Below are 576,716 nucleotides of genomic sequence, written 5' to 3' on the forward strand. Positions count from 1 at the left end.
AGCGGAAGCCTTCATTTGACAATTCACATCAGATAGTGGCACAAATTGTGTGACAAGCAAAAAAGCAATATGGCAGATCCTCCACATAAATATTGGCTGAGGGACACATGTAAACGTGCCTGACTCAAGAACATACTGCCACCATTTTGTCTGGACAAATATTTGTCTCAGTGGAGAATCATCTTAAATGGATGGAAATTATGTGAGCTAAATTCAGTCCAAGATAACGCTACCAGACCCTCATTAAAACCCTTCAGACATGGTTAAAGTTGAAGAGCAGAAAACATTTGCTTTGCTTTAATGTAAAATATGCAGAGCAAACCCATCCTTAATTAGACACACATGTCTTTCAAGCTATCAGTAAATGTTTCCCTTTTTGATAAGTCTGGTTTAATAAAATGTAATAACAGAAGAGTGAACATGCTTGAGACATAATTTAATAGAGATTAAATTAATAGACACAAATATGCAAACCTGAACACAAGCTATCAGTCCATTTATTTCAATAGCATGACTAAATTTTAGGTTACTGGCATTTGGACACACAGGGGTAGGAGGAAGCTTTGGGATTGTATCATAACTCAGTTAGAAATACTATATGGTACTTTTTATCTGTTTTATCATCCACTCTCTCGTTCTATACCTGCATAGCAGGCTCAAAATGACAGATGAAGAACAAGCACTCAAAGTGACATATCAAGCCTGGATGATTTGACTGTAAGTTGGCAGCAATAGAAACGGAACCAAGAAACATGTCCCCATAAAAATTGTAGCTATAGTTTCTCAGCCCTTTTGGTCCCATATTTAAGTTCACCCAACATATGTTTATTTGTGATTAATTTGGGACACTATCACACTATTGTTACTTGCTATATTGATATTGCTGTGGGAGGTGACTCTCTAACTTTTGCTGTTGGCCTTTTATAACTTTCCAGAGGCATACTGATCTCTAGAACAATAGCCTGGCCTTTATGGAACAATTAAAATTGAAGGTTAGTACCTTAGTAAATGACCCTTTTATGGACAGCTCAGCTAGCCTAGAAGGTGAGGAAACCTTAGCTCTCTTCACCCTGTCTTCAGAAAAGGTGAAATCGTTGTATTCATAATCTATACAAAATTACTTTGGGTGCATCCACACTGTAGAATTAATGGAGTTTGATACCACCTGAACTGCCACAGCGTATTGCAATGCAGTAAAGAAAGGTGTAGTTTTACAAGGCCTTAGCCCTCTCTGTCAACGAGGGCTGGTGTCTCACCAAACTACAATTCATTTGTTTCCATAGCATTGAACCATGGCAATGAAAGTGAAGACAAGCTCTATTAATTGTACAGTGTGGATGCACCCTAAATTTAAGTAAAATGAAATAAGTGAATTTTCCTGTGTTTTCACTAACTCAGTATACGTTTTGGGTTCATAATCTAAAACTTTTCTATTCATTTCACCCTACATCTAAAGTTTCAAAATACAGGGGGAAAATTCTGACCTCAAATACATCCATCAGAAAAAGCTAAAAAAAAATCCTACATAACCTGACGTTGCCATGAGAGAAACTTCCAGTTTTACAGAAGTCTTGAAGAAAAAAGCAAGATAAAGATGAAAAGTGATTTTAAGAAAAGGTTATGCAGAAAAATAAGGTCTCATAATATTTCTGGAACAACTGTACTTTTGGTACTCTCCAAAGGCAAAGAATCTTACATTTGCAGAGTTGCTATAGGAAAGATGAACCCGCCATCAGGGACATTATAAAACCTCAGGAGGCAAGAGCCAAACCTGTTGAAGCATTTTTGCTTTCTCTCTACAATACTCTGAACTTCACTGGCAGCCAGTGTAACTCAAAACAAGAGCAGGGATGTTCTTTTTGTACATCTATCTTACCCTGCAAGTCTGAAACCATACATTTCACATGCTGTTCTTATGCTATTAAATTGGCTAGCATGTCATAGGGCATTGCTGCAGGGTTATCTTTTGAAGAACTTTCCAAAATGTATTATAAAGTAGTGTAAATTCACAAAATGCTAAAATACAATGGAGACATGTACCCAATTGGCTTCTTTTAAGCAATTCAATAGACCTAAGCACCAGGTGTTATGCCAATGAATGTGTGGATGGTCACAGACTCTCAGGGTTGGAAGGGATCACCAGGGACAACTAGTCCAACTCCCTACCATTCAGAAATACACAACTAAAGAAATTCCAAAAGATGACTATCCAACCTCTGTTTAAAGACCTTCTGGCCCCATCAACACTGCCACATGATGCAGTTTGAACTACATTATATGGTCAGTGTAGACTCATATAATTCAAACTGAACTGCATTCAACTGCATTATATGAGCCTACTCAGCCAAATCTAGTTCAAGACAGTAAATCTGTATTCTTAAAATGCATTATATGGCTATTTAGATGGGGCCAACGATCCATGAGGTCACAAAGAGTCGGAAACGACTATGCGACTGAGAGAGAGAACGATCCATTGAGGCAATTTCATTGTTGAACACCTCTGACAGTAAATAAGCACCTCTGACAGTAAATAAATGTTTAGATGGAATGAATGGTTGCTTTCCTTGAATTGTCTTTCTTCAAGTGGTCATCTGTGAAATTTGCACCTGTGGTAGTTTCCTGCATCTGCACAGCTGAGTCGGAATTCTTCTGGAAAGGTCTTGAAGTTATAGGGCTAGAGTCCTGCCCACACTCCCCAGAAGATATAGCTAGAGAGTTGGGGCTGTGGTCTCAGTTCCTTTCGTCCACAAAAGCAGCAGCTTTGGAATCATTACTCTGGCCTATTATTCAGTCTATTGAACTATGGACCGCCTAACAACTACTCTTTTGCTTACTCCTAATATAATTGTCTGTGTGGTATTTGACTCGGACTGATTCACAACACCTTGGCTACAACTGGGTGTACCTACTACAGTCAAGTCAGTATGTTGATAACTTTGTGTAAGAAGTCCTCATCTTGCTGGGGAAAGTTGCCCGACGGAGATGGGCACTCCATGTGTTTGTTGTGCCTGGGGGAGGGCCATGTAGCAACCTCCTGCTCCATGGAGAAAAATATTTTTTCTTGTGTTATGATTTTTAGTTTCTAGAGTAGCAAAAAACAAACTTCCTTCATCTTCAGTTGTGACCCAACATATATTTAAAGACAACTGTGATGTTACCTCTCAGTTTTCTCTTCCCCAATTAAACATACCGAAATCATTCCTCACAAGGCTTAGTTTCCAGGCCTTTATTCTACTTGATTGCCCTTCTCTGGACATGCTGCAGCTTATCAACATCCATCTTGATGCCCAAAACTGGACACAGTATTCCAGATGAGGTTTGACGAAAGGTACTTCTCTTGACCTGGACACTTTACTTCTGTTGATACAGCCCCAAATCACTATTTGATGTTGTTGTTTTGGGAGTATTTATCTAATGCCAAATTCATATTTAGCTTGCTGTCTAGATCTTTTTCACCTGCTTTTAAGCCAGATGTTATGCAAATTATATTGGTGCATTTCATTTTTCTTGCTTAAGAGTTTACATTAATTTCTATTTAAAATCACATTTTTAGTTTTGCCACAGATCTCCAATCTATAAAGAACTTTTAAAATCGTAATACTGTCTTGTGGCTCTTCCACACAGGCCCAAAACCTGTGATAGGTTTCAGATTAACCTGAGGTGTCCAAACGATGCCTCAGGTTAATCTGAATTAATCAAGAGTAAACTGGGATTTCCTGATGTAGTCTGGATTTAAAAAACACCTGAAAAGAACTGGACCTTACTGCATGGTCCAGATCTTGTCAGTGTTGGGCCTGTAGGGACTGACTCTCAGGACCACCTTCTACGATCCCGGGAGCCAATCCCCATTCCCATCTCAGTTCTTCAAGCTCTAAGAGCCTGAAGGAGCATGATGGAACCCCTACCCTCCCTTCCCAGCCCCATTTCTCATGGAAAATCTCCTGTCTCCTTTCCAAAGCTCCCAACACATCATTTTGATACATCAGATGCTTTCATTGAGGGGCCTGAGGATGCAGCCAGGCCCCTCCAGTAAGTTTACATGAGAAAAGAGAGATAGGGGCTGGCTAGATATCCTCTCAGGTCAACCATTGGTTGACCCAAGAGAGCATCCCCCCCAAGGGAAACCTGGAATTTGGGCAAAATATGTGATCTAAATCACAAAAGGAATCGGGATTTTTAATTCTGATTCCTTTCATGATCTGGGCCTATCTGGAAGACCCTTGGCTTCCAAGCTTTGGTCCTCTAAGAGTTTTGGACTTTAGTCCCCAAAATCCTGACAGTTGGTCAACTTGGTTGGGGCTTTTGGGAGCAGAAATCCCAAACACTTAGAAGACTACAGTAAGTAACCACTGCTCTAGAGTAAGTAACTCCTCTACAAATGAAGTCTGAAATGAGTAAGACAAGATTTATCCTTCACCATAGAATCATAGAGTTGGAAGAGACCTCTTCGGCCATCCAGTCCAACCCCGTGTCAAGAAGCAGGAAAATCACATTCAAAGCACCCCCGACAGATGGCCATCCAGCCTTTGCTTAAAAGCCTACAAAGAAGGAGCCTCCACCACAGTCCGGGACAGAGAGTTCCACTGCCAAACAACTCACACAGTTAGGAAGTTCTTCCTAAATTTCAGGTGGAATCTCCTTTCCTGTAGTTTAAAGCCATTGTCCTAGTCCAGGGCAGCAGAAAACAAGCTTGCTCCCTCCTCCCTATGACCCCCCCTGACATATTTATACATGGCCATCATGTCTTCTCTCAGCCTTCTCTTATGCCCAGGTCTTTCAGCTGCTCCTCATATGGCCTTGGTCGCCTTAGTCGATGATCTCTGCCGGGAACTGGAAAGGGGGAGTGTGTCCCTGCTGGTTCTGCTGGACCTCTCAGCAGCCTTCGATACTGTTGATCATGGTATCCTTCTAGGGCACCTTGCCGGGATGGGTCTCGGAAGCATTGTTTTGCAGTGGCTCCAGTCCTTCCTGGAGGGTCGTTCCCAGATGGTGTCACTGGGGGACACCTGCTCGGCCCCACAACCATTGACTTGTGGGGTCAATGGTCTCCAGATCCTAAATTATTTTAGTCACCCTCCTCTGGACACTTTCCAGCTTATCCCTTCAGTTTGTGAAGAATGCAAGACAAAGGTCTTAGCCTTGGTTTTTCCACAGAGTGTTTGCAGCTGAATATCCTCTCGACTGATCGAATACCCTTTATATCAGGTGTGTCAAACTCATTTTTGTCGAGCGCCACATGAACTTTATGGTTGCCTTCAAAGGGCCTTTGAATCCATGGACAGCCCTATTTATTCATTTATTCATTTATTTATTTTATTTCCATCATTTCTATGCCGCCCTTCTCACCCAAAGGGACTCAGGGCAGCTCACAATCTGGCAAAATTAAATGCTGTATACAGTACAAAAAATACTGTAATTATTTACAGTAATTAAAACAATCAATTTAGCATAATACAATAAATACATTTAAAACAGTACAATAAAAATACTTAAACCATTCGTCCACAAAAACCTTGCACGTAAACCTTAATCCGGACCAAGTCAAAGCCAACATAATTCATTCATTAAATGCTTGTTCACAAAGCCAGGTCTTCACCTTTTTCCTAAAACTCAGAAGGGATGGAGCCTGCCGGATGTCACTGGGGAGGGAGTTCCATAGTCGAGGGGCTACCACTGAGAAGGCCCTATCTCTCATTCCCACCAGTTGTACTTGTGAGGCAGGTGGGACCGAGAGCAGGGCCTCCCCAGATGATCTTAAAGTTCTCATAGGCTCATAGGAGGAGATACGTTCAGATAGGTAAGTTGGACCGGAACCGTTTAGGCCAAGACCAGAAATTTGAATTGGGCTCGGTAGCATATTGGCAGCCAGTGGAGCTGGCACAACAGAGGAGTGGTGTGCTCCCTGTACGCTGCTCCAATTATAAGCCTGGCTGCTGCTCGTTGTACTAATTGAAGCTTCCGGGCCATCTTCAAAGACAGCCCCACGTAGAGCGCGTTGCAGTAAACCAAATGGGATGTAACCAGAGCATGGACCACCGTGGCCAAGTCAGACTTCCCAAGGTACGGGGGCAGTTGGCGCACAAGTCTTAGTTGTTCAAATGCTCCCCTGGCCACCGCCAAGACCTGTGGCTCCAGGCTCAGCGATGAGTCCAGGAGAACACCCAGACTGTGAACCTGTGTCTTCAGGGGGAGTGCGACCCCATCCAACACAGGCTGTAACCCTATACCCTGTTCGGCCCTACGACTGACCGGGAGGAGCTCTGTCTTGTCTGGATTCAATTTCAATTTGTTCGCCCTCATCCAGTCCGACACAGCGGCCAGGCACCGGTTCAGGACCTGAACAGCCTCCTTAGTGACAGGTGGGAAGGAGTGACAGAGCTGGACATCATCTGCGTACAGATGACACCTCATCCCGAAACTCCGGATGATCTCTCCCAGCAGCTTCATGTATATATTAAACAGCATGGGGGACAATACTGACCCCTGCGGGACCCCACAAGTCAATGGTTGTGGGGCCGAGCAGGTGTCCCCCAGTGACACCATCTGGGAACGACCCTCCAGGAAGGACTGGAGCCACTGCAAAACAATGCTTCCGAGACCCATCCCGGCAAGGTGCCCTAGAAGGATACCATGATCAACAGTATCGAAGGCTGCTGAGAGGTCCCGCAGAACCAGCAGGGACACACTCCCCCTTTCCAGTTCCCGGCGAAGATCATTGACTAAGGCGACCACGGCTGTCTCGGTACCATGCCCCGGCCTGAAGCCAGACTGTGCCGGATCCAGAAAACCAGTGTCAACCAAGAATGCCTGGAGTTGTGCAGCTACCACATGTTCCATGACCTTGCCCAAAAAAGGGAGATTGGAAATGGGCCGAAAGTTATCCAATTGAGTGGGGTCCAGTGATGGCTTCTTCAACAGCGGTTTGATCACAGCCAATTTGAGGCTCACTGGAAAAATGCCTTCCCGAAGGGAGACATTCACCACCACCTTCACCCACTCGGCCAAACCCCCTCTGGCTTCCTTTATCAGACAGGATGGGCAGGGGTCTAGGATGCATGTGGTAGCCCTCACCTCTCCAAGCACCTTGTCCACATCCTCAGGCTGAACCAATTGAAAAGAATCCATCAAAATAGGACAAGCAGGTGCTTGTGTTACATCCTTGGAGACTGCCGTTAATATGGTGTCAAAGCCGGAGCGGATCAGAGTGACTTTGTCCACAAAGAACCGAGCAAATGCTTCGCAGCGGGCTGCTGACTTGTCAGGGATCCCGTCTTGAGCGACGGAATTTAACAAACCTCTGACAACTTGGAACAGCTCCACCAGATGGTTCTTTGTGGACACAATATTAGCTGCCAAGAAAGCATTCTTTGCAGCGTCTATTGCCGCGGCATATGACCTTAAGTAAGCACATAGCCGTGTTCGGTCTGATTTGTTCCACTCTGAATGCCACACGCGCTCTAGTTCCCTCTTCTTTCGCTTCATCGCTGCCAACCAAGGAGTGTGAACCAAGGAGTCGGTTTAGCTCGGGTACTCGAGAGGGGACGTTCTGGAGCGATTGTGTCTACTGCTCTAGTCATCTCCCCATTCCAGAGAGATACCAGGGCATCAACAGGATCGCCAACCGAGGCAGCGGGAAACTTCCCAAGAGCTGTCAGGAATCTTCTGGATCCATAAGCCTCCTGGGGCAGACCATTTTAATGGGCCTCCACCCCTGCAGAGGTTAGGTGGCGCAGTCAGCTTAAACCTGATCAGGTGATGGTCGGTCCATGGCAAAGGAGTGATGGTAAGCTCCTCCACACTGCCACTTTCCTCCCATCCCTGGCAGAAAACCAAGTCAAGTGTGTGCCCCACTCTGTGAGTGGGACCAGATACCAATTGGGACAGCCCCATGGTTGCCATGGAGGCCATGAAGTCCTGAGCTGCACCAGGGAGGATGGTCTCCGCATGGACATTGAAGTCCCCCAGCACTAAGAGCCGCTGGGACTCCAACACCAGGCTCGAGACCACCTCCACTAGTTCAGGTAGGGAGAATGTAGTGCAGCGGGGTGGTCGGTACACTAACAGAATCCCTAATCTGTCCCGGTCACCCACCCTCAGATGGACACATTCAAACAAGGTTGACTGTGGGATGGGGCACCTGGTCAGGGGGATTGACTCCTTATAGTCCAATGCGATACTGCCTCCCCGTCCTCTGGATCTTGGCTGGTGCTGAACAGAGTACCCGGAAGGGCAGAGTTGGGTGAGATTAACCCCACCCACCTCATCCAACCAAGTCTCCGTTTTGCACACCAGGTCTGCCCGTTCGTCCAAGATGAGGTCTTGGATGATTGCTGTTTTTCCATTTACAGACCTGGAAAAACCTGGAAAAGTGATGGGAACCACATGTTCCCATCACTTTTGATTATCTCCTATGTAACTCCCATAACTTTTGATTATCTCCTATGCAGACTGTGGATAATGGGAGTTACAACTCAACAGCATTTGTGGCTGTGAGGATGGGGAAAGGTTAAAGGATATTTTAAAATCAGACATCATGTCCACAAGCTTTGTATATACATTCAGTACTACCCTGACCACAGAACAAACTGCAGGTATCCAGATGTCACTATATCACAACTCCCATCAGCTCTAGTCATGATGTTTAAGGATGAAAAAATACAAAAGTTGTAATCCAGCATCTAGAAGGCCACATAAAATGACGTGAAGGGCTGGGTTCAGCCATGGACATGTGTCAAACTCAAGGCCCACGGGCCGAAATTTTTACTGGTACCATTCGTAATGCCAACCAAATTCAGAAACATGATTCTCTTGATTAAACATGATTCTCCTGATATGTGAGCTAAAGACATTCATCTCCATATCTAGCTGATCCACTCAGTCAGGAAGAACTACTGGATTTTAATAGAAAAGTTCAGCTGTCATCATTTTCTGTAGGCATTGTGCAATAACTGTGAAACTGCAGTGCTAGTAGCTGTTGCAAGTTTTCATTTCAGTACAGGCATGCTAATGCACCAAATGGAGCTTGGTTCCTTTTCTAAGTCATGCAAAGGCAATATACATCCTAAGGCAGGAAATGTGAACCTCATGTTCTGCCACTTAATATAGAATACTGCTACAACTCATAGTAATTTTTATTTGAGCCCATGGTTTGAATAACTTTTTAAGCAATTCCTTTTCATTAGGAAGAACAAGAAGCCTAGGCTGCCTATGAGTGGTACCTATGAGTTATTCATAGATGTATTAGTGTGGTAGCAGTATTCTTAAAATATCTGTGGTACTTTCAGGACAGACAGATGCCGGAATGAATGACCAAGGGGGGAGGCAGTCTGAGAGTCTTTCATTGATAAAGATGGATTTCATGAAGTATTGTGAAATACTATTCAAAAAAGACATAGAAAATCCTGAGCATAAGGCTTGTGTATGGTCATATGAAGAGGAAGAGAATGGGGAGCTGAACGAGAATTAAGTCCAGAGCTAAACATGTTGTAATTATACAACTGTTCATGTTTGAAATGTAGACCCTGAATTTCTTGGATTATGACACCTACCAGGCCCGGTTTGTCATGGATGCCCCTGAAGCCCCCACCTTGGGCTCAGTGCCTTCCTGGGCACACCTGAGGCAGCGGCGGTGGCGGCGGCGGCGGCGGCAGCAGGTGATGGCGGCACCATGGACCAGAATGTATTTTGTATTCTCGTGATATTTCACGAGATCTCACGATATTTCTGCGAGATCTCACGATATTTCTGCGAGATCTCGTGAGATTTCTGTGAGATCTCGCAGAAATCTTGCAAGATCTCGTGAGAATACAAGCTACTTCCTGGTTCTGCGGCTGCCACTGCCACCTGCCCGCCACCGCCTCCAGTAAGTTTGGGATGGGGGGCGCAATTTTGGGGGGGGGGTGCCCTAGGTTGGCTTACTACCTGGAAAAACCTAGGGCCGCTCCTGACACCTACTTGTCAGTCATTCACAGGTGAAAACTAGGGCATATGTGGCCAAGAAACATCAGAGTATGATGGCAAAGGTTATTAATGACGCAGAAGCTAGGAAAAGCTGCAGCGGTTTGATTGTCTCTCAGTCAACAGGGAAGGAGAAGATTGATCCTCTTCTCCCTCCATGTGGTGTGTTAACTGAGTTACCTTTGCACTTTGAACTGAGTTTGCAGTGACTGAAGTAAGCCGAAGCCTTAGAGAAATGTGGAAGAACAAGATTGAAACTGGGATGTTTCAAAAGCAGCTGAAACAAAGGGAAAACAAAAGATTAATTGGAACTATCCCTGATACATTCTGTCATTCTACTTCCACAGTTGCATCCTATGGAATCCCGAGGTTTAGTGAGGCGCTGAAGCTAAAATTTGACTGAGAATTGTAGATATTCTTGAAAGATGATGCTGTCAAGGTGATGCACGCTATGGACGATAGGGGGTTCTAAACAATATACATAGGGAGGATTTTTCAAGTTTGCCAGAATTGCAGAGGTTTCTATTTCTGCTTCCACCAAATAAGTAGAGGATTCGAACTCACTACTTCTATCAAATGCCGCCACCAATGCTTTATTCAGGAACCTCTTCTATATTAGGATATTGAGAGAGAGGGGCTAAGATGAAGTACTTTGGCCACATCATGAGAAAACAGAAAAGTTTAGAGAAGATAATTATGTTGGGGAAAATGGAAGGAAAAAGGAAACGGGGTCGACCAAGGACAAGATGGATGGATGGCATCCTTGAAGTGACTGGCTTGACCTTGAAGGAGCTGGGGTGGTGACAGCCGACAGGAAGCTCTGCCGTGGGCTGGTCCATGAGGTCATGAAGAGTTAGATGTGACTGAACAAATAAACAACAACAACCTCCCTTCAAATTCCAGGATTCTAATGGTAAACACTGGAGCTCTGTAGTGTGGAAAGGTGCCTTTTTCTTGTTTAGACAGGGGTGAGCAGCAACCTTCTGCCCTGGAGAAGCCCTTGGTTTGGCTGCACATAGCCCTGAACATAAAATACGGTGTGCAAGTGATTGACCAAGGCCTTTACAAGTGCAATCCTTCTCTTTCTTCCAGTCTAGTATATGTGGAGGAAGACAGAGAGAAATCTGAGATTGTAGAAAGACTAAGGAGGTCTGAGGACCTCCTTATCAATGTGGAAGTGATTTCAGTACATGTCTTAGTTTGGTCTTCAAATAAACTCTCAATGGGGATGAATCTATTTTAGGGACAAGGCTTAGTACTGTGGGTAGTGTTTTTCAAGTTCAGACTAAAAACCAAAGTAGGTTCATTCCAGCAATTATTACTGGTGTGAAAATGTCTCTGGCAGAAAAAAGAGAGGGGTTTAAAAGAGAGAGAGAGGGGTTTTTACAACAGAAAAAATGTTGTAAAATAATAGCGTTAAAAACAATTTAACTCATCAGGTAATCTGAGATAACATTACATCTTTACTAATTTAGCAAGAGTTGGCACAATCAAATTCATTAACATTGCAAAGGGTAAGGAATTTAAATAGCATCCACCCAAAGAACAGTCTGAAGGTACAGTTCTCTCTGAATGGGTGCATATAAATCACAAGCAAAGCACACATTTCATTTTCATTGTGCTTGCTTCCTCTAGGACATCTGCAACAAGCTGACTTGTAACTGATTATTGTAGCCTTGACTGTTACTCAGCATGATGCTGATGCCATTTACAATTTCCAGGATGTTGGGGTTTTTTTCATAACATTTTGCAAATGTCCCTCTGAATATTCTTTTACCAGCCATGCATTCATTGAGGCTACAACAGATGGAGTTTTATGCTCAACTGCCTTTTTTTTTCTCTAGTTGATCAAACTGAAAAGCCAGACAAGATGGGATTTTGCTGAAATTTAGATTTTTTCCTGCAGTTTCACAGATTCAGAAGTTATCATTCATTGATTATGCGAGGTCCCCAGTCTCTGACATCTGTTGCTGCATATGGAGGAAAGGCGAAATCTTGTGTTGTTGTTTTTAACATCAGTGCTAAAGATGGGATGGAAATACATATCTCAGATCTTTAAAAGTGGTACCAGCATTTGGAATACATGAGCCTTTTCACATTATCCCACACATACCCTGAGGTTTGATATTTAAGAAAATAAGAAATTGGGGTATATTCAGCTTGTGATTCCCAAATGATGTCTAGTTGCATACTAGAATAACCCCCAGAAAGTTAACTTCAGCCCAGTTTATAATGCTTTTAATATTTAGCATATCAGTCTTCAGAGCTTGGAAATACTATTTATTTAGACTACAGACAGGACCGGCCGAAGAAAATTTACAATAGTAAGCGGGGATGGGGAAAAGCGCCCCCCCCTCCTGCCGGCGCCGCGGGAGGCGTGGCCATGTGCCTCTTGCGGCGCCGGCGGGCCCCGCCTCCCGCGCCCTGGCCCCGCCTCACGCCCAGCGTCCCCTGGCCCCGCCTCCCACGTAGCGTGGGAGGCAGGGTCAGGGCTAGTAGCGTGGGAGGCGGGGCCAGGGTTAGCCCCGCCTCCTGTCCAGCGTGCCCTGGCCCCGCCTCCCACGCTGCATGGGAGGCGGGGCCAGGGCACGCTGGGCGGGAGGCAGGGCACCGCCCTGACGGTGCCCCGCCTCCCGCCCAGTGCGCCCTGGTCTAGCTGGCACCCCATTTTTAGACACACCCCATTTTTAGTTTGTATGGGAGGAAAGCATGTCTTAAAAGCAAAGAAACATAATAATAACAATAATGATAATAACCGTTGTTTTATGTTTGACGTTTTGTTCCTATGTATACAAGCTACTGTAAGAAAATTGTGAGTTCGTTTACTATTTCTCTAAGGAAAGTAAAGCATTTAATGGGAGGGAAGATACAGTATTTATGTATTACGATACACAAACAGGAAAGATATTTCCTAAAATTCAAATGTCACATGTAAACATAAAAAGTGTTATTAATTATAATTAAAATTCCACTTTCATCTATATATATAAAAGAGTAATTAAATTTCGGCCTAGGACAAAACAACAAAACTACACATCCTAGAAACACTAAACTTGGCAGCACAACCCCTCATCCATGCCTCTACGTTCATACAACAAAAAGCTCCAGCTACTCCAGAAAATGGCCAGGCTTTGAGACTGCAAGGCTATTCACTGCTATTCCACCTGGCCAACAAAGGATTCCCATAAGGCACAGCAACGCGTGGCCGGGCAAAGCTAGTAATATATATTAATAGAATTTTAGATATATACAGTATTACATATTCCAGAAACTTGGTTACTTATTGGGATCTGATGAAAGAAACACAATCTACCTGTTTTGAAAAAGTTGTACCAGCACTCAATTCAGCCCCAGTATTTTGAAACCGTCTGTCTATGCATATACACTTGAGAGCAGACATACTGTAATTCTATAGGACTTATTGCGAAGTAAACACACATAAGACTGCACCACAGATGTCTATCTATGGATAGTTACAGAAATCCATAGTGTTTTTTTTTTATTGTGCCAGAAGCTAACATACTACAAGTTGCTTCTGGTGTGAGAGAATCGGCTGCCTGGAAGGGCATTGCCCAGGGGACGCCTGGATGTGATACCATTCTGCTGGGAGGCTTCTCTTATGTCCCTGCATGCTAGGGCTGACAGATAGAAACTAACCCTTTAGGTCAGCAGTTCAGCCAGCACAAGGATTTAACCCATTGCGCCGCTGCGGCTCCATAGGAGTGGTGATGCAAGCCAATTTTCCTTAAATAACTTCAAAACCAGACCACCCACCACATACATTTGTTTACTGTTAGGACCTACATCAAAGGTCTTTTTGTAGATCCCTTTGCTGCATTTGGATAGGTATGCCATGACTGATGACAGGGTTTTAGCCACTGTGGCCCCTTGTCTCTGGAACATTAGCCAGTTGATTCCCCCCCCCCCCCCTGCTATTTACCTAGGCTTCAGATGAGGAGCTCTGGTGTCCCTCCACATGTTTTGGCCCATTTCCTAAACCAGTCCTGGACAATACAGTCAACACTGAGCAATTAAGGGAGCCACAACAGCCAGTGTACTTTAGTGATTTGCGCACTGGACAACAACTTAGAGTTGTTCCTGCTGAACAGCAGATTCAGTTCCTGCTGATCCATGGAAGCCCACTGGGTGACATTAGGTGAGTCACACTTTCTCAGCCTCAGTGATACATTGGCCTTAGGGTTTGCCATAAGTTGGAAATGGCTTGGAGACAACGCAACAAACAGGGCCACAGTTGCTCACTATAAAGAATGCTTTTAGTACATATGATTATTGTACTTACAATATGAATTTGCATTTTATTGTTGCTAGCCTTTCCATTACTGATTGAATTTAAATGCTATCCTTAAAATTTCTGTAAATGGCTTTGGGATTCTGTTTATACCTGAAAAAGGGTATACAGAAGTGTTAAGCAAGCATGTCTGAATTAAATCACAGATATATTGTACAAGACTCTGTTTTTCAATTTGCCAGGGAAGACTCAGAAGATGGTATTCACTCTTCTGGCAACATAAGATATGTTTGCACCTGAAACTTTTTCGTATGCAAAGTGGGTGCTGTGCCAGGGAGCTACAATACATTGGAAAATGTGGGTGACAATACTGTAGTCATCTTTGTAGACTTATGGAAGATCTACACCACAGAATGAATGGTCTGGTACTACAGTACTTTAACTGCCATAGCTCAATGTTATGGGAAGTGTAGTTTGGGCAACAAAAGGAACCAGCATTCTTTGCAGAGAAAGCTACTTTGTAAAATCACAACTCCCATGATTCTATACCATTGAGCCATGGTAGTTAAAACGGTGTCAAACTGTATTACTTCTACAGTGTAGAAGATGCACTCTAAGTCACAAATAATCCTTAATTGTTTCTGATGCTTCCTCACTGTAAACGAAATAAAGGTATATTGTCAAAGGCTTTCATGGCCAGAATAACTGGGTTGCTGTGTGTTTTCCTGGCTGTATGGCCATGTTCCAGAAGCATTCTCTCCTGACGTTTCACCCACATAAATGTCAGGCATTCTCAGAGGCTGTGAGGTCTGTTGGAAACTAGGCAAGTGGGGTTTATATAGCTGTGGAATGTCCAGGGTGGGAGAAAAAACTCTTGTCTGTCTGAGGCAGGTGTGAATGTTGCTATTGATCACCTTGATTAGCATTGAGTAGCCTTGCAGCTTCAAAGCCTGGCTTTGTTGAGAGGTCTTAGCTGGCCCTGATTGATTCATGTCTGGAATTTCTCTGTTTTCAGAGTGTTGTTCCTTATGTACTGGCCTGATTTTATTTTAAAAAATACTGGTAGTCAGATTTTGTTCAATTTCATGGTTTCCTCCTTTCTGTCGAAACTGTCTACATGCTGTTGTTGAAGGCTTTAATGGCTGGAATCACTGGGTTGCTGTGAGTTTTCCGGGCTGTATGGCCATCTTCCAGAAGCATTCTCTCCTGACGTTTCGCCCACATCTATGGCAAGCATCCTCAGAGGTTGTGAGGTCTGTTAGAAACTAGGCAAGTGGGTTTATATAATAATATCCAGGGTGGGAGAAAACTCTTGTCTGCCTGCGGCAAGTGTGAATGTTGCAATTGGCCACCTTGATTAGTTTGTGATTCCTTTATTTTATCACTTTTAAACTTATTTATCATGCAATTCTTTTGACACAAAATAAATAAATAAACCTTGATTAGCACTGAATAGCCTGGCAGCTTCATGCCTGGCTGTTTCCTGCATATGGGAATCCTTTGTTGGGAGGTATTAGTTAGCCCTGAATGTTTCTGAGTCTGGAATTCCCCACAGAAATGCTGGACCACTCTTAACAACCACCGTGTCAGTCTACACAGAGAAGCGATTGATATCCACAAGCATGTGGACAATTTCAGCAGAAAGGAGGAAAACATGAAACATGAAAACATTTCCTCCTGACCTCACAACTTCTGAGGATAGAATCACTATGCACAAACCTCTTTATTCCCCCACCCAGAACATTCTACATATATATAAACCTACTTGCCTAGTTTCCAGCAGACCTCACAAACTCTGAGGATGTCTGCCAGAAATGCAGGCGAAACGTCAGGAGAGAATGCTTCAGGAACATAGTCATACAGACAGGAAAAAACACAGCAACTCAGTATCCACATGCTTGTGTGATAATAAAATAAAGATAGAAATGTGTGCGCAAGCATGGAAACAATTTCCTCACCTCATGTACTTCCAACTCTTCTTGAAGGCTACTTCCAACGAGTTGGGACTCTCGGCAAGCAGGACCCTCTCCGAATAATTTCAGAACGCCAGACCACGTTTTTCCACCGCCCAGGCTGCCTGGCTTCCTACCCCCCCCCCCCCCCCCGCCCCTCTCCCTGGCTGGTCCCGGCTCCGCTCGTGATTGGCAAACCGGGAGCAGCTCCAAAGGCGTGCAGCGCTCTCGTTGGCCGAGCCTGCCGCCCGTCTAACGGAGGGTGAAGGGGGAGGATCTGCGTGAGCATAGGCTGCAGGGCGGCCGCTGCCTGTGCCTGTCGGTGTCGGGGGCTGGTGCGTGAGGGGAGGAGGAGGGGGGCCGCGCACGCGCTCGGGTTTGGAGGAGGAGGAGGGGGGGCTGCGTGCGCGCGCTGACTGGCTGGCTGGCAGGCAGGCTCTCGTGCCCTGTCTCGGGGGCGGCAGCAGCGGCGGCGGCGGCAGTGGCCCGGCTGGAAGGCCGCGAGTTCGAATACCTCATGAAGAAGCGCTCGGTGACCATCGGCCGTAACTCCTCGCAGGGCTCGGTGGACGTGAGCATGGGCCACTCCAGCTTCATCTCCCGGCGGCACCTCGAGATCTTCACTGCCCGCCCAGGCCCCGGCCGTTTCCAATAACAGCAAACGGGCGAGGGTGTGTAGCGCGGGAAGCGGGGCCAACCCTGGCCCCGTCTCCCACGGCGTCGACAGCGCCCCCTAGCGGCTGCGCCCGAGGCTACGGCTTAACGGGCCTCATAGGTCAAACCGGCCCTGACTACAGATCCCAGAAACTCCAGTTCCCAGGAATTCTGGAATCTAAATTCAAAGCTTTTCCAAGCTGTTTACATTTCTATAGCACCTTCAAGTGTCCAAAGTACTTAATACTTGTAAAACCTTGCAACCACATTATAAGAAACTTCTCTATTGTAGGCCTTTCCCTATCAACTGGGAGGGGGGAAAGGACAAAGAAAGACCACCTTGTTTAAGTCCTTCATGTGAATTCATAGCAGGCACAAGGTACAAAACAGGAAACATCCTTGTTTGCAGTTCAATTATTTATTAACTGCCCAACTTTGGAACTTCTATGGCTGAAAGTCAGCCTTCTGCTAGTAATCCAGTATCATATTTTAATTCCTTCCTCTCCCACTGGCAATTCTTTTTCCACCCCAGCTCCCCAGCTATTTCTAGGGATGCACAGAGTGCTATAACATAGAGGGTGAGCTTCCTAATTGTGGTTTAGTCTTATTACTATGTTTTGTTTTGTTTTTTGCTAATTTAGTTTGATGTGAGCTGTCTTGGATCCCACTCCAGGAGAAAGGCAGCATATAAATGCAAAAAATAAATACATAAATGTGTGAATAAATAAATAAATATTTCTGGAACTTTTTGATTTACAAAAGGAAGGTCCAGAATATTAGGGGAAGGGATTTGCTAAATGTATCAGTTTGTTAGATTTATTTCATTAACATATCTAACACCACAGGATTTCAAAAATAATTTCATACTTTGACCAATTTGCTATTTTAGTTCATTGAATTTGTTAGCAGGTTAGGTAATTCTGTCTTTCTGCCAGATTCATTAAAAAGGGATGGCCCCAGGAGAAGAATGACAATTGGAGAAAATGCATCACCTGATGTCTGGGGAAATGGCTATAGAACAGGATTGCTGTGATACTTTCTAATGAAAACTTTTTACTAGATGGTCCAACAATGAAATGCCCTTTTCTCTGCACAGTTCAACCACTTTGGTTTTTAGAACCAAGAACTAAAGACATCTTAGGGCAGTGGTTCTCGACCTGTGGGTCCCCAGGTGTTTTGGACTACAACTCCCAGAAATTCCAGCCAGTTTACCAGCTGTTAGGATTTCTGGGAGTTGAAGGCCAAACCATCTGGGGACCCACAGGTTGAAAACCACTGTCTTAGGGCAAATGTGCCATGGAATGAATCTGGGACTTCTGGGATCTGTATATAAAATATGCTGATTTTTATAGTCAGGTGCTTGTTGCTGTATTCACAATGTATCAGTGTCCTGAAGCTGTAATTAACACATCACTACTCACTAAGCTTTAATATCATTCCTTATTAACCTTTAACACGATGTAGTTAGAGTGCAAAAATAAAAGAAATGTAGAAAACTTAATTGAAGAGATTATGAGATGAGATCCCATACTTTAGGAATGTGGCAGTTTACAGACATGTTGGACTCTCACCATTCCCATGTAACAACATTACTATGAGCTTTAAAGCCCATCTGGAAAGATGAGCCTAACTGGGTGAAGTCATTAAGAAAGAGCACTTTTGAAGGAGCCAATAACAAAATCTGTTCCTCAATCATCTGTTCCAAAAACCAACAGTTCAAGTAACAAAACAGTATAATATGACTCCTCTGTTTCTCTGGAGCCAATATCTCTGATTTCATATACCTGCATCTAACAAAATATGCTCTCTTCTGGCACTTTCTAGGTCTTCCAGATGATTTAATGGTATACTTCCACCTGATGTTGACTACACTGGAGGACCTAGTGCTGCTTAAAGAGATGTCTTTTTTAGGCATTTCCTAGAAAGGACATCTCAAGGATGGCTCTATTTCATGATTCTGCCAGTTCAATAGGGTTTGTTATTACCTGTGGTTTTGCATATCCACACAAAGTCTTGCAATATATCTTCCACAGACATGTGGACTGTCCTATATTTTTAATTAAACAGTATTCAGTAACAAATCAGTACTGTTAATAAAATAAGTCAAATTAGTTAAAATGAATTACTCTCCCATTTTCTAGAAATTTATTCTAGAGGTTTAATTTCAAGCCTAACATTCCAATTTCTGGGAAGTTCCCAGTGAGGTCCATGTTTATGACCTTTGGTTCCCTTTCCCTCACATATTTCCTGTATCTTTGTTCAGCTTAGTTCAGCTTTAGAGCTGAACTAGTCTTCCATCCATCTATCATCTTATCAGTTTTTGAATGTACTGTTGAAATACCTCCAGTTCTAATTGCAAGCTGAAAAATACCTCATCTTTTGGCAATCAACAGTCTAATACTGTTCTAAATGTTTCTGCCTATGTAGATGTGATGGGACTTCAGTAGCCAGGAGTAACAGAACCTGTAATTGGCATTTACTTCTGCCAATCTGCAATAAGTCTTGGATACCACATAGAGATGGATTTTCCCCCTCTGTCCTTCCCTGCTTCTGGCAATTGTTTAATATGTTATGCCGAGCTTCTATCTCTTTGTAGTGAGGGTGGGAGGACTAATGCTGCAGACCATGTATATTTCAGATACTGGGATTCACAGATCTATTCTTAATCGTGACAAGACATGCTTATGCATTGCAGTGCTTCATTATCATGGCTCCAGTTCACAGATTTTTTTCAGCTGCTTGTTTCAGCTAATCAACTCGACAGATTTTTTGGAGACGAACTAATCCCCCTTTTCTTACTTTTTAAAAGCATTGCTCTTTTCCACTGGCTAGTATTTACTAAAATGCCAGTCCCAGCCATTGCAAATGAAACATTTAAGAAAGAAAATTAATGTCAACTAATACTAATATGGCAGGGCTGCATACTTTCATCCTCCCCATTCAACTTGTACGGAGAACACATCATGTGACATGTGGGGCTTGACGAATCCGAGGTCGGAGTTAAAATTGCTGGAAGAAACATTAACAACCTTAGGTATGCAGATGATACCACTCTGATGGCCGAAAGTGAGGAAGAGCTGAGGAGTCTTATCACCAAGGTGAAAGAAGAAAGTGCAAAAGCTGGGTGGCAGTTAAACATCAAGAAAACCAAGATCATGGCAACTACACCTACTGATAACTGGCAAATAGAAGGAGAAAACGTGGAGGCAGTGACAAACTTTATATTTCTAGGAGCGAAGATCACTGCAGATGTAGACTGCAGCCAGGAAATCAGAAGACGTTTACTTCTTGGGAGGAGAGCAATGGCCAACCTTGACAAAATAGTGAAAAGCAGAGACATCACACTGGCAACGAAGGTCCGCATAGTCAAAGCAATGATATTTGCCATAGTAACTTATGGTTGCAAGAGCTGGACCATAAGGAAGGCTGAACGAAGGAAGATAGACGCTTTTGAACTTTGGTGCTGGAGGAAAATCCTGAGAGTGCCTTGAACCACAAGAAGATCCAACCAGTCTATCATCCAGGAAATAATGCCCGGCTGCTCACTGGAGGGAAGGATATTAGAGGCAAAGTTGAAGTATTTTGGCCACATCATGAGGAGACAGGAAAGCTTGGAAAAGATCACAATGCTGGGGAAAATGGAAGGAAAAAGGAAGAAAGGCCAACCAAGGGCGAGATGGATGGATGATATCCTTGAAGTGACTGGCTTGACCTTGAAGGAACTGGGGGCGGCGACGACCGACAGGGAGCTCTGGCATGGACTGGTCCATGAGGTCACGAAGAGTCGGAAACGACTATGCGACTGAGAGAGAGAGAGAATAATAACTCCATAAAGACTACCAATAGGGTTCAGGTTGATGCAAAAGAAATGCATACGATTATACAAGGAACCTTTACAGGAGTCAGGGTCTGATCAGCATTCATTCACTTTTTTGGCTTAAGAAATTTAGGGTTTTCATATACTGGGTTGAGCAAAGCATGGTCTGAAGACTACATGCAGCCATCATAGGGAACTCAGGGTCCAAAAGCTCAACAGTCGCCCCAAATAAACTCTGAGGGTTATAGAAGATATTTACATCATATTTGGTGAACCCAAGAATTGTTTTTCAAAGTATTTCAAAAAAAGGTTTTTGCCCCAAAATGTCTTTTAATACCCATGGCATGCCTTCCCAGCACATGTACAATGCCACCAATAGTAAGGGAGTATGAGATTTGTGGTTAAAACATCTGGAAGAACAAGGACTCCAGTTGAAAGCTACATTACTGTAACACTTTCCTAGGACAATATCTACTGATTGGATTGGAGATTAATATTGAGTAAGTGGGTGTATACGTAATTGTCAGTTGAGTACTGATCCCACTGAAAAGAACACCACTAGGTAGTTATGACTTTACAGTCAGCCCAATGTACTCAGAGATTTGGTGGGCCATTTTATATAAAGGATATCATTTTACTATGCTAGTGTATATAATGGAACTTGAACATCCATAGATTTTGGTATCCATGGGGGAGGGGTTATGGATCCAAACCCTAGCAGATACAAAGGGCCAAGTATACTTTATTATTTAATGTTTATTAGAGCCTCCTTTCCCAATTCTCAATAAGATGCTAGCAATACACATGTCTCCAGCATTATCCTCATTTCCTTTTCTCTCTGGTTTTCTGTGTTTTTTTTCATATTGTACTATATTTAAAAGCATGAGGCTTAAGACTTTGTTTGATGTGAATAGCACCATTGAGTAGAAACTGTATTTTCTATAGGGCATCAAGTGCAGCACATTTAGCCTAGAACTCACCCAACCTGAACTTAAACTAAAATAACAATAACTGGGGTCATTTTCCTACATTGGTTTTAAAAATAATTCATTCTCCGGGGAAAAAAACCTCATCACTTCTGTTTCTATTTGACCTTTCCAACTTCTTTGTTAAACACTGCACTCTTTGGCATTTTGATATTTTATATGGCAGCTTTGCTCAACTTGGATTGTGAGAGCATAAGTCCATTGCTCCTAGTCCTGCCCCACCAAAAACTTCTAGAGGAGACAAGAGGGAGCACTCATGGGATGGGAGAGAAACAGAAGTACAGGAAATCCCCAAGTTACAAACACCCAACTTACAAACTACTCCTTACGAACAGGGGTGAGGCAACAGGAAGTGAGAGAAATCTATCCCTAGGAAGAGAAATTCAGTCCTGGAAAAGTTATCATGGGGAAAAGGTGTCTCCACTGAAGCTTTCTCACCAATCCTTATTTCCACAGCAAGCCAATTTTTTTTTTCAAAATCGAATTATCATAGGGACAGAAAGTCAGCAAAACAAACACCACAGGAGGTGTTAATCCTTCCCTTTGCAATCCAAAGCATATATGTCTATGTATGTATGTGATATATATATATATATATATATATATATACACACACACACACACACACACACACACACACACACACACACACACTAGCTGTGCCCGGCCACGCGTTGCTGTGGCTTAGTCTGGTGGTGTTGGTCAGTCTACATTAGGTTGTATTTATGCTGTGACCTCCACCTTCTTTATACTCACATTAGTAGTAGTATTTGAAGTCTGTTACCTTCTTCAATTTTTGTGTTGATTGATAATTGCTTGAGATCCCTGTTGTCTTTGGTTTGTTGTTAATTGTAATGTCTGATTCTGCTGAGTGCGGTTTATATTTTTATTGTGGTACAATAGTCCTTTTTTTGTTTTGCCTGTGTAGGTGTTTATTATTATTGTTGTTGTAGTGGTCATGAAGGTTGGATAAGTTAGATGCTACTGAATTGTTTTTTGGAGGCCCAGTGTAGCACTGACTGGCCTCTCAGCCTCAGTGCCTGGCTGTTTCTTGCCTGTGATGGTGTTGATTCTTGTTGTTGTTGTCATTGTTATTGTTGTAATTGTTTTTTTGGAGGCCAAGTGTGAATGTAGGGATTGGGGAGGTGGATGAGTTGTGTTGTCAAATGTTGTATTTGTTATAGTCACAATGCGTTGTTGTGAGTTTTGTGGGTCTGGATTGTGGTTTTGTGGTGTGGTTGTGTTGTTACAACTGAGAGGCAAGGCTTTTGTGTTGTGTTGCGAAGTTTTGTATTTCTGGGTCGTTTAGTTGTGTTGTTATAGTCACGATGCATTGTTGTGAGTTTTGTGGGTCTGGATTGTGGTTTTGTGGTGTGGTTGTGTTGTTACAACTGAGAGGCAAGGCTTTTGTGTTGTGTTGTGAAGTTTTGTATTTCTGGGGCGTTTAGTTGTGTGCCAGGTTTTGTATTTCTGGGGCGTTTAGTTGTGTTGTTATAGTCACGATGCATTGTTGTGAGTTTTGTGGGTCCGGATTGTGGTTTTGTGGTATGGTTGTGTTGTTACAACCGGGAGGCAAGGTTTTTGCGTTGTGTTGCCAAGTTTTGTATTTCTGGGGCGTTTAGTTGTGTGCCAAGTTTTGTATTTCTGGGGCGTTTAGTTGTGTTGTTATAGTCATGATGCATTGTTGTGAGTTTTGTGGGTCTGGATTGTGGTTTTGTGGTGTGGTTGTGTTGTTACAACTGAGAGGCAAGGCTTTTGTGTTGTGTTGCGAAGTTTTATATTTCTGAGGCGTTTAGTTGTGTGCCAAGTTTCGTATTTCTGGGGCGTTTAGTTGTGTTGTTATAGTCACGATGCGTTGTTGTGAGTTTTATGGGTCTGGATTGTGGTTTTGTGGTGTGGTTGTGTTGTTACAACCTGGAGGGAAGGCTTTTGCGTTGTGTTGCCAAGTTTTGTATTTACGGGGCGTTTAGTTGTGTTGTTATAGTCACGATGCGTTGTTGTGAGTTTTGTGGGTCCTGTGTGGTTTTGTGGTGTGGTTGTGTTGTTACAACTGGGAGGCAAGGCTTTTGCATTGTGTTGCCAAGTTTTGTATTTCTGGGGCGTTTAGTTGTGTTGTTATTGCATGATGCGTTGTTGTGAGTTTTGTGGGTCTGGATTGTGGTTTTGTGGTGTGGTTGTGTTGTTGTAACCTGGAGGCAAGCCTTTTGCATTGTGTTGCCAAATTTCGTATTTCTGGGATGTTTAGTTTTGTTGTTATAGTCACTGCGCAAACAACTTTATCATTTTATATATATAGATATGTGTGTGTGTGTGTGTGTGTATACACACACACACACACATATATATATATAGAGAGAGAATGTTACACTGAAAAAATGTACCTGTTCTGTCTTACATACAAATTCAATTTAAGAAGATACCTACAGAACCCATCTTGTTCGTAACTTGGGGACTGCCTGTACAAGGAAACAAGCATATAGAGTTACAAGTATACTTCCATTAATGAAGCAGATGCGTTCCCTGACTTTACATAAAAAATAGGGCCTGAATTCTGTTGCGAGTCCACATTAGACCAGACTCATTGAACCAATAGGATTTCTCTCTGTGAGCCTTTCTACATGACACAGATATGAGTGGACCAGGGGCTCTAGGTCAATACAACCACCACTGGTTCTCCAGATATCATTGAAATGAAACCCATGTCAGCTTAACCAGATGTTCATTGTATATGGTCCAAAGATTACTGATTTTTTTATCTATATTTTATATTGCATTGCTGAAGTCTCTTAAACTAATGTGATGCTGATAAGACTGAAAGTGAAATATATATTATCAGGGCAACCAAACAAAACCATCAGTCAGCTAAGGCCAAAGTGTGAAAATAATTAAACAGCACCAGGAGTATATTTCACCTACACCAACAATTTCACCAAAGGAGGAACATTCAAAGCTTTAATGGAGTATGAAAAATCTGGTCAGCTTCCAAAAGGAAGCCAATGATAAAGCCAAGCACACCTTTTTTGGAAGACAATTTTCTCTTAGTGGGGCAACTACAGGAAAAGTCCTAATTTTCTATATGTCTGGTCTGAAAATGCTGGGCAAGAAGAGGGGAGGGGTGGGATTCATGCAACTCTCAAGATGCAGTTCTAGCCAGCATGTGACTACAATCATATGAAGAATCATGGGAAACTGCAGCCCATCGATACCTCAAGAGACATGGGTTTCCCAACTCTGATTTAGGGCATTGTAAGTAAAGATCTTGGTATCTTGGTCGATACAGGGAATGCTGTGGATGTAGCGTACCTGGATTTCAGTAAGGCCTTCGACAAAGTCCCCCACGACCTTCTGGCAAACAAACTAGTAAAATGTGGGCTAGACAAAACTACGGTGAGGTGGATCTGCAATTGGCTAAGCGAACGAACCCAAAGGGTGCTCACCAATGCGTCGTCTTCATCATGGAAAGAAGTGACAAGTGGAGTGCCGCAGGGCTCCGTCCTGGGCCCGGTTCTGTTCAACATCTTTATTAACGACTTAGACGAAGGGTTAGAAGGCACGATCATCAAGTTTGCAGACGACACCAAACTGGGAGGGATAGCGAACACTCCAGAAGACAGGAGCAGAATTCAAAACGATCTTGACAGACTAGAGAGATGGGCCAAAACTAACAAAATGAAGTTCAACCGGGACAAATGCAAGATACTTCACTTCGGCAGAAAAAATGGAAATCAAAGATACAGAATGGGGGACGCCTGGCTTGACAGCAGTGTGTGCGAAAAAGACCTTGGAGTCCTCGTGGACAACAAGTTAAACATGAGCCAACAATGTGATGCGGCTGCTAAAAAAGCCAATGGGATTCTGGCCTGCATCAATAGGGGAATAGCGTCTAGATCCAGGGAAGTTATGCTCCCCCTCTATTCTGCCTTGGTCAGACCACACCTGGAATACTGTGTCCAATTTTGGGCACCACAGTTGAAGGGAGATGTTGACAAGCTGGAAAGCGTCCAGAGGAGGGCGACTAAAATGATTAAGGGTCTGGAGAACAAGCCCTATGAGGAGCGGCTTAAAGAACTGGGTATGTTTAGCCTGCAGAAGAGAAGGTGAGAGGAGACATGATAGCCATGTACAAATATGTGAGGGGAAGTCATAGGGAGGAGGGAGCAAGCTTGTTTTCTGCTGCCCTGCAGACTAGGACGCAGAACAATGGCTTCAAACTACAGGAAAGGAGATTCCACCTGAACATCAGGAAGAACTTCCTCACTGTGAGAGCTGTTCGACAGTGGAACTCTCTCCCCGGGGCCGTGGTGGAGGCTCCTTCCTTGGAGGCTTTTAAGCAGAGGCTGGATGGCCATCTGTCGGGGGTGCTTTGAATGCGATTTCCTGCTTCTTAGCAGGGGGTTGGACTAGATGGCCCATGTGGTCTCTTCCAACTCTACTATTCTATGATTCTATGATTCTATGATTCTATGGTATGTACCAGCAAATGCACTGATAAACATATTTTGAAACTATTATATGTTCTGACTGCCTAGCAATGTTCTGAATTAATTTAAGTTTGCAGACAGTTCTCCAGGGCAGTTCAACATAGTCGTCTGTCACTAAGGCTAAGGGGCGAAAGCCAAGCTCCCACAAATATTTGCTCATAAGCAATTAATCCAGTTTAGATAAGGGCCTGCTCCCAGGTAAGTAGGCACAAGATTTCAGCCTCAGTGATCCATATAGCATTGTAAGGTATATCAATACTGCAATAGTAGCCTAAGGCTGAGACAGAGGTTTGCTGAAAACCACCCAGTGTGTTCATGGCTGAAATGATATTTAAAGTAGAGGACTCTCTGTTCTCATTTTCAGGTTAGAAGACTCTTCCCGCATTGGTGGTAACAACCCAACTGAAGCTTATGCAATTTTCTTATTTTTGACTTGCAATTGAAATTCTTAATTCACACTTAGCTGTGACTGAAGTCAATGGGACTTCCATTGAGATGTAAGACTGTGAAGTCAATTATTATTCTGCACCAGATTTGTGAAACGTTCCAGCATTTCCCTAGATGTGTCTATTTCTGCAAAGTCAGGTCCCCCCTTTAAAAAAAAACTTGCAACCACGGCTTTAATAACAGTAAACTCTTACCATAGTGGAGTGGAATCACCATACCTTCGGTGTTCTAGTTTTTAAACTAGCTTATCAATTAAGGAGGAACAAGACGCGAGAGAGATGAGAACAGCAAATTGCCTCCCAGTGAGTGCTTATATTGACTCATAAGAACATCTTGCTCTTTTGCAAACCCACAAAGGAATATGGGGGGAGGGGGAGGGGGGAGGGGAAGATGAGCTTTTGTATCTAGAATCGGCTGGGTGCTAATTTGACATGGCAGTCAGATGAAAGTTGGGCTCCTGCTAGTTTCAACATCAGAGGATTGGAATGCAGCCTACTTAGCATAGAAGTCAAACAATTCACTGGCAATAGATTGCTTTCCACTTCTAGATCTGCTAAATAAATAGAAAACTAATTAACAGTGTGGTACGGCAGATGTAGCAGGTTTGAATTTCATTAGAGCACTGGCTATGAACTGAACAAATCGAGAAGCCACTCTACATCTGATGGATGTTTCCTTGCTGAGAGACAGGCAAAATGCTGTCTGTGGAGGAATTCACGGGTTCACTTCCATTTGCCCCCACCCTTTCTTTCAAAGAAGCCGTTAAAAATAGATGCACTTTGGAAAGGAATCCAAACATTCTTTTCATTTCCCCACCCCTTACATTCTTTGGGGTCTAAAATCGCTCCTGGTCCTCCTCCTCTTTCTTTATCAAATATCTTGGTGGGATTTTTTTTGTTTCTTTTTCTCTTTGTGGCCTGCATTTCTTTTCCCTTGATGAAAAGCAGCCATGGGGCACATCTTTGCCTCAGTTAGGAGCAGGGATTTGCACAAGGGACATGTAAACTCACATAAAAGAATGTGCATATGACACTTATTATTTTGTAGTCAGTTCGTCCCCTTTACACACACTTTACCGGACTTTCCATACCCAGATTTGCATAACCAGATTTTGCAGCATTAATTAACAATAAAAGTAGTGTTTCCCTCCAATAAAAGCCATAAGATAATTATGTTACTTAGGAAATAGAAGTCATATGATTTTGCTTTGGGTATATAATGAACAACACAAAGTTCTATGTATGTAACAAAAACAAGGCTTAATAAAACAACCTGCCCTGTTACAAGACCTGTCTGAAATGGGTAATATTTAGTGAGTTAGACTCTCTGTCACATTTTCTATGGTTTTGGTTGAGATGAGGAAATATCAAACACATTTTTTAATATTGGGCGTAGAAATATTTTCTTTGCCACACATCACATTGCTTCTTTTCAAGGGCTATTATTGAAGCAAAGCACTGTACATAAATATGCATGAGAGGTCATTATTGCCATGAGATGATACTTGAAAAGGGTCAAGTGTCTCTTACCAAGATTTTTTAGTTGCCATCAGACAAGAAAATGAGTACTTCATGTCTTTAGCCACAAGCTATTCAGATTTGTTTTATTAAACATAATCCATTTTCCTACAAAAGAGCCAGTGTATTTACATGCATCACCTTCCCAGCCCCCTAACCCCACCCTTGTCAGTCTCAGCTGCCTCCACCTACAGTTTGGTTTATAGAAAGAGAGGCAGCAAGGCTTGGATTAACCTGAAAGCTAAATGTTGGAAATGAACAATTTTCTTTTTATTACTGCATGTATGTATGGGTATTAATATACAGTGAGAAAGTAAAAGCATTCTGCATATACTTATAGTCATTGCATCTGTTTTTACCTTGCATATGAAATAGCAGTGGGAAAACATTATAGGGAGAGTAGGGAGTAACCTGAATCATGTACAGTTTAAACCTATCCTTTTATGTCTAAAACTATGTATGTTTGTGTGTATGTATATTTGTGTGTACATTCCCTCATTTTATCTTTTGTGTTTTTATAGGCAATAGCCTCCTTTTATATGTGAGATCTCACAGTTCAACTTTCAGCCTCAGTCTAGAGCAGTGGTTCACAACCGGTGGGTCCCCAGATGTTTTGGTCTTCAACTCCCAGAAATCCTAACAGCTGGTAAACTGATTGGAATTTCTGGGAGTTGTAGGCCAAAACACCTGGGGACCCCTGGTCTAAAACATGCAAATGTGAGTAGATAAATACGTACCGCTACAGCAGGAAGTTAACGACGTTCCATGCAGTCATGCCGGCCACATGACCTTTGAGGTGTCTACGGACAATGCCAGCTCTTCGGCTTAGAAATGGAGGTGAGCACCAACCCCCAGAGTTGGACATGACTGGACTTAACGTCAGGGAAAACGTTTACCTTTTTATGTTATGTTAATTATTCTATCAAGGCACCAAAGGGCTTCTTACACTACACAACTGTAGCACTATGATTCCACTTAAGATTTCCTCCTTTCCTCAACTTTTGTAAGTTTGAGTCAGACACTAGATTATTGAGCCAACATCACCTACTCAGTAGAGATTTAAGTCCAAGACAAGTCACCACAAGAGATAGAAAAGGATTTGTGTATAGGTCAATTTAAATGTTTATAGCAGAGAAGAAAAATGTGCCTGTTATATATCTTTGTACTACTGATGAAGAAGCTCACCAGCATGTCTAGGTATCATGTGGGTTGGAAGGCAATGCCCTTATTCTTCTATGTTGTGGCTTCTGTGAACCCAATGTAACTATAGCCATTAATAACATTTCCTTAGAAGGTACTGCATGTGATATATTTTCCCCTGAGGCATATTACTCAACAGGGAGAAAAAGACACTCTTCTTGATTTACATATTCTTTACATGTTCAAGGATGAAGCTCAGATGCTGAAGACAAGTTCTTTATTGTGGTTTTTCATAGAACAAGGCTAAATCTTGGAATGCAGAAAGAAGTTTGCAACAGAACCAGTGATTTAAGTCATTTTTCCATGGAACTTATTAAGCCAATCAAACTTTTAAAAGTAATACAAGTTTATGGTAACTTGTCCTCACTTCCTTTCTCTTTGCTAGTTGTGGCATCTAGTGAAGAAAGTACAAGTTACCTTAATTCCTTCTGCATTGTTCCTTTAATAAGAGGATAACATCATATCTGGAGTTGTTTTTCCTTAAGTCTTCCTGATCTACAGTCAGATGTCTTGGTGACTGTGGTTAACTTCTTGTGGTCCCTTGACCACAGTGGTTAACCTATAAAGCTAAAGTGGAAGATATTTGGTCCTCAAACTGTGTAGCGTCACAACACCTAGCTTGAAGCTATTTCTCCCCTAATATTTATTTATTTATTTATTTATTTGCAATATTTATATCCCACTTTTCTCTACCCTGAGGGGGGCTCAAGGCGGCTTACAAACGGCAGCTGTGCAGTGCCTTTGGCATAAAACACAGACATGAATAAAATTGTTCAAATTAATACAGACATAAAAACATAATTAAAAAACATTCCAATAGGAGACACATCATCCAAATTAAATTAATTAATATTCAATTTCCTTCTCAAACAATACTTTTATAATGAGCCTGCCATCCATAATTGTGATGTTCACGGAACTAGTTTTGAGACATTTTCACCACCACTTCCCCTCCACCTGATTTTCTCCATTTCTTTTCCTACCATTGCTCTTTTGTTTTCCTTCCTTGAAGGATTTTCATTTCCCCAACCCCCAAAATTGAAAGGGGGACAAATAAGAAATAAGAAGTGGACACCTCTGGCTTCCATTTTAAAGCATTTTACGCATAATATATCCAGAAATGTATCTCTGCATGTTTAGAAGTTGTCCATCATTGTTCTAGACCAGGGGTCCCCAGGTGTTTTGGCCTACAACTCCCAGAAATCCTAACAGCTGGTAAACTGATTGGGGAGAGAAATTAGGGGAGAAATAGCTTCAAGCTAGGTGTTGTGACGCTACACAGTTTGAGGACCAAATATCTTCCACTTTAGCTTTATAGGTTAACCACTGTGGTCAAGGGACCACAAGAAGTTAACCACAGTCACCATGACATCTGACTGTAGATCAGGAAGACTTAAGGAAAAACAACTCCAGATATGATGTTATCCTCTTATTAAAGGAACAATGCAGAAGGAATTAAGGTAACTTGTACTTTCTTCACTAGATGCCACAACTAGCAAAGAGAAAGGAAGTGAGGACAAGTTACCATAAACTTGTATTACTTTTAAAAGTTTGATTGGCTTAATAAGTTCCATGGAAAAATGACTTAAATCACTGGTTCTGTTGCAAACTTCTTTCTGCATTCCAAGATTTAGCCTTGTTCTATGAAAAACCACAATAAAGAACTTGTCTTCAGCATCTGAGCTTCATCCTTGAACATGTAAAGAATATGTAAATCAAGAAGAGTGTCTTTTTCTCCCTGTTGAGTAATATGCCTCAGGGGAAAATATATCACATGCAGTACCTTCTAAGGAAATGTTATTAATGGCTATAGTTACATTGGGTTCACAGAAGCCACAACATAGAAGAATAAGGGCATTGCCTTCCAACCCACATGATACCTAGACATGCTGGTGAGCTTCTTCATCAGTAGTACAAAGATATATAACAGGCACATTTTTCTTCTCTGCTATAAACATTTAAATTGACCTATACACAAATCCTTTTCTATCTCTTGTGGTGACTTGTCTTGGACTTAAATCTCTACTGAGTAGGTGATGTTGGCTCAATAATCTAGTGTCTGACTCAAACTTACAAAAGTTGAGGAAAGGAGGAAATCTTAAGTGGAATCATAGTGCTACAGTTGTGTAGTGTAAGAAGCCCTTTGGTGCCTTGATAGAATAATTAACATAACATAAAAAGGTAAACGTTTTCCCTGACGTTAAGTCCAGTCATGTCCAACTCTGGGGGTTGGTGCTCACCTCCATTTCTAAGCCGAAGAGCTGGCATTGTCCGTAGACACCTCAAAGGTCATGTGGCCGGCATGACTGCATGGAACGTCGTTAACTTCCTGCTGTAGCGGTACATATTTATCTACTCACATTTGCATGTTTTTGAACTGCTAGGTTGGCAGAAGCTGGAGCTAACAGTGGGGGCTCACTCCGCTCCCCGGATTTGAACCTGGGACCTTTCGGTCTGCAAGTTCAGCAGCTCAGCGCTTTAACACACTGAGCCACCAGAGGCTCCATAACATAACATAATCAAACTATAAAAAAAACCCTCATATAGCTTTGGCTGTCTTTCAGTTTAGTCATAAGAGTAATATTCAATTTATGGTCATGATCCTGTTGGTGATTTGTATAAGTGTCAAGGTCTATTGGTGGTTGCCCATCTACCACCATCATCACCATCATCGGCCATCCCTAGATTGGGGAATGACCTGCCCAGAAGAGCTCTGACAGAACTGTTAGAATTTGAAACACAACTAAAGACCATCTTTTCCAGAAGGCTTACCCAGTCAACTTTGAACAATGATTTTTGGATTTGGATTTCATTGCTTTTGTATTTTGATCTTCATAGCATGTGTTTGGGAGTATATATTTTATAGTGGTGTATTTTATGTTGATGTGTTCTGAGTGTTGTGGTAATCTCTGAGTGGTTAGACTCAACTTAACCCTCTCTGGGGGAGATTCCACCAAAAATCAGCAGAGTAGCAAAAACAAAGCTTTTAAATGCAGTAGTTACTTACACGGGGTGAGCAAGAGAAGCCTTTGACCATTTAGGATTGCAATGGACTGCAGAATCTCAGTAAAAGTTCAAAAAAGTATTTATTCAGGTAAAAAGAACTCCATTGTAGATAGAAAGGCTTAGGAGCTGTCTAGTCTACTCTAGACTGGTTTCTAAGGAAAAATAAGAAAGGAACAATAACAAACATCTAAATAGTTACATCTTGCCAGGAGAGACAGCAAGATGGTTCTTGTTAGCTAGAAGAACAAAGGGAGAAGAGGGCTTAGAGAGGGGCAACTGACCGCATGGTCGTGCCTTTTATTGGGGCAATAAACATTCCAATGGATAGGAAGTTAGTATCCCTAAAGAGTCACATTTCTACTAACTTCAAAGTAAGGGATGTGACGTAAACAGGATAGAGTGAAACACAGTAAAGCCTGTCTAGGCATGCTTTGGAAACAGTGAAAGGATTGCCTCAATCTAACTCTATCATCTATCTAACTACATTTAGACTTGAGTAGTCCAGGATGATTCCCAACACTGAGTACATTGTACGCTGCCCCAAGCCATGGAGAAATGCAGGTAACAAATAATTAGTCTGGGTTGTTGTGGTTCCGGCCATAAAAGCCTTCGACAACACAATTCCTCCCCCTCCTCCTCCTCCCCCTCCTCCTCCTCCCCCTCCTCCTCCTCCTCCTCCTCTTCTCCTACTTCTTCTTCTTCTTCTTCTTCCTCCTCTTCTTCTTCTTCTTCTTCTTCTTCTTCTTCTTCTTCTTCTTCTTCTTCTTCTTTTTCATCACCCAGCATCAGAGTTGTCATTGGGAAGGGAAAGCAGTGAGCTCTGAGCAGCTAATTTCTTCTAGGAGGGCTGGCTTGGAAAATTGCCATTGCCACAGCTTTATTTTATTTCTTCTGTGGCTGAGCTGGCCACAACCTTTTTGACTCCTGTAGGCTTATATAAAGAATTTTGCATTATTCTCATTGTAAGAGTTGCATCTGAAGAGAAAGTAATTTTTAACGTGTAAATTGATTTCAGAAAATTATATCTGCTCTTTTATGTCACAAGAACACTTTGTAGGATTAGTACTAATTTTAGAGGAACTTAACACTGGGAAAAAATTGGTCACAATGCTTAGACTGAGACTTTGTTCCCACAAATGGTTGAAAAGTTCATTTCATTAAATACATACAAGAAGATTGCTTATAATGATTATAATAATAATAATAACAATAATAATAATACTGTATTTGTATCCTGCTCTATATCCCTGAGCGGTTTTCAACATAATAGCAGGTAAACAAAGAACTAAAAAATTAGATTAAAGCACTAATGCAGTTATTTATCAACGAACCAGTGATCGATCACCAATGCACTGTATATCCTTTCTACCATATGATTTATTATAATTTTAAGAGTTCTCTCTCTTTGCTTATATCTATTCAATTGGTATCAGTGACACATTTCTTTTTCTTTATGACTTACATCTTTACGAACGACCACCCACAACCACCACTCACAAAGAGCTTTGTATATGCTGATGACCTTGGCCTAACAACACAAGCAAAAGATTTTGAAACAGTTGAAAACCAACTCACTAATGCCTTGAAAGATCTCTCCAGCTACTACAAAGAGAACCACCTGAAGCCTAACCCTGCACAAGTGTGTGCTTTCCACCTATGTAACCGTGAAGCCAACAGGAAACTAAAAGTTACTTTGGAAGGCCAAAAGCTCGAACACTGTTTCCATCCTAAATATTTTGGTGTCACCTTAGCTCAAACACTAACATATAGGAAACACTGCATGAACACAAAACACAAAGTAGCTGCACACAGTAACATCTTGCAAAAACTTAGTGGCAGTGCCTAGGGTGCAGACCCACAATTAATAAGAACATCAGCCCTGGCCTTGTTTTATTCAACTGCTGAGTACGCCTGTCCTGTCTGGCACAAGTCTGTCCACGCGAAGCAGGCGAACATAACACTGAATGAAACATGCAGAATAATCACAGGATGCCTTAAACCTACACCTGTTGATAAACTCTACATGTTAGCTGCCATTGCCCCGCTGATGCGCGATGGGAAGTTGCTGCTAACTGTGAGAGAAATAAGGTCGAACATTGTGAAAGCCATCCACTGCATGACTATCAGACTATCCCACCAGACTCAAATCAAGGAAAAGCTTCATGAGAACCACCACTCCTCTTGATGTTCCCCCAGCAACAGCAAGAGTATCCCTCTGGGCAGCTAAACCAGGCAATTCCAACCGGATGGGTCCCCACAAGGGTCTGCCTCCAGGGGCAAACCAAGAATGGGCAACTTGGAAGTCCCTAAATAGACTGAGAAGTGGAGTGGGCAGATCAAAAGACAACCTGGCAAGATGGCACTACCTGGAAGAATCCTCCACCTTGTGTGACTGTGGAGCAGAACAAACAACTCCGCATATGTATGCTTGCCCTCATGTACGGAGGAGGAGTTGTTTAAAGCTACGGAAAACGCAGTCGCTGTTGTCCGCTTTTGGTCTAAAACTATTTAGCTGCTTGTGATTCCTTTATTTTATCACTTTTAAACTTATTTATTATGCAATGCTATTGACATGAAATAAAAAATAAACCTCCATATATTTACAGTGCTGGTTGAGTATTCTGTATCAGAAATGCTTGGGAACAGAGTGTTTTGTAAATTTGTTTGAATTTTGGGATACCTGTGTTGGCATATATGTATACAATGTTTATAATAATGTCGTAGATGAAACAAAGTTTGTGGACACTGAACCATCAGAGACCAGAAGAAGAATCACTATCTCAGCCACCTATGTGGATAATTTTGCCTTTTGAACTGTTTTGGATTTCAGAAATTCCAGATAAAGGATTCTCAGCCTACATAATGTCAATAGTATGGATTCATTGACTTTTCTCTTAGTCAATGTAATGATGTATTGATACACAGCAGCCTCATTTTATGCCATTTTATTATTTTCCCTAAAAACCCAAATATCATCCCACCACCCCTCAGAATTGGAAACAATTAACTCATTGGTTTTTGGACTCGCTAGACTGTGCTCATGTTTTGCTTAAACGTCCTAGATTTTCCACTTAATGCTGAAGCTAATTCATGCATTAATGAGTTAATTAATTAATAGCACTGGAATTCATTTTAATGGGCGACTCTTCCTCTGGCAGATTCAGTACAACAGAAAGGCCTACGAAGAAGGAAGATTAGAATGGGAAGGAATAAATAAATAGCTTTGTTACTAGGCAGATCAACCTTTATGCTGTATCACTGTTACCTCTGGAAAGAGTGAGACGGATAAAATTCTGGAAAACCAGCAAAGAATAGCTGGGATGCAAACTGAATAGCTAGGACTGGGAAGATGAATGGAAAGGAATTAAATATTATTCCTCGTGTGAAATGAAATTGGATTGGGGAGTGACGTCTTTGCTTAGTCCTCAAATAGCTATGGCCCTCACAGGGTGTAAAAAAAAATTATGCCTCAAAGGCTGGTGTCCCCTTTACCCAGTTTTTAATTCCCTTGGCTTCTCTCTCTTTCTTTCATTCTGTCCTCTTCCACTCCTCCCATTCTGTTTTACACAGATCATTCTTCAGTGGATAACACATTTTGAGGGGTTTATGAGCTTGAAGCAAAAATTAAACCTATCTAAATTCACACTCTCTCATCCCCAATTAATTTCTGATTAAGAATTCTGCATCTTCAATTCACTAACTGATTCTTCCAGTTAGCCACTTATTGTGGCACTTACTATTGGTAAGTGTCCTGAAGCTGAAATTATTTATTTATTTATTTATTTATTACATCACTTCTACCCCGCCCTTCTCACCTATCAGGGGACTCAGAGCGGCTTACAATATAAACATACACATCAAAAAACAGTTTTCATCAAATTTAAAATAATCAAGATTAAAAATTACAATAAAATTAAGAATATACATTAAAAATAGATATAATTATACATTTAAATATACATTTAGGCGCTTTCCATGTCCAGCTGGGGTCTGTCAGTAGGTCATATATTCATATCTCATTTTTGCTGCTACTCATGCTCAATTATCACACCATTTCGAATGAACTGTTAGCATACGGATGAGACTCATGCAAACTCCCAAATAGGTTTAGACTACAATTCCCAGCATCTATTGCTAGCACAGGCCAAGGTGAGTAATTCTGGCAGTTGCAGCTGACAGGACTGCATTATTCCTGCCCCTACATTAACATCACTCTTTATCAGCCTTTAGTAGACAAGGCACACAAGGAGTAAGTGAGCCAGAAGATAAGGGCCGACTGGAGTAAAAAAAAAGAGAGAGAGAGAGAGGGGGGGAGGGAGATAGTTTAATTAGAAAATGTGATTACAGTGTTCCCTCACTACTTCGCAGTTCACTTTTCGCAGATTCTCTGTTTTGTGGTTTTTCAATAAAGTCTAAAAGACTATTTTTAATCATAAAAAATGACAATTTACAGCCCAAGGAAGGGAGGAAGGAGAAGCCAGAAAAAAGGAGCCCAAGCGGCAACAGGAGGAGAAGGAAGCGATTTATCAACACACGATTGGTTGATAAAGACTTAAAATGGTGTATAAGAGAGTGCCTTAAGGTTGACGTAAGTCAAAAATGATCTGAAGGCAGACACAAGAATATGAGAGTCCTTAAAGACAGCCTTTCCCAACCTGACAGTTTCCAAACACAGCATATTAAGTAAGAAAGCTTATTATTATAGGCTTTAAAATCCATCTCTGGGTTAGGAGGATGGGAGGGGAATCCATGGTGGTAGAGGTGCTTTTTAAAAAGGAAAAAGAGCAAATGTTCACAATAACAATTGTAAAATATACCCCTAGGGTCAAAGGTGACAATCTCTATGTCACTCTATGTAAATCCTCTGGTTTACCCTGGAAACTGATAGTTCCATATAGTGTTCATTAATAACTAATTAAATTATTTTGATTAGTAGTCTTAATGGTAATGAGTTAATTTCCCAATTTCTAATGTTTAACATTATCAAATTAAATTTGAGTCTTAACATTCTAAGCTCTGGTGTTGCTGAATTCGCAGTTCAGATGGGTAGACTGCGCTCTTGTAGATATACTACCACTGCACATTTGTCATAACTGCATGTGTTCATATTTTTATTGTTGTTCTTTTGAATTGCTTCACATTATCCTCTTGTATTGTGGAAGTCAAGGGTGACCTTCCAGACGCTCAGAGGTAGAAGCGCTTTGCAAAGCAGTTGCTCATTCTTTGCAGGATATTATGGGGAATCAGCTTCTTAAATATGTTGAAGATGAGTAAGCTCTTTCTCCTGCTGATGCTATCCTTTTCCTTCAAACCTATTTAGTCATATCCTCCATTAGCAAATGGTTGACAAGGAGAGAGCTAAACCTTTGGAAGTAGCAAGTCCTTAGCTCCTATTCAGGATGCCAATTCAGTAGCATGTTTTATTGGGGGGAAATAATCTGTTCTCAGGTTGCCATCCTATCTCCTCCATTTTAGAGCAACATGTTAATGATTTGGGGGTTGATTCTCTGTCTTTGATTCAGGATACAATTAGGCAAGATGAGTGCTGCCAAGTGCCAAAATGGATGGGCAGGGAAGTAATGAGAAATGAAAGCAAGATCAAAAAACTGGTTTTAGAAAATGAAACATCGGGGAAATTATTAACAAAGCTGACACTCACATTTTGGTTGCATTTTAAAGCTATTTTCATCCTAAGCAATGACCAAGTGGAGTGGGCACAGAGATGGTCAAGCATTTCATTTTAGATCACTTTTAAATCAAAATGTCCTAATCCATAAAATCCAAATATGGGAAAAATTTGCCCATTTCTGCTTTTAGCAGGGTTATAGTTCACCTGGTAAGACAGGTGATTTATATCCAAAAGGTCCCATCCCGAGCATCCTCAGGCAAGGATTCGAGAGAGCCTCCTGCATAAACGATTGCCAATCAGGATGGACAATAATGCACTAGATGAACCAGCAGTTGGACTTGGTGTAACAAGTGTGTGCAGCAATCAACTCTTTTCTTGTATGACTTCATGTCCTTTCAGCTATTGCTGGAATTTAACTCCAGTAGCCTTGCCAATATCAATATAGTAAGTTGCAAGGAATGATGGAAATGGTTGGTTAGCATCTGGAAGCTTTCCATCCTCACGCAATAAGGCAGCTCTTCATGCTACTATTATTGAATTCCAGAGCCTTCTTTAAGTGAAAAAGGCTAAAGCAAGAGTGATAGGAAGTAAGCATGAATAGAGAAGGCCTCACTATCCCATAACAGTCTCAATTTTCAATAGTTTTGATTGGCAGTAGTTCTGATGCTGCACACGAGTTTAATGGCATCACATAATGTTTGAACCTAAGAGTAGCATGAGCTATCCTATGCAGCCCAATGAGCAGAGACAGCTCAAGTTGTTTTGTTGCCTGTTGCAAAGATTGAGTTGGTTCTACCACCCCTTCCCTGTATCGAAACAAACTGGCAGGACATTTGACTTCAACACTACTGCCTGGACAGTGTCATTCACCATTCTTAGAACAATCGCTGCTTCATAGTATCTGACATCTGAGGTTGTTAATTCATTTCATCTAATGGGGATGGGTATAAGGCAATCTTATGAGGTATGAAGAAGGGTGGAAAGGGAAATATAAATAAAATAATGAAATAAGACTTTTCAATGAAAGGGCTAGCCCTAGCACTACCTAAAAATCTTAAACTTGTCAAACAAGTCTAAAACCCCTTAACTAATCTACTTCCTGAATGCCTAACCTTGAAATGATCTGTATATATGATTTAGTAAATGGATATTTACCTTGGGCTACAATCAATAACCCATCTGCTCAATAGCATTACTGTTAGCAACTTTGTTCTGAAGTGATTTCTTGTCTTTTTTTCTCTTTCTGATTCTCCCTGGCAGTATGTGGCATAACAGAGTGGGTTGTTTTTTTTTACATTGCTCAATGGTCATATCCAGCTGACACCACAAAAGCAGAATTGTGGATGTGGTAACACTTTACACAGTGTGTAAATCTGCATTGCCTGTACACATTGCCTATGCACATTGCAAGTATACAATGGGTTACCAGCTTGACCTCTTATCCACCTATGTTGTGCGATGTTGACTTTGAGATGCAATTATGACTCTTAAAACTGGAGGGAAGAGGATGACCCTCTGTTTAAGTGGTCAACTGACTGCATCCTGTAATTAATGTATAAAAGAAAGACATTCTCACAATCCTTTTGTCTAAAAGGGGTTTTTAATGAGTTTTTTTAAAATGAAAAGTGTATCTTAAATTTTGTCTGCTAATCTCGCATGTTTCAGAACTGACTTTGGCATCCCATCCAGAGCAGGAAAATCTCTGGAGCGCATCCCTATTTTCTTTTGTGAAGCTGCTATTTCTGGAAGCTGGAATGGGGACATTCCTGGGCTAAATCAGGCAGGAATCAAGATGTGTGGGCTGTAGGTTTCCCTTATCTTTCTCTCCATAATCAGAGCACTAAAAAGCTCTCTACATATGACTCTAGGGGTTTTCTTCTTTATCTGAGCTGCCCGTAAACTAACTCATGGCCATGTGCTTATTGTAATGGATGGATTCAATGGGTGTTACTAGCTTGGCCCTCCTTTCATACAAAGAATATAGTCATGCCAATAAATCTGATTGTGGCACTCAGTAATGAGACTGTCAACTGATCTGAGCATGAAGAGAAGCGATGATTTTATAGGTTCACTCCCCAAACAGCTCAAATAACTGCTGACAACTCCTGAGCTTCCTAGAACCAGTTGTTGGAAGATCAGACCAATTAGGCTTTTAGTCTGGAGGCAGAGGAAATGACATAAGCTAGCGGCTGAAGGACCCTCTTGTCTTTTGCACAAAGACAGTGTGGTTAGTGACAGGACAGCACTAGAAACTTGCACGGCCAGCAAAACATTCACAACCTTTTCAGTCTGCAATCTAAGCTGCCTCCTCCCCCAAAATTGTACGCTTTCACTGCCTAAAGCAACAAGGGAAGAAATCCCCCATGAACCTTACATTCTGGCTCATTGTGGGGGTGGGGGCTGCAACCTGTTGTTTGCAACTCTTTAGTTTAAGTTGGCATGGAAACAGTAGGTGCATTTAAGGGAAATGAAATGATGACACCTCCTCTCCCCACAAATAAAAAAAGAGAAATGAATCTTGCTAGTGTTCACTCTGCAGGCCTTTTGCCTGTCTGAGGGAAGTTTAAAGCATGCACTCGAGCACAGATATCAATGTTTTTTTCACACACTTTTAGCAGGAGTTTTAAAATCTCAGTCTTACTATTTGAAGAGTGGAGGGCTTGGAAATTAATCTTCTTCTGTCCTGCTATCTATTCCCCTATCTAGGGGTGGGTGGCTGCTTTTACACATTGTATCGTGCTGATGTCATCAAATAAGAGAGAGAAACAGTTTGACCATTCTATAGGGTTCTGCAGAGGAATTGCTGCATTTCTTCTTAAAGTTCCCTTAATAAGTGTTTCATATTTCATAGGTAATTGATGAGTGGAAAGCAGAACTCTCAGAGAGATCTACTGCTTTGATTTCTGGTGACTATCTGAAGAAGGCAGCCCAATTTCGAGGGGCAAGGGAGGGGAATCTTTGGTGTCTTGGTTTTCAGGCCCGTTTCTGAGGTTATTTGGGGTACTGGTTCAGAAAATTGCATTGGATAGACCCCATCAGCTCTAGCTTCTTAGATATGATTATCATGGTTTTCTATGGGTGAGCAAATGGTGACTGGTAGATGACGTATGTTCTTTATCTCAAAAACCTAGAACTGATAAGAAGAAACTGGTGCCAATTTTGGAATCAGCAGATCAAATATATCCAGAAACGGGGCTAATATCTGAGGCAACAAAATGTGTTTAGAACAGTGATATAAAAGCACTTATACACTTTACTAGCCAATAAAAGCCATATTATTAGCATCCTGACATGTATAGCATCCTCCTCCGTCATTTCCCCAGGCAATAAAGTAAAGGAACTGGATGCATCTCTAACCATAGACTGATATAGATTATGAGCTATATTGATTTCTGTAATTATTGAATAATGTGCAAGAAAAAAATAATCTCTAGCAAATTTTATACACAATTTGGGCCCAGTGGCCTACCTCTGTGTAATATATGGGCAAAAGTTACTCTCCTTCTATGTTCTGAACAAGGTTTGATCAAAATCCTGTCATTACTAGAGTAAGTTATTCAATCAATGGCATTCATTAGTGGATTCAACATTCAACAATCTATGGAAATTAACAGTTATTCAATCAGTTGTAAGTACAATAGTATAAAATGCCTGAGCAAACAAAAAGGTTTTACTATAGTGTTGATATTAATGTAGTGTCACCAGTGTGAAAGACTCTCAATTTCACTAAATGATCCAATTCTCATCAGCATTCCCCTCACATCTTTGTTTTATATCAGATGGTGAAAACTTGATTGTTCTTCCAACATGGATATTCATATATATTTTCCTTTAAACATCTTCCATAATACCGTGTTTCTCCAAAAATAAGACAGGGTCTTATATTAATTTTAGCTCCCAAAGATGCTCTAGGTCTTATTTTCAGGGGATGTCTTATTTTTCCATGAAGAAGAATTCACATTTATTGTTGAACAAAAAAATGAACATTTATTATATACTGTACAGTAGTTGTCATCACAAACCAGCATAACCAGACAAACTGTGAATCCTATCAAAAATTTCTTGTTACTACCATTATTTCCATGTACAACAATCTATGGTACGTACATTTACCAAACCTGCATGCTCTGGTGTTCTGTTCGGCAGGCATGCTTCCAAACACAAACGGTGCTAGGTCTTACTGCTAGTCATAGAATTATAGAGCTAGAAGGAACCTCATGAGCCCCACCCTTTGTTCACCACAGGATCTTCAGCTAAAACATTTCAGCAGGTAGCTTATCCAGCCTCTTTTAAAAACATGTCCAGATAAGGAGGCCCCACTATTTCTCTAGGCCAGGCCTGCACAACCTGTGCCTCTCCAAGTGTTTGAGACTTCAGCTCCCAGAAACCCTGTCCATTGGACAAGCTAGCTAGGGTTTCTGAAATATACTATATTTGAACACTAAAGCCAAAATAAAAGATACATAGGGTTTGAAGCCCTCACAATGGAGATTTTTCTTTTGTATTTTCAAGTAGGGAGATATTGATTTTGAACAAAATACAAAGGAACATGCAGAGGGGTTATAAGTAATATCTAAGACCCTTTAAAATGTTTCTTTGCCTTTGACTGCTCATTAATATTTACATTTAACACTAATAATATTTGGTGGCAGGGAAATGATGGGAGGCCTAACATTTCTTTCTTTCTTAGTTCCCTCCCTTTAAACATATTTTGTCCCTCCCTTCCTCATATATCTATATAATATAACCAGCTGTGCCCAGCCACGCGTTGCTGTGGTGTTGTCTGGTAGTGTTGGTGAGAAATTGTTGAGGTAGTGGTGGTATTGAATGTCTGTTGTATGGTTGTTTTTATGTTTAGTATGCATTTGGTTGTTTGTGTACTGTGTAAGTGGTGAGGGTAGAGGGGGTCTATGTCTCTGTGTAGTATTGTATAGTATTTATACGTTGTCCGTGTGTTGTGAATGCTTAAATTGTGTCCTGCTGCATAGTAGAAAGGGTTGGGCTGGATGGCCCTTAGGGGTCTCTGCAAACTCTTGGATTCTATGCTTCTATTATTATTATTATTATTATTATTATTATTATTATTATTATTATTATCATGTTCATCATCATCATTATTATGTAGAGGCTGGATGGCCATCTGTCAGGAGTGTTTGGATTGTGTCCTCCTGCATGGTAGAAGGAAGTTGATCTGGATGATCCTTAGGGGTCGCTCCAAACCTTAGGATTGTATGCTGTTGTTGTTGTTGTTGTTGTTGTTGTTATTATTATTATTATTATTATTATTATTATTATTATTATTATTAGTGTTGAGAGGCTGGGTGGCCATCTGTTGGGAGTGCTTGGATTGTGTCCTGCATGGCAGAATTGGGTTGGACTGGATGGCCTTTAGGGGTGTCTCCTAACTGTCTGATGCTATGATTTGATGTGTATTATTATTGCCTAACTCTGCCTGTCCCCTGGGTGAGTTGGTTGCTAGGAGACCAAGTGGGCGGAGCTTAGCTTACTAGCTGGCAGCAATTGGATAAAAATAATTATTCCTCTCCCTCTAATTAGGACTTTATTTTTCTTTTTTGTTGTTGTTGTATCAACCTAGAAGCGTGGATGAGGGTTTGTGCTGTCAATTTTCGAGGTTGGGGGGCCTTTAGTTTTTTTGTTTTGTTGGTCGCCGGGATGCCATCACTCTTTTATATGTATAGATATAATACCTTCAGGGAGGTCAAGTAAACTCAATGTAACCTTGCACTAAAATACAATCCACCTAGCAACACTAATTCTGCCTTGAAATCCTGGGTTATATTATTATCTGTGAATCTGTGGGCATTTTCAAACCTTAAGACAACAGAGGTTAGCTGGAATTCGGCCCCACTGAAGTCTATGCTGTTTATTTCTGTGTAGGCATGTCAAGAATGTTGCTGTAAACATATATTACACCCTCTGACGTGCTATTTGTGTGCCCAACCCAGTTTTGAAAGCGGGGACTATTCAACAAGATAGATTTATGCCCCTCACAGTCAGTAGCCCATCACGCAGGGAGTTCAAGGTGCCTGCCTTTTGCTTTCCCTATAAGGCAACAAAGGAATGCTTGGCCCTTGCCATTTCTGCATGCCTCCAGTGCTACTGTAAATGTTAATTACAACTAATAAAAGATGATACATGGTGACTTAATGCATTCGTTTGGAAACATACGCTGCTTTCAATACAGCTGTCCAAAGAAAGTGACATTTGGAAGAGAGAGGCATTATGTGAGAACTGTTTATCAATAGAGTATTTCATTGCTTAGATAAACAACAAATACACTCTGGGCTTGAAAGGAGATCTACAGGTTGCCTTCCAGGGTGCCTCAGAGTGCTACACTTGCAAAGGAGCATTAGAATTAGCATTGAAATAAGACTCTAGCTGTGTTGGGTCCATGCAGCTGTGCACAATAAACAGTACTTGGCAGGTCATACAATAAGCAGCCAGACACACATTCACACACAGTCCAAATCAGCTGCCTCTTGTCTTACTATCAAAAATGGTTAAGATATCAGGAAAGTGAATATTATCTCCTTGAGTGTTGGTTTCAATATGCCTACTTTAAAGAGTGGGAGATCAGCCCCAGTAATATCACCAATACAATACTTGGATAAGGTCCTTGTTGATACATGCATCTAATTTTGATTTTTCCCCATTTTTCACGCCTACAGTAAAGAGTCAAAAAACCTCTTCACCACTAATCTAATCTGTTTGTCACATCAGTCACAGTCCAGTGCAGTTACATGTGCTCCAAGGCACAATTACACATGAAAATGCCAGCAAACAAATGCTTGCTATGAAACAATAGTGAACAGGGGAGGGGTGATTGGAAAAGGGGAATGAAGGAACGGAGAAGTGTGCTTGATTCTTCTCTCCCCATTCTTTCTATTTCTTCTGTGTGATGACCTCATCAGATGGGCCGATTTGCCTGTTGTACACCGCTTCACCTCTCTTTACAGTATAAAGACCTTCACATGACGTAAAGGGACTTCTGGCTGGGCTCCATACCGAAAAGGGAGATGAAGCAGCACCCACTGCTACCGCAGCAACACAGAAGCTGCCTTCCCGTGTTACCTTCCCTTCAATGGGGGGAAGCCAGGCGATAACGCTTCCCCCCATGAGATGAGGGAGAACGTAAGGCAGCTGACGTGGGGCATGGAGCAGTGGCTTCACCCTCATTCGGGGCAAAATCATGGGTCTTTGAGATAAGGTCCTTAGTCGCCTCCTTACCATCATTTTTCTAATTTTGGCTCTGCCTGATTAATCATCCTGACTGTCCTTTGGAGAAGACCTGTGAGCTTTCACTTTATAAAGGGTAGCATTTCCCACAGACCACTGGAATCAGCTGCCTTTAGTATATGTGCTTGTAGAAATAGCTGGTCAAACTATCTGAAGGACTTAATTCCCCTGTATGTGTTTGCTCAGGCTCTAAATTCTCACAGAGCGGCCCTTCCTGCCACCTTCAGAAGTACATTTGTTGGTAACATGAAAAAGACTTCTTAGTAGTGGCTCCCAAGCAGAAAGATTCCCTACAGAAGGATGAAAGGCGGCTCCTTTAACTTTATCTGCTGAGAGAAGGACAATAGATTAAGGGAGCTGCCTGTCATCCTTTTAACAAGTGTGTCCTTAGCAATGTGTTTTTGAATTGTGGATAATTCAATAGTATATTATTAAGATTTATTTAGTTAATTCTGGTTTTACATTATACATTTTGAAATTTTTATCTATACCTTTTCTTATACTTTGTTGTGGCTCACTTTGAAGTCCAGTTGCTAGAGATAAATACACAGGCCACAATTCTACATCATCAAAATAACCATAATGACAGTACTCACAATCATAGTTTCATTTGACAATACCCACTACCACAAAAACAAAACAACAACAAAACTCACAAAGCTTTACAGCTTGTCAGCCCTCTGACTGAAATGTGTCCAAGGCGTTACATGTCAGGATGCTGGGGACTGACATCTGCAACATTCTTCTGGTCAGGTCTATGTTGAAAGCAGGCAACTGTAGAGACCCTTGGGTCCTGTCACAATTGCTTGTCTCAATGTGTCTTGCAACTAGGAATCATAAAGGTGGAAGGAAGGAACCACAAGGGCCATCCAATCCAACCCTCTCCAATATGCAATCAAAGCACTCCTGGCAGATGCCCATTCAACCTCTGCTTAAAAACCTCTGTCCTTTCATCTCCACCTATACCCAGCTATTGCACTTTATTCTGGCCCAGATCAGAGGTTGCAAGATATTCCACATAAGTAATTCTTACTGCCTTACCTCCAATCCTGATTATGCTCACTGCGCCTAGAAAGCTATTGGTTATTGTATATTTTTATTGTATTGTATATGCCTTTGATTGTATATGTTTATATGTTTTAAATGTACCTTGTTGTTGTATTTTGTGGTGTATTTTGGGCTTGGTCCCCGAGTCCCTTTGGGGAGCTGGGGAGGGATGCAAGAATAAAGTTATTATTATTATAAAGAAACTCCACTGCACTCCAAAGAAGCATATTTTACTGTCAAATAGCTCTTATCAGGAGAATGTTTTCCCTAATGTTAACATGGAATCACTTTTCCTGTAGTTTGAATCCCTTGTGTTTTGTGTCCTGGGACCTTGTTCTGTGTGTGTGTGTGTGTGTGTGTGTGTGCGTCGGGGGGGGGGATAGCGTCATCCAAGTGTGACACTTACTCCTGTAATGTTGCAGATCACTATGTTCTGTTATTCATAACTTATCACATGCTGTCTGAATTTGCTGGTTTACTCCTTACTCTATGTTTTTATCTTTATCCCCCCGCTCCCCCCTTTTAAAGAAAAGTTGTGTCTAACTTCAACATTGAAATGATTGAACTCTTAACATTAAAGGCAAAAAATTTTTTAGCAATCTCCTAAAGTAGCGCTATTTATACTTTCTTTATTACCATGCAAGGATCAGGTGGCTGCATTAGTATCAGGGGCTCACTATTGGGTAGGAGACCACTCATAGGACAGCCCATTTGTACACATTATCCCGGTGGTGCAGTGGGTTAAACCCTTGTGCTGGTAGGACTGATGACCTGAAGGTTGGGTTGCTGACCTCAGGGCCATAGGAAGAAAAAAAAATTGAGGGTGGGTTGAAACTTTTTTAAAGCAAATAATGAAGAATAGTTCCATAACACAAAATAATTTAGAAATATGGCTCTACCGATAAACTTTAGTGGACACTCAAGACAGATAAACTTCAGTGGACACTCATGGGGATTTGGTTAATCAGTTAAAATTCATGAGTAAACCAGATTTTTTTAACCTGAAAATTGGGGGGGGGGGGGTTTGAACCCCTAACCCCTCCCCTTGGCTAAAGCCCTGGATGACCTGAAGGCTGCCAGTTTGAATCCAACCAGGGAACAGTGCGGATGAGCTCCCTGTATCAGCTCCAGCTCCATGAGGGACATGAGAGAAGCCTTTGACAAGGATGGTAAAACATCAAACATCCGGGCGCCCCCTGGGCAATATCCTTGCAGATGGCCAATTCTATCACACCAGAAGTGACTCACAGTTTCTCAAGTTGCTCCTGATATGAAAAAAATCAGTATGTTTCAATGTGGGCAGTTCTTACACCTCCCATCCTATGTGTTTTTGGGTCTTTTGTAACAGAATATCCCAGTTCCTGAGCTCCTGAGCTGATCTCAGTCCTTCTTCTCCCCCCTTCCTTTTTTTTGGGACTGTTTCTGATGTTTCCCTAACAAATCGTGAAAGAAGTCCCCCTGCGTTGAGGAGTGGGTTTCATCACTTTTCATTAGCTCAGTGGATTAGAACTGTTTTTAACCAGAAGGAAGGGAGGCACATGGGATAAAGTCCTCATTCTCTGTAGCAGCAGAAAGCAAGCTTGCGTCTTCCTCAATGTGACATTCTTTCAAATATTTTAATATGGTTATCATGCTACTTCTTAACCTTCTCTTCTCCAGGCTAAACATTACCCAGCTCCCTAAGCCACTCCTCACAGAGCATGCTTTCCAGATCCTTTACCATTTTGGTTGCCCTCCTCTGGCCACCTCTTCTAAAAATAAAGAAATAATGATTTCTACATGTACGTACCATGCTTTGCTGAACTCTTTCCCATATACTTTTGTGAAGTTAGCATTTCTCAAATGTCTCCACTTGCATTTCTCAATACTGGCAAAGAGTCATTTTACTTAAGGTTCCCTATTTCCTTTCCTCTGGACTTTTTTTTTTTTTAAGTACAATCAGCTGAGCTGGCTGTGTGAGTAGGGAGAGGAAACATAGGAAGCTACTTAACCCTTCCTGCTCCAGTTTTCCAGCTCAACATAAGTCTCTATAAATGGGCTTTTTCATCACCAGGGAAAAGACATGGGGTCTCCCATTCCAATACCTCACAAGGGCATTGATTACAAGGGCAAAAGTTATGCAGTTTCTCTCCTACTATCATTTCTCATCCCAACTTGCAGCATTTTGCTTTTCAAAACAGAAGAAATGGTGCTACCTTAGACTTTGAAACTTATACCTTGACATTAAATTGGAAGGTATGTCTGGTTTTGAGGAAGGGGAGGAGGAGTATTTTAGCCATATTCTAAATTCAGGTTTGTAAGGACCCTTCTACACAGCTTCTACACATTTTCTGCTTTGAACTGGCAGTGTGGACTCAGATAACCCAGTTCAAAGCAGATATTGTGTGATTTTCTGCCTTGATATTCTGGGTTATATGGCTGTGTGGAAGGGCCCTAATGCAGTGTGTTTCATTTTTGCAGATCAGAAGGAAGAAGAAAAAAAGACACTTTCCCATGTAGAAATAACTTTCCTGGGGCTCCTTTTTTATATAAAGGATGAGAATGTTGTCGACCGCGTTTTAGGGGATCGGGCCCTTAAGGAGAGACCCGATCCGGTCCTGAGAGAACGGACCTTGGCGAAGCCAAAGGAGAATTACGAGCCGCAATACAACCTGAAGCCGAAATGAAGAAGGTCCGCCAAAGTTGAAGGAAAATCCGCCAAGGAGTCTTTATTGAGCAATTCAGCTGAAGAGGACTCTAGTAGCGATCATTCGGTCTACTAGGGTACCATACAATCAAAATAAAGCCATACTTATACAAAATTTCAGTCTGACAACCCTTTGAATTTCCCGCCCTGCTTCCCCGCCCATCTGATCGTTGATAGGCTAGAAGGTTGAACGAGGCGGGCTTTCGTTTCCCGCCTTGCTCCGTTGGCCCAATAGGAAGCTGCCTTTTGTCTCTACTCGGGCCAATCAGGAAAGAGAAGGCGGGAGTTATCGAAACAATGAGGTGACGGGACAGGAACTAGCGGATTAAGTCCTGCTAGACCAATTTCTAAAGGGTGCTTAATTTATTAATGGCAGCAATCAAGGGTGTCCGGGTTTCTGTCACGTATACAGATTTTAGATATGCCTTGGGGTGTCAGAGATGGAAGCAAAGATGGGTGGTGATGAGCCATATTGACAGGCTCTGCAGGGCGCCTTCCTGAGGTGTCCTGGTTTTTCCTTTGGGTGAGATATGACAATGTTTGCCTTGGGGCGAATCACCTTTAGGTCAGCAAACTCCGAATTCAGCGACTCAAGCCCTATATTGTCCATGCAATTTGAATTTGATTGGATTTAGCGGTGGCAGATTATCCTTTTGTTTTTGGGAAAGGAAGCCTGGGTCATAGGAAATGGGATAAGTTCTGGGGTTCAGGTTGAGTTCAAAATATTTCCTATTTGATTTCATGATTTGACAATTATATGAAATAAAATGAAAAATAAAATAAAGTTGGAATATAAACCATGCTGGGAAAAATACATATTTTCTGGGGATCCCAAAGAGTACAAATACATATAGGCAGATAGATAGATTTCATGGAAATAAGGGAGAATCCATAAAAGTGAGTTACATTGCATAAAGGGGAATCATGAATGATATAAACAATTGAAAATATTTGATAAGAACGAAGTTCATAACATCTGGAGAACCCAGCATGGAAATTCATAAAAGTGGAGTTTTAGCAGCATGATTTTACAATTCATGAAGTTGTTATCTCTTGCCTCAGGCTAAAAGGTCAAACACCTTTTGTGCAGAGAGTCACAGTAAACTCCAGTAAAAAGTCTCAATCACCTTCTACTATAAATATATGGAATATAGAACATAAAGTCTTGATTTTTGAACTATCTTTTACAAAGTCCTGGGGGGTGGGGGGGTGGTCACCTCGATCACAAGAAGGAGAAGAAAATCAAGATAAAGCAGAGAAAGAGGAAGTGGGAAGAAAAAACATAAAGCCATACTACGCATATCAAATGAAAAATGGGTTCTATATTTTATGTTGACACTCCACATGGATCCCAGGCCTGAATATCTGAAGACAGTCTTGAATTTGTTTTGGTTCTCTGCCAAGAAGGAGTTCTTAATTTTAGGCCTCATTACTTTGCACCCTATACCCATTAGGCAGTGTCAAAAAAAAATGCTATGGGCCCTCCCACACAGCCATATAACCCCGAACATTAAGACAGATAATCCACAATATCTGCTTTGAACTGGGTTATCTGAGCCCACACTGCCATATAATCCAGTTCAAAGCAAATAATGTGGGATTTTATTCAGCTGTGTGGAAGGGGCCTATGCTCACAGAAAGAGCTGTTTACAACTCAAATGTGTCCATGCCATGGGGTTTGCACTCAAAGAGGGGCCTTTTAACACTGCCCAATTATAATACTATAATTCCATGATAGCTGTCATAGAACCAGCCTATGAAATCCTGGGATTTGCAGTTTAGGGAGAGACATTTAGAATTTTTATCCAGAGAGCCCTGGTGGTGCAGCAGGTTAAACCGCTGAGCTGCTAAACTTGCTGACCAAAAGGTCAGTGGTTTGAATCCGGGGAGCAGAGTGAGCTCCTGCTGTTAGCCCCAGCTTCTGCCAATTTAGCAGTTCGAAAACATGAAAACATGAGCAGATCAATAGGTACCGCTCTGATGGGAAGGTAATGGTGCTCCATGCAGTCATGCCAGCCACATAACTTGAAGGCAACTACGGACCAGTCGGCTCTTCGGCTTAGAAATTGAGATGAGCCCCAACCCCCAGAGTCGGACACGACTAGACTTAATGTCAGGGGAAAACCTTTACCTTTCCCTACCCAGAGAGCTCTATTGTCTCACCGGACTTTCAGAACTTCATCGGATGCTGTCATGATAGTTAAAGTGGAATCAAGGCTCTATAAGTGGGCAGTTGGAAAAGATACCGAATTTCCTGTTCTGCTTTTGCTGAGAGAAGCATTCAAATGAGGCTATGTTGTTGTGGTTGTTTTAAAAAGTCAAGAGGAAATCCTGGATGTTTCATTCAAGATTAACTGTTACAAGAATGCAGACTGCTCCATATGTTTGTAGACTGCCTCTGTTCATCAGAAAGAGAAAGCCGGCTTCCTTTCTTAAAAAAAGAATTATCAAGAAGTTAAGAATTCTTGATTCTTAAGAAGTTAAGAATTTAAGAGACTAACGCCTTCAAGAGGCCCACAAACTCTTCTAGGGGGATATATCTGGGAGAATGGGGAAGTGAAACTGTGGATATCAAGTCCACAGATAAGGGGGCCATACTGTAAATTAATGCAGAAGTGGGATTTGATCTAAATTTTGCTTTGCAACTTTAGCCAAATAGTCTTTGTTGATATTCTTGAGATTAATCACAGATACTAATCTAGGATGCATCTACACTGTAAAACTAATGCAGTTTGACATCATTTTAGCTACAGTGGATTAATATTATGGAATTGTAGGAGTTGTATTTTTACAAGGTCCTTCTCTGCCAAGGAGTGCTTGTGATGTATTAAACTACAACCCCCACAACTCCAAAGTTAAAGTGGTATCAAACTGTACTAATTCTACAGTATAGATACATCCCTAGTGAATTATAACCAACAGCACAAAACTTAAATTGCACAAAAGGAGGAGGCGATGACATGATGACAACTACCATACTGGCAGGAATTAGTCACTTGTGTGCATGGAAATGAATGGCAAATGGCAATTAAGGTCTAGAGCCGCATTTCCAAACCATGCATAACACCATACATTGATAGTACTATAAGTCCCCGAAACCTATCAAGTGCGGGTGTTTAGTACACAGTATTTATATTTTATGAATGTTAACAAGCTAGAAGCCCCACACAACCAAGCATTTATGAGCTCCAAAGGCTTTGTGAGATATTTTCTCTGAGGGCTCATTAATGTGGTCTTTTAATGGAGTACTTGCATATCTGAATCTTTAACTGGAGCTATAAATAGGGTTTATAAGTACTTGACAGTGTGTGGTAAAGTAGCATTAGCAATGCTTGCCCTCCTTCTCTTCATATTATATTTGCAAAAGAGTTTTTTGTTTTTGTTTTTTGCAACAGGGCAGGAGAAAAAGGTGGCATGAAAATGTTTTCTGAAACTTATTTGAATATGCACACATACTAATGCTAATATCTAGCTTTGTTCATATAAAGGCTACCATGCCTCTCTAGATGCCAGCGCTCTAACTAAGCAGGAACACCTCATTGGGCTTAAAAGTTAAACAGATTTAATCATTGCACTTTTTTTAAAAAAAAATAGGCCAAAACATATATAAATCCTACTGTAAGTCTATATAGATGAGCACAGCTTTTTTTCTAAGGGTACCATTTACCAAGCCTGTTATTGCTGTTAACTGCAGTCCCTATGACGTATTCCCAACCACTAGCACATCACATATTATTGGGGCTTACTCTTTCCTGTGTTTTTGCAGTGGGTTGCCAGGACAGGGAGTCCACAAGTTACAAACAAGATAGGTTCTAAAGGTTTGTTCTTAAGTTGGATTTGTTCGTAAGTTGTCAGACACACTTATTAAGTGTGTGTGTGTGTGTGTGTGTGTGTGTGTGTGTGTGTGTGTGTGTATATATATATATATATATATATATATATATATATATATATATATAAAAGAAGAAGATATAAAACTGCAGCAATAATTCATGAAGAGCAACAGAGGTATTCACATTATATAAAGCCACTGCAACTTCTGCAGGCATTCAATTGTTTTGTTAACTATACAGACAGTAGTTATTTAGCAGCAATGATTCCGCAATAAATAATGCATTGTGTTTCTTAGTCTTGCTCAAAATCGCAGCTACTGCTAACATTAACCGTTGTAACCTACTACAAACAAATTCAACTTAAGTACAAACCTATAGAACCTATCATGTTTATAAGGCCCCCAGAGGCACAGTGAGCTAAACCACTTAGCTGCTGAGCTTGCTGACCAAAAGTTTGGTGGTTCAAATCCAGGGAGCGGGGTGAGCTCTTTCTGTTAGCCCAGCTTCTGCCAACTTAGTTCGAAAACATGCAAATGTGAGTAGATCAGTAGGAACCACTGTGGCGGGAAGGTAACAGTGCTCCATGCAATCATGCCAGCCACATGACCTTGGAGGTGTCTACGGACAACGCTGCTCTTTGGCTTAGAAATGGAGATGAACACCAACCCTCAGAGTTGGACACGACTAGACTTAATGTCAGGGGAAGACCTTACTCACACACACACACACATGCACGCTTTGGATAGTATAGGGAAGGGTGAATACCCCTGTATTTTTGTTTTGCTATCTGTTCAGAAGATTTCACCTCACTTTCTGTCCCTGTGATTAGAGTTTTAAAAAATTGACTTGTTGTGGAAACAAGGATTGGTGAGAAAGCTTCATGGGAAATATCTTTCCCCCATGATAACTCTTCCAGGAGCGAATTTCCTTTCTGAGAAGTATATTTCTCTCACTTCCTGTGGTCTCACCCCTGTTCTTAAGTATGAGTTGTTTGTAAGTCAGTTGGGGACTGCCTGTATATCTTTATCTCTAATCTATCAGCCCATTTCTCACATTTCCCTTGATTTTACACTCCAAAAGGAGAGACAACATCAGCAGTCTTTTCTGCCTAAAGTTGATGACTTTTTAAAATTGATTCTCCTCTCTCACAGTGCAAAGCAGCAGCACGAAAACCAGGGAGGGCACAGACAGTTTCATGTACTCTGCAGGGCAGTGATTTTATGACATAATAAAAACTACTGGAGGATCATTTCCTTTCATAAATCAATATATACTATTATTGATTAAAAAGAGCATTTGCTGTGGACTAGAAAAAAACTGTGCCAGATCTGGGCTTACTTTGATCAGTGAAATATCTGAGGACTCAAAAGACCCATAGCTTCTCTTCACTATCTTCTCTTTTTCACCTAGATTAGGTCACAGCATCAATGTGTGCCTGAATTTTCTAAGAAGATTGGGTGTTTTCCAATGAGATGATTTTTTTTAAAAAAGTAGCAGTTCTGACATAGTTTCCAAATGCCTCTGACAGATTAAAAGAGCAGATGAAGAACAACTAAACAAAGGTTTTATTCAGAGAAAACAGGAGAATTACAAGCACAGGAAAAGAGGAAAGAAATTTCATTCCAATAAATGTCAGATTTTTTTTTAGATGATACAGACTTCTGTTTAAATGGATTATGTTATCACAAGCATATTAATTCATGTCTAGGAAAAGATAGCATTTGGGATCAGGGAATGGAAGGAGAGGCTGTTTTTGGATCACAGCTCCCAAAATAACACAAGTAGCATCAGAGACGGTCCAACAATGAGACGAATTAAGCGGTCGCTTCAGGCGCAAAACATACGGGGGCGCAGTCGAGACTGCTTTTTCTGTTGATTTGTTGTAAAACATGATGTTTTGGTGCTTAATTTGTAAAATCTTAATGTAATTTGATTTTTAATAGGCTTTTCCTTAATCCCTCCTTATTATCCAATATTTTCGCTTATCCAACGCTTTTATTTTTCAGTGATTGGTTTTTGGGGTGGGCGCCAAAATTCTGTTCGCCTACACTTGAAAAATACCTAGAGCTGGCTCTGAGTAGCATGACCATTGGGGTGTTGAGGGCAGTAGTTCAAAAATGTGTTTTTTTCTTAAGAAGCCTTTTTTTTTTTTTGCTAAATCAAGACCAGGCTTTCCTGACAGTGTTGCATAGATTGCTGTGATAGGTACAGTATCTTTTTTCCAAAATTTTGAAATCTGAAATTGTTTACTAGGTATGGTCAAAAATCGTAAAAAAAATCTTAAATCGGATTAAAATCTGATATATCCCTCTTTTTGATCTGGTATCCGACGCGGGCTTTCACGGCCCATCAAGCTTGGTAATTTGAAGCATTGTAGCCCTACTCTCGTTATGTCTCTTAAATTTGATCATAATATTTTCCCCAAAATATGTTTTAAAAATATTTTTTAAATTATTTTTTAAAAATTATTTGTTAATGCAACCAAACTTGTTTGGGAGCGCAGCACAGCCAAACATGGCCTCGGCTCCCTGACCAATCACAGGAGTGCACGATGGACGCAAGGGTGGGGCCTAATGTCCTCTGCATGCCCACACATTAGTCTTCTATAAAAACCCCGGTTTGGGCCGCCTCATAGCATTTGCGGTTCGGTGGGAGCACACGAGGGAGGGTGGATGCTGGCTGTTGTCTGTGGGCTGTTGTATTTGCTCTATCTGGCTAGCAGTGGGAAGCTGAAAGAAGGGAAACTGAGAAGCAAGGGAGAAGCGGCTTTTAGGGGTCTGGGTTTTATTCCTTAAGAAGAAGCAAGGACTCTGTGTTGGGCTGGCTGGCTGGCCGTGGGTTTTTGCATTTTGGCCCTGCTAAAAGGCAACAGGGAGAAGGAAGAAGCAGGACTGGGTTGGGTTAGGTTAGGTGATTTTTTGCAAGAAAGGGCACTGTGGCTGGCTGTCATGCTGCTGGCAGCTGGCTTTGCTGTGTGGACGTTGAGAAAAGGGATTCTTGGAGGGGGTTTTCCTTAATAAAAAGAAATAAATATATATATTTCTCAGAACTACATGCAGCTGTGAGGTTCCCTTTTGTGCCTCTCTGCTTGGCTTCTGGCTGGCCACTTTTAAGTGCATATTGAGAGAAGTGTCTGTTCCAAGGTTTTTCTTTTATTTAAAACAATTTTCTAAATTTAATTTAATTTATATATATTTTTCTGATCTCCATTCCCCTTTGTGCTCAGCCACAATTATTCCTTTCTTCCTGATTTTCCATTTGGCAAGGCAGTAGGCTAGGCAATCCTGAGCACCCATTGTGAGAAGTGTAAATTTCTAGTTCTTATTCTTTCAAAATTTAAAAAGAAATATATATATTTCTCCTAGTTAAAAAGACCTTAGCTCGCACAATACACAAGGGCACACACTACAGAGTACTACTTCACACACACAATCACTGAGGTGGTATAGCCTCCTTCCTTAATGGTTGCTGGCTTGAGCTAACGTGGTAGTTTTTTCACTGTGGTTTGCTCCTGCAAGCTCCCACCTCCACGTCAATTCCTAGCCTGCCTGTTCCCTCCTTTTAGAACCACATCATGGAGCTCTGCCTCCTATTGCTGGTTGTTGGTGTGAACCAACATCGTGGTTTGGTCTCTGTTAGTGGTGGTCCTCTTAGTCACGCGTTGGCACTGTTTCAGCTGCCCGTGGGGTCATCACATCCTTTGGTTCCAAACACCACGTCAAATCTCCACCTGGCTGTTCTCTGCTGCTGGCGCCTCATCAAAAATTAATGGTGCTGCTATATCTTTCTTCCTTAATGGTTGCTGGTGAGAGCTAACGTCATAGCTCTGACAGTGTTTGTGGTCCATCTTTCCTGTTTGAGCCCACCACCACGTCAAATCTCCACCTGGCCGCTCCCTGTGGCTGTCACCACGTCAACAATTATTGTGGTCCTATAGCTATCTTCCTTAATGGTTGCAGTTGGTAGCTAGCGTGATAGCTTTCTCACTGTTTGTGGCCCATCGCTCCTGTAGGCTCCCACCTCTACATCAATTCCTCGTCTGCCCGTTCCCTGCTTTTAGAACCACATCACAGAGCTCTGCAGTGACAGGTCACTGTGGCCCCGTGGGGCACACACTCTGACCACACAGCAGTGCAGTTGAGCAGCCTTCCTTCAGCTAATCAGTGATGCCTTGAGTGGGCTAGTCATTCCTTTGGCATTCCTGAGGGTTTGGTTTGGTTTGCTTTCCTTTTGATGTGGGTTGCTTTGGCTTGGCAACAGCCGCAGATACCTTCCTCTTGGGGAAGATTCCCTGCAGGGGTGGGGCGGGATGCCTGCCTTTGGGGCTGGCGGTCACATGTAGGAAAGTGGGCATTGCACCCAGGGGTTTTCACTGAGAACTCTACATGTGCACAGAGGCTGCACAGTGTGCATTGAATGGTCTGTAACCAGGATGTCCGCGGAAGCACTTTGCTCATTGCGGCATCACGGCGTGTCCACCAGTGTCCAAAATATCCACAGAGTTATGTACCCCCCAAAAAAGGTTTCAAAAGTACAACAAGGACTTTCAAAGTGATGAGAAATCAAGGGAAAAAGGAATAACTTTTTTGAATCAGAGACAGTTTTCTTACATTCATAAAAAATTGTGTCTTTTAAAAGCTGAAAAAATTCACCAAAAAGCACAGGAGAAGGGAAACCTTGTGAAATTTGGTGAATTACCACGGATGAATGTCTTCTACTACTGTGCAAAATTTGATCAGGATCGCTTCAAAAATGAGGGCAGTAGAGCCCCTTAAAGCCTGCCCCCACACACTAGTTTTTTCATGATTGCGCATGCGCATCCGCTATTAACAAACCAATTTCAAGCATTATGAATTTTCGGAAATATCTGAATATTTTGAGGGGAAAAAATCAGAAATAGTTTCAAAAATGAAGCCCCCTACTTTTGAGACGAGTATTGAACCATTTTTTTCATGGATCTCTCATGCCTATTGTTTACATAGGTGGCTGAGATAGTAACACTTTTACTTTCTGTTGGTTCAATGAACACAAACTTTGTTTCATGCACAAAATTATTTTTTAAAATATTATGTATATAATTACAGTGAGACCATTGTATAAGGTGCCTATGAACATAAATGAATTTTGTCTTTAGACTTAGATCTCATCTAAGTCTACTGCAATGTGCTGTAGGTGGGGCTGCCTTTGAAGACGGTTCAGAAACTACAGCTGGTACAAAGACCAGCGGCCAGATTAATAACTGGAGCTAGCTACAGAGAGCAGTCAACCTTCCTGTTTAAGCAGCTCTACTGGCTACCGATAAGTTTCGGGCCCAATCCAAGGTGCAGGTTGTGACCTACAAAGCCCTACCAATAAGTTTCCAGGCCCAATTCGAGGTGCAGGTTATCACCTATGAAGACCTAAATGGTGTCACGACCCAGGCGGCAGAGGCACCAATAACCATACACAGAGGCCAGAATCTAACTAATATCTTTATTGAAGGAATATATAAAGTTAATAAAAACAAGTATAGAAAATAGTCCAGAATTAGACCCTTCAGGAAAGGTCAGAATTAGTCCAAAAAAGCAATGTCCAATAAGAAATATTAAGGTCCAAAGTTGTAATCCAATAACCGAAACACTCACTTTGCCAAGCAAAGTGAGGGGAGATGACAAGGTCCTTAGTCCATAAAACTTGAGCGTGGCTAGGAAATAACTTGATACTTGAAACAAGGCTTGAACGTGGAACAAGGTAACTAAGAACAAGAACAAGGTCCGTGGAATAACTTGGTAAAATCCGTGAAACAAGGCAAGGATTAGTCCTGGGAAACAAGGCAAAGTCCGTCGGTAAACAAAGGCTGGGAAGCAAGGCGAAGGCTGGATAGCAAGGCAAGGCTTGAGCTGAAGCGAGGCTTGAATCGGAGCGCGCTGTCCAGACACAACTCGCTCCGTAGGCTGACGAATTGACTCCGCGAAGTTGCTACGCGGGCAAAACACCTATATAGAGTCCAACTTTCTCACCAAAGCGGTTCTCTGGGAATCAGAAACGAAAGCTAAACTCTGAGACCAGATGTTAAACTCCTTAAAGATTCTCACGAGAACCAATGTTAATTGGCAACATTCTTAGCTGCTATCCTCGCACTCCTGCGCGAAGCTGAATCCAAACTTCTCTGTTGTTTACAAAACTCCCGGCGCAAGAACACGGGAGAAGTAGGCTCTGGGGTTGTTTGACATACTTCTGGGGCACAACTTTCTTGCAGGTGCAAGGTTTCCAGATCTGCCTGGGAAGGATCTGGCTGAGAGGAATCCAGTTCAGACTGGGAAGGTAAAAAACCCAAGTTTTCATCTTCATCAGGGATTACAATGTCCTGAGCAGGACTACAAGGCCCATGGTTCATCACACTATCCCCCTCCTCAGGGCCCCTCCCAAACTGGGGTCCTCTCCCCGAGGCGCGAGGTCGCGGTTTGGTGGGATAGGTCAGATGGAAGCGACGGGTTAGATCAGGAGCATGGACTGTGGAGGCGTCTTCCCAAGAGCGTTCCTCAGGCCCAAAACCCACCCAGTCAATGAGATATTGTAGGCGGCGGCGATGAAAGCGAGAATCCAAAATGTCCTCAACCTCGAACTCCTCCTCCCCATTCATCAAAACAGGAGGGGGGGCCGGTTGGTCTGTATCAGGACGCACACCATCCGCCGGAAGGAGCAGGGAACGGTGAAACACTGGGTGAATGCGCATTGAACGCGGAAGTTGGAGTTTGAAAGTCACGGGGTTTAATTGCGCCACCACTGGATAGGGGCCAATGAAGCGGGCATCTAACTTCCGGCATGGGCGGTGGGAGGGCAGAAAGCGAGTGGACAGAAAAACCCGATCTCCTACCTTGATTTCGGGGCCCGGCTGGCGGTGTTTGTCAGCGTGGCGTTTATAGTCCTCCTTGGCTTGGTCCAGTTGCTGGAGCAAAAGTTGTTGCACCGCTGTGAGTTCCTGCAGCCAATCCTCTGCTGCGGGAACTTCTGAAGTTTCAATGACAGGGGGAAAGAAACGTGGATGGAAACCGTAGTTTGCAAAGAACGGCGTTTCTTTTGTAGAAGCTTGAACTCCATTATTGTAGGCAAACTCAGACAGTGGTAACAGAGAAGCCCAATTGTCCTGTTGGTAGTTTACATAACAGCGAAGATACTGCTCCAAAGTGGCATTGGTGCGCTCCGTTTGCCCATCTGTTTGGGGATGATGAGCTGAAGATAAGCGAGAGTCTATGCCCAGTAGTTTTTGTAGTGCCTTCCAAAAACGAGAGGTGAATTGAGATCCACGGTCTGTGACTAAACTCTTGGGCAATCCATGTAGTCTGAAAACATGCTGAAGAAATAGATCCGCAGTTTCTTTGGCCGTGGGGAGGCCTTCGCAGGGAATGAAATGGGCTAACTTGGTGAATAGGTCCACCACCACTAAGATCGTGGTGAATCCACAGGAAGGTGGTAGGTCAGTGATGAAATCCGCGGAAATTATTTCCCATGGGCGAGATGGGGTAGGAAGGGGGTGCAAAAGCCCTGAGGGCTTCTCCCTTCGTATCTTGGAGCGCTGGCATACTGGGCAGGTGTTGACATATTTTTCCACATCCTTGCGGATCTTGGGCCACCAAAAATCTCTTAGGATCAAATGCATGGTTTTAAATAGTCCGAAGTGTCCTGCTGGTTTGCAGTCATGACACAGACGAAGCGCTTTTTCCCTGCCCGGTCCGGGTGGGATATAAACATGATTTCTATAGCAGAGCAGCCCATCTTTAAGCGAAAAGGGAAAATGCAGACCTTGGCGAAGTTGGTCCTGCGCCCAGGCATCTGCTTGCTGACTAGCCCTGATTTCTTGAGCACAGATGGGTCCTGGAGTAGGGGAAGTTGAACCAATGGGACTGGATTTGGTGTTCCCCACTGTGAGCGTGGCAAAGTTCTCAGGTTGTAGCAGTTGGGATTCAAAGGTCTCCTTGCGTCCTGCAGCGTATTCCGGTTTACGTGACAGGGCGTCTGCTTGCTTGGTTTGAGCTGGGGTCACATAATGGATCTGGAAGTTGAAACGTTCAAAGAATAAAGCCCAACGTTGCTGCCTCTGATTTAGTTTGCGGGCAGTTCTTAGATGTTCTAGATTACGATGATCAGTGTGGACTTCAATGGGGAATTTGGCCCCTTCTAGCCAATGTCTCCAAGTTTCAAAGGCTGCCTTTATGGCCAGTAGTTCTTTTTCCCAAATGGTGTAATTCCTCTCTGGTGTGGTTAGTTGACGAGAATAAAAGGCACAGGGGTGGAGGTGATCTCCCACCGGTTGTAAGAGTACAGCCCCAATTGCCACATCAGAGGCGTCCGCTTGCACCACAAAAGGGGTTCCAGGATTTGGGTGCTGTAGAATTGGCTGGGAGGTGAATAGTTTCTTCAGTTGCTGGAACCCTTTCTCTGCTTGATCAGTCCAGCGGAAAGGCTGCTTTCCACGGATGCAGCTAGTGATGGGGTCGGACCAGCGGGCAAAATCTGGAATGAACTTGCGGTAGTAGTTCGCGAACCCCAAGAAACGCTGCACCTCTTTCTTGTTAGTTGGCGCCCGCCATTCCAATACTGCTGAAACTTTGGCTGGATCCATGGAAAGCCCTAGAGGCGAGATGCGGTAGCCAAGGAAATCTACCTCTTGTAGATCAAAAGCGCATTTTTCTAGCTTGGCATAAAGTCCATGATCCCGCAGTCGTTGCAACACCATTTTGACGTGGTTCTCATGTTCTGATTGTGATCTGGAAAACACCAAAAAATCGTCCAGGTAGATTATCAAGAATCTGTCTAGATAGTCCTGAAAAATATCGTTGACAAAATGCTGGAACGTTGCGGGAGCTCCGCATAAACCGAAATTCATAACTCGGGACTCGAATAATCCGAATTTAGTCTGGAAGGCGGTCTTCCACTCGTCCCCTTCTCTGATGCGAACTAGATTATAAGCCCCCCGAAGATCCAGCTTGGTGTAGACCTTGGCTCCTCGAAGTCGGTCCAGTAGATCCGAGATTAAGGGCAGGGGATAGCTGTTCCGCTTGGTGATATTGTTCAATGCTCTGTAGTCCACCACCAAGCGTAATTCCCCTGACTTCTTCTTCACAAACATCACTGGGGAGGCGGCTGGGGATTGAGAGGGTCTGATGAACCCCTTGCGAAGGTTTGTCTCTAAGAATTCCCTGAGAGCTTCTTGCTCTGGTTCAGTCAGGGAGTAGAGATGCCCTCGCGGGATCGGGGCCCCCTCCACCAAGTCAATGGCACAGTCATAAGGTCTATGTGGGGGTAATTTTTCGGCTTCTTTCTCATTGAATACATCCCAATACTCGGAGTACTTCTTTGGCAAGGTGATGATGGGCTCGGAGTCTGTGGCATGGCATACCTTGGCTACGAGGCAATGGTTTTGGCAGTACGGTGAAGCAAACTGCAGTTCTCTGTTGGACCAGGAGATGTTAGGGTCGTGGAGTGTCAGCCATGGAATTCCCAAAATCACAGGGAAATGGGGAACCTCGGTAACAAAGAAGGAAATCTCTTCCATATGTTCCCTTATCCACATCCTGGTGGGTTCCGACCACTGGCTTACGGGGCCCGTCTTGAGGGGACGGCCGTCTATGGCTTGCACCACACGGGCATTCTTGAAATCATGATATTGTAATCCCAGAGAGTCGGCATACTCTCTATCGATGAAATTGTTGGTAGCTCCAGAGTCTATCATGGCGTGGATCATGACGGGTCCCCTTTTTGCTGACCATAATGTGACCACGAGAAGGAACAGGACCCCGGTTGGCGGCTCTTGGATGGATTTTTTGACCGGGTTGGCGAGCCTCTCTACACCCGGTCGTTGGCTTCCCCCGCCGGCTGTGTGCCAGTCGGCTCAGACGCCTTCGACTCCGTGGAGGACGCCGCCGCAAGACGGGCGGCAGGCTTCCCTTTGGCTGGGCACTCTCTGGCGAAGTGGCCCCCGTTCCCGCAGTACCAGCAGAGGTTCAAGCGTTGACGACGGGCCTTCTCGGCGGCATCTAGTCTGGGACGCACATTGCCCAACTGCATCGGCACCTCCTCGCCTCCTCTGGGGTATGGGGTTGGCGGCGGGGTTCTCCACACCGGACGTGGCTGAACACTGGCGGGAGCGGGGGGTTTTGCCCCGGCTCTACCGCCCTGGCCTCGAACCCATTGTTTCCTGTTGGCAATCATGACTTCAGCCCGTAAACATTGATCAATGAGTGCCTCGAGGGTCTGGGGAGGATCCACCTTGGAGATTTCTTCCAGCATTTCAATGTTGAGACCCTCCCGAAATTGTCCTCTGAGGGCTACATCGTTCCAGCCGGTGTTGTGGGCCAGCACGCGGAACTCGGCTATGTACTGAGACATGGGTCTGTCTCCTTGAAGGAGGCGCCGGAGTTTGTGACCGGCTGCCTCCAAATTGTCCTCGATTCCCCAGGTCTCCTTAAGGTGATCCAAGAAGCGTTGTGCTGAACTTAGGTGGGGGGAGGCTTGATCAAACAGGGCCGTCGCCCAGCTAGCCGCTGGTCCGTCTAGAAGACTGTAGACCCACGCCACCTTGATGTCTTCTTGGGGAAACTCGGCATCACGGGCCTCTAGATAAGCTTGACATTGGCGGCGGAAAACATGAACCTTAGCAGCTTCTCCAGAAAACTTGGTAGGCAACGCCATGGCCGGGAGGCGAACTCCGCGCTCCCTCAACCCTTTTATTTCTCCATCCTGCGCGTTGAGTCTGTCACGGATGCGGTCCACTTCGTCCTTGCTGATGGTGTAGCTGAGCGGCTGTCCAGCCGGCGCGGCTCCGGTAGACATCCTGGCCTCGGTTAGTTGGTGCTTATGGGTGGCGGAGTCAAACTGTCACGACCCAGGCGGCAGAGGCACCAATAACCATACACAGAGGCCAGAATCTAACTAATATCTTTATTGAAGGAATATATAAAGTTAATAAAAACAAGTATAGAAAATAGTCCAGAATTAGACCCTTCAGGAAAGGTCAGAATTAGTCCAAAAAAGCAATGTCCAATAAGAAATATTAAGGTCCAAAGTTGTAATCCAATAACCGAAACACTCACTTTGCCAAGCAAAGTGAGGGGAGATGACAAGGTCCTTAGTCCATAAAACTTGAGCGTGGCTAGGAAATAACTTGATACTTGAAACAAGGCTTGAACGTGGAACAAGGTAACTAAGAACAAGAACAAGGTCCGTGGAATAACTTGGTAAAATCCGTGAAACAAGGCAAGGATTAGTCCTGGGAAACAAGGCAAAGTCCGTCGGTAAACAAAGGCTGGGAAGCAAGGCGAAGGCTGGATAGCAAGGCAAGGCTTGAGCTGAAGCGAGGCTTGAATCGGAGCGCGCTGTCCAGACACAACTCGCTCCGTAGGCTGACGAATTGACTCCGCGAAGTTGCTACGCGGGCAAAACACCTATATAGAGTCCAACTTTCTCACCAAAGCGGTTCTCTGGGAATCAGAAACGAAAGCTAAACTCTGAGACCAGATGTTAAACTCCTTAAAGATTCTCACGAGAACCAATGTTAATTGGCAACATTCTTAGCTGCTATCCTCGCACTCCTGCGCGAAGCTGAATCCAAACTTCTCTGTTGTTTACAAAACTCCCGGCGCAAGAACACGGGAGAAGTAGGCTCTGGGGTTGTTTGACATACTTCTGGGGCACAACTTTCTTGCAGGTGCAAGGTTTCCAGATCTGCCTGGGAAGGATCTGGCTGAGAGGAATCCAGTTCAGACTGGGAAGGTAAAAAACCCAAGTTTTCATCTTCATCAGGGATTACAATGTCCTGAGCAGGACTACAAGGCCCATGGTTCATCACAAATGGTTTGGGACCTGCATATCTCCGCGATTGCCTCCTACCCTACGAACCCGTGTGGGCCCTAAGATCTTCCAGGGAGGCCCTTCTCTCGTTCCCACCTCCGTCTCAAGCACGGTTGGTGGGGGCGGGAGTGGTGGCCCCTTAACTCTGGAATTCGCTCCCCAGGGAGATTAGACTGGCTCCTTCATTGTCCACCTTTTTCTGGGACCTAAAAACATGGATGTTCCGGTGCTCTTTTGAGTGAATAGGCCCACCAGACATGCATTTTGTTTACAAACTTGTACTGCAGTTTATCACCATCCCACATTTTATAGGTTTTGGGGTTTTAATGCGATCATTTCCTTTGTCCTTCCCCTGCACATCCCTATCCTATTCATGGACCTTACTCAGAGTTTTGCGCTAGTCACCCTCTGTATATGTAGCAACTGATGTCTAGGTTTTAAGTAACTGTTATGTTATGTTGTTTGATAATTATGTTATTATATTGTTTTCAATTCATGCATTATATGTTAACTTATGTTGTGGTTGGGTTGTTCCCAAGTAAGCTGCCCTGAGTCCCTTCGCGGAGACGGAGGTGGGGTACAAGAATAAAGTTATTATTATTATATTATCTCCAAGATGTCTCATTATATATGTATGTCTTAATACTTGCATTCCAAAATCCAAACAAAATCTGAAAACCAAAATACTTCCGTTTCTAAGTATTTTGGATAAGGGATACTCTACCTGTTCCTTGGTACATGAAGGAAAAGAAAAAAAGAAGACAAAATAGAAGTAATGAAGAAATAAATAAATAAATAATAATAATAATAAAACTTTATTTATACCCCGCCACCATCTCCCCAACGGGGACTCGGGGCGGCTAACATGGGGCCACGCCCAGAGCAATACAATATAATAACATATAAAAACAACATATCATAACACAATTAAAAGCAATACAATAGATGATAATTGACATTACATCAAGAAATTAAAAAAAACAACCAAAAAACAAACAAAAAACCCCCAGTGAAACAGTAAAACAAGGGCAGGCCGCATGGACACAAGGATAAAACTCGGAGTGAGAGGGACAGAGGGGGTACTCCATTGTGGACAGGGACACAAGAAAGTAGGGCAGTCTAGAAAATAAATGCTGAGGGGGGAGTAACACAGAAATATATAGCAAAATTACTCACCGAAAGCACAGCGGAAGAGCCATGTTTTCAAATCTTTCCTAAAAGCTAACAGAGTGGGAGCTTGCCTGATCTCAGTGGGCAGTGAATTCCATAGTCGGGGGGCCACAGCGGAAAAGGCCCTCTCCCTTGTACTCACAAGGCGGGCCTGGGATATAGACAGTGGTGATAAAAGGGCCTCCCCGGATGATCGCAAAGATTGGGCAGGTTTATGGTAGGAGATACGGTCACGGAGGTAGGTGGGTCCCAAACTTTATAGATGATGGTCTGCACCTTGAATTGGGACCGGAAACTGAACGGCAGCCAGTGGAGCTCCTTAAACAAGGGAGTGGATCTCTCCCTGTAACTTGCCCCCGTTATTAATCTGGCAGCCGAGCGTTGGACCAATTGTAGTTTCCGGGCCGTCTTCAAGGGAAGCCCCACGTAGAGCGCATTACAGTAGTCCAGTCTAGAGGTAACTAAGGCATGCACCACCATGGTCAAGTCAGACTTCACGAGGTATGGTCGCAGTTGGCGCACAAGTTTGAGTTGTGCAAAGGCCCTCCCGGCCACCGCCGACACCTGTGCTTCAAGCGTCAACGCTGAATCCAGGAGGACCCCCAAACTGCGGACCTGTGATTTCAAGGGGAGTGCAACCCCGTCCAGCACAGGTTGCCACCCAATACCCCGATCCGACGGGCGACTGACCAGGAGGGCCTCTGTCTTGTCAGGATTGATCCTCAGCTTGTTCCTCCTCATCCAGTCCGCCACAGCGGCCAGGCACTGGTTCAGCATCCGAGGGGCTTCCTTGGAATCAGATGGAAACGAGTAGTGGATTTGCGTGTCATCTGCGTAGAGATGGCAACACCCTCCAAAACTCCGGATGACCTCTCCCAGCGGTTTCATGTAGATGTTAAATAGCATGGGGGATAAGATAGACCCTTGCGGGACCCCACAGGTCAAAGGCCAGGGGTCCGAGCAGGTATCCCCCAGCGTCACCATCTGGGAACGGCCCTCCAGGAAGGATTGGAGCCACTGCAGAACCGTGCCACCGAGCCCCATCCCAGAGAGCCTCCCCAGAAGGATACCATGGTCGATGGTATCGAAAGCCGCTGAGATGTCCAAGAGAACCAGCAGGGTCACACTCCCCCTGTCCAGTTCCCTGCGGAGGTCATCCACCAAGGCGACCAAAGCCATCTCGGTGCTGTGCCCAGGCCTGAAGCCAGACTGCGAGCGGTCCAGAAAATCAGTGTCATCGAGGAACTCCTGAAGCTGCGTGGCAACCACCCGCTCCAGAACCTTGCCCAGAAATGGGAGGTTGGAGATTGGTCTGTAATTGTCACAAACCGATGGGTCTAACGAGGTCTTTTTTAGTAGCGGTTTAACCACTGCTTGCTTAAAACAGGATGGAAATGACCCCTGACCCAAGGAGGCATTTATTATAGCCACAAACCATTCCAACAACCCATCTTTGGCCAGCTTAACCAGCCAAGAGGGACAAGGATCCAGAGAGCAAGTGGTCGCCCTCACAGACCCAAGAATCCCCTCCACGTCATCAGGAAGAACAAGCCGGAAAGAATCCCACAAGATCGAACAGACAGGTGCCTCGGTTACCTCCGCTGAGACCACAGTTAAGCTGGAGTCCAACTCACGACGTATCTGAGCAACTTTGTCTGCGAAATTGTGCGCAAACTCGCTGCACCGAGTTGCCAAGCCATCGGGAAGCTCCTGGGTCTCGGGGGGCCGCAGGAGCTCCCCAACAACTCGGAACAACTCCGATGGCCTATTGGCCGCAGACGCTATGCGGGCAGTCGTGAAAGCTTTCCTGGCTGCTCGCAGAGCCACGGAGTAAGCCTTAATAGCGGCTTTAGCCCGTGCTTGATCGGACACATCCTGAGATTTCCTCCAGATGCACTCTAGACCCCACCTCGCACGCTTCATCATGGCCAGCTCCTCAGTGAACCAAAGAGTAGACGTGACTCTACGCAGCGAGAGGGGATGTTCGGGAGCGATCGTGTCCAGTGCCCTTGTCAGCTCACTATTACAGCGATCAGCCAGGGCATCGACAGGATCGCCAATCTCCAGAACAGAAAGATCCCCAAGAGACCTCAAGAGTCCATCCGGATCCATCAGCCTCCTGGGGCGGACCATCTTAGTGGGTCCACCACCCCTGCGGAGGTTAGAAGACACAGCGAAACTTAAACAGATGAGATGATGGTCAGACCATGACAATGGAAGAATATTTTGCTCTTCCACTCTGACTGTCCCACCGTCCAAAATGAAGACAAGGTCCAACGTGTGTCCCGCCTGATGTGTGGGCCTAGATATAACTTGAGTCAGCCCCATGGTCGTCATGGCAACCATGAAGTCCTGAGCTGCACCTGTTAATGTGGTTTCGGCATGGATGTTAAAGTCTCCCAAAACTATAAGTTGTTGGGAGACCAAGGCCGCATTAGAGACCACTTCTGCTAGCTCTGACAGAGAGACTGCTGGTTCGCGGGGTGGACGGTACACCAACAGAATCCCCAAGCTGTCTCGGGCTCCCACCTTCAGCAGGACACACTCAAACCTCGTAGATTGCGGAACGGCGCATCTGATCAGGGCGATGGACTGCCGGAAAATCACCGCGACTCTTCCTCCCCGCCCCCCAACCCTGGCCTGCTGATGAACCCCGAAACACGGTGGACACAACTGGGTGAGATTCACCCCACCCAGTTCATCCAACCATGTCTCAGTGATACATGCCAGATCCGCCCCCTCATCCAGGATTAAATCCTGGATTATAGCTGTCTTACCATTGACGGATCTGGCATTCAGAAGCAGGACCTTAAGGCTGGGGGGTCTGTCCTTAAGGCTGGGGGGACTACCACACCTATTCCTCTCCAGGGTCGCAAGAACTCTGTTGCGCTTCTCCCTGGGTCGTTGGTGACCGATCTTCCTTCTCCCCCACACCACCTCAATGGGGCCCCACCCGTGAGAACCCTCTTCCTCCTGAGGGCTTGGCTGATTGAAATTGCCATTTGAGGGGTATAGTCAGCTGTCCTGGGATGGGAAGCCTCCAAGTGTACTTGATTGTTTAAAGGAGAAACATCTCCGCTGGTATGAGAGAAGAGGAGTCATCTATCATGATAACATCATCTAACGTGGGAGGGGGACTAGGCACAATTGATGACTGATGGCAGGGCTGGGGAATAGAACAGACATGGCTTAAAATTGGGGAATCTTGTATATTATGATTCAGCCTGAAGACTAAAGGGCAAATCAATGGGTCTACTAATACCCTCTTAAGAATGATACCCCACTGTTGGAGTTTAGGCCCGTACAAAAACAGTTCTTCCAGTAACATTCTATTTTCCAACCCAATGATAAGACATGAGGAGTGGTTCCAGGATTGATAGTCTCTGTGAAGCCAGTCGATGGTCTTGATCTTCACTTCCGACCGGCTTAAAGAAAGAATTTGTGAGAGAGATATCTGGACCGCTCGCTTAGATGTCCATCTGCCTCTGTTCAGTAAAGAGTCTGAAACTTCCACTGCCACCTTGGTGGTTCGTAACAGATTGCAGGAAGTATCCCAAGATTGTCCAAACAATTCTGGAGACAACGTGTTGTTTGTCCTCTGACAGACTGTATTAATTTCCTTCCAGGCAGCCCTCCCCTGACTCTCTTCCTCAGATAATAACCCATCCCCATCCCTGGCCACTTCCAAATCTAACCTATTAACTACCTTCTGCTCCTCTAGCTTTATTCTTCCATGGCCTTCCAAAGCGTTTAATTCCTCATTAATATTAGTGGAACTGGTTGGTACAGTTGTTATAGTGTCTATAGGAGAAGGATTTTTCACAATCAGGGAAATTCCCTTGAAAAGATGATCAATTTTCTTGTTCAGTGTCTCCAGCTGATACAAAACAGTACTGAACGATTTCCCCAACAAATCACATAAGTGAAGAAGTTCATTTTTCCTCGGAGATTCCTGCCAACTCATTCCTAATACTTTCTCAAAAACCTTCCTATAGTAACCACTCTAAACTTTCAAAGTTAACACACCGTTTCTCCTGTCTCTTTCTACTCAGACGTATATCAACCAACATGCGCACACCATCCTTCACATTCTAATACCATCAACATACCAGTCAATTAACCTCAAGGAACTCACAAATCCTATGTGATCACTTCCTATGTCTAAGTACCAAATATATAGGCCCACTTCCTATCAACAATTAAATCTGTCTCCCTGTGTCAAGTTAAAATTTTCTCACTCCTATCTGTAATACACACACATACACATTCAATGGAAGAGAAAAATAAAAATAAATATAATAATAATAATAATAATAATAATAATAATAATAATAATAAATAGAATAAAATAGATGGCGGCTGCAGCACTGAGGATCTGATAATGCCGCTTTGCACAGTCCACCCGGTTCACTAAGGCCGATGAAGAGGCCCAGCTGTCTTCTCTTTGTGAGAGCTGATGGAGAGGCTTGAGAGGACCGCCCGGTCCAGTGTGGCTTCCAAGGCCTAATTCTCACTATGAGGAAGGCTGGAAGGGAAGCTGGAAGGTGGCCGCCCGGTTCGGCGAGGCCACCAAGGCAGGGCAGAAGCGGGTGAAACTCAGGCCGGCGAGAACACTCAGAGGGCCACTCAGAATGACACAGACCACCACAGGCCCAGTTCTTCTCTCTTTAAGCAAGTCGATGGTAAGGCTCAGGGAGGCTGCCCGAATCGGCGCAGCCTCCAGGGGCTTAGATCGACCCCAAAGGCCCAAGGAGGAGGATGGAGAAAGGGGAGAAAAGGCCACCCGGTCCGGAGTGGCCTAGTTCTCTTTGTGAGGGCCCACCAGAAGCCGAGCGAGGGCCGGCAAGGAGTCGAGAGAGGCCGCCCGGTTCGGCGCGGCCTCCACCGTCAAAGAAACCGAAGAAAGAGCTAAGAGTGGTCGCCCGGTTCGGCGCGGCCACCCAGAAACAGAGGCGGGAGTGGTAGGAGGGCTCAGGGATCGCCAGAGACGTCCGCTGGAGGCCGCCCGGTCCGGCACGGCCTCCAAGATTGGAAGGGATTGGAAGGGGATTGAGAGAGGCCACCCTGTCCGGTGTGGCCTCAAATTCCCCAGACAAGAGGCTGGAAGCAGTCACTGGCTCACCCCACCGCCGGTATTCTGGGCTCCCAGAGGCTCTCGGGCCGAGCAGGCTAAATGGCGGCCGGGCTTCTTCTCCTCTTCTCCCTCGCGATCCTCTGAAGCTCCCGTCGGCAGCACCCGCAGCACCCGCAGCCCTTACGCACACTCCAGGACCCTAAGAGTAAGTCAGTAATCTCACCCCTCTGGTGATGGAGCAACGGGGGGTCCGCATATGTGATGGGTTTAGATTCCTCGCCAACAGAGCTGATCATAGGGGCTGTTACCATGCCGCCATCTGAGCGCCGCACACGCAGACGCGCATCTCCTGGGCGCCGCTCTCCTCACAGGTTTTCATTCAGGCAGATTTCTGCTGTGTGATATTTTGGTTAGGAAAGGAACAAGCCATCATAACACTGGGCAGTCCAAAATCCTTAGAACCATAACACTGGGCTAGAGCAGGACTGCTGACCAAATGGCAGTTAGTGGTTCCAATCCATGGAGCAGGGTGAGTTCCCATCTGTCAGCTCTAGCTCCCCATTCAGGATTGTGAGAGAAGCCTCCCACAGGATGGTAAAACATCAAACATCTGGGCGTTCCCTGGGCAACATCCTTGCAAACGGCCAATCCTCTCACACCAGAAGCAACTTGCAGTTTCTCAAGTCACTCCTGACACAAAACAAACAAACCAACAAACATCAGGCTGAGTAGAATATTATGTCCAATTTTTGAAAAAGTTTTACCTAAGGCATAAACACTGAGATTATTCCAGTAAGTTATTCTCCATGAATCCTGTTAATATCAGAGAACATTGTTGCCATAGGTAGCAACCCAGATTTTCTGACTGGAAGGAAAGAAATAAGGACCAAGCAAGACATGACATTAATTGCATAGATTTAATTAATGCCCACATGCTTTCGTTATGTAAATAGCAAAACAAGGAGATGAGCTACATTATGCAACAGAAGTAAGGGAAAAAGATTTGACAAGACCACAATACAGTGTTGTGGGAGGAGGTGCTTTGGAAAAGAGCTAAATCAAGGCGCCATAAAATGTTGGACTATCACCTATCCATCTTAACTAGAGTTGCCACTAGCAGGGTCTTGATGGGAGCCGCAGTCCAATAATGACTATAAGATTCAGTGAGGCCACAGGCCACCATTTTCTAACCACATTATCTAACAGCTTACTCAGTAAAATGTAAATTAGATATTAGTCAACAATTATCCAGATAATGGAGTCAAGTGAGGGTTTTCAAAACCATTATCTCATCACGGCTTCCTTTAATAACAGGGGAACAGAACCCGTTTCCAAATTACAGCCTTCTCTACACATATAGTTGATCCTTTTGTGGTCACTTTAAACAGCCAAACTCAGACCTTGAAAACCTTTTTTTAAAGCAATTAATTACACTTATTGTACCAAATTTCTTCCCAATACTTAGATGTCCTTATATCTGTAGATTTTAAATCATGTTTACTTTTCAGTTACTTCTGAATGTTGTGGACTGTTGGCTTGCAGCACAAAACACACTCTTTGCCTTGCTACCATCATGTCACCTCAACATTCACAACAGAACACAAAGTTGCAACATGAGCCAGTGCTTAAACCACTTAACTCCTCTTCTACTACAATTTAGGTGAGGCTACACTCCTGTAGCTTTAATTGTAGTTGCGCACTAGTTGTTACTTTTCATTACTGAGAATACAGAGCAGACTATTTTATTTCTAGGAAGGGACTTTGCTATATCACTGCAGCAGGAAGTGCTTCATCTTAACTTGAGTCTTGTTCTGCCCTGATCTGAGATGCCACTTGGTCTTTTCCCATATTCCATCGCATAATAGCCATACTCCCCCCCCCCCCTCACCTGCAAATGCTGATGAAAAAACTATGCACTTCCATAGCACTCAGGTATTGCATGAGAGCTGTACCTCTCCATTCATGGAGAACTGCAGTGCATTGTTGTCAGAGATTATTGTCTTAGCCATCCGTAATGAACCATGATGAAAAATGTTAAGTTTAAAATAGTTCTCATGTATACAGCTTTCTGTTTGAGGAAAATGAGCTATACCCATTTTTAAGAGATGTACACACCTCTATTATGAGTCATACCTCTGCGTGCCTGGCTCATCCTCTTCCACAGAACAATTTGAATGGGCTTTGAAAGCTCCAGAAATTAGTTGGGCCATAGTGTGACTGAGACACAGAAAGGTCACACCAGCAATTCTGTTTCCAACCACCTGAAAATATATCATCACTACACCGCCAGGAAAAGTTGATGAAAGCCTTTTGGACTCACTTCCCTGTCATATTCTGATAGGTGACCTTGAGAACTCCCAGGAAGCCTCAAAGTGACACTTACAAGAGTTCCAGTGGCTGAAGCAGGAGGCTGCAATTCAAAGCTGGCTCTGAAAAAGCCGTGCTGTGTGCTTTGGAGAGAGTCTGTTATCTTCCCTGTACTTTGACCCCCAAACAAGAAGCATGAACAATAATAGCTCTGCTGTGAGCAGACAGCTGATGGGATGACCACATAGGAAGCTGCTTTTGTACCAAGGCAAGTCATCTGATCCATCTAGTTACGTGTTGTTATCTACACTGGCAGGCAGTGCTCCTCTATACGTCTGTATTTTGTCAAAACAAGATGTGAATTTCCAATCACTTCGGGTTTTGAAAAATTAAGAAAAAAAGCTATGCTCCAGCCCATATTTTAAAATATTACAGCTGATGGTAGGTCTCTGTGGACCAAAGCTAGACACATAGTGGGTCTCAACTGATAGCAATAGTCAAACACATGGCTTCCATAATAATGTTTGAATATTCACACTTCCTTAGTATTCATGGGTCAACTACTCCCAAACATGCAGGGAAGCTACTGCTACAGTATATTGGCTAGGCGCGGGGGGGGGGGGGGGCGGGCGGGGGGGGGGATTAACCTCTGCTTTAGTTACAAATTGGGAAGATTTGGTGCCCCCAATATTGTTGGACTACAGCTCCTATAATAATTTATCACTGACTAGGGTTAATAGGATCTGCAACTGAAGGAGAACTATTTGGAGAGCTAATCATAACCTATATCAGCCTTAGACATGAACACAGTGCAGGAAAAGTTGTGTATTTGTAAACCAAAATACAGCTCTTTAATCATAGAATCATAGAATAGTAGAGTTGGAAGAGACCTCATGGGCCATCCAGTCCAACCCCCTGCCAAGAAGCAGGAACGCATTCAAAGCACTCCTAACAGATGGCCATCCAGCCTCTGCTTAAAAGAAGGAGCCTCCACCACAGTCCGGGAGAGAGAGTTCCACTGCCGAACAGCTCTCACAGTCAAGAAGTTCTTCCTGATGTTCGGATGGAATATCCTTTCCTGTAGTTTGAAGCCATTGTTCCGCGTCCTAGTCTCCAGGGCAGCAGAAAACAATCTTGCTCCCTCCTCCCTATGACTTCCTCTCACATATTTATACATGGCCATCATGTTGCCTCTCAGCCTTCTCTTCTGCAGGCTAAACATACCCAGCTCTTTAAGATGCTCCTCATAGGGCTTGTTCTCCAGACCCTTGATCATTTTATACACTTTCCTCCGAACACATTCAATCTTGTCAACATCTCCCTTAAATTGTGTTGCACAGAATTGAATGGTATTCTAGGTGTGGTCTCCCTATGACTTCCCTTCAAGTATTTGTACATGGCTATCATGTCTCCTCTCAGCCTTCTCTTCTGCATGCCTAGTTCTTTAAGCCGCTCTTCATAGGGCTTGTTCTCCAGACCCTTGATCATTTTAGTTGCCCTCCTCTGGACGCTTTCCAGCTTGTCAACATCTCCCTTCAATTGCGGTGCCCAGAATATTCCAGGTGTGGCATGACCAAGGCAGAATAGAGAGGTAGCATGACTTCTCTGGATCTAGACACTATACCCCTATTTATGCAGGCCAGAATCCTGTTGGCTTTTTTAGCTGCCGCATCACATTGTAGGCTCATATTTCACTTGTTGTCCACAAGGACTCAAAAATCTTTTTCACACGTACTGCTGTCGAGCCAGGCCTCCCCCATTCTGTATCTTTGCATTCCATTTTTTCTGCTGAAGTGAAGTATCTTGCATTTGTCCCTGTTGAACTTCATTTTGTTAGTTTCGGCCCATCTCTCTAGTCTGTCAAGATCGTTTTGAATTCTGCTCCTGTCTTCTGGAGTGTTAGCTATCCCTCCCAGTTTGGTGTCATCTGCAAACTTGATGATCGTGCCTTCTAACCCTTCGTCTAAGTCATTAATAAAGATGTTGAACAGAACTGGGCCCAGGACGGAGCCCTGCGGCACTCCACTCGTCACTTCTTTCCAAGATGAAGACGACGCATCTTTGTGGATCTACACACATCTGTGGATGTGTGTAGGTTAAACAACTATGCCTGTTGCTTTAACTACAATAATCAATAGCCTAGCACTTCACTATAGTGATTAGGTGACCTAGATTATAATTTAGAAACCACTGAACAAGGATGCATTTTTAAATCACTTAATAATGCATGCAGTTTACTTAGAAGTAAACACATGCAGCATTGAGCACTGAAGAGTGTTTCTATAACTTGCATGCGCACATCAGTTTAACTGCAATACCTCCTAGCCCAAAATTTTCCATATTGTATTTTGTAAGGATGCGGAGAATTCTATAAGCATGTTACTTGCCATAAACAGATCTATGGTCCTCCAGGAATAGAGACCAATGTAAGTTTGCAGAGTTGATGAATGATCTGTGGAAGACACTTGGAGACACAGTTCCTAAGTCTTTCTTTTCACTTTAAAATGATTTGATAGAGATAATTTGCTGTCTTTCTTTTGAAATAAGTTTCTCAGAGAGCCAAGTGGAATTAAATTGGGGTAGGGGGTGAATGAAGCCAACTTCCCACTACCATTGACAATATATACTGAAACTTGTCATCTCATGGGCATTCTAAATATCTTGAATACTCCCCCTGCCTTTTATTCTGCTGGACCCATTGACACTGTCTGTCCTGATAACTTGGAGTAGACTTTGATAGTTACTATACCCCTAAGTGATGCCTGTTCGACATTAGGTTGAATGTAGCCCACAAAGGAGAACCTGCTAGTTGGTTTGTTCCATGAAATGCTTTTCCCTTAAAGAAACTCAGAGCACTCAGTGCCCTAAATCCTATTCCCAGTTCCAGTTCATAAAGACTCACTGAATCAACAGGATTTACAAAAGTGTTGACTTAACCATTCAACAGTCTATTCAAATTGGGACTAATAAGGCAATTTAAGGCAATGTATCTACCCAATTCTCAGACCTGCTTTTTCTGGAACTATTGCTGACACCATCTATTTCCAGTATAGACATTTGTTTTAGATGTATATTGGGTATCTTTGATCTTGATGTGGATTGCATATGATGCATTGCAGACTGTTAGTTACCTAACCTTGCAGCTGCATCTACCAAGTCCCTACAAGGGATGAAGCATCACAGGAGCTTTGTAGAAAACCAAAAAACAGGAGCTACAGTCTGGACAAGGAGAAGGGGAGGGCTTTTTTAAAAAACCTTTTGTGTTTGATAAAACTAACTCCACAGTAATAAAGGGGGGGGGGGGGGGGGAGAAAACATACAAAGGAAACCAATACCCAACCCTTCTAAACATAATCACTGCTCTACTGATATCCCACCCACACTTAAACTTATTAAAAATCGACTTCCCACTCCTCCAGCCAAATATTTCAATAAAAAGTAGAGTGCAATGAACTTCTCATTACTACTTAACTGAATTTAAACTTCTGCTACAAATAAAACAATAAAACTTGGTGTTTGTATCCCATGGGTTTTGCTATTCCTTCTTTCATCTTTATATAGAAAATGAATTGTTCCCAAATGTTTAAGAAATTATCCCCAGAATCCTCTGATCAAAATAGACAACTTAGAGTTGGGGATGTTTGTCCTTTTACCCAGCAATGGCAATTCAGGGCCACAAAAAAGCAGTAACTTTTTTTTTAGTATCATGAGCTACTTGAGAAACTGCAAGTCACTTCTGGTGTGAGAGAATTGGCCATTTGCAAGGACGTTGCCCAGGGGACGGCCGGATGTTTGATGTTTTATCATCCTTGTGGGAGGCTTCTTTCATGTCCCTGCATGGGGAGCTGGAGCTGACAGAGGGAGTTCACCTGCTCTCCCCGGATTTGAACCACTGACTTGTGGGTCAGCAGTCCTGCGCCATCAGGGGCTCCAGCAACTCCTAATAGGACCAAGGAACATCTCCACAAAATCACGGAACAATCCCTTCAAGATTGTGGTGCCCCCCATTCCATGCTTTCTCTCCTTTCTAAATCTCACAGGATGCGCAAGGTGAGACATTTATTATTGTGGTGACTGAGGGCTCTTCCACCCAGCCTTATATCCCAGAATATCAATGCAGAAAATCCCACATTATTTGAGTGTGGAGTCAGATAACTCAGTTCAAAGCAAATATTGTGGGATTTTCTGCTTTGATATTCTGGGATATAGAGCTGTGTGGAAGGGCCCTTACTTGCATCTTAAATTTAAGTATTGTCTCCTTTATTTCTCCTTTTGAATGGGTGGGAACAGTTCTCTCAGTCCCTCTTTACTTATAGGTCTTCTGAGAAGGATTTTTTGCTTTCTTCTTTTTAAAGAATCTTTGTCTTTGGATGTTCCTATTTACTCTTCACAGGTGGAGAACAAGTACAACCCAAATGTGAATCACTGGGACTCAATCCTGAGAAAAATGAGGTGTTATAATAATAATTGTTCTGACACCTAAGTAAGGATGAAGTGTTGAAGAAATGAGGACTCCAGTGCACCGCCATTAAGATACAGGAGCCCTCTCCAGGTTTTGCACTGGTAATCCTAGGATGGACTGCCCATGGCCACTCTTCCTGCCCCCTTTCCTCTGCCACAAACTAGCATATCTATGGAGCATGGTGAGCAAATAACTTGTCTTTCTGCTCACAAATATGCAGCAAAGTTATTTCCTAAATCTCTGGCAGAGCCAATGAAAAAGTCTGCATAATTTAAGAGCAGTATTTAAATTTTCATGAGAATCTGAACATAATAAGTAAAATTAAACATCAAAATGTGACTGAGCACCGCTATCCCTCATCTCAGTCTTTTTATGTGGCTCTCCTGGAAATTAAAAGTGCTGTTTGTATAACAGCCTTCTATTGATCAGGATATAAAATGATGAGTGACTGAAAGTAATAAGAAAAAACGTAATATGTGTAAAAATGTGGAGAGACAAGAAGGCAGCTAGACACTACATGGAAGCAATAACAAATGAAAATATTTCTGGTCAGGAAGGGAAAGTGACAAAGGGATGAACTGTAAATATCTTTGGAAGGAATGTGAAAAATATATTAAAGGGCTGCAGTTGTGCAGTGATTGGTTCTATGTTCGACATCTTCATTGCAAATAGGATTGTAATTGTTACTGACATGCTATTGTATTATACGACCTTGTTACACATGCTGCCAGAATCAGCCGGTATCGCCACATCTCAGTGGTGCCTGCCTAGGAGGTGTGGGGACTTGTCGCCCCACGCACCATTCCAGCTCCCCCTCCACTTCATCACATGGGGGGAAGCCTGTTTAAGCTAGCTTGACTAATCTTTCCTTACGGAAAGATGGGGAGCCTCCCATTGTCCATCGCTGGCAATTTTTCAGTGGCAGCAGGGTTTTTTTTTTTCAGTTCGCCATGGAACTGCCCTGGAAGTACTTTTCCGGAGTGTGAAGGAAGCCATCGGGCTTCATGGCTGGACTAAAAAATACCTGTTGTTGTCACTGAAATCAAGCCTGTATGAAGAGGTCCAAAGAGTGTAAGGCCTCCAAGTCAAAGAGATCCAGTATGATGTAGTGGTTTGAGCATTGGGCTGTGACCCTGGAGACCTGGATTCAAATCCCTGACCAGCTGTGGAAAGCCATGGGGTGACTTTGGGAAAGGCAGTCCCAGAGGGACCCAAAGGCAACCCTGCACTACACAAATCTTGCCAAAAAGAATCCTGGGAGAGTTTACCTTAGAGTCGCCATAAGTTGGAAATTAGCTGAAAGCAAAAGCCCAGAGAAACATAGCAATTACTTGGATACCAGTGTGCATGTGCCTTCAAGTCTCCTGCCAATTTATGGTGACCCTATGGATATCATATAATTATTTCAGGCAAAGAATACTCAGAGGTGGTGTTGCCCGTTCCTTCTTCTGAAATATAGCCTTGTATTTGTTGGTGGTCTCCCATCCCAATACTAACTAATGTTGACCTCGCTTAGTTTCTGAGATCAGGTGAGATCTGATGCTTTATGATATTTTAGTGGGGGCTTCCATTAATTCAGTATTGCAGCCTAACTTTGTCCCTCTGTTATTGGAAGTGTACCCTAGTCTCAAAGGAGCATGTATGAGATTGCAGATGTTGCTTCCTTTATGCAATGAGGACTTATTTTCTCTCTTTCTAGTGATAAAGGTAGTCTTATTAATGAGGTATCAGAGGTAGTTATACATGCTACTTTCACATTCTAAAAGATGTCCTTTGTGAAATGTGATGGTATTTTGTGAGCTCTGTGGCCTTTGCTACACACGATACCACTTCTAAGCCCAAAAATTCAAAGGCTTCCATTTGCCTATAATTTTCAATCAGTTAAGTCAAACTCCAAGAGACAGCTCTTTAAAGGCAGCAGGGAAGAAGAATAAAATTAAAACAAACTAACTTTCAGTATGCAATCCTATACGTTTTCCTTCAAAAATAAGACTGATTTAATGAATCAATACTTGCTCCTAGATACATGGATATATACCTTGGCTTCAATTGACTTTCCTTATACAAAGCAAGCCAGAACTCTAGCAAGAGGGGTTTATTTCAGGAATGTCTTTGCAATATTATTCACTTCATTGGTACATTCCTTTGAATGTGGGATATGCCTACAAGCTGGCTGGCAAGTCTATAAATGCAGCTTAATACCCTAAAGCTGAATACAACCTACATCTTACTTGTACACACACACAAAAGGGTGCATTTTTGTTAATAACATTTTTCACAGTTTTCCCTCCCCCTCCTCCATTCTTTGCATTGCAGTTTGACATGCTTGTACACCCTGGGGAATGTGGGGGAGGGAACAAAGAGCCTTTTAAAAGGCAGCCCTTTTGAATGATCCCATTGTATTTTCCCTTGAATCAAAGTACACATGGGCTGGATCGTATGTGTGTGGGGTTTGTCTCTGAGCTGTCCTGTGGGTTTTAACTAAGCCACACATACCTCCAACCAAAGCAATGCACAGGGCAGCGAAAAGCTTTAGCTTCATCACATGATTCCTGGAATAATGCACAACAAGCAAGAAGGAGATGCAAAAAGTTGAGAAGAGCAGATGTTTGCCTTTTGATTCTTGAGGCATTCCACGAACAGGTTCTTCTTTTGTAAGCGACATACATGATTTTGTGCTTTTCTTTAGTTAAATAAAACCAGTTTGAACATAAACTTCTTAGACAAAATAGCTGAGAAATAGAAAAGAGCATGGTAAAATTGTGTATTTGAACACAAAAGACTTCTGAATTTTCTTCCTGAGAATGCAGCAGGACATATTATACCCATACAGACATAAATTTATTTAAGCTTGCCCCCCACCCCCCCACCCCGCCACACACACCGTTTGCTTTTCACCCCACAGCAGAATTTATTTAGTTTCCTCCCAGAAATGTTCACTTTGTAAGGCTCAATGGCACTGTATAATCGGTTCACAGAGCTGGGCCAGAGGAGGCATGTTTCTATCCTCCATAGGATCATGCGCTTTTTGGTAGCTGACAAGATATATGTCAAAGAGAATAGTGTAGTAAAAGGATGGCTATGTGCCCTCAAAGTTTGTTCTGGCAGTCTTCATACACCAGTGTTGATCCAGCCTTAAAGTTACACGTTCATAACTGCTTCACATTCATGATCAGTTGTATTAAGGGATACATAGGGACCAAAAATTTTCCCAATCCAGAATCACTGAGCATCAGCTACCATGAAGATGTGGAGTTATTCTTCTGTTGATGAGGATGCTGTCAACTGACATTTTCACAACTACTCCAGAAGCATCCTGCTTCTGATAGTCATTCTGGAGATCTATTGTGAGAAAGTGGCAGTGGAAATGTCAGTTTGCTGCATCCTGATCAACAGAACAGCCCCACATTGCTTGCTGTGGCTTGATATCTGATAAGTCAGGATCAGGTCACAGGATGATACTTAGAAAAGTATACAGTTGACCCTTTTGTAATCATGGATTCAACTATCTACAGATTGAAAATATTCTAATTAAAAAAAAATCCAAAACACACATTTGCTCAGTTCTTTGCAGATAAAGTCACTCTGATCCGTTCTGACCTGGACACCACATTAACGCAGTCTCTGAAGATGTAGCGCGAGCATCTTCTTGTTCGATTTTAATGAATTCATTTCAATTGGTACAACCCAAGGACGTAGACAAAACATCTGGGTACCCACAGGTTAAGAACCACTGATCTACACAGAGAACTTGACAGGGGGAGTGTGTCCCTGTTGGTTCTCTTGGACTTCTCAGTAGCATTCGATACTGTATACCTCGGTATCCTTCTGGGACACCTCATGGGAATGGGGCTTGGAGGCCCTGTTTTGCTATGTCTCTGGTCCTTTCTGGGCAGTTGCTCTCAGAAGGTGTTGTTGAGGGACACCTGCTTGGCCTCACAGCCTTTGTCCTGTGGGGTCCCGCAAGGTTCAGTACTTTCCCCATGTTGTTTAACATCTACATGAAGCCACTGGGAGGTTTGGAGTTCAATGCCATCTGTACGCAAATGACGTCCAACTCTATCACTCCTTTCCACCTGCTGCTAAGGAGGCTGTTCAAGTCCTGAAGCTGTGCTTAGCAGCTGTGATGATCTAGATGAGGGTGAACAAATTGAAACTGAATCCAGACAAGGCAGAGGTACTCCTGGTCAGTTAAAAGGCTAAACAGAGTATAGGGTTACAGCCGGTCCTGGACAGTGTTACACTCCCCCTGAAGACACAGGTTGGCAACTTGGGAGACCTCCTGGATTCATAGCTGAGCCTGGAATCCCAAGTTTCAGCAGTGGCTAGGGGAGCTTTCACACAATTAAAACTTGTGCGTCAGTTGCACCCGTACCTCAGGAAGTCAGACTTGGCAACAGTGGTCCACGCTCTCATCACATCTTGCAATGTGCTCTACGTGAAGCTGCCTTTGAAGACTGTTCTGAAGTTCCAAGTAGTCCAACAGGTGGCAGCCAGGTTGTTCACTGGAGCAATGTACAGGGAGCATACTACCCCCCTGTTGTGTCAGCTTAATTGGCTGCCAGTCTGCTACCGAGGACACTTTAAAGTGCTGGCCTTAGTGTATAAAGCAATATAAAGCTCTAAACGGCTCCAGTCCAACTTACCTGTCCGAACACGTATCTCCCTATGAACTGGCTAGAGAGTTAAGATCAGCCAGGGAGGCCCTGTTCTCGGTCCCACTCCCATTGCAAGCACGACTGGTGGGGATGAGAGACAGGGCCTTCTCAGTGGTGACCCCTCAGTTATGGAACTCCTTCCCCAGAGATATTAGACTGGCCCCCTCTCTCCTGGCTTTTAGGAAACAAGTGAAGACTTGGCTCTGGAATCAGGCATTTGGGTAGTTTAATGCGGAATCAGCACAACGTAACACACAAATGTCAACTTAGGACTGAGCATCATGTTTTAACAGTTTTATGATATTTATATGTTTTATGGTTTTATCATTATATGATGTAAGATATTGTACTGTATTATTTGTTGAATTTGCAACACTGAATATTGTCATGTTGAAAGCTGCTCTGAGTCTCCTGCAGGATGAGAGAGAGAGCACAATATAAATATAGTAAATAGATAAATAAATACTAAATGTAGGCTACAGGCAAATATATTATATGACTTATGGAAATAAGACCTCATGTGTTTTGTGTAAGTAACTTGGTGGCAGCTAACATTACTTTTTCAACAGGAGCAAGAACTAGCTGCTAAGGAGAAAATGATGAATTGGTTTATTCTTTACCAACTCATATGCATTTTACAGCATACAATGCGCACACTATTAAAGCCATTGAAAGTACAGGCAACTGTTCATAGACTATATATTTATACTGGAATGCTTTTACATCATTGCATATGAATTGACAACATTGTACAGTTAATGAAAAAAAAACCCACTCTACATTAAATGGCAAGTTGAAAAAAGATTTTTGTAACTTCTTTGCCAGAGGCAGAGAATTGGTTATTTAGCTGAGAAAAGGAAAGATAGAATAAATTCTAACAATGGAAAAACATCTGGCATGTTTCAGAGACTGGGAAGCGAGAGCTTGTCGGCAACACCCAAACCTCCCTATGCAATCCGGTGGCCTAGGGGATAAAAGCCTTGTGACTTGAAGGTTGGGTTGCTGACCTGAAGGCTGCCAGGTTCGAATCCCACCCGGGGAGAGCGCGGATGAGCTCCCACTATCAGCTCCAGCTCCATGCGGGGACATGAGAGAAGCCTCCCACAAGGATGGCAAAACATCAAAACATCCGGGCGTCCCCTGGGCAACGTCCTTGCAGACGGCCAATTCTCTCACTCCAGAAGCGACTCAGGTTGCTCCTGACACGAAAAAACAAATTCATTCAATGTACCCGCCAGTAGACTTCATGATTAAAGCAGCTTTTGCAAAATGCATACTCTAAACCCCATAATGAGGAATAATATCACAAAATTAATGGCATTTAATGCCGCTATTAACTCCCCACATTTTCCTCAAATTAATGGTGGGCATGGCAGATGTTGCCAAGCAATTTTGTTAGAATCTTCAGAAATCACTGTATACTCTCAAGTGCAAACAGATAGGCAAAGGCATCCTAGAGCTTAGAGCCTGACTAGATCATATAGTAGCCACCCTGCATCTAACATTGTGTGAAGGCTTCCTCCTTGGAGAAGTTCATGGCATACAAGCCAAAGAAAGAATAGACAGTTAATTGATGTGCACGTATTGTGATGGGGGTTGGCTGACACAATCTCATTTCCTACTGATCCGTTCACCTTCATGTTAGCCTCCATATAGGAGGAAAACTTTCAAATAAGTGACTTATAAGTTTCTTCTGGTCCATTTGACCAACATACTGTATGATCTTTTGTGCCTCTTACCATGTCTTACTTAATTTCCTTTTCCTTTAAAAATGCCCTCGTTCTAACTTAACTTAATAGGGAAATTCATCTGGATGAGCTATTTTTTGCTCTACAAAATTCTTTTTGCGATGCATCAAAATACTGTTTGGTATATTACAAGTGTGTCAGCACCAGGGACTTGTATGAAGCCACAAAGGGCCAAGTCTAAGGTACATTCCTCCCTGGCAATTCTTCAGAAGTAACTGTTTGCCATTATAATTTACAAGCCACCTCTCAGTCTGCCTGGGTCATCACCTAGGATATAGTGCAGTTCCCTCGGAGCCCAGCTCTTTACTGTAACGCCATCTGGACACATCACTCATATCAGCCGGCGCTTTAGTTTTGGCACTGCTGTTGTTGATCACCACAGTGTGGAGGAGAGGGGACAGGCCTCTCTCTAGCCAGTTCCCTCTGGCTCATCAGTTCTATTTTTGTAAGGGTGATGTGTGTTGGTTTCCTTCTGTGTTATGGAACAAAAAGGGGTGGGGAGGACAAACTGTGGGACATACCAGCCTGGGATTGTAATCTTTCCTGCCCATCTCTAGCATGCTATTCCAGCTGCCAGAAATCTGGGGGAAGCTTTCTCTATCACAAAGAAAACCATAGTTAGACTTTGGGGCTGAGTTTGCCCTACTTTATCTTTCAGTTGAAAGTTTTTCCCCCAGGACATACATTAAAAACAAAAAGCAAACAAAAAACAAAGTGATTACTTCAGAGGGCCATGATGAACGAACTCTTCTGTACAGCAGACATAACCAAATCGACTCATGCTTAAGAGAATTACTCTGTTTTTTCATAGGCAAAATTAAAAATGTCTACATTTGAAACTGAACTCTTGAGAATTCATGTGGTTTTATGCACATACATAGAGAAGATTTAAATCAAAGGTAAGTTTTGCTGATTTAACTAGGAAACTGAAGATGTTTCCCTGAGGGATAATCTTTGTAGAACTATATATTTAATTTGCTGGGTGCTGTCTGTTCACAGTCACTTTTCCCGGTACCATACAAATTATGTTTATTTCAAAAACATGCACACACAGCTATCAACACACACACACATTCTGGGTAAACATATAGGGCCCACCATAGCCCTTGTTGTTTGCCTTCAAGTCATTTCCAATTTATGGCAATCCTAAAATGAACCTATTGTGGAATTTTCTTGCCATAATTGTTCAGAAGTTTATCATTGCCTTCTTCTGAGGATGAGAATATGGCTTTCCATGACCAAGCAGGACACTGAGCCTTGATCTCCCAGAGTTGCAATTTAGTATCCTAAATCACTATGCCACAGTGGCATCTTGCTTCATCTCTTTATGTTTTGCTTCATATTTAGGAATCAGTGTGTGATTTCAACCATTTAGCACCATTTGTTTTGTTTTTTTACATCCCAGTGCTCTTTCATTGTAAATGCCTGAGATCAGCAGGAGGTGGGCATAATGTACGTGGGGGGTTACTATTCCGTTGCAAAATCCTTTTAAAGGTCTTGTGCACCCTACCACCATCATTGAAAATAGTGCCAGAAAGGGTGTGCCCTGAGGAATGCTTATTGCTTTGGCTGCCCAGGCAGTGCCAGCCTCCATTATGTTTCTCTGTTCTGAATGCGTGAATTCTTCTACAACTGGAATAAATAAAAGCTTTGTTTGTAGCAACAGGCAGGTGCAGTACTTCTACTGATTTTATATGATGGTAGCAATGACAATGATGACGATGGATCTAAATTTAAACACAAGAGAAGAATTGAGAACTGATCAGGGTCAGTAAACCTGGGGGGGAGAGAACTCAACTTATATGGTATATTATTTTATCAACTCTATTGTTTTCATAGAAATAAAGTAGCTAAGTAATGCATATTAAGAAAATATTACAAAAGCGGTTTACATCATATTGATCCTTGTCTTGCTTTTTGTCAAACACACTGAGTTCTGTGATTGCTTACAGAACAATCCTGCCTGCCATATTTACTTGGACACTGTGAATCTTAGCAGTATTGTTATCAGCCTTCCTTTACATTCCTCAGTTAGAGGAGAAGTTTGGAGAGAAGGGGAAGATGGTAGCATCTATGCAATTCTACACAACTTGATTCACTCTTTGTTGCTGTTGTCAGCAATCAGAGAACTAGGACATTGCAAAATGAGACATTGAAGACATATGGCTTTTAGGTGCATGAGACTGCAAACATTAGCTGGAATCCTCTATCAGTTTATGCCTAAGTACTTAACTTCTCCTGGCCCAATCATACAGAACCTTATGACATCATTCGACTGTGCTCTGATTATCTGCAGAATGGTCCTCCTCCTCCTCATGAAGCTAAGGCTTTGTAAAGGTGGGATGGGGGCAAGTTATAATTGTGGCAAGAGTGTAAAAATCATGACTAAATAATGATTGTGAATATAAAACAGCTATAGTTAGGTAAGTTTGCATCCACGATTTTGACATTATTGCTGCAGTCATTACTTGCTCTCCAGTCTACTTCACTGGACCTTAACTGAATGTGGAAAAGGAGGGTCATTCTGTCATCAGTTAGAGCACAGTTGAATGATGTTGCCATCAGGTTATGAGGGGTGGTGATGGAGGTATTTGGCCAGGAGAAGTTGCTTAATAAGTACTTAGTTCAGAATAAGCTGATACAGGATTGTAGCAATTAAAAAAAGATCATACATTAACTAAGTTTTGTATAACTATGAGGGGTTATATGGATTTGCTACAGGAGTTGAATCCAGTCCAAAGACTGGCGGTCAATCACACAATGTCTATAAAAGAAAATGATTGTAAATAAGGATTTTCTCTGTTGTGGCACCCATTACAGAATGCATATCTTGTTGTGTTCCAACCGGTAGTGGTAATGACATCAGCTTCATTTCAGTGCCAAGTCAAAACAAGTATAATGATATTATCCAGTTTGTACATGTTCATGGTTTCAACCGTTTTCACTTGATTTGTTTTGCCAGATAGTTTAATATGTTTTAGTTCATAATTTTTACACTTCACATTTTAAATTGTTTTACAGTGTTTGTATTGATTTTATTTCATACTGCCCCAAGAGCATTGGGTAGTAGGAAGAAAGTATAAATATTTTAATTAACACATAAACATCTTTTTACTTACCATGACGATAAAACAACCTAAACGGGGGCAGCGGGTGTCCCTGGGGAGCACCATGAACAGGAAGTCAGGGAGATTTAACACTCTTGAAAGCACCTCCTGCCCTTTAGACAAACAATTGTGCAACACATTTAGCATAATGCCTTGCTTCGAGGTTGATATATTAACTCTTGAACCTTACCTTGCCAAGCTGGTTAGAAGCAAGAAAATAGGAGCCAATGTTTTGTTTTGAAAAAAGACAAACACCTGGAAGCTCAGATGACACACAGACACGAATCATTAATTAAGTTCATGAAGACGCTTTCTAATGGGTTGCATAAAAATCCCTCCTGTAATTGGTATATATGCTCAACAGTTTTATTGGAAGACAGGGCCCATTATTTTGCCCAGCTGCTAGAGAGCCACTGCTGAACTGTTGTTTCTCCTATTAAGCAGTCAGCATAAACCCTTCTCGTTACAGCCTCTGACATCGCCTCCAGGGCAAGCAGACACAGAAGAGCAATTGCAGAGTTGCGTATGAAAATTATAGGTTTATTGTCCATACAACCGAAGATTCGACTCTGTTGCCTGCTCTGCTCAGCTTTTGTGATAAAGAAGCAATTCTTCCACAGAACAAATAAGCACAGTACACCATTGTAATCAAAGAAACAGGCACTATTTATGTATTGGAAAGACTGGCTAACATTCGTGCTAAAGAGTCTACAGGCCCAGAAGCTGCTCTTTTAGTCGATGTAGGGAAAGAAGGATAGCAAAACACAGACAAGAGCTGGGGCACGCAAATGGCATCACTCTCCCATTTGTTAGTTTAACAAGCACGACTGATAGGTCGGGACTACGTATTTAATGTTTATGTAAGCATCTTCACCACCATAGCGCTCAAAGGCTTCCAGGGTCTCCTGAATCAAGTCGCCGATATTTTCACGCTTCTGCTGACTGTAGTCAATGCCATCTCCAGAATTAACTAATTGATTAAAAAACAAAACAGAAAAACAAAACAGATTAAGTTGGAGGGTCTTGTGGAGATAAGTCACTGTAATCTTTTTTTCTAATAAACAGCCTTGCAGGGAATCAACACTAAAGGCAAATAAATAAGGCAAGCTTCCACACTATTGACATCACATTGCAATACTCAACTGCTAATACACAAGGTGTCCCAGTAAAAAAAAAGGTTTCTCTTCCCACAAGCTTCTGACAGAAAGACTCGCCTTCAAACTGCATTGCTTTCACTGTTTCCATCAGCCATACATACCAGCAGGAGACTGTGTTCTGCCAAAGTACTCTGTTGGTGTATGGCTGAGTGCGGATGCACTGAAAAAGCACATATGGCACCGGAAATTAGAAGCATTTCAAGTACGCCTGAAGGCTGCAGATTTTTGCTGCAGCAAAACAGAGACAAAATCATAACATCCTAGAAAACTTTAATATAAAAAACCCCATCCTGCCTCCCATACTAGTTCAGGCTCAGATCTTTAGAGCCCAACATTTGCTCAAGTATTCATCCTTCTTTAGGATACTGCAACCAGATTTTGAGTGGGTCCATTCCTAGAGTTTGCTTTACTACTTCTTTACTGGTGCAACAGGCTGGTTCAGAGGCAGACCAGTCTCACTGGAAACATGTTCTGAACTTCTGAAGCAACGAGGTGTGAAAGCCAAGAGAGGAACAGTCAGGATAACCTATTAATCTGGTAAGTGCAGAAGGCCACATGCCTGGTTTTTATGGTGGGACTGTTTTTAGGCATTTTGTAACCATGCCACTTGAACAATTAAAAACATTTTCTCCAAATTTCACCCTCTTGTTCTTTGGGACAAAAAAAGCCCTAACATTTCTATTTCTACTTGACATTTGGGTATTTTTTCATTCTCGCTAGCATAACAAATATGGACAATTATATCTCACAACTTCTGAGGATGCCTGCCATAGATGTGGGCGAAACATCAGGAGAGAATACTTCTGGAACATGGCTATACAGCCAAGAAAACACAACAACCAAACATGGACAATGTTCAATGACACTTCAAAGAACCAAAGCAGTAAGATATTTCTTACTCCAAGTCCAAGCCCAACACTGACTGTTAATGTAGTGAAATTCTCATCTGAGTCAGAAAATGCCCCATGACCTACAATTTTATAATGTGTATTTTTTTTAAAAAAAAAAAATCTAGCACATTGGGATTAAGGAGAAAAACATCATCTTTCATCATAGTGGGGAAGACTGTGACCTTATATCTTGCCAAGGTGCAAATTAACTCCTACTGGGTGATTTCAAGGTCCTTACTCCTCTTCTGGCTCTTTACATTCAAAAAGGACTTGAAATGGACAACCATTCAGAGGTCTCCAAACAACAGAGGTAGGACACACTGACCTCCCACATGGTATAGCACCTCACCTCACCATTCAGGAAATGTCCAGTGTGTTTTAATAGAGGAACTTAGGTCAGGCATCCCTAATTCCTTCCAGTCAGCTGAAGCAGGTTATGACGTTTTACGCATTACAGTTCTGGATAGCTGAACATAAACTTGTCTGGACATTATCACGAGAGACTCAAAAATGGGTCTAGCCTTGCAAACCCATTTTGGGACTCAGTTGGAGTATACCAGGATAGCAATTCTTCTTATCACATCAATCAGTTCCCGAATTGCTTGTAGAAAATATTGAAGGTGTTTAGCATTTGCTGAGATATGTCTCCTCTTAATCTATCCACTGCTAATTTATCTATGCCCCCTTTTGTTTTTTTCTTGGAGTTATCACAGAAACCTGAAAGTTTAAAATCTCATGAGACTGGGGCTTTGCAAGTAAACATTTTCGTAAGTGCACAAGAACTGTCCCTTTACACACTGAAAATAATAGTAATGGTAATATTTACTATCCTTTCCCTGTTTTGCGTATTCTGCAAAGGAGAGGGCTACTTCTCATTGATAAGCCCTCAGAAGCTGCTACCTGGCTGTGCTGCAAAACAGATTGTTTTAATTAATAAAAAGATGCATTTTGCAATTAAAAAGCTTTCCTTATTTTCTGTATTCTGCAAGGGAGAGGAATATATCTCACTGAAATATCAGCTCAGGCTGAAGTTTCCAACACATTGGTTTTTCCAAATGAACAAAGACAGTTTGCAAACAGTACAGGAATGCTAGTCAAGTGGGGGAAATTCTATATGTGTGTAGTTTGTGACTTTTTTAAAGGAAGTAAATGTGACAAAAGAGGACAGTTTCGGCTTTGCAGCCAGGACTCTTCTTCTGATGACTAGAAGTACAGTGACGAGCACTATGGTCAAGGGAAAGTGAAGCAATTAAAATGAGACCCCCCCCCTCCCACATACCCATAATGACACCTAACAGTGTCCAAACTCACAGTTGAAGTGCTTTGAGATTTATAGGATGATTGAAAGCACTTTGAAGCCCGATTCAAAGCACTTCCTGCTGCTTGGAAACGAGTTCCTTGGTTGTTGTTTTTTTAAGCAGTGGTTACAGATAAGTTTCAGACTGTTTTGGAATGAATATACGACGATGCTGTGTTGTGCTAAGCGGTGCCTTTCATAGTTGGGGAGGCTGCAGATTATGTTATGAGCCTCATGTGATGATGTTCTCAGTTTCACTTCAAGGAGCTGGCTTCTAGTTTTCCCTTTTCTGAGATGAAGGCAGAAGGCTGAATAACTAACATTATCACTGATCATGATGACCACAGGGGTGTGGCCCATGTCCAAACACCAGAATGATTTAGTTTGGTTAGGATGACTTCAGGATGATAGAATCAATAAAAGAGAGCTATGGTTTGTTCTGAAGTTACCATCAAAAATCAAAACAAGTACTTATTTTCTGGAAAAAAATGTGCTAAATTACTGTCAATAGGGAAAATTACTCAAGTCCTTTATGGAATAAAAATGTTTTACACTGCCATGTGGCATCTTAGTAACTAACTGGTGGCATATATTCACAAGGTTGTATATCTGTTCTTTTAGGAAATGCAGCCCAGATGCCTATATAAATATGTGAAATGTGAACACACAGTCCTTTTCACATTGCTTTGAATGTTAATCTCTGATTTTAAGCATTTCAAAGTGGGTCTCATTGATTTCAAATTAATTTCCAAGTTTGACTCCAGGGTAATCTAAATAGGGGTCAATGGAACTATTCTTGAACAACCTGTTAATAGATCATAACCATATAAAGGAACATCCTATATCACTCTCCAAATAAATACGTTCAGAATGATACCAAAAATAATTTGGCAATAAGCACTGGATGACTTAGAGGTTTGGCAATCAGACCCAGAGGTTTTCAGTCCCCTATATCTCTGGCTCTAAACCAAGTTGAAGATAAGGTAACAAAGCAGTGATTGCCTGAAGGTTATTTTTGTGGCTCATGTGACACTACTTGGGCTCACTTTTGTTAACAGGAGACAGATGCCCATACCATAAAACTCAACAACCCTCATAACACTATTTATCAATCCCAGTAGCAGTACTGAAAAAGCAAAAAGAATTTATGAAAGAAGGCAAATCATCTCCTCTGCTTGACATTCTTCTCAGAGCCAAGGAGCCACGAGGAAGTGAGAGGGATTTTCTTTCAGCTGAGTCTCTTCAAACCTTAGCATATTCAAACTGATCCAGGAGGGCCTGGGGCCAGTTCACATGTTACACCAGGGATTCGCTCTAGAGTGGAGACAATCAGGTAGACATAATCCATCACTTCACTCAGAAATGAGTCAAGAGATCCCATATTAATCTGGATTCTCACACCAGTTTCATTTTCTTTTCTTTCTTTTTTTGCTGTCTGATTGTCTGGCTGTAGCAGTGCCAGTACTTCACTGAATATCTCAACTAAGCGGATCTTCCCTTCCAGACTCGTGTCCGAAATAAGAAGTCAGCAATTTCACAGTTACCCTGGATATAAGTGCATTGCAACACTCCGATCACATGGAAGACATTCCGACATTACAGTTATCCCATGCATGCATATATCCATTCTGGCATCCATGAAGTATGCTCATGTTAACATCCATGAGTGAGCATATGGACTCAAGCATTTTCACATTAAGAGAACAACAGGCAATGTTAGATCAAAACTGGGTCAGTGAACATAGGGAAGGAGACTGAATTAGAGCACAAGAAAGGATAAGTCAGGAACCACTGGGATGTATGAACATAGCACAGAGAAGATATACCCCTTGAAAACAGTAGTCTAATGTGATGACTTCAAGATAGTGCGAGCATGCCCAAAGTCATCTGAAAGACAGCATGATTATGTATTTCTTTTCAAAAACAGTTTATTCTGATAGTTTATAACGAGTGCTTTTTGTGTGATTTACCTGCATTTTCTGTGGCAAGTCATCATGAATTGCATCTTGATATATAAATGAAGTCTTGATACTCCATAGCCCTGTCCTACCTGTAAGGATTCCTACAGAAAATGAATGCCTACACAGTGGTGCTGAAGTTCATTGAGAATCTGATGTTATGAGCGCTTCCCAGCCACAACCAAGCCACTGGATTTGCTTTTTTTCTAGGTGCCACATGAAAAGGATTGAAAGGAAATGCTTGCTTCCTTATTAGTATTTTTAGATCAATCTCCAGTGCAAGCATACAGATATAAGTTCTGCCAGTAGATTGCCACAACATGCACACAATTCTATGTCTAAAAGTGCTTATATGTATTTCATCATATCGGTGAAATATACAACAACTCCAAGAGCATATCTTTCTGGCAGAAGTGAGCATGGCAAAGACAGATAAATATTTTACTGCTAGATTTATTTTAAACATTACAAACATAAAAAGGCTTTACATTAATTATGAAATACTCATAAATAGCCTGAAGTAAGAAAAATATATACAGCATAACCTAAAATTAACTTCCAGTGTACTGAAGTGCAGCATCAGTACAGCTTCCTCCATGTTCCACAAATAAAATGACTCTCTATAGAGGGATTTCTCTCACCCTTCCGGGACACAAATTTCTGGCATCAATGATTTTTTATATCAACAACAGGAAATAAAATTGCACCCAGACACTGAAAGATGAGCAGAAGAATGCTGATTTCTAATCAGTTTACTTCACGTTATTAGATTTTTTAAACCTGCACACCAAACCATGTCAGGAATCACAGGGCACAAACTTGTAGATCAGATAGTGGTCCCCTGTCTCACTGGGCCTCATGATCAGAGGAGGGAAATACAAAATGGCCCAAACTGGTCCCATTTCAGAATAGTCCATGGACGTCCTGGCAGGAAAGCCAAGTGACATCACAGGGCCAATCTGGTGCCACAGGCTAATAACTTTTGATTTGTCTCTTGCCATGTTACTCACCTACCCTGGGTCTGAGCATCATTCAGGGTGCATCTAAGATTGTGGAATTAATGTAGTTTGACACCACATAAGCTGCCAAGGCTCATTGCAATTGAATCCCAGGAGCTGTAGTTTAGTGAGACACCAGCATTCTTTGGCAGAAAAGGCTAAATACATTGTAAAACTTCATTTCCTAGCATAAAATCTGCATTAATTCTAAAGTGTAGATGCATCCTCAGTCTCTTAAATATAAGAGTCATGCTGAATCATACCAAAGGCTCATCCAGTTCATCATTCTGTAACCACAGAAGCCAATTAGGTGCTTATGGGAAGCCCTCAAGCAGGATGTGAGTGCAACAGTATCTTCCTTTTCATGTCCTTCAACAGATCTTTGCATTTTCCTGCAGAAAATATAAACTGTATAACCCCTCTCCTCCTCTTCATCTTTATTAATACCCATCTTTTTCCCAGTGAAAAACAATATAGCTAAAATTGAAAACAATCCAGCATCCTCTTAAAACCTCTTTAAAAAAAACCCTTCATCTCCAAAAAACTTGTTGGAATAGAAGGGTCTTTGTCTGCTGAGAAAAAGACAGCAAGGGGGGAGTGGATCTAGGCTTCCTGGGAAGGTAGTTCCAGAGTTTGAGAGCAACCACCAAGAAGACCCCATCTTGTGCCCCAAAAAGTGTAACTGTGAAGGCAATGGGGTTGAAAGAAGGTTCTCTCCTGAAAATCCCAGGACCTATTCACCTTCATTTCCCTGTCCTCTTCAAATTTGTCAAATTCTTTTTAAAAGCCATTTTGTGATAGCAATATACTCTTCCCTGTGATAGTGAATTCCACACTTTAACTATGTGCTATGCAACCATATTGTTTTTCTAAAAGCAACTTTGCAATTCCAGTGAAGATATGAAAAAAAAAGGTGGTCTTTATTCAATGCCAGTTTGCCACCTTTGTGCGATAAAGTCCAGAGAAACAAAGCTAGAAATCTGTGTTAGGTCTGGGGATGATAAACAATACTGACAATTGTGATGCTGGTGAAACGCAGAGCTAGCTTGACCCCATACAGAACTGTTGAGAAACAGTGGACTAGCAAAATAATTCGACAAGATATGACAGCTCAGAGGATTGAGTAAAAAGTGCTCTGAAAGAGCCAGATGATGAGTGAAGGAGCTATAAAGGATCAGATAAAGTGATGCTCAGGCTATCATTAGTGACATTGTGTGTGGCTCATGTCCTCAAGACAGCCATTGTTCCCTCTAGTTTAATGACAGATTGTATAAGCAACATTACCAAAGGGCTATTTCTGGAGAGAGGGTACCCACTAAGCACCACAAGAGCTTTTTTCCACAGCTACAGGAATTAGCAAACCTTTAAGGAAGAGATGGGAATGATTAAACTATCAGGACAACATCCACCTCTGCATTTGCCAGCACTAGACAGATGAGTCATACCGATTTCCTCTGCACACCTAAGGCTAAGAATCTAGTCATAATAATAATTAGAATGACTACATGGAGGGATGGAGGGGGGAGAACGTTTTCCACTGATGCGCAGCAGTCTCAGTCTGCCTCTCTCTAGTGTAATGTTATTTCAGTGTTACTTATTGTATAGAGAACATGTGGGTAACAACGAAAAAAGCTGCCCATATGATGCCAGAACTGGATTGGATTCAAGCTGTTTATTGAAGCTTCCCTCAGTGGCAAAGAATTAATCAACATGAAGGAAATTTCGAAGCATACATCTGTCATGCCACACTCCCCAAGTGAAAAGTCTAGCAGTCACAGCATGAAAAAAAGTTCTTGTCCTAGGAATCAACAGGATTATTATTACTGTGCATAGGAAAATATTTTGCTCATTGCTAAACCTAACTGCACATCTACAGAACTGGGATTAGATACAGTAGGAGCTCAAATTATGAGTAATTCTTAGATTAAGGCATTAACCTTCTATCTGTTATTACCTGCATAAAGGTGTTTATTATATGTAAAGATGAGTTTGCATTTTCTCAGCTTTTAAACAGCTGTTTCAAATGATGGTATTGGAGGTGAGGTAATCTTTCAGCTGTCACTATGCAAAGCCAGCATGATGCTGTGGCTACAGTGTGGGATTTGATCCACATAGCTATTAGGTTTGCTTTATATTAATTTGGGTGCTTGTGTCTCAGTTTTTGGGCCCACATCGATGCTAGACTTGAGCCTTTTACTATATGGGACTTTTCATTCTGTACAACAATTATGCAATTATAAATAAAACAAAAGGTTACTTGTCTCGATATTTCTCTACCGCAGGCGTAGAAGTGGTGGAAAATTGGGTAGGGCAGTAAAGCTCCAGTAAATATATAGCCTCACTCCTAGACAAACAAAATTGCATGAGATCATCAGGTTATTGACCCTGTTCCTTCTTGCAGTCACAAAGACCACCCCCACATTTTCTCTCTTGTATAGACTAACTGGATAATTAGAATAAGCTTGCAATATCTCATCTATTGCACATAAGTTGGAAAGAAGAGTGTTCCTATTTGAAAATTTCCTCCATTTCAGAGGTGTGCCTCTCAAGTGAGAAGATAAAATATAACCCCTTCCCCGCCCTTCTTTTACATTTTGAAACAGATGTTTTCTCTGAGAAAAAAGCAACATTTATCAGTAGAATGTTTATAAGCACACACACCTCTTTCTGATCAGTCTTCATACGGTGACAAAGGAGGTCAGAGAATGTAAAAATAACTTTACGGACTCAAATCCCAGAGTCCACCAGTCAGGATGGCCAGTGACTATGTTGGCTAGAGGATTTTGAGAGCTGTAGCCAAAAATGTTATTTTCTCAAGCCCTGGAAGAGATTTGAGTGTGGTATGTGGCTGGGCTGCAGAAATCAATTTGAAAGATTGAATGAAATCTATTAATACAAAGACAAGCTCTTTACAATGGCACAAAGTATACTACAGGCATTCTTAAGACTCATTACCTTTGACTTTTAAGCAGATATAGTTGTCTGCGTTCAAGATTTTTTTAATCTTATGGATGTGTTCAAACACCTCTGTTCAAATAAAGAAAATACCTGCCCCTGAAAATGGCCTGTTCTGAAGGTCTCATACTTCATGGAAGATATAAATTGAAACTGGAATGGTTGAAAGGCAAAAAAGTAGTTTCACAAGATTTTAATAGTTCAAGTCTGCCCAAGGTCTTTTTGTAAAGAATAAGATTCAAAGAGTCTTCTGAAGCTCCTTTGAAGCAAGCACTAGAGTTCCATCTTAAATTCTTTTGTAACAAAGTCGTGAGCCCAGAGACAAAGGCCATTTCATAGAGAAAGATATCAAAATGCTTTTTCTATTTGATCTTGCTTCTTAAGGGATCTAGTATCCTGCATAATCACCATCATAATCAAGCTCAATTCCAAACATGTTGTGAAACATATAATTACATACAAAAAACACAGAAGCCCAGTTCACAGCATTGTGTATTAAATCTACATAGGACTTTATCACACCATCCTACTGTCTTGTTGCAATCATGTTCTCCAAGGAAATGAAAACTTACAGTTATTGGAATTATCACTTTCACACCTAATCGCAATTGTGCAATACTGATGTGTTGTTAATGTGAATTTCCATAATCCTTCTGGTGTACCACCTTGCCTCCTATCCAGACTTATCCTACTCTGTGGATATGCACACTATGTTTTTTTTCTATTTCCCTTTCTACCTCCATTTTACTCCAAATGCACAATTGCACGATTTTGTCATTCTTTCAAGACTGTCCTTCATTTGGCAATATCAAGACTATGGAAGAAATATATTATTGCACAAAAACGATAGCAAAATAGTGATATTGGAGTCATTGACATTTCCCTGTCAATGAAAAGTGACAATCAGATCACATTTCAAGCACACCGTGACCATGGGAGAGACATGACATTGTACAGTGAACTCCACCCAAAAGTAATTTTATCCTGCTGTAATTTCACTTTATCAGCCTTTTGTAATAAAGACTGCAGCGTCCATCAGAACATATCCCATCTGTAGCCAATTTGTTGTGCAAAGACAAGACTATCAGTGAATTCTATTACAGCATATAATATAGTAAAACCCTTCTTAGTTATCTAAATAATGGCCATTGAAATGGACCAACCACTTAACAATATTGTCACTATCTATGGACTAGGTCCTGATATAAGGGTGTTTCTACATAGGCTATATGATATTTCAAGGCAACTCAAGGGCGGGATGCCCACAAAACATACACCCTATGCATGCTGCAACACACACTAAGCCAGAAAAAACACATAAAAACTCACAAGAAAGTCCAGAATAAATCCAAAAAATGAAGACCTTTTTTTGAAGGAAAGTTTACTAGTCTCAACTTACTGTAGCCATACCAGTCCTGCAGTGCCTTTTGGGAGGGGCAGGACATCTCCTTAATAATATCGAATGGGCCTTAGGGGAGGGAAGAATAAGTAACACTTGTAACACAATTTTTGTTCTTGGGTTATAAATGTCATTTCCTAATTAGTTCTATCATAAAAACATGGTAAGATTTATTTAACTGCAAAAACTAATTTTTGCGGGACATCCTGTAGCACTTTTTGCTATAGTTTTTCAATGAATATCTCATAGAGTCTCAACCAATTCAATACAGTTTATGACAGCCATACAAATGAAGTTTCTGGAGTATAACAACTACAAACAAACTAAGTACCCCACAATAAAACAGGAAATAACACTTTCAAATCAGGAACAGAACATCTTTTCAAGTTTTGTTGCATAGTGTAATCTGCATTCTATCAACCTTTGTAAATCAGTTTATCTGGAACCTCGGTTCTAATTTGGAGAGATTTCTCTCTTTATGAGCTACGCTTTTTCAGGAAAACTTTGATGCCATCTCTAATAGCTATGGCTATCTTAGAGATCACAGATTTTCTTTCTGTCTCTCCCAGTACAATAAATATAGTGATAGGTTGTGTATTTTGTAACTCTGAAATGAATTTTGGTTTGTCTCTCAAAGCTGGATTAATCTCTTTAAGCATATTTGTACTAGCACAGAAAACTGACTGCATGTTTGAGCTGGATGTTCTCTTCAAGATAGAAATACAGTACTGCAAGTTTTTAAAAATAATGTTTTGTCAATTCAGTAAGGAGGATCCCTTTATACTGAATCACATGAAGGAAAGGAAGTTTGATTAGAATGGATTTTTGAGTTCTGCTAAATGTTGCATCTGTCCATATGTTAGCATGCAAAACTGCGTTTCCAAAAGGCATCAACATAAAATAAAGGGTGTATAGGATATTATTTCTTCATGAAACTGAAGAATCACTACTGTCCCGGACAGACTTTCCAATGAAGGTAGGTAGCAATCTAGTTCACCATACATTTTTCCTAGTATCCCATGGCTAGCCAGTTGATTTTTAAAATTTTATTCACTAGTGCAACTTGAATGTACATTGGCAAAATGGATCTTGAAGCAATAAAGCTACTAAAAATTCTTGTAAACAAGTCTTCTCTAAACTATCTTTCTCCAGCTCATGTTTCCCACTTTGTGGGCCCAACTCTTTCACTCATTTTCTCCTTGCTCATCCTTCCTGTCAGATATTTCTGCCTTTTCATTCCCTTCCACTTACTGTCCTATATTCAAGTGTAAGAAAGCCTTTAACAGTGAGAAAAAACACATTCTTAAGACTTATTATCATTTGCTTCTTAGCAGATGCGGCGTACATCTATACTGTAGAATTAATGCAGCTTGACACCCTTTTCAATTCCCATTGCTCTATCCTATGGAGTCATGGGAGTTATAGTTTTATAAGATCTTAGCCTTCTCTGCCAGAAATTTGTATTTGCCTCAGTCTCCAGAGAAGAGCAGGTTTCTGCCCCCTCCCCTCTGAGGCCCCTTCTCTATTGCCCTATATCTCAAGATCTGATCTCAGATTATCTGCTTATCCCTGATTATATGGCAGTGGAGACTCATATAATATAACCTAGTTCAAAGCAAATAATTTTGAGATCAGATTCTAGGATATAAGGAGAGTGTAGAAGGGCCTAAGTTGATTACAAATTGAGAGGGTTTTCTTTGCACTTTAAACTTAGTTTGGAGCATTTGAAGCAAATTGAGGACAAAGAGAAAAAGTGAGAAGAGGAAAGAGAAAGAAGATTATTTTTAAAAATGGTGAAAAAGTGGGATGCTTCATTGGGACTGTCCCCACCAAACTGGAATCACTGGAAAGTATGCCTAAAACCACTAGACTGTAGCTGAGTTGGGTAGGCATCACATGAGGATACATATAGACTTTATACGTTTTGAGAAAAAGAGGAAATACAAAAAATATATTCTTCTTTTTAAAAAAATGCATGAAAGACTGTCTTATGCCAGATCAGACCCCTTGTCTATACTAAGTACTCTAACTGGCAGAAGCTCTCTGAAGTCTCAGGCAGATCTCTTCAATTTAGAAGTTTCAAAGGTGGAACCTGAGACATGCTGCATGCAAAGCATTTGGACTATGACTCCCATAATCCTCCAGCCTGCACAACTATTACTTGTGTGCTCAGTGTGGTCATGGAAATTATAGTCTATAAATAAGTCATTTTCCAGGCTCCGATTCTAACCTTGAGATATAGCTGCAACTTCTTTTTGTACTGTTGAGGCACTGTTTATTTAACTAGTTTCATAGGTTTCTGTAACATGATAGAAGATAACTTATGATATACAAAGGGAAGAATCTATAATATTAGTATAACAATGGGCATTCACTATAAGTAATGCTAAGAACTTGCAAACTGCTGTGTTAAAAAAACTACACAACAACTTGAAAATGAGCCAAGATAGCAGCTGTTTATTACAGTTCTCAATTTTCAGGAAGCATTTAGAACATCAGATGCAATTCTTTCTAGACCAGAAGTTCCTGTTTTGCTTTTTAAAAGACCTTAAAGTTAAGATACTAAAATGAAATGACACATGACACTAGCAAACATGTACATCCCTGGAAAAGGATAGTGGGAGAGAAGAGACAAGGTCTTTCCTCAGTAGAGTGAAGTATTTGCTTTACTCCTAACAATCTTAGCCAAACAGTATGGAAAGTATGAGACAGAGCCATGAAGCAAAAATCTCAGTGGTCTTAGTAAATGGTTTGTACTATTGTTGTAAAACAATGAAGCTGAGCACAAATTCTTCTGAAGGTGTCAAAGAGATGATGTTTTGTCTCTGCACTCTCTCTCTTGAAATCAATACAAAAATGCTCATACACAGAACATGCAAAATGTGTTTATGTAGAAAAGTGGGCTTAACTGCCAGTGGCTATTTGACATGCATTTGTTGTGTGCTATACATGAGACTATGCTCACCAATTAAGATGAATTAATAATTAAGTGAAACAATACAACACATAAGATTGAAAATGGAACAAGAATTCTTCATTTGATAATGTAAGATTTTTTTTTAAAAAAAGAAAAATGTCCATCAAAAACAACTGATTTTTAAAATTCAAGTAAAGAGAATAATATCATGTTAATAATTCTATGAAAATGCAAACAACCTCTTGTGTGAATCCATCATCTATTCATTAATTTTTTAAAAAATAAATCCTGATTTTTAGGCACAAAAGTCCGGAAATAGTTTACAAATACTAACAGTGTTATATTCATTTCAAAGCAAAAAAATCATGGAATTGAAGCAAAAAGTGATAAGAAAGAACCAACTTTGGATACTACTTCACAATGTTGCAGCTAAGTTAGTTATTATGTTTCCCAGATGGTGTGCTGTCCCTTCTGCTAAATACTGAAGCAATCACACAAAATACTGAGGGTACATTTTAGAAATGCATTTATTTAATTTATATTCCACCTTTCTCCTAGGACATAATTCTGAAGTTTCCTTAAAAATTGACTTGTGTATAAAGTTTCTTGTCTATTTATTACATGTTCATGGGAAAAGCAATTTAGTTTACTGCTCTGTGTGTGTCCTACCAATATGACACTGCCAGCTTATCTGATAAACAGGAGGCAGGGCCGTAGCCAGAAAAAAATTTCGGGAGGGGTTTTGAAAATTTGGGGGGGGGGGATTGAACCCCTAGCACACACCTCTCCCCGCTACAAACCTGTCAATATCTGCTTGAGATAGTGCCTGGAGGGACTCTTAATGTTTTGCATCTCATAGACTTAGCATGGGGATTTGGTTAACCAGTTAAAATTCATGAGTAAACCAGATTTTTTTTATAACTTGAAAAATTTCGGGGGGGGGGGGTTGAACTCCTAAAACTACCCCCTCGCTACAGGCCTGACAGGAGGAGGTGCAAGGTTTGTATACACTGGAAATCTTCATAAACAAGTGATGCTAGATAAAGTGAGGAAGAACTATGGGATGAGTGTATATGGCACAATGTTATACCTTGAGAGGACAATCAAGCCTCTCAACCTTCAAAGCCTGTTTGTGGATTACAAGGGATCACTGCACAGAAACCAGGAGACATTTAATGAAGGTCCTAAAACTCTGAGTTACTCAAAGTGGACTGGTGCTAGTCCATAAGTTAGTGTCTGCTTGTCTGTGGCATGTTTCCAGGAAAGAAAGAAGCAGCTGTAGCCAATGGACACAAATATGGTATCAGTCCCTAGACATTAGAAAAGAAAACTGTGCTACCCAGCCAACCTGAGAAATAACGATCTGCTTAACTTAAAACAATCTAACAATCTAGATTCTCATGAGAATACTTTTACCTATGGAAGATCACTTGGCAGGCACATGGCTGTATTGCTTCAACTGAATAATGTATTTCCCTCAAAGATGCAATGAGTTCCCACTGACACTTACAGAAAGGCTGTGAAACCTGGCCTTTTAAATAGTGATATTTATTGTTTATTGTGACTCTTTCACTATTTTGCTGATTTAGTCAATTTATTGTTTCATTTCATTTCAATCAGTTTTAATTTGTTTTTCATATTATTTCCCCATGAACCTGAGCATTTTATTTTGTGAAAAAGTGGCATGAGAACAATTTTTTAAAAAAATAGGAAGGAAAATTGGAACCTTAATTACTTTTCCACAGTCCACGTAAGTAAGGACTGATGCCTTTATGTTTTAAAAAATACAAAGAGAAAGGAATGAAGAAGAAGAAAACATTAGCAGGGCCTCAATTGCTCCTACAACCCACATTTTATTCTGATTGCATCATTTATTAAAAACTGTTTAGAATCTGTTTTCTGTTTCGGATAATGGGGAATGGAACTAAACCTAAGAAATTTATTTAGTGTCTTAGGCTTCTTCAACTTGAATGGAAAAAAAATGGCTGTTCAAACCATGAGACCTTTGGACACTTTTTTTTTGGGGGGGGGGGGTACAAAAGTACAAGACTAGGATTGAACACTTGTACTTACGAAGGTTAAAGAACTGGCACCAGCGGGAATTTACAGTGCTGATTTATCTCCAAGCCAGGTACAGTCCAGACAGCTGCAATATGAATTTCCTTATAAATTCATGGCAATAACCTTAACTCTGACCTCAACAGGTGGACAAAGGGGACCACAATTTCATTGTTTATACTGTTTTTTTCTTTCATATTTTTTAAATGCGCAGAGCATGTCTGGTGAATGTAGTTTGTGTTCTATTTCTTTTCTTCAACAGTGTACATCTTTTTTTATCAGAAGAAAGCAGACGTCATTTGTCTGAGTAATTTTAAAAGTTAAAATAACCAAGAAGAGAGAAGATATGTCTTAACTCAGTCTCCTCTCCTTTCCTTACAAGATGTTCATTTCATTCTAAAAAGTGTTATTTCAGAATACAATATTTAAACTTTGGGCATATGTGTTCTTACAATGTTTATTTCTCCTACAGAATGTCAACCAGTTAAGGAATATGATGTCTGCTTAAGATTTCTCACAGAATTCATGTTTGGTGTCTGTTCCAATTCACAAACCCAGTTCCTTTAAAAGCATTTTGAGTACCAGTTTAAGCCCTTGTACTTCTGGAATCAGGTACATGCCTCAGGCTGTAAACATATAAAAATTAATATGATTGATACTCTATGTTACCACTTGTAATGATGAGCAGATGTAATAGTGAAAATTTGTGTGTGTGTAGTACATTTGTGTGTGTACACAAATGAAGGGGAGACATAAGCTGCCCCGAGCCCTAGGTGAGTGACGGCATATAAGTTTGAATAATAAATAAATAAATAAATAAATAAAATAACTATATCTACATTTTTCACATATTGTATAAAGAAAACTAAATCAACGGTTAAACACATATTTTGAACAATGCCTTCTTAACTCCATCTGGATAATGTTTTACTCCAGATTAACTCATGCCCTTAAACGCACTACAATTCTGTTGCCATATCACTCTGTACTTAAAAGCATATGTTTATAATTGGTTGATGTAAACTGGATAAATGTATGAATCTGTCAGTGCCCACAAAAGCATGGGTCATACTGATATTGGTTAGTCCTTAAGATGCTACATGAACATTTGTTACTTAAGCAACAACAGACTAAACTAGGTAATTCTCTGCCTAACTCATGTTGGCTAATCATTAGCATGCCTTAGCCTTGCAGATAAAAAATCCATAAAGGTTACTCACTTACACTAAACTCTGTACACATTAATATCTGTTAGCCACTTGCACCAACAGAATAAAAACGTAAAGCATTTTCCCATCTGTCATTATGCTTCATCACAAGAGCAAGAACATATTTGCATATTTAAGAATGATTCCCTTCTCTCAGATGGTAACTGCAACATACTGTCATTATGCAGCATTTGTTGGGAATATACCTAGAAATTGACCTAGCAATGTTGAAGAGAAACATGGTAATGGCAAGTTAACTTCAGGAGTCATATGCCCAAAATTTACTTTAACAGCTGAGGCTGACCTTCTAGCCCACTCAGTTAACAGCTGATGCCTGCCCTAAGGATGGAATCTGGAACAGGTAAGTTGTCAGACTCATCTGAATGGAGAACAGTACAGTGTTATCACTTGGAGAAGGACTGGTGACTGACTGATTGTGAAAGCCAATCCCTACTTAATTTAAGTAAAAACGGAGTGGTCAAGTGCTCACCTTCATACAGCATCTGGTGGATAAAAACTAAGGGAAAGCTGAAGTCACCCCCTGGCTTCTGAGAAGCATTAAAAAAAACCCGTTTTAATGCAGAGATATCTGCCTTTAAATCCAGAGTGGTAAATTTACTTCCTTGTTCCCTAGTAAACACTGTTCTCTCACAGATGGAATCATATCCCTATTTCAAATTTCCTTCAGCTGCAGAAACACACCTCAGCACCATTTCAAAAATATTTCTGAAACAACAGGAACATGTGATTCTACTTCTTTTCAGCACATTCATCCCCCCAAATGGGGTCCCCTTAGGGTCATCAAAATTGGCAGCAATAACAATTTTCTGAACATCACCCAATCTGTCAGCAACAACATGCAATGTTTACAGTGGATTCTGCAGAAGATGTTTCAGGTATACTCCACAAAAAAGAAAACCAGCCTTTTCAGCAAGCCTTGCAAATGCTGATTTATTATAATTACTGTTTGATTTTTATACCTATTTTATATACCAATATACCTGGGATTACATAAACATTTCTCAGGTGGAAAGGGGTGACTACTAGAAAGGTTTAAGAAGCCCTGCTCTATGCTACTAAGTTGTCTCAATTTATATTTATGGATGAGCCTGTAAATTAGAACCTAGATTTGACATACAGAAATTTGTTTGCCATTCATGATCCTTGGAGCCCAAATGCTTTCTCAGAGTGAAAATAACATTTGTACACACAGAGAGACAGACAGATGTGAGAGATGTTGAATGATATGGATGGCTGCTTCAGGTCAATACTGGCTAGTTGCAAGAATTTGTTTCTAGCAGTCAAGAAAACCACTAAATAATACCGTAGAGTGCAATCTGTTTGAATATTTGTCAGCTTAAGTTTACTCATGTTATAACATAAAAAAGCATGAACTGTCAAGGAAATCTACTGACTGGAAACATGCTTCATTAAACTTGGAAGATCATCCTTGGGCATGAATAAGCTTGCATTAGAAGCAAAGGAACAGCCATTTGTGTAGACGTTTAGGTTTTAGTGCATGCTGCTGCTCAGTCGTTTAGTCGTCTCCGACTCTTCATGACCTCATGGACCAGTCCACGCCAAAGCTCCCTGTCGGCCATCACCGCCCCCAGTTCCTTCAAGGTCAAGCCAGTCACTTCAAGGATATCGTCCATCCATCTTGCCCTTGGTTGGCCTCTCTTCCTTTTCCCCAGCATACATGCCAGTAAACCTAAAGCAAGTCTAGTTCAAAAAAGATCTTAGAAAGTAAACTATTTAAATGTCTTAATGAAAGTCTTTATAAATAATTCTATGACATTATATTTTCCTGACTTTATTTGGGAAAAACCTGCAAAATGTTTCTTTTGCCCATGTAAGAACCTCTACTTTTGCCCCTTCAGGAAAACACATCCCACCCCAACCCACCTGCGCATTCAAAAACCTTGCCCTTTCATGGGTATATACCTGCAATTTTGTTAAAATGGGCAATTGCACATGAACTACTAGCAGCTCCCACAATGCTTACCATTATACAATTTTCCTATAGTTTAATTACTTTTTAATGTAAATGAGCAGAAAAAATAATCACACATCTAGCAAAAGAAACAGCTACGCTTCTTTAAATTCTAGCTCTTCCAGTGCTAATGTCAATTTTAAATTTCACAGAAGCCATAATATAAACTGCAAGTTACTTTATGTTTAGTCTGTTAGAATATTGATAGAACTGCACAAAAGTCAAGACAAATGAAGACTGAAAGCAAAGGAGAGAAAATGCTATTTAATCCAGGTATTAGAAAAACCTTGGGTCAATCTAAAGACCTGTCTATTTATCCCTGCATCATGTTTCTCAGAGGGAGATTATTTCTAACCAATTCCTATGTGAAGAACAAAACTGCTTCATCTCCTTAGGGCGCTTCTAGAAAATCCCTCCTGCCCCTCCCAATTTCCTGGCATGTCATTTCCTCATCATCTGAAAAATATGCACCACAATAAAGGTTCAAAGCATAGAACACAATATGTATATTAGAGCAGGGGTCCCCAAACTAAGGCCCGGGGGTCGGATGCGGCCCTCCGAGGTCATTTACCTGGCCCCACCCTCAGTTTTATAATATAATATATTGTATATACATATAATATTGATAATATTATAATGTAATACAATATAACACTAATACCATATAATAATATTAATTATGTATTATATATTACATATAATATTACTAATAATATTACAGTATAGTGGTATAGTTCAGTATAATAATATATAATGCTAATATTGTGCTATGCTAATAATATAATATATTGTATGTACATATAATTTGTAAGCCACTCTGAGTCCCCTTTGGGGTGAGAAGGGTGTGATACAAATGTAATAAATAAATGCAGTAAATAATAAATAAATAAATAAATAAATTTTAGACTTAGGCTCACCCAAAGTCTGAAATGACTTGAAGGCACACAACAACAACAACAACAACAACAACAACAACAACCCTAATTAACTTGACTATCTTATTGGCCAGAAGCAGGACCACACTTCCCATTGAAATCCTGATAAATGTATGTTGGTTAAAATTGTTTTTATTTTTAAATAATGTATTGTTCTTTCATTGTTCTTCTTGTTGTTTTTGCACTACAAATAAGACATGTGCAGTGTGCATTGGAATTTGTTTGTATTTTATTTTCAAATGATAGTCCGGCCCCTCAACAGTCTGAAGGATTGTGGACCGGCCCTCGACTTAAAAAGTTTGAGGACCCCTGTATTAGAGCATCATATACATAATAATGTTGACAATAATAATAATACAAATAATAATACAACTGATGACCAAATTCAGTCAGCTGTAGTGACACACAGTCGTAACTTACAGAGTAGTAACTTAGAGTATAAAGATTTATAGACTGCAATCATCCAGATTTAAATGCTACACAGAGCAGTTTTCAGTATAGAACATATATCAAACATATATCAACAAGACTCCAACTAAATTTTGTTGGCGACACAGTATGTGTACATTCAGTCTCTCCAAAATGGTATGAGATAATATGCTGTGAAACTAAATATATCAGTATACAAATCAATTTACTCAAACCTGGCTTGGAGTCAAAACAAATCAAAGTCTCTGATTTGTGACTATCATGCCTGGGAGGAAACACTATGATAAATATAGCATTTGTTGATATGTCTATTTTCACCAGGACTATTTAAATCATATGTGATATCTTATAAAGAGCACTATATTAGACCATTTTCCTTTTATCTTTTTAAGAAAACTTGAAGCTGAGCCAACAATACAGATATTCAAAACATTGCCGCTTACCAGATGAAGGGTTAACTGAAACTGGAGTAAACCTGGGAACCAGTAGTAAACGGCTTACTTTGGCTCACAGCCAGCCACTCTAAAATAACATCTATTTGATCGGGCTTCCTGGCTGGGAACTGTAAACGACTCTTATTGACACACAGCCAGCTACTTAGAATCGACATCTAAGCAAAATCTGTTCCCCTATTTGGAAGCTTATCTCTGACAAACTGAATTTATTGTCAACAAACTGAAGCTACGCTAATTGACTGCATTTACAACCTGAGGAGTCCTAAAGAACTGCTCCAGGACTACAGAGACTTTGATTTGTTTTTACTCCAAGCCAGGTTTGAGTAAATTGATTTGTATACTTATATATTTAGTTTCACAGTATATTATCTCATACCATTTTGGAGAGACTGAATGTACACATACTGTGTTGCCAACAAAATTTAGTTGGAATCTTGTTGATCTATGTTTAATATATGTTCTATACTGAAAACTGCTCTGTGTAGCATTTAAATCTGGATGATTGCAGTCTATAAATCTTTATACTCTGTAAGTTACGACTGTGTGTCACTACGGCTGACTGAATTTGGTCATCAGTTGTATTATTATTTGTATTATTATTGTCAACATTATTATGTATATGATGCTCTAATATACATCTTGTGTTCTATGCTTTGAACCTTTATTGTGGTGCATATTTTTCAGATATTGTTTAGAATAGACTGCTGTGTTCAGTTATTATTACGTCATTTCCTCATGCCTGGAGAGCACGAGGAGAAATGTTATGGTGTCCAGGTATGTTTTTTACTTTTTAGGGGGAAATGGGGGGCTGGGGGGAGGGCTAGGTGCCATCCTCGACTTTTGGTCTCCAGGAGCCTAAAAGGTTCAGGATGACGAATGGGGACTCACCCCCGGGTAGTCCTGGGACTACTTGGGGGTGAGTCCCCACAGGCCCAATATTCCATTAGACTTGGGCTCTTTTAGGAAGGTCTGGATCTAATGGGGTATCTAATTAATTTCGAATAAACCAGGGAAACGGTAGTTCCGAATTAATTTGGTATTACCAGAAGCATACTTTTTGGGCCTGTCTGGATGGGCCCTTAGTTTCCCCAAAAACACATATTCAGAGACACATTGGTTTTGATCCGGGTGAGAAATATTGAGATAAATCCAGATTCAGAAACAAATTAGAATGAACACACTATGATGTCAAAACATTAATTTCAGTAGGATTTTGTTAACCTCCTTAACTATGTTTACTCTATCACTTTACTTATCTTGCTAGCATTTGTGAACATTAACAATGAAGCCCAAGTCAATAAAAATGAGTATATTTATTTTTGCAGAAGGCTGAATGAGACAAATATATTTGATATGAGAGAAAGAGAGAAAGAAGTATGGAATAATTTGGAGATTGTACTTCTATCTCTCTTGAGCTATTTGTTCCTGTCTTTGATGCTCCACAATTGTTTTCTTCCATTTCCATGTACAATCTCAGAAGGGTTAGAATTAGCAACTTTTGCATGTCATACACATTAATTGCTGGTTTGCATATTGCTTCACAGGATTTTAGTCAGACTATATATTATCTCTCACATTTCCCTATGAAACGAATGATGGGAAGGTGTTCAAAGTTCCTAGGACATGATTGGAAAAAAAACATAAAGCATAAACCTGTTGAAGCTAAGAAAGAATAAGCCTGGTTAGTGCCTGGATGGGCAAATACATTAGGATGCTTGAGTTCAATAATGGAAGAAAAGCGGAATGTACCCAAACTAAACAATCATTGTGCAAAGTGGCCGTTTCATGAGGTTCAGTCCCATCAAAGAATGTCAAATGTGTGCAACCATTTCCAACCTTTGAAAACCTTTATACACCCTGGCTGTTTTGTTTTTCTAAATGTCTCTAGATTCCTGAGTAGACTCCTCTACACCATTTTCCAGTCCCTTTCCTAGTAATACATGGGGATAATTTTATCATCTTATCAAATGCTATGGTTATTTAGACCACTGCTTCTGAAACAGTGGGTCCCTGACCCCAAATGGGCCCCCCTTAGTTCAATGTTGGTGTCACAAAAATTTGGCAACAGGAAAGGATTAGTGAACATTACCTGTTGACACAAACCTGTTAGCGACATTTACAGTGGACTCTGCAAAAGTGCTTCGGCTATACTCCACAAAAAGCAAAATCAGCCTGTTTGGCAAGGTTTACTGTAGCAACTTTATTATAGTGAATGTTTGATTTTTATACCTATATGCCTGGGTCATGCCAAAATGTATTATGCAGAAGGAGTTACAGGTGGGAAAAGTTTAAGTAGTGCTGACAAATCTTTTTACATGTATTAGTCATTTGTTCAGTTTAGCAACTGTGTAAGGATATTATATGAAGAGACAATTTAAGATAGCATTGCTGAAAACATCAATAATACTTAGGTAAGAAAAATGATAGTTTTCTATAATCTCCTTTAGTTACCTTTTGGTATACTTGCAAATCATTGTAGTCAGTGAGACATTACTTTGAAATGGAGACACAGTGGATACTGTTTAGATTACAGTCCTACAAAGCTTGTTGAGAGACGTTTTCCAATGCATTCAATTAAACTGATTCCAAGGTACATGCAAGACTTGATGCTTACTTTGGACTCTTAAGAATGTATGATTTGAAATTCAGTTCCTAAATTAAGACATCTCGGATCCAAAGTTCCATTTCCATTTACTTAAGGAAGAGTGGAGAACTGCATAGGGCAATGGGTCTTAACAGACTAGAGATGGGCTGAAACTAACAAAATGAAGTTCAACAGGGACAAATGCAAGATACTTCACTTCGACAGAAAAAATGGAATGCAAAGATACAGAATGGGGGATGCCTGGCTCGACAGCAGTACTGGTGAAAAAGATCTTTGAGTCCTTGTGGACAACAAGTTAAACATGAGCCAACAATGTGATGCGGCAGCTAAAAAAGCCAACAGGATTTTGACCTGCATCAATAGGAGTATAGTGCCTAGATCCAGGGAAGCCATGCTCCCCCTCTATTCCACCTTGGTCAGACCACACCTGGAATACTGTTTCCAATTCTGGGCACCGCAGTTGAAGGGAGATATTGACAAGCTGGAATGTGTCCAGAGGAGGGCAACTAAAATGGGGCCGGGCTGTGGCGCAGCTGGCTAGTAACCAGCTGCTATAAATCACTACTGACCGAGAGGTCATGAGTTCGAAGCCCGGGTCGGGTTAAGCCTCCGACCATAAAAAAAAAGAAAATAGCCCCGGCTTGCTGTTGACCTAGCAGCCCCGAAAGACAGTTGCATCTGTCAAGTAGGGAAAATTTAGGGACGCTTTATGCGGGAGGCTAATTTAACTAGTCTACAACACCATAAAACTGCTCACGAGGAAAAGAAGAGGAAGAACAGCCACCAATGGACAGTGAAGCAACAGCTCCCCCTGTGGCCGGAAATCGTGAAGCTGGAAAGATGTTAAAAAATGCCTCTGTGTCTGTCTAAAAACTGAATGTTGTTTGTCTATTGGCATTGAATGTTTGCCATATATGTGTTCATTGTAATCCGCCCTGAGTCCCCTTCGGGGTGAGAAGGGCGGAATATAAATACTGTAAATAAATAAATAAATAAATAAAATGATCAAGGGTCTGGAGAACTGTGAGAGCTGTTCGACAGTGGAACTCTTTCCCCCAGACTGTGGTGGAGACTCCTTCTTTGGAGGCTTTTAAGCAGAGGCTGGATGGCCATCTGTCGGGGGTGCTTTGAATGTGATTTCCTGCTTTTTGGTATGGAGTTGGACTGGATGGCCCACGAGGTCTCATCCAACTCTATTATTCTATGATTCTATGATTCTTCAGATGGACTGATAAATGGTGTGGAAGCCACAAATATTCAAACAAAATAATACACTTTTGAAAGTGGGAAAGAACTGCAAAAAGCTAATTGTAATGTTATGTCATTTCCCACTCCCATTTCTAGAGGGTTTGTTTCTGAGGGGGGTTAGATAAATTGGGCTAGGAATTTAGATGTTCATATGTACGGAGGGGGTTTTGATTATAATTTTCCCCTGAAAACCATTTCAATTATTTTTTAAGGAAGTGGATTTGAGGGAACTGGGGCCTGGGAGGGGAGTGTCTTAATCAGACACAAAATAGGATACAGGGGTCACATGTGGGTTATAGGTTACATTTTCTCTTCTCCTGACATAACTGGGTTGATTCCACAACCATTATCTCAGTTCGCAGCCCTCTTTCCATCACACAATGTCCCACATAATTCCCATGGATTCCCCAACCTGAAGAGAAGGTTTTTTTGGGGCAGAGTAACAGGTAGAAAAAATCTCATTCTGTCAATATCAATTCTTTTTTGTTTATAGAAGAAATGCCTTAAATATAAATGTATCTATATGTGAGAAAACACAACAGCTTACACTGTAGGCGCAGAAGACACATATTCCTTTTTTCTTAAGTGTTTCCTCTTCCTTTGGAGAAGCAATGGTATTTAACAAGGCGGTTAATTTTATTTTTTAAATGACCCATCAATCTGTACGGTGCGAACAAAAGCGACAGTCAGACATGAACTTCTCATTCTTTTCCCAGAGACTCTATTTTTTGTCAGCTACCTAGCATAATCCAAAAAGCCATACTTTGTTTAATTAACACCCTCCTTCTCTTCTGCTAAACTCTCAATGTATTAGGTAATAATCCCCCATGCTTTATGAAAGTCACACCCTATTAGTGTTATCCCTTTCTGGCTTTGTTCTTCTATTTATATTTCTGAAAGTCTATTAGAAAGAATATGTCTTCTTTGACTACCATTCTCAGTAGATTTCTCATGCTACTTCTGCAATATAGACACCTACAAATGATATGCTAGGCAAATCAGAACTTGATAGAAGTAATTTTTTTAGTTTACTGACCCCTAAATTTCCCAGTTTGCATGGTCATGGTGGTTTTCGGAAGTGGTAGTTTAAAGAGTTTTTGAAGTTCTTTGGTTTTATAGAATTTTTAAAAAATCCAAACTCCACTTCTGGTCCTAAATATTTCGGATAAGGGATACCCAACCCATATTTCATTCCTATAAAACAATTCTGAGATACAGAGCTCAAAACTCACTCCTTTCCCTTGTCATGTGCTTGTGTTCATAAAAAGAATGCTACATACTTGTCACTCTTATTTGACTTCTTACGAACAGGGGTGTTTGATGTCTAAGATATTGAACAACCTCTACTTCCATTTCAAACCAATTGAAGGTCCTCTTATATTATGACATAGAGAATTTCAGAAGGACTGGATTATTGAGACTCTATTCTTCTAGAAATAATCACAAGCAATTCAACACTTTTTTATTAATAAGTAGCCAGAAGTCCTCTGCTTCCTGGTTGACTTAAATTCTATAATTGTATTACTCTTAAGTTTCTAAGCTCTCCATGGAGTTAGTATTAACCTTAGAAAACATTCCATTTTCTCTGGTGAACACACACACATTTGCTCTATGCTTCAATAACAACTATTTCTGTTCTTTTGAGGGAAAAGATTACAAAATACATGGAATAAATTAATGGATAAAATCACCCTTAATCTTCTTGTGAAATAATATTTCAAATGTAGTCAGAAAAATAGGTGAAATAGTAACCACAAGGATATTATGTGAAAAACATTATAGCCCCAAATATTTCATGAAATATGAGATCATAGTGGATTGTTAACTATATTTAAATATCTATTGTGGTCCTTTTCTGAATAGGTTGTCTCGTTTAGTTTGTATTTTAGGGATCTGCATCATAGTTGAATATATCTGAAAAACTGGATGTGTGTTATATATAGTTTGCAAAACCAATGTGATTTTCTGAAAGAAAGAAATGTATTAAATGAATTCAGGAACCCTAGTACAAGAAAAAGTTTTCATATGTATCAGGAAAGAATGGCTTCCCCTTATAGTGAGGTAGTAAGCTGTGGCCCTCTATAATATTTGAAGTAAGCCCCACAATCCCTTGCCATTGGTTCTCCCTCTAGCTCTCTGCTATTTTTTATCTGCAGGAAGGAAATCCAAAACGTGCACTTCTGATTTATAGAAACTATCATTTACCAGGATAGTTAAACACAAAAGGCCATGGTTTAGTTGACTATACTAGTCGAGAACAAATTCAAACCATGCTTCTGAAACAATTTCTTCCCTGAAACTTTGGTTTAAAAAACAGAACAGAAGCAGATTTTATTTAGCCAAACAGCAGAGGGAATAGGAGGACTTATAAAAACCAAAGTAACAATATTTTCTTGTGGCTGATCTTGCTGGAAGCAAATCTATGCAACTGAAAATAATTTCAGTTGGATTTGCATTTAAATAACTGGCATTAAGCAATTAATACTTTGGAGGGTTTAACATGATCACAATTGATTGCTTGGTTGCAAATTGAAATGGTATCACACGCACAAAAAATAAAATGTTGAGAGATACAAAAATGTGTTATTTAAAATGTGTGTATACACTAGTTGGTGTTTGTGATAAGATATGAATTAAAGCTGTGCAACTGAGTGACATTCAGTTTGAATGCTCACAATTAAGTGAAGCTGGTTGTTTGCTGAAGTGTTGTATTTCAGAATGTTTTCCTGGCAAACCACCACTTGTTGAAATACAAGACTGTGGAAATGTAGAAGTATAAACATAGGAGAAGAGCCAAGGGATTGGGTATAAATGGTGATATGGAGTGAGTGGGCCCAATAGAAAAACCTGAATGAGAGCAGGAAATAATTTATGGAAGAATATCTACACATTACAAGGTTAGGTCCACTGCTAATATAAATGTTCCTAGATTTCCATTAGTCAATCTGCCCTTATGTAGGTGAGTTGATGGTATGGCTTGTAGCCTGCATAAATTACATTTCTCATTTTATTATAACAATCCACCTTCTCAGCTGCATTTACAGAACATTAGTGAATTGAGGATGTAATTTTCCTGAGCACTTAGATAACATCATCTGGACAATTTGCTGCTCAACTTTGAGCACTGTATTTTAACAATTCAGATACCTACGGAAGCCAAACAAGATCTGCAAAGTGCTACATGGAGGGCTGGATGAAGGAATATATTTTGTGTTTGGGTAGTAGTAAGTAGTAAACTTTTATTATGGTCAATGACCAGCTCGTAACGGGGGTACCCAGTTCTGTACATTCATGTTAGACTTCATTAATAATAATAAAATTATGATAATTTTTTTTAAAAAACTATTATAAAATTGAATTATTTACCAATCTAAAATCTAGGCTAAAGACCACATACAAGTAACTATTGAAGCTCAACTAATCCCATAGGATCCTCTGGGGCAGTCTCAAGGGAGGGAGTGGGGATGACACCGGGGGGAGGGGGGAAGTAACCATAACTGTAAATAACAGTCTAGAACTATAATTATCAGTCTATTTCTGATTCCCCATCTATACTCTGTAGGAGATGCTTAAGTCTTTTGGCTCTCAATCATCTTCTGCCGAATTTTAATTGCAGCCGTGCAGAACTTGGCAACGTTGTATGTCACAGCCGAGATGGTATCTGACCATTTTCTGACTTTGCCCCACTGGAGACTGTCCAGTCCAAATTCTTAAGATCCGCCCTACAGGTGCCAAGGTGTGTCTCCAACGCCATCCTTCACCTGGAGACTGGCTTCCTGAGAGTTGAGGCCAGGGTGTGGATGGTAATATTGAATTACTGGCTCAGACTATCCCTCTCGCCCCTGGGCCTTGCACCACTCTCTATGAAGGACAACTTTCAATCTAGTTGGCAAAAGGAGATACTACACAAACTTGCATCTCTACGTCTATCCCCACAAATACTAACCAGCATGGGATATGACCAGGCCAAAGCCCAGATCAAACAACGCATAACAGACATTGAACGCCAAATAGATCTGTCTAATGCCCCATCCTTTATCACCAGTGGAGACAGTAGGGGCTCTACCTCCCCTATGGAATATTTCACTATGTTGGAGGTAGCCAACCATCGAAGAGCCTTCACCTTGGCTCGATGCCATGTGCTTCCATCTGCAGTACAGGAAGGTCGTTACCAGAAGACCCCATACTCTGAGAGGCTATGTCCCTGTGATTCAGGTCACATAGAAACAACAGAACATGTGCTTCTGCAGTGCCTGTTTTATAGAGACATTCGTTTGCGTCTCATTACGCCATGGACAACTAAATACCCAGGACGCTCTGGACAATTTTATGTGTTTGGGTAAGTTTCTCAAACATTAACTATAAACTCATTCAGTCCAATTTCCACATCAGTCTGTGACCCCCCCTCCCCCGCCCAATAGATATGCTCACACCATGTAATTGACATAAAAATATATATAATTTGTTCTTTTTCCATGAGCTTCTTTGCTGGAAAGGAGCCCTCAAAACAATATGTCTGAAGGATCAGGATGCAAACAGCTCTCCCCAAACTGAATGTTGTACTCACCTGGTAGTACTCATGTGAACTCCTAAGGCCATATCCACACCAGGGCTATAGCGTAGCCACACTAGGGCAATGTTTCAGCTCCACTGAGCATTATCCTGCCCTGGTTTGACCTCTGTAACATCACACTCATTTGTTTAAATGTGAATTAAAGCTGGTCTTGAAAACCACATAGTCTCCCTCCCTGAAAGCTGGTTCATATGCCCCAATATCCTATTATTTTAGATCACACGACCATAGTGGCTGCTGGTTTTTTCCTCCCTCACACAATCCCTTTCCCCTCTTATCTGAATAAGTGAATGAGCAAGCACAGGGACATTCAATATGATGACCTAAACTGATTGGGGATTATTTAATTGCCCCCCCCCCCACACACACGTGATCGGAGGTGACCCCCCACCCCGGACTTTGTAAAAAGATATTTCAATATCAGGTAATTCATAGTTTTGGCAAGGAATCAGGCTGGATGTCTTGGTCAATTTGCAAAGACCACAATACCAACAACAAGGCCCCTTCCCATGTTAGATAGTGTGTACCCCCCCCCTTTTTTTTTTTGCTAGCCTTTGGCCTGGAGGCTTAGAGATGTGGATTTTTCTCTTTTGTTTTAGAGCTGTTGACTGGGGAAAGAAACAATTAACTGAGTCATTAGTTCTCAGGCAGAAGGCCCTTTGTCAAAAGCTGGGCTTTTGGAATGGGGGCTGGCAAGAGGAAAAAAGCCCAGTGAAAAATATATTTTAGGATCTTGTCCTCATATCTAAAAATTGAAATGTATCTTTCTGTCTCTCTGTATTGCTGTGACGCACATTTTTCTGTTCCTTTAGACTAGACTCCACTGCCCATCTTGCTCCTTTTCCCTTGCCATTCATTTCCCCCTCCTCTCTCTGTTTCTAACTACCTAACCCATAATCCTCTTTTGTGCCGGATTTCCTATCCCTATCTCCCAGTTCTAGAGGAACCCCATTAGCCCTTTTTTTGCCTGCTGGGCTGCTGAGGAACTTCTGGGATCCCTTTTCTTTGTCCTCTATGGGAAACACAGGGGAGATTGGTGCCCCCTGAAAAGCCCCATGGATAATAACCTGTGTTTGTCTCCCAACACAATGGGGATGGTGAATCCCGTGTTTCTCCTCCATTGTAACCCCCCATGTGTTGTCTATCAATTTTATATTTTATTATATCTTGCCCCTTATAAAATGAAGCAAAGTGACCTCGCTGTGAACTCTGGCCAAACATGCCTCATGCCAAACATGGGTGTAACTGTCTTGTCCCAGGCTCATGTTCTTTAGAATCATAGAATCATAGAATAGTAGAGTTGGAAGAGACCTCAAGGGCCATCTAGTCCAACCCCCCGCTAAGAAGCAGGAAATCGCATTCAATAGGTTTACCATGATTACCATATGAAATACTCCATGGGCTCTTTCTTAAACTTTGGAGGGCAAAAAGGCCAGACCATTTAAGAAATTGAGCAACCTTTGGACATTTTAATCATTTTTCATGAATGGAAGTGTCTCAAAACAATGCCATCTTCCTCTCCCTGGATTCTGAATATCACTATCTACAGTGCACAATAAAAGGAGCCCTGGTGGCAAAGTGCGTTAAAGCACTGAGCTGCAGACCGAAAGGTCCCAGGTTCAAGCCCCGGGAGCGGCGTGAGCGGCCGCTGTTAGCTCCAGTTCCTGCCAACCTAGCAGTTCGAAAACATGCCAATGTGAGTAGATCAATAGGTACCGCTCCGGTGGGAAGGTAACAGCGCTCCATGCAGTCATGCCGGCCACATGACCTTGGAGGTGTCTATGGACAATGTTGGCTCTTTGGCTTAGAAATGGAGATGAGCACCACACCCCAGAGTCAGACATGACTGGACTTAACATATGGGGAAACCTTTACCTTTACCTTACTGTGCACAATGGATTTCCCCAGACCTTGGAAGACATCAATGTCAGGCCATCTGGGAGAAACCCCTATGGACATTTTGAAAACTGTTCATCATAAAAAGACTCATCTTCCTGGAAGGGAAAGGCAAGGCTTGACAAAGCCATCCTTTTCCTCGGACCTTGAGTCACAGATAAAATCTCATCACGGATCCTATTTCCACAAGAGATACAAGCCAGCAGGGGTCAGACTCCCATTCATGGAACTGGTCAAATCAATCAATGGATCCACAAGCATTGTTGAGTCACCTATAATCTTGTGTACTGTTTGTCTATCCTGTTGCTGCACCTCCATCTCCCCCATTGGCCAGCGAGGGAGTGAGGTCATAGATGGGGCTCGTGCCCTTATTGGAGGAGGCCCCTAGTGGCTTCCCCTCCGCTCTGACATCAGAGGCAATCAGCACAGAGCTGGCCAGTGGGCAGGAGGCAGGAAATTCAAAACTAGAACTGCATAAAAGTGCATGCTTTGCTATGCTATTTATCCCAGTCTATTTTTTGGCGAATTATTGCAGGCTGGCATCACTTTCAGCTGAAATTAAATAAAAGATCTCGGTGGCTTTCTGCTTCAACCTGGTGATGTCATATTCTGGAAATTATTGGCTTCTATTCTCACCAGGCCTAACTCACAGCTTGGATCTCACTGTCCAATGCTGCTCTAAATTGCTCTATAACACACACACACAAAACAGAAAGCTGCAAATCTGGAGGAATGTTCGTATCTAATACATTTTTAAAAAATGCAACAGAGAAGCAAGGTGTCACATGATATAGGAAAAGGATATGCCCTTTGGAAAGGAGAAAGAACCCTTCAGCTTAAAAAGTGAGGAAACTAGAAGCTGGGGTGCCAGGAAATGGGAGAGGGGTGTCAGAGTCTTCTTTGTCAAAGAGGAAAGCTGAGTAGGAAGCTTCCAGAAAACATTTTGTAAGTACTGCCAGAGCAGCATTTTTGTAAGAAATCTGTCACCATGCAAAATGCAAATAATAATCTTACTAGCATTTGAAACTCCTGTACTGTCAAATGGATTGGAGAAGAAAATTACTACTTTGAATTTTCCTGAGAGAGGATAAGAAACAATTAAGTTACAAGACAGTCGAGGATTCATCTTAAATCTTAGGATCAAGCTACTGATTATAAAAGCTGTTCAGTCAGAGAACAAGCACACTAGCAATCTCTTTTCCTGGTGGTTTTTAGGTTAGAAAACCTTGAACATCATACCTTCAGGGATCTTGTAGATCTCAACTTGCATAAGATGTTATACACCACAGCTGTAATTCTATGAACATTTATTTGACAGTCTCATTAAACCAAGCAGGGCTTAACTACAAACAATCTGCATAGGATCAAACTATAGATATGCTATGGAATCATAGCCTGTGAACCCTTGCCAAAAAAATGTTATCACATACAGAAGTCTTGTCTTTTAAACATTTCGCAACCACTTTGACCTTACTAAAACCACTGTTTGCCTTCTGTAGGGCATAGTAAGACACAGTGATAACACATGTCATATCTGTTGCTGAATATTCCAGTCTGACTGACAATACTGGGCAGGAGGAGGGGGGGGGGGTTAATCCGTTTCTGGCACTCTAAATTCTAAGTTTTCTGTTGCTGCTCCCCGGATCTGGAATTCCCTTCCGGAGGAGATCCAGCAAGCACCCACCCTGGCTTCCTTCAAAAAGCTGCTTAAAACCTGGCTCTTCTGCTGCGCCTTTGGATAACCGAGCCCATAGCTATAGTAGTTGCACAGGCCATCTCTTTGACTTGAAACAATATTGAAACTTGAAACTTGGGTGCAATAATCATGAGCATGCCACCATCAACATTCTTAACCCCCTCCTCCCTCAAAAATCATTTGTAATGCAAGTGTAACTGCATTGAAGTGTATTATATGAGTATACACTGACCATATAATGTAGTTTCAAACTGAATTATATGGCAGTGTAGATGGGTCCTGAAAAGCCATTCCTCTTTTTCAGCAAAGGCTACAGTCAAAATGAATTTCTGAAACATTAAATGAATGTATTAGTGGCAGAATATAATGCTAAATTATTTCTTTGCTGTGAGTGAAATATGTTGTGATCAATTGCCCCAATTTAGTTCTAGTACCAGTCACAAACCTAAAAAAATTAAGTCGAAATAATATCTTTTGAATATGAAGAAATTGAACATTTTTAACAAGGCAAAGAAAGGAGACATAAGGAAGGTGCAGTCTTGCTTGCTGCAAAGTCCATACAAAAAGAGATGATCATTTGGGTAAGAACTTTAAATAAGTCAGAAGGCACAAGGGAAGAAAACCCACAAGTACTTATAGTTGTGATGCTCATGATTTCTGAAGTATTGGGGAGTATCCAGTGACTAAAAAAACATGCCTTTATTTAATGCCTATTCGCCTTTCAAGTGTCCCATAGCAGTTGATGTAATTTATTGTCGGTATGCAACCCTTCATTGCTTTATGCAGAGCAATTAAAGTGGTTAAATACATCGGTTCTGTGCACATAAGGAAATGAAAAGTACAGTATCAGCATGTTTGTTGGATTTAATTGAATTTAGAATGCACAGTAGGAATAAACTCTCATTCCTTTTTCTAAATTAGAAGTTAATAAGGTTAGGTTAAAACAAGACCTAGCTTTCTTACACTCAATGATGATGTCTCATTATGTCTCTCTATCTTTCTTGTGTGGAATTAATAATTTCAGAGGAGTTGGCAGCATCTTAAGAACAATGATTTTAACTTTTAACTTCAGTTAAATAAAATTGCAAAAAATGTGATTGCTGAAATAAATAAAAACAAGACACATAAAAACAGTTCAATTAATTTGAGAACTCTGGAAGAATAACATGACCTTTGCCTAATGCTGAAAAGGGAACAGCATGGGTACCAGGAAAGGCTTCCTAGAGAGAGGGACTCAAAGACTAAAAGATACCATAAACAATATGCCCATTACTCCATAGCCATCAGCTTTATTTCAAATGCAGAGAAGATGGTTAGAATTGGATTTCAGTGCCGAGGGCAACAAGTTTCACTTTAGATTATCTCATTCTATGTCAATCTTTACTTATATGGCAGTTCATGTATACAGTAAAATTCACAAACTACCTTACCTGAAATACATGTAGTCATTTTGTATTAGTATGGCCAACAAATCAGTTAAATGGAAGCTGTCTCCAGTTGAGTCAACAGTAAATGCTTTTGAGAGGACAAAATAAATACGCATAAATCCCAAGTCTACAGTCCAGTTTACACATGGGACTGAAATTATAGTTGTTTGATCAAATACATTATTTAGCAAACATCTCTTTTAGTATAAATAACATTCAGTCTAACTGTATCTGGCAGAAACTCATGTAATAACTGATTGTTCAGTGTATCTTATGACATCAGTGCTTTGGCAGCAAATTCTGGCAAATTTGAATGATGAACTACTAAAGCTCTTCCTTTTGTAATTTGCAAAATTCTAACCCTCTAGTACTTTATGGTTCTATTTAGAGTGGCAAAATGACAAGTTAGCCTATGGATAGGGACATTCAGAAATGGCATTCCATCTATTGTTGCTGAATCCAAAATACTTTTCTTTTCACAGACACTCTGAACGTAAATGAAACATGTATCCTTGACCAAAAAGCAATACTACTTAACTTGTTTTGAACATTTCCAAAAGACACAAAGGCTGGAATTCTGTTAATGTCTGGAAGGGGTTGGACTTTTTTTTCTAATGCACAATATCCACATTCCATACAGGTCACAGAAACTCACCTATATATATGTCACCATTTGTGAATACACATTCAATCCTACACTCAGTTGTGTATTCCATTGCATTTCTTTGGTACAATACACCTTTTTAACACAATCAACATGTAATTTTGCATACAAAGATTCATACTACATGTAGAGGAGGGAAGGACGGGGGATGACTTTTTAAAGACACCAAAATATAGAGAGGATCAATGGGGTTTTCTATTATTATCATTGTTGCCACTGTTCATGTGTTCAGGAGCATTACTTTTATTGTTGTTGGGACTTAGAGAGAGAGTGAGCGACTTTGAATAAGGTGAAACAACAACTGTTTGTTTATTTATCATGAGGCACATAAGTGTAATGGTTTCAGTAATATATATACAGTACAGATGATTGGTGGTTACAACAATGGCTTTTGATTATTCTCTTCTGAAGATGTTACTTTAAACTAGTTTCAGTGTGTCTTTGTTCCTTATAGTTCCTCAGCCTTTTCCTTCCTAAAAGGCTTTTACTATATTTCTCCTAAAAACTGACTTCCAAAATCTACACTTCTTAACTGGACTCTAAAGCCTTACTAACTGCACTTTAAAACCTCCCTGAGCAAACTCATTCAAACCAGCTCAACTAATTGCTCCCAACTAACTCAACTGACAGCCCTCAGCTAACTGAAAAAGAATGTTCAGTCAACTATCTAACTGCCACTTTGGCCCCGCCCATCTCCTGCATCTCAGCAACTGCTCATTTGCATACAGGCAATCTGGCAGCACCTATGCAAATGGCTGCTTGAAGTCACCTCCCCCAGGCTCTGCTGCAAATGAGACCCACAAAATGGCTGCCTATCTCCCTGCCCCACAAAATAGAGACACACCAATCCTTCGAGGTGGACCACATAACCACTTACTATGGTAGGCGAGATCCATTACACTAAACAATCCTGATGCTGGATCTCATGTAGTAAGGTCTTTAAAGTTTATTCTCTAGATCAGGGCTTCTTAAACCTTTTCCACTTGTGATTTCTTTCTACCTGAGAAATTTTTATGTAACCCCTATTCTATTTTATATAGGTGTATAAAATAGGTTAAAAAACATTAATTATAATAAACCAGAAATTGCAAAACTTGTAAAACTGGCTGATTTTCCTTTTTATGAAGCATAGCTGAAGCATTTCCTGCAGAGTCCACTGTGAACATTGCATGTTGTTTCTAACAGGTTCATGTAAATATAAAGGTGACTGTTCCAAAAAATGTTGCAACCCCAACTTTGAGCTAAGGAGCTATATATATCTGTGGAAAGTCCAGGGTAAGAGAAGAACTCTTTCTCAGTTGGAGGCCAGTGTGAATGTTGTAGTTAATCACCTTAATTAGCATTGAATAGCTTCATCTCCTGGCTTCTTCCTGCCTGGGGGCATCCTTTGTTCAGAGTCGTTAGCTGCCCCTATATAAACCTTCCTTGCTTAGTTTCTCCATACCTCACAATATCTGAGGATGCCTGCCATAGATGTGGGTGAAACGTCAGGAGAGAATACTTCTAGTACATGGTCATACAGCCCGGAAAACATACAACAGCCCAATGAAAAAAAATGTTCCAATTCTCATACTAAATTAGGGAGCGGGACGGTGAATTGTTTCTAGAGGGCTTCTAAAATATCGTAAGAGGTCTGAATCATAACTATAACGATATAATGAAAAATGTGTTACTTTTTCGTTATATAATTGTGCAAGTAGAGAAGCTTCCAGGCTTCCTTTCTCCCTAATTTTTAGAGTTATTGGGGTGAAACTTGCTACAATGGTAGAACACATTTACCATACTTAACCCCCACCCCAAAAGTTTCAGAACATTTAACACATCCACTGATTTTTGGGATCTTTTTAAAAAAATGAATAAACAGGATCATTTATTAACAAAGTATAGGAAACACAAAAAATGGAACCAAAGATGTACAATCAAGCCGTGTTGAGTCTCTATATTGGGAGAAAGATGGGATAGAAATAAAATATTTATTAAAAAGATACAATCACATGTGGACAAATGTGCCAACATGTCCTGACAGAACACTCACAATGTCAAGAAGCAGTTTCTCCTTGATCATCTGAAGGTAATATACAGTCCTCAATACAGTCCTCAAATCACCACCACTGCTGCCTGACATTCAATCTCATCCACAATTTCTGGGTGCAGGAGTAATTCCAAATACATTGTTCCTGTCATCCTCGGGATCAAGCCAGGCAAACATACCATTCACATCATCCATGTGTTACAGAGGCTCCAATTATCGCCAAATATTGTCGACCTGGAGTCATTTACAAGACTTACATAACTCTCCCAAAAAGTCATAGATCAATGCTTTGAATCTTGAGTTTTTTGGATGGGCGCCCCTCGTGTTTCTTAATATCATGCCATAGGTACAAATCTTAGGAAATAGATACGACAAACGAGGCACAAACAAAATTTTGCACAGCCCTAGCAGTCATATATCAGATAACAACACATCTGACAAGAAGCTGCTTTTAAATTATTTTAATGCCTCCATTCTTCATACCTCCTCATCTCTGCCTAGCTAGAAAGTTTTCTTTAAGCAGAATTGGGAGGATTGTTAAGGGGGGCTGGGAAAACACTTTCGATATTGGACTACAGCAACATGTCTGCAATAAACTATGCTATAAAGCTCATGCTGAGGAAGAATAGGATTCTACTCTAGAAAATACTACAGTAGAGTCTCACTTATACAAGCCTCGCTTATCCAAGCCTCTGGATTAGCCATGCCATTTTTGTAGTCAATGTTTTCAATATATTGTGATATTTTGGTGCTAAATTCGTAAATACAGTAATTACAACATAACATTACTGCGTATTGAACTACTTTTTCTGTGAAATTTGTTGTATAACATGATGTTTTGGTGCTTAATTTGTAAAACCATAACCTAATTTGATGTTTAATAGGCTTTCCCTTAATCCCTCCTTATTATCCAAGTTATTCGTTTATCCAAGCTTCTGCCAGCCCGTTTAGCTTGGATAAATGAGACTCTACTATATTAGATCTTGGTGTGCTTGCTTACAACAGTTAAGGTACACAGAAATTTCCTACCAAATCCCTTACTCTGCCTGTGGAACACCAAAATAGAGAAGGAGGGAGCAGAGAAGCCTGCCTCACTAATCAAACACATTTGAAACACAACTTGCTTTAGTATCATTTTTGTGCCTTATTAAACAGATTCCATTGCATCAAAAACAGCTGTCAACTTCTACTGGGTGAATGCTCATGGGACTGAAAGTCATCAATATCAGTCTTACATGGCATGTGATTTGACCACTGAAATCTTAAGTATGAATGTTGTACATCAACACATTTGGAGGCTAGCCAAAGGAAAATTCTTGGGTGGAAGAAAGAGGTTTCAATGCATGGTACCTTTGAAACTGTTTCACTGTGTCCCATATGATTGCTTAGCATCCTTATGTGTTCACATTCAACCACGGAAGATGGCCTTGCTGTTTGTGTATATACTAGCTCTCTTCCCTCTCTCCTCCTATAACTCCTTTCTTCCTTCCATGGAACTCACGCTATCTCCCTCACCATCTGTGATGACGAGATGGCAATTATTTTATCTTGTCTTTTTCAAACGACAATGCACGGCCTTTCATTTCATTTCTCCAAATGCACAGAATACCCATTCTCAGAACAGTAAACCCACAAAACTGGAAGAGATAAAAGGCACAGCAAACACAAACTGCTTTTTAGAGTTTGAAGAAAGCACCAAAGGAAAAATATGGAATTTGATTTTAGGAAGAAGCAATACAAAAAGCAAAACAAAAACTTCCATAAGCTACAAAGTATGGCCATAAAGATGGAAGCAGTGTAGCTTTTGTTCAAAACCAATCAATGTGGCAAAGGTATTTAAATATTGATTTCTTCTATTTGGGCTAGCGAAACAAAGTATTTTTGGTGGCAGCTGAAGACATCAAGCAACATCTATGTCAACCCTACACATTTTACATACATGCATACACTGAGAGCTATATCTTGGCTTCTTCTTTAGTTTCCAGAAACATTTCCACATTATTGTAGAAAGTACAATCATCCTTAATCTCCAGATGACTCAAGTTCTCTTATCCTAATCAGCAAAGAAATAACATTTTTTCAAATCTGTTAAAGTGAAAAATTTGTCTCAAACTGCTGCTAGCCATCTGGAACATTAGTTTTCAATTGTGATGTGTAGTCATATGGTTCTTTTCTTAATGGTCACACCATTATCACGACATGTAAATTAAAATAAAATATTATTTTCTTCTGGAAGTTATCCACAGCATAATTTTATTGTAAGTGCTCATGTATGATTAAACATCAGATAGAATCAAACTGATATGAATGGAGGGGGCTAAAAGCCAAAAATGATATAAATGTTCCATACAATATATTGCATATTTTAAAATGGTTTTATTTGTTTTGAATTGGTAATTTTTAAAGTAGTTTTTCAGATTATTTAAATTATCTTTACTGTTTTAAAAAATAAATTATTTTGCATTATTCTGAATAGATTTTATTTCTATTTTTTTTGCTATGGGGAAGGATATATATATATCTATATATATAAATTAATAAAGTTGTTTGCGCAGTGACTATAACAACAAAACTAAACATCCCAGAAATACGAAATTTGGCAACACAATGCAAAAGGCTTGCCTCCAGGTTACAACAACACAACCACACCACAAAACCACAATCCAGACCCACAAAACTCACAACAACGCATCATGCGATAACAACACAACTAAACGCCCCAGAAATACAAAACTTGGCAACACAATGCAAAAGCCTTGCCTCCCAGTTGTAACAACGCAACCACACCACCAAACCACAATCTGGACCCACAAAACTCACAACAATGCATCGTGACTATAACAACACAACTAAACGCCCCAGAAATACGAAACGTGGCACACAACTAAACGCCCCAGAAATATCAAACTTGACAACACAACGCAAAAGCCTTGCCTCCCGGTTGTAACAACACAACCACACCACAAAACCACAATCCGGACCCACAAAACTCACAACAATGCATCGTGACTATAACAACACAACTAAACGCCTCAGAAATACTAAATTTAACAACACAACGCAAAAGCCTTGCCTCCCAGTTGTAAGAACACAACCACAACACAAAACCACAATCCGGACCCACAAAACTCACAACAACGCATCATGACTATAACAACACAACTAAACGCCCCAGAAATACAAAACTTGGGAAAACAACGCAAAAGCCTTGCCTCTCAGTTGTAACAACACAACCACACCACAAAACCACACGACCCACAAAACTCACAACAACGCATCATGACTATAACAACACAACTAAACGCCCCAGAAATACGAAACTTGGCAACACAACACAAAAGCATTCCCTCCCGATTGTAACAACACAACCACACCACAAAACCACAATCCGGACCCACAAAACTCACAACAGTGCATCGTGACTATAACAACACAACTAAATGCCCCAGAAATACAAAACTTGGCACACAACTAAATACCCCAGAAATACGAAACTTGGCAACACAACGCAAAAGCCTTCCCTCCAGGTTGTAAAAACACAACCACACCACAAAACCACAATCCGGACCCATAAAACTCACAACAACACATCGTGACTATAACAACACAACTAAACGCCCCAGAAATACGAAACTTGGCATACAACTAAACGCCCCAGAAATATAAAACTTGACAATACAATGCAAAAGCCTTGCCTCCCAGTTGTAACAACACAACCACACCACCAAACCACAATCCGGACCCACAAAACTCACAACAATGCATCGTGACTATAACAACACAACTAAACGCCCCAGAAATACGAAACGTGGCACACAACTAAACGCCCCAGAAATATCAAACTTGACAACACAACGCAAAAGCCTTGCCTCCCGGTTGTAACAACACAACCACACCACAAAACCACAATCCGGACCCACAAAACTCACAACAATGCACCGTGACTATAACAACACAACTAAACGCCTCAGAAATACAAAATTTGACAACACAACGCAAAAGCCTTGCCGCCCAGTTGTAAGAACACAACCACAACACAAAACCACAATCCGGACCCACAAAACTCACAACAACGCATCATGACTATAACAACACAACTAAACGCCCCAGAAATACAAAACTTGGGAAAACAATGCAAAAGCCTTGCCTCTCAGTTGTAACAACACAACCACACCACAAAACCACACGACCCACAAAACTCACAACAACGCATCATGACTATAACAACACAACTAAACGCCCCAGAAATACGAAACTTGGCAACACAACACAAAAGCATTCCCTCCCGATTGTAACAACACAACCACACCACAAAACCACAATCCGGACCCACAAAACTCACAACAACGCATCATGACTATAACAACACAACTAAATGCCCCAGAAATACAAAACTTGGCAACACAATGCAAAAGCCTTGCCTCCCAGTTGTAACAACGCAACCACACCACCAAACCACAATCTGGACCCACAAAACTCACAACAATGCATCGTGACTATAACAACACAACTAAACGCCCCAGAAATACGAAACGTGGCACACAACTAAACGCCCCAGAAATATCAAACTTGACAACACAACGCAAAAGCCTTGCCTCCCGGTTGTAACAACACAACCACACCACAAAACCACAATCCGGACCCACAAAACTCACAACAATGCATCGTGACTATAACAACACAACTAAACGCCTCAGAAATACTAAATTTAACAACACAACGCAAAAGCCTTGCCTCCCAGTTGTAAGAACACAACCACAACACAAAACCACAATCCGGACCCACAAAACTCACAACAACGCATCATGACTATAACAACACAACTAAACGCCCCAGAAATACAAAACTTGGGAAAACAACGCAAAAGCCTTGCCTCTCAGTTGTAACAACACAACCACACCACAAAACCACACGACCCACAAAACTCACAACAACGCATCATGACTATAACAACACAACTAAACGCCCCAGAAATACGAAACTTGGCAACACAACACAAAAGCATTCCCTCCCGATTGTAACAACACAACCACACCACAAAACCACAATCCGGACCCACAAAACTCACAACAGTGCATCGTGACTATAACAACACAACTAAATGCCCCAGAAATACAAAACTTGGCACACAACTAAATACCCCAGAAATACGAAACTTGGCAACACAACGCAAAAGCCTTCCCTCCAGGTTGTAAAAACACAACCACACCACAAAACCACAATCCGGACCCATAAAACTCACAACAACACATCGTGACTATAACAACACAACTAAACGCCCCAGAAATACGAAACTTGGCATACAACTAAACGCCCCAGAAATATAAAACTTGACAATACAATGCAAAAGCCTTGCCTCCCAGTTGTAACAACACAACCACACCACCAAACCACAATCCGGACCCACAAAACTCACAACAATGCATCGTGACTATAACAACACAACTAAACGCCCCAGAAATACGAAACGTGGCACACAACTAAACGCCCCAGAAATATCAAACTTGACAACACAACGCAAAAGCCTTGCCTCCCGGTTGTAACAACACAACCACACCACAAAACCACAATCCGGACCCACAAAACTCACAACAATGCACCGTGACTATAACAACACAACTAAACGCCTCAGAAATACAAAATTTGACAACACAACGCAAAAGCCTTGCCGCCCAGTTGTAAGAACACAACCACAACACAAAACCACAATCCGGACCCACAAAACTCACAACAACGCATCATGACTATAACAACACAACTAAACGCCCCAGAAATACAAAACTTGGGAAAACAATGCAAAAGCCTTGCCTCTCAGTTGTAACAACACAACCACACCACAAAACCACACGACCCACAAAACTCACAACAACGCATCATGACTATAACAACACAACTAAACGCCCCAGAAATACGAAACTTGGCAACACAACACAAAAGCATTCCCTCCCGATTGTAACAACACAACCACACCACAAAACCACAATCCGGACCCACAAAACTCACAACAACGCATCATGACTATAACAACACAACTAAATGCCCCAGAAATACGAAACTTGGCAACACAACACAAAAGCATTCCCTCCCGATTGTAACAACACAACCACACCACAAAACCACAATCCGGACCCACAAAACTCACAACAGTGCATCGTGACTATAACAACACAACTAAATGCCCCAGAAATACAAAACTTGGCACACAACTAAATGCCCCAGAAATACAAAACTTGGCAACACAACACAAAAGCCTTGCCTCTCAGTTGTAACCACAATCCGGACCCACAAAACTCACAACAACGCATTGTGACTATAACAAATACAAAATTTGACAACACAACTCATCCACCTCCCCAATCCCTACATTCACACTTGGCCTCCAAAAAAACAATTACAATAATAACAATGACAACAACAACAACAATAAGAATCAACACCATCACAGGCAAGAAACAGCCAGGCACTGAGGCTGAGAGGCCAGTCAGTGCTACACTGGGCCTCCAAAAAACAATACAGTGGCATCTAACTTATCCAACCTTCATGACCACTACAACAATAATAATAAACACCTACACAGGCAAAACAAAAAAAAGACTATTGTACCACAAAAAAAATAAACCGCACTCAGCAGAATCAGACATTACAACTAACAACAAACCAAAGACAACAGGGATCTCAAGCAATTATCAATCAACACAAAAATTGAAGAAGGTAACAGACTTCAAATACTACTACAGTCGAGTCTCACTTATCCAACATAAACGGGCCGGCAGAATGTTGGATAAGCGAATATGTTGGATAATAAGGAGGGATTAAGGAAAAGCCTATTACACATCAAATTAGGTTATGCTTTTACAAATTAAGCACCAAAACATCATGTTATACCACAAATTTGACAGAAAAAGTAGTTCAATACACAGGAATGCTATGTAGAAATTACTGTATTTACGAACATGGCACCAAAATATCACGATGTATTGAAAACATTGTCTACAAAAAAGCGTTGGATAATCCAGAATGTTGGATAAGCGAGTGTTGGATAAGTGAGACTCTACTGTACTAATGTGAGTATAAAGAAGGTGGAGGTCACAGCATAAATACAACCTAATGTAGACTGACCAACACCACCAGACTAAGCCACAGCAACGCGTGGCCGGGCACAGCTAGTGTGTATATATATATATATATATATATATATATATATATATATATATCAATAATAAAATATTGATAGACCAGTAAATGCTAAGCATATGAATTGCATTACTGATGTGCCACAATATGTATTGTTCCCACCTGCCCCTACCCAATGCCTACTTTTTATACCAATTTAGTTTCTGGTCGTGACTTTTATAGTTTGATATATACAAAAAGAAAGGAATGCCCTCTCATGCCCTGTAATTACCCCTCTTCCTTAATATCGCTGGTGTAGGCCAGGGGTTCGCAAAACTTTTTCAGCTCTGGAGCCCTTTTTGAAGCAAACATTTCTTGTGAAGCCCCAATAAATGTTTTTATATTATATTATATATCATATATAATGTATATATATCAGGCATGGGAAAACTTTTTGACCAACATAAATTTAACAGTATTTCAGTGGCAGACCCCAGGGGCCATCCAGTCCAATCCCTTCTGCCATGCAGGAAAAGCACAATCAAAACACCCCCTGAATGGTGGGAGGGAAATAGGGTGTTGGAAGCAAGGAAAGTGAGAGGGAGAGGGTATGCAGGGTAATGAAGGTGAGGAAGAAAGGCTTTTGGCAGCAAGGGAGGCAAGCAAGAAATTATTTTGGGGTGAGGGAAGCAAGGAAAAAGGCTTTTAGGGGCAAGGAGCCAGAGGGAAAAGGGTTTTCGGGGCAAGGCAGCTAAGGGAAAAAGGGCTTTGGCAGCGAGGGAGGCAGGGGCAGAGGGAGGAACAGGAAAGAAGAGAGAAAGCTTGGAGGGGGAGGAGGACCTCAGCAATAACTCCCTACAACCTTGCTGTGTGGCTGGGCAGTTCAGGGGACAGAAATTGAGTTTCCTGGCTCTTGGGCTGTTTAGTATTGAGGGGCTTTTTTGTAGCTTTAGAGAGGTTGAAAAAAGGTCCGCCCCCCAGGTTGTGTCAGGACAACACAGAGAATCACCATCATGATCTGAATAAAAGCCCTGTCCTGTCTTCTAAATGTGGAAGATATCTGGAGAAAAGACAACACACAGAGCCTTCATAACACATAGAGATGTATACACAGTACACATACAGACTACACATGTACACAGTAAGTTGATGCATTCTTTGCCAAGTCACTTTCATATACTGTCTAGGAAATAAACCTTACATTCAAGCAGAGAACTCATAAACTGAATAGTTCATGTTTATGTTACCCAATGCATACACTCTACTTCTTTGCATCTTGCATATTAATTTGGAACCACTGCAAGCTGATCAAAAAAAGTGAGAAGCTCTGTTCATGCTTTCTGTACCTTCTTTGCGCCTTCAAATAAAATGTGTACAGTCATCAGTGTTTATGTACATTCACCATCAGACTCACATTAGTCACAACATATGCACTGGATAATTATGTAAACTGAATGTCTGATTCAGATATTCTGGGTCAATGATTCAGTTCCTAGTAATCCCGGGCTACCAAGGTTTGCAACCATGCTAATCAAGCAAATGAAGCTAAGTAGCAAGTTTACTTGACTGGAAACATAATCAAAAACAACAATTACATCTATTACATGCAAATGGTTCTAATAAGATTCAGCAAGCAAATGTTTTCCCATGTGAAGATAATTAGAAAAAAATATTACCAGAGTGCTTTTTATGTTAAATAATTAGCAGGCACAGCAATGACTATTTAGATATATGAACAAAAATTACTATCTATATGGGGAGTGATCAAAATAAAACACAATACAGATGTCATTTAGACATTCTCTAAGTCATGAGGGAACTGCAGTTGTGTGAGAAACTCCAGTATACCTCACACAAAGAGATAGAAGGCAATTGCATATGTTTCCTGCAGAATAAAAACTTTCCCCTCCCCACAATCACAACACAAAGATCAAGGAAAAATCCATAAAATTGGCCTTTTATGCCCCTCACATAGATCTTGAACAGAGTATGACATAAACATATTTTAATCTTTATGATATAATCTGAATTATTCTGATTCAGTAACAACAGTATGATAACTAGTTCACATGCCCAAAGAAGACCCACACTATCCTTTATATTGAAACATATAATCAGAAATGAGAAATGTATTTATTCTGATAACATGTTTTCTATTGATGCTCAGTGTAGCAAAGTTTAAACTTTTTTATTAGCCAGTGCTTATTCTTAGGTGGAATCATACTTGCAAATATAAATACAATATGATTTTATGGGGCATCTTCTCTGATGCTTTTACGATATGGTATGCACTTAATTATAACAACTAAGTCATTTAATAATAATAATAATAATAATAATAATAATAATAATAATAATAATAATGACTTTATTTGTATTCCACCCTATCTCCCGTAAAGGACTCAGGGCAGATTCCAACAAATGTGTGCCTCAAAATGTTATTTTGGTAATAACATACAGCATACCTGCAATTTAATGATACTGGCATAAGCAAACTCATATACCAACATCTTAAGAGTTGGCCTGGAACAACATCATCCTAATTACTTAACCCAGAAATCTCTCTTCTATATGAGGTACATTGATAATATCTTAATAATTTCAAGTTATAGAGAGTATTCACTCAAGACATTCCACCGGAATTTCAACAACGTCCCCCTTACTGTCAATCTCAGCCTGAAACTCTTTTAACAGAATAGGCCCACTTCCAGGGCACCACTGCAAAGCTACACAATGGAATCTACGCATCACACTAGATCACAAACCATGCAGAAGAAGACCCAAACAAGTTGCTGGATGACCTCAACAGCATCCACCCAAACATCCAATTCACCATGGAAAAAGGAAATTAAGGAAAACTGCCATTTCTAGATGTCCTAGTCATAGCAAAACTTTTTGATAAATGACCATCTGTGAAATGATAAATTCATATTTACTTTCATTCAATATTTATGGAACTATCTGAAGCAATTCGAACTTTTGTTGTTTATTCAATCAGTCGCTTCCAACTCTTTGTGACCTCATGGACCAGCCCACGCCAGAGCTCCCTGTCAGCCGTCACCACCCCCAGCTCCTTCAAGGTCATGCCAGTCACTTCAAGGATACCATCCATCCATCTTGTCCTTAGTGTGGCCCTCTTCCTTTTTCCTTTCATTTTTCCCGGCATCAGTATCTTCTCCAAGCTTTCCTGTCTTCTCATTATGTGGCCAAAGTACTTTATCTTCGCCTCTAGTATCCCTCCCTCCAGTGAGCAGTTGGGCATTATTTCCTGAAGTATGGACTGGTTGGAATTTCTTGCAGTCTTCTCAGCATTTTCCTCTAACAGCACAATTCAAAAGCATATATCGTCCTTTGCTCAGCCTTCTTTATGATCCAGCTCTCGCATCCATAGGTTACTATGAGGAATACCATTGCTTTAACTATGTGGACCTTTGTTGGCAGTATAATGTCTCTACTTTTAACTATTTTATAGAGATTGGCCATTGCTCTCCTCCCAAGAAGTAAATGTTTTCCGATTTCTTGGCTGCAGTCTGCATCTGCAGTAATCTTTGCACCTAAAAATACAAAATCTGTCACCGCCTTCACGTTTTCTCCCTCTGTTTGCCAGTTATCAATCTGTCTGGTTGCCATAATCTTGGTTTCTTGATGTTTAACTGCAACCTAGCTTTTGCGCTTTCTTCTTTCACCTTGGTTAGAAGGCTTCTCAGCTCCTCCTCCCTTTCAGCCATCGAAGTGGTATCATCTGCATATCTAAGGTTGTTAATGTTTCTTCCAGAAATTTTAACTCCGGCCTTGGATTCGTCAAGCCTCGCACGTCACATGATATGTTCTACATACAAGTTGAGTAGGTAGGGTGAGAGTATACAGTCCTGCCGTATCCCTTTCCCAATCTTGAACCAGTCTGTTGTTCCGTGGTTTGTTCTTACTGTTGCTACTTGGTTGTTATACAGATTTCTCAGGAGACAGACAAGGTGACTTGATATCCCCATACCACCAAGAACTTGCCACAATTTATTATGATCCACACAGTCAAAGGCTTTAGAATAGTCAATAAAGCAGAAATAGATGTTTTCTGAAACTCCCTACCTTCCTCCATTATCCAGCGGATATTGGCAATTTGGTCTCTTGTTCCTCTGCCTTTTCTAAAACCAGCTGCCTTTTCTAAAACCAGCTTGTATATCTGACAACTCTTGCTCCATGTATTGTTGGAGTCTACCTTGCAGGATCTTGAGCATTACCTTACTGGCATGTGAAATAAGTGCCACTGTGTGAAAGTTTGAGCATTCTTTAGCGTTTCCCTTTTTTGGTATGGGGATATTAATTTTTTTTCCAATCTGATGGCCATTTTTGTTTTCCATATTTGCTGCCATATGGCATGCATCACCTTGACAGCATCATCTTTCAAGATTTTAAACAGTTCAGCTGTGATTCCCATCATCTCCTACTGCCTTGTTATTAGCAATGCTTCTTAAGACCCATTCAACCTCACTTCTCAGGATGTCTGGTTCTAATTCACTCACCACACCGTTAAAAGTATCCTCGATGTTATTATCTTTCCTATACAGATCTTCTGCATATTCTCATCACCTTCTCTTGATCTCTTCAGCTTCTGTTAGGTCTTTGCCATCTTTGTTTTTGATCATGCCCATTTTTGCCTGAAATGTACCTCCAATGTTTCTAATTTTTCTAGGTCTCTTGTCCTTCTTATCCTATTTTCTTCTTCCACTTCCATGCATTGCTTGTTTAAAAATAGTTTCTTGTCTCTTCTGGCTAACCTCTGGAATTGTACATTTAATTGGGCATATCTCCCCCTATCACTGTTTCCTTTTGCTTTCCTTCTTTCTTGGGCTACTTCCAGTGTCTCAGTAGACAACCATCTTACCTTCTTGGTTTTCTTTTTCTTTGGGACATACTTTGTTGCTGTCTCCTGAACAATGTTGTGAACTTATGTCCACAGTTCTTCTGGGACTCTATTTATTAAATCTAGTCCCTGAAATCTATTCTTCACCTCCACTGCATAGTCACTAGGAATATTTGTGAGATCATATCTAACTGGTTTGTGTGTTTTCCCTAATCTCTTTCATTTGATTCTAAATTGTGCAATAAGAAGTTCGTGATCTGAACTACAGTCAGCTCCAGGTCTTGTTTTCACCAACTGGATGGATGTCCGCCATCTTTGGCTGCAAAGGATGTAGTCAATCTGATTTTGTTGTTGACCATCTGGTGAAGTCCATGTATTAAGTTGTCTTTTAGGTTGTTGGAAGAAAGTGTTTGTTATGTACAGTAAGTTTTCCTGGCAAAATTCTATCAGCCTACATCCCACTTCATTTTGTTGTCTCCTCTCAAGAACTTATGCTGGACTTAAGTACTAAACCAAACTACACAAACATGAGAGATTTTGGTTCCAGCACAGTGGCTCTTGACTATTATTAACAGGTTATCAAGAGGAAGAGAGACAACTAGTGGAGCTAGGACAGTGGAACAAAAATATGGGTTTCTGAGGAGTTGGTAGATTTTTTTCTTTCTTGTGTAAAAGGGGATCCAATTTTTTGCAATTTATTAGATTAGACAGTCCTGTAATCTATGCAGTAGTAGAAATGTAAAAGGGAATAAAAATGAGGGCAAGTGAATGGTAAGTTAGGGTTAGGGTTAGGTGGTGGATACAAGAAAAGTCAATACTGGAAGGTTACACTGCCAGTGGCATTTTCCTGTCCCAGTAGTGGTGAACCAATTAGGAGTGTCCACCTTCAGAAAATGATAGATTTAAATTGTTTCTTGATAGTGTCTGCTATTTTTTTTGACTGACATGGCTGGAGGTATTCTAGAAAACATGGCCCTTCTCTGGATTTTGACATAATTATACTTACATGTAACTGCTTGTAATTGTTTGACAGTGAAATATGCTGCCTTGGAGTATGGTGGAGTCTTCTTATTTGGAGTTTTTTAAACCAAGGTTGGGTGCCCATTTGTCAGAAGTATTTTGATTGTGTATTCTTGCATGGCAGAGGGTTGGACTGAATGGCCCTTGTGCACTAGCAGAGTCAGATGCACTAACAGAGTCACACTCATCTGATGAATCACAGGTAATTCTATCCCAAAATTGGGACAGAAACCATATTGGTATGTATGAAAATTATCAGAGTCCTCCAAGACTACTACTTTGCTCTTTGCCTTTTACCATTCTACTCCTACATCTGTCCTGATTCTCAACTAGATGATTTCATTAATACATCTCATTATACATTTCAGGAACTCAGTGCTCCAAGGTCTTTTTGTTGAATTGTTGTGTGACTTCAGTAGCAGAAGAATTACAAGGATCACTGTGTGACAGGAAGATATTCTGGTGAGGCTACAGTTCAAATAAAGCAGTGTGTTCTATCTTAGGGCAGCTAACCTAATGTCAACTTGTTATGTTTTCTCAAGACAGTCACAAGAAAGCAAAAATGAGCTGTCTCTAGGTGAAAACAAGTGGTGCCTGGATTTACCAGTGTGTTAGCATGGATCATGTAAGTCTATTTTAAATAATTTTGTTAACACTCTGTTTCAGCTGAGAGTTCACAGTAGGATATCCATGTCCATGAGAGACAGGAAATTGAAAGGATAATAATTATTATTATTATTATTTTTGTATGCCGCCTCCATCTCCCCAATGAGGACTCGGAACGGCTCACACAGGGACAAGCCCAATACAAATCACATAACAATATAAAATCAAACAGTTAAAACAACAAGCATCACATTTAAAAACAAATTAAACAGATCATAGTTTTAAAAACATAATTAATAGCAGGAAATATAAACAATCATCCACAGCATTAAAAGGTCCAATATGGACATAAACGGGCAAACAAAGCAAACTGATAAAAAGAGTGTCTATATCAAATAGAACATACATCAAGAACAAACATTCAAGGGACTTCTCACTTTTTTATGGTTCCACCTACACTGCAATATACAGTGTTCCCTCATTTATCGCGTGGGTTACGTTCCAGGACCACCCGCAATAAGTGAAAATAAATATAGTAAAAACACTATATTTATTTTAATATTTATACATTATTTTAGTGGTTATACACGATTTTAAGTCTTTATCAACCAATCGTGTATTGATAAATCACCTCCTCCCGTTGCCACTTGGGCTCCTTTTCTCTCCCTTTGGCGCCATCAGGCAATATTATTTCCTAAAGGTTGTGAATATGCGATATTTCTGATTGGGTTTTTTTTGTCTGTTGGAGGCAAGTATGTATGCTGCAATTAGGCAAAATGATTAGCATGTAATGGCCTTGCAGCTTTAAAGCCTGGCTGTTTCCTGCCTGAGTGAATTTTTTGTTGGGAGGTTTTAGCTGGCCCTGATTGTTTCCTGTCTGGAATTCCCTTGTTTTCAGAGTGGTGTTGTTTGCAATATTTTATGTGCTTGTACTGTCTGTGGCCCTCAGAAAACAGAGGATTTGCCAGAGTTTGGTGATGGGAATACTTTGTTGGGAGGTGTTAGCTGGCCCTGATTGTTTCCTGTGTGGAATCCCCCTGTTTTCAGAGTGTTGTTCTTTATTTAGTGTTCTGATTTTAGAGATTGTATTGTTCTGTTTTATTATACCACAGTAATTTTTTATATTCTGATTTTAGTGTTTCTGAATACTTGGAGCCAGATTGTATTCATTTTCACGGTTCACAGCAACACAATAATAATAATAATAATAATAATAATAATAATAATAATAATAGTAATAATAATGACTTTGATAATACACACTGCTTCACTCCCTTCTCAGCTTCCTTTCTGGAAGAATCCTTTTTTGGGAGGTGTTAGCTGGCCCTGATTGTTTCCTTTGTGGAATTCCCAATTTCCCTGCTTTCAGAGTGTTGCTCTTTATTTACAGTCCTGGTTTTAGAGATGATATTGTTCTGTATTATTCTACCACAGTAATTATTTCATATTGCAATAGAATCTTACTTATCGAACATTCGCTTATCCAATGTTCTGGATTATCCAACGCAGTCTGCCTTTTAGTAGTCAATGTTTTTGTAGTCAGTGTTTTAAATTCATTGTGATATTTTGGTGGTAAATTTGTAAATATAGTAATTACTACATAGCAGTACTGCACATGGAACTACTTTTTCTGTCAAATGTGTTGTATAACATGATGTTTTGGTGCTTAATTTGTATAATGATTACCTAATTTGATGTTTAATTGGCTTTTCCTGAATCCCTTCTTATCATCCAACATATTCACTTATCCAATGTTCTGCCGGCCTGTTTATGTTGGATAAGTGAGACTCTACTGTATATTTATAATCTTATATTATCTGCTTAGAACTTGATTATATGAGGCCCCTTCTACACAGCTGTATAAAATGCACACTGAAGTGGATTATATGGCAGTGTGGACTCAAGATAATGCAGTTCAAAGCAGATAATATAAGACTATAAATGGGTTATATAGCTGTGTAGAAGGGCCTTGAGTCTACATTGTCATATAATCCAGTTCAACTCTGATAATCTGTATTTTATAGGCAGTGTGGAAGAGGCCTAAGTGAGACCTAACTCTGCCTGTCCCCTGGGCTGAGTGGGTTGCTAGGAGACCAAGTGGGTGGAACTTAGCCTTCTAACTGGCAGCAATTGGATAAAAACAATTATTCCTCTCCCTCTAATTAGGACTTTCTTTTTCTTTTCTTTTTGTTGTATCAACCTAGAGGTGTGGATGAGGGGTTGTGCTGTCAATTTTCGAGGTTGTGGGGTGTTTAGTTTTGTTGTTTTGTCTGCTGCCATGGTTCCATCACTCATATAGATAGATAGATAGATAGATAGATAGATAGATAGATATAGCTAACACACATAGATGATCATGCCAACAAGGAGATTGTTGATGCTTTGCTGTACAACAGTACCAGTCTCTACTCCCCATGAAGCAAGTAAGTAGTGTCTCCTTGCCCAATCTCAAGGAGCTGACATTTCAAAATTTTCTTGCCCTTCCAAATAGGAATGATCCGCTAACAAAAGTTAAATTGGTGTGTATGTGTTATGATCAGTTCATAATTAACAATTTTTTTCCATTTTTATAATGATGACAAAGCAATAAGTTCATTTAATGTTTAATACTGGAGCATCTAATAGTTTAAGAATAAAATCATGGGATATGATAAAGCCTACAAGTAGGTGTTCTGCTTTCTAATCCGCCAGCACCCCATTTTACTTAATTAGTCTCATTTTTGCTCTATAAGTTAGTAAAATTCATCATAACTAAATATTAAATAATATGACTACTGCTTCCTTCAGAACATAAGGAATAAAATGTGCTCGGAACTTTATGGCCCCTGGGAAGTGAGCTGCTGTTTCAAAAACAATCAAAAATATACTTAAGGTGATATTTTTTACATCCTCTGTGGCTTATGAAATGCATATGCAGAAGGAAAGGCAGTGACATAATATTACCATTTATAAATATACCTTGCCTCCTATCAAACAACTGACATAAATTTTCTTCTGAGAAGAACACAAGAATAGAAAACATTTCTGTACTTCAGCAACAATATTTTAGAAATTTAAGAATCGATAGGCCTTCGAGATAATTTATCATGTTCTCCAATTTAATAATGGGTTATAATGTTAAAGATATACATACTTTCACATATTATCAAATTGAATTTATTTATTTACAGTATTTCTACACTTCCCCACATCAGAAATCTCTGAGGGGTTTACGGGATTACAAGGCTGAATGACCTTGATGCACAGATCACAATTCTATCTTTCCTCCTCAAGAACACAGTCCAGAAAGGGAAAGAAGGATAATAGAAGTGAATAATGGCAGCTGGGAACAATTTAGCTTCTTTGATCATGGTCTCAGGTATAATGAACTTGGGCTTCTGGTTTGGGATGGGTGGCACCTCATAGAGATTGGCAGAAAGGTTTTTGCTGAGAATCAAACAAACCTGATCAGCAGGGTTATAAACCGAATTTTGTGGGAGAAAGAGACAGCATTCTTGAAGGAAATAATTCATTAGGAAATAACAGCATAACTACCCTGTTTCCCCTAAAATAAGACATCCCCAGAAAATAAGACCTAGTAGAGGTTTTGCTGAATTGCTAAATATAAGGCCTCCCCCGAAAGTAAGACCTAGCAAAGGTTTTGTTTGGAAGCATGCTCGCTGAACAGAACACCAGAGCATGCAGGATTGGTAAATGTACATACCATAGAGTGTTGTACATGGAAATATTGGTAGTAAAAAGACATTCTTGATAGGATTCACAGTTTGGTTGTGCTGGTTTGTGATGACAACTACTGTACAGTATATAATAAATGTTCATGTTTTTGTTCAACAATAAATGTGAATTCTTCTTCATGGAAAAATAAGACATCCCCTGAAAATAAGACCTAGTGCATATTTGGGAGCAAAAATTAATATAAGACACTATCTTATTTTCGGGGAAACACGGTATTAGGAAGCTGGGTAGGAAGCACAAGAACTCAGCAGTGAGAGGGGGGAACATACAATAAGCAGTTATGGGAGATGGCCCATAGCCTTCAACGTCTCTGCACTAATGCACAGACCATGGGAAATAAACAACATTAACCTGAACCCTTAATACAGCAAAGCAAATATGATATATTAGGCATCATTGAAGCTCAGTGAGATGAGTCTCATGATTGGAATGCAAAAATTAAAGTGTAAAAAACTATATAAGAGAAAAAGACCAAACAAGGAAGGAGAAGGAATAACATTATATGTCAAGGAGAAAATTTCAATTCTCCTGATATTTGGAGTAGCAAGGAGAAGGGGGAGAGGAGGAAAATCCCACCCCCTGGTGTCACTTTATTGCTTGCATGCTGGCACAGAAATGAAAAGGGACCCATCATATCAAGGTAGATAATGGGAATATTGTGGGATTGTGTGCTATTGATGGGTTTTACCCATCAATAATTAGGGATGGGAGAATTCTAAGAGGAGAGGCAAACAGACAGTGGGATACACATGGTGTTGTACAAGATGAACCGACACCAGTTACGATGACAGTTTTCCTGCCTTGAGCAAAAAAAGGCCTAACAGTGCTCTGATGAAGCTATCAACATGCCATGTCCTCATAATACATAATTTTACTGCAACAAAAAAGTGTTGTCACACTAGCATGGGCAAGTACTTCATCCTACTAGTTTTTGCATCTATAGTTTGCAATCCTTTTTTGTTTTCTGAAGCTGATTTTATTTATTTAATTTTTGGAGCACGCCCCCCCCCCCCAAAAAAAAGGTGAAATGAATGAATGTTAAAGAAGAGGATGCAACATCTTACCATAAAGTGTGATTGTTTTGGATAAAAAGGTTCCATTCCATGCAACATGAACCAGACGAGGCCCCTGGCTCCTGCCATGCAGATTCACAGACTTTCTCTTCTGATAAGCAATTTCCTATCCAGAAATCCCCCAGTACCTTACAGGAAGGATTTATATGCAACTCAACCCCCAAACCCTTTTCAAAAACATTAGAAAGCTAATTAATGGGATATACTCCATTGATTTTTTTTTTGGAATGGATTGGTAACTTTGCTGGAAATTAGGCATTTTGTAGGGTTATACAGCAGATAAAACTGTGATTACAGTAGCTTTTCTCAATTTTATAACCCATTATATGTCATATAATAAATTACACATTTTGTTTGATTGATTTGAAATGGCTTTTTGTGTAGAAGATGGTTACTGAAGATCTGTGTCAGCTATTTTAAAAGTTAAAAGAGTGATAGAATCCATCAGTGATCATCAAGCCTTGGTATGGTGCAGTATGCACAAGTCATATAAGCAAGAAAAATAAAATGAAACCCTCCCAATTTTCAGAAGATATGAACAGATTAAAAGGAGTGTGAGGAGGGTTGTGAAACCTTTCAAAAGAATGACCTGAAGGTGATAGGATTGGGAATTCTCTTCACAATTATCAGAATGTAAGTACAGTAGAGTCTCACTTATCCAAGATAAACGGGCCGGCAGAACGTTGGATAAGCAAAAATATTGGATAATAAGGAGGGATTAAGAAAAAAATGTATTAAACATAAAATTACATTATGATATTACAAATTAAGCACCAAAATATCATGTTTTACAACAAATCGACAGAAAAACCAGTTTTGTAGTAATTTACTGTATTTACAAATTTAGCACCAAAACATCGCAATGTATTGAAAACTGACTACAAAAATATTGGCTACTAACAAATTGACTACAAATAAAGATAGAATTGCATAAAATGAACATACAGTAACAACATTGTGGGAAATTAAATCCATAAAAAGTTCAGTCCTTGTTGCCTAGAGAAACAGCTGTGGATCCAAGTGGGAGGCAGACTGCATTGGATAATCCAGAACATTGGATAAATGAATGTTGGATAAGTGAGACTGTACCACTGAACTCAGTTAGACCTATTTCTGAACGAACATATGATTTTTCTGGCAGATGTTCCAAGGCAAGTTGAAGCATGTTTATTCAGAAGCCCACTTACTCCTCCATATGTTCCTATAGGATTGCATCTTTACTGATTTTAGAGACTGTTTATGTGACTTTTTAAACAGACCATAAATTAAACCATGTGGTAGAACAACCTTGGAAATCTATTAATGCACAGCCATTTGACCTGTTGTCCCATGAAGAAAGAATTTGTCTATGAGAGATAGAAAGGAAATAGCAACTCATGGGAAGATAAAGCCTGTTCTAATCTGGATATAGATGGAGATTAGTATCATTGACGCCAAAATTCTAAAAGGAGAAGCACAGAACCGGGAAGTTAATTTTACCACAGTTAAAAGTTCAGCTGTTCTTGAAGGCTTTGATTATGTTTGAGGCTGTCATAACACATGAGCCAAAACCAAAGTGATAGGTACCAGAAGAATTAACTCCATTTTAGTTTTTCCTCTGGTCAACTGTATGAAACACTGTTTGAGTTCCACAGCAACTAAAATCAGGTCTTTGTCCTCCTCTCCAAGTTTGATCCCTTCATACTTGAGCCAGACTTCTAATGAATCTAGGATCACAAACAAAACAACAGCATAATAATAAAGATGTCAGAAATCTGACAATCGTTGTAAACTTCCAATTGTTTGGAAAAGTGGGTCTTGTAAAAACTGGGGTGTTTAGACAAACTCAGAAAAGGAAAATAGGCTAAAATTACAATGACAGGAAACAGGCAAAATGAGGTGGTTCATCATTTTTTCAAAGCACTTTTTTACACATCCCACATAAAGAATATATAATTTAACCCAATTATTAGCTTAAAGAATCTCACATTAACTATAATGACAAGCATTTGCAGAAAGATAAGGAGGGAGTGCAAAAGAGTATTAGTTTGCATTTTAAGTGAAGTAGCTTATCCTATGTTGAAAATAAACAACAGAGAGCTTTTAGACAATATCAAATGTTGACATTTTAGATACAGATAGTTTGCATTTTGAACATGACAAATGATTTCTTGGCAGAGAGAGATAATGTTCTTACTCAGCTCATCAGCCATAAACTCAAGTTTAGATGTAGTGTTTTTATTATCTTTCAAATCACTCCTGTCTCCCAGTTTTAAAGCAAGCACCTGTCAGTTGTAACCTTGCGTCTTCTGCTCTGGTGTGTTCCATTCTGTCACCATGTTTTTTTCCCCTCCAGATAAAAAATGCATCACTTGAAAGCTGGTATAGGCTGTGTGTTAGGTCTATGGCACTTACTGATCCAAACTATGCTGTGTTCAGTGAGACTGGATACTTTAATTGCAGCTGATGTCTTATCAAATGTTGTCTACAGGCACACTGGAACTTCCATATTTGCAAGAAAACTCTGAATAATGGCTCATGGTTCCATTTGGGCAAGGCAATGTTTAAAATACTGAAATTCAGCTTTCAGTTCTCAAAGTACTCTTCCTTGAATGATTTTAAAGATGAAAAATAAAAGTTACTGGGTTTACCCAGCAATGTCATATTGGTACATTTGCAATCTAATCTAAACCGATAGCAAAACTTTTTGAAAAGTGAACGTCTAAATAATAATAATAATAATAATAATAATAATAATAATAATAATAATAATGCTTTATTTAAAATCAGCCCTATCTCCCCAAAGGGATTCAGGGTGGTTTCCAGCGAAAGTAACAAAATGACAAACATTCAATGCCGGAAACAAACAAATACCAAATCAAAACAGTGGATAAAACAATCTTAATATAAAATTATAAAACAACTGAAAAATAACCAAAAATTAAACATAAATAATAATACAATAATAAAACTTTATTTATAGTCCTCCCTCTCTCCCCGAGGGGACTCAGGGAGGTTTACATACAAAAAGGCAAAGCTTCAATGCTATAAACAAATTCAAACACATCAAAATAATACAAAAAATAGAAAATAATATTAATAAACTCATGACAAATAAAAAGAATTAGAATTAAAATAAAAGAGGTATACAAATACTCAAATAAACCATAATTATCCTAATAACATAAATTAAATGTGTATCCTGTTTTTACATGTTTTTTGTTTTGCTTCTGCTGCTGCTGCAGAATTTATATCCCCATACCCAAAAAGGGAAACGCCAAAGAATGCTCAAACTTCCGTACAATGGCACTTATTTCCCATGCCAGTAAGGTAATGCTCAAGATCATGCAAGGCAGACTCCAGAAATACATGGAGTGAGAGTTGCCAGATGTCCAAGCTGGGTTCAGAAAAGGCAGAGGAATGAGAGACCAAATTGCCAATATCCGCTGGATAATGGAGGAAGCTAGACAGTTTCAGAAAAAATCTACCTCTGCTCTGTTGACTATTCTAAAAGCTTCGACTGTGTGGATCATAATAAACTGTGGCATGTTCTTGGTGGTATAGGATACCAAGTCACCTTGTCTGTTTCCTGAGAAATCTGTATAAAGACCAAGTAGTCACAGTAAGAACAGATCACGGAACAACAGACTGGTTCAAGATTGGGAAAGGAGTACGGCAGGGCTGCATACTTTCACCCTACCTATTCAACTTGTATGCAGAACACATCATGCGACGTGCGGGGCTTGACGATTCCAAGGCCGGGGTTAAAATTGCTGGAAGAAACATTAATAACCTTAGATATGCAGATGATACCACTCTGATGGCCAAAAGTGAGGAAGAGCTGAGGAGCCTTATCACCATGGTGAAAGAATAAAGCGCAAAAGCTAGGTTGCAGTTAAACATCAAGAAAACCAAGATCACGGCAACTACACCTATTGATAACTGGCAAATAGAAGGAGAAAACGTGGAGGCAGTGACAGACTTTATATTTCTAGGCGCGAAGATTACTGCAGATGCAGACTGCAGCCAGGAAATCAGAAGACGTTTACTTCTTGGGAGGAGAGCAATGGCCAACCTTGATAAAATAGTGAAGAGCAGAGACATCACACTGGCAACGAAGGTCCGCATAGTTAAAGCAATGGTGTTCCCCACAGTAACCTATGGTTGCGAGAGCTGGACCATAAGGAAGGCTGAGTGAAGGAAGATAGATGCTTTAGAACTCTGGCGCTGGAGGAAAATCCTGAGAGTGCCTTGGACCGCAAGAAGATCCAACCAGTCCATCCTCCAGGAAATGATGCCCGGCTGCTCACTGGATGGAAGGATATTAGAGGCAAAGTTGAAGTATTTTGGCCATATCATGAGAAGACAGGAAAGCTTAGAAAAGATCATGATGCTGGGGAACATGGAAGGAAAAAGAAAGAGAGGCCGACCAAGGGCGAGATGGATGGACGGTATCCTTGAAGTGACCTTGAAGGAACTGGGGGCAGCGATGGCTGACAGGGAGCTCTGGCGTGGACTGGTCCATGAGGTCACGAAGAGTCGGAAACGACTATGCGACTGAGCAGCAGCAGAGTTTTTACATGACATAGAATATCATAGGCATTTACAACATGATAAACTCTTAAAAGTTAAGACTAAAAAGCATTAAAAACTAAGATGGTTTCCAACATGATCTCTGATTGAGGAGCAGCTTTATATATCCTATGACGTAGCAACTAAAAAGGTGTCAATAGGACTGTCAGGTGTCAGAGTGCCATCATATATCTTAGGGAACGGTTGTGCTTTTCTGGGTCTCCAGGTGGAAAAAATAAATGTACGGAGAACCAGCATTAGAGGATGAGAAAGCCTGATTTTCACATATAATATGACTTAAAGCCTGGACGCGCATCTCTATTCATTTCTAGCTGGTGCTACTGCTCTATGGCTGAGCTTAAAGATATTTGCCTATGTACTACACTTGTACAACATCAGTGTACCAAAAAGCTGGGAACTAGGAAAAGAGATCATCCCTGAGGGCTGGAGTAAAATCACAATAAGATGTAGACCAGGGATTCTCAAACTTTTCCAGCTGCTAAGCCCTTTTTGAGGCAAAAGTTTATTGTGGAGCCTCAATAAATCTTTATATATTATATTATAAACAATAAACAATTAATTATATATAATGTATATATATCAGGCATGGGCCAGGCCAGTGATAGATGGATGGAGTATGTTTGTGTAAACTAATTCGCACAGTGCAAAATGAAAAGGAATAAAAAGGAATGAAAAAGGAAAGAAGGAACAATACAATATTTAAAATGAAGAACAATTTTAACCAACATAAACTTAACAGTATTTCTGTGGAAGACCCCCAGGACTATCCAATCCAACTCCCTTCTGTCATGCAGGAAAAGCACAATCAAAGCACCCCCAACAGATAGCCATCCAGCCTTTGTCATAATAATAATAATAATAATAATAATAATAATAATAATAATAATAATAATAATAATAGCAGAAACCCCAGAGGCCATCCAGTTCAACCCCCTTCTGCCATGCAGGAAAGACACAATCAAAGCACCCCCAACAGATAGCCATCCAGCCTTTGTCATAATAATAATAATAATAATAATAATAATAATAATAATAATAATAGTAGTAGTAGTAGATGGGAGGTGGGGGGAAAGGATCTGGATGGCAAGGAAAGGAGTTTGGGGAGCGAGGGAGGTGGGGAAAAAGGACACTGCTGCCGCCGTTGTTTCTGGGATATCAAAATTGTTATTTCCCTGCATTCTTAGGAGTAGGAAAGAGGAGGAGGCGGGAAGCAGCATCAAATCATAGAATCATAGAGTTGGAAGAGACCTCATGGGCTATCCAGTCCAACCCCCTGCCATGAAGCAAGAAAATCACATTCAAAGCACCCCTGACAGATGGCCATCCAGCCTCTGCTTAAAGCCTCCAAAGAAGGAGTCTCCACCACCCTCTGGGGCAGAGAGTTCCAGTGCCGAACAGCTCTCACAGTAAGGAAGTTCTTCCTAGTGTTCAGGTGGAATCTCCTTTCCTGTAGTTTGAAGCCATTGTTCCGCATCCTAGTCTCCAGGGCAGCAGAAAACAAGCTTGCTCCCTCCTCCCTATGATTTCCCCTCACATATTTATACATGGCACCACAGAGCCCCTCACTATCACCCGTGGAGACCCAAGGGCTCCATGGAGCACAGTTTGAGAACCCCTGCTCTATACCAACACAGGATTTGAAATATATTTTACTACTTATCTATTATGTGAAGGCCATGTCAAATGCAAGAGCAAGTGAGAATTGTGGCAACTGCTGGAGTTACTGGGCACATATACCTTTTATCTGGCAGCCTAACTATGAGCTAAGTGACCCAGATTGCCTTCATGTTCCTTTTCATAATAATCACTCAACCTTTGCCTGCCCCATCTTTGAAACATCACAAGAACATTACATGAAATCCCAGGTGGTTCATAGCTGGCGACCGTGGATGCCAGTGTAGAAGTCAAGAATCATACATTAAATCTCATTCCAGTTAATTTCTGAAACAGTAATACAAAGGGGTCAATCTTTATCTCATTCAAAAGGAGGAATTTGTAACACAGTGAAGCATTTTGCTTTCATTTGCTATGACACTCATGAATAGTACTAGGCAGATACAGACACTGTTTATAGTGAGAACTGAGTGCAGCCATAGATAAAGAGGGACATTTAAACACTAAACAAGAAAAGCTCTCAATAAAAGAGCTCTTTGTAAAGTATGAATATTTTACCCCAAGATAATAAATCCCATTCTGTTTACTAGCTTGAGGTGTTCAATGTGAAGTCTGTTGAAATGCAAATACAGATATTTCTCAAGCAGAGCAACTTAAAATTCATCATTAAATTAAAGCAAGTAACACGATGCTTGAATTTCAACTTCCTTCAGGTGTCTACTAGTTTGCTTTTCCAATTCCCAAATTATAATTACTGTGGGACTGATACTATAGGCAGCTGTTCAGATCTAGATGAAAGTTAATTGATTTTTCTGGGCATTGCCAGCTGCATTTCCTGAGAAATTTTAAGACAAAATATTATGCACATCTCAGACAATAAGGATACATTCATCTAATAACATAAAGAAAATAAAAGAGAGCGAAGAAAAGTATATCCATACTAGAACCAAAAAGAAAGAACAAAAGGCACACAAATCTAATGAATGAAACTACAGGCTTTTCAATAAATTTTTAAAAAACAATATTCATTTCAGCTCCAACTTGGAATTAGTGACTGAATTGCAGGTTTCAAGTCCATGCAACACAAAAAAATATAATACACTGTAATATTTAAAATGAAGACAGTAAAGAGGGAAATATTGGAAGAAAAGATCACTATACAAATAATTTTCTTTCTTATAACCTGAAAATATTCAGCATTAAATGAAATGATTGAGCAATCTGTTTAGGGTTCTGAAGATGCATTCTTCATGAATATTCAGATTTTCTGGTTAACATATTACAATGAGTCAGCTGAGATAACATTCCATCAGGAACACTAACTTCTGTATTTGTAAGTGCTTTATGATTATCCTTGGGCAAATCTGATACTGCCGTATTTGGCTAAGCATGATCACAAAATTGTATTCTTCATTTGTTTCAATTCCTTTGGACAGATAATAAATTCACAGAAACAGATTCTGTGAAAAGAAATGCCACAGAGATTATATTTAATAACACTATCCTCAAAGTGCCTCAAATACTTTTGCTTGGCTACACCAGCATGCCTAGCACTGTTCAAATATATAAGCATTGTGCGTGCAGTGATTTGCATTAGTTGCACATAATTAGTATCAGCATTAATTAACAGAGTGCACAGGGCTTCTGCATCTGTAAGTCATTAGTCTTTAATTTAATAGATATTTATAATTTACCTCAACAACTCATAAGGACAGGTAATGAATGAGTTTTGGCTCTTGATGGTAAAATGGTTGATGGCACAGTCAACAGAATTTAAAAAATTATTTATGGTTGTCAGTGAAGGTATTGACCTATACTGGGAATGTTATCTCATAATTTATCTTATATTATGAAATATTGGTTACCACTATTAAACTAAATTTAGTATGCTGCAGATATCACACTATGACTGTAGTGCTAAAAGTATTCAGGGGCAGCCATGTTGGCCAAACAGCAAAATGCAATAAAACCTCAAATCCATTAGCAATGTCATTTTGGGCTAAAGCTTTGGAATTGTCCCCCACAAAAATGCATAATTGCTTGTGGATTATGGAATGTTAGAAATGCTTAGTGATTTTCTAAACAAAATTAACACAGCAGTTGTTTCTTTAAAAGCTAGTGGCTGTAATCAAAAGAACACAGGAGTGAAATAAATCCATATTTTAATAAATTTAATTCATTCATACAAAATAAGGGAGCAACTACTTCAATTTAACTGACACAACTCTGAACCAACAAAGTTGTGTTAGTTAAAACAAGAGGAAAAACCCCTTCAGCACCAGTGATATTGAACAAAAACAATCTTTTGATGATTGATTGATTGCATTTTTATAATGAAGGAGGGGTAACCCATATTTAAACATCTTTTGCTCTCTACCAACATTCTGCTTTCTGTTCTTGAGTCGAGAATAAAGTAGCTGCTTTGGGAGATCATGATCGGGTATTTGGACAACCTGGCCAGTCACATGAAGTTGATGGCAGGGAATCATCACTTCAGTGCTGGTGGTATTTACTTCTTCCAGAACACTGACATTTGTCCAAATGTCTTCCCAAGAGATTTGCAGGATTTTTCAAAGGCAACACTAATGAACTCTTTCCAGAAGTTGAGAGTGACATTTTTAGGTGGTCCATGTTTCAGAGATGCACGACAGAGTTGGAAGGAAAATAGCTTTATAAACAAGCATCTTGGTATCCTCATGAATGTCCCGATCCTCAAACACTATCTACTTCATTGGAAAAAATGCTGCACTCACAAAGATCAGACGGTGTTCTGTTTCAGCATTGTTGCCAACTTTTGTGGAGAGGTAGCCTAGGTAGCAGAAATGGTCACCATTTCTAGTGTTACACCATTAAGCTGTATTGTTAGCATTGCAGAGGGATTGACTGATGCCTGCTGGTAGGGTACTTCGGTTTTCTCAATATTAAGGGATGTGATGTCTATAACAATATGTGATGTCCATAACAAAATGAATGGCAAAATATAGCAATGCTAATTGCTGAAATGTTCGTAATGATCAATGATATCATCTCTCTTGCAAATACAAATGTTAGAAAAACTAAGCTATGGCAGTATTGGGATGTAACCCTCATTTCTGCTTGTTCGGGAAAACTTCATTCGTTAGCATTACAGTAAATACAGGTTTTAAAATATAAAAATTCCCAAGAGAATAAACTCCAAACCTATAGTTGCAACATAAGCATAATAGAATACAATTAAATTCCTATATTTGGAGGGAAAACTGCAACCGCCAGCCTATAATAATATTGAAAATTATCTTGATACCATAAAGCAGTTTTTTTTCTGAAATTTACATAAAAGTTATGGAAACACTAGCTGTCACAGCTGTTCACAAAAGCATCTGTGCAGTTTTTCTCATCTTCCTAATCACTTGTAAGATTAGATGAACTCTATATAAAATGTGTTTGTCTTCAAACTAGAAGTTGAAACAATCATTCCTCTAATAGAGATTTGGTTGAGGCCAACTGCATAAAGGCAAAATGGGTACAGTGTTCCCTCACTACTTTGCAGTTCACTTTTCACAGATTCGCTGTTTCGCGGTTTTTCAATAAACTCTAAAAGACTATTATAAATCATAAAAAATTACAATTTACAGCCTAAGGAAGAGAGAAAGGAGAAGCCAAAGGGAGAGAAAAAGAGCCCAAGCAGCAACAGGAGGAGGAGGAGATGATTTATCAACACACAATTGGTTGATAAAAACTTAAAATAGCATATAACCACTAAAACAATGTATAAGTATTCAAATAAATATAATGTCCCTACTTTGCGGATTTTCACTTATTGCGGGTGGTCCTGGAACCTAATCCCAGCGATAAGTGAAGGAACACTGTACTCACTAAAAAAATAGTAGTTTGAATATACTGGATACCAAGTATACAAAAATATTTAATTGTATTGCTTTTCAGATCAAGGGTGCAAAAACAAATAAAGCATAAATTAAAAGAAAAGCATGAATGTTTTTAACAAGTGAAATTGAACTTTTGACCCACACACCACATAACGTGTGCTGAGATCAAAATAAAAATTTAAGAACTTTTAAGAAACTTTGCACAGTAATGGTTTAATGTGAAATTTTGATAATATATACAGCATGTTAATGTCAGAGTTAGGTTGCTGAAAGGGGTTAAGATTAGACAGGCTAACCCTACTCAGACTATGTCAGAAGAGAGGAACTTCAATACTGAGGAATCAGGCAATTTGAATGAAGAATTTAAAAGTAAATTCAGAATCCTGCAACTGCACATGAGAAAAACAGCCTTAGACACAGAAAGAAGTCCTGTTTTGGGTTCATGGAAATGTACAATGACAGGGAACTAAGTCCCATTTTTTACACTCTGGAGTATCCCTAAACCAGTACATTATAGGATTGGACTGAAAGTGCATTGAAATCTGTTGTTCCACCAAGTGAAAAGCTTTGACCTAACTCTTATTATATATAACAAGTTGCATGTAACCTCTAGTGATTCTAGCTGGGGATGAATATCCAAATAAATATAAAACAATGCATTTTGAATGTTCAAAAATATGCCAGGACAACCAACATGGTACACTGGATATCTGCATTAATTTATTTCATGTCAAAAGCACTGCATAAATAAGTATAAAACTGATAAAACAGAGGGAGCACAAGTGGCTAAATACCTTTTGACCAAAAATGGGCAACAGCAATAGCACTGTCTGTGGCTTTACACACTTCTTCCTCTGTGCATGAGGCAGGGCATTGTGGGCAAGTATGCAGATGCGGAGTTGTTTGTTCTGCCCCACAGTTGCACAAGGTGGAAGATTCTTCTAGGTAGTACAATTTTTGACAGGTTGTCTTTTGATCTGCCCACTTCACTTCAGAGTCTGTTCAGGGACTTCCAAGTTGCCCATTCTTGGTTTGCCCCTGGAGGAAGACCCTTGTGGGAGGCCGTCCAGTTGAAATTACCTGATTTTGCAGCCCACAGGGATACTCTTCCTGTTGCTGGAGGAACATTAAGAGGAGTCATGGTTCTCACAAAACTTTTCCTTGATTTGGGTACTGGGAGGAGGCTGGTAGTCATACAGTGGGCGGCCTTCACAGTGTTCAACCTTATTTCTCTTGCAATTGGCAGCAACTTCCTATCACACGTCTGGAGAAACAATGGCAGCTAGCTTATAGAGTCTATCAACAGGTGTGCGTTTGAGGTATCCTGTGATTATTCTACATGTCTCATTCAGTGCTATATTAATCTGCTTTGCGTGGGAAGATTTATCCCCGATGGGGCAGGCATACTCAGCAATTGAATAAGACAAGGTCAGGGCTGATGTTTTTATTAATTTTGGGTCTGCACCCCATGCATTATTATTATTATTATTATTATTATTATTATTATTATTATTATTATTATTATTATTAATCATTTTTATTTGATCAGTCATATGACCATTTCAAAATACAACACAAATAAAAACAAGGCAAAAAGGAGGAGAGGACGGCAGCTGACTTCTATTTACAGTCAGAATCTTGTTTTCCTGATTCTTCTTTCAGGAAATATGCTCTTTTCTTGATATCTTTCAGAATAAAAAGGCTTACTCTGATTATGGTGCATCTTTCTTGTCCTTGCAAGAGGAATGTCAGAAGATCATTTCCTTTGGAAGAACTAAAATTAGATAGCAATGGATGTAAATATCTGTATCGAAGTTCAGTATATGCTGGACAGTCAATCAGAAAATGTTTGATATCATCCACAATTTGTTCTCCCCAAACGCAGAATCTCTCACTTCTTGGGATGTTACAGTAGCAGCCAGTTTGCATCATAATACCGAGTTGTTCAAACCTAGCCCTAGTATTAGGGATGTCCAAAAAATCATTTCGAGTCTTAAATCGGATTTATATTGGATTGTTCTCGCTTTTTGAATCGTGTTCTGAGACGTTGTCTCACGGCGCAACCGGCAATGTAATTTGAACCGTCGTTGGCCCATTCTCTAATTGTCTCTTAATATTTCGTTAATTTTTCCCCCAATTTTTTAAAATATATATATATATATATTTCTGCAACCTAGCTTGAATGGGAGCCTAGCACAGCCTAACAGGGCTGCCGCTCCCCGGCCAATCAGAAGCTTCCACGATGGACGCAAAGGTGGGGGCTAGTGTCCTCTGCATCCACGTGGAAGATTGGCATAAAAGCCCGTGGCGTAGCCTGGGCGAGCCATTCTGGGATGGGCTCCATGCGGAGAGGGTGGTGCAGTTCAAGCGGAGAGTCTTGAGGGAGAGAGGGTGAAGGGGTCCATTCTGGCTGTTGTGACAGAGGGGTTTGGTTTTGGGTTTGGGTCAGGCTTTTGTGGCTGGTTCCGTCTCTTGGGAGTGAGTGTGTAAATTTTGGGTAATTTAAGGCATTGGCTTGGGGCTTGTGGGATCTTGCACCATTGAATTCCACTCCAGAGTCCTTGCTTGCAAAGATAGCAAGGCAATTTCTAGTTTTTAAAGTAAATTGGCACACCTGGCCAAGGCATTGCTTGGCATTTGCTCCATTTTAAATCTGAAGGCATTGGGCTGAGTGTTATTGTGGGATCACAAGGTTAGCCAGGGGCACCACTGATTTAAAGAGTGCAAGGCAATTATTTCTAGTTTTCAAAGTACATTGGATAAGTGCAAATGTTGGATAATAAGGAGGGATTAAGAAAAAACGCCTATTAAACATCAAATCACATTATGATTTTACAAATTAAGCACCAAAACATCAAATCAACAGGAAAAGCAGTACATGGTAATGTTATGTAGGAATTGCTATATTTGCGAATTTAGCACCAAACATTGAACTGGGATATAGGGCAGAGTAGACTCAGATTAAAGTTCAAAGCAGATATTGTGGGTTATTCTGCTTTGATATTCTGGGTTATATGGCTGTGCGGAAGAGCCATGAGGGTCCTTCCACACAGCCATATAACCCAGAATATCAAGGCGAATATTAAAAAATAGTGTATTATAAAAAGTTATGAAAATTCACCAAAAATTGTAGGATACAGGAAACATTCTGTAATTTGTTGAGCTAAGAGTGTTGAATGTGTTCTCCCACTGTACCAAATTTGATGAGGATAGTTCCAGAAATGAGGGCGGGAGAGCCCTGTAAAAGTCCCCCCCAGATGCCTTTTTTTGGCGATTGCACATGCGTGCCCACCTTTTAAGAAACATTTAGAATCATTACAAATTTTCAGAAATACCCGAAATTTTTGGGTGAAAAAATCAGAAATAGTTTCTATTTTGAAGCGCCGGCGCCCCCTACTTTAGAAATGAGAATTGAAACATTTTTTTCATTGATCAGACATGCCTACCTAGTATATATTCTTCTTAAGGATAGAGGAACTGGAATAGTCAGATAGTGTTTAAATGAATATTCATTTTGTGGGAAGCTAAAAACTTTGTGGCAAAAGATCTACCTATACTTGCTAGGTCCAACTGCGCATAGATATCACAAGTGCGTTGTATGAGCACTTGCTTTGCCCTAGGTCCTAGATCATTCAGAAATTGTAAAGGAAGGCCAATTTTAGCCATCTAATTGTTTAGAACTACTACCCATGATGACTTGTGGACACGCTGGACTTGGTCCTCTAGACATAGGCAAGGAAGCTTACTGGAATTCATCCAATTTTTTTAAACCAGTAATTGAATTGTCTCATTAAAATTTGAACTTTTACTGGTAGTATTCCTAGCTCTGCCCTTATTGCAGCCATCAGTATTGTTGTGGAAAGGCCCAGGAGGATGTGAAGCTGCTTGACTTGGAAAGCTTTGATCTTGGCCAAATTGATGTACCCCCAAATTTCAGCCCCAAATATAAGTGTTGGAATTATTTTTGTCTTGAAGACTTCCAGGGCGGGTCTAATTGTGTCTGGGTATCTATGATGGTACAGCTTATAAATGGAACCTGCAGCTTTTGTTGCTCTTTGTATACTGTGAATAATGTTGTTAGCCCAAGCACCGGATGATAAAAACTAATGCCTAGATATTTGTAGCTATTAGTTTGTTCCAAGTATACGCCATTCAGGGTCCAAGTATACCGTTTCTTGTTTTTTCCAAAGACCATAATTTTGGATGTTTCCTTGTTCATAGTGAGTGAATTTAACTCACAATACAAATTGAATTTTGCCAGAGATCTTCTCAATCCCACTATCAGATGTTGATAGTTCTGGACAGAATGTTAGGACCATGTAGAATGTCAGAGGATAATGTTTTCATGATGTCATTTATATAGAAGTTACAGAGAAAAGGGGCTAATATGCACCCTTGTCTCACACCAGTTGACATTTTGATTTCAGCCATGCATTAATTAATATGAGAATGCTGTTTCTTCATGCAGATGTATCTTGCTGGCTGCTGTCAAACAGACATGGTTTTTCTTAGGCACTTTGTGTAGATAAAGTATCTAGGCGTTCCACACGGTTAAAATGATACAATGACAATATATTAAATTGCTGTTCCAGGGGGAGAGGGAATGGGGGGAGGGCAGGGGGGTGGGAGATACATTCCAAAGAATCATTTAAAATGTCATTTAAGCATTAGTTACTTTTAGTATTATGTATATTGAAATAAGGCATGCATCGCAAAAATATTGTTAACTGTTGGAATGTAAAAAATTTTTTAAAAATTTTTTAAAAAGAGAGAACCTTAAAATAAAAAAAACTAGTGGGGAGGAAGACATTCTTGGAGGACTATATAAATAAACAGTCTTGCACGTGAAAAAAAAGTATCTATTTCTTAGATTTTTCTACCCAAAAACCTAAAAGCGGCTTACAAGGTTCTCTTGATGTTCAAGCACTGTCCAGGTTACCAGGTTACCTATAAAATAGTATAACCCTCAGTAAAAATATGACACTATACCAACACAACAGTCTGATGCCAGGACTGGTTGGTTGGTTGTTAAGTTGACCGAAAGAGAGATCTTTCTGCTAGTTAAGATTCAACACTTGCATTTCTGCAAGTAATAGTAGATTTCTTTAGAAGTAAAGGCAATGGGAAACAATGCAAACTTTTAGTAACTCTAATTATAGTTTAACAATGTTTTAATACTGTGAAACTTTTAGCTGCATGTTTTGTAAATTGCCTTGGGTCCCTGGATTGAGGAAAAGGTAGGTAAATACATAAGTAAGTAGACAGTTTTTAATACCTACAATATTTGTATTGATTGATTTGTTTGTTTGTTTGTTTCTTTAATGAGGGTACAAATTATTTGCAGCACTCCAGCTAATTAATTCATGCAGAAATTTGGACAAATAAAATACAAATGCTGCAGATTTGCCCTGTGAAAAATTCAGGACACTGCGTAAGTTGATAAGCAACTTGGAGATATATACACTAACCCACAAATTTGACTCCTCCCCTCATTGAACTGTTTTTGTTTTTTTGAAAAATCAGAATGAGGTAATTTGCTAAATGGCTTAAAGAAATGTCAGCTAAATACAATCTAAACAGAACACTGTTATGACTAAAACATGGTTAACTTGTTCTCCCAAATCCACCTGGAAATTCAGAATACAATGGCACAGATTACAATACTATTTGTCAGCCAGTGGTTCTTCTTAAAATCTGACATGGTAGTGATGATTCATGACATACTTTCCCCAGCAAACTCATCAGTCTCTTTGAGAACAACAAAGGTTATCAGAGGAATGAACACAAGTCGTAGTACACAGCCTTATTTAGTAAATGAATGCAAGAAGTGTTTGTATATGGATTATGTGCTACTGTCACTTCTATTTGTAGCTACACAAAGATAGAGCCTGCATTTCCAACCATTATTTTTCCTAAACTGAGTCAAAGATCAGATGGTGAGGGGGGAAATAGTCTGCTTTACTAATTAATGGGGGTACAGACTGCAGATAGGTTAGCTCAACCACACTCTGAAAAAGAAGTAGATAACCTTAAAACAACACTATGTTATTTCCCATAATTTACACCTCATTATCAGAGATCTGCAACTAACTTTTAAAAGAAACTTAACTAATAAAATCTCAAGGCTAGGATGATGCTCCCCATGTACATTCGATGTGTTTTAAGTAATAGTTGGACATAACAGGAGTTTAGGTTTATTCAAATATTTATTATTAATGTTAGTTATCTATATTGGGACCATTATGAACTCTAAAGAGTTGTACAGCATGGATATATATATGAATTTCACTAATGATTTCATTAGCGGAATTCATATATATATCCATGTGATATATATGGATATATATATATATATATATCCATGTGATATATATCTATATATGATATATATATATATATATATATATATATGTGTGTGTGTGTGTGTGTGTGTGTGTGTATATATATATATATATATCATATATATATCCATGTGATATATATCTTCACATGGCACTTCTTCACAAAGTGCCATGTGAAGAAGCTATACAGGAATTTTCCTCTCAAATGCTAAGGCACATCATTTGACTCTTAATCTGTTCTGTACTCAAAATGAGAAATATACCTTCAACTATCTATGAAAAGATTTGACACCATAATAGCTGGCATCTAAATTGAAGAGGTAACAGCATTACCATAAACTTACTCAATGTTATTTTTAGTAATTTAGAAAAACAAGCTATATTGGTAAGGTGGTCCTTATATTTCAACACACACACAGAAATGGCCTGATGTGTGCTGAAAGAAAAGATAGATAGTAGTATAGAATAATCCTTCACTGATGTCATGCTTTGAGTTGTCAGATATACATTTCCATTCTTGTTTTGCTGTTATCCATATACTGTATACTCTACAGATGGCCAGGAAATACATGCAAGCTGATAATAATATCACATTAAAGCTCTAAAACGCAGGTCCCCATTGTTGAATTCCGGGAGTTAGTCGAAGGTATCTTCTGACTAGATATTGATAGATATTAACATGGCAGCAGTCACCATGGCCCTACTTTTCAGTGGTGGTGGGAGTGTGTGCTCTCATGAAGCAAGAGGCTATGCTGCTTGTAGTACAACTGCTGATAGAATCTTCCATATCAGGCAGACTTTGATAAGTAGCCAGACTAAAGTGCCAAAGGGCTACTGGGAAGCAGCGATGGTGATCAGCAATAATCTCTAGAGACAACTTGTCGCATTGAGCAGAGTGAAGTTCTAGCAAATCACTTCTGAATATCTTTACATGAAAATACTACCGTGTTTCCCCAAAAATAAGACAGTGTCTTAAATTAATTTTTGCTCCCAAAGATGCGCTAGGTATTATTTTCAGGGGATGTCTTAGTTTTCCATGAAGAAGAATTCACATTTATTGTTGAACAAAAAAAATGAACCTTTATTATATACTGTACAGTAGTTGTCATCACAAATCAGCATAACCAGACAAACTGTGAATCCTATCAAGAATTTCTTGTTACTACCATTATTTCCATGTACAACACTCTATGGTACGTACATTTACCAATCTTGCATGCTCTGCTGTTCTGTTCAGCAGGCATGCTTCCAAACAAAAACTTTGCTAGGCCTTACTTTCGGGGGAGGCCTTATATTTAGCAATTCAGCAAAACCTCTACTAGGTCTTATTTTCTGGGGATGTCTTATTTTAGGGGAAACAGGGTATGATGAGACAATCTAAAATGAAGCAAGAATAGTGCTTAAAGATGAGAATCCCAGGTCAGTAGGGTTTCAACTAGCTATTGGAGAAGAGTGGAGGATAATTATAAGTAGTGCTTTGTTCAATGATGCAACTGGATTCAAGTTTAAAAAATGTTCAGCTGATGATATCCTCAGATGTGCAAGGGAAATCCAAAGGACCACAATATATGTATATAACGATATAAAAGAAAACAGATTAATTCAAGTATTTTCCCTTTTGTTGATGTATTCATAATTTTAGAAACTGAATTGGAAGCTGTTCTCAAAGTCCTTGGGAGAAACAAATCACCAGAAACAGACAGTATATTAGCAGAGACGTTTCAAGTTATAATGACAGAATCTATTCATAGTCTAGCTACATCTGGAAAATAATATAGACAGCAAAACAATGGCTCACAGACTTGTAATTTTCAAAATACATTCTAATCAATAAGAAAGGGGACCAGGTATTTGCAATAATCATTGAACCAGTTCATTAATTTCTCATATAAGCAAAGTAATGCTAAAATTGTTACAAAAGACTTTTACTGAGGGAAAAATACAAGCTATCCAAATTGGATACAGAAAAGAAAGAATCACTAGGGATCATATTGCAATCATGCATTGGATAATGAAGCATACCAAAGAAATTCAGATTTTAATCAGCTTGTGTTTTTATAGATTATAGCAAAGGCTTTGCTTATGTAGAACAGAGAAATTACAGTTCACTCTAAAAGAAATTGGTGTGCCTTAATGTTTCATTGTTCCAATGTGCAACCAATACTCAGGACAAAAAGCTGCTTTCAGGACACAGTATGTAGAAACAAAACAGTTTTGCCCAAATTGTCAAACTGATGCGGATTTTAAATGATAAAGCAACCAAAGACTTTTTAAACAACTGGAATTCATTTATGGATTTCTTGATCAATACAATCTATATACAGTAGAGTCTCACTTATCCAAGCTAAACGGGCTGGTAGAAGCTTGGATAAGCGAATATCTTGGATAATCAAGGAAAAGCCTATTAAACATCAAAATACGTTATGATTTTATAAATTAAGCACCAAAACATCATGTTATACAACAAATTTGACAGAAAAAGTAATTCAATACACAGTAATGTTATGTTGTAATTACTGTATTTATGAATTTAGCACCAAAATATCATGATATATTGAAAACATTGACTACAAAAATGGCTTGGATAATCCAGAAGCTTGGATAAGCGAGGCTTGGATAAGTGAGACTCTACTGTATATATAAAAGAGTGATGGCATCAGGGCAGCGGACAAAACAACAAAACTACAGGCCACCCAACCTCGAAATTTGACAACACAACCCATCATCCACGCCTCTAGGTTGATACAACAAAAAGAAAACAAAAATAAAGTCCTAATTAGAGGGAGAGGAATAATTGCTTTTTAATCCAATTGCTGCCAGTTACAAGGCTAAGTTCCGCCCACTTGGTCTCCTAGCAACCTACTCAGTGCAGGGGACAGGCGCAGTTAGGCCTCACTTGGGCCTCTTCCACAGATTATCTAATTTGCACTGGATTATATGGCAGTGTAGACTCAAGGCCCGTCCACACAGCTATATAACCCATTTATAATCTTATATTATCTGCTTGGCACTGGATTATCTTGACTCCACACTGCCATATAATCCACTTCAGTGTGCATTTTATACAGCTGTGTAGAAGGGGCCTCATATAATCCAGTTCTAAACAGATAATATAAGATTATAAATACACAGTAAAGTCTCACTTATCCAACATAAACAGGCCGGCAGAATGTTGGATAAGTGAATATGTTGGATAATAAGAAGGGATTCAGAAAAAGCCTATTAAACATCAAATTAGGTAATGATTTTACAAATTAAGCACCAAACATCATGTTATACAACAAATTTGACAGAAAAAGTAGTTCAATGCTCAGTAATGCTATGTAGTAATTACTGTATTTACAAATTTAGCACCAAAATATCACAATGAATTTAAAACATTGACTACAAAAACATTGACTACTAAAAGGCAGACTGCGTTGGATAATCCAGAACACTGGATAAGCGAATGTTGGATAAGTGAGATTATACTGTAATATGAAATAATTACTGTGGTAATCCAGTCCAACCCAATTCTGCCATGCAGGACACAAGCCAAGCACTCCCAACAGATGGCCAGCCAGCCTCTCAATACTAATACTACTACTACTACTACTACTAATAATAATAATAATAACAACAACATCATACAATCCTAAGGTTTGGAGTGACCCCTAAGGATCATCCAGATCAACTTCCTTCTACCATGCAGGGGGACACAATCCAAGCACTCCTGACAGATGGCCATCCAGCCTCTACATAATAATGATGATGAAGAATCTGACAATAATAATAATAATAATAATAATAATAATAATAATAATAATAATAGCATAGAATCCAAGAGTTTGGAGAGACCCCTAAGGGCCATCCAGCCCAACCCTTTCTACTATGCAGCAGGACACAATCCAAGCATTCACAACACATGGACAACGTATAAATACTATACAATACTACACAGGGACATAGACCCCCTCTACCCTCACCACTTTCACAGTACACAAACAACCAAATGCATACTAAACATAAAGACAACCATACAACAGACATTCAATACCACCACTACCTCAACAATTTCTCACCAACACCACCAGACAACGCCACAGCAACACGTGGCCGGGCACAGCTAATATTTAATAAAGTAACAATTTACAGGGCTATTAGTAACTCTGGCAAGTTGACTTATAAGATCTACAATAACAGAATAATACATTTTACTAATTACTTTTTTCTCAGTGTAGCTTTTATCTGGGCGGGGATCAGAGTTCTTTCTTGTTTTAGTTAGTTTATGATTAGTTAGACTGACCCGATGATGTTTGCTAGTTTGTTTTGTGTAATTAGTTTACCTTTAATTTTTAGCCTTATATAGATATTATTATGTATAGGGAGTTTTTATATTCTCTCTTTTTTCTTTCTTTGTGTTGTTTTCGTTTGTTGATTATTTCTTGTGATTAGATAATATGAACTAATGGGTATGTTCTAAAATGTAAAACATAATGTTAAAAAAAGCAGAATGTTTTCCAATTGACATACGGGTCTGTGCTTTACCACTCTAGTTATTAAACGTATACATTATCGGAAAGCTTGAATAAAATAGGAGTAAAAATGAAAACTAGAAGACGCAAATTCAACCTTTTCAGTTTTGTGAATAAGACCACATTATAGTAGAACATCACAAAGGTGTGGAACAATTATTGAGGAAAGTGAAGGAATACAGTTCCAAAGCAAGGTTACAGTTTAACATTAAGAAGCCAAAAATAATGACCACAGATTATTTGCTAACTTTAAAGTGCATGATGAAAATACCAAAATAAAGAATCAGTCTCTCTCTCCCAGCCCCTCCCTCACTCTTTGCCATGCTCTCTCTTCAGACACACTCTCCTTCTATTCTCCATAGGAATCAGTCTCACTCTCAGCCCCGCCCGCTCCTCACTCTCTGCCATGCCTCTCTTGCCCACCCTCTCTTGCTCGCTCACTGATGGAATGGAGCGACATTACTTCTTCCCTGGCTGCAGGAGCAGAAGCAGCCAGAGGAACATGCCAAGCACGAAGCAAGGGGGCAGCCCTGAGGAGAAGCAGCAATGGGGTAAATAAATAAATATTAAATATAAAATAATAATAACATCACTGCTTCACGGATTTTCACTTATGGTGTTAGAACGTAACCTCCGTGATAAGTGAGGGAACACTGCAATCCTGTTTCTGAATCCAGATTATCTGATTTGAACTGGATTATATGACAATGTAGATTTATATAATCCAGTTCAAAACAGTTAATCTGAATTCAGAAACTGGATTATATGGCAATGTAGATCCAGCCAAAACGCATAGGGACAATATCAAATCATTTGAAATATGATATCATGGACTGCCAAATAAACAAATTCATGGATCTAAGAGCAAATCAAGTCTTAACTCTTCTTAGAAGCCAACATGACCACAATAAGTCTATCATACTTTGCTCATATCATGAAATGACATGACCCATTAGAAAAAATTATAAACTCGGTAAGATGGAAGCCAGTAGTAAAAGAGGAATACTGTACCACAATGCAGGTGGATAGACCTCCCAAGATTTGAATTTGCAAGAATTTAGCAGAGTGGTTAATAACAATGTATCTTGGAGATCTTTCATACATCAAGATGCCACAAATTTAAGCCAACTTGATGGAAATTAACAACTACTTGGCAGCTATCAACATGAGCACTCATTTCCCTAGGCAGTTTTCCAATACTTGCAAGAGCTTGGAACAGGAGACAGGTCAATCTAGCTACTCTGGCTTCCTGGCTGGAGCAAAGAATTACTGGGATTTGTGCTCTCAACGGGAAACAAGTGTAAGGTCATAGTCAAGTCCTCTAAATTACATACAATGTCATTCAGGCCACAAACCCAACATGCATCTGTGGCTGCTCCTTAATATACCTTTCATCTGAAAATAGAAGGATTTGTTTCCTTCCCATATAAACTGCAACACTGATTTGATACTGTCAGAAAATATAATTGGAAATTTTAATTGGGGATACACAAAGGGTGACAGGGCTTTGCTTGTAAACCTCACATCAAAACCTTGCCTATGTAGTTCTCCTCTAATTCCTCATTCCTGTACTTGCTACAATAGTGCAGTAATGAAGTTATTGTTCATGGTATAAAAACAATGGCAATATATTCAGTCAGCAAATGTAAGTATTCATGCTAAAGAAAGCATAAATATTTTTTATAAAATCATTTTAATTTCCACACCATTTTAATGCAGAATACAAGTAAATTCAGTGGTCAGTGCTTCTCATATTGCTATCATTATCATTCAGATAATGGGCTCAGATTGACAGCAATTCTAAACAAGGTGTTTATTATAGCTGTTGCTTCATTTCACTCATTGAATTTGATGGGAGCTTCAGATGTTACTTTCCTCTTCCCTTATTTTCCTACCTCTTGCTCTGTCATTTTTCTTGCAGTGGAAAACCATTAAGCAGAATACAATGAAGTATACTCACAACCTCTGAGGATGCCTGCCATAGATGTGGGCGAAACGTCAGGAGAGAATACTTCTGGAACATGGCCACACAGCCCAAAAGACATACAACAACCCTGTGATCCCGGCCATGAAAGCCTTCGACAACACATACAATGAAGTACTTCTCTGTGCTGACATAAGGAGTTTTGAGTCTTGAATGATCATGAGAGAACAATGTTTTCGTTAGACCACAAGCTACTGGCACAAGTAAGATCCAAACCAGGGCTAAGCAATAAAGTTACAGCAGCTGTCATAGTACTTGCACAACAAGGAAGACTCTTAGGTCTCATCTATACTGACATTTAATGCAATTCAAAGCTAGTTTCAAACTGTAGCCGAAAAACAAACTCCCACAAAAGCATGAGAAGGAAAGCCCTTAATGTGGATCAATGCTTTGTGGTTTGTGTAATTACCATCAAAGCCTCAAACCAATTCCAGGATTTCCTGTACAATTATTTGCACAGTGAAACCATTTTCTTCAACACCAGTTTGAAACTGCATTAAATGGCTAATGTAGATGGGACTTTCGTTGTATTTCCTGCTAACACCACTGTTCCTCTAAAAAGGTTTTTTTAAAAGATTTTAAAAGCTGGCCAGTTTGATCTGGAAGGAAAAGCAGTTGCATGGTCCAAATCCAGAATTTGCCCTTGGTACAAATGAGGAGCCTCCTTCAATTTCCATCCAAAATGGCTTTTGTTGTCACTGCAATTCTAACCCTTCCACTGCTTACTGCAAACAGCACCAGTTGAAAACATCTATTAGTTAGGAGAACCATTTCAGCAGGGAACTGGAAAATGACAATTTTAGGTATGCTTTCTAAAAAGTGTAATGACTATGACCTGCAATTTGGCTCTATGGAAAGTTTTAACCTGTGTATAAACAAAAGTGCCAGGGATGAACAAGGCACAGGTACAACACCTGTTGGTGTTTTAAAATACACTGGCATATTTAGAAGGCAAAATGCTGGGTAAAATGGTGAGCCACAGTAAAGTACTGAGTCACAGTGACTAGGCATGTAGATGATGCATTCATTAAAGCAGGGTTGCATCATGTGTAAGGATGATGAATGCAGGATTGCATCATATCTGTGTATATAAACAGACTGCCATCACATGGAGATGGATGGATGATGTGTGGCTGGTCAGAGGATTGCTGGAGAGAAGTGTATATAATGTTGTAAATATCTGCAACTGAAGAAGATAAAGTCTTCCTTGAGGAACAAAACTTCTCTGTCTGCTGTTTCCTGCAAGTATCTCCAACACAAGAGTGCTTAAAATCTGCTTAGAGGCTGAGTAGAGTAGCTTTCGGTACTCTGCATCAGGGTCAGAAACCCTGACATTGATTATGGGCCCTGACAACACCTGCACAATCACTTGACACTGAAAGGTACTTGAAAGCAAAATAAAAAATTCTGGCAGCAAATGAAGGAGGAACTAAACCTAACCACATTCTTCTGAATGCTGAGAGAGGTTAATGAGCCAGATAAGAAGTTAGAAAAAATAATTTTTGGAGAGCCAGAAGGACGGTAGAAGGCCATCTATATATATATATATATATATATATATATATATATATATATATATATATATATATATGTGTGTGTGTGTGTGTGTGTGTGTGTGTGTGTGTGTGTGTGTGTGGCACTTTATTATGAAGTAAACAGCAAAACCGCTGAACCCAATCACACCCAATTTGGCCACCAAAGGCATAGTCATCCAAAGTATGTCTTTCAATCAAAAAACCCTAGAACATGGGTTAAAGACTGGGCAGCATTAAAGAAAAACAACATTTTGGCACTAGAAAGTTTCGATTTAAGAAGAGGGTGGCATGGCTACCTGTGGTATGAGAAAAGAAAAGTGGAAAAAAATTCGGAAACCACTTCATCAGGTTGTCATTGATAAGAATTTGGGAAATTTATAAAGAAAGGATATATACAAAAATACCTCTCTGGGTATCACCATTAGAGGGCAACCATAAAAAACATCTAGAATGGACTAATTGGCCAATATATAAAGAAATTCTGATAAAAAAGAATGGGGAATACCAACTTAAATCTCAAGAAGAAGAAAAATGACAAAATATCATGGTTCCAGTATGCCCAAATAAAAGAACAATTTGGGAAAGATAAAGCAGTGGGTTTAATGAAAAAGATTTTTTTGGGATAAATTAATACAAAATGACAGGAAAGAAATCACCAAGATATACAAAATATTGCTGGAGTGGTCTACACAGCCGGAAATAGTCAAGAACTGTGCGATAAAATGGGCTAAGAATATTGGACTCCCAATTAAAATTGAAGAATGGGAAAAGATATGGAAAATAAAAATAAAATATACGTATGCTTCTGATCTTCAGGAAAATTGGTTTAAAATGTTTCATAGGTGTTATATCACACCAAAAAAATTAGGATTAATGTACAAAAATATTCAAAATAAATGTTGGAAATGTAAAACACATGAGGGAACTTACTTCCATACTTGGTGGACCTGCTCAGAAACAGTTAAATATTGGAAAGAAGTGTATGAAATGTCACAAAAAATTCTAGAAAAAGTATTTCCAATGAAGCCGGAATTCTATCTTCTTGGACTAACAGATAGCATAACAACTTTTACTGAAAATGACGATATTATTTTTACCTAAATATCATCGGCCGCAAGAATAACCTTTGCTCGACAATGGAAATTGGAAGAAATGCCAGCGAAAGACCTCTGGTTAGAAAAGCTTGACGAAATTTATGATATGGACAGACTAACATATTTAATGAAAGAAAACAGAGGCAAACCAATAAAAAATACAGACTGGAATAAATACGAAAAATATAGAAAACAAGCAATGGATTAGAAGAAATGAAAAGGAGAATCCCAGGAATCCAAACAAAATGGAGACCAACAAACAAGAAAAGACAATATAAATATTTGAACATATCCATGGAGAGTAGAAAACGGAAGACAAAATTTTTACCCCTACGCCCCCCCCCCTTTTTTTTTCTTCTTTTCTTTTTTTCCCTTATTCTCTCTCCTTTCCCCATAAATTTCCCTATATCTCTATTTACAAGTTGGGTCGATACAGGGAATGCCATGGATGTAGTGTACCTGGATTTCAGTAAGGCCTTCGACAAAGTCCCCCACGACCTTCTGGCAAACAAACTAGTAAAATGTGGGCTAGACAAAACTACGATTAGGTGGATCTGTAATTGGCTAAGCAAACGAACCCAAAGGGTGCTCACCAATGCGTCGTCTTCATCTTGGAAAGAAGTCACGAGTGGAGTGCCACAAGGTTCTGTCCTGGGCCCGGTTCTGTTTAACATCTTTATTCATGACTTAGATGAAGGGTTAGAAGGCACGATCATCAAGTTTGCAGATGGGAGGGATAGCCAACACTCCAGAAGACAGGAGCAGAATTCAAAACGATATTAACAGACTAGAGAGATGGGCCGAAACTAACAAAATGAAGTTCAACATGGACAAATGCAAGATACTTCACTTCGGCAGAAAAAATGGAATGCAAAGATACAGAATGGGGGACGCCTGGCTAGACAGCAGTACATGTGAAAAAGATCTTGGAGTCCTCGTGGACAACAAGTTAAACATGAGCCAGCAATGCGATGCGGCTGCTAAGAAAGCCTGCATCAATAGGGGTATAGCATCTAGATCCAGGGAAGTCATGCTCCCCCTCTATTCTGCCTTGGTCAGACCACACCTGGAATACTGTGTCCAATTTTGGGCACTGCAATTGAAGGGAGATGTTGACAAACTGGAAAGCGTCCAGAGGAGGGCAACTAAAATGATCAAAGGTCTGGAGAACAAGCCCTATGAGGAGCGGCTTAAAGAACTGGGCATGTTTAGCCTGCAGAAGAGAAGGCTAAGAGGAGACATGATAGCCATGTACAAATATGTGAGGGGAAGTCATAGGGAGGAGGGAGCAAGCTTGTTTTCTGCTGCCCTGCAGACTAGGACCCGGAGCAATGGCTTCAAACTACAGGAAAGGAGATTCCACCTGAACATCAGGAAGAACTTCCTCACTGTGAGGGCTGTTCGGCAGTGGAACTCTCTCCCCCAGACTGCGGTGGAGGCTCCTTCTTTGGAGGCTTTTAAACAGAGGCTGGATGGCCATCTGTCAGGGGTGCTTTGAATGCGATTTCCTGCTTCTTGGCAGGGGGTTGGACTGGATGGCCCATGAGGTCTCTTCCAACTCTACTATTCTATGATTTTCTGATTCTATTATTTTATTTACTATTATCCCCTTCTCTCCTCTTTCTCCCTTCCTTTTTTCCCAGTTTTTCCCATTTTCCTATATATATCTTTTATGTAAAGTATTTAAAATCTGAATAAAAATTATTTTTAAAAAACCTAGAAAAATAGTCCAAATTACAGAGGATGAGGAAGAGCCTTTCTCCCACTAACTGCCAGCTAGAAAGGTAGGCTCCACTGCCTTTAGCCCCCCCCCCCCCCCGCTGCCTTTAGGCCCCGCCCCCTCATATCCTAGCAACTCCCTCAGCCAAAATAGTACCCAGGGCAGAGGCAGAGTGCACACTGCCTATAAAATACAGATTATCTGATTTGAACTGGATTATATGGCAGTGTAGACTCAAGGCCCCAATCACACAGCTATATTACCCAGAATGCCAAGACAGATAATCCACAGTATCTGCTTTAAACTGGATTATTTTGTCCACACTGCCATATAATCCAGTTGAGTGTGGATTTTATACAGTTGTATAGAAGGGGCCTCATATAATCCAGATTATAAATACAATATGTAATAATTACTGTGGTATAATAATACAGAACAATATAAGCTCTAAAACCAGGACAGTAAATAAAAGGTCTCTGCTGTCTTGTTCTCTGGGGGAGCAGGGAGCGTATAAAAAGAAGCGTTGAAACTCTATGGAGAGGGAGCTGGGTGGTGGGAAGGGAAGGCATCTATGTAATTGCTGCAATAACATGTTTCATGCGTATATCTATGTTTGATGTTTTTATAGTTTTAATTGTTTAATCTACAGTTATATGTTTTTGATTTAGATATGTGATGTATTTTTATACATATGTGAGGCATTGAATTTTGCTATTTATTATGTTGTAAACCGCTTTGAGTCCCCCCAGGGGTGAGAAAAGCGGTATAGAAATGCAGTCATTATTATTATTATTATTATTATTATTATTATTATTAATAATAATAATAATAATAAGCAACACTTTGAATGCAGGGAAATTGGAAATTCCAGAAAGGAAACAATCAGGGTCAACTAACATCTCCCAACAAAGGATTCCACCAGGCAGGAAGCAGCCAAGCTTTGAAGCTGCAAGACCATTAAATACTAATCAAGGTGGCTAATTGCAGCATTCATACCTGCCACACCGAGAATATTAATTGCTATTCAACCTGGCCAACCAGGATTTCCCCAAGATGGAAAACTCCCAGGCTTTGAAGCCACGAGGCTACTCCGTCCCATTGAACTGGCCTAGTAAGGATGCCTTATGTAGAAAGTGGCCAGGCTTTTAAGCTGCAAGACTATTCAGTGCAGTTCAAGCTGGCCAAACAACGATTCCCCTACAAAGGAAGTAGCCAGGCTTCACAGCGGCTCTTTGATTGAGGATGCTACTCCAGCTACTCCAGAAAATGGCCAGGCTTTGAGGCTGCAAGACTATTCACTGCTATTTCACCTGGCTAACAAATTATTCCCATAAGCCACAGCAACACGTGGCCAGGCAAAGCTAGTATGTTTATATATTTTATTCATTAAAATACCCAGAGATATCTCTCCTTGTTCATCCCTTATGCATGTTCTCAGATAACAGATGTATGATCAGGACTAAACAATTCTGAGAGCATTATTCTAGGACACTATTGGTGTAGACAATTGGAAAGCTAGATAGTCAATCCAGGGCCGGCCCTAGGTAATTTTCAAGTGTAGGCAAACTGAATTTTGGCACCCCCCCCCCAAACCAATCACTGAAAAATAAAAGTGTTGGATAAGCAAAAATGTTGGATAATAAGGAGGGATTAAGGAAAAGTCTATTAAACATCAAATTGCATTATGTTTTTACAAATTAAGCACCAAACATCATGTTTGACAACAAATCAACAGAAAAAGCAGTTCAATACATGGTAATGTTATGTAGGAATTACTATATTTGCGAATTTAGCACCAAACATTGCAATGTATTGAAAACATTGACTACAAAAACATTGGCTATTAATGCAAATAAAGATAGAATTGCATAAAAAAAACTTGCAGTAAGTTTTGCATTAAAAAAACTTGCAGTAACATTGTCTGAAGTTAAATCCGTAAAAATTTCAGTCCTTGCTGCCTAAAGAAATAACTGTGGATCCGGGTGGGAGGCCGACTGCGTTGGATAATCCAGAATGTTGGATAAGTGAAGGTATATATAATGCAGCCCAACACAGATTTAACTGCTATGGCTCAATGCTTTGTGTTCCTGGAAGATGTAGTTTTATAAGGTCTTTTAGCCTTCTCTAGACTGGTGCCTCACCGAACTATGAATTCCATGATTCCATAGCCTGGTAATTGAAGTGTCAGACTGCATTTTATGGTTTCAATCCACCTGAAAAGACATTCCGATTAAACCTAAGAGAGATCTTCTTGATGGTAAAACTACAACTCCCGGGATTCCACAACCTTGAGCTGCAGCAGTTCAAGTGGTGTTAAGCTGCATTAATCCCAGCATTATGTAAAGAGAAAGTTATAACAAGACCAAAGAACATGAATAATATCATCATCATCATCATCATCTTCTTCTTCTTTATTTATAGACTGCCCTATCTCCCCAAAGGGACTCTGGGCAGTTTCCAACTATATGGCAACCATTCTGTGCTAAAAGAAACCCATACAAACAGTTTACATCAAGACAAGGCACATTAGACAATATAAACAAGGTAATTGTAACTTAATAAAATTAAATTAAATTAAGACTGAAAAATAAAATAAAATAAAATAAAACATCATAAAAGATAGCAACTCTGACACCGGCTATGAGGTTTGTTGAAAACTAGGCAAGTGAGGTTTATATATGTATGGAAAGTCCAGGGTGGGAGAAAGAATTCTTGTCTGTCTGAGGCAAGTATTAATGTAGCAATTGGCCACTCTTGATTAGCACTGAATAGCCTTGCAGCTTCAAAGCTTGGCTGCTTCTTGTAAATAAAGAACAGCACTCAAAAACAGGGGAATTCCAGACAAGAAACAACCAGGGCCAGCTAATCACCTCCTAACAAAAGATTCCCCCATGTAGGAAGCAGCCAAGCTTTGAAGCTGCTAGGCTAGTCAATGCTAATCAAGGTGATCAATTGCAACATTCACATTTGCCTCAAACAGAAAAGAGTTCTTTCTCCCATATGGGACATTCTACAAATATGTAAACCCCACTTCCCTAGTTTCCAACAGACCTTCCACTGATATATAAACCTTCCTTGCTTAGTTTTTCCAACAGCCCTCACAACCTCTGAGGATGCCTGCCATAGATGTGGGCGAAACGTCAGGAGAGAATGCTTCTGGAACATGGCCATACTATTATAATTGTATATTTATGATTCGAGGAACATCTAAGGAAGCTGGGTAAATTTAGCTTGGGGCAAAGAAGGCTGAAAGGGGACCTGGGAGCCATGTTTCCGTATTTGAAAGTGTTGGGAGAGGAATGTTCTGCTAGAACAGGGCACAATGGATTCAAATTGCAGAAAAAGAGATTCCACGGATTCAGCAGTGGCATGGGTTGCCTGGGAGTGTACATGGGGGAGGTTCGGAAGTAGAGGTTGGATGGGGTGCTGTGAGTTTTCCAGGCTGTCTGGCCATGTTCCAGAAGCATTATCTCCTGACGTTTGCATGGCTCCAACTGGTGGAGCCTCCGCTTGGAGAGGCCCTTCGCAGCTGGAGGGGCCGAGGAGCAGGAGAAGATGCTGTTGAGGAGGCTCTGTGCAGACATCGCGGAGGAAGCTTCCCCTCCGGAGGGTCAGGGCTTCGTCTGTTGGAGGGACGGAGGGAGGCTGTGCCTCAGCGGAAGAAGAGCCCGGCCCCCTCCCCAGTGGCCAAATTAGGTGCTTATCCCAGGCCCACGGGAGCGCAGGCCGCGCGGGGCTGTGAAGGGAGCGAGCCCAGGCTGGAGGGAAGGAGGGAGGGGAGGGGGCTGGGCTCTTCTTCCGCTGCAGCACAGCCTCCCTCCGTCCCTCCAATGGGCGAGGCCCTGACCATCCAGAGGGGAAGCTTTCTTGGCGATGTCTGCACGGATCCTCCTCAACAACGTCTTCTCTTGCTCCTCGGCCCCTCCAGCTACGAAGAGCTCTCCAAGCAGAGGCTCTGCCAGACCCGCAGCCTGGACCTGGCAGTGTTCTCCCACAGCCAAGGAGGTGGCCATTACCTGGTGGTGCGGGCGACCGTGGAGGCAGGCCAGGCTGCGGGCCTGAGAGGAGGCGGGAGTGCGTGCACGTGCATGCACGCATGCGCGCATGCGGGAGGGGGAAGGTGAGGCGCGCAGGGAGGGGAAAAAATAGACAAAAAAGACAAAAAAAAGAAGCTGCTCATTAGCCTTAGGGCGCTTTGAGGTGCCTAAAGAGGTGCCTCAACAGCGCCCCCCAGAGGATGGCGCCTTAAACAACCGCCTAGTTCGCCTAATGGTTGAACCACCCCCGAGTCAATCACAATGTTTCACCAATTTAGAGAAGTAATTATGTTTTTGGGAGGTCTGTTAAATTTAAATGTGGGAGGTACTGGTGGGGATGGAACAAGCCATGCCATTCGTTTAGCTGAGCTGCTCCTTAGCCTTGGGTCACTCTTAAGTCTAGCATCTTATGCAGTCAATAATGTGAGGCTAAGTGACTACTGTCTATTTTTTTTGAAGATGGTCAGAATGAAACATCAATAATGATACAAAAATTGATGTTTCTGAGACAAGTGAGAGTATTTATCACACCAAATCTCAAGTAACATTTCAATGGAAACCAATAACAAACATGCCCATAACATAAAGGGAATTTTTGAAACAGGAACACACAAAAGATGTGTGTACTGAAAGCAGAGGAGAAACCAACAATCACACATGAGGATATTAATCATTGTATAGGATGCCCAATATACCAATATTCATTTATTAATGATGTGAACTACTAATGGACTTAAATATTACTAGACAGCAATCTATTATGTCATCTATAATTTCTAGGGGTGTGCGAAACGGCAGAAATCCATTCTGTTTTGTTCTGATTTCAGATGCCCCCCATTCTGTTTTGGGAAAGATTCCAGGAGATTATGAGGGAAGGGTGGCATTCGGATTCGTAATTCAGAACCCTTAGTTCAGTTTTCTTTTTGGGAAGAATCTTCCCAAAAACATAAGGAGAGGGGCACCCAAAATTGGAAACTTAAATAGAACAAAAACAGAATGGATTTCTGGCATTTCTCTCACCTCTAATTTCCTCATGTTTTGCTTCAGATTGCTAAATTTCTTTATGAAGTTTGGTTGTAGTTATACCACATGAGAGAAAGAGACCTGTTGACTGTGCATCTAAATAGTTTTACATGGATGGATTATTTTAGCAAATGTCAGTAGTAATTTCCTTCAATAGTTTGATTCAATGTTTTTGTTTCCCTCCCTTATTTTCACCTTGCAGCTGCTGAAAGCATCACAAATGTCAAGGGTAGGGAGTGAAGTTCTTTTTACTAGGACCACTCTCATTGCTTGAGGCACCATCTTAGGATTTTAGTGACATGTGGAGTTCTAACATCAAGATTATTTCACATAGCAGTCTTCCAATTTGTTTGTGAAACAACTTTTTTTAAGTATCTTGATTATATTAGAATGCTTACTGTACTGTAAGACGTTTGGTGAGAAATGTTTAGAGAAGTTGACAGAAATATTGAAATCATACACAGCCTTCACATTCAGCTTAATCAGAAATGACATATTGGGAAATTACATGAACTTCAGCCAGTAGCACACATAGTCTCATTCAGTAATGACCTAAAAAAAACTTCTACTCAGGCAGGCTGGGAGGAAATTTAGTCCAATACTTAAACAACAAAGTAAGTTTCTATTTTAAATTTAGAATGAAATTCCATTTAAGTGTCATGTAAGTGTGATTTATTGTTATAATTGTATTATTTTACCTTGTTTAATAATGTGTGTTATGTCGTTATGTAATGTTGTGTTGCTTTTATGACTGTAAACCGCCCTGAGTCCCATCTGGGAGATAGGGCGGTATATAAATAAAGTTTTATTATTATTATTATTATTATTATTATTATTATTATTATTATTATTTACAAACACAAACAACAACTAGCAAAAACAAACTTCTGGAAGATCGGATGCCAGAATAAATATTACTTAAGACTACTTCACACTACCAGTATCAATGTGAACATATGGGGAAGCAGGCAAATACTATCTGTCCATCAAGTAAAATAATAATAATAATAATAATAATAATAATAATAATAATAATAATGATTACAGTTGGACAACATCAAGCATGAACATGTGAAAATTGTGGTCAGCAAAAAATACACAAAGGATCAGAAAAATTCTCAAAAGCAAGCTCAATGGAGGCAACACCATCAAGGCCATAAACACCTGGGCCATACTTGTCATAAGATATACTGCTGGCATTATAAACTGGACACAGGTGGAACTGGACAATTTGGACAGAAAAGCAAGAAAACTCATGACCATTCATCATTCACTGCACCCTCGCAGTGATGTTGATCGGCTATATCTGCCTAGAAGATCTGGTGGCAGAGGACTCTTACAAGTAAAACAAGCAGTCAAAGAAGAAGAACATGCCCTGGCAGAATATGTAAAGCAAAGTGAAGAACCTGCTTTGATTGAAGTCAAAAATCAGAAACTCCTCAAAGCACAGCAGACAAAAAACCAGTACAAGAAAACCGAACTACAAACTAGAGCTGACAGCTGGCACAACAAAACATTGCATGGAAAGTTCCTTGACAAAATTGAAGGAAAAGCTAACAAGGAGAAGACCTGGCTATGGCTCACGAATGGGACACTGAAGAAGGAGAAAGAAGGCCTGATCCTTGCAGCCCAGGAGCAAGCCATCAGAACAAATGCAATTAAGGCCAAGATCAAAAAATCAGCTGATGACCCAAAATGCAGACTATGCAAGGAAGCTAACGAAACCATTGATCATATCCTCAGCTGCTGTAAGAAAATCACACAGACAGACTACAAACATAGGTGGCCCAAATGATTCATTGGAACTTATGCCTCAAGTACCACCTCTCAGCAGTAAAGAACTGGTGGGATCACAAACCTGCAAAGGTAATGGAAAATGAACATGCAAAGATACTGTGGGACTTCCCAATCCAGACTGACAAAGTTCTGGAACACAACACACCAGACCTCACAGTTGTGGAAAAGAAAAAGGTTTGCATCATTGATGTCGCCATCCCAGGGGATAGTCGCATTGATGAAAAACAACAGGAAAAACAGCCGCTATCAGGATCTCAAGATTGAACTTCAAAGACTCTGGCAGAAACTAGTACAGGTGGTCCCGGTGGTGATGGGCACACTGGGTGTCGTGCCAAAAGAGCTCAGCTGACATTTGGAAACAATAGACATTGACAAAATTACGATCTGCCAACGGCAAAAGGCCACCCTACTGGGATCTGCACGCATCATCCGAAAATACATCACACAGTCCTAAACGCTTGGGAAGTGTTCGACTTGTGATTTTATGATACGAAATCCAGCATATCTATCATGTTTGCGGTGTCATACTATGTCGTTGTGTCAATAATAATAATAATAATAATAATAATAATAATAATAATAATAATAATGTTTTATTTATAGGCTGCCCTATCTCCCTGAGGGGACTCAGCACAGCTACTTATCATTTAGAAGAAATCTGGGATAAATTAGTCCTCCATGATCTTTGCAATCCTAAGAGATGTTTAGAAGCCCAAAAATATATTGTAACCATTGTGGAAATATATCATATTCTCACATATAACAACTTTACAAGGGGATCTACCCTGCCTTGGATGTATAGGGGTTCTAAGGATGGTAAGGTAAAGGTCCAACTCTGCCGGGGGGGGGGGGGGGAGAGTGTGTGCTCATCTCCATTTCTAAGCTGAAGAGCCGGCATTGTTCGTAGACGTCTCCTAGGCCATGTGGCCAGTATGACTGCATGGAGTGCCATTACCTTCTCATCAAAGCGGTACCTATTGATCTACTCACATTTGCATGTTTTTGAACTGTTAGGTTGGCAGATCACATCAGTCTTTACCATTCTGACAGTAGATGGATCAGCTTGCACACCCCAGCTGATGAAAATATTTATAAGGCACAAGTGGGAGAGGCCAAAATGAGCTACCAGTATATGGGGTCTGCCGAGCATCCTACTCCCTCTGTGAGAGTTATTTCAGCCATACTTATAGAACAAATGAAATGCTCATGGGAGCAAAGAGTGGAAGTTTCAGTGGTAATTTAGCTGAAAGGAGGAGTCTTTTCAATCTTGTGATCCTTTGGGGGCCCTGCTTATCAGGACACAGCAAGATAACAGGCAAAAATCTAATATGCAGGTGTTCCTTCATATAAAACATTCTGCCAAATGTCTCCTTTAAAATAAGCCTAGATAGACAGTAGAGGAGGGAAGTCTCTATCACTAACAAGCACCAGAGACTATCAGTTTTGCCAAGTGTCTAAGACAACTCAAAGCAAATCTGATCAAGCACAGGCTAGAGTGTATTTGAAAGCCTGCTCCTTAGTAATGGAGGCAGCAGAAAAAATGTTCCTTGCTGCCACCATTGCATCTGCAAAGAACCATCCAGCTAAGCTGTTTTGATATTAAATACTGGTCCTCAAGGAGAAATCCCGAACCATTCAGCAGCCCACTGTGAATTATTTGCAAGGCACTTTGCAGATAAAGTTTGATGCTGTTATTCATACAGTTCCAATGGATAGAACTTTGGCTCCTGCTTGCCCAGTGTTAATGGATAACTTTCAATTTGTGCAGCCTGAGGATGAGGACAGGATTCTTTGAGAGGTGAGAGCTACCACGTGTATTCTAGAATCTTGCCCTTCCTGACTGATCAAACAGGCCAGAGGGGAACTGGCAGAGTGGATGAAGGTAGTGGTCAATGCCTCCTTAGAACAAGGCAAAGTTATAGCCTGCCTAAAGGAGTCAGTTGTTAGACCTATATTTAGGTCTATATTTAAAAAGCCATCCTTGAACTCCTCTATAACAGACAACTATCAGGCAGTGTCCAACCTTCCCTTTCTGAGTAAGGTCTTGGAGTGTGTGGTGGCGTCCAAACTCCAAGGTTTTCTGGATGAAACCATCTAGAACCATTTTAACCTGACTATGGAACAGAGACAGGTTTGGTCACCTTGGTGGATAATAATAATAATAATAATAATAATAATAATAATAATAATAATAATAAAAATATACCACTCCATTTCATTGAGAGGACCAAGGGCGGTTTCCAACATAAAGCAAAACATTCAATTGTCAAAAAGAAACTGTTGTAGTTGGGCCAAGGGGCAACAATACTACCATGAGTAGAACTGCTAGCAGGAGGAAAAGGGCTAATGGTGAGCAGGTGTTTGATGAGGAACAGCAAGCAAAGCGGGTCTGGGAAATATTTATGGCTCCTTCTGAGGATGAAACGTTTGAAGGGTTCTCTAGCGATGAGGAGTCAATGTTGGAAGAAGATGGGTTAACAGAGAGTAGAGGAACTAAAAGGTTAATTCAGGAGCAAGAGTCAGATGAGGAAAGGGAAAGGAAGAAGATCCGGGATCTACTCACTGCTCCCACGGAAGATGAAACATTTGAGGTTTTTTCTGGGAATGATGGGTCTGGGAGTGAGATGGAAAGTGCTGCAGATTGGACTCAAGTAAATGTGTGTGCAGAGCCAGTTTCTGGGAATGCATCAGGGGATTGGCAAACTACTGATACACCAGGGACATGGGGAGATCTAAGTATTGAACAAAGATGGAGGGACTGGAGGGATGATGGGTGAGGTTCATGTATGAGATCAAGATCAGCTGTGGATAATGATGACAGGGTGGAGGCCTCATCATCCTCGGATAACGATGCATAAGTTAAAAGTGGAGTTGGAAGTACAGACTCCTTGCAGAATAATACATACAAATGTTTCATGAGCTCAAAAATGGAAAATTGTTTGGAAAACAAAATGCAAACCAACCTGAAATCCTAGCAAAAAGGATGGAAATAGCATATAAATATGAATAAAAGTAATAGATAAGACATGTAATGTTTTGGCTGGATATAAACCTTATTCATGGTTATTAGTAAGTTCTTAATGTGTTAAGGAAATTGTCTGTACAATATGCATTAAAAAACCAGTTTTCTAATAGAATGGTGCATTTAAATAATGTAAAAATACTTACTGTATATATTCACAAACATGGAGAATATACCAAGGAGGCTGTCACTGCATTGACATGTTTTCCAAGGAAGTTTGCAGGAACAAAGCAAAATGCATTCTTATGTGAACTAATGATCTCAAAGAAAAACCCAGTGGCTTTTTTCCTGCAATGTCAAACTATGCCCAAATGCCACAAAATAAATAAATACATTCATTAGTTTATATTTATAAAACTCTTTTATTTATAATATTTCAAATATTTGATTTGCAGGAATGTACAAAGATAAGGTGTATTCACAACCTGCACTGTTTATTTCTAATTTTGATTTTGGAAAGAAGCGAGTTAAAAACCTGAGGCTTACATATGATTAAGATTTTGCTCATGGGCAAAAGATCTCTGTGTGGTTTTTTTTGAGGTCATCTTATGCTGACAAACTCATTATGAATTCTTACATGACTTAATTTATAATTTTTTAAAAAAATGGATTAATGCCTAAGGGAAGAGTTGGGGTTTATGAAGTCTTCGAAGGAAAAGGATTGCTTTGTAAATTCAATATTAATGATCTATATTATATGATAAAATTAAGAATGATTAAAAGCAATTCAAAATGTAATTGTCTTGAATGTGTTATGGGGAAAACATATTAATAAAGCCAATAAAGTTTTTAAAGGCAAAGTGAATTCCTCTTAGACATTTGTAGCCAAATCTGAGTATTTACTGGTGTGGCACAAAAGCTGCATCTTTAGGGTGGGATGTGACATCACAGGAGTGTTGTAGTCAGATATTTAAATGTTTATGTCTGACCCAGATGAACCAATACACCAAGCAAAACAGCGATTCACTGGTCGTACCTTTTCCCAGAATTATACGTGAATATGGAATGTGAATCAGAAGCTGCATGAGAATGGGGGAAAAGAAAGAATGACACATCGCCGTTTATTCTTTTCTATTTAATTGGTTTACATCTTGATTCAGGCTGCATAAAAGCAAACAGCAGAAGGCATCTATGCATGTCATTTTGCATACTTTCAAAAACAGGTGGACATGAAGTTAGCAGACAGCTGAAGGCTCAGCAGTACTTAAGGGCTAAAGTAAATATTACAGGTCATACCATGCCACTCATGCGTGGATTTAAAAACAACAAAACAGACCATGGCTTCCAGTGCAAGGGGCGGAACATACTTGACCTATTCTTCACTCACATGTCTTCTTAACTTTGGTGTTATCTCTATATGAATTTTTTTTTTAAAAAAACAACTTTTTTCCCTGGCAGGTAGGAAAACACTTTGCATGGTATGATTGTAAATAAGCAAATGTCAGAAATTGATAAATACCTGTTCTACTATGGTATTGGATTGTCAGTAATAAAGACAAGTGTGTTGGAGCGGTTTAGAAGATAAGTGTGTAAGAGAGTATTAAAGAGTGTCATGTAATATAATAAACAACTGGTTCCCCTCTATTCTGCTTTGATCAGGCCTCACCTGGAACACTATGTCCAATTCTGGGCACCACGATTCAAGAGGGATATTGACAGGCTGGAATGTCTCCAGAGGAGGGTGACTAAAATGCTCAACAGTCAGGAAACCATGTCCTGTGAGGAGAGGCTTAGAGGGCTAGGTCTGTTTAGATTGCAGAAGAGAAGGTTGAGGGGAGACATGATAGTCATGTTTAAATATTTGGAAACAGGCTTGTTTTCTGCTGTCCTAGAGACTTGGAGCAATGGATTTAAATGACAGGGAAGGAAATTCCACCAGAATGCTAAGGAGAATTTCATGAACATAAGAGCTGTTTAACAGTGGAACTCACTGCCTTAGTATGGCAGAGGCTCCTTTATCTGCCAGCAATGCTTTGATTGTGCTTTTCCTGCATTGCAGGGGGTTGAAATGGATGGCATGTGTGGTCTCTTTCAGGTCCATGATTTTATGATTATATGATTTCTCCCTCAAGGGAGGAACCAAACCTTCCCTCTGGCTGTCACCTTTCCAGCCTCCTGCTCAGCTCAGGTCTTTTCTTCCTCCGCCCCCTCACTATTCCTGGCTCCCATTTTAACTTTACCAGCCTCTGGTCTTTTAACATTTTAACAACATAATTCTGTGAGCTAGTGTGAACAAGTAAACAATACCACTAGGACTAAATAGGCAAAAGGTTTTAATCTCCCATGTTAATAAATGGAGGAGCATGGTGGTCACAATCAAGATCACATGTTTGTTTTGGACTAATAAAAAGGAGAGAGAGGGACAGCTGTATACCTTGTATTAATGTCTACTTTTCACTGAAAAGAAACCTATTGTGGAGAATAGGTCATGACTTTTCTAGCCAAAGCTAGTTTCAGCTACTTAGGGAGTAGGAATAATATATTTATGTCCCAAATAGAAGAAACATTGTCAGAAAAAGCCAGTCATATATGTAGCTCATACTAAATGCAGTAAGAGAACAAGGCCAATGCCATACCTTCTATTAAATATGTTATTCAGAGTAATAGCTTCGCACTTAGTGAGACATATTTTTCACACTGTTCTTTAGAGTTCTTCTTGTCAAAAGTAAAAATATAAACATGAGCATAACATTTGTCCACTTCCAGAAAATTAGGTTCACACTGTATACAAAAATCTATCCCTTCACTGAAAGTGTGACTGCACTAATATTCTAAATGCATCTGAGTAAAATGAAGCACAACAATAATACTTCATATCAAACAGTTTTACATAATCCACATCATATCGTCTTCTTAAATCTATTCTCATTTTAAATCCTCAAGTCTGGGAATGTATTCAGAGTCAATTTTTCTTTGTCTAGCTAGTTCACTAGGTTTTTTCCCTCTCTATTCATGCCAATCTTGTTTCTCTCAGCGACTTCAAAACATTCCTTTCCAAGATTAAGATCAATACCATTTTGAAAAAATAAAACACATGCAATCTATAATTCGTCATAGGCAGTGTCTTTTTGCCCCAAGAATTAATAGAATGAAAGGGAATTTGATGAGTTATCAAGCTTGATAGCTGTGGAAGAAGTAAGGATCCAATTATTTCCTTGACTTTATGTTCCGCCCATAGTTATTACATCCAATACCATGAACAATGACATTATTACCATGGGTGCACCAGGACACAGAACCAATCTTGTCTTTCTCAGCAAGTTTTATTCCTACTCTTCCACTGATCTTAGTCTGAGAAGGGACAAAAGGAATTCTTTCTTTCACTTCAGCTGGAAACTGTGCTCAGAAGCATGAAGAGGAGAAATGCAAATTGACGACTGGTATGGTGGGCCAAACAACATCAGGAGCATTGGTCCAGTGTTTATCTCATTACAATAATGTCTCAAATGCAACATCCCGTTTTTCTCAACACAGAAGAAAGGCAAACATTCATTTTTATCCATCCTGCATTATTTTTCTTAGTTATATTCAAGTGTCATTCAATGCTTGAATCAGGATGAGATAGATATAAAGGTAGTAGATAGGTAAATAAGAAAAAAAAAAGGCCTATATACAAATAAGAGGCACTTGGGACCCTGCCTTTTAGAAAGGTGACTAACATTTTATTTCTGGTCAGGTCTATACTTTTGCCCCCTGGTGAAAAAAGAAAAAGTATACATGAAGGTTGCTGTTAGGGATGCAAAACAAGTGATTAAACAAATTGGACCATATATTCGGAAAAAGAAAAAGGAATAGTGGAACATGACATATAATTAGAACAGTGTCTGCAAAAGCAATGAAACAATGTTTTGCTTAGTGTTTATATGGTAAGGGTTTTTTTTTTTTTTAATGGAATGTGGCCTTGAATGCTAACCTTAATGTAGCTCATTTTATCCTTCGCATGTGTGTCTTTGCTCTCTCCTTTGGCTTTCTGTTTCCATAATGCTTTTTAAAAATGTTTCTCCCCATTTTGCCTTTTTAATGTTCCTTTTCATCGCTTAAAATTCATCTGATATCTTCCAATAGAATAATAGGGTTCATCTGTACTTTCCACATGCATCAAGTAGTATGATTCCAAGTAGTAAAGTAAGTAAGTCCTAATAAGGTCAACAGGACCGAAACTTGGGTGTTAAGGACAATACAAACAACAATCTGAATAGCTGCAATTAAAGAGGCAAAACAAGCCTTTCTAAAAACTAGAAGAGATAAATAAAGTAAAGGATTCAAAAAAGACTCCTCAAAGTTATGTGAAGAAATGTAGCTTAGAGCAATAGTCTACAAATGCTATGTTAAGAAGTGCCTCAGTAAGATTTGAAGATTTGGTCACTGGAGGACTGCCTTGATTTGTATATTATTAGCAAACAACAGGTATACAGGCCATCATAAGTTTCTTATGAGTGGTCAAATTCATTTTTGCCATTAAAAAAAGACACAAAACACAGCCATATGCCAGATTTCTTTTAGGAGAAAGCTAGTTTCAAAGGGGCAATAGAATGAGGAAATTATTTTACTCTCTTAAATATCCAAGCGTGCCCCATATTTTTCCTTCATATTTTTGCAGCCTTTCCCCCTACTAGTTGCATGGGTGTTTAATTCTTGGCCAATATTCACATTTTTGTTCCAGATCATTCTGGAGTTGGCACCTATCCCCACCCCACTTGAAATATACCGATTTTATGAACCACATTCATTCATTTTCCTGTTAAGGTGCCCGTGGTTTCATAAGTGTTGAGCAGATATTAAAAGAGGAGATTGTCCTATATGCATGACACAAAGGAATTGGGAATAGAAAGGAAACACTGGAGAAAATGCACTGGACATGTTGATCTCCCTCTAGGCGGGCTTTCACAGCTGGTGGCAGAGGTCAGAGTGGGCCTCTTGACTTTGAACCTTTCCTGCACTTAGTAGTAGTTTGGGGAGCAAATGACTTGGAATACAGGTGCAATTGGTGAGGAAAAATAAAGCCCATCCTCACACCACATTGCACCTCTGTTGGATTTATGTGTATCCTGCACTTTTGCTCTTTGCTATAAAATGCTTGGCTGTTCAAGTACAGGCAGTCCCCAAGTTATGATCAAGATTGTTCTGTAGGTTTGTTCTTATATTTATTTATTTTATTTACAGCATTTATATTCTGCCCTTCTCACCCCGAAGGGGACTCAGGGCGGATCACATTACACATATAGGCAAACATTCAATGCCTTTTAACATAGAACAAAGACAAACAAACATAGGCTCCGAGCGGGGCGCGAACTCATTACCTCCTGGTCAGAGTGATTCATTGCAGTTAATTGCACTGGATTACTCTCCCGCCTGCGCCACAGCCCTTAAGTTGTATTTGTTTGTAAGTCAGAACAAGTACATTTTAAGTGTAACTCCAGCCATTTTTTTAAAGCTTTGGCTAGCATAGGGAAAAGTTAACACTGCTTTGGGGTTTGTTTTGCTGTCTGTGTCCCTGCTCAGAAGATTTCACTACATTTTCTGTCCCTGTGATAATTGACTTTGAAAAATTTGGCTTGTTGTGGAAACAAGGATTAGTGAGAAAGCTTCAGTGGAGACACATTTTCCCCATGATAACTCTTCAGGGGTATATTTCCCTTCCTAGGCATGGATTTCTCTCACTTTCTGTTGTCTCACCCCTATTCTTAGCTATGAGTCATTTGTAACTCGTGGACTGCCTGTAGAGTGAAAGTTGCTTTATACTGATACAGAGGACTGGTCCATCTCAGTAGTATCAATACAATTGGATGTAATTTTCACGGATTTCAGACAGAAGTCTTTCTTTAGGGGACATCCCTGATATTCCCCAGTGGTTTCAAATCCATATACTAACCAGGCACTCTCACTTTAGGTTTTGAAGTCAGAGAAAGCTCAGACATGGTCACTGGAATATGCTCTATGTCATGTTGGGAACTTTTGTGATGCTTTAAACATGTTTTAGTTTCCAGTTGAGATTGACTCAAAAGGGTATAACATTTGACATTTTTGTATAAAGTAAATTTAAATGTTTAGTATGTGGAATACCTAATTTCCAAATCTTTTTTTTACATTGGGCATACAAAACTATTATACATCAACTAGTTTCAAAATGCTAGAAATGTTTTACAGAGCATTCACCAAAAAGCCTAAATTTGACTAAACAAGTCAGGATTTTCCTGACAAAGACGTTATGTTATAAAATACAGTACACTGTGTTTAGTGTTTGACAAACCAGAGAGGAGGAAGCACAGCTAGTTCCATAGACCCACATTCTCAGCAATGTGTGGTTGTGATTACAAATCCAAACAATAGTCACTGTGTCCGCATATAGCAAAACAAACAATGGGCCTTTGCAACAATGTATCAGTAGGAAGAACACACAAATTAGTCAACAAGGGCACAGGATTAATTCTTCACATTGTTCAAGTGATGATATTCTGGAGCTCAGTAGAAAGGCTGTTTTGTTATGCCTGGCTCCCTCTCCCACAGAGTATGGGCTGCTGCCTCTCCCTTTTCATCAATGAGGAATTTCTGTCCGCCTGCACCTGGCCTGACCAGCAGTCAGCTGGGTTCTGGAGATCACTGCGTACTATTTTACTCTCACTTACCATTCAGTCTCTTTCCCAACAGCTGCAGGAGCTGTGCTGTCCCTTTGATCTGGAGGGCAAGCTCATAATCTCTATTGCCAACATCAATAGGATATCAGCCTGCCTTAGCAACTCAAAATTGCCAGTTGTTCTATCAGCCAAGGAAGAGCAGAGGAGAAAAAATCAAGGCCAAGGGCTTCCAAGTCAGAATTCAGCTCCGAGTCTTTGGGATTACTGCACAATATGAGCAGTAAACCACATTGCCCCCTAGCTGTTTACACTGAAAGCTGGGGAAAGTAAAATGTAAATCACTGTAGCTGTCATTAAGAACCTAGAAATGAAGAGAATTTTTTTTATTAAAAGATCATAAAATGTTCTAGAGGCACATCAATGCTTAATGATTTATACCTACAAACAGAGAAAATATACTATCCATTCTTAGTAAGAAATCAATCAATCCTACAGAAAATATATCACCACAGTATCTCCCAAAGTGAGTACTGGAGACAGTGCTAACTGTAAAAACTTTGTGATTAAGAGAAGAAATAAAAGGACCCTAAACTAAACATCTGAAACAATGACCAGTTTTCTGTAAAGCCCAAAAAGGCTAAAATGTCAAATTTTCCAGATTTTTCAAGTCATGAAAAATGTGTAAATCATGAAAAAATACAAAGGTTTTAGGAATGTGTTTTTTAAAAAGCAGAAATTTTAAAAGAGATTATAGAGACTATCTAGGTCCTCCCTCCTCCTTGATAAAAGCCAATCCATATATGTTAAAGTGACATTGATAACAATGAGTCAATATACAAATGTATAGGAACAGAAAGATGATAACAACATGCAGACTGTATGAACTACATCTAACTCATTTTTAGTTCTGAAACAGTGATATTAGTAACTTGCTAAACATAGAAGCATACCTTAAAATGTTTAGACAATGATAAAAAAGGCCAAGATATGTTTCAATTTCTAGTCTTCTTCAGTTGCTCAATAGTTAAAATATACTTAAATCAATAGGGCTTTAAGAACACAACTGTAGACAGGCAACGAACCTGTCTTTTTGACTGGCTCAATTGCCAAGGAGAGTTTTTTCGGACTTAGCTCAGTTTCTCCTTAGAGCAACAGAAGGAATCTCAGAACAAGAGTGTTATCCTTCAAATGTATACTGCTAGTATCTCTGCTGGAGATTGTTTCAGAACAGCTGCTGTTGATTCCCCAGGGGGTGCCTTCCCAGCTTCTTTCTTCCTTCAAAGTTTCTCAGACCATGGTCAGTACCAGAACTCAGCAGAAAGAAACAATCACTGCAGGGTGTCTATAAGCTCCCAAAGTATTTGCAGCCCCAAAAGTCATTGAATACAGAATTGATGCTTTGTGGATTTTTCTTTCCCAGTTCTTTCCTGACCTTCCTCTTCACCCTATCCAAAACTGTGAAAATTGCAATATAATTTCCTTTCTTGGTCTGAAATACAATTGTTACCAGAAAGTATGATAAAGAAGTCTTTCTTCTTCAGCTCTACTTAATCTTTTGACTGTTTTGCCTTAAATTCCTCCTCTTTTTTGTTCTCTTTCTTTTCCTTACCCCTAAACATCACCTTGTCCTACTTTTACTCACATCCTTACTATCCCATCCCTGCCATTGTTCGTAATCCCTCTGCCTCCCTCTCTGTTCCTCACAACTTCCTCACAACTACTGTCTAAATTTCTTCTTTTTGCCTTCTCCTCCTATATCTCCTATCTGCACTTCTTTTTTCTCCTTCTTTACTTCCATTTACCCTTCGTTCATTTTCATTCTCGTCCTCCTTCTTTATCCATAATTCTATTGGCTACATTTTTCTGCCTCTTCCTCCATCCCTTTGATTCTCTTCCACATGTTACCAGTACTTCTCCTAGCTAGACTCTTCCTTTTCATTCCCCATATACTGTTTTGTCAACTCTACAGCTTTCTTCTGTGTTATCAAGAAATATTTTAAACCATAATGGAGTTATGTCAGAATCTTAATATTTTAAAGTGTTGTGTGGTTAAACTCAGCAATATTTTTCGTTTACAGGATTGCCCTGTTAACTTCTATCATCATCATAATCACTACTATCTCTATGGCTAGAAATATTTTGAAATAATTAGTGGCATCATTAGAGTTATGATTATTTGTGAGATCCCACTACTCAATTGACCAAAGAAAAAAGAGGGGGAACAAAAAAAAAAGGAAGTGTGGCCAGTGAGGGGCAGTGGCTATTGGGAGCTCACAATTAAAAACAAAGTTTGGAAAAAAACTTTTTTTTTGCTTTGAAATGTATTTTTGCTTGCAAAGATGTTAAAAACAAAGTTGGGAAGCCTTTGGCAGGATTGTCCAAGAAAGAGCTTGGAACATTTAATTCCCAATAAGAAAAACAGACCTTGTGTTTTTTTCAATTGAATGACAGACGTGCTATGAGTAATCATGGCTGATGCCTAGGGCCTAATATGCTCTCCATATGTCAGCCCCATCCAGAGTTTATAGGGTAAGCAATTTAAAACTGATTAATAAATCCACACTAAGAATGTTCAGTAGCTGCAGTTGATATTCCAGTTCCCAGATTCTGTACTCATGGATTCAACCATCCATTTGAAAATATTAAAAACAATTCCATCCCCCAAACAACTTTGATTTTGCCATTTTATATAAGGGATACAATTTTTCTTTGCCAGTGTATATAATGGGACTCGACCATCCATGGATTTTGGTATTCATGGGGTACCCCAGCAGGTACCAAGGGCTACTGTATTGTTAATTAAACACTAAACAAGTAAACATAAGAGCATGTCACAGAACTAGATACTGTTCTAGCCCAAGAAAGAACCTTATTTGCAAATTTTCTGCTTTACAATGCAAAACACTCCTTTAAACGTTAAAAATTGCACCTGTCAGCTGATTTTTAAAGAGCGAAATATCAAAATACTACTCGCATAACAGGGCTTTTCTATCTCCTCCTTCATGTCAAAGATTTCAATGTCCCTTCAAAAATCTGTCCTGAAGGTCATGACTGGAGTGGAATATTGTATAAGGGGCTGCAGAGGTAGGATGAATTAATTAGATGAAATCATCGACACCTCTGAGGATGCCTGACATAAATGTGGGTGAAACATCAGGAGAGAATACTTCTGGAACATGGCCACACAGCCTGAAAAACACACAACAACCCAGTGTCACCTTCCTTGAATAACTGTATCTTTCCACTTATACTGGCTACCTTTAGATACATGCCATTTTCATAAAAGAAAGAAACCATTAAGCTAAGTCCTTTCAAGTTTTTCACCTTCAGTGAAAGTTTCATGGCAAACTAATTCCTTTCAAAATGAAAAACAATGGCAGGTATTAGTATGTTTGTTGTGAAATCTCATCTTCAGTAGATGTTACAGTAATTCAAAGCCATAGTCATGTCACAAGATAGGGCTTGCCAGATCTTTTTGTTACTCTATGTGTATATACACTCAAATCCTCTCAACTTTCTTATATCTGCACACTGAAGAGGAAGACAGGAAGAGTTCTTGCAAACAATTTGTCTAAAACTAAACATCTTCTCATTCAAATGCCCGATAACAGCTTAATTCTTACAAACAGTAGGTATGAAAATACATTTCTATCAGAACCAGACCAATTCTCTGCTGCTGAATGGAGAGAAAGAGAGAAAATAGTGTTAAAAAGAGAGAATGTGGCGAGAGGTGGAAAAAGGGAAGGAAAGGGGTGACATGGGACTAAGTGGCTCTGCTCAGCACAGCTATGTGGAGTTATGCACAGCTATCATGAAGGAGTGCAGCCCACAAAAGAAAAGAGATCTTTTTCAAGCACAGAAAATACAAACACCTATTGATCAGCAAAATTTAAAATAATTACAGTATTCACTTAATAATGAAATCTGTCTAAAAGGTTGTAAAGTAGCAGGGATGCTTTTCACACTCATAATGTGCTACTAATACCACATTTCCTTGTCAAATGTACATGTTTCCGTATCTCGTGAAAAGCAGAAATATTCGCCCCCTTTGTGGAGGTAGAGCCAATACATGTGTGGTCTATGTTCATTTAAATCAGGTATCTGGTATCTTTCCTTCCTGCCCCACCCACACCTCAGGCATAAGAGGGAACAAAACGTGCAAAAGAGATCAGTAAAACTTGAAGATTGTTAAGACCACCACCACTGCCTTCCCAGCCACTCCCAAGAGACCGCCCACCATCAAGATCTCTAGCTCTTAAAAGTCATTGGATAACAATTCTCATATATAAAATAATTAAAAACATAGATTCATAAACATCTTGTCAATTATGCGTGTGTTGTTTTGCTGATCAGGTTTTACTTTCAGTTCAAAGCAAACTACTTTGAAACACACATCAAAATGTGTGTGTGTGTTTTTTTTAAGAATTTGAGTTTGCTTGCAAGGAATAATTGCTTAAGAAATGCTAACTTCCATCAACGTTTATTTCTTTTCAGCTCAACTTTTTGATTTTATATCCATGAGAAAAATAACTCAATTTTGTTTTGATTATAGGGTAGCAGAACTATAATTCTCTAATTTAACACATCCTCTTCCAAATAAATTACAATCACAGTCAGGCATCTCATATAACTCAATGGATATATCCATAGGTTAGTTCAAACTAGACCAGAACCATTAAAGTAATAAATCAGGATTTCTTCTCAGACTCACTCATTTTTAAATACTTTCTGAAATTGACTGTAACCAAAGTAACAAAAGAATAAATAATAATAATCAATTCAGGTAGCTAAAAAAACAACCCTAAAGGTATTATGAACTCTACCATGATCTTAATTCTATTTTAGTAGCATGGTACTAACTGTATCTCCCACTGTATGCTCAAATCCTTCCTCAGGCTTAAAGGACGCTGTCTATGTCTGGGTAAGATGCATGGGTTGTGGCTGTCTTCAACCACAGATGGTGGTAAGCTTTTGATTCTGGCAATACAGTAGAGTCTCACTTATCCAAGCCTCGCTTATCCAAGCCTCTGGATAATCCAAGTCATTTTTGTAGTCAATGTTTTCAATATATCGTGATATTTTGGTGCTAAATTTGTAAATACAGTAATTACAACATAACATTACTGTGTATTGAACTACTTTTTCTGTCAAATTTGCTGTATAACATGAAGTTTTAATGCTTAATTTGTAAAATCATAACCTAATTTGATGTTTAATAGGCTTTTCCTTAATCCCTCCTTATTTTCCAAGATATTCGCTTATCCAAGCTTCTGCCGGCCCGTTTAGCTTGGATAAGTGAGAGACTACTGTATTTGGAGGAATTCGGATACTTCTAGCCATGCTGGTTTGGAATGATGGGAGCCACAATCAAAAATATTTGGAGGATTACAGGCAAAGAAAGCCCTACATGTTTCATCCCTTATATACCAACTTGCATCAGAGGGAACAGCTGACCTACCACCTCATCACACTTACAGCCCTCCCCCCCACTTTACGGGCAGCCACCATAAATTTACTGGGAGTCACGGCTGCTGTCAGATGACTTCTGGTTGTCACTCCTATCCTCCCCTCATCACAGAACTAGAGAGCAATCATGGAATTGGTCAGATCTGTAATCACAGGGAGAAATTGTGAATTTCTCCAAAACAGTGCTACGGATCCATTATTTAGCTAAAAACAACATGTGATGGGGTCCGTGACAGTATCTGCTCTGTTTTAGAGGTTGTCATGGTGAAAAAGGGCGTTCCGATGGGCGGTCCTTAGCAGCAAGCTGTTCTTAGCAGCAAGCTCTTTACAGAAGTGCACAACTCATTCCCTTCGCAATTTTTAAAAAAATTATTAATGACAGATATAGCATAACAGAGGCATTGTAGAACACAGAACAGCCAGTTTTCCTTTGCTGGTTTGTTCCGGTTGTAATATTGTACAGAGTGGTAGCAAAACAGTTACAGACGAAAACAGAAATGTCATTAGTTATCATGATATCACATTTCCAGGTGAAATAGCTTCAAAAGGTGAAACCTCAGGAAATCAAATGGAGTTGCAAGCCCATATATAGAAATTAATCAAAACATAATTTTGATTTTTCATGACAAAATATATTCAGTTGAGAAGATAAATGATCAATTAGATTTAAATACATCTGCATGTTATCAAGACTATTATAGATAACTTTTGAGATATTCTAAAAAGAATGAAAAATGTATATTTTTTGCTGAGGTGATAATATACATTTTATGAAGATAACTATATTTAAAATTCTCTTTGATGTCATTATTGTAAGGGCCATATTATCCTTTTAAAACTGGCACCTTTAGCTCTAAAGTGCAATAATTAAATACAGTTTGCCACCTGTGTCCAGATTCAAACATCCACAGTTTAGAGGGTTTTTTAATTTCCAAAAAGCAAGTCTTGATTTTGCAATTTTATATATGAGTTCATCTTACTACAGTATTGTTTAAAATGGGACATGATTTAGTGTTGTAGTTGATCAATCTATATATAAAGTTTGACATTCCCTGCTATTCATTTTTTCAAAGGGAAAGATTATTTTAGAACTTACATCTTTCAGCCTATTTTTTCTACATGAAAATGTAATGTAAGAATATTTAAGACCAGAAAATAAGATAACTAAAATTATTTTCTGCTATACCTTTTGATTACAAGTGCACATCCTGAGGCATTATGACCCAAACATCATCCATGTCTCAGTTTGCTTCATCAAAAATAAAAGGTATTTGTTCACTTTCAAGACAGTATTTTCAAATGTGCTTTCATTTGTTAAATTCAGATCATTTCCCCTCCTGGCTTTTAAAGATCTTCATATTGGGAGGTGTCATAAAGCAAGCCTTTGAATCTGCTCATGCAGAAAATTACAAAATAACGTTGTCAGGTGAAGAGATGGGATATTTAAACTAATTGAGCTACTTATCTACTTTTTTTGCTGAAAGGTTACTATGGGCTAGTTCCAAAATTAGCATATGTGGATATAACCCCCAGGGAGAATGGTAATATGAGCACAGTTTGAAACCATCCCGTCTCAAGGGATCTGGATTTTTACATCAGCTTTGCTGAAGCAGACACCTGCATTGCCTCTTACTTTCAAACTAACAGACAACACTGCCAACTGGTTTCATACAAACCATTGTAGGCATGCCTCTCATGGTATTTTCACATATTATTTGTCAAATCTACTATTTATCTAAACCAAAAAAATGAAGAAAGAAAAGAGAGAAATCCACTGTACTACTGCACTGCAAAGACACAGAGATCTGATAGTGACCCTGGTTCCCTGTTAACAAAGAGCCAAACATGGTCTTTCTGTTACATCAATGGTAAATTGGCCCTTAATAAGTTCACTGGAAAAAACTAATGACTTCAGTTAGTTCTCCCACATCCATACAGGCATCATACTCTAAGCAACACAACATGCAACTCTCTGATCATACTAGAGGAACTATTAGTCCAGTGGTGACTGATGGATTCCATGTTGACGGGGTAGTATAATTACTATGTATTTTAATGTGAGCTTTAAATGAGCTGTCCAACCTACTGAACCATTCTAGGTTAAAGTTTAGACTGAATTCTGAAACAGATTCACCCCGACACACATGGAAAATATCACCAAACATTTTACAAGGCAATGTAACTGTTCCCCATTAATCACATATTACACAGCCACCCTTCACATTTGTGGGTTTGCTTCTGTGAATTTGATTATTCATAATTTGATTAAAATGTTCTTTCTGACTCTCTAGATCTTCCAGTACGACTGGAAGTTGACCATAGTGTTATACTGAAGAACCTAAACATTCCTAGAAAGGTGTTCTTCCAAGTAAAAAAAAAACATTTTTAATGGTGGTTGTCCCACTTTTTCAGGGGGCCTGTGCCCCTAACCTCAGCAAATGTGGAGGGCTGGCTATATACTTCCTAAGAAAATCCCTATTTGACATACTCTCTACATTATGGCAGCACTGGCTGAATTTAACAATGGAGTAAATGGAGGGGGGGGAATCAAAAATGGGTTTTCCTGCTGCCTCCACTCCATTGCAGTCTGAAAAACATTTCATTGAGGTCGAAGACCTTCTTAGATTGGTAAGAGGATTGTCAAATTGCACAAGAAGTTTCTCCAGGAAGGGAAAAATAAAAAATATGGAAAGAAGAAACTTGGTATACACAAACTGAGTGAGAGCAAAGGCACTCAGTGAGAACGAGGAGGTAAGAAAATCCGGTTGCCCAAGTGACCGTAGCATAGCAGTTGGATACAACACAATGAAATAAAAGAAAACATATGAGAATGTCACAGTGCTTGTGTAGACCTTGAGAAGAACACACCTGCACCCTTTTTGGCATGGCAAATTTGCATGGCTGGAACTGGCACATTAAAATGGCAATAGTGAAGGGGAAACCAAAGATTCTATCCCACCACACAAAAACACACGCATACATTTTCACTCTGTTGGCTTTGCTCATGTTTTAAACTGAATGGCATTCATTTTTAACATTGCCATCACCATTAAATAAATAACAGGGTCCACTCCTGCAAAGTTTTGGAAATCAATTGGCAATATAGAATCACAGAATCATAGTGTTGGAAGATACCCAAATGGGACATCTAGTCCAAGCCCCTGCCATGAGAAAGCACAATCAAAGTACCCCTGAAAGATGGCCATCAAGCCTCTGTTTAAAAGCCTCAAAAGAGCTTCTGCCACACTTCAAGACAGTGAGTTCCTCTACTGAACAGCTCTTACAGTCAGAAAGTTCTTCCTAATGTTTGGGTGGAATCTCCTTCCCTGTAATTTGATATGAAAAACATTTTATCCAGACGTCAAAAGACAAAAAATAAAAAAATAAATTTAAATGAACAACTGCTGTAAAAATGCATCCAGTCAGTAAGGGAAAACTGATAACTGAACACTAAAGATAATAAAGGTCAAAAACAAGAAAAAGAGAATCAAGCACACTTAACAAGGCTAAAATGTATATATTTTAATTTAAATCTACTTTCGGTTACTGCCAACTAAGCAAAGTCATGAAGGCATAAAATGTATTTCTGTGTGTATTGTGCCTTCAGTTAGCCTGATAATGTATAACCACTCATGACTTTCATAGGGTTTTCTTAGGCAAGGAATACTCAGGGATAGTTTTTACCAATTCCTTTTTCTGAAATGCAGTTTAGAGTGTTTGGTAGTCATTGGTAGTCTCCCATATAAATACTAAGACCAACACACACACACAGAGTTCTAATGACCCGAAAACTAATGCTTATATAGGAACTACAGATGGAAAAACAGTATTGACTAGAATTGCTTTCAAAAGAGCAATGTTGAAACAACCAACCATATATAATCTGCATTCCATAAATTCAGTCCAAGAGGACTGAAGTTGTTTGCTTTGAATTTTCTATTTTGTTTTAGAAGTGTCTGATATTGATCCAGTGCACTGGTAGGCAAAACAAATTTTGTGGCTTTCTTTTCCACGTGTAGAATCTATTCTACGCTTCTTCATCTTTTACGAAATTAAGCCTTTTAAAATACTTTAAATTCTCCTGGGCAAAGGTCATCTCACTAGCTCATTCTTTGGAGGATGAATAGCATGCTTCAAAGGGGGTTATGTTCAGCAAATGACAGGTGCTTAAACCAAAACGCTTTTTACCAAGTTAAGTGAAAACAAATTTGGAACTTATTTTGTATAATTCTCTGTTGTGGCTATATAAGCATAGGATGATAAGAATGGAGGACTGCTTGGAAAATAGCAAAACAGAATCATATGTCCTCCTGTCACAGCATGGACAACAGAAGGTACTTTGGAAAATGAACTCCTGAATGAAAATCCAAATTGGGTTTTTTTCTTGAGAAAAAATATGAACAGTTATTTACAGGAAATATGTCCCAAGTAAATGCTACAACTTTATATGAATACAGAACTTGTACTATCCATTAACTCTGGGGAGGGGGGACAGGGGGACCCTAACTGAGTTAGATGGACCAAGGGGCAGAATTTAACACAGTTTCCTTTGTACTTACATAAACCCTTTCTAATTTTTATTCTTCTAATGAATTTTTATTCCAATAATGAATTCTGAATTCCAAAGAACGACATGCCAATGATACCCACTTGGCACCGGTACACCACTGGGAATAATAATTCTTTCTGGATGTTTCTGAGGATTCAACTCCAGAATAGGTAAACTTTGGATTCAACATATATGCTGTTACCTAGCTATGATCATATGACAGAACTTCAAGGAGATATGCTACAGTAGCCAAGGAAGCATATTCACTCCCTTTTAATGCCAGTTAACTTCAGATATTCTTGGAAGAAAAAGATTTTACAAGCCCATTCTTGTTTGGCCAAATTTGAATGTAAAAATACTCTTGGTTGTCCTGGCACATGACTTGCTCTCATGAAAATATGAGAGATGAAAAACCCTGCTGATACTTTTAAATCTCTCAATGGCTTTTGAAACCAATGACATGTGGGGGCAGGTATGCGAGATGGGAGTAAGAAACATCCCGTTTCATAGATCTTCAATTGCACAGGTCTTGTAATTCAAAGCATTCTAGCCACATATATTCTTTCCTTATTCTCAGACTGCTTTCTATGTATGATATTCAATTTGTCTTGCTTGTTGTGTTTTTGGGAAATAAGTGGATTGCACAGATGGTAGAACATCTACAGTACTCCAGGTCTGGAAGAATGTTTGGCAGTTTTGTTCAGAGCACTGGTGAAGTCATTAAACGAACAGTACAGGCATGCTTTCTTACAAAAGATTAGACCAGTTGCTCATGGAAATGGGCAGCTGTGTTCCTAATTTTTTTAGCATTAGAACATGAGAAGCAACTGCATATGGTCTCACATAGGTTTAACATATGGTCTAGTATGATTGGCATTTAGATTACAATAGCAAGAGAAGAGCGTAATACATGCAACAATTGTTTAAAAATGCTACACTCTATTATAAAGTTCAAGAAATTTACCCAAATCTTGACAACAGCTTCACCTCATTGTCATGGAGCTTAGACTACAAAACCTCCTATGTTTAAAATTAAGACATAGTCCAGAGTTAGGAACAATTTTGCTGAGATTCCATGTGCATGAAAGAAATGAATCTTTCAATTGGTGAACTATTTAAATTAAGAAAATTTAAAAAGTTCACAAGTCACGAGAAAGCATTGAATTCTGAATTTGGTAAATATCAGTTATTATTAAGCCCCCCAACTATTTAAAAAAGAAATCTACAGCTTATTATCTGGATAAAACAACATTTAGCAATATCCTGACAGCAAATGATACAATGTTGGGCAATTTCTATCTCAAAAAGCAAATATAGTTGAGAAATGGATTAAATAGAGTTAAGTGCTAATGGCTGTCTGCCTTTGTAGATTATTCAGATGCTCAAAGGAATAAGAAGTCTATGTGTAATTCATAAAGGAATATTTTACAATGACATGGCTTATAAATGTATATCTTACATGCACAGATGGCATAAAGTACTTAGTGATGTTTCTCAGACTGCATGCCATGCTGTGGGAGAATATGGCTGGTATAAATATATTTTATTTTGCCTTGTGCCACTTTCCCATATGATTTAATTATATTGAAGAGCATGCTTTACTATTAAGGAGGATCTCTGATTTGCTCACAAGTGAACTCGCATGTTTTTTCAATTGCTTCCCCTCCCCCTTTAAAGAAAATAAATTGTGTATGCTAGGTAAATAATAAAACATTTGGTTGCTGTCATTTTGCTTTGTGTAATTTGTCCAAAGGAATAGGTGATTCCAAGTTAATTTGCCTCTCATCTACATATTCTTAATAACTTGGCACAGTAAACAATTCTTTGGATATCAATATGGCAATTAACAAAATGATTCTACCACTGTGCAGACAAAAGGTTGATTCTCATCTTCAAAAACAAACCACTGAAGGGGGGGGGGGGGGAGAGAGAGAGAGATGAAGAGTTCCATGTCAGCTCTGTGCAGATGCAGAGAGATCAAATACAATAACCTTTTACATGCAGTGTGTAAGAAATAGCAGCACACATATCCTTTCCCCTTCTTGCAGCAAAAAAGAGCCTGAATTCACGCATCCCTGAATGCAAGGCATCAACTTCGCATCAGAGACTGGCTCTTAGGGGGCCCAGAGGCTAAACAACACAGTCTTTAATTAGAATATTTCCCCAATTCTGAGACCAAACAGCCTTTTTGTTGTTCATGTTTACATGGGCACCAGAATGTTCAGCCTCATTGTAGAGAACTGCATAAGCTCAATAGCAATGTTGTTGTAAATAAAATATAGCCAGGGTAATTTCATTTTGCTGTTCTAAATGTAAAAATTGTTTGAACATGAGAAACCTCCTAAATTACACAAGTGAGCATCCCCATGCAGCATATGAATCATATTACAAAACACCTTCCCTTGTTAAGCATTTCCAGCGTGATGTGAAAGCGGGGCGGAGGAAGGAAACATTACCCCGCAGCACAGTTTTGTAAGCCTTTGAACTTTAAATCAGCTAACATGCCATGGCAGTACAATATTTTGGAAAGGAAAAGTCTTACCAAGTCTTTTCCCTTCTTAGGTGATCAGCTATAGAAACCTGATAGGATTTCCTTCAATCTTGTTGTGTGTGTGTGTGTGTGTGTGTGTGTGTGTGTGTGTGTATGTGATAGATTCCATGCAATTCGTATTGTAATCTGTGTATTATATATCCAAAATGCTTGGGACCAGAAGGGTGTTGGATAAGCATGAACTTCATTGTAATCTCATGTACACATTAACATTTAGCCTAAATGTGTTTTTGCACACACATTTTTAAAATAATGTTGTGCATGAAACAAAGTTGGTATGCATTGAACCATCAAAAATGTCACTTTCTCAGTCATGGATTTTGGAATTCTGGATGCTAAACTTACTTACTTACTTAGGCGATCCCTCGTAGTTAGAGGATGATGGTCTTCCAGCTGTGGGGTCTTGAGGGTGGGTTCTTAGGTGGCTGAAGAGACCTATTCTTGATCTGCATGTTCTCCTGCAGTGAAGACATCGGTTTCCAGTTGGAAGGCGGTCCCGGTCAGGGTTGGTTTCATGGGCCTTCCTCTTGGCACGTTTCTCCCTTAAGCCCTCCATTCGTGCCTCTTCGAACTCCACAGCACTGCTGGTCACAGCTGACCTCCAATTAGAGCGCTCAAGGGCCAGGGCTTCCCAATTTTCAGTGTCTATGCCACAGTTTTTAAGATTGGCTTTAAGCCCATCTTTAAATCTCTTTTCCTGCCCACCAACATTACGTTTCCCGTTCTTGAGTTCGGATTAGAGCAACTGCTTTGGGAGACGGTGATCGGGCATTCGGACAACGTGGCCAGTCCAGCGGAGTTGATGGCATAAGAGCATTGCTTCAATGTTGGTGGTCTTTGCTTCCTCAAGCATGCTGACATTTGTCCGCCTGTCTTCCCAAGAGATTTGCAGGATTTTTCTGAGGCAATGCTGATGGAAACGCTCTAGGAGTTGAGTGTGACATTTGTAGACCGTCCACGTTTCGTAGGCGTAGAGCAGGGTTGGAGGACAATGGCTTTATAAACAAGCACCTTGGTATCTCTATGGATGTCCCGATTATCAAACACTCTCTGCTTCATTCGGAAAAATGCTGCACTCGCAGAGCTCAGGCGGTGTTGTATTTCAGTGTCAATGTTGACATTTGTGAAGAGGTGGCTGCCAAGGTAGCGGAAATGGTCACGGTTTTCTAATGTTTCACCATTAAGCTGTACTCCTGGCATTGCAGAGGGATTAGCTGGTGCCTGTTGGAAGAACACTTTGGTTTTCTCGATGTTCAATGAGAGGCCGAGCTTCTCGTATGCTTCTGCGAAGGTGTTTAGAGTGGCTTGTAGGTTGTCTTCTGAATGTGCACACACTACGTTGTCATCGGCATTTTGGAGTTCTATAATAGATGTTGTGGTGACCTTGGCTTTGGCTTTCAGTCTGCTGAGGTTAAATAGCTTGCCATCTGTCCAATAGATGATTTCCACTCCGGTGGGAAGCTTCCCATCAACAAGGTGAAGTATCATAGCGATGAAGATGGAAGATAAGGTAGGGGCAATAACACATCCCTGCTTGACACCTGATTCCACCTTAAATGGGTCACTTTGGGAGCCGTTGCTGTCCAAGACTGTTGCCATCATGTCATCATGGTCCATCCAGCAGTCATCAGCACCTGTCATGGCTCTTGTGAGAAGCACATTGTGGCAGTCTCTGGCACGTGTAGTCCAAGAGGTGCCTGCCAATGCTTTGACTGGGAGTGCTTCCATGATGTCTTGAGCTTGTTTTTCTGGCGGAAGAGCGTGTTGGTGATGACAAGGTTGTGCTCTCCGCATTTGGTGAGAAGCAAGATGCCATTTGAGTTGCTGTTTCCGACCCCGTCTTTTCCTATGATCCCTGGCCACAGGTCGGAGTCCCGTCCAACTCTTGCATTAAAGTCCCCCAGGAGGATGATTTTGTCCTCCTTAGATATCTCCGATAGGGTGGTGTCCAGCTGACAATAAAAATTTTCCTTGATGTCTTCATCAGCATCTAGTGTTGGTGCATAGGCCCATATGATGGTTGCCTGTTGGTTTTTGGCAAGGTTAATTTGGAGGGTTGAGAGTCGTTCATTGATGCCAATGGGTGCTTCAGTCAGGTGCTTCACCAGGTCATTTCTGATAGCAAAGCCAACTCCGTGTATTCTTCGCTCTTCTTCAGGCAGCCCCTTCCAGAAGAAGGTGTAACTTCCTTTTTCTTCCTTCAGCTGTGCCTCTCCTGCTCTCCGGGTCTCCTGAAGGGCTGCTGTGTCAATGTTAAAGCATGCCAGCTGCCTTGCAATGATAGCAGTCCTGCGTTCAGGGCATTCACTGTCGGTGTTATCCAACAGTGTCCGTATGTTCCATGTTCCAAAGTTCATTTTTCTTTTTTGGCCGCAGAGTGGTGACCCCTCTGGATGCGACAGTCCAGTCAGGGTAATTCCACAGGTGTGGACAGGGTTGGGTGTGGGCAGGGCAATTCTGGCTCTGATGAGGAACTTGGGACGCCTGATCCTAGGGCGTTGGCTGTTTGGAGCTCAGATTCTGATGAGGAGTTTGGGGCACCTGATCCTAAGGCATTGGTTGTTTGGACGCCCAAGGAAACCTAAATAAATTAGGGGCTTTTGGCCATTGTTCTTTGCATGTGGCAAGGTGTTGTTGGGCGCCATTGGGTTTCTTGTATGTGACTCCAAAGACTGGTTTGGGACTTTGCAACTGATGTAAATTAATCCGGGTTATTCTACGACAGAGGGCTGGAACTGTGTGGGTTTTCTCTTGGACTGCATTGTTATTACTATTTTGCATTAACTGCTGCTCGCCTCCGTCATTTTGGTTCTTTGTGTTATCCTGTGACGTGGACCTTGCTGTGACGACTTCACCCTTTGGACCTTGGACTGGAACTCGACTTGGCATATCTCTTCGCTCTTTAACTCGGCTTGGCATCATTCCCATCTCCGTGGCTGACTTCCATTGCTGACTGCTGGCTTCACCTTCGACTCTGATGCTGTTCTCCAATCCTGACTCCAGACCGGTTTGACTTCACTACGACGTTTCGTTCCCTTGCCATCTGGCTTGGCTTTCGACTGCGCAGTGGCTTGTCGCTATTGCCTCAGCGTTTTCCTGCTTTGTTTGCCTGCCTTTTGGCGAAGAACTTTAGCCTGGTTTGGGCTTTCTCTTTAGTTTTGGGCTTTTTGCTGTACTTTTGGGTTTTGGGGAGGTTTTGAGCCTTTGGGATTTCTTGCCCTTGTTTGTTTTGCCGCTTTGACTCTGCCTTGCAATTTTGAGCTGTTTTCAAGCACTTTGGTTTTAATCCGGATTATATCTCCGGATAATCCGGATTATATTCCGGTTTGCGTTTTTGAGGTTTCTTTACTCTGAACTGTTTAATCACACTGAAGTTAAAGTGTTGTGAGCTCTCAGGACTTTGTGCTGAGCTTTTTTGAGTTATTTTTGAATAAACTATATTTATCTAACTGGCTGGCGTCTGACCTTTGACAAGTTTACTTTAATGGGTTACAGTTACATCAGGCAGAGAAGGTCTCTGTTCAGCTGGCAATTAGAGTGCAAGAAGAATAATTCCAGCCTTCTCCCACCAGTAAAGAGGAGTTGCGAGAAGGGTCCTGCTTCTGCCTATCACAGATTTACTCACTTGTGAGCAGTGGCTGGAACCATTATCCTCCTTATTTATTTATTTATTTATTTAATTTATATACCGCTCTTCTCCCCCAGGGGGACCCAGAGCGGTCTTACATAATGGCAAGATTAATGCCACATATAATACAAAATATAGTAAAACAAACGATTGTAAAAACACACTTAAAAACCAATATCATACCCCATTTAAAACAGTAAAACACTGTGTGGCCATTACAACAGGGCCAGTAGCATTGGGCCAAAAGTCAGAGCCAGTCTGTATTCAATTACACATTAATCCAGCGAATACATCAGATTATATCAACCATATTTTAGGATGGGCCAAAAGATTGGTCCCACATCCAGGTCTTCAGCTGCTTCCTAAAAGACATGAGTGAGGGGGCTTCCCTAATCTCCCTTGGCAAGGAGTTCCACAGCCGCGGAGCCACCACCGAAAAAGCCCTGTCTCTCGTTCTAGCCAAATGCACCTGTGACGGCGGCGGGACCGAGAGCAGGGCCTCACTGGAAGATCTTAATCTGCGGGGCGGCTCATAGGGGGAGATATGTTCGGAGAGGTAAGTTGGACCAGAGCCGTTTAAGGTTTTGTAGGCCAAAGCCAGCACTTTAAATTGTGCCCGGAAGCTAACAGGCAGCCAGTGGAGCTGCTTCAACAGAGGAGTTGTATGCTCCTTGTACGGCGCTCCAGTTAATAACTTGGCTGCGGAACGTTGGACTAGTTCCAGCTTCCAAACAGTCTTTGAAGGCAACCCCACGTAGAGCGCATTGCAATAGTCCAAACAAGATGTAACCAGAGCGTGGACCACCGTGGCCATGTCAGGCTTCCCAAGGTATGGGCGCAGTTGGCGCACAAGTTTGAGTTGTGCGAAGGCCCCCCTGGCCACCGCCGAAACCTGGGGTTCCAGGCTCAGCGATGAGTCCAGGAGGACACCCAAACTGCGAACCTGGGCCTTCAGGGGGAGTGCGACCCCATCCAGCACAGGCTGTAACCCTATACCCTGTTCGGCCTTATGACTGACCAGGAGGACCTCTGTCTTGTCTGGATTCAACTTCAATTTGTTCACCCTCATCCAGTCCGACACAGCAGCCAGGCACCGGTTCAGGATCTGGACGGCCTCCTTGGAAGTTGGAGAAAAGGAGTGATAGAGTTGGACATCATCTGTGTACAGATGACACCGAACTCCAAAACTCCGGATGATCTCACCCAGCGGCTTCATGTAGATGTTAAACAACAAAGGGGACAGTACTGAACCCTGTGGGACTCCACAAGACAATGGTTGTGGAGCCGAACAGCTGTCCCCTATCAACACCTTCTGGGTACGGTCCTCAAGGAAGGACTGGAGCCACTGCAATGCAGTACCCCCAAGGCCCATTCCCACGAGGCGACCCAGAAGGATACCGTGGTCTATGGTATCGAAGGCCGCTGAGAGATCCAGGAGAACCAGCAGGGACACACTCCCCCTGTCGAGCTCTCTGCGGAGATCATCCACCAAGGAGACCAAAGCCGTCTCAGTTCCATGCCCCGGTCTGAAGCCAGACTGTGCCGGATCCAGATAATCAGTTGCTTCCAAGAATCCCTGGAGTTGCGAGGCAACCACGCGTTCCACAACCTTGCCCAAAAAGGGGAGACTGGAAACAGGCCGAAAGTTATTCCAATTAGTGGGGTCAAGTGATGGCTTCTTCAACAGTGGTTTTATTACGGCTTGTTTGAGGCCGGCTGGAAGTCTGCCTTCCCGGAAGGAGGCGTTCACCACCACTCTTACCCACTCGACCAACCCGCCTCTGGCTTCTTTAACCAGCCAGGATGGGCAGGGGTCTAGGATGCATGTGGTCGCTCTCGCTTCTCCAAGGACCTTGTCCACGTCCTCGGGTTGCACAGATTGAAATGAATCCATCAAAATAGGACAAGCAGGTGCTCTTGCTACATCTTCGGAGATTGCATCAACTGCGGCGTCAAGCTCAGAACGAATCAAAGCGATTTTCTTTGAAAAGAACTGGGAAAAAGCTTCACATTTCTCTGCCACATCATCTGTGGGCGCAGTTTGAGGGGTGTTGTTAAGCAGCCCTCTGACAGTTCTAAAAAGCTCGGCAGAACGGTTTTTGGCTGCCTCAATTCTAGAACTATAATAGGTTTTTTTACAGCAGCCATTGCTTTGCAATATGTTTTCCTTTGGGCTTTAACCCGTTCTAAATTTGATTCGCTCCGTCGCTTTCGCCACACACGCTCTAGACGCCTCGTCTCGCGCTTCATCGCTGCCAACTCCCCGGAGAACCAGGGCGCTAGTTTAACTCTGCGCATTGCGAGGGTCAGCTCCGGAGCGATCATGTCTATTGCCCTGGCCATCTCCCCATTGTAGAGAGTGACCAGAGCATCAACAGAATCACCTACCGAGGAGGCGGGAACATCCCCAAGAGCCATCAGGAATCCATTTGGATCCATAAGCCTCCTGGGGCAGACCATCTTAATGGGTCCACCACCCCCGCGGAGGTTAGGGGTTGCAGTAATTCTAAACTTGACCAAGTGGTGGTCGGTCCATGACAGTGGGACTAACGAGAGCTCTTCCACACCACCACCATTCTCCCATCCCTGGCAAAATACCAAGTCCAATGTATGTCCAGCACAGTGGGTAGGGCCAGAAATCACTTGGGACAGTCCCATGGTTGCCGTGGTATCCATGAAAACCTGAGCCGCTCCCGACAGGGTGGTCTCGCGTGTATCCTTGCACTCCAACTGCAAGGCAACACACCTCCTTAATGGGTGGACAAGGGACATTTACTGCATAGTCTTACTGAACGTATGACAGAATAGTTTTACTGAAAATGAAACAGTTATGAATTTATAATTACAGGCTACTAATCTATACTTGCAACATAGAAGTCAGCCAATAACAATATGACAATAACATTGGTAGTGATGATAGCCTTCCGAAAACTGCTGAAGAACATTCCCAGCATTTCTCACTATTGCCTATGCTGCCTAGAACTAATAGGAATTGTTATATAACAACTCTTTCAGGGTTTCACTTTGTTCATTCCCATCATAGACATATAAAATAGTCTACATTTGGATGGGGAAAGTGTGACCCATGGCCTTCAATCTCTTTTTGGACTTTTAAACTTAACAACACACAAAAGCCCCTAACCATTTATAATAAAGATATATATTTCTGCATGTGTAAACATACATTTTGGCAGCACTACAAAGTAGTCCCTTTTCATTATAATTCCCTATTTTATGGGATATTCTAGAACCATATCATAGTGGGTTTGGAAGAGATCCCAAGGGTCACCCCCTTCCAAATTCTCATTAATGTAGGAATCTACAACTAAAGCATCCAGATAGACAGGCATCAAACCTCTTTCTAAAAGTAGCGTCTGAGGGAGATTCTATTACCTTCTGGATAGTCTGTTTCACTCTTAGGCAGTTTTTATAACTAGAAGTTTGTTCTAATGTTTAATTGTAAGTGTCTTCCCTGTAATTTCAATATATTTGTTCATGTCCTTTCTGGATGAACAGAAATCAGCTTGTTTCTGTGATACTGAGATGATAAGATGGAAATAATTTCCGACGGATGATCAGTCACCTTTAAACAGCAGTTATTTTCCACCCATGATGACTTGGAATGGAATGTTTTCCGGGCTGTATGGCCATGTTCCGTAAGCATTTTCTCATGACGTTTCACTTACATCTATGGCAGGCATCGTCATAGGTTGTGAGATATGTTGGAAACTATGCAAGTGGGGTTTATATATCTGTGGAATCTTCAGGGTAGGAGAAAGAACTCTTGTCTGTTTGAGGTAGGTGTGAATGTTTCAATTTGCCACCTTGATTAGCATTCAATAGGCTTTCAGTTTCAAGATCTGGCTGTTTACTGCCTGGAGGAATCCTCCACTCAAAAAACAGAGGAATTCCAGACATGAATCAATCAGGGCCAGTTAACACCTCTCAACAAAAGCAAGAAGATACCAGAAAACTATTACACCTGTGTGCTCCATAAAATCTTGTTACGGTCCTTTAAAGTTCCTGCTCTTGTTCCAACATCCTGCTTTTCGAAGGTGATGATGGCAGCCCCATATCCCTCGTGTAAGTACCAATATCTTCAATAGTAAATTAATTATCCAGACTCTGCTGTACGTTTGACAACTTATCCCAAGATAAATACAGGCCATAGGATTAGAAACGCTGTTAGTCAGAATGTAATGAGTCAGCTTTCAGGTAGATGGATTTTCAATATTTATTGATACAGTACAGCCTTACCTCAGGTTCTCAGTAATGAAGTTGGTACTGTCTCAGACAGAGCTTCATGAGTAATTTAAGTTTGATAGAGTTAAAAGAACTTTTAAATGCATTGATTCTACTCCATTCATTTAAATGGCAAGGGAATTTATCTTAGGACAAACACAGTGAGAGACTATGCTTTGGTGGCAATAGCATATGGCCAAAAATGTATGGCGCACTTCTGTTCAGTTTTGCGCTATTCACATTCACTGTTGAATGAACAGTCAAGTGCTACTATCCTTTATTGCTTTGTTCCCTGATGAAAGAAGAAAAGTAGAAAAGTGGCCCTCGTGTTTCCAGTGATCATCAACTCACCTGTCTGGGAAAGAACTCTGTAGGACAAGTGATTTATCCTCCTAGCTGTGATTTGACCTGGTTGCTTATCCTGCTCTTGAAATTTATTTTGAGATTTTTGTGCTTCTTTGCTGAGCCTAAGGCAACTAAAACCACCACTGAGGGATGTAAGGAATTCCATCCAGAAATAGTTTAGTCAGATTCCAACTACACACATATATACTCTGAGAACTTTTCACTGAAATGTAGGCTCCCTCTATGAGGCAGAATTTTTCGCCTAATAGACCCCAGAGCACACGCCAATGGTCCTAGTGTCCCTCACCCCTCAAGGGCGAGAGTCCATGGATCCAGTAAGGAAGGGCTCATAGGGAAAGCAGGTTGCAAATGGTGTGAACCAGGGATCCGGATGACTGCTGACCCATCCACTCTCAACTTAAACCTGAAGATCAAACCCACTGCAAAGTGAGTAGCCTTAAGAAAGATTCTTCTTTTGATAGTCAGAAACCCTCCTGCGGAACTATAATAAAGGGATGCATGCTTGGATTGATTTAAAGGGGAAAGCTATTATATCCAGAAGAGGAGACTTAAAAAACTTGGGATTCCCCGAGGTTCTGTGAAAAGGGCCAGAAATTTAAAAGAACAAGTCAATTTAACAAATAAGTATATATTGGATTAATATAGAGAAGGAAAGAGGAAGGAGAAGCCGGCTGAGTGGCGACATTTTGAATTTAACTGATCTTGAGCAAGATTTGTTTTGTCTACGGCCCTCCTTCTTTAAACAAAGTGGTAGAGACAAGATCTGCAGCTAGACTGACTAATATTGCCTGATGAAGGGAAACGGAAGTGGAAAAAAGGAAGCCAGGACTATAGAGATGGGAAGAAGGGAGAAAGAGGGCAAAAATCAAGAAGGCATTCCCAGACTGTACAGAAATGAAATGGCTCATAGAGAAATAAATCTAGAAAACTAACTATACAGGAAACTTGTGGGTTCACTGTAACCCTAGAGTGACTCTAGAGCCAAATCATAAACAAGAGCAATTTCAAATGGAAAGGCAGACAGTGAAAAAAAAAGACACCAGTCAGCCAGAGGAAGAAGAGCTGAGCAGATGAGTGACGGACGAGACACGGACGAGTGGCAAGGGAGTGGAGACGACGAGGGACAGAAGCGGAGAGTGACGGGCGAGTAGGGGACGAGTGGCGAAAGAGCGACGGGAGAGTGGGAATGGAGAGGGACAGAAGAGGAGAGCGACATGGGACCAGCGGACAAAGGGCAGAAGAGTGGTGGGTGAGTGGAGATGGTGAGAGATAGAAGAGGCGTGAGAGGGGCGAGAGATTACTGAGTGGCGGATGAATAGAGGGAGCCTGGGGACGACGAAAGAAAGGAGAAGATGACCTGGCAAGTCAGAGGAGAAAGATTAGTGGGAAGTAGCAGACTATAGCTAAGCAGACCATGAGAATGAGAATAAGGAAGGACAAGTACTCTTCTAGCTCTCAAATTCAGAGTTCTTTATTATTCTAAAGAATTAATACGTTATAGGTAGCTAGGAGTGCAAATTTATACTGTTAAAGGAAGAATTAAAAATTATCAATTTGATAAATATTGTGACAAAAACGGACTGCAAAAGATAATTAAAGTCTTAGGGGTGATTAATTTGATTATTTTGAAATTTATAGACAGCAATTAATTGATAGGTGGAGGGAAGAGCTATTCCTGGACTAATTTATCAATTTGTCCAAAGATTAAATTTAGATTCAACTAATTAATTAATTAATCATTCATAAATTTATAGGTAGACTACATAACATCTTATAGACAGACAATGGCAGCTTCAAAAATTAGAGTAGAAAAGGATGAAGCAAAGACACTACCGAAGAGACAATCGCTCCCTGATCATTTAAGTTTGAAAGATATAAAGAAAGAAATAATGAGACTAGGTGAAAGCCAGAATACATTTCAAGAGCAGATGCTAAATATGAAAAAAGAATTTTCGGAAGAATTTAGTAATATGAAAAAGAATTTTGACCAAATCCAACATGAGATAAAAGAGATAAAACAAGATAAGCAAAAACTTGAGCAGTCTCAAGATAAGATACAAGTGAGAATGAGTGACTTAGAGTCTATGAATATTAAACTAGAACCTAGACAGTAAGGATTAGAACAAATAGAATCAGAATTTCAACGTAGATTTAGAAATATCCAAGAAGAGTCTAATGAAAATATCAGGGAGAGCATTTGTAAAATAACATCGGAAATAATGCAACAACCAATGGAGGAGATGTCCGAGAATATAAAGAAAACGTACAAAATCACAACTAATTATTCTAGTAAAAACAAAGTTACCAGAGATGTCATTGTTCATTTTGCCAGAAGAAACTTGAGAGAAGAAATATTAAGGAACAATAATAAAAGCCCACATTGCTATAAAGGAGGTAAAATAGTTGTCTTGAAAGAACACCCCACCAGTATCCTGATGAAGAGAAATAAATATATGTTTCTTGCAAACGAATTAAGGAAAAATGACATATGTTTCGGATGGGAGAAGAAAGAAGGAATGATGATCACATATAAAGAAGAAAGAGTATGGATCACTTCAGAAGAAAAGGCAAAGGACTTCTTAAAAAGGGTGAAGAGAGATCAGGAAAGAGATAAAACACCAGACGAAGAAAATTAAAGAGAGACCAAACATGCCAGATTCCTCTCACCAACTTTGATTACTTCGAACATCCCACAACCGGACTTGGATTTAGCTCTTAAATAAAGATTTACAATGCAACTGAAATGCTGAATTAACAATGTGAACGGGCTTAACTCTCCTAATAAAAGAAAGAAATTATTCAATCAAATAAAAAAGGGAGATATGATATAGTGGCCTTCTAGGAGACCCATATTAGTCAGAAACACGCCTCAAATTTAATTCAGAAAAAGGAAGAAAGGAACACTATTCTTCGGCTAATGAGAAAAAAGGAGTGGTCATTTATGTTAATGTGAAATTAGAATCTAATCTTGCTTTTAAAGATCAAGAGGGAAGATTGATTGAAATTAATATAAAATGTAACAATCAGACTATATTATTTTGCAACATATATGCCCCAAATGGCCTGAAAACAACCTTTATAAATGACTTAAAAGAAAAGATACTGTCCCAATACTTTGACAATTTGATAATACCAGTAGACTTCAATGGAGTAATGGATTTAAATTTGGATAAGTCACCAAATTAAAAAAATAAATTGAGTAACAAAACAAGTCAACTCCCCCAAAATTTTCTAAACCTTATAGAGGAGCTGGACTTAAATGATATTTGGAGAAAAAACCATAGAAATGATAGAGATTAAACTTTTTTTCTGAAAGGCACCAGTCATGGTCAAGGATAGACATGGTCTGGGCCACAAATATCATCTCTACAAAAATATCAAAAGTTAAAATCTTACCCAGAACTATTTCCGACCACTGCCCAATAGAATTTAAAATAAACAAGACAAAGAGGATGTTTAAGTGGAGATTTAATGAGAATTTATTAAAATCTGAATATGACATAAAGAAAAATAGACAAATTTTAAGAGAATACTTCCAATTAAACATGACACAAGATACACCAATTCAAATAGTGTGGGACACTAGTAAAGCGGTTATGCGAGGACATTTGATTCAACAGAACGCATGGAAGAACAAGAAAAGGAGAGAAAAAATAAATAACAAATTACACAAATAGAGGCCAAATTAAAATTGAGTCCTAAGGATGTGAAACTTAAACAGGACTTAAATTTTTGGTTAACTCAAAAATACTATTCAGAAACAGAACAAACAGCTAAACAATTGAAATATATAAAACAACAAAACTTTCAGAATGCAAACAAACCGGGACGATGGTTATCAAGGAAAATTCGAAAAACCAGACAACCACGAATTATAACTGAAATAGAAGTTGATGGTAAACACTATACAGATGACCTAGACATATTGAGGCAGTTTCAAGGGTATTATAGTAAATTATATACTAAAGATCAAATAAATGTTGAGGATGCTATGTCCTTTATAAACAAACAGAACCTCCAGAAAATTACTGATCAACAGCGGGAAGGGCTGAATATGGAGATAATGGAAGACGAAATAAAATGGGCTATAAAAAAGATGAATGTGAATAAAGCTCCAGGACCAGATGGCTTCTCAGTGTTGTATTATAAGATTATGAGTGAAGAAATAATACATCTCCAAAAAATTATGAATGAGATACTAAACCACCAAAAAAACCCAGATTCCTGGAGAATGGCCACGATGACAATGACAAACAAGGATAAACAAGACCCTAAAGACGTGAAAAACTACAGACCTATTTCTTTGCTTAACATAGATTATAAGATCTTTACGAACATTTTAGCAGAAAGTTTAAAGTGTTTCCTAAGTGAATGGATTAAGGAAGAGCGAACAGTTTTTCTACCAAAACGCCAGATAAAAGATAATGTGAGAACCATACTGAATGTAATACAATACTATGAAAAAATAATCAAGGAGAATTAGCTTTATTGAGTTTGGATGCAGAAAAGGCATTTGATAATTTAAATTGGGACTTTTTAAAATTATTATTGAAAGAATTAGATTTTGCATACCAATTTTCAAATGCCATAGAGGCGATATATGAAAGACAAGAGGCAAGGATAAGAATTTATGGGCAAGAATCAGAAACAATCAATATAGGCAAAGGTACAAGACAGGGATATCCTCTGTCTCCGTTGTTATTTATTATGATGTTAGAAATCCTGCTAAATGAAATTAGGGAAGATTCGAACTTCCTACTTTCTATACAATCAATTGTTCTCACACTTTCGATGTTAATAAAACCAAATAAAAATCATTTAAAAAAAAAGAAAAGTAGTATCCATATTCCAAATATTGAATAGTCCCAGACAGATGATACTATTTTACTAGATGATAGAAGTGGAGTACATATTTCTAGAAATTGTAGGAATACAGATCCGAGCAGCATGCTGCCTCAAATTCTTTGCCATGTTATGGCCTACACTTTACAGACATTAAGAAAACATATGGCTTTGACTTTCATTTTAGCTTGATTCATTTAAGTTAACATCTACATTTTTCTGTTATTTTGTCAATTCAGTGCTTGCAAGTGACATTATTTTATGACTTGCATTTCAAAACATCTTATTATTTCTCAAAACTAGATAAAACAATGGAATTAACAAGAAAGATTTGAGTGAAATAACAAGTTAATCAAGTCTTGCTCTTGCTTTGATTCTGAAGGAAGGAAGATGAAAGGGAATATTTTGAAAAATAAAATAGCTCTGCATAGTTAATGATAAAGCTATTTAAAAATGAATTCAAAGGCAGCAAACCTAAGTATGATTGATGGTTCAGAAACATTTTCATGGACATTTAATGTTTGGAATGATGACATTGGAATAATGTAAATAATATTTATGATCTTGCTGTAATGCTATAATGTATTGCTTAAACAGTCCATTGCTTAGACATTGTTCAAAGATCCAAATAAATTTATCTATCACTTGCCAGATCATGAATGTTCAGGTTATAAATATGGAAGTCAGAGGTCCAGAGATTTTAGGAAACATAGCACCTGCTCCTCTTTGAGATGTGCTCCTCTTAACACTGTTCTTAATGTTTAGACATTTATATCCCACCCTTCTCACCCCGAAGGGGACTCAGGGCGGCTTACAAGTTATATGTACATACAATATATTATATTATTAGCATAGCACAATATAAACATTATATAGAATCATAGAATAGTAGAGTTGGAAGAGACATCATGGGCCATCTAGTCCAACCCCCCGCTAAGAAGCAGGAAATCTCATTCAAAGCACCCCCGACATATGGCCATCCAGCCTCTGCTTAAAAGCCTCCAAAGAAGGAGCCTCCACCACAGTCCAGGGCAGAGAGTTCCACTGCCAAAAAGCTCTCACAGTGAGGAAGTTCTTCCTGATGTTCAGGTGGAATCTCCTTTCCTGTAGTTTGAAGCCATTGTTCCGTGTTCTAGTCTGCAGGGCAGCAGAAAACAAGCTTGCTCCCTTCTCCCTATGACTTCCCCTCACATATTTATACATGGCTATCATGTCTCCTCTCAGCCTTCTCTTTTGCAGGCTAAACATGCCCAGCTCTTTAAGTCGCTCCTCATAGGGCTTGTTCTCCAGACCGTTAATCATTTTAGTCACCCTCCTCTGGAAACTTTCCAGCTTGTCAACATCTCTCTTCAGCTGCGGTGCCCAGAATTGGACACAGTATTCCAGGTGTGGTCTGACCAAGGCAGAGTAGAGGGGGAGCATGACTTCCCTGGATCTAGATGCTATACTTCTATTGATGCAGGCCAGAATCCCATTGGCTTTTTTAGCTGCCGCATCACATTGTTGGCTCATGTTTAACTTGTCCACGAGGACTCCAAGGTCTTTTTCGCACATACTGCTGTCAAGCCAGGCGTCCCCCATTCTGTATCTTTGCATTCCATTTTTTCTGCCGAAGTGAAGTATCTTGCATTTGTCCCCGTTGAACTTCATTTTGTTAGTTTCCGCCCATTTCTCTAGTCTGTCAAGATCGTTTTGAATTCTGCTCCCGTCTTCTGGAGTGTTAGCTATCCCTCCCAGTTTGTTGTTGTCTACAAACTTGATGATCGTGCCTTCTAACCCTTCGTCTAAGTCGTTAATAAAGATGTTGAACAGAACCGGGCCCAGGATGGAACCCTGCGGCACTCCACTTGTGACTTTTTTCCAAGATGAAGACGACGCATTGGTGAGCACCCTTTGGGTTCATTCGCTTAGCCAATTACAGATCCACCTAACCGTAGTTTTGTCTAGCCCACATTTTACTAGTTTGTTTGCCAGAAGTTCGTGGGGGTCTTTGTTGAAGGCCTTACTGAAATCCAGGTACGCTACATCCACAGCATTCCCTGTATCGACCCAACCCGTAACTCTATCGAAAAAAGAGATCAGATTAGTCTGGCATTACTCGTTTTTGGTAAATCCATGTTGACTATTAGCAATGACCGCACTTGTTTCTAAGTGTTCGCAGACCACTTCCTTAATGATCTTTTCCAGAATCTTGCCTGGTATTGATGTGAGGCTGACCGGACGGTAATTGTTTGGGTCGTTCTTTTTTCCCTTCTTGAAGATAGGGACCACATTCGCCCTCCTCCAATCTGCTGGGACTTCTCCCGTTCTCCAAGAAGTCTCAAAGGTAATTGCCAGTGGTTCTGAAATAACTTCTGCTAGTTCCTTCAATACTCTTGGATGTAGCTGATCTGGCCCTGGGGACTTGAATTCGTTTAGACCGGCCAGGTGTTCCTGGACATCTTGTTTCCCTATTTGGGGTTGGATTTCCCCCAATCCTTCATCCATTCCATTTTGCTGAGGTTGAAGATGGCTTTCTTTTTGTGAGAAGACCAAGGCAAAGAAGCATTAAGTAGTTCTGCCTTTTCCCTTTCCCGTCACCATCACCCCATCTTCTCCTCGCAGTGACCCTATCACCACCTTGTTCTTCCTTTTTCTACCAACGTAAGCAAAAAAGCCTTTTTTGTTGTTTTTTATGTCCCTTGCAAGCCTGAGCTCATTTTGAGCTTTAGCCTTGTGAACCTTTTCCCTACAGGAGTTGGCTATACGTTTGAATTCTTCTTTAGTGATTTCTCCCCTTTTCCACTTCGTGTGCATGTCACTTTTGAGTCTTAGCTTGGTTAGAGGTTCTTTGGACATCCATTCTGGCTTCTTCGCACTTGTCTTATTTTTTTTCTTTGTTGGCACTGTTTGCATTTGCGCCTTGAGTATTTCACTTTTTAAAAACTCCCATCCATCCTTAACTCCCTTGTCTTTTAATATTGGTGTCCATGGAATGCTGCACAGTAATTCCTTCATTTTTTGGAAGTCAGCTCTCTTAAAGTCCAGAATGCGTGTTTGACTTGTCTTAGTTTCAGCCTTCCTTTGTATGGCAAACTGTAGGAGCACATGGTCACTCGCCCCTAAGGATCCGACCACTTTGCCTGTATTGATCAGGTCTCCCACATTTGTTAATATTAGATCAAGAGTAGCCGATCCCCTTGTTGCCTCTTCTACCTTCTGGACCATAAAATTGTCTGCAAGGCAAATGAGGAATTTGTTGGACTTTGTACTCTTGGCCAAGTTTGTTTTCCAGCAGATATCGGGATAGTTGAAATCGCCCATGACTACTATATCTCTTCTTTATGCTTGTTTGGTCAGCTGTTGACAGAAGGCTTCATCAAGTCCTTCATCCTGACTCGGAGGTCTGTAGTAGACACCCATGACAAGATCTTTTTGAGTCCCAGTTCCCTTGATTCTTATCCAGATGCTTTCAAGCTGGTTTCCCGGATTACAGTCTTGCATTTCTTCTGCAACGTAACTGTTTTTGACATATAAAGCTACTCCCCCTCCTCTCCCCTTTGTTCTATTTCTGTGAAAGAAGTTATAGCCCTCAATGGCTAAATTCCAGTGATGGGAGTCATCCCATCAGGTTTCAGTGATGCCTATGACATCGTATGTGTGGTGCTGTGCTAAGAGTTGGAGTTCGTCTTGCTTATTTCCCATGCTCTGTGCATTAGTGTAAAGACATGTAAGCCCCTGTGACCTCCCCTCGAGCTGTTTATTTGAGATTATTATGCTCTCTGTACTTGGTCCTTGCTGTGTTTGTGCAGTCCTCCGTTTAGCCTTTTGGCAGTTCACTGTGGTCGTGGGTAATATAGTGTTCACCAGGCTGTTGTTCCCCTCCCCCAGTGGATCTAGTTTAAAGTGCGCCTGATGAGGTTTGTGAGTCTGTGTGCAAAAAGATGTTTTCCTACTTGTGTGAAATGCACCCCATCACTTGCCAGTAGGCCATCCTCCTGGAAGAGTAGGCCATGGTCGAGGAAGCCAAAACGCTCATCCTGACACCATTTTCTGAGCCAGTTATTGACCTGTACTATTTTTCTGGTCCTTGTAGAGCCATGTCCTACAACGGGGAGGAGGGATGAAAAGATCACATGTACGTTACACAGTTTTAGCTTTGTTCCTAGATCTCGAAAATCATTTGTGATCTTTTGAAAAGTATGCCTAGCGGTGTCATTAGTTCCTACATGAATCAACATAAGGTGGGGAGGGTGATGGGGCTTTAGGAGCCTGGTGAGCCTCTGAGTGATATGGTGTATTTTTGCACCCGGGAGGCAACATATTTCTCGAGCCATCCCATCCGGTCTGGAAATGATGGCTTCCGTTCCTCTAAGGAGGGAGTCACCTACTACCAAGACCTGTTTCCTTTGAGGATTGACAGGGTCCCTTTTGTGCAAGACAGTGTGTAAGTCCCCTGAAGAGTGTTCCAGTTGAAGTGAATCATGCAGGTATAAAGTGTTGTTCTCCTCCCCGACATCCCCAGTGCATTCATCAATGACAATCCATTGAGATGCGTCCAAGAGCCCATCACTCTCCCAAGGGTGTTCCTGTTGTGCCTGGTCTACAATTGGGGATGGAGCATCTGCATGATTGTGTAAGTGTGAATGTGGTGATGCATAGCCCCTGTCTTGGCTATCCGCCGTGTATTGATCAAGGGTGGCCCACTGAGTGGTATCTAATTTATTACTATATTGTACTATAACACTATATTGCAATATTATTGGTGATATTACATATAAATATACAATTATAATGTTTTATTATTATATTGTATTACATTATCAATATTATATGTATATACAATATATTATATTATTAGTAAAATAACCCTTTGACCCTTTTTTTGATAATTAATAACCCTTTGATCCTTTTTTCTCATGTTTAAACTAATCCAACTTGTTTAACCTATCCTCAGAAGCCTTGATCCTCAAATAACAGCAAGGCTTTAAGCAACAGTCCAAGGTCAAGCCAATAGTCAAACCGAGAGGCAAACAATAGCAGGACAACATAACAGAGAAGCTGAATGTCTATTCCAGGGTCATAAGCCAAATACCAGAGAGCCCAGAGTACAGGGTTATATCAGAATCTGGAAGCCAAGGTCTAAGGGTAAATCAAGATTTGAGAAATACAAGATAGCATGAGACTGTAGCTTCTAGAACTGACCTTGTAGCCAGCAACAAGGAGCTCCTCAAATCCTAAAAACTCAGGCGTTCCCTACTGCTAATCTAGAGGACCTGGGAAGGTGAGACCTCTCTCATCACAGATCCACAAAACATGAAACAGTTTACGCTTCCTCACTTTCCAAGCTATCCATGACAGAGGATAGTGAGAAGGGAGTCAAGTCTGAATGCTAGGCGATGTGCTAGAAATATATATACCCGTCAGCCAGATTGGAATGAAACTAATGTCCAGAATAACAATGTTCCACTCACACCAGCCACTGACTGGCTGCCATGGACAAGCACATGGGAACTTTGTGGGCTTCCAAAACAGCCCCAGAAGGCTATAAAGGGGAGGAGAGGAAAGAAAAAAAAAAAGAAGTCAGTTTCCATGCCCAGCTGCACAACAAAGTAAAATGGCCCCATGACATTAGCCTGGGAACCTTGACTTTCCTTGCACAAATATGTAATTTTATGTACTTTTTGATCTTTCACTTTCACAGTGAAGTCACTTCAATTTTTACATAACCTTGTAGTTTTATTCTTCATCCTATGTAGGGCAACGGGATTTTATAGCACAGTTTGCACAACTAAGACTATCCACTTTGTTTTATTTTTCTTCTATTGAATAGATGATGACAGCTCCAGCCATAATTAGCAAGACCTATTTTATAACATGATCTCTTTAAAACTATGACTACATAGATAATAAACTGGAGGATTATTGCTAGGAGATAAGTAATGCACAGTGTAATCTTAGCCATGATTACTCAGAAGAAAGTCTCACTGAATTATATGAAACTTACTCATTGGTTTGTGTGTGAAGGGCTGTAGTTTAATTTACAATTAATTCATATGATGATACAAGAATAAAATATCTGCAATAAAGATGACTAAGGAGCACCATATTTTTGCATTTATTTTGATTATAGGGCAAAGTCAACAGTTTCAAGAGGGAAATATCTGATTTCCTCACTGCAATGAATGGTTGTCCTTTTTTTTTACAGACCGTACTATAATGATTAAGAAAAGCTGTTTTATCATTAAATCATTGCATAATTAAGTTCTTAAAGCTAAACGTCAAAGAGTTGATTTAAAGTAATAAGATGTGATAGGGCATATCATTTTGACCCTTTATCAAAAGCTGCCACAACAACCCAAGAATGGCATTACTGCAAAGCCTATGTTCCTCCAGAGTGCAACACAAGCATATATTGTATAGAAAACCAAAAGAAAAAGTAGAAAACCCTACAAACGCAATTAAATCTAAATCACATTACTTGGATGATTGACAAATAATATTGCTTTTCCATAATGGAAGGAGAAAAATTATTTACCCTGAACTCGTCAAAAAAAATTAAGCTCATAAAACATTCTCCAATATATTTTTTTACTTTAATGTGATACATAAATAGTATTCACTCTGTCACAGTACAAAATAACAATCATATCTTCTGTATTTATTATAAAGAATAGAGCAAAAGCATCATAACAGTAGTTAAAAAGCAATTAATGTCACCACATGAAGTGCTGAAAACTATTTGCTGCAGTGCCTATAAATTCATCAAGTTCTTTCACTCGATGTTAATAAAATAATTATTGTTGAAGAATGTGCATTTGTCAGACTAAATATGCTAAAGCAGCAGTTATCAACGTGGCGCCCTTTGGGCTCCATGAGACATACTGGTTTCCTCCCCCTCCAAGCTTTTTCTCCTTTTTATTGCTCCTCCCCCTCCCTTGTCCCCAAAAGTCTTTTCCCTTTGCCTCTCTTGCCACCCAGATCCTTTCTCCCTCATTTTCCTTGCATCCAAGACCCTACTTCCCTTCCACTGCTCAGGGGGTGCTTTGATTGTGTATTTCCTGCATGGCAGAAGGGAGTTGAACCGGATGACCTCTGGGGTTTCTATTATTATTATTATTATTATTATTATTATTATTATTATTATTGTTATTACTACTACTACTACAACAAAGGCTGGTTGACCATCTGTTGGAGGTGCCTTGATTGTAACTTTTATGCATGGCAGAAGGGGATTGGACTGGATAGCTCTGAAGTTGTTCCTATTATTATTATTATTATTATTATTATTATTATTATTATTATTATTATTATTATTATTATTACAAATGCTGGGTGACCATCTGTTTGGGGTGCTTTGTGTCAAAAGGTTGCCCATTCCTGTTATATATACAGTAGAGTTCCAGTTATCCGATTTAAATGGGTGGAACGAATCTCGGATACCCGGATCTGTCAGACAACCGGATCTGTGGGCAAGCGCCCCGGCTTAGGGAAGCGTGGGGGGTGCCACTGCTTAGCGACACGCTCCGTGCTTCTCTAAAGGCCTACTGGAGTTTCCTCTTCCATGGCTGCCTCTGCTGCTGCCTCTGCCACCGCCTCCGCCTTCGCATCCCCCTCCCCCTCAAAGGTAAGCAAGTGAGGTGCGGGAAGAGTTCCGCCAAGCCCCTGGTGGTGCCTCGGATAATCCAGAGTGCCGGATTAGCAGAGCTCAGTTTAGCGGGGCTCTACTGTACATTATATATAATATAATATGCCAACATTTCTTGGGAAATTTTTCTTCAAAATTTTTCTGAAAAAGTTTGAGAGCCCTTGTATTAGAGGTTCCAGTTCTGTTCTGATCTTGGAAACTAAGGAGTCAGCCCTGGTTTAGCACCTGAATGTGAAACTGTTATCAAATACTAGTGCTGTATGCTGTATTTCAGAGGAAGGAAATTGCCTCTGAGTATTCTTTGCCTAAGAAACCCAATGAAATTCTCCTGACTTAAAAAAAACCTTGTCTATCACACAATCAAAAGCAGACCCACATGAAATATTGGTAAGTTTATGTTGGTTAAAATTGTTCTTCATTTTAAATATTGTATTATTCTTACATGTTTTTGCACTAGAAATAAGATATGTGTTGTTTGCATAGGAATTCATTCTTTTTTTCCTTCAAACTATAGTCTGACTCCCCAACAGTCTGGGGGATTGTGAACCAACCCTTTGCTTTAAAAGTTTGAGCACCCCTGTGATATAAAATCTTCAAGCTAACATTTTTATTATTGGTAGACTGTCAGCTTTTAAAATAAGCCTTCTTGTCAAAACAATATCTATGAATTATTTCACCAGTCACGTTGGCTATTTTCTATTAGTTTGTGGTCACTAAAGGTGGATTTACTATTTATTAAATAATACATATTTATTTGTTACACACTAATATCCTATTTTAATTTTAGTCCCCACCCACAAGTCTAGCTCATTCTTCTTTATACAGTCATTGGAAGGTATTCTCAATGTACTTATTGATGACCCTTTCACTGAATTATGACTGAACCTCAAACTTAAATTTCCATACTGTTTTCTTTGTTTTATTTCCCATCCAAAATTCTCAGGTATCTATTTTTGTTACAAATATTTCAGATTGGCAGCTTGTAGCATTTGGTCTGTTTCTAAATTTATTAACAAATGGTTTTGATGTGTGATCATGATGTAGCCCAAAGCTCTGGCCAGCTGTTGTTGCTGCTGGTACCTGAGCTGTAACTAAAGGACAAAACACATATGCTAGATTGTTTCCATGAAAGTACCTCTGTATTAAATTCTCCTGGTCCAAAAAATCTAGTCAACGAGAAAATATCTACATACTAGTACCTGTCTGACTAATACAGAATAATTTATTTCAGTAACAAGACAGAGGACTACACAAGTAAAGCATATATCAAGGGTGGGTTATATTAAGCATGGTTTGAGTGCCCCTGAGATTATGCAGAACATATTCTTGCTCGAATAAATTCTTTTTGCTTCTCAATCAAGAAGCAAAGCCTGCAAAGATCAGTAGTAGTGCACATGTTTTGCATACAGGAGCCAGAGATTACAAATTCAATTTGTAGTATCTGCAGTTTAAAGATCATGTATCTGGCAACCCCATTATTCTCCACAGCCATTTTACGCAAATACACATTTGTTAGGCTTGCTCAAATAATTCGATTTCCCCGTTACCCGTTATTAATTCGTTATTTTCGTTTGTTTTGAAGCAATATATGGCCTTGATTGTCCACACGTCTGGATATCGCGGTTTCGAATCGCGAGAGGCCGTTTTTTCTTATTTCGTCGTTTTTTTCGTTAGGAAAAAAAAGCTTTTGCAAATCACCCAAACTCCCACCATTCAGGCCCTTTCCTTTTGCCCCTCAGCAAAAGGGGCGTCACGGGCTCAGCCAATGGGAGGGGGCGAGGGGGAAGGAGGCCGAGGAGGAGGAGGAAGACGGAGGGGGGAAATGGCCACCGCCGCCGCCGCCTCGCCTCAGCTCAGGCCTGGTGTCTCTCTGTGAGGCGGGAAGGCGGCGGATGGAGCCGGGAATGGAGAGACCGAGAGAGACAGAGAGGGGCCTGGCGGTGAGGTTTTGACGTCTGTGCGAAGCTAGGCAAGTGGGGTTTATATATCTGTGGAAGGTCCAGGGTGGGAGAAAGAACTCTTGTCTGTGGGAGGCAAGTGTGAATGTTGCAATTGGTCACCTTGATTAGCATTGAATAGCCTTGCAGCTTCAAAGCCTGGCTGCTTCCTACATGGGGGAATCCTTTGTTGGGAGGTATTAGCTGGCCCTGATTGTTTCCTGTCTGGAATTCCCATTTTCTGGGTGTTGTTCTTTTACTGTCCTGATTTTAGCTTTTCTGTAGCTAAAAATGCATATAAAATTGATTCTATAGGGAGGATAAATGATTGGATTTCAACTCCTACAGCTTGGCTTTCTCTGCCAATAATGGTACCCATCTTGGATATTGTAAGGGATTTTTTATTATTATTATTATTATTATTATTATTATTATTATTATTATTATTAGACCTTGCTCCCAAGAAGGTGCCTTCGCTGTGGCTCCCAACTTATCTATCTGTATCTACCTTTCCACATATTCTCCACATTGTGTGTATGTGTATGTATATTATATATACATGAGCCCCGATGGCGAAGTGTGTTAAAGCACTGAGCTGCTGAACTTGCAGACCGAAAGGTCCCAGGTTCAAATCCCGGGAGCAGAGTGAGTGCCCGCTGTTAGCTCCAGCTTCTGCCAACCTAGCAGCTTGAAAACATGCCAATGTGAGTAGATCAATAGGTACCGCTCTGGCGGGAAGGTAATGGCACTCCATGTAGTCATGCCGGCCACATGACCTTGGAGGTGTCTATGGACAACACTGGCTCTTGGGCTTAGAAATGGAGATGAGCACCAACCCCCAGAGTCAGACATGACTGAACTTAACGTCAAGGGATACCTTTACCTTTACCTATACACACACACACACAAACACACACACACATATGCAGGGACTATATATATATACACAGTATATATCACACACACATCAATTTAACAAAGTTTCAGCCACAAAAACAAAGTTTCTGAAGTAGAACAATGACTTTCACAGTAAAGACAACCCAATTTAACAGGAAATAAGACTTTCAAACCAGGAACAGATTTCTGCAATTATTAAAAAATGGTTTATTATAAAAGCTATGAAAATTCGCCAAAAATCAGAGGATAAGGGAAACGTTCCAAATTTTGGTGAGCTATCAGTGTTAAATGTGTTCTACCACTGTACCAAGTTTGAAGAAGATCACTCAAAAAATGAGGGTGGGAGAGTCCTGTAAAGTCCTCTCCCTCTGTGCTGTTTTTGGGAATTGCGCATGCGTGTCCGCCATTAACGAATTAATTTAGAAAATAACGAATTTTCATTAATTTCGAAATTTTTTGGGGGCAAAATTCGGAAATACCTTCAAAAACGAAACGCTGCCCCCCCTCTACTTTTGCAACGAGTTTAGAATCAAATTTTTCGTGGATCGATCAAGCCTAACATTTGTTTAAATATCTTCCCTTTGTATTATGAAGCAAATACAAGAAAAGGGTATTGGCTCCTGAACATAGACTAAAAAAATAAAAGGATATAGGAAAGGGTATTGTTTTGGATAAAAGGATATTGTTTTGTATTTGATATTTCTGTGAGCCGCCCCGAGTCCCCTCTGGGGAAGATGGTGGCGGGATACAAATAAACTTCTTCTTATTATTATTATTATTATTATCATTATTATTATTATTATTATTATTATTATTATTATCTAGCTCATTTTTTAAAAAAAAAGTCAAGACAGAATTAGGATATTAAGTGAATCACTATTAAAAGATATAATAAATGTATTAAATAGCAAACTTCAATTTTTTAAAATATGCAACCCAATGTTATATTCAGCACCAGGTTAAAGTTCCATATGGCATATATCATTAATTGAAACAAAGGAGATGCCCAAAGTTCCTAGCTGGTCTTCATTCAAATAGGAGCAGACATGTTTACCTCTGATCTTCTTCCTCAGTGGCCAAGGAAGTTTGTATATTTCCATTTCTTTCTTCCAAACAAGGCTACATGTAAATATAAATGCTTACAGAATAAAAATGCCTCTTCTCTTTCACTATCCTTCCTCTTGGAAAATATACCTCAGAAACCTAAGAACCTGTCTGTTGGACCATCTCGGAAAAATGGGCTCATTCGAAAGGATGGAACAAAATCTCCCACTTACCCTGGAGTGTCACTTAACTAATGTTAATTTATTCAGAAGATTACTTCTAACTGGAATTTTTAATGATAGATTTAAAAGGGGGTAGTATCTTTTTTTGCTGCAGTTTCCAATCTGTCCAATTGTGTAACCAAATCCATTGAAAAAATCATAGAATCAAAGTGTTGAAAAAGGCCTAGTGGGCAATTAAGTCCAAAGGAATTGAATAAAATTTAGGATGGCAAGGGGGGTAGTGAGAGAATCAGTGGAAGAGCCAAGATAGAAGGAGATCAAGATTGGGTTTGAGGGAAAACTTAATTATCCAAGAATCTGCCATTGTGTGAGAAATCCACAAAACAACTACAAAGAGGTTCACTGTTTGACAGGAGCTTGAAACCATCAAAAAGGTGCTGCCTACATTTCCAGGTGAGTGGTCTCTAGATTAGTGCTATCAAAAGGCATTTAGTAAAGACTCAGAATTAGTGTGAATTAGCTGAATCTAAAACTTTTTTTAAAGAGCCCTTTGATTTTTAGAGCAGCTCATACCATTCTTTAAAACTTTGATTGCTCTGATAGAGTTGGATAAATAATAGGAGCACCAAATAAGATAAAACAGGAATGAAATGAAATATAAGAAAAGTTTCAGAAAAACTCATATAACTATAGCTCAAGGCTGCTCAACACTCTTCATGAAGTTCTCAAGCACAGAAATGTAATTTAGCTGAAACTTATATATATATATATATATATATATATAGAGAGAGAGAGAGAGAGAGAGAGAGAGAGAGAGAATTCCAATAAAGATGTGGTTTTGAAAAATTGCTTCAATTTACCAGCAAAAACCCACCAAAAACAAAAAACAAATCCCAAAATTTAGTGTATTGTCCAGATCATGTCACCTTCAATAATTTATTCAACACACATTATCAGATTAAATTATTTTGTCCCCAGAAAAATTAAGTGTTTGTTTATATTTACACTCATGTATACAAAGTTTGCATATAGGTAAAAAGAATCCAGTCAGTGTCCGTTCACTTTCAATTTATGTTTGTCTGACACTGTTGGATTTAGGTGAAGTGAAAAAATTAAGAACATGGTAAGAAAAAAGTCATTAGTAAAATACAGTATGCCTTTATTACAGTCAAAAAACCATAAGACAATACGATAATTATATACATCTTAAAGACATGAAAAAGAGGTGTGTGCACACTATATTGGAAAACATAAGCCATGATGGGATGGAACAAAGAATATAATTTTAAAATATGGAGAGATATTGTAGTAGTGACTTAACAGAATATGTTTAGAATTGAGTACAAAACAGATACAATTACAATCATCTTTGTATGGATTAATTATAAATTAAAATCACCCAGCCATAATACTGGTGAGCATGATTTTGATATCTCTCCTGCTCCTGGGACTAGGATCCCTGTAAAAATCTGGCAAGTTTAACCATCAAAGATACTCATGTGCATACGCATTAATAGACTGGTTAGAACACAGGAAGACGCGCTAGACAAAATAGATACAATATTATTGCAAAGCCTTAATTCAGCCAGAATTTAATATAGTTAAATATCTTATCCCAGTAATATTTTTTGAAAAAAACCCCCAGATATTTTAATCAGCATTTTGCAGAGAAAAGAAAACAATATATTAACTGTAGGATTTGCTAATTAGCAGATTTAGTAAAGCATTAGAAGTATATGAGTAGTAATCAGAGAAGTGATTTTATATAGCTATGTATAATCATCACTGAGAAAATTGGAAGTAAATTGTTTTGTTTTGTTGTTTTTTTTAAAAAAAAACCCCACTTCCTTATCATTATTCTTGTTCTTTTGTAATTATTTTTTCTGACTTTTTTACTTTTGTTTTTTTTATTTTGATGTATTATAATGCTTAATAAAACATAAACAAATTGTTAATGGAGAAAAACTATTAAAATTATGTTTGGCTTGACAATAATCTTCTTTATAGACATTAATGTGATCAACTCATCTGTAATATCTTAGCTTTTCCAAATTGCTGAGGAGACATATTACAGGATAATGTGAGACAAAAGTCAGAATACCACTATAAGCATGCTCCTGGGCAATCTTTGTAAGAAGAGTACCAGTTTTTAAATATAATAATCTCCGCTCTAATCATATGTAGTATTCCTGTGTTATGAATGATATATCAATGGTAACAAACACTGACTGGATTCTTTTTACCTATATGCAAACTTTGACAAGATATGCTCACGGTGAGTTTGTATTTGTTTTCCCTTGAGGCAAAAAGAGAGCAACTTCCCCAAGGCCTTCCACTGGGCTTCCATGGCTGAGTAGGGATTGTGACTCTGTTCTTCTAGCCCCAGGGCTTCTCTGCACTGACAGAGTTCTGTTCAGAACAGTATTTTCTCAGTCTGCATTGACCTTGTAGTCATACCCTGTCAAACTCACCTTGAGGTGTGTATGGGGGGAATCTAGGAAAGAACCACTTCCTGACAGAAATGTTCACCTCCCACCCACCCAGGGCCGACCCTAGATAATTTTCATATGTAAGCAAACAGTATTTTGGCATCCCCCACCCCCAAAATTCAGTGTGAGTGGAAGAAGAGAGCCATGGAAATAAATAGCAAAGATAATAGGCTTCTTGTTGAAGAAGAATAATTCAATTTGTTAAATCCAGAACAGAATAATAGAGTTGGAAGATATAGATATGTGTATTAATGAAATAAAAATAAACCTGTTGTTTGCACTTGTGTGTCCTGTATTGTTAATCTGTGTTGTGTAATGTTTCATGTCTTTTAAATTTGTTTTAATGATTCCTTTGTAGGTTTAATTCTATTTTAATCATAGTCTGCTTTGGAATATTTTAAGAGGGAAAAAGTGGTATACAGTATAAATTAATAGTAATATCAAAAATAAAATATAGTATCCTAACAATAATGCTAATACTATAATCAATATAGCACAACTTCTAGTTTTTAACAGCATTTTCTAAATTGTTGCTATTTTAATGCTTATGGTCTGCTTTGGAGCATATTTAGAGGGGAAAAGGGGACATACAGTATAAATAAATATCAGTAAAAGGTAAAGATTTCCCCCTAATATTAAGTCTAGTTGTGTCTGACTCTGTGGGTTGGTGCTCATCTCCATTTCTAAGCAGAAGAGAGCCAGCGTTGTCCATAGACACCTCCAAGGTCATGTGGCCAGCATGATTGCATGGATCACTGTTACCTTCCTGATGGAGCAGTATCTATTGATTTACTCACATTTGCATGTATTTGAACTGCTAGGAAACCCGAAAGGTTTTCCTAAGGAGTCATAGGATCCTAGACTAGGAGAAAGCCCCACTCTAGGATCCACACAGTCAATAGGTGGCCATCTGGCTTTTGCTTTAAAGCAGGCATGGGCAAACTTTGGCCCTCCGTGTTTTGGACTGCAACTCCCACAATTCCTAACAGCCGGTAGGTGTTTTGGACTTCAACTTCCACAATTCCTATCAGCCGGTAGGCTGTTAGGAATTGTGGGAGTTGAAGGTCAAAACACCTGGAGGGCTGAAGTTTGCCCATGTCTGCTTTAAAGCCTCCAGAAAAGGAGGCCCCCACCATCAACTCGGCCCAATGTAGTTTGCCCTTTCTCTCTCTGGAGTCTGAAAGAAGTACCTTCACAGACCCTAAGGCTCACCTTGAATGCTCAGCCTCCCTGTGAGCGAAGAACATGGAGCCTCCAGAGGCGAAGTGCGGCCGGCCGCGTGGTGAGTGCTGTGCAGGAGACAAGAGGCAGGATGCAAAGGCAGCACCAAAAAGGCCCGGAGGGAGGGAGAGAGAAGAGCGGGGGGGGGGGGGGGGGGGGCTTGCAGAAGGGTTTTTCTGGCCCCTTTGCCCGCTTCTTTTATGCATATGCCAAATATCCACTTAAAAACCCCATGACATGGAATAGAAATGAAGGGCTGGAGCTTCCCAAACTCTGGAGTTTTTGTTCTTTTTTGAAGAAATGAAATGATTATGCAAGACTGCATCGTAGAATTAACACCAAAGGCTTTCATAGCTGGAATCAAGGGGTTGCTGTGAGTTATCCGGGCTGTATGGCCATGTTACAGAAGCATTCTCTCCTGATGTTTCCCCCACATCTACAGCAGGCATCCTCAGAGGTTGTGAGGTCTGTTGGAAACTAGGCAAGTGGGATTTATATATCTGTGGAATGGTGTCCAGAGTGGGAGAAATAACTCTTTTCTGCTTGAGGAACATGTGAATGTTGCAATTGGCCAGCTTGATTAGCATTAAATAGTCTTGCAGCTTCAAAGCCTGGCTGCTTCCTGCCTGGGGGAATCATTTGTTGGGAGGAGTTAGCTGGCCCTGATTGTTTCATGTCTGGAATTCCTCTGTTTTCTGAATGTTGTTCTTTGTTTACAGTCCTGGTTGTCAGATTTTGTTCATTTTCATGGTTATTTCCACTAACTCCCACAATTCCTAATGTTGCAATTGGCCACCTTGATTAGCATTGAATAGCCTTGCAGAGGGCTCAGCCGGGAGGGGAAGGGAAGGGGGCGGAACTAGATGCCCAGGGCAGGAAAAGTGGTGCCAAACTGCCTCGGATCCTGAATGTAGGTGCACCTGAGGAGCACCAGGCAGTGGGAGGGGGCCTGGATGGTGGGGTGAGGTGGGAAAGTGAGGTAGAAGTGGAGCAGGAGTCTGAGGCGTTGCCATTGCCTGATGCTTTCAGTTTTCCTGGAGGTTCTTGGTTTCAATTTGTTTCAATTTGTTTAGTAAATTGATCCGATGCGTCCGGGCTCCGGCTATCATGGCCCAGCAGCCATTGAACCCAGGGGCCGCCCTCCTCCTCCCTCGGGGCAGAAGGCAAGGGGAAAGGGCCAGCAGTGGGCCCAGGATGGAGGAAAGAGGGAGGGAAGGGAGCTGGTCCAAGAGCGGTGGCAGGTAATTTTCCCTTCTGTGCCCTGGCTCCATGCTACAGGATCCTGGGAGCGGGAGTTTGGCGGGGCATCAATACTGTTGCGGGGAGAAGGCCAGCGCCCTTGTGAAACTTCAACTCCCATAGGATTCCAGGAGCTACCAGTCATTCAGGCAGCTCCTCTCCCTTCCCTTCCAGGTGTCTCAACAGCACCCCTAGTGGTTTGGCACCACACACACTTGCTTACTTCGCCTATAGGCTCAGCCACACCTACACCCACTCTTATCTCCTCTCGCAATGTCATGGTGAAGCAATGCTATTTAGAAGACTGTGTCCACATGCCAAAAAGTTGTTGTTGTTTTTTTTTGGGGGGGGGGGGGTAAAATCTCAGTTAGAGGCAAGCGAATTGTCAAGAATGTTGTATTTATTATTTATTTACAGTATTTATTTACAGTATTTATGTCAGAATCACAGTGCCTATTGAGGTGAGCATAATTTTTTGGGTTCATGTAGAGAAGCCCATAATCCAATATTTAAACCACTACAACACACTGGCTTTGTTGTATACGATATGTAGAGAAAAAGCATCACTCCCTAAGTGATGCGGGGACATAAGAGAAGCCTCCCACAGGAGGGTAAAAATCAAACATCTAGGCGTCCTCTGGCAACGTCCATGCAGATAGATCAATTCTCTCACACCAGAAGCTACTTGCAGTTTCTCAAGTTGCTCCTGACACAAAGAAAAACTTCCTAATGTATTAGTTAACTCATTTTTTTCCATCTTCAGGCAAGACGGAGACATAATTCAAACCTCTAATTTTTTAAAAATGAAATTATTAATTCTTTACTTTTAAAGCATTTAAAATTAATTATACAGCATATTATCTTAATAACATTTTGGAACTCTTGCAAAGAGAAAAAAACAGGGAAGTTTCAACTCTTATGTGTAGGTATAAATCTTAACTTGAAGTATTAATTAATTAAGTATAAAGCATAGTTAATTTGTCCACACATATTGCAAACTGCTCTCATTTTCCTTTATTGTCCTCTAACGATCTCATCAAGACAGTATAATTAGTGCAGTAGACTGCATAACACTGGCTCTGCCCCAAGCACAGTTCTTGCCTAGTTCACTCTCCCATTGGAACACAGTACTATTAATGGGCCAGTTGTGAGTTCATCAGGAGATGTGCTCATTTTTGAAATAGCTTGTGATCTCTGCCTTGTAGCAACAGTTCTGAGGCTATGAACATCTGTAGTCAAAAGCAAATGACTTCTGTTGTTGTTTAGGTTAATGCTACCAAGGTCATTGAGGAACAGCTTTCAATGGATAAAAACATTATAGGATTCTGAGCAGAAGGATTACATGTTGCAAAGTTTTTGGATCTTTCACTATTCATCATAAAATATATATTTACATTTTATTACATGGGTACACTTCATAGCACAAGATATCTTACACTTGATCTACTTTCAGATCCAATTTTGTGAATAAATAAATTATTACATCTTCCCCATTGAAATTAGTAGAGTTTGAAAGCTCCTAAGTTTTCTTTCCCTGTATTTCATTACACTGCATCTGTCTGTGCATTAGAGCTGAAACTAAGGTCATTCAATTTTATCACTATTCTTCCACCTTAGAAACTTCCAATTTGCTGCTATGAGTACATACCTCCATGGTTCCTTTTCCAGTCCATCCATATGTTCTAAAAGGCACATTTTATTTTATTTTAACTGCATGTTAGTCTTTAACATCATCTGAATCAAAGTATTTATTTGAACTCAACATTATTTTGCCCTCTCACAAGTCCACCACATATATTAAAGTGTTCCTATTTGTTGTACATATTTCCAACACGCATTTGAAGGTCGCTTTTGATATTAATCCCATATTGTTCCGTTAATTGGGTGAAGACCATCGGGGGCGCTAGAGAGAGACAGATAGTTGATTTTTAGGGGTGGAGGGTGGGCTGAAGGAGGAAAACAATTTCCTTGTTTTCCTGTTATTCCCCCCACACATGTTCAACACGCTTTCATAAATGCTTTGCTCACATCCCAACCATTCTAACATTAGTATCTTTATTTAAGTTATCCTCAATTATTTTAGTTTGTTTTTACATTTTTTACAAGAGTATTGATCAGTTCCTGCTCCAATGCAGCCTGTTTTTTCTAGCCACTTGCACTCTTATTTGCTCATATGATTCAGAGCCCTCACCTCCTCTGCCCATGTCTGTACTTCAAATAAGGTGTAAGAATTTGAAATAAAATAAAAAAGTGAAAAAGAAAAATATTTTACAGTGATTTCCAAACTGGGGAAAATAGAAGGAACGTTCCTTTCTAGAAAGTATTGAAAAGGTAACAGTATTCTTTCCTGAATTATGTACAAACCAAAGGTAAAAAAAATGAGCATTTATTTTTAGTGCTTCTAATCTCTTTCACCTTTCCAAAGGCAGCATTGTATTGTATCATATACCTATTGCAACTGAGGTTTTAAAAAGCTCACAGAAAATGAATAGGCTAAAATGGGGTTACTACTTTTGAAAAAGACTGTATCTTTCATGATAGCATTTCATTTCCTGTGACTGTATCTTGAATGCCACTGTATTTATTACAGTGGGCCTATTTAAAAGTTGTCTCTTCATACACAATTCACATTTATGTGATTCTCTAGTTTTCTCTACTAAAATTAATTTTACAGCAAATAAGATCAGAGGATCAAATTATTAACACAGGAGAGTTGATATTAACCAATAAAGAATTATGAGTCAGAAAGAATACTTTGCCTTCAATGGGTTTCTTTAGTTACATAGGCAATCATACAAAGCAATAGGATTGACATCTACAATAAGAATGGGTTTGGTGGCAGGGATTGTACCACAAACACTTCAAACAATAAATTGCAACTAATTAATACAAATAATAATTGCAATAAAATGAGGTATTTTGGAGTAATAAGTATTCCATGCTATGCATCCAAATGTCTGGCGAAAATGAAGCAGAGAAAGAATTCACTGTGGGGTTTGTTTGATTTATTGAAAATATGGCAGAATAAAGGTATTCTTTTTTGGTACCTATTTTGGAGTAGAGTGGTATCAAAAACGCATCTGATTACCTGAAAAGAATGCTTCAGGCGCCTTTGTGAGGCAAAGGGAATAAACCAGCACAGTGGGTATCAAGCCTATTTGCAAACTGACATGGACAAGAAAATCCAGACTCACTCCAAATTGGCTTCTGGCTATTCCCAGTATCAGGTAAAATATTGCAGATTTTACAGGACTCATCTGCCTTTGCCCCATTTCAAGCAAAGTCAGGGAATATTCCAGGATTTAGTGGAAACTCCAGATTTTTTGGGGGGAATTCAGAGGAACCTGTGGCCTCAGTTGACAATGGGATCCAATTTGGAATGGTCTGCCAGATGGGACACCAGCAGCATCACCCCTTCCCTGAACTCATCAGCACAGGGAAGGGGGATAGGTTGTGTCTATGTTACCACCGCCATCACTCCCAGCCAGTCTCAGAGCTCCATGTGAGCTTCTGGTCTTAATGACTGCCTTTCTTCTGACATCAGCACAGGCACATATAATCAAGCAGTAGAGGATATTGGTTCTACTTTTTTTAGTCATGCCACTACCTCTGGTGATGTCAGAATGGAGTGCCTGCAGTGGCCATCAGCTTGCATAGAAGTCTTTGTCTGGTTGGGAGTGGTAGCAGCAACATGGAGAGTGAGGTGATTGTCCAGCAAAACTGATTTAGTCTTGGCCCAGGAGGACCAGGTTCAGCCAGGGACATCTGGCTGCTACTGGGGTCAGTCTGAAGTATCCATGGTCCAGATTGGCCATAGATTTAATCAACACTGTAGACTTGTCCTAGCTCAGTTAAGAGAATGGCCAATCTGCCTGGCCACTAAACTGTAGTCATTGAAATGATGGTTCCATTTGATTAACATGAGGAGAGTAAAAAAAGTATAGTGGTTATATAACGTACTAGCCACTATCTTAGATTTTTTATAATTTTCATTTTCTCCAACTTATTGCTTTCTAGATGTTCCAGACTACAATTCCCATAATTCTCAGTAAGAAGAAATGATCTCGGTGAATTGTAGCACAACACATCAAAATACCAGATCGAAGAAGACTGTAACAACTTTAAGTTTAATTAAAACAGCAGAATGGTATATGAACAGAAATTGAATTTCGTTTTTGTAACACACACACACAGTTAAAATGAACTGATCCCACAAAACATGTTATTTACAATGGGCCTACTAGAAAAATTGAAACAATGTGTTCTTATTTGAATATACACATACGAAACTATGCAAAAGTAACAACAAAACAATCTGTTTGGTTTCAACTGCATGTTGAACAAATACCATAGAAATGAAACAGCATGCTCACAAGAACAATAATAACTGGAAACCGGGAGGAAAATACAGGATTTTATTTTAAAGGAAGGTGGCAAATAATTTTCTTTCGTTATTTACTTATTCGTAAACAAAAAAGCGAATAAGGTCATAAATAAAAAAGAAATTGTTGGTTTCAACTAGAACAGAGGATTGAAACAACAGAAGTTTTATGTATTGATTTACCAAGTTTCCACTGGTTCTATAGTTCTACTCTAAGTAGGATTGAAAATTATATTCAAGCCACTGTAAAAAATACCACCAAACTACAAAATAGGGAGAGATAAAAACCATATAAGAAACCAAAACCATATAAGAAGAAAATGAATTGTTCAAAAGGATGGAGATTAAATAAATAAATACTCTCACCAGAATACCACATAAACAAGTGAGTCCAGGTAAGAAATTACTGGGAGCAGCTGGAACAGCAAGGTCCAAATACTGACTAATTTTAGTCATAATGGTTAAAATGACAATACAATTTTATATTTTATGCTATTATATGTATACTCAAAGAGAGGAAAGGATACAGTTGTGCTCAGTAGAGAATTAAAGTAATGTAAAATAGCCCAAAGTTTCTTACACAAAGTCAGGAGCAACAGTCTGAAGATTTCCAAAAGCGATGTAGAAATGATTTAATCATTAAGTCAACATCCTGCAGCACTGGATGTAAAGTGCAAGTAAAAGACTGCTTGTAGAAACAGTCAGTCAGTAAGTGCCAGCAACCAAAGCAGAAAGTCACCAAATCAGAGGTCTTGGAAAAAGGTGGCTGTTTCAAAATATGCACAAAAAACCACCTTCCAAACCACCAATGATGGTTTAGCCAATGAGTTTTCTATGCCCCGTTCTAACATTACAATGATTTTTAAAAGTCTAATGATTACCATGGCTTCATCATAGAATGCTTAATTCTACATGTGGATTTTGATGAGTCATCCCCTCCCTCCGCACTTGACATGAAATATGTAATTCCTATGATAATACACCAATTCATGTAAATAAAATAGAAAATAGATTATTTTTGAGTATATTTCATGATTACTCAAACAAATAATACATGTAGGTACACCTATTTGTACACAGATGTAGTGCAGAACCAAGGAAAACCTGAATATGAAAGTTAAATGCAAAAGAAGTTATGTAGTACTAGGAAAACGAGTACAGTACTCTGGCAAGTCTTAATGGTTGTCTATTTAATATTTAAGAATGGATTTTCAATCAAATCTAAATGGTTAATTCACTTTAGGCATAAGATGTTCTTTAAGGACTTCATCACATTGAGCTAGAGAAAATGAGGGAAAGTGGGGAAAAGGGTGGAGTTGCATAGGTTTCTGTCCTTAAAGATGAAGAATTTACTCATTCCCATCACACTAAGATCTCCTCCTCCAGCTTCTAACTCAACCATGTGTTTAATTTCCATCACATGGGCAGGTTATGACTTCTGCCACTTCAAGGACACCAGAACACTTTTTAAAACAAGTATCCTTTAAGGCAGCTCTGCCTTCAAACGTCTTAGGCTGAAACAGAAGCACCTTTCTTAAGGTGGTACTGGGGTCATTTGCACTCAAGACCCTTGACTGAAACAGAAGCACCTTTCTTAAAGAGGCACTTTCTCTGGGGTTGTTTACACTGAGATTTCCTCCTATTGTCCCTCCAAGATTTCAATTATTTATCTCTAAAAAAAACACATCACCCCAGATCATAGGAAGTGGTTTTAAGTTAACCCTCATATTCCCTAGAGCCTTTGCATTGGCAATTGGAGGAAGTGGTATTAAATTAACCCTTTTCCCAAGCCTCTTGATTGGTGATCTGGGGAAATGAGCATTTCAGCTCCTCCCACACACAGCATCATTGTTTTATTTACAAACAGGCAACAAAAGAGGGCAACAGTGATTAGCATTGTTAATGTGGGATTTGTGTATAGATAGAGTTTAAATGAAATGTGTGTCTTTCCAGTATTGCATACTGATTGCATCATCCAGAGTGTACTATAGTCTGGAAAGAGTTAATTGCTAAGAAGCTGTGATGACCTTGATGTGTGGCTGGAGCTGGGGAGTGTCCAGACACAAGTGTGTATGCTTTACTGATTACATCAGTTCAGTTCTGTTCTGCTGTCTGCTTTGAAGTCAAGTCCTGTGTCTATTGTCTGCAAGTTTGTTTGTCTTGTACAGTAAAACTTTGTATATAGTTTTACCATTGTCTTGGATGTCTCTTCGTTCTCCATTCCACTGACTCCATTCAACTACTGCTGCACTACAAATTACTCTGACAAACATCATACTAGGAAATTGGCCATTTGGCCCGTCTCTATGTGGGGAATAAAAAAATAAGTCACTTGCCAATCGACTTAGGAATTGTTGAAAAAACCAACACTTTAGTAACTTCAAAATGCCTCACCCCCACAGTTGAAGCTTGCATTGTGTGAAGGGCATAGTAGGTTGCCGTTTCTTAAAGGTATAGAAACACTGATTTTATTGTGTGATGATGAAATCATAAGTCTCAACAGAAGACACATTTTTTGCATGATCTGCCACAGAACCTTTTGAAAGAAAGAACCATAATTTCCCAGCAGAGAATAGTTTATGCAGCATTTACTAACAAAGCATTAAATTGAAGACCAACATTATGGGGAAACAGGCTACCTTGGGAGATAATAACTAAAAGCCAAGAGCAGATAAAAGTTTTAATACATACTGAATGGCCATTTTATGATCAGAGCACAGAACTACAACAGATGGGAATAAAGAGATGTATTTGATCCCTAACAGAACTAGACATGACGTGCTGTGCAGGCAATGGCTATTCCACATTAACCTTTCTGAAAACCAAGGAGATAGCCAGGTGCATATTTATGTATCCCTTCATTTCATTTAACAAGACAATACAGAAGAACTAATCTGATGGCAGTGAATTATGATATTAATTCATTCAATTAACATAATATTTCCTTCACTGTGTAAAAATTGTAGATAGACAAGTTCTCAATCTATTCATCTGTCTAGGGCAGTGCTCCTCCTTCCCTTCCTTCCAAGAGTGAACCAACAAGTGAAAGCAACTAATCCAACTCATAGTAAAGGAAGATTGGTCCCCACAGACTTATATATGGCCTGAACTGAGTCTTTAAAAGCTCAGTGCATTTTGGGTTATACCTCTCTTGACTGGTCTTCTGCAGGGGCTACATTAAAAATAAACACAAATACATATATTATTTGAGGCTGCAAGGCTATTCACTGCTATTCCACCTGACCAACAAATGATTCCCATAAGCCACAACAGAGAGAAGCCAAGACAAGACAGGCCAAAAAATCAAGCTGAGCGGCGGCAAGGCAAGGTAATCAGACTGAGGCACAAGGACGCAACTGAGAGCAATGAAGGCGGTCGCCCCATTAAATAGACATAGCTTATGTAAAACACATCATGGCATTCTTCTACTCCAATTGGTCCAATAAGCAGGGCCCACAGGGAAACCCCAATGCGAGGAGGAGAACGCTGTGATAGCCTGTTTGCATGCTGTGTGCCATGTGGTTCCGTTACGGATGGGGAATTGTGATGGCTGGGTCCTTGTCGTTATGGCTATCTGACCAAGCCGAAGAAGCCAGATTGGCCAAAGGAAATCTGCTAAAGTGGCCAAAGGAAATCTGCTAAAATGGATCCACGCACAAGCCTATCACACATGCATGAAGGAAATTATGACGAGAGTGAACTTTCATCAGCCTAGAAAAAATGCAACTTGAGAAAAAGAAATATATGGTTTTTATATATTTCAACCTAATTCCATGTGGTATCTTTTTTAAAACAATCAGTTACATTTCCCTATCAGATTCCTTTTTTAATGAGCATGAAAAATGTGATATTCATGTTTTTATCAAACTATATTTACATTTGTTTACACACTGTTCTCCCATACATTCTCCTATTATAATTATGCTTGTATGCCCTTTTCAACTTTGTGCTGCATCACAACATGTTAAGACGGCAGTACAGTAGAGTCTCACTTATCCAAGCTAAACGGGCCGGCAGAAGCTTGGATAAGCGAATATTTTGGATAATGAGGGATTAAGGAAAAGCCTATTAAACATCAAATTAGGTTATGATTTTACAAACTAAGCACCAAAAACATCATGTTATACAACAAATTTGGATAAGCAAGGCTTGGATAAGTGAGACTCTACTGTATTAGCTTACTACTGTTTTAAAGTTTGTGCATGGGTTCAGAAATTACAAATTTAATACAATCTCATTAACATGTGAAACCAGCAAATTTGTCATCCTCTTCACATTAACAGTGATCTGTTCTGTCAACAATTTCTGTCAATGTTAATGTTAATTTCTGTCAATGTTAATCAGTCAACAATTTCTGCCAATGTTAATGTTTTACATGTATGCAGTACATACTCAGATATATTGGCAATTCATACTTGACACCCCACTACATTACATTTTAATATCTGATTTCAGGCAGTTGGTCATTCATAGAATTTTAGAGTTCACATGCAATGGTATTTAGCATTTGAAAATATTGATAACTCATATTCCATTATATTTAATAATGACTATCAGACAATCTTCAATAAAGGAAGTGATTTTCTTGTCAAGGAAATGCTGCACATTCATAAGGGCAAAATACTGTTCTCATATAAGGAACTGGGAAATCAGTGCATTTCTCAAATTACCATTCACACATTTTTAGCAAGTGCAAAAACAGACTGAATAATAGTTTTACCACTCACTTTACAAACCATGGAAGAACATTGTTAACCCCCATCCCGCACCACCCATGCTCCTGTAATAGCACCTTTGCTCAATTTTATTATTGTTTCAAAGGAATTACAATAAGTTATATTATAACTTTATTTCAGTTTGATGAATTAAAATATATGGCTTCCTGATTTTTTATCCATATATTTGTTGAACCTTTGTTTTCTACTGCATTTCTATTCTGCCTAGTTGTGACAAGGAAGAAATGGCTTACTGGGTTTTTAAAATGTCACTAGAAAACACTTTTGAAGAGTGGAAATACATAGAACTTGTACCTTATTTTTCTTCTCTCTCTCTCTCTCTCTCTCTCTCTCTCTCTCTCTCTCTCTCTCTCTCTCTGCCTCTCTATTTCTTTCTGCATATAACCCAAATAATTCAGCATTTTCAACAAAACAGGTGTCATAACATGAGCTAGAATACATATCAATTCCTCCTTGATTTGCAGAACTCTAGAGATAGAAAGGCTTTAAATGTAATTATGACTGCTTGTTGGAGCTGAAAGACTAATCATTCTGGATGACAAGTACAAAATGGAAAATTTCAGTCCAAAGAAAAATAAAAAGTGAGCATAAAATGTCTTTTGATAGCACTGTATTCTGACACATCTTTACATGAAAACTGTGCAAAGTAACACATTATGCACAACAGAGCCACGAAGATGGGCACAATCCTATAGGACCCATCTTCACAGGACTGAAATAGAAATATACTAATGAGGGAAGGCTGGAGACTCTGATCTAGGGGGGACAAACCACTACAGATGTTCCTCCACTACAGTGTTTCCCTCATTAAAATTTGTTTATCACCAAAAATAATTAAATAGGTAATCATTAATAAAATGGCTCTTGGTTCATTCAGTTTCTGTTGTTTGGTATGTGTATTCCTCGGGTTGGGCAGCAAAGAGCTTTACGATCCCTAACAAGTTTCAATCATGAACGAAGACAGGAAATACCATATAATGCTTAGCAAAAAGGCAGGATTTGAACCATGGATCTCTTGTTTTTAGCACTTTAGGGATTCTAGCCAATAAAACAAATGTCAATCACCAAATTAAAAAAATGCTTTCAGTAAATGGGGGAAGGCAGTTTCATGGACTACACTCATTATGTTGTTTCCTATGTTGTTTGCAAATCCCAAAAGGTTGAGAATGCTTTGTAGTTACAATACTCTGAGACTGAAAGGCTGGTGACAAATATTTTATTTTTTGAAACTATTATTATACTATACTGGACTAATACAGCATCAAAACTGCTGAAACACTACCAAATATGCATATATTCTTGTATGATACGTGCCAACACTCTCAACAGATGGAAACTGACTTTTATCTCAGTACTGTGTAAATTGGTGCTTTTATCATGGAATGTAAATAAATAATAAATAAATAAACTTTACTTTTATATGCCGCCCCATCTCCCCGAAGGGACTCGGGGCAGCTCACAACAGGGATAAGCCCAAACAACAACAACATATTTAACATAAACTTAAAACATTCCAACAATACACAAAATAAAATAATGGACAAATACATTAAAATCCAAGCAGATAAAATCAGAGTAATTAAAAGCAACCCAGTGGGGACAGGTTTCATAAAGTGCTGTATCATGGAAATAAGTAGCAGTGGTAAAGTGCCATATGCTTTCAAAACAGAAAGAAGTATTCTAATAACAGCTCTATTGGGCCTGTTCATTTAAACGCGCTCTGGAACAACCATGTTTTCAATTCCCGACTGAAAATGGGCAGAGAAGGAGCTAACCTGATCTCCTTAGGGAGAGAGTTCCAGAACCGGGGGGCCACTGCCGAGAAGGTCCTCTCCCTCGTCCCCACAAGCCGCATTTGAGACAAAGGTGGGAGCGAGAGGAGCGCCTCCCCGGATGATCTTAGGGTTCGCGTTGGTTCGTAGGAGAGGAGGCGATCACGGAGATAGGCAGGTCCTGAACCGTTTAAGGCTTTATAGGTAATAACCTGCACCTTGAATTGGGCCCAGAAACTTATTGGTAGCCAGTGGAGCTGTTTAAACAAAGGAGTTGACCGTTCTCTGTAACTAGCTCCTGTTATTAATCTGGCTGCTGATCTCTGAACCAACTGAAGTTTCCGAACCGTCTTCAGGGGCAGCCCCACGTAGAGTGCATTGCAGTAATCCAACCTGTACTATCAGTACCATCTTCCTTATACATATAGCAAATGTAGAAGATCATGTAAGTCCCATAAATATCATATGCCTTATATGGGGTGTTCCAAGTACAACAGTCGGCAGCCAGGTTACTAACTGGAGCTGCTTACAGGGAGCGGTCAACCCCCCTGTTTAAGCGGCTTCACTGGCTGCTGATAATATTCCGAGACCAATTCAAGGTGCAGGTTATTACCTATAAAGCTCTAAACAGTTCGGGATCTGCCTATCTTCGTGACTGCGTTGTCCCCTATGAACCTACGCGATCTCTGAGATCTTCCGGGGAGGCCCTCCTCTCACTTCTGCCTTTTTCACAGATGCATCTGGTGGGGATGAGAGAGAAGGCCTTCTCGGCCATGGCCCCCTGGCTCTGGAACTCCCTCCCTAGGGAGATCAGGTTGGCGCCCTCTCTATCCTCCTTTAAGAAACAATTGAAAACTTGGATGTTCAGGTTGGCCTCTGGAGAGACAGCCATTGGATGACCGGCCTCATTATAACTCTATTCTGAATTTTACTAGGTCCCTCTTATCTGTGTATTTTAATCTAATGATTCTATCTTTATTTTGTTTTGTTTTTAAAAAGAAATTTATTAAATTTTTTATATTACACCGAAAGAGTGAGAACAACCAAGGTATAGAAAAGTAGGAAAAAGAGAGAAAGATAAAAGTCTACATTCTACAAAAATATACCAACACACACACTAAAAAAAAAAATGTGGAGAGAAAAAAAGACTTCCATTCCATCTTCTTGGATAATATTTTCTTATTATTCAGTAATATTTTTTCTTGCTAAGAGAAAAAAAATAGCAAAATTGTCTCCCGTAATCTTCATTTTCTCAAATTATCCAGATAGTCCTGAAGATCATCCCAATATGTTCTTTTCATTATCTTGCCTGTTTTTTTCTTCAACAAAAAAGTCAATTCGTCCATGTCCTTTATTTCTCTTCTTCTCCACCCACTCCTCAAATGGTGGGGCTGATTGCTGTTTCCATTCTTTAGCGAAAACAATTCTGGCGGAAGTTGTAATATAAGTAAAAAGTTTATCTTCTTGTTCCGTCAATTGTAAGTCTAAATCTGTAAATCCTAATAGATAATACTCTGGTTTTCTTATAAATGTTCTTTTTAAAATCTTTTGTGATTCTTCATGAATCTTCATCCAAAACTTTGTTGCTTCTTTGCAAGTCCACCACATGTGATAGAAGGAGACAACTTGTTCTTTACATTTCCAGCACTTATCAGAAAGTGTATTATACATTTTAGCTAATTGTTTCGGTGTAGTATACCATCTGTGGAACATTTTTATCCAATTCTCTTTCAAATCCATTGCATATGTATATTTTAATTTTTTGTTCCATATTTGTTCCCATTCTTTCATTTGAACTGGTCTTCTTAAATTTTGGGCCCATTTTATCATACAATTTTTAACCTGTTCCATTTCAGTCCGCCAGGTAAGTAATATATTATAAATATTTGATATTACTTTCTTTTCTAATTTTAAAATCCTATCCCAAGTCACCTCTTCCCAACTAAAACCTAATTTTTTATCTTGATTATAATAATCTTTGATTTGCATATAATGTAACCAAGTTATATTAGGGAATTTTTGTTTTAGTTCCTCATACGTTTTAATATTATTTGTACTTTTATTTAACAAATCTCTATAGGTTGGCCATTTTCTCCATCCTAAAAGTCTTCTTTGGTGCGCTTCCATAGGGGAGATCCATAAAGGTGTTTTAGAATAAAGTCGTTTTTTATATTTTTGCCAAACTCTTAATAGGGATGCTCTCACAAAATGATTGCCATTTTTTCCTTTTTTTCTCTTTCATACCATAAATAGGCATGCCATCCTACTCTTAAGTCATTCCCTTCTATATTTAAAAAGTCTTCTTTATTCAATAATATCCAATCTTTTATCCATGTCATAGCACATGCATCGTGATATGCATTAAAGTCTGGGAGGCCCAGACCCCCTCTATTTTTCTTATCAATCAAACTATCATATTTTATTCTTGGTCTTCCATATAAATTTTAGAATTTCTTTTCTCCATTTTATAAAAAGTGATTGACTTCTAATTATCGGGAGGTTTTGAAAAAGAAACATCAATTTCGGTAGTATATTCATCTTAACTAATGATATGCGGCCTAATAATGACAACTTCAAATAAGTCCATTTTTGTAAATCCTTCTGTATTTTTTTCCAGGTTTCTTCATAATTATTCTTTAACAATTGTCCATTTTTAGTCGTTATCCATACTCCTAAATACTTAAATTTCTTAACTATTTCCAGGCCTGTTTGTTCTTTAATCATGTCCTGTTTTTTCTTCTCTATATTCTTCGTTAGTAATTTCGTTTTTAACTTATTAACTTTAAATCCTGCAACTGCTCCATGTTCTTTTATTTTCTGCATCCATCTTATTATATTTTTACTTGCGTCTTCCATTATCCCAAGTACATCGTCTGCAAAGGCTCTTATCTTATATTCATATTTACCAACTTTAGATCCCTTAATCGTTTGATCTTCTCTTATTGCTTTCATTAATGGCTCTAATGACATTATAAATATCAATGGTGACAAGGGACATCCTTGTCTAGTTCCCTTAAGTATATCAAACTCCTCTGTCATCTGTCCATTAATTCTTAGTTTAGCCTTTTATAAATCATATATCGCTTTTATTGCATTGGTAATTTTTTCTCCCATATCCAATTCTTGTATTAATATCTTTAAAAAATCCCAATTTAAATTATCAAACGGCTTTTCCGCGTCCAAAGCCAGTATGGCAAATTCTTTCTGATGGTTCAGTTCATAATATTCTATTAAATCTAATACTAGCCTTATGTTATCCTTCATAAATCTATTTGGTAAAAATCCTGTTTGATCTTCTTCAATCCATCTTCTTAATTTTTTTTTAACTCTTTCAGCCAGGATATTCGCCAGAATCTTATAGTCAGTATTAAGGAGTGAAATTGGTCTATAATTTTTAATCTCCGTTTCACATGTTCCATCTTTATGAATCAAAACTATTTCTGCCTTTGTCCATGTTTCTGGAATTTTCTGTTTTGTCATCACTTCATTTAGTACCTTTTTTAATAGAGGTGTTAATTCTTGTTTAAATATTTTGTAAAACCCAGCCGTATATCCATCTGGGCCAGGAGCTTTATCTGAATCCATTTTTTGAATCGCTTTTTCTATTTCCTCCTCAGATATATCTTTATTTAATTGTTCCCTTGTTCCATCATCCACTTTCTGAAATCTAAATTTATTTATATAGGTTGTTATGTCTTCTTTACTTATACTATCTTTTGAATACAATTTTTTATAATATTTCCTAAATTCCTCCATTATCTCTTTGTCTGTTGAGATGAGTTTGTCTCCCACTTTAATCTTCGTAATTTGTCTTGATTGTTGTTTTTTTCGAACTTGTCTGGCTAACCATTTTCCAGGTTTATTCGCATTTTCAAATGTCTGTTGTTTCAGAAATTTAATTTGGTTAGCTTGAAATTCCAATTCAAGATTATTCTTTTCCTGTTTTAAAATTTTCAGTGTCCTTTCTAATTGTACTTTATTTGGATCTTTCTTTAACTCCTTCTCCACATTTGCTATTTTATCTGTCAAGTCTTTAATTCCTTTATTCCTTTCCCGGTTTCTATTAGAATTATATTGAATAAAATGTCCTCTCAGGACTGCTTTCATTGCATCCCATGTTATTTGAGTGTTTGTCAACGTCGTATCATTAATTTCTAAGTAGTCTTGAATTATTCTTTTAAACTTTGCTCTATCTGCTTCCGTTTTATCAAATTCTCGTTTAATCTCCATCTTCTAGCTACATCTCTTTGGTAAATAATTAGCTCCATTGGGTAATGATCGGATAAGTCTCTAGGCAGAATAGAAATACTTTTGTTATTAATTTTTTAGTACTCCATATCATATCTATTCTTGACCAAGATTGATGCCTATGAGAATAAAAAGTATAATCTTTCTTTTTTTTCATTTCTTGTTCTCCAAATATCTTGCAAATCCAAATCTCTTTTTAAGTCCAATTTTTTTTGAGGGAGCACACTTGTTTCCACTCCTCCTTTTTTCTTTATTTTTGTCTTATCCAATTGTGGTTGCAAAACTCCATCAAAGTCGCCAACCAATAAAATTTCATCATATTCTGCCTGTTCCAAATTGTTTTTCAAGTATTCAACAAAGGATGTTTTAGCCCCATTTGTTGTTCGAAAAGCATCTTATTTGTCGTTCCATCATTCTATTCATTTTCATCTAAGTCCAATCCAGCTGCGCCAAGATCCAATTCCGAAACCGCAGATGTCATTGCCTCCATTTCTGTTGACCTTCTTTCCGAAGTTCCTGTTGTTGCGGATTTCCTTTCCTTATATGATGATAATAATTTATATTCTTCTGGTGAGATATATCTTGCCTTCTTATTTACGTTTCCATTTCCAGGTGTCAATTGTTTCTTCTCTCCTTTTTCACCCTTCTCACTTTTTTCTCCCTTCTCTCCTTTCTTGTCTTCTCGCATCAACTCTTCGTAAAAGGCTTTTGCTTTCTGTTCTGTCGTTAATCAATATCGCTCATCATTATAAGTCACCATTATTCCCTCATGTCTTTCCCACCTGTATCTAATCTCTCTCTTTTTCAGTTCATCTGTAAGGAAATAATACTTCTTTCTTCTATTAAGTGTCATCTGTGGGTATTCTTTAAGTACTGGAATTTTCACTCCTTTATAATATAGTGGGTCTTTGTTGGTCTTCCACAATATCTCATCTCTTATTTTCTTCTTTGTAAATTGGACTATCACGTCTCTTGGTGTTTTATGTTTCCTTGAATAAAATGAGGAAATTCGATATGTTTGCTCGACATCTTGCTCTAGCTCATCCTCTTCTACTTCTAAACTTGCAGCTAAGAGTGTTATAACTATTGATCTTATATCTTCCTTCGAGTCTTCTTGGATATTTCCTAGCCTCAATTGGTAGTCCATTTGTTTCTGTAGTAGTTTTTCTTGTTCTAATTCCATTTTTTCATTTGCTTCTCCATTCTATCTTTATATTGTTGCTGCAGTCCCCCCACCTATGAAGTTTGACTGAATTGTATTGGTGGTTGTTTGATACTATTACTGTTGTATTAACTTTTGTTTTAACTTTTGTTTTATTATCTTATTGTGTTTTAACCTTTGTATATTGTGCTAATGTATTTGTGTTGTTACTTCTGTAACAATGTGAGCTGCCCTGAGTCCCCGTGGGGAGATGGTGGTGGGGTATAAATAAAGTTTTATTATTATATTATTAGACTATGTCATGTTTATAGAGGAAATGTGATTGGACTAGAAAGGTTTATGAGAAAGAATTTGCCTAGATAAGAAATGTTGATATGATATGATGAACCTCCACAAAGAATCTAACTGAATAAGATGACCGGTGTACATTGGCTTAAGAGAATCACTGGAGAAATTATGTCCGCTATATGCATATGGAATTACCTGTGAGAATGTTAAAAAAGAACCCTAATGAACACTGAAACAAATAAAATACTATTTTGGCTTAAATCAACATTTGTAGCTATTAGAATGTAAAGGAACTATTTAAGAAGTCCATAAGCCGTTCCCTAGGGCCATTTGTACCTTTGATAAAAATGGGGACAGATTTCCTGGCATACCTAACAATACCACAATAGCAAGAGGTCTGTATCCTTCTAGGCACTTGGGGACATTTTGGAGTTTATATGTGCAGTAAACACCTGAACAGCACTTACGCTAAATAGTTAAGTAAGTCTTATTCACATATTATTGGTATCCGTGACCTCATTAAGAGATTATGTGGGACAAAATTATGTGAATCTGAAACAATATAATAGCAGCTGAAACTGCATGAGGGATAAACTGATGGTCTTTGGTATGAAAGTGACAATCTAAGGGAACATTTAAAGATTAAAATATAACAAAGCATTGGAATTGGACAGAAGTGAAGATAGGATAAAGATTTTCCCTTTGATGTTCTCATCTCTAACTCTGTTCTTGTACTTATCTTGTAAAAATCTCAAAGCCAGGTGCAAAGACAGCAGAACCAATTTTCAGAGCTTAGCAATTTTGTACTGTCTTTCATAGAAATATTCTCCCTAGAATAGAATCTTAACTGAGTACATAAATTCAAGATATGTGTGACAAATAAATGTAACCCATCTGAATAGTTTAATGAAGGCAGGGTGGCACTACAGATTTTACATACAAATATGTCACTTAAAGATGTTAAGCAAATTTGAAACCATATGTCCCCCTAGAATGTAACATATTTGTTTACAAACATTCATGAAAAGTGAAGAAGTGTGCAGAAAATAAACATAACTTCCTGTAAATCCCTTAACCTGCTTTCCAAACAGAGTTCTAAAATAAATGTGTGATCGTATTGCAAATGCAGTCAATCCTTAAAACCATTGTGGGCAAATCTGTTTCCAAGAATTGGCAAAGATAGCACACTTTCATAATATGTTTTGGAAGATTTGAGGAAAGTCCTGTTGCTTAAGTGAAGATGCCAGATTTTGTTTGAGGAAGTTACATTCTTATCTACATCTTATTTGGCCAGTAATTGTTACAAATTCCTTATATTCTAAAGAGTGAATTTTGAACCTGTCCTATGGTACTTTCATCACTGACCAATAATTCTGCCAGGTTGATATTAAATGCCTTGATGCTATTACATTTGTTACAGAGTGCATGTCCTCTAACTTGGTAGACTTTTTTCTTCTTCTATTCCCAGCCATCTAAAATGCTGAACAAATTAGACTATTAGCACATCAGAAGAAACAGTAAGTATTAATAACTTTACATTAATCACACCCAGTCTTTTCTATTTGGTACAGGCTAATAGTCCATTTTCATCTAAGAAATTAATCAAATTATACAGCAATAATAAATAGGAAATGTTATAATTTTTCAAATGTAACACAGCATGCTGGCACAAGCAGAGCTGTATGTTATAAGTAGAATTGCAGGTCCCTTGGTGGTGGCTAGAGGCTCAAGGGATTGCTCTGCTCTTCCTGAGACAGCTTAGTGCAAATAGCACTAGAGGAGGGGGAGGAAGAACACAAACTGAGCCATTCTGTTATGCAATGGCCATAGCGGGGCACGATCTACCTTTAACAAAACACACACACACACAACCTTTCCAAGGATTTGTGATAAGGCTTCCACATGGGCCAGTAGCAACACAGGGCCTGAAAAGCTCAAAATGTCCTGTGTATTCAGGTACTGCCATGTGAAATAGAAGCCCTAGCCAGAATTGTGGTAACTGCTTCAGCTGTGAGTCAAGGGGAACAAATAGCCCCTCCCCTGAGCTCTATGACTTTGTTCTTTGGGTTTCACCTCAATTCTGATCCCATTGCCCTTATTGCCCATCCAAAATCAGCTGACCCAGGCACACTTGCAACCTCCCTTCCCACCCTTATCTGCACCACCACTGTGACATTGGAACAATCAGCTCTGTGATATTCAAAGAGTCTGATCTCAGGTTTTGGCCTCAAAATCTCAGGGAATATCACATTGCTGATCTGACAATCCTAAATAATCTCAAAGAGATGTCCAGGAAAGTTGATGAATGCTGCAATTGTGTACACCTCATAGTAAATCTCACTGAAATCAGTGGACCTTATTTCTGAGTAAATGTTGAATTTTGTTTGATATAGTTTTAATGCTGTTTTTATATTTTGCTGTTTTAAAATTGTTTTTAATTGGATTGTTATTTGTTATTATGTTTTTAACTGTGTTTTTAGTTGGTGAATATGTCCTGGACCTGGTCCTGCTTATAAATCACCCCAGATCCCTTCAGGGAGATGGTGACAGGATATAAAAATAAAGATATTATTATATTATGATTATAATTATGATTATCATTATATTTTCACAGGCCTATATGATAAACAAAGCTATTAAATTAAGCAGGCATATCAAGTTTCAATAACTTTCTCATAGACTGGTTCGACACTGCCATATAATCCAGTTCAATGCAGTTAATCTGAATTCAGAAACTGGGTTATATGGCGGTGCAGATGGGGTCAGAGTAATCATGTTAGAGATGCAACGCAACAGGTAAATTCAAGTAATTTATATGGAAAACAGAAGGGAATTAAGAAAAAAACATTCAAAGGTAACAAAAATGTTCATAATTTCACATTTTGAGGAATATCTGCAATATACCTTTGCCACTTATTTTTCAAGTACAAAAGTATCTTTTAAAAAAGAAAAAAAGAAAAGAAAGAAAAATTACACAGTCTTGCAATTCAATTGCTGAACACTGTGACCCAGGAGGCTTTAACTCTCTTGAATAAAGAACTCAGCACACCTATACCTCACATTTGCTGTTTTGCTCAGTAGCAAAAACTAAAAAGTGAATGCAATTCCCCTAAATAATTTAGAGTCAACCTGGTCCCTTTCAACTTCAATATTCTTTTGCAGAATAAGTACTCCTAGTTTGATTATTGACATTTACCCACACAATTGTAATTTTGAGCATAAATGGGGTGCTTCTTTTGTTGAACTGGTGAAATCTAAAAAGTATTTACTCCAAAAGAGAGGGAAAACAAACCCTCTTGGGAGTGCAATTAGATCTAGTTAATAATTCTAGATAACTCCTTTAATGTTCAGACTAACAACCAGGAGAGATTTACTGTCTCACCAGCATAGGGTTCTGTTGCCAAATAACCACAGGTCTCTGGAGAGTTCATAAATTAGAAGGGGGGAAATCATGAAATACAAGGGTAATAGAATATATCTCAAGATCTAAAACAAATGAGCCAAATATTAAAGCCAAGGTAAAACCATTGGCAGCATACCACAATATCGCAAAGGTAAAAAAAATGTTGACAGATTTGAAAGAGAAGAACTAAGAAGTTTAGCAGAAGAATAAAGGCTTCACCAATGACTGAACATACAACCTTGTGTGGATGAAGCTTGTGTGTACAAATAATGAGGAGGAAAATACATCTATTTTAATTTTAATATCTGATAAACTTGGAATTTTATAATCTAGAAATATTCATAGGTATACAAAAATTATAAGTTATTTCATCAAATAATCCTATTATCAGATGGCAAGCTAGAAATATCTAGGATTACATCTGAGGCTGGATCTACACTGCCTATATCCCAGGATCTGAGGCCAGTTATCTGCATTGAACTGGATTATATAAGGGCCCTTCTACACTGCTTATCTAGGGCTTATTTTTGAAATAAGGCTTATATTATGAGCATTTGCAGAAATACTGAAAAATCATGATAGGCCTAGTTTTGGGGTAGGTCTTATTTTGGGGGAAACAGGGTAGACTCATATAATCCAGTTGAAAGCAGATAATGTGAATTATATTCTTTGATAATTTGGATTATATGGCAGTATAGAAGGGGCCTCAGAAAACAGGTTGTCTTTCAACCCCTCGGAAAAATATGTGCACTTCATGATTAAAGCAATTTGGATTGCGCTATAACTGCCATAACTCCATCCCACAGAATCCTGGAATTTGCAGTTTGGTAAGGTACTTAGATTTTTTTCTAAAGAGTTGAGGTACTCTTTGACAAGGCTATAGTGGCCCCTTCTACAGTGCCATATAATCCAGATTATCAAAGCAGATAATTCCTATTATCTACTTTGAACTGGATTATATGAGCCTACACTGCCATATAATCAAGTTCAAAGCAGATAATCTGGATTTTATATGGAAATGTAGAAGGAGCAAGTGATAGAACTTTATAGAAGAACCTTAAAGCACATCAAGCAGCTGTAACTGCATAGCATAGACACACTCACATGTAAATAGATCAAAATGATTGAAGTAATTTATATTTCATCTGTGCCTTTCTCTGTGTTGTTGACGTTGACAGGCTTATGTTTTAAAATATCCTGCACCATTTAATCTGCACAGCAGTTCACAAGCTGTTATTGATCATTACTGAATAAGATAAATTGATGACAAGAAAATGTTTTTGCTTCATAATGCACATAAAAATCATTAAGACTGCCTTTGTTTGACAGCATATAAGCATTAAAGGAGATCAACAGCATTTTCACTTACCTGACTATGTTATGCAAAAAATGTTTGCCTGATACTACTGGTTAACACTTATCAAATTCATTTCTAATCCCTCTGCTCGTTCAAATACTCATTACTCCACGGCAGTGGAGGCCACAAAGAAATCCTTCATTGCGGCCAATATTGTGTCTGCAAGGAACCATCCAGCTGAGCGGTTTCAAACCATCAGAGGTTTGTTAAATCCTGTCTCACAAGACTGCAACCCTGACCATTTGGCAGCTTGCTGTGAAGCATTTGCTCAGTTCTTTGCGAATAAAGTCACTCTGATCTGTTCCAACCATTTTAACTGCAGTCGCTGAAGATGTAACACGAGCATCTGTCCGTCCGATTTGAATGGATTCATTTCAATTGGTACAACCCGAGGATGTGGAGAAGCAAGAGCAATCACATGCATCCTGGACCCCTGCCCATCCTGGTTGATAAAGGAGGCCAGAGGGGGTTTGGCAGAGTGGGTGAAGGTGGTGATTAATGCCTCCTTACAAGAAGGAAAGATTCCAGCTGGCCTAAAGGAGGCTGTGATAAAATCGCTGTTGAGAAAACCATCACTGGGCCCCACCCAATTGAACAACTTTTGGTCAGTTTCCAATCTCCCCTTTTTGGGCAAAGTCTTGGAACATGTGGTCGCCTCACAACTCCAGGTGTTCTTAGAAGAAACTGATTATCTGTATCCATCGCAGTCTGGCTTTAGAGCAGGCCATGGAACTAAAACAGCCTTGGTCTCCTTAGTGGATGATCTACGCAGGGAACTTGACAGAGGGAATATGTCCTTTTTGGTTCTCTTGGACCTCTCAATGGCCTTCAATATGATAGACCATGGTATCTGTCTGGGATGCCTCGTGGGAATGGGACTTGGAGGTATTGTTTTATAATGGCTCCAGTCCTTCCTGGAGGGCTGCTCTCAGAAGGAGTTGCTGGGGGACACCTGCTCAGCCTCACAGCCTTTGTCCTGTGGGGTCCTGCATGGCTCAGTACTGTCCCCCATGTAATTTAACATCTACATGAAGCCACTGGGAGAGATCATCCAGAGTTTTGGAGTTTGAAGCTGTCTGTATGCAGATGACGTCCAACTCCTTCACTCCTTTCTACCTGCTGCTAAGGATGTTGTCCAGGTCCTGAACTGGTGCTTCTCAGCTATGACAACTTGGATAAGGGTGAACAAATTGAAATTGAATCCAATCAAGACAGGGGCACTCCTGGTCAGTCAAAAGGCCAAACAGCATATAGGGTTATAGCCTGTGCTGGATGGGGTTGCACTCCTCCTGAAGACGCAGCTTCACATTTTGGGCGTTCTCTTAGATTCATCACTGAGTCTGGAACCCCAGGTCTCGGTAGTGACCAGGGGAGCTATTGCACAATTAAAACTTGTGCGCCAGTTGCGCCCGTACCTTGAGAAGCCAGACATGGCCATGGTGGACCTTACTCTCATTACATCTTGAATAGACTACTGCAATGCACTCTACGTGGAGGTGCCTTTGAAGACTGTTTAGAAGTTTCAAGTAGTCCAACGGGCAGCAGCCAGAATACTCACTGGAGCGGAGTACCGGGAGCACACAACCCCCTGTTATGCCAGCTCCACTGGCTGCCAGTCAGCTACCAAGTACAATTCAAAGTGCTGGCTTTATCCTATAAAGCCCTAAACGGTTCTGACCCAGCTTACCTTTCCAAACATATCTCCCTCTATGAACCACCACAGAGGTTAAGATCTTCTGGGAAGACGCTGCTCTCGGTCCCACCTCCTTCACAGGTGTGGTTGATGGGGATGAGAGACAAGTTCTTCTCAGTGATGGCCCCTCAGATGTGGAACTCTCTCCTCAATGAAATTAGATCAGATCCCTCCCTCCTGACATTTAGAAAGAATTTAAAAACTTGGCTGTGGGACCATGCCTTTTGAGAGTAATCAATCCAATAGGCGGATATGAAGTATGTGCAAAATCAAAACAGTAGATGGGAACCAACACTCTGAGGGCAGAGGACAGCTAATGACTGAACAAAGGATGCCCCCCAGGCAAGAGGCAAAACCTTTCCAATGCTAATTAGGGTGATTAACTGAAACATTAATTCTGGCTTCCCAGTGACAAAGGACTCTTCCACACCCGGGACTCTCCACAGATATGTATTCTTTCCTTTCCTTGCCTAAGTTTATCCATACCTCACAACCTCTGAGGGTGCCTGCCATAGATGTGGGCGAAACGTCAGGAGAGAATACTTCTGGAACATGGCCACACAGCCCAAAAGACATACAACAACCCTGTGATCCCGGCCATGAAAGCCTTCGACAACATATGTGCAACACGATTAGAATGGCACCTGGACTATGACTTTGGATCTGTGTGGTTTTAATACTTGATTATAATGTATTGATGTTATAATTTTCTTAATTTATATGGTTTTAAAGGTATATGTATTTGTATGTTTGTTTGTTTGTTTGAATTGCATTGAATTGTTGTCAAATTGGAAGCAGCTCTGAGTCCGCTTTGGGGTGAGATAGAGCAGGGTAAAAAAGTAGCAAATAAATTAATTAATAAATACAATGCAACACATGACAGTGCTTTCTGCCTAGCTTTGAAAATTCCTTTCAATCCTCTGACATACATTCTGTCTTTTGCCTAAAAAGCATAACATGCAGTCTAACTCTTTTTATACATTTATTTGCTTTAAGCATCTCCATAAAATTCCATTTAGAATAGGAACAACACTTTAAAATATATTTTAAAATGTATTTTGTCATTGTGTTATTTATTTTAAAATGCACTTTGTACAGTTAAAACAAATTATATTACAGGATAAGCTTTAAGAGAGAGACCTAGGCCCCTTCTACACTGTCATATAATCCAGATTATCAAAGCAGATAATACATATTACCTCCTTTGAATTGCATTATATGAATCTACACTGCCAAATAATCTAGTTCAAAGCAGATAATCTGGATTATATGTCAGTGTAGAAGGGGTCTCAAAGTAGTATAGTGGTTTTGGTGTTAAACAAGAACTCAGGAGGAAGCAAGGGATCAAATCCCAGTTTGGCCATGTAAAGCTGAACTCTGTGAACTTGGGCAAGGGGTCTCTCAGCCTCAGAGATTAACTGCAAGAAAGAAATCAATTACAAGAAACACACATCATGCATAAACACGTTATACAGAAAAACCTAGGTAAAACATATTATGCATTGAGCGCTTAAAAAAAGAGGTATAGTATCATATGTAAATGAGAAAATTCCATCTAAGCAAGTGTTCAAAGATCAAGAGGGTAGAATGTTAGGAATTGGTTTAGAATGGGATGGCAAGAAAATATTACTCTGCAATATTTATGCACCAAATGGGACAAAGACCAAATTCATTAACCAACTACATACAAAAATAATGGAACAGGAATACAATGAACTAGTCATATTGGGAGACTTCAATGGGGTACTTGATGGAGGTTTAGACAGAACAAATAAAACTAAAAGGACTAAGGTACTATCAATGGGAGAATGTCCAAGAAGTTTCAAAATACTTAAGGAGGAATTAGATCTATGTGACATTTGGAGACATCACCATAAAGATGATAGAGATTATACATTCTTCACTGAAAGACACCAGTCATGGTCACAAATAGACATGGCATGGGGGACAATAGACTTAGTGATGAAGGTGACCAAATCAAGAATATTACTAAGAATAAATCCCGATCATGCCCCAATAGAAATAACAAAAGAAAACTCAGGAAACAGAAATAAGATACTTAGATAGCAATTAAATGATAACCTTGTAAAAGGGCAAGAAGATCAAAAGAAAAATAGTGGAATATTGGAGGAATACTTTAGACTCAACTCAGAAAATGATACATCTGGGTGTAATCTGGGATGCGAGTAAGGCCTACATGGGATGCCTTCTCATACAGCAAAATACTATAAGAATGAAAAGGAGAGTCCAAACAGTTAGAAAAGGAAATCGTAGAAATAGAAACAAAACTAAAGAGAAACCCCAAAGATAAAAAATACAACTACAACTAGATATACTCAAAAAACAAATGAATATTATACAGCTAGAAGAAATAGAGAAAAAACTTAAATATATAAAGCAACAACGCTTTGAGAATGCAAACAAGATAGGCAGTTGGTTAGCTTGAAATGTAGCAAAAAAGAAACAAAAATAATACATCAACAGAATAGAAGAAGATGGGAAAACAGTTTACCAAATATTATAAGCAATTATATGCTGATGAGAAAATTCTGAAAGAAAAAATAATACAATATATAGGGAAACAAGAGATAAACAAAATCACAGAAGAGCAAAAGGAACTATTAAACAAGAAAATTATGACAGAGGAAATACACAGAACAATCAAAAACCTACCCAATAATAAAACACCAGGACCAGATGGCTTTACATCAACATACTATAAAGCCTTTATAGATATATTAACAGCACATTTAAAGAAAGTAATGGACAGGGCATTAAAGGAAAGAAAAATACCTAACTCATGATTTTTACCAAGATGCCAGATAAAAGATAACATTAGGACTATCTTAAATCCAATTGAATATTATGATAGAAACACATAAAAAGAAGTTGTCTTTCTCTTCCTTGATATGGAGAAAGCCTTTGATGAGATTAATTGGAACTTTATAATAGAAGTATAATTGCCATTCTGGACTAGAATGAAAAAGGCGGGGCCAGGAAGACATCTTTCCACCATGTCTCCTGTATCAATTTAATAATATAATATATAATACTCATATTATACTATACTAATATTATAAAATATTGTATATACATATAATATTGATAATAATATTATGATGTAATACAATGTAATAATAATACACTATTATAATTGTATACAGTAGAGTCTCACTTATCCAACATAAATGGGCGGGCAGAACGTTGGATAAGCGAATATGTTGGATATTAAGGAGGGATTAAGGAAAAGCTTATTAAACAGCAAATTAGGTTATGATTTTACAAATTAAGCACCAAAACATGTTATACAACAAATTTGACAGAAAAAGTAGTTCAATACACAGTAATGCTATATAGTAATTACTGTATTTACGAATTTAACACCAGAATATCACGATGTATTGAAAACATTGACTACAAAAACATTGACTACTAAAAGGCAGGTTGCATTGGATAATCCAGAATGTTGGATAAGTGAGACTCTACTGTATTTATATTACATTATAGTCGTATAGTACAATATAATAATATATAATGCTTATATAGTGCTTATATTGTGCTATACTAATAATATAATATATTGTATGTGTATATAACTTGTTTTTTAAAAATTATTTTTATTAAAGTTTTCCAAAAATAAGACATTTTACATAAAATGGGAAGGAGGGCAGTGGGATCAAGGGTAGAAGAAAAAACACGAAAAAGAAAAAAAATAGAGTGGTATATAGGGTTGGGGGATGGGGAAAATATAAGGGACTGAGAGGGAAAGAAGAAGAAAAAAGAAAGAGAAGAAAGAAAAGGGGGGGAGAAAAAAGAAAAAAGGGGGGGCATAGGAAATATTTGGTCTTCCATCCTTCCATCGTGAAACTTTTGGTTTGTTAATTTTTAATTTTTCTAGTCTTTTTTTTAAAAATTTTTTATTTACATACCTACATACATACATAAAAGGTTGAGGGAGGGGAGGAAATGGGTAGGAGGAAGAGGGGTTGGGTTGGCAGGGAACGTAGACAATGAGGGAGGGAATTCCTGGGGGTAGGGAGGGTAGGAAAGGTGAGGTGCAGAATTGGGTGAGTGAAGGGAGTCTTGGTTGCACTATTATTGTCTATCAGTATCTTCGATTTCAAGGGATATTCCTTTCTGATTGTTCATATATTCTCTATATAAAGTCCAGTCTGTCTTCTTTATTGGTTGTCCTCTATGTATTCTTAATAGAAAAGTTAGTTCATCCATGTCTCGAATCTCTTCCATTTTTTCCTGCCAATGTTCTTCCGTTGGAATATCTTGTGACTTCCATCATTTCGCATATACAATCTTTGCTGCCGTATTTATATAAGTGAACAGTTTGTCTTCGTTTGAATTAAAATTTGTTTTCATATCTGTCAGTCCCAATAAGTAATATTCCGGTTTCATCGGAAATCTTTTTAAAAATATCTTTTGAGATTCCGTAGGTATCATTTTCCAATATCTGATTGTTTCAGGACACGTCAACCATAATGAAAGTACGATCCAATATAATTTTTACATTTCCAACAGGTGTTTTGAGTCCCTTTATACATTTTCCATAACATTTTTGGTGTAATGTACCACCTGTGGAACTGCTGCTGCTGCTCAGTCATTTAGTCGTTTCCGACTCTTCGTGACCTCATGGACCAGTCTACGCCAGAGCTCCCTGTCGGCCGTCACTACCGTCCATCCAGCTTGCCCTTGGTCGGCCTCTCTTCCTTTTTCCTTCCATTTTCCCCAGCATCGTGATCTTTTCCAAGCTTTCATGTCTCCTCATGATGTGGCCAAAATACTTCAGCGTTGCCTCTAATATCCTTCCTTCCAGTGAGCAGCCGGGCATTATTTCCTGGAGGATGGACTGGTTGGATCTTCTTGCGGTCCAAGGCACTCTCAGGATTTTCGTCCAGCACCAGAGTTCAAAAGCGTCGATCTTCTTTCGTTCAGCCTTCTTTATGGTCCAGCTCTCGCATCCATAGGTTACTATGGGGAATACCATTGCTTTGACTATGCGGACCTTTATTTATTCTTGCTTTCTGTTGTATTAGGTGGCCCCTTATATGCATCCCAAATCACTGATTCTTGAGTTTCTGGTTTGTCATTGAGTTCAAAGTATTATTTTGATAGTAATTTATATCTATCTATATCATCCACATTTTTTATCAAATTCTCATCAAATGTCCATTTTGGTATACTCTTTTTATAATTTATAGTCATTTCTGTAGGGCAATGGTCAGATTTATCTCTTGGGAGAATAGATATCTTATTAATTTGTGTTGATATTGTTTTTGTTGCCCAAATCATATCAATTCTTGACCAAACTGCATGTCTGTGGGAATAGAATGTATAATCCTTAACAGATGGATTTTTTATCTCCATACATCCTGGAAATCAAATTCTTCTTTAAATAAAATAAAATTTTTGGAAGTGATCTTGTCATGTCTTTATTACGTCTTTTGCTGTTTGATTTATCCATACTTGGGTCTACTATTCCATTAAAATCCCCCAAAATTAATACATGTTCCAATTGCGTATTAGCTATCTGTTCTTGCAGGTATTTTACTAATTGAGTCTTGGGTCCATTGGGTGCATAAATATTGCAAATTAATATTTTTGATTACCTCACACCAATTAGATTAAATCAAATTGATAAGAAATACTCTAAGCAGTGCTGGAGGGGCTGTCAGGAAATCGGTACATATATACATATGTGGTGGTCCTGTAAATATGTTCAAATTTTTTGGGAGAATGTTTTTAAAGAAATAAAGGGAATCACCAAAACAGAAATAATAGGAACGCCTGAAATAGCACTGTTGTAGTTTATAGATAATATCCAAATATCAAAAGAGTTAAAGGAACTAATCGCCAACTTGGTAACAGCAGCAAGATTGTTAATAGCCAAAAAATAGAAAGGGGAGGGAGTGCCAATTGGAAGAATGGTATAAGGAGATTTGGGATATTGCGATAAATGATAAATTGACATGTAATATTAAAATTAAAAAAGGGTTATTAAAAAAAGGATAATTTTGGGAAGATATGGGGAAAATTTATAGAGTTTGTATATGTAGAAGGTAAGGGGGGAAACCTGAAAAAGAAACAATTGAATTTTGGAAATAAATATTGTAATTGGCTGGTCTGGGGTTAAGGGATAGCACTAGGTGAGGGGTAACAAAAGATAAATAATATGAGTATGTAATATAGGTAGAGAGTGAAAATACTATAGGAGCTTGATATACATAACTCTGTATTGCAAATTTGTTAAAGAATGTATATGTTTTAAGTACTGAATATGTAAAATTCAAAAATTTTCAATAATTTAAATAAAAAATGGAAAAAAATTGATTACCAATTATGATCTCCACTGCCACCACTCTACCTTCCATGTCTTTAAATTTCAATTCAGCAGGGATACTACTATTGATATAGGTAAGAAACCCTCTTTTTTCTTTAGGTCAGCTGAATAAAATTATTTCCCAATCGCTTTATTTACCAAATGTGCCCCGTGCCTTTGTGAGATATGAGTTTCCTGGAGTGTAATAATGTCTAATTTCCCTTTCTCGATTTGTCTCATAATTGCTTTCCTTTTATTTGGGGAATTTAATCAATTCATGTTGTTTGTAAAACATTTTATTTGCCTTGAAAATTCACTCGTCATATTTATCATTCACTTCTATTGGGCACATCTTCCAACTTCTCCTGTTCTTCTTCTTCTTCAATATCCGAGTCCAGTGGGTTCGCTGCAATATTTGTTTCCAGGCCTTCAGGTGAAAGGTATCTCTCTTCTTTCTCTTCAGTAGAAATGTTTCTAAGGTTTCATCAGGATTTTCCTTTGTCATTTTTTTATAGAAATCTTTCGCTTTTTCGATTGAAGTAAGCCATTGTATTTCATTTATGTATGTAACCATAATCCCTTCAGATTTTTCCCACCGAAATCTTATTTTACGCTTTTTTTAAATTCATCCGTAAGAAAAAAATAGTTTCCTCTTTTATTTAGTGTTGTTAAAGGAAATTCCTTTAGGATTATGACTTTCGTTTCTTTGTAGTAACTAGTAGGCTTGATCGATCCATGAAAAATTTGATTCTAAACTCGTTTCAAAACTAGAGGGGGCAGTTTTTCGTTTTTGTTGCTAATAACGAATTTGGCCCCCAAAATTTTTCGAAATTAACGAAAATTCGTTATTTTCTAAATTAATTCGTTAATAGCGGACGCGCATGCGCGGTGGCCCAAAAACAGCCCGAAGGGGGGGGGACTTAGGGGGCTCTCCCGCCCTCATTTTTTGAGTGATCTTCTTCAAACTTGGTACAGTGGTAGAACACATTTAACACTGATAGCTCACCAAAATTTGGAACGTTTCCCTTATCCTCTGATTTTTGGCGAATTTTCATAGCTTTTATAATAAACCATTTTTTAATAATTGCAGAAATCTGTTCCTGGTTTGAAAGTCTTATTTCCTGTTAAATTGGGTTGTCTTTACTGTGAAAGTCATTGTTCTACTTCAGAAACTTTGTTTTTGTGGCTGAAACTTTGTTAAATTGGTGTGTGTGTGATATATATTGTGTATATATATATATAGTCCCTGCTTGTGTGTGTGTGTATGTGTGTGTGTGTGTGTGTGTGTGTGTGTAGGTAAAGGTAAAGGTATCCCTTGATGTTAAGTTCAGTCATGTCTGACTCTGGGGGTTGGTGCTCATCTCCATTTCTAAGCCCAAGAGCCAGTGTTGTCCATAGACACCTCCAAGGTCATGTGGCCGGCATGACTACATGGAGTGCCATTACCTTCCCAGAAACACCCAGAAAATGGGAATTCCAGACAGGAAACAATCAGGGCCAGCTAATACCTCCCAACAAAGGATTCCCCCAGGTAGGAAGCAGCCAGGCTTTGAAGCTGCAAGGCTATTCAATGCTAATCAAGGTGACCAATTGCAACATTCACACTTGCCTCCCACAGACAAGAGTTCTTTCTCCCACCCTGGACCTTCCACAGATATATAAACCCCACTTGCCTAGCTTCGCACAGACGTCAAAACCTCTATGTCTGCCACAGATGTGGGTGAAACGTCAGGAGAGAATGCTTCTGGCACATGGCCATAGAGCCCGGAATACATACCACAACAGTGTGATCCCGGCCATGAAAGCTTTCGACAACACAACCACAGTATCCATTCAAGTTCATGTAGCGTGGTATGGACTGGAGACCTGTATTGGGGGGAGGGAGGGTGCGAATCTGGGCCCCTGGGAGCAGCCGAGGACGGGCCTGGCCCACACCCCCTCGCATCCCGGGCCTCTTCCTCCTCACCGCCGGGCCCCTCTCGGTCTCTCCAGGCCTGAGCTGAGGCGAGGCGGCGGCGGCGGCCATTTCCCCCCTCCGTCTTCCTCCTCCTCCTCGGCCTCCTTCCCCCTCGCCCCCTCCCATTGGCTGAGCCTCCCATTGGCTGAGGGGCAAAAGGAAAGGAGTTTGGGTGATTTGCAAAAGCTTTTTTTCTTAACGAAAAAAACGAAGAAATAAGAAAAAACGGCCTCTCGCGATTCGAAACCGCGATATCCAGACGTGTGGACAACCAAGGTTCTATATTGCTTCAAAACAAACGAAAATAACGAATTAATAACGGGTAACGGGAAAATCGAATTATTTGAGCAAGCCTAGTAACTAGGCTGATGACTATTAAGCATTAGTATCTCATCTCTAATTCTCTTTTTTACGAAATGAACAATGACATCCCTTGTCACTTTGTGTCATTTTGAGTAATTTGTCTGTATTCTGTATGTTCTGTCTATCTCATTTCCCACTTCCTGTTCCGAGCATTGTAATATATTCGATATGATTTGTGTTATTATTTGGCGTATATTTTCGTTAGCTTCTTCTTGTAAATTCCTAAATCGAAGTTGAAATTCCATTTCTTTTTGTTCCATTTTTTCCTGTATTTTTTCTGTTTTTAGATTTTTATTTTGAAGTTCTTCCATACTTTTCTGTAATTTGTTTTATATTTTCTCCATTTTCATTTTTGCCTTTTTTAGATCCAGTATCTCTTCATGTGTCACTTTCATTTCATTTTTAACTGAGTAATATCCTCCTTTATTTCTTTTTTCATTTCCAACATCTCTTGGTGCATTTCTTTCTGGATTTTTTCTGGTCTTCTGAAATTGCATCCTGTTTTTCTGACAGTTTTTGAATCTCCTTCAAAATTTCCTTCAAGTTTAAATCTTCTGTTTGAGATGGTCTTCTTGTCATGCCTTTATATATCCAGTTTAGGTTTGGGTCCTGCCATCTTCTATATTGGATTATCAGTTTCTCACTGTCTTCAGTCTTTTTCTTTTTACAACCTCCTTTATAAAATAGTATTGAGGAATAAGGATTTGTCAAAGTGGAGAAGGAGAGGAGGTGACCCTGGTATCCTATCTGGGGTCAATCAAGTGGAATTAAACATATAATTATTTATGGCTTATTTTTACTTGTATGGGCTATTTGCTATTTGTTCATTAAATCTCTAATCCTTTTCTTAGAAATATTAGAATTTTGAAGCACTAAAACTAAATTCCTTCTTCACTTTGAATATTCTAATTGGCTCCTGTACTAAACAAAGTCCCAAAATTTCAGTAAGCTCTTCTTTATAAAATTTTGATCTCCCAAATCATATTTGTTCAAATTCTCTAAGTTTCTATCCCTTCTCGCTATTTTATTTGTTCAGATTTTCCTCCAAATTTACCTAATTTTCTTTGAATTCAGTCCTTTCCGTCTTCTCCTGCTGTCTGTTGTCTTTCCTGTCTTTCTTCCCAGCTCCTTTGTTATTGAAAAGTAAAAAGAGAAAAGCCTTTTATTTCTACCACTCTGTGTCGTTAATTCTCTATGGTCCTTTCTCAGTACATCCCTCAATATGGTCCTCCGGATGTTTCACCTGTAGTTGTGTAACCTCTATTTGTGTTTTTCCTGTTTGTCTTCCTTCTGCCAGTCTCAGGTCCGTCCTTTTCAGCTTCTTCCGCCCGTCCTTCCTGATGCACTTTCCTTTTTGCTCACTTCCACTTTCTTCCTGCCGTCTTCTGTGTGATGTTTACAAGAAGAGATGAACGTAATCATCAAGAAGAGATGAACATAATCAAAAAAGGTAGAGGGCTACTGCAGCCGCCATTACAACAGGGCTGGAATGCTCTCCCTCATTCTGCCTCTCTATACTAAACAACTGCTGCTGCTGTTGCTGCTGTTTGGAACTGACTTTTCTGTCACTAGGGCCACTGCTGGCCTCTAACCTCTCCATCGTTAATGACCAGCTTGGGAGGGGGGTTTACACTGCTCCCGCTGCTTTGAATTCTTCAGAGCCGATCATTGCTCTGCAGCTGGCCACTGTGTTGCCAACACTGCCTACCTGTTTCACTCATGGCAGCTAGCTTTCTATCCAAGGCGGCTCTCCATCTGGGACTGGGACTGGCTGTTTCCGAAGCCATTAACACCCAATTATCAGTGCTAGCTGCTTCAAAGGCTCAAAAGGCTGCAGAGACTTCTACTTCTGCTGCTGCTGTTGTTGAGACCTCCCCCCCCCCCCGGAGGCCTTCTTGTTATTGCAGCTGCTATTCACCATCCGCTGCAGTCACTGCTTATTCTCACTGCCCAGTGCTTCCCGGACTGCTCAGCTGTCTGCGTTTCGGCATCGCTGCTGCCCCAACTGCCCTGGTACCCTCCAGCGTTTCCACCTTGCTGCTGTGGGGAGTAATGTGACCACTGGAGCATTGCTATTGTCCACCATTGCAAGAATTTTGTTGTGGCCTTTAAGAACTACAGCTTACCATTGCTGTTGGCAGCACTGGGGTTTTCTACATTGCCTATCCTCCCAAAGGACACAGGAAGCAGTGCTGTGGAGTGCACCATCTTGGTACCATTGCTCCTTGGGACTTGCCTGGGCTTGGCCGACCTCTCCATCTGCCCCTGCCCTGTTAGAATCAACAGCTAGGGCCAGTGCTGCGTGACAAAGGGATTTCCTGTACCGAACTCCAGTTATATTAAGGCCACCTAGCTGGACTGGGGGGCAGCCTGCATTGAGCTGCATCTAATCTGTCATCTGTTTTTTGACGTCATCAAGCCTTTTTTTTTTTTAGAGAGAGTTTAATTATTGGTTGAGACTGAATCTATGAGGAAGTTCTAGATAGGAATAGCTTGGATCATTTGGGGGGGCATTTGTTGATGTAGGAGTTTCCTATGAGTTTTGATGAGTTAAGATACGGTCTTGTGGGTTATGGAATGTGCTTGAGGGTTAGTGCAAGTGAATGTTAGTTTGTAGAACGTTAGTTTAGAACCGTCTAGGAAAGGTTCAAGAAAGTTGGTTTGAGAAAGTCTGTGGAAAGATTAGGTTGGGAATGTACAATTATATTTGAAGGTCTGGAGTGGTAACTGTTGGAAGGTTTTGAAAGTGACATAGGAATTATGGACAAGCCTGGAACCCATAGGAATAATGAACTATCCCATCTATGCGACCTCATGGGCAAGTCATTTGCCCTTGTTTTATCACAACTCACTATGTTAAATAAGAAATTGGATCTCATTTATAATGGAATTTCTCTCATAGTGAGATCTCCGGCCCAAAATGTCATCCAGAAGGAAGAGGACGCCATAATGAACATTGATGCTAAGGACTGGTCGCGGGTGCCTGATGGAGAGGGCGGGGAAAGACATTCCAAATGTGAAGTGAATGTGTCTATGGGAACTGAGGTTGTTGGGGAAGAGGGAGAGCAGGTTTATTCCTGCAGAACAGAAGGGAGGGCCAAACATAGGGCAGGGGAGTCTGGCTGGCTAAGATCTTTCACAAATTTGACACCAGAGTCTGCTCCTCATCCATCAGATCCGAAATGCCATCAAACCCAAAATTTTCTTTTCCAGCATGGGAAATTGGCTTTTGAAATTACAGATTCAGGATTGAATAGGGGTAGATGGACCTCTAGGAGAGCGATCCAGAAGTCCCTAGCCCAGATACTATCGAAGAGCTTATCAGCAGTCAGACTAAAGACCGTTACTTGGCTCTGTAGGGACTTCCAGTTTCGAGATCGTTTCATATCCCTTATTGCCACCTTTGAAGATAGCCTATTAACAGAAGAACTCTGGGCACTTAAACCCTTATTGTTATCTTGGGGAATTAATGTCAGAAGAGTCGTTTTAGACTCTTTGATTCGCCCCTTAATGATAGGCTAGGTTAGAGATCGTTTTAGTCCAAGCATTGGTAACACCCAAAACTCTCCAATTCAGTCCCCCTCTGCTCAAGATAATTGTCAAATGTCCCCTCCTTTGTTGTCAGCCACTGTTCAATCCGCATCTGATCTCTACCCTCAGTCCCTGATTCTGTTCAGTCAATCTAGCTTCTCCAATAGTTCTCTCCTCTCACCACCACCACTATCATTACCACCATCTCAAGATCTACACTCTTATCATAGACACAATTCAAACGTATGTAGCTCTCCAATTAAGGAGAGCTGACTAGGATGCCCCAATTTCAGCTTTCACCTGCCTGGGCCCCAGGGGAGGGGGTGGGCCATGACCGGGGGGGGGGGGACCATTGAGACTGTGTGGGGGAGGGGGAGAAATAATCACCATCAACCCAGGGAGAAGCGCACTAGAGTTCTGGCGACCCTGGAGAAGGTTAGATGTGGTAGCCTCCATGACAGCCCCCTCGGATTAAAGCTTTTGCTGTTTAATGCCAGGTCCGTTAATGGTAAATCTGCTATCATCCAGGATTTGATCCTGGACGAGGCAGTGGACTTGGCCTGCATCACTGAAACCTGGTTGGACGAGCTCGGTGGGGTAAATCTCACCCAGCTGTGTCCTCCAGGTTTCGGGGTGCAATAGCAGGCTAGATCCGGGGGGCGGGGAGGTGGCGTTGCGGTGGTCTTTCGGCAGTCCATCTCCCTGGTCAGGTGCACCATCCCGCAATCTACAGGTTTTGAGTGTGTCCATCTTAAGGTAGGTTCCCGGGACAGCTTGGGGATTCTGCTGGTGTACCGTCCACCCCGCGACACAGCAGTCTCCCTACCTGAGCTAGCAGAGGTGATTTCTGATGTGGCGTTGGTCTCCCAGCATCTGGTAGTGCTGGGGGACTTTAACATCCACGCTGAGGTAGCCTTAACAGGAGCAGCTCAGGACTTCATGGTTGCCATGACGACCATGGGGCTGTCCCAAGTGATATCTGGTCCCACCCATCAAGCTGGTCACACACTCGACCTGGTTTTTGTTGCTTCGGATGGTGGTGTCAGAGTGGAAGAGCAAAATATTCTTCCGTTGTCATGGTCTGACCATCACCTGATCAGTTTAAGACTTACCGTGACCTCAAACCTCTGCAGGGGTGGTGGACCCATTAAGATGGTCCGCCCCAGGAGACTTATGGATCCTGATGGATTCCTGAGCTCTCTTGGGGAGTTTCCTGTCATGGAGGCTGGCGATCCTGTCGATGCCCTGGTAGACCGCTACAATAGCGAGATGTCCAAGGCAATTGACATGATTGCTCCCGAACGTCCCCTCTCTTTGCGCAGTCAGGTCGGCTCCCTGGTTCTCAGAGGAGTTGGCAGTGATGAAGCGCAAGAGAAGAGGACTAGAGTGCCGCTGGCGGAAGACTCAGGATGCCTCTGACCGAGCACGGGCTAGTGCTGCTATTAGTGCCTACTCCACGGCTTTGCGGGCAGCCAGGAAGACCTTCACGACTGCCCGCATAGCGTCTGCAACTAATAGACCATCGGAGTTGTTCCGTGTCGTCGGGGAGCTCCTCCACCCTCCTGGGGGTGGGGAGGCACCCGAGGACACGGCGACTTGGTGCAGCGAGTTCGCGCACTATTTTGCAGACAAAGTCGCTCAGATCCGTCATGACTTGGACGCTAGCGTTGCTGCAATGCCATGTGAGTTAACCGAGACACCTGTCTGTCCTATCTTGTGGGATTCGTTTCAGCTTGTTCACCTAGATGACGTGGACAGGATCCTTGAGGCGGTGAGACCAACTACCTGTGCCATGGATCCTTGCCCTTCTTGGCTAATTAAATCAGCCAGAGGTGGGTTGCGAGACTGGTTTGTGAGGATAATTAATTCCTCTTTGGATCAAGGTAAATTTCCATCTTCCCTTAAACAGGCCATAGTGAAGCCAATCCTGAAGAAGGCCTCCCTTGATTCGACCATGTTAAACAATTACAGACCTATCTCAAACCTCCCTTTCTTGGGCAAGGTTCTGGAGCGGGCGGTTGCCTCGCAGCTTCAGGGTTTCCTGGATGACACTGATTTTCTGGACCCATCACAGTCTGGCTTTAGACCTGGTCACAGTACTGAGACAGCTTTGGTCGCCTTGGTGGATGACCTCCGCAGGGAGCTGGACAGGGGGAGTGTGACCCTGCTGGTTCTCTTGGACATCTCAGCGGCTTTCGATACCATCGACCATGGTATCCTTCTGGGACGGCTTTCTGGGATGGGCCTTCGGGGTACTGCTCTGCAGTGGCTCCAGTCCTTCCTGGACGGCCGTTCCCAGCTGGTGAAGCTGGGGGACACCTGCTCGGACCCCTGGCCATTGACCTGTGGGGTCCCGCAAGGTTCCATTCTGTCCCCCATGCTTTTTAACATCTACATGAAACCGCTGGGTGAGGTCATCCGGAGTTTTGGAGTGCGGTGCCATCTCTACGCAGATGACTCCCAACTCTACTACTCTTTTCCACCAACTCCAAGGAAGCCCCCCAGATACTGAACCAGTGCTTGGCAGCTGTGATGGGCTGGATGAGGGCGAATAAGCTGAAGCTTAATCCCGACAAGACAGAGGTCCTCCAGGTCAGTCGCATGCCTGATCGGGGTATTGGGTGGCAACCTGTGCTTGACGGGGTCGCACTCCCCCTGAAGGCGCAGGTCCGTAGCTTGGGGGTCCTCCTGGACTCATCGCTGACACTTGATGCACAAGTGTCGGCGGTGGCCGGGAGGGCCTTTGCACAACTAAAACTTGTGCACCAGCTGCGACCATACCTCGTGAAGTCTGACTTGGCCATGATGGTTCACGCCTTAGTTACCTCTAGATTGGATTATTGCAATGCGCTCTACGTGGGGCTGCCTTTGAAGATGGCCCGGAAACTTCAATTAGTTCAACGCTCGGCAGCCTTGGTTCTAACGGGAGCCCAATACAGAGAGCGGTCAACCCTCCTGTTTAAGGAGCTCCACTGGCTGCCGCTTATTTTCCGGACCCAATTCAAAGTGCTGGTGATCACCTATAAAGCTCAAAACAGTTTGGGACCCATCTACCTTCGGGATCGTCTCTCCCCCTACGAACCTGTACGGTCTCTTCGGTCATTGGGGGAGGCCCTCCTCTCGCTTCCGCCAGCATCGCAAGCGCGGTTGGTGGGGACGAGGGACAGGGCCTTCTCTGTAGTGGCCCCCCGGTTATGGAATTCGTTGCCTAGGGAGATCAGGCAAGCCCCCACCTTGATGGCATTTCGGAAGAGTCTGAAAACTTGGCTTTTCACTCAGGCCTTTGGTTAAGATCATCTTTTTTCCATCACAATTATTATCCTCCTCGACCTTTTGCATTGGTCGCTCTTCCCGATTCCTGATTGATTGATATTACTCAGGACTCCTCCCTACCATACTTAATGTGACCTTAAATGATTCTAATGCACTTTATCTATTTATGAATTTGTTACCCATAATGTGCACCGTACACTTTGCTTATCCACTATTGCAACCTCATTGTTTTTAACCTGATGTTTTAATTCTGCGTTGTGTTTTTTAACTTATTGTGTATATATTTTTATTGGTTTTTGTTTTTGTCCTGATGTTTTATATTTTATCATTGTTTGTATTTTGATTTTGCTGTAAGCCGCCCCGAGTCCCCTTCGGGGGAGATGGAGGCGGGATACAAATAAACTTATTATTATTATTATTATTATTATTATTAATCATAACAACATGGCACCAAGGTCAGTGGCCATTACTGTTTGACTGTTTCTTCTTTCTTGCGGTTCGTGTATCCCCACGACTTTGCCCGGTCCTTTTAAATACCCCTCAGCTGAAGGGCGTTTGTATGGGACCCTGGCCACCGCTCGGGTACTTGTGTCCCTCCCCGATCTAATCCCCGAGGAGAGGGGAGCGAAAGGCTCTCCCAACCGCTTAGTCAATAGCTTGCTAGGTGACTTCAGCAAGCCCATCTTCTTAAAGTCTTTTAAAGTTATATTAATTTATTTTTCAGCTGTGTTTGTTCTAATTTTGACACAGCTGGGTTTTGCCTTATTTCCCGAATTTTTAATGTCTTCAGTTCTGTTTAGCCATATGATATTCAGTTCCTTTGCCAACCAATTAGTGTCCCGTTTAAGTAAGGATTTTCCGATAAAGACTTACAATCTCCAGTTATGATCCCGAAGTGTCTTCTTCTCGATATTTTTTTCTTTTTGGTTTAAAATGAACTGGGTTGGCTGTTAATGTGGGAAAATCCCCCGCTTCCTGGCTTGTGGTTTGTGGACCCTGCGGCTTTGCCAGATCCTTTAGATTGCCCCTCAGCCAAGGGATGTTCGTCAGGGTCTTTAGCCACCGCTCAGGGGCTTGCGTCCCTCCCCGACTCAATCCACAGGGAGAGGGGAGCTAATGGCTCTACCCAACCGCTTAAAGTCCAGTGGCTTGCTGGAAGAACTTCAGCAAGTCAGTCCTGCCACCATCGTGGCTCACCGGAAGTCCATCATATGTGTATATAACTTGTAAGCTGCCCTGAGTCCCCTTCGGGGTGAGAAAGGTGGGATATAAATGTCACTAAGAAACAAATAAATAAGTATTGAAGGAGATGGATACCAGATATTACTTTATAAATGCTATTAAACCAATCTACTCTCATCAATCTGCAAATATTATAATCAATGGTCAAACAACTAAAGAAATCAATTTACACAAAGGAACAAGGCAGGGATGTCCCTTATCACCGCTGATCTTTATTATGATTTTGGAAATTATCTTAAGAATAAGGTAAAATGAAGACTTAAATGGATTTCGGGTAAAAAGAATAGTTACGAAGTATGTGCGTTTGCTGATGATGTAGTATGTATAATTAAAGATCCATTAAACCAGTGGAACAAATGGTGGAGCGAATTGGAGACATTTGGAGAAGTAGCGGGTTTCAAAATTAACAAGGAAAAAACTAAAATGTTAACAAAAACATACCAAAGGAAAAGAAAGAAGAACTAGTGAAAAAGACAGGAATTCAGACTGTAAGAAATGTAAAACACCTGGGAATAGAGATAACAACAAGCAACTCCCAACTATTAAAAAACAATTATGATAAAAAATGGACAGGAATTAAGGAAAGAATGAAGCATTGGGGAAATCTAAATCTCTCCCTCTTAGGCAGAATAGCCATAGCAAAAATGAAAATCTTAGAAGTACTTCATTTATTTCAAACAACTACAATAATAAGATCTAAAGTTACTTTTAACAAGTGGGAGAAAGATATAAAAAGTTCATATGGAGTAACAAAAAAGCAAGAATAAAATATCAAAATCTAAAAGATGATAAAAGGCGAAGGTGTCTAGGTCTGCCAGACCTACAATTATATTATGAGGCTGCCACCCTAACATGGGTAAAGGATTGTATTTTGTTAGACAATAAGAAAATTCTTGCCCTGGAAGGGGAAGATCTAAGACGGGGGTGGCACGGTTACTTATGGAAAGGAAAATCAACAAAAGAAAAAAAATGTTAGAAATGTGATAAGGACATTATTAATCAAGATATGGGATAAATATAAAGATAGATATTACACAAAAACTCCTATGTGGTTTTCACCGAGCGATGCAACCCACAGAGGAGAACTCCCCAACGATAAATGGATAACTTATAAAGAACTATTAATAATTAGGAACCAAGAAATAAAATTAAAGTCACAAGAACAGATAAGAGATTATCTTATCTAAATTGGCTTAGATATTGGCAAATTAATGAAGAATATAAAGAAGACAAGAAGAAAGGATTTCAAATCGAAGAGACATTCTGGGACAAAATATTGAAAATAGACAGCAAATTAATAAAAATATTATACAAGCAATTACTTACTTGGGCAATGGAGGAAGAACAAGTATAAGAAGTTATGATAAAATGGGCCTAGGAGGTAGGCCATACAATCAGTATGAGAAAGTGGGAGGAAATTTGGACTAAAAAGCTTAAGTATGCATATGCAGCTGAAATTAGAGAGAACTGGTATAAAATCTTTTATATGTGGTAGCTGACTCCAAATAAAATTGCCAAATACAACAAAGGCAAGACAGATGGAATGTGCTGGAAATGTGGAAAAAACATTGGCACATTCATGCATATGTGGTAGGAATGTAAAAAATGTGAAGGAATACTGGTACAAAGCAAATTTAAAAAAATGAAGAAAATCTTACAAAAGAATTAGAATTTAAACCCGAATGCCTGCTGCTGGGAATGAATGATCTACAGTTAAACCAAAATGCAGATAGGATAATATTTTATCTCACCACAGCAGCAAGAAAAATGAAAGATATACCCACTATAGAAAAATTGATTACAAACGTACTAGATATAATGAATATGGACCTAGCGTGTTTCCCCGAAAATAAGACAGTGTCTTATATTAATTTTTGCTCCCAAAGATGCTCTAGGTCTTATTTTCAGGGGATGTCTTATTTTTCCATGAAGAAGAATTCACATTTATTGTTGAACAAAAAAAAAAGAACATTTATTATATACTGTACAGTAGTTGTCATCACAAACCAGTATAACCATACAAACTGTGAATTCTATCAAGAAATTCTTGTTACTACCATTATTTTCATGTAGAACAATCTATGGTAAGTACATTTACCGATCCTGCATGCTCTGGTGTTCTGTTCGGCGGGCATGCTTCCAAACACAAACGGTGCTAAGTCTTACTTTTGGGGGAGGCCTTATATTTAGCAATTCAGCAAAACCTCTACTAGGTCTTATTTTCTGTGGATGTCTTATTTTAGGGGAAACAGGGTATTAATGCAAAAACTGGCCCAAAACAGAGCACCAACCAACAGAACGGACTGGAGAATACTGATGGACTACTTACAAAAAGAAAAAAAATACTATATATGTAAAACTAGATTAAAGAGAGTCCCAAGGTGAATATTAAGAATGATATAGTTAACTATACAAAAGCAAAGGACATGTGGAAAGAAAAAAAATAAAAGGAGTTGCTTGAGAGATCTGGAAGTTACAGATAACTATAGCAACTTTTTATTCACCTATATTCTGTATAGGGGTGGGCTTTATTTTATTTTTTCTTATTTTGGTCTTTCGCTTTTTGTTTGTGTTTTTTTTCTTTGCGCATGTTTCTACACTTTCTCATTTTCCTTAAGACGCATTGTTCACCTGCTATTAATGTATCAGAAAAGGAAAGAATTCCCGAAAACAGATGTAATTGGATCAAAGGTTGCTTTCAAACCCTTAATAAAAGTGATTTCCAAAAAAAAAAAAAAAGAAATCAATTAAAATAGTACTTGTGTCATTGCCATTTGAGAAAAACGCAATAGTAAGTATTGGGTTCTCATTGAGCAAGAGAACCAACAATGTAATGAAACACAGAAAAGTTATAGCTACTGTAGAGGTTAACGTTTAAATTACTTTCTTCACTGTTTTAATTGTCTGACCAATACAGGATATATTTGGACTTCCATCAATTAAAATATACTTGTAGGGAAATTTAAAATCCAATGATCTCATAATAGGTTTCCGGGGGGGGGGGGGGGCATATTTACTGTATATTTTAAAATCTGAAATTATTTTTCACTATGTTTTTAGAAGTAAAGTCAGAAAACATACATGAAAAGAAAGTTACATGTAGAACTGTGGTGGCCACCCTTGTAAATGAGGAAAAAATTGCTTGCATTTGAATTCCATTTACCAGTATATGTCAAAGAAAATACATGAACAGCATAAGTCACCAGCCTTCCACATACTACCATGTTCTTTAAAGGACAGCAGATATTTTAATAGTTTGTTATCTAACATCTCTGCCCTTTTCCTTCCAAAGCAATGATTACTGTCACTATATCAAATATTTTTTATTGCCCATGAAGTAAGCTCTGAGCAAAATCAATAAGGTATAGTGTTTGTCAATATGAATGAAAAGGCTAACCAGTAAACAAGGCCAGTGAATGTGTTACTGAAACACCAGGAATTACATTATCATATCCTGAATCATACAATCTTTATTAGTATGATTCTCAACAACTGAATAAGATTAACTTGCACTGATCTATAAAAATGAAGATAATATAAAAGAAAAATTAAGCAAGATATTTCAAAAGTGATCAGACAATAAACCATTTTAAATCCTCAGAAATAATATCATGGAAAGAATGGAACCTGATGCAGGGATGCAAAGATTATATAGTAATCCATCATCAAACAGATTTCATTTAAAAAGAGTTAGACTAAGGAAAATACTAGCATTTTGAGATACACACAATATCTTTCATCATTAAAACTGTGTAACTGCAGACCATCAACACAAAACTGTTGAGTAGAGCAGTGCATATAACTTTGTAATGACAGAAATATAAAGATTTCAGAACAACTAATAGCTAAATGAACAATTTAAAAACTTGGCACTGAGGTGAAAAGCATAAAATTCACCAATTAGCAAAATTCAAAGACAGGTCAAAATATGTGTCTCCAATTTGTCTGTTGAAAAGGTGCAGGACAGGGATGCAATCAATGTACGTAAAAGAATACTACAAAACTTTATAATTTATTACTAAAAACTAGAAATTCTGTAGTGCTTCTGTAATGTATTGAATAAACTCAACAATAAATTAAATTGTTAATAATGTTGCATCTCTGAGGGATAACAGAGGAGATGATGTAAAATATATCTGAGTTTATGTGCAACAGTAAATTGTATCAATATTATTAATTAACCCTGCCCCGAGTCCCTGAGGGACTGCAAGACACAGAACTGCTAGGCTCACTCACCATTCTTATTCTTAAAGATGTTAAAAATGGGGAGAATCTGACGATAATAGGGCACTAGGGCTTCCCCCACCATGTCAGCAGACAGAACCAAGTGCTGGAGGACTTTGAGTGTGATGCAGATGACCTGTTGGTTTCGAAGGTTCAGCGCATCTTGGATAAACAAAAAGAGACAAGTAGAAAACAATAGAATTAATTTCAAGAATATATAATGGAGCAGGAAAAATCCTTTAATGGACAAATTTAATTAAACTGTACTCTGCTGGGGATTGTAAGTGGACCTTTATTAGCCCAACTTTGAAGGCACTCAAAGATGGATTGCAGCCCCAATGTTATAAAACACTGCCTTGTCTGACTGTTATTTGTTCCCACAATTTGTGCTGACTCCTCACTAACCCCAAGAAGGCAGCTCATTATTCCTTCTTGTTGCCTATGCTACTAGTTCCAAAAAAAGGGGGAGAGGGGAGAGGGAGAGAAAAAAAAGAAAAAGAAGGAAGGAAGGGAGGAAGGAAGGAAGGAAGGAAGGAAGGAAGGAAGGAAGGAAGGAAGGAAGGAAGGAAGGAAGGAAGGAAGGAAGGAAGGGAAGAGAGAGAGAGAGAGAGAGAGAGAGAGAGAGAGAGAGAGAGAGAGAGAGAGAGAGAGAGAGAGAGAGAGAGAGAAAGAAAGAGAGAGTTCACTCTTGGAACTAATAAAATTGCAAAAGCAACCCACAAAGGTTGACAACAGAGACATTCTAGTGCAACAATTAGCCTGTTTGTAGCTGCTTGCCTGGCAATAATTTACTCATTTCAATTAACAATTCCAACTATTCTGTGAAACCAGCACAATGAGACAAATGTTTACACGGAAAAGAATGTAGGCTCCTTTTAAAAAAGAAATAAATCTGATAACTAAGGATTCTATCTTGCCTTCTTGAGAGATTTTTGTGTACTTTCAGGCAGCTTAATGTTGTCATTGCTTTCAATATATCTTTTGTCTCTATGTTATTTTTAATTTCAGGAACAAAAAAAGAGGCAAAGAATTGCATTCTCCTTTGTTTTTTCAAGAATAATCATATTTTCAAATATATAATTTGAAAGCAAAAGCCTTCACGTTATTGGCCTTCACTTCCTACATTATGCAGCTTGGGAGAAAATGCCAAAATCACAGGTTTTCATCTTTGCCAGATCTCCACACATATGCAAAGTGGATAGAAATCAGGGTGTAAATGCCATTGTTCTCAGTGGATAATTATAATCCCACTTACAAAGCTATGTAACAGTTCTAATGCTTAAAGTGTAGGAGGGGATTGAAGGTGAATAACATTTTGGAGCACTTCTTAAAAATAACACATAAATATTAAAAACTCATTACAACATTCCACACAGCATAGATGCCAGGGCCTGAAAGGGGGGCAGAAGGTGGTGAGATATATATATATATATATATATATATATATATATATATATATATATATAATATATATTTTCCTAAAACAGAATTATTGTTGAGGGAAAGATCTAGAGAAGCAGACACTTTATTAAACAAAGCAAGGCATAATACCAAGACTAGAGTAAAGGTGGGGTGGCTGCATCCATATGGCACTACTAAGGAGATTGGTATGGACAGTGAAAGATATTTGCTTCTATTGCATAAATTACTCACTTTAGAAATTAGATTCCAGTGATAGTGATCAGGTCAATTCTCAATCAAAAGCAGGCTGTGCTAGTTAGATGGCAACATCACTACCAGAGATTTTATTCCCATTCTTAGACTCCAGCATCGAGTACTCCTCACCTTAGTTCAATCAAGACAGCTCTTCCTGAAGTAATCCCATACTCCATAACTAGTTTTTTTGCACCACATCCACATTGTTCAAGCAGTCAAAACAAGCAAGTAACCAAACAGGTAAATCAACCAGGTATCACCAGGTGGGAGTGTTTGCCTTGAAAGTTAGGGAAGCAGGCTAATTAGGGGTGACAAGTGGCGCTTCCAGACAGAGATAAAACCTACACAGAAATTGGGTTAAAATAATCAGCTTCCACACGGATTCTAGTTCCCACCCCCACTCCAAATCCCAGGCTTTCCCTGGGGGGAGGTGGTTACATGCAATCCCGAGTCAAACCCCTCCCCCCCACACACACACACTCCTGACAAACTATTTTTTCACGCCAGGAGGACTGTAGGGATAGGACTGTGCTGCCAGCAAACCTTGCTGGTATATTTTGGGGCCCAAATGGAGGGCTGAAGGGGAGGAGGTGGGTGACGTCCTGCTACTCTGGGATTTTTGAAGCTCAAAGATGCAGGATGGCTATGGGGACAGCAGACAGTCAGTCCCCACAGGTCCAGACCTCAACAAACCTGGCTCTTTCAGTAAAGCTGAATGAAAACATAATAATAATTCACTAAAGAATAATCAAAGAGCTTGACCTTAAAGTGCATAGAAGGGTGAAATGAGCTGCTATCCTGCCACCTGCATCTAAACCAATCATGAAGAACGGGGAAACTGGACTTTAAGGGTTTGACCCTAACATTACTACTTCAATTAAGTCAGCCATTGGCTTTGCAAGATAACAGGACAGAACGTATTCAAGGGCCTGTAACAGGGAGACTTAAGGATTAGTTTCTATACTTCAGCCAAAATCACTTCAGTTTATACTGGTCAAGATAAATTTCTATATAACTCCACTACAGCATTCCAGATCTTTTTATAACAGTGAATGTTGCTTGAACACAGTTTCCGTTTATAGCAGACAAGACTATATGATGAATCTGTAGTTTTAATCATCATGGCACTGAATTAAAATTTATATTCTAGGCTGCTAATCTGACAATATTGACAGTAAAAGTATAATACTGATTGTAGGATCTCACACATGCAAAGAAGGCATTTTGCTGTTGATAGCAATTTTGTCATATCTTTTCAAGAAAGGATCAGACTGAGTTTTAGAAAAGCACATAAATGACTTTTCACATTACTGTGTATGTACACAGACTTCATGTTTAGCATTATATATATATATGTAACAAATAAATATGGTGTACCTGAGTACAAATGAAAATAATCTCTATATCTCTATATATAAAATGATAAAGTTGTTTGCAAAGTGACTATAACAACAAAACTAAACATCCCAGAAATACGAAATTTGGCAACACAATGCAAAAGGCTTGCCTCCAGGTTACAACAACACAACCACACCACAAAACCGTAATCCAGACCCACAAAACTCACAACAACGCATCATGCGATAACAACACAACTAAATGCCCCAGAAATACGAAACTTGGCAAAACAATGCAAAATCCTTCCCTCCAGGTTGTAACAACACAACCACACCACAAAACCACAATCAGGACCCATAAAACTCACAACAAGGCATTGTGACTATAACAACACAACTAAACGCCCCAGAAATACGAAACTTGGCACACAACTAAACGCCCCAGAAATATAAAACTTAACAACACAACGCAAAAGCCTTGCCTCCCGGTTGTAATAACACAACCATACCACAAAACCTCAATCCGGACCCACAAAACTCACAACAATGCATCGTGACTATAACACAACTAAACGCCCCAGAAATACAAAATTTGACAACACAATGCAAAAGCCTTGCCTCCCAGTGGTAAGAACACAACCACAACACAAAACCACAATCCGGACCCACAAAACTCACAACAACGCATCATGACTATAACAACACAACTAAACGCCCCAGAAATACAAAATTTGGCAAAACAATGCAAAAGCCTTGCCTCCCGGTTGTAAGAACACAACCACACCACAAAACCACACCGGACCCACAAAACTCACAACAACGCATCATGACTATAACAACACAACTAAACGCCCCAGAAATACGAAACTTGGCAACACAACACAAAAGCCTTCCCTCCCGATTGTAACAACACAACCACACCACGAAACCACAATCCGGACCCACAAAACTCGCAACAATGCATCGTGACTATAACAACACAACTAAACGCCCCAGAAATACAAAACCTGGCACACAACTAAACGCCCCAGAAATACAAAACTTGGCAACACAACACAAAAGCCTTGCCTCTCAGTTGTAACAACACAACCACACCACAAAACAACAATCCGGACCCACAAAAATCACAACAACGCATTGTGACTATAACAAATACAAAATTTGACAACACAACTCATCCACCTCCCCAATCCCTACATTCACACTTGGCCCCCAAAAAAACAATTACAATAATAATAATGACAACAACAACAACAACAATAAGAATCAACACCATCACAGGCAAGAAACAGCCAGGCACTGAGGCTGAGAGGCCAGTCAGTGCTACACTGGGCCTCCAAAAAATAATACAGTAGCATCTAACTTATCCAACCTTCATGACCACTACAACAACAATAATAATAAACACCTACACAGGCAAAAGAAAAAAAAAGACTATTGTACCACAATAAAAATATAAACCGCACTCAGCAGAATCAGACATTACAATTAACAACAAACCAAAGACAACAGGGATCTCAAGCAATTATCAATCAACACAAAAATTGAAGAAGGAAACAGATTTCAAATACTACTACTAATGTGAGTATAAAGAAGGTGGAGGTCACAGCATAAATACAACCTAATGTAGACTGACCAACACCACCAGACTAAGCCACAGCAACGTGTGGCCGGGCACAGCTAGTCATAAAATAAATGTCTCGAGTTGGTTAACAAAACAATTAAAATACATAAACACAACAAAACACTACAAATGCACACACCAAAACACACCTACATAAAATGACATAATAAATTGTATCTCTATAAAATACATATTAGAACAGACAAGACAGAGATTAAACAAAGGACATACACTAAAATTAATGTTTATGTTTAAAGACTGTCTGGATAGGCCTGTTGGAAGAGACAGGTCTTCACTTGTGTCTTAAATTCCGACAGCTGATTTAGCTATTGGAGCTCTACCAGCAAGTCGTTCCACAGCCTTAGGGCGGCTGATAAAAAGGTCCTCTGAGTGAAAGTTGCCAGTTGGGTTCCAGCTGCTTGGAGCAAAGCCCCCCCCCCCCGAAGACCAAAGCGTGTGGGACGGCATTGCATGGGAGAAGGCAATCCTTTAGGTAACTTTGACCCAAACCACATAAGGCTTTAAATCATAATTCAGTAGTCTGATCTTAAAATATACCTTCATCAATTATTGTGAAACAAATAGTTTTACCAGTCCGGTTCTTTGTTTTACCACTCACTCAAATAATTGCCATAAAAATCTAGTAATTGTAAAATTGCAAAAATAACAGCTAAGAACTTATTTTACATAAGAATTAAATATAGCTATGAGAAGAATTAAACACATTTTGTTTGTAAGAGCAGGTCAGCACTATTCAACCTTAACTTGAACATTTTAGTTGTCCCTTGTATCTTTTTTTTGTCAGAGAGAAACCACAGATGTTCCACTTTAAGCCATATCAAAATATTAATAGAAAGGAACAGCCAGAAAACAAAATATTTCACAGGAATATTCAGTAGTAAATACAGCTATTTGTGGAATATAAAAGGGAAAACTGGATTTCTCCTCCATATTTTAGTGTTTGTGAGCATGTTCAGACCAAGGCAGTTTCACTTGCATCTATCTTTTCTTTTACTATAGCTGTTCTAGATCATTTAAGAATCTTTTGTACCCTTGAGTAATGGTTTTGACATCTAGTGGGTAAAGAGACAGAAACCAATCTGAGCTGATGTTTTTTACTGGACAGCTTGAAGGAATCTGTTTTTCTTCAAGATGTCAAATACTGTAAAACTAATAATGTCATCTTTTTGGAATAAACTGATATTTACGTAGGGGAATATGGTTGTGTTCTACAATATGCATTCTTATTGAAAGCTTAAAACATGAACGTGACATGAAAACAACTGTGTAAACGCTTAGTTTTTTCTTCAATTCTGATTGCATCTTTAAATGTATTTATGTTGAAGCTTAGAATTTAAAAAGCTTTTAAAAAACAAAATGGAATTATCGAGAATTAAAGAAGAAAACATTTACTGTACATTATCTGTACAGAATAATGAGGCTTGAGTTAGGAAATAACCTGGTGCTAAATAAAGCCATGCCCATTTCATGGTTTACCACAGTTGTAACTGCAGATATATATGCTTGTTAGCTGGATTTTATACTTAATGACACAGTCTTATACATGTCTACATAGCTTACTACAAGGTAAAGAAATTTAGTGTTTGATCTCATCGACACTTCGCTGGGACTTAGGGCCCTTCCAGACAGGCCTTAATCCCGGGAAGAACTGGGTTATTTAAACTCAGTTCCTCTGCAGATTAAGGCCATCAACCCCCGGATTTTCCTGGTAGGGTGAATACATGCACTCCTGAATTAAACAGAGTTTGACACAGAAGGGCATGGAGCCAGCCCCCAGATCGCCATTTTGGACAAAAAAAGTACCTGAAGGGCCTGGCTGCAGCCCCTCCAGAGGGTTCTCCTGATTTCCTCCCTCCCTCCCTCCCACTCCTGATGTGTAATTTTTTAGTGCCAGGAGAGCTCTCTGGAGGAGCACGCAGTGCCAGTAGGCCCATCAGGCAAGGGTTTTTTTTTTTTGAGGGGGCAGAATGGAGGGCTGGGAGGTTGGGGGAGCCATCCCACTCCTTCAGTCTCTTGGAGCCCAAATAACCACGATCGCTGTGGGGATTGACCTCCTGTGACCACGGAAACAGTCTCGGGAGTCAATCCCTACAGGGCCTTCACCTGGAATGATCCGGACCTTAGTTTAAGGTCCAGATCTTTCCAGTGTTTTATTAATCTGGAGCAAACTAGGAAATTCCAGTTTTCTCCTAATTAATTTGATTTTACTTGAGGGATCATTTGGACACCTCCGATAAAACCAAGACAAGTCCCACATTTTGAGCCTGTCCACACTGCTGGCATGCCCATCAGGCAGGTTTGAGGTGGGAATGGGGGTGTAAGAGGGGTGGGTGGGGGAGCTATCCAGCTCCATCAGGCTCTTAGAGCCCATAGAACCATGATCGCTGTGTGGATTGACCCCAATGACCATGTAAGCTGTCTCATGAGTCAAATCCCATAAGGCCCTCATCTGAAAAGATTAGTTTAAGGTCCAGACCTTTCCAATGTTTTCTTAATCTGGATCAGACTGAGAAATCCCATTTTTCTCCAGATTAATTTGGAGAAAAACTGATAGAGGTCCTGCATTTGGGCCTGTCTAGAAGGGCCCTATGGCTAGGTCTGCATTGGCTTATATCCCAGGATCTGATCCCAGATTATCTGTTTATCCCAAATTATTTGGCATATAATTATATAATTCAGATCAAAAATATAGGCCAGCCTAAATTTTAATGAACACAACAAGATTTCAGTGTATATAAGACTACACTGTTAATCTATTAAGTGCTCAAGGTGAAGAACCTTTTCATTTGAAGAGCTGAATGCGGGAAATGTTTAGAGAACTGATTGTGGCAAGACTAGGGTACAAAAATTAATTCATTTCATTATTACAATTTGTGCTTATGTCTGAACCTCTTTTGAGGGGTTGGTTTAATCTCTGCTTTGCCATTAAAACTGAATTACTGTGTCACTGAATGATGCATGTTTAACGTGTCACCAACATGAAATGTTTGGAAAGCTCTGTTCTAGAGCTTAGAACTTGGCCATTGCCAAGTTTCTCTCTGAGGTTGGCAGGATAAGACAACTTCCTGTATTAGATTCAGGCTGAAACTTGCTTTTGTATTTTTTGCAGTATTCTCACTCCTATGCACCATGTATAGTGTGGCGTCCTGCGATTTAATCAGTTTATTAATCTGTCCGCATTTTGTGTACTGAACAAATAAACAACAAACAAAGCTTTGATTGATTGATAGAACTTAGAACAATATTCTCTGAAAGTAGCAGAGAAGCCTTATGCTCCTCTTGAATCTAGGACTAGGAGCAATGGGTTCAAATTGCAGGAAAGGAAATTAAACTTGAACATTAGGAAAAACTTCCTGATCCTACGAACTGTTAGCAGGGGAACTCTCTGCTTTGGAGAGTGGTGGAAGCTCCGTCCTTGGAAACTTTTAAACAGAGGCTGGATGGCCATCTGTCAAGGATACTTTATGCTTTTCCTGCAGCTAGCATTGTCCTTGTGGCTGTGTGATATAATGCTTATCAGGAAAACCTTAGAGAGACAATGAGCTGGATTTGAAAAATTCCTAACTGAATCTGAATTCTTTTAGAAAGACATCTTTGTAATTATTTAAGTACTTGAGCAAGTAGAATCATGCAATTGCATGTATATCATGGGATTGTGGTGTGTATGACAAGGTATCCATTTTACCAGGTCCTCAAAGAATCCTACTTGAATGCTGCCTTAATTTCTTCTGTTCAGATGCAATGGAAACCTGTGGTTTGTTAACTCAGGAAGCACTGAATTCCAGAATGGGAAGAAGTAAAAAGGGGAAAGGCAGTGCAATGATTAAGTGTGAACCGAGCATTGATACTGATTTTAAGAAGGAAATATATCATAATTATGTGGTGGAGGTGTTTGGGGAAAAAACAAGCACTTTAACAATACTACACAATAATTACTAGGAAATGAAATCAAGGCTCCTGAAATCAGTTTTGCTATACTGTTCTGCTTTATTTTCTGAGCAATTTAGTTGGCAAAGATGAGAAGAAAAATTGTCATGCTAGTGCAAGATAAGCCAAGCCAGTCAGACCAGTTCTATAGGTCTAGACCACCAAATATATATTTGAAAACAGAAGGATTCTGGTGTTTTACCTTGCCACTGAAAAGAAATTGCCTCCTTCAGCTGGAATATATCTGTCATGTTTTAATGTGTAATTAGCAGCTTGTCAAAACATTAGGACTATTGAACATTGGGTTTAGCTTCACTCCACACATTCACTTACTTTTTATTGGCATAATGAGCTGAGGAATGACAGGAAGGATCTTGTTCCCCCCATGCTCCAGCATATCATGGATGCCTTGCCGAGCAAAAAACTCATAGGGAAACTGCATTTCACATAGACCGTCAAAAAACAGTGGCAAATAATGATGATAGTCCAGTTTCTCAATCTCTACCTGGAAATGACATAAACAAAACAAAGTATTAATTAAACATCCATATAATCCAAAGGATTCATGGAAATGTTGCACTATTTAGGGTCCATTGGAATATTCAAATATGCCAATTGTAATGATAATTGATTCCTTAAGCTTTCACTCACTAGAACCAAAGTAGCAATTTTTATAGCTGATTTATCATTTTTAAATTTCCAAATATTAGTTTACATTGGATGCAGAGTATAAGACACTGAATCATTATTAACAAAACTGATTCTAACAAGCAAGTTGATTCATCAGTTATATAGCTATCTCATAGAATCATAGAATCGTAGAGTTCGAAGAGACCTCACGGGCCATCCAGTCCAACCCACTGCAAGAAGCAGGAAAATCCCATTCAAAGCACCCCCGACAGATGGCCATCCAGGCTCTGCTTAAAAGCCTCCAAAGAAAGAGCCTCCACCACAGTCCGGAGCAGAGAGTTCCACTGCCGAACAGCTCTCACAGTGAGGAAGTTCTTCCTGTTGTTCAGGTGGAATCTTCTTTCCTGTAGTTTGAAGCCATTGTTCCGCGTCCTAGTCTCCAGTGCAGCAGAAAACAAGCTTGCTCCCTCCTCCCTATGACTTCCCCTCACATATTTGTGCATGGCTATCATGTCTCCTCTCAGCCTTCTCTTTTGTAAGCTAAACATACCCAGTTCTTTAAGCCGCTCCTCATAGGGCTTGTTCTCCAGACCCTTGATCATTTTAGTTGCCCTCCTCTGGACACATTCCAGCTTGTCAACATCTCCCTTCTACTGTGATGCCCAAAATTGGAAACAGTATTCCAGGTGTGGCCTGACCAAGACAGAATAAAGGGGTAGCATGACTTCCCTGGATCTAGACGCTATACCCCTATTTATGCAGGCCAAAATCCCATTGGCTTTTTTCGCCGCCGCATCACATTGTAGGCTCGTGTTTAACTTGTTGTCCACGAGGACTCCAAGATCTTTTTCACGCGTACTGCTGCCGAGCCAGGCATCCCCCATTCTGTATCTTTACATTTCTGCCAAAGTGAAGTATCTTGCATTTGTCCCTGTTGAACTTCATTTTGTTAGTTTTGGCCCATCCCTCTAATCTGTCAAGATCATTTTGAATTCTACTCCTGTCTTCTGGCGTGTTAGCTATCCCTCCCAGTTTGGTGTCGTCTGCAAACTTGATGATCGTGCATTCTAACCCTTCGTCTAAGTCATTAATAAAGATGTTGAACAGAACTGGGCCTAGGACAGAACCCTGCAACACTCCACTCGTAACTTCTTTCCAAAATGAAGACAACGCATTGGTGAGCACCCTTTGGGTTCATTCGCTTAACCAATTACAGATCCACCTAACTGTAGTTTTGCCTAGCCCATATTTGACTAACTTGTTTGCCAGAAGGTCATGGGGGACCTTGTCGAAGGCCTTACTGGAATCCAGATATGCTACATCCATGGCATTCCCCGCATCTACCCAGCTTGTAACTTTATCAAAAAAGAGATCAGATTAATCTGGTATGATTTGTTTTTGGTAAATCCGTGTTGACTATTAGCAATGAGCGCATTTGTTTCTAAGTGATTGCAAACCACTTCCTTAAAGATCTTTTCCAGAATCTTGCCTGGTATCGACATGAGGCTGACCGGACAGTACTTGTTTGGGTCATTCTTTTTTCCCTTCTTTAAGATAGGGACCACACTTGCCCTCCTCCAATCTGCTGGGACTTCTCCCATTCTCCAAGAATTATTGCTAGTGGTTCCGAAATAACTTCCGCTAGTACCTTCAATACTCTAGGGAGTAGTTGATCCGGCCCTGGAGACTTAAATTAATTTAGAGTGGCCAGGTATTCCTGGACAACTTCTTCCCCTATTTCGGGTTGGATTTCCCCCAATTCTTCATCCACTCCATGTTGCTGAGGTTGAGGCTGGATTTCTTTTTGTGATAAAACTGAGGCAAAGAAGGTATTAAAAAGTTCTGCCTTTTCCCTATCCCTGTCAGAATTTCCCCATCTTCTCCTCGAAGAGGCCCTATCACCTCCTTGTTCTTCCTTTTCCTACTGACGTAAGCAAAGAAGCCCTTTTTATTGTTTTTAATGTCTCTGGCAAGTCTGAGCTCATTTTGCGCTTTAGCCTTGCGAACTTTTTCCCTACAGGAGTTGGCTATTCGTTTGAATTCTTCTTTGGTGATTTCTCCCTTTTTCTACTTCTTGTGCATGTCATTTTTTTAGTCTTAGACCAGTTAGACGTTCTTTGGACATCCATTCTGGCTTCTTTGCACTTGTCTTGTTTTTATTCTTTGTTGGCACTGTTTGCATTTGAGCCTTGAGTATTTCACTTCTGAAAAACTCCCATCCATCCTTGACTCCCTTGTCTTTTAGTATTGGCATCCATGGAATGCCGCTGAGTATTTCCTTCATTTTTTGGAAGTCAGTTCTCCTAAAGTCCAGAATGCGGGTTTGATTTGTCTTCGTTTCGGCCTTCCTTTGTATCGCAAACTGCAGGAGCACATGGTCACTTGCCCCAAAGGATCCAACCACTTCAACTGCATTGATCTGGTCCTCTGCGTTTGTTAGGATGAGATCAAGAGTAGCTGATCCCCTTGTTGCCTCTTCTACCTTCTGGACCATAAAATTGCTTACAAGGCAAGTGAGGAATTTGTTGGACTTTGTACTCTTGGCCGAGTTTGTTTTCCAGCAGATAGCAGGATAGCTGAAATCACCCATGACTACTATATCTCTTCTTTGTGCCTGTTTGGTCAGCTGCTGACAGAAGGCTTCATCAAGTTCTTCATCCTGGTTCAGAGGTCTGTAGTAGACGCCCATGATGAGATCATTTTGAGTCCCAGTTCCCTTGATTCTTATCCAGATGCTTTCAAGCTAGTTTCCCGGATTGCCATCTTGCATCCCTTCTGCAACGTAAATGTTTTTGACATATAGGGCTATTCCCCCTCCTCTTCCCTTTGTTCTGTTTCTGTGAAAGAGGTTATAGCCTTCAATGGCTACATTCTAGTGATGGGAGTCATCCCACCATGTTTCAGTGATGCCTATGACATCGTAAGTGTAGAGTTGTGCTAAAAGTTGGAGTTTGTTTTGTTTATTCCCCATGCATTAGTGTAAAGACATGTAAGCCCCTGGGACATTCCCCTGAGCTGTTCCTTTGGGATTATTGTGGTCTTGGTAATTGGTCGTTGTGTTTGTGCAACCCTCCATTTAGCCTTATGGCAATTTCCTGTGGTCGTGGGTAAAATACTGTTCACAAGGCTATTGTCCCCCTCCCCCGGCTGACCTAGTTTAAAGTGCGCCTGATGAAGTTTGCTAGTCTGTAAGCAAAAAGGTGTTTTCCTACTTGTGTGAGATGCACCCCATCCCTTGCCAGTAAACCTTCCTCCTCGAAAAGCAGGCCATGGTCAAGGAAGCCAAAGCGTTCCTCCTGAAAACATTTTCTGAGCCAGTTATTGACTTGTACTATTTTTCTGGCCCTTGCAGGGCTACATTGTACAACGGGGAGAAGGGATGAAAAGACCACATGTACATTACTTTGTTTTAGCTTTGTTCAAGCTGAAGTTGCAAACAGAAATTTTGTTCTAGTGCACTGCTAGGAAAGGTAACTATAATACAACAATCCAATCAATGAATATCATTTATTTAATTAATTTATATACCACTCTTCTCCCCCAGGGGGACCCAGAGTGGTCTTACACAATTACAGAATTAGATGCCACATATAATACAAATGTAGTAAAACCAAATATAAAACACAATTAAAAGCCGATATCCAAATCAAATTTAAACAATAAAAACCATGTGACCATTACAACAGGGGCAGTAGAATTGAGCCAAAGTCAGAGCCAGTCCGTGTTCAACTTCATATTAATCCACAGAATCCATCAGGTCATATCAACCCATATTCTAGGATGGGCCAAAAGCTTGGTTCCACATCCAGGTCTTCAGCTGCTTCCTAAAAGACATGAGTAAGGGGGGCTTCCCTAATCTCCCTTGGTAAGGAGTTCCACAGCCGCGGAGCAACCACTGAAAAAGCCCTGCATCTCGTCCCCGCCAACCGCACCTGTGATGGCAGCGGGACCGAGAGCAGGGCCTATAGGATGCCCCATAGAGGGAGATATTAGTGACATGTCCATAGCTACAAAGAACAAAATGGATACATTCGAATCATTACTATTTTAATTCTAATTGTACACATATGAATATTCCAGATAATCTTTATCTGATTAAAATATTATTAATATTGGTCTTCCTTAACTCTCGCCTTCCAGTGTTAGTTGATCTAGCCTTCATTTCAATGAAAGAATAAAATAATATTTTTGGAAAAAAAGATCTTCCTTCTTCTAGTAGTTGTATTCCACAGATTTTCTTCAGAAGAAAATGAAGCCATTTTCTACTTTTACTATTTTTTCACATTTGAACTATTTATAAACTTTCAAACAATTAAATTGAGCCTCTGTATTTCCCCTATCCTGCAACATGCAGACCACATTTTAAATAATTTTAACATCTAAAAATTCCACTTCTAAATTTAATCATTCAGTTTGAAGCACACTTTTGAAGAGAAGTTTATTTAATCAGCCCACAATATAACACAGCTATTATCGAGTACTTATAATTGTGTATAGTATTTATCGATATGAAGTTTTATTACCAATTTTACTGATTTATAGTGGGATAAACTGTACACTGACATATTTTCATGGGAAATTGTCAATCAGATTTATGAAACTTCATTAAATTGTATTATTATAATATGGCTCTTCTCCCATATGTATTTTGTGATGGGTAACTGGTAACATTTTGGAAAGGGCTTAAAGGAATTTCTTGCATAATCTGGTGTGAGATGTGAAGTTGACACTGTTCTTATCCTGCATGTTTAATGTCTACATATAACACAGAATCCAGATGTATGTTAGAAGTAAATTCTACAAGGTTAAAACTTTTACATTTTCTCTTTATTAAGTTTTGAAAAGTGTACGTTATGCAAATATGCAAAAGTATGATTTTTGTTTATACTCATAATATGATTCTAAATAATTCAGTTCCTCTTAAAGTACCCATATTTACACAAGTCTAATGCACCATTGGAACTTGATGCACATCTCAATTTTCAAAACCCTGAAACCAAAAAAAAAAAAGCTATTTGTTGCCAAATGTGATGCGTAGCAGCAAAAGGTGCACTCTTTGTAATTTGGCCAAAACACTTGTGCATTACAGTGGCTGTAAGCTTAGAATTCCTTCTTTAGAAACAAAGTGTTAGAACATCAAAGCTTTCAGTAATGGAAAAGAAAACCTTGGAGTGCATCTTTGCTGTAGAATGAATCCACTTTAAGTACCCTGGCTTAATGCTATGGGGTCATGGGGCTGTAGTTTGGGGTCATGGGGGCTGCCAAAGAATGATGATGTCTCATCAAACTACAAATCCCAGCATTGCAAAACATTGAGCCATGGCAATTAAATTAGAGGTGACGTCCTTCAAATAGGAGCTCCAGGTGCTCCAGAAGTAGCTTCCCCTTTTGCTTTGGCTCAGCATTAAGATTACCATATTACGCAAATCTAATGTGCACCCTAATTTTGATGCGGTAATTTAGCCAAAAAAAGGTGAGCATTAGATTTGAGTAAATATGGTATTTAGTTTTAATCAAAACCTTCTCTGTAATAGCAACCACTTTATGTACTTTCATTTTTTTCAGACAGAAACATAATAACAGTAGGTTGTAACTATGCAAACAGCAATATACAATTTTTCATTGCCTAATGGTCACACTTATCAAAAAAGGGAGTGCAACTTTTACAAGAGGAAAACTTATGTTGCTTTAAAAAAAAAAGGGAGGAGAAGGGATGATCCAACCTCAAACAAACGGCTCCATTTCTGTTTAAAAAACAAAACAAAACCCGTAGAGCCATTTAAGGCTGATTTCCCTTTCCTTCCTTCTTTTTTCGGAGGTAAGGCAGTTTAAAAACTATAAAATGGAGGTCTCTGGAGCTCAGGCCCGGCCCAACATGGAGACCATTGAAGCCCCCACTTTGGGTGCACGGTCCCCAGGGGTGCCGTCGATGTGCCCCCCATGGCAGGGACCATGGGCTCACTCGCTGCCGAACAGGAGGGCCTGTTCAGTGGTGAGCAAGCTCTCCAGGACGGCCTACCTCTTCTTCTGGCCCATGCTGGGCCCATCTTAAACGCAAGAGGCAGGGTCAGGGTGCGTGATGCGGGAGACGGGGCCAGGGCACGCAGTGCGGGAGGCCACGCCACGCCTCCCGCATCACGCGACCATGCCTCCCGCAGCACGGGGGGAGGGGCGCAAATTTTTTTTTTTTTGCTTAATAGTTGAAATTACCTCGGGCCAGTTCTGCTGGAGCTGAACTTCCCTCCTTCTTTCTCACTCCTTCTCCTAGGGCCTTAAAGCAGTGGTTGTTAACCTGTGAGTCCCCAGGAATTTTGGCCTAAACCTTCCAGAAATTCCAGCCAGTTTACCAGCTGTTTGGCTTTTAGGGAGTTGAAGGTCAAAACATCTGGGGACCTACAGATTGAGAACCACTGCTTTAAAGCATGTTCTGTTCCCAGATATATCACTACTCAGATGCCCAATTCTTGCCAAGAACAGAGTGTGAAACTCACAACAAAATGTGTAATAGTAAACAAAAAGGAATTTAATTGCATTGAAGATCAGCACCCTAACTCTTTCCAGAGTCTGACCAACAAGCAATTACTTGATGGAACAGATGAAAACTTAGAACTTAACTAGGTTTCTCTCAATTTCTTCCAATGAGATCCTCTTTCTAGCCTCTTTTTTGTGTCCTTTGTCTGGATTTGACTTTTGTCAACACCTCCTGTTTAAGTTTCTTTTCTTCTTCAAACTGTAGACTTGGTTCCTCAATACTTTCAACTTGTTTCTCCAAGTCTTAAACTGAGTTTCTTTAACCTTTGACATAGGTAATATTACAGCCTCTAGGCTTCTTGACACTGTCAGAATGACTAGCCGCAAAGGATTGCTGAGGAGGACTGCAAGCCCCACCTCTGGGAGTTCTTAAAGGGACAGGATCTAATTAAGGGTAACTCCCACAGAAAACTGAACGAGAAGGAACTAAACCCAATTTGAATAAAGGGATAACTGAGGCTTGACAAAGAAAACAGTAAAAGCCTCTGTAGAGGCATGACAAGGCACTTTACAAAACCTGGAATGGAGAAAGGAGGAAAGAGAGAAGGAAAAAGGAAAGAGGGAAGATCTAAATATCTTCATTTTGTGTTTTTTAAACCGCCTTGCCTTGGAGGAAGGAGAAAGGAGCTTCAGAGACCCCCATTTTGTATTGTAAACTGCCTTGCTTTCAGAGAAAGAAGGACATTAGGCAGTATCAGTCTCAAATGAGGATGCAATTATTATGCAAGGAAAACAAAAATACCATTTTGGCACCCTGGAAATGGGGGTGTGACTATTATGCGATGAAATATGGTAAGCCAGAAACCCTGGGCACATCTATATTGACCTTTTAAGCTAATGTTGCTATGTTTCATAGTGGCTACATGCTGCACGCACCTGATCCAGGGTAACCGAAGGCAAGGCTGCCTTACCACAGTTTGACCATAGGTTACTCAAAGTGAGGAGAAAGCTCAAATGTTCACTACATCTGTTGTGGCCTAACTGGTTTTACACAAACCCTCATGCATACATGGTTTAAAATAATTATTTTTATTTTATATACCACTTTTTTCCTTTAAGACTACACAAGATTGCTAAACTATTTTAACCAGTTCTAAATCATCTTTACAATTTCTTACATTGTTTAATATATTGTACCTTTTGAAAAACACTTTCTTTTTAGACTGTTTCAATTAGCTAGGTTGGTTTTAATGTATCTGCCTCTGAAATATTTAAATGGCAGATTGAATATAAATATTCTAATAAATAATAAGTAGTGATATTTTATTGTATGTCACTTTGAGATTCTTGGGAAAGGCTAGGACATCATAACTATCGTTTACTGTGAACACTGATAAAACTGCTGCTAAAATAATAATATGAATTACAGTAATATTTATTTATTTATTTTCAGTATTTATATTCCGCCCTTCTCACCCCGAAGGGGACTCAGGGCGGATCACATTATATACATATAGTGTCAAGAGTCAGACACCAGTTAACAAACAAAACAGAGTTTATTCCGAAAATAAGCCAAAAATAACATAAACACAGAAGGTATCCTTGAAACACTTCAATTATCAGTGTTTCAAGAGTAGTTTGGACAAAAATAACTCAAAAACAAGCCATGCTATTTTCCCATGCTGGCATTCAATAAAAACTAAAAGACACTTCAATTCAGCTTTGGAGAACAAATAGAGTTAACTGCTAGAAAATATGCAAAATAAACGAAGGCTTGAAACCTTCCAGAAGCTGCAGAGTAAAACTGAAGGTGCAAAAGCCTCTCTTGGCTTCAAACCGTTTCTGAAAACAGACAGCCGGCTCTGCGGACTTAAAGGGACAGTTCCCAAAAGAAAAACAGCAAACTGGCTTGAAAACAAACAAACTAGAAGAGCAGTAAAACTGCTTCCACGGTGCAGATAAAGCCGGGAGCTTCAAAGGGATGATGAATAGCCGTCGTCAGGAGAATCCAAGGTCAGGTCAGGAGGCAGCAGCAAATTCCGAAAGGCAAACCAGTAGTCAGAAGCCGGGAGTAGTCGTCAGTCAGAGGGCGTAGACAGAAGCCAGGTCAAATTCAATCCAAAGTCCAAAGAGGGTGCAGTCATCCAAACCAGGTCCATGATAAGACACAGCGAGAGCCAAGCCAGATGGTATCAGCAGCTAGAAATAGTAATCAGAATGCAGTCCAGGGAAACCCACACAGTTCCATCCCTCTGCTGCAGAGCAGTCCCAGATAACTTACATCCGAATCACAGTCCAAGTCCAGTCTTCATGGAAACACAGAGATCCAATGGCGCCTCAGCAACACCTTGCCACACGCAAAGTGCAGTGGCCAAACATTCCCATTTTATTCCCCTTCCTCCTGGGTGACCAAACACTCACACCCAAACACCAGGTGTCCCAAATCTACTCAGAGTCCGAACTCCACACAGCTAGAGCTCGTGGATCCGGAGTACCTAGCAATTCGTCGGAGTCCCAATCATCCTGCCCACACTTAGCCCCATGAACACTTAAAGAACCATCCTCCCTTCTCCAAGCATCCCAAGTGGGATCAGCTCCTGCAGAAACCCCAGGTTCAGTAGTATCCATAGGCCCCAAATCCCCAGACATCTCCGGTGGCTGTGTCCATTCAGTGACCACTTCCCCAGCCACCACCTGTTCCTCAGCATCCATTTCCCCAAACTCCCCATCTGAATCTTCCTTAGAAGATCCCCCATATAGCTCTCTAAGTCGCTTCCTGCGCAACTCCTCCAGTGAACCCTCATCATGAGGGTTTTTTCTTCCTCTTCGAATCCCATCACCATCAACCATAATCCCCGAAGGCGCAGTCACAACATATAGGGCAAACATTCAATGCCCATATACACATAGAACTGAGACAGAGACAGACGCAGAGGCAATTTAACCTTCTCCTGAGTGACTGTGGTTGAAGAGCAGCTACCATGCACCTTCCTCATCTTCTCTGTTGTCTAGTGCCATGTAACAAGTGAAACTCACTCCTATTCCTCCATTTTCAGGAGTGTTGAAACAGACTAGAACATGATCTTTAATTGCCTTTATGCAGATATTACTTGGGTTTAAAATGATTCTGGAGAAATACAGCTATACTGTAGCAACCTACTTTTTCAACTTAACTGCTAACAATGAGGACATCTGAAGGATTTTTAAAAGCTCTTTGCCGACATAAAAAGATATAGGTACACATAGGACATGATTCAAATTTAATAGACACATAGTTCTGGTTTGTCTATCTTCTCAACCCACAATATTGTGATGTCACAGCTTGCTATCCATCTACCTTGATCCAGATTAACACAGTATGCCACAAGCACAAATAAAATTAAAATAAGAGTACAGAGCTAATAATACTAGCACATTACTTTACTCAGTGCTACACAGAACAAAAAACAAACAGGCACATAATTAGCATCTTCTCATCTGCATTCACTTTCTCACATAAACTGAACAATTTCTCCCCAACCTGTAACAGACAGAGTAAATGAGTGAAACAAGATGAAATACGGGACAGTGAGTGAATAATTGAAAAATAACTGTCAAACGTATACAGAACGGTAGATTGGTCAAGAAAAGCGGATTTAAAAAGCCACAAGCTACAGATCAATTGTATATACATCAATTTGATCAAAGAATTAGGTTTTGAAATTCAGAGGCAAGATTGCTAATACATAGTGAATTTGCTTCAAACTTTGATTTCATAACCTAAACAATTTTAACTAAAGCTTCATCTACTAATCTTGTTTACTCTGCAGAACTATTAGCATTCAGCTGCAAATCCTAGAAAAATAATGCAGTCATGAGCGATTTAAAATGCAAACAGGTGATTTATTTGAGCAATAATGGTGACCATCCATACAAACTAGGGAAGTTAATAAATTCAGGGTTGTGATCCATAATCAGCCTTAATATTATCAGTTTAGTAGACTGGCTGCTCTGCTAACCCCAGATTAGATCTTCAGGCCTGGTTGATTTTATTAACAATAACGACAACTTTATTGGGATTAAAGTTTCATACTTATTTTAATTCAAACTTAAGCTCTAACTAGAAAGACCAAAAGAAATCCCCAAACTTCCCAGAGCCAAGGTGTCCTTCTATGCAAGCCCGCACACCTTCTTCTTGCCTCTTTATCCCCTAGATTCCAAAATTGTTGAACTGTTGAGAGGCCTCATACGGCAGGCAGATACAACAAAGAGTTCCTGAATCACCCTTTCATTAGATTTATTTACAGCCTCAAGAAATAATAGTAATAATTTCAAAAAGTACTGATTGATTCTCAGTCAGGTTTTTATCCTCCATTCATCAAAGAAAATATCAATTTCTCTCCTGAAAGCACATTTCCTCAGAAAGAAAATTCACATGCAGGGAAAGGAGCACATTTACTGTGTCTGTTTGCCATCATAGGAAGTTCTCTGAAGATAGTGCATACTGTGCTATATGATGAGGCCTCCTTCTACTTATCTTTCTGCTTTTGGTTCGGCAGCCTTGCTTCTAACTGGAGCTAATTATAGGGAGCAGTCAACCCTCCTGCTTAAGGAGCTCCATTGGCTGCTGTTCACCTTCTGGACACAATTCAAGGTGCAGGTGATCACCTACAAAGCCCTGAACGGTTTGGGACCCTCCTACCTTTGTGATTGCCTTTCCCCCTACGAACCTGCATGATCTCTTTGTTCGTTGGGGGAGGCCCTCTTCTCGCTCCCACCTCCGTCACAAGCACGGTTGGTGGGGACGAGAGAGAGGGCCTTCTCCGCGGTGGCCCTCTGGCTCTGGAACTCGCTCCCCAGGGAAATCAGGCAAGCCACCACCCTTGTAGCATTCAGAAAGAGCTTGAAAACCTGGCTCTTCACTCAGGCCTTTGGATAAAGATTGCTCATCCCCATAACAATCCTGTATCTGTGACCATTCTTGTACCGGTTTGTACTTTTTAACTTTGTCAACTTGATATAGACACAGGGTCTATTCCCATCCCAATTTGCACTTCCAAGAATTTGCAGCAGTTTATCAGTCACCTCGTGTTTACAATATTTATATGGTGCACCTTACCCAGTCTACTTTTACAACCTCTCCATTTTAATCCATGTTTTTATTAGTTCTTGTCATTTGTTTTTATTGGCTAATGTTTAAATTTTTATAATTGTGCATGTCTTTTGTCTATTGTTGTGTTTTATATTGCTATTGTTTTTATTCGGGCTTGGCCCCATGTAAACCACCCTGAGTCCCCTTTGGGGAGATAGAGGCGGGGTATAAAAATAAAGTTCTTCTTCTTCTTCTTCTTCTTCTTATTATTATTATTATTATTCAAATCAAATTAAACTAAGCTAAAAGTCAATTTCCTGAATGCTTTTAATAGTTTTTAGAAATCTATGTTCTCATGTTATTTCCTCAGAAAGAAAAATTGGGGTCTTAGAGCACTCCAACTCCCCATCCTCCCACCCATCAGTTATGTACTTTCTGCCACAACCTGCATACATCCTACAATTGAGAACAATGGCAAAAGCTCAGGTGAGTGCACTTCTAATTGAAGAAAACATATAATGGATAACCAAGGTATGCCATGGTTATACCTGAAGGTTCAGCAAGAGCAGAAGCATGGTGAATTAGGGTTTAAGCACAAAAAGTAAGGTAAGCAAGATCAAGTACCAGTCAGGGAGTTATTATGAGAAAAGTTCAAAGACTAAACTAATGTGCAGGATCCTAGAGTCAGAAATGTCATGGTGCCAAATAGAGACAGTGGAACTAATGTTTTGCAGTACTGTACATAAATGACTGCCCATGCTAATTTATAGGAAGCTGCAACTCATTAAGTTGTCCTAATCATCTCAGCATTTTCTTTTAAAGGCAGGCCATGTATTTACCTGTGCTTTTCATGATGCCATTTCAGTCTAAGACACTCTGAGGGCAGAAGTAGGTAATCTATTCAAGCAGTTCACATATGCTTTTTTGCTACAAGACTGTGGGAGGAGCAAATAATCCAATCCGCATACAGTGAAATTGACTAAAAAAATCTTGGGGACACTTCTTTGCAGTGGCAGTATAGAATTCATTGCAACATAATAATGGGGACCTTTCCTTTCAGAAGAATAGAGTCATAGGTGCTACATCAAATGAAAAGTGCCCAGCATCTGGCTTAAATTGCACGAGTATCTCTGCTATACAATTAAACCACCTCCTTCTCCCAGGACATCCCAGTTGAGCTTGCCAGAAAGCACATGCTACCCCTATCATCATGCAATGCCTTCTATCAGACATATACTGTTCTTTTCTGCCAACCTGTACTGCTACTTGGAAGCATAAATAATCAGATATGTGAGGGAGTGGGAGAGAGAGATAACTAGGTGCCACGCTAATGATAAGACATCAAATCTACTTGTATAAATACTTTAGTTTTATTTCTATTTAGCTGGGGCTCTATGAGCTGAACAAAAGAAATCAAACAGCAAGAAGCCAGTGTCAAAGCAAAATATTACAATGTAAACTACTTTAACACTAAAAAATGAAACAAAATTCAAAGAAATTTCAGTGTGGTAGGAACAGGAAATTATTGCGGAAATGGAAGTACCAAAAGATAAAAAAGGTTACAGCTATTACAAAAAGAATATGGGAGATAGGGGGAAGGGGGAGACAGGAAGGGCCTCGAAATCTGAAGGAGTACATAAATTATAGTTTATCAAATATTTGCTGACCCCAATAGACTGTATCTATACAGTATTGGGGCGAGCAGAGATAAAATTGCTGAATATATTGGCTGAGAAAGCTGGGCCAGTGCTTATAATGGTCAAGCTAAGATGCTATAAAAGATTATCAGAACATAGGAGCATCAAATCTTTCCATTATATTAAAACATCTGGAAATTTCTGCAAAGAAAGAGCACATAGGTTGCTGTGAGTTTTTCAGGCTGTATGGCCAAGTTTCAGTAGCATTCTCTCCTGAGGTTTCGCCTGCATCTGTGGCTGGCATCTTCAGAAGTTCTGTTGGCAGTGAAGAAAGCAGAGTGTATATATATCTGTGGAATGTGTTGTCAAAGGCTTTCTTGGCTGTCTTGAATCTGATGTTTTCTAATACTGGTAACCAGATTTTGTTCATTTTCATGGTTTCCTCCTTCCTGTTGAAAATTTGGATTTCAATGGCTTCTCTGTGTAGTCTGACATGATGGCTGTCAGAGTGGTCTAGAATTTCTATGATCACATATTACCTAACAAATTACAAATTATAACAAACTAGCTATGCCCAACCACGCGTTGCTGTGGCAAAGTAGTGGTGGTATTGGTTAAAAATTGTTGTGGAATTTTTATTTGATGTTATTTGTATTTTTAAATTAATTTTATTGTAACTTATCTTTTTATTTATTTTATTTTATTATTTATTTTATTATTTTTAGTTATTTTCTGTTATTATAGTATTTTATTGTATTAATTTTTAGTGTTTTTATTATTTTTAGTGTTTTTTCTTATTTTTATTGTATTATTTGTATGTATTTAATTTTTTATTCTTTTATTATTATTTGTTTTTTATTATTTTTACTTATGTTTTTTAATTGTATTATTGTATTGTATATTTAATGTATTTTTTGTATTTATTTTATTATTTTTGTTTCTCTTTGTATTGGGTTGCTTTGAGTTCTGTGGTCTGCCTGGTCATGTTTGAAATGTATTATCTCCTGATGTTTCGCCTGTATGTATGGCAGGCATCCTCAGAGGTTGTGAAATGTGTTGTAACGAAAGCAAGTGGGGTTTACATATCTGTGAAATGACCAGGGTGGAAGAAAGAACTGTTTTCTGTTTTAGGCAAGTGTGAATGTTGGAATTGGCACTGAATAGCCTTGTAGCTTCAAAGCCTGGATGGTTCCTGCCTGCCTGGAATGAAGAAAATGTGGCTCCCAGTGTTAAAAAATATGTGAAATCAGGACAGTTAACTAAAGAACAGCACTGAGCAATCAGGGAATTCCAGACATGATATACTGAGGGCCAGCTAACATCTCCCAAGAAAGGATTCTCCCTCCAAAGCAGGAAGTAGGCAGGCCTTGAAGGTGCAAGGGTATTCAATGGCAATCAAGGTGGCCAAGTGGAACATTCAAAGTCGCCTGAGACAAATAAGAGTTGTCCCATCCTGGATATCATTGCTGAGATAGAAATAAACATCCCACTTGTCTGTTTTCAAACAGATCTCATAATCTCTGAGGATGTCTGTCATAGACATGTATGGCAGTTTGGCAGGAGATAGGGTCGTGAGGGAATGTGATGTTTAATTGGCTTTTCCTGAATCCCTTCTTATTATCCAACATATTCAGTTATCCAACGTTCTGCCGGGTGTTTATGTTGGATAAGTGAGACTGTACTGTATATTTATAATCTTATATTATCTGCTTAGAACTCGATTATATGAGTCTCCTTCTACACAGCTGAATAAAATGCACACTGAAGTGGATTATATGGCAGTGTGGACTCAAGATAATGCAGTTCAAAGCAGATAATATAAGATTATAAATGGGTTATATAGCTGTGTGGAAGGGCCTTGAGTCTACACTGCCATATAATCCAGTTCAAATCAGATAATCTGTATTTTAAAGGCACTGTAGAAGAGGTCTAAGTGAGGCTTAATTCTGCCTGTCCCCTGGGATGAGTGGGTTGCTAGGAGACCAAGTGGGCGGAGCTTAGCCTTCTAACTGGCAGCAATTGGCTAAAGACAATTATTCCTTTCCCTCTAATTAGGACTTTATTTTTCTTTTCTTTTTGTTGCCGGAACCTAGGAGCAAGGATGGTGGATTGTGCTGCCAAATTTCTAGGTTCTGGGGCTTGTACTTTTGTTGTTTAGTGGGAGTGGAGGACACCATTACTCATTTATATATATAGATTATAAAGATTGTATATTACCTAACACTGTTTTAAGAGTATAACTCTAGAGATAACTGTAAAAATCTTGTTTTATTTTACCCTGTGACTGAACCATTTTAAAGTATTCTGGGCCATGAACTTTAAAAATATTTGTTGTTTGTGTAAATTTATGTATGCATTTTTGTCATTGTCATTGCTGTGACAGTGAATATGTTGCTAGAACTCTGACATAATATTTAATATCCATGGGATGTCTCTAAACGTATTCTTCCAAGTCACATGTAAAAGCTTTTTGTTAGAACAGGTCATTCACAGTGCTTGGAAAAGTTATTCATGCAATTTCCTGCTAGCTGGTTTCCTGGATGGCTCTCATTGATGGAACTGTCTACTATCCAACAGCATGAATGACCCATTTGTTTTCACATGAGTGCAGACATGGGAATCGCCCCAGGATACAAACAGTACAACAAATTTGGCTTTTTGTCTGGGTATAATTGGAGAGGGAGAGTATTTCTTTTTTGGTGCAACAATACTTTAAACCACAACAACCTTTGAAATACCTGAACATAGAATGAAAGTCCATTTCTATGCTGGCATTGTAGCACAACATCACAGTATCCACAAAAATGCCATTAGTCTTTCACAGTTTAGGATCATGTCTGTAAAGGCACAACCACTAGTTGCATAATGGCATGTATACCAGGAGCAATAGAAATTGTAATTCCATATATAGTAAAGGCCCAATGAACAATTGAATTTACAAGGCACAAAATTGTTCCTTCCTATCTTGACAAAAACTATCCCTTAAATGGTGATGTCTAAGAACATGAGTTGTACCCTTCAAAATTCACATATGTGCTCCTGTCAATTCTTTCTGAAAAGTAAGAATTCATAGAAGAAAAAATACCACTTTTGTGGGCTGATTTCTGTTTCTTTTTCAGCATCACTCACAAGATCCCAGGAGGATTCCTGTGAAAGCTTATAATGAAGTATGGTTTATGTGAAATAGAATGAAAGAGACATGCAGACTTTTCTTAGGCAATGGAAAACAAGGTCCATTGTCAGTGCGAGCATACAAATATTTCAAGGAAGATGAGAGAAGATCCAAAAGCTGTCTTGGATGTCAGCATAGTCTGAAGACAGATTCTGGAAGTGCTGACCAATAAGCTCCAGCTAAAAATGTAAGAATCATTTCAGAACAAACAACTAGCAGGTTCATTATGTGGCTTTATGATACCAAGGTCAATCAATACCAAAGTCAATATCAAGTCAATTGTGTTGTTATACAGCACCAAAAAAGGTTAAAGTAATTATGATCCAATGCTCAGGTATCATCACAAAAAACCTAAAGTGCTTCAATCACAGGAAGGTAGAGGAATCCACTTCTCAATGCCAATTGGATAGTGTTTTTAGTAAGGAAAGCAAAGATAGATGGGAGTTTGGGGAATCTTGTGGATTTCATTACATTTCCATTCTTTCTCCTAGTGATCCTACAAAAAATGCTAGCAAACAACAATTTCAGTCACTCATCTAGAACAAGACCATGGTTCTTGAACTTGATGTAGTTTTCCACTGTGTTTTATTCTAGGGGTGTACCTATAAAATCTACATGTCGCAGACTCTTTAACATAAAATTCCTCCACTTCCTCATCGGCCTGACAGGCATCTACAGCTTTATCTTAAAATAGCAGTAAATAAGAAATAGTTGTCAAAATTGTGTTTCTGATGCCTGTCCACAATTTGGAAATTATATTGCAGGGATAAAGAGATGAATATAGATTTTTGTGTGCAATAAATAGTATTTTCCTGCAAAGAAAGTTCCATTTTCTGTGCAAAAGCTCAATTTTGTCAGTTCTCTATGTTCCTCCTCATCAGAATTTTCTGACACTTAAGAACATTTTCACATTTTTGCCCCCCCCCCATGGTATTTTATATACAGTAGGGGCTTTAAAAATGAAGACAACAGGAAGTGATTTCCACTCACTTCCTGTGGCTAAAAAAGGGCATCTCTGTGTCTAAAATGCCCAGATGGGGACATTTGGGTAAAATGGGCAACTAGGAATGATGTATTTTTGGCATGGGTACAGCCCTCCATGGTCTCATGGGGGTTAATGCAACCCCCTTGGCTTTCGGAGTTGCCTATCCCTACTGTAAAAGAGTTAATTTCTTTCACTTCAATTTGAGGCAAACATACAGAGAAGTGTAATAAGAATGACTGACACCAATGATAGAAAAGTCATCCTAGTCCATACAGCAAGCAAAATCTAGCATCAGTACAGAATATTTATATTGATCATTGTACAAGTTGCTACTTAATGTTTATAACTATATATTTAATTTTAACATCTTGCAATTTTCACCTACTGAGGATAAAACATGATGACAGATTCACTAGGGCACTCAATTGCCATCATTTTAAACAATAGGAATTGGCCATGGGGCAGTCAGATCTGTTCTGGAAAATAGAACAGATTTTACCTCTTATGGAACCTCACTGAGCTTTACTGTTCTGTGGATGATTTTCTTTGTGATGAGTGAGAAAATTATAACTGTAGGAACTATTCAAAAAGTATGTCATGTATTAAGGGTAAGGGAGGGGATGGTAAATGCATGACAAGAGGAGGAGAAGCAGGAATTAGAGCTAGCTTTGACCTCAAAGCATCCCACTGTGTTTCTAAATGTGATATTCATCCACGAATTATTATCAGGGGAATATAGTTCTTCAACCAACTATATGCCTATCTTATAATCCTTTTCTTAAAATCTATTGTTTTACAAACTATTACTGGAGAATATTGTGAAATCTAATTGTAAAATTATGACCTATGAAATGCCTGAAGATACTCTTTTACCTACTATGTTCACATGTTTACTGAAGGCAAGAACAAAGTTAATAATAGATGGTTCAGGAAAACTATACTAAATTTTAGCTCCAAGGGGTGCAGGCATGCCAATGAGTGGAGCCACGCTCGCCCACACACCTGCACCCATTTTCACTGCATAATAATCACTACTGTGTAATAGTTGCACCCCCTTTTTATTACAACATCCAAAATACATTCAGTCATGGTCATACATGAGAAACCACGACAAGTCAGAATAGGTCATTAAACTGTAAAGACAATTACTAGAACTTATTCTACTTATAGATAAAGAGATACAGTAAATTTCATTGAAATAAAATTTAAGTGACTGCCAAATTGTCACTCTTTATATATATTTCATTTATTTATTATTTTAACTCCATCTTTTATTAGCATGGTTTTTGACATATTTCTTCTTGTAGGCCCATGCATATTTGGTCAAAAATATTATGTGCAGTGCGGTCTTCGAAACTTACTTCTTGAACCCTTTACCGAAGTTGTAAACTTATATTTAGTTTCTGGGCCAAAACACTAATGAAGTTTATTTCAAGCAGACACAGACAGGATTATGCTGTAAGACATGATGTCACATACTCAACTTTCTGAATATGTTTCATTCATCAACTTGATACCTCATATTCTATTTAGATGTACACACATACCTTAGTTAACACAGCTTCTGAAAGTGAAGCTTTCAGATCTATCTATCTATTGACTTTTTGTATCTATTACATTTCTTTTTATTCTCATTGTGTGGCTGGATGTTTTAGCAGCATTTGCAGTGGGGGAATTATGATGGAGGATAGGTGAAAAATATTCTGTAAATGTGCTTGCAATAGTATGTCTGCAGTAAACAAATTAATAAGCAAAGCGTGAATTAGGAAACAGCAATATTTTATTCAAGCCGTTTTTACAGTAGCCATGGGTGCTTCCCAATAACAGACAAGGTAAGCAGCAGCTGCCCCCAGAATCGTTTTATCTCAGCACAAAATACCTTCAGACAACACCTAACTAGACTATGGTTACATCCCTCTAAAATCAAGAGTCTGCAAGTCTTAGATGTCATTTGTATTCACAATTGTCCTACAAGGGAAAAGCCTGCATGCTTGAATTGGAGCAAACCATAGAAACTACAAAAGAAAAGATTATAATCTAATATGAAAAAGGGAAATGTACTATATTTGAACATATAGTGAATGTCAAATGTGACAGTTTATATCCAATGAGATACAGAAGGCCTCTTTGTCCCCTAACTTAACAAAAACTATCATAGGAAAGTGACAGATTTATCCTGAAGTGAGAAGTAGCTGGAATAACAAAACAAAATACAGGAGCAATAATAGTAAAATCTTCTCACCCTAGCATAAGGAGAAGACATTTTAAGCATACATATCTAGATAGATAGATTTATGGAATCATAGAGTTGGAAGAGACTTCAAGGTCCAACCAGTCCAGCGCCCAGCCATGGAGGAACACACAAAGCACTCCCAACAGAAAGTCATAGAAAACCCTATGTACATATACTGCCTTTAGTTCTATGAGAAAGAAAACTGAAATGATAACAAAGTTAATAGAATATGCAAGGCACATTTAATTTAGATAATTCAGGTAAGCCTTTCCTTACAGACTCAAAAATCTCTAAGACATTACAAAGAATGAGGGGCAAGAACTGAGGTGACTAAATTTTTATTTATATTCCTAGGCAATATTCCTGAGTGCCCTACTCCCCACTTTTATTACTTGCAGTGAACTTTTAATGTGTGAGAGTAATAATTGGAGCCCATATATATCCATTTTGGAGATGGTATTGAATTCTGAAATGATAAAAGTTCAGATCATGTCACTTCATTCTGCATAATGTGCTGAACAAATCACAGAACATCATGCTCACTCTGCTCCCCAATCTTAAACACTTACCATATCACTGTATAATATCCAGATATCTTTTTTCTGTTCTGTGGTTTTCCTAGCTCCACCAAAAACTTGGCTAATGAACCAAAGCAGTAAGTAGTAGCAGCAGTTGGGCATACCTCTCTCATTCCTATGTATAGTTTCTGTACTGGGAAATCCTCTTCTGTCCAGCAACAATGTGCCATTCTGAGATCATTTTAAGGAGAAGCAGCATCTTCTGCATTTTCCTACATTCTAATTGCATGAATGTCTGGCCACTTGTTTAATGTTGTAACAAAGGACTTACACTTCAGTTTGCTTTCCCCCTCTTCTCTCCTAATCCCATTTCATTTTGTGTCATTTGTTTTGTTTTGTTTTAGTTTGAGAGCAGAGACTGCCTAATTATTTAGCTATGGAACAATTATTATTCCCTGGTTGTGGAACTGCTTTGCAAAATGAGTTGGGCTGACTCCAATCCTACTAAACTTGTAGTGACAGCCAGAACTTCATTTTTCACAACTGTAGTTGGCTACTGGAAATCTTTTAATTGATATAACTGGTTTTGATCTATTTTCAGACAATACTTTTAATCTGTTGTGGATTGCTTTTGGAGTTCTGATGAGCTGAGACTAGAATTCCTAAATCTTGGACATAGACTCTGTTTTCTTGTCCTCATGGCAGGAAGGAGGAATCTCAGGGTGAGGATGCTGCCTTGAGGAGAGTTTGCATGTCTTCTCCTCTGCTAGATTTGGGAGAGGGATTTTTTTTTTTAAAAAAAAATTGGAATGACATACTCCAAGATACTATGGTTGATATCTATTACTTAATGATACCAAGTTCTGCCTTTAGTAACATTAGCATGGACCACCTCTTTGTGACCTCACAAGGAGCCATCCCTAGGATTCAGATTTTGGTCCTCAAATTTTTGAGTCTGGAATAATACTAAACTGATGATAATAGCTGAAATGAAATAAACAAGTACTCTTAATACGTGAATTAATGCTTATTTTAGACTCTTGTGTATATAAAATGCTTTAAATCAATAAACAATATTTGTTTGTCTATATCATACTGTACATATTAATGAGCTTATATAGACAAACTATGTGCTAGTTGTTCCTTCACTTTTTGGGAGGTGGGCTGCACCACATTTGTAAGCATCATTAGGAGAGATGGCACATATATGAAGTGAAAGAAGATGGCAGAGGATATTTCTCTCCAACCTCTCACAACTACAGCAATGTGGTGTGTATGTGTGTGTATCAGAGAGAGGGAGACAGCGGGAGAGACTGAGAGAGAGAGAGAAACAGGAATTTTCTTTTTCTCTGTGGTTTACCAACATAAAATTTCAAGGGCCTCTATACAAAAGGGGAGTTGTTTAAAATACTGCTAGGCAGTCAGTTAATTTGTATCTTCTTGCAAAATATTCATAGTACAAATAAATAGTGGTGGCCTTGCAACAGCTTGACCATTAATCAAGCTGGTATATAAAAGAGCCAAAAGTCTAACATCCTTTGAACTACAAGCTATTGTGCAGCTCAAAACATTTTTCTAATTTCATTTGTATAATGTGTGTTTCCTAGTATTATTTTAGAATGCTGCAATTGTTTTTGTGAAGGTAGGTCTAACAGCTATGGTCTACTTTTAAGGACTTAAACATAACTAAATTCAGAATGAGTATTATAGTGTCAGATATTTCTCATTATGTTCCTGTTCCTCTTATTCAAATGTTAAATGCATATGGGAACTTTTAAATAGGCCATCGAATTAGTATACAATGATGAACAAAGACTGGGTCATTTTTGCTCCTCTGTGACAGACATATTTTGACAAATGACATCTCCTCTTATGATGGAGGAGATGTCATTCTGCTCAATTATTCACAGTTTCTTTTCATGCTTTTATAATTTGAGAAAAGACAGGCAAATTATGTTCCTACATTTCAGTCATCTGCCATGTGTGCGTGTGTGTCATCATGTCTCCCGTTGACTCGCAGTGGGTCTATGAATTTTCTATGCACAATTTAATTTTTTTTAAAAGCTGGGAGAAAATTATCCACAGAACTCTATCACATACAGTATATATGGGTAAATTTTGGAGGGGAAAGGAGGACTAGAAGAGACAGAAAACAAAGGGTTCTATCTCATGTGAATATCTGTTTCCTGACTCTTGGGTTTCATAGGCTACACATGCCACCGGATTTCCCCTTTCCCCAATTGCATATTTAATATTATAAAGTTTAAAATAAACACTTTCATAGACCTCCGCTTCTCCTCTCTTGAAACTAGCTTGAAACTGTGTCTCAGTGAGAATCCGAACAGCTAATCAGCTGTTTTGGGCATTTTAAAACCCACAAGGGCAAGAAGCAGTCTCCACAGGGGGTAAAGAGGGAAATCCCGAACCTTACATGACTGCAGGGCCATGCAGCCATGGGAAAATCCACTTTTCACCTGGAACTGAGATAAAGAAGGACCCTTTTGAATTGGGGTTTCCTGCTGTGGTTGCGATTGAGCACACATTTAGCATAAATGTCATCTGACCACCCCTCTTTTGAACCTGTTCTCTCCCAAATTATAGGTACTGTGTGAAAGCGCCCTAAGATACTAGAGTTCAAGTCTCCACTTGGTCATGGAAACCCACTAGGTGACCTTGGCCAAGTCACAGTCTCTCAACTTCAAAGAAAGGCAAAAGCAAATCTATTTGAACAAATTTAATCAAGAAAAGTATGTTGTAGTCACCATGATTTGGAAGGCACACAACAAAACAACAACAGCAATCAGTGGGACTAAAAAGGATGGGGAAAAGTGGTAATCTGCTCTGGGCATGCATAAACCCTGCTTGAGTTCCTCTGCAAACCATTGGTTTTCCCCCTGTTCCTTCATTGCTCAGCAGAGCTCCAGATATGCTTAGGTCTGTGCAGAGTGAAAAAGGAGAGTCCTATCATTACATCTGTGTGGGCACACCCATGTAAATCCAGTTGAGCTGTTTCGAGCAGTCAGGTGGTTGCTGCCTCCTTATGAGAAGGCAAGATTCCAGTGGGCCTAAAGAAGGCTGTCATAAAACTGCTGTTGAAAAAAACAATACTAGACCCCACTCAATTGAACAACTTTCAGCCAGTTTCCAATCTCCCTTTTTTGAAAAAAGTCCTGGAACGTGTGGTGGCCTGGCAAATCCAGGAGTTCTTGGCAGAAACTGATTATCTGGATCTGGCACAGTTTGCCTTTAGGCCGGGGCATGGAACTGAAAAAGCCATGGTCGCCTCACTGGATGATCTGTGCAGGAACTTGACAGGGGGAGTGTGTCCCTGTTGGTTCTCTTGGACCTCTCAGCAACCTTCAATACCATAAACTGTGGTATCCTTCTGGGACACCTTGCGGGAACTGGGCTTGGAGGCACTGTTTTGCAGTGGCTCCAGTCCTCTTTAGAAGGTTGCTCTCAGAAGGTGTTGTTGGGGACATCAGCTTGGCTCCACAGCCTTTGTCCTGTGGTGTCCCGCAGGATTCAGTATTGTCCCCCATGTTGTTTTACATCTACATGAAGCCACTGGGAGAGATCATCCAGAGTTTTGGAGTTCAATGTCATCTGTACGCAGATGACATCCAACTCTACCACTTCTTTCCACCTGCTACTGAGGGGGCTGTTCAGGTCCTGAAATGGTGTTTGGCAGCTGTGACGATCTGGGTGAGGGCGAACAAACTGAAATTGAATCCAAACAAGACAGAGGTACTCCTGGTCAGTTGTAAGGCTGAACAGGGTATAGAGTTAGGCAACCTGTGCTGACAGGGTTACACTCTCCCTGAAGACACATGTTTGCAGCTTGGGAGTTCTCCTGAATTCATCTCTGAGCCTGGAACCCCAGGTTTCGGTAATGGCCAGGGGAGGTTTTGCACAATTAAAACTTGTGTGCCAGTTACCTCTGTACTTTGAGAAGCCAGACTTGGCCACAGTGGTCCATACTCTTGTTACATTGAGAATAGACTATTGCAACATGCTCTACATGCGGTTACGTTTGAAGATTGTTCAGAAGCTTCAGAAACTGGAGCAAGATACAGGGAGCACACAGCCCCCCCCCCCCGTTACGCCAGCTCTTCTGGTTGTCAGTCTGCTATTAAGCACAATTCAAAGTGCTGGCTTTAGCTTATAAAGCCCTAAATGGTTCTGACCCAGCTTATCCGTCCAAACATATTTCCCTCTATGAACCATCTCCGAGTTTAAGATCTTCTGAGGAGGCCCTGCTCTCGGCCCCATCTCCATTGCAGGTGCAGCTGGTGGGGACAAGGGACAGGGCTTTCTCGGTGGTTGCCCTTAGCTATGGAACTTCCTCCTCAGAGAAATTAGATCAACTCTCTCCCTCCTAACATTCAGAAAGAAACTGAAGGCATGGCTGTGGGACCAGGCCTTTCGATAGCAATGCAGTGCAATAAGGGAAGATGGAATATGTGCAATCATGACTGAAACGGCTTTTTGACTAAGATATCAGATTATGTGGTTCTTGCTAATAATTGGTTTTAATGTTTATGCTTTTAATCTTATGTTTTAATGTATCTGTTCATTTTACTATATGTCTGTTTAATGTTTCAGGACATCAAATTGTTGTCTATTGTAAGGCCGCTCTGAGCCCCCTTTGAGATGAGAAGGATGGGATATAAATACTGTAAATAAAATAAATACATAATAAATAAATCACAAATTTCCTTTGAAAATGATGCATGAAAGTGAGAGTTTACAACTTTCCTTGCATATTTACTTGTAAGAATTTGAACAGGGGAGAAAGGGGAATGCAATAATTATATGTACTTAAGCCAAACATGGGATTTTTGTGTTTTGTGTATTACACAAAAAGTATAAAATGCATCATAAGAAGCTCTCAGAGAATCACATATCTCTGACCATATCTCACTATGGACATAAGCCAACAAACAAGCTGCTTAACTTGCTATGATTGTCAGTGTTTGTATTACTAAGGGACACAGTAACAAGAAGTTATCATCTCCTTCTGATAGTTCCCAGCTACAGAACTGACATAGAAGAATTGGTGGTCGTTGGATAAGTCACTCAATATGGCTCCCACTCAATTTATAAGAGGCAACACATACCAATAGAGAATCCTCCTTAGACTGTCTACAATCTCACTTGAGTGCACAGGGAGAGTGTGGGTGATTTGGGGCCAGTGATCTTGAGCCAGTCTGGCTGCATCAGAAAAATAAACTACACTACTGCCAACAATGGCCGTGGTCCATATTTACCAAAAAGCTCTGGCAAAAAAGTGCATGCTTGCCAAAAATAAGTGTGCCAGGGAATAAATAAGTACTCTTGGAATAATGTTTTATTTTCTAAATTATATTTGATCATGAAGACTATTGTAGATAGTACATTCAGTAGGGAATAAGAGGCTGCGCACACTATTTCTGAACTAGGAGAAATAAATGGATTTAGGAAGAAGGACAAACAAAAGGCATCTTTGAAATGCTGAATAGAGTAGAAAGCCAAGTAGAAACTATCACCACTCAGATCTTTGGGTTCAACTGTATACCCTATATATAATACACATTGCTTGTTCCTCACATTTCTATTTCTTGAGGTGCATGATTGAGAGTTTTGTGTCAACTCTCCTGGGTGATAAGAGAAATGAAGGCTATGTCATACACCTGTTGTATTAGCCGTGAAAGCTCAGATGGCATGTTATAAATGAATGGCAGGTGTGACATATGACACGTCTTTTCTTCAAAAGCATGCAAGCCATTAGAATGATGTGACCTTTACTGAAAACCTCATGTTGTTTTCATACAAATATAAACTTTACACAAATTTCAGATGCTTTATGATCTCTCTTTCTCAAATATGTGTGGTATTTCATCACAGAAGACTCTTTAGATCATCAATGTTATCATAGTATCCAGGCACAAACAAAGATAATGCATCAAGAATCAGATATCAGATTACTCTTTCAGTGGTTATCAGTATGAACTCTTCATAGATAATTCAGGAGTCTGTACAATATACAATAGAATTGTTTAAAAATAACTGTGAACTACCTAAACTTCCAGAAATAAAAGCAACTAGGTGAAATGGCATGCTGTGTGAGAGTTGGTCAAGAGTTTGGATTGTGGACTGAAATCTGTAAAATCACATAATTGGGTATTCTACACCTGAACAGATCACTCACAGAACTCCTAGAGCTCTAAGTATACAATTTTGGTGATAATCCTGCCTACTATCTAAGAGCATATAACAGGCTGTTGTATTAGGGCCCTGAAGCCTCTTTTCACCACAAACCAGACACTGTCCACTCTTTGATCTTGACAAACATTCGTCTCCCACATTTCCCTCAGTCTGCACTTCTGGCAGGTTCCCATGGGAATTGATATCGCCTCCACTGTTCTCTTGGGAATTGCCAGGATATTCCAAAACAGTCTCCTCTGGGCCCTCTGAATCTCTCCCAGCATCCCCTTCCTCCTCATCTGAACACTCAGAATCTGATCACGCTACAACACGGGGGGGATATTGAGGCACAATTTTCAGACTCCTACTTAAGATTTTCATTCTGTGCATTAGAATTTGACACTGAACATAGCTAAAGAGGTAAGAATGAATATGTAATACCAAATTTCACTGCATCATAGTCAAATTTCCTCCCTTTCTGGCAGAAAAGTGTGTGTGTGACTATTACACAGTGGTGAATATTACTATTATGCGATGCCAAGTATTATGCAATAAATATAGTAGTTTATTCCAACTTCTGGAAATGCTACACCAAATAATATTGAAGATTGAAATATATTTGTTATAACCTATACCTAAATTCTCCTTTCACTCTTATATATTAGGTGGGTTATTCCTAAAGAAGGAGGACTTATTTGTGGTGGTACCCAAACTGTAAAACTACTTTCCCTAGGAATCTTTGAATGAACTTTTTTTATTTCTTTTTCAGGTGCCCAGCAAAATCTATTCTATTTTCTTGAGCTTTCAATGATGTTTTATGGTATTTGTTGTTTTTAATTGACTTGATAAGAAGTTCTATCAAGGTTTCTTGATTTTTAGTGTCAACTGTTTTTATCCGTCTGTTCTGTCTGTTAGTATTTTTACGTTTAATCAGAGTTTTTTTTTATTTAAAATTAAACTGTTTTGAGGTTAACATGAAAGACAAACAACAGGGAAACAGATTGACTCAAATTCTCTAAAACATGCAGTTTTCCGCAATACATAAAACCAAAAATATATTAAATACAGAATCCAACTGGCTCTATGTTTCTGGGTCCTCAAACATTTGTTTTACTTCCACGCTTTAGTTTCTAAATAAACATGAGGAGAAAACATTGGTTAACATGAGGAGAAAGAAATGCCCGAGAGAAGCAGAAAACACTGCTTCCCCCGCAGCTCCTACAGCAAAACTAAAGAGGATTGCTGACTTCTGTTCAAACCGTTTTTCTGTTCTTGCAGATAGAGAAATAGGGGAAAATGGGGATAGTGAGAGTTTGAAAAAGCATAAGCGAAGTGCTGCAAATAACGTGGCTCTGAATAACAGTAATAGCAACAACCACAGAAGCAAGGAAGATAAGGGCATACAAACCTCCGAGCAAGTGATTGAGACAAGTTATTCGCACATGCTCCAACTGGTTGCTACCACGGTTGAGCACTTACACAACAAACTCAGAGATATCAACCTTAAAGTTGACTCCATTATTGCAACCCAGACAGAAATAAAACAACAGAGACAGACCATCTGTGATCTAGCCCCGAAAAAACTCAACTGTAGAGAGCCTAATCTGCATTTGCATGAGGTAGCAAACTCAATGGAGCTGGTGCTTTCTCCTAAGAAGGTCTGCTTAACAGTTTTTTGCTACAGAAGAAGGCTTCCTCTCTGGAACTCTACCTATCACTCCAAAAGACATCTATACCACCTACTTAATAGAGAAATGAATCAAATTGATCTCCACTCTGTAGAGATGCTCCCCTCTGATACACGTAATACAAGGGTGATATTAAGCTTCTCCTCTTTCTGAGTCGAGTATTTTACAACAACAGGATTCTCCCCTTAGTCTCCAGAGCCAAACACACTCAGCAGAGCTTGGGAAGCTTAAAGGGATACACTTATGGGATGCAAGACCTGCATCTGGGAAAAAACCCCAAGGAGCACCCTAGGGATACTAAATCACTCCATGAACCTGAGCGTGCAGATCTAATTACCCTGGACTACGAGATCCCAGGGAATTGTGCTGTGTTATCCAACTCCAGCATCTGTTCTGCCCCTCATAACACCTTCACAACAGCTTTAATAGAAGCCCCACACAAACCTTACGCCTCTAGTGGTATGGCAATCTGCAAAACAACTACTCCCTTAGCTGAGGTAAGCCTGGAAACAGGCTGTGCCAACCTGTGGGATCAAAGTCGGGACTACCCTAAGGAGCCTCCTTCAACTCTGTGTGGAGCCTCCCTGGTGAATGGAGAGCCATCTGAGAGTCCCGAGACAGGCCAGAGTACACCCTCGATGCCGAAGAGGGAGATTTTGGAGTCAGCTCCACATGGCTGCTTGTTTGGTGGTCTCTGCCCTCTTGATCTTGGGCCGACCTGCCCATGCCCGTGGTCTGGACGGAGAGCTCCTGGGACCACTGGACAGGAAAGGGATTGGCCCTCTCTGCCTGGAGTGGAGGCATTAGATGTGACAGAGATCCTTGGATGGGTGTCTGTCTCTCCTTCAGTGCCCCCCTTCCGTGAAAACCCCAATCGACGTCGCTGCCTCTCCTTATCAAAGAGGCAAGCACCATAGTTGGCGGCTGACCTTGGCGAAACAGTTGGTGAGCTTCTGTCCTCTTCCCCAAACCCCAAGAAGCCTCGGCGCAGGCGTGTAGGCCATCCTAACCGGAGACGGAAATGCCGCCTTCATAGACGCCGGACTTCTGGTGAGAAAGGAGAACATACTATTTTACTAGCAGAGGGAGCTACTAGCGCCTTGCAGAATGCTGGTTTGGCAGCGACTGTAAAAGAGAGAGTGCCCTCCCAGTCTGCTGGAGTTAAGAACTCACCCCAACACGCTCAAGGGACCCTGGACCTGACGTCCCTTGGACCATCCCCCTACCCACAATGCCGGCCGGGTGTTCTGATCTTTACACCTGCTCCTCATCACCCTGAGGGCTCCCCTTATGACCACTTAATAACTGGCCATGCTCCATCCCCTTTTCAGGGGGCCAGTCAAACACTGGGCACCTAGCTTTTGCTGGAGAACCCCCAAGAGAAGTAGGTCTGTGTATGAGAATTCCTACGATCTCTGGGAGGGGGAGGTATGACAGTAGGCTCAGGCCGAATATTAGAGGGAGGCTGAGTCGACGGAAGACTCGGCCCCCCTCTGACCTGCGGCCTATCCCCAAGTGCACCTCTGACAGGCTACCAGTTTCCTCCCCTCCTACTCTGGCGTTGGTGAACGCTAGGTCCATAAGGAATAAAACTGCTACCATCAGGGATTTTCTTTCTGACCAGGGAGCTGACCTAGTGTGTATCACAGAAACTTGGATCCAAGAGGGGGACGAGATCCTACTTCAGGAAATAACATCTCCAGGTTATGTAATCACCAACCAGATGCGAACTGGGAAGTGGGGGGGTGGGGTGGCTATGCTCTCCCGAGAAAGCTTCTCTCTTAGGGCAGCTCCTGTACCGAACATCTCTGGCATCGAAAGTGTTGGTCTGGTGTGGGATTCTCCTGAGAGTACAGCCTTCCTGCTAGTGTACCGTGCGCCCAGCGCACCAGCAGACAGCCTACCCCAGCTGCTTGAGACTGTGTCGGAGTGGTCCCTAAGGTTTCCCAGACTCATTGTCTTGGGAGATTTCAACGTCCACGCTGATGCGGACTCTTGTTCATTAGCGGCTACAGACCTAGTGTCCACCATGGAGACACTAGGACTCTCACTTTGTAGTACTGGGCCTACGCATCAGGCGGGACACACACTAGATCTGATCTTCAGCGCAGGAATTCAAGTGACTCAAGTCTCTACTATAGAGGTTCCATGGTCTGATCACTGTGCCCTAAGAGTTCAGTTGGAGCATGCCTTCCCACCCAACAAGGGCGCCGAGCTGATCTGGGCTCGCCCAAGGAATCTTATGGAACCCAGTAGGTTCCAGAATGCTCTGAGAGATCTGGAGCCAGTCACCGACTCGATCGATGCACAGGTGGACTCATGGAACACCAGGCTATCCAATGCACTCGATGAGATCGCCCCTAGACGCCCTCTCCAACCCCACCGAAACCGGTCTCCTTGGTTCACCGAGGAACTTCAACCGATGAAGCGAGTAAAGAGACGGCTAGAGAGCGTGTGGCGAGAACTCCGTGACGGAGTATCGAGATCAGCCTATAGGGCTTTCATGGAGTCCTATGAACATGCTATCATCGAAGCAAAGCGAGCATATTACGCCTCTCTGATAGCGTCTGCCAGCTCACGCCCAGCAAAATTGTTTAAAATTATTCGATCTTTAACAACGGTCCCTATCGCCCCAAAAAGTGATGATCAGGCCCTTTCAGCCGAGGCTTTTCAGAGCTATTTTACCGACAAGATCTCGCTACTACGCCGGGACCTCCCTGCCACAATTGACACAGTGAGAGAACTTGGGACGCCGTGGCCACTCACTGGGCCCACCCTCGACCGGTTCATCCTGCTGGACGCAGAGGCTCTCGGTAGGCTCATAGCTGCAGTTAGACCGACCACTTGCTCCCTCGATCCGTGTCCCTCATGGTTGGTGAAATCCTGCCTGGAGGGATTACGTGACCCGCTGCTGAAGATAATAAACAGCTCCCTTGAGCAAGGAGTCTTTCCAGAGGGATTAAAAGAGGCGGTGGTCTCTCCTCTGCTGAAAAAACCAGATTTAGATCGTTCGGTTCCCTACAGCTACCGCCCAGTTTCAAATCTTTCATTTCTGGGCAAGGTGATTGAGAGGGCAGTAGCGGTGCAGCTGCAGCAGTTTCTAGATGACACAGCCGGACTGGATCCTTTCCAGTCTGGCTTCCATGCGGGGCATGGGACAGAGACTGTATTGGTTTCCATCACAGATCATCTCCGATGCCAGCTTGACCAGGGCGGGTCGGTGCTGCTTGTTATTGGATCTCACAGCAGCATTTGACACAGTCGATCACAATCTTCTGATCCACCGCCTTGCCATTGCTGGAGTTAGGGGGACAGCTTTAAATTGGCTGGCCTCCTTTCTTCACAATCGTGGACAGCGAGTGGAGAGGGGAGGCCTGGTCTCTGAGAGGTCCCCTCTACATTGTGGGGTTCCTCAGGGGGCCATTCTCTCCCCTCTGTTGTTTAACATCTATATGCGACCACTTGCTCAGCTGGTCCGAGATTTCGGGCTCGAGTGTTATCAATACGCTGACAACACTCAGCTTGTGTTAAAGATGGAGGGCCGACCGGAGTCTGTACCCGACAGTTTTCATCAGTGCCTCGAGGCCATTATTGGATGGTTGTGTTCCAGTAGGTTGAGGGTGAATCCAGCAAAGACGGAGATCCTATGGCTGGGCCGACCGGGCAGTGGGGATATCCAGTTGCCAACCCTGGATGGCGAAGTGCTACGCCCGTCTTTACTGGTAAAGAGTCTGGGAGTCCTCTTGGACCCTTCATTGACGATGGAGGCACAGGTCTCTGCCGTTACCAAAACTGCCTTTTTTCATCTTCGGCAGGCTAGACGGCTAGCCCCCTATCTGTCTAGGGACAACCTGGCTACGGTGATCCAGGCCACAGTCATCTCGAGACTGGATTACTGTAACGCCCTCTACATTGGCCTTCCTGTGTCGGTGATCCGGAAGCTCAAATTGGTGCAAAATGCAGCTGCCCGGCTCCTTGCGGGAGTCCCGATAAGATGCATAACACCAATCTTACGGCAGCTGCACTGGTTACCAATTGAGCACCAGATCACTTTCAAAGTGATGGTGCTTACCTTCAAGGCCTTACATGGTCTAGGGCCGATGTACCTGAGGGACCGCCTCACTCCCTACAAACCCCAGAGATCCCTCCGTTCTGAGGACCAAGGCCTGTTGGAAGTCCCCAGTTTTAAGACCTTGTGTCTAACAACAACCAGACGCAGAGCCTTTTCAGTAGTGGCGCCATCTCTTTGGAACACCTTGCCACCTGAAGTTCGTGCCTTGCGGGACTTGTTGGCCTTCCGTAGGGCATGTAAGACACACCTGTTTCGACAGGCTTTTGAGTTCTGTTGTTGATGTTTTAAAAGGTGCTTTTAGGATGTTTTTAAAGATATTTTAAAGATGTTTTTAAAGATGTTTTTAAGATGTTTTTAAATTGTTGATTTTAGCCGGTTCTTGTAAGCCGCTCCGAGCCCTAGGGGAGTGGCGGCATATAGGTTTGAAAAATAAATAAATAAATAAATAAATAAAATATGGTATTGAAAAATTTTATTTATCTTCTGTGGCAGAAAAATATTAGCTCTCTAACTTGCAGAGAGAAGACACTTCCAATCCCAGACCCGCCCACCTGCTCCCTGTAAATTACTCAATTACTAAAGAAGTTGGTCAGATCACTAAAATGACCATCATTACTTTATATGGATGTTAATCCTCCTGAAAACCTGAAATATGAAAGCCAGTCCACTGAAGGCAATGAAAAATCTAAGTAAAATAACAAACACTAAAAATGCTTCATTGTCTGTTCAAACCATAGCCATTGCATCACCCAGGTTCACAAGACAGAACATCTCAGCTGTACAGATTAGAGTACAACACTCAGCATTTATTTGCTGTTTAATTTTTTATTTATCAAATAAATTTGAACAACATATTCTAGAACACTGCAAACTCAATTTGAAGCATGAAACATTTCATTGTTTTTACCAACAGAAACTCATAGACCACTCAACCTTCAGCATGTCCTTGGATCAAACAAGCAAGATAGGTTAATAGCTGTGGGATATTTAGTTTTTCATATGCCTCCATGGTTGGAGATTCAATTGAGACTTTTATATTCACTATAAAAAAGCATAAGATGATATAGAAATGATTTATCATTTCTATACATATCTAACAGGATCTTACATCTGAAAAAAATGAGAGATCATATTTAAACAAAGGAAAATTATTATTAGTTTCTTCTTCCCTGCAACATTCTACAAGATGTCAGGAAGTCATCAATTATTTGCAGCAAGGTGGAGGAGGCAATTACAAATTATATTCTTTCAATGTAACTGTAAACCAAATTCTCCCTCCATATACTACATCACAATCACTATTGAATGTCTTGAAAAGTTCATTTTATTTTCAGGAATGTTCATATTTTTAAACTCTGCATGAATGCTATGCAATATTTAGGATATTATTTAAAGTTGTCAGGCTAGGACCCTTGATCTCAGATTTTAAGCGCATCTTTTAACCTATGTTTTTAAGCTAACGATGCAATTTGGCATGCATTTCCGGCAAGCATCATCTAGCCACCCCACCTTTTATTCTGGTTTATCTCAAATTTTAGGGCCTGTGTAGAAGGGTCCTCAGATCACCCCGATTGTGGCCTTCATTCAGACCCAACTCATATGTTAAGCTACAAGGATAATGACAGGAGATCTAAATAATTATTTTGAACTTCAGGATCCACACTTGTGAAATAAAGTAAAAAAAACAAAGTAGAAATGGACAAATACCAGTAACTACAAAATCATGAACCCCTACTTCAATAACATCTGGTGATGGTGCCTTGTCAATATTGACACTATCATCAGAAAGACAATAAACTTGAATAGTAAAGCAACACCTTCATCAAGAAATTTCTTTGGAAGCAAAATCATCATTTTCTTGATTGGTTGTAAATCCAAATCTCTGGCACCGGTGACATTGTAAGTCTCCAAATATATTTAGTCATCAAACCAAACCCTTTCACTCAACACTGCTTTTCTTTTAATGCAGAGTTCCTGTCATCTTTTATGTGGTAAGACATGGTATTATATTCTGATTGAGGATCCCAGTAGGAAAAATATGTAAGTAAATTAACAAAAATTCAGGCAGGTAGAGAGAGGCAAACAAAGTACATACTTAAACCTCTTCTAGATAAAAATCAAACAGAACAGTAGAATTTATGTACAGTCAAAAATAACTTATCAAAGAGAACTTCTTATTAGCTGTCAGTTCAGATAAACTTCAAAAGCAGTCCCTGAACATCCAATGGTATATTTCTGACAACATCCTTATCTTTTACAAGTTGATATGAGAGTTGAATTAAATAGGCATGTCATGAATTCTGTTTTCTACCACTGCATATCAAAAGGATGAGGTACTACTGATCACACAGGTATTCCTTTTCAAAATAAAACAAGTTCTCAAACAGCCAGATAGTCTGCTAATGCTGTCTCACTGCGATTCCCTAAGACTTCACTTCCTGTGCCAGCAACTGAAACATTAGAAACCATATGAGGAGCATCACCTACTGTACCACCTAAACAGAGTATGACATTAAGTTGACACTGGCAGCAGCTGTGGACTAATACCATTTACTGCCCCTTCCTTGCTATCCTTCACTCACAAATACAGATTGTCTTATGCAGACAGGTTTTTGATAATCAACTGGCTGCTGTGGAAGGATATTTTAATGGGGATTGTCATGAGATTTTCCAGTTTCTTGTAACATGTTCAAAATCCTGTTGAATTGTCTTATTCATACCTTACCTTTAATTTTTTTTATTGCGCTTTAATATTATAAGTTACTGGTTTTCATCTGTACTGTTTTAATATATGCTATCAGATGCTTTTGGACCTTATTAGGAAAAAGGTAATTTAAAATAAATAAGTAAATAAGTTCAATGTAGCCTGAGATGCCATTATCAGGTGACGTTATTAAAAAACTGGTTCTTTTAAAAAATTATGCTCCAAATCAAGAATACCATATTTTTAAGCAAAGCAAATATAATGTTTTAGCGTGTAAAACATGATGTTTGCTTTCACCTCCCTCCAATAGTTTTCAAAACCTGTGGTTGCATGATCTAAAAAAACTAGCAGAAGTAATTGCACTTGAGATGACAAATACATTAGCTAAAACAACTGTATTTCTGTTTCTATGTGTGTACATACATAAATAGTTTTAGACTATTGTCCTTTGCTAATCCTTTATCTAGACCAGGGGTCCCCAATCTAAGGCCTGGGGGCCGGATGTGGCCCATCGAAGCCATTTATCCGGCCCCCATGGCACAAGGGCAGAAGGGGGTTGGGCTAAATGATCCAAGGGGTCTCTTCTTCTCTTACAAATATTATTATTATTATTATTATTATTATTATTATTATTATTATTATTATTATTAACATTGAGGCTGGGTGGCCATCTGTCAGGGGTGCTTTGCTTGTGCTTTTGGTGCACAAAAGCAGAAGGGGGGTTGGACTAAATGGCCCAAGGGGTCTATTCCAACCCTCTTTATTATTATTATTATTATTATTATTATTATTATTATTATTATTATTATTGTATGACACAGCAAACAAAATAGATATGCTGGATTTCGTATCACAAGTCAAACATGCCAGCTGAGATCTTTTGGCACGGCACCCAGTGTGCCCATCACCACCGGGACCACCTGCACAAAGGCAGAAGGGGGTTGGACTCAGTGGCCCAAAGCGTCTCTTCCAACCCTCTTTATTGTTGTTGTTGTTGTTGTTGTTACTATTATTACTATAGTCCAGCCCTCCAACAGTCCGAAGGATCGTGAACTGGCCCCCTGTTTAAAAAGTTTGGGGATCCCTGATCTAGACTATCCATAGTTATGCAAGATTAAGCTATACATGTTAATAAGCTGTTTAAATGTTTGTCATTTCTTTTTCAGTATGAATCAATTTAATCTTCCCCTTAGCTGATTGTTTGCTTTTAAAATCAAAATGTGTCCCTTTCCACCCTACTGCATATGTGGAATACAAGAAGTAAAACTGTGGTTAGATAAAATCCAGACTATCTGCTTTGAATTGGATTATATGGCAGTGTAGACTGAAGGGCCTTTTACAGTGTCCCAAAACCCAGAAGGAACTTTTTTTTTAACTCAGTTCCTCCCAGATTTCTGTCCACAGCTCCAAATCAAACCCTGGGCAAAGATTGACCCGAGATGACATCCAGTCCCTCTTCAGCCTCCACATTTCCCCTCCAAAACATACCTGAGGGGCCTGACAACAGCACCCTCCGGAGAGTACTCCTGACACGTGAAAATGACATGTCAAGAGGTAGGGGGGGAGGAAGTATTACCGCACATCAGGAGTACTCTCTGGAGGGGCCTGTGCTACCTGCAGCACCCTGGGCAAGTTTTGGAAGAGAAAATAGGGTGCTGGGTGGAAGGGGGTGAGCACCATCCTGTTCCTTCGGGTTCCAGGAGACTGAGGCGTCGTTTGGACAATTCAGGTTAAACCGTGATGGGTCACGGGTTTTGGGCCTATGTAGAAAAGCCCTCAGATAATCCAGTTCAAAGCAGATAATGAGGATTATAAGATTTCATAATCTGGATTATATGGCAGTGTAGAAGGGGCCTAATAATTTTTTTACATCCCAAAACCACAATTCCCAAAAGAGAGGGATTTTTTCGATTAGAAATAAATACTGGAAATTGATCCCAATCTAAACTAGAACTTTATGTGCTTATTTAAAGGTTTGTTTTTTTAAAAAAATAATTGCATGTCTAATCCCTACTTGTTCTTTCTCCCAGGAGTTTGATTTGCATTGTTCCATAGTTGTAGGAAATAGCACTGATAGTTAATTATTAACAGAGGTTTGCAACCAGCCTGCAGGCCTTTGCTGCTTTCAGCTTGCAAAAGTATCCTTTTGTTCTTGAGACCACCCCTTTTCCTGGGGATGAAATCTCCATTTTGAGAAGCTTTTCTGCCTTTTCAGTGAAGAGAAAAGAACTCAGATGTGCTTGTGTGGTCAAGCCAGGCCAGCAAAGACAAGCCATCATAAGTACTAACCTCTACCTTTAAAACTGGTGCTGAGTTTGGATAGGGAAAGACCTGCTCTTTCTAAAAATAGTAACTCAGCACTGGGGCAGAGAATATCTCAGGATTTCTCTGCCATTGGAAGAAGCTCCAACTACTTTGTCTCCAAGCTAGCTTTGAGCTTAGATAGGGAAAGATCTGCTCTTTCTAATATAGCAGCTCAGGGCTAGGGTAGAGAGCATCTCAGGGTCTCTTCACCTTTGGAGGAAGTTAGCCCAGCAGCTAATGAGAAAAGCAAGAAAGAAACATCTGCATGATTTTATAAGTTGACTGTTTATATTTGTAACCTTAACTATGTGTGCCATGTCTGTCAAGGACTTTGAGAAAATAAAAATCTTGTTTGATGTTCAACTTGAAGTGGCCTTGGTTAATGGGATTCCTGAGCTTCGAAGTAAGGCCCCGCAGATCACCCAGTCAAAGAAAGCAGCACATCTTAGTTTATCATAGATACCCGTGTTGTGACTGCGCCTTCGGGGATTATGGTTGATGGTGATGGGATTCGAAGAGGAAGAAAAAACCCTCGTGATGAGGGTTCACTGGAGGAGTTGCGCAGGAAGCGACTTAGAGAGCTATATGGGGGATCTTCTGAGGAAGATTCAGATGGGGAGTTTGGGGAAATGGATGCTGAGGAACAGGTGGTGGCTGGGGAAGTGGGAACTGAATGGGCACAGCCACCGGAGATGTCTGGGGATTTGGGGCCTATGGATACTACTGAACCTGGGGTTTCTGCAGGAGCTGATCCCACTTGGGATGCTTGGAGAAGGGAGGATGGTTCTTTAAGTGTTCATGGGGCTAAGTGTGGGCAGGATGATTGGGACTCCGACGAATTGCTAGGTACTCCGGATCCACGAGCTCTAGCTGTGTGGAGTTCAGACTCTGAGTAGATTTGGGACACCTGGTGTTTGGGTGTGAGTGTTTGGTCACCCAGGAGGAAGGGGAATAAAATGGGAATGTTTGGCCATTGCACTTTGCGTGTGGCAAGGTGTTGCTGAGGCGCCATTGGGATCTCTGTGTTTCCGTGAAGACTGGACTTGGACTGTGATTCGGATGTAAGTTATCTGGGACTGCTCTGCAGCAGAAGGATGGAACTGTGTGGGTTTCCCTGGACTGCATTCTGATTACTATTTCTAGCTGCTGATACCATCTGGCTTGGCTCTCGCTGTGTCTTATCGTGGACCTGGTTTGGATGTCTGCACCCTCTTCGGACTTTGGATTGAATTTGACCTGGCTTCTGTCTATGCCCTCTGACTGACGACTACTCCCGGCTTCTGACTACTGGTTTGCCTTTCGGAATTTGCTGCTGCCTCCTGACCTGACCTTGGATTCTCCTGACGACGGCTATTCATCATCCCTTTGAAGCTTTCGGCTTTATCTGCACTGTGGAAGCAGTTTACTGCTCTTCTAGTTTGTTTGTTTTCAAGCCAGTTTGCTGTTTTTCTTTTGGGAACTGTCCCTTTAAATCCGCAGAGCCGGCTGTCTGTTTTCAGAAACGGTTTGAAGCCAAAAGAGGCTTTTGCACTTTCAGTTAAACTCTGCAGCTTCTGGAAGGTTTCAAGCCTTCGTTTGTTTTGCATATTTTCTTGCAGTCAACTCTATTTGTTCTCCAAAGCTGAATTGAAGCGTCTTTTAGTTTTTATTGAATGCCAGTATGGGAAAATAGCGTGGCTTGTTTTTGAGTTATTTTTGTCCAAACTACTCTTGTAACACTGATAAGTGAAGTGTTTCAAGGATACTTTATGTGTTTATGTTATTTTTGGCATATCTTCGGAATAAACTCTGTTTTGTTTGTTAACTGGCGTCTGATTCTTGACACCCGGGTGTGACGCCATACTACTGTTAGTCTTAACTTCATAGTACTTGTTGACTTAACAAGACCCATTGATTAAATGGGTCTACCTTAAACAGATTAACTAAAGTGAGTAGTGCAGTAATGTTTATGTATAGAGAGTCCTATAATTCTTTTTCTGTTTAACCATACATGATTGACACTCACTGGTGGGATATCAGAAGGAGAGGGTGCATGTTGTCAGACACAAACCCTTTACAATCCAGGCAGACTATGAAACAATATCGATAGGTGTCAGGACCCAGGCTGCAGAGCACCAATAACCATGCGCAGAGGCCAGAATCTATCTAATATCTTTATTAAAGGAATATATAAAGTCAATAAAAACAAGTGTAGAATATAGTTCAGAAGTAGACCTTTCAGGAAAGGTCAAATTTAGTCCAGGAAAACAATGTCCAATATGTGATATTAAAGTCCAAAGTTATAATCCACTTCACCGAAACACACACTATTTGGCAAGCAATAGTGTGGGGAACTGTCCATAGTCTTTGAGGCTTAAGGTAAATCCGAAGGAAACTGGAAAACAAGGCTTGAATCTGAGAAGCAAGGTCCGTGGTTTAAAACGCAAGGCAAGGCAAGACTTGAAACTTGGCAAGATCAAACTTAAAACAAGGCGAACATGAATCAAGAACTGAGTCCATAGAAGTCCATGGTACAAGGCTGGGCTGGAAACTTGATCCGGGATCTGGGAACTGTAGTACGAAGTCTACACACGATCTCACTCTTCAAGCCGACGAATTGACTCCGCAAGGATTTCTTTGCGGGCAAACACCTATATAGGATCTTGTTTTCCCGCCAAGGAACACTTTCTCTGGGGAACAAGAACCGAAACCTATACTGTGTCCAGATGCATGACTCCTTAAAGTTTCCCAAGGGAAACAGACTTAATCAGCTAATTGTCTGGCAGCTATCCTGGCGCTCCGGCGAGTCGCCTCCCGAGCGCCTCTATCTTGATTATAATAATCCCGGCGAGAAAATGGGGGAGATTTCTGCTCAAGGCTTGTTTGGCTGACTTCTGGTGGGCAAACATCTTGCAGGTGCAAGGGCTCCACTTCTGGCTGAAACGGTGGGAAACCCAAGTTTTCTTCTTCATCTGCCTCAATAGTACCAGGAACGGGACTACATGGCCCATGAGTCATCACAATAGGGCACAGATATCTATATCAAATGCTATAGGAATGGTATATATATATATATATATATATATATATATATATATATATATATGAAGAAACAACAACTTAAATGTATATGCTCTCATGTAGGTTTTAACATGTGTATTGTGGTATGCTAGTATATAGAGTATTTTCTTTACAGTCCCAACTGGGTACTATCTTATTAGGAAACATATAAAGCAAAACACACATGAACCTCCAACCGAAAACAGTCCACAAATATGGTATATATACAATTATACGACCTTATTGTGTAACATATAAAGTAAAGCATACATCAAACTCAACGGAAAACAGTCCACAGCTGCTGTGTGTATATAGACAAAACTATGCAACAACAAGTAATCCCAGGTACACTGCCTCGTTTCGGGAAGTCCTTCTTCAGGTTGTTGATATTTATGTGAGATTTTAAACAGTCTTTTGATGTATGATACATCCTTCTATCAAAGGGAGGGGAACTGGGAAGAGAAGACTCCATTTCAAGGGCCTTTTTAATGAGCGTTGAACTAGAATTGTCAATAGGGAACATCTGGAACGGGGCAGAGTCTTGCTGAATCGGCACAAAACTTGTTTCCTCATCACTGTGGTCCACAATGGAGTCAGGTTCACGGCCCAAGGGACATCACAGTTGAGCTATTTTTTGGACTGTTGCTTTAATAAACTCTATTTTGCTCTCTAATTGGCATCTGACTTTTGACAATTATGAATTGGTGAGAGATGAGAGGGGGTGGAATTGTTTGGAACGAAGGAAGTAACTTGATGCAATAGAGATATTGTATTATTGTTCACTGTCAAATAAAGAAAAAAAAAGAAAACATTAAAAATAAGGAAGTGTCCTCTTGTCTCAGTTGAATGGAAAAATACAAGAGCTTACTCCATCCTGGAGGACCTACAAAAAGCACTGAGCATCCACTGCTCTCTCCATGACACCATATTTTGCCTTTTTAAATGAGAAACTGACAGCAGAAGTTCTTTGGAGCTTCCCTTGAAAGGAACATTGAGAGAAGAGAGGGAGTTTTAGGTTCTCATGGGACAGACTAAGTGCTAGCCTTTATCACTCCACTCAGAGAAGAGGATAGCTTTTCTTTTAAAATAAGAGTTAATACTGTAGCTTAACCTTTATAATAAAAAACCCATCTCCTTCTTTGAGTGGCAGAAGACATTTCTGAATGCCTTAAAAAGAAAACAGGCATGGCAGCAGCCAAAGATAGCTGCCCAATGAAAAGGCATTGGCACTACTTGCTCCTTGTGGAATGTCAAAGGTCAGACGCCAACTGAGAGCCAAAATATAGTTTATTAAAGTAATAGTCCAAAAATAGTTCAGTAAATTAACAGAGACTTGAAACACTTAATCTCCAGTGTTATTAGGCAGTCAAAGCAGGAAAAAACACCAAAAGCATTAATTGGCATATAATCCGGATTAACCAGAGATATAATCTGGATTTAACATAGAGTACTTGAACTCAGCCCAAAAACTCAAAACGGGCTTAAAATGGCAAAACAAACAAAGGCAAACAGTTATGAAGCCCCAAAAACTTTCCCCAAAACCCAGAAGTACAACAGCGATTCCAAACTGAAACAAGAACCCAAACCGGGCTAAAAAGCTCTTTGCTGTGAGCGGCAAAAACAAGCGAAACTGGAAGACGCTGAAGAGTTAGCGGCAAACCGCTGCAGAGACAAACGCCAAGCCAGGAGTTAAAGGAGCAGAACGCTGTAACGTAGTCAAGCCGGTCCGAAGTCAGGATAAGGAGAATGTGTCAGGGTTGGAAACAAAGCCAGTAGTCAGCAACAGTAGACAGCCACAAAGACAGAAACGACGCCAAGCCAAGTTTTGGAGTGAAGAGATAAGCCGAGTTGAGTTCCAGTCCAAGGTCCAAGCGGTGAAGTCATCACAAGAAGATCCACGTCATGAAATGGCACAAAGAGCCAAGACAACGGAGGCGAACAGAAGCTAATGCAAAATAGTAATAACAGTGCAGTCCAGGGAAACCCACACAATTCCAGCCCTCCATTGCAGAATAACCCTGATCAAACTTACATCTGTTGCAAAGTCCCAAGCCAGTCTTCAGAATCACGTACAGGAAACCCAATGGCGCCCAGCAACACCTTGCCACACGCAAAGCATAGTGACCCAACATCCCCAATTTATTTAGGTTTCCTTGGGCGTCCAAACCTCTAACGCAAGGGCCAACTTCCTCTGTAGAATTATAGAATCATAGAATCATAGAATAGTAGAGTTGGAAGAGACCTCATGGGCCATCTAGTCCAACCCCCCACTAAGAAGCAGGAAATCGCATTCAAAGCACCCCCGACAGATGGCCATCCAGCCTCTGCTTAAAAGCTTCCAAAGAAGGAGCCTCCACCACAGTCTGGGGGAGAGAGTTCCACTGCCGAACAGCCCTCACAGTGAGGAAGTTCTTCCTGATGTTCAGGTGGAATCTCCTTTCCTGTAGTTTGAAGCCATTGTTCCGTGTCCTAGTCTGCAGGGCAGCAGAAAATAAGCTTGCTCCCTCCTCCCTATGACTTCCCCTCACGTATTTGTACATGGCTATCATGTCTCCTCTCAGCCTTCTCTTCTGCAGGCTAAACATGCCCAGCTCTTTAAGCCTCTCCTCATAGGGCTTGTTCTCCAGACCCTTAATCATTTTAGTCGCCCTCCTCTGGACGCCTTCCAGCTTGTCAACATCTCCCTTCATCTGCGGTGCCCAAAATTGGACACAGTATTCCAGGTGTGGTCTGACCAAGGCAGACCACACCTGGAACCACTGGTTCCTCAGCATCCATTTCCAGCTGAAGATCCCCTCCCAAGTCCCCACATGAATCTTCCTCAGAAGACTCCTCATCAATCTCCCTGATTCTCTTCCTGTATAAATCTTCCAGCAAGCCCTCCTCGCGAGGGTTCTTCCTTCCTCTCCTGATCCCTCCATTATCACTCACAGCCTCAAAAGACTCATTCACAACATGGAATGATCCCCAACATCACCAGGTCATATCAAAATCCATAATTTCCTTCCAAAAACTCTGCCTTTGACTTATACATGCGTATAGATGGTATAACATCAGTTGCAAAGACATTAAGATCTCAGTAAAACTTTATACACAGATACAGAACCTAAGCTATTAAAATATCTTCTAAGAGTTTTCTTTCAAAAAAAGTTGGATACAAGACAATTACTAGATTATAGGTGCAATGATTATCTTCAGGAAAGACATGGCATACTGACTTCTGAATCATCCATTATTTTCCTCAAGTCATTCTGTTGTGTAAGTCTTATAGAGCTGCAAACATTAGAGAAAAATATAGATTCACAATACCTTTTGTTTTTCACTAATATGAAAGAAGTACTGTAAAACTGTTCATGATGTTTATGAACAAGAAACTGTAATATCAAGTACTAAACATAACAAGTGGCAATAAAATTTGATGCTTTCCAATAAATTGAAAATACTGTAGTTTATGAAAGGGTTCATAGTTGCATGTAAATTATATTATCTTCCCATTTTATTTAAATATAGCATTATATATATATTAGCCACTGTATTTCCTTTCTGTTATTTCCAAAATACAGCTAAGTTTTATATAAGTGTGATGAATTGTATAATCTTTCAAAAAATGACTACTTTGGGGCTAAGGAAAAAAAAGCTTGCTGGCACTAATGGCAAACATCTGCCTTTCCTTCTCCTGAGGTTCTGTATATCCTAAAGTTTGGAATAGGAATAAAATTTTGATTGCTTTGTACTCCTAGGATCTTCCCTATTTACATGCTTTTGTCCACTCCTAAAAATAAATGGTTCATCCCAACCTATGTAAAAAGTGTAGCAACTACAATCTGCTTTACTAGTAACACTACAATCTGCTTTACTGTGCCACATAGAACAAAGGTAACTCAACTCAAAGATGTAGTGTGTGTTGCTTCCAATTCTATAGCCTGTTCTAGTTACACATTCTGAAGTTTCTAGGATTTAATGGGAACTATTCACTTTTATTAGAGGAGGAGCAGGCAGCTAAGAGCCAAAGAATTAGATGGGGTAGAAATGGATTCTCACACACAAAATGCATGGAAATATATTACCGCTATACAAATTTGTACTTGCAAAACAACATATATTGTGGGTGCAGCCTGCTGAAAAGAAAAGGACATATTACAGTGACACTAAACTTAGTGTGGATACCTGATTGTCAGATGGCGTGGTCTTGGGAGGTTTGGGGTGCAGCAGGCCATGCCAATTAGTCAAGTCAAGAGCTGTACATGCTCATGTCTGGAATGAAACTGTTTTGGAGTTTGGAGCCAAAGCTCTGTCGAGACAATGCATTATCAAAACTTATCATATATGAATCTGGTTTTCTGGAATTAAAGCAGAGGTGGCAGCCATGGTAGTTGACTTCATTTTACAACTCTGGAACCTTGTGGGGCAACAATGCTACTAGAAAGTAACTAAACCCTTCCCAGTTTATGATCTGTGTGGGCTCCAATGAGTTATAGAGGTTCCTGTGTTTTGTTGAGTCAAGAGTTATGACCTTCAGAAACATTGAGAGGTATAATTCTGCATCAAGAAAAAAAATGAAGCAGAAAGACTTGCAGGTGACTGAAGATCCTGCAGCAATTGCCTTGTTAGTCACATGGACAATAGGCTGCCATTTTCTTACCCTTACTGGGTTGTTGTTTTTTTTGGTTTTTTTTTTAAACAGAATGTCATTGTGTGAAACTGTATTTAGCTTGATGGATACTATGCATCATTTCTTTACTCAGAATAGCTACCCACTCTTAGCACTAGCTGCCAGAATAGGCTTATTTGCTTCCCACTTGGAACTTCATAACTTTTTTCTCTGCATCACATTCTCCTCTTCTACTGATCATGTAATGCTGCTGATGGTCTAACACTATGATCACTAGAAATAATAGTAAATTATTTATCAATCTGAAAGAAGTATATTTGAAGAATGAAAAGGAAAATTGCTTCTTAAAACAAAGAAATTGCTTCTTGACAAAGAAAATGTTATTAGTGTCTCTCTTTTCGCAAATCTGTATTTATTTTTTATTTTTTAAAGTGATCTTTATTGAAGATTTTCCATAACATGAGATAAAACAGGGGGTGGGGTAAGTTAAGGAGTGATGGAAGGGGGGGGGGGAGGGGAAGGGAAGGGGATGGGAGGTGGGAGGGGGGAGGGAAGGGATTGGGGAAGTAGGGGAAGGTATTGGTCTTCCATTGTCTTCCATATCGGTTAATATTGTCAAGTATTTGTAATTGTTCTTTTTAAGTTTATTGTGAAATATAGTTTCTAAACTTTTCCCAGTTTGTTTGTTTAGTTCCTTTTCCTTTTGACTCTTTCAAGAAGAATGTTAATTTATCCATTTCTTGAATTTCTGTCAGTTTCTGTAACCACATTTCTTTCGATGGGGTTTCGTCCGATTTCCAGCATTTGGCAAAAGCTATTCTTGCTGCTGTAGAGCAATATGTAAATAAAATGTCATCGTTTTTGTCGAACTGTGTGTCTGTGTCTGTTATTCCCAGTAGATAATTTTCTGGTTTAATTGGGAATTTCCTTTTTAGTATAATTTGTATCTCTTCGTGGATTATCTTCCAATATTTTTTAGTCTTTTCACAAGACCACCACATGTGGTAAAAGGACCCTTCCTGCATCTTACATTTCCAACAAGTGTTATTATAAGATTTGTACATCTGTCCAAGTTTTTTGGGCGTCATGTACCAACGGTGAAAGACCTTGAGCCAGTTCTCTTTAAGTTCTGTTGCATATGTGTACCTCAGTTTTTTGTTCCATATTAATTCCCAGTCCTCTAACATAATTGGGTGCCCTATATTTCTGGCCCAGTTTATCATGCAGCTTTTAATTGCGATAGTCTCCGTTGACCATTCTAATAACATGTCATAGATTATCGAAATTACCTTTTTTTTTGATTGCATGATTCTATCCCACCGGGTGTTGGAATCGTTGAAGCCGTTTTGCCGATCTTTGGAGTATTGTTCTTTAATAACGGCATATTGGAACCAGGACATGCTTTTGAATTTTTCTTTCAAAGTTTCTTGTGGTTTTAGTTCGTAATTTCCGTTCCTTTTCATCAATAGGTCTTTATAACACGGCCAGGCTGTCCATTGTAAAATATGTCTTTGAGAATATTCTAGCGCTGAAATCCATAGGGGGTTTTTGTCATAGAATCGAATCTTGTATTTCTCCCATATTTTAATTAAGGCAGCTCTGATAAAATGATTGCCGAAGTTCTTTTCAACCTTTCTTTTATCATATCCCACGTATGCATGCCATCCACGGCGAAGATCGAAACCTTCTAAAGTTAGTATATTATCATCATCTAGGGTTGTCCAGTCTCTTACCCAGTGCAATGCGCAGGCTTCGTAATAAAGTTTCAGATTTGGTAAGCTGAAACCTCCTCTTTTTGTTGTATCGGTCATGACCGTATAATTAATTCTGGGCCTTTTACCTTTCCACACAAATTTTGCTATGTCTTTATTCCATTCCATAAAGGGTTTTTGAGTTCTTATAATAGGTAGATTTTGAAATAGGTACATTAACTTTGGGAGCACATTCATTTTAATGACCGCTACTCTACCTAGAAGGGAAATGTTTAGATTTTGCCAATTCTGTAAATCGTTTTTGATTTCCTTCCATTTAACTTGGTAGTTATTTTTTAGTAGCTGTGCATTTTTTTGCAGTAATCCAGATTCCCAGGTACTTTATTTTCATGGCAGTCTTAATCCCTGTGATTTCTTCTAATTTAAATTGTTTTTCCTTCGTTATATTTTTTGTCAATATTATTGTTTTCTCCTTATTTATGCGAAAGCCTGCTACTTTACCAAAATTTTCAATTTTGGTGATCCATTTTGTTATTTGTCTGCAAGGCTCCTCTATAAAACATATAATATCGTCAGCGAAGGCACGGACTTTATATTCTTGGGTTTTAACTTTGGTGCCTTTTAGTTGATCATCTTTCCGAATGTTCCGAATCAAGATTTCTAAGGCAAAGATAAAGATTAAAAGGGAGAGGGGGCATCCCTGTCTAGTTCCTTTTTCGATTTGGATTTGTTTAGAATATTGGCCATTGATTTGTAATTTTGCTTCCTGTTTAGTATAAATCGCCTCAATTGCATTTATGAAGTAATAACCCATATCCAATTCAATTAGGAGTAGTTTGAAAAATTCCCAATTCAAATTATCGAACGCTTTCTCAGCATCAATAGTTACTAGGGCCACTTCTTTTTGATGAAATGTTTCGTAGTATTCAATGATGTCCAATACGCATCTGACATTGTCTTTCATTTGTCTATTTGGTAAAAAACCTTTTTGTTCAATCCCTATCCAATTGTTCAAAAAGCTTTTAAACCTATTTGCAAGAATTGTGGTGAAGATTTTATAATCTGTATTCAATAACGATATCGGCCTAAAATTTCTTACATCCGTGTTGTTTATGTTGCTTTTTGGTATTACTATTATATCCGCTTGTCTCCAAGATTCCGGGATTATTTTTTCCTTTATTACCGTATTCATTATTTGATTTAAGTAGGGTGTGATCTCATCTGCCAGAGTTTTATAGAAAATTAATGTAAAGCCATCCGGTCCTTGCGCCGAATTTGGTCTCATCAGTTTTAAGGCCTTTCTAATTTCCGCATCTGAGATGTCTTTGTTTAACAGCTCTCTTTGACTTTCTGATACCTTTTACAATCTTTGACTACTCAGGTATTGCGAAATTTCATTGGGGTCTATGTGATTTTTTTGGTATAGTACTTTAAAAAACTCTTCAAATTCCTTCAGGATATCCTCACCTCTTGTTAATATCTTTCCTTCTCTTTTAATTTTTGTTATATGTTGTTTCTGCAATTTTTTCCTAATTTTCCGGGCTAACCAGGCACCTGGCTTGTTAGTGTTTTCAAAGCTATACTGCTTGATAAATTTGAGTTGTTTTGCTGTTTGTTCCAATTCCAAATTCTTTTTATTATTTTTCAGTCCTATTGGTTGTTTTACTAGTCCTGATTCTTGAGGTTTCTCTTTTAATTTCTTTTCTAATTGAGTTATTTCTTTGTTTATTTCGTTTAATTTTTGGTTTTTTGTTTTGTTTCTTATTGCATTTTGTTGAATAAAATGACCTCTTAGGACTGCCTTAAATGTGTCCCATACAATGTGGTCCCTTGTTTCTGGGATCCAATTGAATTTAAAGAATTCTTGTGTTATTTCTTTACATTTGATTATGTCTTCTTCTTTTTTAAGTAAATTGTCATCTAATCTCCATTTTTTCCTTATCTTTTTTTGGTTTAGTAACATTTCTATGGGGGAATGGTCAGACTTATCTCTAGGTAAAATTTTAATGTGGTCTACTTTGGTACTGAAAGAGTTTGATAGCCAGACCATATCCAATCTTGACCACGACTTATGTCTGTGGGAATAGAATGTGTAGTCCTTGGTTTCCGAATTTTGAATCCTCCAAATATCTTGAAGGCGGAATTCTTCTTTTAATTTTCTAAAATTTTGTGGTATGAGCCTCGCCTTCGTACCTCTTCTGTTTGAAATCTTTTTACTTGTATCTAGGTTTATGTCCATTATACTATTAAAGTCACCTAGTATAATCAGATGTTCAAATTCCGAATTGTTTATTTGTTTTCTTAGTTCGCTAACGAAGTGACATTGGGGCTATTGGGAGCATATATGTTACAGATAAGAATTTTTTGCATATCCAATTTTATAAGAACTGCCACATATCTTCCCTCATTATCTTTAAATTGTAATGTGGCTGGGATGTTTTCATTAACGTATAGTACTACTCCTCTTTTTTGGGGGGGATCTGATGAGCAAAATTCCTTTCCAATTTTTCTGTTAATTAAAAGGGCCTCGTGTTTGGATGCGATGTGCGTCTCTTGCAGAGCAACACAATCATAATTTCCTTTAATTAGTTGATTAAACAGAATTCTCCTTTTATTGGGTAAATTAATTCCATTAATATTGTTAGAGTAAAATTTTAGTTGGCGTTCCAAATTACATACGTTCTTGGCCTGGATCATCAGATACTTCTTTCTTCTTGTTGCTCTCTTTGTTGGTTGTGTCTTCTTCCTCGGTAAGTATTTCTTCTTCTGTTATGTTAATTTCTTCCACCTCATCTTCACCACCTACATCCAACACTTCTGAGGCCAGTGGAGGTTTGGTAACCATGGAACCTGCTTCTTGTGGTGAGTGGTGCCTCGCTCTTTTTGGTTTTTTCCTCTTAGATGAGGGATGAGTTGTGTCTGCTGGATGCTTTTCTTTGCCTTGTATATATATTTTGTAGAAGTCTTTAGCTTTGTCCTCACTAGTGAGCCAATGTCGTTCTCCTTTCAGTGTAACCACGATTCCTTCGTTCCTCTCCCACCTAAATCTAATCTTTTGTTTTTTCAGTTCTTCAGTTAGGGAAAAATATTTTTTCCTTCTAGTTAGAGTTAATTGTGGGAATTCTTTGAGTATTATAATCTTTTTCTCTTTATAGGTTAATGGATTTTGGTTGTTTTTTTTATCAATACTTCATCTCGTATTTTCTTTCTCACAAAATGCACAATCACATCCCTTGTGGCCTTATTTCTTCTTGAAAAGTTTGTTTGAATTCTATAGACTTTGTCCAGTTCATATTCGATGAATTCTTCAGATTGATTTAACAGATTAGCTAACAATTTGGTAATAATTTGTCTGATATCTTCATTTGTGTCTTCGAGAATATTACGAAATCTCAATTGGAACTCTTTTTCATGTTGTTCAGTCCTTTCCTGTAGTTTTTCCAGTTTTTCATTTTTAACTTCTAATCTATCTATTTTACTTTGTAGTTTTGTTTGGGTCTTGGCTAATTTTTGGTTTTCCATTTTTAGCTCATTGATTTCCTTATGGGATTTAATCATTTCTTTTTTCAATTGTCCAATGTCTTCTTTAATTTCTTTTTTCATATCCATCATTTCTTGATAAAGTTCTCTTTGTTGTAAGCTTTGTTGTTCGAGTTTCGTTTGTGATTGTTTTTGAAATTCTTCTCGTCTTTCCGCTACTTTCTGAATCTCACGAAGAATGTCTTTTAGATTAATGTCATCTGACTGTGAGGGTCTTCTTCCAGGTCCTCTGTTGTCTTTTAAGTCCTTGTCGAATTTAATCTTGGGAATAGCCATGGTGTTGTATTGAGAGAGTAGAAGAAAAGAAGGAAAGAGAGGAGAAGAAGAGAGAAAAAAAGGGAGAAGGCGCAAGAGAGGAGAAGGAATTGAAAAATTTAAGAGAGAAAGAAAGCAAAGAAAAAAAACACCTCTATTCCTTGTGACACTGTTGTCACATTCACCTTTTGTGCAGGTAGGGTGGGCAATTTTCTTATCCGTTCTCCTCTCCTGTATTAAGTTCCGTGTTTTTACCCTGTCGAAATTGAAAAGACCTCGGGCTGGAGTACTTCCTTGACTGATGAGGTTTTTCCCTTCTCAGGGCAGAAAGCTCGCTTTCCGCTTCTGGTGTGCTGGCAACCACTCATCTCCCCCTCCCTTCGAGCACACACGCCGGATCTTTTTTCTCTGGCTGTGGGGGAGGATAAGATTGTCACAGTATCTGTGTCCAAGGTCGTATGGATTTACACGTTTATGGCGGCACTTTACCACTCAGTCTCTTTATTTTCGCAAGAAATCCTCATTTCGCGTTCGGGTCTGTTGAATGTTTAAATCTTTAAGTTAACTTTCGGAGATATGCCACGTAATGCATCTCCCTCCAAGTCTTACGGTGTAAGCTTGTTTGCCAATCTGTATCTCACCGATTTAGTTGAGCAATCTCGCCATCCGCTTCGCCATTAGAGAGGCAGACCCCAATAAGCACACAGGGAGTTATATGTTGCCCGGATCCGTTCCCCCCGATTGAGTTACGGAGGTTGGCTCGACGGGGTGCTGGGGCCACGCACACACCTCTTCGCGCTCGGCTCTTCGGTTTTGTATTGTTTTAGTTATAAGAGTTATAAGAGTCCATATAATTGAATGAAAATCGGGTCGTTTGATTACTTCTCTCTGGTTAAGTTGAATGAATGAAATCTGATCCGTTGGTTGTTATATTAAGTTTTGTGCAAAATAGTCTTTAAGCAGTTCTCCGATAGGAAGAAGAGGAAATATTTGGAAACTTACGTTCAGCCTTTCAGCTTCTTTTAAGCCTTCTTTCTTAAGTGATTAAAATGGGCTAGGCCAGCAGTGTGTGCGGATTGTCACCCGCTGCCGTCGCTACAGTCCGCGCTCCCCTGCAGATGCCCGGATCCGTTCCCCCGACAGAATTCGGGGGTTGGCTCAACGGGGTGCTGGGGCCTTGCGTCCCTTCTTGTCTCGGTCCACAAGAAGAGGGGAGCGGAGGCTCTACCTGACTGCTACGAACGTTGGGCTATTGAGAGCTCTCAGTAGTCCCGTCCTGCCGCCATATCAGCCCACCCGCGCAAATCTGTATTTATGTAGGTGTTAGAACTGATTGAGAGTGGAAAATGTGAAGTTTCATTACAGCTACCAACCAATTCAAGCTAACTGAAAATTAAAATTTTGCATTATTTCCTGCTAACTTTAAAATGCTTGTCTTCATTCAATCTTTATTCTAACTTGATTGGTTTGGGAAAGATCCTGACTCCACAATGGTAAAACAGGAAAGAATAGCAAAACTACCTGAAATGTGTGGAGTGATAAAGAAGAAAACACAGGCTGGCACCACAGGTTAAAATACCTGCAGCAACCCAAAAGCTGCATAGTGGATGCATGCTCCAGGTGAATTTTTGTTCCTGAAATCCTATGAAGCCACTCAGAATAGAGAATATTGCCAGATAATTATGGAAGGCAACACCACTACAAAAAAGGAAGCAAAGCTTGGTGAAATTAGGAAGCTGCTAAGCAGGAAAAAGGAGCTGGATAGAAATTAAGCAGGAAGCATAATAATAATAATAATAATAATAATAATAATAATAATAATAATAATAATAATTGTACGGTTTTCTGGCATTGTATATTTCTGCCATTTCTGTGATTATTCATTTGAATTTTGATTCTGTAGCCCACTTGTCGTTGGATGTCCAGAATCGGCAGCATCCACCATGGTCCTTTTTATCCTGGGCGACGACCGAGACAGTATAGACTTTGTTTAGGTTTGTTTCTCTATAATGCTAATGGGTTAGGTGTTCTTAGTTCCACTCCTCAGCTGAGACCTCTCTGGCTTGGTTGGACCTGTCAGTAGTTACACTACCACCAGCACAGCTCTCAGCATCCTTGGAACAGTTAACCCCCCCCCCCCCCCAACATGACAAGGTGGCACTTATGGGGGGGCATTATCCAAAAATACATCACACAGTCCTAAACGTTTGGGAAGTGTTCGTCTTGTGATTTTGTGACACGAAATCCAGTATATCTATCTTGTTCGCTGTGTCGTACTATGTCATTGTGTCAATAATAATAATAATAATAATAATAATAATAATAATAATAAACTTTATTTATATCCTGCCCTCTCTCCCCAAGGAGACTTGGTGCAGCTCACAGCACACACAAAAACTTCTTTGGGACCCTGCATAGTAGATTGCTGAACAATTGCAAGGACAGAATTATTCCAGACATATGAGATTTCAGGGACAAAATCTGTGATCAAGGGATGACACTTGCCATGTCAATATGCGGTAGGCTGTGGTGATGTTACTAGGAAAATATTATGAAAGGAGCCCCTACTGATGTGACTAAGTATGGTATCTTGAGCAGTTGCACAGATGATGCTATTCCAATAAAAAACCCACCAAGGACCTCTTCACATGGGGTATTTTAACCCTGTTTTGCTGCTTTGTTTGGAAGGGAGCCTGCTGTGTGCCATCACATGATGCATGGCAGGCCCCGCCCACATTCCTCCCAAAGTGGAGGTGAAGTGCCTAAAGGTGCTTCCTCCACTACTACGGGAAGGAAAGTGTATTTTGGGTAGCTCCGATTGAGCTACCTGCACTTTCCTCCCCTTTTCTCCATATGATGGGGGAAAGGATGGTGGGGCAATGCTGTGCATTGCCACTCTTTCTCCCATCTGTTGGAGATAGGCATCCTGTCCCATCCCCACTGTATGATGGGGAAAGGAGGGAGGGCATACAGGTCCCAAGTCTAACAAATAAAAACTCACACTTTTCCAGGCAACAGGAATCTCTTGCTATGAGATTAGTCTATCTTGCCTGTTGGAGACAATAGTTTAAGATCTCAGATCTAGGAATTCTAGATTTATATATGAGGACAAGGGATTGGATGACAAACCACTCCAAATACTAGGTACATTATTTTAAAAAGAAATAGTTACATTTATGTTTATACTCGAGTATAAGCCTAGTTTCTCAGCCCTTTTTTAGGGCTGAAAAAGCTCCCCTTGGCTTATACTTGAGTGAGAGTCCTGGTTGGCTTATATTCAGGCCTGCTTATACGTGAGTATATAGGTATTCAGAGTTGGACAGTCTTATCTTATTAGTCTTATTATTATCTTAAATTACAGTTTTTATAAATATTCAAAAACATTTAACCTACTGATGCCTCAAATAATGCAATTTTATTAATATCTATTTTTATTTTTGAATTTGACCCGTAGTGGCTGCATTTCCCACCCTCGTCTGATACTCGAGTCAATAATTTTTCCCAGTTTTTTGTGGTAAAATTAGGTGTCTCGACTTATATTCGGGTCGGCTTATACTCAAGTATATATGGTACATTAAAATTTTACTAAATACATAGTTTCTGATGAAAATAAATGCATTAAAATGCACAACTTTTAAAATAATTCTTAAAGTAGCTAATTTCTAAAAACTACAAAGTGGCTAGTAACTTTTTTAAAAAAAGAATGTAACAAACAGTTACAAACCACTAGTTGTGATAAAAAACACACTTTAGACTGCCTCACTATCATCTCTATATCCACAGAACAGTACAAAACATAATACAAGCCATCACGTGATCCATGTAAAATCCTTCTTTCACCAGTTAGAGAGGCCATCTCTAAAAAGTAAATCAATCAAATATTATCTCTCACTAAATTTGAATCACAATGTAATATTGCAAGGTTTGTGATCTTTTAAAAAAAATAATTACGAGGTCCATTCTGAGTTACATTCCTGCTGTCAGAAAGGGTGGGGATGGCTTTGGTTTCATCCATTCACCTGTCAGTACCCAATTCTGAATCACAATGAAATTAATTCAGGGTCATTTCAGTGGTCTATTTTACTCTTGGAAACTGAAACCTATTTGTTCTCAGTTCCGATATAGAGCAGCCTCAACTGAAACAGCTACATTTCTTTTGGAAATTTTTTGAAATTAACTAATTTAGCAATATATACAGTAGAGTCTCACTAATCCAAGCCTCGCTTGTCCAAGCCTCTGGATAATCCAAGCCATTTTTGTAGTCAATGTTTCCAATATATCGTGATATTTTGGTGCTAAATTCGTAAATACAGTAATTACAACATAACATTACTGCGTATTGAACTGCTTTTTATGTCAAATCTGTTGTATAACATGAAGTTTTGGTGCTTAATTTGTAAAATCATAACCTAATTTGATGTTTAATAGGCTTTTCCTTGATCAGTCCTTATAATCCAAGATATTCGCTTACCCAAGCTTCTGCCGGCCCGTTTAGCTTGGATTAGTGAGACTCTACTGTATATACCATATATATATATACCATACACACACACACACACACACAATGTGCCATTTTACTATGGAGTAAACAACAAAACCTCTGAACCAAATCACACACAATTTGGCCACAAAAGACATAGTCATTCAGTCTATGTCTTTCAACCAAAAAAATGTAGAAAAATAAAGCTCAAATTAGCAGATAAGAAAGAGCAGTTTTCCCCCTTTAGAAATGGCTCAGAAAGATAGGCCCCACCCCCTTTAGGCCCCGCCAACTTAGTATCCTAGCAATTCCCTCAGCCAAAATGGCACCCAGGGCACAGGCAGAGTACACTTAGGCCTAATCCACACTGCTGATAAAATATAGATTATCTGATTTGAACTGGATTATATGGCAGTGTAGACTCAAGTCCCTCCCACACAGCTATATAACCCAGAATGCCAAGGCACATAATCCACAGTATTTGCTTTGAACTGGGTTGTCTTAAGTCCACACTGCCATATAACCCAGTTCAGTGTGGATTTTATACAGCTATGTAGAAAGGGCCTCATATAATCCAGTTCTAAGCAGGTTCGGGACCTGCCTATCTTCGTGACCGCGTCGTCCCCTATGAACCTACTCAATCTCTAAGATCTTCTGGGGAGGCCCTCCTCTCGCTTCCATCTACCTCACAGTTACGACTGGTGGGGACGAGAGAGAGGGCCTTCTCGGCCGTGGCCCCCCCGCTCTGGAACGCTCTCCCCAGGGAGATTAGGTTGGCTCCCTTTCTATCCTCCTTCAAGAAACAACTGAAGACCTGGATGTTTAGTGTTGTGACTGCGCCTTCAGGGACTGTGGATGATGGTGGTGGGATCAGGAGAGGAAGGAAAAACCCTCGTGAGGAGGGCTCCTTGGAGGATTTGTACAGGAAGAGAATTAGGGACCTCAATGGGGAGTCTTCTGAGGAAGATTCAGATGGGGAGTTTGTGGAAGAAATGGATGCTGGTGAACAGGTGGTGGCTGAGGAAGTGGGCACTGACTGGGCACAGGCACCTGAGATGCCTGGAGAATTGGGGCCTTGGGTATCTTCAGGAGCAGATCCCACTTGGTCTGCTTGGAGGAGGGAGGATGGATCCTCAGGTGTGCATGGTGTTGGGTGTGGGCAGGATGATTGGAATTCTGATGAATTAGGCACACCTGATCCACGAGCCTTAGCTGTGTGGAGTTCTGACTCTGATTAAGGATTTGGGACACCTGCTCTTTGGGTGTTGGTGTGTGGACACCCAGGGAGAATTGGGATAAATTGGGAGTGTTTGGTCACTTCACTTTACGTGTGGCAAGGTGTTGCTGGGTGCCACTGGGATTCCTGTACGTGTTAAGAAGACTGGACTGGGACTTTGCTTCAGATCTGTGGTTGCCTTCGTTGTCTTGGCTTTTTGTGCCAATTCGTGGACCTTGGATTGATGACTACAGCCTCTGACCCTGGACTGGAATTCGACCCTGTTTCTGCCTTTGCCCTCTGATTAGTCTACCCTCGGCTCTTGATTTCTGGCTTGCTTCTGGACCCTGCTGCTGTCTCCTGCCCTGACCCTGGATCAATCTGACAACGTCTCTTCGCCTTGTCCCTTGAGCTTCTGGCATTACCTGCACTCCTGAAGCAGTTTGCTGCTGTTTCTGCTATTTTGACTCCGGATCGGTTTGACAACGTCTTTTGTGCACTGCCCCTTTAAATCTCCAAAGCCTGCTTGCTTGCAACAGAAAGGGTTTGGAACCATCTCTTCCCTTTTGCACTGGCTCTGACTCTGTTTGCAAGCTTGGTTTTAGTTTCTGTTTAGAGCTTTGTGCTTGTGACTCTTGGGAGTTTTTTGGGGAGTTTCCAAGTCTCTGTTTTGCTTTGGCTGCTTTCCAAAGCCAACTTAGTTTGTTTAGAGCTGAATTGAAGCACCTTTTGTTTTATCTGAACTATTTGCTTGGTTAAATCCGGTTTGGTTGCTAAAGCATACTTTTTGATATATTTTTGTTTAGACTGCCTTTAAACACTGAAAGTTAAGTGTTTAAAACCATCTTTTGTGTTTGTGCCTATTTTTTTGGCTATCTCTTGAATAAACTCTATTTTGCTCTCAAATTGGCATCTGACTCTTGACATTTAGGTTGGCCTTTGGTGAGACAGCCATTGGATGACCAGCCTCAGTTGACATTATAACTCTATCCTGAATTTTATTAGGTCCCTTTTATTCCGGTATTTTAACTGATAATGTTATTTTTATATTGCTGCTGCAGTTCCCCCCCCCCCCCCACCAATGAAGTCAACTGAATTGCACTTGCTGGTTGATTGATATTATTACTGTTGTATTAACTCTTGTTTTATTGTCTTACTGTGTTTTATTTTTATTGTATATTGTTCAATGTATTTATGCTGTTGTTTTTGTAAATTGTGCTAGTCGGGCCTTGCCCCATGTGAGCCGCCCCGAGTCCCCGTGGGGAGATGGTGGTGGGGTATAAATAAAGTTATTATTATTATTATTATTATTATTATTATTATTATTATTATTATTATTATTATTATTATAAAAGACTATAAATATAATATATAATAATCACTGTGGTATAATAATACAGAACAATATAATCTCTAAAATCAGGACAGTAAATAAAGAACACTCTGAAAACAGGGAAATTCCAGACAGGAAAAAACCAGGGCCAGTTAACACCTCCCAACAAAGGATTCCCCCAGGCAGGAAGTATCCAGGCTTTGAAGCTGCAAGGCCACTACAATGCTAATTAAGGTGACTAATTGCAGCATTCATACTTGCCACATTGAGACTATTAATTGCTATTCAACCTGGGCAACCAAGGATAACACAAGGTAGAAAGCGACCAGACATGCAAGCAGCAAGACTATTCAGTGCAATTCAAGCTGGCCAAACAATTATTTATTTCGTGTCAAAAACATTGCATAATAAATAAGTTTAAAAGTGATAAAATAAAGGAATCACAAACAGCTAAATAGTTTTGGACCAAAAGCGGGCAACAGCAATCGCATTGTCCATAGCTTTAAACAACTCTTCCTCCATGCATGAGGCAGGGCATTGTGGGCAAGCATACATATGAGGAATTGTTTGTTCAGCTCCACAGTCACACAAGGTGGAAGATTCCTCCAGGTAGTGCCATCTTGCCAGGTTGTCTTTTGATCTGCCCACTCCGCTTATTTAGGGACTTCCAAGTTGCCCATTCTTGATTTGCCCCTGGAGGCAGACCCTCAAGAGGGGCCATCCAGTTGGAATTGCCTGGTTTAGCTGCCCAGAGGGACACCCTTGCTGCTGCTGGAGGAACATCAAGAGGAGTGGTGGTTCTCATGAAGCCCTTCCTTGATTTGAGTCTGGTGGGAGGAGGGTGATAGTCATGCAGTGGATGGCTTTCACAATGTTCAACCTTTTTTCTCTCACCGTTAGCAGCAACTTCCTGTCGCACGTCAGGGGGGGCAATGCCAACTAGCTTATAGAGTTTATCAACAGGTGTAGGTTTAAGGCATCCTGTGATGTTTCTGCATGTTTCATTCAGTGCTATGTCCACCTGCTTTGCATGGGCAGACTTGTGCCAAACAGGACAGGCGTACTCTGCAGTTGAGAAAGACAAGGCCAGGGCTGATGTTCTTATTACTTGTGGGTCTGCACCCCATGCACTTCCAGCCAGTTTCCGCAGGATGTTATTGCGTGCAGCTACTTTGTGCTTGGTGCTTTGGCCAAACAATGATTCCCCTACAAAGCAAGTAGTCAGGCTTCAATTGAAGGTGCTACTCCAACTCGCCAAACAAGGATTCCCCTAGCTACAACACAGCCAGACATTGAAGCTGCAAGGCTATTCAGTGCAATTCAACCAGACAAACAAAGGATTAACCTTGGTAGAAGGTGACCAGGCTTTGAAGCAGTGATATCACTCTGTACTACTGAAGCTGACCAACCAAAGATTCCCCTAGGTAGCAAGCAGCCAGGCTTTGAAGTAGTGAGGCTATTCATTCAATTCTAGCAGCCCAAAAAACCATTCCCCTAGAACGCAAGTACCCAGCCTTCCAACCAGCAAGCCTATTCCATTGCATTCCAGCTCACTGAACAAGCAAGGCTTTGAGGCTGCAAGGTTATTCACTGTGATTCCACCTGGCCAACAAATGATTCCCGTAAGCCACAGCAACGCATGGCAGGGCACAGCTAGTTATTGTTATAAATATTAACATTTAATTGTGCAGCATGACAATGTAAGAGCCCCACCATTCTAGATACTACCATTTATTACAACCTGATTCATCTCCCCCGCTGATGAAGGAAATCCAGTCAAAGCACACCTGGAAAATGGACATACAAAATTTATGTTAAAAAATTCCATTTAAGAAGTCTATTATTTCTTGAGACAAACCTTTCTACTATATAATAGCTTTTACCTTCATGAAATCATTCCTAATGTTCATTTCAAATATCTTTTCCCATAATTTGGATCGATCAGTTCAGGATCTACCTTCTATAATGAAAAAAAAACACAAGTTTCCTCCACTTTCTACCAACAGCTCCTAAAATATTGGAAAATGGTTATCATAACATCTCTCAATGTATTCTTCTCAATACAACACATGCCTAATTCCCACATACATTTCTCACAGGACTTTATTTTATTAATCATCCTACTCTGGACATATTCTAGTTTATCTTTTTTTTCAGGTTAGGTCTGGCCAAAGCAGAACTGAGTGTACTGCATTACTGTCCATATTTGGACACTGGACTTCAGTTGATGCAGCCTAGAAGTGTATTAGCTTTTGTATCCCTTTGCCTTTTTTTAGCTCTATAAGATCTATACCACTGTGTTGTCAAAGGCTTTAATGGCCAAAACCACAGTAGTCTGAAGATGTCAGCCACAGATGCATGTGAAATGTCAGGAGAGAATGCTACTGGAACATGGTCATACAGCCCAAAAAACTCACAGCAACCCATCTGTATCATGTGGCATTCCTGCATCTACGTTTTCCATAGTGAGTGAGTCAATATCAAAATATCTGTGGAAGTCGATAATAGATAAACTGTTCTGCTCACTTAGGAAAAGAGTTGGGCTCTAGATAAATTTCTTAATAAAATTCATTAGTCCATGAAGTTCACTATTACTTAGGTATTTCATAGTTCAAATGAAATATGAACTTAAAATGTGGTGACTATTATTGAATCTATGTCAAACCTACTGCATGGTATTTTTAGGACTAGAACAGCAACTACAAACTAGAATGATAAAGTTCAAAAGTTCACAGGTTATGAAACCGCTAACTGTCATTGGGCAATATCAAAATGGAGGGACATATTAAAAACCTACTGGCAATAAGTAGTGAAGAAATCTCTTTCCCTAAAATCACTGCACAACCAAACTTCCAATTTTTTAATTTACTTCCCTCCAAATTTAAGTTGAATTCCTAATGGTCAATTTAGGATACTTTTACGTTTTTCAAATAATCTTTACACTGATGTTTCATAACTGCTTAGGCATCACTTTAAACATGAATTAATGTATTCTATGTGTCACCACTTTCCCTGAATTACCAGAATGGTAATGATAGCTCACTCAACTGTATTACATACAGTGCTTATCGATACCAAAACTAGCAGATACAATGGCTGAAGAAAAAAGGATTTTTGCTCTCATTTTTTCTACACATGAGACTGTAGGTCCACTTTAGGTAGGGAAAGGTTTTCCCCTGACATTAAGTCTAATCGTGTCTGACCCTGGGGATTGATGCTCTTCCCCATTTCTAAGCTGAAGACCGGAGTTGTCCATAGACACTTCCAAGGTCATGTGGCCGGCATGACTGCATGGAGTGCTGTTACTTTCCTGCTGAAGCGGTACCTAATGATCTACTCACATTTGCATGTTTTCGAACTGCTAGGTTGGCAGAAGCTGGGGCTCACAACAGGAGCTCGCCCTGCTCCCCACATTCAAACCCCTGTCCTTTTGGTCAGCAAGTTCAGCAGCTCAGCAGTTTAATCTGCTGCGCCACCAGGGGCTCCACTTTATCACTGATAAGGTCCACTTTATCAGCTTTTAAAAATGGCTCACACCTTTCTTTAGTCTCTTATTAACTGAGATTATAGGTTCAACAATCTGAATCCTTCATGGTAGGCCACTAGCCACCTGTGTGTTTGTGGCTTCATTTTTTGACAGCCCAATCAGCTGGTCAGCTGTTTCAGGCTTTTAAAGGACGCACGTGTGCTGGAGCAGTCCACAAAGGGGGAAAGGAAGGAAAACATGTTTTGCATGACTGAAGGAATATACAGTAATGTGAAGGTGCACATTTCAAGGGTGGAATCGGGTATTAAGTGCATCTTTTTAACACATGCTTTTCAGCTGTTAACCCAATTCTGCCTGAGCTTTGTTTAAACATGATGTAGCCACCCCTCTCTTATCCTGGCTACTTCTGGGTAGCCATGTGTAGAAGGGCCCTAAGAGGCTCAGAATCATGAACTACAACAATTAATCCAGTTCCTTCACAGACCTAATTTTTCAAGCTTTCAGAAGCTTAATTATGGAGAGGTCACTCCATTCCCTAACTGCTCCATGTTGAACTGAATGGTATGTACAGGGATTTGATATGCAGAGTTCTTCATAACATAACAAAATATATCTGTATTCACATTCACTGTCAAAAAAGATATGTGTTGGAAGGACAGAAGACAGGGTTGGTGTTGGCCTCTCTACATCACCCCCACAATTATGAATTTGTGAACACCTGAAATATTAGTGTCCCAATATTTCTTCTTCTACATTGTATGGCAAGAGATAAAACAGGGATGGGAAAATCAAGAACTCCCATGCAGACTTTCTTAATTTTTTAAATAAACAGAAGGAATAATTCTGTGTAGCTGCTGTCAGAAGACTACAGTATGTCTCCATCTTTATGCCTCTTCCTTCCTGAGAAAATGCATTTTTCTCTTAGCACCATACTTCCAATACCAGTTTTGCATTCCAGGGTTTCCTAAAAGATTGAAAATTATTGCTATGCTGGAGATTGTCAAGAAATGTTGTGCTGCCATAATACTTTAAAAATCATTCTCATTAAATCTGAGTGGGGACATTATTTATAAGTGGACAAAAGTTTTTAGAATGTAGATTAATATATTACCGATTAAGAAATAATTCAAATTTGCTATTAATGCTATTTCCTTTTTCTTATTGGTGTCTTGTAGTAAAAAAAAAAGTCATGCAAACATAAAATCCAGGTTATCAAACGGCTATCAATGGCTTCAGGAATCTAAAATAGTAAAGCAGCCCACAGAAATCAATGGGAAGGATAGGTGTATTAAAACTACAGGTGTCAGCCCCAATAAAGAAGGAAGAGTTGAAAGTGATAACTATGTAGAAATAATTCCTGGAGGTGCAGTAATAAAATGAATGGACAATTATTTTAACTCTCACTTGTATTACTGCCAGTTGGTTTCATCAGACATTAAAATATTATCAAGGCAGAAAATTGAGATTAAATATGCAAGCTCAATATGAAATTTATGAAAGAATATGGCTATGTCCTTATCTTGATATAATTTGCAAGGATATTTACACCAGCCTAAATAACATATGCACTGGTAATGTGTTGTTTATTTGTAATTCACTGAACATTAATGCTATTTATTTATTTATTTATTTACTTACTTATTTATCAATTCACTTCTGGTTGAAGCATGTCTCATTAAGACCCACATCCACTGTTTTATCGTGGTGAGATGTTTTCAACACTGGGCATGTGTATTCAGCAGTAGAGTAGCAAAGTGCAAGGGCAAATGTCTTCACTGCATTTTGTTGTGATCCCCAGGTTGGGCCAATCAGTTTTCATATGATATTATTTCTAGCACTCACCTTTTGCTTGATAATCAAGCAGCACTTCTTGTGAGTCAGAGCACAGTCCAGAGTAACTCCCAGGTATTTTGGTGTGCTGCAATGCTCCAGTGGGATTCCTTCCCAGGTAATCCTCATATAAAACTAGGGTGTTAAGATCATCTGGAGAGGCCCTGCTCTCGGTCCCACCTGCCTCGCAGGCACGGCTGGTTGGAACAAGGGACAGGGCCTTCTTGGTGGTGGCTCCCCGGCTGTGGAATGCCCTCAGCTGCATTGTGAAAGGGCACCCCACTGTCACTTTGTCATGGTGTGTGTAACCATCTTCGGACTAGCTCTGGAACATTTGATAGGGGTAGATAGGTGTAGATGAGCCTGCACTCACACAAACTATGATTAGATTACACACTATTTCAGTAGGAAATAAGAACTACCAACCATTTGGAACCAACACAAGGGATAATTCATGGAATTATTTTGCATGGACCATTGTCCATCATGGACCCTAGCTTAGTGGGGTTTATCAGAAGCTAAGATGTATTCATTCAGGAAAGGCATATTAGCCGTTATTCGTCAAGGGTCATAAAATAAACTCCCAACTCCAAAGATATAAAAATTTTGAAACTGGCCTCTTTCACCATGCTTTCACTTTATAGACCACGTTAATATTGGATTTTATTTTAAGCAGGAATTGTGTCATTCTCAGCTGGTTGGCCATTACTGAATTAAATAAAGCCTCAGTCTGACCAAACTGGGCAATTCCCATTTATTACTGTGCTCTGGTGGAGAAGGGATGTATGGTAAAAGAAGCCAATTTCAGAATTTTTATACAGTAAATGCTATCATTTAAAAGTAACACCAGCCAAGAAATTACACTTATTTTGCATGTTGTTGCCCATGATATTTTCTGCATTAATAAATTATCCTATCAATTTTGAGTTTTAAACACATCATAAAGACATATTTATCAAGTTTTGTAGTCTGCTATATTATTGCATTCTGCCCCATTCATTGTCTGAAAACTTTCCACTGCTGACTAAAAAATAACAATTTCTAGCATGTCAAGCTCAGCTTTGCTACACTGCACCAAATGTAAAAGTGCAGAACAACTCCACATAATATTTTCTCACAAGACTGGATTAAGAATGTGAAAGGTGACTTAAGAAAAACCCGAAACAGTGAGCTTGTCATCTTTTGCATCTGGTGAATTCTATTTTCTGTCTGTTCTGACAGCTATAGCTTTATATTCTTAGTGAATGCAATTTCAAAGCATCATCTTCTCCACTGACAACAATACCCGCATTTAAGCCATTTTTAGTAATGTGCATCTCCTGTTATGTCTTTGATGTTGCATACATTTCTTCTATCTTCAGTGTGGTGAAAAATGTATTTCATAGTAAAAAAAATTGATGTATTATTCCTCCTTACTTTTGAGTCCATTTAATAACACTTCTAAATATGGACTTCTGGATTTGGCCATGCTGTTTAGTGAAGATAAGTAGACCAGCAATAATCAAGGGAAAGATACTTAACAAGTACACGAACTCTGGGACTTTGTTCTGGAACTAAACAGGATGGTAAGCAATACTATTCATTTATGTTTTAAGTAAAGTAATTTAATCTTTGCTTTCTGCCAACATCTAACATTTGGTGTTTATGGCAATTCTTTCTCAGAGTAATATGCATTTTTATCTTCTAATTTAGTTGGCTATCTGAGCAATCGAGTAGTAATTTTCTTCCAAAAAGTCTGCCAGTTCTTCCACATTTACTGAGGTCTCTTTAATGGGGTTTTATAACTTTTATTTGGTGCCATAAAATTTTGTGTTACTGTTAAGTTGTTTATTGGGGTGGGTTTCTTTCATCAAAAGCTATACTGAGTTGATCTGTTTATGTTAGCAAATGCAGTAAGCAAAGTACAGCAGTGCTTCATTGTACATTTTTTGGCATAACAAATACGAAAAGCCTAATACGATATACTTTAAAAACTAGCTTTAGAAGGGGAAATAACCTCAATAAGACCCCCATCAAAATATCTGAGGTGTGTTGATAGAAGAAACAATACTCTTCCTAAGATAACATTTTGATAAAAGCACTGATCAGAGTGGGTTTTGTTACTCTTACTCAACACGCTGCTAGATGAAGGCAACAGCCATTCAGGACTGCATAATCAGACAACATAGTAGAATGCATCACTTTAGCCTGCCATTTTTAAAAAAATCACTAGAGTATTTCTCTGACAAGTCTGATTTAGACAGTAAATGGTCGACAGGCATTATTACTGAGAAGATATCCATGTGATCTAGGTTAACAAGTTATAAATCACTTTTTTATTGCTTAAAGTAGCAGCTGAGAATTGTTTGATGTATCAGACTTCTATTTTTAAGTACTGGCACAAGTTAAACATGCTGCATTTTCAGCCCTTACAACAAAGAAAAATTTAAAAAAAGATGAAACCAGTAGATCAAAAAAGGAAGAAATTATCATAACTAGGGGATAGCAGGCAAAAAATTATGTTTGTGCATGTGCTTAGGTATGTTAAAAGCATTTTTCATGACTGTACTTGAATGTGTGTGAAAGAGAATAAGTATTTTTTTAAAAAAAATCCTTGGTTCCTCCTAACCCAAAGAGACACAGCAAGGAATTAGTGTTCACATTTGTAATGACCTACCCTTCATTTTTTCCCCTTCACCACAAACAAAGGCCTAAGATGAAAATTAATTCTATATTCATCTGACATGAAACATGTCTAACCATTATTACCTCTACATGATTGCTAACATGCTTATGCATTTAAATATAATTCTCTTGGCTACTTGGAATTCCTGACGCTTAGACTAGCTTTTAAATTATATGTTTTGTCTTTTCCCTTCCTTGGCTTTTCACATCATGACTGCTAGCTTCAAAATGTTTGAGGCCTTATTGTTATTAATCCTTTTAGTTCATGAATAACTTTCCTGACATGGTCCTGATCTAGTCTAACCACACTGTGATTACTTCACCGTACTCAAGGTTGCTCCCCTGGAGCTTATTACCCAGCAAAACATGGCTGGTAATAGAGAGGAATAGGGCCCCTGAGAAGTTCCTGAATACATTAGGCTATCCTATAAACAACCATCAAGATAAGAAAAAGCATGTGAGTTATATTCTGAACCAAAATTTGCAACATGGGAATATACCGCGCCCTACCAAAAATGTTTTAACTTGTAAAAATAATCCTAATATATCTCTGTGATGAACATTAAGGGTTTTTTAAGAAAAAAATCAGAAACTTTATAATCTGTATGTGCCATGTGAAACTGTCCCATTGCTTTCAGATTTTCTAATATTCTGCCAAGAGCGTGGATTTCCCCAATGGACATAATTTGTGTTTATTGTCTAGTTGAATTTTTGAAATTATGGAAATCTTTTTGGAAAGATTTCTGGTAAAATGTGACATTGCTCATCAGTCTATCCAGTCTATGAAAGTCTTCCTATTAAAATCTATACCTTATTCAATTGAGTTTGTGAACTGTCTGTAATTCTAACACTGGTGTTAATAATCATTCTCTCTCTTTCTCACTTTGGCATTGCTTTTGGTAGCAAAGAACGGATACAAAAATGCTGAATAAATAAAAAGAACACATTTTAATTACAACTCCAACTGAGTTTCTTTTGGATTTAATGGAGTTTACAGCTATTGCTTTCATAGTTTCAGACTGCTTCTGGTGGGGTGTGGAGGAGAAAGCATTTAAAAGATCTAAATTCTTGAAATAACTTTCAAGTTCATAGAAAGTGCGTACACTCAAAATTACTGTTACATTTAGAAAAACATACCTCTGGATTTTAGTCATGTCAAATTCATTTTCAGAAACAAACTTGCTTGCAACATGATCACATAATGTATCTGCTATATTTAAGCTAAGGCAATTGTGCAAATACTATGCCATGAAAAACAGGCATTAATAATAATAATAATAATAATAATAATAATAATAATATTATTATTATTTTGGGTGCCGTGCCAAAAGATCTCAGCTGGCATTTGGAAACAATAGACATTGACAAAATTATGATCTGCCAACTGCAAAAGGCCACCCTGCTGGGATCTGCACGCATCGTCCGAAAATACATCACACAGTTCTAGACACTTGGGAAGTGTTCGACTTGTGATTTTGTGATATGAAATCCAGCATATCTATCTTGTTTGCTGTGTCATAATAAAATAATAATAATAATAATAATAATAATAATAATAATAATAATAATAATAATAATAATTTTTGTTTCAGTTCTTTGCTACCAAAAGCAATGCCAAAGTGAGAAAGAGAGAGAATGATTATTAACACCAGTGTTAGAATTACAGACAGTTCAGAAACTGTGCGCATCATCTGAAAATATATCACGCAGTCCTAGACACTTGGGAAGTGTTTGACTTGTGATTTTGTGATATGAAATCCAGCATATCTATCTTGTTTGCTGTGTCAGACTGTGTCATTTTGTCAATAATAATAATAATAATAATAATAATAGATACCCCCCCTCCGGTAGGTGCCACCTTGTTGTGGTGGTGGTGGTGGGGGGGGCTTAACTGTTCCAATGATGCTGAGAGCTGTGTTGGCAGTAGTGCCGGCAGGTCCAACTAAGCCAGAGAGGTCTCAGCTGAGGAGTGGAACTAAGAGCACCTAACCCATTAGCATTATGGAGAATCAAACCAAAATGAAGTTTATACTGGCTCGTTGTCGCCCAGGATAAAAAGGGCCGCGGTGGATGCTGCCGATTCTGGACATCCATCAACAAGTGGGCTACAGAATCAAAATACAAATGAACAGTCACAGAAGTGGCAGAAATATACAATGCCAGAAAATCACACAGTCATGAAATGCTATTACAAATCTGAACCTCAAAAGCGTGGCTACCAAACAAGGATGCATCAATTGTGGAAACAAGAGTACCCTGACTCACAGATAACAGAACCCCGACTAGCTGACCAACGAAGATTCATAATCAGAAACAAAGTGTTCAGTGAAGTTGAACTCGAAGAAATTCAGAAAATCTGCAAAGCAAATTCCCATCACATCACAGCACAGACAGCAGCAGAGACTCCAGCAACACTTGGAATGGTGGAACAGATTGAACCAGAAGAAAGTGTGGAGCTTTTGCAAAATTTGAAGAACCAGCACATGAAGCACTTGTTGAACCACTAGGAACCTTGACAGCATGACAACAAGAGCTCAAGGATAAAATCATGGCTCATGCTGCAGCAAATGCAGTAAGAAAGCGGCTCCAAACTCTAAAACAGTGCCCAAGGGACACCTGGCGCCACTCATGAACGATGTGAATACAGTACTCTCCACTGTCCAAATAACATTAATTGAACAAACAAACCAGTTTTCCTACAATGCAGCAGTGATAGTAACATAAGAGCTTGGCCTCCTACAACTAAGGCAGCCCCAAAGAAAATCCACTGGAAAACCAAAGTGGAAGGTCAGGCTAGAGTTGAAAATCAAAAATCTTAGATCAGATGCAAGTATCCTGAAAAATATGAAAGAGAAGAAGCTGAAGAATGACAAAATCAAGCAATACCTGATCAGAATGTATAGGCTGAACACCAGAAAAATGGAAGAAGCTTTGGAAATTGTGAAATAACAAATTACAGCAACAGCCAGAAAAATTGAAAGACATGAAGCCAGAATAATCCAGTATAGACAAAATCAACTGTTTCAATCAGACCAAAGACGGTTTTAACAGAGTCTGAACCAAGCAACAGACACAGTAACCATAAAGCCAGAGAAAACTGCAACAACGAAGTTCTGGAAAGAACTTTGGGAAAATAATAAGAACTACAACATAAACGCTGGGTGGATAAAAGAGTTTGAAGAAAAATTCACACAGAATAAAATGGAACAAATGGAAATAACAACTGAAATGATCAGCAAACGAGTGCAAAAAGTCAAGAACTGGACATCGCCTGGCAGTGATCAACTTCATGGATTTTGGCTCAAACATCTGATTAGTTTACATGGAAAAATGGCCCAACAATTCAATGAGATGCTGCAGAAAGGATGAATCAGTGAATGGCTAATGCTGGCATTATAAATTGGACACAGGCGGAACTGGACAATTTGGACAGAAAAACAAGAAAACTCATGACCATTCATCATTCACTGCAGTGATGTTGACTGGCTATATCTGCCTAGAAGATCTGGTGGCAGAGGATTCTTACAAGTAAAACAAGCAATCAAACAAGAAGAACATGCCCTGGCAGAATATGTAAAGCAAAGTGAAGAACCTGCTTTGATTGAAATAAAAAATCAGAAACTTCCCAAAGCACAGCAGACAAAGAATCAGTACAAGAAAACCGCACTACAAACTAGAGCTGACAGTTGGCACAACAAAACATTGCATGGAAAGTTCCTTGACAAAATTGAAGGAAAAGCTGATAAGGAGAAGACCTGGCTATGGCTCACAAATGGGACACTGAAGAGGAGACAGAAGGCCTGATTCTTGCAGCCCAGGAGCAAGCCATCAGAACAAATGCAATTAAGGCCAAGATCAAAAAATCAGCTGATGACCCAAAATGCAGACTATGCAAGGAAGCGGACGAAACCATTGATCATATCTTCAGCTGCTGTAAGAAAATCGCACAGACTGACTACAAACAGAGGCACAACTATGTGGCCCAAATGATTCATTGGAACTTATGCCTCAAGTACCACCTCACTGCAGTAAAGAACTAGTGGGATCACAAACCTGCAAAGATAATGGAAAATGAGCATGCAAAGATTCTGTGGGACTTCCGAATCCAGACTGACAAAGTTCTGGAACACAATACACCAGACCTCACAGTTGTGGAAACGAAAAAGGTTTGGATCATTGATGTCGCCATACCAGGTAACAGTCGCATTGATGAAAAACAACAGGAAAAACTCAGCCGCTATCAGGACCTCAAGATTGAACTTGAAAGACTCTGGCAGAAGCCAGTACAGGTGGCCCCGGTGGTGATCGGTACATTGGGTGCCGTCCCAAAAGATCTCAGCCGGCATTTGGAAATAATAGACATTAACAAAATTGCGATCTGCCAACTGGAAAACGCCACCCTACTGGGATCTGCGCACATTATCTGAAAATACATCACACTGTCCTAACCGCTTGGGAAGTGTTCGACTTGTGGTTTTGTGATACGAAATCCAGCATATCTATCTTATACAATGTCGTTGTGTCAATAATGATAATAGTAATAATAATAATTTTATTTCTTACCTGCCTTTCCTCATTGCTCAAGGCAGGTTACAGCATAGTTAAAACACATAAACATTATAAAAATCTATAAATATACATATTAAATATATTTCTATAAAATACATATTAAGACATATTTCTATAGAATGCATATTAAAATACAAAGAGCAGAGATTAAAACACAAGATTGTGGAACGACCGGCCGGTAGAACTCCAACAACTGGATCAGCTGTTGGAATTTATGATACAAGTGAAGACTTATATCTTCTGGCAGGCCTACCCAGACAGTTTTAATGGTGAATTTTAAACTCCACTGTATGCCTTGTTTTTGTTTTGTGTATGTTGATACATATTTTATGGAGGTATGTTTTAATATGTGTAGTTTACGAAGTGTTTTAAAATGATTATGTGTTTGTTTACATTTTAGTAATGTTGTATCCAGCCTCAAGCCGTGAGGAGAGGTGGGCAAGAAATAAAATTATTATTATTATTATTATTATTATTATTATTATTATTATTATTATTATATGGTATGCTATAGAGAAATTGTAACTCATGTTCTTCAGATGTTGTTGTTGTGAATGCGCCTTTGGGGACTGTGAATGATAGTGGTGGGATCAGGAGAGGAAGGAAAAACCCTCGTGAGGAGGGCTCGTTGGAGGATTTGTTTAAGGAAAAGGGTCAGGGAGACTGATGGGGAGTCTTCTGAGAAGGATTCATGTGAAGATCCTGAGGTGGAAATGGATGCTGGGGAACAGGTGTTAACGGAGGAATTGGGCACAGACTGGGCACGGGCACCAGAGATGCTTGGGGACGAATCGGGACCCATGGATACTGCTGATGCTGGGGAAGCTTGGATGTCTTCAGAAGCAGATCCCACTTGGTCTGCTTGGAGGAGTGAGAGGGGGTCCACAGGTGTGGATAGAGTTGGGCATGGGCAGGATGATTGGGACTCTGATGAGGAATTCGGAACACCTGACCCAAGGGCATTGGCTGTGTGGAGTTCTGATTCAGATTAAGAAGTTGAGACACCTGCTCTTTGGGCGTGGATAGTTTGGAAGCCCAGGGAGACCTGGATATATTGGGGTTGTTTGGCCATTATACCTTGCGTGTGGTAAGGTGTTGTTGGGCGCCATTGGGTTTCCTGTGTGTGTTACTGAAGACTGGACTGTAAGTAAGTTTAATGTAAGTTTAGTCTGGGTTATTCTGCAACGGAGGGCTGGAATTGTGTGGGTTTTCCTGGACTGCACTGTTATTATTATTTTGCATTAGCTGTTGTTCACCCTCATTGCTTTGGCTCTCTGTGCCATTTCGTGTTGTGACCTTCTTGGATGACTTCAACCTCTCGGACCTTGGACTGGAACTTGACTCGGCTTTGCTCTTTGCTCTCAATCCGTGGCTTGGCGTCATTCTCTATTCCGTGGCTGTCTGCTGTTGCTGACTACTACCTTCACTCTTGAAACCAACGCTATCTGCTTATCCCGACTTCGGCCCGGCTTGACGACATTCTCCAGCTCTGCTCCTTTAACTTCTGGCTTGGCGTTTGCTTCTGCAGCAGCTTGGCGCTGCTGGTTTATCCCGACTTCGGACCGACTTGACGACGCTTTCCCGCTCTGCTCCTTTAACTCTTGGTTTGATGTATGTTCCAGCAGCGGTTGCTGCGAACTCGCCAGCGTCTCGCTGTTTCGCTGGCTTTGCTGCTCTCAACTGGGAGTTCCCTCGCTCAGTTTGGGCGTTTGTTTGTTTTGAACTCCTATTTGTACTTTTGAGTTTTGGGAAAGGTTTGTGGGCTTCAATACTACTTGCTTTAGTTCATGCCTCCGTTTTTCAGCCCATTGTGAACTTTTGGGTCAAGTTCTAGAACTTTAAATTTAAGCCGGATTATATCTCTGGCTAATCTGGACTATTTGCCAGTTCTTGTTTTTTGGGGTTTTACCCGTTTGTTCTAGTTAATAGCACTGAAAGTTAAGTGTTTTAAGTCTTTTTAGTTTGTTGAGCTATTTTTTGGACTGTTGCTTTAATAAACTATTTTGCTCTCTAATTGGCGTCTGACTTTTGACAGTTGTACTGTATATATTTGTGAATCTTCATCTTAGAAGTTATTATCCATATCTAAAAACAGTCTGTCTCCTGTCATAAGTTGAGTTTAACACATGTCAAGCAGAGAATGTGAATAGATGGCCCTTGTGATCCCTTCCAACACTATGAACCTTATCTCACATTGGGGAGGGGGAAGTGGGGTGGAATCGTCTTCTTCATGTGGCATTCTGTCTTTAGAGAAGATGGATAATTTCCTCACCCTCATCACAGAGAATTGCCTCCTCCTGTTTCTAGCTCAACCACCCGCTTCATTTCTCCTAACACGGGTGAATGTTGTTTCCTCCCATTTCAAGCAAACCAGCACACTTTAAAATCACCCCTTTTAATGAGAGCCATAGAGTACCATCAAAGGAGTGAAGGTACCATTGCCACGGGCTTTGAGGAAAAAGGCAGCCTTTGTTTTCTTTGTTGCCTCTGGCTCAGCTCCTGGAACTCACTCCTCACAGAACTGAGGCCCTGGCCCTGTGACTCTGCGAAGGCAGGTCCAGCAAAAACACCTGCCTGCCTCCAGAGGCTGGGACATAAAAGGACCCTCAGCCATCGAGGGTCTCCACCAGCTTGCTCCTTGGGGGAGGAGGGAGGGTATATAAAGATAGGTTGAAACTCTATGGAGAGGGAGATGGTGGATGGTGGTGGGGTAGAGAAGGGACCTGTAATATGTTTCATACATATGTCTGTTTGATATTTTTATAGTTTTAATTGTTTTAATCTACAGTTGTATGATTTTTATTTAAATATGTGATATATTTTTATATATATGTAAGGCATTGAATTTTGCCATTTATTATGTTGTAAACTGCTTTGAGTCCCCCCAGGAGTGAGAAAAGTGGTATAGAAATGCAGTTAATAATAATAATCTGCCCCGTCTTCTTTAACCCCTACTCTCAAGGAGACCAGCACATTTTAAACCATTTATTTCAATGGATACCATGCCATCTTTTAAACCATTAATGACAACTGAAGGAGCATTGAGGGGCCACATGGACGCCCAAACTGAAATGTCACTAAACAGAGTTTAAATGGATAAATGGATAGGGCTGTGGTGCAGGCTGGTGGGCAGCCTGCTGCAATAAATCACTCTGACCATGAGGTCATGAGTTCGAGGCCAGCCCGTGGCAGGGAGAGCACCCAGCAATTAAAAAATAAAAAATAGCCCCTGCTCATTGCTGACCTAGCAACCCGAAAGATAGTTGCATCTATCAAGTAGGAAATAAGGTACCACTTATAAAGTGGGGAGGCAAATTTAACTAATTTACAACGTTGGAATGAGGAAGTGCCGTCACAGTGGATGATGAAGCAGCTGCTCCCCCCTGTGGCCAGAATCGAACATCCCCTCAGGAGAAGGTTAAATTGCTTCTGCGTCTGTCTCTGTCTTGGTTCTATGTGTATATGGGCATTGAATGTTTGCCCTATATGTATATAATGTGATCTGCCCTGAGTCCCCTTTGGGGTGAGAAGGGCGGAATATAAATACTGTAAATAAATAAATAAATCCACCACTTCCCATCCCAAGGAAAAATAGTTGTTTTAAGTATTTCTACATGCAGGAAGAGGAATGAAGTTGATTTCTGCCGGTCTTTCAAATCCTCCCATTTCTACATGTTGCGAAGACGGAATTCTACGGCAACCTACCAATTGGGTGGTGTGATGTTTGATGGGATTTGTGGGATTCCATCTTTGCAGTGTGTAGAAATGGGAGAAAAACCTTTGTCTGATGAGGTCCTATGACTTTAGGATTCTAATACCACCTTAAAGGTTTCTAAGATTCAGAACTTTGGTCATCTACACTGAACAGATAATTTAGTAATACAGTGACTCATTTGGTTATTTTGGCATCTAGGAAGATGTCAGTCTATTTGCTCTAAGATCCATTTATTGGTCATTCTAACAGTCGATGGTATCTGGTAGAGTTCACCTCCATTACCACGTTTTAAGTGAATTTATTTTCTTTTTGTCAGCTTTCATTAGTGTTTAGCCTTCACAACAATATATAAAAATCAGAAATACAACAGCAACTTCACAACTGCTAAACAAATCTGCTAAAATATATATACTGAAGTAATATCAAAGTAGCCATTTCAAATAAAACTAATGACAAACCTTCAGTATACCTGTTTCCTACCATTTTAGACAATTTTATTACCTTAAACTTAAACTGAGAAATGCCTATACATTATTCTATAGGGGTTCATTAAATACCATTTCAGAAACAGCTTACGGCAGGAACAGAGAAAAGAAAAAAGCATTTCTTCTGATCATTTTTCAGGAAGATCACAAAACAGCACCTTTACAGCAGAAAGACTATGAGTGGGTTGTGTAGGTCATGCCATATTGTGTACGCACACACAGCCCTAGAGGATTTTTAAAAATATGTGTGCTGCTATGATTTTGAACTTTTTATTTATCCCTCCATCTCTAGAACATATAGGTCTCTCATTTCTAGCTCTGACAGTTCACAAAATATCAGATATTTTTTAAAATGTGAAAAAATCTCACTGAATAAGAATAGATATCAAAAGTATATTTTTCAATTTTATCTGATTCCACATATTAGCTAAAGTAAACTATTCCCCCATGAAAGAGATTTGAGTGAAACTGCTGACATGTATGGAATGTTAGAAATAGTCCCAGTGGAGATTAGTGAACAGATTACTGGTGAAAGGTTAAAGGTCCAAAATAAATGCCATTTATTCTACAGCTTACAGTCTTTTACATAGCTGGACAGAAAAGCTGCTTATCCTAAAATTGGCCTGTTCATGAAATTACTGCTCTTTAAACATCTGTAGAAAGCTTTACTAATTAACAGAGCAATACAGGGCTTGTGAATAGAAAGTGTACAGGAAAACTAATGATAAAATACTGATTATAGAGCTGACTTCTTTGCTTTGCCTTTATTCATAACCTGTCTGTAGACTATATAATTTAAGGGATCACAGAATTTGTACCAATATCCAGCAATGCTAGGAAATCCTCCAAAGCATGTTTTTAATGTTGTGGAGAACTGTAGTAGGGAGAGGCTGAAAACTGAGAACATACCAAGACTGTCACATTGGATTTAAACCACGATTTCTATCATTTTGATGAACATTTTAAGTCAGGAATTTTAATTACTTTTTTCTCTCAAGGGCTAAAACACTCATAGTTATAAATCACAACTTAGTGCCTTAGTAGGGCTACCTACAATCCAGAATAGCAAAAACAAGTTTTCAGCTGTTTAATAGCTTTCTCAAGGAAATCACACACACTGTATCCAGAGAACTGCTGTACGTGCTTTGTATTTTCCCCCTCTCACTTTACCTCCACCTGTTAAAAGACTGAGTCTGCTATTCGGCAACTATTCAACCCAAAGCATTAAAGGGCAATGAAGAAAAAGGAGGAGAAAGATAAAGCAAAGAAGGCCAAAATTAGATTTAGTATATTTTTACAACCTTAGGGGGTTGTAGTCAGATTGTTTGTTTATTTATTGAAGCATTGCCTTAGGCACTAATGTGTCTGGGATCATCATGGACTGAATTATAGCTTGTGTGCTGTTGAAAAGATGTTGTAAGGAAGAGAGAGCAGTCTTGTTTTCTGCTGTCCTGGAAACTAAGAGCAATGGGTTAACACTACAGGAAAGGAGATTCCACCTGAAAATTAGGAAGAACTTCCTGACTGTAAGAACTGTTGAGCAGTAGAACTCTCTGCCATGGAGCGTGGTGGAAGCTCCTTCCTTGAAGGCTTTTAAACAGAGTCTGGATGGCCATCTGTCAGGGGTATTTTGATTATACGGCAGAAGTTGGACTAGAGGGCCCATGTGATCTCTTCCAACTCTATTTTTATGATTCTATGCAGGATGGCTTCTCTTGGTGTGCCACCAAAGTGGGAGGGCAAGGGAAAGGCAAAGGTTGGATCCAAATGTAGAACACCCTCCTTTTCGTCCCTTCCTGGCACCAGGTGAAGCTGTGACTTTTTTTATTAAAACTTTGGGGGATTATCTTAATTTCATTAGTACTTGCAAACAATTTTTAATTGTTGTAGCCTTTTAAGCTGTTTTAACTTGTCATGTCCAATATGTTTTTATCATGTTTAAATATTGTTGTTGTTTTACTCTGGCATTGTTTTAATTTTTTTGTTTTAACTGTACATGGTCCTGAACGCCTATCACAAAGGATAGGATATAAATATTTTAATAGAAGGTGAGAAATGGGGAAAAAAACTCAAGTCTGCACATACTTTTAAAAGGTATCCTTTACTTCCATTTGAAACTATGAGATTGTAAAATCTGAAACTTATTAGCACATCACAGAACAGCAACAACATATATTATTGGAGATTTCATTCCAGCATAGGAATCCTAAAAGGCATTATAACAGAATCCCCATTGCTATTTAACCTATTATTTTTAATGTATTTATTAGGCTAGAGCAAATTTTTCGTTATTTCGTTAAATTCGTTAAAAATTCGTTTCGTAAGCAATTTTGAATTAATATTGAACCATCTGCTCACTGCCCTTACAAATATTACGAATTTGAATAATAAAAGTACCTTTTTTCGTTTGTTTCTGATGTCTTCGGATGAAGCTGTAACCCCTCTGAGAGGAGAAGCCATGTTGGCATGCCTCTCAGCCAATCAGAGCGGAAGAGGGAGGGAGGGAGAGGCATGGACATCGATCTGCTAGCATTTAAAAAAAAATGTTGCTTCAAAAATCCCCAAAAATCAGTGGATGGGTCAAACATTATGAAACTTGATAGGCAAAGAGTACTTAATTTTTGCTTCCATTCTGGCAAATTTCATCATAATAGCTTTCATAATGCAGGAGAACGAAGCCTCTGAATATTGACCATTAATGAAGCAATTTGCCATAACGAGAGAAAAAACTCCATTTCCCAGAAGCCTTAGCAAGCCAATCAAAGTGGAAGGAAGAAGGACAGGGAGGCGTGGCTATCGATCTGCTAACATTTTAAAAAAACGTTGCTTCAGAAATCCCCAAAAATCAGTGGATGGGTCAAACATTATGAAACTTGATAGGCTAAGAGTACTTAATTTTTGCTTCCATTCTGGCAAATTTCATCATAATAGCTTTCAAAATGCAGGAGAAGGAAGCCTCTGAATATTGACCATTTATAAAAGCATTGGGCTGAAGCAAACGTTTCTCCAATAGTACTATGCCCACTTGCAAACTACAATTCCCAGGTGTTCCAGGCCCTCTCTCCTCTTAACATTCCCCACCCCCTTTTGTCCTCACTTAGAATCATAGCGTCATTGAACAGTAGAGTTGGAAGAGACCTCGTGGGCCATCCAACCCAACCCCTTCTGCCAGGCAGGAAGACACCATCCAATCCCTCCCAACAGATGGCCATCCAGCCTCTGCTTAAAAGCCTCCAAAGAAGAAACCTCCACCACAGCCCGGGGAGAGAGTTCCACAGCTGAACAGCTCACAGTGAGGAAGCTCTTCCTAATGTTCAGGTGAAATCTCCTTTCCTGTAGTTTAAAGCCATTGTTCAGTGTCCTAGTCTGCAGGGCAGCAGAAAACAAGCTTGCTCCCTCCTCTCTATGACTTCCCCTCACATATTATACATCATGTCTCCTCTCAGCCTTCTTTTCTGCAGGCTAAACATGCCCAGTTCTTCAAGCCACTCCTCATAGGGCTTGTTCTCCAGACCCTAGATCATTTTAGTTGCCCTCCTCTGACCATCTTGACCAAACTTTCATACAGTATGTGAATTCTTGGAAGGTATGAGAAGTTTAGAGAGAAGGAGGGAGGAAGAGGTTTGAATTTTGGACTCCAATTGTGGCATGATTCCCCACTCTGCCACCCACTTGGGCAAGTCACACACTCTCAGCCCAGAAAAGCCAATGGAACAGGAAATAGCACTTTCAAATCAGGAACTAATTTCCTTATTCAGAGGCTGATGGCCATCTGTCAGGAAGGATTTGATGGTGTACTATGATTTCTGTTCCTGGGTGATAAATGTCATTTCCTAATTGGTTCTGTCATAGAAACATGGCAAAATCTATGACACTGCCTGAACTTTGTGCAAGCGACATGGATGGAACATATTATGGTTTGGTCCACCAATTTAACAAAGTTTCAGCCACAAAAACAAAGTTTCTGAAGTAGAACAATGACTTTCACAGTAAAGACAACCCAATGAAACAGAAAATAAGACTTTCAAACCAGGAACAGATTTCTGCAATTATTAAAAAATGGTTTATTATAAAAGCTATGAAAATTCGCCAAAAATCAGAGGATAAGGGAAACGTTCCAAATTTTGGTGAGCTATCAGTGTTAAATGTGTTCTACCACTGTACCAAGTTTGAAGAAGATCACTCAAAAAATGAGGGCGGGAGAGTCCTGTAAAATCTCCCCTCGTGCTGTTTTTTTTTTGGCCACTGCGCATGCGCGTCCGCCATTAACGAATTAATTTAGAAAATAACGAATTTTTGTTAATTTCGAATTTTTTGGGGGGCAAAATTCGGAAATGACATCAGAAACGAAACGCTGGCGCCCCCTACTTTTGAAACGAGTTTAGAATCAATTTTTTCATGGATCGCTCAAGCCTAGTATTTATCTTTTACCTACTAACATGCCTTCATTTTAAGTGCTGCCAGATTATTGTTCCTTTTACTTTCAGTAAAAACTAAATTTATGAAAGTACTTTTAATAAAAAAAAACATTAACTAAGATAATATTGATTAATAAAAACAAACACGACAGGGAATTTTTATATTATGTTGTATAATTATATTTAGATTATGTCATATTACCTGTAGTCTGTTAGTATCCAGGTTAGCGAGATATATAACTTTTTTGTTAAACTACAATAGTATATGATTGGAAGAACTACTGGTGTGTCACCTTTGAAAACAAACATGGAAAAACTTTCAACAGTCTTTGAACAGAATTCAGTTGTTTACAAAAGTCTCCTCCACCTCATGTTGAAATAAAAGTCTGGTATGACTGCACAACAACATCACCTCCAATACAGAGCAAATATTGCTGTGTTTATTTTTCTAGCATTCCATCCACTAGCTGTAAAAACATTTTTCAGTACAAATAAAAGATCCTAGCTTTGAAACTGTTGCATTATCCTGGCAAGCAAAAGTGCAGGCAGTACGGAGGCAGACTCTGATATCGCATAGATAGCATCTGTTAAAAAAAAAAGTACTTAATGAATAGAGCCTGCTGATCATCTGGGGAATTCAGAACTCAGTGATTAATTAGGCCTTTTTTGGGTCCTGAATAGATTTACTAAGCTATTTTCAACTCGCCACACTGTTTGTAATTACCAAAAATCACACCTCCAATTGGCTGGCCTGAGTTACCTCATGCATGAACAACAATTTGATTGAGCACTCTTTTTGAGTATCGCATTCGTCATTGTAATTAGCCATAATCATAGACTTCCTGGGTGCATGAGAATGTTCAAACCACCAATTCACAACCCCATCCTATTTGAATATGAATCTTCTCACTAAGCAGCAATTTGAAAAAGGGGAATAAAAAGCAGTTTCTCCAGAGAATTTTGAAAAAGCAACCTTGCTTTTAATTCTTTCTCCCTCTCCCTTTCTCTCTTTGACAAAAAGTTCCTATTTCAACAAGCATTAGGATTCTGTTTGCTAAAACAAGGGTTGCTTAATGAAGACAATGGCTTATTCTTTCTTTAAGTGGCACAACAGGACCCAAGTCTTACAAGCCCAGCTCTTTCAGCTTCTGCCAAGGACACAAGGAACAAAGGAGCCAGCAGTCACGGGAAGCAAATAGACCTCCTTGCTTCAACTGCAGTTTGGGAACACTGTCACTCCCTAGAGCAGGACCTAGTCTTTTTTCCCCCTGATTCTAGAACATGGGCATTTTTCCTGTGAATGACTCATGCAGTGTTGAACTATCCCCACAGCGGGGACTTCAAAGTGAATGCAAAGTGGAGGAGGGGAGACATTACTAGTGCAATCAGAAGCACATTCGTAGTGAGCCATCTAATGGCGACAAAGTCTTTTTCCCTCTTTAATTTCTGGTCAAAGCTCCGGTAGGAGTCCTTGAAAAATAAGCACTGGAACGTATCCAGGCACATCCCCTGTCAAAGAAAATGTGGTTAGAAATTATGTATTTGGAAGAACATGGCTCCTGCTAGGTTCCAGTTAAATGTATCAGAATATGTTTTACAGCATTTTGTATTAAGAATGATAAGCCTCTGAGCTACATTAAATGTCAGATGTTGAGATTTACTACTCTAACCATTGTATACCTTAAAGGAAACGGGAAGCAGTGATTTTTTTTACAAATGCTTTGTTTTTCTAAAAAGAAAAAGAAAAGCCAAGCACTTCAACTGAAAACTGGATAGTTAGGAATATTCTTAAATACTTAAATATAGAAACCCCGTGCCAGAGAATCAGAGAGATTTAAACTGGGATTATCATGGGATTCTTCATTTTTAAAATCTATGTCTAAACTGCAGGATACTAAAACATTAAAGTTATTAGATATAAATAAATTTCTGAAAATATGTAGCCAACACACAAGCCTTTTTTGGAAATAGCAGGAGCTGTTCAATACAAAAAAAGAGATTGTGTATCACAAATAAATCTAGTATGAATACATATCATTTAATACATGGTAAAAGCAAGCAGAATCCAACAAATTACTTCTGTCTTTCTGGACTATGTTTCTCCCTTAGAAGTAGTATTAATTTTGTGTTTCATTTACCTTGTTGTGCAAAGATTTTTCATGGAATACCATTAGAGTATTTTAAGAGTAACGGTAAAACTGACATATTAGAGTCTCACTTATCCAACACTCACTTATCCAACATTCTGGATTATCCAGTGCATTTTTGTAGTCAATGTTTTCAATATATCGTGATATTTTGGTGCTAAATTTGTAAATACAGTAATTACTACGTAACATTACTGAGTATTGAACTACTTTTTCTGTCAAATTTGTTGTTCAAACAGAAAATATCAGAACATTCTGAAGCACAATTAAATGTAATTTGTCCAACATTACAATATTACTAATTGGTTTACTTCTTATTGATAAAGCAGGACCAACATAGGTTTAGCTACATACACAGGGAAATAATACAGGAAACTTCGGTGCATACATCTATTGCATACATTCATGCAGCCCACTTCTTAGTACTCTGCAAGTTAACTGAGTGCTTAAAAGGGCTAGCTAAGGGAGACTGGAGGGATTGAAAAGTTTCCAGAGTGCCAACTTGATCCATCTCTGCTTGTGCTGTGTAGGCACCAGACAGAGATTGTCCCCTCAAATTGTTCTCATTTTCCATGGCAAAGAAGGACAGGTTGCTTACCTGTAACCGTGTTTCTTCGAGTGTACTCTGTGAATTCACACTAATGGAGAGACTGCGCCTGCGCAGGCTCCAACGGAAACTCTTCCCAAGCTGAAGTTTTAAATTTTGGCGGTAGCCACGCCCCCCATCCCTGGAGGGCATATAAGGCAGCCCTGGGCGTCCGCTCTCCAGTTCCTGCGCCGCCAAGGCAACAAGAAAGGAAGAGGGTTTGCCAGAGGGGAAGGAAGGGCGGGCTTGTGTGAATTCACAGAGTGCACTCGAAGAAACACGGTTACAGGTAAGCAACCTGTCCTTTTTCTTCGTGTACTCTGTGAATGCACACTAATGGAGACTAGCACGCTTAGGTCCCGGATGGTGGGACAAGGCAAACCTTGACAACAAGTTGATGTCCAAACACATCTTTATTAATTAGAAATAACATGGTCTGAAGGAACCACAGAAGTAAACACAAGCATAACGCCGAGAAAGGAACTCGGTAGGTCATGGAATAAACAATTTCAAGTAAGAGTGAACGAGTACAGAGCATCATTCCCGACGGGGAGAGAGGCAATAGTACATAAGGCACAATCGTTTGAGAGAAAAACAGTGCAAATGTGAACATAGAAGCAGCATAACGAGATGACCAAACATAGGGGCATCTATAGCGAAAAGACCCACGAGGAGGAGCCTCTAGGGGGTCGTGTGGAAGGTAAGTTCTGAGGAGTAAAAGTAAGGAGTCAGAGAACCTCAGGACAGACAGGATGATAATACCGATCTAGCGAAGGCTGAGTCTTTCAAGGCTTTTTGGTCTATCCTGTAGTGAGACACGAAAGTAAGGGGGTTAGACCAAATCGCTGCCTTACAAATAGAGTCCAGGGGAATGCCCCTTAGAAAGGCAGTCGATGTGGAAAGGCCTCTCGTCGAACGCGGACGGACGGATGGGGGAGGTGGACGCTTGGCCAGTTCGTAAGCCAGTTCAATAGCCTGTGCAATCCAATGAGACAACCTTTGCGAGGAAATAGGATTGCCCAGTTTATCTGGGGCGTGGGCTATAAAGAGTCTCTGAGTCTTTCGAATGTCCTTCGTACGGTCACGATAGAAGAGAAGTGCCCTGCGCACGTCGAGGAGATGTAGTCTCCGTTCAAGGGGAGAAGAGGGGTTTGGAAAGAAAGCAGGAAGAACAATGTCCTGGTTGAGGTGGAAGGCTGAGACCACCTTGGGAAGGAAGGTGATGTCCGGGCGGAGAACGGCTCGGTCATGGTGGAAATGGAGATAAGGTTCATCAACCCTAAGGGCCGCCAGTTCGGAGGGCCTGCGAGCCGAAGTTATAGCCACCAAGAAGGCTACTTTCCATGAGAGAAGACGCAGGTCGGTCGAGGCTAGAGGTTCGAAGGGAGAGGAAGTGAGCTGGGAAAGTACGAGCTCGAGGTTCCAGCCCGGCGTAGGCGGCTGGGACGGCGGACAGATATTGTTGTATCCTTTCAGGAAGGTTTTGACGAGATGATCAGAAAATAAAGATGGTTTACCATGTTGTTGGAAACACCACGAAAGAGCGGCCAAGTAAGATTTCATAGAGGCAAGAGAAAGCTTTTGATCTGCAAGAGTCATAAGAAAATCCAACACTATCGGTATCGAGGTCAGGAAGGCAGCAATTCCTCGGGACCGAAGAAAGGCGCGGAAGCGGGAGATTTTATAAGTGTATGATCTGGTTGTAGCCGGCTTGTGAGCTGCGCGGAGAACCTCTTGAAGGTTTTGCGGGAGGGAGGTTAGGCGAGAATTCTCCATGCAGTGAGATGTAGAGAGGGGAGATCCGGGTGCAGGATCTGGCCGTTTTCCCTGGACAAGAGGTGTGGCAGAAGAGGCAGAGTGAGAAAGGTCCCTCTGGAGAGGTGAAGAAGGGCTGGGTACCAAGGCTGTCGAGGCCAGGCCGGGGCTATCAGGATCGCCGACGTCGATATCGACCGGAGTTTCTGCAGGACATTCGGTATCAGAGGGAAAGGCAGAAAGAGGTAGATCGGTTCCGACGACCAGTCTAGAAGAAAAGCGTCTCCCAGGTAGCCTGGAAAGGAGGCCGGAGGAAGCCTCGCCCCGTATCGAGGTAGTTGTGCGTTCTGGGGAGAGGCAAAGAGGTCCAGGGTGGGGTATCCCCATTTGTGGAAGAGAGAAAGAAGAGTCCCGGGATCGAGCATCCACTCGTGGCAGGAACTCGTCATCCTGCTGAGGGCATCTGCCAAGCTGTTTTGGATCCCGGGAAGATGAACTGCCAGGAGCTGTATATTGTGGGCTATGCACCAGGCCCACAGCTGAGAGGAGAGAAGCATCAGCTTCCTCGAACCCGTGCCGCCTTGTTTGTTGATGTAGAAGACTGCCACTGTGTTGTCTGATTGAACGAGGAACAGATTTTTGGTAGATCAGGCGGGAGAAGGCTTTCAGAGCCTTGAAGATGGCGAGAAGTTCCAGAAAGTTTATGTGATTGGTCCTCTCGGAACGAGACCAAAGACCTTGTACGGTGAGACTGTCCATGTGGGCTCCCCAGCCGTAGTTGGAGGAGTCCGTGGTTATGGTAATCGAGGGGGGAGTCGGATGGAACGGGAGGCCCTTGCAAAAATTGGAGAGGGACTTCCACCAGCGAAGCGACTGACGAACATGGAGCGGGATGGAGAGGAACCTCGAATTGAGGTGGCGGGATGGCTTGAAAACGTCTATAAACCATCTCTGCAGGGTCCGAAGGTGGAGCCTGGCAAACGGGGTCGTGAGAACTGTGGAGGCCATGTGGCCCAAGAGTACCTGGATGGACCGGGCTCGAACTCTCTGATTGTTTTCGCAGAGAGTGATTTGTTGGTGAAGGGCGAAAAACCTGTCGAGCGGGAGAGAGACGGTTTGAGAGACTGAGTCGAACAAGGCGCCGATGAAGCGGATTTTGTTCCACGGAAAGAGGTGAGATTTGTCGGGATTTAGCTGGAGACTGAGAGAGTCTAGAAGACTGAGGGTGGTGACCACGTGACGTCGGAGGAGGACAGGGTCGGACCCGACCAGAAGCCAATCGTCCAGATATGGAAAAACTGTGATTCCCTGGAGCCTGAGGTGGGCAGCCACCACAGCGACGACCTTGGTGAAAACCCTTGGGGCCGTAACGGGGCCGAAGGGTAAAACAGCGAACTGGTAGGTTTGGTCGAGGACCTTGAAGCAAAGGAAGCGTCTGTGGGTTTTCCGGATCGCTATGTGGAAATAAGCGTCTCGTAAGTCTATGGACACGAAGTAGTCTCCACGCTGAAGCATAGGAAGGATGGAGGCGATGTACACCATCCTGAACTTGGTCGGGCGTATGAAGGTATTGAGCGCACGCAAGTCTAAGATGGGGCAGAGCCCCCCTCCCCTCTTCGGGACCATGAAGTATCTGGAGAAGAAGCTTTGAGGGTCCTGTACCGATGGAGAAGGCTGAATAGCCCCTTTGGCGAGGAGGATGTCGATTTCGGCGAGAATCTCCTGAGAAGGGTTGGAGAGAAGGATCTGACCCGTAGGCGGGAGCTCTTCGAACTCTAAGGCATAGCCCTCCCGAACAATTCGGAGAACCCAAGCATCCGAAGTGATAGACTCCCATTGATGGAAGAATGGAGCCAGGCGGTCTGAAAAGAGGCCGTGAGGTTGATGTGGTAGAGGGGAGGGATGTAGAGGAATGAGTCCTGCATCGATACCGGAGAAAGAGTCTTGATAGAGAGAGGTGGTGTCAGGTACGCCTCTGGGGCTGACCAGAGGTGGGAGTGGTTCGACCGCGTTGTTTTTGCGGATGGGCGGAGCGGCGAGGCTGTTGGCGGTTCTGGTTGTTTGAAACCGAGGGACGCCTGAAGGATTGGTGACGGTAAGACGGGGGCGGAAAGCGTCGGAAGCGCTGAGGAAACCATCTGGTGCAGTGCGTTTGAGGCTGGTCACCACACTTGGTAGCCAGAACTTTAAAATCATGGTTAGTTTTGAGTTTATCGTCGGTGCCAGAATTGAAAAGACCCAAAGCATCGAAAGGAAGGTCTTCAATAACTTGTCTGGAGGAAGAAGACAAACCCGACAACCTCAGCCAGGCATGGCAACGAATGGCAATGGCATGGGCGATCATCTTACTGGCCGTGTCACCTGTATGTTTAGCCATCTGAATTTGATGATGGGCTAACGAGTCGGCTTCTTGTTGAAGGGTGGACAGTACAGATCGGTCCTCGTCAGACAACTTCGAGAAAAAAGGCTGTGCTTTCTCCCAAAGGATCTGCTGGTATGCACCCATACAGGCCCCATAGTTCGCCATTCTACAAAGTAGGAGGGCCCCAGAGTAGAGCTTTCGACCCACCGCGTCAAACCTCTTGCCCTCTCTATCTGCAGGTGTATTTGATTCATGACCGGAGGTCTGTGAAGCTTTGACGACCATGGAATTCGGGTCGGGATGGTGTTTAAGCCACTCCAAGGCATCGTCATCGGTACGGTACCAGGATTCGATTATCTTTGAGGTAGGAGGAATCGAGGAAGGGGTCTTCCAGGATGCTTGGATGACATCCAGAAGGTAAGGCAGAAACGGCAACAGTGTGGCTGGACGGGCTTGAGCTTGGACCCGTTTGAAAACCGGGTCAGAGACCGCCTTAGAAGTTTGCTTGATCTCTAATCCCAGAGCATTGGCCATCCTCACCATCTGGTCCGAGAAGGCTCGAATATTGTCCGTAGGCGAGGGAGGATCCACCTCGTATGCATCGTGAGGAGGAGAGAGATCGAGACCAAGAGATATCACCGAGGCCGAGAGAGCGGAGTCGGGACGATCGATATCAATCTCATCGTCCTCAGCCCCTTGAGGGGACTGAGGGGGAGATGACAGCACAGTCTCTGGTGGAGGCAAAGCCTCAAGAGCAGGAGCGATCTGTGGCCGAGTCTCTTTGGAGGCCGAGGCTTGGGCAGCCCGAGCCAAGCGGGTGGTTTGTTTACCCCATTCCGGTGTCGAGGTCGGGGGAAAAAGCTGCTGGCGGGACGGACGATGCACGGCAGCAGGCCGAGGCGATGGCACCCTGACCACTGTTTGGGTGGAGTGGTGGGGTGAGTCCTGTAGTTCGCCATCGGAAAGTTGACGAGGAGAGGGTTGTCAAGGCCGCTGGGCGGGAGCGATCGGAGAGGATCTTCTAGAAGATGTCGCCGAAGAGGAAGGGGCGTCTTTTTTAGAAGAGGCAGAAGAGGAAGAGCGTTGGGTCGCCCTCTTTTTAGCAAGCGGCTGTTTCGAAGGAACCCTCAGAGATTTTCCCGGCGTCGGAGGGACCATTGCTGAGTCGGATTGGGTCCGACGAGCTTCCTCGTGGGCCCTCTTAAAGGCGATTTTCATCGCAGAGGTCGACGGAGGAGACCCGAGATGGGATCGAATCGAGGACACGGAGGCCACAGAGCTCGACGTCGAGGAGGGACCCACTCTACCGGAACGAGTCGACATAGTGGCCGTGGTGAGCGTGCACGGCGGTTTGACGGGCTTAGCTGTTTTGGATGCCCTGGATGTCCTGGACGAGACTGAGGGAGCCTTGGCTGCCGGTGCCGACATCGCTCTCGGGTTCAGCGTCGACGTCGCGCCCAACGTCGACGGAGTGGGCTCGGGGCGAGCGATTTCTTGTAGAGAGCTGCTCTGAGCCTCGCGGCCCTATTCTTCCTTGCCTGAGCCGTCAGGGCTAGACAGAAGCGGCAGGTACCGACGACATGGGCCTCTCCGAGACAGAAGAGGCACTTGCCGTGGCCGTCGGAATCAGGGATTTTAGCGGCACACTGAGTGCAGCGTTTGAAGCGAGTAGTAGACATGAGAATCCGAAGTGAACCTTGCGGCGGAAAAAAAGGAACTGGAGAGCGGATGCCCAGGGCTGCCTTATATGCCCTCCAGGGATGGGGGGCGTGGCTACCGCCAAAATTTAAAACTTCTGCTTGGGAAGAGTTTCCGTTGGAGCCCGCGCAGGCGCAGTCTCTCCATTAGTGTGCATTTACAGAGTACACGAAGAAAAAACCTGACTTTACCATGCTCAAAAGACAGAAGTTGTGTCATTTCTCTTCCTATGAATTGATATTAAATGAATAGCTGAGGCCTTCTTTATTTTGTAAAGGAATCATTAGATAGGGTTGTTGTGTGTTTTTCGGGCAGTATGGCCATGTTCCAGAAATATTCTCTCCTGACATTTCGCCGATATCTATGGCAAGCATCCTCAGAGGTTGTGAGGTATATGGAGAAACTAAGCAAGGAAGGTTTATATATCTGTGGAAAATCCAGGGTGGGGAAAAGAACTCTTGTCTGTTGGAGGCCAGTGTGAATGTTGTAATTAATCACCTCAATTAAATGGCCTTCCCAGCTTCACCTCCTGGCCTGGGGAAATCCTTTGTTCAGAGTCGTTAGCTGCCCCTGATTGATTCATATCTGGAATTCTTCTGTTTTTAGAGTGTTGCTCCTTATTTACTGTTCTGAGGCTAGGAGGTGAAGCTGGGAAGGGATTTCCTTTGTATGGCTATGTTGGCAGGGAAGTTCCAGAAATTTTAGTTCCCCAAAATATCATTTTGCAAAACCTACTCCTAATGAAATTTTTAAAGAATGCTATGGTTGGGGATTTCTTCACATCCATATCCATTTTTTCATACGTATTGATACCATTCAGGAGTATCGGTGAAATGCTGATATTTCTTAATCAACCAGTTTCAGAATGGAAAACTAATGGCATCAAGCTGCCGTTGGATAATAAGCATGATGACACCAGCCATGGCAGGAAAAGAAAAATAACAGTGATAATCGTAGAAGAATTCTGTTGGCTCAATGCCATATTTATTTCAATGCCTGGCTTGTCCATGGAGTTGAGGCAGAAAGGGAAGGCTGGCATTGCCAATTGCTTGTGCCACAAGACAGCTGATTGCCCAAATTTAGCCTACTTTGACTCTCTTCTCCATACCCCACGTGTACACTCAAAACTCAGGCAGAATGGATCAAAAGCCTTCTCCCTCTTTCTCCCTCCATGTAACAAAAGTACAACTACTAACATAATTGACTATTATTTTGGCATAGTGCCCAATAGGATCCAAACAATTCCTGTATAGCTGTATAGGATATTTCCAATATACTCTAGAGTATCAGCCCTGGTACACAAACTGTTGTTGGGAAACAATCTTCTATTACGGAAATTGCCAACATTTATATCTTTATAGAAGTTAAGACAACTGTTTAGTATAATTTACCATACAATTTCATACAGAAAAGACCCCAAAACTCTGGGCCAATGTATGCACAGGCCAATGCTGGATATAGATGACAGCAGCATTGGTTGGATAAGCTTTGAGCTTCCCACCATTTTGGACAACTGAGGCAGAGCAGAGCAGTGGTGGCCATTTTTAATAGGGGCTTACTCTAGAATTCTCATGTGGTTTGGCAGTCTCTGCAAGCATCAAATGTAGCTGTTGAATCTGATAAAGTAGACTTAAGTCTATGAAAGCTTATGCTACCAACTCCCCCCCCCCCTTAAAGTGCTTCCACACAGGGCTTAAACCCACGACAAAGCAGGATTAAGAAACCTGTTTTGTTGTTGTTAGGGATTCTTCTTCAGAAGAGGAAGGGGAGCACTAAAGTGTTCATGAATCTGAGGGGGAGTTGGAATCTGAGGAGGAGATTTTGCGAGTATCCACATTTCAGGAGAGGCGAAAGGAAACAGAGCAGAGACGCCGTTCAGCTAGAATAGCTGCCAGAAATGCAGCTGAGTAATTGGGAACCACCCTAGCAGCTGTGAGGGAACTCAGGGTTATAAAGCAGAAGAAGGTGCAGTCAGCTTTTGCTGACAACAAACTGACTCTAATGCCTAAGCCTTTGCTCCCCTTGTGCCTGTTTCAAGTCTGCATCTGGGAAACTGCTCCTGAGGATTTACTGTTTCTTTGTCTGAAGTAAGACTGCTACTTGGTTTGTGAATTTTTCAGAGAATTAAGAACTGTGTTTGCCCTAAGACTACTTTGCTTGCTTTCGCATTATACCACTGAGTGTGCTGTTCTTTATGTTTTGTTGAAGTAAAGCAGTTTTCTTTTACTTACTACATTGGTTTAAGGCTGTTATTGAAAAACAAAACAGGACAGTTGTGGGTTTAAGCCCTCACACCTGCCTGTTGGTGTCCCCATGCCCTCCCAGTAACTTCCGGGAGGGTATGGGGCCTCCCTGAAAGTGCTTAAAATAAGAAAGCATTTACCAGGCACCATTAGGCCTCTCGGGCAGGACTCCTGGCATATAGAAATGGTGCATCAGGAGCTGGGGGGGAGCAATTTGCCCCCCCCCCAAGTATCATTGCTATGTGCCAAGAGGCCTGCCGGAGAGCACCCAGCAAGTTTCTCCTTATTTTACGGGCTGGAGGGGTATTGGAGGGGGGTGCCCTCTTCACTTCTCCAGGCTCATGGAGCCCAAAGAAGCCAATTGGGCTGTGGGACTACCCGTGGATCAGTTTCCACAGGGCCCATATTCCATACCCCATTAGACCCGGGACTTTCAGGAAGGCCCAAGTCTAATGGGATATCTAATTAATTTGGGACAAATCAGGATTTACCTGCTTCATCTCAAATTAATCTTCCTTTACCTGAGGCATCGTTTGGATGCCTCAGGTAAAAGTCTGACAGGGCCCACATTTTGGACCTTGTCTGGAAGGGCCCTGATTCTCAAAGGTGCAAGGATACCTGTTTATATACTGGAATAGCATAGCTAAATCTTTGGATTCATCTTTAATGTTAGCCTGTGCTTATTTCAATTTAATTCCTGCATGTATTCATCACTGGGCACAACTTTTAAAATACAGTGATTTTTAAAAAATGTCACTGTTAAAAGTATCTGCAATTGTTTTTAGCAGATGACACCATTAAAAATATCAGTGATATACTCTGAATGTGAATTTGAATAATTTAATTAATGTTCAATGCTGCAATCTAAATGTCAATGTTCTCATTATATTTGTTTACTTGGTCACTGATTCAACTATATAAATGGTTTTGCAAACACAAAGTCATTCTGCATTTATCAGCATATCAACATCAATACAAAATGGTACCTGACTTACGTGTTATTGCTAATTTGTAATTAATGTCTACCAAATGGAAATTTTACATTGGTGTACAATTTACATATTACAGACAGTCCCCAAGTTATAAACAAGACAGGTTCTATAGGTGTGTTCTTAAGTTGAATTTGTATGTAAGTCAGAACAGGAACTCCAGCCAAAAAGATATATTTTTCCTTTGCATAACATAGGGTAGGCTTAACACCCTTGTGTTATTTGTTTTGTTGTCTGCCCCTGTTCAGAAGATTTCACCTCACTTTTTGTCCCTGTGGTAACTGTATTTTGAATAAGGTGGCTTGTTGTGGGAACATGGACTGGTAATAAAGCTTCAGTGGAGATACCCTTTTCCATGATAACTCTTTCAGGAGTGAATTTCCATCCTGAGGGATAGACTTCTCTCACTTCCCTATGTCTCACTCCCATTCTTAACTATGAGTCATTTGTAAGTTTGATGTTTGTAACTAGAGGACTGCCTGGATTGAAAGGATTCATGCAAGGTTCTCAAATATTGAACTGATTTATGGGGTGAGGAGCCCCGGTGGTGAAGTGTGTTAAAGCACTGAGCTGCTGAACTTGCAGACTGAAAGGTCCCAGGTTCAAACCCCAAGCTCCAGCTTCTGCCAACCTAGCAGTTCGAAAACATGCCAATGTAAGTAGATCAATAGGTACTGCTCTGGCGGGAAGGTAACGGCACTCCATGCAGTCATGCTGGCCACATAACCTTGGAGGTGTTTATGAACAATGCTGGCTCTTCGGCTTATAAATGGAGATGAGCACCAACCCCCAGAGTCAGACATGACTGGACTTAACGTCAGGGGAATTACTTTTACTTTATGGGGTGAAGATTTATTTTCAAAAAATTGAACAATTCATCTCTATTCAAAAGCATTATGATGGACTTTTGAGATCTTGGAATAATCCCCTTTGAAGAAGCCAGGACATGAAGCTGGCAAGGCCATTAATGCTAATCAAGGTGATTAATTACTACATTCACACTGGCCTCCAACAGACAAGAGTTCTTTCTCCTACCCTGGACCTTCCACAGATATATAAATCTTCCTTGCTTAGTTTTTCCAATATACCTCACAACCTCTGAGGATGCCTGCCATAGATGTGGGCAAATGTCAGGAGAGAATGCTTCTGGAACATGGCCATTCAGCCCGAAAAACTCACAATAATTATTTATTTATTACAGTATTTATATTCCGCCCTTCTAACCCCGAAGGGGACTCAGGGCGGATCACATTATATACATATAGGGCAAACATTCAATGCCCATATACACATAGAACCAAGACAGAGACAGATGCAGAGGCAATTTAACTTTCTCCTGAGGGGATGTTCAATTCTGGCTACGGGAGGGAGCAACTGCTTCATCATCCACTGTGACAGCACTTCCTCATTCCAACATTGTAAATTAGTTACATTTGCCTCCCCACTTTATAAGTGGTACCTTATTTCCTACTTGATAGATGCAACTATCTTTTGGGTTGCTAGGTCAGCAACGAGCAGGGGCTATTTTTTTTTTAATTGACGGGTGCTCACCCCGCCACAGGCTGGCCTCAAACTCATGACCTCATGGTCAGAGTGATTTATTGCAGCAGGCTGCTCACCAGCCTGCGCCACAGCCCGGCCCCTTTGAATGTTACTTAATCCCCTTTGAATGTTACTTTCTCAATGTCTTTATACTTCAGAATTGTGGTGCATGTTATACATAAACTCAGGGTCGGTTTTCTAATTTCCTTTTCCCATAAATGATATTACATTTGCTATATAATAATGGATGAACTCTAGATAAAATGGTAATACATTTTCATTTAATTTTGAAAATAATGAATGGGCATCTTATAAATGGATGAAAGTTCTAAAAATTACTTCAAAGCCTGCCTTTCCCTTAGTGGTTTATATCTGAATTGCTTGAAGTATGTTGGTTGGTATTTTTGTGAGAATCTTATATATAACTGGAAAATGACTTATTGATCTAAAGTTCTGAAAGTGACTTTTGTTCCTTTCCTTAAACACAACTATAATGATGGCACAATTTAAGTTAATGTACTTTGGGGATGGCAGTGGTCATTCATTTGACATCTCACATGTCAAAAAGCAAGCAGAAGAAAATCTCAGCACTGCAACTGGAGCAATATCCTCATAGCTCAACCTCCACATAATTCAACTATTCCTCAAAATGTTACCATTTAAAATGTATCACAAATTAGTAGTTGTTGAATTGAATATTAAAATACAGAAAGCACAAACAAAGTCATATAAACCATAAGAGGGTCCTGCTGTAAGACCAGCATAACTGGATTTATGTGCCTAAAGATCTACCAGCTGTGGGAGCATGGCTATAGAATTAACTTGTCTATGTTACCCTAAGTAACATATCGCCTAAGTAAGTAAGTAAGTTAAATTTTAGATGAATAATGATGAATCAATTGCTAATGAATTATTACTTACATTTGCTGAAAGAACATTCAAATGTTGGTCTGACAGATGTTTGTCAGATATTTGTCTACTTGCATGTCAGCTAATGACTTTTTTGAAATGTTTTCTGCCTGTGAGTTAAACACAGAATCACTATAGCTAACATGGAAGTTGCACAGATATATTAATGAGACCACAATAAAGAAAGCAAAATGAAGGTAAAGGGGTTAAATTAAATTAGCTGAGCCATACTAGACCCTGGTCAGCTAAGCTTTTACCATACAGATCAGCTCTTGGTGGAAGCCTGGGAAGGAACATGGTGACAAACACTGGGAAAACATATAGAGATTTAAGTTACATTGCACAGAAACCATTTAACAGCAGTCATAACTACCTGATGGTAGCACTACCTCCATCTCCCCTGACTCCTAAGCAGAAAGTTGTTTTGTGCTATCATAGTATCATTTGATAGTGAGATCCCTGATATAACAGATATATTGAAATAGTTGTGGAAAGAAATATCTATTAGGAATTAGGGTTCATTATTGTTTCTGCCAAATGCAACAATGCATTTTGAAATACTCTGAAATACTATAATATATAAAAACGTCTTAAATTATAATTTTCTGCCAAATAATAATATCAACAAAATCCACTCAGAGAAACAGGGTTGACTCATGACTCTTTAACTGCAGCATTTAATTTGAATATGTGTTTAATTAAAATATAACTTGTTAATTTATTAGCCTTGGGTTATAACTGTGATACCAATTTTCAAGTATCTAATATGTCCTCTAGCACATAATTTATTTCATTACTCTAAAGTGGTTTTAGTGATTATTCCTTAAATTGTTGCAAGCACATTTTCTTGTATGAAGGAAATCAAAAGGAAAAAGCTGCAAGAATCCAGACACTTTGCTATTTAAGCATACCGAAATATTAACATATACAGTTTTTGGCAAGCAAATGTTGGCCTTTGAATGAGATTATCTTAAGGGTTACTTGGGTTACTTGGGAAGGCCAAGAGCTCGAACACTGTTTCCATCCTAAATGCCTTGGTGTCACCTTAGACCGAACACTAACATATAGGAAACACTGCATGAACACCAAGTAGTAGCTGCACGCAATAACATCCTGCGGAAACTGACTGGCAGCGCATGGGGAGCAGACCCACAAGTAATAAGAACATCAGCCCTGGCCTTGTCTTTCTCAACTGCAGAGTACGCCTGTCCTGTTTGGCACAAGTCTGCCCATGCAAAGCAGGTGGACATAGCACTGAATGAAACATGCAGAATAATCACAGGATGCCTTAAACCTACACCTGTTGATAAACTCTACAAGTTAGCTGGCATTGCCCCGCCTGACATGCGACGGGAAGTTGCTGCTAACGGTGAGAGAAAAAAGGTCGAACATTGTGAAAGCCACCCACTGCATGACTATCACCCTCCTCCCACCAGACTCAAATCAAGGAAGGGCTTCATGAGAACCACCACTCCTCTTGATGTTCCTCCAGCAGCAGCAAGGGTGTCCCTCTGGGCAGCTAAACCTGGCAATTCTAACTGGATGGCCCCCCAAAAGGGTCTTCCTCCAGGGGCAAACCAAGAATGGGCAACTTGGAAGTCCCTGAACAGACTCAGAAGTGGAGTGGGCAGATCAAAAGACAACTTGGCAAGGTGGCACTACCTGGAGGAATCCTCCACCTTGTGTGACTGTGGAGCTGAACAAACAACTCAGCATATGTATGCTTGCCCACAATGCCCTGCCTCATGTACGGAGGAGGAGTTATTTAAAGCTACAGACAATGCGGTTGCTGTTGCCCGCTTTTGGTCCAAAACTATTTAGTTGCTTGTGATTTCTTTTTCTTTTTTTTATTTCCATCGTTTTGAAATGTATTTGTTGTACAATGCTTTTGACACGAAATAATCTTAAACATCACAATTTCCCCCCCATAATACTGCAGTCTATACATGTTATATGTAACACCATGTAAGAATTATATAATGATTAAATAACAAACTCATCTTCCAAATACCTGCTTTTACATGCTCAAAATGGCATCATCCACACACACAAATGGGGAATTCACAGGAAACTTGGAAGCTCCAAGGCTTGCAAGAGTAGCTCAACAATCTGTTGGGATGTATACACCTACAACAAAAGTGGGTCCATAAAGATTGAACATCCTTTGTTGTGATATAATAGTTTCCATAGACGGTGCTGGAAAACTTGAGGATTGAGAAATTGAGTATAGCATGGGTGAATTTTTTGGAAAAGGGGCTGCATGCTGGGCAGGGCAGGGTGAGCTAAAGGCTGGCATAGGAGGAAGGCTGAGGGAAGTTGGCAGGGAGGGGGGCTGGGGGGGTGTCTGGCACAGAAGGGAGGGGGGATGGTTTGACACATGGCTGTGTGGGGCTCTCAGGAGGGTGCTCATCTTGGCAGGAGGACATGGCGGCCCGCAATCCTGCTGCCAAGAGGAGGGGAAGACAAGTGGCTGCTGAGAACCCTCCTTGGGCTGTCCTCTTGACATAAGGAGGAGGCGGCTCTCTGCATCCTTATGCCGAAAGGAGGGGAAAGCCCTCTGGAGGCCTCCCAGCAGCTGTGTGTCTGCCTTCCCTATCCTTATGTCGAGATGACAGAGAAAAAGAGAAGGGCTGGAGGAGCTGCATCCTGCCCACAAGCCTTTTGGGAAAGATTTGGATGTTGCCTGAGGGACTGAAGAGAGGGCAGAACTGGTAGAGGCCAGGAGCTACCTCACATAAGTATTTTTGTTATTTCGGGGGGGGGGGGGGACCAGGAAATGTAGAAAATCAATAATGTTGATTGGCCCTGAAGATCCAACACTTGGGAGCCTGTCACCGTATCCCTTTCCCTTCAAGATTCCTCCCAAAATTTGGTATTTAGGCCTCAAAGTGACTAATATGTGGACCAGGCCGACTGCCTGTCTCTATTACAAGTCTTCTTTTCTCTACTTCTGTCTACCATATTTCCCCAATCTGACTTCTTTCAGAAAGAAGACTCATTTTGTCTCAATTTTTCCCTGTAGCTCTGAGGTTGGCTAGCTCCAACTTGATTTGCCCAGTTCTTCCCTACAGAAATAGTTTCACCAAAAATCTATAGTTCTACCTGTATAATATAATGTTTAACTATAACTTATTTAAGGATGGTTAGCCAAATGACCAAATCGGCAGGATAAATTCAAGATAGTAAAATCCCATACATACTTAAGAGAGTTCCAAAATGATTTCTGAAAACTATGTGAATAAATAATGTCAAAATGTCACATAAAACATAGCACAAGATGAAAAACACATGGCTACCTTCATATTGTCTATGAATAGGGTTACAGAGGAAAGATGTCATGAGTAAGGTGTATGCAGAGCTCATAAAAGGCCATTGGTCCCTTTGCTGGAACTCTAGTCCAAAAGATTATATTTTCCAAGCTCTAGGTTCCTATTGTAAAAGAAAATGTCCTTAAAAATCAGTTCAGTATGTAGCAGCAAAGAACAATTCATAATGTTATATTCAAACTGAGTTGTGTAAAATGTTGTCATGATTAGGGATGAGAAATCTGGTTAATATTTTGAAATAAATGGATTTGATACATATCTCCCAAGCTTACATATTTGTCAGAATCTCTCTAATATTTCATGTTTCTTCATTTTGAGACACAAATATAAAATGCATAGTAAAATTAAAGTTTTAGGTTAAATACATGTAAATGTGTATTTATGATAACATGACAAACAATAATACTGGTAAATTATGCAGTAAAAAGATTACAACCCAGAAATGGTTTAAAAGGGAGTAAAGAAATGGAATGGTTGCTTACCTATAACCGTATTTGTTGATGTAAAACACTGCCATAGAGTTATCTGAGAATCTGCACAGTCTCTCCTTGAACTAGCAACTTGAAAGCTTTGAGGGCTTTCCAAGTTGCTAGCATTTTCAAAAAGTTGATATGACATATATATTCACCCACTCTGTCCACCAGTGAAGCTACTGCCTTACCCCTGGAGGAGTGGTGAGTATGGTTCGTGGGTCATTCTGGGAAGGGTGGAATGACCGAGGAAACCAGACCGCAGAAACCAGAAAACAGCCACATCCTCAACCTTGCCATTGATGTGAGCACTGTGGTGTATGCCGTCTGCCCTAAAATGGACGGAATGTTTTTTGCCATCACTTCCATTCCCTACAGTGCTTGTCAGACAGATGTGCACCGAGCTTGAAACAATCTTCCAGAAGATAGGCCCTCTCGTTCACTGAGTCTAGATAGGACTTCTTTGTGTTGACAATGAAATCAGCCTCTATTGCTCCTTTCTCTAGCAGTGTTCGGACCTCCTCCCAGAACACTGGTGGGAGGGGAGTTACACAGAGCTGCCCCACTTGTGGTGGTTAAGCAAATTCCATGTCATAACCCCACTCCACTATGCTTAATACCCAAAAGTCTGTGGTGATTGCATACCATGCCTGAAGATAGTTGTTCCCCAAAAAGTGGCTGTGCCAGCAAGGATGAGAGTGAAGGTGACAAAAAGTGCACCAGAAGTAAATCCCTTGCCCCAAGAAGCGTGTGTGACAGTTGGCGACATTGTTGCTGTGAAGATACTTGTGTTGGGAAACCAAACTTCTGAGCTGCTTGCTTCATTCCATGTGTGTGTTTCAACCAGTCATCTGTTTTGGGATTAAACAAGTCACTATTGTGCATCGGGAGATCTTCCATGATTGACTTGCCCTCTTCCTAAAGAGTGGAAGAATGCAGCCACACATGCCTATGGATTGCCATGGCTGAGGCAAAAAGCCTACCTGCTGAGTCAGCAGAGCACTTTGTGAGCTCTTTCTGAAAGTGGGATAACATAACAGTCTTCTGGTGGAATGCTTCTGCAAAATGCTGTTCTTGTGGTGGAATATGATCAAAATAATGAACCATCTTTCCCCACGAAAGGACTGATATGCCGCCATGTACCCACTATAATGCATCATGCATATAAATAATGCTGCAATCTGATGGACCGTCCTTCTCATGGCATCAAAATTCCTTCCATCTTTATCCGGCAAGTTGGAATGGCTTTTTGAGACTGTTGGGGCTGCATCACGTCAATCACCACCGAGTTGGGCTTTGAAAGCTTTGCTAACCCTTCTGCCGAAGATGTATCTAGGCAGTACAAGTTGTCAATACAGTGAGATACTGCTGGGACTGCACTAGGTGCTAGGTCAGGGTTTGTACCAGGTGTAGTAAGTATGGAAGAGAGGGCAACACAGTAGTTGCCAGCCCAGTTTGTTGCACTGCTGAGAGAAGTGGATCTTTCACTGGTGCCGGTGCTTTCACCATGGGTATGTGCATGTGAGGCATACCTTTAGCACTTTAAAGTTACTCAAATACTCTCCTGGGAGAGGTTGAGAAGTTGTGTCCTCCTGAAGAGTGTTCCTCATAGTACCAGGTTACTCTGCAGGGACACTAGGGCCAGAGAGTGGAGAGGCCAACATAGTAAAACCCTTATGCACAGGTGCTCCTACCGCAGAGAGGGTGCAGAAAAGGCTACATGTGGCTTGCCATAAGCATAGGAGCCTGAGGCAGCCCAAAGTAATACCAGCCCTCTTGTGGCATATATGCCAAACTGTTGTTGACCTGGGGGGAAATGGACTGAGTAGTTTTGCCCCTACATGGTGAGGAGGAGCGATTGTGAGCTTCGTAGGTCCCTGGGAGGGATGCCTGGGGAAGAGAAAGACTGGCTGTGAGAGGGGGGATCTTGATGGAGTGAGATATGGTTTCCTGATGACGTGGAGGCATACGTCGCCAGTTGGCATTCCCTGGAGCTCTGTGGCAAAGCTGTAGAGAGCGGGGAAAACAGCAATGAAGGGAGGTTTGGCTGCACCAGAATCTGCTACGGCTACCCCAACTGGCATGTGGGGAAATGCCGCCCAAATGATGGCAGGGAGTTGGAGGAATGCAGTAGCACCTGAGCCCTCAAGCGCTTTTTGCCACCCTAATGATGGTGGGGAGGCCCAATCATTGAAGAGAGGGAAAACAGTGGCACCTGAGCCCTCAAGCAGCATCTACAAAGGCAGCTGATGGTGCTCACTGTTTTCTTCCACCAGCAGCAGAGGCGTGAGGGAGGAACGCCTCTGTTGTGCCAGATGCAAAAGAGGCATCTGTTTTAGCAAGGGAGGAGGCTGTGTGGCACTTTTTGGATACTTTCTTTTCCTTTGTTTCATTGGAAGCTGGAAGTCTGGGAGGGCTTCAGTTTTTTGCTGAGGGAGATAACAGGCTAGATGACGAGGAGGCTGCCCTAAGTGGTATGTTTGTTTGCCCAGAAGTGGTTGGCTGAGACACCCTGTGTTTCCTGGATGAAGTAGCGAAACCAGCATTTTCTCTCACGCCTTGTGAGCTTGGGGGACAGAAAGTCCCTCCCTTAAACACAGGAGGCACATATCAAGCCTGTTTCCCTCCTGCAACTTCCACTCACAAGAATAACAATTTTTAACTAAGGGAGTATGTTAAGGTTTCTGTAAAACTGGCTATAAGTTTTGTGTGGGATTACTACCTTCCTTGTACCAGATGTGTTAAGAGAAAAAGGACTCATTCTCATGGTTACTATATGCAGGTTACATGAATGTGCTCATTAAGGCCAGTAAGTTTGGGCTACTCCCGGTAGGGTATAACTGGGTGTCTCTTGGGGCACATAGTTCTGCTGCTGCTCTCCTTTGCTCGCTCTCTGTACAGAGTAGATTTTATCATTTCTAGTTAAAACATTTCTATAAGCACCAGCCTGTATGCTTTGAGAGGAAAGTATCAAATGAGGCCTGGCTAAGATTAAAAGATTAAGATTAAAAGGATCTGAAAACTCATTCTTCCACTAAAAGTGTCACATCAGAAGAGACACAGCATTTCACCAACACAAATGAAAACATCAAAACAGGCATTGATTTTTCTGACGGTCACATTGTCAATTTGATTTGGTTTGTTACCTGCCAAACCACTTTCTCACTTTATAGCCCTTGAATAAAACAAAGAGGAGAAGGATTGCTGATAAAACAGAGATTGAGCCACTCATTATGCTTCTAATTGGGACAAGACTTTGGATTCACCTCCAAGGCAGAATCGAAAAATTTATCAAAGCACTGTGGGTGGCACAGAACAAAAAAATCACTTCCTGACAAGTAGCATCCAGCTCTTTTAAGACTGATGCTTCTGTCTGCAGTTTCAAGATTAGAGTGCAACAGGAGCAAACACTTGTGGAAGGCAACCTTTTAGCTGTGAAGAAATTGGCTATCAGATCTGAAGCACACTGTGATAACAAGATGTCTCCCCAATGTTTCCGTTTACCTGCTAGGCATCCTCCGTTTTTGGAGGCAAAGTGGTTGTTTTAACTAAAAGAGGAGGAGCCATTTGTTTTACTCCTGGCTGACAATGTACTATGTTCTGAAGCTTACAACACTGCGTGTTTCCCCTTGGGCCCATAGTAATGTGAATTGTCTTTATTCAAGTGCCTAACAAATCACTGTCACAGAGCAGCAGCCGACCTTTCTTTTCAATCTATGCACTTTTCGGGAGTTATAAATCAGTTGACTTTCAAGCTCGATGAGATGGCATATGCCCTGGTTTGAAGAACAGATGGAGGCTTGGGGGTAAATTGTTTCTGCAGGCTTGCTACAAGCAGCACAGCTCCATAAAAGTGAACCATTCGCACTAATTTCTCACATAAATTATACAAGCAGAGAGCACAAGCCCATTCAGCAGAAAAAAAATCTTTCATCTAATTTTCAGAGGTCATTTAACAAATTTAAATCAAAGTTATTTCTGATAGTTGAGTAGGTTTTCAGTCTATACAGTTTCAAAAAAATACAATGTGCATCAAGCAAAAGTATAGCTTCTAAACGTACGCAGAAGAAATAAAAATATAAAGTTAGCTTCTAAAATGCTGCTTTGTTTAGTTTTTCAAATAACAAAACAGGCAAAAAAATAATTGAGACATTAATGTTCTTTGACACAAAAATCAAGTAAGCTATCATTTCTCTTTAGAGCTTTTCTTAAAACTCCTGTAATGACTGAAATTCAAATAGTAGTGCGGGTCTTTTAGTAAACGAAAAGAGAATCTAGGGCATTTCCAAGGCAACATCCTTTATTCTTTAGGAACAACAATTTATACACATGTTAAATCAATGCACATATCACTATTTTACCAAGCAGGATTCTTTACTCAAAGTAGTAGGAAAGACATTTCTTCAAATGCTTTGCATTGCAATTATGAAAACAATGGTAAGAAGTGGCATTGTGTTAAAATAAGATGGAATCATTAAAACAGAAACATTTATGAACCTCAAATACCAAAATCATACAAGCTTAGTATCCCAAATGCAAAATGCTTGGGACCAGAAGTATTTTGGATTTAAAAAATATTTTTGAATAGCCATATCTGCATATATGCACATAAGCTATCTTGGAGATGTGATGCAAGTGTGAACAATAATTTCATTTATGTTTTATATGCATCTTATACACCTGAAGGTAATTTTAAACATATTATTTAAAATAACATTGTGCATGAAACAAGGCTAATGTACATAAAACCACCAGAAAGCAAAGTTGTCACTATCTCAGTCACCCATGTGGACAGTTCCAGATTTTGGAGTGTTTTGGATTTCTAGATGAGGGATGCTCAATCCCTGTAGTAGGAGCCCCCAGATGGCGTAGTGAACTAAGTGACTTGAAGGTTGGGTTGCTGACCTGAAAGCTGCCACGTTCGAATCCCACCTGGGGAGAGTGTGGATGAGCGCCCTCTATCAGCTCCAGCTCCATGGGGGACACAAGAGAAGCCTCCCACAAGGATGGTAAAAACATCAAAAACATCCGGGCGTCCCCTGGGCAACGTCCTTGCAGACGGCCAATTCTCTCACTCCAGAAGCAACTCCGGTTGCTCCTGACACGAAAAAAAAAACACTGTAGTGAGCTTTTCTCCCCAAAATAATTGCTCAGATCATTAGTGTCAAACATAGGTAGCCAAATAATTACTTTGAATTCTGTGGTTAATCTTGAATTTTTAAACTTATATTCATTGGGTTATATTACAGTCACTATTTCTTCCCATCTTAATAACTGCCTTGAGTTTGAAATTAATCCTTTATATTTCTATAACTTTTCATTTTTGTTTTCTTATTTAAATAATAGAGCACAATAAAACAGAAGAAATCATTTTTATCTAGAATGAGTGAAGTAGTAACTACAGACTGGAATTCAAATTTATAAGCACAAGAAATGTGAATAACTCAGACTATGCACAAAGCCTTGCTTCATTCCTACATATGTAGGCAGTGCTTGCAAGATTGTCTGTCTTAGACAATACACATGATCCCACTTTGAGGAGAAACTGTTGTTACTACCAGTTTGGTGTTTTGTACAGCATGCAGATTGTATAAGGTCATTTATCATGGATCTGTAAGAAAAATACATTCCTTTTTTGTCTTTTACACATTTGACCATTCACAGCCAGCTTATTTAGGACGTCAAGGATAGTCAGAACTGAATAGTAAATTTCAAAGCGATAATTAAACATTTTACTTCTATTTTAATTCTTGACCTACACGGGAAGCGAGTTTTTTTGGGACCACAGCATGTCTTGTCAAAACTCTCTCACATGCTGCTATTAGCCACAAGGAAAAGGAAAACCTCTGTGGAAACAATTGGAGCTTTTCTCTTGAGATTAACTGTAGTGTGGCAAGATGGGTAGGATTTTTGTCAATAGCATGGTAGCCTATGAAAACCCTTACCACCCAGAGAGATCCCAATAAAAACCTGGCTTCCCCACACCTGCCAGTTTGTTTGTTTGTTTGTTTGTTTTTAAAAAACTTTAATAAGATTCCCCAGTGATCTGTTTAGTGTTCCATTTAATTTGGACCACAGTTTTCGTAATAAATAATGTGTTTATGATTAATCTATGCATGGCAAACTGCAACTATCAGGTATCTCACTGCTCTACTTTATAAAAATAATTCCCATGCTTAAAAAAAGTCAGAAAGAGAGAGGGAAAGCCCTCCACTAGGACCAACCAATATTCACTTAATAATATATTTTATCCTAGTGTCTGCTCTACTGTACACATACAACTACTGTGTGTATGTGTGTGTGTATGTGTGTGTGTGTGTATGTGTGTGTGTGTGTGTGTGTGTGTGTGTGTGTGTGTGTGTGTGTGTGTATATATATATATATATATATATATATATATATATATATATATATATTAATGTGTTTGTTCATACAAGATGTCAGTTCTAAACAAAAAAACAAATAGCCAGGGGAACTCATGCATTGTATTTCCAGATTAAAAAGCAGCAGCAGTGTTTTCTAAGCATCTTCTTCTTGTTGTGTAATAGTTTTGTACCCATGTCCTTGTAGAACACAGGTTTGAAACCAGTTTGCATTGTGGGTCAATCTCTAAGCAAATGCTACCACTGATTATGTGGAGTACTTTTATATATCTGTGTGTATTCTTTATAGATCTGTTTAAACTCTTCACATAATATATTGTATTATTCAGGAGCCTGTTTTACTTACTCTGATGCAGTATCTCTACCTAGCTCAGGCCACAATGGTACTATTCAATAATTCACTATTTTTACTGAGGCAGTCTCACTAGAGATGCTGGATCTAGATCTAAGTTCCCAACCTTAACGCATGCCTATTTAAAATGATGTTTTACTCAACTTAGTGGATTCTATTCCCCACAGGGTATAATATTGTTTCCTAAATTAGTTTTTCCTTTGGTTTTAGAAAGCCACCACCTCTCTGAGAATACCCTACAAATAGAATAGCAAAGAAACATGGAAGGGATGATGAAATAGAACAATAAAATTACTGTCAGAAAATATTTTTCAACATTTTCCCCTCCCCAACACCTGTTCTTGTGGTTAGTATGCTGCACTGTGTAACTGCACCACTCATTTAAACCAACAGTTATCTCACGACACCCTAACTTTACTGAAAGGTGACATTTCCTCAATACTTTTTAAATCAAATGAGATTATAGTCATATAATGACAACAAAGCAAGAAGAGTGAAGAAGAGGCAAAGGTTTTGTTTGTTAGATATTTGTAGCTCATCTTTAATCATGAAATAACAGGGCAATATAAAATATAACAATATACAGTAGAATCCCTCTATCAGCAGGGGATAAGGTCCAGGAGCCTCAGTGGATATATAAAACCATGGATAATAGCAAATCCTGTATTTTGGTTATGCATAGGCTAGAATCATAGAATTGTACAGGAGGACCCGGGACAGGTTCATAAGCACTTCTATTGGGAATATTTCTTGGGGCAAAGTTTACAGGTAGGTTTGCCAGAGTCCAGGTCCTGGCCTTTCTTCCCCAGTCTTCAGGGCAAAGAGAATGAATCCAAGAGTGAGAACATTGTCTTGAAAAGTATCGTGTGGCATTATAAGGATCATCTCCCATGCTATTTAACATTTACATGAAACCACTGGGAGAGATCATCCAGAGTTTTGGAGTTTGGTCTCAAATTTATGCTACTGACACACAACTCTATTACTTCTTTCCACCTAAAGCCAAGGATGCTGTCCTGGTCCTAAATCAGTGCCTGTCATCACTAATGGACTGGATGAGGGCTAACAAGTTGAAATTAAATCCAGACAAGATAGAGGTACTCCTGGTCAGTCGGAAGGCAGATCAGGGTACAGCCTGTACTGGATGGGGTTGCACTCCCCCTGAAGACGCAGGTTCACAGCTTTGGGGTGACCCTGAAACCTCAGATGTTGCTGGTGGCCAGGGCACCTTTGTACAGTTAAAACTTACATGTCAGTTGCATCCATTATCTTGAGATGCCAGACTTGGCCATGGTAATCCACGCCTTAGTCACATCCTGTCTGAACTACTGCAACTCTGTCTATGTGGGGCTGCTTTTGAAGATAGTTCAGAAGCTTCAACTAGTTCAGTGATCGGCAGACAGGTTACTAACTGGAGAGACTTATTCCCCTGTTGTGGCAGCTCCACTGGCTGCCAGTCACCTCCTGGGCTAAATACAAAATGTTGGTTATTACCTATACAGCTCTAAACGGTTCGGGCCAGGCTATTTAACTAACTGCACCTCAACATATAAACCAACACAGGCACTGAAGTCAGTGGAGGAAGCCCGCCTCTCAATCCCACCCCCGTCTCAAACACGGTTGGTGGGGACAAGAGAGAGGGGCCTTCTCCGTGATTGCCCCCCTGCCACTGGAAATCCCTCCCTAAAGAAGGAAAAGCATCCCCCTCTCTCATCTCCTTTAAAAAACTTTTTAAAACAATCTCTGCACCTTTACTTATGGAGAGGAGGATTAGAGCATCTTAATATATAACCTCATTACTGGAAATCCACTTTGGCGCTGTCTGGCTGTTTATCATTTTTACATTATTTTAAATAACATCACTCATCATCATTTTATATTATTATTTATTTATTTATTATTCAAACTTATATGCTGCCACTCCCCTAGGGCTCAGGGCGGCTTACAAGAGCAGGCTAAAATCTAACAATTTAAAAACATCTTTAAAACGTCTTTTAAAAATCTTTAAAACACTCCCCCAGGGCTCGGAGTGACTTACAAAACAAGCTAAAATCTAAGCAATTTAAAAACAGCAATAACAGAGATCAAAAGCCTGCCGAAACAGGTGTGTCTTACATGCCCTGCGGAAGACTGATAAGTCCCGCAAGGCACGAACTTCAAGTGGCAGAGTGTTCCAGAGTGATGGCACCACTTTAATGCACTTTAATTCTTTGGATTTTGGCATGATGTAGATGCATATGATGAGGTTTATCATTTTAATTATTCTTTGGTTAGTCATTTAGGTTTATAAGTTTATATTGATGCTATTTATTGTTTTGATCTGTTTTGTTTGTTCATTATAGCACTGAATGTTTGACACTTTTGTTCTGGAAACCGCTCTGAGTCCCCTTGGGGAATAGGGCGGATTACAAATAAAGTTTATTATTTATTTATTTTTTATTTATCCCTAGGTCTCAGAGTTGAGCTCAGAAATGTCAGGGCCTAGTAATCCTAGTTATAGGATGAACCCGAGAAAGAGTGTGAAGCTTTGTTTTGGTTGGAAAATGAATCAAAGAACTGAGCTAAAGGAATCACAAAATTGCTACCACTTTCTAGAAAATGAATATGTGTATATGTTTTAGCACTAAGATTAGGATGCTTAGAGAAGATTTACAGGGACAATTGTTTTTTAAAGCAAGCTAAATGTTAGGTAAAATATGCTAGAGACATAGGCATTTAATTAGAAAGTGTGAATGATTTATTCATGACATAAAATGTGGGATTTTTGTTTGACTACACATTTATTTCAGTAGTTTTAAAATTCTTTTCTTTTGGAAGCAAAATTCATAAACTGTGAAGTAATATTGGGAAATAAAAATCTATGAATCTATAAATAGTGATTTAATTGATCACCCACTAAAGTACTTGCCATTTTAAAAAAATATAATGACAAGAAACACTTTATATTGAACTAAATGGAAGAATATGGACATTGGCACTAAAATAAATGCTCTGTTTAAACCATAACTGGACAGTTGGATAATATATTCTTGCACATCAATAAGAGCTTGGAATGAGGCCGGGATTCCCTCGTCTCCTTGACTGTAAATGGCCTGCTGAATCAGCACAGAATAAGCTGTTAACCTAGAAGAGCATTTGCCTGCACATATCCTTTTCCTTTCCCAGCCATCAGTCTCTTACCACCTTAAGTGAAAAGACTGCATAGCCTAGCTGTTGTTCTAGTTAGAACATGTTGCATTCATGTTTATAACTTTACAATCATTTCTACATGACAGATTATAGTAGTAAATACATCTGATACAAATTTGAGTATCTTTCCTCTTCTTGGCTTTATTTATTCCCTGCTTTTCCAGTTCAGCTTCCAAGTGCTATTTACTGATGTCTTGTATTGCTTTTTTGTTTTGAAAGTTTTATTTACCTTTTTAAAAAGTATTGTTTATTTGAATATTAGTATAGTTAGCCATTTGAAAAAAGGCAGGATATTAATTTAATAAATACAGCCTACTTATACGTAAAAATGCTCCTATATTGTTCTTTCGGACAAAGGAACTATGGAGTTACTGACTCATAATTAGGGGCATAGTTATCATTTCACAACTATTTCTATAATTGTTATAACAAGACAAAATAAAATGATGATTTTATATTATTTTTAAACACATACTGCAAATACATAACAAATGCATATAATGTGAACAGAAATATATTGAAGCAATTTTTCATAGAATCATAGAATAGTAGAGTTGGAAGAGACCTCATGGGCCATCCAGTCCAACCCCCTGCCAAGAAGCAGGAAATCGCATTCAAAGAAGCAGGAAATCGCATTCATTTTGTCATATAAATCACCTTTTGACATTTTATGTTATAGTTCTGCACCAAATATGCGAGAAATTACCATGTGAAGCGTGTCTATCTCTCCACCGCCCTTCCTTTTTCTTCCTATTGATATCTCTCCAAACCCCTTTTCTCCGTTCTTCCTATCTATGTCTCCAAACCGCTTTTCCCACTTTCTTCCTATTGATCTCTCCATCGCCTTTTCTTTTTCTTCCTATTGATATTTCCTTTGTCCTCCCTCCACCTCTCCTTTCCTTCATGACGGACACTACTTTTAATTGCCAAGACTCAGTGCTATGCAATTCTGGGATTTGTAGTTTGGGGAGGCAGTAGCGTTTTTGGCAGAGAAGGCTAAATAACTTGTAAAACTACAGCTCCCAGAATCCCACTGCAATGAACCAAGGCAGTTAAAGTGGTGTTAAACTGCATTCATTCCACAAGGTAAGTACACCCCAAGGAAGATGGTGCAGAATAAACAGGAGAGGCTTCTTGAGGGAAGTGTTCTCTATTTCTATGGTTTTCCTTTCCATTGCTTGGAAGCTTTGGTGTGTTTTTTTTAAGGATTCTAATCACACAGGTACTATAATTTCTACCTTTTCTAACCAAATTAGAGAGTGCACTTTTTTTTATCCCTTCTGACTTACAAATGAACCTACAGACCCTATCTTGTTTGTAACTTGTGGACTGCCTATATGCACATATTGAATAGTTATGTGAGGTCTATCATTTCTATGATACATGTAGCACCATTATTATCTCACTACACCATGAAAACAAATGCACTTATGCAAAACTGTATGTTTTTCCAGGCAACAAGTCATTGCTCTTAAAGTAATGGGTATGCAAACAAATATCTTCAACTCGTTTCTGACAAATCACCACCCTAAAGCAAGCCTATAACAAGGCTTCTTTGGCATATTATCTTTAAGGAGGGTTTGTCACTGCTTTCTTCTGAGGCTGAGAGAATATGACTTGTACAGGATCATCCTGTGGGTTTCCATGGCTAAATAGGGATTTAAACCCTGGAGTGCTCGTCTCACATTCAAGCCATAACTCAACATTGGCTCTCATTAGCAAGCATATATTTCTACCTTATTGGCTTTCTTTCCTGGAAAAGATCTGAGGTTGACATAATGTTCTTGATTAGAAATAATTGTTTATTAATATTCTTCTTCTTTATTCGTTCAGTCGTTTCTGATTCTTTGTGACCTCATGGACGAATCCACACCAGAGCTCCCTGTCGGCCATCACTGCCCGCAGTTCCTTCAAGGTCAAGCCAGTCACTTCAAGGATACCATCCATCCATCTCGCTCTTGGTCAGCCTCTCTTCCTTTTTCCTTCCATTTTCCCCAGCATCATGATCTTTTCCAAGCTTTCCTGTTTTCTCATGATGTGGCCAAAATACTTCAGCTTTGCTTCTAATACCCTTCTCTCTAGTGAGCAGCCGGGCATTATTTCCTGGAGGATGGACTGGTTGGATCTTCTTGTGATTCAAGGCACTCTCAGGATTTTTCTCCAGGACCAAAGTTCAAAAGCATCTATCTTCCTTCGCTCAGCCTTCCTTATGGTCCAGCTCTCACATCCATAGGTTATTATGGGGAATACCATTGCTTTCACTATGCGGACCTTCGTTGCCAGTGTGATGTCTCTGCTCTTCACTATTTTGTCAAGGTTGGCCATTGCTCTCCTCCCAAGAAGTAAACATCTTCTGATTTCCTGGCTGCAGTCTGCATCTGCAGTGATCTTCGAGCTTAAAAATATAAAATCTGTCATTGCCTCCACGTTTTCTCCCTCTATTTGCCAGTTATCAATCAGTCTGGTTGCCATAACCTTGGTTTTCTTGATGTTTAACTGCAACCCAGCTTTTGCACTTTCTTCTTTCACCTTGGTGATAAGGCTCCTCAGCTCCTCCTCACTTTCAGCCATCAGAGTGGTATCATCTCCATATCTAAGGTTAATGTTTCTTCCAGCAATTTTAACTCCAGCCTTGGATTCGTCAAGCCCCGCACGTCGCATGATGTGTTCTGCGTACAAGTTGAATAGGTAGGGTGAAAGCATACAGCCCTGCCATACTCCTTTCCCAATCTTGAATCAGTCTGTTGTTCCGTGGTCTGTTCTTACTGTGACTACTTGGTCTTTATACAGATTTCTCAGGAGACAGACAAGGTGACTTGGTATCCCCATACCACCAAGAACATGCCACAATTTATTATGGTCCACACAGTCAAAGGCTTTAGAATAGTCAATAAAGCAGAAATAGTTGTTCTTCTGAAACCCCCTAGCTTCCTCCATTATCCAGTGGATATTGGCAATTTGGTCTCGTTCCTCTGCCTTTTCTAAACCCAGCTTGAACATCTGGCAACTCTCACTCCATGTATTGCTGGAGTCTGCCTTGCGTCCCCAATATTACCTAGTACCTGTGTCTCAGCAGTAAAATGATATGTCAAATGATATGTGGCTGTATGGAGTCACAAAAATGACTGTTTGCAGGGAAAAACTACAACCTTGTAAACAGAACATATACAAAACTTATTTCAAACTCTTATATGCTTTTATCTCTCCCCTTCTCTTAAGATTACCCCAAAATATATCTGTAGCACTTGATATCTAGTGTGTGTTGGTGTACCATATTTATAAATGCCTTTTGAGGTACCAAACTATGTTCTCCAAAATGTCAAGATTAAAACATTGTAATCCCACTATTCACAATACACTGAATGATTGAGGTTTATTTATTAGTTTTATTTACTACGAGGGGTCCAAGACATAATATTCATTCATCCCTTCTTCTCAGAACAATCATACAAAGGTGTTTTTTTTGTTTTTTTATCTTTTTTTTTTCCTTTAAGGGGGGGAGTTATTCTTTCTCCCCCTTACTATATATATTTATTTTTTTTATTTTTTTCTATCTTTTTTCTCTCTCTCTCTCTTTATCCTGTTTTTCTCCTTATGTCTCTTCACCTACTTTCCCCTCCCCACCTCTTTGCACTAGCCCCACCAATTTTGTTTTCCTCGCTTTCGCTGTATCTACACTTATAAACCAATAAAAATTATATATATATATATATATATATATATATATATATATATATATATATAAGAACAATCCTACAAAGCAGGTTAGACTGAGAGATAGTAACTGGCCCTTTGTCACCCAGAGAAGACTCTGACCAAATAGGGATGTGACTCCAGATTTCCCAAGAACTAGTCCAATATTCCAATAACTGAAAATTTTACTTTTAAAGATTCTGAACATGTCAAACAGTCACACAGGGCCCATTTTCCTGGGCCAAATAAGCCAGTTGATGGGTAAATGGATTCCATGGTGTAGAATGTCCATTCACCTTAACATGGGAGAAAATCACTTAATGCAGCATTGTCCCATGATAGAAAAAGTCACAGATAATCCAGAGCTTCCCTGAAATTACGGAGCTCATCTGGGTTTTGGGCTTTGGGAAGTGACTGCAGCTGCCTACACCATTATCCTGCTTTGCCAAGGGGATGACACATATCTTATTCCATTTGTTCTGAGCTTTTAGCGTCCACTGGGCACAAACATGGCACTGTTCACTGATTAGTGGCTGGAGTGACACTAGCCAGAACAATGAGGCAATTGGAGAAGGGAGAGGTGAAGGACGTTTTCCTCCTCTTCCCCCTGTCATGTTACTTCATTATTCTGGCTATCATTATTACAGGTGTCAAGCAATGACCAGCACCATTTTCATGCCCAGTGGGATCACAAAGCCCAAAACAATGGGGACAAGGTAAGGATGGTAGTCCAGCTGCAGCAAACTGGTTTCAGTACTGTCGGAGCATGCAGATGCCATCCTGCCTCCAGGTTTCAATAGTTTCATATAATTATTATGGTTTCAATAGTTCCATATTGAAATCTTTATAATAATAATATGAAATTAATTTTAGATATTCTTGTAGAAATCTATTACATGCATTTTTTTAACAAAAATTGCAGAGCTTCATCACCATCAAAGTAAATATTTTACTGTTCTTATTGACATCAGACAGAAATGTCAACTGGACTATTGCTCAAGCCTTCAAGAAACATTTGTTAGTTTTGACTGCAAACCTGTAACTAGGGTGTAAATGTTTGATATGTTTGCTGTGTGACAAGATAATTAATAATTTCATGATTACCAAAATATCATCAAGATAAATCATCTTTATCTTGCACCAAGACTCTTATGTGTTTACATTTTAATAAACCTCTGGTAGATTAAATTAGAAATATTTCCAGCATGATCTACTCAAACGTTCAAAGAACGAAGCATGTGGCCCCCAAGGTCTCCTACCCATAATGGTTAATTCTTAGGAATACCCCCTACACTGTTTACAGATATGGTCAAATAATTAGCACATACACACAAGAAAAGTCATTTCATAACAAAAATAATTAAATAGAAGAGCAGGTTAAAGATCAGCATTCATTTTTCAAATTAAATTTAAAAGCCTGCTCTAGTTACTTAAAAGATTGGCAAGTTTTACAAATAACATCACTGAGCCTTTTGGAGAGAAACACTGCTGCATTAGAATGAAGTCATTAGGCAATACATTTATTTTGAAGCCAATTAACCTTTTGTCAGAGATGTCGGAACCATAATGGTTTCAGCAGTGGAGGTCAGCCTCTAACAGGGGCACGTATGACAGCGATTACGCTGTCTGACATATGCTGCAGACTGGAAGTGCAGCCGTTGAATGAGAATCTGCCTTCGTTTGTATTCTGCTCTGCATTTCAAGGGAGCAGACGATCTTGACCTATCCATTTAGGTAATTAAAGCTTCCATTTGGAACTGTCCTGCAGGAAGGTGAAATTTGGGGGGAGATAAATGGCTGCTGTTCACTGTATCCAGCCACTTCCAACATTTGATGGACTGCCTGAAATAGGCTGGGTTGCCAGGTCCTCATAAAAATAGAGATGAATTGAGCGGGAGACAATCCTCTAAGGCAAAGCAACTCTGTCATCTTCCTTTTTGCAGTATATAATTTAATTGTTAGCCAAGGTAGATGGCTGACTCAGGAGGCCACTCTCTAACTGCTCCCCCACCATCTTCTATTTGCTAAGAAATTACTCCACTTTATTTACTTATAAGCCAACGTTTTTTGGCAATAAGGGATGTCACTTCAATAAGCACAGCTGGCTGTCACAGCTGCGCCCTGACTTACCTTCCAGGCTATTTTGTTTCCTTTTGTATCATGCTCAAGGGCAATTGGGAAGTCACCTCGTTCATAAAACTTGCGAAAGGCTGTGGGCTTTGTTGGTCTTTCTTTAAATGCTCCGGCAGCTGGGGGACCTTTCACCTAAGACAACATTAACAATAATAATAATTTTAAAACCCTTCATGCAAAATTTACTCATGTAAAGATTTTTTAAATTAAATTAGTGATTTAATTCAAGTGCTGTAGAGACCAGAGTACAATGCTTTTCATACAATGGCACTGATATTCATGTTCCCTATAATATACTGCATTTGTGGCAGGCTTTTATTAGATGGAGAAAAATATTTATAGGAAGCATAGTTTTTAAAATATTTTTTAAGATTTTATTTGTGGTTATATTACTTAATGTATTATAGGGGGAAGTGCTACTTTATTTAATACAGTGTTACAATGTAAAGTGTTAGCCAACAGATGTAAAATTTGTGAATATTTTATTGCTTAATATAATTAAATATACTTTGAGGGTGATATACACATGGAAGAACTCAGTCACAACACTGCACCCCTAAACATATGAATGAAGCCAAAATATACATCACACAGTATGTCTAAAGCAATGGAAATATACACTAGGAAACAAGTACGCTATACAAGAGCAAGATGAGCAAGACAGGGGTTCAGAGCTGGAATAGGACTTACTGAACTAACCCTCCTGTATGTATCCGTATTTCAATACCATGATGAGGTTTTCAGAGCACATTTTCTTATCTTGTCTATGATAATGCCATCCTTATAAATAACAACTGCCATTCAGAAGCAAAATTTATCTGTGAGAAGACAACTTTTATTTATTTTAGAAGAAAAATATATGATTGAACTTGTCGCACCTTAGCACTGGTTCACCTTGCTACAACATACACACTCCACCACAGCAGGCTTGAGTTTTCCAGTTTATTGATAAACTTAATAAAAAGCAATAGAGAAAGCAATAATCCAATTGCGAGTGCAATCCATGAAACAGAGTTCAGAGTCTTCATAGATAAAAGTACAGAGTCCCAAAAATAGCAAGGCAGTTCCGAGGAAACCAGGTAACATGAGCTTCAAAAGTATAATCCAAACACAGATTCTAAACATGAGATGAGGCATGAACCAAAACTAAGCAAAAGTTGAATCTCCAACAGTGATGTTGCTCTGACTGAAATCTTTCCAAATTACATTTCCTTTTAACCCTCCTTGCAAGCTAGAAACACATTCCTCTGGGCTCTAGCTCCCCCACGCCTGCCTCCAATTCTCATGGAGCGCCTGGGGCCTGATCTCAACTTCAACCTGGAATCCCTGTCTAACAAGAATTCATCCCCCTCATTGCCATCTGGGCTTTGTTGATATTGACAATTATCAGACTCTCGTGAAAGGTCATCCTTATCAAAAACTTCAGCAGCATCTCTACTTAACTCAGAGCTTTCCACATTCCCCTGTTCTGTCTGTTTTTCTAAGCCATCGACACTTCCCAAATCCACCTGCATTTCAGAATCGTCAACATTTTCAGGGACAAACTGCTGTTCAAACTGCTGTTCCACATTTTCTGGAACAGACTACTGAAACCCAAATTCCCTTTCAAAACCCCCTTCATCATTAGACTGAACCACAACAGAACTAGTCCTAACTAGTCCTCTAATCATACATATACAGAATATACTATTATCTTTATTTTCTAACTTAAATTTTAACGAGAGGTTGCATCACTTCTAAATAAGTTGTCTCCTTCATAATAAACATTTTAAAAAGAATAATGTACAACATGAAAAATACAGCTTCTGAAATTGACTTCTTTTTCTCTAAAAAAATATCATGAGCAAGATCCAACATAATTGCTATGTAAATCCAAAATGTTTGCATACACAGAATGAGAACTTTGTTTGTAGGAAGAGTATTTCCATTAGTTGATTTCTACTTCTGTTAGTGGAAACTACTCCAGCGATGGAGCAACTATCTTGCATGCCTGCAACAATTTGTTGATTGCATGCACATGGATGAACTTATAAAAAATAGTAAAGAAATATTAGCAACAACACCTAAATCTTTCCAGAACCATCTACTGATGGTACAACAAGAAGGCTTGGCTGGACCTACACTGTCATATAATACAGTTCAAACTATATTACATGGTAGTGTAGATTTAGCAAAAAATGATGTAAATGCCGAAAATTCCCTTGTCTCCACAAAGAAACCAATACATTTTTTCTCAAATAATAGGTTCCAATCTGTAAAGATCCTTTTGGCTTGGATTTGAATTTATTTTCTTACTCATGTTCAAGCATCATCTCAATCTTAAATTCTTTAAGAGGCTTTAGCAGGAAATTCTACCATTCTTCAGAAAATCTGATACAAATACCAAGCAGCTCTCTACATGTGGTTCGACTGCAACTCTCATGATCCAGGGCTATGCTTGCTCATTATGGCCAATTGGAGTTTGTCCAGCAATATTTGGAAGGCCACAAAATTCATTTCCCACAACTAGAAGATACCAATAATGACCTTGATTCAAGGACTTCTGTACAAATAACAGAGGCAATGTAATGGGAATACCGTACATACTTGAGTATAAGCCGACCCTAATATAAGCCAAGGCACCTAATTTTACCACAAAAAACTGGGGAAACTTATTGATTCAAGTATAAGCTGAGGGTGGAAAATGCAGCAACTACTGGTAAATTTCAAACTGAAAATAGATTCCAATGAAATTATTTTGAGGCATCAGTAGGTTAAAGGTTTTTGAATATTTACTGTTTTTCAAAGAAAAACAGTAAACTAGCTCTGTAAGTGGAAAAGTAGGGTCAACAAAAACAATATGGTATTAACAATAACTTAATAATAATAATAATAATAATAATAATAATAATAATAATAATAAACTTCATTTGTACCCTGTCCTATCTCCCCATGGGGACTCAGGCCAGCTTCCAACATAGTAACAGGCAAACATTCAATGCCTATATAAACAATGGAGAGCTAGATATAGATTTATAATTATATATACTAATTTCACATATGCATTTTCCCCTGAAATATTTGCAAATATATTCATTTTCCTCCTGCAATATTTGCAAGCCCCATATATTTATGTTTATATCTATCTAGAAATCTGTGTGTGTGTGTTTGTGTGTGTGTATGTGTGTGTGTGCATTTCCCCTGCAATATTTATAAACCCTATATATCGATATTCATATATATCTATCTAAACATCTCTCTGTATATAGATTATTATATCTGTATAGGATTTGCAAAAACTTGCAAACACATGAGGGGGAAATTCATATATAAAATTAATGTATATAGAAAGATAGAAAGATAGATAGATAGATACAAATATAAAGGTACATAGGGATTGCAAAGGTTGCAGGGGAAAATGCTTATATATATGTAGCAGAGATTAACAAACATTTCAGGGGAAATGCTTTTATAAGATTTATGGATATATATATATATATATATTCTTCTTCCTGACTTGCAAGGGCTTCATTCCCTTTTCAAAACATTCCCTTGGTTAAGAGTGAGGGAGGCTTTGGAAAAGTAAACACTGATAAGGGAGGGGAAGATGAGAGAGAAATATATCATACATTGCAAGCAAAGGCCTCCAGGCTCCATTGCTGACTTGACCTTGACCCGATTATAAGCCGGGGGAGGCTTTTTCAGCTCATAAAAAGGGCTGAAAAACTCGGCTTATCTTCGAGTATATACGGTATTTTATGTATTCCAAAGAACCGTCACTTAATGGGAAAAATCTACATAGAAATAAGAGAGAATGAGAATCCCAGGCCGTACACGTGAGATCATTCTAACAAAGTGCCCATTATCTTGTTAATACAGAAAGCAGATCATTGTTCTGGCATTGGTTTGTATTCATTGGCAACATTTGTTTTAATCCCATAGGTTCTCTAACTTTTTATGTCCCAATTAACTCCAAGAGATAAACAAACCTTAGAAGAAAAAGGCAAGACCTAAAGACTGGGTCTGAGTAAACATAGAAATTAATGTGCTTTCCCCCTTGTTCTGCAAAAAGCACTCCTTCCCAAACTGTGCCACAGAGGCCAAAGAAAATCATTTATATTGACAGGGCACAGAAGATAATGGGCAGAGACCTTCAGGAGGTTTTGTAAATGTGTAAAATCCAACAGATATGCTCAAAGAAAATAATTAATAGTTATGATTTTATGACGCTCGTGGCAATTAAGTGCATAGTATCTTATGATGGTATCATCCATTATTAATTAGAAAAAAGGAAGAAAAAAGAGAAGAACAGTGAAATAAAAGGAAAGAATAACTTCCTTATTATTTCCTTTTATTTCACTGTTCTTCTCTTCTTCCGTAAGAGAAATTTGATTCTCAAGAGTTATTTTTGCATTTAAAATTTCTAAAATATCATGGTTACCTAGCAACATCATATGGATTCACTCATCTTGCCACATATATCAAAACAAGAACAACAACTTGAGACAGATCGAAAGATAGTGAAAGCTACTTATAAATATACATTCTGTAAACCACCATTGTGCAATGGAATAAGTGTCTCCTACGGTAATGTCTCCAGAAAAAATAATATAAAAATTAAAGTTTAATTTTTTTAATCGCAAACATTATCAGTGGATAATTAGAATCAATGCAGATGTATTCCTAGAAGTATTTGATCATTTAAGACCTATATTTGTTCTGCTATAAAGAAGTATGAGAATTTCAAGAAGATAGCTCTTTTAAAAATATTGTTCTGGCAAATAAGAGACATGGAAAACAAGAGGAGACTTATAATAAAATTAATGTTTAAAGCTGTGAGTTACTTGATCTCCTTAGTCAACTGGGATTAATAAACAAAGTTTAATTGAAGTACATTTATAGATATATCTTAAAAACTAGCAGAAGGAAGTTCAAAGAAGACCCACACCTACTACCAACAAATTGGTCTTTGAACATTACAAAAAAAGAAAACTTATTGATTATCTCCTGCTTTTCTACTGAAGATGCCAAGAGCAGCATATACTTTTAAAACTGCCTAATACACAGAATTATAAAATATGACTTACTTATCAGCTGCAAACTGGAAACAAAAGAACAATGACAAACGCTTGTGAAGCAAGAAGAGTGATTATGATTACTATTATTTTTTACTATTCGTCTTTTGGTTTGCTACTCATACAATTTTCCTCTGTCTTCATGATTTATCTGAACCAGTCATTTCAGTATTCTATCATGTGCAGATATATCCGGATGAGGTTTAGAGAATAGGTATCGGAAAGGTAATTAAGTTCTTACCCACCTAAGAATTAATAGAAAATAATGAAGGTAGAATAAGTTGACACAGAAGTAAACCCCACTAAATTACACAGGTCTTGCTTCCAGGGCCATGTGCCCCACATACATAATAAGGCTTACTGAACACAAGAAATCCTATTTCTAAATAGAAATCTACAGTATGAACTGTAGCCATTTGTTAACAGGTCCACCACATTTATGAAGGAGAACACTATTACTTGGATAATAACACTTTCATAGAATCATAGAATCATAGAATAGTAGAGTTGGAAGAGACCTCAAGGGCCATCTAGTCCAACCCCCCGCTAAGAAGCAGGAAATCGCATTCAAAGCACCCCCGACAGATGGCCATCCAGCCTCTGCTTAAAAGCCTCCAAAGAAGGAGCCTCCACCACGGCCCGGGGGAGAGAGTTCCACTGCCGAACAGCCCTCACAGTGAGGAAGTTCTTCCTGATGTTCAGGCGGAATCTCCTTTCCTGTAGTTTGAAGCCATTGTTCCGTGTCCTAGTCTGCAGGGCAGCAGAAAATAAGCTTGCTCCCTCCTCTTTAGACTTTAAAGTCTGTTTAATCTATTTGTAGTTCAGAAGTGAACAATAGCTGGATTACTTGCTTCATAACTCTCATTATGCATATAAATAAATAAATAAATAAATAAATATCCCTGGCATTCTTTTATTCAAGTAACAAATTGCATTGATGTAATAGGTCTATTTAAAGCCCGACTAAATCTAAATCTAATCAAGTGTATTTAAAATTTTCTTATTAATAAATCCTTATTCCTATTAATAGTATGGAGACTAAACCTAATAAAGTTGGTCATGATTGAGCATCTACTGCCGTATACGTATACAGGGTGTTTGAAAAAGAACTCCCTAGTTTTAATGTGTTTTAACTTAAAACTAGGGAGTTCTTTTTCAAACACCTTGTATTTCAGCGTAAATCCCATTGAACTTGACAGAATTTACTGTTTAGAATTGCACTAAAGGTGCCAATTGAAGTATTCTCGTCCATGGGTTTCATGGGACACCCAACCCCCAGTCTATCTCTGTGCAGTAGAAAGCAAGGCTCTCAAGAAGCTGTGTATTGGACGATTGGACGTAAGGGTGTAAGGCTTGACAGGTAAACGCAGAGAACGGAGTGGAAAAAGAGGAAAAGAGCGTGAGGAGATAAGCGATCTCTGGTTAAAGAGGAGGAAAGTGGTAGCGACGTGGACGACGAGGGACACAAGAAGATGGCAGGGACAAGACCAAAATTGGACAACAGCAAGATTGCAGGAAGAAGACCTTCACAACCAGAAGAGGTTAGCTTGAGAGACATTTTGAAAGAGATTCAGAGACTGGCAACGAAGCAGGATGAGTACCAGCAAGAAGCCCAGATAAAAATGGACAAACAAACTATTCAACAAAGGGAAATATGCGAGGAACTTCTTGAAATGAAAAAAGAATTTAGAGAGGAGATGGGATTGTTGAAAAAGGAAATGATGAAGACAAATAAGGAGATTAACAACTTAAAAATGGAAAATATGAAATTAGTCAAACAACAAAATACCCTACAAAAAAAGATGGATGATTTTGAACAAAAAAATGATAAACTTGAGAAATTAGAAAAACTACAGGAGAAACTTGAACAAAACGAGAGGGAGTTTCAGCTACGCTTCCGAAATGTGCAGGAGGAAGCAAAAGAAGATACTCGCCAGTTGATAACTAAATTGTTAGCTAATCTCCTAAAACGAACAGAAGAAAATATGGACAATGAGATTGACAAAATCTATCGAGTTCAAACTAACTTTTCCAGAAGAAATAAAGTGGCGAGGGACATTATTGTCCATTTTGTAAAAAAAAGGATAAGGGACGAAATCCTGATTCAAAACAGCCGAAACCCATTGTATTACAAAGGTAAAAAAGTGATTGTACTAAAAGAATTCCCTCAAGCAACATTAAACAGAAGGAGGAAGTACTTTTTTCTGACTGATGAACTGAAACGGTTGAAAATAAGATTCCGTTGGGAGAAAAAAGAAGGAATAATGGTCACATATAAAGAGGAAAAGCACTGGTTAACCTCAGAAGATAAGGCTAAGGAGTTTTACAAGAGGTACATAAAGGGAAAAAGTGAAATACCTTCAGAAACCACTCCCCCCTCAGTCAAAAGAAAGAAAGCTAAAAGAGCGAGATACCATTCGGAGGAAAAACAGAAGCTTAAAACGGACTCATTCTATAAACTAGTAAATGTGTCAGATGAGGGGGAAGAGGGGAGCTCTGAAGAAGAAGAAGAAAGAGAGGACAAGGAAGCGGAAGAAGAAGAAGAGGGAATAGGGTCGGAAAAAGAGCAGGAATTGGAGGAAGACAAAGCGCAGATGACATCAGATAATCCCCATGAAAACGAGAATGAGTAAGAATGTTGTTCTAAACCATTTAAGAATATATTCTAACAATATAAACGGTTTGAACTCCCCAATTAAAAGAAGAAATTTAATGTCCCAACTGGGGAAAAAGAACTATGACATTACGGCTTTACAAGAGACCCACATTGCAGCCAAACATAGTGTACATTTGGTGAATGGGAAACTGGGAAGAGAATTCATCTCATGTGATTCAACTAAAAAGAGGGGTGTGGTATTATACATCAAGGAAAAGGTCTCTCCTACACTACAATTTAAAGATATGGAGGGCAGATACATAGCAGCAACAATAGTACTCAACCACCAAGTTATTCTTGTTTGTAATATATATGCTCCGAATGGTCCTAAAACAAAATTTATAGGAGAATTGAGGAAACACATTTCAGAGGTAAAATTTGACCACTTGATTCTTTTAGGAGATTTCAATGGAATTTTGGACTCCAACTTAGACACTAGTAAGAAAATTATGAGTAGGAATTATGAAAAAGCGAGACTTCTCCCAAATAACTTTATAAAATTGAAAGAGGAATTTGATTTACACGATGCCTGGCGATACCATAACCAAAATGAACGTGATTATACATTCTATTCGGATAGACACAAAACCTGGGCAAGAATTGACATGATTTGGCTCTCTAATTCACTATGCACCAGAATAGAAGAGATAAAAATACAACCTCGGGACAAATCAGACCACTGTCCTGTTATCATTAGTATAAACAAAGGAAGAAACAGCTACAAATGGAGAATGGATGAAAACTTATTAAAATTGGAGGCAGATATAAACAAGAATAAGAACCTAGTAAAAGAGTTCTTTGAATTGAATAATACACCAGATATAAAAGAACAAATAATGTGGGACGCTTTTAAAGCCGTTTTGAGAGGACATTTGATTCAACAAAAAGTGGAAAAAATAGAAAGAAGTATAAAGAAATAGAGGATATTATGAAAGTAATAGGGGGATTGGAAGACCAACTGAAAAAACATCCGCTTGATACGGAAAAAATAAAAGAGTTAAAATTTTGGAAGAACAAGAAAACAACACTAGAATTAGAGAATATGGCAAAACAATTAAAGTATATAAAACAACACAACTTCGAAAATGCGAATAAACCAGGAATCTGGCTTGCGAGAAAACTAAGGAAAAAGAAACAGCAACAATACATATCTAAGATAACCAGGGAAGGGAAAACATATGTAACGGATGAGGAAATTCTAGGAGCGTCCAGAGAATTCTTTGAGGAACTGTATAAAAAAGAGGAGGTAAACCCAGACAAAATATCCCAATACTTAGGAGAGTTGCAACTCCCCAAAATAACAGAGCAACAGAGAGAAAGTTTAAATAGAGAAATAACAATAGAAGAAATTAGAAAAGCGTTAAAAACAATGAAACCAAATAAGGCACCGGGACCAGATGGTTTTCCAGTATGCTTTTACAAGATATTACAGGAGGAAGCTATACCGCATCTACAGAGAATTATGAATAAGGTGTTAACAGAGGGGGTGATCCCGGATTCTTGGTCCCAAGCAGATATAGTTGCTATTCCAAAAGAAAATGGAACCTTAACTGACCTAAGAAATTTTAGACCAATTTCCCTACTCAACTCAGACTATAAGATCTTTACAACGGTACTCGCAAACAGATTCAAAGAATTTTTACAAAATTGGATAGGCCCTGAGCAAAAAGGTTTTTTACCAGGTAGAAATATTAGTGAAAATCTAAGATGTATAGTTGATATTATCGAATATTATGAATGTCACCATGAGAAAGAAGTGGCATTATTAGCCATAGACGCGGAAAAAGCATTTGATAATTTGAATTGGACTTTTTTTAAATTATTGTTGAAAGAAGTAGATATAGGATACCAGTTTTCGAATGCTATCGAAGCAATTTATAATAAACAGGAGGCGAGTCTATTGATTAATGGACAACAGACAAAGCCTTTTAAGATAGAAAAGGGGACAAGACAAGGCTGCCCTCTGTCACCACTTATTTTTATTTTTGCATTGAACACCTTAATTATCAACATTCGTAAAGACCATGATTTAAAAGGAACAAAAATAAGAGGCCAAGAGTATAAGATCCGCGCCTTTGCAGACGATATAATTTGTATAATTGAAGAACCAAAATATCAAATAAACAATTGGATCAACAAAATAGAGGAATTTGGAAAACTAGCAGGACTAAAAATAAATAAATTAAAATCAAAAATTTTGACTAAGAATATCACTAAGCAAAACCAAGAAAAACTACAAGAGTCTACTGGTATAAAGGTAACATCGAAACTTAAATACCTGGGCATTATATTAACAACGAAGAATTCTCAACTATTAAAGAACAACTATCAAGTAAAATGGAAGGAGATCCAAAAGGACTTGGAGCAGTGGAAATTTATGAATATCTCTTTATTAGGCCGAATAGCAGTTATCAAAATGAATGTTTTGCCAAAATTATTGTACTTATTCCAAAATCTACCAATTATCAGGAACACAAAAATTTTTACCGAATGGAATAGAGATATATCTAAATTTATATGGAAAAATAAAAGACCTAGGATTAGATACACAGTGCTGACAGATGCAAACAATAGAGGGGGCTTTGGGATGCCGAATTTAAAATTATATTATGAAGCGTGCGCCCTGAAATGGGTTAAAGACTGGATAAACTTGACAGATGAAAGCATTTTGACATTGGAAGGGTTTGACCTCCGTAGGGGCTGGCACGCTTATTTATGGCAAGATAAGAGACAAATAGAAAAGAATTTCGGCAACCATTTTATCAGGGCCTCGTTAATAAAAATATGGGAAAGGTACAAAAATCGTTGTCACAGTAAAACACCCTTGTGGGTCTCATCATTGGAAGCGAGTCAAAGATATATCTTAGGTTGGAAAGTCTGGCCAAGATACAAGGACATACTAAAAAAATCTGAAGGTATATACATAATGAAAAACATAGAAGAATTGAGAATTAAATTCAGGAATTTAACTTGGTTTCAGTATGCCCAACTTAAAGAACAATTTAAGAAAGATAGTTATATGGGATTTTGTGAAAAGGAAGAAACATGGGATAGGATACTACAAATCAGAAAGAATGAGATATCGAGGATCTACAACCTTTTATTGGAATGGTCCACAGAAACTGAATCAGTAAAGCAATGTATGATTAACTGGGCAAGAAATATTGGCCGCCCAATAAAATTTGATGAATGGGAACTAATTTGGAATAAGAAATTAAAATATACATATGCTTGGGATTTAAAGGAGAACTGGCTAAAAATTTTCCACAGGTGGTATATGACTCCTAAAAAATTGGCAACGATGTACAAAAACTATGGAAATAGATGTTGGAAGTGTAAGACACATGAAGGTTCTTTTTACCATCAATGGTGGTCCTGTGAAAAAGTTCAAAAGTTTTGGAGAACAATTCATGAAGAGGCTCAAAAAATATTGGATAAAAAATTTCTTATAAAACCGGAACTATATTTATTAGGTATTGTGGATACCTCAATAGGGTGGAGCACAAATGATGACAAACTTTTCATATATATTTCAACAGCGGCCAGAATAACTCTAGCAAAACAATGGAAGTCTGAACAGATTCCAGAGCTGGAGCAATGGATGGAGAAGATAGACGAAATAAAGAATATGGACAAACTAACTTGGTATTTGAAAGAAACTAGAGGAAAACCAATAAAGAAGACAAATTGGGATAAAGTGGATATGTATTTTCAACAGAGGTATATGCAGAAACGAACCGGGACATTGAAAGAAAGTTAATTTAAAAGTTAAAAATTTAATGCCGATATAAGAGGAAAGAACGGAAGTTTTGTATTGGATCAGCCCCCTCCCTCCCCTCCCTTTCCCTCCCCAACCTTGACCCCCCCCCCCTTTTTTTTTTTTGTTCCCCCCCCCAACACTGTTTATCCCCACTGTAACTCCCCGTTTTTAACTTGCTTTGTATGTTTTCACTATCTGCAAATTATTCAATAAAAATTATTATTAAAAAAAAAAAAGAAGCTGTGTATAGGATTTCAGTATTATCCATGACTGATTGATCAGATTGGGAGCAGAAACCTGAGAGAAATGCAATATATTCTACAAACATGGTTTGGATTTTCAGAACAATGCACTCCCATGCCACATGCCAAAATGCTGTTAAAACACAAAAGAGTATCACAATGAAGATGTAATGTGACACAGTTTTGCCATATAAAATAAATAAGTAATGTTTGTACAAAACCATGAGTATCTGTAAATTAGTTATCTGGATTGTGAGTGACAATTCTAGTGAGGGATAACTAGAGCGGTCTATATTCTATAGTTCAGCTGTTCACTTTGCAGAAAGTCACAGATAAGAAGGAGAAACATGATTTGATTGTGAATCACCACAACTGAAACATGGAAAGTATAATGCAATACAGTTAATGCAAGTCAGATTAATTAGAACTTAGTGACTGTTTTGGAATCCTTGAAAATCTCAAGCATCAGGTTAGAAGTGAAGTCAGTGCAAAAGAATAAACCTCAGTCCTTTTCATCCATTTTTCTGCCATACAGCTAATTCTAATAAGTTGGTTTAAATATGATATCTCAGAGAAATGTGTAGACCAATATGCTGAAGTGACAAAACTAGGGGAAGAAGCAATACAACACTATGGGGCTTAATCATGTTTAATGTACATTTCATACATGCATATTTTTTAAAGGCAAGAAATATATAAAGCTTGCAACATATATAATTCCTATTGATTATCCCTGAATCCCTATTCATTATCACATATATAGACACACACACGTGGATATTTGAAATACAAATGGTCCATTTTAAACTCACTAGTACTTATGTGACTTATCCATGAACATAATGTGATAAAGCTACATGATCTTAACAATTTTTAAAGATTCTATCACTAAGATGTTGTACATTAAATTCTTGGAAGCAAGGTGTCTCAGCATGCAAAGGTACCAATTACAACCATCATTTTCATCTGATGAATATTTTTCATTTTTCATAGGCTCATCCAGCCACATTTATTGCATATACACCTATAGACAGCTTTATTAAACAGCATTTAAAATTTACTCTAGTCCAATAAATTATAAGGATGATTCAAGAGTCTCAATTCCAATGTTTAGCAAGTGTTTCATACATTCAAAGGGGCATCATATTTTTTTAGCAAAGTTATAATATGTCGTTGTTACTCAGGATCTTCAAACTGTGTTTTAAAAGTCGTGCCTAGTATTTCACCCTTGTGCACCACACATGTTAAAAAGAGATTTACCGGGTATCTTTCATCCACAGTAAGAAAACTAAGGGGATTAATTTTCAAATCTGAGTTATTTATTATCTTTAATTCGCAAGTTTACTATTTAAAAGGCAATTTAAGGTCCATTATCAAAGAGATAATAATGCTTTACATAATTTTGTCTTGTCCACAGAATACCAGATATCCCACCATGATGGATGTTCCAAAGAATACACCACCAACAAACCTCTTCTACCAGTAAAGATATGCTAAAATTGCTATAAAAAGGGTGCAAGGGCAGAGCTTCAGGAAAGGCATGAGTAGCACTGGGGAATATCCTTACTGAGAAAGAGCATTAAAATAATTTTAATATTTATATTTATTACCTACCCCTAATTTTTCATTGATGTTAAAATTCATTGTTAATTAATTTTAATGCCATCTAGAGATAACATTTGTACAGCAATTACTATTTTTGTTATTTTATTTCATTTCTGTCCATTTGTCATAATTTTAAATGTTTTAACGTAATGGTTTACCAATTTAAAGAACTAATTATGTTGATTAATTTTCTTTAAACATCAAATTAATTTTATCTAATTACTTTAATGCATTAGCACTATGCCACCATTGTAAAACTCTGATTAGGGTCTAAGCGAGAAACGTGATTGATATGAACCATCACAAAATTGCATGACTCAAACCAATAAAAAATCAGGATATAATTTTTCTTCAAATTTTGCAAGGTCCTTCTCAATTTATTTATTTATTTATTTATTTATTTTCTCTATTTCTGCCCACCCTTCCCTACCCTGAAGGGGACTCAAGGTGGTTTATACGGAGGCAATTATTCAATGCCTTAAAACATATAATACAGATGTTAAAATTAAATTACATTAAAAACTGACATTATTAAACATTTTAAAACATTACAATTAAAATTTCACCATCCACAGTCAAAATACCAAACTCTACTCCAACACTTCACATCAATATACAGGGTACACCTTCTGTAGTTTTTAGGAATTGCTTAACTTTCACTGCTTGCTCTCTTTCCTGTTTCTCCAACCCACTTTTCTTGTATTGTAAACCTTTAAAGAGAGATATTCCAGACGTCTTTTCAGGTAAACAGAGAATCACCACCCCACCATCCCGCTCACTTTAAATAAATAAATAAATGGTATAAAATATATAGTTGTTACGTGGGTTTGTAAATCTTTCATCGTATCTCTTCATGACAATGGCTCAAAGGTGATTTCCAGTTTTAAGATCCTATGAGACCAAAATCCTCCATAACAACAGTGAAGAGCAGTGGCTGAGCTCTCTGTTGGCAATGACCAAGAACGAACACTAGTAGGTATTTGTGAACACTTTTTGCTTACAGGTCACAGATAGGATGTATAAAAATAACTCCACTATACATTCCAAAGGGGAAGAGGCCTTAACACAATCACTGTTGTCTACATCTTAAAACACATACATATTTGTGGAGGCTGAGATAAGTTGAACTCTCAAGTGCCAAAATTCATCCTTCCCTCATGAAAAACACAAATAAGCAACTCTTTTTGATTGAGTAGTCCCCAGTGCCATCACTAGGTTCAGCACAAATTAGATGACATTGGTGTATCACCAGGCTTAACATAATGTAATATAGGGTGTTTCTACTAACAGGAGAGTTTTATGTGCTTGACATTATGAGACTATATCAAAACAATATTTTAAGGTTGCACTGCTATTACTAAATAACATTGAAACGTTCTAGCCATTTTCAAACATCCTTTTTTCAATGTTCTCCTTTTTGAAAAAAATGTATTAAGAATAAAATGATTAGCACAATGTTTTAATGAAAGGTAATAAAGGTAGTTTGAGCCCATCTATGGTTTCATGGAAGACTTTAAAATCCGAAAAGGCTCTGTTTGAAAAGTACTTAGTGAGCTTCTGTTGACAGCATTGACTGACAAAATGTATAGGCTATTCATCTATGTGGAAGTTTCCACTCATGAATCAACATTTCAATTGCTTGATTATGCCAACTTTACAATTATAGTCACATTTGTCTGTATATTTCTATCTCCATCTGGTGCTCTTGAATTGTATAATGGATAAATGTCCCTTTGGGAGACAAATAATCTCCTTTGATTAATTGCATTTTGAATAGAACTACAGAGAAATTTCATGAGTAAGCCACACAAAAATAAAATGAAGAGTGAAAAATACTTGTTGATACTGCATCAGACACCTAGCCATGAAGTAGTAGTTATGATCAGTCTCCTAATCTAACCCCCAAAATCCACCCAGTTGCACCGAGGGATGGAGTTCTGCAGTGCTAGTGAGTGAGAAGCTAAATGATGGCATGTCTGGCCCCTTCCAGTAATTGTGGGTGTGCCAAGCAGAAGTGGGGACCCCAGAGGGATCCTGTTGTAACTCCTCAGTACACTGCTAAGTGCTGGTAGGAAAAGGTTGCACATTGCTTACCAAGGCCCACAGAACTCCATCTCATGGTGCAGCTGGCTGGATTTTAGCATGGGTTTCAGGAGCATTTACAATTATGGCAATATGAATTCCCATTCTAATAGATGTGAATTGAAAAGAGTTGTGAGGCCTTAAATCTAATTTAAAGCACCATAAGTATATAGTTTGGGACCTGCCTACTTTCATGACCGTGTCTCCCCCTATGAACCTGCACGATCTCTTCGTTCATCCAGGGAGGCCCTTCTCTCGCTCCCACCTCCATCACAGGCTCAGTTGGCGGGGATGAGGGAGTGGCCCTTCTCAGTAGTGGTCCCCCGGATCTGGAACTCTCTCCCTAGGGAGGTTAGACAGGCTCCCACCCTTGCTTCTTTTAAAAAGCAATTGAAAACTTGGTTCTTTCATTGCGCTTTTGAGTAATTATGCCCCATGACCAAAATTAACTTACATATTTTTCTCATTGTTCTCGGTTCTTATAATAAATTGGACGTCTATCTCCACCCAGCGGTCAATAAATAGTTGTCTTCTGCCCCGAAGTACTTTATAACTTTACTACGGCACTTTAGTTCAATTTGGCTACTCCATACTATCCCCCTCCACCATCCTGGTGGTTCATTGTATTTTATTTTAGTTTTACCTACTTTATGTTTTAATGGGCTTTTATGCTTAATGTAATATATTGTTTGCATAATGTGATTTTACTGTGTTTTATTCATTGTAATATATTTTAATTGTTGTACTTGTTTACTGTTTTCAGGCCATTGTCCTGTGTTAGCCACCCCGAGTCCCTGTGGAGAGATGGTGGCAGGGTAGAAAAATAAAGTTACTTACTACTTACTAGTAGTATTTATTTCCATTAATCACACATTTCTGGTAAATGTATTTTATCAAAAGTATTTCTCTGTACATTGATTTCATATGTGGTGTCTTGTTGGGATTTTACGCCAATATCTATCTGTTTTATGAAGGCATTGAATGTATTCCGTTGTTTGTTAGAATCTGCCCTGAGCCCCTTCAGGGAGATAGGGCGGAAAAGAAATAGTTTTATTATTATTATTATTATTATTATTATTATTTTATTATTATTATAGCTGTCACTGCCCAAAAGAAAAAAAGGGAAGCCAGCATAAGTTCACAATGCTAAACACTGAACAAGTCATCTATAACAGCTAGAGGAGGAGAATAATAATAATAATAATAATAATAATAATAATAATAATAACAGATTGAATCAGAAGAAAGTGTGGCACTTTTGCAAGAATTCGAAGAACCAACACTTGAAACACCTGTTGAACCGCCAAGAACCTTGACAGCAAGACAACAAGAGCTCAAGGATGAGATCATGGCTCATGCTGCGGCAAATGCAATAAGAAAGTGGCTCCCAACTCTAAAAACAGTGCCCAAGAGACACCTGGTGCCTCTCATGAAAGATACTCTCCACTGTCCAAATAACATCAATTGAACAAACAAACCAGTTTGCCTACAGTGCAGCAGTGATAGTAACAGAAGAGCCTGGCCTCCTACAACCAAGGCAGCCCCAAAGAAAATTGACTGGAAAACCAAAGTGGAAGGTCAGGCTAGAGTTGAAAATCAAGAAACTTAGATCAGATGCACGTAACCTGAAAAATATGAAAGAGAAGAAACTGAAGAATGACAAAATCAAGCAATACCTGATCCGAAAGTACTGGCTGAACACCAGAAAAATTGAAAAAGCTTTGGAAATCGTGAAAGAACAAATTACAGCGACAGCAAGAAATATTGAAAGATATGAAGCCAGAATCATCCAGTACAGACAAAATCAATTATTTCAACGAGACCAAAGACGGTTCTACCAGAGCCTGAACCAAACAACAGACACAGTAACCATAAAGCCAGAGAAAACTGCAACAACGAAGTTCTGGAAAGAACTTTGGGAAAATAATAAGAACTACAACAAAAACGCTGGGTGGATAAAGGAGTTTGAAGGAAAATTCTCACAGAACAAAATGGAACAGATGGAAATAACAATTGAAATGATCAGCAAACGAGCGCAAAAAGTCAAAAAATGGACATGGCCTGGTAGTGATCAACTTCATGGATTTTGGCTCAAACATCTGATTAGTTTACAATACAATGAGATGCTGCAGAAAGGAAGTATCTGTGAATGGCTAACAACTGGAAGGACATACCTGATACAAAAGGATCCAGCAAAAGGAGCAGCACCAGGAAACTACAGGCCAATAACATGTCTGCCCACTATGTTTAAACTACTGACTGGCATCATAGCTGACAGAATTCAAGACTATCTTGAAGAAAAAAACATCTTGCCAGATGAACAGAAAGGCAACAAACAGAATAGCAGGGGCACAAAAGACCAGTTATTGATTGACAAAATGATTCTGGAGAACTGTAAAAGCCGAAAAGCTAATCTTCACATGATGTGGATTGACTACAAAAAGGCCTTTGACTCACTCCCACAGCTGGATCATCAAGTGCCTGGACGCCACCGGGATTAGTAAAAACGTTGGCACCTTTATTGAAAACATGATGGAGCACTGGAAAACTGAACTGTTTGTTGGAAATGAAAGCTATGGACTTGTCAACATCAGAAGAGGAATTTTCCAGGGAGATTCATTGTCCCCTCTGATTTTCATTATTGCCATGATCCCTCTGTCAACAATCTTACAAAAAACAAATCTCGGCTATCAAACATCTAAGAAATCTCCCAAAATTTCACATCTGATGTACATGGATAACCTGAAGCTGTATGGGAAAACGGAAACTGAAATCCATTCTCTGACCAACACTGTCCGAATTTTTAGTACTGATCTCAGCATGGAGTTTGGTTTGGACAAATGTTCGACAGCGGCATTGAAGAAGGGAAAAATCATTGAAAGTGAGGGCATAAATATGCCTAATGGACAAACAATAAAGTGCCACCAACCAGAGGCCTATAAATATCTGGGCATATTACAGCTGGACAACATCAAGCATGAACATGTGAAGACTGTGGTCAGTAAAGAATACACACAAAGGGTCAGAAAAATTCTCAAAAGCAAGCTCAATGGAGGCAACACCATCAAGGCCATAAACACCTGGGCCATACCTGTCATAAGATATACTGCTGGCATTATAAATTGGACACAGGTGGAACTGGACAATTTGGACAGAAAAACAAGAAAACTCATGACCATCCATTATTCACTGCACCCTTGCAGTGATGTTGACCGGCTATATCTGCCTAGAACATCAGGGGGCAGAGGACTCTTGCAAGTAAAACAAGCAGTCAAAGAAGAAGAACATGCCCTGGCAGAATATGTAAAGCAAAGTGAAGAACCTGCTTTGATTGAGTCAAAAATCAGAAACTCCTCAAAGCAAAGCAGACAAAGAATCAGTACAAGAAAACTGCACTACAAACTAGAGCTGACAGCTGGCACAACACAACATTTCATGGAAAGTTCTTGACAAAATTGAAGGAAAAGCTGACAAGGAGACGACCTGGCTATGACTCACAAATGGGACCCTGAAGAAGGAGATAGAAGGCCTGATCCTTGCAGCCCAGGAGCAAGCCATCAGGACAAATGCAATTAAGGCCAAGATCGAAAAATCAGCTGATGACCCAATGCAGACTCTGCAAGGAAACCGACGTAACCATTGATCATATCCTCAGTTGCTGTAAGAAAATCGCACAGACAGTCTACAAACAGAGGCACAACTATGTGGCCCAAATGATTCATTGGAACTTATGCCTCAAGTACCACCTCCCAGCAGCAAAGAACTGGTGGGATCACAAACCTGCAAAAGTATTGGAAAATGAACACGCAAAGATACTGTGGGACTTCCGAATCCAGACTGACAAAGTTCTGGAACACAACACACCAGACATCACAGTTGTGGAAAAGAAAAAGGTTTGGATCATTGATGTTGCCATCCCAGGCGACAGTCGCATTGACGAAAAACAACAGGAAAAACTCAGCCGCTATCAGGACCTCAAGATTGAACTTGAAAGACTCTGGCAGAAACCAGTGCAGGTGGTCCCGGTGGTGATGGGCACACTGGGTGCCGTGCCAAAAGATCTCAGACGGCATTTGGAAACAATAGGCATTGACAAAATTACGATCTGTCAACTGCAAAAGGCCACCCTACTGGGATCTGCACACATCATCCGAAAATACATCATATAGTACTAGACACTTGGGAAGTGTTTAACTTGTGATTTTGTGAAACGAAATCCAGCATATCTATCCTGTTTGCTGTGTCATACAATAAAATAATAATAATAATAATTTATTTGTATTCTGCCCTATTTTCCCTAGGGGAACAGGAATGCACCCCCTTTTTGCATCATTCAGAATAAGCTGCCTCAGATAACAGTCTCAACCTAATAGTATGGCTGGTCTGAATGGATTTGTTTGCTAAATTCAAATATCTAAATGTATGTCATGCCTTCAAAGATGTCTCTCTTTTGTCAGCATTGTACATCGTGGCCATTTTACTGTGTGTGTGTGTATTCAAACACAAAATCAGAACAAAAAGCATGATTATGTTAGCTGAAATGAAAAGTAAGATGCAGATAGACTGTTTATATTTGTACATCTATCTGAACACTCAGAATATCCCAATAAAATTACCAGCATTAGAATAAGAACAAGCAACTTGGAAGCTTGGGTTTTCATAATACTTTCCAATCCCAAACCTCTCCAAATAGTTTCCATTAGCCCTTTATCTGAGTGCATAGCAGCAGCAGCAGCCTAGTGAGGACCCTCCTGCCAATTACAGACACTAAAAACACTTCCCTGGGGTCATAATTTATTGCAAAATCAATTGCTGTGCAGAACCACTGTTGTAGTCTTTCCACTATTACTGAAATCATCCCAAATAGCCCACCGCCCCCCAAAGACCTTAATTTGTAGATATTTAAGGTTTAGTGAATCAGACCAATTTTGAATGTCACAGATTCTGATTCTTCATTAATCTTACTTGTATGGTCACTGATTGATCTACGTAAGTTATGCGTCATTTTTCCTGACCATGGACAATATCCTACAATACTTGTAATATAGCATAAATTATATGACAATGAGTGTGTGTGTTTGTAGAGAAAGAAAGAGAGAAAGCACACACACAATACTGAAAACCTCATCTGTGCAACCAACTAGGCAATAGCTCCAGAGCACTGTGTTCCCCACAAAATGAAAGAAAGAGATGTATGCTTGCAGAACAATTGGTTCCATTGAGTATTGCATTATGTACCGACAAGATTGTGCAACTATTTCTATACTAATGTGGTACCCTAACAAGCCACAGCCATGGAACTGAAAACATAGGGTGTATCTCCTGATAATTCTGGGTCAAATTGAGCTTCTTACTCCTTCAAATATACCATAATTTAAGTGTTTCTCCTCATTGTTATGACATAATACATATCAAATATATCAAAGACAAAAAGAATATCTCTCATATACATTTTTTCCTAAACACCATCCACATCTTACTCTTAAATATAGAAAGGGTCACATTTTTATTAGCACCAATGTGCTTCTTCTTGTCAACTGTATCTTGAGAGACTAATCAAAGATCTCAATTTAGTCCTTACTATTTAGCATCTGTCTTAGTATGTTTAGTAAAATACCTGAACAGCTGAGACAGGCATTCTAATGCACTGTCACATCTACCAATTAAGGCCAAAGACACATAAGTTGTCTGAATGTGAAAGTTGGAAGGCATAAAAGCAGAGGCTTTAAATTTATTCTTTTCCTCTACAGACTTCTTCTATAGGAGACAGAGTCAGTTCTTCTGTTCATATTGAGGTGGCTTTTAATAATAATAATAATAATAATAATAATAATAATAATAATAATAATAATAATAATAACTTTATTTTTATACCCTGCCCCATCTCCCCGAAGGGACTCGGGGCGGCTTACATGGGGCCTGGCCCAATAAAACAAACAAATAACAGTAACAAAACAATAAAACAATTATCCCAGTAAAAAACATCAACATCAATAAAAACAATCATTAAGATCAACAAGCAGGATACAGTATTAAAAACAGGAGATTAAGTCGTAGATCCCAGGCAAAGTGCAGAGTGTTACGAAATGGGGAAAGGAAATTTCACAGTTGAATGGACAATAAAGTGCGGTATAAAATGGCAAGACAACAACAATGGGACTATTATGGAATGGACAGATAGATCAATCCAGCAACAATTAAACATCGAAGGCCTTTTGGAAGAGCCAGGTTTTTAAGCTCTTCCGGAAGGAGAGGAGGGTAGGGGCCTGCCTGATCTCTCTAGGTAGAGAGTTCCAAAGCTGGGGGGCCACGAAGGAGAAGGCCCTCTCTCTCGTCCCCACCAACCGTGACTGTGAGGGTGGTGGGAGCGAGAGAAGGGCCTTCCCCGACGAGCGAAGAGAACGTGTGGGTTCATAGAGGGAGATGCTGTCTCTAAGGTAGGTGGGTCCCAAACCGTTTAGGGCTTTGTAGGTGATAACCTGCACCTTGAATTGGGCCCGGAAAATAAATGGCAGCCAGTGGAGCTCCCTAAACAGAGGCGTTGAATGCGCCCTGTAATTCACTCCAGTTAAAAGCCTGGCTGCCGAACGTTGTACTAGTTGTAATTTCCGGGCCGTCTTCAAAGGCAGCCCCACGTAGAGCGCATTGCAATAGTCCAGTCTAGAGGTAACTAAGGCATGGACCACCGTGGTCAAGTCAGACTTCTCGAGGTATGGTCACAGCTGGTGCACAAGTTTTAATTGTGCAAAGGCCCTCCCGGCCACGGCCGACACCTGAGCCTCAAGCGTCAGCCCCGAATCCAGGAGGACCCCCAAGCTGCGGACCTGCGCCTTCAGGGGGAGTGCGACCCCATCAAGCACAGGTTGCCACCCAATACCCTGATCAGACATACGACTGACCTGGAGGACCTCTGTCTTGTCGGGATTAAGTCTCAGTTTGTTCACCCTCACCCAGGCCAACACAGCGGCCAGACACTGGTCCAGAATCCGAGGGGCTTCCTTGGATTTAGGTGGAAAAGAGTAGTAGAGTTGGGTGACATCCGCGTAGAGATGGCACCGTACTTTTTCCCTCTGCAACTTGCAATGATGATCAATTTCACAAGTTTTCTATTGTCAAACACAGCGTTGAGATTTCTCTCCTATCAGAAGATTAATATAGCTTACTTTTTCTTTCATTCAATGAATATTTAAATATGAGAGTTTAATGGTCCTTCTAAGTACTCAGTGTTCAGAATATAACACTGACACATGGAAAACCTATTTAGTGAACTAAACCCCTTCACATTAAGGGGCTTTTGGAACTGTGTCCATATTTCTTTCTTTACATTCACCTACATCCATGTTTGTAAGTAATACTATATGTATATAATAATAATAATAATAATAATAATAATAATAATAATAATAATAATAATTTTATTTTTGTACCCCGCCACCATCTCCCCAGAGGGATTCGGGGCGGCTTACAGATATAAAACCAACATACAATAATATCAAATACAAAAACACACAAATAAATTTAAAAGGCATTAAAATCACAATCATTATAAAACAATTGAGAAACGCAGCAATAAAAACATAAAATGAGCTGGGCAAAGTGCACTGAGTGGAACTTGTAAACAAGAAGGAAGTTAAGGTGCTACAAGGTCATGGGAAGAGCCTTAGACTGGGGTGAACACTGAGGCTATGTCAGGGAATTAACCAAGAGGTACAACTGGTCAGAAGAACCCACTAGTACCAGTATACAGTGGGCGGAACTTCTTCAAAGGCCTGTTTGAAGAGCCAGGTTTTCAGGCTCTTCCTGAACACTTCCAAGGTGGCAGCTTGCCTAATCTCCCTGGGGAGTGCGTTCCAGAGCCGGGGGGCCGCCACGGAGAATTCATAATGACTCCATGTTCCTCCCCACAAAATGGAAGCCATTGGCTTCCACCAATCTTCACTTTAAAAAGCTGTAGTTCTATTTGTACTCCCCCCCCCCCCAATGTTAGTGCAATGTTAACTGAAGGTCAGATATATATTTCTTCATAGCAGTATCTATGCCATTTCAATGTATTGTTAGATGTATAAAAATGTAACTACCTGAATCAATATGTGTAATGACAGCAAAACACATTAAATATCTTCAGTATTAATTATGTCCCAATTGTAGTTTAATATGATTACTTTCTTCTTCATACTTTTACAAACCTTCATAACAATACGCGGCAACTCGGTGCAGCGAATTCGCGCACCATTTTGCAGACAAAGTCGCTCAGATCCGTCATGACTTGGACGCTAGCTTGGATGCAATGCCATGTGAGTTAACCGAGGCACCTGTCTGTCCTATCTTGTGGGATTCGTTTCAGCTTGTTCACCTGGATGACGTGGATAGGATCCTTGGAGCTGTGAGGGCTACCACTTGTGCCAAGGATCCTTGCCCTTCTTGGCTTATAAAATCGGCCAGAGGAGGATTGGGAGATTGGTTTGCGAGTATAATTAATGCCTCTCTGGTTCAAGGCAAATTCCCATCTGCCCTAAAACAGGCTATAGTGAGACCAATTTTGAAGAAAGCCTCCCTTGATTCGACCATCTTAAATAACTACAGACCAATCTCGAATCTTCCTTTTTTGGGCAAGGTCCTGGAGCGGGTGGTTGCCTCTCAGCTCCAGGGGTTCTTGGATGACACCGATTTTCTGGATCCATCGCAGTCCGGCTTTAGACCTGGTCACAGTACCGAGACGGCTTTGGTCGTCTTGGTGGATGACCTCCGCAGGGAGCTGGACAGGGGGAGTATGACCCTGCTGGTTCTCCTGGACATCTCAGCAGCTTTCGATACCATCGACCATGGTATCCTTCTGGGGCGGCTCTCTGGGATGGGCCTTGGGGGTTCTGTTCTGCAGTGGCTCCAGTCCTTCCTGGAAGGCCGATCCCAGTTGGTGAAGCTGGGGGACACCTGCTCGGACCCCTGGCCATTGACCTGTGGGGTCATACTCCCCCTGTCCAGCTCCCTGCGGAGGTCATCCACCAAGACGACCAAAGCCGTCTCGGTACTGTGACCAGGTCTAAAGCCGGACTGCGATGGATCCAGAAAATCGGTGTCATCCAAGAACCCCTGGAGCTGAGAGGCAACCACCCGCTCCAGGACCTTGCCCAAAAAAGGAAGATTCGAGATTGGTCTGTAGTTATTTAAGATGGTCGAATCAAGGGAGGCTTTCTTCAAAATTGGTCTCACTATAGCCTGTTTTAGGGCAGATGGGAATTTGCCTTGAACCAGAGAGGCATTAATTATACTCGCAAACCAATCTCCCAATCCTCCTCTGGCCGATTTTATAAGCCAAGAAGGGCAAGGATCCTTGGCACAAGTGGTAGCCCTCACAGCTCCAAGGATCCTATCCACGTCATCCAGGTGAACAAGCTGAAACGAATCCCACAAGATAGGACAGACAGGTGCCTCGGTTAACTCACATGGCATTGCATCCAAGCTAGCGTCCAAGTCATGACGGATCTGAGCGACTTTGTCTGCAAAATGGTGCGCGAATTCGCTGCACCGAGTTGCCGCGTATTGTTATGAAGGTTTGTAAAAGTATGAAGAAGAAAGTAATCATATTAAACTACAATTGGGACATAATTAATACTGAAGATATTTAATGTGTTTTGCTGTCATTACACATATTGATTCAGGTAGTTACATTTTTATACATCTAACAATACATTGAAATGGCATAGATACTGCTATGAAGAAATATATATCTGACCTTCAGTTAACATTGCACTAACATTGGGGGGGGGGGGGTAGTACAAATAGAACTACAGCTTTTTAAAGTGAAGATTGGTGGAAGCCAATGGCTTCCATTTTGTGGGGAGGAACATGGAGTCATTATGAATTTTACAGTAACCCAAACTTCAAAACAACCTCCCCAGTTGCTCAACAATGCGACCAAATTGGTTCAATACCCCATATAGCTAATTTCTTTAAAGTTCATACTAAAATCCAAATTGGGTTTGCCACCCTAGTTGTTTGTGCCAAAATTACAGTTCACATTATTACCATTAAGCATATTTAGTGTCATGTCATTATTTTTAACATGTCACTGCCAAGCTCTGGATTAACTCTAATCTATTTTTGGCTGCAGGATATTTATTAAAGTTTTGTACAGCCTTTTCTTCCTCCACCCCTTCTTGTTCTATCTTGTACACCCTTTTTTCTTTTTCTTTTGTTTTTGTTTTGTTTGGGAAATGATATAAAGGAGGCAATCACCAAAACCACTGCAAACCAGGACAAAATAAATTGTGTGTTTCAGATGATCTGATTCTCCACTTGTCTTCTAGCATTACATTATTATCTAAATTATGCTATCTCCAAAGGCAGTAAGGCACTAGTAAGGGAACACCTTAAATAAAAACAGTGTATATTTCGCAAACATATTTTTAATTCGTAGAGTCATCCACACTAACATTCCACAAGGTATCCAAAAAGCAAAGGACTTAATTTGCTCCCTATTCCACAAAACATTAGTAAAATACATCAGCTTTATATGAGTAAGAATAAACTGGATGGTAAACAAAGCCAGTGTTAAAGCCAAGTTAAATACTTTTGGTGAAAGAAGAAGTCGTTTGTTTTTCTGTAACTCTAGGCAGGAAACGATATTACAAAAAACAGGTTGCTGTGACATAAAGTTGGGTTAAATTTTAAATGTTTAAATATATTTATTTTAAACAAGATCCACTGATCAAATTGTTGCAATATGCAAGGACATGCAGCTTGATAAAATGGCAAATATTTTGGTGGCTTTGTATAATATTCAGCATAACTGTAGATGAACACACCACTCTCCTTCACTAGTTGAGAGAAAGCCTTCTCAGGCCCCTTCCACATAGCTGTATAAAACCCACACTGAACTGGATTATATGGCAGTGTAGACTCAGATAACCCTGTTCAAAGCAGATATTGTGGATTATCTGCCTTGATATTCTGGATTATATGGCTGTGTGGAAGGGCCTTTAGTGGATGCTTTCAGGCTTTGGAATTCTCTTCCACAGGAGGACAGCTTGAGCCCCTCTCTTCTTTTCCTTCACCAGGCAAGGGCCTTTTATTCAAACAGGCATTTGTACTGTGTACCGGCATTGAATTTTGCCAGATTGTGAGCCGCCCTGAGTCCCTTCAGGTGAGAAGGGCGGCATAGAAATGATGGAAATAAATAAATAAATAATGATCAATTTACTGAAGGTAGTCGTTTTTATGGTGTGTTTATCTTTAAGTTTATTGCTGTATTTTAAAATTACCTCCACCACTTCATATCTGTGGGGATCATAATTGGAATATCATGAAATCATGCTGGAGGACCTAGATAATGTCTAAAGATGCTATATTTTGGCAGACCAGGATAAATGAAAGCAGTCCCATGGACTCTACTTGTGTTGCACCTTTCAAGAAATCAATGACATTTTAATGTGATCACTTGTTTCACTATGTTTTAACTTTTTTTAATCATCAAGCTGTTTTGTGTTTTTGACATTTTTGAAAGTCACTTTGGAAGAAAAGCAGTACATTAAATAAAAAATAAAAAATAAAGTATTTATATTTCCAGCATAGTCACAGCTATTATCTATTTTTTATTATTTCTTACTACCCAACTATATTCTAACATTACTGTTGCTAATACATTTAGTTTGCTTTGTACCTGTGCCCTAGAACTTTGTGGAACATATGATTCAGGCAAAGCAATGCATTGTGGATCTTCAGTCAAAGTTGCACTATTCAAGAAATCTGTCAGAAGACTGATTAAAGCCTTTTCACTTTTTGTTCTTATGCACAGCACAACAAAACATCAATTTATAATCTTAAATATTAGTCCAGCGATCCAGTTTTACTTAAGTACTGAAAGGGAAGGGGAGGAAAGAGAACTAGATTACATAATATTTGATTCTGCAGCAAACAAATGAAAAGGAAATAATGTTTATCATCAAGACGTTTTTAACAGAAGCTAATATTGCAGTAAATGATTGTTTTGCAGCACAGATGAAAGTCATGATTAAAGCAAAAGAGGGGAAAATGTATACCTGACTTCATATGTTTTACTATAATCTTTTTCAGATATCAGTACCTCAGAAGGCCTTATAAAATTCACAGGCTTCTATCAATCAAGCAGAAAGTATTAATCCAAGAAATTTGCTGACATAAGGAAATATAAAGCACTTGTTATTAAAGAGTGCCATTATTTTGTAGCTTCTCAAATAGGTAATAAAAGTACAAGTGTGGAGTACATCACTAGGTCTAATAAAACTGCTTGTTCTCTTCTGACAGGATCAGAAATAAAACACAGATGCACCACCAGTAAACGACTAACCTAATATCAGTCACTCTTTTGCTGTTATCATACAAAGGCTTGGAAAAGATAACATACTTTCCCCCATATCGCGTAATATTTTTACAGCAGAAATGCAAGCTTATGAGTTTGTTTGTTTTCAATATTGCTGTTTTGCTACCTTGACTCAATTGTAATGTAAAAATGATGGTTTTCTCAAAAGTGTTATCAAACATCGAATATTAAAAAGAAGTAAAAGAAAATACCACCTGCCTTTTAAAAGTTCATCTTATAAAATCAGTGGGTAGACTAGACTAGTACTACACCAATAAGACTCTGGAGAAGGGGAATCTCCTTTTGCATGTCTCTGCAGTATGGGTAAAAATAGAGAGGCGCAGAACAGGCTGATTTCCTATTGAAAAGTAATAGGGAATGATGGGAAGGTCTTCAGCCAGTTATTTACAAAGTGAGGAAGGCCTAGCTGTGTTTTAGATTTGTCCAATTAACTCTTATTTCATTATCTAGAACAGTGTTATTTAGGCTATCTGACTTGAGGGACCAGCATTTTTTTAAACATACCAGCAGCTCATACCATATTAGTGTGTATTGACTATAACTACTTCTTTCTTTCCTGGAAATTCTCTGTGTAATGGCAGCCAGTGGCTCAGGGACCACCAGTGGCCAAGGTAATAGCAACAAGCAATAGGTCTAGGTCGGAGATAAAACAATCCTTATTGTTTCTCTCTTCCCATTTCTCTCAACTTCATATCACCAATCTGAGTAGCCTTTGTGGACTGTTTTACTTTCAGAGGGATGTGTACAGTATTCCCCTCTACTGGATTCTCCCTTACACGTATATTTTAATTTTTGTCCTCTTGGGCTCTGTATTCTTCAACCACTTCTACACTTAACTGATCAGTCCTCTTTTCTATGTGCATCCAAATGGACATATTCTTCACTTTCACAATAACACCTCTTTTATTCTCTATCCCCCTAATTCACTCTTATGGAATAAATTACCATATTTAATCAGATAATAGTCACCATAGCACAATATTTGCACCCTAGTTTGGGTCCTGGTTTTGATATTATCAAATTCCTCTCATAATAGTCATACTCTTGATTTACTGGTAGACAGTCTTCCCACTATAAAAGTCAATCTGCTCACCCATCTGCCCATCCACACAAGTACCCATCTGCCTGCTTCACTCATTCGCCCATTTGCCTGCCCATCCATTTGCCTGCCCAAAGACCCACTTGCCCACGCACGCACGCATGCACGCACGCACTCACTCACTCACTCACTCACTCACTCATTCAGACGCCCACCCAGCTGCTGCCCACCCCCTTCCAGGAATGCATTTTTGGAAGAGGGTGGGCAGCAGATGGATGGATGTCCAAGTGAGTGAGTGAGTGAGTGAGTGCATGGCTGGGAAGGTGATTGGAAAGGGGAGTGTTCTTTATAGTGTCTCATGTTGGTTTGTAACAGGTTTTGATTGAGTATTGCTGGTACCCAAAAGCCTTTGAGCAAATTTTCAAGATGGCTTGCTAGCTGCACAATACGTGTTCCACTGAGTCTCACCTAGAGTGATTTCAGGTTAATTGCTATCCTGCTGCATTTTTTCCACAGTGAAAAGTTTGTAGCCATCTATGTTTACAAGAACAAATAAATTTCTGGTCAAAACAAAAATGAAAAGAATGTGATTGGGGGGGGGGGGAGAAAGAGAGAGAGAGAGAGAGAGAGAGAGAGAGAGAGAGAGAGAGAGAGAGAGAGAGAGAGAGAGAGACTTGTTTTATTGCTTTCTTGAAGCCAACACATTCAAAAGGCTTATGTGCCACTATGGTAAAGGAAAAAGAGCTCTTTGAGAAGCAATAAATGATTCTTTTATTTCCTGTTTTTTTGCACTTGGGCTGCTATTACTTTGAAGCTCCTCTTAACATTTTTAAGAATTACATAGACACAACCTGTTGTTTTTGGAGGTACAGTAGAGTCTCACTTATCCAACACTTGCTTATCCAGCGTTCTGGATTATCCAACGCATTTTTGTAGTCTATGTTTTCAATATATCATGATATTTTGGTGCTAAATTCGTAAATACAGTAATTACCACATAGCATTACTGCGTATTGAACTACTTTTTCTGTTAAATTTGTTGTATAACATGATGTTTTGCTTGCTTAATTTGTAAAATCATAACCTAATTTTATATTTAATAGGCTTTTCCTTATTCTCTCCTTATTATCCAACATATTCGATTATCCAACGTTCTGCCGGCCCGTTTACATTGGATAAGCAAGACTCTACTGTATATAGAAGTCTGGTTTTATATCATGCATTTCTTTGTCACATAAAATAGCTGATGTATAGATCCTTTATACTGAATCAATTCCAGGGATTTTAACAAAGCAGCATCAATAGAATTCTCCTTTGGGACTCCAGAGTCTATATATACAAAATCATATTTGGTCAAGGTCATATGAGCTTACAGTTTTTATGTAATTATATACCAAAGTCAATTGTTCCTCTAGCAGGTATCTCCTTTTACAGTAGAGTCTCACTTATCCAACGTTCTGGATTATCCAACACATTTTTGTAGTCAATGTTTTCAATGCATTGTGATATTTTGGTGCTAAATTCGTAAATACAGTAATTACTACATAGCATTAATGTGTAATGAACTACTTTTTCTGTCAAATTTGTTGTATAACATGATGTTTTGGTGCTTAATTTGTAAAATCATAACCTATTTTGATGTTTAATAGGCTTTTTCTTAATCTTTCCTTATTATCCAACATATTCACTTATCTAACGTTCTGCCAGCCAGTTTTTGTTGGATAAGTGAGACTCTACTGTATATTGATCCAAAATATCACTTTAAACTCATCAGTCTGGAATTGCACTGCTTCGATACTATGTTCCCATTCTTAGCTGCTTGAACTAGTGAATTGCTGGACTATATCTATGTCATAAATTGTGCTTCAAATGAAAATTTTGATTCCAAGGCACTTGAGTATCCAAGAAATTTTAACAAAAACAACATGTGCACCCAAAAGTATGCTTCTCACTAGCTGAACATACGAACTGACATGGTTGGAGCTTTTTTCCAGTCTCATAACTATCTCCTTCAATCATATATATGTGCTATCTGTGAATTTATTTTATGTACAGGTCCCTTCTTATTTTATTTTATTCTTGCTCATTTTATGCTTCAAATGAGTTTTTATGGTTAATGTATTGTTTTGCATAATGTCGATTTTACTGTGTTTTATATATTGTAATGTGTTTTAATTGCTGTACTCTGTTTACTGTTTTTGGGCCTTTGTCCCGTGTTAGCCGCCCCGAGTCCCTGCCAAGAGATGGTGGCGGGATAGAAAAATAAAGTTACTTACCTACCTACTTACTTCTTCTTACAGCCTATCTGTAGCTTATTCTATCATGCTAGCTTTCCTTGAGAGTCCTTGGGAAGAGAATATGGAAACCTCTACAAATTGCCAGCACATGGAGAATACTCTCTGCGTAATATCCCCTATGCCCACTTGCCATTATCAATTTCATAGGAAGCTAGCATAAAATATTTAAGTGGCAAACCTATAAAGATGTGAAAACTATTAAAAATTCTCAAGCAATGGAGGCATTGAAGTTTCAATTACCTAAGTGTGCAAGCGCAGAGCACTTTGGGTTTTTCTAGCCCTATGACGAAGTACATATGGAAAAAGAGTTCACAGAGATCAAACTGATACACATTAGCCAACTTTAAGAGGAAGGAAAGAGCATCCAAAGAAGAGTATTGCGGGTAAGTGTAATTTTAATCAGTAAAATGCAAAAAAGGTTGTGACTTTCTGATATGGAATAGTCCTTGACTTTCATAATTCTTAAGCACTTTCCTTTATCATTTTGCTGATGTATGTTCTATTTTAAAATCAGAAGGATAATGGATGTGCTTCTTCAACAGTAAATTGGGTTTTATATCAGAGACGTGTCAGCTCCACGACAGGCTGACCTAATGGTGGTCTTGCATTTGCAGCTTTCCTTCGTGACTGCTCTTCAAGGTGAGAGGGTCAGTCTTAAGAAAAGTGCAGAAGATTGCTTGATCCCCAAGGAAACATCTTGGAGCCATAACAACATTTACTGCTAGCTATAATCATTTTATCTTTTCCTTAACAGCTTAAAAGCAGAGATATGCTATGCTGTCGCATGGATTTTTATTAATCAAGGGCAGTTAAAGTTTGAATGAGTATCATAAATTAAAATATGGTTCCTGTTTCTAATATATGCCTAGTATATGCCAACTGATCGAGAAAAATATACCACTTGCTGCCATCAGACACTAATGCCTGCTATTCATATGGTACTTTATGCCTCATCCAGCTGACCCCCCCCCCTTTCCAGTTAAGATAAGAGAAACAGACTTCATGTACATTGCCTAGACATCATATGGAATAATCAACCCCTCCTGCTGCAGTACCAGAGCTCAAAGGGCACATTATATGTGTTTCAAGAGAATCCTAAGGACCTCAGCCCTGACAAGTCTAAGATAGTAATACTCACAAGTAACTTGTATGCTAGAAGCCCTTTGAGCAACAGCTGCTAGACAACAAGATGTCTTACATTACACTCAACACAACACAGCCAGATGAGGGCAGTCAAAGAAGAGGAGTAAGAGAATGTGCTTCAATAAAAAAATCAAAGGTAAGGGCAAAGATAATTCCCATCTGAATTTTATGGCTAAACTGTAATGGTAGAATAGAATAATGTGGCTATTCATATCTGAAATTAGAAATCAGAAACATAATAACATAAGACCAACACCAGCTCAGATTATTAGATGCATCTATTTTACTCTTCATACAGTGGCCAATCTACTTCTATTTCAAGATAGATAAGGCAACAGGACATGTATTACCACATATAGGCATCCATGTTCCTTTGCAATGGGTACTAAGGGGCATATTATAATGGATAGTGAAGGTAGTCAACCACCATCATAATCAGAACCCACTGACAACTTTAAAAGTTGTCCAAGCTAGTGACCATACTTACTAGTTGTTTTAGGGAATTCCAGTAAAACTATGCACTGAATAAGTATTTGTTTTTCTCAAGTCTCCTACCATTCACCTTCACCTGAGGGGTGGGATCGGGGTGGGTGGGGGGAGCAGTATTTTAATCTAGTGTTTCAATATTATTTAAGTCACATATTGAATATACCCATGCATAAGTTGACTTCATGCATATGTTGAGGGCAGGGGTTTTGGCCAAAATTATGGATTTTGATATGACCCTTGGATAAGTCAAGAGTCATTCTACAGAAAGTGAAAAGCAATAATACCGACTCAGGAGGCCAGAAATGTCACCATGGTGGAGAGAAAAGAGTGTTTAATGTGTTGTTGTATGTTTTCTGAGGATGCCTGCCACAGATGTGGGTGAAACGTCAGGAGAGAATACTTCTGGAACATGGCCATACAGCCCGGAAAACATACAACAAACCAGAAGAGTGTTTGTTTTATGTTTTCCTGGAAAGAACTAAGCTCTTGCCTTTCACAACTCTACTCAGAAAGGGTAGTCTTATCTTTTTAAATAAGAGTTAAGGTACAGTACTCACACTGACCTGAGGATATGTCCATCCAGGTTTGTGGGGGGTTTATTTTTTACTAAATTTCTAGACTAATAATAATAATAATAATAATAATAATAATAATAATAATAATCTTTATTTATACCCCGCCTGTTGTGACTGCGCCTTCGAGGATTATGGTTGATGGGGATGGAATTCGAAGAGGAAGAAAAAACCCTCGTGATGAGGGTTCACTGGAGGAGTTGCGCAGGAAGCGACTTAGAGAGCTATATGGGGGATCTTCTGAGGAAGATTCAGATGGGGAGATGGATGCTGAGGAACAGGTGGTGGCTGGGGAAGTGGGCACTGAATGGGCACAGCCACCGGAGATGTCTGGGGATTTGGGGTCTATGGATACTTCTGAACCTGGGGTTTCTGCAGGAGCTGATCCCAATTGGGATGCTTGGAGAAGGGAGGATGGTTCTTTAAGTGTTCATGGGGCTAAGTGTGGGCAGGATGATTGGGACTCCGACAAATTGCTAGGTACTCCAGATCCACGAGCTCTAGCTGTGTGGAGCTCAGACTCTGAGTAGATTTGGGACACCTGGTGTTTGGGTGTGAGTGTTTGGTCACCCTGGAGGAAGGGGAATAAAATGGGAATGTTTGGCCACTGCACCTTGCATGTGGCAAGGTGTTGCTGAGGCGCCATTGAGATCTCTGTGTTTCCATGAAGACTGGACTTGGACTATGATTTGAATCTGCTGTTATCACCTAGCTTGGCTCTCGCTGTGTCTTATCGTGGACCTGTTTTGGATGACTGCACCCTCTTCAGACCTTGGATCGGAATTTGACCTTGCTACTGCCTTCGCCCTGTGATTGATGACTACTATCGGCTTTTGACTCCTGGCTTGCTCTTTGGACACCGCTGTTATCTCCTGACCTGACCTTGGAATCCCGGACGACGTCTTTTCACCATCCTTTTGGAGCCTTCGGCTTTATCCACATTGTGGAAGCAGTCTACTGCATTCTTTGTTTGTTTGTTTGTTTCCTGACCAATTTGGTGTTTTCTTTTGGGAACTGTTCCTTTGAAAACTACAGAGCCGGCTGGCAGGGCTTGGACTCAGAAAGTGCAGTTTGCACTAAGTTTGTTTAGCTTTGTTTTTACCTGCTTGTGTTGCTGAATTATATTTTTGTTTGAACTGCTCTTGAAGCACTGATAGTGAAGTGTTTCAAGGTTTTTTCTGTGTTAACATTACTTTTTGGCTTATCTGCTGAATAAACTCTATTTTTGTTCGCTAATTGGCGAACAAAACGGGAACTCCCCAACGGGAACTCGGGGCGGCTTACATGGGGCCATGCCCAGAACAATACAATATAACAAAATATAATAGAACAACAAATCATAGCACATTAAACAACACAATAAAAGAAAATATACACTACATTAAACAAGATCAAAAGAACAATAAAACCAAGGGCGGGCCACATGAACACTAGGTTAAAACTCGGGGTGAGAAAGGAAGTAGGAGTAAAAACCACAGAGGACAGGGTCATAAAGTGGCGGTGCAATCTGGAGGACAAATATTGAAGGAGAGCAGCAAAAGGGATGTATGTAGTGATTACTCTCCAAAGGCACAACGGAAGAGCCATGTTTTCAGGTCTTTCTTAAAGGCTGCTAATGTGGGGGCTTGCCTAATCTCACCGGGCAGTGAGTTCCACAGTCGGGGGGCCACAGCAGAGAAGGCCCTCTTCCTTGTTCCCACAAGGCGGGCCTGAGATATAGGCAGTGGTGACAGGAGAGCCTCCCCTGATGATCGAAGAGATCGGGCAGGTTTATGATAGGAGATACGGTCACGAAGGTAGGTGGGTCCCAAACCATTTAGGGCTTTATAGATGATAGTCTGCACCTTGAATTGGGACCGGAAAATGAACGGCAGCCAGTGGAGCTCCTTGAACAAGGGAGTGGATCTCTCCCTGTAACTCGCCCCAGTTATTAGTCTGGCCACCGAACGCTGGACCAATTGTAATTTCCGGGCCGTCTTCAAGGGAAGCCCCATGTAGAGCACATTGCAGTAGTCCAGTCTAGAGGTAACTAAGGCATGGACCACCGTGGTCAAGTCAGACTTCACGAGGTATGGTCGCAGTTGGCGCACGAGTTTTAGTTGTGCGAAAGCCCTCCCGGTCACCGCCGACACCTGCGCCTCAAGCGTCAACGCTGAGTCCAGGAGGACCCCCAAACTGCGGACCTGTGATTTCAGGGGGAGTGCAACCCCGTCCAGCACAGGTTGCCACCCGATACCCCGATCAGACGAGCGACTGACCAGGAGGGCCTCTGTCTTGTCATGAGTATTTGGGTAATATTTCCCATCCCTTTGCTCAGGAGTGAGGATCTTCTTTCTGTTCAATAGCCAACTTCCTTCACAGAGAAATCCTCAAAGGCCACATTCCAATGATGGGTATGCCTAAAGGCAAAAGAGTCAGACTGAAGATACCAGTGTATTTTATCTTAAAATGTGTGCTGTCAATAACTGAACCTTAAGAGAAATACTTCAACCTCTTAGAACAAGGAGAGGACATATAAAACTGGGAAACTGCTGGAAGATTATATAATGATCATAAATTTAAGATGGCCCAGAAGTGTGATGCCAAAACAAAGAAGGCAAATAATATTTCAGGCTGCATAAATAAAACTGCAGTTTCTAAGGCCCTTTCCACACAGCTGTATTAAATCTACATTGAACTGGATTATATGGCAGTGTATGGTCCTGGGTAATCCAGTTCAAAGCAGATATTATGGATTATCTGCCTTGATATTCTGGGTTATATGGCTGTGTGAAAGAGCCCTAAGACAAATGTAGTAAAAGTCCCATTATATTCTGTGTTTTCTGGAATACTGTGTTCAGATCTGGATGTCTCGCTTTAAGAAGGAGACAGACAATTTGGGGCCGGGTTGGAAAAGAGCAAAAAGAATAATTATGGAGAACAAAACATCTTAGAAAAGGTAGAAGTATTTGGGAATTTTCAGCCTGGTGAAGAGAAGACAGAGGAATGATGTTTTTGGATTCTTTAAACATCTAGAGAAAATATGTAATACTTTAGAGTGTTTGATCTTTGCTACAGGAGGGTAGAAGAAGATCTGATGGCTCTGAGTTACAGGAGTGTAGATTTTGATTGAATATTAGAATAAACCTCTTGACGGTAGTTCAACAATGAAACCAACTGTCTAGAGAGGGTCCACGTAAGAGTGTGAGGAATAATGGGGGAACCACCATTAAAGAAAAGAAAGCATACTTGCATAATCTAATGGAAAGATGCTCAAGCCGTGGCTCCAGACATGTTGATCATCAACTGATTGATTGTGAGGGAGGTGTGTGTGAAGGGTGGGGCTAGGGGAAGATAAAAGGGGAAGACACAGAGAAGGGAGGAGAAAGATAAGAAAGAATGGGAGAAATGCCTTTGAATCCTCCTGTGATGAGAGTGCAATAAAAGAACTATTGAATCTTGCCTGCTTTTACTTGAATACTATTTTTACATTACCCAAATGGCAGAGGAAAAGCTTTTGACATGAATGCTAGAGGTTATGTCATTTCTCTCCCAATGGAAGAAGAACAAACTGCTACAGGGTGCTATGAATGTTCCAGGCAGATTTTTTGAATTGAGCAGAGTGTTGGACTATATGGCCTAAAGGGGCCTCTCCAACTTTATATTTCTATGTAATCATGGATTTAACAGCACTTCATGGATTGTTCACGGACACATTACCTGTCTTTCTGACTGTCTATCTGGATCTCAAGGGGCTGTTTAGACATCCTATCCAATAAACTGCAAACTTCCAGAAACTTGAGTCTTTTTTTCTGAGATCATGTGGCATTGGAATTGCTCACACAGGAGACTCAATTCAACAACTAATTCCTAAGTTAGGCTGTCTCTTGAATCTGAGCTTCCTTGGACATGTCACGCCAAAAAGAGTGAATACTTATGCAATACAAGAGCAGTTTATTTTTGTTTACTTCACTTTGTTTTACTATAAAATATTTTTGACCTTTACAGGGTTGTGTATCTTGTGTCCATCAAGTAACAATGTCAATGAAACTTACAACAAAATGTTAAAAGTCAGAGGAATTAATACTTCTGCAAGGATATATGTAATTTTTGGTTAATAATTTATTCTGATACCATTATAAATTGTCATATATGTACTTGCAGCACAAAAGCAGCTTAAACTTCTAGATTAATTGACCAATTTGCAGTCAGCACAGTCAGTAAATATTTCAGCACATTAAACAGTTGAGTCCACGTGAACTCATCTATCCCTACTGTAGTAGCTGGCTTCAACAGACTGAATTTTATTGGTGTCTAATGAATAATTCCTGAATGTGATAGTTTATCTATTAAATAACCTAACACTTCACTGCAAATGTTCTCCAAACCTCTGTGTTTATGTGAGTAAAGAATACTAGAACAGTCTAAATTTTGAGATGAGTATCAACCCTGACACACAATAAAAAGCCTCTACAGCACAAAAGAGAAAGGTCATGTTTACATGGGGAGTGGGGGAGAGGAGGCAGACATATTCACTCTTAATATGGCTCTGGCAGTCTTCTTGAAACATGCGGATTTCTATAACGTATCCAGAGATTTTCGTCTTTAACTTGACTTTGACCTGCACTAAGGAAAGTTGGAAGATCTCTGTGGCGCAATTGGTTAGCGTGTTCGGCTGTTAACCGAAAGGTTGGTGGTTTGAGCCCACCCAGGGACGAGAGTTGTCACCTTTTTGGGAGCCCCCAATGGCACAGTGTGTTAAAGCGCTGAGCTGCTGAACTTGTGGACCGAAAAGTAACAGGTTCAAATCCGGAGAGCGGAGTGAGTGCCCACTGTTAGCTCCAGCTTCTGACAACCTAGCAGTTCAAAAACATGCAAATGTGAGTAGATCAAGAGGTACCGCTCCGGCAGGAAGGTAATGGTGCTCCATGCAGTCATGCTGGCCACATGACCTTGGAGGTGTCTACGGACAACGCTGGCTCTTCGGCTTAGAAATGGAGATGAACACCAACCCCCAGAGTCGGACATGACTGGACTTAACATCAGGGGAAAAGCTTTACCTTTACTACATATGCTATAAATTAATTGTAATTATGCAAACTGGGAAAAATTAATATCCCTCAATAATATGATCTCTAGAGGTGGCTTACCCTCAACTGCCAAGCATCAGAGACAGTGAAGGAAGATCTGGTTCTATAAAAATGGACAATTTTGCAAGAAGCTTCTGGAAAATTGCAACAAGAGAACACAAAGTCTTGTCATGAGTATGTGAATCCAGTAATTAAAAAGAAAAATACTTATCCATACAAGAACTTAATCCCAGAAAGACACCTTAAGGACAACATTTATTGTGAGGTAATAACTGAGAAAATTAAAAGCACTTGACTTCTGCCATGTAGCTTCAGGGACATTATGATTAATACTTCATCTGTATAGCCTGTTGTTCAATTAGATTTTAATTCATTTGTTACTAAGGTCTTATGACTTAAGAAAGCAAAGACATTATGTCATAAACTTTTAGAAGAAATAACGAACTCTCTCATTTTTATTTTTAATTTAAGGCTCCAATTTGGCAAACAACATGCTCAGAAAAATCTCAGTACATGAACAGAAATGGAAGAATATTTTTTTATCTGCCAAAAGAGACTAATGGTGTGTATATACTACTTTCAGTAATGTAATACTGCAATAAAATTAAGAATGCTATATCACACTTTCTTATTAACAATTAGCTAACAGTATAATAATAATAATAATAATAATAATAATAATAATAATAATAATAATAATAATAATAATAATATATCTAGAGCAATACAGATTAAAAACCATATAAAACATTTGATAAAAGTATAAATATGAAGTTGCCTAAAAAGTATTAAGCAATTTATCAGGTTAAAAGATTACACATTTAAAACCTTATCATTTATTAAAAGATTATATGGACCATAAAACACAGGAAAAGCACAATGTATCATGAAAATTCCAACCCACATAATTTCCAAAAGCTTACTTGCACACAAATGTTTTCACTTGTCGATGGAAAGAGCAAAGAGTAAACTATACTGGTCTTCCTAAAGGGGAAATACCAAAAAATGGGAGCAGCCATCAAAAAGGCCCTCTTCCTTGTTCTCACCAAACAAGCTTGAAAAGGTGGAGGGACAAGTTATCTTACGGCCCTTCCAGACAGCCATATAACCCAGAATATCAAATCAGAAAATCCCACAATATCTGCTTTGAACCGGGTTATCTGAATCTACACTACCATATATTCCAGCTCACAGCAGAAAATGTGGGATTTTATTCAGCTGTGTGGAAGGGGCTTTAAACTCTACTGGGCTCTTGCAGAGAGAGAGAGAAATCTTCAAATGATGCAATTCAAATCACCAACACTTTGAATTGTGTCCAGAAACAGACTGGCATCCAGTACAGAGCTATTGCAATGCTCCCTGTAGTCAGACTCACTTGGCAATTTAGCTTAAGTTCTTTGAAGAAAATGAAGTTGTGAGCATTTTTAAAAGGCAGCCCTACAACGAATGTATGAGATACTGCATATACTCGAAGATTAGTTTTTTGGGCTGAAAAAGCCTCCCTCGGCTTATAATGGGGTCAAGCCAGGCAGCAGAGCCTGGAGGCCATTGCTTGCAATATATGATATATTTTTCCCCTCCCTTAACAGTGTGTTTTCTTTTCCAAAGCCTCCCTCCTCCATTTTTCCTTCCAGGTTGGAAAAACCTGCCCGTTTTGGAAATTCTTATTTTTTAAAACGAGAGAGAGAGAGAGAGAGAGAGAGAGGAAATGTTTTGAAAAAAGAAAGGAGAGGGAGAGAAGCTCTTGCAAGTCTGGAAGAAGAAAAGGATTGCATGGGTGGAAGGGGAAGAAAAAGAGAGACTCTTGCAAATCTGCAGATTATTATTATTATTATTATTATTATTATTATTATTATTATTATTATTGCAGTAATTACTATTATAAACATTAATTTTATATATGAATTTTCTCCTCATGTGTTTGCAGGTCTTTGCAAATTTGATATACATATAGATATCTAGAGATTTCCATGTACCTGTATATCTGTATTTATATGTATACATGTTTGCAAGTCTCTGCAAATCTCTCTATATAGCTATAGAGGTCAATAAAGATATAGAGGTACCTGTGTGTGTATATGTGTAAATAAAAATATAATTTTATATATGAATTTTCCCCTCACATGTTTGTAAGTGTTTGTAAATCCGTAGATATAATTATCTATATATAGAGAGATGTCTAGATAGATATAGACGAATATAAATATATAGGGTTTGCAAATATTACAGGGGGGAAATGCACACACAAATATATATAGACATGTCTAGATAGATATAAATATAGATATATAGGGTTTGCAAATATTGCAGAGGAAATGTACACCCACATAGAGAGAGAGATGTCTAGATAGATATAAACATAGATATATAGGGTTTGCAAATATTGCAGGTGGGAAATGCACATTTATATAGAGAGAATTTGCAAACGTTTCAGGGGGAAATGCATATGTGAAATTAGTATATATAACTTTAGATCTATATTTGGCTCTGCATTGTTTATAATGTTTGCCTGTTACTATGTTAGATGCTGGTCTGAGTCCCCATGGGGAGATAGGGCGGGATACAAATGAAGTATTATGATGATGATGATTATTATTATTATTATTATTATTATTATTATTATTATGTTATCGTTGATACCATATTGTTTTTGTTGACCCTTCTTTTCCATTTACAGAGGTAGGTACTGTTTTTATTTGGAAAATGGTACATATTCAAAAACATTTAACCTACTGATGCCTCATTTAATGTAATTTTATTGGTATCTATTTTTATTTTGAAATTTACCAGTAGCTGCTGCATTTCCCACCGTAGGCTTATACTCAAGTCAATAAGTTTTCCCAGTTTTTTGTGGTAAACTTAGGTGCCTCGGCTTATATTCGGATCAGCTTAAACTTGAGTATATACGGTGATCATCTATATATATAAATATAATAAAAGTCAATGTTTGTATGCGGGTATGTATGTATGCGGGTATGTGGCAGCTTTCTGATTGGCCACCACTTCCACAGGCCACTGAGACCACCAGAAATGACGGATCTGGCCCAAAATTGACACATTTAACCCCCATGAGGCACTTTATGCCCTGGTGCCGTTTGGGGGAGGATGGACCACAGATGATGGGATTTGCAGTACTTTCAAACACTTTAACTCCCACAGACTACTGCAATGCCCACCAATGATGGAAATGGACCAAACTTGGCACACAGAACCCCTGTGGCCCCCTTTATGTCCTGATGTATATTGGGCCAGGATGGACCAAGGATGATGGAATTTGCAGTACCTTCCCTCACTTCTTGAGACCACAGCAACTGCCACAAATCACAGAACTGAACCAAACCAGGCACACATATCCCAAATGACACACTTCACATGCTGCAGCAGTTTAACGGAGGATGGACCAAGGATTATGGGATTTACAGTACCTTCATCCAATTCACCTCCCACAAACCACTGTGATGCCCATGAATGACAAAACTGTATCAAACTTGACACGCACGTGCAGGGTAGCCCACTTTACATCCTGGTGCAGTTTGGGGGAGGAGGGACTGTGGATGATGGGGCTTGCACTATCTTCACTCACTTCCTGGGACTACTGTGACCCCCACCAATGACTGATCAAGACCAAACTTGGCACATGGAACCACCATGGCCCTCTCTACATCTTGGTGAGGTTTGAAAGAGCTTGGACCTTGAATGATGGGACTTGCAGTATGTTCACTCACTTCCCGAGACCACTGTCACCCCCATCAATTTCTCATCAAGACCAAACTTGACACAGACAACACCCAAGACTCACTCTAGACCCAGGTGCAGTTTGCAGGATGATGGACCATGCACGATGGGACTTCCAATACCTTCACTCACTTCCTGAAACCACCGCGACCCGCACAAATGACTGATCAAGACCAAACATGGTACATGGAGCCCCCATGACCTACTCTACATACTGGCTCTGTTTGGAGAGGATGGACACTGGACGATGGGACTTGCATATGGGAGTTGGAGCTCACCCGCACCCACTGAACCCACCTGACATTGGATATAGGCTACACTTGGAACACAGGCAAACAATGCCTTTCTCAAATGACCCAGGCACCGCCGGGTCTCCAAGCTAGTTATAAAAAAAATAGAAAGCAACGTTTAGATTTTGTATACTCATCATTTTAAGTGAAGAATGATGCAAATCTGTTAGGGCAGATTCTTATTAGGCAGAGCAGGTCATGGTGAGCAAAACACTGCTCTGGTTCTAGATATCTAAATTCCTCTGAAGAAGCCAGCCACCGATGCAGGTGAAACAGGAGAGAATACTACTGGAACATAGCCATACAACCTGAAAAACTAACAGTAACCCAGTGATTCTAGGCATGAAAGCCCTTGACAACACAAGATGTTCACTATCAGAATTATTCAATAGTAGGATAGATAGGAGCCACAGTGGTGCAATGGGTTAAACCCTTGTGCCAGCTGAACTGCTGACCTGAAGGTTGCTGGTTCGAATATGAGGGGGTGAGCTCCCATATGCCAGCTCTAGCTTGTAGGGACATGAGAAAAGCCTCTCAGATAACACATCCCAGCATCCTCTGGGCAATGTCTCTGTAGACGGCCAATTATCTCACACCATAAGCTACTTGCAGTATGTTCTGAAGTAGTTTCTGACACGACAAAAAAAAAATAGCAGGAACCCCTGAGCTATGCGTACCAGTCTTTGAAAACATCATAGCTTCAGTTATTATTAACTCGCTTAACCAAAGTTTTAAAACAATATCTCTTTTTCTTCCCTATAAAATTAAAGCAACACACATTTCAATATTTTTAGATATCAGTTTAGTTCAAATATAGTTTTAGCTCAGTTCACAGTGTAGCTGGTGAAATCATGTTAGAAAAGCTTTTAGCTAAAGTAAAGCCTAACAGTCTGGCAATTTGTTCTACTTTTATAAATAAGAGCTCTGGCTTTTTACTCAGAAAGGAAAACATTATTATACATAGTTTAACCCAGCCTCATTTCTACAGATTCCTTTGACAAACTTTGCACACCCAGGGCAATCCTGCACTTCTTCAAATTTGATTGTTGTAAATTGATCAGTCTTAGCAGTCCCCCCCCCCCCCCAAATATAAACAGAGTATAAAGTGAAAGGGAAACATGAACTATACAGTACATGTCTTGCTCACTTGTATTATTATTGACAGGACACAAGATCTTAGTGGGTCTTAGTTATGAAATGGAATGGATATGTACATCATACAAATTTTAAGCAGTGCTTCATTACCATTGCTTTACAGTCCTCTTAATCTGTCTTATCAACACTAAACTGGAACTGTAGGGAGAATGATGGAGAAATCTCACAGAATTTTAATAACATTTTGTGTTGTGAGAATGTAATTATAAAATATGGATTAGATGTTTAATATATACATTCCTGTTTCACTCCTCATACATGTTTTCTTCTCACTTTAAAGCTTCTAAAAAGATATCTGAATTCTCATTGTTCGGGCCAGCTCTTACAAAGTTGAAGAAGGCAAAATTGAACTTTCACAAGAAACCTAGGAACTAATCCCTGTTCCTTATACTTGTAAGCTCTTAGAGCTCTACACCACATCTTTTTTTTCTAATTTGTTGGTCTTGTGTTTCTAGGTACTACTTTAACTGTCAGGCAACAGCACAGGACATTTTAGTGTTCCAAAATTATGTTCTTTCAAGCCCACACAGAATTAGGCTTTCAATATAGAATTCTGTGACATTGTTCTGTGAATATTTGGAAACAATTTCCCCAGATTTCACCCACCTATTTCTGTTTTATATCTTTTTGCAGTGAATGGGTTTTTTTTTGTCCCACTCAATATAATATGTTGGGACAAAATGTGCTCTGGTTGTCAGTATGTTGAAGTCATTTGAAGAGACATTGGGCACTTTCAGACAGGCATTTATCCCAGGAACATTCGCGTTTAAAAATGTGAATGCTTCTGGGTGCCTGTCCACACACACCCCAGAAAACCTGTGCTTTCTGGGGTGGGTGTCCAGATGTTCTCCCTGAACTTTCCAGGAGAACATCTGGCCACTGTAACCTCCTCCCCAAAAGCCCCTCAAACCCCTTTAAAAAGTTTTTAAAAAACCTTACTGGGCCTCCATTACCGTGTTCCTGCAGCTCTCCTGGCACGTAGCATGATGCGCCAGGAGAATGGAGGGGGGAGAAGAAACGATTTTCCTACTCCCCCCCCCCCCCGCGCTCTCCTGGCGCATCATTGCTACCAACTGTTGCTTCCCCTGAACAGACTAGAGTTTTAATGGGGTCAGAAAATATATTTATAGCTCTCTGGTTAAAATGTTTCTTTTTGTCCTGTTGCATATGGGATATCTCTGATAATACAAAGCTTACTACTGAGCACAGTGAGAGGGCTTTTCTTGTAATGAAAAACACCCACTAATATTTTAGAAAAAACAGTGAAATTTCGTAAACAGCCCCTCTTTACAAAAAAAATAAAGACAGAGGTCATTATGGCCCCAATATCTAGACTGCAATCACGAATGTTACCCTGCTTATACTGTTTTATTTTTTGCTAGCTAATGTTCTGAAAAGGGTATCATTTTGAGAAACAATTCCTGGTTCTTTTACAGATCTTTTTTATTTGTTTTGTTAGGAAAATAGATTTTTCATGGCAATTTTACATTTGGCTAATTTGAAGCATTAGTCATATTTGTTGCATATCATCCAAAGTACTAAGCAGAACAAGAAATTTTTCCAACAAAGTATTTAAACCACATAGACAAGTACTAAGTAAATAAATGAACATATCAATTTGGTCCTTACTGACAGAAAGATTCAGTCAGTAAATCTTATAAGAGTTGGTTTCTACTTCCCTGCATAGTACCCCCCTCCAAACCCTCACCCTCAATATCTGCTCTAGAGTACAGTCCTGGAAAACTCTAGAGCAGAGTTTTGAGTGGTGTAGGCAAAAGAGGGGGGGGGAAGAAGACGGTCCCTTTGAGTGTCCACAAACACTGTGGGGTGAAACTATCTTCCTTGGGACTCACTGCTGGACCTTTTCTGTTAGCGCAAGGACCCAATTAAACCATGGTTATGTTGCTTAAATGCATTACTTAGAAAAAAGAAATCTTATCTAAGCAACACAGGAAGTAGTAAATTCCCAAATTAAGACAATGCTGCTATCCCAAGAATCAAACAAAAGTCCTGAAGCTAAATGTTTGTGAAATTTATTCGTTTTTGTTCCTGTGAAAAGAAACATCTTCACTTTCCACAGCATTTTGCTGTGTATTTATCAACACACACACCAATTTTTCTAATATACAAATACTGTTGTTTATTGAACGATATTTAGTTTTATGGTAACATATTCAACTTCAATTCATTCTAATGATTATATAATTTATTGCAGTTGTAATGCACAATAAAATAATATGAAGTCTTTTTATGAGCTGGCAGGAAAAGATGGGAGAATATACTATTACCTAAATTGAGAGAAAGAGAGAATTTCCCATAATGCCTTACTGCCTTAGAGCTATAAATCAACAGGCAATGTATCTATAGCAAGATCTGAGAATCCCAGTTTTTGAAAACTATTATACAATTCCTTCAAGCCCTCTTTCAATCTCTCCTAACTTTCCCCAAGGACCTGAAATTTGAAATATCTGTAGCTGTGTTCTGAAGCTTCTCTTTGGCTAGGGATTCAAATCATCAATCCATCTGTAACAGAATAGTCATATTAAAGTCAAAGAGACTGCTATAAAATTGATAGAGTGTGAATTAGTATCCGTAGCTACACATCCCATGCCTTGAAACAGTCACATCAGCCTCAGTGATATTACTGCTAAGTAACTGGAGAATGGGTTGCAGTCCTCTCCTTGAACTATGACCATAGCAACCTTGAATAGTTTAATTTCCTGTTTCGCTACCAAGGACACTGTTGAGTGCAAACTTTAGCCTGAAATTAATTTCTTATGCTAGAAACAGTTACTGTTCTGCCCCCTTCCCCCCCCCCCCCCCCCAACAGTCTGCAAAAAAAATAGTGCATTGCTGATTGAACATTGCCTCATAATTTTTCAGAGCCTCCTGATTCTTGTATTGCATATTAAGCATGGAATTTCTCATATAGCTTGACAGTACTGGAGTAAGACCAACACAATAAAATTTCTCTGTGTGAGGTTTTTTTTTGTACAGGACAAGGTCAGTTAGTTGGCAGGACAGGAGGCTGTGAATTGTGCCCATTCAGCTACAGTTGAGCATGGGCTGAGTATCACTTATACAAAATGCTTGGGATCATGATTTTTTTTTTCAGATTTTGGAATACTTGCACTTGCATACATGCACATAATGAGATGTCTTGGAAATGAGACCCATGTCTAAAGAAATTCATGCATGTTTTATATATACCTTATACACATACACTAAAAGTAATTGCATACAATATTTTTAATAATTTTGAGCATGATCCAAGCTTGTGTACATTGAACTATCAGAAAGCAAACATGTCACTGTCTCAGACACCTAGGTGGACAATTTTGGATTTGGGAGTATTTTGAATTTTAGGGGATTCTGGATAAAAGATGCTCAACTTGTACTCACTTACTATGGTCTTAAGTTCCATTGACTTACTCCTCCTAACAAATCTTCCAAAAAGCACAGAAGACCAATTTTTGAAAACATAGTTTGAATGGCAACACATATGCCATCATGCATATGAATGAAAACCAGAAACTTTTATGAAGTAGCTAAAAGAAAATATCAAGTTTTATTAGTGTTTTATTTGTGATACTCCTAAAAGCAATTTGATTGGCAGTTTTTATGAAAAATAAACATTTTATACAGAAAGCAAAATTGTGAGTATGAAACAAATGAAAGCAAAGTATGTGGAAACATAAACATAAGGATCCTTGTCAGAAATTCAGCTAAGTGCCCCCGTGTATCATGTTCATCCGTGTATCTAAATGTTGACAAATGTGGTAGTGATTTTTATTTTGTCTTTGTTCTCATGACACTTTGATTATGCGATTTGGTGTGATACTTGGTGGCAAGTAACTGAACTCATTAACTTAATTTGAGGCTTCTCTCCCAACCAAGGATTCCCTGTTCCTTGGCTTTGTAGCTGCCCCGTCGTCTTGAAATTGCCTCCCCGAGCATTTACGAAATATTCCTTCCCTTATTGTTTCTAATGCTGCATTTACACTATATAATTAATGCCGTCTGAAACCACTTTAACTTTAACTCAATGCTATGGAATTATGGGAGTTGTTGTTTAATACTGTCTTCAACCTTTGCAGTCAAAGATACCTCAGCAAACTACAAATCCCAAGATTCTATAGCTTTCAGCCATGGCAATTAAAGTAGTAGAAAGCTGCATTAATTCTGCAGTGTACATGCAGCCTAATACATAAAATAAATAGCAGCATACATCTCATGCTTCACATCACTAAACTATGTTTTCCACAGTTTGGCTGCCAATTGTGTAACTTGTCTTATAATTAAGAAGTTAAAGTCATATAAAACTGCATTAATTCTACAGTGTAAATATGCCCTAAATCTGTTGAAAGCGGTTTCCAATGTTTTGGGGATTCTAGTTTCAATGTTGTTTTATAGTCTTTGGTTACAAGCATTGTCAATCTGCCTTGTAGTTTGTTGTGCCTTTTAAACTTTATCCTGAAGTTCAATATGAGCAAATGTAAGATACTCCACTTAGGCAGAAAAAATGAAATGCAAAGATACAGAATGGAGAACACCTGGCTCGACAACAGTACGTGTGAAAAAGATCTTGGAGTTTTGTGGACAAAAAGTTAAACATCAGCCAATAATGTGATGCGGCAGCTAAAAAAGCCAATAGGATTTTGGCCTACATAAATAGGAGTACTGTATATTGTCATGATGTCTTTGTATTCTGCCTTGGTCAGACTACACCTAGAATACGGTGTCCAATTCTGGGCACCACAATTTAAGGGAGATGTTGACAAGCTGGAATGTGTCCAGAGGAGGGCAACTAAAATGATCAAGGGTCTGAAGAACAAACCCTATGAAGTGTGGCTTAAAGAGCTGGGCATGTTTAGCCTGCAGAAGAGAAGGCTGAGAGGAGACATGATAGCCATGTACAAATATGTGAGGAGAAGTCATAGGGAGGAGGGAGCAAGCTTGTTTTCTGCTGGCAACTAGGACACGGAACAATGGCTTCAAACTACAGGAAAGGACATTCCACCTGAACATTAGGAAGAACTTCCTAAGAGCTGTTCGACAGTGGAACTCTCTGCCCCAGAATGTGGTGGAGCCTCCTTCTTTGGAGGCTTTTAAACAGAGGATGGATGGCCATCTGTCGGGGGTGCTTTGAATGTGATTTTCCTGCTTCTTGGCAGGGGGTTGGACTGGATAGCCCATGAGGTCTCTTCCAACTCTATGATTCTATGGTTTATTCCAAAACAGTACTGTATAGTTTTGTGAGATTTTATTGCTACATATGCTGTATTTCTTCCAATTCCAAGACGTCATTAATTGTAAGAGGTACAGTAACGACAGAAAAAAAGCTCTACAGATATAAAATTATAAGACACACCCCTTTTTAGAGATGTTTATATTGGGAGTATTTCTTTAGAATTGAAGGAAGAGTATGTTAATGCTGTATTCCTTTGGCAGAATCCATTCCTTTTTTTTTTTTTTTTTGCTTGTTTTACTGTAAAGCGCCATGTGTACATTAGGTAAAGGTAAAGGGTTTCCCTTGACATTAAGTCCAGTCGTGTCCAACTCTGGGGTGTGGTGCTCATCTAAGCCAAAGAGCCAGCGTTGTCCATAGATACCTCCAGGGTCATGTGGCCAGCATGACTGCATGGAGTGCTGTTACCTTCCTGCCAGAGCGGTATCTATTCATCTACTCACATTTGCATGTTTTCGAACTGCTAGGTTGGCAGAGGCTGGAGCTAACAGCAGGAGTTCACCTTGCTCCCTAGATTTGAACTGCTGACCTTTTGGTCAGCAAGTTCAGAAGCTCAGTGGTTTAATCCGCTGCACCACCGAGGGCTTCATGTGTACATTGGATGAAGCTGAGTCATTGGTTCATCAACCACAAGTGGTATGCAAGAATAAAGATATGGTCCACGGCCTCACTATTACTACACCGTTGCCTTGAAACCACGCAGCAATGAGAGCAACTGGTCTCACTAAACCCTCTTATAGTGCTGAGGCAACGGGGATATCGGAAGGGGAGAGGCTGACTACCCACGAAAGATTACTACTACCACATCAGCTCTAGATTATTAAATACGATTTTATGTGGACGAGCAGATGGCGACTACTGGATGGCATATGTTTGGCGACTACTGGATGGCATATGTTCGGTATCAGAAACTAGAGCTGATGTGGCCTATCCAATGCAATTTCCTGAATCAGCACCCCAAATAACCAAACCGAATCTAAAGTTGACCAAAAACTGATTTGTAACCCTTTTGGAACGAATGTTGGAGATTGGTCTCTGTTTAAGCAGCCCCTGGTCAAAGTGGCCCTTGATCAAAGTGGTCCCTGGTCAAGAAAAGGTTGAAAACCACGGAGCTAAATAAATAAGAGTCATGAAGCTGGAAGAGACCACAAAGGCCATCCAGTCCAACCCCCTGCCATGCAGGAAAAGCACAAAGTACCCCCACAGATGGCAATCCAGCCTCTGTTTAAAAGCCTCCAAAGGAAGAGCTTCCACTATTATAAATAACAATCAAATAGATAATAATAATAATAATAATAATAATAATAATAATAATAATGTACAATTCCTTAACAACAACTCCTTCACTAAGGGCCCTTCCCCACAGGGGTTCTTTTCTGAGGTGTTTTGAGTGGGACCAAAGGAAGCTCAAGCCTTACAATGGGAGTCTCCCACCTACCACGGTGTTTTTCATCATGGCTTTGACGGTGAATCCATCGCTGACCTGCTTCCTGGTCCTTTTGGACTGTCGCAGGGGCTCCTGCAATTGCGGGGGCCTGCTCCTGTGGGGGCCCAAGCCCTCTTTCTCGGCCACCATCACCTCAGGCACAAAACAGTCCAATCCCTCGAGGGGCGAGGTAGGACGGAGACAACGTGTAAAACGGCTTGACAACCAAGACTTAAAGCACACCAGGATTTTCTTGACTCCCACCTCTTTCCCTCAAGCAGCTTTCGGAAAGGGTGAGGAGGGAGGGGGGAAGGGAAGGGGAAAACCTCGGCCTGTTTCTAACACTAACTCGCTTCTAAGGACTCCGTTGCTAAGCAACACATCAACAACCTGCCCAGGCGGACTCAGAATTCCGGCTTCGGGAAATCTTGGTCTCACTGAGCATGAGCTCCATTTCCGCGCATGCGCAATCACAAGGGACGAAGCCCCTTTGCCTGTAGTTTTGCCCTCCGGCCGCGGAATCTACATGGCCGCGGAATCTACAAGTGGCTCAAACGTTGGTCTTCCAGGAGTTTTGGACTTCAGCTCCTAGAATCCGTCTTCATAGGCCACGGCAGCTGAGGCTTCTGGGAGTTGAAGTCCAAAAATCTGGAGGACCAGAGTTTGGGCTCCACTGTCCCTGACATGAGCTGTCGGACCAAGTGGAAAGCACCTGGAGAAGATGCTAGCGGCGCATGCGCAGAAGTTGTCTATGGAGCTTTTTGCCCGGCTTCCGCCTTAACTTGCTGCAGAGATTAACAGGGTTGAGTATCCTTCGTTTGAAATGCTTGGGTCCAGAAGTGTTTTGGATTTCAGTTTTTTTAAAATAATAATAATAATAATAATATTGTAATAGAGTAATACTAATATATTATATATATTAATATTATAAAAGATTACAATAGCATTATTTATATTATTAATCTTATGTTATTTTATTATTAGTTAATTATTATTAATTAGTATTACTATGTTACTATATTAAATATAATTACTACTGACAATATATAATATTATTTATTTATTTTTATCCCATGGGTGTGATTCAAAACGAAGTACAACAGTTAAAAAATAGATTACGTAACATACATGTTCAAACAAAAAACATCATAAATCAAATAAACAAACTGCACACTACATAAACCATATATAACAAAACCAATAAATTACGACACATACTATTTAAAAATTCCCTGACCCTCAGGCCACTCAGGTTATCCATAAAACAGATTGTACTAAGATTCCAAAAACATCATTTTCATTGGGCTGTGTTAACAGCATTACCAGGGCCGAGATAGCATTCAGAGATGGATATAACCACTAACTGTCATCAGGAAAGGACTGGTTCCACAAAAAAGTTTTAATTTGTGAGCGAAAGGAGGGGGCTGATCACACCTCTCTAGGAAGAGAGTTCCAGGGCTGCGGGGCCATCACCAAGAAGGCTTTCTGTCTCTCATTCTCACCAATCACATTTATAATATATAATGATATACTGCTTTATTATTGTATACTTGTGTATTTGAAGTTGTTATGTTTTTGATTGGGAACCACTTTGAGTCTCCATTTGGAGAGATCAAGTGGGATATAAAATAAATAAATAAACTACCTATAAGTATATAGTGCACTGATCTACACTATATAATTAATTCATTAGGCATATAATAATAATAATAGTAATAATCTTTATTTATATCCCACAAACGGATGTGAAATGGCTTCCAACATATAAAATACAGTGAAATACAATACAAAATCAGCAGCAACCAAAATACAAGTACAAAACATAATCAGTCAATAAAACAAACAAACATTTTGAAACCAGTAAATATTATTGTGGTGTCTTGTCAGAACTTATTGCACATTTTGCTTATTGAACTTCACATCACCCAATGGGGATTGATCTTCTCGTCAGCCTAGATTTATTCACAGAATGCTTGCTTGAATAAGGTCTTCAGCTGATGCTTGAATGGTGTTAGGGAAGGTGCCATTTTTATCTCTCTGGGGAGGATATTCCAAAGAAGTTTGAATTGCATTATATGGCAGTGTAGATCCAGCCTTTTTCTTCCATGGCTTAATACTGTGGCATCATGGGAGTTGTAGTTGTAGGTCTACAGCCCTCTGGATTCCCTTGCATTGAGCCATGGCATTAAAGTGGTGTCAGACTGCATTAATTCTACAATGTGTAGATGCAGCCAATCTTAGGACTCAAGGTAAACACAAAATCCATGTATGTGTCACATAAACCTGTTGGAAGTGCAGTTTGCTTTAAAGAATTTACTATTATATATGCACACAAGATCAATATAACCAAACATACAAAACAATTGTATTTTGCCTTCTGCCTCTTTTCCTTTCACTGGTATATTGTTTTAAATTCGGATACAAGGAAATTACAATTTAAAAGTTCATTGCAAAGGCACTCACGTATTTTAGGTGTAAGAACTAGGTTGTATTATTTTTTCCTATTTTTCAAGCACCCTGATTAAAGTTATTGTTTTAAACGTGGAGGTCTAACGCACTCACAAACACTTTCATTATTCTAATCTAGAACATGTTTTGCATTCATCCTTGATTTGTTCTTGAGGCTGACTCCTGGAGAGTAAATCTCTCATTGCTGCCTATAAATATAGTCACTGACCTTCTCTCCCTTTCTGTCTAACATCACTTTTTATATTTACACATTTGCTATGCTTGGGGACTGAAGAGAATGTGCTTTCTTTCTCTCTTGCAAGGTGTGTGCCTGTAAGTAATAGACAGGGGATGAAATATCAAGCCAAGACAAGAAATGAATAACAGTTTAATAATCTCCACAGAAATGTATGTGCTCTTTCATGGTAGCTATGTTGAATATTTGAAGGCAAAATAAATACACACATACTGAAGAAGAGTTGTTATAATAATGATAGAGGATGCATCTGCACTGTTGAAATAATGCAGTTTGATACCACTTTACCTGCCATGGCTCAATGCTAGGCTAGGAAATCCTGGGATTTGTAGTATAGGTGAGCACCAGCTTTCTTGGGCAAAGAAAGTTGAAGACCTTGTAAAACTAAAGATCCCATGATTCAATAACATGCTATAGAGCAGGCATGGGCAAACTTTTTTTGCCTTGGGGCTGCATTGTGCATTGAACAAAAGAGCTGAGCCGGGAGGGAGGGAGCAGGGCAGGGGGTCATCCTCAGGTTGTCCTTCTGGCATAAGGATGGGGCTGCTCGCTCCATGAGACATGCGGCAACTGCCCCAATCCCCCCCCCCCCCCCGATATTCTGGCTGTCCTCTCGGCATTATGCTGGGAGGAGGGTGAGACAGGTGATGGCCGATAATGCTCCAGAGGGCTCTCAGCCACTGCATGCCTTCCTTGGGCCATCCTCTCGGCATAAGGACAGGGCCGCTTGCTCCGTCCTTATGGCAGGAGGACGCTAAAACGTGGTGGCTGAGACCGCTCTAGAGGGCTCTCAGCTGCTGCGTGCCTTCCTCCCTCGTCCTTTCTGCATAAGGATGCGGCAGGCCACTGTGTCCTTATGCCAAGAGGACAGGGAAAATGAGGAGGGTAAGTGCCCAGGGGGCCGCATCCTAGCCTCCGTTTGCCCATGCCTGCTATAGAGCTATGGCAGTTAAAGTGGTGTGAATCTGCAATAATTCAACAGTGTAGATGCACTATTTGCTACAAACTCCACCTGAAATTACAGTTTTATGTCAGGTGTTCAAATTGACACCTCTGAGCAGCAATACACTGACTGCATGGTTGAAGCACAGCATTGCAAAAATCACTTTAAAGTTTCATGTATAATTTGGCAATACAGTAGAGTCTCACTTATCCAAGCTAAACGGGCCAGCAGAAGCTTAGATAAGGGAATATCTTGGATAATAAGGAGGGATTAAGGAAAAGCCTATTAAACATCAAATTAGGTTATGATTTTACAAATTAAGCACCAAAACATCATGTTATACAACAAATTTGACAGAAAAAGTAGTTCAATACGCTGTAATGTTATGTTGTAATTACTGTATTTATGAATTTAGCACCAAAATATCACAATATATTGAAAACATTGACTACAAAAATGGCTTGGGTTATCCAGAGGCTTGGATAAGCGAGGCTTGGATAAGTGAGACTCTACTGTATATATATTTTCCTATTGAAATAGGAGCCCTCAGTGGCTCAATGGGCTAAACCCTTGTTCTGGCAGGACTGCTAACTGAAGGGTTGGCGGTTCAAATCCGGGGTGTGGGATAAGCTCCCATCTGTCAGCTCCAGCTTCCCATGCAGGGACATGAGAGAAGCCTACCACAGGGTGGTAAAACAACAAACATCCAGGCATCCCCTTGGCAACGTCCTTGCAGACGGCCAATTCTCTCACACCAGAAGCGACTTGCAGTTTCTCAAATGACATGAAAAAAAAACTATTGAAATATTTATTACTTTTAAGGGTTTATACATTTGTTGGTAAAATGTTTTTAAAAACACACAAATGTCATACTACTACTAATAAATAATAATATTAATAATAGAATTATAGAACTGCAAGACAACACAAGAATCCCTAAGGCTGGTGCAACATTGTGAAAATACATAAGATAGAAACGTAAGTTGCTAAGGATGCATAGAAAGCCACCTCTCCCTTTCTTTCCTTTCCTTCTATTGAACAGGGCACGCGCCGTGACGTCACCTGCAACTGACCGGGGGGGGGGGGAAATGCAGCTCTGGTCACGTGACACACACTCTTACTCTTAACTAGCCGGAGAAGGTGAAGGCGCGGGCAAGGCGGCGAAAACTACGTTTCCCAGAAAGCCCTGCGAGGAGCCCTGCCCCGCCCCCGTCAGCGTTGCGTCTCAAGTCCGGCCGGCCTGCAGGGAGCGTTGTCTCCAGAAGGTTCAGACTTGAGTGGCGGAAAGGACGGGGCTTGAGAGCGCCCCCTTCTCCCACCGCTGGCTATGATAGGTGAGTGGGACCCGGATGCAGCGTGTGTTCCCCCTCCGTTGGGGAATCTAAGGGAGGCAGAGCCGGTCTGCTCCACAATAAGGTCGCTGCACGCTGCTTTGCTCATGTTGAATAATAATCTGAAACCTTTGGTCCCTAGGCGCACATACAGGGTGTTCCTCAAAACTCTATATACATTTAACAGATTATAATTCTTATTTTTTTCATTATTTCATCCCCCTGTCCCCCAAAGTATGCTCTTTTTGGAATTTCTTTACATTTTAAGGCAAAAATATATGCAAATTTAATAACTTACAATTTTTGATATTTTTTTGTTACATTTCTCCCCAAAATACATATATTCCCTTAACAATTTATAATTCTGGACGTCTTTTTCATTTTTTCCAAAGAGATGTACACACTTTAACAGTTTATAATTATAGATTTATTTGAATTTCCTGACAAAAATGTACGCTATAATTCTGTTTTGGTTTTTTTTTGGGTTTTTTTTTTTTTGCAATAGCCCTCCCAACATTTTTTTTAACTCTCTGCTGCTCCTGCCCCTAATATATAAAAGATCCCAATACAGGCAGCCCCCGAGTTACAAACATCCAAATTACAAATTACTCCTAGTTAAGAATGGAGCTCAGACAACAGGAACTAAGAGAAATCTAACCCTACTAAGGGAAATTCACTCCTAAAATTTTTGGAAAATAATAGCCTTCATAACCTTTTGGGAAAACACCTTTTGGACATCATAACGTTTTTTTAAAAAGCATGACCTTTCAGAGAAGAGCCAAAAACCCTCTAGAGCAGGCATGGGCAAACTTTGGCTCTCCAGGTGTTTTGGACTTCAACTTTTGGAGTTGCAGTCCAAAACACTGGGAGGGCTAAAGTTTGCCCATGCCTACTCTAGAGCAAAATATTCTCTTGTGGTATACAACCAGATATAATTATGCAAGGCAATGGTTTCAGTTGTTAGACTGAATAACCTGTTATCTCTGATTTGTTAGGAAAACAGAGATTTGCCAGTGCATAAAAACAGCTTTAGAAGTGTTTTTAGTGCCCTAAATATATATACTCTCCCATAAAACAACTTGTTTAATACCATGCACTCAAGAGACAAAAATGAAGTAGGCTTGGATGAAAATAACATAATTGGTTTATTCACAACCTTCATGTGTTCAGCATACACAAATACAAATCTTATCAGTCCAGTTTCAGACATGTTTGAGATAATTCTCTGTGCCATCCGTTCAGGGCATCTCTCTTATAACAAAACAGCTATAAACAGGTTACATAGTCAAAAGGAGACAGAGCATATGGTCTGCAGCCCCTTCTGCAACTTCTCAGAAACCATAGAGTAAAGGAAGCTGCACACCAGAACATACATACATGAAACAGTAAGCAACAGGATCATAGATAAACATTACTAGAGAAGGCTTGAAGAAGGTTGTCATTTCCAACATGAAAGAGTCATCATGAGGAAAGGGAGTCTCCACTGAAACCTTTACACCAATCCTTGTTTCCACAACAAGCCGAATTTTAAAAATCCAATTATCACAAGGACAGAAAGTGAGGGGAAATCTTCTGAACATGGACACAAACATCAATACAGATGCCACATGGTGGTTAATCCTTATCTATACTATCCAAAGATCATATAGACACATACACACGCACACACACACACAAACGGCTGGAGTTACTCTTTAAAAATGTACTTGTTCCAATTTGCATACAAATTCAACTTAAGAACAAACTTACAGAATCTATCTTGTTTGTAACTTGGGGACTGTAAAAAAGTGTTGTGCAATTACAAAAAAAATTTAAGGTAACTTGGCATCGCTGTGCTTTACCGTGTGCTGCATAGGAATGACAAATTTGAACATATTATCATAAAATGGAATTTGTAACACTGATTAAATCATTATTATAATGTTTGTACATCAATATAAAGGTATTTCCTTAGTGATCACATGATCATATTTATTAAGTGTGAACAGTTGTTAACATTTGGGGGGGGGCGTGACCAATCTGTATACACACACACACCCCTTTGCCAATTCTGAAGGATTCTAATATAATTCAGATGCCTAAATACAGTCAGCTCTCCATATCCAGAGATTCTGCATCTGCAGATGTGACCGTCTATGGCTTGAAAATATTAAAAACAAAAAAACATATGTGGGATACAACTTTGCTGTATATAATGGGACTTGATCCAAGCCCTGGTGAAAACCAAGGGCCCATTGTAATCTAAAGTCACCTGATTTCATTTGATCTTAGAAAGCTAAGTAGGGTCAGGCCTGATTAGTACTTGGACAGCAGACCATCAAAAAATACCAACAGTTGTAAGGTGCACTGGTATTTCAGAAGAAGGAACTGGCAAACCCACTTCTGAGTATTCCTTGCCTATGAAAACGGTATGCTATTCATAACTTGATTCAAAGCAGCAACCAACATAAGTAGCCTTAGGCTATATTCACAGGAAGGCAATGGTAAACACTATGAAATTCATGGGATCGCCATAAGTTGACAGGCAACACATACAAAGATATCCAGATATCTCCAGATACTGCACTATTTGACTTGCGGGAATGTATCTTTTTCTTTTCATTTTCAAAATAGAATATCCCAATACATTGCAGCCCTACAGGTCTCTGATGCTTCTCCTATACTGGCAGCACAGTTGCTTTTATTAGAGGACAGCAGATAATCTATAGGTGATGGGGATGAAGAATCGATACATAGCAACCCTGTTTACCTTCCTAGGACCATAGGATAGTCAGCGTAATTATTTTGAATTTTTTGTAGATCAGGGCTTCTTAAACCTTTTTCACTCACAACTCTTTTCTGCCAAATAAATGTGTATGTGACTCCCAAGTAAGAGGTATATAGATAAGCATTAAAAAAATCAAACATTTACTGATAACAAATCAGTATCTGCATGGCTTGCTAAACGGACTGATTTTCTTTTCTTTCTTTTTTTTTGGAGTATAGCTGAAGCATTTTCTGCAGAGTCCACTGTAAACACTGCATGTTGTTAACAGATTTGCGGAAATGGGTGGCATCCAGCAACCTTTTACTGTTGCCAGTTTTTTCCTGATCCCAACATTGAGCTAAGGGGACCCCACTTGGGGTTAAGACCCCAATGTAAGAAGCAGTGTTCTAGATTATCAGGTCTGGTTTGTAGCCGCATTTTGTTTGAATCCAATAGGCGGGCTTTCATGAATCACATATACTGTAAATGATGTCACTAACACAGTAAATATCATGCCAACACTGGAAAAGAGTAGATGGGAGAGAAAGCCCCTTCATCTGAGCAGCAGGGGTATGTCAGTGAAAGATAGCTGTGGCTTGCCAGTTGCCTCTTCTCATTTTATTCTTTTGGAGGGCTGTCTAATGATTTCTTGGACCTGCACAAAGATTCTGCCAAATATATTATTTTAAAAAACAGTGTTTTACCAAGGTGTGCCTATGCTATCCTTTCTGAACTTTTGAGAAGCAGAGTTATAGTGCAAAAGTGCCATTTCACTCTTTAGATAAATAAAGGAAGAGATGAACAGTTACTGTTCCAATATGTCTTGGAATTACAAAGTAACCCATTCCAGAGTGGATATAAAATGTGGCAACTGGTGCCACAACTTCCCAGAAAATAGTCTGGATGTTTGGATATTTTTTTTAAATACCTAATAATTTCAGCAATAACTGATGCAATTTATTGAAACATTTGCCTTATAAAAGATTTCTGTTTTTTGTTTTTTATTTTATGCGTTGGAAAAAGAGAAAGGCCCTTTCTGCACATTTCTGATGTCTGTACATAAAAGACATATTGTCACTGAAGTTACTTGTCTTGATTATGTTACCTTGGCTCTTTTTTTCCAGAGAAGAAATTATTCTTTGGTGCATTTTAATTGATGTATACACCTTTAATTTTTTTTTACTGATTCGTAGATAATATCTTCCCAGGAAAGGGTTTTAAAGTGAATTGGAATACCTAAGCAATATTTAGAAATACTGTAACTGTTGGATGTGTTTGTTCATGTCTGAATGGGGTGTGTGTTTCTGCCTTATTGGTTTTCTGAACAGCAATAATGATGATGATGATAATACTACTTTATTTATATCCCACCCCATATCCTCGAAGGGACTCAGAGTGGTTTACAACAATGTGAATAATACAACATAAACAATTATAAAACAAATAACCAATTTAAGTTAAATTGACAAAAGTAATGGACAAATCGGTAAAAGTGAACCAAAACATATTAAATTAACACACACCATTAATAAGTAAACTGGGCTTATATAAAAGCCTGCTTATAAAGCCAGGTAGGCTTTATAGACCCAACCCAAGGTAAGTTTTTCTTTTTTAGAGTTACTGTAAAAGTATTTTTTCCATATGCCTTTTTTTTGTTTGAACTATTTTCTTGCTTCATAAGAAGTCTAGTTTTCAATAATAAAACTGTTCTGTGTGTTTCTGTATGCAGTAAATAATACAGAATAGAGAGGGAAATTATGTGCACCTAGCTACAGCATTCATTTGTTGAAAGATGGTCTTGCCAATCTCTTGCATCTTCTTTCACTGACATTTATTGTTATCCAGGGTTAGAAGAATGTCTTCCACTCTGCAATGCTGTGGAAAAATATTGCATATCTCAGATATTTTTATTCATCACAACTCTTAATGCTAGCTTTGTGTCAGATGTTGAAAGCCTTGGAGGTGTTAGATTTCAACTTTGCTTGCTATTACCAGTAGTGTGGGATGGCAGGGGTTTTCGTCTTCAACACAGAAGGGACACACACAATCCATATTTGCATTATATAAAGGGTGGTAATATATGTAAATACGAAATAAATAATAACTTCTTTGCTGATACATCTCATAAATATTCATAAATAAGAATAGATTGCTATAAGAACTAAAATGCATTTGTATGTGGATGTGCCCAAGTTATTTTGTTGACTTATCACAATCTCCTGAATTTCATAGGGTTTTATTAGGCAAGAATATACAGAAGTGGTTTTGCCAGTTTGTTCTTCTGAAACACAGCCTACAGCACCTATTTTTGTAGCTACATTTCATATTGCATAGGAGCATAATTTGAGATCATTGGCCAAGCAGGCTGCTAATCATTTGCACTACATAAACAATAGTTTCTTTTGAATTATTCATGTGTAAAAACACTACATAGACACCAAACACTTGAAGAGTAAAGGATGATTTTGTATGGAAGCAAGACCCATTGAATTTAAGTAGATTTACTTGACTACACTCAGCACGTGCTGTACATGTCTAGAACTTTTCAGAAACAAAGTGTGACAGCTTTCTGATAAAACAGAATTTTGCAATAACATGGAAAGCAAATGTCTTGATGAAAATCTACTCTGAACCATCATAACAAATGTAACGTGTAATGTGTTTGCAGTACAACATCGCAGTGTAAATACTCAGTGTAATATATTTGTAAAGCTTAACTTCAAAAGTAACATTTTTGCTTCTGTGCAATGATTTAACAAACACTTCAAAATTAAGTGTGTATTATGAGGTTTAGACTCTGTTAGGCATGTATTTATTTACTGCCTGCCTATAGCTCAGCGGTTTTCAAATTTTGTTCTGCGGAATCCTAGATTATCACAAAGTCATCAAAAGAGTTCTATGAAAAATCTTTAAAATCTTTATTAAATCCATGCCAGCGTATGAAGATTTTATTGAAATTCAATGTACCTCCGCTTTATAAACAAAATGTGCATGTGTGTTACTGAATGACTGTTCGGTAGGATTGATAGATGTATAGCTGTCAGCAGCTGGAAATCCTGTCTGAGCAATGCTCCCCTTCATGTCCACCTTCTGATGTAAATCAGGCATTTCAGCTTATGCTTACAAAAAAAACCCCAAAAACAAATTTAGGAGTAAGTTGGATGCAGATTTAGCCGTTGGACATTAAGCCCAACATCAAAACTATTTAAAGTAAAACAATAGAATGATTTCATTCATCACTCTAGATGTGAGTCCAATATTTTTCTATATCAAAATAAAGATTTGTGGTCATATCCAACATGTTTCTGTATCAAAACAAAGGTTTGTGGTTATATTTTAAATATTTTATTTTTTTATTTTCAATCTACTAAATTATACAAAACACTCCTGCAATAGGAGTAGATGAAAGAAGGAAGAACTTTGTGGGGTTCACAATGTTTAGGGACAGAGTCAGGGTTCCTAAGGGTGGGTGCGGGGAGTCTTCTTAAGGATTTCTTGACCAAAAAATTTGGGAACCACTGCTGTAGCTTAAGAGCCATTTAATGTTGACATACCTTGTTAATTGAGGAATTGTTTCCCAAAATAATGAACAAGAGCCTACCCTGGTTTTTCAATCTTCAGTAGTCCCCTTAGGTTTCCGGATCCCAACATTGCAGTGGGAGCCAACTGGCAGTATTGTTTTGTCACTCTCTGTGATATAGAGCTAACAAATAGCAAATCTTTTCTTATTGTCTTTTTCTTTTGCTTGATATTTCCTTGCTGCCAAGGTTTTACAAACCATGATGAGCAGATTTTCCATTAAAAGTTTCCACAAGTTTCTTTCCACAATGTTCCAAGTTTTATCTGTGCCCTTCAGCCTCTTAATTTCTTTCCCCCTTCAGTTTAATGTAGTTTGTATTGTCTTTAAACTTTTCAGTTGTTTTGTGTATCTACACATCATAAATTATTTCTTTTTCTGTCGGTTGGTTGGGCATTTATCAAATTGTTCTTCTGATAAGGAAAGACTGGAAACATGAGTCAGCAGGACTAAATTCTGTTTGTGTCATCTCTTGGCCGACACGCTAAATAAGAATTATTTATGGAAAATAATTGGAACGTGTTGCATTTTGTGCCTAAATATACTGTTCTGGTTTTTAAGCTGCCTCATTTGTGTCAGTGTTTTGGGACATCTGTTTTCTGAGGATGAATTCCGAAAATTGAAACAAAATATTTTGCTACATGTTGCTAATAAGATTTTGGGGAGATGGCTTTCAAACGTTATACCTTCAGTGAACTAAACCTTTCTGTGTTGATGTTTTGGTTCGGTGCATGTCAGCTGTGATAACCTTCTGCTTCAATTGTAACGGGACCTAGGGTCATGTTTTAGAAACTGCACTATCAGCAAATTGCCCCTGGAGCCTCATGGTTCATCCAGTTACAGATGGCCAAGCTGGATGATATAAGGGAGATACGACAATAATTTCCCTATGCTGATTTTGGATGATTTTACTGAAAATATGTTTTAGAGGCTATGACCTAAGGGAGAATGACAAGTGTCTGATTAATATTTCCTGTCATTCTTCCATCTCACTATAATTCATATTCTTGAACTGCTATGTAACAAAACTATAGGGTCCTTTTATCCCTTCATGGGTGGATCCACACTGCATAATTACTGCAGTTTGATACCACCTTAACTGTCGTGGCTTCATACTGTGATATTCTGGGCTTGGCAAATTGGTCAGGTATTTAGAATTCCCTAATAAATCCTTCTGAACTCCAGCATTAGAACTCTGCAGGAGAAAATTCAGAGTATCACTAAAAACTACATATTGCAGGATTCCATAAGAGTATGCTCAGACAGCTAAAGATCTACCAAAGTGTTGTTACTGTGTAGTATGGATATACCACATGAGGAGAAAATCAGATTGGGAAAAAACAGTTTTATATATTTGGGGACTCGCTGTGTTCTGGACCTAATTGGCAGTTTTTTGGGAAAAAGTCTCTGACATATTATTATCTCCTGCTGCCCTTATCCCTATCCAATCTGGCATTACTCCTATATGTCATATAGGGAAATCAATAATGCCAAATATAATCTCTTGTGCTATTTTATCAGTTGTAGTTGATTTCTTCTTCTATTTTGTTGCCAAAGAATGTCAATGATTACCTGCTACACACAGTGAAAACACTTAATTTGAGCCTAGACTGAAATCAGAGCATGTTCAAGATGTATTTGATGGAACTTCACTGCATTCAAATGTTTGCAGAGATTCTGTTTGAGGATTAATTTTAAAATGTTTTGCATTCAATAGCACCCTTTAGGTAAATGGAAGAAAAGTGTTCCAGCTTAACTGGTCCACAGTTTACAGTCTGAAAATGCTATGGCAAGTACATGGGGAATTTTTAAATGTCACAAAAGCACAAGGAGACTTTAGTAGTAGTTAATCCACAGATATAGCACTCCCTTTGGAAACTTGATAAAGCTCTGGCTTTATTACTTTCAGTAATTGTTAGAAGACCTTTGCATTTGGTTACTTGGAAAAGCTAGGATTAAGTTTATAGAAGTTGGGCTTTTGTTGAATGTTTTATTTGAAATGTCAATGTAGTGTTGTGTTTTTCGAATGTATTTGATCCCTCTGAGCCTACACATTTTAGTCAACATATAAATGGCAGGAATAGTCTATTCATGTTTCTCAAGAATTTAGGCTACAGTCCTGTATCCATTGACCTGGAAATAAACCTTACTGAACTCAGTGAGACTTTCACCCATATATAACATTGTTTTGTGATAATGTTTGATAAATATTTTACCACATGTTGCCACAAGCCAGAATTTGAGAAAGAACTGTAGCAACACCTTCAAGATTTTTTTTTGGCATAAGATTTTGTGGATATAAACTATATTCTTCAGATGCAGTACAAATTGATGTCAGGAATAAAGCATATTTATGCATCTGGGGTGTGGAATAGAATATAGGATCCAGAAAGAAGCAATTCGTGTCCTTTCCCCTAAATTTGGTTTGAATCTTCCTGGATCATATACACCCAATCTCATTCTTACAACTATAAAAATATGCTTTATATTTGATATCACTCTGTACTGTATCTGAAAAAGTGGGTTTATACTTGTGAGAGCATATATTAACATAAAAACCAGTTATTCTTAAAGGTGCTGTCACACTTCAGCACTAAACATGGGTAATACTAAAATGGAGTACTGGGCTGTGTCTAACAATAGGATGTGGTACAAAAATGACCCACTTGTTGCTATTTTTATTGTATTGAACTGAAATTTAAATGTGAAGTACTTTTTTTAAAAAACAAGAATTTGGGGAAGGGTTGCCATTCCCTCTTCAAAATCGAACAAACAGCAATGAGGTCTAGCTGATTTGCTTTTCCTGTTAAAATTTATTGAGCAAGAGAATACAATGTGTATTTTTGGGTGCATATCCTTCATGGTGATGCATGCCAGTTTGTGCCTACTGGGTAACTAAATGCCATAAGGAGCTGCAGTGGGTTAACCAATGTTTTTATCATTGTGCTTTCCTTCTGAAGGATTTGGATGACCTGATTGCATGAGGAACCTGGAAGAATATAAACATTGACATGTTCTGAAGACCTTGCGCCCTTTGAACAGAGTGAAAGACAGTGCTCTATGTTAATAATGAATAGCCAGGAGCCATCTGCTGAAGTCCTATCCTTGAAGTCCAGGTCCAAATTTAGTCAACCTTCCAACACAAAATGAAGATCTTAGAATATGACTAGCTGTGCCCGGCCATGCGTTACTCTGGCATTTTCTGGTGGTGTTGGTGAGAACTTGTTGAGGTAGTGGTGGTATTGAATGTCAGTTGTATGGTGTCGGGTTCTCTTCTCCCAGTTGTGCTGTGGGTCCGTCTTCCAAAGAAAGCACCAAGACACACGCGGGTAGATTCCAACAAGTTTTATTGTACTGAATACCAGAACCTTCTTTTGTGCCACATATATAGGGACTCTTACATACCAGAGGGTCATTGATGTTTTATGGCCGGCCTGCTTTATGGCTGGCATCTGTTCTTTGTCCGCTGAGCAGAGATGTCAAGGATTGGAGATCCTGACATCACGCCCCCCCCAAAAACCGTCCTCCCCCCTCGTGTGGAGGTTTGTGTGGGTTTTGAGCGTGAAACCTCTTGATGAGTGTGGGTGCATTTATGTCAGAATCCCTGACCCATTCTGATTCACTGAGGGGGAAATGCTTCCACCTGACGAAATATTGGAGAGTGTTTTTCCTGACTCTGGAGTCTAATATTTCCGCCACCTCATAGTGTTGGTTGCCGCCTATCATGATGGGCGGGGGCGGGGGCTTGGCTGGGTGCCAGTGGGAGCTCTCGGTAGCTGGTTTGAGGAGACTGAAGTGGAAAACGGGGTGAATCATCCTGTAGGACTGGGGGAGTTCTAGTTCTGCGGTGACTTCATTCACTAGTCTTTTGACCGCGAAGGGGCCAATGTATTTGGCTGCCAACTTCTTGGTTGGCTGCCTTCCCTTGAGGTATTTGGTGGAGAGGTAGACCTGTTGCCCTGGCTTGAGGTCCTAATCTGGTCTCCTGTGTTTGTCCGCTTGGTGTTTGTAAGCTGCCTTGGCCTCGTCAAGAGCCTGTGTGATGACAGGCCATGCGTCCTTGATACTTGCCATCCATTCTGCAAAGGGGACTGGGTCAGACTGGATGACCTCTGGGGTTGGCAGCGTGCGGAGGTTACGGCCGTAAACTATCTCGAATGGGGAGTGCCCTGTGCTGGAATGTACCGAATTATTGTAGGCCACCTGGGCATAGGCCAAAAACTTTGACCAATTATCCTGTTGGTAGTTGGTGTAACATCTCAGGTATTGTTCCAGCACCTGGTTGACCCTCTCTGTTTGCCCGTCAGTCTGGGGGTGGTATGCTGTGCTGAGGGCTTGCTTGGCCCCTAATTGGCGTAGGAACGCTTTCCAAAATCTGGACACAAATACGGAGCCCCGGTCCGAAATGACCTTCGAGGGAGCCCCATGGTGCTTATAGCAGTGTTCAATGAACAATTGCGCCAATTGCTCTGCATTGGGCATGCTCCTGCATGGGATGAAGTGTGCCTGCTTGGAGAAGAGGTCTACTACTACCCAAATCACGGTCTTCCCATTGTTGGGGGGCAGGTCTACAATGAAATCCATGCTGATGTGTTCCCAGGGGGCTGCTGGGGTTTCTAGGGGCCTGAGGAGCCCTGATGGTTTGCCCCCTCCCCCTTTCACTGTGGCACAGACTGGGCATTGGTGAACATACGCCTTCACATCCTTTCTCATGAGAGGCCACCATTATTTCCTCCGCACTAAATGCAGAGTTTTTACAAATCCAAAGTGCCCCGCTGTTTTGTTGTCATGATGATCGTGAAGGACTAGTTTCCTTTGGTCCTCAGGGACATACGTTCTGCTGCCTTTCAGCCACACCCCGTCCTTATAATCTAATTCCTGATAGTGTTCCCTGAGCCAGGGGTCCCTGATGTCCTTCTCTGGGGGAGGGGTGGCCTCTGGTCCTGTCCCCTCTTTCTTCGCCTTGCTCCTCGTGACCACCCCCATTCCCAGCTGGGTGTTGGAAAAGATTGTCCCCATTGTGTGTTGTTTATCTGCGTGGTACTGCGGCAACCTGGATAAGGCGTCCGCTAGGAAGTTTTCCTTTCCAGGCAGGTACTTTAGCTCAAAGTCAAATCGGGCAAAGAATTTGGCCCACCTCAGTTGCTTTGGGGTCATTTTGCGTGGTGTTTGGAGTGCTTCTAGGTTTCTGTGATCCGTGTACACTACAAATTTGTGAGGGGCTCCTTCCAAAAGGTGCCTCCAGGCTTCTAAGGCAAATTTGACTGCGGCAGCTTCCTTTTCCCAGATGGGCCAGTGTGACTCTGTTGTGTTGAACTTCCGGGAGAGGTAACTACAGGGGCGCAACATGCCCTTGTCATCCTTCTGGAGTAACACTGCCCCCGTGGCTGCGTCACTGGCATCTACTTGTATGACAAAGGGGTGTTGGGTGTCTGGGTGTTTCAGGATCGGCTCTGAACTCATGAGAGATTTTAGCATTTCAAAGGCCTCCTGGGCCTCCCTGTTCCAGGGCAGTTTTGCGCTTGGTTTGGGCTTGGCGTCTGATTGAGCTCCCCCTCCCTTTTTCTTCATTTTGAGCATGTCAGTGAGGGGCAGGGCTACCTGGGCAAAGTTGGGTATGAATTGCCTGTAGAAATTTGCAAATCCCAGGAAGCTTTGTAGGTGCCTCCGTGTCCTGGGGGGCTCCCAGCCCAGTACTGCCTGCACTTTGCTGGGGTCCATCTCAATGCCCTGGCTGGAGATGCGGTAACCCAAGTAGTCTAGTTTGTCTTGGTGGAATGCACACTTGGGCAGCTTGACATACAATTGGTTGGCCAGCAGTTTTTTTAGTACTTGTCGTACTAGGGGGACATGAGATTCAAGGTCATTAGAAATGATGAGGACATCATCCAAATAACAGAGGACACCTTTACCTAGGTGTTCCCTGAGCACTTCGTTAATGAGATTTTGGAAGACTGCAGATCCGGATTTTAAACCAAAATTCAAAACTAAAAATTCGTACTTTCCATAGACAGTGTTTATGGCTGTCTTATATTCGTCCCCTGTTCGAATTCTCACACGATGAAAAGCTTCCTTCAGGTCCAGTTTGGTAAAGATCTTACCGGTGCTAAGTTGCGCCAGCATGTCTTTAATCAAAGGGAGGGGATATGATTGTGTGGCGCTGATTGCGTTTAGGTGTCTATAATCGGTGACCAGCCTCAGTGAGTGATCTTTCTTTTCCCTGAAAAAGACTGGCGCACCCAAGGGTGACATGGAAGGGCGAATAAAGCCCCTGGCCAAGTTCTTGTCTAGGAATTCTTTCAGTGCAACCCTTTCTTTGGGAGTCATGGGGTAGGTTCTTGGTTTGGGCATGGGGGAGTTGGGCAAGATCTCAATAGCACAGTCTGTATCTTGATGGGGAGGGAGTTTGTCACTCTCCTTGTCATCAAAGACCTCTGCTAAGTCTGCATATTCTGCTGGTATCCGGGGGCACCCTGCCTCGTCCCCCAGTGTTTGAGAGGTGGGTGTGTTGCCCCCTCCCGCCAGTGGGTGAGCTGGGCTTCCTGCCATGTGCCCGGGGTCTTCCCTCCCCCCCTTCCTGTTCTCCAGTTGAGGTGTTTGTGTTCCTCTTTGGCCCCCCGACCTGGGCTGTGCTTCCTGCCATTTGCTCTGGGTCTTCCCTCCCCCCTTCCTGTTCTCCTGTTGAGGTGTTTGTGTTACTCTTAGGCCCCCCTTCCTGGGCTGTGCCTTGTGCCATTTGCTTGGGGTCTTCCCTCCCCCCTTCGTGTTCTCCTGTTGCGGTGTGTGTGTTGTTCTTTGACTCAGCGCTTCCTGCCATCTGCTCTGGGTCTTCAGAGCCCCCTCTTCCCCCCCCCTCCGGTGGGCAAAGAGTGAGTGTGCTGCATCCCTCATCGGCCCCTCCCCTCTCGCTTGCCTTCAGGTCCCGTAAGTGGTCCCTGCATGCCGGGTCTGTGAAACTGATGTCCCCCTCCCTCCATTTCACCATGGGGTTGTGTCGTTTCAGCCAATCCAAGCCTAGGACCAATTTGTAGCGGGCCGTGGGCGCAATTATGAACTGGATGGCCTCCCAATGGTCTCCCACCCGCAACAATACTTGTTCAGTCCTGTATTTACAGAGCCCCCCTTTCATTTCGCTCCCATCCATCTGCACAAAGGTTATTGGTGAGCGAAGCTTCACTTTGGCCAACCCCATCCCAAGCGCGACCTCAGGCTTTATTATGGATTTTGTGCAGCCTGAGTCCAGGATTGCCCGCATGGGCGAGTCTGTTCCAGTCCCTCTTTTGCCCAGCTGCACCTTCAGCCAGAAGGGGGATTCTGTGCCACTCACCACGGCCTTGGAGCGTCGCTTCCGTGCTGCCTGGGGCGGGGAGGATTCACTGCCAGTCTCTGCTGGTCCAGCGCGCCTCCTTCCTTCTGCCTGGACGCCGGCGCGCTTTAATCCAGGCAAACCTCGTTTCCCGAGACCTGTTCGCTGCCAGAGGAGGCATCTTGGGGTCCATCGCAGGGGGTCTCCGGCCGTTTCTGCTGCTTTGCTGCCAGTGCTGTTGCGCTGGTCTTCTTCCCTGGGTTGAGGTTGGCCTTGGGCTGGCCTTCTCCTGTCCTGCGTCCTGCAGGTTTCTTCCCGCCTCCTGGGCAGGAGGTGGCCAAATGCCCCTCACCTCCACACCGTAGGCACAGGCCCATCTTCCACCTCCGATCCTTCTCAGCCGGATCAAGCCTGTCCCTGTTCTTCGAAGGGGCACGGCTTCTGCCCGCAGTGCTTCCGGCTGAGGGGGTTTGCTTTTGGCGGAAGTTTTTGATTTCCTCCTTCAGCACCTCCCCCTCGCCAGCCGCTTCCATCCATCTGTCCAGGGTGCCCGGGTTCTCCCTGGCCAGCACCCATTCCACCAGGTCTGGCCTCAAGCCCTCCTTGAACACTTCAATCCTATAGGCTTCGTTCCACTCAGGTAGCAATGAGGCCAGCCTTCTGAATTCCAAGGCAAAGTCCTGAACGGAGCGGGCGCCTTGCTTCAGGCTCCTGAGTTTCGCCCTGGCTTTTTGCTTGCGCAGGCGGTCTTCAAAGCGGGATCTCAGTGCCCCCATGAAGGCATCCAAGTTGTTGAGCTCCAGTGCCCTCATGTCGTACAGCGCCAGGAGCCATTCAGAGGCTGCTCCTTCGAAGTGGTCGGCCACATGTTGGACCTTGTCCATTTCGCTTTCAAAAGAGCCTTCCCACTTGCTCATGAAGGTAGCCACTCTCATCAAAAAGAAAGGCAGTTTCTCTGGGTCCCCATCAAAGGTGACTTGCAACTTCCTCTCCTCTCTGTAGTGCCGGCCTCGCTGCCCCCCCTCTCCCCCAGTCCTTTGTCTGTAGGGGGAAGGGGCTGCTGCGGAGAGGCCGGGGGAGGTTACCGGAGGGGAAGGAGCGGCCGCTGGGAGGACGGAGCTGGGGTTCTGCCCCCTGGGGCTGCCCTGTTGTGCCAGGATCAGGGAATGGACCATCTCCCGCAGTTGTGCTATTTCTTGCCTCATCTCCTGCATTCCTTGACTCTCTGTCGGGTGGGGGTTGCCAAGCTCCCAGGCGGTGGATGGCTCGGCTCTGTGCGGCCTCTCCGGCCCCGCTGGCGTGACCCTCCATTGCGTGGCCACAGTTGGGGGGGAAGTGGCTGCGTCCACGGGGGTGTGGGATTCTTCCCTCTCCCCTCCATCGGAGCTTGCTTCCTCCGAGAGGCTGAGGGGTTCCTCCCTCGTTTCTCCGTCGGCGCTTGCTTCTTCTCCCCGGGAATATTCCAATTGGTTCTCTCTCTCTCCTCCCTCCATGTTGCTGTAGGTAGGAGCTAGAGAAAGTAGGAGATTCAGTACAATTGTCGGGTTCTCTTCTCCCAGTTGTGCTGTGGGTCCGTCTTCCAAAGAAAGCACCAAGACACACGCGGGTAGATTCCAACAAGTTTTATTGTACTGAATACCAGAACCTTCTTTTGTGCCACATATATAGGGACTCTTACATACCAGAGGGTCATTGATGTTTTATGGCCGGCCTGCTTTATGGCTGGCATCTGTTCTTTGTCCACTGAGCAGAGATGTCAAGGATTGGAGATCCTGACATATGGTTGTCTTTATGTTTAGTATGCATTTGGTTGTTTGTGTACTGTGAAAGTGGTGAGGGTAGAGGGGATCTATGTCCCTGTGTAGTATTGTATAGTATTTATACGTTGTCCATGTGTTGTGAATGCTTGGATTGTGTCCTGCTGCATAGTAGAAGGGGTTGGGCTGGATGGCCCTTAGGGGTCTCTCCAAACTCTTGGATTCTATGCTTATATTATTATTATTATCATCAACATCATCTTCATCATCATTATTATGTAGAGGCTGGATGGCCATCTGTCAGGAGTGCTTGGATTGTGTCCTTCTGCATGGTAGAAGGAAGTTGATCTGGATGATCCTTAGGGGTCACTCCAAACCTTAGGATTGTATGTTGTTGTTGTTGTTAGTAGTAGTAGTAGTATTGAGAGGCTGGGTGGGCATCTGTTGGGAGTGCTTGGATTGTGTCCTGCATGACAGAATTGGGTTGGACTGGATGGCCTTTAGGGATGTCTGATGCTATGATTTGATGTGTATTATTATTGTGCAGATATTGGATGGCCATCTGTCAGGAGTGGTTGGATTGTGTCCTCCTGCATGATATAAGGAAGTTGAACTGGATGATCCTTAGGGGTATCTGCTAACCTTAGGCGGCTGCTTCTTCTTCTTCTTCTTCTTCTTCTTCTTCTTCTTATTATTATTATTATTATTATTATTATTATTATTATTGAGAGGCTGGCTGGCCATCAGTTGGGAGTGCTTGGATTGTATCATCCAATGGAAGAGTTGGGTTGGACTGGATGGCCTTTAGGGGTCTCTCCTAACTGTCTGATTCTATGATTCGATTTGTGTTATTACTGTGCAGATCTTGGATTATTCTTATTATTATTGAGAGGCTGGGTGGCCATCTGTTGGGCGTGCTTTGATTGTGTCCTCCAAGGCAGAATTGTGTTGGACTGGATTACCACAGTAATTATTTCATATTACATTAGAATCTCACTTATCCAACATTCGCTTATCCAGTATTCTGGATTATCCAACGCAGTCTGCCTTTTAGTAGTCAATGTTTTAAATTCATTGTGATATTTTGGTGCTAAATTTGTAAATACAATAATTACAACATAGCATTACTGAGCATTGAACTACTTTTTCTGTCAAATTTGTCGTATAACATGATGTTTGGTTCTTAATTTGTATAATCATTACCTAATTTGATGTTTAATCGGCTTTTCCTGAATCCCTTCTTATTATCCAACATATTCACTTATCCAACGTTCTGCCGGCCTGTTTATGTTGGATAAGTGAGACTCTACTGTATATTTATAATTTTATATTATCTGCTTAGAACTGGATTATATAAGGCCCCTTCTATGCAGCTGTATAAAATGCACACTGAAGTGAATTATCTGGCAGTGTGGACTCAAGATAATCCAGTTCAAAGCAGATAATATAAGATTATAAATGGGTAATATAGTTGTGTGGAAGGGCCTTGAGTCTACACTGCCATATAATCCAGTTAAAATCAGATAATCTGTATCTTATAGGCAGTGTGGAAGAGCCCTGAGGCCTAACTGTGCCTGTCCCCTGGGCTGAGTAGGTTGCTAGGAGACCAAGGGGGCAGAGTTTAGCCTTGTAACTGGCAGCAATTGGATTAAAAAACAATTATTTCTCTCCCTCTAATTAGGACTTTATTTTTCTTTTCTTTTTGTTGTATGAACGTAGAGGCATGGATGAGGGGTTGTGTTGCCAAGTTTAGTGTTTCTGGGATGTGTAGTTTTGTTGTTTTGTCCTAGGCTAATTTTTTTTTATCCTTTTATATATATAGATAGTTGGGCAACTCCTCAAATTGAAACTGAGCTTCTCAGTAAAACATTTGTTTGAGAGAACTGGAAAATGCCACAAAGAATAAATGGGTGCCAAGTTCCAGAATATCATGTGCTGCTGAATATGAGCATCTTCCACAAAACAAATGGTCGGTGCTGACAGAGTGCTCTCCTTTTTAGCAGGTACAAGAGGGCCTGTGAAAATACTTGGATCCAGCCCCACTCATCCATAGTGAATGATTAACACAGATGGGTAACTGTGCCTTGTGTAGGATTGTATTTGCCAAGTATCAAAGAACAAAATGCATGTGTGCAGCCTTGCTTTCATTATGCTTCATTATAGACATGTTTTGTTGGTAATGACTTTGGAATTTGTGTTTCATTTTATACTTACATCATTCATAGTATCTATACTATTTATTGATTCTTTGTTTTTTATTTGTATTAGACCCTTGCTCCCCTCCTTTCCCATTATTTCCCTTTGTATTAGATTTTGCATAGCTGACAGGGACATATGATTTTATTTTTGTACAGGGCCATGTGCATTGATGACACTATATAAATAAAAGGTGTCCCATGTTTTCAGTGTCACTTCCCGATGATACCCTCTTGCTTAAGATCAAGATGGAAAGCAGTTTTTTCTCTTTGCCTTTCTAGCATGAATTTCCCCTCTTCTTCTCCTGCAGGCCACGGTCACAGCTAACACTTCAATGCTGCGACTGGCCTTAGCCAGGACTCTTTCTCACTACAAAGCTGCAGTTGATTAAGGTCTTTGGGGAGGACGTGTTCAGATGCCTCAGGCAGTTTCTGTTCATCAGCTTTATGTTTGTCTGTGCTCTTGCCCCCATCTCTCATCTGGGTTCCTTTTAAATTTCCTAATGAGTTAAAATAACTTGGGGCATATGTAGGGTTTGCATTTCTTGTCTTTCCTAATTCAGTATTCTCAGTGGAATTTGTTCAATAGAAACATATGTTCTAGACCTCAGAATAATTATAATATCTCTAAAAGCTTCATAACGAGATTACTGAAACAGGATGTTAAAAACCTGATTTTCATTGATCCAGTCCTTTCAAATTATTTCTAGTCATCTTTGTTCCTGCAGCAAAAAAGGAATGACAGTACAGTGTCACCGAGTATTTTATAGGATACAAGTTAGGAGGCATCTTTTTTGCACTCTCTTATAAGAGCCTCTTCAATTATTTTGGTCTTCTTCAATTATGAGATTTTAATTTAATCTTCTTTCTATATCACTTTACATGGATAATTACTATTTAATCTTGGGGAATCTCATGGGGCAAGTTTTACACAGTTTCCTGACATTGCCAGAGGTGAACTGGGTAGTGAGGAAGATGGTGCTTCAGCTTTGGAGCTCTGGAGAAGGCGGAGGGGAGCTTTCAGTGCCGCCTTCACTGAGTTTTAGCTTACCTGAAGGAATGAGTTAGACAGCCGCTACTATAAGAAATCCTTGTAGGATCCAGGCATTCCGGATAGTTATCACCAGTTTCTAGCATTCTATTTTTGGACAAGGTTTTAAAATAAGGAGTGGACTTCCAGCTGCAGGGGTTCCTAGATGAAAGTGTTCTATTTAAATCAGGTTGTACACCTGGATATGGGATGGCAGGCCCTTCTCTCGTTCCCGCCTCCGTTTCAGGTGTGGTTGGTGGGGACAAGGGAGAGGGCCTTCTCAGTGGTGGCTCCTCGGCTCTGGAACTCCCTCCCCAGGGAGATCAGACTGGCACCTTCCCTGTCCACCTTTCGTAAGGACCTTAAAACACGGCTGTATCAATGCACCTTTGAATGAATAGTTCCAGTTAGATATTAACTTGTCACAATTATTGCACTTTATCACTGTCCCTCACTCTTGTTGATTTTAATTTTGTAATCTTCCCTGATCGCCCTATATTATTATTCTCGAGTCTCACGTAGAGTCTGCACAAGCTCATCCTTACATATTTGTACTATGCTCTAGGTTTGAAGGACCGAATATGTTTATGCTGTGTTATGTTGTTTTTATTGTTTTATATTGTTTTAAATTATAAATAATGACTGTGTTTTAATGTATGATGATTCTGGGCTTGTCCCCATGTGAGCCGCCGCAAGTCCCCTTGGGGAGATGGGAGCAGGATATAAAAATAAAGTTGTTGTTGTTGTTGTTGTTATGGCCATCTAATAATAATCTAAGGAGATAATGCTTCTGGAACATGGCCATACAGCCCGGAAAACTCACAACAACCATGAAATCCATCAACAACAAAACTATGTTGTCCTTTTGTCTTCCCTGCCTGGAATAGGATTAGGGGGCATTGTTTTGTTTGGCCCGGGAAAAGTAATCAAGAAGATGGTGTTGTTTGACCTTTCTTTTCAAGAGGCCTTAGTTGGGAAGCCGGCTCCCATCAGTCAGGTCTTGCCAGCCTTGGATTGATGTAGGGGCATGGCTTCCCCTTGTCTGCTGTCTGTTTCAAGGCAGGCATTTTACATTAGTCAACATTTTTTTTTAATCATGCACACCGTCAAAATTGAGGTGTGCATTACAATTTATTGCTCATTACATTTGAGTAAATTTATTTTCCTTCTGCCATTTATTGTGAAATTTTAAATGGCTTGTTTGATAAGAACTCTCAAGATAATCAGAACTGATGAGTCAATGCAACATTGCAGGTTTGGTTATTGGATCTGAGATACATTTCAGAGAACTATGATATGCAGAAGAAATAGGACTTAAAATAGGAAGACATTTTGGCAACCAAAAACCTGGCCTAAGCATAATTTGCTCATTGTTGGTCTGTCTTAATTTTCTGGGCATTCAGCAATGTTGTGCAGTTAGTTATTTTGAATAGTGTTATAAAAGTTCTCTTTAATTTCATGAAGCCATTGTCAAATTGTTAGTCATATAATTCTGTGATATCAGAGTTAACAGAAAAAGGTAGATCATAATAGAAAAAGCAGAGACTCTGCTGTTCTCAACCTGGGGTCCCCAGATGTATTTGGCCTACAACTCTCAGAAATCCACTGTGGTTGAACATTTTAAAACAAAATTTCAAAAACAACAGAATCTCCCATTTTTTTGATAAAACCTGTATGCCATTTTAACTGTCTAAGAATATCTGACATTGATAATTTTTAACTCTTCCAGAATGTCATCAAGGACACACAATATTTGACCTCAGTCATTTTGAACCATTTCACTATCTGTATCGTTATATCATTATTTTATCTGTGGAAAGTTTCACTTTCCATGTGGATAAAAGATGGGGCTAGCTTGACTACAATCAGCATGAAGGGTTTGTAAAGAGAGAGAAGCAGCCCTTGGAGCCTGAAACATATTGGTCCTGGGCAGTGATTGGAGCTAATGAATAAAAATCAATTAAATGAAAGATTAACTTTGATATTTGTAAATGAAAAGGTAAGATCAGAACAACTTAATTACATTCAACTTTTTAACCAAAGTAGATTGACTCATACAAATTCTAATATTAACGTCTCTCCAGAATAAAGTTATTAAGTTATTTTTTAATCAAGTGAATCACTGTGCTAGAGAGGTAATAAACTGTGGATTGCCCAGTTGATATTTTAACCCAAAGCCTCTCTGCATCCATCAAAACACCACATGCAGCTCCACTGTTTACTTTATAGAAGTTTTTAAAAAATTCAGGCAACTGACGATTGCTAGAATTTAGGGCAGGGGGATGCTGGAAATCTGTCGATGTTTCTGTTTCTGTTTCTGGAATATTGAGTGGGATTCATCATTATACAATTTGCTTTCCAGCAACACTTCAGTACCTTCCACCTCAGTTTTCTTCAGGGGCCATTCCAATCCCAGGAACGGTTTTGGAGAGGGGCATGATAGACTGAAGCTGGGTGGAAATTTTGTTGCGTCAACCATGTTTGTTGAAAGAATACAGCCAGCTATCACCTGTGGTTTTTATTTGGCACTTTCCCCCATTGTGTCTGGCTTCTCCTTTCCCTACCCCATTTAATCTCCAGAAACAGCAGATTAAGCTAAAAACTTTCCTCAGATCTTCTAACAATTTTCTCCCGAATTATTTTAGTGGAAGAAAATATCCCATCTGCTTCATTCCTCAACATAGTGAAATTCCTAAGTGAGCTGTGTGACGAACACTGGCTGAGTTCCACACAATGTGGTTGTTGGCCCCAAGCAAGATGAGCACAATCTGTTTTCTCTAGTCCTAATAAAGGCAGAGATGAGTTCCTTCATTTGCCTCTTGATTTTGTGATGCTTATGTTTTATGTCCTCCTTCCTTATAATAGCAGCTTCCCTGCTGCTCATCCATATTTGTCTTTGTACAGGTAGGAATCACAAGCAAATTTAAATACCAAGTGCTGCAATAGAATACCATTTAAACCCAGGTTTTCAAAGCACATTATAGGCTTTTGGCTGCTTGACTTCAATTAAGAATTTAAAGTTTACAGAGGCATTTATGCACTCTGCATTATTCTTTCTAGCAGTATACCTGTTCTGTAAGTCATCTGGTTATTTTTGTAACATTGAAACATGCCTGTGTATATGCAGGGGTGGACTTTCATGGCTGAACATACACACACTATAGAGTCTATGCCTTATTTAGGCTTGGGGATATTTCCTTGCAGCATGAAGATATACTGTAACATTTTCATAATTTGTTCTCTTACTAATTTTCTAGGTTATGATATTAGAAATATAGTCTCCAGACTTGATTTGCTATGTCAGTTTAGCATTTGATGTGCTAAAAACTATCAAGACTCTTTTATAAGAGATCAATCCCTAGTTTACAGGAACACAAAATTCAAGGATATTTCAACCACATTCTTAGCTGACATCTTGGGTCCTTAACGGAGCATGATTAGGGTTTTTGAATTTTGAAATTTTAATTACTAGAGATTACACTGTTGCTATTTAAAAATGACATCTACATCTCTTAGGGAATGCAGCAGGGATAACAGAAACTCAGAAATATGTCAGCTAGGACTGAAACATTCTTCTTTAGCCCTGACAATGAAAAGTCATCACTGACATACATACAAACCCAGTGTGGTGACAGGGAGTTTAGGAAGTTTTTTTTAAGTTATTGCAGTTTAACCCCACTTTAACTGCCATAGTTTGATGCTGTGGAATCCTGGGAATTTTAGTTGGGTGAGGCACTGGCACTCTTTGGCAGAGAAGGCAAAAAGTCTTGTAAAACTACCACTCCTATAATTCCACAACTTTTATCTGTAGCAGTTCAGGTGGTGTCAAACTGTATTATTTCTACAGTGTAGATGCACCCTATATTGCAGATCTAGCAAACTTCCCCTCAGTTGACCAGGCTGTCAGGCATTCTGTGCAATAGTTCAGAAAAGGCACAAAGGAATTTCAAAGCCTGCAGTGGCCCTGAAGTGGATGGGGCTCCTCTAGGATTACACATGATTTGCCTAAACTTTCTTGAACTTATTGTTGACTTCCTTAACAACCTAAAGTGCCATCATCCTCTATTACCATTCTTGCTTTTTGCTGGTTGTTATACTGGATTGAAGGGCCATCTGTTTTCATCTGTGTTGTCTTCCTTGTGTGTTGCTGTCCTCAAAAAAAGTGGAATGATTCAGGGGACTAGGATTGCAATAGTTATTTCCGTTATCATTCATTAAAATAGTTCCTGACAACTTATGTCAGCATTTGCCAACATTTATATTAAGGATATATTATTAGTCTGTATTTCATTTTGCCTCTGCTATTTTATCGCTGTTTATGTCATCCATTCTCTTAAACTTGAAAAAGAGCCCCAAGAGCTATAAATCAGTGCAATATAAGGTTGCAAAATTAGTAAATTGTTGTAAGATAAATATAGTGGCTGAATCTTAGAATCTTAATTTCTAAAAAGCATATGAAGAAACAACCATTGGAGGGGAAATTATAATATAAATAGAGGGCTTAATTTGCCATTCTGTTTGCACAGACATTTTCACAGAAGGGGGAAAGACAACAACTAAGAAATACTGCTTTTCTTTGTTTCTTTTTAAATGGAACTATTGCACATACTGGGTTGCTGTACATCATTACTCGAAGATTAAAGCACTTGGAGCTTCAGTGCAATTACATCACAATCTTATGTATTTTTTTAAAGCGGTTGAGTTTTTGTGTAACATTTTTTTTCTGCTTCAGCTAAGTGTGGCTATTAAAATAAATGTGCTCATTAAATAGTTCTGCCCAACTTCCATCTGCTTCCAAATATGCTGGCTGAAGCTTTTTACTTGCAACTAAAAATGTGAAGTGTGTAGGATACTCCACGTATGTTCAGGCGCCAATTACATCTTTCATTTTTAAAGATAATCATCTCCCGGAACACAACCACATAAACCACTTTGTACTGTCCACATTGCAGATGACAATTTCTGTTTTCTCAAGGTTGCAATCTTTTCTAGTAATTATATAGAGGCTGGAAATCTGTTTAGTCGTATAAACTGATGTTCTCATAATTATGCATGTTGGACTCACTAAGCAATGAAGGCTTCCCTGTTATGTGACATAGATTTGTGTCAGCAAAATGAGTGGAGAAAAATATTGATCCCATCACCATTCATGCCAGGTCCAAGATCATGATTCTCCATCTTGCTGACTGTATTAAAGAAAAATACACTAGATATCTTATTTATTTAATTATTTATTTATTTATATGCTGCATTTGTATCCCACAATTCTCAGTCCCAAGGAAAACTCAGCGACCTCACATATCGGCACCAATTCAATGCCTTAAAAATAACATAAAATTGGTAAACATCTGCATTAAAAACCAGAGAATGAAAACATCTGAAACAGTTACATCAATGATTAAAATGAATCTTCCATTATTGCACTGGGAGTAATTGTGTTTTTCTATATTTATGTTTGGCATCTCATTGTGCCTGTTGTGAGCCACCCTGAGTCCCCTTCAGGGTGAGAAGGGCAGGGTATAAATGAAGTAAATCAATAAATAATATACTATTTATCTAGTTTAGTCCCTTTAGCATGGCTCATAGTCTCTAAAGCAGGGATCCCCAAACTAAGGCCTGTGAGCAGGATGCAGCCCTCCAAGGTGATCTATTTGGCCCTGCCCTAAACTTTAGACTTAGGATCGTCCAGAGTCTGAAATGACTTGAAGTTACATAACAACAACAATCCTAATTAACTTTACTAATTCATCAACTAAAAGCAGGCCCACACTTCCCATTGAAACATTGGTAAGTTTATATCTGTTAAAATTGTTCTGCATTTCAAATGCTGTATTGTTCTTTCATTTTTTTGCATTACAAAGAAGATATGTGCAGTGAGCATAGGAATTCATATTTTTTTCAAACCCAACAGTCTGAGGCATCATGAACCATCCCTCTGCTTCACAAGTTTGACACCTGGTCTAAAGGGATGCAAGAAATCCCAAATTACATACACATCAGTGTCAGCTCACTCCAGCCGCTTCCAAATGAACACAAGAGACTGTGAATCAGGTTAATCTAAATTACTATTTGTCCATGTATTATTTATGTCATTGATTATTTTCTTTGTTTTGTTGACAATTTTGTGGATTGGGCTATGAATAAACTCACATTACACATTCATTACTGAAAAGTGTTTTGACAGTCGGTTCTCTTTTGGAGTTGTTAAATTTTCTAACTTTGTGGCGTTCTTATGCCAGATATTGACATACATTTATATTTCGTTCTTTTCGAGAATTGGTTTTAGTCCCACACAATGGTGAAATAATTGTTTTTACTCTTCCTTAACTTTGCCATGTATTCATAAATTTATTATTTCTATGCACTTTAAAAATGTTCATATGAATAAATACTCTATAATCATTTCATAGGATCTCCTACTCTTGGGGATTACAAATGATACTTTCGCTGTTTTATATTCCCTCAAGCATGATAATTGTAAAATATTTTCAATTTTTTTTCATTTTCCCTATAGATAATTTTGCCTCACATTGCATACAACAGTTGTGACAAGACTGGCTAATATTGACAGCTGTTACTGTCTGACTTAAAAGCACTGGAGATTAGCTTTGTATCAAAGCAGATCAAATTTAAATCAAGGCTACTTGTATAAGCATACTTTTTGTTGTTACAGCTCGTAAATACAGATAGACGTGACTTGTACTAAATCTAATCATAGAGATATCCCTTCCTCCTTTATTATTATTTATATTGTAATCAGCTCAGTCAATCACACCTCTTTTTCTATGAGCTTATTGAATTTGAAATTAATAGATTGAATGCAATTATTGTCACAGCAATGCCATCACAGAATAACAACTTGTATTTTAAAACAAAAACTTAACATTTTCCCCATATTTGTCAAGGAGTCAAACCTGCCTGTGGAAATGCCCTTTGTGTGAACATAGTATTTGTTCAGCATCTTCTGTGTTTTTGTATTATGTTGTATGCTAGTGTCAAAATTATCTTCAATTAACCACCTTTGTTTACTTATGATGACACACATGGGCTCATTTTCATTTCCCGTTCCTGGGGTTTCAATACTCATTACAGTGTTGGGGAAATGGGCTTACCATGCTAGTAGAAGATTCTAGATGATGCTGTTTTTCCTATGTCCTATAGTTTTTACACTCAAGCAACTAAAAGGATAAAAGGAAGGAAAGAATGAAACCTTGACATTACCATGGTAATTGTCTTCTCCCCAGAGGGCATATATCATCCTGGGCATCATTAAGTCCATTTGTGCCTTGACAGAAAAACTCCCTAAAGCCAGGCAAAGATCAAAATGGGGCAAAAAGGAGCCCATACTTTCATACAAGTTGGGGAATATACTCTAGAGCAGGGGTCCCCAAACTAAGGCCCGGGGGCCGGATGCGGCCCTCCAAGGTCATTTACCTGGCCCCTGCCCTCAGTTTTATAACATAATATTTTATATCATTTTTAATAATATAATATATTGTATATGCATATAATATTGATAATAATATAATGTTATACAATATAATACTAATAATACCATATAATAATATTAATTATACATTATATATTACATATAATATTACAGTATAGTGGTATAGTTCAATATAGTAATATATATTGCTAATATTGTGCTATGCTAATAATATAATATATTGTATGTACATACAGCTGCTCTGAGTCCCCTTTGGGGTGAGAAGGGCAGGATATAAATGTAATAAATAAATGTAGTAAATGAATACATAAATAATTTCAGACTTAGGGTCTCCCAAAGTCTGAAATGACTTGAAGGTACAACAACAACAATCCTAATTAACTTCACTACCTCATTGGCCAGAAGCAGGCCCAGACTTCCCATTGAAATCCTGATAGGTTTATGTTGGTTACAATTGTTTTCATTTTTAAATATTGTATTGTTCTTTCATTGTTGTTGTTGTTTTGAACTACAAATAAGACATGTGCAGTGTGCACAGGAATTTGTTTGTATTTTTTTTTCAAATGATAATTCGGCCCCTCCACAGTCTGAAGGATTGTGGACTGGCCCTCTGCTTTAAAAGTTTGAGGACCTCTGCTCTAGAGCCTCAATTTCTTTGATCTTACATAGCTTCTGCTCTTAAACTATCGACTTAAAAATAAATCCCACTGAAAGCGGCTTGTGTTTATGTACTAATTTAGAAATTAGACCTTTGCATTTACTGAGTGACTGTGATGAAACAATGTGTGTATGAATTTTAAAAATGAGTTGTAAGTATTGCACAACTCTAAACTATTTTTTAGGGTTGAGGGAACAATCTTAAAGAAGATCAACCAAAGCCTTAATCATTTTCTCCTTCTGCCCTGATATGATAGAACAGATTAGCACTCAGCATTTAGTTGTATTTCCACTCGTGACTTCTTGGTAGATTCTACAACCCATAGTCAGTGTCAGTGGAAGCCTACTCCAGACCATGGGCAGTTCTAACCAAGGTTTGCTTTAAATTATGCTCCCTTATTCATACATATCCATTAAATTGGTGGATATATGGGAAATAAACCTAAATGTTAGGATGTTCTTCTCCCAGCTACATATGAAAAGGAGGAGGCAGATAAAACTGTGGGAACCAGATGCCTGAATTTGAGCATAGTGTAATAAATCCTATTCTGGCATGATGAAATAATTATGATCGATGTGTCCTTTTTTAGACTTAATATTAGGAGGTAAACATAATTGGAATGAAATTTAATCTCCTTAATATGTATCAGTGTTAGCACACAAGGCGCAGTTTTGTGTTATACAGTTTGAATATATGAAATATGTAGGTAAGAGCCATATGGTCATTCTAACAGATAACTTAGGAATAGATAAAATCAGAGGAATTATATTCTAAACCAGTCAACTTGATATTTTAATTGTATATCAAGAATCATGTCTGTTTAAAAAGAAAAAAAAATTGGATGTTATATGGCTTCCAGAATGTATGGCCATGTTCTAGTAGCATTTTCTTCTGACATTTCCCTTACATTTGATAGGAATCAAAAGAACCCATATATATGCCCCATTGAACTGTATTGAACTGCATTATATGGCAGTGTAAACTCTTCATAATCCTTGGAAAGTTAAAGAGTAATCAGGTTGGCAAATACCCCAAGGGCCATCCAATCTGACCCCAGACATACAAGAACACAGAATCAAAGCACTCCTGACAGGTAGGTAGTTATCCAATTCCTACAGATTATGTATCTGTAGCAATGACAGCTTCAGGAAAACAGATGGATATATCTCTGCTAATCTCTCATTCTCCTATGGCACAGGAGAGAGTATGGTATTTAAATGGTGGGTTCGTAAGGTGAGTTTTTGGTTGTTGTACAGCAGACCTGCCCAACTACCTAAAGAAGCTCCTATTTCACCAGTTCCTCAGCATGCACTCTGCCTCCCGCAAGATGTGTCATACTATTCTCACAGTAGAGCAGAGAAAGAAGGTTCAGACCATTCATCTATATTCTGTGAAGATGGGAGGCAGAAGAGAGAGAAGAACAGGGCAGACTGATCTGTCACATGAAGACGTGCAGTCAGTCAAGGTTGACCTGATTTGAAATCACTATTATATTAACTCTGCAACAACTTACCTGTACAACAACCAAAAGAAATGGGTTGTGATAACATAAGTTAGCCAATATGTTTATGGAAATAAAACATTGTGGTTTAGTACTTCTAATCTCTCTGTTGGATACAAAGCTTTTCTCAGTGTGTCTGGTAGGCTTTTATATGTATAAGAACTACACTCTGTTAAAGATCTCATAGTGGAGAAAGCTCCAGAAGGGAAGCCACTGAACAGTAGCAAAAATGGAAGGTGATTGTGGTGATGTATCTACAGACAAGATCAGTGTCACTTTACTAACATGCTAATACTCTGCAGCAGTCGTCACTAGTAAACCACTTCTGAAATCTTTTATTTAAAAAAAAAACCTTATGATGAATCAAAAGGAAAGCAAGAGAGCTTTGAGATATCTAATTTGGAAGACACTGCAGCTTGTGGGAAAGAACAGGGAAAGAACCCTAATGAGATAGGAGATATAATCCAAAGTGAATGAATAATGTCAATAAAAGTGCATGGAAAATCTATCAATACAACTATGATCCAAGTTTATACTAAAATTACATAGACAGAAGAAAAAGAAATCAAAAATTCTATGCAAGTGTTCAGGAAGAAGTTGATTGCACACTAAAACAGGATGTGCTGATAACCATAGGTCCCTGGAATACATAATTAGGAAATTGAGCAGAAGCAAACTTGGTTGGATAATTTCTCCTTGGTCCACAAAATGAAGCAGGAGAGCAAGTGAATAGTCAGCTATAGCCAGCATGACTAGATAACCAATACAGAAATCAAATAAATAATGTAGCGCGAAGTGGAAATGCTTCATCATCTTATTTATAGGAGCAAATAATGTTTTTATAATAATCAATGTAAAATGTAGACAAAAGACAATAAAAAGATAGAAAAAGAGTTTTCCCCCTCAAAAGATCTGAGAAATAAAAATAAATGTTAAACCGAGAAATGCTGAATCTCTTCCAAAGGAATACACTATATATCGAGGTAAAATTGAAAGATAATAGAGGCAATACACTAAAATAATATCCAAAAGAAGGTGAACAATGCCACTGCTTTTAACATAGAACCTTTCAATGAAGAACTTGTGATAGTAGAAATTGGACTGGGAGAGGTTTGCAAAGTATATGGGAGAAATAAATCCTCAGGAACAGATGATATACAGTAATATTGTTTTAAGCTATAGAGATAGAATGCACCAAACTCTACACTAAAACAATGGCCCATAGGTTGAACATATGGAGTATTTTCTTGGAACTTTCAGCAGCCTTCGATAATGTAGACCATGGTATCCTTCTGGGATGCCTCTCTGTAATGGGGTTTGAAGACACTATTTTGCAAGGGCTCAAGTCTTTCCTAGAAGACTGTTCCCAGAGGTATTGTTGGAGGACACCTGCTCGACCCCACAGCCATTGTGGGTTCCCACAGGGCTTAGTACTGTCCCCCGTGTTGTTTTACATCTACATGAAGCTGCTGGGAGAGATCATCCAGAGTTTTGGAGTTCGATGCCATCTGTATGCAGATAACGTTCAACTCTTATTACTCCTTTCCACCTGCTGCTAAGGAGGCTGTTCAGATCCTAAACTGGTGCTTGGCAGTTGTGACAGTCTGGATGAGGGAACAGATTGAAATTGAATCCAGACAAGACAGAGGTATTCCTAGTCTGTCATAAGACCGAACAGGGTTCTGGACAGGGTTACACCTCCCCCTGCCCTGAAGACACAGGTTCGCAGCTTGGGAATTCTGAATTCATCACTGAGCTTGGAACCACAGGTTTCGGCAGTGGCCAGGGGAGCTTTTGCATAATTAAAACTTGTGCATCATTTGTGCCCGTACTTTGAGAAGCCAGACTTGGCCATAGTAGTCCATGCTCTCGTTACATCTCAAACAGATTACTGCAATGCGCTCTATGTGAGCTTGCCTTTGAAGACTGCTCAGAAGCTTCAGATATTCCAATGAGTGGCAGCCAGGTTACTCACTGGTGTACAGGGAGCATACAACAGAGGAGTTCCAGACATGAATCAACCAGGCGTAGCTAACGACTCTGAACAAAGGATGCCCCAGGCAGAAAGAAGCCAGGAGATGAATTAGCTATTCATTGCTAATTAAGGTGATTAACTACAACATTCACACTGGCCTCCAACTTATAAAGAGTTCTTCTCTCACCCTGGACTTTCCACAGATATATATAAACCTTCCTTGCTTAGTTTCTCCATACCTCACAACCTCTGAGGATGCCTGCCATAGATGTGGGCGAAACGTCAGGAGAGAATACTTCTGGAACATGGCCATACAGCCCGGAAAACATACAACAACCCTTTGATCCTGACCATGAAAGCCTTCGACAAAGGTCTTAAGTTGTTTCCTAAATGCTAGAAGGGAGGGGGCTGATCTGATCTCAGTGGGTAGGGAGTTCCACAGCTGAGGGGCCGCCACCGAGAAGGCCCTGTCTCTGATCCTTGCCAATCACACCTGCAAAGGCGGCAGGATTGAGAGCAGGATCTCCCCGGCAGATCTTAGTGTTCTAGCTGTCTCATAAAGGAAGATGCATTCGGATAGGTAAGCTAGACTGGAACTGTTTAGGGATTTATAAGTTAAAACCAGCATCTTGAATTGTGCTTGGTAGCAAACTAGCAGCCAGTGGAGCTGAGGCAGCAGGGAGGGGTCGTGTGCTCCCTGGATGTTGCTCCAGTGAGCAATCTGGCTGCCACCCATTGGATTACTTGAAGTTTCCGAACAGTTTTCAAAACCAATCTACATAGAGTGCGTTGCAGTAGTCTATTCGAGAAACAAGGTTCCTTCCTACAGAAAACTATGCAAAAAGGAACTAACCCCATTCTAAATAAAGGGACAACTTAGGCTCAACAAAGAAAACAGTAAAAGCCTCTATGGGGGCATGACAGATGTATCACAACACAAGATAATGCACTAGAAAAAACAATGATGCAATGTAAAGTAGATGCAGTAGCAAAAGAGGAAGACCACAGCACAGATATATTGATTCAATAAAGAGTGCTGTTAATAGCATGTGCTTTGGAAGCCTCTCATTTGCTAAGTCACCATAGATTGATGGCACATAATGATAACAATCTCTTGTGATGCTGTTATCATGATCATTATCAATTTATTTCTGGATGAAACTGCTGGGCGAAATGATACATATTTTGGGTGCAGTATCACAAAATGGAGATGACATTCACCTGGACCTCTTTTTCCTATTTGCTAAACTAATTGGCAGGAGCCTTCCAGTTTATGTTCAAGGCAGTCACTCAAAGACGTATGGGAAGTGTGCTAACTAATGAATAAAAATACAGTAGAGTCTCACTTATACAACACTCGCTTATCCAACGTTCTGGATTATCCAACGCATTTTTGTAGTCAATGTTTTCAATATATTGTGATATTTTGGTGCTAAATTCATAAATACAGTAATTACTACATAGCATTACTGTGTATTGAACTACTTTTTCTGTCAAATTTGTTGTTATGAAATGGCAGACAAAGGTTTGAGGCAATGAGACAAAGAGAGTTCCGGTGGCTGTAGAAAAATGACGTCTTTATTCTCAATGGCCAGTGAGAATACAGCAATAAAGAAAAAGACCTTCTCCTGTAATCAGGAAAGCGAAGGTACCGGAACAGAAGATCACAAGTTCTTATATACCCCTTTTCCTCTATCTACTGCATCACACAGGTATTATCAATCACCAATTAATGTCAAAAAAAGTCTTACTGAGCACTTAACTAAAAGCTTATCTTTGCATTTTCCTAAAATATAGACTACTTTCAAGACCTCCATTAGGCGTTATCTTTTGAATCCTCGCCTCATCCATTAGGGTTTCTCATTAATTAAGGAGAATCCCAGTTATCTCAGCTGTCAGAGACCTATTAGCACTGGAATCCTCATCTCATCCATTAGGGATTCTCATTAATTAAGGAGAATTCCAGTTATCTTAGCTGTCAGAGACTTAATGGCACTCCCCTCATAGCGCCAGGTCTTATTTTGACATCCCAAAAAACCTTAATTTGTCTCTTGTCCATTAGCTTATCTATTCTTGTTGACACTTAACAGATGTCTCTGGCACTTGAGTGAACTTTGGTCTGTTAGGGTTAGACAGTTGTTTTGCTGAGCAGAGTATAATTTTAAGGCTAGCACACAATCTGCTGGTGATTACATTTTTCTATATCTATTTCTTTAACATGATTACATTCAATATATGGTTTCCAATACAAGTATTATATTTTCCCAATATACCTTCATCAGTTAAACATGATGTTTTGGTGCTTAATTTGTAAAATCATAACCTAATTTGATGTTTAATAGGCTTTTCCTTAATCTCTCCTTATTATCCAACATATTCGCTTATCCAACATTCTGCTAGCCTGTTTACATTGGATAAGCAAGACCCTACTGTATTATTTAAATCTCGTATGTTGAATATATTCTAGGAATTTCAACTCAACATTTCTGTAATTTTTCCACAAAATGAGCAAGGTCTATGAGTTGTAAAATATACCCAGGGAGTGTACAGGATTTCTCTGCAGACCAATCGATGTGAACTGGCTCCTTGTATTGTGAACATTTGGGAGATCTTGTTTAAACAATTGTAGATACTTTAGAAACAAGAATAATTGTAACACTTAGGGGGCAATCTAATCCACAGGGATCATGTAAGATTGCCACTTGTTTTGTTTGAAAAGCTGCATTTTTCTTCTTTTCGTTCTTCACCACCACATGTACAGTTTCTTCAATAAGAATGATGCTCCAAGAGAGATTCCCCTGTCATGAACCAAAGAAGTTGCTGTGAATTATTAATAACTCGCCAAGTCTAATGTGGCCTTCCAGTCCCCTGAAGGAATGAAAATTGTAAACTCTGTAAAGCCATTGTGTTTGCCTGGTCTTGACAAATTGGGAGCATTTAAAACACACCCACCCACATGCCAGCTGCTTGTTAACACAGAAGGGAAGAAAGGTGACTTGGGAAGCATCAATACCCAGATAGCTTTAAAGAATTGGAAAGGCTTATATCAAAAACAGGAGAGAATGGTAACTAAGCTCAGAAGTGTTACGGTAGTGCTCTATTTTTGGTTTAAAGCTAAAAATAAGCCCCAGGCAATTGTGTTGATAGTATCTTATGAAAGAGGACAAGGAGTAAGGAATGTTCGCCCAGTAGAGATCATCCCAACAAATGGCCATTTATGTTCAGTGGCTGAAGATATCATTAAGTATCATAGCAATAACTAAGCAATGCTTTTCTGTTTTAACTGGAAATATTGTACAAAAATAGCAAGCAGTTTCAATCCAGAAATGTGGAAAATCTACTATTTAAAAAAGTAGACAAGCTTTTCTTTGTTCAATTTCTATTTAATTTTGCACTGTAAATGTTTCATGTTTAGGCTTAACACTGAACCATCTTATTTAATTAGTCAGTGCATCTACACACCATGATCCCCCCTACCTTTGGGACAAATACCCATGGTTTCATCTATCCACATCCGAAAAATGACGAGGCAACAATCCCATCTGAAGTTCCCATAAAGATATCCTGCAGGGGACTAACCTTTTTGTAGAGAAGACACTTATCTAGAAATTTTCTAGGTTGCCTCCAGGGCAACATTATGGTAACTCCTGACAGAAGTTCATTTCAACAAGGTTTGCTGTTTTGATGTTATTGGCTATATGTCCATGGAATACTTCTGTTTGCATATACATGCATAACAAGATATCCAGAAAGAATTTGATCGTATCACACCAGGTGGCCAATCAAATTTGGCTACTTAATGTTGCCGAAGAAAAACAAATCACTTGCATTATCCTCACACTGGAGGATAATTCATTATTCTAACTTTGGAGATGCCAAGTCCCTTCTCAGAAGAGTGGACTAGAAAGATACCATGGCTGATGGCACAGGAAGTCGTAAAGGTCTTGGAGAGCCAACAGGGACGTACACACTCAGCACAGTTTTGAGTGTAGGTTATCCATGGGGGTAATCAAAACTGTATCAGTTCTGAAGACAGATTGAAACTGTCTTTGTGTAACCTTCCTGTTTTGTTTCTTCATGTTTTGCTGCACATACAATACTTTAGTTCTTTTGACTACTTTTGTGGTTTCTTGTCAACTTGTTTTAAAGGTTACTATCAGCGTGAAATGTTAAATGTCACCTTGGTATTAACTCCTGCCCTGGGAAATCCTTTCTATTTTTAATTATAAAAAAATATTTGATCGGTTCCTGCAAGCCTTCAGCTATATTCTAGCTGGGCTGTGGTCTGAACTAAAAAAAAAAAGAAAGATCTTATTTAAAGAAAAAAAGTTACTCCTGCAATTTCTAAGCAATATTATCTTCAATAATTCTTTGTTCTATTTTTTGAAGTTTTCCCTTGTTAGTGCCAAAAGTGGAGGCTTTTAAAGTTGTGTTTACTGCCTTTACTGTAATATTATTTCACAAACATGTAATTGAACCCCTTGCCACTCCTGTATCATGAATGATATAAATTTGCACAGCATGGTAAACATATTTCACGTTAGGAGATGTGTTGTGTTTTGTTTAATAACTAAAACAATTTTCATTGAATTGCACTATTTATTTTGAGCCTAATTTTAAGCCCCCCCCCCATGCACACACACTTCAAATTTAGATATAATTGGTTAGACTGATTTCTAAATGGCAGAACACAACAGACTAAAATCAGAGAAGCTTAGCATACTTCATCAAACAGAGTAATGTCTTTTATCGTATTTTCAAGATGTTACTAAAGTATAGCCTGCTCATTTGAAATGATGACTGCCTATTCATTTAAAATAGATTGGGATGTCTTTAAGAAATGAGACTAAATCAAGAAAATTAAATACATTGTCTAATGGGAAATGTATAGTAGGTAATGGAATGCCAGATGCATAAGATGTTACAGTAGGTAAAGTGTCTACTGGTAAATGCATGGTCTTTTATGCAGAAAAAATCTCTATTGTTAGATGTGATTGTAAGAAGAAAGAGACAATAACACTTTCATAAGGAACTGTTCACAGAGTAGGCCCCAGTTAGTAGCTTTGCTCACATCTGAATTTGAACAAACCTGTTGTTGGATACAATTACAATGTCTGATCTATAGAAGAATATACAGATCTTTATACAGATTTTTATTTAGCTTTGATCCATTTTTTTATGAACTTGAGTTCACTTTACACAAATAGGATCTCACAGATGTCAAGCAGTAATGTTGCTCTCTTTTTGCCTTCAATTACAATAAAAGGTGAAACTATGAAAAGAACCAGCTTGTCACATATCATAGGATGTACAATTTTGACATTTTAGATTTAACCAATGTTAGAAAGTCCTATAATTTGTATGTTGCCTTAAGCTTTTTTCTTTGCACAAGACATAATACAGTTTCAGTAACAAATAATATAACCCAGACACTCTGTAATTATTATACCTACAAATGGCTGAAGAAACATGAGCAATATAGATTTATTTACCTGCTTTTCAGCCACAGTTCATGACAGCTTTTTGTGTTTTAAGAAATTGTGACTTACCTCCTTTTTTTGGTTGGTTGGTTTTTTGCGGGGTGAGTGGATGGACATGTCTTGGGTTTGCTATATCAAATGGTATTGCAGCTATGTCTTGAAAGTACAGGTTAGATACCATATGTTTCTAGCTTTAAGACTTAAATATGTAACCTGTTATAAACATTTATCAAAGCTGCAAGAGCCTAAAAGTAAAAGTCAGGCGCCTTGCATTTTTTTGTTTCAGTGCATCATTTCTGTCTTCATTTGGACTTTTACCATACACACAAAAGATCACAGGAAAAAGCATCAATAGATAATGCTACTGTAGCACAACTGAATCCATGGGTGATCGCTTCTCTCAGTGAGTTTTGATATTCCAGGTAGCCATATGAGCATGATTGTCTTTCCCAGCTGTGCTCTTGCACACTTAGAGCAATTCTTTTTAAAGTATGCATGTACTGGAAAGGGCTATACCTGGAAAGGAAGATGGAATCAACAACGTTATGCAGAATGGCAGTAGCGGGAACAATATAAACAAAGTGACATTGAAGTGCTAGCAAAGAGAAAAGTGTTCTAATACCAATATGTTTCCGTTTGCTTTAAGAACATGATTGCAATAAAACAGCCTGACATGAAAAAGTTCTGAGTATATAAGCATGAGCAGAGGATAATAATTGATCATTTTTAGGGCTTTAGAAGAAGCTATGTACAGTTGTCCCTCCACATTGGTAAATTTGACTTTTGTAGATTTGATTATTCATGGATTTTATTTAAAATGATCCGTCTTCAAATCTCTAGGTCCCCCAATGTGACTCTATGGCCAACATTTTCCAGTCATGCTGGAGCACATAGAGATTTCTGGAAGGAGATCTCTTTGGGAATTTCTAGGTCCTTTAAATCTATTCTAAGTTTCCAGTATACGTTGATCATAGAGCCATGCTGGAAGTTCTAGAAATTCCTAGAGATGTGTTCTCTTGGCTAAAAAATTGGGTTTTTTTTATTCATGGGTTTTCTCTTTCACCGTGGCCCTGTGCCCTAAACCCAGCAAATGTGGAGGGCTGACTGTACAACCAATAATTTCAGGTAGTTGTAGTCACTGCTTCACAAATGTAGTTCTACAGCTTGATTTTTGTTCCCACGGTATTGCTGCTTTCTGTAATACCAGAAAAGACTTTTGTTTAAATTTTGCTCTTCTGGTGCTTTTGTCATTTAATGTTCTTAATAGTTTGGTTCTAAGCAGAGATGGTTCAACCGTCAGGCAAACTAGGCAGTTGCCTGTGGCGCCATCTTGTTGGGGCGCCATCAGGCAACTCCTGGCTCCGCCACTGCGCCTGCCTCCACAAGGAAGGAGCCAAGGCGTTCGCCGGTTTGCAGAGCAGTCACCACTTCTCTGCTCTGCAAGGCGCTTTGCAGTGCGGAAGAGAGGAGAGTGAGCCACCCGCAAAGAAGGAGAGAGAGAGAGCCCAGGCACTTCAGTGCAGGAGCCAAGCCGGGAAGAAACACGCTTGATCGTTTCCCCACGTTTCCCTCCCTGCCTCTCTTTCCTTTGGAGCCTTGGCTTGACAAAAAACCGAGCTGGAAAGAAAGCAGTGGGGGAAGGGAGGAAGGAAAGCAGAGAATAGGGGAAGTGGGCTGCCGACAAGTGGACGAGCACGCTCCTGAGGCTGAAGCCGGAGACATCTCGCTTGGGTCTGCTGAAAGGAGGCATTGGCGACCAGGGAGGCTGAAGGTCTTAGGGAGTCATCCCCCTCCCACTTCCCGTGTGTGTGTGCCCTTATGCTGGCGCTGGCCTCCTGCCCTCTTCCTGGCTCCCTCCCTCTTTGCCTCGTTCAATGTTTTAAATGTAAATAGGCGGTGGTGGGGGCAGAAGAGGCCTCCTCGCCTTTAAGCATATTATTGATGCAGAAGGGCTCCCAGCCTTCCCTCTCCCTCCCACGCAACACACACAAAAGTACAGGCCCACAGGCACGGAGCGAGAAGCCCCACGGTGCTCAGAGACTGGGATTGCAAAGGAAAGGAGCCCCCAGTTGGAATGAGGATGATGACAATAATAGTTGAAATAATAATAGTTATTAAAGATCCCTGAAAGCTGACAGAGCTTGAAATAGCTCAGGCCCCTCCTTTGGATTCCCCCCAAAGTGTTCCTAAATCTGAGCTCAACCATGGAGAAAGCGCGGAAATGGATGACACTACACCATCATCACCATTAACTTTATTTTTACCTTGCCTTTCTCCCCATAAAGATTCAAGGCAGCAAACATCTTCAGCTGGGCCTTTGAGCTGCCTTTTTCCCCTCAGAGAGCCTTTTCCCAGCCAAACGGGGCCCTTCAGGGGGCGTGGCATGGGGCGGGGCTTCACTCCCCTCCCCTCCCTCCCTCAACTGTGCATGTGCGCCCTGGGCCCAGCCCGTCTGCATGGAAAAGGGGACTGAGGGAAGAAGGAAGAGAAGAAGGAGGGGGGGGGAGAGAGAGAGAGGAAGAGGAGGAGGAGGAGGTAGGCCAGGGCATGCCTCTGAGCATGGGCAGAGGGAGGTACTCTTTGGGGCCTGGCCACTCCACCTGGGACACTCCACCTTCACCCCCACTTCCTACCATGGAGCACCCCCTGCCAATCATATATATGCATTTCAAAAGTATGGCATTTTCTCTGTTTTGACTCAGACCCCTTCTATAATAATGATAATAATAATAATGATATAATAAAATAATGATATAATAATATAATATAATAATATAGTATATAATAATAATATTACAATAATAATAAAACAACAACAATAATAACAAAACTTTATTTCTATTCCACCCTATCTCCCCTCAGGGACTTTTTATAATATATTATAATAATATAATAATACCATATAATATTATATAATATATAATATCATAATATAGTATAACAGTATAACAATAATAATATAATGGTAATATTATAATAATATAATATTGTATAATAATATATAATATTATAATATTATATCATATATAATAATATAATAATAATATAACAATGTGATAATATAATGGTAATATTATAATAATAAAATAATAAACCTTTATTTACATCCCGCTTTTCTCCCATAAAGGGACCCAAAGTGGCTTCCAGCTTGTTATAATGCAATTAAATGCAATATAAAATCAACAACAATCAATAATAAGCAATTAGTAAAACATAAATAGAATCCTATAGAGACCTCGTAGGCCATCCAGTTGATTTGGCCAAGGAGCAGGAAAATCTCATTCAAAGCACCCCCGACAGATGGCCATCCAGCCTCTGCTTAAAAGCCTCCAAAGTAGAAGCCTCTATCACACTCCAGGGCAAGAGAGTTCCACTACTGAACAGCTCTCACAGTGAGGAAGTTCTTCCTGATGTTCAGGTGGAATTTCCTTTCCTGTAGTTTGAAGCCCTTGTTCCATTGCGTCCTAGTCTGCAGGGCAGCAGAAAACAAGCTTGCTCCCTCCTCCCTAGGACTTTCCCTCACGTATTTGTACATGGCTATCATGTCTCCTCTTAGCCTTCTCTTCTGCAGGCTAAACATGCCCAGCTCTGGATTATATGGCAGTGTGGAATCAGATAATCCAGTTCAAAGCCGATATTGTGGATTATCTGCCTTGATATTCTGGGTTATACAGCTGGGTGGAAGAATAGGCAAGGATTAAAATCACCGCATTGCAGCCAAGACAAGCAGAGCATGGGTCACTTAAAACCAACAGACAGGTTTGTAGCATGACTTATCATTAAACATACCTGATCATTAAACATGACATCTCTTTGTACAGAGACACACAAGATCTTCCAAAAACCAGTTTATCCATCCCTTCTGCCTCCTCTCTCTCTCTCTCTTTGGGGACATCTACACTGTAGGATTAATGCAGTTTGACCCCATTTTAACTGCTGTGGCTCAATGCTATAGAATCAAGGGAGCTGTGGTTTGGTGAGATCCCAGCACTCTTTGGCAGAAAATAATGATGATGATGATGATGATGATGATGATGATGATGATGATGATGTGTTATCAAAGGCTTTCATGGCCAGAATCACTGGGTTGCTGTGAGTTTTCCAAGCTGTATGGCCATGTTCCAGAAGCATTCTCTCGTGATGTTTCGCCCACATCTATGGCAGGCATCCTCAGAGGTTGAGGTCTGTTGGAGACTGGGGAAGAACCTACAGCCCGAAAAACCTACAGCAATCCAAAAAAATACACTGCTTTCTCAAAAGTGGGGCCCCTGGTGGCACAGTGTGTTAAAGCACTGACCTGCTGAACTTGCAGACCAAAAGGTCCCAGGTTCAAATCCTGGGGGCGGAATAAGCGCCGGCTGTTAGCCCCAGCTCCTGCCAACCTAGCAGTTCAAAAACATGCAAATGTGAGTAGATCAATAGGTACCGCTCCGGCAGGAAGGTAACGGCACTCCATGCAGTCATTCCGGCCACATGAACTTGGAGGTGTCTATGGACAACACCAGCTCTTCAGCTTAGAAATGGAGATGAGCACCAACCCCCAGAGTCAGTCACGACTGGACTTCATGTCAGGGGAAAACCTTTACTTTTACCCTTCTAAAGTTTTAATTTGTATTTATTTTACTCTTGGTAACTGAGGGTGATATATACATTTTAGGACCTAAGTACCCTAAAATTACCAACTCCCATCTGATTTTGGAAGCTAAGCAGAATCAGCCATAGTTAGTACAGTAGAGTCTCTCTTATCCAACCTTCACTTATCCAACGTTCTGGATTATCCAATGCAGTTGGCCTCCCGCTCGGATCCACAGCTATTTCTTTAGGCAGCAAGGACTGAAGTTTTTACAGATTTAACTTTATTTGCAGTCAATTTGTTAATAGCCAATGTTTTTGTAGTCAATGTTTTCAATACATTGCAATGTTTGGTGCTAAATTTGTAAATATAGTAATTACTACATAACATTACCATGTATTGAACTGCTTTTTTTGTCGATTTGTTGTAAAACATGATGTTTGGGTGCTTAATTTGTAAAAATCATAATGTAATTTGGCATTTAATAGGCTTTTTCTTAATTCACTGTTATTAGTATTATGTATATGAATATAGTATTACTATTAGTGATAATATATTATGAATGTGTTAATAATAATAGTACAGTAGAGTCTCACTTATCCAAGCTAAATGGGCTGGCAGAAGCTTGGATAAGTGAATATGTTGAATAATAAGGAGAGATTAAAGAAAAGCCTATTAAACATCAAATTAGGTTATGATTTTACAAATTAAGCACCAAAACTTCATGTTATACAACAAATTTGACAGGAAAAGTAGTTCAATACGCAGTAATGTTATGTTGTAATTACTGTATTTACGAATTTAGCACCAAAATATCATGATATATTGAAAACATTGACTACAAAAATGGCTTGGATTATCCAGAGGCTTGGATAAGCGAGGCTTGGATAAGTGAGACTCTACTGTATATTGTTGTGATAACAATATATTATTAATATTTGTCTGTGCACATATTATTAGTATTTTTTAGCGATTGGTTTGGGGGGGGGGCAAAATTTGGGGGGGGCGCCAAAATTCTGTTCGCCTACTCTTGAAAATTTTCTAGGGCCGGCTCTGGTTCTAAGTTACTTGACGACTCAGCTCCTGCTAGCTACCTTGACCCTCATTATCTTCTTTCAACACCTTTCGCAAATGAGGCATGTTGGGCAAGTAGCCAATGGGAAAAGACCCGTTTTGGTGATGGCATCTATAATATATATAATATAAAACTTTATTTATACCCCACCTCCATCTCTCTGCAGGGACTCGGGACAGTTTACATGGGGCAGAGGCCCAAACAACATAAGAACAAAATAAACAGCAACATAATACAAATCACAATATAAAAAAGATAAAACAATACAATATGAAACAAGAGTATTATAACAGTTAAAGCCAATCAATTAAAACAACAATACAAGGATAAAAAATTGCATTTAAAACACATAAATGGTAAGGCCATAATAAATACAGGATAGATTATTAAAAACCACCTGGGGCTAATTAGTTAATGATTGTCTCACCGAAGGTCTGACAAAACATCCAAGTCTTCAGTTGTTTCCTGAAGGAAGATAGAGAGGGATCTAACCTAATCTCCCTGGGGAGGGAGTTCCAGAGTCGGAGGGCCACGGCCGAGAAGGCCCTCTCCCTCGTCCCCACGAAACGCAGTTGTGAGGAGGGTGGAAGCGAGAGGAGGGCCTCCCAGGAAGATCTCAGAGATCGGGTGGGTTCATAGGGGAAAACGCAATCACAAAGATAGGCACGTCCCAAACCGTTTAGAGCTTTATAGGTAACTAGCTGTGCCCAGCCACGCATTGCTGTGGTGAAGTATGGTGGTATGGGAAATAAAGTATTGAGGAATTAGTGTTAGTTAAGCTGGTAAAGGTTTTCCTCTGACATTAAGTCCAGTCGTGTCTGATTCTGGGGGTTGGTGCTCATCTCCATTTCTAAGCAGAAGAGCTGGCGTTGTCCGTAGACTCCTCCAAGGTCATGTGTTATGACTGCATGGAGCGCCATTACCTTCCCGCCGGAGCAGTACCTATTGATCTACTCACATTCACATGTTTTCGAACTTTAGGGTTGGGAGAAGCTGGAGCTAACAGTGGGGGCTCTCTCCGCTCCTCCAATTCAATCCTGCGACCTTTCGGTCCAGAAGTTCAGCAGCTCAGCGCTTTAACATGCTGTGCCATCAGGGAATATTATTTCTTAAAGCTTGTGAATATACAATATTTCTGTTCTTTTTTTGTCTGTTGAAGGCAAGTATGAATGCTGCAATTAGGCAAAATGATTAGCATGTAATGGCCTTGCAGCTTTAAAGCCTGTTTCCTGTCTGGAATTCCCTTGTTTTCAGAGTGGTGTTCTTTGCGATATTTTATGTGCTTCTACTGTCTGTGTAGATGAAGAAGTACCCATATGCAGCGCTTGAGCGCACACATTCAAAAAAAAAAAAAAAGTCTGTGGCCCTCAGAAAACAGAGGATTTGCCAGACTTTGGTGATGGGAATACTTTGTTGAGAGGTGTTAGCTGGCCCTGATTGTTTCCTGTGTGGAATTCCCCTGTTTTCCCCTGTTGTTCTTTATTTAGTGTTCTGATTTTAGAGATTGTATTGTTCTGTTTTATTATACCATAGTAATTTTTATATATTCTGATTTTAGTGTTTTTGAATACTTGGAGCCAGATTGTATTCATTTTCACAGTTCACAGCAACACAATAATAATAATAATAATAATGATAGTAATAATAATGACTTTGGTAATACACAGTGCTTCTCTCCCTTCTCAGCTTCCTTTCTGGAAGAATCCTTTGTTGGGAGGTGTTAGCTGGCCCTGATTGTTTCCTTTGTGGAATTCCCAATTTCCCTGCTTTCAGAGTGTTGCTCTTTATTTACAGTCCTGGTTTTAGAGATTATATTGTTCTGCATTATTATACCACAGTAATTATTTCATATTACAGTAGAATCTCACTTATCCAACATTCGCTTATCCAGTGTTCTGGATTATCCAACGCAGTCTGCCTTTTAGTAGTCAATGTTTTTGTAGTCAGTGTTTTAAATTCATTGTGATATTTTGGTGCTAAATTTGTAAATACAGTAATTACTACATAGCATTACTGCGCATGGAACTACTTTTTCTGTCAAATTTGTTGTATAACATGATGTTTTGGTGGTTAATTGTATAATGATTACCTAATTTGACGTTTAATTGGCTTTTCCTGAATCCCTTCTTATTATCCAACATATTCACTTATCTAACGTTCTACCGGCCTGTTTATGTTGGATAAGTGAGACTCTACTGTATATTTATAATCTTATATTATCTGCTTAATATAATATAATCTTATATTATCTGCTGTATAAAATGCACACTGAAGTTTATTTATTTATTTATTTATTTCCGGTATTTCTACCCCGCCCTTCTCCCCTGGGGGACTCAGGGCGGCTTACAAATTGGCAACACAGTGCCATCACATTAACAATACAATATAAAAGGCATTAAAAACATTTAAAACATCATAAAAACCAATATACAATAATAAAACATTACCATGCACCAAGGTAATGTGCTTCCATTCATTAGACCTTTAAAAACCGACCGTGCCAAGCTCGAAAGTTCCTTCATTGAACGCTTGAGCACATAGCCATGTCTTTAGTTTTTTCCTGAACCCTAGAAGGGAAGGAGCCTGCCGGATGTCACTGGGGAGGGAGTTCCACAGCCAAGGAGCCACCACCGAGAAGGCCCTGTCTCTCGTCCCCACCAGCCGCGCCTGTGAAGCAGGTGGGATCGAGAGCAGGGCCTCCCCAGATGATCTTAAAGTTCTTATGGGCTCATAGGAGGAGATACGTTTGGATAGGTAAATTGGACCGGAGCCGTTTAGGGCTTTGTAGGTCAAAACCAGCACTTTGAATTGGGCTCGGTAGCATATCGGCAGCCAATGGAGCTGGCTTAACGGGGGGGGGGGGAGTAGTACGCTCCCTGTAGGCCGCTCCCGTTATTAACCTGGCTGCCGCCCGTTGTATTAGCTGGAGCTTCCAGGCCGTCTTCAAAGGCAGAGCACGTTGCAGTAATCCAAGCGGGATGTAACCAGAGCGTGGACCACCGTGGCCAAATCAGACCTCCCAAGGAACGGGCGCAGCTGGCGCACAAGGCGGAGTTGTGTGAATGCTCCCCTGGCCACCGCCGAGACCTGGGGCTTCAGGCTCAGCGATGATTCCAGGATCACACCCAGACTGCGAACCTGTGTCTTCAGGGGGAGTGCAACCCCGTCCAACACAGGCTGTAACCCTATTCCCTGTTCAGCCTTGCGACTGACCAGGAGGACCTCTGTCTTGTCTGGATTCAATTTCAATTTGTTGGGCCTCATCCAGTCCGACACAGCGGCCAGACACTGGTTCAGGACCTGGACAGTCTCCTTAGTGACAGGTGGAAAGGAGTGACAGAGCTGGACATCATCTGCGTACAGATGACATCTCACCCCGAAACTCCAGATGATCACTCCCAGTGGCTTCATGTAGATGTTAAACAACATGGGGGACAGTATTGAACCCTGCGGGACCCCACAAGACAATGGTTGTGGGGCTGAGCAGGTGTCCCCCAGTGACACCATCTGGGTGTGGCCCTCCAGGAAGGACCGGAGCCACTGCAAAACAGTTCCTCCAAGCCCCATCCCAGCGAGGCGCCCCAGAAGGATACCGTGATCAACGGTATTGAAGGCCGCTGAGAGGTCCAGCAGAACCAGCAGGGACACACTCCCCCTGTCCAGCTTGCGGCGTAGATCATCGACTAAGGCGACCAAGGCTGTCTCGGTACCATGTCCCGGCCTGAAGCCAGACTGTACCAGATCTAGAAAATCAGTGTCAACCAAGAATGCCTGGAGTTGTGTGGCCACCACACGTTCCACGACCTTGCCCAAAAAGGGGAGATTGGAAATTGGCTGATAATTATCCAACTGAGTGGGGTCCAGTGATGGCTTTTTTAACAGCGGTTTTATCACAGCCAGTTTGAAGCTCGCTGGAACAATGCCGTCCCTAAGGGAGGCATTCACCACCACCTTCACCCACTCGGCCAATCCCCCTCTGGCTTCTCTCACCAGCCAGGATGGGCAGGGGTCTAGGATGCAGGTAGTGGCCCTCGCCTCTCCAAGCACCTTGTCCGCATCCTTGAGCTCAATTAATTGAAAAGAATCCATCAAAATAGGACAAGCAGGTGCCCGTGTTACATCCTCGGAGACTGCCGTTAACATGGTGTCAAAGCCAGAGCGGATCAGTGCGACTTTGTCCGCAAAGAATCGAGCAAATGTTTCTCAGTGGGCTGCCGAGCTGTCAGGGATCCCATGCAGGTAGGATTTAACAAACCTCTGACAACTCGGAACAGCTCCGCCAGACAGTTCTTTGCGGACGCAATATTAGCTGCAAAAAAAGCGTTCTTTGCAGCATCTATTGCTGCGGCATACTCCTTTAAATAAAGGCGCAGCCGTGTTCGGTCTGATTCGTTCCACTTTGAGCGCCACACGTGCTCTAGTCCCCTCTTCTTTCGCTTCATCGCTGTCAACTCCTCGGTGAACCAAGGAGAAGGTTTAGCTCGGCTACTCGAGAGGGTGCGTTCCGGAGCAATCGTGTCTATTGCCCTGGTCATCTCCCTATTCCAGAGAGAGACCAGAGCATCAACAGGATCACCAACCGAAGAGGCGGGAAACTCCCCAAGAGCCGTCAGGAATCCATCAGGAGCCATAAGACTCCTGGGGCGGACTTTTTAATAGGTCCTCCACCCCTGCGGAGGTTAGGAGGTGCAGACAGTCTAAACCTAATCAGGTGATGGTCGGTCCATGGCAACGGAGCGATGGTAAGCTCCTCCACACCGCCATCTTCCTCCCATCCCTGACAGAAAACCAAGTCCAGTGTGTGTCCCGCTCTGAGAGTGGGGCCAGATCACTTGGGACAGCCCCATGGTTGCCATGGTGGCCATGAAGTCCTGAGCCGCCCCTGAAAGGATGGTCTCCGCATGGACGTTGAAGTCCCCCAGCACTAAAAGTCGCTGGGACTCCAACGCCAGGCTCGAGACCACCCCCGCTAGCTCAGGTAGGGAGACTGTAGTGCAGCGGGGTGGACGGTACACTAGCAGAATCTTTAATCTTTCCCGGTCCCCCACTCTCAGATGGAGACATTAGAACAGGGTTGACAGTGGGATGGGGCACCTGGTCATGGGGATGGATTCCTTGTAGACCACTGCGACGCCACCTCCCCGAAGTGGATTATATGGCAGTGTGGAGTCAAGATAATGCAATTCAAAGCAGATAATATAAGATTATAAATGGGTAATATAGCTGTGTGGAAGGACTTGAGTCTACACTGCCATATAATCCAGTTAAAATCTGATAATCTGTATTTTATAGGCAGTGTGGAAGAGGCCTAAGTGAGGCCTAACTGTGCCTGTTCCCTGGGCTGAGTGGGTTGCTAGGAGACCAAGTGGGCGGAGCTTAGCCTTCTAACTGGCAGCAATTGGATAAAAACAATTATTTCTCTCTGTCTAATTAGGACTTTATTTTTCTTTTCTTTTTGTTGTCAGAACCAAGGATGGTGGATTGTGCTGCCAAATTTCTAGGTTCTGGTGCTTGTTCTTTTGTTGTTTAGTGGCAGGGGGGATTTCATTACTCTTTTATATATATAGATAACCTGCACCTTGAATTGGGCCCGGAATATTATCGGCAGCCAGTGGAGCTGCTTGAACAGGGGGGTTGACCGCTCCCTTTAAGCAGCTCTGGTTAGTAACCGAGCTGCCGACCATTATACCAACTGCAGTTTCTGGACAGTCTTCAAGGGCAGCCCCACATCTTCAATGTTCTCACTAAGAAAAGCTCATCTGATGCTTTCTAAAATATTTCTGATGTGAAATTAAGATATTTATACTTTCACAGACATTTCAGATCTCTGCAATGGAAATCCACTTATATTTACATCTGCAGGGTACTTTCAGTGGAGCTATGTGTGTTTTATTTGTTGCTGTTCCAGTGGTTAAATGCTTTTGTAGGGTTTTTATCTTTACTTAGGAATGTTCACTGTATTGTAAAATGTTTTGCTCTTGTTAATTACCCAGAGAAAATCATTTTGGGGCAGCATGAAAATATTGTAAGTGCATGGAATATAAATCTAACAAAGTTTCATGCCCTGCTCCTAGTTCTTTGACAAGTGTATGAATGTGAATGTAATGAATTATTATATGTTGTATTTTAGATATAGTTCTACACCTAAACTAACAGTTTAAATTGTGAGGAGTCTGCTTTTGTGTGTAGCATGAAGCCTGTCCTTCATAATATTCCATTGAGATAATAGAAGCCCATGATGATAACATTGAGAACCTTTGATTTAAAAGAACTGCAAGTGACAAGCCAGGAAAGGGAAGTATTATATAGACTGAAGTGTAATAGAAATCAATAGCGAAGGCAGGCAGAGGACTTAAAAGGTCTTATGTGCTTACTGATGATGTGATTCTTCTTGTACTCTACTGTGACCTATAACTTAATCTTCAGGGAGTAGGAGATAACTGAGATTGAATATTCTATTAGTGTCCTATGCTATCACTTTTTTGTGTTTCAGTGTCTTGAATTATTAGTACAGTGTGAATAAAAATACCTGCCCTTGTGTTTTGAGTGTACATATTCAAATGAATGCAGGATTACCTAATACTGCCTGATAAATCTTAAGTCATCATCAGTAAGACAAAGAAAAGTAAAACAAGAATGTTCTGCCCCAGAAATTGCCAAGTAAATCTGAGCTAATTACTGAATGATTTCAGTGAGCTGACACTTGAATTTAAAATCTGCACTCAAAGATTCTGCTGGTGTAGACCAAGAGTCCATTTCATCTACTATTGAGTATTCAACAGTGACAAAACAAATGCTCGCAGAAAGCTAACAAATAAAGTGTAAAGACAGTAGTGCCTAATGTGTCATTTATTCACAGAGTAATGATTTTCAGGCACACATTGTCTCTGAACACGGAGCATGGATTCAGCTATTTGGATGAATACCTGAGAGGTTGTAGGTATCATCAACAGTCATTGTCAAATTTAGTGGCAATTAACTCCATTATTTAAATAGCATGTTATGTAAAAATTAGTTCATTTTTCTTGTTGTTATTTTAAAGTTCTTCTTCCAGGTGCAGGTACTCATGTTTGTAGGGATACCTGTTTTCTAGCTTCAGCAGCACCACAGACCTTCTGAAGTTCTGGAGCTGTCACAGTTGAGTGAGATGTAGACATTGTCACCAGTGTTGCAGTCTTCCTTCCATCCTGTTATTATTCATTAAAAACAAATTTGATTTTTATTTTGATCCCCTTAATTGTTTAAATCTATTCTCCCAGGATTCTTGTAGCTGAACAGTAACACAGTATCTATGAAGTGAATATGGGTTTTTTCTAGTGTAGACTAGTATTTTTGGCACTTGAAATCTGGGCAGGAAATGAAAAAGAAATAGGATCAGCTGTGTCTTGCAACTGCAAATAATTTGAGGCCCCCTTTCATAGCCCCCAGAAAGATTTGATATAAGAGCTGGGCTAAATTACTCCAGGTTTATTATTCTATTAAAATTAAATGCACAGTAAAGCAAATGATAAATTGGCAGCTGCAGACACCTGTTGGAGTGCTTATTTATATTGACACAAAAGGACTCAAAAGATTAAATAGTGATAGCAATTACTTTGGGTTGAATCTGATGTTGTCATTTTGTTAGCTCAAAAGCATCTGCTTCTGAACAACCTGTTTGCATTCTTGCATCAGTGTCAAATCTAATACCTTGATTCTGTTTGTGCAAGCTGTTGCACAAGAGCTTTGACAACTCATTACAATTTCATTATAGCAAGTAATATGCACACTGGTTCTTCTACTATTGCAGAGAATGATTTTGGGGCCTTCCAAAGGTCATCAGACTCCAGCTTTAGCCAACATAGTAAATACTGAAGAATGGCAAAAAGCAATGCCTCATTCATTTTCCTATAAGAGTTTATTTTATTTATTTACTGTACAGTGTTCCCTCACTACTTCGTGGTTTGCTTTTCACGCCCTCGCTGTTTTGCATTTTTTAAATAAACACTAAAATAATAGTATAAATCATAAAATAATATTATAAATCCCTCTTTCTACTTCCTTCCTAAGGAGAAGCCTAAGGAAGGAAGGAAGGAGAAGCCGAAGGGAGAGAAAAGGAGGCTGAAGCAGCCTTGTTTTCGCCTCACAAGGCATGTGCGTGCTTGAGAGGACAGAGATGCTACTTGCCAGTGAGATTGTAAACAACACAAATATAGCATCCCTACTTTGCGGATTTTCACTTTTTGCAGGTGATCCTGGAACATAACCCCTGCGATAAGTGAGGGAACGCTGTATTTATATACCGCCTTTCTCACCCCTGGGGGGGCTTCAAAGCAGTTTCCAACATAAACATGGCAAAATTCAATACATACATGTGAAAAAATGAACATACATGTGAAATACCAGAACAAAGAATCAAACAATAACATATAACTATAAATTAAAACTATTAAAACCATACTAAATCATGTGTGAGTTATGTTTGAATATATTTGATTATATATTGGTGTTTGGATCACAGGGTTTGCTCTTGGCTTTCCTGGGTCTGCTTAAATTTGTTCCCAAATGATCATAGAAGGCCCTCACCATAGCTTCACTCCATATGAAATATGCCATTAAATCTGAAAGATTATTGTAGCTCACTCAGTTCCTGAAATGCCCAGCCGTATTCACCTTTTTTATGTGTGTTTGTAATCCAAAACAGCCAGTGTGCTGTAATGGTCTGAGTGCTGGACTAGAACTCTGTTAGTCCTGTGTTCAAAACCCCTTTCAGCCATGGAAACCTCTTGGATGATCTTGGTCACACTCTCTTAGCTACAGATGAAGGTAATTGCAAACTTCCCCAGAATAAATCTTGGCAAGAAAATCCTATGGTAGGGACACCATAAAGCAGAGTCCACTTGGAGGCATATAACAACAATGTCTATAATCCAATACTCATCTTTCCCTAATCTTGAGCTTGTTACTTTTTTCCATGGGACTCATATGGGAGTGGTAGACACTGAGACCCTATCTCACACAGCTTCAAGACAGGTTATTTGTCTCTTTTCTCCTTTCCTGGATCTGTATAAGTGCCCTCCCTCTCTTGTAGTCTTGTTTCCTATCATTTCTTTACAGAGTTAGAGTTTATTTCACCTTCATGTTATTTTATACCCAATAGATGTTTGTTACTGTCTCTCCCTTATGAGTCCCATGCTATTATGTGCCGCCAAGTTGACTTACATTTACAAAGTTACTATGAATGCAAGACTTCCAAGAAATCCTATTGTTAGCAGCTCTGTTTAGGGCAGTGGTTCCCAACCTTTTTTTGACCAGGGCCCACTTGACTAAGGACCACTTTGACCAGGGACCACTTGACCAGGGACCACTTGAATGGGGATCATTTAACCAGGGATCACTTTGACCAGGGACCACTCTCCAAGATTAGTACCAAAAGGGTTAAGAATCAGTTTTTAGTCGGTTTGGTTATTTGGGTTGCTGATTCAGAAAATTGCATTGGATAGTCCACATCAGCTGGTCAGCTCTGCGGAAAGGAGCGGAAATTAAATAAATAAATAAAGAGGAAGGAGGTTTGCAGACCAGATTTTTGTTCTCGCAGCCCACTGCTGGGCCGTGGCTCACAGGTTGGGAACCACTGGTTTAGGACTTACAAGACCATAGCATATTTAATTGAACCAATCCATCTTTCCCTACTGCCTGAAATGATCCTCAACTTTTGCAAATTCTAGTGAGTCATGTTTTCCCATAATATGTCCAAAGTATGAGAGACTTAGTCATTTTGGCTTCTTGTTTAGTCATTTTGGCTTCTAGTGAGATTTTGGGCTTCATTTGCTCTGGGACCTATTTATTTCTCTTTTAGGTGGTCCATGGTGTCTCTAAAATTTGCCTCCAGCTTACTTACTTACTTACTTACTTACTTAGGCGATCCCTCCAGCACTGCATTATAAAATGGGTTGATTTTCCTTCGTCTGATTTATTTTCCAGCATTCACATCTGTTCATTGTAGGACATCATATATTTTGATTAGAGTCATTTCAGCATAGTGTCTCACTGGAACGTGTGAACCCAATTGTTTGTCTTGAGTGGTGTGGCATAAATTTCAATGAGATAATATTACCATTAAGATCATTCAGTTTTTCAGTGGATAAGCTTTGAACTTAAAACATGGTCTTGATCACTTCATACTCATTTACTGCTAGGTATCATCTATCTATCCATCCATCTATCCATCTATTCTTTTCTTGCATGTGGCCTCCCTGGTCAAATTAAAGAAAAATAAAGAAGCACATCACTTTGGGGCTAAATGAAAATATTTCTCTTGAGCTCTTCTGTTGAAATGCAACCAAATGATGTTGAGCTTTGGGGACCTCAATGACAGCTTAGCCAACTGCTCACTCTCCATATAGAGTAGGCCCTCATATTACATAAGGGGTCTGTACTATGATTTTCATTTATAAGCTGGAATCATATTTCTTCTACCTGAAATTAATGATTTTTTTTTTACTTCTTACAGGAACATATAATTTCTATGTTCTAAGTCTACAGTGTGATTAGCCTATAGTGTTGACCATAAAATCACACTAGAAGCTTTGTGAGAAGTCATCTAGGTTCTCCTACACAATTCTAAAGTATTCAAAGCTCTTGTATAATTGAAACTGCATTCAATTGGCTTGCATAATAAGGACTGTAATTGCATTTTTATCGCACCAAGATGTCTAACTTCTTTTAGGGTGATTACTCTGTTTTTGTGTTCGTGCCCCAAAGTCTGTAAACCATGAAAACAGGTTCTGTTTACTCCAAGCTCTGCCTCACCCTATCACTCTCTCCACTTTTTCTATCTAACCATAATTCTATGTCTCTATGTCTTCTTTCATTATCTATGTTTATAAGAAGAGCTTGGCGCAAGTGCTAGGAGACTGCCATGCTAAATAAGAGGTCTTTTGTGGGGAGGATTTAAAATATACCCTGAGTTTCAGCTATGCGTATCTTCAAACTAATTTCCAACTGAGTCAAACTGCAACATAAAATCTCTCAAATGTGCACTGTGCTTCTATGTACTAAGATTCATGTGTTCGAGATTCCTTGCGTATATATGTGTGTGTGTGTCCACATACATACAGGCAGTCTCCGCATTACAAACATCTGACTTAGACTCATACTTAAGAACAGGGGTGAGACAACAGGAAGTGAAAGAAATCCACCCCTAGGAAGGAAAATTCACTCCTGAAAAAGTTATCATGGGGGATAACTCTTTCAGGGAAAGGTGTCTCCACTGAAGCTTTCTCACCAATCCTTGTTTCCACAACAAACCAACTATCACAGGGACAGAAAATGAGATGAAATCTTCTTAACGGGCACAGATAGCAAAACGAACACCACAAGGGTGTTAACCCTTCCCTGTGCTCGCCAATGAAATTACACATGCACACACACACACACACACACGACTGGAGGGGTTACACTTAAAAATGTACCTGTTCTGAATCACAAACAATTTCAACTTAAGAACAAACCTACAGAACCTATCTTGTTTGTAACTTGGGCACTGCCTGTACATGGAAGAAGACAGTGTAGTGTCTCAGAGACCTCCGAGTCGTGACCCCGTCGCCATTATGGATCAGACCGAAGAAGAGATGGGGTTTCTGCCATTTCCCCATGATTCTGTTCTTTTCCAGATGTCCCCTGTTGACAGTTTTAGCCCACAGTTAATTAAAAAGGGCCTTGACTCACAGCCCGGTTCTCCAGAGAACGCTATGTTTGACCGCAAATTGTTTTGGGAAACATCTCGCGCGGAGAAGCAGAATTTGAGGAGAAGCACTAGATTAGCAGAGAAAGCAAGCGTTAATTAAGCTGGTTCCCTTGAGAGTTTCCTGGGAGGATTGCATCTGGCAAGTTGTTGACTTAGTCCACTTTCCCTTGGGAAAGAGTGTTCAGACACCTGGCTGGAAAGGAGAGCGAAGTCCCATAAAAGTTCTGGGCGCCAACTGTCCTTTGCAGTGTTCAACGCGTCAGTTGAGGAATTCACATCGACTCTAGTTCTGCAGCGTGCTACTCTTGAGTAGACCGGCGTTGCATCTCGGCTCCCTGTCAAGTCTGGACAGTGTTTCAGCTTTACCACGACTAACTTTGCCTTGCCTTGCATCCTAGCCTCAGATTTGAGCCCTGGAACTCTTTGACAGATCTTGCCTTAATCCCCACTCAAACATCCTAAAAGTTTGAGTGTGTTTCGGTTATTGGATTTAAAACTTTGAACTCTAATACTGGATATCTGCTTCCACATTACTGGACTAAATTTGACCTTTCCTGAAAGGTCTACTGCTGGACTATATACTCTGCTTATTTTTAGTTGTCTCCTTTATTTCCTTAATAAAGATATTAGATTGTTTATTGGCCTTCGTGTCTGATTCCCAGTGCTCACGCTGCCCTGAGGTGTCACAGACAGTACCAAGTAAAATGCAGATTTATTAGTGATAAATAGGTTTAAAATAAGTACAGACTCGCAGTCAGAGGGAAAAAAGTGAAGCCTTTAAAATTAATGACTTGGCTGATATAAAATTACAAATGCAACTGTAATGCTGTATTGCAGGCAAACTTTAAATATATTGAGCACTGAAGCTAGATAACAGTGAGACTTCTAGCATTATCAAAGCCCCACAAATACATCCTATTTCCCACAGTGGCCCCTTAGAAGCCTCTGGGTAGCCTATGCATGGGAGATGAGGGCACATGGCTTCTTCCAATTTCATTTCCCAGCAAGCCCCACAGTGAAATACCACTTAAATAAATATGCTGTCTAAATTCAGTTGAGGGTATAAAAGTGAAAGCACACACAGCCAAGCAAATTTAATTACCAGTGGAATTTCCATTGAAATGGTTTGCTTCCTTTTGCCATGTGATCTCTTATCTAATACTGATTGGCAATCCTTTGAACACACAGTTTATTTAATTTATTTACTTTGTCCAGTGCCAAGCGTTTGATAGATGCCCAACAAATAACAGCTCAGCAGCTGACCTTTTGAAGGACAGATTAAAGAGATATTTTCAGATCTGAGTAGATACTAGTGCATATGCAGCATGTATTTTGACCTAAAAAGCAAAATTCTTTCAAAAGAGCTGAGTATATATTTTTACTGCCTTAACAGAGTCAACATAGGACTCAAACTTTTCATTCATTCTTAGTTTCCTTTTGTGTGGTGGGAAGCTCAGGACAAGATCTGACCCTTTTGTGTGGGTTTGCTGAAGAGTTTGTCCCTTATGAAAGGCAATATAATCAGCAAAACCAGTACAGATAAAGAACCATATAGGGTTGTATTACAGTGGCAGCTCTATTTTGTGACCATGTTCTGCAGGCAGACTGGAGGTGACAGTATTATTTACTTTTGTTGCTTGGGGTCCAACAAAAGAATAAATTGCTATTGATTTCTGGAACATTATGGTGAAGTGTCTGAATGCCTACAGAATAGTTGAGTGTCAGGACAACTGAAGAGATTGTACAGAGATTCTTTCTTAAAATGAAAATTTGTTGTCTTGTTAAAATGTCCAAATCCTGACTCTGGATATTGTTCGTACTTGAGATATTCCCACTTAATCTTAATCTTAAAGTAAAATTGTTGTATATGGCGAAATATTCCATCATAAAAGTGGCTTTTAGTGTTTTTGTAATATTAAAAATTACCTCATACTACTCCTTACCTGAGAAAACTCTAAGAAATCATAGGGCTACAATTGTCAACGTACACACTCAACTATTTCATTAGAGCCCTTTTCCCCATTGATGTAATAGCTGTAAGAAAAGCAATTTTGAATAAATGAATGCTGCTATTATTCTGTATCTACCATCACATTTCACTAAAAAGCTGATTTCTACAGTTATACTCCACTTCTAAAGTAGAAGCATTACATGATTTTTTTTCTGTTTACAGAAAAAGAATCCTATTCTCTTATTTTCTTTACATTTTGTATAAACATCTCATTTTCTATATGTGCCCCTGTTTTTAAATGCAGTTGGATTTATTTATTTTCTAGCAGTCCTACTTTGCAGTGACACCTGCTGGGAGATGCATAAATGAAAGTTAGTTACCTATGATTCCTTCATGTCAGATACTTTTTCTTAACAGTATGCATCCTTGTTTTGCAGTCTGGAATGAGTCATGTTTCTTAGCTTCCCTTCAGGCCATCTACTATCGCCTCTTTCTGAAGAAGCCAAATCCTGCTGCAGACTTGCTGAAAGTCACAGACTCATTAGAATGCCATCGCAAATTTGAATATATTACATGGCATTTAAGCTCACTTCTTCAGAGAAGTTGAGGTCTTATTGAGAGAAACACTTTCTGTACACACTGTTTCAAGTTGCAGTATTGAAGTCATAAAAATCTTATGTTCAATGTCTTTGGGCATTCTTGTGCAACAGGGACCATGAGAATGATCCAGTTCAACTTCCTGCCCTGCAGGAATACACAATGAAGCATTCAATTCCCGAACACAGCAATACACCCATAATCACAAAAATTGACAACCAAACATATAAAAACAAATAAATATTCCACTTTTTATCTCTTAAAGGCTACTCAAATTGGCCAAAAATGTTTAAAATGTACAATTTAAAACCAAAACATGTAAATATTAAAATAGAGTTAAACACAGGCTAAATAGGTAAAACAATTAAAATTATTAAAAAGCTATTAAAATATATAAACTTCAATCAGCACCCACCCTCTCAGTTTTTAAAATGTTATTTAAAAACCTGAGTGAAAAGAATGGTTTTAGCATGCTGGAAAGACACCCGATAGGGGGCCATTTTTGCTTCCCTAGGCAGAGAGTTCCAGAGTTGAGGGGCAGCTACTGAATTGTCCCTCGCTTGGGTCTAAAGTTCCTCCTTTAGGCAAGCTGGAGTTCTGCTTCGTTCTAAGGAGCAGTGACCACGCTCTTCCCCACTTCATGTAGCCAGCTCATTGCATAAAAACTATTTTATTCTCTAAACGCAATCCAAATATTCAAATAGATAGATGAGAGTTAGTGAATCAAACTGAGTTCTCTGTGTTATAGGCATTGTAGCTGAATATGTTATTCAAATTGTGCTTCCTCTTGGTTTGTTCTATTGCTGTTCTAACTTCAGGAATTCCTTGATTAGTTGGCTTGCTTTGCTAAGGTGTACTAGGTTAGCGTCTTTAAAAAACAAAAATGCTATCAGAGCTTTCTCTGGTCTTTGATGGAGGTTTACCATAATCTGATTGCAAAGAATTTGGTTCTTTAAAACAGTGTAGTTGGAAATAAATGACTTAAAGTTACTAGTTGGTAATTTTTATGATTCGAAAATAAAATTGCTTTGAAAAATCTGATTTAATTGAAATCCCATTTAAAGAGTAAAATTATGATATTGATTATAATCAAAATGCCCCAGATACTGATGGATCAATCAGTTCTTGCCTACCTCATGCTATAAATTTTTTGGCAGTAGTGGGAAAATGTGAACGAGATGAACCTTTTAAAATTATCATGGCACATTACTTTTTATGTGTAACTTCTTTCATTTTCCCCATTGTATCTGGATGGCAATAGCTTTTAAGAGACACAATAGAAGAATAGCACACAGTTAAACATACACTATAAATCAAGTTGAAATCAAACTGCTTGTGTCAATAATAGCTACGTTTAAAAAAATAATGACAAAGCCTTTGTGGTTTGTTGATAAATGACTTTTGTAGCAATTTTGATGAACAATGCTTTTAGTAAATAAATACATAAGGTACTTATGGAAAATGATTTTTTCCATCTTTGTAAAGTACTATCCTTCCCCATTTTGCCCTTAATGCATACGCTAGCTTTAATCCAGGTAATAATATATATCATTCATTGTATAATCTGTTGTCTGTGATAATGTTTTATCAATAGTCAATATATTTTAAATTTATTGTTTGTGAAAGGTTCAGTTTTTGCAGCACATTGGGCTCTTACTATAAATCTTGATGCTCCACCAACTGCTGTTCTGTCAAATAGATTTTGTGAGTTTTTGTTATCTGCTAGCGCCCATAGTTCTATGACAATTTTGTGTTTCAGTAGCAAAATCAGCATGAGTTGATTTTTCCTATCATAAAACAGAGTTTCCAAAATTGTAAACATGTAATAGAAATAGGAATTCAAAACCTAGAATGCTACTCATCAGTTTACTATATCTGCATAGGCACACAGGAGGCTGCCTTACAAGGCACATCATTAGTCCATTTGGTCTAGTAGCATCTACTTTTATTGTTAACTCTTCTCCAAGGAGATTTTCCTCTCTGGAGGACTTTGGTATTAACAGCGATTTCCCATCCAAATATTAACAAGGTTTAACCTCCCTTAACTTCTGAAACCAAATGGAATTTCTTTGTTCACAGAGATTTGGTGCTTTGGAGTCTCTTTAGTTTAGGAGTTTTCTCAAACTTTTTCAGCTGCGGAGCCCCTTTTGAAGCAAAGGTTTCTCGTGGAGCCCCAAGAAATGTGTATGTGTGTGTGTGTGTATGTGTATGTGTATATATGTGTGTGTGTATATATATATATATATAGAGTGTGGGTGTATATATATATGTGTATATACTGTATGTACGCAATTCTAATGCTCACCTTTTTGGACAAAATTACCTTCTCAAAATTAGGATGTGCATTACATTCGCGTAATATGGTAAATACTTTTTTGGCTTTCGGGAAATCAGAGATGTTACATAAAAATCTAACATGGGAAGAACTTAAGAAGGTTCAAAACATCATGGGAATAAAACTGGAGATTAAGAAGATGAAATACCTGGGAGTAGATATACCAAAAAATTATAAATAATATTATACCAATGAACTACAATCATTTATGGAAAAATATGAGGAAATAAATCATTTCATGGGGAAATAAATTTTGAGATATATCCATAAGGCTGAAAATTTACAAGATGAAGATCTTGCCCAAGTTCTTATTGTTCCAAACCCTCCCGGTGAATATCCCTACCAATTTGTTGAAGAAGTGGGATAACTCTTTCAAAAAATGGGCAGTGGGAGGAAACAAAAACAGAATTGCTAACTTCCTATATTATAGTAAACAAGAATTGGGTGGATGGGGGGGGGGGGGTCCTTTGTTGGGAATATACTATGAGGCAAGCCAACTAGCGAAGTTACTAGAATTCGAATGGGAAGGGTCAAAAAAATGGGTGCAAATAGAAAAGGAAGCAAATAATTGGCAAAAGGGAACGTCATTGGGAGAGAGAATAGATAGAAAAGACCTAAAGAACATAAAAGCAGGCCCTTGCTTAACAATGTTGTCAATCTGGAAAAAATGGCAAATTAAATTGCAAATAAATAAAATTAACCCTTTCCCATTAGAAACATTGGAAAGTAAGGACAAGACATTCAGGAATATAATTAAGGCACTGAAGGAAAATTGACCTCATGGACCCCAATCGACAAATATTAAAGTGGGATAAAATAAAAGATAAACGTGGCCAAGGGAACTGGATAGCATGGTTAGGTCTGTCCAGTAAAACTCAGGCCATGAAAAGAAGAGAAGCAGGTGAAACCCCCTCTGTATAGAATAATTAGAAGGAAATTAGAAATAGATAAAGGAATGACTGGGCTATGGTATGATGAACTAATTACCTTAACTTATAATACAAAAGCAACGCTTATAGAGAACTGGAAACAGGAAAAAAACTTTACTGAGAAACTAATCGGGTCTTGGATAGATAATATTCATAAAATTAATCATATAAGGATCAAAGAAACACAAAGGAAAATAATCTCCAAATAGTATAGAACCCCCCTCCAGTTAGCTCATATAACGGGAAATACTTCGAACAAATGTTGGCACAATTGTGCGGGAATAGGTTCATTCTCCCACATGTGGTGGGACTGTAGAAAAATTCAAATCTTTTATAGTAAAATAAGAAAAGAAATGGAAGCAATAATAGGGAAAGAATTAATATGGGACAAAGTCAGATGTATGTCTCTCACAATAAAGGTAAGGGACAATGACAATAATTGGACCGAGATCCTAAAATATATGACAGCCACAATACAAGCCACAATAGCCCGAGGATGGAGGGATGAGACAAAATGGGACGTAGAAACTTGGTGGTCTTATATATCAGAATATATAATTAATGATTTCATTAATCAAAGGAAAAGAAAATATACAAATAGCCCAAAAGAACAAGAGTGGTTCAGGAAATGGTAAGTCCTAATTGACAAAATAGATGGAGATGAAAGATACACCACCTTGAACCAGGCGTTCCACACACTTAAAATGATACAATGATAATATATTGAATTGCTGTACCACTGGGGAGGGGGGAACGGGGAGAGGGTAGAGGGGTGGGCGATACATTTCAAAGGATTGTTCAAAATGTCATTTAAGCATTAGTTACTTTTGGTATTATGTATATTGAAATAAGACATGCATTGCAAAATTTTTGTTAATTGTTGGAATGTATCAAATAATTTTTTAAAAAATACTTCTTTGGCTTTCAGGTTTTGAAAATTGAGGTGCGCAGTAGATTTGATGGAACATTAGACTTGAGTAAATATGTGCGTGTGTGTGTGTGTTTCTATAGCTATATTTATATCAATGTTTTTATGTTGAATGTTTTTATATTGTGGAATGATATTTTAAATTGTAAGTCACTCGGAGCACTCTGGTGGAGAGTGACTAATTAAGAAATAAAGTGAAGTGAAGGTGAGTAAAAAAGGCAGCAAGAGGGACGAGGGAAAAAAGGCTTTTGGTGGCGGGGGAGAGGGAGGAGCAGGAAAGAGGAGGGAAAGCTTAGAAGGGGAGGGAACCGCGGCACCACTCAGTATGATTCAGAGAGCCCCAAGGGCTCAACAGAGCACACTTTGAGAACCGCTGCTCTAGTACATTTCATTACTTCGAAAATTTATTTCTTTTTTGTCTTGGTTACATCTAAGAAAATTAATTTCTTGGGTTTTTTTAATAGAAATGCTAGGCTGAGCCAGCCTGTCCTTAGTAGTAGCTTTGCAGCTAGAAACCTGCTTTAGGAATACAGGACTCCCAAAATGCGAAAGTCTGGATCTATTTCTAAACAAGGTGCTTATACAGGTTGAGAATCTTTTATCTGGAATTTTATTGTCCAGAATACTCCAAGTTGCCTGTGATTGTCCAAAATTGCCTGAGATAATGACTCCTTATCTTTCTGATGGTTCAATGTACACACTCACAAAATTATTTAAATATATAAAATTGCCTTCAGGCCATGTGTAAGAGGTGCATATTAAACATAAATGAATTTATATTTACATTGGGATCCCATCTCCAAGGTATCTTTTTAAATATGTATTATTATTATTATTATTATTATTATTATTAAACTTTATTTGTACCCTGCTAGCATCTCCCGAAGGACTCGATGCGGTTTACAAAGGCCAAGGCCTCAACACACAATATAACAATACAAAACAAAAACAATTAAAACAGTATAAACAACAAGCAATAAACAATACGCTAAAACACAATAAAACTGGGCCGGGCCAGAGTAATGGGTACAAGATTAAAAGTGCTGATGTGACAGGTGATATATAAGGCTTATAGGGCAAGTGCAGAGTGCGATATACGATCTTAGTTCTAATAAAGTGCTTATGGGACTTGGTGTTGGAGATTTCCTATTAATCTGGGAAGGCACATTGGAACAGCCAGGTCTTCAAGTTCTTTCTGAAGACTGCCAATGTAGGGGCCTGTCTGAGATCCTTGGGGAGGGTGTTCCAGAGTCGGGGGGCCACCACAGAGAAGGCCCTGTCTCGTGTCCCCACCAACCGCGCTTGTGACGCAGGCGGGATCACGAGCAGGGCCTCTCCAGATGACCAAAGTGAACGCGTGGGTTCGTAGACGGAGATGCGGTCACGGAGGTAGGATGGTCCCAAACCGTTCAGGGCTTTGTAGGTAAGCACCTGCACCTTAAATTGGGCTCGGAAAGTAAATGGCAGCCAGTGGAGCTCCTTGAACAGGAGGGTTGACCTCTCTCTGTAAGGGGCCCCAGTTAACATCCTGGCTGCCGCTCGTTGGACCAGTTGGAACTTCCGAGCCGTTTTCAAGGGCAGCCCCACGTAGAGCGCATTACAGTAGTCCAGTCTGGAGGTGACCAAGGCATGGACCACCCCGGCCAGATCAGCCTTCGCAAGGTACGGTCGCAGTTGGCACACGAGTCTCAATTGTGCGAAGGCCCTCCCAGACACCGCCAACGCCTGAGCCTCGAGCGTAAGCGATGAATCCAAGAGGACTCCCAGACTGCGGACCTGTGGCTTCAGGGGGAGTGTAACCCCGTCCAGCACAGGTTGCCACCCTATACCCCGGTCAGGATTACAATCGACCAGGAGGACCTCTGTCTTGTCGGGATTGATCTTCAGCTTGTTCCTCCTCATCCAGATGGACACAGTGGCCAGTCACTCGTCCAGCACCCGAGAGGCCTCCTTGGAATTAGGTGGAAAAGAGTAGTAGAGTTGTGCGTCATCTGCATAGAGGTGACACCCAACTCCAAAACTCCGGATGACCTCTCCCAGCGGTTTAATGTAGATGTTAAAGAGCATGGGAGACAGAATAGAGCCTTGCGCGACCCCACAGCTCAAAGGCCAGGGGTCCAAGCAGGCGTCTCCCAGCTTCACCATCTGGGATCGACCCTCCAGGAAGGATCGGAGCCACGACAAAACCGTGCCCCCGAGACCCATCCCAGAGAGTCGTCCCAGAAGGATACCATGATCGATGGTATCGAAAGCCGCTGAGATGTCCAAGAGAACCAACAGGGTCACACTCCCCCTGTCCAGCTCTCTACGGAGGTCATCCACCAAGGCGACCAAGGCTGTCTTGGTGCCATGACCAGGCCTGAAACAAGACTGTGACTGATCTAGGTAGTTGATGTCACCTAGAAAGCCCTGGAGCTGGGAGGCAACCACCCGCTCCAGCACCTTATCCAAGAAAGGGAGGTTGGAGATTGGTCTGAAATTGTTCAGCACCGTGGAGTCAAGGGAAACCTTTTTAAGGAGTGGACGAACCACTCTGGATTTTTCCCTGGGCTGGAGGCCTGAGTGAGGGAGAGTTTCTTTCCCCACTCAGACTTCCAGTCCAGGAAGAAATCTGGAGTATATTGCTATTCTTGATTAGCAATATACTCCGGATTTTTCCCTGGGCTGGAGGCCTGAGTGAGGGAGAGATTCTTTCCCCACTCAGAATTCCAGTCCTGGGAGAAATCTGGAGTACATTGCTATTCTTGATTAGCAATATACTCCGGATTTCTCCCTGGGTTGGAGGCCTTAGTGAGGGAGAGTTTCTTTCCCCACTCAGGCTTCCAGTCCTGGGAGAAATCTGGAGTATATTGCTATTTCGGATTTCTCCCTGGGCTGGAGGCCTTAGTGGGGCCTCTCCAGTATTATTATTATTATTATTATTATTATTATTATTATTATTATTATTATTATTATTATTATTAACATTGAGGATGGGTGGCCATCTGTCAGGTGTGCTTTGCTGTGCTTTTGGTGCACAAAGGCAGAAGGGGGTTGGACTAAATGGCCCAAGGGTCTCTTCCAACCCTCTCCATTATTTTATTATTATTAGTAACATTGAGTCTGGGTGGCCATCTGTCAGGGGTTCCTTGCTGTGCTTTTGGTGCAGAAAGGCAGAAGGGGGTTGGACTAAACGGCCCAAGGGTTTCTTCCAACCCTCTTTTTTATTATTATTATTATTATTATTATTATTATTATTATTATTAACATTGAGGCTGTATTTGTTTCTTTTTTTAACCTCAAAATAAAATATGTGCCATGTGCATAGGCATTTGTTCATAGTTTTTTTTAAAAAAACTATAGTCCGGCCCTCCAACGGTCTGAGGGACTGTTAACTGGCCCCCCGTTTAAAAAGTTTGGGGACCCCTGCCCTAGACGATTCAGGTTCAGGCTATTTGGCTGACCACATCCCCTTGTACGGATCTGCCCAGGCTGTGAGATCTTCAGGAGTGGTCCTTCTCTTGGTCCCACCTCCATCTCAAGCTCAGTTGGTGGGAACGAGAGAGCAGGCCTTCTCTGTGGCTGCCCCTTGACTCTGGAACTCCCTGGCCAAGGAAACCAGAATGGCCCCGTCCCTGCTGTCCTTCTGGCAATAGGCTAAAACCTTTTTATTCATACAGGCTTTTAAAGAAGGTTTTAAAAACCATGTCAGGGCCTGCTGTGATTCTATATGTTTTTATGATGTTAATCTGAATTGTCTTAATACTAATGATGTTTAATGTTGTTTTAATATTAATATATTTTAAATTGTATGTTAATGGTTTTGTGTTAAGCTGCTTTGAGTCTCCTGAAGGAGAGATAAAGCGGGGTATAAATTATTATTATTATTATTATTATTATTATTATTATTATTATTATTATTATTGTATGACACAGCAAACAAGATAGATATGCTGGATTTCGTTTCACAAAATCACAAGTCGAACACTTCCCAAGTGTCTAGGACTGTGTGATGTATTTTCGGATGATGCGTGCAGATCCCAGTAGGATGGCCTTTTGCAGTTGACAGATCATAATTTTGTCAATGTCTATTGTTTCCAAATGCCGGCTGAGATCTTTTGGCACGGCACCCAGTGTGCCCATCACCACTGGGACCACCTGCACTGGTTTCTGCCAGAGTCTTTGAAGTTCAATCATGAGGTCCTGATAGCGGCTGAGCTTTTCCTGTTGTTTTTCATCAATGCAACTGTCACCTGGGATGGCAAATATCAATGATCCAAACCTTTTTCTTTTCCACAACTGTGATGTCTGGTGTGTTGTGTTCCAGAACTTTGTCAGTCTGGATTCGGAAGTCCCACAGTATCTTTGCGTGCTCATTTTCCAGTACTTTTGCAGGTTTGTGATCCCACCAGTTTTTTGCTGCTGGGAGGTGGTACTTGAGGCATAAGTTCCAATGAATCATTTGGGCCACATAGTTGTGCCTCTGTTTGTAGTCTGTCTGTGCGATTTTCTTACAGCAGCTGAGGATATGATCAATGGTTTCGTTGGTTTCCTTGCAGAGTCTGCATTTTGGGTCATCAGCTGATTTTTCGATTTTGGCCTTAATTGCATTTGTTCTGATGGCTTGCTCCTGGGCTGCAAGAATCAGGCCTTCTGTCTCCTTCTTCAGGGTCCCATTCTTGAGCCATAGCCAGGTCTTCTCCTTATTATTATTATTATTATTATTATTATTATCCTGTTCAAAGCAGATAATCTGAATTTTATATGGCAGTATAGAAGGGGCCAAACAGAAGTCAGATTTTAAGAGAGCTGTGTTCAGGAAATGTAGGGAAATACTGAGTTGTGATCCCATGGATAGGAATGTTTAAAGAGAAGAGAGTTAATGATGGAGGGGAGTTTCTTAAAAGCTAGATCTGAAGGCATAAATGCAAACAGTGCCAACAAGGAGAAAAAAACAAAAGAAGCTTAAAGAAACCAGAATGGGTGTCCAAAGAACTTTCAATTGAGCTAAGATTTAAAAAGGGCATGTACAAGAAATTGAAAAAGTGGGGAGGGGTCACCAAAGAGGAATTCAAACAAATAACCAACAGATGTAGGAAAAAGGTTTGAAGGCTAAAGTGTAAAATGAGCTCAAGCTTGCCAGAGATTAAAAACAATAAAAGAGGTTCTTTGGTTATCTCAGTAGAAAAAAGTACAAGGGGTAGGGAAAAGGCAGAATTGTTCAACACCTTCTTTGCCTCAGTCTTCTCCCAAAAGGAGATCAGTATTCAAACAGAGCAATGTGGAGCTGATAAGGTAATAAGAGAAATGCAACCCAAAAATGGGTAAAGAAGTCTAGGAATAGCTGGCTACTCTAAATGAATTCACGTCTCCATGGCCAAATGAACTACATCCAAGAGTACTGAAGGAACTAGCAGAAGTAATTTTAGAACCACTAGCAATAATCTTTGAGAATTCCTGGAGAACAGGAGAAGTCCCAGCAGATTGGAGGAGGCCAAATGTGGTCCCTATCTCCAAGAAGGGGAAAAAGAGGACCCAAATAATTACTGTCCGGTCAGCCTGACATCAATACTAGGAAAGATTCTGGAGCAGATTGTTAAGAAAACAGTCTGTAATCACTTAAAAAAGAATGTTGTGATTACTAAAAGTCAGCATGGATTTCTCAAAAACAAGTCATGCCAGACTAATCTTATCTCTTTTTTCAATGTGGTTATAAGCTTGGTAGATGCAGGAAATGCTGTGGATGTAGCATATCTTGATTTCAGAAAGGCCATTTACATGATCTTCTTACAAACAAACTACAGTAGAGTCTCACTTATCCAAGCCTTACTTATCCAAATTTCTGGATTATCCAAGCCATTTTTGTAGTCAATGTTTTCAATATATCATGATATTTTGGTGCTAAATTCGTAAATACAATAATTACAACATAACGTTATTGCATATTGAACTGCTTTTTCTGTCAAATTTGTTGTAAAACATGATGTTTTGGTGCTTAATTTGTAAAATCATAACCTAATTTGATGTTTAATAGGCTTTTCCTTAATCCCTCCTTATTATCCAAGATATTCGCTTATCCAAGCATCTACCAGCCCGTTTAGCTTGGATAAGTGATACTCTTCTGTAGTAAAATGTGGATTACATAATGCTACCATTTGTAATTGGTTTGTAACCAAACCCAAAGGTTGCTCAGCAATGGTTCATTTTCATCCTGGAATGAAGTGACTATTGGGGTTCCACAAGGTTCTATCCTTGGCCCAGTGCTGTTCAACATCTTTATTAATGACTTGAATGAAGGTTTAGAGGGCGTACTTATCAAGTTTGTAGATGACACTAAATTGTGAGGGATAGCTAATACTCCAGAAAACAGGATCATAATTCAAAATGACCTCAACCAATTAAAGTGCTGGGCCAAAACTAAAAAAATGAATTTCAACAAAAAGTTTAGGATCCTTCACTTAGGCCAAAAAAAAAAAAAATGCCTGGCTCAACAACAGTACATGTGAAAAAGATCTTGGAGTATTAATGGGCAACAAGTTGAACATGAGCAAACAATGTGATGCTACAGCTAAAAAATCAATGAGATTTTGGGCTGCATCAAAAGGAGTATAGTGTCTAGATCAGGTATGCACAAAGTAAGGATGCCCCTCTCCTGGGCTCCTCATTTTCCCTGTCCTCTCAGCGTAAGGACGTGGCAGCCCACTACATTCTTATGCTGAAATGACAAGGGAGGAAGAAGGCTTTTAGCTGCCGCATGTCTCACCTTCCTCCTGGCATAAGGACGGGGTGAGTAGCCCCGTCTTTATGACAGGAGTTAGGCTGGAGGATGACCTAGCCACGCCTCCTCTCCCTCCAAAAAGGACAGGGGAGGAAGACACATGGCAGCTGAGAACCACCATGTGTCTTGCCCTTCTCCTGGCATAAGGATGGGCTGAGCAACCTCATGCTTATACTGGAAAGACAGTTGGATGACGTCCTGTCCCAGTCCCCTTCCTAACTGTATGAGCTGTTAAACAGTGGAACTCTCTGTCTTGGAGTGTGGTGGAAGCTCCTTCTTTGGAGGCTTTTAAACAGAGGCTGGATGGCCATCTGACAGGGGTGCTTTGATTGTGCTCTTCCTGCATGGCAAGAGGTTGGTCTAGATGGCTCATGTGGTCTCTTCCAGCTATATTATTCTATGATTCTATAAATAAGATGACCACAATACCATGGAAAGCATTCTTTCTGCAATAGAATGTGTGACAAAATGTTCATTTCAATTTTCTCTTCTGTTTTCCTTTCTTTTGCTTTCAGTGACTCGCAATATGGTCTCTTTTTCCTTGTAATTTTACTTTAAATTAGTGATGAGCAGAGTTTCTAGGTATTACTGCAGTTCCTTGAAATATTCCTCATTGCCTATGTTGGCTATGACTGATGGGTGCTGCAGTCCAACAGCACCTGGCAGGCTATACCTTGCCAATCCTTAAACAGGAATGGCACCCGAGCAGCTCAAGGATGAGAAAGGATGTAAATGGCAATCTGGTGCTGAATGTAGAATTTATTGCAAATGAGAATTGGGCCTTTATATCTTTAAAAAAAAAATCTCAAGGCCACAGTATGAATAAAGTGTGGTAGGTATTAAAAACATGAAGTGGAAATGAGACAAACACATATTTGATAGCAAACCTGCCTTACACCAGAGAGCTGTGATTGATGACCACAGCTTCCTTTTGATGCGCTTACAAATCTGCCACCACCCATGTATTAGGTAAGCTGATTCTCTGAACTCCCAGTGTTTTTAAACAATTCATTCAGTTTATTCTCAAGCTCTGGAAATATTTTCCTGTAGCTTTCTTGCGATACTGCTCATTTTCTCTTCATTTCAGTAACTGCCATTTCATCAGCTACACATACTGAATTCTTTAAAAGTTTCTTCCCAGACTCAGAGCAGGAAAGTAAAGAGTATGACATCAAGCATGTTAAATATACCTGCTTTTTTAAAAAATATACATCTTCCTTCAAAATTTGATAAAACAGCAATATGATAAGAATGAGAAGATTCTTAAGTTATCACTCGGGGTCTTGCTGACAGAGAGTCTGAGCCTGTGTTACAAGCAGAGATGTTGTAGCGAAGCTTAACATTAGTCGTTTTTACTAACACAACATTAATGACTTTCAGTCATTATTGACTTGGGCTTTGTTTGTAGTGGCAGACCTACAGGTGAAAGGCTCCACATCTCATTTTCAGTCCCTTGAGAGATCTACTCCTCCACAATTTAATTTGATGGAATGCAATTATTGGCCAGTTGATTTTCATTGATTGTGCTATGGGCCATAAACATTATAACGCTCCTGTAGCTGCCAACCGCCTAGTCCTTTGGGATGCTTCCTGGTCAGAATCCCAAACAGCCAAGCAGTCATTTGTACACATGGCATCGTCCTGGAAAATGGTTCTCTGTGCAATTATGTAAGAGTTTAATATGTGTGCTGACATGCCAGCTAGTAAAGGAGGGAAGGCCCAAATCCAGAGGCAAAAGAAACACTGTCCATTTGTATCAACTTGTTGCAAAAAAGTTTTCTCTGACATGTACAATATCAAAAGTATAGCTTCATTCAAACAGAGAGTCATTTTGCATCATCATCAACATCTGTAGCAGCATAATTCCACTTTTTCCCAAGTTTGGGACATAAGACAGTTTACAAAAGTTTAAACAAACACACCTCAAAATTTTCATCATACAAAAAATAAAAGTATAACTAAACTGCGGTCTTTTCTTTCTCCCTCCCCCCATTTTTTCTCTTGGAGTCTTGTTTTTAGCCTGTTCTTGGGGTTATTTGGGGTGCTGATTCAGAAAATTGCATTGGATAGACCACATCAGCTCTAGCTTCTTAGATACGGGTATCATGATTTTCTGTTTGCAAGCAGATGAGCAGTTGGTATATGGTTTGTCTTTCTGTGCAGGAATCAGCATTTTCTTTGTAGAAAGTAGCATGGACTAAAGAAGTATGAAGAGCCTGCTGTTCTATTCTGGATTTAAAAATAAAATAAAACAAAACATAATTTATGATCTCTTTAATCTGAACAGAGGGGCAATGTGATGCTTGATTAATGGACAGTCCTGCTTGGGAGTATGATGTGGCCCACTCAGCTAAATCTTCTGCTCACACCTTTTAGGGTTTTTAAAGCACATGTACTAGCAGCTTGAGCAAACTATATCTAAATTACTGAGTAAAAATAAAAGCTTTCCCACTGTCCTCCCCCACACCTCTGGAAATATAACATAATTCTTTATTGGCTTGGCTCCTTTTTCTAGAAACGATTCCATTTCCAAGCCTGGTCTTCCTTTATTGACAGTCTTGGCAATGAGAATGAAAGAGGCAATTGAGGCAGCAGCTGCTCTGGTGAGGTTAACTGTCCACCAGGAACTGGGATCCCTTGTTGATGCTGATATGTGAGCAACACTGTCACACCATTCTTAAGAATCAGATTGATGCCCAAGTCCCTGGGGAAATTCGCTGCTAACAGTGTTTGACATAGTGACCTATTAAGGGTTTGCTTAGGGCACTTTTCTCTTTCTTTAAAGATATTTAGCTCCATGTAGCATGGGACAGGTTGTTAAGTGCAATTAGGGAGCTGAAATGGAATCTACTCTCATTGGCAAAGTTGCCATTCCTAAAGGCTGACAAAACATTTAGGCTCTGTCATCTTAACCTTAACGGTGGAAGATGTTCTTCACGTAAATGATACTTGACTGCTTATATACAGTCTGACAAGAATTGCCATAGCATTGCAGTCCATCATGATGACAGCAAAGACCAATTTTTGTTGAAAATCCTACTCATGTGCTTTCTCAATGTTTTGGCAATGGGAAGGGAAGTTCAGCTGTCAGTAGTATTCCATGAGCAGAAAAATTAGAACTTCCCTGAAGGTGAATATTTCTTGGGCAGGAGCATTGTGCAGATCTTTTATGTGTACTACATAATTATTTAAGCTGTGGATAGATCCATGGGATCCCACATTGCAGGCAATTTCTGAAGATATGTCAGCCACCAAAAAACTTCGGTAGCTAAATGCTTTCATGACTGGGATCACTGGGTTGTTGTGCATTTCCTGGGCTGTATGGCAATGTTCCAGAAGCGTTCTCTCTTGACGTTTCACCCACATCTATGACAGGCATCCTCAGAGGTTGTGAGGTATATTGGAACACAAAGCAAGGGAAGTTTATATATCTGAGGAAGGTTCAGGGTGGGGGAAAGGACTCTTGTCTGTTGGAGGCCAGTGTGAATGTTGTAATTAATCACCTTGATTAGCATTAATAGCCTTGCAAGCTTCATTCCTGCCCGGGGGAATCCTTCGTTTGGAGGTGTTAGTTGCCCCTGATTGATTAAATCAGTGGGCCTATGCTTCTGTTCTATGGAAATGACATGGCAAAATGGGATTGGGACTGATACCATAGTAGATGTTTTACCCTTTTTATTAGAAAGTTGTTAAATTGGTGCACGCTGCTGTGTACAAAGATTCAGTTTTATGTAGGTACAGAAAGCTATTTGTGATAAAGTCTTAATGATAAAGCAATCCAATAGTTACATTGTATTTTGATAATTTAGATAGGCATATTTAATATGTAAGTGTGTTTTAAGTGATACATCTTAATTTCAGACCATCACTTCATGTTTATGTATCACTGTTTGCAATATTGCAGTGGGGATCTGGTGTGGTAGTATATACCATACCAGATCACCACTGCAGTATTGCAAACAGTTATAGATATAGACATGAAACACATTTAAAACACACACTTAAAACACATTTAAATATTAAATATCTGACTTTCGGAAATCTTAGGCCCAAACCATCAGGGTTTTCATGGTCAGATTGTGTTGTCACCATTGTTTTCCTCTGAGGCTGAGAAGGAAAGATGGGAGAGAAGGGGGGAGAGGAGAGAAAGAGAGGAATTACAAAAAGAAAGGGAGAGAGAAGGAGAGGCGGCGTCAGGGAGGGAGAGAGAAAGAAGGAAGGAAGAAGAGAAGGTCACAAGAAAAAGAGAAGAAGAGAGGAAGAAAGAAGGAAAGATTAAAAACAAAAGGAAAGAAGGAGAGAGGAGGAAGAAAAGAAGAGAGGTAAAAGGGAGAGAAAGAGGAAAGAAATAAAGGGAAGAGAGGAAGGGGCACGAGAGAGAGAAAAAGGAAAGGAGAGGAAGAAAAAAGCAAGCGAGAAGGAGGGTTAGCAAGAGAAAGGGAAAAAGAAAAGGAAGGAGAGGAAGAAAGAAGGAGAGATAAAAAAGGAGAAGGGGAGAGAGAAAAAGAAAATGAGGGACGGATAGAAAAAAGGGAAAGAGCAGGAGAGGGAGGAAAGAAGGGTAAGAGAAAGAAAGAGAAAAGGACAGATAGAAAGGGAGGTGAAAAAGGCAAGGAGATAGAAGAGTAAGGGAATTATCAATAGAAAAGGGAAGGATAGAAGAACAGATGAGAAGGGAGGGAGAGAAGGGGTAGAAAGAATGGAAAGGAAAGGAGGTGGGAGGAAGACAGAAAGAAAGGATTGAAAATAGAAGGAGAAAGGAGGGGAAAGAGGGAGGCAAGAGAAAGAAAAGGGGAAAGAGAAGGAAAGGAGGAGAAAGAAGAGAAGAGAAAGAAGGAGGAGAAAAGAAAGGAATATTAAAAAAGAGGAGAAAGGGAGAGAAAAAAGAGGGTGAAAGAGAGAAGCAAGGAAGGAAGGAAGGAAGGAAGGAAGGAAGGAAGGAAGGAAGAGGGGGAGAAAGAGAGAAAGAAAACAAAAGGGATAAAACAAAAGAAGGAGAGGGGAGAAAGGGCAAGAAAGAAAAAGAGAAGGAAAAGGGGAGAAAAGGAAAGGGGGAGAAAGAGGGTGGAGGGCACACACACCTCTGCCTCCAAACTCCACCCCATGACTCTTCTCAGCCCTACCCCTCCAGAGAGGAAGAGGAGGAGGAGGAGCCCCTTTTCGGACCCAAAGGAGGCGAAGCGGTGACCCCCGTGGGCAGTTGTTTGACCCCCAAAGGGGGTCCCACAAGTTGAGAACCACTGTTCTGCGACCCACAGGTTGAGAACCTCTGTTCTAGAGCTTCTATTTTCAAATGTGATTGCCCTTTCTGTTGCGTGGGCATCATTAACCATTAATTGGTTCTGAGGTTTTTTATCATTGAGAGGTAAAATAAAATCTAGCTAGATATGAAGTCTGCAGTAACTTTTACATATAAATAATACAAAATTTTAAAAAATGTATTAGATAATGTCCTTGGAATGTTTTTAATGGATAAAGCTATTACTGCAAACAGCCTGGGAATTCCTCTCTCCACCTATATTTTCAAGAGCAAACAAGTTCCTTTATAATGTAGTTTTCCTTTCCCCAAATCAGATAGTTTGTTCAAACAACTATAGGGAAATGTATGCTTGGTACTAGTTTTTCCTCTTTGATCCTCTTTTCTTGCTTGCTTTCTCTTTAAGAACTGATTTGGTGTGGGATAAGCTGCTGCTAGCCTCTGTAGATTTGTTGCACACATTTGCTCAGTAATCTTCATACTTGCTGTTCTTCTCTCTGTTATGTGATTGATGGTATATCTTACAGTTGAAGTCTAAAAGCAGCCTAAAAATAAATGGCAAAGTGATCGACTATCTGCAGTAGGATTCTGCTTGAAGAGTTAAAGTAATTTTAAAAGTAAAATTGAAATTGCTTAATAGCTATTGTTTGTCCTTGATGCTGAGAGATGTGTTTAGGTATATAGTTTGGAGATTTATATCTGAAAGAAGGAGGTCACCTGCTGTGTACCTGAAATAACTGACGGGCCTCTTTAGTGGGTTTCTACAAAATGCTCTTCTCTCTTGCAGTTCTTTTTGGTCTGCTGTACATTGCAACCCACCTCTGCAGCCATATTCCTTCTATTTTTTCCTTTCTATCATCTCTCTACATCCCATGTTATGGTTGAGCCTTATGGCTCCAATACTGGGAGACGTGGTCGTAAGACTCCTCGAGAGTCAGACTCTCTTGAGGAGCGAGAGAGGAAACGGCTGCGGGATATCTTTGCAGAACCATCTGACGAAGACTCCTTTGAGGGTTTCACTGAGAGAATGGAGGAAGAGGTGGTTAGCTCAGAGGAGGATGACATGGAATGGACTCGTGTGAGAGAGGATTTAGGGGTGTCCTGGTAATGATAGCATGGGAAGCGACTGGTGGGTTGCAGGATCGGACCCGTGGACGAGTTGGAGGGATGGGACGGGATCCACAGCTGGGGATGCTGTGGGGCGTAGTCAAAGATGTTTTAGTTCTGATGAGGATGATGATGATGAGGCACCTGGAATTAGGGTTACACCTGATAGCGATGAGGAGTTGTAACTGGCATAAAATGGGGTCTTGAATCCAGGGCTAATTGCGTTGGGCAAGGTAATCTGGACGGACGCTTGGGATCTTGTTTGGGAAATTCCTGAAGACGGGTGTGTTTCGTTTGCTGAATACGTAAGTTACCAAGGACACTGGGCATAGGCGGCGGGAGGAACTGTGTGGGCTTTTGTTGTGCAACCTGTGTTTAATCTTATTAGCTTGGACCTCCGTCGTCTTCTTGACGGACATTGTTTACCTACTCGGAATTGACGCTGGACTGGCTGACTGACTACGACCTGGGACTATCCTTTCTTGACTATCGTTGGAATTCGTGGAATCTAAGACGCCTGCACCTGGTAATCGACCTCAGACCGGATTGGGACCCCGCTGACGCTGCAACCCTTGATTGATGTGTTTGGACCCGGAGTTCGCCCGCTGCACGGAGGAGTAACAACTTAGTTGCTCAACCACAGCTGTTGAGTAGCAGAGAGGAATCTGCTGCCAGTGTTTATGTTCTATTGAATCTTTGTTTACTAGCTTTTGTTTGTTTATAGTCTCAGGCTGAAGTAAGCATTTTTGGTTTAACTCGGATTAAACTCCTGTTTAATCCGGTTTATCTTTTGAACCATTTTTGTGTGACTTTTCTTATTGAAGGCGAGTGTTTGCCTAGCTCTTTGTTTTTTACGAGCATTTTTGGTTCTGTATCCTTAATAAACTGTGTTGAATCTTATCTACTGGCGTTCTGTCCTTGACATCCCATTTGCAAATTTCATAGTTTGGATATTTGTGTCTCTGGTAATAATAATAATAATAACAATAATAATAATAGAAAAAACTTTATTTGTATTCCGCCCTATCTCCCCAAGGGGACTCAGGACGGATTCCAACATACAATGGCAAACATTCAATGCCTCCGTAAACAAACAAATGCTGACATAAAAATCCCAGAGAAACCCCGCATATTAAAATAACATTAAAACCTAACATCAATTTAAAGTCTAACATCAGTAAATTAAACCTAACATCAATAAATTAAACTACATGTAGTCAAACAAAATTATATAAAAACATCAAATACAAACAAACATCCACATTAATTTACAACAGCCAACTAGAGTTCACAGTGTGGGTTGGTTAGGTGGTCAAATGATGACCATTGGACTGGAGTGGACTAGGAAGGTCCAAATACAATACAGTTCTCAGCCAAGGGTCCGGTAGTGATCTCTCTTTATCTAATCCTCCTCCTCTCCATATGCTAGTGAGCATAAATAGGTCTTCAGTTGTTTTTTGAAGGAGAGGAGGGAAGAGGCCAGCTTTATTGGTACCTGTGATGACTCATGGGCCTTGTAGTCCTGTTCCTAGTACTATTGTGGCAGACGAAGAGGAAAACATGGGATTTTCGCCGGTTCAGCAAGAACCGGAGCCTCTTCACCTGCAGGATGTTGATGTTTGTCCACAAGAATTCAGCCAAACAGGCCTTGGGCAGAACTCCCCCCCGTTTTCCAGGAGGGAAAATTATTCTAAAGATAGGGGAGCCAGGGAGGCTAATCGCAGAAGCCTGAGAATCGCTGCCAAACAAATGGCTGATTAGGCCTGCTTCCCTTGGGAAATTCTAAGGAGTCATGCATCTGGACAGAGTTGGGTTTCGCTTCTCGTTCTCTAGGGAAAGTGTTCTGTTGGTGGGAAAACGAGACCCAATATAGGTGCTTAGCGCGAGGGATTCTTTGCGGAGTCAATTGATCAGCTTGAGGAGAGAGATCGTGTGTGGACTTCGTAATCCCAGTTCCTTGCTTCCCGGATCAAGTTTCAAGCCTTGCCTTGTCTCACGTTCCTACCACGGACTATGTTTCATGCTTCATGTTCGTCTGGCCTCCAGTCAAGGATCTAGTCGAGAATCAAGTTTATTCCAGCCTTATTGTCAAGCTTCATTGGACTTTAAAGACTCTGTTATTTCCCCACACTATTGCTTGGCAAAGTGTGTGTTTTGGTCAAGTGGATTAAAACTTTGAACTCTAATATCTTATATTGGACAATACATTTCTGGACTATATTTGACCTTATCTGAAAGGTCTGCTTCTGAACTATATTCTTCACTTGTTTTTATTGATTTTATATATTTCTTTAATAAAGATATTAGATAGATTCTGGCCTCTGTGTAAGGTTTTTGGTGCTCTGCAGCCTGGGTACTGACAGTACCACTACTACTGGTAATTGCTATCATAAAATTACAGAATGGTTGAATCAGAGCATCAGTGGTAACTCTAAGGGGCATCTATTCCAACCCCCTGCCATGCAGAAATGCACGACTAAAGCAATCCCAATAGGTGGCCATCTAGGTGGCCTATTTTAAAATAGGTGGCAAATTTTAAAAATTTACTAAAAGAAGGAGAGTCACATTCTGAGGCAGTCTGTTCTTCCTTAGAGCAGCTCTGCAATGAAGAAGTTATTTCAGAAAGAATTTTTTTATCTATTGGTTTGTGCCCTAGGAATAGCAGAAAACAGGTTTTCTCCATCTTTCACATGACATTTCTTCAGATATTTAAAGATGGCTATCTTATCACCTCTCAGTCTTCTCCGAGTTAAACCCCAGATGCCATTATATATGAACTCCCATCAACCCAAACTACAAGATTAGTGAACAGAAATGAGTGGTATTGCAGTTCAACATTTTGAGAATTAATTTGTTGGGCTTACTATGAATTAATATATTATGAGAAGAGTATAATTATACCTAAATGTGTACAATTACCAGCAACTCCAACATGTTATAAAGTGAGGATCAAGGGAAATGCCTGTTGGCCTGCACCTCACAAGCTTGTGATGGGTTACATGCAATCTTCTCGTGGCTGGGGTGGTATGGCGGACAATATAGAAAAAGTACTTATTGTTGAACACTTCCATAAGGGCAAGAATACATTTTTAAAATTTTATAGCAACAACTGCTACCAAACAATGCCATGCACACCCAGAGAAAAGAATGGAGTGTTTGATCACAAATTCTACTGAATTGCAGGCCCTAAAGTTCATTATGTACATAGTAACATCGTTGAATACCAAAACAATATTTTGCAGGATAAGGTAGTTCCATCATGCTATTTTTCTCTCTGCTGTTTGCTCTATGCTTGAAATTACTTTTTAAAATAAATGTTCCAATTGATTTTTATGTGAATGAAGATAAATAAGGTTGAAATGAAGCTAAAATAATAGAAAATAGAAGATATTAGTCATTTGGGCTACTTGCCTGTCAATATGTTGCTTGATTTGGTTCATTAGTTAAGAAAATGGGGGTTTATACTGCAGTAGTTTGTAGAAATTTGAGAGAAAGGGACTGAGGGGAAAAGAATAAAATCCTTGATTTCTGAACTCAGTTAACATGTGTTTGGTAAGCTTAAGTACCATATACTAATGATGGTATTTTGTTCATGTTAGTTTATTCTTTTCTTGTAGGTAAACTTTCAACATTTATGTTGACAATTGGAGGAGGAAAATTCACATGGAGATAAATGCTTGGTAGAGATCATTATGCTTTACTTGTATGAGACTCCAGATTCAATCTTAACATGGTTAACTGATGTGTACAGTTGAGCATGTCTATGGATTCTGCATCCACAGATTCAGCCTTCCATGGCTTGAAAATATTTCTAAAAGCAAAGCCTGATTTGGCTATTTTATGTGAAGGATAGCTTTTTTACTATGCCATTGTTCGTAATGGGACTTCAGCATCCACAGATTTTAATATTCATATGGAGTCCTGGCACCAAACTGCAATGGATGCCAAGGGTACACTTCATTGGGAAACAGAGCTGTGAGGAGGAAGTTTCCTTTGAGGACTTAAAGAAAGACTGCCTGGCTTTCAAATGGTCTGAACCAATCAGATGTGTTTTGACCAGATATAGAAATGTATTTGATTTCAAACAAGATCTGTTTGAGAAATCTGTATATGTTGAGCTGTTCATTAATTTTGGTGCTGCTTTATGATAAATAGTGACCATGAGGTCATGAGTTCGAGGCCAGCTCGGAGCCTGCATTTGTCTTTGTCTTTGTTCTATGTTAAGGCATTGAATGTTTGCTTTATATGTGTAATGTGATCTGCCCTGAGTCCCCTTCGGGGTGAGAAGGGCGGAATATAAATACGGTAAATAAATAAATAAATAAATAATAGTGATGCCCTGTCCTCTAGAACTGATGGAAAGAACAAGGATTCCCTCACTCTTTTTGTCATCTGGTTGAAGGATTTAGTTCATATGAGCATTTTCTAGTGTGATTTATTTAATATTTTTTTATTTCAGTCACAAATATTTATCTACCTGTTTCTTTTATTTATTACCTTTCCCCCTTGGTTTTTGCCTTAAAAACACCCTCAGAACAACCTTCTTAGTTTTCTCACTCCTATTCTGTCTTTGCAGCAACATTGTGTAATAGAGAGGACTGAGGGATACTGCAACAGAGCTTTTTGTTGCTGCTGTTGGACTACTTGTCCCAGAACATCCCAGTCAGCCAGGCTGTGGGTCACCTTATTAGAAGGTAGAAAAGCTAAATTTGCACAAGTACTTCTCCAGGTTTTGAGTGCAACTGGCCCAATGTAAGCTTTATGTTTTGTAACTTTACATTGGATTATAACTCGAGAAAACAGAGCTCAAATCTCCATTTGACCATGAAAACCATGGTTGACCTTAAGCAAATGGCACTCTCTCGGCCTCAAAGGAAGGCAATGGCAAACCACTTCTTAACAATTTTTGCCAAGAAAACCCTGTGATGGGTCACCATAGATTTGAAATAGCTGAAAGGGAGCTTCTGGGGTGAGCACTGGTCCTCCTGGCACTGTAGCAACAACTGCAAAGCAGAGTTAGACCAGTGGTTCTCAACCACTGGTCTATGGGTCCCCTGCTGTTTTTGGCCTTCAACTCCCAGAAATCCTAACAGCTGGTAAACTGACTGGGATTTCTGGGAGTTGTAGGCCAAAACACCTGGAGACCCACAGGTTGAGATCCACTGAGTTAGACTATGTTGACTAAAATTGCCCCTGCATCAGTGTCACAGGTAGACTAAAATGTCTTTTGGAGATATCTGCTGAAATTATAGGGTTTCTAATATATTTGTGGCAGTTTGTTTGGCTGCCAGAATGGGAGTCAGCATTTACTGCCTGAAACAATTGTTCTACTTTTTTAAAGGTAGAGCAACCTTCTTGATTTTACTTTCACTTAAATGGGTTTTCAATTGAAACAGAAGCTGGGTTATTTTATAGGGTAATATGAAGTATGTTCCAAGTCAAATAATGGATTTTACTCAAAATGGCAGTACACGGACTCAAATTGATCTGCCAGCTAATGATTGCTGGTCCATGTTGAATTTCTAACAAAGTAAGTGATAGTTGTAGCCAATTGACTGGCTCCTGGCACATTGAAGAAGAAAACATTCTGCCCCTCAATATCAGATAAGCTAAGAAGCACTGCTTCATGGAATTTACATAAAATATGACATCACAGGTTGTTATCCAATAACATTTGAAAAGTTGTGTTGTCAAATATGAATTTCCAAGGGCTTTGATTTCTCTGTTGAAGCTACTGTCTTAATCTGATGTCATTCGAGACACCAGATTATGTCTAAATGTCTGGTCGAAGGCTCATTTTCTAGGCAGTATTCCCTCCTATTCAACCTTATCTTGGCTGATAAAAAATTATTTATTTGAACAGGTATTTTGAAATGTAGTGTTTATAGCAAGAGGATTTTAATAGTGTGCAGTGCTTTTTTCTTCCCTGCCTTTTTAATAATAAGATCTTGTCAATCTAGAATGTGATCATCAATCTTAAATATATACACCATTTATTCTTACTGTATATACACCCAATATTATCTCCTGAGGTTCATAGTAGGAGAGGAGAAAGCAATAATATATTCAGAAAGATGGGTCCTTTAATCAGTGCATTAAATTTGTGATCAGTAGGATGGAAGATGAAGAACTCTTGCTGAAGTCTTTTGGATGGCTGACTGACAGATCAATGCTGAGATCGGTAAGGAGTTACCAAAGTAATGCAGTTGAAGTGTGAAATCCAGCTGAAATTCTTTCCTGTAGGAAGCAAATCAACTTGTTAATGGACAAGCCACTAACTGTTAATAGATTTGCTAATTAGCCTGAGGTAACCCCTTAATGATTTAGACACTTTGATGTATTAATTATTTCACAGTACTTGCAGTCTAGTCTACTATAATGACTTTCTTAACTTAAAAATGTTCACTTTTGTGTAGTTTACGAGATGATGTTGCCTATGTGATGTAATGACACCCATGTCTGGAAAAAGTGGACATTTTTGCATCCATCAGAAGCTAGTCTGCCAATTGAGTAGTGTTTCCATTGCAAATCTCCTTTTTAAAAAATAATAATAATGTAGAATAGCAGAAGCTGTGCAACTCCCTTAAGGTTTTCATTTAAGGAAGTATTCAGTGCAGCAGAATTTTTTAAAGGGGTAAAAGTGTGGGGTTTTTTATTCTTAGTTGTTTAATCATGTTTTAATATTGTAAACTTTTGATTTCAACTTGTATTTTAACAGTGTGAATTCAACTGTATTTTAAATGTTGTGTTGAAAGTATTTAAATTGTATTTTTGTTTAGGTATGTTTGCTTGCTTGAGTCCTATGCTGGGAAAAAGATGGAATATGGCAGCACAACCTTAATTGATTGCTTTGGTCTTCCTGCACTTTATTTCCAGCCCTGGCCCTCTTGTTCTGCATTTTGCACAAGCTTCATCCCGTCCCTCTCAAATCTGAACATGCTCACTTTTTCCAGTTACTGGTTGTGATGTTGTTTTATGTAATTTATGATGTTTTTTTACTTTTCCAGTTTTTTTTAATATAAATCTTTATTGAGGATTTTACATTATAAAAAAAGAGAGAAAAGAAAAAAAGAAATGCAAATCACCATATTTTGCAGCAAAAGTGGGGGAACACTTTTTTACAGGTAGAAAGTAGGAAATAAGAAAGAGAATATATATATATATATATATATATATATATATATATATATGTACACCCATGCATATATGTATACACATACATACCCATACCCATCCAAACCTCTCCCTCTCTCTCTCTCTCTCTCTCTCTCTCTATATATATATATATATATATATATATATATATGTGTGTGTGTGTGTGTGTGTGTGTGTCAATCTAAAGAAAAAGAAAAAAAAGGGGGGGAAAGGTTAAAAAGAGGATTAAAAACAAAAGAGGAAAAATAATACTACTAAAAATAAATAATAAAAGAAAAATGTAAAGAAAAAAGAGAAAAAAATAGGTTGTCGACTTCCATCTGACTTTAAATGGCTCTTCATAATCTTTTCCAAGAAAAATCATATTTGTTGGTAAAACACCATGTCCCTTCATCCTCCTTAATCTCTAAGGTTGTGTCGATTCAGCAGATAAAATCAAATTTCATCTGTTTTAAATAATCCTTTACCAAGTCCCAATTCATTTCTTTCTTTGTTAAACCTTGATTTGGGGATAACCAATAAGTGAGTCTATCCATGTTCATTATTTCTATGACTCTGTTTAGCCAATCCTCCTTTTTTGGAGTCTCCTTTTGTCTCCAAATCCTAGCATATGTTATCTTCGCGGCTGTAATCAAATAATTGAACAGAATCTCTTTGTTCTTGTCGTCGTCAATGTCAAACATTCCCAATAAAAAGTATTCAGGTTCCCTGTGAATCTTTATCTTAAGAATTGATTGTATAGCTTCATTTATGTCTTTCCAGAATGATTGGGCTTTTGAACAAGTCCACCACATATGGTAGAAAGTCCCCGTCTGGCATTCGCACTTCCAACATTTATTAGAAGAATTTTTATAACATTGGGAAATTTTATAGGGGGTAATATACCACCTGTATTGCATTTTTAGCCAGTTCTCTCGCAGATCGTATGAATATGTATATCTGAGGCCCTGATTCCATATCTTCTCCCAACTTTTTAATTGGATCTGATGGCCCACGTTCTGAGCCCACTTTACCATACAATCTTTTATCTGGTCTTTTTCTGTGGCCGAATTCTAACAGTTTTAAATATATTTTTGTAATCAATTTTGGTCAGTCTTCATTATATTGTCCCAAAAGCCATTTCTATCAGCGAAGCCTAACTCTTTATCTTTCCTTAAAAGGTCGTATGCCTGTCTGTAGTGAAACCAGGGACACTTCAGAAACAATAATTTGATATCTTTCTCCTCCTTTAGTTCAAATTTCACATTAGATTTTATTAACAGATCCTCATAAGTAGGCCAAATTTGCCATCCCAATTCTCTCCTTTGAAAGGCCTCCAAAGGTGATACCCATAAAGGGGTCTTTGTATAAAATCTTGATTTATATCTATCTTTTCCAGTTTTAATTGTTTTAATTATATTGTTTATTTGTTATATGTTTTTAATATGTAACTTTGAATTTTTTTTATGCTGGGCTCGGTCCCCATGTAAGGCGCTCCCTTTGGGGAGATGGAGGCGGGTTATAAGAATAAAATAATAATAATAATAATAATAATAATAATAATAATAATAAATAAGCCAACATGTATAACTTCAGTTCTCCTACTGATGAAGTTCATAACTGAGTGTTTATACTTAACATAGACCAAGCTACACCACCCAGAATGGATGCCAGTGTAACTATGGGAGTTACCCACTCTAATCAAATCCCAGACCACGGGTGGATGTTGGGGATTAGGGGGATGCTTTGGACCTCTAGGGGTTGTTAGAATTGTGCATTTTCTGTTGATTTTCCCCATTTATAATTTCCTTTAGGACATATGGTCATCATTTTATGATGCTGCCCTTTCCCTTGGCTTTTATAAGGCCTGAAAGAGGTATTTTTTTTACATCTGGGAATGCCCTTGAAGGTTGATTTATAGTTACTGATGAAAAGAAGTTATCTTCTGAGCATAAAATAGTCCAGCTCTTCTGAAGCCATCTCCTCGCCCCCTAAGGCTTTGAGGGCATTTATGGCAAATTGGTTTTTTAAAAATACAAATGTGTTTTTGGATGCTGGGAGACCCTGGGGACCACAAAATTGGCATTTGGACATCAAGTGGGTTGTGGGTTTCACTTTCCTTTCCACAGTTCTGGATGGACCCTTCCTTGTACTTCCAAACCCTATGGTGACATTTTATGTTTTGATATTTAATTGGTGGAGAACTTTCTTGGTTGTAGAGTTTACTATTCTCTCTCTCTTGCATTCTACATTAATATCCACCTGGCTGCTGTGGGACACTGGCGCAATACAATTCTAATCATGTGATGGTTGAATTTACTTCTAGATTCACATACATGGAATTGTGCCTCAGTTTCCCTTGTCAGGGTGGAGTGGAGTAAAAGTTTGGAAAAGCTGCATGCAGTTGGCTATTGGCTTGAATGGTAAAGACAAAAACAAATGTTTTTACTTATGTAGGATGTGGAAGAGAAACTATTTGTTTGGTAGTCAACTTGAGAAGAAAATATACAAAAGTGTAAATTGAATAACATTTTATTTTATTTACTTAAAATATTTATTTTACCCATGCTCAAATGTTACAGATTACATCTAGTAATATATATATTTGCTGGTTGATGATAAATCAGTTGTAGTGTATTTATGAGAATTAAAGAGTTAAGAGACACTGCTAACATTTACTTGTGGATCCCACTGCATGAATTAATGTGTGTGTGTGACAGAAGAATAAGGTTAATGTGCATGACTTCATAAAACTTTAAACTTATAAATAATATAACATATATTCTGGAATTAAATCCCACGGTATTATTGTTTTGAATTGAAACATAACATCATTGTTAAGAAGTATGTTTTACACATTCTTGTTAAACATACAGAGATGTTAAAAATAAGATTCCCTGTACTTCAGAGGCTGAGAAATCAAACTGATTCAGAGAGTGATCTTGGAAGGATGCAAAATAATTAGTATGCCATGGTGAAATGCATTTTCTGTCAGGTTATTTCATTAGATATTAAAGAAAGTATCATTAAATTAAAAAATATTTTCTCCACAATTCCTTGCCTTTGTTTGCCCTGTAATATTGCCTGGAAGAGTATACAAGCATAGTAGACATATTAAAGTAACTCCAATTATTCTGAAAGGTCAGTTTTGTAATTTGAACACTAGACAAATTATGATAACATTTGTGTGGCTAAAATTTGCTTTTATTCCACTAATGGATAATGAAATAAATGAGTAATGAAAGCATATTTACCTTTTTGCAAAGGTTCGTGATTCCCATGCTTTTTCATGGGGTTTTATCTAATAATATTTCCAAATATTGGGCTTATCTCTTGAACCCCATTCTTTCTTGTGTCCCAGAAACCTTCTGTGTAATTGAATATTTCATTTTTTTTCAGTTAAAGTTGGAAGAAAAATATTTTCTTTATCTCCTCCACCTTTTAATCTTTCTGCCTGTGTAGCTATCTCAAGTTAGAAAAAATAGTTGAAAATCACATTAAACATTAATGACATAAGATGTTTTTCAGAGTGTATATTTGACATTGTTAGTTTAGTACACAGGTCATTTTTAAAGCACAGAAGTAGGAAATTCTATCAGGAACCTCACACTGGAAGTAGTGTACAATATAGTGTACTTTATGATTCCTCGGTAGATTTCAGAGTATACTGCACATACAAAATAATCACTTATTAATATCAGCTTTCTTGATCCATATAACAACTATAAGTGGAGTTTTCTTTCTGTGGAATATGCCTTTACTTAGAGCAAATTATCTCTGGCTTATTTAAACAATTTTAAAAATGTAAAAGTAAATAATATGTGCTGTATAACCTATTGAAATGCAGAATATCCATAATTTCATTATCTTAAATTTTATTTTTGTCAAAAGGTGGTTCTTAGGAAAGGATAGCATTGAAATGTGTCATGTGATCAAGCATTATCATTAGACAGCCTTTTATTTTATATAATTGAGAACTGGTATAGCATTTGAGTCATTTCCAAATGAAGTGGTACACTGACCTGAATAAAAGGGGATTGTTTTTGCTTCCATTCTTCTTCCTTACCGTAAAGTTCAATTTTTCTTCTTTTTCTTTTGTTTTACTTCCCTTTTTCTGATTTCTTCTTGGTCATTGTCCTTTCTTTTCTCTTATTTCTTATGTTACCATGTAGTCCATAAAAGGTTGCCAATCTCTAGGTTTAATTGGTCTCCCTGCGTATTTCTTCATATAAAAATTACTTTATCCATATCCATAATTTCCTTCATTTTATTTAACCATTCTTCCCGAGAAGGAATTTCGTTGGATTTCCAATATCTGGCATAGACCATCCTTGCTGCTGTGGTCATATATATGAACAGAATGATTTTATTGGTATCCAGTTCAATTTCCGAGTCTGTCACACTGAGAGGAAAATATTCTGGCTTTAGTTGTATCGTTATTTTTAAAATTCTTTGACTGGTTACCTCTATCATTTTCCAATACTTTGTTGCTTTATTACAGGTCCAGCACATGTAGAAAAAAGATTCTTCTTGTTGATCGTATTTCCAACATTTATTTTTAGCATTTTTATACATTATGCCTAGCTTTTGGGGAGTCATGTACTGTACCATCTGTACATCATTTTGTACCAGTTTTCTTTCATATCTGAGGCATATGTATATTTCAATTTTTTATTCTACATCAATTCCCATTCATTGAACTTTATTGCTCTGCCAATATTCATTGCCCATTTTGTCATGCAATTTTTGACCATTTCTGTTTCTGTGGACCATTCCAGTAATTTATTATATACTAGCTGTGCCCGGCCACGCGTTGCTGTGGCGTTGTCTGGTGGTGTTGGTGAGAAATTGTTGAGGTAGTGGTGGTAATGAATGTCTGTTGTATGGTTGTCTTTATGTTTAGTATGCACACTGAAGTGGATTATATGGCAGTGTGGAGTCAAGATAATCCAGTTCAAAGCAGATAATATAAGATTCTAAATAGGTTATATAGCTGTGTGGAAGGGCCTTGAGTATACATTGCCATATAATCCAGTTAAAATCTGATAATCTGTGGAAGAGGCCTAAGTGAGGCCTAACTGTGCCTGTCCCCTGGGCTGAGTAGGTTGCTAGGAGACCAAGTGGGTGGAGCTTAGCCTTCAAACTGGCAGAAATTGGATAAAAACTATTATTCCTCTCCCTGTAATTAGGACTTTATTTTTCTTTCCCTTTTTGTTATATCAACCTATAGCCGTGAATGATGGGTTGTGTTGTCAAATTTTGAGGTTGGGGGGCCTGTAGTTTTGTTGTTTTGTCCGCTGCCCGGATGCCATCACTCTTTTATATATATAGATAAATGGGTTATATAGCTGTGTGGAAGGGCCTTGAGTCTACACTGCCATATAATCCAGTGCAAATTAGATAATCTGTGGAAGAAGCCTAAGTGAGGCTTAAATCTGCCTGTCCCCTAACTGAACCCTGGCTGTCCCTCGGCTGAGTTGGTTGCTAGGAGACCAAGTGGGCAGAGATTAGCCCTCTAAACTGGCAGCAATTGGATAAAAACAATTATTGCTCTCCTTCTAATTAGGACTTTATTTTTCTTTTCTTTTTGTTGTATCAACCTAGTGGCGTGGATGATGGGTTGAGTTGTCAAATTTCGAGTTTGGGGGGCCTGTAGTTTTGTTGTTTTGTGGGTCGCCGTGATGCCATCACTCATTTATTTATATAGATTCTTGTTATATTTTTCTTTTCTGTTAGACATAATTTGTCCCAGAAAGTATTTTCTCTGCTAAAGCCATTTTTTTCTATCCAGGCTATAGTATTCTTTTAGTTGGATATACTGGAACCATGTCAAAGTATTGTATTTAGTCTTTATTTCTTCTTGAGTTTTCAATTGAAAATTGTCTTTATCTCTTATTACTATGTCTTTGTAAGTTGGCCATTTTGTCCATCTTAGTAGTCTTCATTGTCTTGCTTCTAGCGGAGAGAGCCATAGTGGTGTTTTTTTATACATTTTTATTTTGTGTCTTTCCCAAACCTTGAGAAAAGCAGCTCATATAAAATGATTCCCAAATTTTGTCTCAATCTTGACTTTATCATACCATAGGTATGAATGCCACCCTATTCGTAAATCAAAGCCTTCTAGTGTGAGCAATTTTTCTCTGTTGAGAGTCGTCAATTCTTTTTTCCATGAAAGGGCACTTGCTTCATAGTATAGTTTTGCTTTTTAGATGGACCAGAATGGGCCAGTGTTTACCAGCTTTATGGAAAGTAATCATCTGAAAGTTCCTTTCGAATCCTGGCTTATTCCAGAAGTGGTAACCAGAAGGTCCATGCCCTATAATTAATTAAAGACTTCCCAATTTAATTGGACCTTGGTGTGAATCAAAGAACAGAGAGGCTATATTTATGGAAAAGCCTGGATATATCTGTTCTTTCTATGCCCGCTGTTAGCCCCAGCTCCTGCCAACCTAGCAGTTCGAAAACATGCAAATGTGAGTAGATCAATAGGTACCGCTCTGGCGAGAAGGTAACGGCGCTCCATGCAGTCATGTCAGCCACATGACCTTGGAGGTGTCTACGGACAACGCCGGCTCTTCGGCTTAGAAATGGAGATGAGAACCAACTTCCAGAGTCGGTCACGACTGGACTTAACATCAGGGGAAAACCTTTACCTTTACCTACTATGCTGAAGATACGATTGTCTGAAATGTGCCAGGCTCCTCTCAGACTTCTCTGAAAATATATATGGAATGGAATGCAATGTTCTTTATCAAATAAATGATGGAAAAGCAAAGTGAATGATGAAAATGAGGGCAGTTACATTTGTGTTGTCTTTTAAACCAAACACATAAACAAATTATTAGATATTTATAGGATCAGATATTAGTGAGCCTTTAAAAGGCTCTCTAATGTATATTTTCCTTGAAGTCTATTTTCACTGATATCTGCTCCTTGAACAATTCAATATTGCCCATCTTTATCTCAGAGCAACCCAGAAAATGAAGGCTAAAGATTTCCATTCAGTTTATAACAATTAAGCCGTCCCTGGTGTGAATCTGTGCCAAAGTCAAAAATAAGGTACTTGGTGCACATATGTTTCAAATGTTTGTTCTACATATTGGTTTCTTCATCTCTTTCCTTAATTTTTCTCCTGTAATTTATGCTTATCTACAAGCTAAGAATACCCTCCATAAAAGCTAATGTTGGTGTTTTTCTTGTTTTTCTTTTGTTTTCAAACTGCTTCTTCTTCTAGTTGGTTTTGAGATCTATTAATATGCATGCACTATACTTTTATAAGTACTTTGAAAACAAAAGGTGTTCCTGACACTTCTTTGAGCCTTTGCTGTGTTGTTATGCAACTCATATTTTTCATTTGAATGATTTACTTTTATTACAGTTAATTGGTTCCCATGTGTAAAGAAAGTGAATATATCATTACATGGCAAGTAATTTTCTTTCATTTTATGCTCTTGCTGTGAATAGCATTTGTTTTTAAAATCAAAGGTATTATCTGTTCTACAATAGAAAGGCAAAATTGTTCCCACTGACAGTTCATTACATTGCAGTTTACAAATCCTAACAATTGCAGGATCAGTCATCACTTTCTAGTTAACTTTCTTGCATGCTCATATAACCATGATAAGATTTTTTTTATTTGGAGGTTTGTATTTAATCTGTAAATTCATTTTATAAAAAGAACAATGTTAGAAGTAGAGAGACTGACCAGGATAGGGATCTTGCGGTTATAGTGAATGGTGACTCAGCTGGGAAAAGTGAGAAAAAAATCCATGTGGAGCTTTATTAGAAAAGCAACAGAAAATAAAAGTGCTAGTCTTACAGGAGTACAGTACTGTGTGTGATTCCATTAAAAAGGATATTTTAAGGCAGGTACATGGAAATGTATCAACATTTTTGAGAAAGTCTTAATTCCAGGTGGTTTTCCTGGTCTTTAATAAAGGGAAATCTACACAACGTGGCACAGCTTTACACCAGGGATATTTGTAAGTGTCCCCGTGTCTTAGCAGAAATAAATAGATTTATATCCCATATGTTGCCTCCTATGGGAGATCTGAGCCTACGCCAGCTATTTTTTTTTGAAGACAAAAGGGCAACCCTCATCAAATATTGTCTCATTTCAATTGATCATGTATCTCATATACTGCAGGAAGCTAATGTGCACAAAAGAGAACCAAATCCCATTAACTATAGCTGATTTTTATTCGACGATCTGAAAGAACACAGGAGGTCTGTTGACTCAGAACAAACTACTGTCCATGAGAACATTCTCTTTCCCATAGTTGTCAACCAAATGTTTCATGGAAACTCATAAGCAGAACATGATGGTATTGTTTCCTAGTAGCCAGTACAGTAGACTTGTCTAACAATGGAAAGACAGTTTTAAGGAAAAAGAGACAGGAAAGTCTGTTTCTGCCAAATTTTTTGCATGTTTCTAAATCTGGACACAAATTGTACATTATTCATATCACAATGAAGTTGAAATATGGAAGACAATTAGGTTTAATGTCTAATAATTTGATCTTCCATTGTGTCCTTCAGGATGATGATTTTAAGTGACTGGCAATGAATACTGCATAATATTCCTTTCTGAAATTTTAGAGGAGAAAAATAATTGTACTCTTAAATCTTGATATGTCATTTTGTATAGTCCTTCACAACCCATTTTGATTTCTGGGGCCATAAAGAAACCCATTTGGGATAATCTCTCCTTTTCCATTGTAAGGATACCTTGCAGTAAAGCAGAAACACCTGCTTAAAATACATCGATGACAGCAATAATCCAGTGATCTGTAAGAATACAATGCAAACATAAAACCAGTGAATACTATAGTAATCTATTTCCACCTCCACACTTTCCCCCCATTCAATTAAACAATCAGTGTCTTTTAGGGGAATAGTATGATACCACTACCAAACTTAGAAAAAAAGAACAGAAACTTTTGTATGAGTAGAACTTGACAGCTTTTAACTTAAAGGCAGCACATGAAAGAACTTGTAGTTGTTATTAATTTTTCATTGAAATCTCCTACCCAAAAGATGATTCAGTAATGAAAGCAGCAAGGCTCTCCTAAAGAAAATTAGAAATGAAGTTATATTTAGGAGCACTATTACTGTAAAAACCACATTTTTCTTCTTTTTACTACTATAGTTAACTTCAGAAGACAATGGGACTGGATGGAATATAGGATGTCTTGGAACACTTTCTTTAATTATCGGTTCGCTGAAATGTAGGATTTGGCATCTTGTCTAGAGATTCAAACTGTTCCCAGCGAAAGAATAGTTTATGAGCACAATACCCTCCTGGAGCCAGTTGGGAGATACTCTCTTGCTATCATGTGAATCCAGTCCATCTTTGTAATGTCCGGAAAAAGAAGAATAAACTGCTCATATGAATCATGCAGAATGTCATGAAGCGGATGGTTTGTGTCATCTGCTTTGAGGTTTGTTGATTTCCACAATGAATTGATGATATGTCAGTACCATCACAAGATGACGACACTGATTAGTGTGTGGGACTGCATTCATTCATGTTTTTTTTTTAAAAATTAAAGGCTGAAAATACTCATATTCTGCAAATATAACAATACAGTTACCAAAAAGATCAGATACCAAATATATATATATTTGAGACATCAGCTTTAAGAAAAAGAAAAGCTTGAAAACAACTTGGAGCAGACAATCTCTTTATATATCGTAGATAGATATTATTTACCCTCCAATTTGTGTTGTGATGGAAATACACACTGATAAACACAAACAAAGAATAGGTGGGCACAAAGGTCAGAAGCATGGGAGAGACAAAAAGCTAAATAATACCCTAAACACAGCTTTTTCACCAGTTGCATCCTTGGATCTGACACTGAATATGTGGATAGGTATCCATTTTATCCCATTGTCACTGTAACCTTTTCAATTTCAGTGTAATGACATAATTTCCCCCTATTTCTGCTTGTAAACTCTCTGTGTTCACACCAATGTGGGCAGGTTCCTATGCTATTGAGATAACATGGTTGTGGTGCACTTACATCAGTAGTTCTCAACCTGGGGTCCCCAGATGTTTTTGGCCTACAACTCCCAGAAATCTCATCCAGTTTACCAGCTGTTAGGATTTCTGGGATTTGAAGGTCAAAAACATCTGGGGACTCCAGGTTGAGAACCACTGACTTAAAGAATGGAGCCTTCAGGAGCAGTGTTCATAAATGATGTCCCTATAGATCATGGATAGTCAAATCCCTCAGGCTTAGGGTCCTGATTTACCTTCCTGAAGCCTATTGGGAGATATTCTCTGCTACACTGAATTTTCTTAACTGTTAAAAGTTGCCTTACTTTTTTAGTTAAAGTAAAATGTGAATTTGTTTTGTCCAAGTATAATAGTGTCTTAAAAATCTCCTGGAAGCACTTCTACCCTATTTTGAAGATTGTGGACAGATTCAAGCCAGCCCTCATGCTTGTATTAATTAATGGTTTGTTGAAAGCAGATGCTTCTCCTGCTTATTTAGTTCACCTTTGATTGCCAGTCCAGCTGTTGAAGATTTATAACTATAACATTCAAATTAGTTTAAGTTGGGTTTTTAAAAATAAATAAATCTAACAGAAATCAGAATAAGAATCCTAAATTTAACATTCACAACAAGGGGCTCATCTACACTGACCATATAAACCAGTGGTTCCCAAACTATTTGGCTTACCGCCCCCTTTCCAGAAAAAATATTAATCAGTGCCCCCTGGAAAGGGGGGCATGGCTTAGAGGGGTGGGTGTGGCTCCTGATCAAGAGGGCAGGGCTGAGCCTCTCTCCTAGTCCAAGAAATGCCACAAATGGAAACAGGAAACAGGAGGTGGGGCCTCTTCCCAAGTGCCTGACCTCTATACCCCGCCCCTGTGTTCTAACAAGCGCCTCAGGGGAGGTATACAGAGGCTCAGCCTTGTCTCGTGCTCTTGGGAAGAGGCCCTGCCCCAGCCCCGCCCTTTAGTCCTAAAAGGCCTCTCAGGAGAAATATAGATTCTCAGCCCTGTCTCGGGCTCTTGGGAAGAAGCCCCGCCCCTCCCCTGGCCCTGCCCCCGTGTCCTAATAGGTGCCATAACTGCCCCCCTGGATCACTGCAGCACCCACCAGGGGGCGGTAGCGCCCACTTTGGGAATTACTGATATAAACGAATTTGACGTTAGACAGCAGGTGGCCAACTGACCTTCTGGGAGAGGTAACTGAATACCTTCATGTGATGATTAGCTATTAAGCAGCTGATTTGCTGGATCTGTTCTAGTTGGGAACAGCAACTTATTTGAGGCAAATGTATATCCTGTAGAAGAGTTGCATGGACTGGAATATGCATATAACCAGTCCTCCATATCCATGAATTCTGCATCCACAGTTTCAACTAACCATGGTCTGATAATATTTAAAAGAAAATTCAAAAGGCAAATTTTGATTTTTGTCATTTGATATATTATTATTATTATTATTATTATTATTATTATTATTATTAAACTTTATTTGTACCCCGCTAGCATCTCCCGAAGGACCCGATGCGGCTTACAAAGGCCAAGGCCTCAACACACAATATAACAATACAAAACAAAAGGCAAATTAAAACAATTAAAACAGTATAAACAACAAGCAGTAAACAATACGCTAAAACACAATAAAACTGGGCCGGGGATATAAGGGATGCCATTTTACTACATCATTATATATAATAGGTCTTAGGCATTCATGGATTATGGCAAGCACAGGGGGTCCTAAAGCCACACCCCAGCAGGTACCAAAGGTCCACTTTATGTTTCTATGGTTGTGATGATGCAGTTGTTGTTAATGGTTCTCACTTGGTCAATTTTTCACCATTGTGCCCCCCCCCTTTATTCAGTTTCCCTGGGTTTTGAGGGCCATAAAATTTGTTTGCTTTGCGGTTGGTTAAAGGAAAGGCAACTCTCTCATTGACATACAAAATATTTTTTAAAATTAAATTGTTTAGAAGAAAGAACACATTTTTTAAAATGTTAATTAAAATCTCATTCCTGTTTGGTCTTCTGTGCTGGTTTATCAATTTAGTTTTTTAATGATAAAACAGGATCTCTGCAGACTAATTGAAAGTGGCAACAAATTCTGTATCAAATATATTAGTTCATTCAGCTCCATTAGTTCCATTAGTGGATTTCCATTTCCCAGTAGACCTTCCAGAAACTCTGGAGATGCCTCTAAATTATGGTTTGCATGTGCTATTTAATTATGTTCTCTTTTAAAAACCATACAGAGTTCAGTTATTGCATTACAATAAGACTAGCATCAATGTATTTTAGAGCTCTTTGAGTTAAATTATTTTCAAGATTAATTAATAATACTCTGATAAAGAAACATAAAAGCTGTGAAAGCCAGAATGATTTTGAATGACTGAATACTCCTTATACAGCAAACAAAACAAATGCAAACTAAGAAAAAACCCATTAATATCCCTATACTAAACACATTTGTTCAGAGTCTCATATTTGTCTGACAATTCTTGATTCTTCTTCTTTGAATTGCTGACCTAAAAGAGCTGTAACAGTTAACAGATAGGAAACACAGTGCACTGCTAGTACCATAGAATTATGGAGTTGGAAGAGACCACATGGCCTATCTAGCCTAGCAGGAAAAGCATACTCAAAGTACCTCTGATAGATGGCCATCTGCCCAAGAATGCTGGTTTCTCATCATACTACAACTTCCAGGATCCTATAGCACTGAGCCATGACAGTTATAGTGCTGTCAATTAATTTGAATTAATTCAGAGAACAGTGATCTATTCCTTTTCCCAATATCAATGCCATTGTTGCGAGATTAAAGCTGGATCTACCCTGTCATATAATGGAGTTTGAACTGTATTATATGGTCAGTATAGACCCATATAATGCAGTTCACACTGCATTACATGGCAGGGTAGATCCAGTCTAAAAAGAGGTATGGACTACTATTCTAGTAACTGCAATGTGATCAAGTAATGAATGAAAAGGCTGCACTAGAGTATCATCAGAGAACTGTAATACAGTGAACATAAAGAATTTTGAACCTCACTTTAGAGATGAGCTATATTTGCCTGGACTGTATTCAAAAGGGGGACAGAAGACCCCCTCCCTAAACTCTATAGAGTAGGCGTGTGCACAATTCTGTTTGGCAATACCAGATTTGGGGAAATTCGTTGATCCATCTGCCAAACCTCCAATAACGGACCGGGCCAAGGGGGGGGGTCGCCAAAATGGATCACTAGCAGATGGAGCGTGTAACTCACTCATTCACTTGCTGGGTTTCTGTTGCTGAGCAGTGATTCATACCCCGGGCTCTTCTCCTAGTCCACCACTCAAATCATTGCATCAGACTGGCTTTCTGTGATTAATGTGATAAAAAAACAAAAAAAAATATTTATTTCATGTCAAAAGCATTGTACAACAAATACATTTCAAATAATGGGAAAAAAAGAAAAAAAAGAAATCACAATCAACTAAATAGTTTTTGACCAAAAGCGGGCAACAGCAACCGCATTGTCTGTAGCTTTAAACAACTCCTCCTCCGTACACGAGGCAGGGCATTGTGGGGAAGCATGCATATGTGGAAAATGAGCAGGTCACTTTATTGTTTCCCTACATTGGAATGGTTCTGTATGGTTAAATGTTCATATGTGCTGGGACTTTGTGAAGAAAATGAATGACTTAAAAATCTTTTTCGAATAGATATTTAATTAGTAGTCCCCATGAAACCAATATTTTGAATTGGATGAGAAAACAATTGATTTAATAATGAAATCATTATCCGGAGGCAATCATTGTACAGAGTGACTGAGTATACTTTAACTTTGAAAATTTGAAATAAAATTGGGATAAATTATTTCCTTAAGTCAGTGTAAATATGAAAGCAATTAATTGCAAATAATAATGTTTTCATTATGCAATCATATTAATTTGTCAGCTGCCTTGAGTCTCAATATTGATAGAAAGTCAGGGTTTAAATGAAACTTAGTATATTTATTACATAATAATTATGTATATACATAATAATTATTAATCAAGTAATATTTCATGTCAATCATAAATGTATATTTGGAAAGTTTAAAAAGCCCCCTTGATCACACAATAACCTCTGTTGAAAGCTGATTTTAAATACTAGCTTTTATCAGAGTTCAAAGTTATGAATACAGATTGCTGTTCCCAGTAGTAGTGAATAGGTGGATGCTTTAGAAGATGTTCTCCCCCAAAACCCAGATCGGACCAGGAGCAAAGCAAATATCTATGTGCTCATATACTTGGTCCCCTGAAAACCAAGCTGCTCTTGTATCTATTCCATAGACCAGGGGTCCTCAAACTTTTAAAGCAGAGGGCCAGTCCACAATCCTTCAGACTGTGGAGGGGCCGAATTATCATTTGGAGGGGAAAAAAACCGAACAAATTCCTCTGCACACTGCACATGTCTTATTTGTAGTGGGGGGGAAAAACAACAAAAAAGAAAGAACAATATAATATTTTAAAATGAAAACAATTGTAACCAACATAAACCTATCAGGATTTCAATAGGAAGTGTGAGCCTGCTTCTGGCCAATGAGATAGTCAAGTTAATTAGGATTGTTGTTGTTGTTGTGTGCCTTCAAGTCATTTCAGACTTTGGGCGAGCCTAAGTCTAAAATTATTTATTTATTCATTTACTACATTTATTTATTACATTTATATCCTGCCCTTCTCACCCCGAAGGGGACTCAGAGCAGCTGTATGTACATACAATATATTATATTATTAGCATAGCACAATATTAGCATTATATATTACTATATTGAACTATACCACTATACTGTAATATTATATGTAATATATAACATATAATGGGGGGCCCTGATGGCACAGTGTGTTAAAGCACTGAGCTGCTGAACTTGTGGACCAAAAGGTCCCAGGTTCCAATCCCGGGAGTGGAATGAGCACCCGCTGTTAGCCCCAGCTCCTGCCAACCTAGCAGTTCGAAAACATGCCAATGTGAGTAGATCAATAGGTACCGCTCCGGCGGGAAGTTAACAGTGCTCCATGCAGTCATGCCGGCCACATGACCTTGGAGGTGTCTATGGACAACGCTGGCTCTTTGGCTTAGAAATGGAGATGAGCACCAACCCCCACAGTCAGACAAGGCTGGACTTAATGTCAGGAGAAACCTTTTTATAACATATAATTAATATTATTATATGGTATTATTATTAGTATTATATTGTATAACATTATAATATTATTATAAAATATTATTTTATATTATTTAAAATAATATAAAAATATTATATTATAAAACTGACGTCGGGGGCCAGGTAAATGACCTTGGAGGGCCGCATCCGGCCCCCGGGCCTTAGTTTGGGGACCCCTGCCATAGACCATCTAATATAGTGTTTATTACAGTCAATATTTGCTTTGATTTTAGCATATCAGAAAAAACTATGCCAACCAAATATCAAATACTTTCAGTTATAACAATATTATTTCTTCCAGATTGATACCATCTTTTATTCAGACTAGACAAGTTTGGAAGTTGTACTTGCAAGCTGCAAAGTACAACTTCAAATCTAGGAGTCCCAAGCAACCTCTTTGTTTAGCATCTTCTCAGGCCTTAGTGCTGGTTCTACACTCATAGTTGTGTTAAACAAAATTCAACATTTTTGCCTTTGCTTAAAAAGTATATCATTAGTCAATATCAGTATCATAATTTTTTAAAAGCTACATTTTATGTAAAACACTCATTTTTACACCTGAAATTCTTCCCATCAACTACAACCTCAGTTCACTCCATTTTTGCAGATCCTTTTTTCACAATTATTCTAAACTCTTAACAAGACATAATTGAGTAACATAGAATTTTGACTGGGAATAAAAATACCCGAAAATATTTTTTCTCCCCTTGCCCCAATTTTACACCTAGTTTTCTTTATTAAAGTCAATTGGTCATCCTTTCTTATTGTCAAAATAAAATTATTAATCTGTGTTGCAGAATGAGGTGCTGAGTGTATTGTCACAATTGTCATAACTATTATTTAAATTACTCTTTAACAATTTCCATACATTCCTATAAAATACTTTTTAAAAGCCTGTTTTCTTTCATACTACATTTTAGTAAGGATCACACAAATATTAAACATTTTATTTATGTATCCCAACCGATCAATGACACTTTTTCACCAATATGATTAAACTAAGTGGCTAACAAAACTTTATCATCATAGCTTAATAAATGAAATTAGTTGGTAAGATGGCACACTTGATTTATCTTTTCATGTTTTGAGATTTGCACATTCCCCGTTTTAATGGGTTTCATTACTTCCTTTAGGCAGCATCCCTATTAAGATGGCCTGAAATTGCTTATAAATGTCAGGAAAGGATTTTCAGATCCTAGTGTTTTATAGCATCTTAAAATGTTAATTGCTTGATTGAATTCTTCTGATGAAATAATTAAACCTGCACTTTGCTTAGCTGAGATCATTGCTTAGGTATGGCAGTTGTAAAGTGCTTAAAGTGCAATTTATGTTATTAAGAGAGTTTATATTTTTATATATTATTCCATTAACCGTCCCAGTCTTTCTGTATTAGAAAAGCAAAAAAAAGAATTATCTTTTCACTTTGGGATGCAAGCCAGCTTGAGACCCATCTTGGAAGAAATAATTAATATAAATAAATAATTGTCTTCTTATGGTCTTTGATATTTACAGTAAATTTAATTGTTTTGTATTAATTTCCAGTAATTTGTCTAAGAATGTTTGTTATCCATATGTGCTTGTGGTGGTTGTTTCTCAAGATACTGGACTGGAGCCAGAATAAAGCACACAATTCTTTTAAGCATACAAGATTGTGGCTTTCATATAGCAAGTTACTGACTCTTGAACTCATGTGGGATTTTATTTATTTATTTATTTCGTTTCAAAAGCATTGCATAATAAATAAGTTTAAAAGTGATGAAATAAAGGTATCACAAACAGCTAAATAGTTTTAGACCAAAAGTGGGCAACAGCAACCGCATTGTCCGTAGCTTTAAACAACTCCTCCTCCGTACATGAGGCAGGACATTGTGGGCAAGCATACATATGCGGAATTGTTTGTTCTGCTCCACAGGCACACAAGGTGGAGGATTCATCCAGGTAGTGCCATCTTGACAAGTTGTCTTTTGATCTGCCCACTCCGCTTCTGAGTCTGTTCAGGGACTTCCAAGTTGCCCATTCTTGATCCCCCCCCCCCCCCCCGAAGCAGACCCTCATAGGGGGCCATCCAGTTGGAATTGCCTGGTTTAGCTGCCCAGAGGGATTGCTGTTGCTGGAGTACCATTAGGAAGAGTGGTGGTTCTCATGAAGCTTTTCCTTGATTTGAGTCTACTGGGAGGAGGCTGATAGTCATGCAGTGGATGGCTTTCGCAATGTTCAACCTTATTTCTCTCACAGTTAGAAGCAACTTCCCGTCGCATATCGGAGGGGGGGGGGGGTGGAATGCCAGCTAACTTGTAGAGTTTATCAACAGGTGTAGCTTTAAGGCATCCTGTGATTATTATGCATGTTTTGTTCAGTGCTATCAGAAATAAGTGCTTTTCTTAGCAGTCTGTGTTCATATATTTCGCATTATTGTAGAAATGTGTTCTACATCTTCTTTTTTCAATGCTGTGGATTGTTTTTTTCCCCAAGCTAACACCTTGTTAGCATAAGTTTTCTCTTTCTAAAATTGAATTTTATTGTTATATGTAGAATAATGGATACACTATCTTCTCACTTCCCACACCTTTAGGTTCATTTTTAGTTACTTGAAATAAGAGGCTATTATTTCTTTCACCATCTGCATGATAAATATTTAATATTGCAATGTGCTGAGATAGGCCTAATACAAATCAAAATGTTTTTTTTTATTTAGATCCATCTTCACCTTGAGATTGGTGTATTCTTTTCATGAATAGGGATGTAAAACATACCAGCAAATTTTCATATCATGTTTTCTCACCAAGTAAGAGTGTTTTGACACATTCAGACATCTCATTTGGAAAATGATTTACTGCTAGATTTAAAAAAATAATTTGGAATATTTTGTGAAAACCATTGTGCAAAAATCTTAAATTCCTGATGGAAAGTTATATGTATGATATTCATGATCTTTAGTTTAAAGAATGCATAGAAACCATGAAAGTCCCCAAATTCCCAGTTGCTCAAGATGTTCTCACCCTCCCTTTTATGAACAATCTTTGGCATGAGAGGAAATTACAACAGACCCCACTTTTGCCTGTCACATCAGCCAGCTGCTTTTCAAGCTGCACACTTCAAACTTCTAATAGGATTTTGGCTTGCTTTTTGTGCAAAAAAGAGTCATTTGGCAGTTCACAATTTTTGTTGCAACACTTCACTTTTTATGTGAAGGGAATTTTTCAGAAACCAACTGCCAAAGTGCCAAAAAATGTGGGGGGAAACCCTCTCAACTTTAGAGGATTAAAAAAAATGTTTATAAAGAATTATAGCCAGTTGCAGTTGTCCTTGAATGTTGGGAGTTTCAACAAGAAGCTTTTATGTGGATCCTCTTGCAGTTGGCATCGAAGTGACCAACAATCCAAAGTCAAAAGTGTTTAGTGGTAGCACCCCAGTGTTTGGAATAAGTTTCGCTTCACTTGACCCTTTTTATTTGCATGTTTCTTAGAGCCCTTCCACAGAGCCCTATATCCCAGAATATCAAGGCAGAAAATCCCACAATATCTGCTTTGCACTGGGTTATCTGAGTCCACATTCAGATAATGTTGGATTTTCTGCCTTGATATTCTGGGATATAGGGTTGTGTGGAAGGGCCCTCATTTCTTATTTTTAAAGAAGTTACTTATTATTCGGGTTGTTGTATGTCTTTCGGGCTGTGTGGCCATGTTCCAGAAGCATTCTCTCCAGACGTTTCGCCCACATCTATGGCAGGCATCCTCAGAGGTTGTGAGGTATGGATAAACTAAGTAAGGGAAGGAAAGAATATATATATCTGTGTAGAGTCCGGGGTGTGGCAAGGGTCCTTTGTCACTGGGAGCCAGCATTAATGTTTCAGTTAATCACCCTAATCAGCATTGGAGATGTTTTTGTCTTTTGCCTGGGGGCATCCTTTGTCAGTCAAGCCCTCAGAGTTTTGGTTCCCATCTACTGTTTTGATTTTGGAGTTTTGTAATACTGGTAGCCAGATTTTGTTCATTTTCATGGTTTCTTCCTTTCTGTTGAAATTGTCCACATGCTTGTGGATTTCAATGGCTTCTCTGTGTAGTCTGACATGATAGTTGTTGGAATGGTCCAGCATTTTTGTGTTCTCAAATAATATTCTGTGTCCAGGCTGGTTCATCAAATGCTCTTCTATGGCTGATTTCTCTGGTTGAAATAGTCTGCATTGCCTTTCATGTTCTTTGATTCTTGTTTGGGCGCTGCGTTTGGTGGTCCCTATGTATACTTGTCCACAGCTGCATGGTATCCGGTAGACTCCTGCAGAGGAGAGAGGATCCCTCTTGTCCTTCGCTGACCGTAGCATTTGTTGGATTTTCTTTGTGGGTCTGTAGATAGTTTGTAGGTTGTGCTTCTTCATCAACACATGAACACATTACTTATTATTTATTTATTTGCCCCATATATACCCCGCCTTTCTCACCCCGAAGGGGACTCAAGGCGGCTTACACATGGCACAATTCGATGCCCCAAAACACATATAAAATCAAAGCTTAAAATATTAAATATTTTTTAAAAATTAGACATAAAAATTTAAACATTACCACAGTTACCTTTATCTTACTTAATTCTGGCTTTACTATTTGATGTTATTGTACTGCTTTGTTACATTCATCATTAATTAATTTATTTTGAACTGAATGTCACTGTGCAAATCCTTTGTATGTAAAGAGCAAGACAGATATATTTTAATCTATATATATAAATGAGTGATGGCATCACGGCGACCCACAAAACAACAAAACTACAGGCCCCCCAACCTTGAAATTTGACAACACAACCCATCATCCACGCCACTAGGTTGATACAACAAAAAGAAAAGAAAAATGAAGTCCTAATTAGAGGGAGAGCAATAATTGTAGCTACCACCAATTCCTCAATACTTTATTTCCCATACTACCATACTTCGCCACAGCAACGCGTGGCCGGGCACAGCTAGTTATATAATAAACCAACATAGGCAATTTCTTTCTTTCTTTTCTTTCTTTTGTACATTTGCAATAACTAAAGCACATATATGATGTGTCATCACTGTAAAGTAAAGTGAAATAGTGAGCCTGTTATTCTGTTATGTCATGGCGAATAATTTATGGCACAGGCTTATAGTATCATGATATTTTCAAAGTACATTTGGTCCCCTGCTTCCATGGATTTTGCATTCACATATTGAACCACATATGGTTTGAAAATATTGCTCCCATAAATATCCAAAAAGCAATATTTAATTTTGCTATTTCATATAAAAGTCACCTTTTTACTACATCATTATTTATATTAGGACTTAACCATCCAAGGATTTTGGTTTCCAGGAGGAGTCCTTGGAGCAAACCTAAGCAGATACCAAAGGTCCACTGTAAATAAAAAAGCAGCTAACTCAATGACTTTTGAAAAAAGAACTAAGCAATATTACCTTTTTAAAATGCAACCATAGCAGCAATTATAACTAACTTAATGAAAATGTGTGTCCCAGCTTTCCAGACAGCATGCACATTGCTAACTTCTCTTTTTTTCAAAGGAGATAAAATGTGCAAACATCATTGGCCTGGAATTTCATGATAACTTCTGCCTGATGAAGATTTAGAGGCACATAGTTTCACCATGTACCGTAGTTCCACCAGACATACTAAGTAAATGACAAAACTGGGGCATAGTCATTATAACTGTGAATATATGTTAATTGACGAGTTTTGCCTTTGTAACCAGACACACTAATATATATGTGTGGCATTGTTTATTAGTCATAAATTAATTTTGTATTTCATCAACACCCTAAATTTTAGGTACATGAAGAAAATACCGAGAAAGTGATGACCAGCTTTTCAATCCCTTTGAAATATTTTAGGTGTAGTTCCATGCAGTTAGATATTAAAAGATGAGGCTAGCTGAAAATTACATTGCGTGGACAAATCCTTCTCAATTAATAACACTGACAGTATCCTGTGTCCAAAGTGCTCTGAGATTGAAGATAAATTGCTTGCTTGCTCTTGATTAAAGTTTGCTCTTGTGTTTTCTTTTGACTGCTTTTTCTACTGAAGAAAAATAATAAATCAATAAGTGATGAACCTCCTGTAGAAGCCTTTGCAATTCACAACTGAAATCTTGCCATCGGTATTGCTACATTAGGTATTAACAGACAGGTCAAAATCTTCTTTTCTTCCTTAAAAATAACATTTTCTTTTTTCCTTACCTAATAATCTCATCTCACAGTATCATTTATTTAATAGTATAGGTTGCTTTGACAAGAATAGCTTTTCAAAAATAGAATTCATCTGGGAAAAAGTGTGCATAGAATTATAAAAGTTTGGTAAAACTTGAATAAGGCTCTTAAGGTACTGTTACTCTAATTCTTCAATGGCCTTTGATCCTAGTCAAGTAGAAAAATATGTTAGTTATTTAGTTCCAGTGTCTCTGGTTAAGAGCAACTAAGAACTGGTTTCAAGGAGAGGAAGGGCGTGCAGTAGAAAGCTATCCATGTCTCATCTTTAAATTCTGCTGGATTGCATGCCTGCCATGTGCACGGTCTCATCTTTAAATTCTGCTGGATTGCATGCCTGCCATGTGCAGTATTAGCATGCTAAGAATTCATGACCTGGCACTTAAGTATGTAACAGCTGAGGGTCATTGAAACTGAAGCCATTTGGGTGTATGCTGAATATGCAAGCACACCAGGCCCCAGAAAGTACCAATTTCCTGTCCCAACAACCCCAAATGGAATAATTATAATGAAAGGAACCTCTGGAAGTGATGATAATTTTGCCTTTTTGTACAAAAAAGACCCCATGTCACCTGCTCAGGTACATGAGCTATTAGCACAAAGTGAAGGCTAAGCCCAGTAGTAGCAAATTTCTATATGGAATACTTTGAAAAACAGGCCCTAGAAACAGCACCAAAAAAGCCAACTGTTTGGTTCAGATACGTAGATGACACCTTCACAATTTGGAGCCATGGAGAGGAAGAACTCAGCAAGTTCCTGGACCATCTTAACAGCATCCACCCAAACATCCAATTCACCATGGAAAAAGAAAAGGAAGGAAAACTGCCATTTCTAGATGTTCTGGTCATCCGCAAACCCAATCAACAATTGGGCCACACAGTTTACAGAAAACCTACACACACAGATAGATACCTTCATAAAAACTCCAACCATCACCCAAGTCAAAAAAGGAGCACAATCAAAGCCCTGACAGACCGTGCACAAAGAATCTGCGAACCTCACCTCCTCCAAGGTGAACTCAACCACCTAAACTGGGCTCTACAGGCCAATGGATACTCCACCACAGACATCAGAAGAGCTGCAAGGCCAAGAACAAGCCATGAGAGTCAAGACAAAGATCCACCCAGAGGAAAGGTGTTCTTACCATACATCAAGGGAACTACTGACCGCATAGGGAAGCTGATGAAGAAGCACAACCTACAAACTATCTACAGACCCACGAAGAAAATCCAACAAATGCTACGGTCAGCGAAGGACAAGAGGGATCCTCTCTCTTCTGCAGGAGTCTACCGGATACCATGCAGCTGTGGACAAGTCTACATAGGGACCACCAAACGCAGCGCCCAAACAAGAGTCAAAGAACATGAAAGGCACTGCAGACTAATTCAACCAGAGAAATCAGCCATAGCAGAGCATTTGATGAACCAGCCTGGACACAGAATACTATTTGAGAACACAAAAATGCTGGACCATTCTAACAACTATCATGTCAGACTACACAGAGAAGCCATTGAAATCCACAAGCATGTGGACAACTTCAACAGAAAGGAAGAAACCATGAAAATGAACAAAATCTGGCTACCAGTATTAAAAACCTCAAAAATCAGAACAGTAAATAAAAAAGCAATACTCTGAAAACAGAGGATTTCCAGACATGAATCAACCAAGGGCAGTTAACGACTCTAAACAAAGGATGCCCCAGAGGCAGGAAGAAGACAGCAGATAAGCTTTTCAATGCTAATTAAAGTGATTAACTACACACATTCACACTGACCTCTCTCACCCTAGACTTTCCACAGATATATATTAACCTCTTTGCTTAGTTTTCTCCATACCTCACAACCTCTGAGGATGCCTGCCATAGATGTGGGCGAAACGTCAGGAGAGAATGCTTCTGGAACATGGCCACACAGCCCGAAAGACATACAACAACCCAAATGGAATGCCTCACAGCCTCTGATGATGCCTGCCATAGATGTGGGCAAAACGTCAGGAGAGAATACTTCTGGAACATGGCCACACAGCCCGAAAGACATACAACAACCCAAATGGAATGCTTTGGTGTTCTACTCTTAAGACCTTAATGTATTCCTGGCTGCTTACCACTCCTTAAACACTGTACAATTTCCAATTAACCAGCGCTTTTTCGGGGTCTATTTTGTGTCATTGAAAGGTAGCAATGTTTCAGTTCTACAGTCTTTAATGCTTTCTCTAGAATAGAGACTGCAAGTTCCCAGATGACAGGCCACCTGTAAAATTGTAGCTGAGGTTTGTCCAGAGTCCATGCAGGATACGCTTACAGATAAAATATATAACTAAGACTATTTTGTTCAAAGTAACCCTGATTTGTTTGGTGTGGAGCTCAGGGCTGGCAACCAGTTTCCCACGATATGAGATGACAGTACAAGGGCGGGTCCTCTCTTTTTTCCTTCCCCTTTTCTGTGCAATAATGAGCACATTCATCAAAGCATATTAAGCAATTTCAAATTATTTTTGTGAGAGAGTGCTTCTCCTTTTCACTCATGGAGCTGGGAATTGACAAACTCATAAATCATGCAGAGAGCAGCAAACACCAAGTGCTAGCCAAATTAGGAGCTGAGCAATTCTATGTGAAAAAAATAATGAAAATAAATAGGATTGTGTTACATAAAATAGGTTTGCATTAATAACAAAATGAAAGCATGGCAGGAAACTGTACTGTCACAGCACATTTGAAATGTTGCATAAAAATGACATTGCTTCAAGACAAACATGGTCAAATGCAGTCATAATTTCCGCCTTATGGCCATGTGTGCGGTCCTTTCAAGAAGTGTATCTGGAATTGTATTGATGGGTTTATCCCTGAAGGGGAAGCTGAGACTCTACTTGATGTGAGTCTTTCATAGCCTGATTTTTCCTGGTCACAGCATTAAAAGAGGAAAAAGTGTGAGATGAAAAACTAACCAAACAGAGGAAGAGGAATCTATATTTATCAAACTAAAGCATTAACATGTTGCAAAAACTGTGGCTAGTTGCTTTTGTATTATACACTAGCATCAGGAGCTCCAGTGGCGAAGTGTGTTAAAGCACTGAGCTGCTGAACTTGCAGACCGAAAGGTCCCAGGTTCAAATCCCAGGAGCGGAGTGAGTGCCCGCTGTTGCTCCAGCTTCTACCAACCTAATAGTTCGAAAACATGCCAATGTGAATAGATCAATAGGTACCGCTCTGGTGAGAAGGTAACGGCGCTCCATGCAGTCATGCCGGCCACATGACCTTGGAGGTGTCTACAGACAATGCTGGCTCTTCGGCTTAGAAATGGAGATGAGCAACAACCCCCAGAGTCAGACATGACTGGACTTAACGTCAGGGGAAACATTTACCTTTACCTTTACACTAGCATCAGGTATGCATTTAGGATTTGCCCTCTTTTGCATTTCTGTTACTTAATTTCTACTTTGTTAAAATGTTATGAAATGCTCACCATATCTAAGAATTCTGAACAAATCTTTGTTCTTTTGTTGAACCTGGGAGACTTTAGTGTTGCACACTACATTTTAGCAACACCCAGAAACAGTATGTAATTGTAGCTCAGTGCATTAGTACTTGCCCTATTGTGCACCCTTACTCCGTTGGCTATTTGAGGTTCTTTGAGGACCTTCTAATCTCAGTATGATGCCAGAAAGAATAGCCTCAACTTTCTTTTCAGGTAGGATTAGGAGCAAGTAAAAATACAGGCTTCCTACTAAGTTTCACCAATGTAAAAGTGCCTTGTGTTGCATGTGTAAATCCAAAATGGTCTGCAAATGTGGCTGAGGTAATGGTACCTTTGCTTTCTGGTGATTCAATGTACACAAACATTGTTTCATGAACAAAATTTCCAAAAACATTGTATACAGTTATTTGCAGATCATGTGTATAAGATGCATATGAAACATAAATGAATCTCTTATTCAGACTTGGGTTCCATTTTCAAGATATCTCATTATGTACATATATGCAAATTAAGATATTACAAAATCCAAACTTCTTCTGGTCCCAACCATTTTGGTTTCAGGATACACATACCTACTTGTACCATAGTACACTTCATATATGCCACTTCTCCCTAAATGTGCCACATGTCATTTGCATTGGAATATTCCCATTTTCAAGTATATAATTAGACTTTGCTGGGTTTTTAAATGCTATGTTTTGATTTGGCAGCTATCTGGTGGCATTAAATGTTATACTTATAATGAATCTGTGATATCTCATAGTCAGCATTTGATGGATTGCACATGGTAGTCAAACATAAAATGCAAAGGTATAAAACCAGGGACAGAAAATCCAATGTTCTTCTACTTTGTATATTCTGTATTTTGCAGAAAAAATACACAGGAATCCAATAATATGTGCAGCAACTAGAGCCATTGGTATTGCTAGGTTGGTACCATTCAGAGTGAGGAAAAAGCAGGTCTGTATAGGGGAAGGGGGGGGGGGGGTTGCCTAGCAGTGATACATTCACCACCAATAAGCTTCACAAAGGGATCCAGTCAATCCTAGACACAAATGGAGTAGAAATCTCTTCAGCAGTCTTGCACAGAATGTCCTTTGAGCAGTTGAATATCAAGACTCATATTAGTTTCAGTTCATCCGCCCCCCGCCAGTTCTTTTCACTATGCAGAATACAATACTTCTTTCTGCTCTACGGCAGAAGATGATAATAATCTACCTTTTCCCACTTTCCCTTCTTCTTGTAAAGCAAAAATCTTATGTTCCTTTTGCATAGAAGATGTCTCTTTATAAATATGAGGGGAAGTGGGAGGAGGAACCATCCAGCCCATGCAAAGTCTGTCTGATGACAGCACCTGGTACTTCCCTTTTACATTAAAATGGCATTACATGTTCCAATACAGATTGATTTTAATGTCTTTCAGAGGATTAGTCCATATATAAAAATACGTTTCGCTAGCAGATCCTCTCTACCATAGTTTTGTTGTAGATGCATTCATTCAACAACTTTTGGTGGCCTTATTTTAAAATGTGTTTTATATATATCTTTAGGTACGATAAATATCATTTAAGTATATGAATTTTTTCCAAAGGTTTTTTAAAAAATACCTAAATACTTTCTGACTTTTGCATTAGATTGGGGGAAGGGTGAATATTATTGAAAATATTATTTTGTTAGTGTTTTAAATAGGCTTACAGTATGACTGCATGCAGGCTGCTAAGGATGTCTCCTTTCCCTCTTAGCAACATCATTGGCTGGATCTAGGTATATCTGTGCCTACCTGTTGCCCAAAGGACCTTCATTCCTCTTCCACTCTGAAATTATTTCAGTTCAGTTACTTGACATGATTTTAGCCACTGGCCAGAAAAAAAAGATATAAAAAGAGGTTGCAGCTCATTCCAACAGCAAGAATACCAGTAACATGTACTAGACTATGAAAAATTTCCACTGTCCAGTTGGGAAAAGAAAATGTGGCAGATAATTAGGAAGTTCCAGCATCTCTTGCTGCTGTGTTTACCAACTACACTGAACTTCTCCTTTCCTCGCACATTTGCCACCACAAAGCAGCCTTCCTGTGAGGAATAAGAGCTGCAGGACTACATGCTGTACACCAGGCCTGCACAACCTGTAGCCTCCCAGGTGTTTGGGACTCCCAATTCCCAGAAGCTGTAATTTGTCCAATGGTCAAAAATGCTGGGATCTGAAGTTCAAAACAACAGGAGGGCCATAGGTCATGTAGGCCTGCCCTAGACAAATGGAGATTGCTCAGGTTCTAGTAAGGCTACAGAAAAACAGGATCTTATTCCATAAGAGTAATAGCTAACAGCTGCATTACAAATATTTGAGAAAGGCCAGATTAAGTTCACGTTCTGTCCGAGGGTTTATGGAAATGGTAAAGGAAGAATGGTTATTATTATATTTTTATATCCTGACTTATCAGTGAATGCAAATGTTATGAATTTGAGTTGTTGTCCAAACAGTGGATCACTTTAAATATATATTTTAAATCAAGCATAAGTCATGCCATTTCAATTGTGTTTTTAAGGCATTGAATATTTGCCTTTATTATGTTGGAAGCCGCCCTAAGTCCCTTCGGGGAAATAGAACAGGCTACAAATAAAGTGGTGTTGTTGTTGTTGTTGTTGTTGTTGTTGTTGTTGTTGTTGTTGTTGTTTTAAGATTGTAGTAAATGCATGGCATTTAGAAACCTTTTACTGTTGCCATTTTTGTATCCCCAACATTGAGCTGAGGAGCAGTGATCTAGAGTAGCAATAGAAATCATGTGACCTCAAGATGTTGTTGAATTATAGCCCTTAACATCATCACAATTGACTGTGCTGGCTATGGCTGTTGAAAGTTGTGCTCAACAGCATCTGAAGGGACATCTGATTCTCATGCCTAATCTAAAGGGTTCAAAGAAGCATCTTAAAGGATATTCCAACAACAGCAGAACGTTATTGAGAGTAGTCCATGGTGGAATGCACAGAATAATCTGTGGCAAATGAACACAAATGCAGCAGAATTCCTTTTCTCCTTTGTCCCCTTTGGCTCTTTGTTGGGTGTAGGAACCTATTTTAGTACAGCATAATGTTCCAACCAGTCCATCCTCCAGGAAATAATGCCCGGCTGCTCACTGGAGGGAAGGATACTAGAGGCAAAGCTGAAGTATTTTGGCCACATCATGAGAAGACAGGAAAGCTTGGAGAAGATCATGATGCTGGGGAAAATGATAGGAAAAAGGAAGAGAGGCCAACCAAGGGTGAGATGGATGGACGGTATCCTTGAAGTGACTGGCTCAACCTTGAAGGAGCTGGGGGCAGCGACGGCCAACAGGGAGCTTTGGCGTGGACTGGTCCATGAGGTCATGAAGAGTCGAAAACGACTGAACGAGTAAAGAAGAAGAAGAAGAATGTTCAACAGAATGATATGAATAATTTTCTTTCTTTCCTTATAGAAGCTCACCATGACAAAATATAAGCATCTCTGTTCCAGGGAGAAAAACATACAGCATGAGCTAAGCTTTGGAGCTTAGACATTTGTAAATGTGTAGCTTACTGTGACATTTTTTGTATGACAATACATAACCTTTCTTCAGATAGCATGGGATCGTTGGCAAAACAAATCACTGAGAATTATGAATAATATATTGCTAGTCTGTCAACTGAAACTGAAAAGATGTGAAAGGGAAGAAGAGTTCTCTGGAGGAAACTTACTCCGGTTAATAATAACCAGTAGCTGTAAAATTGGTACAAAGATTTGTAGGTAATTAGCTAAGAGGATGATAAGACCATATGGCCAGGCATTATGTATTTATTTTTTCATGCAAAAAAATGTTACAGAATAGGCTTTTCCTCCTAATTAACTTGTGTTATCCTTTGATTTATGCAGTGTGTTCTGTACTAAACTAAAACGTAATTTGTAAATTAATGTAAATATAACAACACTGTTTGGTTATTTTAGGCAGTGTTGCTATATCCAGATGGAAAATCTGGGGGAAACTATTCTTTAATCTAATTGTAGGTGGCAGAAGACCTGCTTATGTGTCATTTTGAGTATGTTTCTGGCATTTTACTCATTTATCAGTGACCTAAATTGATAAATTGAAGTAATGATATCAGAAATGAATATTTCATGGAAACAAATGTTTGATGATCTTTGACTGAATTTCATATTATGTCTGGTGCAGCTTGCATTCTCTATACACATTCATGAAATATCTACTGACCTTTTTCAAAAACAAAATTACTGTTCATTCTTTAGGGGGCTAAAATGTTTCCTCTTTCTCCTTCTCAGCCTTGCATAAAAGGACAAAGGGAGTTTAGCCCAAATTAGCAAATGAACTGTTTTACTATTTGATTTCGAAAGCCACAGTAATATGAAAGCTTCTTGCTTTTTTGCACTAGTTGCCTGATGAAAAGTTCTTGAGAAATTGAAAGTTTACACATTATTGTGGCATTTTGACTGGTACTAATAAAGATTTTTCTTAGGAATGCATTTCCTGGAGCTTCTACTCCCCTATGATTTAGTCTAGATCTCTGTGTGTAATTCAAGTCCTTGTTTCTGCTTTTTTTTTTTTTTACAAGGGCAGTAGTTTGGGTTTATGCATTGTAGTGCATACTATTTTGAACCATTTTTCTCAGCATCATTCTATAAGAGACACAGAATTGCACAACAGGAGAAGATGCTAGGGACTCAATCTGCTTTCTCAATTGGTATATTCTAATTGATTTGGTTAGATAATTTTTCCTTAGTAAATCAGTTACATTAGTAGTTAAATCTTTCTTGATCGATATTGGGATGTTCTTAAACTGGCTGAATAATGTATAAGTCTAAAAATTCTACTGAAAAACCCAATCCAAAAAAAACTGGATTGATTTATCTACAGGTCAGTGCAAGTACTTTACTTTAACACACGCGCACGTGCGTGCACACACACACACGCACATACATTTATATACAGTAGAGTCTCACTTATCCAAGCTAAACGGGCCGGCAGAAGCTTGGATATGCTAATATCTTGGATAATAAGGACGGATTAAGGAAAAGCCTATTAAACATCAAATTAGGTTATGATTTTACAAATTAAGCACCAAAACATCATGTTATACAACAGATTTGACAGAAAAAGTCATTCAATACGCAGTAATGTTGTTTTGTAATTACTGTACTTATGAATTTAGCACCAAAATATCATGATATATTGAAAACATTGACTACAAAAATGGCTTGGATAATCCAGAACGTTGGCTAAGCGAGGCTTGGATAAGTGAGACTCTACTGTATCATCCCCTTCTCTGAGTAGAGGGTGAAAGGTGAAAGCTTATTCCATCCTGGGACAACCTGAAATCCTATTTACTCTTTTTGACATCCTTTTGAGAAGAAGTGCCTAATAGCCATTGCTGTTGCCACAAGGTTTCCCTCCCCAGGCACCCAAAAAGGCCAGGAGTGATGCCATGGCAGAGAAAGAAAACAGGATCACTGTTTTCTTTGGCTGTTCCTAGGACAAAGTTCTTGCCTTTTGCTACTCAGAAGGTGAGTTGAGAAAAGATAATACTGTAGCTTAACTTCCATCAAAAAAGAACCGTCTCTCCCCCAAATCATATAGTGAAAAGCCTTTTTGAATGTCTGTAGCAAAATAGCAGCAGTGGTGGGTGCCACTATGATTCCGATGCTCTCCTTTCTCCTCAGAATAACCCTTAATTTATCCACAGCTCATATCATAATCTATCATTTTGACCCCAAACCATGCCCTCGACTTATACAAGAAGTCAACCTATCTACAAATATATATAGTAGTCTGAATGCAGGCTAGCAGATATATTCAGTTTACAAAGGTTAGAAACATTTTAGTTCCCATTCTCATACCAGCGTTCTTTCTTTTCACTTTATTTTCTCTTGTTAGGTATTGGCATCACTAAGGTCTCCTTAGTGTCCATGCTAAGTTTCATGTACTTAAATATTATATCAGGATGGCACTGATAATTTCACTCATGCAAGTGAGGAAAAATAATTCCTACAGTGGTCTTTCCACTTCAGATAAAACAAATATGCCTATGCAGTTCATGCTTGATATTTGTATGTCCTAAAATGTTTCAGGGAAATACTGTGTAAGGTATCCCGCTGCCCATGAAAACCCTGGGGCTTCAGGGCACAGATAAGTTTTTATCACTCTACTCAGGGTTTGCGAGAGGGCGCCCTTTCCTTAAAGGAAGCAGCAGATTCACCTCAATATCCCTGCCTCTCCTCAGCGTGGTGGTCAGTTGCAGTCTTGTTCTCAGGGAAAAAAGAAATGCCTCAGTTCTTGTCTCTGCTCTTCTTCCTTTCTCTTTGTCTCTGGGTTGCTTCTCCTCCAAAAGAAAAAAACCTACTAATTTGTGAGGGAGAATCTTAGCTTTACCATGAAGACCCCACAGAAAACTTCACGTGAAGCTAAGTTTCTTCCTCATAAATGAGGAAAATAAAGAGCTTCAAGTTTGCAGTTTTGCTGTTGGATGAGAAGGATACAACAGAGGCAAAGAGAAAGGAAGGGCAGTAGAGGCAAGAACTAAGGCACTTTTTCTGTACCACCTCCCTCTACCTTGAAAACAGCCAACCTAATGCAAACTTTTAACATAATCTGGAGCTCAAGAGTCTATGCTCCCCCTGAAAAAATTTCTTAAATACATCTTAAAATTTCATCCCTATTTCCCAGTAATCTGACCTTGTCCAACAACTTCCCCAGGCCGTGTTTCTAACTGAGACCAGCAGTTCCATCATCCTGACTGGTGGCATCCCCTGTGCCACATGTTAGTTTGGTAATTTTGTTCCACAGAGAAGGGAAATGTGTTGAGGAACAACCTCGCCTCCATTTCCCCAAAGTGACTCGGGGCAGCTTACATATGACACAAAGTGCTCAAAACAATGCATAAAATAAACACACAGTACAATACAAAATAAAATCACTAGTATATAAAACAACAATGTGAACTCAGAACAGCGCCAATAACCTAAAGTGTCATCTGTCATAAAAACAAGAAGAAAGGAAAGGGATAGTGCAAGTTGTAGCTAAGGAACAAGGGAATGGGATAAAAGTGCTGTGCTGTATCATAATTGCAGACCATTGGACCAGACATTCTCAAAGGCTTGCCTAAACATCCAAGTCTTCAATTCCCTCTGGAAGGAAGATAGGGTGGGGGCTTGCCTAATCTCCCTGGGGAGGGTGTTCCAAAGCCAGGGGGTCACCACCGGGAAGGCACTCTCCCTCGTCCTCACCAACCGTGCTTGTGATGGTGGCAGCACCGCGAGAAGGACCTCTCCGGCAAAACTTAACGCTTGCATAGATACATTGGGGGGGGGGGGGGAATGCGATCGCAAAGAAAGGCAGGGCCTGAACTGGAATGGATGGCTTTTAATGAGTTTTTATGATTTATGCAATGTTTTGTTTTTATAATGTTGATTTTATTGTGTTTTATGTATTGTAACTTATCTTAACGTTGTATTTGTTTTGTTTTCGGGCTTTTGTCCCGTGTTAGCCGCCCCGAATCCCTGTCGGGAGATGGTGGCGGGATAGAAAAATAAAGTTACTTACAATTCAATATGACTGTAGCTAAAATTATTTCACCTGCTTAAAAATGAGATTATACATATCTGTAAGCTGCTCATAGTATGAATGCCATGTTTCTGGTGTCTAGCTTTCATTTGTTGGCACAGAAATCCATCCATGGCACAGTTAGCAACATATTTATAATCATTGAGCCAACAATGTGATGTGGCAGGTAAGAAAACCAATGGGATTTTGGCCTGCATCAATAGGGGTATAGCGTCTAGATCCAGGGAAGTCATGCTCCCCCTCTATTCTGCCTTGGTCAGACCACACCTGGAATACTGTGTCCAATTTTGGGCACCGCAGTTGAAGGGAGATGTTGACAAGCTGGAAAGCGTCCAGAGGAGGGCGACTAAAATGATTAAGGGTCTGGAGAACAAGCCCTATGAGGAGCGGCTTAAAGAGCTTGGCATGTTTAGACTGCAGAAGAGAAGGCTGAGAGGAGACATGATAGCCATGTAAAAATATGTGAGGGGAAGTCATAGGGAGGAGGGAGCAAGCTTGTTTTCTGCTGCCCTGCAGACTAGGACACGGAACAATGGCTTCAAACTACAGGAAAGGAGATTCCACCTGAACATCAGGAAGAACTTCCTCACTGTGAGAGCTGTTCGACAGTGGAACTCTCTCCCCCGGACTGTGGCTCCTTCTTTGGAGGCTTTTAAGCAGAAGCTGGATGGCCATATGTCGGGGGTGCTTTGAATGCGATTTCCTGCTTCTTAGCGGGGGGTTGGACTGGATGGCCCATGGGTCTCTTCCAACTCTACTATTCTATGAGTCTATGATCCATTGCCATTATTATTACTAACAAGCATATAGTTCTGATGAAAATCTGTGGTTTCAGTTGTAATTAGAATACTGCATTCCAACTGTGTGAGAAGTTATATTAACTCACTTTTCATTTTCCTGGGTAAAGACTTCTGAATGGTAGATGAAGGATCAACATAAGAATAGCTCTTGGAATTTTGAGCTGTAGGGTCAAATGTATGTGCAGGAGTATTCCAGTATTATTTCTTTTTTATCTGGATGAATACATTTTAACATTAGAGTATAAATATTACTCTTTGAAATCAACTCTTCCCAAATAAAAGCTTCATAGACTGACTCTGTGCACATTTTCAGAGTGCACTGGAAAGGTTTCAGCCTCAGAATTTCATGCTCAATCAGACTCAATTTTAGTCGTTTAGAGACTAAAAGACTCAAAAACTGCACTGCAACCAAAACAAATGTGGTGGACCCACAGAATACCAGATTTTAAGTGTAAATCTCAGTGGAATTTAAGTTATATGATGAAGTGGTCAGAATTTTGGGCTAGATTTTTTGAATAATTTTATAGATTGCAACATGAGAAAATTTAATTCTCTATCTCTATCCCTACCATTGTTGTTGTATGCTTTAAAATTCATTCTCACTGATGGTGGCCCTAAGATGTTTTTCTTGGTAAGGGTTATTTAAAGGGATTTGCCATTGCTTTTCTTTAAAGCTGAGATAGTGTGACTTGAGGGTTTCTGTGTCTGAACAGGGATTCCAGCCCTGGTCTCTAGTGTAGGAGTCCAAAGCTCAAACCACTGCACCATATTGCCACCCTTTCCCTGGAAGGTTCATGAACAAAATAACCCCCTCTGAAGCTGCTATTTGAATTTCTAGTGATAAGTTCACTGGCATTGTTCTTTGAGGCCTTTGGAGATCTGCTTTTCTGCCTGGCAGAACTCCACATCCTATTTCCTGGTTGCACTGTCAGCTCAAAAATGGAACAGGTGGCTCTGTGTATGAAGTTCTTCTGTTTCACTCTGTTTCTTTTGCAATCAGAGCAAACTTAAAGCTTTTTCTGATTTTTTTTTAGCAAAACATGTGAAGTGCCAAATATGTGGTTTTGAGATTAAAATGTGTTTTTTTTTCTTTTGTGCAGGCCAATTTCCTTGATAAAGCCTTCTGAAAAGCATTTTATATTTCCTGCCCCATATTTTTGGAAAATTTAAGATGAGGCAGATGTAATCATCATTGAAATGTAACTCACAGCTTGAAAGCTTGCCTGACATAAAAGGATGCTAAAATGTACAAGAAAGCACAACCATCAAAGTGTATTCTTTAGTTTTTAATGTAGTCATTCTGGGAATGTTTTCCGCTTAAATTAAAGATGGTTAGACTGCATAGGCATATGTTGTGGTCACTTTATTTTCCCCTATGTCTCATCTTATTCTGATAACTGTATTGAAACATTTTTGAGTAGCCAGTCCTTGTATGTTTTTTGCAGCTAGGAATTCATTTCTAATTTTTCCAAACTGCAGTTTTGAATGCTTATCTGTGATTCTCATGCACTGAGGATATTTAAAGATTCACATTCTAATTATTTGTTTAACTAAGGTATCACTTTCAATTAGCAATAGTGTCAGAAGGAACTCATCAAGAAATGTTAAAATTCATATGACTGGTCACACATCCCTTGAATTTTGTGCATTTCTAATATCAAGTTGTGTGTGCTGGCTATTTGAAATACTTCACATAGTCTACCTCACTCAAAGCTGACCTTGGAAGTTTGGGTTGTCAGGCAGTCTCTTGGCCTCAAAGACTAACACAGTTGACCACCAAAAAGAACAAATAAGTAACCCTGCCAAGCTCCCTATATGCCTTCCCCAACAAGCACACAAGGGTTGAGAGTAATACAGAAAGCTTTGGGACTGTTGTGACTCTATGATAGTGAAGAACAGTGGGATCACAGCAGACAGAGCCTTCAGACTTGGAAGTCAGCAAGTGTTAGATCCTCCTAGAAGCTCCAAAGCCATCTGCTTTCAGTAGGTTCACATTAGTGGTGCTTCTTATGTTGCCATATTGTTCTGAATGATCAAAGGGTAGGACAGCCACTGCCACCTGTGTATCACCTGCCCTGAAAAGATAGCTCCAGATATCTACTGAATTTCCCACTATAGTTTAGTGGGTAGACTGCTTGTTCTAGTTCCTAAGGAGAGCAGTCATCATTGGGAGTGGGTCCGTAGGTGACTGTAAAGACCTGTTCTTGACCTGCATGTTTTTACTTAGTGAGGACATCAGTTTCCAGATGGAAGGCGGTCTCAGTGCTTTCCTCTTGACATACTTCTTCCTTTCACCCTCTATTCATGCCTGTTCAAATTCTATCATACTGTTGGTCACAGCTGACCTCCAGTTAGAATGCTTAAGGATCAGAACATTGCACCAGTTTCAGGCATTGCAGAGGGATTGCAGAGGGAAGGAAAGCAGTAGAGAGGTATTAATTATGGCAATATTTTGGTAGAACCGAGGCATTGAGTCATGAACATTAAGATGTTTCCAGATCCAGCTAGCGGCTGCTGTACATAGGCCTCATGTCAACTTTATTCCATCATCATCTTGAAATGTCAGTCTGATACTGATTGTTGATTAATAGAACAACAATTCTGTCTGTAGATAAAGCCAATTTATCTGTCTGTAGATAAAGCCAACTGTGGCGATGCTGAACGTTTCTTAACAAAACAATACTGCAGTTGGCTTAATCTGAGTTATCCTTGTGAGAGGGACGTGGGTTTAAAAAGAGAATTTTCAAAGATACTTGTAATAACTACAAGTCCTATATGTTTTGATTGACCTAACTTGCAAAAGGCCTATGTTTGAGAAAGGCCTGCACTTGAGAGAAAATGCTGATGCTTGGGGAAAAAGTTGTTCCAAAGAAAAAAACGTTACTTTCAAATAAAACCCACTACTCCCTAGGATTCTCATACGGTTTTGAACCTATACTTGTAACAAGGAAAAGACAAGGAGGTACTGAGATCAGGGTCAATAACATGAAAGCACCATTGTCTAAAGAGTCACATGTTGTTACAGCATAGAAAACCAATGGAATTGCATGATGGTTAAGATGCTTGTGATGTAGCCGACATTAGACGAATGGGGTAAATGATCTTTGTAAGCCAATAAGGATATGCTTACTATTTTCTGTGGAAGTGATAAAAACCCTTGTAACCATTTTGAAAATTGGACAAATTCTTTGATTGCATGTATGCATGTATTTGTCACATTGCTATGGCCATGCAATAAATAGTTCTTTTGCAGTTTGAAAATCCAACTCTCGTGGTGTCCTTCCTCTCCCTCTCCACAGAAAAGGGGCCTCCTGCTTTTGACTTTGGATTAAGAGAAGTATTTTTTACATCTTTTACATCTTTGCCCCTTCATTTGCACTGCTCCAATACTGAAAACGAGAACAATCCAGTCCAACTTATTTTTTTGTCTTTCTAGTGTTTACATTTTTGAGCCACAGTACAGACAATGAGAGGGCTAATCTTGTTTAGCTGGAATTGTTTTGTTTCATATCAGATTGTCCTGCTCTGAAATAAAACCATAATGATAGCATTTTCTTGGCCCTTCCAAAAATCTTGCTGGTTGGTACTCATGTTTCTGATATACATGAATTCTGTCCTTGTGATAGTAAAAATCTAGAAGTAGTCATTTAAAAAGCACTTTGCAGTGTGAAGGCTTTTTTTTTTAGTGTACTCATGGTTCTAGTAGACAAGGAAACTTGCTGGTGTCTAAAGCTCATGAAGGGCATCTAACATTTTGTGGCTGCTTATAGCTTGTTTTTCTTTGTAACAAAGATGGACCTCAGGATAATGCTTGGTCGTAACTCCCAACAACCTTTTCCACTGATTATGAGCACATCTGCAGTTTGACACCACTTTAAATGCCACAGATCAATGCTGTGGGATCATAATAGTTGAAGTTTGGTGAGGTACCTGCACTCATTGTTAGATAAGACCTTGTAAAATTACAACTCCCACGATTCCTCAGCATTGAGCAATGGCAGTTAAAGTGGGGTCAAATTGCATTCATTCTACAGTTTAGATGTACCCTATTCAGAAATTTGTCAATAACTTTGACAGAAATCAGACTCCATCATAAACTTCAGTGGACGCTCAAAGAGTGCAAGTCCAGTCTATCTTTCTTGCAAAATTGTGCTTCCTATGTATGTTTTCAAACATTGAAGAGTTGAAAATGACACACACACATACACACACAAGCTTTAAATTGGTATATCTAAAAATCAAGATCAATTTTATTATTTAAAACATTTATAGAACAATGATCCATACATATTACGTAATAAAATTTTTAGAAACTACATAAAATACCGTTTATCTGGTACTGAAGGGGCAAAGATGTAAAAGATGTAAAGATACTCCTCTTGATCCAAAGTCAAAAGCAGGAGGCCCCTTTTCTGTGGAGAGGGCGAGGAAAGACACCACGAGAGTTGGATCTTCAAACTGCAAAAGAACTATTTATTGCATGGCCATAGCAATGTGACAAATACATGCATACATGCAATCAAAGGATTTGTCCGACTTTCAAAATGGTTGCAAGGGTTTTTATCACTTCCACAGAAAATAGCAAACATATCCTTATTGGCTTACAAAGATCATTTACCCCATTTGTCTAATGTTGGCTACATCACAAGCATCTTAACTGTCATGCAGTTCCATTGGTTTTCTATACTGTAACAACATGTGACTCTTTAGACAAGGGTGCTTTCATGTTATTGACCCTGATCTCAGTACCTCCTTCTCTTCTTCATGTTACAAGTATAAGCTCGAAATCGTATGGGAACCGGTTCTGACTTGATGTATTGTTATTATTTGAAAGTAACTTCTTTTCTCTGGAACATCTCTTTTCCCAAACATCAGCATTTTCTCTCAAGCGCAGGCCTTCCTCAAACATAGGCCTTTTGCAAGTTAGGTCAATCAAAACATATAGGACTTGTAGTCAGTACAAGTATCTTTGAAAATTCTCTTTTTAAACCCATGTCCCTCTCACAAGGATAATTCAGATTAAGCCAACTGCAGTATTGTTTTGTTAACAGCTGGTAAACTGGCTGGGATTTCTGAGAGTTGTAGGCCAAAAACATCTGGGGACCCCAGGTTGAAAACAACTGCTATAGACCTTCAGAAGTCTACCACTGGAATAGATGGAGCTGGAGAGGAGATTTAGAAAATTCTTCATGGTACACATTTGGGGCCCTTATCCAATTGTGTGCAATGAAACAGTTTGTGTACCTTGAACCATTGGAAAAACAAAGGTGTCACTCTCTTAGCCACCCATGTGAAAAATTTTGCAGGATTTTGAAATCTGGATAAGAGAGTCTCAACCTGTATAGCTTTGGTTCCAAGACATCCAGTTGTCTAAAAGTTGTTGTATCCTGCTGTTTTTTTACAGCCATGAGATACACTTCCAAAATGCTAGATGCACATCTACCAATGGGTACCTCCATCATATATTCTTCTCTGGCTTTGTCGACATTTGTAAACATGTTTTTAAAATCATTTTAGGAATATTTTTAATGGGGTTGTTGAATGTTTTCTGGGCTATTTTTAATGTTTTTCCCAACCTTGCAATAAAAGCAGGAACTTTAACTTTTGAATGTTAATGCTTTTGGAGCGTGAATGATTGTATATCAATTGCAACTTTGCACTTGAATTGATCCCCCTCCTCCATTATCCCGGAGTCTTATATACCAGTGATATATCCTCTTATGCCTGGAAATATCCTTTTAGCACAACAGTTTTCTAAACACATTTACTAATCTATGTGATAATTCCTTTTGCATACTAATGCCTGTGTCATTTAAAATATTTTATATTTTCTTCTGAGAAGTCTTATGATTCATGTAATTTAGCATTATACAGTAATTTACAGCAGCATATGCCACAAACATAACTAATGTCAAAAAGATGCCAATCAGCACAGCCAAGATAAATCTCCTGCTGCGGGAGTACTTTGCGCTTTAAAAGTAGACATATTTTATGCATAATGTAGATAATGTCCTACTGCATATTTGTAGTTTGAGGACTTTATTATTAGCAAGAAGCAATCAATTAAATGCAAGCAATAAACCATGCCGCTGATCCCTGAAGCCCATGGTAATATTTGCAAAGAATGCATTTTTTTGTTTTTAATCATCTCATTAAGATATAATGATCCTCTTGCATTATCATATCAAAATAAATTGTTAATTGGTAGGCAGGAGGTAAATACTCATTCAGTTCCTATCCGTGTATATTTGCTGTGAAACAGTTTGAAACTAGATGAGAATACAGCTAGAAAAATACTACATCCTGCTGGCTTTGTTCTTGGTGTAGCAAAAAGACTCAAAAAAAGGTGCAAATGAGATTTAATACTGCTTTGATCTCATCTGTTTAACAGTGAGGACTTAAACAGTTTTAAGTGCAATAGAGAAAAAACTCCAGAAGATCTGTATATTTAAATGAAAAGATTCTATTCAATGACAAAAATGGAATATGAGTGAATGTTTTATGCAATCAAACTCAAATCAAATTAGGAAACAGGAGATTCCACTAGCCTCCATTTTTGAGCTGAGTTTGTTGGTGTGTTCCTATTTCTTCTTATTAAAACTAAAGGCCTAGAAGTATAAGGGATCATTTGTGGCATATCCTCCAAGGGAGAAAAATGTGTCCCATATAATCACACATCATATACAGCATATGTACTATGAAGCTATAATGACCCTATCCTAGGAATTTCTTAGCCAGATCTTCCCTTACCTTCTCCTTGGGGCACATCTACTCTGATCTCTTAGGTCAGTGTCGCAACAGCTAAATGCCACACAGGACTGATCTGAATTACACTAAATTGGGAGGTGAGAAACCCAACCCAAAGCAGAGTTTGGGCTCTCCCCTAAATTAGGGACAGACCAGACAAGGGCACTCGGTTCCTAAATGGAACTGGCTGCAACTATCTTGAAAGCCATCCTGCGCTTCCGTGGCTCAGGGATGTCTGTCCCTTGTTCCCTCCTGCCTCTGTTACTGCTTGCTACAATAGTGTCATGAGTCTCAACCTTGAAATACTGACGGGAGAGTATTACAGTTCAAGGTCAAGCAGTTAGTCAATGGTAGAAACAGAACCCAAGGAAACAAGTGGAAGGGAAAACCAAGTGTCCAGTCAAAACCAAATGCCAGAATGCCAAGCAACAAGTTTGTGACCAGAAGTCAGGAGCAGTCCAAAGTCCACAAGGTAAATGAGAGACAACGTTCCAAGGTCCAGGCATGGATACAGAAGATGCAGCCAGCAGTCAGGTAACACACTGCAGCCCCTTAAATGCTGCTTTCACAACTGATCCTGATTACTGGTCTTCTCAGCAAGTTGTACTGATCTGCTCAGCTGAGTCGTTTCTTTCCTTAGTTCCACAAAGGAAGGCACAGTTAACTCTTCCTCAGCCTGCTCCACAGAACCCCCTATATTTGGCCAGTAGGCTGAGTAGTTGCCGGGTGTGACTGAGGGAGTTGCTGTTTCTAGCTGGGTTCTAATTTGACAGGTAAACAAACCCTCACTCGGTAAATCCTCATCCATGCTACCTATGACAAGCACTGACATGGCCACCCCCAAGGATAAGATAGGTGTCCGTCTCATTACTGTAGCTCATAGCCACAAAAAAGGAGGAGGGTGGTAATTGGATCCCTGCCTGCTGACACAGAAAGGTGTTTGGTACAGCTGGGCACCAAGGGAACTCGGGAAATCCTTTTTGGGCTGCCAAGTGGTCTTGAACCAACCTCTGGGTTGCCGTTTCAAGCCTACTTTTGGTATCAGTGTAGAACCCCTTAAGATTGCAAGGGAATGATTTTTCCAAGGTTGCACTGTGTCTTTCTGTATCTGAGTGGAGATTCAAATTGGATTCTGCAAGATTCATAGTCCAGTTTGAAAATAGCATTATGCTGTATTTACTCAAGTCTAATGGACACCTCAACTTTCAAAACCCTGAAACCAAAAAAAGTATTTGCTGGGGAATATAATGCACAATGGGGCCCAGCTGTGACGCAGGCTGGTTAATAGCCAGCTGCAATAAATCACTATGACCAAGAGGTCATGAGTTCGAGGCCAGCCCGTGTCGGAGTGAGCACCTGACAATTAAAATAAAAAATAGCCCCTGCTCATTGTTGACCTAAGCAATCTGAAAGAAAGTTGCATCTATCAAGTAGGAAATTTAGTTACCACTATGTGGGGAGGTTAATTTAACTAAATTTACGACACCATAAAAAACTGCCACCAGTGTGTGAAAACTAATCCCCCTGTGGCCAGAATCGAGCATACCCTCAGGAAGCTGGAAGCTGGAGAAGATTAAATTGCCTCTGTGTCTGTCTCTGTCTCTATGTTCAGATGGCATTGAATATTTGCCTTGTATGTGTACAATGTGATCTGCCCTGAGTCCCCTTCGGGGTGATAAGGGCAGAATATAAATATAAATGGCAAAAGTGCACTTTTTGTAATTTGGACAAAAATATACAAATTACAGTGGCTGCATTATAATTCAAAAGTGCTAGAACACCAAGGCTTTCAGCAATGGAAAATAAAACCTTGGGGTGCATCTCTACTGTAGAATGCATCCACTTTAACTTTGATAGGAGTTCCAGACACTCTTGAAGTAGGTTCCCCTTTTGCTTTGGCTCAGTACTAAGATTACCATATTATGCATATCTAATGCACACCCTAATTTTGGGAAGATAATTTAGCCAAACAAAGTGAGTATTAGATTCGAGTAAATATAGTATATTACATTGGTCGCAATCCTTCCTAAAAAAATGAGTTTTATTAGAAAATTGCCTACACCTGCTAAAATTAAGCTCACTATGCAGCTACACTATGCAGGTTGATGCCACTTTAACTGCCATGGCTCAGTGTTATGGAATCCTAGGATTTGTTCATTGGAGAACCATTTTATTCTTTCACTGACAGTGCCAAATATATTGTAAAACTACAACTCCCATGTTTCCATTGACCCCCTTTGGGCGGGGGGATAAAGTGGGGTATATAATAATAATAATAATAATAATAATAATAATAATAATAATAATAATAATAATAATAATATAATAATGGTAGTTAAGGTGGTGTCAAACTGGATTAATTCTATAATTTAGATGTACCCTAGGTTTTTTTTAAAAAAAAATTGCCACAAAGATACATGGAATTAATTGGATTTCTATACATACCCCCAAGTTGATTCAATGTTTCTACCATAGTTGGGATTAGCAATTAGATTTAGGTTTAAAACATTAACTTTAAAATGTTATTTGGCATAACAGAATAATAATACAGAATCAGAGGAAAACCTATATCAGTGAAAACAGAAGCTTTTAAATGTTTTAAGCTTAAATGCCATGTGGGAGGGAAGGGTTAATCTAATCTTTTTCCATTTTGAACACCCTCACTCCCAAATCATGTATTGTGTAGCAATTGTGTCTTTGTAAAGCTGGATGGGATGATTTTTCAGAAGATTAAGCCATTTTCCCCATGGGCTGCAATGCTATACTCCCTATGTGGCAATTATGTTTGAGAAAGAACTTGGTCTAAAGGTTCCTTTACTTTGAATGTATTATAAAAAGCAAATCTTATTTGTATCTAGCATTTTTACAGCCGATAGAGCTCTCTTAGTTCTCTATTGTTAGTCTGAATGCAGTCAGATCATTAAATTGTCATTTCCCTGACAAAAAAATAACTGTACTGTAGAAAACAAACTCTGTTGTTCAGCTTTCCACTTAACATACTAAGTCTCCCCAGACTGTGTCTGGAATGGTGCACATCTATGTTTTAATAAATTGAAAGCATCCTTAAAATGTTTTCAGGACAATATTGTTTAAGGAAATGTTAAAGATTTATTTATGTAAATGTTCAAGCATCCATTTATACAACTTGATTTGTGTTCACTATATAATAAATATGGCCTGTAAGTTTAGTACAAACAGGTAATTAAAGAAACAAGTTTTTCTTTGTTTAGATCAGGCCTGAACAACTTGTAAGGGGAATAGTAAGGGGTCGAAATTAGGTAAGCTAAGCCTCTTGGCAGAGGCGGTCCACTGCCGAGGCCAATTAAGTGGCCGCCTGTGGCGCATTGTTCCCGGAGGCGCTGTTGGTGGCACAGGGGCCACACAGGCCGAGGCGGAGGAGGAAGGAGACCCCTCGGTGCCAAAACCCGGGATCCTGATGGAGGAGGGAAAAGAGGGCCCAACACACACACACACACCCCTCACCTCTTCCTCCTCTTCTCTCTCCTTGAAAGGCCTCCCCTTCCTCCACCAGAAGTGAGCTCACAGGGAAAGGCATCGCCCAGTACTTCCTCTTTGAGCCTTTCCCGCCTCTCTATGGGCATCCTGCACGCGCCCGCCATGTTTGGTTCGGGCAGAAGCCAGAGAGAGGGGGAGGCCTACACTTCCTAGAGAGGCGGGGAAGGCTCAAAGGGGAGGTACTGGGCGATGCCTTTCCCTGTGAGCTCACTTCCAGTGGAGGAGGGGGAGGCCTTTTGAGGAGAGAGATAAGGAGGAAGAGGTGAGGGGCATGTGTGTGTGTTGGGTTCTCCTTTCCCCCCTCCCCCCCTCAAGATCCCGGGCTTTGGCACCAAGGGGTCTCCTTCCTCCTCCGCCTCGGCCCTCCTCCGCCTCAGCGTGTGTGTGTGTGTGTGTGTGTGTGTGTGTGTGTTGGGCCCTACTTTTTCCCCTACCCCCTCCCTCAGGATCCCGGGCTTTGGCACCGAGGGGTCTCCTTCCTCCTCCGCCTTGGCCTTTGCGGCTCCTCTGTCTGGGCTCTGCTCGCAGGCCTAATGCCGCCTCTCCCGGAAGCCCTGCAGCCTGCTCTCACCTCTGTGCCCATGGCGGTGCCGCCGTTGCCACCGCTGCCACAAGTATTTTTCAACAATTTGTTTGGGGAGTGGGGGGGGGGGTGTAAAAATGGGGGGGGGGGAATTCTGGTCGCCTACTCCCGAAAATTAACTCGGGACGGCTCTGCCTCTTGAGGCCACAGTGAGGTATGATTAATGATTAATTAGGATTGTCATTGCGTGTCTTCAAATAGTTTTAGACATAGGATGTTTCTAACCAGATTTTTCTTGTCAAGATTTATTCAAATGGCCTTTGTTTTCTTCTGAGGCTGAGAGTGTGACTTGCTTAGTCCGAGGTTCAAACCACTACACCATGCTTTGTGAATTCTGAATTCCTTCCCTCTCTGTTTCCTCCCTCCGTTTCTTTCTCCTTCCTTCCTTCTCTTTCTCCTGTGTTTCTTGATTTCCTTCTCTCTCTCTCTCTCTCTCTCTCTCTCTCCCCTCCCCCCAAGATGAATAGAAAGTGAAAGTTCCCCAAATGACAGCAGGCGGTGATGGGCACAAATGGAGGTGATGGGTGGCAGCAGGAGCAAACAGCAGCAGACTTCAGTGGCCAAGTGCCGTGAGGGTTGCAAATTGAGATGGTGTGTATGTGGGGGGGTCCACTTGGTGGGCTGCACCAATGTTTTTTGTGGGCCACATGTTGTGCAGACCTGGATCAGATGGTAAAAGTGCTGGCAGAGTTCTTGAATAAGAACAAAAACTATTAAAACACAAGACAGTAGTAAGATTTTTTTTTTGCTGAGCTATTCATGATTTGACCTAACATAGTGTAGACCCATGGTGATGGACCACTACTTTGAGGACAAGGGTTCAGTCCCAGCTTGGCATTGAAATCCATTGAGTGACCTCAGTCAAGTCATTATTCTGTCTCTGAGGAAAGCAATGGCAATTTTCCTCAAATCTTGCAGAACCCCCCCCCCCCCCCCGTGACAGGTTTGGGTTAGGGTGGTGCTTGGAGATATTGCCCCCGGTGGACACTGGAACAATTCGTGTGGGGTGGTAGTAGTCTGGGGCACAATGGAGGGCTTTGAATAAAAATAAGGAGGTGGTGAAAACTTAAGGAAAGAAGAGAAGACATATTTGAAAAACCATTTTTACATGTTGCATCAGTTGTGTAACACAGACTTAAAGTCAAGGTGATTATTTTCCAAATAAATACATAAAATGCAAGTTAAAGCTAATCAGTGATCAGGTCCATCGACAGATCTCAACAAGTAAGTACTGGCAGGCTAGCATGTTGTGCATTATCAAGAATACACCATCCATCAGCAAAAATATGTATGTGCAATGACTTGTTTACAATTGAATACTATAAATAGGTGGCTTGCATGGCATTTAATCTAGGTTGTTACTTAATTGTGTGACAATCAGTTAATAATAGTGCAGTTGCAATAAGTATTTTAAAATTTTAATTCATTATGGTGGCAAAAATGGAGGTGAACATTAAGAATTTGTTAAATAAAGGATGCAGGTAGAAATATAGATACATAAAAGAATGCACATTTGTCCCTGCATTTTCTGCTGATTTGCTTAAAGAAGGTAGATTTTCAGGGGGGTTCAGAGTAATTTTTTTAAAAAGTGGGATGGTAATCCAAATAAACCTCTTTAGGGTCCCCTTAAGATGGAAGGGACTCAAAGACACACAACAATGAAAATTCCAAGTTAGAGGGGTTGCAGATGTACAGCTCTTGTGCTGATTTTTTAAATACTGGAAACAACTTGAAGAACACCACTAAACCTAGATGTGTTAAAAAAAGTAGCTCTCAAAATTATCTTTATGTTTTTGTTACTGAATTCAAGGTTGAAAATCCACACAACACTTCTCACCTGATCGTAGAGAGCCACACCTCTGAAACAGTGCTCATCTCCTCTTCCTAAAACTTAAAAGGTAGTTCAAAATTAACTCAAAATGCCCTCCAGGGCATCTTAGGAATGTGAGGTTTTGCCATATTTTGCTTGTCCACAGTGAATTTCCTTCCCAATGTGCCTTATATAAAAGCAAGATCTACTTTCCTTTTTTGAAAAGGCCTCTCCTTACCCAAAACAGTTTGCACCAAACAGAATGAAACTTCATCACAATTTTTTTAAGCATACACCAGAATCCTGATTTTTTTTAAAAAGAAAAGATTTCACAAAAATGAAGGGGGGGGGGGTTGTGGAATAACTTTGGACCTGGTTGTCACCACCTTTCCCCAACATCCCAAACATTATGTGTTTTGCAGCATAAAAGGGTGAAAGGGAGAAGGGAAAAAAGGAAATGTGGCTGCACTTTTAAACTTAAGGATTTTTAAAATTTTAGCATGAGGTTTTGTGAATATAAGCGTACTTGTTAGGATGGTACGCAATAAAGCATCAAAAGAGATTGGTTTATATCCATGGAAGCTCATGCTGAAATAAAAAATAGTCAGGTTCTTCTACTTTTTTCTGCTTTTCCCTGCCTATGTCTTAGAATATAACAAGATATTCTAAGCTGAGTCTGTTGGTTTGTGATAGGATTGTAAAAATAGCTAATGTGTATCAGTTTGGGGAGAAAATAAATCTTTACCAGTTTCTAAGTCACCCTCTTTACCCGTCTGGAAAAAATGTGAACTGGTTTGCTTCATGTTGACTGATTCACATTTAGAAAAGTGATCCATTTAAAATGCATCTCCCAGAACCAATTCACCATGCCTTTCTCAGCTGTAGGTCTTAATAGTGCCAATTAACGAAGAAAGGGAACGAAAGGAAATTCCCTGCTTTATCAGACATAAAAAGTTGTACAGCATAGCAATAATATACATCTATTACTAGTTAAGAAAAAGTGGATATCATGGCTACATTCTTGCTTGATTAAAATGAAGTGAATTAAGTAAGATGCTAAAATGACTGTACCATCCCCGTTAATAGTGGCACTTCAAGTTTCTTCAAAAATCCCACATTTTGTCACATGTATTCCTGCCTGAGATGATGATATGATGCAGTTTAATAGCCCATGTATACGGCCACAGAAGCTATGTTTCTTCTGCTATGTCATGGCTAAACAATCTGCCATGTACAAACAATCTGAGCCATGTTCCTAATGCTATTTATCTTTATGGTTGTACATTCACTTCTATTCCAATAGAACCAAGATAACTGCTAGGTCTGCTTAAAAACTACACAAATTGAGTAATGAAAATACAATCCCTTTAAGATATTATTAAGTATAATAAACTTATATTACGAATCAGTGGATACATCGCATCACTACAATATAATCCATAAATATAACTAACTTGTATATTTTGCCTTCATAAAAAAGATTGTATTGTACTTTCAATTATCAATATGTGTGGATTTTTGATACAGCATTGTGGCCTGATCTAAGATGAAGATAACTTTGTATCCTGTAGACATTATAAAACTGTAAATCAAACCCACAACCCTGTTTCCTGGTATTGCTTTTATGTAATGCAAATGCATTGCTATTGAACCAATTCTAACTCTGAACAATTTGAGTCATAACATTCATTATATTTTAGGTATAAGGTATACAGCATTCCTTCTGATCTGCTTTACCTCCACTTTAAAAAAAATTTTATGGAATATTTGCTATTAACATTTGCTATTAATTAGTGATTTTAATGTGAAGGTAACAGTTCTCAAATCAACATGATAGCTGCAAGAACAAAACATCACTCCTTTGATAGTACAACACAGCATCCATGCAGTGAGAATAGCATTCCCATTGTTTGGACAGAGTGTTTGATTTGCTGGTTTCAAAAGTACAACAAAAAACCCTTTATAGATC

At 39.8% G+C, this 576,716-nt stretch overlaps 3 protein-coding genes, 2 long non-coding RNA genes and 1 other non-coding gene across 11 annotated transcripts in view; 5 read left to right on the forward strand and 1 right to left on the reverse strand.

Moving 5' to 3' along the window:
- Window positions 1-16,618: 16,618 nt before the first annotated feature.
- On the forward strand, window positions 16,619-23,918 carry LOC134297821 (uncharacterized). The gene is made up of 2 exons (XR_010004701.1): window positions 16,619-23,039; window positions 23,075-23,918. It is a non-coding gene; the product is annotated as an uncharacterized LOC134297821 (long non-coding RNA).
- A 63,674-nt stretch (window positions 23,919-87,592) lies between these two features.
- On the reverse strand, window positions 87,593-444,181 carry pacrg (parkin coregulated). 3 transcript variants are annotated; one of them, XM_003215757.4, is made up of 5 exons: window positions 443,807-444,171; window positions 393,572-393,706; window positions 281,105-281,276; window positions 272,219-272,368; window positions 87,593-88,043 (listed from the first exon to the last, which is right to left on the reverse strand). In XM_003215757.4, the coding sequence occupies exons 1-5, from the start codon at window positions 443,942-443,944 to the stop codon at window positions 87,883-87,885; spliced, it is 756 nt and encodes a 251-aa protein (XP_003215805.1). In that variant the 5' UTR covers window positions 443,945-444,171; the 3' UTR covers window positions 87,593-87,882. The 3 variants fall into 3 exon arrangements, with proteins under 3 accessions (XP_003215805.1, XP_062825040.1, XP_062825039.1); XM_062968970.1 differs by lacking the exon at window positions 272,219-272,368 and having other exon boundaries at window positions 443,807-444,181; XM_062968969.1 differs by lacking the exon at window positions 393,572-393,706 and having other exon boundaries at window positions 281,105-281,272; window positions 443,803-444,180.
- LOC134297822 (glutamic acid-rich protein-like) lies at window positions 400,790-405,263 on the forward strand. The gene is made up of 2 exons (XM_062976514.1): window positions 400,790-401,257; window positions 404,824-405,263. The coding sequence occupies exons 1-2, from the start codon at window positions 400,893-400,895 to the stop codon at window positions 404,858-404,860; spliced, it is 402 nt and encodes a 133-aa protein (XP_062832584.1). The 5' UTR covers window positions 400,790-400,892; the 3' UTR covers window positions 404,861-405,263.
- Window positions 431,494-431,567, forward strand: trnan-guu (transfer RNA asparagine (anticodon GUU)). Its single transcript has one exon. It is a non-coding gene; the product is annotated as a tRNA-Asn (tRNA).
- A 4,370-nt stretch (window positions 444,182-448,551) lies between the features above and the next one.
- Window positions 448,552-576,716, forward strand: part of prkn (parkin RBR E3 ubiquitin protein ligase) — a 990,653-nt gene continuing 862,488 nt past the window's right edge. The window contains exon 1 of one of the 4 annotated variants that reach the window (XM_062968968.1): window positions 448,552-448,775. In XM_062968968.1, coding sequence (XP_062825038.1) covers window positions 448,769-448,775 — 7 coding nt within the window. In that variant the 5' untranslated portion in view covers window positions 448,552-448,768. The remainder of the gene's footprint in view (window positions 448,776-576,716) is intronic. The other 3 variants (XM_062968967.1, XM_062968966.1, XM_062968965.1) reach the window with 3 other exon arrangements.
- On the forward strand, window positions 511,260-527,872 carry LOC134295683 (uncharacterized). Its single transcript, XR_010002303.1, has 2 exons — window positions 511,260-521,989; window positions 522,073-527,872. It is a non-coding gene; the product is annotated as an uncharacterized LOC134295683 (long non-coding RNA).

The sequence above is a fragment of the Anolis carolinensis genome, chromosome 1 (genome assembly GCF_035594765.1).
Source record: "Anolis carolinensis isolate JA03-04 chromosome 1, rAnoCar3.1.pri, whole genome shotgun sequence".
NCBI lineage: Eukaryota > Metazoa > Chordata > Lepidosauria > Squamata > Dactyloidae > Anolis > Anolis carolinensis.

What these genes read in the sequence shown, in the direction of transcription:
- pacrg (XM_003215757.4), bottom strand. Translation starts at nt 443,944, where the DNA reads ATGGTGGCCGAGAAAGAGGGCTTGGGCCCCCACAGGAGCAGGCCCCCG. An exon ending in CCATGATGAAAAACACCGTG is followed by an intron (nt 393,707 to 443,806) that starts GTAGGTGGGAGA and finishes ATGTTGTCTTAG; the next exon opens with GTGAAAGGTCCCCCAGCTGC. An exon ending in GCTCATTATGCCAATAAAAA is followed by an intron (nt 272,369 to 281,104) that starts GTAAGTGAATGT and finishes TGTTTATCCAAG; the next exon opens with ATGCGCTGAACCTTCGAAAC.
- LOC134297822 (XM_062976514.1), top strand. Translation starts at nt 400,893, where the DNA reads ATGGTCACATATAAAGAGGAAAAGCACTGGTTAACCTCAGAAGATAAG. An exon ending in CCCCATGAAAACGAGAATGA is followed by an intron (nt 401,258 to 404,823) that starts GTAAGAATGTTG and finishes ATATTTCAACAG; the next exon opens with CGGCCAGAATAACTCTAGCA.